Below are 576,716 nucleotides of genomic sequence, written 5' to 3'. Positions count from 1 at the left end.
GTAATCAAGAGCTGTTTGATTGCCATTTTTGTGAATGTGGCTGAGCGGGTTAGGTGAACGTTGAGTGCTGGCGATTAAGTGCCTCACTCTGTAGGTGTGGACCCGTGAACGTCCAAACAGTAAAAGGACACGTATTCTACGATTAAAAACATGGAAAGTTTGAATTTACTTTGAATGTTTGAGGACAATAGTTTTACAGTACTTCAACCCCCTTTGAGGATACAGCCACTAAGAAACACAGTTACGAATTTGAACTTCTGCTTGCCATAAAAGGCGACTATGCTTGTCGTAAGAGGTGACTAACGTGATCGGGCAGTCAGGCTCGCTGACTTGGTTGACACACCATCTGTTCCCTATTGCGCTGATCGATGCTCATACTGTTAATCCAGACTCGATTATTTACAGACCACCGTCATGTAACTGGAATACTGCTGCGGGCGGCGTAAAACTAAACTCACTCACTCACTCTGAGGGTGTGGGTTCGAATCACGTATGAGACTCAACCCAACAAAGTGTGTGAATGAGTTAATATTTAACGTCACATCGGCAGTATTGTAGCCACATCGTGATGAGACCATACTTGATACAGTAAAAGGAATATATGTATATCAACCCAACAAAAGTACTAGATTCATGTGTTAGTTTTATATTCTCTTGATACTCTTGATAGTTATTTTACCGTACTTTGACGACGGGTTTTATATATATATATAAAATTATTCTTTATAATCATGTTTGTTCTCGTCACGATATGGCTGAACTATTGCCAATGTGACGTTAAATTATAACTCACTCACTCACTCACTCAAAAGTACTAGAATCTGTTCTTTACTATGAAAGTGTAATGTCAAATATAACACATGTTACATACTGGGCGGTGTCAGTTCGAGTGAAAACGTAGCTTGACATTGTCTAGATGAACACCTTACAGACTGGACGTCACGTTTGAACAACCAAAAATCTTGTTGTTCGCGATATATCATCACTTGATGACAAGAAAAATGAAGACCCCACTTTAACTGATGGATTTAAGCACCAGACGATGAATGACGAGGCTTGTCTCGCTGTCATAGCTGTTGGACATGCAGCATCTACGTGATTGTAGAGAACACGGTTCAGTCGGTGATTATTAAGATGACTTAACGTTTACAGGAGCAGAAGGCGTCAGACTGACTTTGTCACCTAGTAACTGACTGGAAATGGAAATTATGTGATCATATTGCTTTCCGTGACAGGCGGTCGTTTTTTGATTAACAGGAACGTGACAACGCATGTTGCATTTCCTCCTGTTGCCAGGAAACATCAGTTTTCACATTGTTTGTCATCTTGAGGTAGTCTGCCTCAGTAATTTTGGCTAAGCTGTTTAAGTCTTTAAGTATTGTAAATCGTTATTAATTTAGTGCATGTACGCATCGTTTTAACTGAGTTGACTACACATGGTATTTTAAAATGTATACATAACGATAGATTACATATTTTCACTTACAGCAGACGCGTTTTCTTTTAACAAAGAGTAAATTTAAGTAAACCCCAAAAACATTATTGACGCTATGACATCACAGTATTGTAAACAGTTTGTATAACTTGTAAAACAGCATAATGTTTCTGTCCAAAAATAGATATACTAAAGCTTCTTGAGAACGTCCTCATATACGTAATCGCTTTCTTAATATTTTGTTAGATAATATAAAAATCAATTCATATGCAAACTGTTAAAGTGTATTTTGTATCCCTACTTGTAACGACCTACAAAATGCATCCATATATCCTCTTTAATATGACCCTAGAAAATAACAATCTAAACATACCATCAAGGATCTCTAACGTAGACATATACAATATGTGCATGTATGTCACAGTGAATGAGTGAGTAAATATGTACCGTCACGTATGTCACAGTACATAATTACACACGTTGCAACTCAACTCCCGTCAATCCACAAAAAAATGACAAACAAACAAAAAACAACAAAATACCCCCCCAAAAAAACCCCAAAAAAACCCAACAAAAACAACACACACACACACACACACACACACACAAAATCAAAACACTACAGACGAAACCCTAATAGGACCAGATACTTTAAAAAATCAAAGTAGTCTATCTCGTGTGTTTTATTATTTTTTTCTAATTGTTTTGTCATGTTAAGCTATAGTGAGATACACAAGGACGAAGAGTTTCATTCAGGCGACAGGTGACATCTAACAATCAGTCTGTCGAAAGCGAGCAAACACTTCTCAGTGCCTGTTCGAATTTGACACACGGTCCAGTAGTCTTCGTTTCTCATGAAAGATGACCTTGATGAAAGATGATAGTAGGGGGTGTTTCATAACACAAGTTTATGTCTCGTGTTATTATAAAAATACAACGCATTGTGAAAGAAAAGCAAAACTTTCTTTATTTTATGAGAGGATAATTTATCCTCATATACGAGTATAAATCTGGAGCTTTTCTAAGGTTTACAACAGTTCCTCCAGCAGGCGAGGATCATTTATCAGTTATACACTGTGACGAATGGGGTTTTAACGGGAGAGCACGTAATGAAGAAGAATGTTAAAGGCAGTCTTTAAACTTGGCACGTGGACGGAATATCGATCGTTAAGTGTGGCATTGGAAAACCAAACAGTGACCTACCATCACCCATTAATCAAAAAACGGGTCATTATTCATTCAGTGTTAAGATCTACGGCCATTTGTAGCTGACACGTAAAAGGCCTTTGTACGCTATACGAATGCTGGCTGTACACCACTGAAAGTATTGTATACAGTTCCAATATATTACGTGTGTAACAGGGCGTGGAGTCATGCCACAGATGACATCCTTACCATGTCAGCTTGTTGACCGGGTTAACCTCTTTGGTCATGTGACCCGTGAAGGTCCCTGGGTAGAATAGACCTTCAGCAACCCATGCTCACCATAAAAGACGTGTTGTATTTTGCTGGTTGCAAAGGGAACTTCTTACGCCTTTTGTCACGGCAAATATTTTAACCGTAACAATATTATGAATACGTATTCTGCATTTAGCATTTGTTTTACTCACTGAAATATTGTTGGGACTTTAAATCTTCACTTACTCACTCTTGAATGTTAGACCTCAACTTTTGCAACTCATCGCAGAAGGAGACCAATACCACCAGGTGGTCATGCTCGCTGACATTAAATCCCATTTGGGTAAGTCAATGTACATGATGTCAGTCACAGGACTGTCTTATTCAGACGCAATTATTTATAGGTGGAATGTTCCTGGATGCAGCGTTAAACAGCCAACAAACACAGGTAGCGTTTCAGGTAAGGGTAACAGAACGTTTATTCAGCACCGGCGCACAAATCTAGGCCTTGTGTGTCCACGCTTGTTGCTGCCGGTACTTGCCTTGATCACACATAGAATGCTGTAGTTTAATAGTTTATCCAACGAAGAAAGTAACTGTACTAACTCCGAGCCTTCCAGTCGCTGTTTACCCTTAGTATCGAGTACCAGGCAGGGTAATAACAAACATCTCGTGTAAGCGGCTATGATTGAACCACCGACCTTCCACTTTCAGATAATACCGCGGTGACCACCAGACTGTAGCAGCGGCGTCAGGGTCTATGAACCAGTAGAACCATTCTACACATCGTGTAATACCACAAGGTCCAGATCCCGAAAATGTAGAGAAACATATTACTGAATAACTGACACTTTTTTTGCTCCTTATCAGATCGTCCCTTTCCCAAAGTCAACTCAGCTATAACAACTGTCTGTCAGAGGCTTCTAGATACGTAACACTGTATGATCAACTGTGTCAAGAAAGGAAACATAATTTCCAGGGTACCTGTGAGATGCTCCGATCACTCGGATCAGTCGGAGCAACTGTCTGTGCCATAGAGATTGACGACATTCAAAGACAGTTTCCCTGTTGAGGTTGCCTCTCTAGAGCTCATTATAAAAAAAAGCATTAAGCCTATCACAAATCCGTAACAAACCTTGATGTTAAGAACATAAACATAAATATCTGGGATTACAGATTCTCAGTAAATAACAAATTCCGATTCATTGGCAGCTTGAATCCCCCTCACGGATTCGAAGCTACGCTTGCACCTAGTGCCAACACATGTGCATAAGGTTACTGATGTAGCCTAATCAGGAACAGATGCTTTCATTCTGACATCTGGTTGTCCAGAATGAATACATTGCGTACACTGTGTGTAAATAGACACGGCCTCCATGGGAGTAACATTTAACCACTCCCTTTTTATGTCCTTTATTACCACATGTGCTCATTATGACTAATTTCTAAATACTGTTGTGTATTCATGTGTCAAGAGGATTGTTAATGTTTCAACAACATCTGAACCCCCGATCATCAGTAACAATCATGTTTCTCTGCTGGACTCCGTATTGTCTGATAGCGCCTTCGTCATTTTCTGTCAATATTATAAGCGTTATTTTGACCTGAAAGAAAGATAACTTCAAGCCACGACTGGCAAATGAAAACGGTATAACAACTTGGTTGATTTGTTGATGGAACCGTCAAAGGAGACACGAGTTACACGATGGTATTATTGTAAAATCTTTTCCCACACAGTTCCAGTCTTCTTCCTTGTTTTGTTATGGTACTATTTCAACGGCTTGTTTAACCGATGAAAAGGACGCAATGACAACACACTTCTGAGCACATATTGCACGAGAAATAAAAAACATAATAAAACATACTTTTTACCCTTCTGAATGCATGTGAATATATCACGAGACAATTCTGACTGATGGGGGTGAAGTACAATATTTATGGTTCACTTTTTCATATTTGATTTAAAACTTGATCCTTGAGGTATCTAGCCAAACAAATAGTTGCTTGGTAAAACAGACAGTCGAAGGAAGTTTCTGTTTGTGTCTTGTGGTCCTATAAAGAAGCGCATAAATCAGGAGATAGCATGCAACGTAGGTAGGTTGTCAGGATGTAATAATTGATTGCCAGTGTTCAGCAGGATTACTTCGGAAAGTGTCCAGAATATCGGTCCAGTTCGTCACTCAAGAACACGTAGCACATTTCAGTCCTATCACGTCATGTCACCCTAGACATGAGAGTAACGAGAGAAGCAATGTAAGTATTAGACATCTTAATACTTGTGCAACACACAACCAAAATGGAACGGAACTGAAATCATATTCATCGGATTCTGGAATGAGTGGTTTTACTTTTAAGTTTCACTCTGCTGTGATCAACAGCATGAGCATCGATCTGCGCAAACGGGAACCGATGACGTGCGTCAACCAAATAAGCGAGCCTGACCACGCGATCATGTTTATCGCCTCTTACGACAAGCACAGTCGCCCTTCTGAGGCAAACATTGGTTGCTGAAGACCCATTCTACCCCGAGCGGATTGTGGAATGCAGCACAGTGCAGTGCTTTTGGGTATTGTGCCAGTCGTGTAACCTTTCATTTCTAAAACTTCATACCCACAAATCTTTTCTCTCACATCATATATAACACCGACTTTTTTTCTTAATTTGTAGAGTTTCAATGACTATCCGAAAAAATAATCTTTGGTTGGTATTTTGCCATTAGGTAATATCTTCAAGAATATGCTTTTCGGTAAACAATGTAATTTAAACACTGACTATATCCACATTAGATGGAAAATACACATTTTGTTTAGCTGAGATCGTGTTCCTTTGTATCACTATCACTATCATGTATTACTACAGGCATCCAGGTTGATTGTTTTCTAATTGCAGCTGCAATCATTATACAGCACAACTCACACATACATCACGTTAATGCAAATCATAATGCTTCCATTATGGCGTCAGTAATTTTCAAATCGAAATTTCCCGTTATTTCTTCTATTTTGGTCAACTGGAATAACGAGACATTTCTATTGCATTTATCACGCATTGCACCAGCTTGGCACCATTTTGCTATATTTCTTTTTTTAAAACACACATGGACGATTACCGATATAATCTACATGTTCGAAATATCACATTAATTGGAAATATATCAGAAACAAGACCACACAGAGGAATTATATTAAGATGTATTGTTATAAAATGACACGTATGGCAATTAACTGCTGTATACCATTTACATGAACCACATCATACGTAGGTAATGAAACATAATATATAGTTTATGGATAATACGTTCATGTTTATCATTTAATGAAGTTTGAGGATTTGAGGGGCACGTCTCAATTAAGTCCAATACTTCAGTATTAACTCACCAACCTCTTGAGTGCCGATCAAACAATCACCTGAAAGAAATATACTCATAAATGGCAGCGTGTAGAGGTACGTTGGCATGCCTTGTGAACGGTAAAAGTCACAAGAATGAATAGCGGTCTTTATCAATATATACTATCCCAAAAATGAAACGCATAGGTGATAGGCATTGTATTTTTAAAGATCTACGAATTACCTATTGTGATCAAACAATCGTCAAATCATGTAACACAACTGTTCATAGCATGATTTTACACACTTATCTGCAAACGTTGATTTTGATGAGATTTATTACAACCATTAGGAAGGCATAGCCACAACGCAACAGAAATCACCTTCCAGTCGAAATTGTGCAGGAAGGAGCTTCTGGACTTCTGAGAATATCTGGTCAAACAGTACGGACCACAGGTTGAAACAAAATGTTAAGTCTAAATATCGAATCATCTAACAGCATCAGCTCTTAGCGTAAGGGGTGGAAAAAACATATCGAGGCTAACACTGGAACGATCCGAGGATGCAGCCAAATGATGAAGTTCTCACTGGGAATCATCACATGTACATAAAGAACGAGGCTAAATCGATGTTCGCGAGGTAGGCGTAATGGTAGGAAAAGGAGAGGGCGTCAGACTCCACTCCCAGCTGACCCGGAATGGCAGTTTTGAGTGATGTGCATATGCATTGAAGCATAAACCCTCTTGACATGCACACGATGGTCCAGGACCTTTATTAAGCAGTTGCTGAAGTGTCTGTAGATTGAGTAATCCATTGAACCTTTTCCTGCTCTCTTCTCAAGGGAGTCTGGCTCTAAGATTTTCGTGTAGACTGGGAAACCCAAGAGTCGTTATGTATTGAAACCAATAGTATGAATCGCGTACATGAAGCCTTGCAGACGTATTTTAAACCATACCTGCCTTACATGGATGACCTAATGTGCACTCACGTTCGATGCTGGTAGGTTTAGGAAATTTTGCATTGTTTGTCATTGACGTACCCATAACTACCCGCCAATTCTGTCTTTCATTATGAATTTGGATGAGAGCGTTTATACTACTAGAGTTGAGGCTGTGAAAACCGACATCTGTCCATTCCGGCAAGCTGTCAACACCGCCATAAAATCTCAGCCCCATCCATTGCTTGTACATAACCATCAAATATGCAATCCACTTTGTCTAAACCGGATTATTTCATCTGTCCCACTGAGTTCATGGATGAATGTGTTAGATTTCATTTTAATGGCTTTTGTGTCACCCACAGGATATGAGTTTTATAATTTCTCATCTTGGTATGCAACATGTAACTTACCTAGGTGCATATATGCAAATGTGTTTTGAAATATGTATTGTATATTTTGTTGTTGTTATTGTGTGTTATGTCATAGCGACGCAAATCGATCCACTTTCTCACAACCCGCTGGCTTGGTTATATATAGATTAAATGCAATAGCTACCAGCTAAATCTCGTTGCATTTTGTATAAAGATTACTCGGAAATCTCTAGTAAACGTTATTTTTCAATAAGGCAACAACATGAAATTGAAATACTAATGGCGCACAATGCATTCCCATTATTGCTGTTGGTAGCCGCATTTGAAATCCCCATGGAGATTCGTGAATTAAACCAGGACCTATAGATGCTTTCAGGGCCCAGGGAAAAGAGATGTCTGAATTTATTTAAACTGAAAATACGAACCTGGGGGTTCTTTGAATTCGTATTTTCATGCCCTTGACACAACTGAACCTCGTTTTATTAACCTACATATGCAAAAGACACAACCTGAATATACATCAAGCAATATCAGCGATATGTAAAATGTTCGTCGTCGGCGACTATGACATGGGACTGCATGAGAGCCCATGTGTTCTTTGGTTTATCTGCAATGACATGCTCAGACCTCCACAGATCTTGAATACGTAAACATGCTCAGTTTACAAACTTCCTGTGACGTCTGAATGACGTTGACATAACGAGACACTGGTGCAAGCGCCAACAGATATGTATACTGACTAAATATATGAAGGTGTATTACGGACAGGTTCAGTGACCAAATCGTGATTATTACACAAGTTATATAATACTAGTCATTACCCAACTATACAGACGCAAACACATACAGTTTGTGATTAGAATGTAGTGTGTAAAATTGTCATATTTATGACACACCTGGGGTATGGTATCTCAGCGTGATTGCACGATGTAATAAGAAGCAAATATGCACATGCTCACGTCCGTGCACGCCTGTCACCATAGATAAGAAATAACTTTCAATGCCACCTCACCTCACCATCTCACCTCACCTCACAAAAAAGGTAAGATTTTCACAAAGATGCCGCTGTAATGATGTCATCACTGTATAATGGTTGTCAAAGCAAAACTGATAACTGGACAGGGACTTGCTAATTTAATTACCGTTTGCAATAGGTTCATTTCTCTAATGAACACACACACACACACACACACACACACACACTAGAAATAAAAATGTAAAACGAAACAAAACCCGAAAACACACACACACACACACACACACACACACACACACACACACACAAGAAACCCAACACACAGCATTCTAAGATGCCAATTGTGTGAGGAGTTAGAAATGAAACTGAAAGACCACGTTCCTTTTTCATGGTGTGTTTCCTGGTTACTATCTTAACCTTGACTCATTACACTTTCCTCAGCGTGAGATGCTGAGATCGTTTACTGTCATATACAGACATTAACGATGTATTGATGTGCTCCTTTATAATACATGTATGATATAATGTGGTACTAATCTAATCTGCCCAAAACACGAGGATTTTCAAAAACGTACTAATCTCAGGAATGTTCAATTATGTTCAAAACATTAGTTTGTTTTCAGCGGCATACACAACTCGTGAGGACACAAGACCACTGCCAATAGTTTTATGAGAGGGGCTTATGCGCACCCGATACTGCGCCAGCAATAGGCTGATTTTGTAATAAGTTATTATGACGTCTTTGTCAAGTCTGCGGGTGTAAGTTCAAACAGATTTAGTCACATCTCTCTTTTTAAAAATTGAATGCAAATGATATCTGACGTTTACTGACAAATTAGTACTTGAAATAAACCAGTTCATCGCCACAAAAACGTTTCAGAAAGATACAGGTATCAACATTGACACGAAATATGCCTGCTCCAATACTTCTTTTGATTAATGAATGGAACATTCTCCACGATATGGTAAAATCAACCATGGGAACATTTTAAGTTCTGTTTGCTTGGGTCTGTTATAAACTGAAGGAAACAAAAAGGGGAACACAAGAAGGACAAATGTTACTTTGTTTTGTGAGGAAACATGGAAAAAAATATGGGTACACTTTAGCTGACGTATAACAGTCAAGTGAACAATTCACTCAATCTGATTTATATGTTTCATAAACTATTCAGAGAGACAAATGTAACCACCATATTAAGGTTGCCTAGAGTTCAACCTTCAAGCAGTCAGCGTAATTTTGCTTTCATGTCGAAAGGCTCCAACCTGTGGTGTCTGCATATCACATTTGCAGGTAGGTCGATCATGTTCGTTCAATGACGAGATCAATTAGCCTCATGCAACGTTTGCTCCAAAGTTGTTTGATTCTAAACCTGTTTTTCTTTGAAAACTGATTTATGACGAACATGGTTGACATCATAAAACATCTCAAAACATCTCAAAACTGACACTGTTTTGATAAATATTCCACAACCATAAAAAGATCGTTTAGTTCTCATTTAATCATTGTTTTTTAAAGAAATTGATTTCATTGCTGAATTTTGAGAAATATGTTTCTGTAGATAGATCTATTTTAATGATTGGTAGTTTAGATTAGTAACTAGAATTGTAAGTGGCTGTACCCTCAAGGGGGTTGAAGTATTGTAAAATTATTGTCCTCCTGAGAGGGTACGTCCCAAAACATTTGATGTAAATTTAAGTCTACCAGGCTTTTAATCGTAGTATTCATGTTATTTTAATTTTGGCTAGCATTTCTTACACTCACCAGCAGCTGAAGGGATGATGTAAATCCAACTAGGGTCCATGTAAGTAGCAAAGGTACTGTAAGTCCTCATGGTACCTAGTATGGTGATATACCTTCAGTTGTTGGAGATCTGTAGCGGTTTTTATATTTTGTCCAGATAGTGGTATTAATTTTAATTTTCCACGTTGGTTGTAATTATAACTGTGATATTCTAGTTCTTTTACTGTCCATTGTTGACAGGTTTTATAATGTACGTATGGTCTTTTTCATTGTTGAATGTTCTCGTCACGATATGGCAGAAATATTGCCGATGTGACGTTAAATATTAACTCACTCACTCATTTTTACTTTGACATGTAACAAGTGTTTCCGTCTCATGTTGGATATGGCTGTCTTCCGTGTGTTTGTGATACCCTTGGAGATCAGGGTAAATTGATCTTCAGCAACCCATGCGTGTCGTAACAGGCAACTAACGGGACTTGGTTTACACATATCATTGTATCCAAATTGCGGAGATTGATGTTCATGCTGTTGATCTCTGGATTGCTTGTGTCTGTGTTAAGTAGCACGGAGTGCGGACGGACGGAGCGCCTGACATTTTGTGGTAATATCAGGTACCATTGTTACTTACTGAAATGAATCGTTGGGCATACGCAAGTTCTATAGTAGTAAAAGGATAAAATCCCAAAACGTCCACCATTTCGATACCTACTAAGCTCACACGTCATGATGTAAATGGTGCATGAAATATATCCAACTGAGCCTCCATAGCTTGAAGGTGTCTTTGACATGGTATTGTGGGAGGTGTGCGTTTCTAAGACGTCTTCGTGCAGTGATTCTAGACACCGAGTTTTGCTTGTCATTTTGGCCGGACCGCCTAGGAGTAAGAGAGTGAGTGAGCTAAGATTTAAAGTCACATCGGCAATATTTCAGCAATATCGTGACTATAACAAATGCTAAATGCAGGATACATATTCATAATATATGAAACCCTGTCAACGAAGGACAGTAAAAGTACTAGAGTATGGCAACAAGATTTAAAACTATCAAGCAAATATCTTTAAAAGCAGAAAAAAAACAATTGGTCTTTACAATAAAAATGGGCAATTTATCGCCGCCAACTGAAGGTAGATCACCATACTAGGGTCCATGGGGACATACATTATTTCTGCTACCTGCATATACTCTAGCTGGATTTACACCATCCCTTCCATCATTGGCTGTTACGCTGAGATTTAGCCATACAAATGGCATGAATACTACGATTAAATACCTGCTAAGTTTACATTTACTTTAAGGACCGCCTGAGAAAGTGGAAGTAGCTTATGCTAAAGAGGAGATAATCTGTGGTCCGATTCCTTGAATGTACTTCAGGCCTTATGGTCCATTTTATGGTGACCCATATCTATGCCTGTGGTATTCTAGTTGTTTCCACAGTATTAACTGACAGTTTTTAAAAGATAATCTATAAGTATTTTTGTATCAAGAAACTGTTTAGTCACGATATACCTGAACTACTGCCAATGTAACTTTAGATGTTAGATCCCTGAATGCCATCACATAACGTGGCTTTTCGTGTTGCCCCATCTGGCATTAAGTGCAAGGACTGGTCGTGGTAGCCATGTTCAACTGAGGGAGGGTATGTCAGTCGACAAAATCAGTAACAGTCGTTAGTGTACATACAAGCCGCCACACCTTGCTACCATCTCCCCTCATCGCACATAACCTGTGAATATGTCATCAAGGATTCTCCCATCTAATCAGAATCTCATATTCGTCGGCACTGTCAGACCTGCACGCAAATGGTAGGCGCGATGAACGGTGCTTTTTGCTGAAAATAAATCAGTCTATTCGATTAACAAAGCGCATGATGAAGGAATTTGAGCAGAGAATTGCTAATTCCAAGACAAGATGTTTCGTGTTTTTTGGGGATTTTTTTGGTGGCAGTCAAGGACTTGACGCCAGGCTGCGGTATCATTTCCTAAGCGGTGTCACATATTTCAGTGTGCCTCTGCCTTCAGCATTTATTAAATGGATGAATAAATACATTGAGGTCGAACTGAAAGAAAATCAGTTGTAACGTAAATAACACAATGCAAGTGAGTGAGTGAGTTAATATTTAACGTCACTTCGGCAATATCTCAACCATATCGTGACGCGAACATTCAACAAAGAAAAGAGAAAAAGATCATATGTACATTATAACAACCTGTCAACGAAGGACAGTAATACAACTAGAATATCACAAATGGGATTAAAAGTAGCGTGGCAAAGCAAATGGAAGCCTGTGTCCATGACTACCCCGCCTTGAACCGGCTATTACAGATCATCATTCAATGTTTGTTTCATAGCAAAGAGGACCCCCCTCCCCCAACCCCGCACACACACACACACACACACACACACACGCCCCCGCGCGAAATAAAAAAAACAAAACAAAAAAAACAAAAAACAAAACACTACCCATCCCACCTAAACTTTGGTGTAATCAGCACATTCAGTTTGAAACGGCCAAAACATAAATGAGCATCTCCAATCCACAGGGGATAGTTTGTGCAGATAAGCTTCTAACTGCTTATTTCAAGAAATGCTTCATTCGTTTTGAAAACAGATCTGATATTGAAAATAAAATGAAATTTGTATGTGTAACGTTTCAAGTCGACTGGAATCCAATACAAGGGCTACCATGTGAGTCAGATTATCACTTCGCTAATTTGTAACCAGCTCTCTTCAAGGCCTTTCATAATGGAGTTTCAAACAGAAATGAAAATATCAACGAACCATTAATAGAGCACCAATGGCTGTTTTCAGGGGACGATGGATTACTTTCACAAGGAACGGATCGATGTCTCTTGTATCTACATACGCATTTAAAAAGACATAGAAAATGGCATAGAGGCACACAGGGGAATAATTGCTGAAAAAGAAAGAGATTTCAAATACCGTCTGAACTGCAGGAAAAGTTAGATGAAACTCTCAGTGTCCCATTACGAATTGTCGTGTTCTGTATAGAATCAGAATTTAGAATACCATATTGTTTACTGTGCTAACAAGTCATTTAGGTCTTTGAGTGTCATTTCAGTAGTTGGAAAGAACAATATATACGGAAAACAGTACAATCATTTGTATCAAAACGTGGCATTCACGAAATAAAGTTGTTGTCCATAAAGTTTATTTAACATTTCATGTCAAAATTGGCAACAGTTGGCACATCAATTATGAATGTGATAGATGTGTAAATGAGGATTAGTTATTAAGATCATCAGTTGTGCATTGAAATTGGACGAATTAAAACCAATTGGCTAGTACGAGGTTTACATGGTGGCCGTGGATGTTGCTATGAATACTTCATAAGGGGCGACTAACGGGATCGGTTGGTCAGGCTCGCTGACTTTGTTGATAAATGTCATCGGTTTCCAATTGCGCAGATCGATGTTCATTTTGTTGGTCAATGGATTGTCTGGTCCATTACAAACCACCTCCATATAGCTGGAATATTGCTGAGTGCGGCGTAAACCTAAATTCACTCACTCACTATAAACACTTACAATGTTTTTATCATGGCTTTCCACAAAACGAGCTCACAGCTACCATGTAAAATATAATTATCCAGATGGCTTTGAAGAACAAATCTCGATTCGTGTACAGAGCAGGGTGCAAACGTTTGAAGCCGAAGAAGGTATTGTCACACGTATGGACTTCTTCCATGTAAAAAGTAAAGTAAAGTAAAGTAAAGTAAAGTCGAATCCCATGCAGTTTTGACGGGAACTTGAAAGCGACGACGTTTGACCTGAATCTTCTGAACCAAGATTTGGCCAAAGACACAACACTGTAAGGTCTACCATCACGTTTCCTGGATTATGTAGGTATTTATCACCAAAGGGGGATCAGTTAAGATCCCTGATGGCCCATAAAGAGACGAGACTGCGTGTCAAGCAGTCTGATGAATGGCGTCAACTGAGATACGCCAGCGTTCCTCACTTTCGACATCCTAGAGGAGTGATCAGCGTCTCGTCTTATGCAGAGTTCATTTTGACCTTCCTTTTGAAAAGCTCCAATCTTTTTTGGAAGAACCAAAACATCGGTGAAAAAGCAAGGCGCCAAGTCAAAATAAATGATGGTTATCTTTTATAACTTGCACAATTTGTATCAAGGATCCTTTTTATTTTCTAATAATGAACTTATTAATGAATTTTCCCGTAGAGTATGTACATTGTAATTCATATGAAACAGAGTCACTTTATAAATGTTCAGCACTTTTAATATTTCCGCAGGCTTTCCGGAAGTGCTTTAGAGTACTTACCCTTTACCTTTATGTTTGATTCTTGGTGTTCTCGACACGGAAATACAGATAACTGGAGTACATAGTGAGTGAGTGAGTGAGTGAGTTAATAGTTAACGTCACATCGGCAGTATTGCAGTCATATTGTGACGGGGGCATTCTTAAAAATGGAATCTATGTACATGATAAAAACCTGTCGATGAAGGACAGTAAAACAACTAGAATATCACAATGCGAAATAAAACTAGCGTGAAAAGTTAAAACTAATATCCATATTCAGACAACACAATATAAAAACAGGCTATATAGATCACCAACAACTGAAAGTAGATCGCCATACTAGGGGCCATGGGACTTACAGTACTTCTGCTACCTGCATGGTCCCTAGCTGGATTTACACCATCCTCTCAGCTGCTGGTGACTGTATGCAAGATTAAAATGCATTAAATGACAGAAATACTACGCCTAAAAAACAGGAAGATCAAATTTGACTTGAAATATTTTGGGACTTACGTACCCTCTCAGGAGGACAATAATTTTACAGTGCTTTAACCCCCCTCGAGGATACAGCCACTAACACTCTAAGTTCCTAATTCGAAATTCCAAGCATAAAATATTTATATATTTACAATTCATTTAGCAAATCTAATTCTTTTAAAAATGCAATAATTAAATGAGAACTAACATTATTAAAAAGATCCTTCAAAGTTTTTGAATTAAATATTTATCCCTTGTGATGGAATATTCAACAGTCAAGCAGGACATGCCTGACTGTGATTCTTTCATCACAAGGGACACAAAACGGAGGATCTTCACCTTTTAATAGATAGTCGTGAGTATACCTCGTATGGCCAATGCGACATCGTCGCATAATGACCTCTTCAAATCTGGACTGACAACCCAAGTAAGTATAACCGATATAAGGTTTTATTTCATGTAATTTATTTATACCTACTTGGGTGTTCCACTTCTTCTGCATCAGATCACGGATGTAGGTTCTAATCTGGAGTACATAACTTTGCATCACTGTCAACGCTTGATCTAGACAACCGCTGCCTGACCATTCGTTGTGTTATATTCTGCATAACTGGATTTCACTCTCAAATCTTCGGTGAGTTGACTTTATTATTGTGACCCATTACTGTAGATTCGACTCATTTGCATTGTATATGAAACCTCTCTTGTGAATCTTTTGTATCTTGCTCTCTGTTAATAGAAATTATTGAAAATATCAGACTTCTCAGTGTTGTATTTGCTGGTTCTGAGGGGACTTCTTACACCTTTTGTCACGGCAAATGTTTAACCGTAACACTACCAGTAATTTGGCCATCGGCAGCCATATTTGAATTCCAATGAAATTTCATGCAGGTCGAAACAGGTGAGCTACAGACACGTTTCCGTTTGTAAGGAGGTGTGGGATGACCAAAGTGTTGGAGAGTATTGTGCATTATATCAACATATGACGTATTATATTTGCTAAATTCCGAAACATTCATTTTTTTGTCATTATTTAACAACATATAAAGTATATCCATATAAAGTAACTCCTTCAGATGAAACGTTAATCAAATGTATCTCGCAACACTACTACACAATGACGCAAGACATTTGATTGATAACAGATTGTAACATGAGTGCATACACGTTTCAGTACTCTTAATTCACTCAAACACTGCAGGGTAATTGGTAAAAAATCAGCCAATACCTGATGCATTTTGCAAGGATCGATTTGGTTCACTATCAGCTTTCATGTAAGTTTTGATAGTTCGCTTCAAATTCAAAGGCACGTTCGTCGTTTGGTATATCGACCATAACATCCACTTAGTTTCACAAAATTTGCCATGGCTCTTAAAACTATCACAGACTATTATTGCTCATGAAATTAGAAGCCTATGGTATACGTTACGGGTTCCTTTTCCCGAACAGGTTTGCGTGATTTTCATAAATGTGCAAACGTTGATTGAACTGAAGTAATCAGGTTTGTTTACGTGAAGTATACACATCATTAAGTCTTGTTTTTCAAACATGGATTTTGTTCTAGTTGTTTTATTAAACTGAAATGTACGGAAAAGGCATGTCCTCAAATTGCCTCAAATAACAAATCTTTCAAACATGCCGAATTTAATGTTGGATAGTCTTAGAGCAAAACATAGTCTCCATTTACTTTTAAACCTTAAACTCCTTTTCAATTTACCTATATTTTCATTATTATGATCATGTCAAAACCTCAAAACTTAAGGCGAGAGAAAATAACTGGTTGTCAGTCCCAGTACCCATTTTTCCATTCAATAATTATTTTCTGTTTTCCTAAGCATGTATAAAAGCAAAACAACTTAATTGTCCTCGTTCCTATCATTGCAGTATTTTGAACAGTGCCTCATTGGCTTATCACGAAACCTGATCATCTTACCCTATAAGTGTTGTAAACTTCAGGTGGTTGAAAAACGTAAGTCACCTTAAGCCACAATTACCACACAGAAGAAAACTTCGTAATATCCTGTTCATTGACAGTTTATTTTTTAATGCTGTTTGTCAAGTATAATACATACAAAGAAAAATTCAGTTCAGATCAAAGAACTGTCCGAATGTCCATCATAAGAGCAATAAGTTTAATGCATGTTTTTCAAATGAAATGTCAGTCTTTCATGTATTCAACGATGGCTCAGGGGACTTCTTAATTCAAATACCACCACTAGCATGTTCCATATCAAAGTCCGCAGGCTTGTCATGTGGTTGCCCAATAAAAGTATGTGATTTCTGTCGAATAGGAACATGTTCATAAATCCAAACATTACAAAAAAAGAAAGTTTGTATTGAAGAATCTACATGTTAGTAAAAACATGTAAAAATGTATGATGTTCGGTATGTGATGCATGTACAATCTGCAGCGAATATGTTGATGGCAATCCAGGGTAACATAGCTAGAACCCATTGCAAATTTATTAACATCTTTTGGTATCTATAAGAACGTTCCTTGGTAAAGTGACAAATCGCTTGAAATGAAATGTTCCATCGACTGGCCACGTCAAGCCAAACCTCGTCCAAAGGTGATAATTGTTGTGCGTCTTTCTGTAGCTGGGTATTAAACTGGCAGACAAAAGAATGCTCAGCATGAGGTCAATATACAGTGCACAATTCTGAATTGTGTAATCACTATAAACTGCCTGAAAACATATTGATAGACAAGTACTTTGAAACAGGAAAACGTGTCAAATATGGCTTGCCCATTGGGCCAATTTGAACTCTTCCCGTATATCCTTAATCTTAAATATTCCGCGATTTACGCGACGCTTGAATAATTGCAAAGACAATTTAACGTCAGCGGAGAGAATTGGTGGAGACATCAATTAAGAAAGCATGCATTTACATGCCAAGACTTACATTTTCAGCCAACGTGTCTCCTGGTGCTTTCAAGTGTTATTTCTAACAACTATAATCGTTAAGATAATATGACGATTCTCTCTGTTCTTGTAATCATCTTTAGAAAAATGTCCAAGTGTACGATTACAAATCAAGGGTTTCCGCTGGAAGACCTGTCATGCTGCAGGCACAAAGCAGAAAATCAATCCTCATTCCTAGAACCAAAATACAAATCGTTCAGGGCCTTGAAGGGAATTGCGTTTGGTGCTGAATATCATTCGTGATTAGAAGATAAACGATATTTATGATTTTATGGAATGCGTCTTTACGTCCACCACCTGTGTTGACTGCAACTTTCTTAACAGTTGTCCATGGTCTCCAGTATGGTAATCAGTTTATGGCGATCTATAGTCCGTGTTTTACATCGTATTACCTGCTTTAATTACTAGAATGGTTTACTTTTCCATGCTAGTTTTATATCCATATATGTGATGCCCTAGTACTTTTACTGTCCATCGTGACAGGTTTTAATCTTCAAAATGTTTCCATTTTTCGGATATAAATTGTTTCGTCACGATATGACTGAGATGTTGTCAATGTCACGTTAAATATTAACTCACTCACTCTTAACAGTTGTTGCACTATCGTTTCCAGGTCATTATTGCACTTATGTCAACAGGTAAATCATTTCAGGCCTTATGTTTAGGTTCTGTGATGATATACAAGTATCAAGATTCACTTTCTACATCACTTACACCTTACCTATGGTGACTCGACATCGGTAGCTAAGACGTCCAAAAACAAACAATTCGACGTGCAAAGTTTCCATCATTTGTCATTACAGTAATGTATGGTTTCGAAATCCAGGCTGTCCCTTTATCAAAATTGTAAATGCCTTGGACTTGCATCTCTTCTACTCTCTAGCCATTTTTAGCAATTCGGGGTTCAATACCGGTCAATACCTGTTAACAAGTGTCACAATTAGCGTAAAATGCTGCTTTTGATTGTGATGATGAAGAGAAAGATGATGACAAATGTTTCGTTGGACTCATCTCAGCGAGGCACCCGTGGCGAGCCACCTCCTGGTGGTGGGTGCTTGGTAACGCTAAGTGCTCGCCAACCCCCCGTGAGGATCCGGGGGCATATTGGGTCCACCAACCCGTTTGCCGTGGGTTGCAGCCCTGTGTCGATGGAGGAGGGGATCCTGGTGGTTGAGGGTAACAGGGGCTTAGAACCGTGTTCCTGTTGCTATACACACCACTTTGGCCCTGACTTCACCTAGACGGGTGGTAGAACTGGCCCAGTTCTATCAATCGGCTGGTCACGCCAAGCCCTGTGCATGGTGACAATATTTGCACATTTCATTATATTTGGGTCTTGGACATTTTGATCACTTGTATCTAAATTATTGATAACTTGAAACTGCCTAGAGTCCTATGCCAGAAGGCGGTGGCTCATGGGTCAATCTGGCAATATTGACCTCCAAATACAAGATGTGTCCAATTACTTGTCATGGGCAGAACCACCCTTGCATTTTATTTGGTCTGCAAATATTGCTATTTGTGTCACTGTTGCTGGAGTATGGCATCCCTGTATCTCTGGTGTCGGCATCTTGGAGATCCGGTGCTATTTGACATCATCCTCGTTGACACTCCGTGGTGGGTCGGGAGCAGGGATGCTGAATTCTTTTCCTTTCATTATGGCAACCCCACAAGCTGGTTCATCTCGCTATGAAAAAAAAGAGACGCCTGGATGACCTAGATCATCCACATGAAACAAATCCGTCAAACGTTGATTCCTAGCCTAGATTCTTGGTGATTGAAGCTTCTGACTTTCTACCCATTAAACTAAACCCATTTGCTGTTTCCAAAGCTATCCATGGTATATGCGGTGAAGTTAAAAATGTCACTCGTCTCCGTAGTGGTTCACTTCTGGTGGAGTGTGCACGGAGACAGCAATCGCTTAATCTCTTATCTATTAAAACATTTGCTAATGTTGAGGTTGTTGTGTCCGTGCACAAAACTCTCACTTCCTGTCGTGGTACCATACGAGACAGGGCTCGTTGTCTCTCTGACATGTCCGAGGAGGACATAGCTGCAGAACTTGAAGACCAGGCTGTTACGTCAGTGAAACGTTTCACTATTCAAAAGGATGGCAAAACCACAAATACAAATACCTATCTCCTGACACTTTCTAGATCATCCCTACCACAGTCGATCAAAGCAGGTTATTTTAACATAGGGGTGGATGTGTATGTCCCTAATCCGCTCCGGTGTTACAAATGCCAACGCTTTGGACATGGTTCTCACTCTTGTCGTAATTCTGTGATATGTCATCTTTGTGGTGACCACCATGAAAATACAGATTGTGAAAATAACTACAAAAGTGCTAACTGTGATGGCTCACATTCTGCCTCATCCAGGTCCTGTCCTGTGTTTCAACGGGAATCCAAAATTATGAGAATTAAATGTGAAAAAAATCTTTCTTACCTCGAAGCCAAGAAACTGTTCACAAATCAGCAGTCACTTGCCTCAACTATCACTTATTCTGTCGTAGTCGCTCGCCCTGTTGCGGTGTCCTCCACTTCATGTCAGACTGACTTAAACTTCGGTCACGTCAAAACAACCGGTGCCTTTAAGCTCAAAACCTGCTTCCCCAGTTAGTCACTCTACGTCGGGGTCTCAGACTGAAATTCTTCCTGTGACATCACAAGATTCTGCATTCAAATCAGATATTTCCCAACCAGCAAAGGATCAATCCAAAAAGAAGAAAGGAAAAAAACTGAATAGAACCCCACCTACTCTCACTTCAGCTTCGGAGGTTCCTCTCCATGATGCATTTGGGCCTCTCGATATGGAGGTCACTGTGTCCTCCCAAGACAGACAGACAGAGGAGCATATCCTCCTCACATGCACGTGAACGTTCGCCAATTGAGCCACCATGACTCAGTTTGATAATATAATTCAGTGGAATTGCAGAGGGCTTAAAAATAACTTCAGTGAAATACAATTACTCATTCAAGACCTTCAACCGTCAGCATTATGTCTTCAAGAAACTTATCTTTAAAATACTGATAATCTTAAGGCGATACACTGATTATCATTCTTTCTCTCCCCCAGGAGATAAGGCTACTGGAAGCTCTTCTATTTTAGTCTATCAGAGCGTCACTCATAGCCCTCTTACTCTAAAACAGATTTTCAAGCTGTTGCTGTTCGTCTGACTCTGCACTTTGTGCTGACATTGTGCAGTTTGTATGTACCTCCCTCTTCCAGTATTCAACAATCAGATCTTCAAAAACTCTTTGATCAACTTCCGAAGCCATGTCTTATCATGTGTGACCTTAACGGGCACAACCCACTTTGGGGAGGTGTCCATACTATCACCAACGGTAAACTCCTGGAGGAATTCATTTCAAATAACAATGTATGTATTTTCAATGATGATTCAGCCACTTATTTACATCCAGCTACCGGAACATATTCTTCCCTGGATCTATCACTTGCTGACCCCATTTTATATAATGAATTTGAATGGACGGTCCATGATGACCTATGTGGGAGTGATCATTTCCCCACCATTCTGAAAACACTCAACCCTGGTGATGATCCACCGATATTTAGACGGAACTTTGCCAAGGCTGACTGGTCGTTATATAAAATATTGTGTAATGATAACTTAAAACCTGATGTTTTTGTGAACAGCGAAGATCCAATACAGTTGTTTTCCGATTTATTGAATGACATCGCTGACCAAACTATACCTAAGTCTTCTGCAGTTCCACATATCCATAAGCTATGGTTCAACAATGAATGTAAACAGGCCAGGAAGTGTAGGAAGAAGGCTGAAAAGTATTTTCACCGACACCCTACTGTACATAATCTTGACAAAGTTAAAATTTTAAATGCCAAGGCTAGACGTTCTTTTAAACAAAATAAGCGTCAGACTTGGCGAAATTATGTATCGAAAATCAATTCACGCACGCCTATGTCAAAAGTGTGGAACATGATTCAAAGAATAAAGGGCAAAGGTTCTAAATCTACTGTTCACCATCTGAGAGATGGTGATAATTTATTAACAAATAAATCTGACATTGCCAATAAACTTGGTGAAACTCTCGCCAAGCATTCATCTTCATCAAATTATGTCCCTCAGTTTCAAAAGTTTCAGAAACATCAGGAGAGGAAAAGATTAAATTTTACCTCAGAAAACGGTGAGGATTATAGTGAATTATTTTCAATACATGAACTACATACCGCCCTTGAGCAAGCTCATGATTCAGCAACAGGGGCTGGCAATATCCACTATCAGCTCCTGAAGCACTTGCCTGAATCGTGTCTGGAAACACTGCTAAATATTTTTGATTCAATATGGACTTCAGGGAAGTTCCCATCTTCCTGGCGTAATGCCATTGTAGTCCCCATTCCAAAACCTGACCGGGATCATACTAGAACTGATCCATCAAATTATAGACCAATCTCTTTAACGAGTTGTGTCTGTAAAACCATGGAACGAATGGTAAACAATAGATTAACCTGGTATCTGGAAACCAATAACCTTATAACAAATATTCAATGTGGTTTCAGGAAAAATCGTAGTACCATTGACCATTTGGTACGTCAAGAATCATTTGTCAAAAATGCAATAGTAAATAAACAACATGCAGTATCGATATTGTTTGATTTGGAGAAAGCATACGATACCACTTGGGCGCATGGCATTTTAAAGGATTTACATGACTTCGGTTTAAGGGGTCGTTTGCCTCTTTTTATATCACAATTTTTAAAAGACAGGCAGTTTCAAGTCCGAGTAGGTTCTACCCTGTCTGATCATTACAATCAGGATCAGGGTGTTCCGCAAGGCAGCATTTTGTCTGTGACCTTATTTAGTATCAAGATCAACAGTTTATCCAAGGTTTTAAACGATTCAATAGATGGATCACTTTTCGTGGATGATTTTAATATTTCCTGTCGCGGTAAGAATATGCATACTATTGAACGGCAACTGCAATTATGTTTAAACAAAATAAATAAATGGTGTCTTGAGAATGGTTTTAAATTTTCTAAGACAAAAACTAATTGCATCCATTTCTGCCGTAAGTATAAACCACATAAGGACCCAGAATTATTTTTAAATGTCACTCCTATCAAAGTCGTTAAGGAGGCCAAGTTCTTAGGTTTGATTTTCGACTCTCATTTAACTTTTCTTCCGCATATCAAATCCCTGAAAACTAAATGTCTGAAGGCACTTGATCCATTGAAAGTTGTGTCAAACTCAAAATGGGCAGGGGATCAAGCTACTCTCCTGCACCTATACCGTTCACTTGTCCGTTCGAAGCTTGATTATGGCTCCATCATTTATGGTGGAGCCTGTAAAAGCAATCTAAAACTCCTTGATTCTATCTACCACCAAGGTCTGAGACTTTGTCTTGGGTCGTTCCGAACTTCTCCTATTGACAGTCTCTATGTCGAAGCCGATGTACCATCTCTTACACAGCGCCGTATCAAATTAGCTTTTCAATATATTACAAAACTATACTCTAAAGAAAACAACCCTGCTTTGAACTGTGTTTTCGATCCTCTTTATGAGCATTTATACAACAAAAAACCTTCTCTTGTTCCGCCTCTTGGGCACAGAATTAAGCCATTCATTTCTGCTGCCGGCATTGAGCTGAACAGTATAGCGTCTTCTCGTCTTCTTTCTTCTCCTCCTTGGCAGTTAGTGAGGCCACAAGTTGACCTCACATTAACAAAGTTAAAAAAATCAGACACAAACGAATTACAATATAAACAAGAGTTTATGCAATTAAAAAATAATTATAGTACATACAAATCATTATTTACAGATTGGTCCAAGGATGGTGGCACGGTTGCTTGTGCCACTGTCATTGGATCCAGAACAATATCTTCTCGATTACCCGATAACAGCTCCATTTTCACTTCAGAAGCAAACGCAATATTAACGGCTCTTCAATATATTCAAAGACATATAATCATGTACAGTATATATTTTTTTCTGACTCTCTTTCTTGCCTTCAGGCTATTAAAAAATTGTCTTGTAAACATCCACTTTTAATTGACATAATTGAATTGTATAATGATCTTGCAACTGGCCAGTGCGACATCGTCTTTTGTTGGTTACCCAGCCATGTAGGTATTTCTGGGAATGCAATGGCCGATCTTGCTGCTAAGGCTGCACTCAACAAATCTGTGACACCACTTCTTATTCTATACAGTGACTATAAAGCTAGCATTAGAACTTACATTCGTGATCTGATGCAAAAGAGGTGGGACACCCAAGTGGGAATAAATAAATTACATGCCATAAAACCTTATATTGGTTACACTCACTTAGGCTGTCAGTCCAGATTTGAAGAGGTCATTATGCGACGATGTCGCATTGGCCATACGCGTTACACCCACAGTTATTTACTAAAAGGCGATGATCCTCCGTTTTGTATCCCTTGTGATGAGAGAACCACGGTCAAGCATATCCCGCTTGACTGTGTTGAATTCTCCATCATAAGGGATAACTATTTCAATGTCAAAACAATGAAGGATCTTTTTAGCACAGTTAGTACTCTTATAATTCTTGGATTTTTAAAAGAAATTGATTTTCTTAATGAATTGTAATTGATATGTTCTGTAGATAGTTGTATTTTAATGATTGGTAGTTTAAATTAGTAACTTAGATTGTTAGTGGCTGTACCCTGAAAGGGGGTTGAAGTATTGTAAAATTATTGTCCTCCTGAGAGGGTACGTAAGTCCAATACTCTCATAGTCAATTTAAATCTTTACTAGTTTTTAATCGTAGAATATTTGTTGTTTTATGTAATGGCTAAATTTCAGGATAATCGCCAATAGCTGAGGGGATGGTGTAAATCCAGCTAGGGTGCAGGTAGCAGAAGTAATGTAAGTCCCCATGGACCTTAGTATGGTGATCTACCTTCAGTTGTTGGCGATCTATAGCCCCGTTTTTATGTTGTATTGTCTTCTTTAATTCCAATGTTTTAACTTTCAATGCTAGTTTTATGTTCTGTGATACTCTAGTGTTTTTACTGTCCTTCGCTGACAGGTATTACTTTTTCTCTTTTCTCATCTTAACATTACTATAACTTATATTGTTCTCGTCACGATATGGCTGCAATATTGCCGATATGACGTTAAATATTAACTAACTCACTCACTCACTCACTAACACTCATCTCAGCGACCTGCAAATCAATTTAATTAGTTTCAATTAACATGTTCATGTTCAAATGTGTTGAAGATGGCTGTCATTTGGGAAATAAACGTGCATTTACGTATGCAGCTGAACTCATAAAGTAGCAGGAATGTGTATACCAAGTCATGAACACACATCGTGGATACATAGCTACACATACACACACGTTATCGATACTTTATGAAGTCTATTCTGTTTTAGGTCTCTGTTTTAGGTCTCAGATAGTTTTACCATTGTCCTACTCTAATGGGCTATGATAAGTCACTGTCGCATAGTCATGTAGTCACAGTTTCCCAAAAATTGCAAAGCAACTGGGACCGAATAGGTGGCATGTGGATGTGTACGCCATTCCCCAACAACAGTGACAAATTGGGCAAAGAGTCAGTGTTTGCCTCCAAAATTAGTATCGTCTGAGGTCTTGGTCTGTGGTAATTTGTTTTCAAGTCTCTCTTTTAGCGTACATGTTAGCGGATATGGCTTACCTTCGTTCACCGTCACAGTGATAGTCTCTTGTCTGAGCAGGACTTTATCTGGATACAATGACGTCGCACTTCCAATCAATGTCCGCTTCACAATGCCATTTGAAACCCCTCGATCTTTCACATTACACAAATTATTTGTCCATCCTTAATTAACTTTACTAGCCATACGACGTTGTTATATATTGTAAACAAATAACGTAAACCCCAGTCGGTTTTAATGCAGAAGGGATAAGCTTGGAGTGCAGTATTACGAATCCAACCAGGAAACAGGAATGGGCATGTGAACGAACATGTATTTCTCCTTCATTAATACGAAATATTGATATGAATAACGACCGTGGCATGTGAATCTTTCCTTTGAAATATACTGTGCTTTGTTTTCATGCACATTTCTAGCCGACATAATTTGTTCTCACATGCCTGTCACATTTGTGGTTCAGTAGTTTGAGCATCTGTCCTGAGAAACGGTGAGATGTGTTTCGATCCTCTCAACTTGTAATACAGAAGAAGAAACATTGTAAAAGGCAAGGGAAGTCGGTTCTGAGGTGGTGGTGGCTATCCACGTCCAAACGATAAGTACCTTGTGGTCCACTTGTGAGTTGATTAAGTTGCGTATCTTATGCATTCCAGAAAAGGGAATCATTTGTTCGAATCCAAGATTTTGCCTTGGTAGTAACCCTTGCTCACAGTTTTGCAGGTTCCACCTACGGGGTACACGTATAATGGTGAGGTTTGATTCCCAAACCAAACTGACACACACTGAAAGAGCTTAAGTACTTTTTAGAAAAATATAAAAATCACTCTCTCGTCTGTTACAGTGAGATTTGGAAGAAATCTCCCTTAAGACAACCCAGAGAATCAGTTCCCCTGAGAGAGTACGTAAGTCCCAAAGCATTCAAAGGTAATTTACATTTACCATCTCTAATTGTAGTAGCCTTGTCATTTTAAATTTGGCCAAAACTCACTTCAGCGCCTGCGGTTGAAAGGATGATATAAATCGAGCTACGGTCCATGCAAATGTTCTGTAAGTCCCCATGGTCCCTAGTATGGTCATCCACTTTCGGTTTTTGGCGATCTATAGCCTGGTTTTATACAATGTATCGTCCTCTCTAGTTAAAATATTTTAGACTTCATAACTAGTTTTAACATCAATATATCTGTGATAACCTAGTTAGTTTTACTGTCCTTTGTCGACGGATATTTTAGATTGATTACCTTGTTTTCATCGTTATATGGCTTTAATATTGCCGATGCGATGTAAACTTTTAACTCACTCACTCACTCACTCACTCACTAATCCCAACCATTACACGAGTGTCGTGGATACTGAATCACTGATGAGGATCGTGTAAATCAACATTACAGGTTCTTGTCAGATCATTTGAGGAAAGAGCTACAAAAATATAGATAATCTTTTCTGTTGAGCGAATGTGAAGAGATTAAGCAAGAATGATTCTGCGTTTGAAATCCATTTCCATTTTCATAAGGATTTACTTTAACATTGTAACATTTTAATTTCCGAGATGAATACATTCCAATATACGTTGTCAGAACTATAAAATGTCAGTGCAATAAACATCTGGTCTTGACCAACCAAAGAGCGTATTGGTGCAAACGCAGAATAGCTGTAAGCATTTTATCCTGTCTGTAAATCAGTAATGATATCACGTGTTCTTGAAACAAACATTTGCATGGCATTTCCGACTCAAGACAAAAACATACACATTGAGACCGTATCAAACGAGGCGGTATCAATCTCCATGAAATCGTCAGAAGTCTCCTTGGTTTTATGATAAATACCACAATCAGAAATATCGCTGCTATAAACGTACGGCCTATAAATAATCGTGTTGGTGCCATGAAGTCCGTGGTCAGTCAGAGGACTGAAAACGATTCGGTCAAAGCTGCAGATTGACATGGAAGCATCCAAGTGACCTATCCTGACCAGCAATTTCATTACATCACTGTGGACGGGATCAGGATGAGTGGGGATCAGTTCTAACCTCAAATCTGCAAGATCCCGAATAAAATAGCAAGTTTAAAATTAATTGTATCCCGCATGTTTTTTAGAGCATATTTATTTCCTTAATCACATATTTTCGATATATTAGAGAGTGAGTGAGTTAATATTAACGTCACATCGGCATATTTCAATCATATCGTGACGAGAACATCTTAGATGTTGAGATTTGTATATATTATAGAAACCTCTAGGTCTTGTCAGTAAAACAACTAGAATATGACAGCTACAATTAGAACTATTTTTGAATGTTAAAACTAGTAGCACTATTTGGATAAAACGATATAAAATACGGGCTGTAGATCACGAACAACTGAAGATAGATCACCATACTTGGGACCATCGGGACTTGCAGCACCATTGCTCCCTGCATATTCAAGTGATGTATTAATCCGGAAACCACGCTAAAGTGAACTTGCATTTGTGACTTCTTTAATTGGTCTCTCAACTTCCAAGCGTATTATCTTGGGACCGATTCTTTGAGCTGTTAGTCGAAATGTGTTTCAGATTATTAGACGTAGGTAAAGCACACACAGATATGAATAACTCGCTTGGACGCCTCCTGCCGCCAGCCGGCTACAGATTGTTTATGACCTTGCCTAAATAGAAACGACACGAGGTTCCCACACAAACGAGGCCTCGCTGCAAGTAATTGTGTAGCGCACACATATATACTAACTACGGCGAGCGGAATGCACGCATACATGTGAAGTATGGATAGCTATTGATATAGACAATAGAGATAAATTATCGCTACATGAATATCGATCAATTAATCATAAATATCGCCTAGCAACCTTGAATGAAAATGAAAAAATTACGAAAGCAGACTTGACTTTGTTTGTATTTTCTGAGTAAGTGAGTTATTTTGCCACAATAGTTCATTTACCATGTCATCGATCACAGTTTCTTCATATCGATAATCGTCCCGTGATTTTCATCGACAATATTTCCGATTATCGATCTCTCAAGCCAGCTGAAATGTAAACCCAGTCCTTAGTCACGTAAACCATATACTCCTCAAAGTAGGATCGCTAGCATGCTATCATATATCATACACATGAGATTGGTCTTACAATCTAACAATGATGATACCTTGAGTTAGCAAAACATGTGGCACAATCAACGAACTCGAAAAGTTTTCACGGTACAGTTTCTTTAATTCTTTACTTTACTAACAATTGGTCAAGGGACGAGGCAGTGACCATCAGTGAGAGAGACCGGGGCTGAGTCGGGGCGTTGACCAGGCTCGACCACCAGTCTCAGAGTGTTTGGCCCCCACAGTTTAAGCTGCTGGGCTTCTGGGTCTTGTCCCTCTTGATTTGCTTGGCTGGTCTTGCTCTGGTCGGTGTTCTGCGCCCTCCTGTGCCTCGCTGCTGACTTCGATATGGACACAGTTTATATAGGGATTTTTTGGCCAATTTGCACTACTTGGCGACCACTGCCAAGCACATATTTCGTGCCTATTATGTCCATTTGTGGGTCGGATGACATAGATGATGTATTAACTCAGTCCGTAATAGTGTCATTACCGACCCTCACAAGGTTAAATTTGACTCTTAACAGACTTTCCTATTTCCCCAGGTGTCAGGACTGTCCATGTGACCTTCTAGCATGTATATTCCTTTCAATGAGATGGCCAACCTCTGGTACACTGCCTATTGTGTTACAAAAAATAGGGTATCCTGTGGCACACGTGGCAGCAATCCCAGCCACATGCAGAGGCAAGTCAATCGATCCTTTGCCAGAACATGGGACCATATGGAACACGTACCAGTGAGTGAGTTAATATTTAACGTCACATCGGCAATATTGCAGCCATATCGTGCGGAGAACATTTAACACTGAAACGGAATATAGGTATATTATAAAAAAACTGTCAACAAAGGACATTAAAACAACTAGAATATCACAATTAGATTTAAAACTAGCGTGGAAAGTTAAAACTAATATCACTATTTGGACAATAAATTATGAAAACAGGCTACAGATCGCCAACAACTGAAGGTTGATCATCAGACAAGGGACCATGGGGACTAACAGTACCTTTGCTACCTGCATGGACCCTAGTTTGTTTCACACCATCCCTTCAGCTGCTGGCGATTGTAAGAAATGTTAGCCAAAATTAAAATATGAATACTACGTTTAGAATTCCTGGTAAGTTTACATTGACTTGAAAGTTTTGGTACTTTAAACCCCTTTGAGGGAAGAACCACTAACTAGTTACTAATCTAAACTACCAATCATTAAAATACATCTATCTACAGGACATATTACTCAAAATCCAACAATGGAATCAATTTCCTTTTAAAAAGTTCAGTAATTAAATGAGCAAATAAAAGGGCCCTTAACTATTTTTACAGTTAGTACAAATACCAGATTCGCCAAAGCCCATCCTATACTGGACAAAAACTGTGCCCATAGGAATGTCTACTTTATTCATAAAAGACTTTCCCCTAGATGTTACCCATATATTATCAGGAAGGTAGCCCAGCATGTAATTTTTGTAATCATTCAAAGAAGATCTTGTGCACCAATTTAGGTTCTTATCTACAGCAAACATGTCGTGTGTGAGGTAGTTGATATTTTTGAAAGCTTTTAAGTGGAACCACATGCCGTCTTTTTTTATCTCCAGATAGACATTATGCCCCTGGGCATCGACAAATCGGTAAGTGTACTCATTAATTTGTTATATTAGTATCTACAACCAAGGCCAAATGGACTCTCGAAGTTGATCTGATAAAACTGTATTCGGAATCATGTCTGGAATCTCACCGAGGATTTCTAATTATAACGGTCCTGGGACTGGATGAGGAAATGCGTGATGTAATTACGTTCCTATACTGCTGCATAACAGGCAAAAGCAAATATCATCATTAGTACAATCAATGTGAAGGTCCATTCGTGACCTGAAATACGTCGGTTTTGGCGACTGGAGGTCATTCTTGGCTTTCCTATCATCAGTACCATTGAAAGGCTGCAGCCGGTAGATTGTCCTAAAAAGTCGGCATGGAAACGTTGGTCTCTTCAAAATTCAACATTTTTAAAGACCACAGCAGAATGATGTATACGTTCCCATTTAAACCGAGACGCATTTATGTGCTACTGTTGTTCTGAGCAAAACGAGAAATAGAAAATAAATTGCAAATAACCATCAAAGTCACCCCTTTTCTGCCTAATACAATGGTTCCAATACCTTTAAGGCATTTAGCACGATAAACAGACATCATTATGTATTATTATGTGCAAGTATGTAAATTGAAGAATTATTTACTGGAATGGTATTAATTAATTTGAGCTGCTTATGAGTTGTAATATGGGAACAATTTTATGGGAATTAAAAGAGCGATTCCTAGCACCAAAGTCTTCTGAATGTATGCAACAGCTTTAATAGTTTCATCTTCTCAGACAGTTACATAAAGCATGTTGGTAAGTTGAAATTTGAAATATGAATGTGAATTTTGAATTTACACAGTGCATGCCTGCACTTTACCAGGTCTTTTGTACGGGTGGCTGTTCTTGCTGAACCAGTCAAAACATATACAACTTTGGCACGTACCGTGCAGTGACAGTTCATGCTCTACAGAAGTGAGAATCAATAATTGTACCATATTTATTCATGCTTTTCTCGTTTTGAATGTGTAAGCGCAGGAGCCAAGATTTCGTTATATTCTCAAGGGTGTGCCACATTACATGCACTGAGGTTGAATTATACGACTGGCTTTGTATTAAATTGCACGGTTCTCCAATAAAGACATGTATAGTGATACTGTGAATAGTGCGGCTTAGAAAAGGAGTTGGAAATTTGTTCTTGTTCCCTGGACTGTATCTGTGTCTCATTTGCCAAGGAATATTGATTGGTTGGTCTTCCCCTGTAAGGAGAATAACTTTTGGGAGCAGTATGTTTTCAAGGTGTCCACACATAAAAAACAACCTTGTAATAAAAAGATGCATTTTTTTCTTAACAGTCGCCATGTCTTGTAACCTAGGAGATGGGGTGGAGAACATTTTGCAATTTCGAAAGAATGTTCTATTCTATTCTAAGTCTGATATCTGATGAGAATCAAAAGTGTAATCGGTCTCTTTTCTTATCCCTTTACATTTTAGAGACAAATATTTGCAGAGATCATTAAAAAACAATTCTTTTTTTATTCATTAACACTTGAATGACAGGTTGAATCGACATCTTCATCTCTCCATTCTTTTCTGAAACGATGTCAGGTGCACGGGTGGCCCAGGTACCGAACGTTCCACGACTTGCCGTGCAGATCTGCGTCCCTTGTGCGTGTCTGCAATCACTGGTGCCTTTACAAATTCCTACTCTGGAGGTCAGAAAGTACACCAGAATTAGCAGTTTCACTGAAGTGGCGAAGAATTGCGTTACTCGGACTAAGATCAAGCTAACACTGGGGTGTAACTGGAATAGTGATAAAGGCAATCCTAACTCACTCACCTGAGTTATCTATCAGATATTTTAGTCTCAGTTACTTTAACAATATGTCGGGATGACAGTGCTGCATATGTCATCTTTGAATCCATCCTTAACCTGCAATAGGTCTTCCTAGTGATTAAAATACCATACTTTTAGTTAAATATCTGGCTTCTACATATAAGTGTAATGTATTTTCCTCTGGATCAATCATTTTGCCTTTGATCTAGAAAATACGCATGTGTTCTTTTGTTCATTTCGTTATATTTCGTTCAGGTTTTGCTTGACTTGGATGTTCCCATCAACCGTTCTTGAAGGTTTTTCGCTTCAATCTAATTTCCCTATCATGAAGTGAAGTTTTTTAATTACTGTTTCGTTATCCCCTCTGAACTTCTTTCTTGCTGATGAAAAAAAAATGGCCGTTGCTCAAATCTTCAAAGAGGAAAATTTCACATTCGAAGTAATGTCTGGAACATAACGTGCTGCCTCATACAAATATGGGCCCAAGTACTGTTGACGGTTGGCATGTTTTGTGCCAAAGTTACACAATCTATATGACAGAGACTCTCCAGACCAAATTTGGTCTTTCATAGTGCGATATTGCTGGAATATTGACCGAAGTAACCGCATCATGAGTAGCAGTAACCGTACCGTAAAGGAGTCTACAGCTGAACGATAAACAGTTATAACGGATGTGATATTGGGACACACGTGTGAGGTTTCTCGATTATATGTGAAGTGTGCTATTAGAATATTTGGCAAATTGTCCGTTTCATAACAATGGCATCACGCACGCTATGCGTTACAAATATAATTTATGGATTTTACTTTCTACCAGCAATATTTAAAAAAGTAATCAAACGTCCTCTTGAACATTTGAATAATATTTATGATATTGCAGAGGGGACAGCATAAACAGACGGAATTTTTAACTCGCTTGGTATCTGGGATTCCTTCGCATCCCAAAAATACCATCTGAATGTACAATGCAAATGTGGAGTATAAATGTGTACCAGGAATGGGGATGTAATTTTAAATTTCACTACAAGCTCCGAACAAAGGAACGTTCATGTTTGGCTGCATGTTAACTTAGCGTTTGAATTAACTATGGTTTTCAACGATTACGATCTAGCTTCGACAGAGCTTCTACTTTAGACACGAGATAAAACCGTAAAACCATCTACACAAGGAGTTACACAAGACATCTTGGATTTCTTGTGACAGATGAAAGACGTCATTCCACATATGAAACTAAAATCGTTGAATATCTTAAATGGTTTCAATAAAATCAGCTCTTCTCATAACCTGCCGTGAGTCTGTGAGGTCCATAGCCATAACATATGATGACATCTATCTCTATGTAATCGGAAGTAGGGGTACAACTGTCTCTCTGTGGGACCATAAGCTTATTGATTAAGTGACACTGGCACAGATCCTTGTCATGTCAACCGACTAGATGTATCTACCCTTGAACTGAACCGTGTAACATCTATCAGACCTCATTGTGTGCTTACTGACTACACTAATATACCTTGGATGTCGAGCAGTCAGAGCTTTAATACTTCACGGAGCGATGATCTGCCAACGAATCGAAATCCTTGCTTTGGAATTTAAACGAAAAACAGAGAATGACGTGAAATTCAGGACCGGTTTCATATGTTTTTTAACTTCAGGACTGAAGGCGGCCAGATGAATGTCTGATAATATTTTAAGGCATAGATGAAACTACATATGTGAAACAATGTTCTCTCAAGTTCATTACCGGTAGGTTGCGTAAAGTTACGCTGGTTGGCTTTTGACAAACGCAGAATACGGCAATTCTGTCAGCTGAAAGGATTTTCATTATTAATTTGCATGACGTCATTGATATTCACATTCATTCTACAATAATACGGAAGACTGGAAACAAAGGTGGAGCTCTTTGAATCTGGATATGTCAGCATGTCCATGACAAACGTGAGGGAACTCTCTTTTGTTACTTGGACAAATGTATAGCTCAAATAAAGATTAAAATAGACAAGAAAACAACAGAGGAATAGAGGAATAGAATAGAACAATAGAGGAAAACAACAACAAATGTAACAGGAAATGTTTCAGCTTAAAAATAAACTAAAGTGGCAGAGAATTTCATTGCATTTTGTGAAACCTGAATACCTGGCAATAATAAAGCAAGAATGTGAAATCGAATCGAAAGACGAACGATGCATGGAGGAGTAAAGGGAATTTTAAATTGACAACTTTATGAAAGCAAAAAAAAAATTGAACTGAACCTTGGTGTAGTAACCTAGATATGCAGAAGATATGAGTGGATATATAGAGCAATGTCATTTACACTGTTCTTCGTCACCGAGAGTGATTTGGAGTGACATGAGTTGTGCGTCAATCTGAGCACTCATATACTCCACCCTACACGTTTCTTCCATACGTGTCCATGTTCAGTTTAGAAAGTGCCTGTGATGCCTTAATAATACTGACATAAAGAGACACCAGTGCGAGCGCCATCAGCTAGCTTCAGTGAGTAAATACATGAAGGTTTATTACAGACAGGTTTAAGTACCAAATCCTAGTCAGTGCAGTTAACAATACACGATCCTAGCCAGAACACTCCACGAGTTTTCATTATCTAGTAGATTGAATATAGTGGGTTGAAGTGGGATAATGATGGTCTCGAGAGTATGTTTTCCATGTGTTTGTGGTAAGTAGCACTGGGGGGCGGAGGGCCTCACATCTTGTGGAAACACGAGGTACCACCATTGTTTGATGCTGATTCATACATAACCATATGAAATGAGGCGTAGGTCAGTTCCACCTGGCTTTGACCGATCTCCTTTCAATACCGGCTTTTACTAATGTCCTTTCAACACCATATCCACGCTTGTTAGTTACATTAACACGGTAAATTCCTAAAACGTCCATCCTTCTTAGTCCTGATGAAACTGGAGTGCCACTTATGTCCAAGCCAGTCTCCCGAGCTTGAAGGCATCATGAAATAACACAATGGAAATTGTGCGTATCTATCGCGTCTTCGTGCACTAATTCTTAACACAGATTTACGCTTTTCTTAAAAGTCGGATCGACTCGGAATTCTTGAGGATGAAGCTTGTGCCTAGGGGTCAGAAGATCCCGGGAATATTCTCCTTAGTCCGCATTGTCGCTAATATGGTTACATACCTTCAGGTATTGGCAATGTATGGTCTGATTTTGTGTTGTAAAATGTTCTTTACTTAAATATTTTCAGATCCTCATACTAACGTTATATATAGTCTGTGGTTTTCTAGTTGTTTTACTGTCCTTCGTTGTCATTTGTTTTGTAAGTTATAGGTAAAATCAATTCATTAATTTAGGGCATGCTTCTTCTCCACATACACGATCAATGGATGCCATTCCATGGCTAATCTGTAATACAAACAACCACACCATAGCGCCATGTTTTCGCCTTACGCGATCAGAGCAATGTTGAGTATGTGCTCGAGAATACTCCCAGATAATCAGAATATTATATTCCTCATCACTGACGGATTGATCCGTTCAAAACCTGATTATGGCTCCATCGTATATGGTGGAGTCTGCCAAAGTAACCTAAAACGTTTAGATTCTGTTTACCATCAAGGTCTAAGACTTTCCTTTGGCTTCTTTCGAAAATCTCGAGACAAGTCTCTATGTCGAGGCTGATGAGTCATCTTTTAATCAACATATATATATATATATATATATATATATATATATATATATATATATATATATATATATATATATATATATATATATATATATATTATACAGCACATTATACAGTAAATAACAAAACTATACTCCAACAAACCAACAAACCAAACCCTGCATACAACTGTGTCTTTAATCCATTGTATGAGGATCTGTATAACAAGTTGTCTTCTCTTGTCCCGCCTCTCGGAGTAAGAGCGAAACCTTCCCTTTCTGGAGTTAGAAAATGTAGCTCCTTACCGTTTACTTTCTTCTCCGCCTTGGCAGTTGTTGAGGCCACAATTTGAGCTTACACCCACAACAGTTAAAAGGTCAGAAACTAATGAATATAAACAAGAATCTAATCAATTAAAATGTAAATACAATACATATAGATTCTAAATCCTTATTCACAAATGGATTCTGTCAGTGAGTCTAAAACAATCTCTTCCAGATTACCGGATGGCAATTATATTTTTCCAGCTGAAGCAAACGCCATATAAACAGCTCTTAAATATATTGAAAGACACCCAAAACATAAACAATATATAATCTATTCAGACTTTCTTCCTTACGGAAGCGTATTAGGGCCACGGTGAAAATTGTTTTGGTGTCACTACCTCCTACGTAGGAGATATTAGGTCCTACGTAGGAAATAACGAGACTAAAATGATTTTTCACTAAGACCCTAATACGCTTCCGTACTTCCTTGCCTTCAGGCTATTAAAAATATTTCTTGCAAGCATCCACTTTCAATAGAAATTATTGAATTGTGTAATGATCTTGCTACTGGCCACTACGACACCGTCTTTTGTTGGTTACCCAGCCACGTAGATATTTCTGGGAACACAATGGCTGATATTGTTGCTAAGGCACCACACACAAAAATCTGTAACACCACTTCTCATTCCATACTCAGATTAAAAAGCTACCATTACATTTTATATCCGTGATCTGATGCAAAAGAAGTGGGCCGGGGCGCTCATGTAGGTATTAACAAATTGCATGCAATAAAACCTTATATTGGTTATACCCACTTGGGTTGTCAGTCCAGATTTGAAGAGGTCATCATGCGATATTGGCCATACTAGATATACCCATGAGTATTTGATAAAAGGTGACGATTGTATCGTAAAATTATTGTCCCCCTGAGAGGGTATGTAAAGACCCAAAACCTTTTTGAAACGTAGTATATTTGTTATCTTAAATTTCGGCTACATTTTCCTACACTCGCAAGTGGCTGAAGGGATGGTGTAAATCCAGCTAGGGTCCATGCAGGTAGCAAAAGTAATGTAAGTCCCCGTGGTCCCTAGTACGGTGATCTACCTTCATTTGTTGGCGATCTATAGCCTATGTTTTTATTGTGTTGTCCCTTATAGCTAAAACGTTTTAGATTTAATTACTAGATTTACATGTATATCTGTGATATTCTAGTTATTTTACAGTCCTTCGTTGACCGATTGCATAATCCGTCTTCTATTATTGTTAATCTCCATATTGTTTTGCAATGTACTTTAAATCACTCGCTTATCACTGACGGATATGCAAATGAATGATGGGCACGTGGAAAGAAGCATTTTGCTGAAAGGAAATCAGGATCGTGATCTGATTCGATTAACGAAGTGTTTGATGAAGGACATTGAGCAAGCAATTGATAATTCCAACGAAAACGAAAAGTGTTCCATATTGTTTATGTGAGTGGCCTGGGGCTTAACACCAGGCTGCTGTGTGTTTGTCCAAGCGTCAATCTCCCAGCAGTCCGGTGATGAAAGCAATGTCACATATTTGAAACAGGCCTAATAATAAAAGAGAACAAAAATCAGCACATGAAACGTTTCAAATCCACTGTCGTCTAACTCAGTGTGTGCGTGAATTAATATTTAACGTCACATAATATCTCAGCCATATCGTGACGAAAAAATATATGAGAAAAATGTAAACATTTTGAAGAACACACCCCGTCACGATGGACAGTAAAACTACTAGGGTATCACATATATGGATATAAAACTAGCATGGAAAACATTCTAGTAATTAAAGCAGAGAGTGCAATATAAAACACGGGCAACAGATCGCCAACAACTGAAGGTAGATCACCATACTAGGGATCATGGGGACTGACAGTACCTTTGCTACCTGCATAGACCCTAGTTGAGTTACATCAACCCTTCAGCCACTGGCGAGAGTAAGAAATGCAAGTCAAAATTAAAATAACAAGAACACTACGATTAAAATATTCGGTGGACTTAAATTTTCATCAGATATTTTGGGATTTACATACCCTGTCAGGAAGACAATAATTTAACAATGCTAGTCTGAGGGCCTACTAGATGTGTCAGACTGGAACTACGCTACATTGTACCTATTGCCCTTTAAGGCCTTTCTTATGCCAGTTTAAGACTGAAATGGAAATATCAAAGGACCATTAACAGTGCATCAGTGAATGTTTTCGGGGTCTGATAGATTACTTCCACAAGAACGAATCAATTTCTCTCAAGCATCTACATGAGTATTAAATAAATGACAAATGCACCCTGGGGGATAATTATTAAACACGATAAAAGAATTTCAAATACCGTCTACACTGTGGGTAAACCTCATTATCCCAATACAATTGCATTTTTTAAGTGCAGGATTTAGATTTTCATACTGTTGCAAGATATTGTTTCTTAGATACGTTCTTGAATGAATGTGAATGCGTGTATGTGATCCTACCGTCAAATTGTTAACCTCATCCACAACTATTGTGGTGAGAGTTTTCACTTTCCTATGTAACACGTTTCAACATTAGTCTGGAGTGAGTGATTTAGAGAGTTAATACTGCATGTACTTGGCATATGCGCAAGGATAACTATGTATCTCGAATGTCTACAAATGAAGGACGGTGCTAATAATCGTCAGTAACACCGAAGAGTAAAAACTACTTTTTTTAGATTTATACAATGACCGCATATGTTAATATTATACACTGACACTGGTTATAGAGCCCCTCTTGTGTGCCCAGCCGTGATATTGCAGGAATATTTTTAAAAGTGGCATGAAACTAAACTCACTCACTCACTTACTGTGGCTTGGAAAGAACCAAGTTTCTGCAAAAGAGATATCGTACAAGTTTGAGGTTTTTTTCAAAGTCCAATCATGTGAATGTATTGCTGTACGCTTTTGACAGGGAGGTATACGCGACAACGTTTGACTTGAATCCTCCTAACCCAGATTTATCTACAGACTGTTATTAACACATGTTATTTAAAAGCTCCTTCAAAGCGAAGTCCATGTGGTCTATCAGCACATTTCCTGGGTCATTTAGGTATTTATCATCCAAGGTTGTCTTGTTAAGATCCCAGTTGGCCAATAATGAGACAATGTGTCAGGCCGTCTAATGAATGGTGTCAACAGTGATACGCCAGCGTTCCTCCCATGGGGAAACTTACAAGCGTGAGGCCGACCTGAGCCCCGACTAATACAGAACTAATTTTGACCTTCCTGTCCTACTGAAGAACTGCAATCCATAAGAACTATGCAGTATAGTATATTTTGACCATCCAATTGTTTTCAAAAGCTCCAGTAAAACATTGGTGAAGAAGCAAGCCACCAAACCAACAATAAATAATGGTTATTTTTTAAACTTGCACAATTTGTGTCAAGGCAGCTTTCTATTTTCGAATAATGAATTTGCCCTTTGAGTATGTGCATTGTAGTTCATATTTAACTGAAAGACGGATTATGCATGCCAGAGGTATTTCAATCCATGTTGGACTACCAAAATTCACGAAATACATATTCTTTACATAGTGTAAAATTATGCCAAAAAATCGCTTTTCCAAATGAGGTTTGTCAAAGGCACTAAAGGTTAAACATAACCATGGCAATAAACGACCAGTCTAACACATCTGTTTACTTCGTCAGTATCAGTGTGTAAAGATTTTTCAGATTTAACCTGTAACACTACCACATAATGACGTATGATGGTAGTGTTACTATTTAAACGTCAACGTATAAACATATGGGCAAGAATTGTAATGAATAATTTTGAAATGACGAGTCTGCCTCTCATGTATTCATGGACCCTAAATATAAATAAGTCTTGTCACCGTCAGGTGGTTACAATAGGTTATACGTAAGCCATCTTCAATTACACGTATCACACAGAAGAAAATATCATATTGCAGTTCTTAATGACCGGGTACACTGATGTGTTTTTGTTGTTGTTGTTTTTGTTTTGTTTTTTTTAAAAAAAAGTTTGTCAAGTATATAATGGAATCATTTTAGATCAAAGAAATATTTGAATTTGAATATTTATCATAAAAATGTACAACCCTAAAGAGACAGTTTGGTATTGGTCACCATGAGTGTACACATTATAAGAATCTATACAGGCTTCATCTGGTCATTTTCAGTACAAATATGATTTCTGTTAAATAGGAGTAGATTTATTAATCAAAACATGTGGACACATTACAGAAAACAATTGTTTCGTTGGGGATTATTATGATGGTAAAGTATATAAAAAAAATTCGTTATTTGATGCATTAGAATCACTCGAAACATTTGCATTCCGCAGATTTGAATAATACCACAAAAACAAAGACATGCAACTTACATCAATATAACCTACTTGCAGTAATTGATAAATTAAAAGCAGAACATGTAGGAAATAACGATAAAACAGCAAAGGGATGTAAAGGAAAACATGAAACATTCATGTACTGAACAGGTGCTTGATGAGAAGCCCTTGATCATCTGACTATTACAACAATAAACCTCGGTAACAATTAACAGTCTTTTTCACAGTAACGAATCTGTATAGATTCTTATAATGTGTACACTCATGGTGACCAATACCAAACTGCCTCTTTAGGGCTGTACACAATTGCTGTTGTTGGTAGATTCTGCCTAAACTTTGTCAACTACACACTTATGGCGGCACCCGTGGCGAGCCACCTCCTCGTAGTGGGTGCTGGGTAACGCTAAGAGCTCGCTGACACCCCCGTAGTGGACCCAGGGGGATGTTTGGTCCACCACCTCCTGTGTCGGCGGAGGAAGGGATCCTGGTGGTTGAGGGCAATAGGAGCTTGCAACCGTGTTCCTGTTGCTCAATACACCACTTTGGCCCTGACTTTGCCTACACGGGTGGTCGAATGGGCCCGGTTCAATCAATCGGCTGGTCAGGCCAAGCCCTGTGCACTGGGTATTATTATATTTATCAATGCACACATATCATTTGGAATTGTTGTAACTTTGGACTTGGCTTTATTATCTAAAACATTTTTTATTTTGAAATATGTTGTTCTGAGATTTGCCTAGAGTCCTATGCCAGAAGGCGGTGGCTCATGGGCCAATCAGGATGAATTATTAATCTTTTAATTCTTCTGCTGGAGTATATCATCCAAGTATCCTTGGTGCTGCAAGCTGGAGGCCCGCTTGCTTTAGCATTGTCCTTGTGATACTACGTGGTGGGTGGGGAGCTCGGATGATGAACAATATTACCTTAACCATGGCTTACGAAGTACCACTTAAAAAACAAAACGTCCACTTGATATTGACCCTGTTGATACTGACCAGAGACCGTGTGCAACGATTAAATATTGGCCACGTTTCATTGTGATTGAGACTCCTGACAAGACACCGTGAAAACTGAACCCCTTTGCTGTGTCCAAGGGTATTCAAGGTATTGCTGGGGAGGTGAAAACATTAGCTGCTTGCGTTCGGGTGCCCTGCTAGTTGAATGCGGGAAAAAGCAACAAGCAACGAACCTGATGAACATGAAATCTTTCGTGGGCATTCCGGTCACGGTCTCTCCACACAAAACCTTGAACTCCAGCAAAGGTATCGATAGAGATCGTGATCGATTGTTTGATGATATGTCGGACCTTGATATGGATCTGAAATGAAGGATCAAGGTGTGCTCTGTGTCAAGCGCTTTTCAACTCGGAGAAACAATGAAACCATCAAAACAAATACGTACCTGTTTACTTTTTCATCACCAAATGCACCCAAATCAATGAAGGCAGGCTACTGTAACATTCAAGTTGATACATACATCCCCAACCCGCTCAATTGTTTTAAATGCCAGAAATATGGACACGGCGTAAATACCTGCACATTGTGTGTGGTCACTGTGGTGAGAAGACACACAAGATTGTGACAGTGATTGTAAAAAATGCACCAATTGCTCAGGCGACCATTCTTCATTTTCTAAGCAGTGTCCAAATTTGGAAAGAGCAAATGGAGATCAATAAAATAAAATTTACACACAATATCTCTTTTTCCGAGGTCAAAAAACTGGTAAAGAGATCTGATCTTCCAGAAAGTTATGCTACAGCAGCAAAAACATCATCGGGGTCTAGCTCTAAAACAACATCAACCACAGGCTGCCAAACTACCTTGACTTGGGTAAATTGCGATTTTCCATAGCTTTTGTACCCAGCTATATCATCACAGACTGAGGAATCACTCCTTAGTACCTCAAAGTCTTCCGATCACAAATCATCATCTCAGTCACACTCAAAGTCTCAATCGACAGCTGATAGTCAACAGACGGTGAAAAAGTAAACCGAAGCGAAAGCCTGGTGGTTCAAAACAACAAAGTGGCAGAGCTCCTAAAGGGTCACAGAACAAAATTCAATTGTTCAATAAATACGGGTCTCTTGAAGACATGGACGTTTCTGAAAACGTCCATTCCAGGGCACATAGCTTGTCGCCCTCCAAAAGAGCGCGGGGTAGATCCCCAATAAATTCCCCCAAAATATAGTTTATTCCACTAATATTGTACAGTGGAACTGCAGAGGACTGAGGACTAATTCACATGAATTACAGCTATTAGTCCAAGATTGTACACCTTCAGCGATATGTCACCAAGAGACATATTTAAAACAAACATATACATTTGACCTTCGTCAATTTAATGCATATCATTGTTTTTCACCTCCGGGTGATAGAGCCACTGGCGGATCATCCATTCTAGTCACACAAAACGTTATTCAAAGCCCTGTTTCACTTAATACTAATATGCAAGCTGTTGCAGTGAGAATTACTTTACATGTAGCGTTTACGCTATGCTCACTTTACATTTCGCCGTCTTCGACTTTTGCCAAAACCGATTTTCAAGCTCTATATGACCAACTCCCGAAGCCCTGTATTATAATGGGAGATTTAAATGGGCACAACCCACTCTGGGGTAGTGTAACTACAAACACTAAAGGTACGTTGTTGGAGGACTTATGTGCTGACAATGATTTATGTATTTACAATGATGGTTCCAACACATATTTACATCCTGGTACAGGGACGTATTCTGCTCTCGACTTGTCACTCACAAATTCCGAACTACTAAATAAATTTGAATGGTCAGTCCACGATGACCTGTGTGGAAGTGACCATTTTCCTACTATACTAAAATCTGTAATTCCATCTGATGTTCCTCCATCATCAAGGCGGAATTTTAAAAAGACTAACTGGGCTTTATATGAAACACTGTGTGCTGAAAATCTTAATCCTGAACGTTTTATTGACGTTCCTGATGGTTTAAATGTTTTTCTGATGAACTGAATTCCATGGCTGATGAGTGTATAAAAAGTCCTCTGCGGTTCCACATATTCGAAAACCATGGTTCAGCGATGAATGCAAACAAGCTAGAAAGGCAAGGAAAAAAGCAGAACATTATTTCCGTCGTCATCCTATGGTGGATAATTTAAATAAATATAAAATTTTAAATGCTAAAGCACGGCGTACTTTTAAACAGAACAAACGCCAATCTTGGCAAAATTATGTATCCAAAATACATTCTCGGACAGCCATGTCCAAGGTATGGAACATTGTCCAGAAAATTAAAGGTAAAGGTACTAAATCTACTGTCCATCATCTTAAACATGGAGATAAATTACTAACTGATACATCAGATGTTGCAAATAAACTAGGCGAAACTCTAAACGCTAAACATTCTTCCTCTTCTAATTATATACCTAAATTTCAGCAATATCAAAAACAACAAGAAAAGAAAGCTATTAATTTCAATTCTGATAATGGGGAAGATTATAATGAAACGTTTTCTATTCATGAACTCCATACTGCTCTTGATCAAGCTCATGACACTGCTACAGGAGCTGATAACAGACATTATCAACTCCTGAAGCACTTACCAGAATCCTGTTTAGAGACGCTCTTATGAATATTTGATGATACTTGGACTTCCGGGAAAGTTCCTTCTTCATGGCGTGATGCCATAGTAGTACCAATAGCTAATCCTGGACGTGATCATACGGATCCATCCAATTATCGTCCGATTTCATTAACTAGCTGTGTTTGCAAGACCATGGAACGCATGATAAATAATCGACTTATTTGGTTCTTGGAAACAAATAACCTCATAACAGATATACAATGTGGTTTCCGTAAAAACAGAAGTACTGTCGATCACTTAGTGCGACTGGAATCATTTGTTAAAAACGCACTAATTCATAAACAACACTCTGTCTTTTTTATCTTGAGAAGGCATATGACACAACCTGGAAATATGGCATTCTGAGATAGTTACATGACTTCGGTTTGCGAGATCGTTTGCCTGAATGTATAGCCAAATTTTTAAATAACAGACAATTCCAGGTCCGTGTGGGTTCTACCCTGTCTGATCATTACAATCAGGATCAGGGTGTTCCACAAGGCAGTATTTTGTCTGTCACTCTTTTTAGCATAACAATCAACAGTTTATCTAAAGTTTTAAACGATTCAATTGATGGATCGTTATTTGTGGATGGTTTTAATATTTCTTGTCGTGGTAAAAATATGCATACCATTGAATGGCAATTGCAGTTGTGTTTAAACAAGATAAATAAATGGTGTCTTGAAAATGGCTTTAAATTTTCTAAATAAAAAACTAACTGCATACATTTTTGTCGTAAATACAAACCACATAAAGACCCTGAACTATCTCTAGATGGCACGCCGCTTAAAATTGTGAAGGAAGCCAAATTCTTGTGTCTAATCTTTGATTCACATGTAACGTTTTTACCACATATTAAATCACTTAAAACTAAATGCCTGAAAGCTCTTGACTTGTTGAAAGTGGTTTCAAATTCTAAATGGGGAGGGGATCAATCTACCCTTCTCCATATCTATTGATCAACTTGATTATTTCTCCATCGTCTATGGTGGAGCCTGAAAAGCAACCTTAAACGTCTTGATTCTGTCCACCACTGAGGTTTAAGACTTTGTCCTGGGTCTTTCCGAACTTCACCTATTGACAGTCGTTACGTTGAGGCCGACGAAACATCTCTTGCACAACGCCTTATCAAATTATCTTTACAATTTATCACAAAACTATACTCTAACGAATCCAACCCTGCCTATAACTGTGTCCTCAATCCTCTTTATGAGGATTTGTATAGCAAAAAGACTTCTCTTGTTCCACCTTTTGTGCTCAGAATAAAGCCGTTTATTGCTGCTGCTGGTATGGAGCTGGACAATATAGCCCCTTTCCGTCTTCTTTCCTCTCGCCCTTGGCAGTTGATTAGACCACAGATTGACCTAACATTAACTATATTTAAAAAATCAGAAACCAATGAATTACAGTATAACCAAGAATATAATCAATTGAAACATACATATAACAATTACAAATCCTTATTTACAGATGGGTCCAAGGGCGGTGGCGCAGTTGCTTGTGCTACTGTCATTGGATCCAGACCAATATCTTCTAGATTACCAGACAAGAGTATTATTTTTACAGGAGAAGCTAACGCCATATTAACAGTTCTGAAATATATTCAAAGACACCCGAAACGTAAACAGTATATAATGTATTCCGACTCTCTTTCCTGCCTTCAGGCTATTAAAAATATTTCTTGTAAACATCCACTTTTAATTGAAATTATTGAACTGTATAATACTCTTGCTACTGGCCAATACGACATTGTCTTTTGTTGGTTACCCAGTCACGTAGGTATTTCTGGGAATGTGATGGCCGATCTTGCTGCAAAAGCAGCACTCAACAAATCTGTGACATCACTTCTTATTCCATATTCAGATTACTAAGCTTGCGTTTGAACCTACATCCGTGATCTGATGCAGAAGAAGTGGGACACTCAAGTAGGCATCAATAAATTACATGAGATAAAACCGTATATTGGTTATACCTACTTGGGTTGTCAGTCCAGATTTGAGGAGGTCATCATGCGACGATGTCGTATTGGCCACACAAGATATAGACATAAATATTTGCTTAAGGGTGAGGATCCTCCGTTTTGTATCCCCTGTGATGGAAAAATCACAGTCAAGCATATCCTGCTTGACTGTGTTGAGTATTCCATAACAAGGGATCAGTATTTTAATTCACGAACTCTGAAGGATGTTTTTAATAAGACAGGCTCTCATTTGATCATTGCATTTTAAAAAGAATTAGATTTTTTGACTGCATTGGTAAATAGATATATATATTTTGTTACTGGATGTTTAAATTGGTAACTGTGCTTTTTAGTGGCTGTACCCTTAAAAGGGGGTTGAAGTACTGTAAAACTATTGACCCCTGAGAGGGTACGTAAGTCCACAAACATTCAAAGTAAATTCAAGCTTTCCACGTTTTTAATCGTAGCATAAGTGTCTTTTTATTTGGATGGCTAGATTTCCCAAATTGCTGACGACTGAGGGGATGGTGTAAATCCAGCTAGGGTCCATGCAGGTAGCAAAGGTACAGTAAGTCCCCATGGTTCCTAGTATGGTGATCTACCTTCAGTTGTTAGCAATCTATAGCCCATTTTTATCGTCTATTGTCCTCTATAAAGAAATTGTTTTAGATATAGTTACCAGTGTTATATTCTCATCTATGATATTCTAGTTGCTTTACTGTCCTTCGTTGACAGGTTTTATAATAAACATATATTTCATTTCAGTATTAAACGTTCTCGTTACGATATGGCTGAGATATTGCCGATGTGACGTTAAATATTAACTCACTCACTCACTCACAGTTATGGCGATCATGTTACCTTATTAATGCTAATATTTAGCGTAATAGGATAGCAATGCGGATATTATTATTTACTTTCGGTGGAGCAATAAGGGGTGCTTTGATGACCTACTAAATGCAGTCATTCTGTGAGTCATGTTGAGGTCATGTTGTAAGTCCATCCATTTCCGTAGATAGATAATCGTGACGTCAACAGCGGCCGTCGGTTCCATACAATGTTAAATCACATTGCTGGAATGCTGTATGGTGTTAAAGGGACTGACCAGAGAGCAACATATTACTTCAACTTAGTTGCAAGATGGTTTCAATGCCGATTTCAAATGTCAATCTGATTCTGAGGAAACCCACAAACGTGAATATGGATGTGTCAAGCCATGTTTACAAAGGGATAAGTCATGTGGCATTAACCTAGCGTCTCACAGGCAGTTTGGGTTTCACTAATTGTTCTGACTCAAAAACTGATTGAAAACACACAATTTAACGTCAGGGCGGGGAATTAGTTTAGCCATCAATTAAGAAAGCTTTCATTTACATGCTATGTTGTAAATTTTCGGCCAACGTGTCTCCTGATGCATTCAAGTGGTATTTAAATCGTAATTGTTGAGGTAATATGACGGCTCTCGACGTATTTGTAATCTTCTTTTGGAAAAGGTTGAAGTGTGTGATTACAACAAATCAAGGGTATCTGCAGGAAGACTTCTCCTGCTGCAGACTCGTAGTAGAAAAACAACCTTCTTAATTCCTGGAAACAGAATACAAACCACTCAGGTTCGTGATACTAATTGCGTTTGGCGCTGGATATTTTCGTGATTAGAAGATACCAGATAATTATGATTTTACGGAACTCGTTTGTACGTCCATCGCCTGTACTGGTTCCAGTATTCTTAACAGGTTTGGCTCTCCTGTCTTATAGTCTCCAGGGCATAATTTCGTTACAGCATGTGATCTTATTACACCTGATTGTTTGATTTAGGTTCTGTGATAATAACATCAACATTCACCCACTACTTCATTTACGATGTGTTCATAGTAACTACGCATTCCTAGCCCCGACGTCTAAGAAGGCAACAATCTGATTGTTTCATTCTTTGGTCATTCTATAAATCTGTAGTTTCAAAATCCAGATTGTCCTACTTGTGTTAGCGTTTTAACAGTACTTTGGAGTTCACCAAAGTGAGAATCCTTAAGTTTTGCACCCTACTGGGCTCACAGGCCATTCGTGAGAATTTGAGTCAACGCAAAAGTCCTCCAATCATACTTCTGTAAGGAGGGGACGACGGCTTGTTATACAAACTATCAAACCGTCTACTGAGAATTGGTTACAGATTTTACCTACACCATTGCATAATAATTTACACACAGAGGCATGTATACAGTAAGCATTAACTCTGGGAAAAGACATATTGAAAAGTTATAGAAGCATATTTTCTAATGTTGAAGGTGAATAAACCTAAACCACTCTGTCACTTTTTACATGAGAACATAATAATTATACCGCTGGCTCATATATACCATACATACCTTTTGTATGACACATTTAATACATTAAATGCGTTTTGATAATATCAGAAGGCGAACAGGTGTCCATTTTTCAAAGCTTTGTGTGATTTTCAAAACTACTGGATCATTAACGGATTATCTTGTATTTCTTATGTCGTTGGGAGTAAAGAAACACGTCAATCCCCCCCTGGTAGATGCCAAAAGAAAGGTCTAAAGAAGTCGAAAGATAATTTCTGTGTGACTACTGAGGGTGTCTTAGAACGCCATGGAAACAAATGAGCAGACAGGTAACACACAGGTTGGGGATCTGTCATAAGAAAATCGCTTATGCTACATAGAACATTCCTATGTCCTTTAATGCCCTTTTCTTCTTGATGGCAAGGTTTGTCAGACCGAAGTGTTCATGCTTTGACCATGTTCTTCCCTTAATATGTTAAGAAATGGTACTGCTTCAGCTGCTGGTGATGTATATAGCCCAAGTTTTATCTTGTCTTGTCCAAATAGTTCTATCAGTTTTACCGTTCCACACTAGTTTTATCCGTAACTGGGATATTCTAGATGTTGTACTGTCCTTTGACGACAGTTTTTTATAATATGCCCATATCCCATTTCAATTTCAAATCGTCAAGATATGGCTGAAATATTGCCGATGTGACGTTAAATATTAACTCACTCACTCACTGAAATGGGTCTGCTGTTGTTGATCGACCAGTTCGATTTCTACCCAAACGCAACATCCTTTATATATTATCTATAGAACATCTACACCTGAACCATGTTGTTTCTGTTAATACCAGTAAAAGAATATTAATTAAGTTTCCCATATGGTGGCCGTAACATCCATACCTTAACTCTGTGTTAATGTAGTCTTTTTTTTCTTGTTTTGTGTGCAAAGGGCCCTTGGTTTGTAAACCTGGAAATTGTGCATGAACACGAGGGCAGAAATCCTCTTAGCAAGATCTTGTGACCACATGATGTCCTTAGGTGAACAGATATCTGCTACTGAATATAGAGAAAGTGATAATGGGTTGGTTTAAAAAGTCATCTTCAGCCACACATGAAGAAAAAAGACATTGCACTTTTTCAACTTTCGTCACGTCAATACGTTATTTGTAAAGCTGGGGGTTTTTTTTGTTGTCTTGCTTTTTTTTCAAAGAAATGTCTGTCTGTCAATGATGGTTCAGGGTACTTCTCAATTCAAACACCGCCATTTACATGTACATCAAAGCAACCAGTAACGTGCCATGATCATGTTCAACAGTATAGATGTTTTTTACCCTCTGATAAAGAAACGTTACGGCAATGCGTATGTTTGCAAGATGTGGAGATTAAACTGTATTTGTTAATATCGATCCTGAATGACATTGGTTATTTTTTTCACAAAGAACAAAGAAATCAACCCTGGACGTTATCTTACATGTACAAACTGTAGCCTTTAGCCACACAAGTAAAATGAGTCGTATATCAGTGAGCCCAGTTTGCATGTTTATATGAGAATGGAAACAAATCCTGTCATACGTCGTTGATGTTGAGTACAAGTTACAAATCCTAATGCAAAAGGATGCTTAGGAATACGTGGAGAAGTTGGGAACTGATAAGTTCTGTACACTTTCACTGTACACTTTCGCATTCAGTGTTTTCGATCATTACATTGGGCTGGTAAAAAAGGATACATTATTCGAAGTCCACTGTGGTTACTGTGACAGTTATTACATTGTTCACAAAAAAGACAACATATACATATACAAATATACATATGCACACACACACACACATATATATATATATATATGTGTGTGTGTGTGTGTGTGTATGTATATGTATATGTATGTATATGTATAATTGTACGTCACTCCTCTGGAACGCAACTCAATACAGTGAATTACAACGTCTTTAATAATATAAAAATAGGCTAAAGATCGCAGATCACCAACAACTGAAGGTAGATCACCACGTGCACACTATAAGGACCATGGTGACTTACAGTACATTTGCTTCCTGCGCGGACGCTAGCTGGATTTACATCATCCCCTCACTCGTTAGACACTGAGGCACATCTAGCTATAAATCCAAAATACACATATGCTACGATTAAAACACTGGACCGTTTAAATTTACTTGGAATGTCCTGGGACTTACGTACCCTCTCAGGACGACTGATAAATATACTGATTTATTATATTTCTAAGAGTGAAGTAGAGTAGAATATCACTTTTGCATACTTACTCGATGTCTCGATCATTTACAAACAATGATGAAAATATAATAAATAGAATATTTTGTTAATGTTGTCAAATAACATGTATATTTCATCTCGCGGTCTGACAAAGTTGTGCCACTCGTGAACATATCAGCTTTGTCAGACCACGAGATGAAATGTTACTTGACAACATTAACAAAACATCCTCTGTATATTGTTCTGCAGACAGCTAGTTATGGAATAGCCATTTCATCATAACATACTGGATGCGTGTATGTTTTGTTTAGCATGAACATTCCCTGTACAATAGTTACCCGATCAATTGGTCCAGACTTGTATAAAAGAGTGAGCGATTTAAGCTGAATGCAGCCATCTGTTATCTAAGTCTCTCAGGCGGTATGAAGTGTTCACTCATCCTACAGGTCCAGTCTATATTTCCATGATCTTTAAAGATTATTTCGGTTCACTGATACAACATAAACTTCGCCAAACACGGACTAATTATGACCAGGAGGCAACAGACAAACTCTACGTTATGTGTCATCAGAGGGCTCAAAAGAGAAAGCACATTAACAGCTGTGACCTTTTTCTATTATGCTGGTAAGTAATATAAGCGTCCTAATGACGATGTTTCTAATTTCCACCTGGGATGTAATGATGTTTCCAGTGTTGTTACTATTCAGAGATGTTTACGAGCATGAAGGCAGCAAATAAGATTATTAGATCTCTTGTGAACGTCTTTGAGGGACAAGGCGTGTGTTCGAAGAGATAGTGGATCTTATTAGGACATATGTAGTTCGGCACATTCGGCCCATAAGCACTATGACTATGTTTGAGGATGCAAACATCCACTGATGCTTCTTGACAAACACGAAGTAATTGTCATGACGTATTTACCATTGAATTTACCTCCGCATCTGCCGTTATTTAAGAGTCATTACGTCAAGAGTAACATCAACAACACCCATGACACCAAGATAGATTTTAAAAGATGATAGAATATGCCTGTAAAAGTCCCTGTAATACAGGTCAAAACTAGTCACTAGTCGTCACAAGTCCATTACAAAGGAACCGTCCGACAATGAATGAACATGCTTGAGATGTAAGATGCTTATAAATGGCTTAAACAGGATTGAAGTTTTCTCTGTTTCAAGAATTCCTTTCAGGTACCGGTCTGGCTATGTTATCTTTTGGACAATACCAGGAGTCCAAGTTTCCATACCCTGTCTGATTATTACAATCACGATCAGGGTGTTCCACAAGGCAGTATTTTGTCTGTCACAGGTTTTAGTATAAATACAAACAGTGTATCAAAAGTTTTAAACGTTTCAATTGATGGATCGTTATTTGTGGATGAGTTTAATATTTCCTGTCGGGTTAGAAATATGCATGATATTGAACGGCAATTGCAGTTGTGTTTAAACAAGATTAATAAATGGTGTCTTGAAAACGGCTTTAAATTTTCTAAATCGAAAACTAATTGCATACATTTTTGTCGTAAATACAAACAACATAAAGACCCTGAACTATCTTTAGATGGCACACCAATTAAAGTTGTGAAGGAAACCAAATTCTTGGGTCTAATCGTTGATTCTCACTTAACGTTTTTGCCACATATTAAATCCCTTAAAACTAAATGCCTGAAGGCGCTTGACTTGTTGAAAGTGGTTTCAAATTCTAAATCGGGAGGTGATCAAGCTACCCTTCTCCATCTATATCGATCACTCGTCCGTTCTAAGCTTGATTATGGTTCCATCGTCTATGGTGGAGCCTCCAACAGCAATCTAAAACTATTAGATTCTGTTCACTATCAAGGTCTAAGACTTTGTTTTGGGTCCTTTAGAACCTCACCTGTTGACAGTCTCTACGTCGAGGTAGATGAACCACCTCTTACACAACGCCGTATAAATTAAATATATCACAAAACTATTCTCTAACGAATCTAACCCTGCATATAACTGTGTCTTCAATCCTCTATATGAGGATTTGTATAACAAAAAATCTTCGCGTTTTCCTCCTCTCAGACTCAGAGTTAAGCCATCTATTGCTGCTTGCCGGCTTTGAGCAACAAAATATAGCTCCGACTTCTTTCTTCTCCTCCTTGGCAATTGGTTAGGTCACTAGTTGACCTCACATTAAGTACTTTTAAAAAATCAGAAACTAACGAATTACAATATAAACAGGAATATAATTAAAACATTTAAAAGTAAATATAGCAGTTACGAATCTTTATTTACAGATGGGTCCAAGGACGGTGGCGCTGTAGCTCGTGCCACTGGCATTGGATCCAGAAAAAATATCTTCTCGATTACCTGATAACAGCTCTATTTTTACAGCTGAAGCAAATGCTATATCAATGGCTCTTAAATATGCTCAAAGACACCCTAAACATAAACCATATATAATCTATTCAGACTCTGTTTCATGTCTTCAGGTTATTAAAAATTATCATAAAAACATCCACTTTTAATAGAAAATTTTAAATTATATTATGATCTTGGTACTGGCCACTGCGACATTGCCTTTTTTGGTTACCCAGCCACGTTGGTTTTTCTGGGAATATGATGGCCGATCTTGCTGCCAAGGCAGCACTCAACAAATCTGTGACACCACTTCTTATTTCATATTCAGATTACTAAGCTTGCGTTAGAACATATATCCATGATCTGATGCAGAAGAAGTGTGATACTCAAGTAGGGATCAACAAATTACATTAGATAAAAACGTATATTGGTTACACCTGTTTGGGTTGTCAGTCTAGATTTGAGGAGGTCATCATGCAACGATGTCGCATTGGCCACACAAGATATACACATGGATATTTGCTTAAAGGTGAGGATCCTCCTTTTTGTACAGGTTGTGATGAAAGAATCACGGTCATTGCTTGACTGTCATGAATATTCCATCACAAGGGATACATACTTCAAATCCCAAATTATGAAGGATCTGTTTAATAATGTCAGTTATCATTTAATTATTGTGTTTTTAAAAAGAATTAGATTTATTAATTGACTTCCAGCTAGGGTCCATAGAGGTAGCAAAGGCACTGTAAGTCCCTATGGCCCCTAATGTGGTGATCTACCTTCAGCCGTTGACGATATATAGCCTATTTTTATATTGTGTTGTCCCTTCTTGCTAAAATGTTTGTATATTTAATTACTAGTTTCACGTGTATTATCTGTGATATTCTAGTTATTTTGCTGTCCTTTAATTGTCGACATATGCATGCATTCCAGGTAAATGTTAAATGTTCTCGTTCTCGTGGCTGAGATATTGCCGATGTGACGTTCAATTTTAACTCACTCACTCCCAGTTTCCACGTACCAATGATGTAAGTAATTTTCCTCTTTGGTAGTTCCATTGGACCACCAGCAACAATCATTTTGGCATGGGGTGGACAGAAACATGTCCATCGGGTTCTGCAAATGAGCCATAGCACCAGAAGTATCATTTCCATGAGAATGTTGACAACATCCTGGGGCCGAAGGTATTGGTGAACCACACACAGCCTGTGCAATGAGCCGTGTGTTTGCCATAGTGAAGACGCGTACGCCAGAAAGGCTTGTCTGCCTTCATGTCCAGTTTTACTGATTGCAGTTTTAGTATTTGTCTATGTATCAATGCCTGGATATTGTCAGTCTGGTCTTCGTGATCATGATTCTATTGACAATGATGGTCGAGAAGAGAAGCCGTTTTTTGCGATGTACATAGCCAACAAGAAGCACGGGTCATTTGATATTTCTGAGTGTAGATGGTGCCAGTACGTACCAACAAACATAAACTGTAATCCAGATGTTTCTTCAGCATGCACAGACGGACATCTGTTTCTTTGAACAGATATCTTCTGGAGAAATGAATGTCCACGCTCACGGAATATCATTGGCATGTACTTTAAAACTGTTCTAAATAGTTATGTTTTTTCTCAGATGTGCAATTAAGCATAAGTAACTGATACAGTGATTATAGATCACTTTATCAAGTATATTGGCTATCAAAAGTATTCAGTTTAGATCAAAGAGTCATCTAAATCTCAATTACAAGAACAGTCCATGCATTTCAGTTCGTCTAAGCAATAAAAAGCTATGGATTTTTTCTTTTCTCTGCAGTTGAAATGCTTATCAGTATACGTATGTTTTCAAGATATGGGGAATCAACTGTATCAAACAATGTTGAATGAAATTGGTTATTTGTTACAGGGACATTCCTTTGAAAGTTGTACAATCTACAGCCTTTAACCTAATAAGACAAATACTGATATAAAAATCAATATGATTCGTTTACATATATACTTGAGGATAAAAGCAGAACCTGACTGTGGATGCGTAAATCAAATGAATTTCATTATGTCCATTGTACAGAGTTGATAATCTCATTGCAAATCGATGTTGAGGAAGGCAGTGAAAGTTCTGTATGTTGAAAGAGTATACTGAACCACATGGAATGACTTTCGTAAATCTCTTCTACATTTACAATCTCAATCTTTGACCCATACCAGAAACACCTATTTTAGTATGTTATGTTTCTATATGTGCATGGAAATAGAAGAAGAACCTATCAAAAAGTATCTGATCCACTAACGGGTGCTCGTTATAAAACAACCCTATTATGATGATCTACCTCCTGTTGTGGGCGATAAAACGGTTCGTCTTTACACGGCAGTGTCTAAAATACATTTCTACTATTAGATATAGACATTAGCTAGTTTCAACTCTTTATGTAATACTCTAGTTATGATACAGTAAGTCTATGGCTGATTCTTTAACTACTTATTGTGTATCTGCATTTCTCGTCACTATTTGGCTGCGAGAATAGGAGACGCTCACGATTCTTGTTATGATTCCTCCATGCCTTTGCGACCAAACTGCGTAGATCGACAGTCATGATATCAACAGCTGGATTGTCTGGTCCACACATACCGCTTTCATATACCTAGCTTCATGCCCATGGTGGCTTTAAACAACGAATAAACAAACAAGACTGACATTTTTAGCCTCAAGATGTTTTTGACGCCGATTTCATATGGAGTGGAGTGAAAGCTTGGCTAGGTGAGGCGAAATGGATTTAAAGTCGTACATGAAACATTGCGCTCACATGGCGACGTGCATGCGTGTGGATGTGTGGCTGCTACCATATTTTAACGTGTATATACATGTATCATGGTTGGGGATCGAAACGGAAATCTTCCACTCTCCGGACGCTCTTATCAATTCACCACGGAGGCGGTCCGGCGTTAGGGAAACGACTGATCAGATGATCAGATGAATACCAACGACTATGAAAATGATACTGGCAAACTGCTGGAACGTTACCTACTGCCCTATCAAACAATATCCACAAATCTGGGAAATCTGGACTGCCTCCAGTATAATGACAAGGCGCTAGGCTGGGAAGCAGAAAGAGACGGGTTCGATCCCTTGGCCCCGTCTTGCATGTGAAAAGGCCTTACTTGTTGTTTGCCTGCCTGATATTCGAATTTGAGCTGGAAAAAAGAACGGGATCACTATTCAGTTTATAGTCATGAGTTGGGTAATCATGTTAAGCATGATAAAATCATATCAGCTTTATATTGTTGTGTTTTTCAGAAATGTATATACTGAAGGACTTTGTAAACGCATAGCCAACTTTTATATGGAACAAAATAATGAAAAAGACCGGAGATGAAATCAGTTGGTATTATTTCTCAAAAGCTCATTGAAGGAACATTCAGTACACAGAAAAAAAACAATGCAGACGTTTCAACAGTACAAGAATGGCGTCATTCAAAGTAAGCTACCCTCACATAAACAGTCAGTGTCTTGTGTGGCCACCATCAGGCCGGGCACAAGCATGGATACGCTGAGGCATAGAGTCACAGAGGCGAGCGAATGTTTCTCCATTCTTGATGCAAGGCCAACATCAGTTCTGCAACGCTGGCTGGCGGTATCGGACGTCGGTAAACTTGTGTTCCCAGTTCATCCCAGAGGTGTTCGATAGGGTTCAAATCCGGTGAATATACGGGCCAGCCCATCACATTGATCCCAGCTTGTTGGATGAAAGCTTGTGTGACTCTTGCGTCGTGGGGAACGTGCGTTGTCATGCTGGAAAATCAACTGACGTCGGGGTCGTTGGTGACGGCGAAGTAAAGGAACGACTTCAGCCTTAAGAATTTCATCTACATAGCGGTGTGCTGTTTGATTCCCCTGGAAGACATGGAGATCACTTTGTCAGTCTGCAACGCTTCCGGTTTGCCGATGTCTACTGAGAAGACGGCTGATGGTGGACTGGTTAACGTGGAAACGCCTGGCGACATCTGTCTGGGAGGTTCCTGCTTCGAGGAGTCAAAGAGCCTGTTCTCGTTCTTGCAAACTCAGCCTTGGCATTGTTGTCAATGACTGCTCATCCATTGAACCCCTTGCCTTAAATGCATGAGACCTCATGCAAAGCATGTGCATTGCATTTTTCACAATCACATTGAATTGTCAGCGTACTGAGAAAGGGTTCTGTTTCTACAACTCTGTCTGTTTTCATGGACATGGAATGGATTCGAACTCGGACAATAAGTCAAAAAGACTCGTGTTCCATTAACTATACAAACATTGGACACCTCATTTTCATTGGATGTAATTTTTTAAACAATATTCGCAAAAATCCACTATGTGTTTTCAAAGTCTTTCAGTATAGATGCAGGATCAACGATTACTGTACCGACGCTTACTTCTTTTACAACACATGTTCGTCCTGGATTGGAAACATCGTCTCAGACCGCGCCATTTGGCAAAGAAGACCTTTAAGTGTCCTTCTCAACGTCATTAACCGTGTCTCGAAATTATTTTCAGCATGCAGAGACGTAGTTCGTCAATTCAAGAGTTCTTGAATTTTCAATAGACTTTTCCTCTCTAAATTTCAGTTTTAATTGAGTAACGTTATTGACGTCAAGACTGAATCCTGACACACGATTTAACGTCGGCGAGGGGAATTGGTCGCGACATCAGATATAAAAGCATACAGTCCACATACAAAGTTTTACACAAGTTCCGCCATCGAGTCTCCTGGAATAAGCAAGTGTTTTCTTTTATTAATATGACGGCACTGTTTGTAAAGTCCTCAGAAAGAGGTCACCATACAAGAGGTCATCAAGGATTTCTGCACAAACTCTTCCCATGTTATAAGTACAAAGTATTTATATGAGTGGAATACAAATTGTTGAAGCTCTTGAAGGAAATATGTTTGGCCCTCAGTACCTTTCACCATTAATGACATTTATGATTTTAAGGATGACTGTGATGTTATGAGTCAGTGAATGCGCTATCATTTAAAGTCACATCGGCAATATTTCAGCCATATCGTGACTAAACCAAGTTGTAAATTCACCATAATTACCCCCCCCCACACACACACACCTACCCCCCCCCACACACACACATACATACGTGCATACTTACGCACAACAAAAGACAGTAGAGCCAACAAGAATATCACAGTGTTTTAGAAAAAAACCCAACAAAACAGCTAGTATCTATCTCTAAAATATGATCTCAAATGCGGAGAAGACAGTACAAAAATGTGCATATATAGCAAACAGATTAACGTAACATTGGCAATATTTAAGTCATATCGTGACGAGAACGCCTGTGACACTGGCATGGAATGCATGTATATTATAAAACAGTGAAAATAGAATATAACAAATACAACTAAAGCTAGTATGGGAATTTAAGCCTAATAGCATTATTTTGTCAAAACAATATAAAGCTACAGATTGCCAATAACTGAAGGTAGATCACCATTCCAGGTACCATGGGGACTTACACTACACTTATTTCTTGCATGGGCCCTAGCTGGATTTACACAGTCCCTTCAGGTGATAGTATGATGCTAGACGAAAGCATTGGTATAACAAGAACTTTTTGTCGTGTATACTCGTGTAAAGTCAAACAAGAGTCTTCAGAAGATAACATATGCAACCGGGCCTCACATATGTGAAGTGACAAATCATTTGACAAATACTTGATGTTTCTTTAGACTCAGTTCAAATCGTTTCCATGGAAATCGTTTCTTGAAAGGTAGCCAGTTCCTCCATCCCTCCACTTCAAACTAAGTATGAATCGTTTCCGCGGAAACCAAGAAAAGTGAAAATGACAAATATCTGTAAGTAGCAAAAGGCACCACTTCAAGATCTGTCTCAAATATCTGCCAAGATCAAGCCCATGCCTCGCTTTTGAGACTAAGTTTGAATCATTCCATGGGAACCAGGAGAAATAGAAATGAAAAAAATCTATAAGTAGCAAAAGGCACCACTTTAAGGTCTCTCTCACAAAACTGTCAAGCTTTCCTGACAGATATGGAGGAGTTTTCGAGTTGTGCTCCGGAAACGAAGCACATCCCTCACCCTTGAGACTAAGGCCACAACGTTTCCATGGAAACAAACAAACAAAAAAGCCAAAAATCTGTAAATAGCAAAAGGCACATTCAGTTCAGTTTACCCTATCTACCAATACTGCTATAAAAAATATTGAATGGTTTTTGTGTTATGCTCCGGAAACAAAGTGATGACGGATAGACAGAGAGACGAGGCGTCGACTATATCCCCCATCACTGCATGCCGGGGGGATAAAATTCAAATATTATCTGCTTAGCAGATTATGTGCATGTGAGCTGCACATCCTGACAGATCGTTAGTCATCTGTAAAATCAGATGGTGTAGTCAAGCAAAAAAAATAAAAAAATATATATAAAAAGCCAACCAAACAAACGAAAAAGAGGCAGACACAGGGAAGAGTGAGTGAGTAAAGTTTTGTACCGCTTTTAGTATTAGGCCAGCAATATCACTGTGGGTTGATACCAGAAATGCAGAGGGAGATGACCAGCGGAGGGTAAGCTAGAATCATGGAGGGAGGAACATTGACCTGCCGAACCAGCCTTGCTGCCCAAGTGTCAATCTCACTTCGCAGTCTGTCAGTGCCTGTTTGATGCTATATAATATTTGATGCTGGATATCATGCATATCATATGTGTTTGGTGGACGGATGGATATAAGAAGATGAACCCTTGTTATAACAGATGGGTGCATGGACAAGATACTTCAGGTCTTGTCGGAATGGGTGAGTGGGTGAGTTAAAAGCATAGTCGCTTTTATGGCAAACATGGGTTGTTGAAGGCCTATTCTACTCCGGGACCTCCACGGGTCCTTGTCTGAATGGAAATAACATAGAATTCAATCATAATATATATATATATCCCCCATCACTGCATGCCGGTATATATATTTCATTGAAATTACCTACAAATATATATGTGTCATTGATAACATTTCTGACTGCCTTAAACGTCTGCCTCAGCAAAATACAACGTTAAATATTAACTCACTTACTCACACAGCTAGCTGTTCTCAAAACTTTCGCAGTCTTACGAATTTCTAAAGCCATTCTTAACACATTCAGGAAACAGGAAATGTGACATACGTTATGGCAATTCAAAACTTGTCATCTGATGTTTGCAATCTTTATTAACCAGTCAGGTGATGTGTTTAAGCGACCAGATATATAAACATGGGGTCCTTTGAGGGTAAGTAAATATAGCCTCTTGACATCAGACATGCTTTTCATTGAAGACAAAATCAAACGCTTCTAAAATACCCGTTTAGTGTCAAAAGTCACGCTGAAGCAGAATCAAAGGAATATGTGATTTGTTGCAACGTTTCGTGTTCCTGTCAAAGTATCAATTTCTATTCTGCCAGAGACCATCGATTCCTTATCAGAGAAGCAGCATCGTGCAATATTTGCATGAATGGTTTTCTTTGAGAACCGAAGCAGTCCATTGCGAGTCGTTATTTACTGAAAGGCAAGTTCCTTAAGGGGTCATTTTTTGTATTCTTGTTAATATTAAAGTTGATTTTTTAGAGTTGGGAAAAGAGATTGCAGTGAAGTTATTATGAGACCAAAGACCTCATTTTAAAGGTCACTGCTTCACCTACTGATTCCAACGCATTTCCCCTAAATCATGTGTCTAAAGGCCCAAGGTATTTCATTACTTTTGACGTACAATTAATCATGCTTTTTCCAAAGCGCATCTTGTTCAGAATTTTTTTTCAAGCGATGCTACAACAGTCAGCACCTGAGTACCACTTTCAAAACATGCGATGGAGTTTTCTATATTTTTTCACCCGTAACATTACGTACCCGATTGTTTGCAGGGGAACAGTGGGCGATGTTTATGATGTGAGACCCCTTCGGAGAGGAGAGGCTTTTGGAGAACACCTGCTGCCCTCACGATATATGTTCATTGGTAAATGTCAGATCTATTCCATCGATATTGTCTTTGCACAGATATCAAAAGTTTGTGGAAGATATTTGATATCACTTATGTAAAGACACCAAGTATGGGCTCTTGAAAACTTACATTTGTTTCTGAAGCAATAAAGTGGACATTTCTAGGGAACGGATTGATCCATTTATGTTTTCGTTTCCTGTGGAAAATGATTTGCTCCTCTCAAAGAATACTTGATGCTATGTTACGCTTTTACTAACCCTCTGCTGCCAGCTTCAGAAAGCGGATTATCCCTTGCTCTTTTTCTGTTCTTTAGTTGAGAAGTTTGTATGCAAATGATACACTACACTATTATCCGAGAAGAAAAGAAACCATAGATTGCACCTTCTATAACGAGAAACCTATGCCTCGCGGTTCACCCCGACTAAGCTTCTATGTTTGTCATCATCATACGTGCTCAAGCCTGATACCTGCTTAACCCCTTCATAACATTCTGTCATTTAACCTACTCACCTCCCCACTAATACACGGTCAATATATGGACTAAACGTATACTGCCGAGATAAAAATTGATAGGATTTCACTCTTGGAATTGTTCGTACACTGAGACAGCGTACAGTTGAAGGCCTACTTGTAGTGTAACGATTTTCCCAACCTTGCACGCAAAGGTTAAACAGGAACGGAGAGCAGAAAGAAGAGACCAGAATTACCGATTTATCGAACAGCTTGACAAATTATTGTTGAATAACTGGTAAAAATTCATATGATATATCGATGTTTCCACTGTGTGTTGGCTAAGTTACCTTTGATTAAGAATTGCCGCGGTTAGTTATGATACTGGTTTGGGCATCCATGAAGAATGAAGTAACTACCGTTAAGAAATAAATTTCTATTGGCTAATTTCAGCATATTATTAACGACAGCAAAATGATGATAACTGGGAATGCATATCAGTAGATAAAAACATAGCCTTTCATGTTCACCTTTGTGAGTGAGTGAGTTAATATTTAACGATCACGTCAATATCTCAGCCATATCGTGACGAAAACAATTTATATGAGAAAAATGAGAACATTTTGAAAAAATATCACGATGGACAGTAAAAATACTATAGTATCACTGATGTGGATAGAAAACTAAAATGGAAACGTAAAATATTCCAGTAATTAAAGCAGGCAAAAACAATATAAAACACGGGCTATAGATCGCCAACAACTGAAGGTAGATCACCATACTAGGGACCATGGGGACTTACAGTACCTTTGCTACCTGCATAGACCCTAATGGATTTACACCATCCTTCAGTCGCTGGTGGGTGTAAGGAATGCTGATCAGTGTAAAGGAATGATAGTCAAAATAGAATAACAAGAATACTACGATAAATTACCTTAGCTATACCAAACTGATTATAAGATCATGTTGTAATGAACCGCCTTTTGAGGTTATTGGTCACATTTTAATGATGAAAACGGATTGCATCAAATTCAGTTTTAATCTTGTACTTATATCAAATGATCATTCATAACACGGAGATTAGAGAACACTCGTGGAACAGTCGTTTTGAGATGGACGGAGCTGCGTCCCGGGCAAGATTCCGCCATTCTGTGTCCGAATCGTTTTTTGTGATTACATGACCATACTAAACTGCATCCTAGCAGTTAAAAACTTAAGTCTTCTCCTGTTTAATGTAGCGTTGAACGTTAGAAACCACTTCCAGTCCGAGAAACAATGAAGTTAATTAATACTTTTTCACCATACGACATTTGAACTTGTTAATGTAAGAGTGTGAACATGTATTTGCACATGTGATCATGAGTGAGTGAGTGAGTTAATATTTAGCGTCACATCGGCAATATTGCAGCCATATCGTGACGAGAACAATTTTAATTTATATCAAGATTAGAATAAATAAATTTAGAACATAAAAACCTGCCATCGAAGGACAGTAAAATACTAGACTATCACAGATATGAACATAAAACTAGCATGGAAAACTAAAAGACTGTAATCAGGGAAGACAATACAATATAAAACACGGGCTATAGGTCACCAACAACCAAGGGTAGATCACCATACTAGGGACCATGGGGACTTACATTACCTTTGCTACCTGCATGGATCCTAGCTGGATTTACATCATCTCCTCAGTTGCCAGCGACTGTGAGAAAATTTAGCCAAAATTTAAAATAACAAATATACTACGTTTAAAACCTTGGTACGTGAAAATTTTACTTTGAAAGTTCTGGGACTTACGTACCTTCTCAGGGGGACAATAATGACCTCTTCGAATCTGGACAGGCAACCCAAGTAAGTATAACCGATAGTTGGCTTGATTTGGTGTAATTTATTGATACCTACTTGAGTATCCCACTTCTTTTGCATAAGATGACGGATATAAGATCTAATAACAGCTTTATAGTCAGAGTATGGAATTAAAAGTGGCGTTACAGATTTTTTCAGCGCTGCCTTAGCAGCAAGATCAGCCATTGCGTTACCAGAGATTCCAACATGGCTGGGTAACCAACAGAGGACGATGTCACATTGGCCAGTAGCAAGAGCATTATACAATTCTATAATGTCTAATAAAAGTGGATGCTTGCAAGACAGATTCTTAATAGCCTGAAGGCACGAAAGAGAGTCAGAAAAGATTATGTATTGTTTACATTTGGGGTGTCTATCAATGTACTTAAGAGCCGTCAGTATTGCGTTTGCTTCTGCAGTAAAAATAGAGCTATTATCTGGTAAGCGAGAAGATATTGTTCTGGATTCAATGACAGTGGCACAAGCTACCATGCTTGGATCCATCTGTAAATAAGGATTTGTATGTATTATATATTTACTTTTTAGATGATTAAATTCTTGTTTATATTGTAATTCATTAGTTTCTGATTTTTTAATGCTGTCAGTGTCAGGTCAACTTGTGGCCTAACAAATTGCCAAGGAGGAGAAGAAAGCAGGCGGAAAGGGGCTCTATTATCTAGTCGAATGCCTGCAGCAGAAAGGAAAGGTTTGACTCTTATGCCAAGATGCGGAACAAGAGAAGGTTTCTTGGTGTACAAATCTGCATAGAGAGGAGTAAAAACACATTTATATGCAGGATTTGATTCGTTAGCGTAGAGTTTTGTAACATATTGTAAAGCTAATTTTACACGCCGATGGGAAAGAGATGGCTCATCGGCTTCAACATAGAGACTGTCAACAGGAGAAGTTCTGAAACACCCAAGACAAAATTTCAGACCTTGGTGGTGGACAGAATCCAATAGTTTTAGATTGCTTTTGCAGGCTCCACCATATACGATGGAGCCATAATCAAGTTTGGATCTGATGAGTGATTGATACAGATGTAGCAGGGTAGCTTGATCTCCTCCCCACTTTGAACCAGACACGACTTTCAACAAGTCAAGCGCCTTCAGGCATTTATGCTTCAGGTATTTAATATGTGGTAAGAAAGTCAGATGAGAGTCAAAAATAAGTCCCAAGAATTTGGCCTCCTTTACATCCTTGATGGGAGTGCCATTTAAAAATAGTTCTGGGTCTTTGTGTGGTTTATATTTCCTACAGAAATGTATACAATTTGTTTTGGAATTTATTGAGACATAATTGTAGTTGCCTCTCTATTGTATGCATATTTTTACCACGACCAGAAACATTAAAATCGTCCACGAAAAGTGATCCATCAACTGAATGACTTAAAACCCTTGAAAGGCTGTTTATTTTAATACTAAATAATGTCACAGATAAAATACTGCCTTGTGGGACACCCTGATCTTGGTTGTCATGATCAGACAGGGTAGAACTCACTCGGACTTGAAAGTGTCTGTCGTTTAAAAAGTTAGATATAAAATGAGGCAAACGTCCCCGTAAACCGAAATTATGTAAGTCTCTTAAGATACCATGTTTCCATGTGGTGTCGTACGCCTTTTCCAGATCAAAAAAGATAGACACTGCATGTTGTTTATTGATTAGAGCGTTCTTCACAAATGACTCGAAACGCACCAGGTGATCAACCGTACTTCTGTTTTTACGGAAACCACACTGGATATCGGTTATGAGGTTATTGGTTTCCAAGTACCATACAAGTCGATTATTTATCATGCGTTCCATGGTTTTGCAAACGCAGCTTGTGAGAGAAATTGGTCGGTAATTTGAAGGATCGGTATGATCACGTCCGGGTTTAGGTATTGGGACTACTATAGTTTCTCGCCATGATGATGGAAATTTTCCTGATGTCCAAATGTCATAAAAAATATTTAAAAGGGTTTCTATACAGGATTCTGGTAAGTGCTTCAGGAGTTGATAATGTATCTCATCAGCTCCTGTAGCAGTATCATGAGCCTGCTCAAGAGCAGCATGGAGCTCGTGAATAGAGACAGTTCATTATAATCTTCTCCATTATCAGAATTAAAATTTATAGCTTTCTTTTCATGTTGATTTTTATATTTTTGAAATTCAGGTATATAATTTGAAGAAGATGAGTGTTTGGCCAGGGTTTCTCCAAGTTTATTTGCAATATCTGATTTATTTGTCAGTAGTTGGTCCCCATCTTGGAGGTGGTGAATGCTAGATTTAATGCCCTTACCTTTGATTTTCTGAATCATGTTCCATACCTTTGATATCGGCGTACGTGCATTGATCTTTGATACATACATTCGCCAAGGATGGCGTTTACTTTGCTTGAAGGTACGTCGTGGGAAGCTGATCATAAAGTGCTTGAAGATCAGCTAGCTGAAGCGTCAATGTTGGAGGAATGTAAAGTGAGCACAAGGTAAAAACAACATGCATAGTTATCCGAACAGCGACAGCCTGAAGACTGGTATGAAGCAACACAGGACTGTGGATCACATCCTGCTTTACTAGAACAGAAGATCAACTAGTAGCCTTAGTCCCTGGTGGAGAGAATGAATGGTAAGTATTGCACTGACGTAAAACAATGTTGTCAGTTTCTTTTAAATATGTCTCTTGGAGACATATTGCTGACGGCTTATAATCTTGTATTAGTAAGTGTAAATCATTAAAATTGGTCCTGAGGCCTCTGCAATTCCACTAAATTAACGAACTGGAAACGCTCGTGTGACAGGAGGTTGCACGGGAGATCTATTTTTCCCTTTTCTAGGCGACTTACTTCTATTACGGCGAGGGGGGAGAGGAGAGACATCCATGTCCTCCAAAGAGTGAAACCTATAATGTATCCGTATAGGATCACGCTGACCCTTCGGTACACGATCTGATTTATCTTGCTTTGTGTTGGTCGTCAGGAGATGGTTGTGATACCGATGTAGGGGCCAATGGCGACGTTGGTATCATTGTAGATTGATCTTCAGTTTGTGAGGAAGAAGAACATGATGATTGTTGAAGACGTTTAGTCTGAACTGGAGTCGAGGACTCTAGCCACGTGTATTCGGTCTGGCAAGCTACCGAATGACATGAAACAGGTCTGGAAACATTTTGGACTGAGGTAGAAGCAGTAGCCGCATAAGATGGCCCTGGTTTTTCAAGAGCAAGAACATATGCCTTCGCTTCTGAAAAGGTGATATTGCGGTCATGTTTCAGTTTTGACATTTTGTATTGAAATGCCCACGCAGGACAGTCTCTGGAAGATGAGGGGTGATTCCCTGAGCAGTTATCACATGAAGGAGGTTTATCACAGAGTTTACTGTCTTCACATTTGCCACCACAGCGATGACAGGCAGCTGGGTTATGGCATGATTTTGAGCCATGACCATACTTTTGCCACCTGTAGCACCTAAGGGGATTTGGGATGTAAGAATCCACCCTTAAATGACAGTATCCAGCTTTTAGTGAATCTGGGCGTTTAGGAAGACCGAATGTAAATTAATACGTGTTGGTCTTAATAATTTCTTTGTTTCGTTTTGATGTAAAACGTTTAACAGCTGTAACTCCTTGTGAGCTTAATTCCGAAAGAATGTCATCTTCATCCATGTCTGAAAGACAACGACTTACATCTCGGACAATACCTTTACTGCTGTTGAGAGTCCTGTGAGGGGAAACCGTTACAGGAACATTCGCCAAAGACCTTGTTGATAGTAGGATTTGTGATTGAATCTGCTTTTTGCATTCAATCAGTAGACAGCCAGGTGAGCACCTATTGCTCACCTGCCAGACCTTCAATACCTTTTGCGATAGCGAACGGATTCAGTTTCAGTGGACCATCATTTGGTGAAGACATGACTAAGAAACGGGACCAATTTTCAGAATTACCAACGGCACCAACGGAGTCTCATCTTCAGAGGATAATGAATCATCAGATTCATACGATCTTTTTTTGAGTGGGGGCGCCATGGTTGTATTAAATATAGTTCGCCCTCCTAGCTCCCCACCCACCATGGAGTGTCAACAAGGACGATGCCTTATGTCCATGGACCTCCAACAGACGGCACCAGGGATACCAGGGCCCACTTGCACAAAACGATCTTAGAGCTATAATTATTGTAAATCCTTAAGATCCCGATCTTAGGCTTCGGCTACAATCGCCATCCACTTGCACAAAGCGATTGTAGGCTAAGATCATTGTAAGTTACAATCAAAACTTACAATTGGTTGGAACCAATTGTAAGGAGCTAAGATCATTGTAGTCAGTAGCAAAATGACGTCCAAGTTGGTATCGATTTCACGCAAATAATTAGCTTTACGTTTGGGGATTGCTTTCATATTACATAAAACTGTATGATTCGCCTTGACACTTCAGCGACACGGAGAATGCAACATCGATTTACGTCAGAAATATCGTTGTTAGCGGTAGTGAACAACATCACTATCGAGTCGATATCATAGAGTACAATTCTCACCCGATTCAGTGTTGGAAAAACTATGAGCACCATACCTTTTTGATAAACAAGGAAAGGATAGTAACGAAAGGTGTCTGCATGCGATTAGCAGTGGCCATGACCTTTTCAATAACTCAAGGGCAGCTAATTTTAGCTTTTACGCAAGATGGGAGTGGTTTCCCTTTGCAGATTATGCCGTTGCCGTAAAATCTGCCATGCCCAAATACAATGCATGTTCTGTAGTGACAGAACAGATATCCACATATTTCTTTTCGGTTAATGATTTTCTCTTAGTTTATCATTGAAATAATCTACAGTTGGATAAAGTACAAAATTATGTTTTTTTTCTACTTGTGAAAATTGAATCTGACAAGAGACAAGAGTTTTAATCTATGTATTTTAAATATAATACAGGTATTTTTCAAACGGAAAAATACACTAGCTGGGGTATGTGAATTTTTTTTTTAACAAAGCGAAAAAATAATTATCAAGAAACACTCCCACAGTCATGTCACACTTTCATATCTTTAATGCAGCTAATGCAAGCTAATGCTTGTGGGATATATATGGGATTTTACTCCAAATAACACCGATGCCAAACTATGTTCAACTGACAGTCAGTGACAAATCATGGTACATTTAGGTGTTATGTCATAAGGAAATTTTATTAATGTGTTATCTTTTAATTTCATGATTATTAGGTCAATAACTCAAGACCCAATCTGTTAATGTATTTGTTTGTATTTCAGTATTTGCATAAAACATGATATTTCTGTGGTTGCAGTATCACATGTTTAGTTCAAAAAAAAATTAGAATGTAGAAAAATTAGAGAATAACCCCTGAGGTACGAGTGATTATACATGTTACCTTCTACGTTATCGCTTCCTTCAACGTTATTATTTACTTCAAAGATTTGTGGGTTGGGGTTCTTTGGGTTTTTCTTTTGCTTGTTTGTTTTTTAGATTTGTTGTCATGAAAAATCTGCAAGGTGCGATTAAAGAAGGAATGTCATCTGTGTGCAGTAACCAGATCCACGTTGTATTTGCGCTGCATGCTATGCGCACTTGAAGACCACTGTAGACAGGAGTCGAGTTTAAGAAATTTCTACGTCCAACGTTGAAGAGTTCGACCTTAGTTAAGATTGCGATCTTAAATCCATGCTGTCTTAAGATCGTCTTTGTGCAAGATTAGGGCAATTGTATGGTGATTGTAAAGTTGATTGTAGGGGCCTAAGATTGATTGTAACTAAGATTGCTCTGTGCAAGCGGGCCCAGGAGGGTATACTAAAGCAGGAGAATATCTTGAAAAGATACGTGCTACCAGATTGGCCCATGAGCCATCGCCTTCAGGGCATAAGACTCTAGGCAAGTTCGGAACATCATAAATCGAAATCAAAAAGTTTGAAATGAACAATTAGGCCAAGACTCAAAATAACACAGTTCCAAAATAAATTTGTGCTATGACATATATAAATGTAATCCATGCACAGGGCTTGGCATGACCAGCCGATTGGTCGAACCGGGCCCATTCGACCACCCGTCTAGGCGAAGTCAGGGCCAAAGTGGTGTGTTGAGCAACAGTAACACGGTTGCAGGTCCCTATTGCTCTCAACCACAAGGATCCCTTCCTCCGCCGACACAGGGCCGCAACCCACGGCAAACGGGTTGGTGGACCAAATATCCCCCCGTGTCCACTACGGGGGTGTTGGCGAGCTCTTGGCGTAACCCAGCACCCACCACGAGGAGGTGGCTCGCCACGGGTGCCATTGCACATGTAGAGTTGGGGTTAGCACTGTGTAGTGTGTGACACCAGGGCCCATTGATAAAGTTCCAGTTTCACCCAATGAATTTAGTGATCATAGACACATTAATGTGTTCACGAAGTCTAATGCCTGTTTTCACTCGTAAATAATACAACATGCAATGTTTAAAGGCTTCATGGCAACTGCATACAGATAGTGCAAATTTCACACAATGGCACATAATTACAACAGTAAAGTCCAGTGACACTTATACAGTTATATAATCATGCAACATCAGTTGACTCGTTGTAAACAGTATTCATATCACTGTCTTTTTCAGTGGGACCGTGTACACATACCACTATCAAAGTAAAGTAACAACTTTCATGAGAAATAGTACTTAGAGCAAAACCATTTTTGGACAAACAGCAAACAGCAAATGCGCAATGGCTATCAATCAACAGTCGGTAAGCCTTCATTTCTTTCTAGATTGTATCCATTCACCGGCTATTTCTTACTGCTTCCAATTTGTTTTTACTACCCGGCAACAAAACGAACATCAAAGGTCTGTTTGAGCTGATGAAAATTACTGATAGTTGAAACCTAAACTAGAAAGTACGTATGGATGATTAGGAGCTGGACAACTTTATGGGTCTTAAGTGTAATGGATGATATCGTAAATCATAAGCACAGCGCTTGAACCAGCAGATCCTATAGCCCACAGGATGGAGGAGGTGGTTCCAGATCAAGTAGGAATGTTGCCTGCTTGACACGTAAATGAATGATTGTGCGTTATGTATTATAACTGAGTTGTGCAAGTAGTGCGGTATCTTCATTTCACCATAATGATTTGTGATCATCATCGCTAGTGTATTCACGGTGACCTTTAATCTTAACTCACTCACAAAATCCGCTGCTTGTCTTCACTCACTCATGATACATGCTACAATATACACTGCTTATAGTTAAATGCTTAATGGATACATTCTACAGAGCACGGATCAATGTCGCACAGCAACAAATATCCACAATAAAGTCCTCTGATAGATGTAAAGTTACGTGTTCATCGTGTATAACTCGCAGGCTTTTTTACGTTAAATGCAATACTATTACAATGCGACACCTTATACGTAGATTTGTCAATTTATACTAGCAACTCCTAATTCTGAAAAGGAGGAAACAGAAATTGTTCAACAGTAGTCATTGTCTTGTCATTAGTTCCGAGTTTGTATCCACTTAGCTGCAGTTTCCAGTTCCCAACGATAACACCATTAAGAAGGTTTACTATTCGGCAATTACCCATGAACCCCTCAGTTCTGTTTGCTCTTAGGGCTCTTTAAGGTTGCAAATATATGCATGAAACTTAAACGAGAAAACACATTTTGAGATTGCGTAGCAGGCGGATGTGAGTCTTAAGGGTAATGGAAGTAAGTAAGTAAATCAGAAGATGATACGACCTCCTCGTAGAATGAAGGAAAATAGTCGGGGTACTCGCGTATTGTCAGTACGTTAATTAAAGCATTATAAAATATATACAATATATAATGGAATTATCCATTTGCATCTGCTTCACAAAACACTGAAAGGGTATTGCGTTAACATTTGCATCTGCTTCACAAAACAGTTGAAAAGGGTATTGCGTTAACATTTGCATCTGCTTCACAAAACACTGAAAGGGTATTGCGTTAACATTTGCATCTGCTTGACAAAACAGTCGAAAAGGGTATTGCGTTAACATTTGCATCTGCTTGACAAAACAGTCGAAAAGGGTATTGCGTTAACATTTGCATCTGCTTCACAAACCACTGAAAGGGTCTTGCATTGACATTTGCTTCACAAACCAGTCGAAAAGGGTATTGCGTTAACATTTGCATCTGCTTCACAAACCACTGAAAGGGTATTGCGTTAACATTTGCATCTGCTTCACAAACCACTGAAAGGGTATTGCGTTAACATTTGCATCTGCTTCACAAAACACTGAAAGGGTATTGCGTTAACATTTGCATCTGCTTCACAAACCACTGAAAGGGTATTGCGTTAACATTTGCATCTGCTTCACAAACCACTGAAAGGGTATTGCGTTAACATTTGCATCTGCTTCACAAACCAGTCGAAAAGGGTATTGCGTTAACATTTGCATCTGCTTCACAAACCACTGAAAGGGTATTGCGTTAACATTTGCATCTGCTTCACAAACCACTGAAAGGGTATTGCGTTAACATTTGCATCTGCTTCACAAACCACTAAAAGGGTATTGCGTTAACATTTGCATCTGCTTCACAAAACACTGAAAGGGTATTGCGTTAACATTTGCATCTGCTTCACAAACCACTGAAAGGGTATTGCGTTAACATTTGCATCTGCTTCACAAAACAGTCGAAAAGGGTATTGCGTTAACATTTGCATCTGCTTCACAAAACACTGAAAGGGTATTGCGTTAACATTTGCATCTGCTTCACAAACCACTGAAAGGGTATTGTGTTAACATTTGCATCTGCTTCACAAACCACTGAAAGGGTATTGCGTTAACATTTGCATCTGCTTCACAAAACACTGAAAGGGTATTGCGTTAACATTTGCATCTGCTTCACAAACCACTAAAAGAGTATTGCGTTAACATTTGCATCTGCTTGACAAAACAGTTGAAAAGGGTATTGCGTTAACATTTGCATCTGCTTCACAAAACACTGAAAGGGTATTGCGTTAACATTTGCATCTGCTTCACAAAACAGTCGAAAAGGGTATTGCGTTAACATTTGCATCTGCTTCACAAACCACTGAAAGGGTATTGCGTTAACATTTGCATCTGCTTGACAAAACAGTCGAAAAGGGTATTGCGTTAACATTTGCATCTGCTTCACAAAACACTGAAAGGGTATTGCGTTAACATTTGCATCTGCTTGACAAAACAGTCGAAAAGGGTATTGCGTTAACATTTGCATCTGCTTCACAAACCACTGAAAGGGTCTTGCATTGACATTTGCTTCACAAACCAGTCGAAAAGGGTATTGCGTTAACATTTGCATCTGCTTCACAAACCACTGAAAGGGTCTTGCGTTAACTTTTGCATTTGCTTGACAAAACACTGAAAGGGTACTGCGTTTATGAGAACATTTGCATCTCAAGTATTTTTTCATGGACTTTTGGACGAATAAATTGCCTTCATGTCCCGATGAATGAAAGTAATGACAACTCAAAGGGAGTAATACACGTGAGACAGAATGTTTCTATTGATGCAACACACATCATCGTCTTTTTGCTTTAGAAAGTAGCACACAGTGATCAAACACTATATCTTATGCAGGACATATGAAGCTAACATTTACGTGAAAGTATTTCAAGACATCTGCCATGAACCTCCACAACTTACAAGAGTATGACTGTAAATTCAGTTTCTGAGTTTCTGTGTGTCTAGAAAGCATAGTTGGCATTTAGGTAAATTTGGGTTTCGACAAGGTGCATTGAACTAGACCATGCCTAACATCCGATTGCATATATCAGCAGCTTCTACTACAATTGAGGACATTGCTTACTGACAAACGTGAATGGATTGTCATGAGACATTTACTACAAACACTATATCTGCCTTTGATTTGTAACTCACACTGTTACGTGTCAAAGCCAGTATGATAATACGAGTCTCAAATATGTCTTTGTAAATCGAAATGAAAGGTACTAGTTATGTAACAGACTAGAATAAAGGAATTTGAAAGCTGTCAATTCAAGGCTGAAGCAAGTGGTTTGGCTCCGCCTGTATAGTTTATCTCGCGGTTTTGATTCACATCAAGATGGTCTTCGTAAATTTAACTTTTATTTACGTTCCTATATTATTAGTCTAACAATTAAACACAAGTTCAAAACAAGAATACAATGTTAAAATTTATCGTTTCCAGTGGACCAGCAATTGTTCTGTTGAATGCACCGAAATGCATCACTACTTATGAACAGTAGAAAGTCTTCCGTAGGAAGATTATTTTATTCGACTGTACAGGATGCAATTTAATTGGCGTCAGAAAACTAATACAAACAGACACTAGCCGATATGCCACATGGTTGTGATTAGAAAGACGCAGAATAGGATATGTCTACATACCCGCTAATCATTTGTCAATATATAGTGTGCCCGTGGAAGGGAGACAATGATTCGTTAAAACTATCAGCTGATCATTACTTACATTTGAGCCTCAGAATGGTTAAAGGTAACGTGCGTCAGATCATACCAGCATACGGTAATTTTAATTTACCTTTTAACTCCTCACCATGTATAAGAGCTCCAAAATGCTTTTGCAAAAAACAAATTCTTGTGAACATATGCTGTCCAATATTTTTGGCATTCAGTTACTGTTAACAGTACCTACCCACAGGATTATCACAAAACGTGATCACCAGAGGCTTAAGTTGGATAAGTCTTGCAACCTTCATGTGGTTACTATGCGTAAGTCATCTTAAGCCACACAGAAGAAAACATTAGATTGCAGTTCTTAATATCCGGCAGATTGATAGGTTATTTATAAAGTTGTTTGTCAAGTATATCATGGACAAAAAATTATCCAAGAATTGTCTAAATCTCCATCATAAAAACGATAACTGGAATGCATGTTTTTTGTAATGAAGTGTCAGTTTTCCATGTTTTCACAAATGGCTCAACAGACTTCTCAATTCAAATACCACCAGTACGACGTTCCGCATCAAAGCCACAGCAGGCTTGTCATGTTCATGGAATAAAAATAAATGATTTCTGTCAAATGGGAGAAAGTTTGTAAATCGGAAAGTGTGGACGTATAGACACAACGGAAAACAGACTGATTTCTTATTGAACATTACGAATTTCAGGAAAACTGTACAAAACATATAACATTCGTTATTTGATGCAGCAAAATGCCTTGAAATATTCCTTCATGTAGAATCTTCGGCACAGAACTATGGCAGAGAAATAATACTTTACATATCAATATAATCTGCTTGCATATATTCACATATATTCAAAGCAGAACCAGTCGAGTCGCCAGTATGGTGATCTACCGTCGGTTGTTGGAGATCTATAGCCTGTTTTTATATTGTTTTGTCGAGATAGTGATATTAATCTTAACTTTCCACGCTAGTTTTAATGATAATTGTAATATTCTAGTTCTTTTACTGTCCTTCCTTGACAAGTTTTATAATGTACATGTGGTCTTTTTTATTGTTGAATGTTCTCGTCACGATATGGCTGTAATATTGCCGAAATGACGTTGAATATTAACTCACTCACTCACCTGTCGAAACCTATGTCTAAGCATGTCAGATCCAGTTAATACGTCGGACAAGGTAGATGACGAGAGGTCCTTGTTCCGTGGATGGTCCTGTCATAATCACTACCTTGGTCATGACACTGAAAGAAGTAACCGATGTTTTACACTGCAACAATGCCGTTTTGACACGCATGATGATCAGTACCAAAAACGTTACTTTAACAGCTGTAAACAATTGTTATTGTTAGGGAAATATGACCACAAATCTGAAGACATGTTTCTGATATACTGTAATATGTCGCTGAGAAATGAATATTAAATGACTTTGACCAGTGAGTTTTGTCAAAGAGTTCTTTGAACGGTGCTTCAGTCGACGGCGTGGTGCGATGTTGGACAAAGATGATCATGTGACACCTGTGCAATACACTGAATTGCAACGATTTTAGCTATCTTTCAAGTGGTGCCCTTGCATGCCCTTGTATTCTGCCAAAGTCATCCATTCTGGCTGTGTGACGATTGCCACAATCCCAGAGATATCGCCTGAAGTCATATATTCTGTCACATCAGACACTTCTGCTACTTCCATTTGCCACAAGCTGTGATGTTTGTCATGCGAATAGCAACGTATTTCAGACCTGACAAGGAGGGCACACTGTTGATACTTGCATGCAAATGATATGACATGTCAGTATCACATAGTTGGTGTGGACAAGTCTCTTGATGACGACTTACGTCTCTAAGTATATAAGTATACGACAATATAAGAATTTTAGCAAAACATAGGAAATTAACCCTTTCACTTCACGCTCACTTCCTTTACTCATTCCTTTGTGTAGTGCAGGTAGATGGGCACTTACTTAAATGGCCCAGAGTGACAGATCACTGAACATGCTACATCTGATATTTCCCATTGCAGCTGTAAGGGTACACAAGTACCTATTAATGGTCATGATACATGTACAAACATAGCTACATTTCCCATGAGTATTCCACATTTCGATATGAAGTTCTTGAATATGCCCACTTATTGATTATTAATGTAATATGGTTTTATAAGTGTTTCACTTCTGTGGCTTCATTATTATTATTTTCCAGATTATGAAATGTTCACGATTATCTGCAATATGAGACAATATGAGAGTTATGTAACTCTGTTGTGGTCAAAATGATTCCGAGGAATCACAAACTAACTCCAACATCGGTTCATGATCTAACATTCATATCAAAGCAGAATGTAATGAAAACACCAGACCATTAAACATAAATAAATTACTACAAACTACAAAAGTTTCATAACGTTTGTCTCCAAACGACAAAAAGGATACTTAACAAACTTTCATCAATTGTTTTTTACTTTCCGTGGGAAGTTTTGCGAGAGTTAACTGGAACGAACCAGCAACACCTACCTCTTTCTGATGTCTTGGAATGTATAGAAATGTATCCATTGTTCTCTTCTAATGAGGACCAGAAAACCCACAGAAATATCATTTGAGTGTTCAGGTATCATTAAAGCACACACAGCCTAGGCAACGGGTGCCACAGTGAAGACGTATACGTCAGAAAAGCTAGTCAGTCTGGTGTCTGGACCTTCTTTCTGTCCAGTTTTAATTTTGACGATTTTCGTACTTGTTTGTGTTCCAATGGCTGGATGTTTTTTGTCTTGTCTTCGTGATTATGATGACGGAAGACATATATCAATAATACTGGTCGTGAAAAGCGTTGTGATGTACGTTGCCCACATCAATGCACAGGTCATTTGATATGTAAATACTGTCATTAGGTACCTATATGTATAAATTGTAGCATTTTCCTCATGCACGAATGAGCATAAAACGTCTTACACATACGTGTTTCGATCATGATGTACTTCTTTTAATGGATAGTTCATTGGAGTATTGCTGATTTTGATTGGCATTCCTTTAAGTTAGGTATGTTATACTTAATACCCCTTATACTGATACATTAAGTAATGTTTGTCAGGTTTATTGTGGACAATAATGTATATATTTTAGAACAAAGAAATTTCTAAATTTCCATATAAAGAAGAAGCCATGCATTTGTCTCAATGCCTTTTCTAAGACGCTTCACATCAAAGCAATAAAATGGCACATGCATATGGAAATATTCATCAGTTAGTTTTCAAGAGAAGATCCATTGGATCCAACAACATTGAATAACGTTGGTTATTTGTTCCAGGAACATCTCTTTGAAGATTGTACAGTATACAGTCTTTAACCATACAAGAAAAATACCGATACATATATAAATGCCTCGTTTGCATATCACCATATAAATAAAAGGAGACGTTGTCGGAATATATGGTTGTTTAAATCAGATCTACTGTATTGTTAATGATACTGAGGCAGACAACGAACATTATTTCTTTTCTCAAAACAACAAAAAACTGAATTGAGCGGTATGCAATGACGTTCGTTCTTTGTCGCAGACATCACTCTACATGTAGAGTCTGCAACCTTAAAAACCTCACAATGTTGACCTTGATGAAACATGTCAATGTGGCCTTCTTGCATATAGTGAGTTCATATTTAACGTCACAACGGCAGTGTTTCAAGCATATCGTGACGAGAACATATTTTACATTAAAACATTTGTGTATATTATAAATAATAATAATAACAAGTTAAAACTAAAATCGCTATTTGGACAATCAATACAAAAACATGCTATAGATCGCCAACAACTGAATATAGATCGCCACAATACTTACAGTACCTTTGCTACCTGCATGGACCCAAGCTGGATTTACACCATTTCTTCAGCTGCTGGCGATTGTGCTGCGTTTAAGCAAATATTAAAATACCAAATATACTATGATTAAAAGTATGGTAGAGCAAAACTGACTTTGAGTTGCAAGGACGTACATACCCTTTCAGGAGGACAATAATTATGCAATACTTCAACCCCCTTTGAGGGAACAGACACTAACAATCTTAGTTGCTAATTTTATCTTGGTAAAGGTGTCCTTCGAAATGTATAGCTAGATGTGTCTAAATTGCTAACGACTGAGGGGATGGTGTAAGTCCAGCTATGGCCCATGCAGGAAGCTAATGTACTGCAAGTCCGCAAGGTTAAACCGGTGAAGGTCCGCGGTAGAATAGGCTTTCAGCAACCCAGGCTTTCTATAAAAGGGGACTATGCTTGTCGTGAGAGGCGACTAACGGGACCGGGCGGTCAGGGTCGCTGACTTGGTTGACACATGTCATCGGTTCCGAATTGCGCAGGTCGATGTTCATTGGATTACCTGGTCCTGACTCGATTCTTTGCAGACCACCGCCATGTATATGTAATATTGCTGAGTGCGGCGTAAAACTAAACTCACTCATTCACCCACTCTAGTAATGGTGTTATACTTTCAGTCGTTGGTAATCTATAGCCTATTCTTATACTGTATTATAATGTATAGTTAAAATATATTAGATTCAGCTACTAGTTGTATATTTATAACAGTGATAATTTAGTTGTTTTACTGTCTTTCGTTGACAGATGTTTACAAACTGTTAATATATTTATAACCTGAATTAGTCACGACATGGCTGCAATATTCACATTTATATTACGAGTGAGCGTCTTTACGCGGCTGATTTCAGCATTCTTAACAGGTTTGGCTCTATCGTCTGATGGCTAGTGGTTTGTTTAATGATACCCCAATCTAACAATGGGTTTTTAACTGTTGTCATCTGTCAGACCGTTTCGGATTTTGTGTCAGAACGTTTCGGATTTTGTATATATTGTGATTTTGATTTTCCCACAGCCCACTAATATCGTTTGTGTTCAAGAGTGTCAGTGGTGCTAATCTGAAAATCAAATCCACACTCATAGGTTTATGTCACGTTTCAGGAACACAACTCAGCACAGCGAAATACAGTGTATTGGGCTACTTGGCAAATGATGCAATCGCAAACGGACAGGTCAAATGATGTACAAGCGCCCATTTAAACAAACAGTGCACTTGGAGAACTATTTTATCTCTAAAACAATGAAATGTTTTGAAAACCGTTCCCAAAATGATCAATTTCAGTCAAGAAATTCTGTGAATTACTGACGTATCAAACAAAAAGTTTTATCCGCCAATGATAGAATCCCATTTTGTTAAGTCTTGACTCTCAAAAGTGAAAGTAGAGACGTCGATGGTGTAGAATCAGCGGACTGTAGTGGAGTTGATTTTCTCCCGGAAAAGAGGCAAGTTCAGGATAGAATGAGTGGGTCGGTAGGTTAGTGGTTAAAGTGTTAGATCATCCCGATGCTGAAAACCTGTCTTCTATTCACAGGTGAATCACCGTTCATCTCTTCTGATAGATGGGAAGGTCTGGGTTCCGTTTTACAAACCTCTGGACAGCCTAAGATCTCTTTTCTATTCTCGTAGCTTTCGTACCTTACAGTTATGCTGAATGTAACATGGTAAGCGGTCAGGCATCGGTTATATAAGTCAATCGTTGACGGAGAGGCAGGCAGACTGATGTATTTTCAAATGCTGCAATATACTTAAGAAAACTGTTTGAGATGGCTTAAAGTAAAAATAACCTCATGACTTGTGATGTGCATTTCATTGAAATCAAGATCAAACACTTTTAAAATACCTGTTAAATGTCAAAAGTCAAGCAGAATCAAAGGAATATTTCATTTGTCAAAGTATCCATTACTAATGTGTCAGAGAACATCAATTCTGTAACCGATGAACAGCATCGTGCATTATTTGGCTTTCCTAGGGTATTGAACCAGATTATTTAAAGTCATTATTGACTGAAAGGCGAGTTCCTGGCGGTGTCGTTTCCATTTTATAAAATTCCTGTAAATATTAGCGATGTTGATTTTTGGGTGGTTGGCAAAAGTGATCCTAGCGAAGATGTAATGAGACCAAAGACCTCATTTTAAGGTCATCACTTAACCTATTGAATTCATCCTATTTCTCCTTAAAAATGTGTCTATATGCCCAGGGTATTACACTCTTTTCAGGAAAAATCGACAATGCCTTTTTAACCAAAGAGTGTCCTACTCCTGAAGGAAATTGCTTGATCACTCTGAGATATGACTTTTAAATGCAATTTCCAATTTCGACTAGTGCCATGCAGTGTTCAGGCGAAGAGCGAGCCGGCAATGTTCACGAAGTGTGTTACTGATTGGGAGGGCACGCACACTTTTTGAGACCATCTGCTATTATCACAATTTGGGAAGTGATTCATAAACACGTGCCTATGTTATGGTCGAAGTTTTTGTCTATCTACTCTGCCTTAAGCATAGATTTCGTATGGGTGAGGTAAGCGTTTTGTATATAATTAGTTAAAGGACAAGCACGAGCCTCTCCCTTTGATGATTAGTTTATTTATTTTCTATATCAGTATATTGCCATTTGTCATGGACTCATTTGACGAGTCCTTGCTTACAGTAGTTATTAATGATGGTGAGGGAAAACACTGTAGTTCCTGAGCGAAGTGTTACCTTGTTGAAACAGGTGACAACTGAATAACGGATTGCAACGTCTTCCTTTTTTATCGTTGTAGTATAGATCATGATAACAGTGACAAGCTCAAAAACATTTTCAAAATAAGGAAGAGCTAAAATATTACTGGGCATCAGAAAATGATCCCACTTACCGCGTCAAACCAAAAGGTTGTCAAAGGGGGATAGTTGTCATTCCCCCTGCTGCAGAGCATAAGAGGATAAAACAAGTAAAGAACAGCTATACCATAAGTGTGTGAATAACGGTGAACAGCACTAACGGAGTGAGTGAGTATTTAACGTCATATCGGCAATATTTCAACCATATCGTGACGAAAACCATTAATATTATACATACAAGTGAATGGAAACGAAGGGCAGTAAAACAACTAGATTATCACAGATACACTACTGAAGGTAGATCACCACTCTAGGGACGATGGGGACTTACAGTACCTTTGCCACCCGACTGGACCCTAGTTGGATTTACATCATCCCTTCAGCAGCTGGCGAGCGTAAGGAATGCAGGCCAAAATTAAACTATCAAGAATAATAATACTACGATTAAAAAGCTCGGTAGACTTAAATTTATATCGAATGTTTTGGGACTTATGTACGCAACAATTAACAGATACGATATTGGACCAGCTGGAGCACAACTGAAATTGTATGCCAATATCTACAAGACCATTCTGGTGTGTGAAAAGCTAGCAATAAAATAAACAATTCCTATTGACTTTTGACATGCGTCTAGGCTGTAGGTAAAATGAACATTGTGATAGTTACCAAATCAATTGCTTCTGATGCGGACAGTAAGTTCAGTGACTTGAATTAAATTCAGCCACCTTTTATCTCAGTCTTCCAGACAATGTGTCACGTCAGGTGTTCACTCATCGTGAATACCAAATAGATATTTCTATCTTAAATGATCCTTTCAAGTCCACAAAACAGCGCAAACATCAGCCATGTCTCAACAGAAGGCTGAACAGAGAAAGCAAATTAACAGATGCAAATAGTTCTGTTACTGTAGTAAGCAAGACCTATTTCAATGTACTTAATGTTTTGGGTTTTTTTGTGTGTTTCCGCGATGAAACACCGCTTCTCAGCAAGGACGAATGCATTGTCTTCAACCATATACCGTTGACTATACATCTCGATCGGGCGTCAGATCGTGTTATTTTCACCGCATCCCACTTACAAGCTTACATTTCATATGTATGGGGATGTCGAACTCATTAGGTACTTCACGATTGTAATTGTTTATCTCGAATAATATTGAATCACGTATGAAGTACGGGAATTACCCATGTTTGCAAATGCAAACTGATGGAAGGGAGATAACTCAAATCTAGTTTTCCTGTCGTCAGCACAATCTAGCGATGGCCACAAAAGGTTTTGTAAAAGTGCTTAAAACAGTTAAAAATTAACACTAAGCTAAAATAAATACGTTGTTCACTTGTCCCTCGAGGCCCATGGGTTGATGGACCCTCGATGTTTGTTTATGGCCCAGTCACCCTTTGGGCCCAGGGAACATGTACGCCTGTAAATGTCACTGTAGTAAAACCCAACACTTGTCAATGATAAATCCAATAGCAAACCCACATAAAAAGTTATCGTCTAGTAATGATGTATCTTCATCAACAAAAACTCGCGTCAAGGCTCATGTCAGGGGCTTGACTCCATAACTTGGTTCCGTCACGTGAATATGATTCAATATGTACCACCATTTGTGTTTCAGTATTTCTTCTCAAATTGTGGCTATAGTTTCGTTTTGGACAATACCAAGTGTCCACATTCCAGTTGACCAGCAACGGTGACATCTGAAAGCCCTGGAGTGTATTGATATATATCCGTTTTTCTCTGTTAATAAGCCATAGATCATATTAGAAGTATCATGTTCGCGAGATTGTTGACACCACGCTGGAGCGGCAAGGTATCCGAAAAAGACACAGTTGGCATGTGTCGTAATGAAGGTATTATCTGCACCTTCTGCCTTCATGTCCAGTGTTACTGGATGCCTTTTTCTCATTTTTGCTGTGTATCAATGTCTATTGTCTCCATGGTCTTCGTAATCTCTCCAACATCTTCAACTTTGAACCATACAAGAAAAAAGTGATTTTAATATCAATATGGCCTTGTGCACATACACATTAAAAAATATGCAGAAAAGTAGAATAAGTGTGCACCTGCAAAACGTATTTGTTCAACTTTACTGATCCTCTTTATATCGCATCAATAATTTTAATGCAAAATGCTGCCTTGCTGTCCTGAGTTGACCGATTCCGCACCCCCGCTAATATCGCAAAGACATTGTGATTTATTAATCAACATTGAGTATGTGCCCAGTATTTACTTGTTTATACAGCAGATAGATTATTATGGTCATCAGCCACTTGATTTGCCGTTCTGTTCCAAGATAAACAGGGATAGTGTGGCTGTTGCAACAACCTTGAATGTCAGTGGCGCAGATCATGATGTCAACAGTTGGATTGTCTAGTCTACACAGACCGTTGTCTTGATTATTGCACAGAGCGGCGTTGAACATTAAATCGATGTATAGTTTAATTTTGATTTCAACAGAAATCATTTTGAGTCACCTTGCGACGAAAACTAGATCTATTAAAGTCTTGATATGACGTCGACCTACTGTCGTTATACAACTGCAGTTTGAATCAGTTCTTTGTTAAACATCGACAGCTGTGGAAAATAATATTCCAGACCCTTTTTGTGGTAAGACTACAAAACGTTTGCCTGAGAAATAATAAGTACCTTAGCCATGTTATGGTAAAATACGTGATACAGGGTACGGTATTTGTCACCCAAGTGCTAAAGGTTAGACGAAACCCAAAACATTCCTAATCTTGAGTAATCATGAGTTGGGTAAGTAATGTTAAACTACGAGAAAGTAATTCCATAATCTGGTACTATTCCGGCAGCGTACAGGCAGTCACACACACTGCATGCAGCGATGTTCCTGTACAAAGATGCCCATATCACATGATTAGTGATTGAGCTTGGTGATCATAAACCACAAAGGTATTAGTCATATCACGCAAATGTCGTTTTATATCACAACAATTGGTCCATAATGACATTTAGAACTATTCTCTGCATCTTATATGCCCCTTGAAATTGTTTCCAGCTTGCAGACTCGTGGCTCGTCATTTCTGGAGTTTCTAAATTTAAAACTATTTTTTTACCCATTTAGATTTCAGTTTAATTTAAACCCTTTACAAACAGCATTACTTTTACCTCGCTTTAAGCTGTATTTGGCTAACAGTTCTGACGCCAAAATTGATTTCTAACACCGGATTTATCACTGGCGAGGGGATTGGTCGCGACTTCAATTTAGACGCATATGCTTCACATACTGAGTTTTACAGGTTCAGCCATCAAGTCTCCTGGTTTGCTCAAGAGTTATATCCCACAGTTATAAGTGTTTAGGTTATATGACGGTACTGTTTTTACCTCTACTCATACGAAATACTTCACTATGCAAATCAAAGATTGCTGTACAGCTCTTCCTATGTCGTAAAATATCTCTGTAACTGGAATACGATGTGGCTCTTGAAGCCAATTTCGCTTGGCGCTAGATATCTTCGTCATTAGCAAAATGGATGATTTTTCGGGTGAGCGTCTTCAGCATACCGTCTGGGTTGGCTCCATCATGAAATGGCTTCAAGCGATTCACTGCCTTTAACCTCAATCCAACAATGGGCATTTTTTGACTGTTGCCGTCAGTCACAACGGCATTAACCAAGAATATATACTCCTCACAAAAAATCAAGCAACACGTATTTTCAGTTTAATGTATTTACCGATCTCGAAAGCGATTCTTGCCGGAATGTTACTGAAAGGTAAATGTTCTATGAATACATAACCTTACGTGACTGTCAACGTGATTTATCTGATAACACTGATAACATCACTAGAAAACAACCAGTCACACCTGACACCTATATGTGATCATTCCTGTGGTACAACATCATGGCTCTGACATCATTATAATAGTCGACGCCTCGTCTGTCTGTCCGTCCGTTGGCCCGTAATCATTTTCTTTCCGGGGCGTAACTCAAAAACCGTTCAATATTTTTAGACCAAACTTAATAGATACAATAATCAAAAGCTATGGTTGCTCCTTTTGCTATTTACAGATTTTTTGGCACTTTTATTTTTATTTTATTTTTATTTTCATTTATCTATTATTTTACATGGAACGTTTTGGTCTTAGTCTAATGATGAGGTGGGCTTTGTTTCTGGAGCATAACTCAAAAACTTTCTGCAAAACTTCGTAGATATACCAGTCAGAACCTCAAGTGGCGCCTTTGATATTTACAGGTTTTTGTGGTTTATTTTTTCCTCGGTTTCCTTAGAAACGTTTTGGACTTAGTCTCAAAAGAGAGGTGTGTTTCCTTTCCAGCGCACAGCTCAAAAACTTCCTAATATCTGTCATCAAAATTTGGTAGATATGTGTGACAGACCTCACAGTTGTGCCTTTTGCTATTTACGTGTTTCTGTGATTTATCATTTTCCATGTTCCATGGAAACAATTCGGACTTACTCTCAAAATGGAGTGATGCGCTTCGTTTCCGGAGCATAACTCAAAAACTTCTTAATACCTTTCTGCAAAAGTTGGCAGATATGTGAGACAGACCCTAAAGTGGTGTCTTGTGCTATTTACAAGGTTTTGGCATTTTTCCTTTTTCCCGGTTTCCATGGAAACAATTCTGACTTAGTCTGAAAATGGAAGGATGGGTTTCGTTTCCGGAGCACAACCCGAAAATCATTTCATGTCTTTCAACAGATCTTAGCAGATACATCAGACAGTTCTTGAATTGGCGCTTTTTGCTGTTAACATATATATGGCATTTATATTTTTCATGATTTCCTTGGACACGATTCAAACTTAGTCCGAAAAAAAACATCAACGGTCAGATGATTTGTGCTTTCAAATATGTGAGAACCGGGGGGTATGTCACCATCTGATGACTCTTGTATATGGATGATAATGTCAGTCCATGGATGAAAATGCCCGAGAAGGAGTTGCTAATGATGTTAAGATCAACATCATCACATGTATGGACTGCAAGGTCATCTGATCTTAATCCCATTGGACATGCCTTGGGCATCACTGAAAGAGTTTTCGGTCTCTGTATTCACCCAATAACTCTGGATGAACTTGAACAGGCGTTACAGACAGATGGCAGGGCATTCCACAACAGCAGCTTTAAAGGTTCATTTGTTCAATGCACAAACGCGTAGAAGCTTATGTTTTGGATGACGGTGGTCATTCGCGTTACTGAACACGGCATTGCTGTCCAAAACCGACTTGTACTTTAATAGTACATGTGCCAGACCAAATTTCATTACCAATTTGCTGAACAGATTTGATTATGATTTTTGGTTAGCTTAATATCTGAGGTGTCCAGAAATGGTTTATGGACCTTCAGATCACTTTGCCAAATGCCATTTTGGTGGCCATCTTTAAATGTGGCCGCCAGTTTTCTCTTCAAATACAGGGGGTTAGGACATCCGCCATAACTCTACACAGGATTGATTGTAGTAACAGGCGACTGACGGGATCAGGTGGTCATTCTCGCTGACGTGGTTGACACATGTCATTGCTTCCCAATTGCGTAGATCGTTGCTCATGCTGTTGATCACCGGATTGTCTGGTCCAGACTCGATCATTTGCAGACCATCTCCATATAGCTGGGGTATTGCTGAACTCATTCACAGTGGTATTGCTCGTTACCATTTCATTTCATTTTGTTCATCGTGTGTATATATGTTTCTCCTTTCTATCGCATCAGTCCATGATTTGCAAATTTCAATGAAATGTTTAATGAAAATATAATGGAACTATAAACTTGCGTTGCTTAACATTTTATGAGGAATGTATAACGTTTGGTATATAATTGACAAAACGGGAATAACGTAGCGTACAAGGCTAAAAACATTGTGTCTACTCCCTTAGAATTATATCGGTTGTCAACATTTTAACAATGTTCATGGGTGTCACAAAATAAGTTGTTAACTTCTACCACTTCATTTATCTTAGGACAATGATTCATACCGGTATTGTAACTTAAATTATGTTCGCATTTTCGAATTGCACAACTCACTTACTCTCTTTTATATTTTGTGGTGACCTTTTCTGGTACGTTTTGTGTGCGGAGTTTGGAGCTTTTTCACACAGACCTGACAGAGAGTGGCGGACCTTAGCAAAATTAAAACCAGGCAGAATATAATGCGGGGCAGAGGAAAGAGACACAAAGCTTTTCGCTTTTTCCACATGGGCCATAGCAGCAGGCCCTTATGGCCGCCTGGCAAATTACTATTGCAAACACTGTCCGCTGGTTTGTCGGACCATGTGGAAACTGTTCGCTCAATCTCACATACTTGCAGAGCGAGAATAAAAACATTCATTCTTGTATGCGACTACGACCAAGATCAAGACACTGCCAGTGGTGTTACAATATGCTAATGTGAAATTCGAGTAGAAAATCACATGACCTGGTCACGCTTCATGGACACGAATTACACCGCCTTTGGCCACTTGGTAACTGATGTCATCACAAGCAGATGTATTATGCTGAGGCCGAAGTCATCATTTGTTCTGGTTGTTCAACAACTGTCATAATCCCAGACGTGTAGCCTGAAGACAGTCGTCAATATGACAAACATAATCCCAGACCTATAGCCTGAAGACAGTCGTCAATATGACAAACATAATACCACGTGAGCCAATTCTGACACATCAATTTACCACGAGATGTGTTGTTCGTCATGCAAATGACAACTAATCTCAAACCTAACAAGGAGACCAAACATACTTCATACTTGCATGCAAACGATATGACATGTTGTCAGTGTACGATTATTTGATGTAGACAGGTATTCGACTGCCCACAGTCATGGTGCGGGCGTATAAATGATCGTGCTCAAAGTCCTATACACAACCATAATACAGATATGATTTGCTCAGACAAACACCGAGCAAATGGCTGCAAAGTGAATCAGCCTGACAGACTTGGCAATTTGTTGTATTAATAATGTTATAATTAGGTTGCTCTGACTGAGAAGCAATGACGTTGGTAATTTTAAAAACGTTAAATTAGATTACCACGATCTGTTATGAATATTATTGTCGGAGGAAGTTCCTGGTATTTGGTAGACGAATGGATATAAGAAGACGAAGACGATATGTGAATAAAAAGGATATGTCATGGCGCATCTTAATGGAAATGAAAGTATATAATTAGTGTGTAGAATTACCTTCAAACATATATGAGTCATTGACAACATTTCTCTCTGCCTAGAGCGTATGCCTCATCAAGATACCTTACATTCAATCCACCAGTCCGTACCTTCTGGAGAAACATCATTAATCATTCAAAACCTGGTTACCTCTTCTACATATCTGGCATAACTGCAGAAAGGTCAAATGCATCTGGTCACAAAGTCTCCCTAACTAGAGCCATTAGTATCGAGTCCTAAATGTTTGCTTCACTGACGTCAAACGATTACCTCTTGCATATACATGTATATTTGATTCATTATCATATTATATCACAGATGTCAGTAGTTTCAGCCACGCTAAGTTAAGCTAAGACACTGAAGATCAGCTAAAGAAGCTAGGATCACATGCCTTTAAACCATCCAGGAGAATCCACCTATACCAGAAAATGATGGTAACCTCGGACTGAACATGATTATGTCATATTTGAAAATGTATATGTGAGATACATCATGACAATCTAAAGACTACCTGTGATCGTTTACTGTCATCAATTAACCAGCCCAAATTCTGTTTCAGGTGAAGTGAATGATACAGTTCAAGTGATGTGTTAAAGAACGCATAAACTCATTTTTTACTCTTTTAACTATTACATATGAAAGACTTGTGGTTAGTCTTAAGCGGAACACCATATTTAAAAAAAAAAAAAAACAAAAAAAAAAAACACGCATGGTTAATTAACACCGAACAATATAAAAGTTGTCAAAAAGTTGTGTCTTACCCTCTCGCTCGCCAACGAAACCAATGACGTCATATGAGGAAGGATTTAAGTTAGTTCTATGTAAAATATGTAACAAGCTCGCCAATTTGTTAATTTCTCGACGTCAACAAACACGTGACGGATCGTTAGGTTGCCGTCAAATGCTTAGGTGTCGGGTGATGTCACCGTGCACAGATTTCCACGAGACCTCTCAGTTCATGCTAAATATGTTGTTCGTGAACTTGTACGTACTAATCAGGTGTTTGGACACCTATCTCGCTTCCGAGATAAAAGATGCTATTTAGAATTGCTCCCACTGAGTTAAGGAATCAAAACTACTTACTGGTAAATGACTGACAACCAAAAGGAGTTTGCATGTACGTAGGGATTTCTTCCTCGGAAGCTATCGAGGTTTTGGTCAAAATGACAGTAATATTGTAAGTAGCTAGTATTATATTGACACCCACCTCGCTTCCAAGAGTGAAATTGTTATGTTATGAGCAATGACGTGCACGATCCTGTTGTCTCTCAATCAAATGCATATTTTACTACCAGTAGAAAGTAGTTTAGACTTTGTAATTGGGTGTAAACAATCTTAAATGGCATTTATTCTTATACTGTTCGCGACAGGGCGTCACGGTCTAAAGTCAGTCAATTAGATTATGGTTTGTTTTCAACACTTTAAAATATCAACACTACTTCCTACTCGTAGTTAAATATGTTTCTGAAATATTACGAAAAAGACTTTGCATGACACCGCTTATAACAGAACGATTTATATCCATTATATCTATCAGAGATTTTGATAGAATCGTCTATGAAAACAAGTCGTTTGTCGGAAAATAAGCAAAGCAGGTCACAAAAAGCAATGGCAGTGAAGTGTGCACTTTCATTTCATTTCATGTGCTTTCATTTTCCATAACAGTTGTCACGATTGCAAGACAAACCTATAAACAAGATAGTCCATCCCTGAAACATAGCTGAACATTACAGCCACCCACACAGGTATACTTCTTACACCTCGCTGATTGGTTGAAATCCTCGCAAATACGAAAGACAATCATAAAGGCAAACTCGTGAGTTACTTGGAAAAGAATTCCAAAGAATGTAGAAATGATTTTGCGTGTGCCAGTTTGATATCAGTACGTTAGTGAGAGCATGCGCAGACTTCTGTATTAAATGCTTAGATTCTGTATTCCCGGTGGCAGTATATGGCCATTTATCAGGAAAGTGATCCATACATTTACGCTTACTATTAAAATTTACTCCTGTGATATTTGAGATTTCATGCTTTGACTGACTCACTGTGCTTGTTTCCATGTGTTGATTAAACATCGCATGTTCATTGCTATGTACCGGTTAACTGACGTAAATCTGAAACTGATATCCTACAACAACATGAAAGAAAATAATTCAAATCTATATGACTCATTTACTCTACATGGTCAGTATTAGGACTTGTACGACGTACAATGCCGTGAATTACTTTTGATAGTGCAGCTGTCTCAACTTGCTAGGATAAGTAGAAAACGAATTTTAAATCCTCCTGCACAACTTGCACTGTTACGATTGTTCTTTAACCGGAACTCACAGGCTCAGGCAGAAAGGACAGCTCAGTTGTGAAATCAGTAAATGATAAACAAAATCAGTAAATGATAAACAAAATCGGTAAATGATAAACAAAATATATTCAAACACGTAATGCAGCGGTAAACATGAACAACATCAGTAACAAGTGCATGAGTGAGTGAGTGAGTGAGTTAAAATTAAAAGCCACATCGGCAATATGTCAGCCATATCGTGACTAAGACAAATTGTAAATCCACCAGAAATATACACATGTACATTATAAAAATCTGTCAACGAAGGACAGTAAAACCAACTAGCATATCAAAGTAATTTATGAGTAAAACTAGCGTCTGTCTCTGAAGCTTGAGTTTAAATGCAGACAAGACAGTATAAAAATGGGCTATATATCGCCAAAAACTGAAGGTAGATCACTATACTGGGGACAACAAGTGCGTGAAATAACAGACCCTAAAATATATAGTATAAATGATACTGAGTGCGCAGACGAGTGTCCCTAATTTGGTCACGGTGATGTTTCTCTGCCTGGGTTCTTAAACCATTTCACCATGAATATTAGCCACACTTGAATTTCATATTGATCTCAAAGATTAACAATCTCCAGATGAAAGACCAATATTAAAATTGGTTTTAATCGCCTTCAGTAAATGTAACAAGACAGATGGAAGTACGACACACCTGTATCAAAGATTTATCGGACCCATGATATCATGATAACTATTGCATTTGTAACATTTAGCAACGTCCGTTCGAAGGGGCACGTGTAACAGTTATGAAGTGAACGCTAAGCCTTGGCTAAATAAACTGTCAGTTGGGATTCCTATTGTTCCTCATGACACTGTTATGGCACTGAGATGGTGGAAACTTGCGTTATATATTTGTAAATTTTGTAGAAACGTGTGTTTTTCTGTCATTTGAATCACGGTGTTGCAGACTGCCTTCATTGTTTTAAGTTGATTCCAAATGCTGTAAAGTGCGGATTACATGGGCTACCTATTGAAGATAGAAACATGTACCCACAAGAAAGTTCAGTGAGAATCATATATAAGTTAGAGTAAAATATCCCTGGACCATCAGTCGCATTGTGGTACATGGTATACGAGCTCATGTTGTTGCAATGGAGAAGTATACACATAACTTTGGATTTGACAAACAAGAAACAATAATTGCTCAAAAATTATTAACGATAAACAATCAGTAAACGTTCATTTTCTCTAGCTTGTACCCATTTACCTGCAATTTCTGATTACCAAGACTCGTGAAGGTCTCGGGGTAGAATAGACCTTCAGCAACCCATGCTTGCCATAAAAGGCGACTCAGCTTGTCGTAAGAGGCGACTAACGGGACCGGGTGGTCAGGCTCGCTGACTTGGTTGACACATGTCATCGGTTCCCAATTACGCAGATCGATGCTCATGTTGTTGATCACTGGATTGTCTGGTCCAGACTCGATTATTTACAGACCGCCACCATATAGCTGGAATATTGCTGAGTGCGGCGTAAAACTAAACTCACTCACTCCCAATTGCACAGGCCGATGCTCATGATGCTCTATTAATGCGCTTGTTCTACATAACGTAAACACCTAAGTTTTGATGAAGTTTTTACGGATGCTTATTTATTTAGAACGTTTAAATAAGAACGTTTAGAAGTATATCCTTATTCCTACGTATGGTTCACCCGACGAAGGTGTATGGACATATTCCGAAATGTCCTCATAATAAAGAAGTTGACATCCACAAAAAATCTCTTCTTTATGTGTGTCACTTCCAAATGCCTGAGCTCTATTTGAACTCAAGGAAGTCACTGACAGTGGAAACCAACTAGAAAGCACACATTGAGGTTTAGAAAGAGGATCAGTCTAAAGCGTAATGATGATACCATAAATCATAAACACAACATGTAAATGAGCAGATGATACAACCTGCACGTCGGGCGTGGATTCTGTTAATGGAAATTGCTTATTATGAACAATATATTGTAATTAAGGTGTGTAACGTTTGGCAGAAATGTTGGAATATGACAAATATGTTATGTCACTATGTCAGTACAATAAAAATATATTAGGAAAGTAACTATTTTCACCTGCTTCACAAAACAGTAAACGTTATTGCTTTAACGAAAACATTTGCATCATTAACTCTCTGTCCCAGGCATGGGATGCCATCACTTCTCAGTAAGTAAAATACTCGACGCTTAAAGGATAGTAATAAACATTTATTTTCAACAGCATTTGAAACCACAGTGTAAAATCGCAGTAGCCAGTCATGCGATATCATTTACCTCGTGATAGCCGTCACTATTTCATTTTGTTGCAGAATATGAATTCACAAGCGCTTCCAAGTAATAACATGTACAGGACACGTCTAATGAACACTTTGCAACTTTATGCATTAGATCTAGTTATATGTATTATCTGTACGTAACACATTACACCTGTGAACTTTGCATCTTTAAACAATAGATCTTTGATTGGGATTTGACAAATGAGAATGGACATAATCAAATCCTCATTGAAAGCAGTATACATGCGCATAGAGTCGATGAAAATTTGGCTACACTTCTTACGTGCTCAGAACTAAACGATCTGCAATTCAGAAACTCAAAACGTTTTACATTTAAGCTTCCAAGGCAAATAATAACTCGTATAACTTATCATCTGTCCAGTTTTTCATGATAAAACATTGTAATTGCATAGCATATATGTTGGGAACCCTGTTAGGTTTACGCGTTAGGGCAGAAAGTTGCATTACGTGTTCCGGAGTGGACTGATTGATTATTTGGTATTTTGCGGAGACAGATTCGTTTGGGTTGCTTATAATGAAGTGATTATTAAAAAACGCTGACGAATTTAAAATAAAATATCATTCTTTTCATCTAGGAAAAAGAAAATGGGTCCGTTAAATTGATGTAGAATTATTATTGTTTTGAGAATGTTTATAGCTCTGTCAACAAGGAACAAAATACGAAGTCACATCTTTAAAAGACATTTACTATAAGCGACCAAATGATGTTATAGTCAAATGAATCACATATAACAATGTCAGGCGTTCAAAGACTAGAGGGAATAGTTTAGCGTAGAATGTTGAGATAATGTTAGATGTACACACTACTTGTAAGGGCATAGCATAAGGGTAGCCCAAAGGTTAATGCGTCCGCTCGTCATGCTCAAGACCTCTACATGGGCATAATATGAGAAGCTATTTGCTCAGGTCCTCCGCCGTGATCTTATTTACATATTGCTAAAAGCGGCGCAAAATCACATCCACTCACACACTTTCCTTATTCTTGTTGTGTGAAACAATGTACATGATTGTAGGTTAATGAACTACTCTTCACTGTTCTGCAGACACGCGCTGACTTAAACAGTGATCAAAGCGGCGTTAAAAGTTACTGTGACACTGTGACAAAGGATAAAGTGAGAGGCTGCATGTGTCCGCGGTGCGTGTATCCTAATGACAAACCTTATCTGGTGTTAGTTATAAACTACCTTAGAAGCTTTCCATTTGACGTGACACGGCTGTTTGACAAACTCTCCATGGTATTCATGGTGACCGAATCTGGACGCGAGGCATTTGCTCTCAGAGAGACAGAAACTAACTAAGGGTTACTTATATGGATTACACGAACATTTAGTACCAATATATTGATTGATTGTGTCTTAGTGTTGACAGAAAACCAGGCTAACAAGCTCGAAGTTCCCTTGTCAATCCCTCCTAACAAGGTACATGCTACCAGAAGAACAGATCAATGTCACAGTTACATGTGAAATGAATTTTGATGCTTGTTCGGTAATGCATCTGTCTCAGTGTAATTGATGATTTACATACAGTCAGATTCGTCTGTATTGACTTCTTTTAGCTTATTGTCATTTCTAGAGTTATAGTACTTATTGGAGCATCTCTTTCCCATATTTTAAATGCAACGTAAAGCTCCTTTTGATCTAACCTCCATAAGAGAAACAATAAGGTCATTTACCGATGCATCATGTATGTGTTTGGATGGGATTGTAATTATAGGTCATACTTCTGGATTTTCCTTCACATTAAGTTGACTTTCTTTCGTTCAACTGAATCATTTTAAATCTGATACGTGAAATATGCACAAACACTTATTCTGTTGTAGTTTGTCCATTACTTAACTGGTTATACTGTTTACCCAAATATTAAATCGTATTAGAATATGATTTATGTCGTAATATTTTCCCCTAAGGATAAACCGTATTAGAATACAATCTTATTAGAATACAGACTCAAGTGCGACAGAAAGACATTTGCTCATTTATCGAACGCTTGATTATCACAATGAATATCGGGATTATTTTGGATTTTTTGTAAATGTTTCAGTGAAGACATCGTATACTTTTCATGTAATTATGTCATTGCACCAATAAACCTAACGACTGCATTCATTGGATTATTATATACGTGACTGGTGAGTACATTTTAGAATGCTGCAAAAGGCTGCTTGGGATATATGCATTTGTATGTTGTTTAACGCCGACTCTGCAATATTCCAATTGTACGACGATGGTCTGCAAATAATCGATTCTGGACAAGACAATCCAGTGATGAACATCAATTTGGATACAATGACGTGTGTCAACCAAGTCAGTCGTATGTTTATGGCAAGGGTGCTGAATATCAAATTTAACTTGATCTTCAAGGGTGTTGGGATATCTGAAAGACGATTGATTAAGCATTCTCTTTGTCTTTAGCTTGCATAATCAGTTGGAACTGTGATAACTGTGCTTCCTGAAACTATTACTTAGTTTTCGCTTTGAGTAACGTATTGTCAGTAACGGGAAAAATTGTGTGGGGTGGGACGGTCATCTACGCTTGTGCGGAGAGGATTTCTGCTTTTCTTTCAAATTTGTTAAAAGAGTATGAATATTTTCTGTGGCATGTCTGTTACTTACACCAGTTTACTGTTTAACTCCGAAATAATATTGGATTGCACCTAAACATGCATTTGAACTTGTCTTATATCCAGACAAAATGGGGTACATAAGTCCCAAGTTTACGTAGTATTTTCGTCATTTTAAATTTAGGCTACTATTCCTACAATCTCCAGCTACTGAGAGAATACTGTAAATCCAGCTGGGGTCCTTGCAGGTAGCAAAAGTAATGTAAGTCCCTTTGGTCCCTAATACTGTGATCTACCTTCAGTTGTTGGTGATCTTCACCCTATTTTCATATTATGTTTTGTCCAAATTGTGCTGTTAGCTTTAACTTCAAGTGTAAATTCGACATGTGATACGCTAGTTGTTTTACCTTACTTTGATTAGGGTTACAAATATATACACTCTTCATAATCATGTTTGTTCACATGACGATATGGCTGAAATATTGCCGATGTGACGTTAAAATATAACTCACTCACTCACCCGAGAAAAAATGCTTAGTACTTGAATGTCTAATGTATGTTCAGATAAAACAACAGACGTCGGTAGATTTTCGCATCAGTACTCCTGTTCCTGTACAATGACTGTCAAACAAAACGGCAATGGACAAGTGAAACCACTTGCTAGGAAAGTTTTTGCACCCACCTTGGGATTGCACAACATCCCCCCTCTCCACTCCCACCCCCACCCCCCCAAAAAAAAAAAAAAAAAAAAAATCCCCCAAAAAACAAAAACAAAAAAACAAAAACAAAAAAACCCCCAAAACATTCAACTTTTTTGACGTGTCTTTAGATATCAAAGGCCTCCAGAAACTTTTGCATGATTCTACAAACTGAAAGTTGTACCGAGCTGCGGGCATAGGTCTTGCGTTGCATTGTTGTGAGGAATTCAGATAGAAACTACGAGTCTAACTACCCTCAGAAATGAAGTCAATTTTCCTATTTGTGCCACAAGATCATTATCATTAGAAACCACCACATCTCATTTGACAAGTATAACTTAATCAAATGTGTGCAATTACAAAAACGTGTCGCAGAACATTTACTTGACAGTTATTGATGTAAACTCCACATCACGTTAAGAACATAGTGTCAGATTCAATTCCCAATTTTGATTAACCATATGCAGCTATCCTTTCCTCAGTTGATTAACTCACTTATCTTGGCAAGTCTTAAATACCAGCTGCTCTTGTACGGCAGGACTTTCCCCTTCGCGACCATTTGGCAACAACAATACATCATGTTGGCTCATGACCACACATTCATACACGATTCATTCGTTGGACCGTTTTCTGTTTGTTTTGTTTTTGTCGCGAGTGTTCATCTGTTGTTTTGAGAAACACAACAAGACACAAAATGCAGTAGTATTTCTTTTATTTCTAAGGCCCCACTGGGAAATCAGAGATGTGACAAAGGGTGTATTATTCCAGCAACAAATATGTACAACAATGAGGAGTGACAGCTGAAGTATTAACAATTTTCCGTAGAGCACCACTCGCAAGTTTATGTACAATACATACAAGTAAATGCTACAACATTTCACACGTATAGTCGCCAAATAAGTCATTATAATAGTTTATGATGAAAGAAATAAAGGTTTCTACTAGGAAATATCAACAATAAATTTTCTATACTGAGGAAACGGTCAATAGCCGATAATGTTGCAGATTTATTTCAAACTGTCATTTATGCATTATGGCATATGACTTAATGACATAATATTATGTCGCTTGTGTTAATAACATTGATTAATACATGCACCTCTAGGTTACAATTTGCACACCTAAAGTTAAAGCAAGCACACCAGCAGGCTAAGGATCCGTGGATAAGTGACAGGCTGAAGTGACAGGCCTTATCATTTATATGTGACCTAAAATATCACATGATGCAAACATCATCATGAGTGCTGATGCTGATACAGTACTGAAATGGTCACTTTCTGTCCATCAAGAATGCTTTTCAGCTCTGGATCATATCTGCAGTGACTAACGTGTTGTTAAAATGGCGGATGTTTGTTAATTACGCAAACTTACCAAAGGTTACTCATTCAATGACAATACATTTGTATCTGTAGTTGCAACAAATCTTACTTCGAACAGATCGAAAATTATAATAATAATAATAATAATAATAATAAGTATTTATGATTTTGGGGTTTTGAGAAACATGTATAATAGTCCTTTTTTCTCACCTCGTTGTTTACAAAACCGTTATAGAAAGTAAAGAATTAAAGAATGCCGATACACATGGCAATTGTATACCGTAGTTATGCACTGGATCAGGGATTGCACATCATTGGAAAATTTTAATCTTATCAACCAGACACACTAACATTTTTAGTTTATGTTCTGTTCATAGGCTTGAACACAGGAACAAGAAAATCAACGTTCTTCTCAGTTGAAATCTGGAACCTGAATTGAATATTTACATGCTATACTTTAAGTGCTGATGATGAACGCTATGAAAATGCAGAAATCCACTTCCTTGTGAACATATTTCAAACGTTTTAGTTCACCAATGTTACGTGCTATACGATAGCTGCTCTTGGGCCATGGCTAATCTAAATCAGGAGGCGTTTTAGTTTGTAAAACACAAAAGGGACTTCACAGTAGCAATATCTGGTTCACCTGAGGAAAAACGTCTGTAAATGTGCAAATGAACTTTCATAGATATACAGTGTTGTGACAATACTAGTATGTCTCTTGAAATGTAACATGGTGTATTCGAAATGAGCATTTTAGCGGTTTCCTTTCACGACAATATATTTTACGATTCTGGTTTTGTTTTTGTTTTGTTTTTTTCATTAAATAAAGTAATAGTACATACTTTAGGCAAACTAAAACGCCTCTAAAATAGCATTGAAACTATACAACCATTTTAATAATGTACAAAATACATGATTGAAATCTTATAAAGATATTCAACACACGTGTCAGCAATGACACCTTATTATGTTTTAGAGAGGATAACCATAAAATGCAGCTCCACAACGTCTAGATACGTACATTCACATGTGATAATGATAAAGGGTCAGCTGCAGAAAAAATGTCCCTGTAACTAAAACGTATAATTCCCAGCTGTTCCATTCACACATATCATATGATACAACAATACATGCATTTGTACAGTAGCCCATAGACTTGTATTCATTTACTAAAGTGTACAGATTCGTAATTCAAAACTTGGTAAAGAGAATTTTCGCTCAATCTTCGATTCTTGAAATATCACCGTCACAGATCTGATTTGAAACATATCCAAGATATGACCCGTACCTTACAAAATGTCATTTCGAAAACATCCTTTTTGTTTTTAAAATGGTTACAGGCGAATCAGTTAAAATATATAGAAAACAAGTAGCATAAAACAATACCTTTAGAATCCAATTTCTGTTACTGTTCATCGACATAATATGTTAAAAGGAGTTTCGTCCCAAAGTTACAAATGACATACTCACATGAAGTATATTGGCTTGATATCCTTTCTAGATGCATGTGAAATTTGGACTACAACTCTTTGACATGTCTATTTTCTAAATTGGATAGTTTATATGTTTGTACGGTCATAGTTGTACCGGACTGGGACACATTTAAGTGCGTGCGTCGCCGTTTCCGACAGAATACCATGTCTAAGAAGTGACGTCGAAATTTCTTTCCCGTAGTGAAATACAAATAGAAGTTGATTGCGTGATTTGAGTCACACAAAAAGAATGTTAACTGATCAATTAGGTATTTCTGCGCATCGGCCATTGTCCCGAGCTGAACATTCCAATATAAATGTACGATTGCATATATACACCTTGGTACCGTTAATATAATAAACACGACGGCAACTGATACAAGCATCACAGTAATTTGTTTCTCCTGTCTCATTGATCGAGTAGAATTGCTCGATTTCGTCCCGTTTTTCATAGAAAGTTGGTTCCGCACAATGGTGGATTTTCTGACGGACTGGACGATAAAAAAATTCAGAGTTATTAGTAGAAAGCAAGGCGCTAGTGAATATACTGCGGCATTTAACCAATACCACACGTCTCGATAGAAATGCAGATACTGTAGATCTATCGTACAATATGGTCCATTACCAGTGAATGTCCAAAATATGTGACAATAGATTATGGTCACAACACATGTAAGGCCACCAACACTGAACATAGCTCGAGGGATCGTCCAGTACATTCCGACCTTCAGAGGTTTTCTCACAGCCACAAATCTCTCCGTGGCGATAAACACTAGAATCCAGTTTGCGAAAGTCGTGAAAAATAAAGACAAAAAGTTGAGAACTTTACACCCCATCGAATCAAGCCACACTTGATGAAGCGTTAGCTGGTGGTACAGAAGTTTGAAGACAATGGCACAGTTGTCGATAACAGCTAAAACAGCTACATAATATGTGGACGTTGTAATTCTCTGCATCCGAATAATCGTGATCACACTTGCAACATTTCCAGGAAACCCGAAAGCAAAGATTGCCCACAGGTAGTAGTTGTTGATGTAGATGCCAACGTTTAACACCGCCGTAACATCATCGTCGTATTCATAAACAGGGTAGTCTGTTGAGTTGTTCATTGCTGGATAGAACCCTAAAAGCACAGAATGTGAAACTGTGCTCCTCCCTATATCTCCGAATCTAGTGTAGTTTAAGTTTAGGCTGCCAGACAGGTGTGAATCACCCACTCCTCAACCCCCCACACTTTACCAGTCACAGGTCACACAATCACTCCTCAATGTCTTCCGAAAGAACTGCCTGTTGTTGTAGGATTCCAAAGGCTGGTACATTCCTGACAATGGCGATAGGTATATATGTGTAATAATTTCACTATAAAATTCCTTCTGTCTTTTATTAAACACGCTTTAATGTCTCAGTCTCTTCGAAACATGCCCGCTGGTAAAAATCAGTCTAACATCATTGACCATTGTCTCAGGAACTAGTGAAACAGAAATTGATAAATGTTTGGCTAGTTGTCATGCACAGAATATTTTAAATTGAATCCACATGCAGGACCTTAATCAGAAAAGAAGGACAATTCAAGGGCGGTTCTCAAAGAGATGGCATGAACTTGTAGGAATTGTTATTGTACATTCATATTGTACAGACTGAATCGTTGGTATAGATTTATTGAGAAACCGGCGTCGAATGAGCATCTGGAGAGCGTCAATGTTACATAATATACATGCCAACTTATATAGAGGAGCCAATGATCAAATTCCTTAAATGATGATATTCACAAGGCGCCCCACTGTCTGAGAACACCTAAAACATAGAAACCTGAAGTTAATCAAATGAATGATTGCAGGGTGACAACAATTTGGGCAAATCTTCTGATCGCTCTTCAAATCGCTTGCGTCAACATCCGTTAAACATTGTGGAGAAAAGAATCTAATAAGAGAATTGCATCTACGTTCAGTTTCATAAATCACATGAGCCATTGTGACCTCTACTGTACAACGAGTCAGATACAAGTTATCACTACATAACTTCAACAGCTACAAAGCCATATGATTATAAAGCAAGGGCCGAGAGGCCGCTGCTAATCTACCATTACTCCGAAACATATCAGATGCTCACATGCAGTCATCAAATTAATTGTTTGATCGGCATTCTGTCAAATTAATCTGTGACTCCAATCCATTAGCATTGGTAAAACGACATGAGTAGATATTAAAATGATCATAAAAAGATATATCAAGTACCTGCAAAGACACTTTCAGGATAATACACAGCCATAATGGTAATCTATTTGAAACCTTCACAGAACACACATATACAAGAACAAAATGATATTTATGGAAGAAAGCATGTATTATATTTCATCTTCCGTTTGACCTTCATCCAAGCTGTTTGATTTATACTTTGTTTGCATGGTTACAGTGGTTCCAGACTGCGACAAGTTCCTGGATAACATCCGGGGTTTTCTACAAAGAACCATGTCCAGGAAGTTGTTCCTGAATTTCTTTCCAGTGATAAAATATAAATAAAAGTTGATCGCATGAGTGGAATCACAAAGAATGAAAGTCAGTTGGTCCATCAAGTACTTTTGAGCGTCTTCTATTGTTCCAAGTTTTACTTCCCAGTACAAATTGATGATGACAAAAATGCATCTGGGAACTGTCAGTATCACAAACACAATGGAAACCGAGATGAGCATCATGGTAATTTGGGCATCCTGTTTGATTGTGCCACTACTGGTCTTCTTCTGTTTCCGTTTCATCGACAGCTGGTTCCTTAACGTCGTTGACTGCTTCACTGAATGTATAATGAAACAGTTTAACGTTGTCAGAATGACACACGGTCCTATGGAGTATACCACCGCATCCATCCAATACCAAACGTTTCGGAAGAAGTGGATATATTGGGCATGTATTGTGCAATATATCCCTGATCCTGTGTACGTCCACAAGATGTGACAATAGAACAGAGCCACCACACATCCAATGGTTGCAACACTAAACACTGCTCTAGGAACCGTCCAGTACATCCCGACCTTCAGAGGATTCCTTACGGCAACAAATCGCTCAGTTGTTATGCATACGAGAATCCAGTTTGCACACGTAGCGAAATTGAGCATGAAGAAATTTAACATTTTGCATCCTACTGAATCCAACGTCACTTCGTGTAGCGTGAGTTGGTGATACGTTAGTTTGAATACGATGGCACAGCAATCAGTGACAGCTAGTACCGCTACATAGAAGGTTGATGTTGTCACCCTCTGCATTCTGAATATCGTGATCACACTTGCAATGTTCCCAGGAAATCCCACAGCAAAAATGACCCACAGGTAGTAGTTGTTGATATAGACAGCCACCTTCAACATAGTATTGGCATCACTCCCATTATCGTAGTCCGGGAAGCCGGTGTTATTACTGTCATAATCCATTGCTGATGCTAAGGGTGATGTTGATGGTATTGCCAGAGATGAAATTCCACATTCACTATGACACTTTCCAAATAGAATTATGATAATATACTCCGTGATATTCACTTTTCTCGAGGCATTCCTCATTTAATTGTATGGAATATTCCCCTTGGCACTGCCCATTGTCTCTGTGTAGGAATGATTATAAATGGAAAGAAGCACGATGTTGTGACATGTCCATTCAGGTAACCAAATGACCAACTAATCCATTTCGATGAAAATTGGAAAGGAATTTGTTTTCTTTATTCATCCTCTCAGCAATGATCTGAAGTGTAATTACTTCGCTCACTTCCAACCAGTCAAATAATTTTCTTACGACAATGCTTTAGGCACCTGCTATTCACAGTAGTTTTCTAAACTAACTGCAAATACTGCAATGTAGCTTTACGTTCAGCTTGTCAGACACATATCAACTTACACTAATGCCCAAAGGTAAATCGTTATTAAGATAACATATTCATTCCTCTGGGCCACATTTTTAACCAGATAAACCTTACGTACATTTGCTATGCCACGTTTCAGTTCGCTCTGTGAAAATATATTCTTGAGAAATTGATTACATAAAATCGGTTTGTTTGTGTTAAATCAAAGCACATGTTGATCAATTTAAGTCCTTCCGACGTCATAGCATTCATCAGAATGAATGACCTTCCTTGGTCGATTTTAACACGTCCGTCAGCTGAGCTTTGAGGATTAATGCAGCATGTTAATTAATTAAATGAAAACATATAACCGATCTTATTCACCGACCTGTATCTCATGACTTACAGAAAACATAATCGCCTCCTTTGAAACCATTCTTTATGCAAAGTTGATGACTGCCGAAAGCAAAACGAAGATGGTGGATTATTTGTTCGAGCACACAGCCAAGCTTGTTAGTTCTACGACCTTGTGATGATTGTCATTCTTTGTCACAGCTGGTAGTCAGGAACGGCGTCACCGTATCTGTCAAGGGTACCTGAAACATAGAAACATGTATCGTTAATAATGGATACGGCTGTCAATGAAGTGTCGTCTTCAGCCACATGCGTAATCCCTCATGACGTGTTTTATATGTGGCGCTGAATAACACTTTGACTAGTCTCAGAAGCACTGCTGGTGTGCATTGGTTCAGTATGTGGTATTGTTCATGACTCTAGATTGCGCCTTGTTTAGGGAGGACGCTTTATAATTTATCAGGACGTGTCGGTTTAATGTCAGAAAGTAAGTAGACGTTGTGAATTTGCAGGTCTAACAAGACCGATTGTGAATTCGACACTGCAAAACTTATATGGGCTGTAAGGCACCATGGACCCTGGCGTGGTGATCTACCTTCGGTTGTTGTCGGTCTATAGCCCGTTTCCATATTGTATCGTTCTCTATAGGCACATTTTTTAGATTTAACTACTAGTTCTTAATATCTGTCTGTGATAATCTACTTGTTGTACTGTCCTTCGTTGACAGATTTTTCCATTTACCATTCACAATTAGGCATAAAATTACTGGTTTTCGTCACGAAATGGTTGAAATATTGCCGATGTGACGATGAATTTTAACTCACTCACTCACTTACATGGGGACGAAATGCAACACATATAGCAGCATGGCTTTTGTACAAGAAAAAATGTTCTTGGTGGATAAAAGAATAAAACATATACTCTTAAATATGTTTGCCATATGGATAGGAGAGGGCAGTGATTGGGGAGTTAACGAAAGCATGAATGGTTTTTTTTGTGTTTCAAGCTCAGTGTGGGAGGAAAGCCACATCCGATGCTGGTCTTGGAAGGTAACGTATTGTTGACGTTCTTGGGGACGGTTACGACGCAGACACCATCGGTACCAAGACGATTCTAAGATGCAAGAACTCATAGGAGAAGCAACTCTCCACAACGACTTCCATTCCGTTTATCGTGTCCCTGTGACTGCTCAGGCTCGTCTTGTTTGACGAAAATACGACCTTATACTTGTACCTGTTTCATACTCTGAGATAACTTAATACCAATTACACATGCGTTACAGTATAAAGTATAACGCAATGGTTATGGAATCCTGTGCAGATCGTATGTGCAAAATGATTGAACTACTCCGAAGATATGAACCACACGTTATTTCCAAGACGTGCGTGTAGAGCAAAAATATAAAAGCCAGACAATAACCGATCTCAACATTCCGCTGTAAAAGGCATAAAGGGGAATCATAGTGTGAACAATTACAAGGCAGTTACATTACAAGAAATGGTATGTTTTGCTGTACCAGTAGCACCAAAACACTCACGTGCCTAACAGCGATTAACATGGGCCTTAAGCAACATATGCTTGTGATGAAAGAAAATCAACGGGATCGAGTGGATAGTTTCGCCCGCCATGGTATCCCAAATTCGTAAATGGATGCTCATGATGTCAATCACTGAATTGCCTGGTCCAGTCTCTGTTATTCACATACCGCCGTCGAGACTGGGAAACGGCTGAGTACGGCGATATACAGCACTCAACAAAATAAAACCTCTCACAGTGTGAATCTTGAGTTGTCTTGTGATCCAATTTAGCAAGCACTGAGCGAAAAGCAATAAACGGAAGGCTTTAGTATACTACAATGATCATTTATGAGACGCTTCATTGTATTAAGGCTAGCGCTACCGTTTCATTTGGTGTGGAGAGTGTGTGTGAAATCATGCGCCTGTTCTTGTTACCTACAACTACAAATATGAGTTTCTTATGCGCTCTTACATTAACTTCCTCATGTTTTTATCCAACAGGTATCACAGATATATATGCAATGTGCATCTGCAGTAACCTATGTTGTATACTACTCCGTTGAATTTCAACTTGGTATCGATCAGCGGAAAACCTGTCTTCGCGTGAGGAACGCTTTTGTAGTCAATATGGTGAAAACGGACAACCGCTCCTCCGGAATAAACGTTTTCTTAATAGCCTTGTCGAAGTGTTTAAGTGAAACAGCACTTGTGAGTGAATAGGTAAGAAACTTCACAACTGCGTAACACTGGCCCGGACACAAACGGGTTTAGGTCAGGCACACCTGTGAACAACAGAAAAAACAACGCTCAACACAACCAGTACGATAATGCATAGAGGATGTATTTAAATCCTTATTATAAGAGTCGGATGATTTTACCAACTATGTCAAGGTATCAATTATGGTTGAGTAAAATTAAATGAATTGTTTGTGTTTGGGAGCAATACTGTATAAAAGCACGATACTCAGATGCATGCACTGAATTGAATTTGATTAATATGTTTCGTAAAGAAATAAATGATCATTTTATAATTGCTAGAGTGAATTAGTTAATTCTAGTTAATAGAATGGTTGTCTGTCGTAATGAGAGAGAGAGAGAGAGTGTGTGCGCGCGCGTATGTGTGTGTGTATGTGTGTGTGTGTATGTGTGTGTGTGTGTGTGTGTGTGTGTGTGTGTGTGTGTGTGTGTGTGTGTGTGTGTGTGTGTGTGTGCCTGTATGTGGGTGTCTGGTTGATTCAGATGTGGATATGATGGATTAGGGGAGATCGAAAGTCCTCCCAACATCTCAAGTACGTCTCGATCTTAAATTCTTCGTATTGTCTTCATGTGCTATTTGTTGGAAAGCTAAACATCAACACCACTAAAAGAATACTAAGTACTCCGGAAACCAGGGGTTAGTTTACCGCTAGAAATGACGCCCAGGCCCTTAAAAGGATACGCAAAAATCCGAAACAAACAAAACAACAAAAATAAAAAAGCCTCCTAAGAAAAACAAACCCCAAAACACCCCAAAAACCAAACAAAGAAAAAAATGAAGCAACATACAAACATCGTACGTGTGCTAGGAACTGGTCCTGTGCACAGGGCTCTTGCAGGTTACAACTCGTGTGAAGTTAAGCAACGATGAGCGCGGAGAGTCCTTTACTGGGGATCAGTTTTGTCAGCTAGACTCCTGAAGTTTCTTGGAGTTCAGTCCTGTCCCGCAAAGAAGCACATGTGGTCTCACCACATCACTTTATTCTTGCCTCTGTTCATCCAACAGTAAAAGAATATTTCGTGGTATACGTCATGTGACCATAACCTTCTAGCACCTAACATGCAGCTATTTTAGGTTATATCGTGTTGTGCTATCCGTTGCTGGCGAAACTGGGACCCCGGTGGGACACGTCATGTGACCATAACATTCTGCCGCCTAACCTGCAGCTATCTTGGGTTATAATGTGTTGTTCTATCCATAGTTGGCGAAAATGGGAACCCGGTGGGATACGTCATGTGAATGTAACTTTCTAGCGCCTAACATGTTGGCACTAGGAACATACCTAGCGTGGAGTTTGACGCTGTATGAATAGACACATAATTATTATTACTTGCGTTTCTACATGCCCTCGGTGATTATTCGTGACTGACCAACGGTCTTGACATTTTCAGGAACTCCCGGTGTTCACTAATCCATTGAATATGTTTCATTCAGTATTTGCCTCAGCAGACTTATGGAATCCATTTCGGCAGACGACAGACTGCACAGTGGATGATTACATTTCGGCGCTGACGTATTATATTTGCATGAATCCATTGCCCTTTGTCGTGTTTACATGGTGTACACACGCTATCTGTGAATATATACACAGAGGCACGCCATGATTCAGAGAAGCATATTTCCGGTGTCCGCTGCCATGATACTACTGAAATAAGGTTATAATGAATGAGTGAGTGAGTTTACTTTTAGGCCGCATTCGGCAATATTACAACTATATGGCAACGTTCTGTAAATAATCGAGACTGGACAACCCAGTGATCAACAGCATGAACATCGATCTAAATAACTGGGATACAATGACATGTGTTAACCAAGCATGGTGTACTGAGGATCAATTCTGACGCGGATCTTCACGGGTGAAATAGTGTTTTACACGACATACAACCATACTCGCAAATTCAGAGTTGGTAGTAACGCCGCGATGGAAACAGTATTTCAGAATCACATTCATCTATTTCCTTAAAGTAAGAATATGGTGCTGACCAAATAATTGTTCCAAGAACAACAGATCCAACCTTCTTGCACTACGCGATCTCAGCGATCTTTAGTGTATGTTGGAGCATGGGTGTTGCCTTCACTGTTGCCTTAAGATAGCTTTGCGCACGTGGGCGATTTATATGGATGTTGTGACGTCAAACATGCATGCTGAAAAGATGTTAAGGACCAGCCTTTGGCTCCGAGTTACTGTAGTTAATCTCCCATGATCATATTACCGTCTATTATTAAAATGTTCAAACTCAGTTACAATACACACCCCTAAACATAAACAAACAATATCTAACATGTAGTCTTATAAACAATTCATCCTTACCTATACAAAATGTGCGGCAAATCGTTTGTAAATATTTGCCTACCTGGTAAGTGGTGTATTTGCTTCCGCTTAGAATTATAAGAATGGGAAATTCGCAAGATAACTGTTAGGCGAAACACCAGGTTTTTTTCACTCCTCATGTTTTAGTAACAGCCAATCAAAAACGAACAAACATGTCATGGTAGAATATATATATATTATACAGTAGGACAGTAACGATGCATCAAACTATTGTAATTGTTACGTGTCGGAGAGCAATTAGTCGATGGTAGAAAGGAACAACTATCGATGCAGCGATAGTATGGGTGACAATCGATAGTTTAGTCATTGACTGTCGTTGATGTTGAAATGTGAAGTGCAAAATTTGTATTAAATATATACTGACCGGCAAAAAACTATACAAGTTTTTGAAGAGGTAGTTATCATTCACCCAGAGTACCTAGATACACAAACATAATCAAGTGGTGTTAACAACATCTGTACTCAACTTGAATATTGCCGACAGCGGAGTAAAACTAGACTCACTCACACACTCAACAGTCACTCCTAGAAAACAGTCATCCGTTGATCCTTAGCTTTTCCTGAGTAGCACAGAACCCTGTTCCTCGTCGTCAACTGGGGCTCTGGGGCAGATTTGTAATAAAGAAGGTCACTGAATACGTTGCTCAGAAGGAGCGTAAAGACCAAGTACGGCACAGATTCGATATATTTTAATTCCCCAAACTGGAGCAACGAATCACTTAGCATTCTCCTTATATCCTGTCTGGCATAAATATAACATTTGAAAGTGTAATTCAGACAGATTAGTCACCGGGATTCGCATATGTTGAATGGTTTAATCGTATTTATCTCCATTGAGATTCCGATTTAGAATGCGTTCCGTTAAACAAATGCTTGATGATCGGGCTGCGAATACATCGTGTGGAAAGACTTTGTGACGAGGTCATATCATTCGAGGTGTATCATTCTGCATGGACTGCGTTGCGTAATATAAGGAACTGGTTCATTTGGTTCAAACTCGTTTGCATAGAACAACAGTGAAAGTTCTATGGATATACCACTTGGTTAGCTGCAAACGCCGTCATCAAGCAAGCTACACCGCAATAGCGCTTACACCAGAGTAAAGAAATTGTATATTCACCGAACTTTCCCTGTTTGCTGTAAATAAACGAGTTTGAACCAAATCACACCAACATCTAAATGCCACTCAAAGCAGTTATAGTGAATGAATGAGATCGGCTTTACACTTTTTACTTTTAGCAAAGTTCAAGCACTATCGCGGCGCTGGACAACATATATGGGATTCACACATTATACCCAAGTAGGGAAAAGAACCCGGGTCTTCGGCGTCACGTGAGAACACTTCAACCACTAGGTTCCTCCACCCTAAAAGAAGTCAGATATTGACACGACCCATAAAATAACAACTGGCTGTAGCTGATTTGTATATATTCTTAGGCTACTCAAAAATGAAGTTATAAAATCAAAACTGTCAGTTTGTATGTTTTGTCACTGAAGGACACACTGAAAAATGATACAGTTCGTTGATATCACGGCTACAAAAACCTTCATCAGTTTCATATTTCCAGTTATTTCCAGACCTTGCAGGATAACTTTCTTGTCGTGGACTCATTCCAAACTTGACCTTGACCTATGGAAATGGTGAACCGACCCTGTCTGGTTATACGTCTGTTTCAGACGTGCTAATGGCGATATGACGGCCATTAAACAATCCACCAATACAAGCTATTAACTGGACGCCAATGCCGATCATAGTCCAGGCGATCGGTAACGGCATTGCTTTGGTCTAATCTGAGTATGGATCGCACATACTAGCGTGATCTACTACGGTGTGAGGACCGTTTTAGCCATCGTATAAGCCATGAAACGCGTTGAGGTGCATTCATCATGACTCTATCTGATGTTTGTGACATTTATATTAATTAGGTCCATACCGTCCTAGTTTCGTTGCACGTGTGTGTTGTTGTTTAGTTCTGCGCTCACGAAGATTCCCGCTGTAACGTGTTGTATTTTTGTTCCGGCTGAATGACGGCGGTCTGTATACACTCAAGTCTGCACCAGACAATCCAGGGACAGAAGAACTTCAATTTACGCAATTAGGACACGATGTCATGCATTGTGGCGACCCACTTTGTAATAACAACGCACTTTGTAATAAAATGTTCTGCCACAATGCATGATTTTGGAGTGAACACGTATTGTGTATTTTGGTCGAATATGTTGAACGAACTACACCTGCAACGAAAGAAAATTAGTGGCTTGTTTCTTGTAGGTTATAGACATTTAATAAAAATCGTTGTGTGCACTCATAATCAACTAGCCAACTAGCCATTTCAATGGACAAATGCTAAAAAAACCAACACATTTCAATTGCGGACATCTTTTGGTAAAAATGAAAGGTAAAATCGAAAAAGATTTGTTCGTTCTTGAAAACAGCCAGGATGGATTTGAAATGTTTTGATTATTGACATGCAGATTCGTACTAGTCAGTGGGTGTTAGTGCAGAGATTCGAAAACCCTTTTACCTTGAAATCTGAAAAGGTGTCCTCAGCACAAATTAAAATACTTCAGATGCGTTCACATAAAAGCAGGATAGTCAATTGTTTAATCTGTTAGTTTGGGCATCATTTTATTTTATGTTTTTGTTATTTCCATTGTTCCTATATTTCAACTAATAAACAAATTATGAGTCCGTTTAGTTTTACGGCCCGTTTAACAATATTCCATCAAAATCACGGCGGGGCACACCAACAATGGGCGTCACACATTGTACCCATGTGAGGAATCGAAAACTGGCCTTGGAACCGCTCCAATCTATAATAAGACGTGCATTACGTATAAGTAGATATATCACGAGGCCCATGACGAATAAGAAACAAAATCCATACAAGACCTACGCTGACCCCTCGAAAACTCCAGTGCCGACTTACAAGTGTCCTACGCCGTCCAGATGAGTGCGTTTAGTCTTGCGCAGCGTTTAGCAATATTCCAGGATTGTCACGGCGTGGGGACACCTGAAATGAGCTGTACACGTTTATACCCATGTGAGGAATAGAGCCCGGGTCTTTGATGAGCGAGCGCTTTAACTACTTAGCTACTCCCAAAACATCTTACGACGCTGTGGCATGGCACGCTTGACGTTGCTGAGTAAAACAATACAATAATCTGTGTGAACCGATTGCCGTCTTGTCGTGAATAGCTGATCACGTTTTCGAATATGGACAGCATCTGAACTGCTCGGCATAGACCCGTCAGCACCGTACTCGTGAAGGTTTCCGACATGCATCATTTCGACTTTCCCTGATTCGGGTGACACGCCATGACAACTTTGAAACATCCGTGAAAGCAGCGTTTAATTCACACTCATGAAACACACGTTACTTGTTGTTTCAATGGCTGTCTATATTTTGATCAAAGACTTTATTTTGAGACATGTTTTGGTGAAATAATGTGATCAAATACGCGTGATGTTGTTCTTTCTTGTTTCGTTTGAAGATCAAATTTGATGGCAAATTGCATTGTCAAACCTGATCGTTTCGGTTTTCACCAAATTGATACATGCTGTTACGAGTGTGCATTCGACAAAGGATTCTTTCACTTTCAATTTTTGATAGTTTTTATGAAACTATCAATCCAAACCAGTGCCTGACATCAAGCAAATAAAAATGTCATCACTTATAAAATACCCCGTCTCGATTATACGCCGTTGTGGATTCCAAGCAAAGTATCGGTGAAAATTCATGAATGGGTCACAAAAAAATTCAGATGTTCTCGTAAGCCAGTGTAGTGTTCATTTTATGCTTTTGGCCACACAACAATACCCTTGACGAAAGGATGCAGTCTGGAAACAAATAAGAAAATTCAACTATTAATGAGTAATATATTTCTTCTCTAGTCGACCCGTGAAGGTCCGTGGTAGAATAAGCCTTCAGCGACCCATGCTTGCCACAAAAGGCAATGGATTGTCTGGTCCAGACTCGACAATTTACAGACCGTAAAACTAAACTCACCCACACTCACTCTTCCTTTGCCCTATACGTTATTTGCGTCTAATGTGCATTTTAATAGACGTCGCCCTTGGTGTCGACGTGTGGCAAATTAGACTCTAATATCTCAGAGGCAGAAGGCTATATAAAGCCGGTACATGTCATGCGAACACAATCACATTGCAATTTTTTCAGGTATATATCCGATTACTATAGATATCATGTCTTCATATTAACAGACGGTAATGTGTGAGTGAAAATTAATAAAACCGCACTTATTGAAATGAAGACATACGTGTACTGGTGCTTCATGTTATTGATGTGTCTCCGTTCACATAGAAATTGGTGTTTCAAATGATTTATGCAACGATTATGACAAGAAAATTGCGCGCAAAAAGTATAGTATTGGATACAGGCAGTTTGTATCGAATGACGGTCTCCCGGGTTTAGATGACAGAGTGTTTCTTTCGTGAGCGGACAGTCGGAGTCGGTACCGTGTTATTTCATGATATGAGTGAGCCGTCGACTGTCTTTGGTTTAACGCCGGTTCAGTATTTCTGTTAGATAACACCGTGTTAGCTTGATGCAAAAAAAGCTTGAATGATGACGTTGGTGACACACACGAGCTGGGGTGCGGACATGGTGACTACATAATGGTGACGAGCCGATATTGGAACCCGAAATTCCACAGCAATGATCGCGTGCTCCTCTGGCGTGCTTTGCACTGACATTGCACGGCATCAAGTGAGTGAATTCAGTTTCACGCCACATGTAGCAATATTCCTGGTATATGGCGACGATCTTTAAATGATCGAATCTAGAGGCGTCCATCCAGTGATCAACATCATGATCACCGTTCAACTCGGATGGTAACGGGTTCGACATGAAGTACCTTTGGCCTAAGATGTGCCATAAGATGGAACTTGCTCTTCTCCTCCCAGGTGACGTTTAGAACTAAAGTAAGGACTCTTCGTCTCGCGGAGAATTTGTCGGAATAGGGTACCCATATCGACCGACCATACAAGCTTTCTTAACATGCCAAAATCCCTACCAATAGCGTCACAAGCGACTCCCGGATGTTGGGTCGAAACGATTCTTTCGGCGGTTACGTTGTGTTGACACCGTGGTGGTATTCCAACCCGTGAAGATCCAGGTCAGAATTTGTCTTCAGGAACCAATGCTTGTTGTGAACTGCAAATAACCCTCGGTAATATATGTCATGGTATCCAAATTGGGTTGATTCGTATGCTGTTGATCACTGGACTGTTTTGTCCAGATTCAGTTAGTTACTTACCGCCGCCATGCTGCCTGGAGTATTGGTGGTTTGCAGCTTTAAACAACAAACAAATAAACAGCAAACAAATTCCAACGCTTGCAGCCTTAACATTATCCAACCTGTCAAACTGTCTAAATGCATAGTCGGTCTTGAGGAGATGTAGAGATTACCACACAGAAACTGTCAGAGAACATGTATCTTAGAGCGAGTTGTTTTTAGAACGTACCTTATGAGCGAAAGCAAGTGATAATTCAAGCAATTACCTTTTTTGTGCGGTGCTTGAAGATGCCCCATTTCATGGTGTGGGGTTTTACATGAAGGGCCGCAATATATGGGTTCTGTTTTTAACTGTATTGTTTTTAAGATGGATTGTAGATTCTGGGGACCAAGCTGGTTTGATTAACGGAATATGTTAAGGCCATCCACATGTTACGAGAGTGTATTTTCTGTAATTTTTATTGTTATTGATTAAGTGATAATTATTATTGGGCCACAATGTTTAGAGTTATGAGTGATAGATATTATGCATCACATTTCATATGACAATAATAGTGCTTGCCTTTAAGATAACGCTTTAGGGCTTCCTCCCTTTTGTGTGTGTGTTTTGACTGTTGGTAAACACGATCGCGAAGGTTCCATACTTCGCTGGAATGCTCACGAATGTGTATGTAAAATTACCGTTAATATCTGTGTATATAAAGCTGGTTGTTGTGTTGACGGCACCCACACACAGAGAGACTTACTCTCGGAGTTGTACTGTAGTTATGTCACTAATTGGCATATCTACATCTGTCTGCCTCTTCTTCAACGTTCAACCTACTCCTAAAACTGACCGTTCGCCGTGTAACATTCAGTACAGCGGTCTCTCACTATCAAACCAAGACTTTGGTGAGTTGATATTGTGTGTGTGACCCATTACTTTAGATTTGAATCTACTGCATCGTATTAGAAACCTCTATTGTTAATCGTTGTATCTTGCTCTTGTCTGCTCAATACATAATATTAAATATTTTAGACTTACCAGTGTTATATTTGGCTGGTTCTGATGGTTGAGGTGTCGGAATCGAGCCCATCTGTGACCGGGTGTAACACCCTTGGAGTCAACTTTGTGTGCAGATTCTTTAAGTGTTGTCACAACCCCTAGTGTGCAGTACCCCTAGTGTGCACTTAAAAGAACCCACGAATCCGTTGATATATGACCAGATGGTGGCCACATGAATACGTGCATACACCTAGTTGCGGGTACAGCAACGTGCAGTAAACTGCACCCAGCTGTGAATTGAGTACCTCGTTAGGATGAGGTAGCCACAATAAGTCGGTGCGCCTTGTGGCAGAAAGAGTTGAATACTCCCCAGGGAATTGACATTGATAATACGATGTGACGCTGAGACGGACATCCAATGATGGAGAGAGAGTAATACCAGCGCCTTGAGCATGCAGTAGTTGCATGGATATGTGCGCTATATAAATATCAAATAATAATAATAAACAATAATAACAATCAGGAAAGCAGTTCATCATAATACGATCTTAGGTCATCGCCATGGAGTAGGCACTGACGATCTGGAATCTGATACCAGCTTTCTCCATGGGTTTCTTCCCCACAGGTGTGTAAGAACAATCAATCTCAATCATCCGACTTCATGAGGCATGTAACGGAGAATAATGCTACGTATTACATCACTGGATCACTGGAAATCAGTGAAAATACAGGTTTTCACCAAAAATGTAAACCGTGCCGGACAAGAATGTTTATAGGTAAGTAAAGCTGCATCAAGAAAATGGTAGTATCTGTAATTTATAGCTGCGTCTGACAAGCGTCATATTCTTAATCATTTTTACCATATGCTAGACAACTCTTTTGGTGATGAAATCTAAATTGAAAGGATTAGCTGCTTCAACATGTGTCCATGAATATAACGTCCACGGCCGAAATTAACCAGCCAGTGTAGACGCCATAAGCTGTGATGATTACATATTACAGGAATTGCTTACTGAAAATCGAAATCACCCCTCTTATAACACAGCTTTTCGCAGAGGCTGTCGTTAAATTAATTTCAATGCACAGTGTGAGATAGGATACTTAGAATGCTTTCTCAGCTGTTTCTTTGATGAGCAGTCTCACCATTACAAGCGAATGCTCTACGGAAGTGCTCTTAAATCGATGACGTATACAACACTTTCCTCTAGTGACGTATTTCAAAGCTATGTCCCACTGTCTGAGATTTGCCGCAGTCAACAATTATTCGGCTATGTGAGGGAGGTCTGTAAATAATAAAGTCTTTACCAGCCAATGAAGCGATTGATATTATGACCATCTACATATCTACAGAACTAGCCTACGGCAACAATGAATTTATTCTTAAAAGTGTTCATGAGATCAAATTTAGAAACCATTGGAATTAATTTTTTTCTAATTTGTTTTCCTGAATAATGGATGGTTAGTGCAATATGTCCTTTGTAAGATATACTGATTGGTAAATAGGTAACATTGTGGGAAGTATTGCCGCTTTTATAAAGGAGCATCATCTTGCCCTTGCCTGTATTTGTGATCCACATGACAGAATGAACTCAGCTGGTATCATGACTAATTGAAAGTGATTCATATACACTTGTGTATGATAAAGTCGAAATAAGACAATCTTTTTTACGCTGAGGCAAATGTGACAGATAGGCGAGGTTTCTTGATAAGAGTGTTCTGACTGATCAATGTTTTGAATTAACTGATTATGAAGAGTTCGGTGTTACATATTCCTGAAGTCCGGATTTTACTGGGAAACGAGATATTGTGAAACCGTTTCCCAAAGTTGCCTTTAGAGGATGGTAATTATCATACGCTTCGTGTGTTTTCTCTGAACGCACAGATCCCCTGGTTGCCGGGGCGTGTAATGCTGTGGAATTCATTTTGAAGACTTGTCGTCCGTTGGTGCGTCAGGATCCTATACTCGGAAGTTGGAACCCTGATGATGGACTCTGCTTTGAGAGTAATATACCAGCCATGGTCATGTGGTAATCACAGCACTTACAGCGCACCAGTCCGATACTACCCTGTTAAAAAATAGGGGATCTTCATTTTTTTTATTTAGATTAACATTATTTCGGAGATTTATCCGAGTCAAGTAATGTTGATATGATATATTGCACTTCCTTACAACCATAGTTAATTTGAATGTAGTCGATTTTGAAAGATGATTGGTGTATGGCATGTAATGTGCATGTGTACGATTTTCATTTTAAAACAAACGACTAGAAACAAACGATAAAAATGTGTGATTCAAGATGCGTGTCACAGTTAATGTTTCAAGTGATTTCTCGACCTTCTTGAAACGTCAAAATAAAGAAAATGGGACCCCATGCACGTGTATGGGGCCAATGCGTTGTGCACGACCATGTCATGCGTTGTGTTTAGGGGTGGTAATAGAGGGGAATGGTGGTGCGTCCATATGATGTCTGTCCTTGAAACGTTTGTTAACGTTTACACTTATTATCCAAATTGAAAGTTCATTATCCCATACTTTTCCAAGGGTATTCGGTCCACGTTAACCTGAAACCAGTGAACGTCCCTGGGTAGAATAGGCCTTCAGCAACCCATGCTTGTCATAAAAGGCGACTATGCTTGTCGTAAGAGACGACTAACGTGATCGGGTGATCAGGCTCGCTAACTTAGTTGACACATGTCATCGGTTCCCAATTGCGCAGATCGATGTTCATGATGTTGATCACTGGATTGTCTGTTCCAGAGTGACTCAGTCATTTACAGACCGCAGCCATATGGCTGGAATATTGCTGAGTGTGGCGTAAAACTAAACTCACTCCACATTAACCTGTGAGTGAAAGACCGTTCAAGTAGTGTTTAACATAATTAAACTGTATTGCAGTCCACCATTGAAACGCATCTAATACCGGCCACTTTACGCTGCATACATGTTGTGAGGAGGTACGTGGTGTCATATTGTTTCTTGTTTAATGCTGCAGTATGTCCCAGCTACATGGAAGCAGTCTGTAAATAATCGATCCTGGACCAGACAATGAGGTGATAAGAGTATGACCATCTATCTACGCAACTGGGATTTGAGTCAATCACGTTGGTGAGCCTGTCTTCCCCATCCCGCTTACGACAAGGATAGATTGCCGAAGACAACCCGGATCTTCACGGGACCATAAAGATATTCATTGTGTTTCATAAACTGAATATGTAATACATCCAGCCAACTAATATTTAGGTCCGCTTCGATAAATATATGACTCCATTTCCATAGCTACATTACAAAACCAAAATGAGACACTCAGCTGTACGATTTCTAATATGTCAAGAACGTGTTATTCCATAGTGATGATTGCTTAAAAGGTGATTAAAATTATTCAAAATCCCGTTTGCCTCCTGGCTCAGCCTTGTATGTCAGACAAACTGAAAATTAAAATGAACAACGCCATTTCAAAAAGATAATGGATCGTTTTCACAAGGAGGGTCACTTGGGGTTCACGTTCTTGGAGTTTCGATTAAAAGATAACACGGCAAATGCTGTCCTTAGTGTGGACAGGAAAACATGCTAATATAGAGTCTTTTGACCATCCTTTTCTGCGAAACAAAATGTTCCTCCTCGAGTAGTGTTTGTTTTGTTTTGCTTCGTTTTCTGTCTCAAACAAACATCAACGCTGGTCACTTAAGTCCCCACCTTGTCAGATACGAACAAATTACCGTTGACTAAATATGGGTTGAAGGTTCCAATAATAGCTATAAATCTGACATAAAAAGGTTTCTTCCGAGTACCGTTTGGAGAAAGCTGTCCGCCCATTTACCTAATTCGATTGATTCGACGAAATTCAGACGAAACGGGACCAATGCGAACAAATGAATGTTCATTACACTGGACTAAATTCATTTGAGGTGATATCCTTAGTCATTTCCAGTCTCACCGATCTCAAAGCGTCAATAACAGGTCGAAGTTGATCATTTGCAAATTTGAGATCCTTGCTATATGTGTCTCGACTTGGGATCAATCACAATCAATATGAACAGTACCCTTTGGGTTCAGCCGTTATCCTCAACGAATCAGAAGGAAGAGCTCCTTCTTCTGGTCCTCAGCAGCAATTAATGCTAAATTTCATCACTCGGGATGTCAGTGATAAATACAAAGTTGCTCTTCGTGCTGTGATTTACGTTGGTAGCGATTACTCTGACAAGCTCGTCTATTGGCAGTACCCTACACTATGGCACTTACATTGGTAATCAATGTGGATTGTATACAGCCAAATTGGTCATCAACTTGGTATCCACCTCCACAAGTACCTCAGCTAATTTGGTAGGACACAGACACGTTTCTATTGTATGCTCGTGTAGGCTCCATCAATCCATCCATGCTATTCAACCAAATCAAATTAAGTAGCATGTGCCGCGCTAAAATGAAATTAAGCACTGCACAGGCATTCGAGGCGTGAATCGTGTTGAAGAAGTCTATATCCTTTTCGCAATTTTGTTGGAGGCGTTACGCCTTTCATATGGTTTCTGGTCAAGAGTTGCCATAACATTTGTCGACCCGTGAAAATCCGGGCTAGAATTGACCTTTGGCAACCAATGTTTGTCGTAGTAGCCGACTAATAGGTGGTGAGGGTCGCTGACTGTGTTGACATTTGTAATCGTATCCAACCTGCTTTTATCAGAGTTCATGCTGTTGATCACGGGAGTGTCTGATCCAGACTCGATTATTTACAGACCGTGGAAGCTGTCTAATCCGGCAAGCCATGGGACTGAGGAAATAGTCCGTTTTAGACAATGTGCCGAATTGCAGAGCTGATGATAAATGTACAAGCCTCGGAAGGGACTTGGATTTTATGCCGGAGTTGACAACTTGTTGGATTAGACAGATGCCGGTTTTGACAGCGTCCACTGTAGTTGCGGGGTGTTAAGTCGTTGGGTCGATTTAATTTCAGTTCATAATAATTGGTGGTAATTGCTGATTTTAACAAGCGGTTAGCATACAATACGTGTATCAGGTTAGTTTAGGTACGGATTACATGACATTATGTTCATGGTGTGCATTTTGACCTTAACATTCTGTTTATTTTTGCTTTAAACTCGTTTCAGATACAACTCTCCGATTTCATATTCACATGACACATTTCAACGGGTACCCATATTCTGCCTGGTGAACAGAGGCAATTTTGAAAAGCCTAACTTGCCTTGTGTCACATCTGCTTGATTGTGAGGGTAATTACGTGTGTCCTAGACACTCCAGAAAACAATCTATCGACTCTCCGAGCTCAACTTCGGCTGATTTGTGACTTGATCTCTATGCACAGGAGCAGACGCGGTGACTGCACGTATACGAGATCGAAGTAGAAGGTGCATTGTCTAAACAAGAACACCGTGGTGCAGCAAGGGGGTGTTATCTTTGAAGAGGAGTGTACACACGAACGTGGACGCAAAGCATATCTGTATCCTTCTTATCGTTGAAATGCATTAGATGAGACAGAAGGGCGTGTGACTGAAACAGATCCAAGCCTGGACAACAATGCTAAAACACTGACCAAACACTCTCCAAATCTAATTGTACGAACAGTTTAATGATTCATCACTGTAGAAGAGTTCACGCTCCCATCTAATCATAAATGTTCTCACATTCGACTAAAGATATTTCTGGTAAACGTCTGAAATGAATGGGCGACGTCCACCGAAGAAACACGCTTTGTGGCATTCACATCAAACACATGTCTGCACGCTGAGGTTCCAAGCATGGAATGAGCTGCCTAAACTATCATCTCGACACGTCATGTAGGAGATCATTAATCGTCTTGAGAATTGTCGGACGAAGATTTATTGCTTCAGGATCGCACAATTAGTGTTCCTGTCACGGAACCACGTTACATTTTTACATGTCCAGATGATTTGTTGCTACAATGTAGACTTGTCTTGCCTTGCATTCATGAGCTGGGATTGTTCCTAATTGAGGATGGACCTTTTCCGGCTGCATTGGTGTTGTATTTTAAGGGTTTCAGCAGAGGTTCCCGGTGCAATAAGCAGAGTTGGTTGTCATGTTTCTTGTTTATTCATTTGATCGTTTATTTATTTATTTATTTATTTTATTTATTTATTTATTTATCTGCAACATTCCAGCTCGGCGACAGCCTGAAAACCAGTGGATGATATTAAGAGCGACTAAAGCGGTCACAAGTCTGAACGTCGAAACAGTGGCTTCTCCCTAACCTACAACAATATAGCCCATATTAATTAGTTAACAACTCTGCTAAAAAATACACTTATATAACTAGTACGATAGGGTACTCCGATTCCCTAGGATTCATGCAGTTAACAAAGGTACCGTAACGCCCTACTGCCCCTAGTCTGGTGATGTACTTTTAGTTGTTGGTAATCTTCAGCCTGTTTTTATTTTGTATCGTCCATTGCGTTTGTGAAAAATCCATGCCAGTCTTAATTCTCTTTTTGAGATAATCTAGTTCTTTTACTGCTAGTCGTTGGCAGTGTTGTACAATATAATTGTGTCTATTACGTATTTATAACTTTCAAGTCACGATATTGCTGAAATATTGCCACTGTGACTAAACATTTTAACTCACACACCGATTGTATAAATTAGTTCACTTACATGTTGAGAGCGAAGATACTGGTTGTCTTCCTCTTACTAATTACTGGGTAATTCTCTAGTACCAAACAATGCAAGGCTTGTTGAAATGGGTACTAGGTGTACATTTTCTCCTAACATAAAGCGGTGAAGGTATATTTCTTCTGATGACTAAATGAATAGCCTTAATTAGAGAAATTAAATCTCATACAAACGATTATGAGGAAATGTACTTAAAACCCAGGCATCAGCGTGAAAGAGACTGGAAAAGAGTGAGTGAGTGAGTGGGTGAGTTAAAATTTATCGTCACATCGACAATATTTCAGCCATTGCGTAACGAGAGCCATTAATATTATACATAATAGCGATTGGTAAATGGAAACAAATATGTCAAAGAAGGACAGTAAAACAACTAGATTACCACAGATAGATATTTAAAACTAGTAATTAAATCTACAACAGTTTGACTATACAGGACGATGCAATATACAAACGGGCGACAGACCGCCAACAACTGAAGGTAGATCAACAAACCAGGGTCCATGGAGACTGGAAAAGAAATTACATAATCCTAACCATTTACACGTATTTATATACTTGGAAAATGCAATAACAAGCATAAAATATACGCTCAGGATGTTGAACCAGATCCAAAATTTGTTGACACTTTGCTTCGGAGATAGCTCCCAGCGTAATTATAGTGTTATCTCTTTATACATTCTCCCACTTTGCGTTGTGTAAACATGTGCTATCTATGAATATTTACTTTGTGCACTCGGTATCCACCTGATAAAGAAGCATGAATTAGCCCTGGAACATCATATGAAACATAAACACGTTATTATTAATAAAACTTGCCATGTATTGATGCTCTTTTCTTAAACCGGATTAGACAGCTGGAAGACAGCTACATGAGTTAGAGATTAATTCGCATCACCTTCAGCTAATGGATTAGTGGTCACCGAATTGCACATGGCCATCTGCTGACCACTCCAGAGACTAACCTTCAGTTTGTTTACATGTTGGCTGGTTTGTTGTTCAACTCTGCACGCAGCAATATTCCAGCTATATGGCATCGGTCTGTAAATAACTGAATCTGGATCGACATCAGGAACATCGAACTACATGTGAGATACGATGACACAAGGCAACCACCGGATCTCGTTAATCCCTTCTTACGACAAGCATTGGTTACTGGAGACTATGGGGGCCTAAAACTAGCCCGGGGCCTTTAACGGTCTGAAACGGCAGGAAGATACTCCGGTGCGAAGCTACTGATTTCAGTTGATACTAAATGTTTAGCCAACACTGACCAAAGTCATTGACGACCTATGCAACAATTTTTAACCATATCGCATAAGTCTTTATATAATCTCACACATTCAAAAGGAATTCAAAAGAAAGGGTATTTACACGGGAAATATTAATTCAAAAGAATTAACATTTATAGTGGATGTCTTACTTCAAACGAATGTGTATTTAAGCTGGATATATCAATTTTAACCAGGTGACCAGTAATTGATTACAATCTGACATTCGTTCTTCAGAGACTTTCACTTCAACAGCTTATACTCAGCACCAATGCACTAGCGTCATCTGGATTAATTCAGAAATATTATGTTCTTCTCTAAAAAACACGTCTTGTTTGGCAGTCTCACAATGTTACCTTGAGTCATACTTTGCTCTCTTAGTGATTGAAGCACTGAAAAATCAGTTTGTCCAAACTTTGTCTTCTGACATCTCTAACTCTAAAAAAGACCTCTGAATGCAGCTAGGAGCCTTAAATCCGAGCTACTTTAGAACCGTATTTATAACGCCTTAAACAACGGTGATTTAGCTCCCTAGAATCTAGTGATAGCCACTGATTCAATTTCAGACATCATGTCACAGATTACTAGTTGAACTAGACAGATGGGATGACATTCCCTGAATGAAGCGAACCTTACCCTGCGTCAGAACAGATGCGTTGGTAATAGAAATCAGGGACGTTTGTCTTGCGACTATTTTAGGGAATAGAGATAAATATGTTTTTACCATACCTTTGTGTTCTTCGGAACATGTTTTAACTTGGAAATCTATTTAAAATCAAGGACAAATCTGTGCGTAGAAAATTAAGTAACTCTGCTCTCTGATAATGATAAATTTTAAGTCCTCCAGATGAACACTCTGATTTACCCGGAAGTCCCAATGGTCACTAGTACGGTGATCTACCTTCTGTTGTTGGCGATATATATATAGCATGTTTTAATATTGTATTGTCTTAATAGTGATATTCGTTTTAACTTTCCAAGCTAGTTTTAATTCAATTTATGACATTCTAGTTGTTTTACTGTCCTTCGTTGACAGAATTTTGAACTATGCATATATTCCATTTAAATGTTAAATGTTCTCGTCACGATATGGATGAGATATTTCCCACGTGACGTTAAATATTAACTCACTCTAATCTACCCTGTACATAATAATTTTGTGTTACTATGTCCTAGCACCATGCTTGTTGGTTTGTTTAAAATAAGGTTATTGTACATTGAACTTCATTTGATCTGAAAGTAATTAGTTCTGTTCATCAGTGACCCTTTCACCCCAACAGATTGTACTCGGACCACCCTGGGTTCTGGATTACTTCGCATTACCCAAGATGTCATGTGGGATCAACCACTTTTAATGCGGTGACTCCATGGTGAATTATAGTGAGTGAGTTTAGTTTTACGCCGCAGTCAGTTGTAGCTATATGGCGGCGGTCTGTAAATATATCGAATCTGGACCAGACAATCCAGTGATCAGCATGAGCATCGATGATGCATAACAGAAACACTGCATTTAGTAAATGTTGACAATAAACAGTGTACGTTTCGTATCTGCAGCTGACACCTCAAGCAACAAACAAAATCTGAAGATAACTATATATAACAGATACGAGATGATAAACACAATTAGAAATTGGATCACATATTGTACATTTATACATTCAAGAAAAAATTCTTTAAATGAACATTTTTATGCTTGGTCCCTACATTGAATTATAAAGTTTTAGTTAAAAACTCCACTAAGTAATTGTTGCCAAGAATAAACTAACGCTTCGTACCTGTAGCTAACAAGATATGGGTTGTGTAACCCCCCCAAAAAAAACACAAAAATCTGTGCGTAGTTAAATATAGGAGATACGAGATCACATGAGCAATTATATACAAAACAAATAAAATGCTATACTTTCAGGAAGGAAAATCATTTAGGTGAATTAATACAAGATGTACATAAAGATAAACCGAGACGAAAGACTAATATTCTAACTAGTTAATGTTATCAACAGAAGACCTAACCTAACCTACCCTAGCATTAATCGAGATCGCACGTCACGCCCAAGACCAGGGTTCGATTCCCCACACGGGTACAATACATGAAGCCAACGTCTAGTGCCCCTGTCCATAATATTGCTGGAACATTGTTAGAGGCGGTGTAAACGTAAACTCACTCACACCGATTTCACCACTTGCACTGACAACTTTAAGTTCGATCACATTATCTCGCACGCACCTGACCTGTACATCTAAAGTCATTCTTTTGAAACTGATCGACCTACTAAGAACCACCTGCGGCCAACAGTAAGATCTGACAATCAACCTTTTAAGCCTCTTGGGCGAGATATAAAATTATGTGTAATATTCATATGTATAAATCGATTGTTTCCTTATGAAAAAACATTTCCTGTTTTGTGTGAATAACACCACCAGCAACATCATTTAGTTCAAACGCAAAGCAAAGATATTCAAAGTGAAGAATCTTAAATAAGGGCTGGCAATACTCATTACGATGCTAGATGTACTTACAGGAGTTGTGGTCGATAATATCCCGTAGTGAAGACATTGTTCTTTGAGGCGACGATCTATGATACAAGCAGTTGGCATGAGAATGACCCCTGTGGCCAGTGTCCGAATAAACTGACTGTTATGTACGTGGCAGAAATCACCAGGGCGCTGAATAACCAATACTACTCACCTTTGTCTCGACGACAGAGACGTGTGTTGGAAATACAATCAGTTGATGGCTTATTTATGTATGTATTGTGTTATGTTTGAAGGATTCCTGTATTCGAAGTAGAGACGCTGTTGGGGGTCATGTTATGCAGGTCGCAGCAACCAATCCTGGTTGATGAGACGACTTCGTGGATGACGCGGACAGGATAGAGAGCGCGGTTGGCGTTATTCACTCGATTGCCTGGTAGAGACTGAACTGTTTATATATACTCTTAACAATGACGTCTGGTAGAAAGAAAACCCATTGAGGAACGTTACAACGACATTCATCTTGTGTATGCAACATCATTTCACGTAATCACCACACACAAACACAATGCATGGGAAGCACGTGCACAACGTGGGAGCCTCCTACACGTGCATGGGGTGTCATTATGAATCTTGACGTTTTTCAGGCAGGTCGATAAATCGCTGTAGACCATTTTTTCCGATAATTTTCTTGCATCTGTGCATGGTCAGGGTTTTCAGGGTCAAATCACACACTACTGACTGAAATTTTTTTTTGTAACCTGAAATTTTCATGTCACCTAACAAGGGGGATAACTGAACGAACAACTTTGCTTTGAATGAAATCCATGTGGTGATGCATTCTCAAAGCATCCATTATTATTGTCAACACTGATTCAGTCGAATATATCTCCCAATTTCGACAACCGTACATTGAAACATTTTTTGAAGAGTATATTATTCTTATTCTTTAAAGACTGCTGAGGAAGTAACTGGACAGATAAAAAATGATTCTGGTATTACAAACAGCTGTATAAGATGAAAGTGCTATTGTAAATATCGCCACTCGAATTCGAATTTGATTATGCACAAAATGCCTCTTTACCAATGCATGTAGTCGTCTCCTTGGCCAAGTATTCTTTATGCAGTACTGAAACAACTGCTATATTAGTTTGTGTATATAATCAGTTTTTAGATAATCAGTTTCACAGACACACTGTTTTCCCTACTGCCTTGCCCTCTCTGCAATGCTGAAGCCATTAATGAAACAAGTCTCCATGGGGCTCCTTTTCAATTTGAATAGGTTTGTTTGTTACTATTATAATCATTGTATATATTCAGAGACTGAGTGATGAATGACAGACCTTGAATGCTGTTACACAACAGCAATTTTGATGGTTTGTATGTCGTCGTTGAAATCTTGGAAGGAAGGCCATGCTCGGGTGCACGTCACACGTTGGTCTGCTGGAATATTGCACCACATCATAAAGAGAGAATTCACATTGTTACCAGGTGCACACTCAACAGGTTCATGTTTCAAGTATGGTCGGTGCAACATGTGAAAAAAGGATCAACAGCAATTAAAAATTATTAACTATTGGCAATACACTGTCCACATTTCTTGCATTAACACTTAAAGTAATTAGTAGATGACGTGCGTATCTGAGGCAAAGGAGGTAGTGTAAATGGTTTTAGTGTTTGCTCGTCACGCTTAAAGTCGCAGGTTCGATTATCAATATACTGACTATGTGCGAACCTCATTGCTTCGTCGCGTTCCCTGACACAGCTGGAATAATGCTTAAAATGTAAACCTCAATCACTCGATCACTGCTACGCGAAAGTTTTGTTCCCTTTCCACATGAAACGCTATAAACCCGAGTCCCAATGAGAGGGTACGTAAGACCATGTCATTCAAAGTCTATTTATTCGTACTTTGTTTTTAAATTTTGGAATATGTGTTCGTTTAATCCATGGCTAATACCTGAAGGAATGTTATGAATCCAGCTAGAGTCAATGCATGTAGCAATGGTACTGCAACCCTCAGTGGTCTCTCGTATGGGGTGATCTGCCTCAGATGTTGGCGATCTATAGCCCGTGTTTATATTGTGTTATAGTATGTATAATTATTGTTCATGCTACTTTTTGGTCTTAATCTGTGATAACTTAGGTAGTTTAATGTGCTTTGTCGACATATATTTATTTCGTCAAATCTTATTTCGATATCTGCAACTCTTATAGTCTCGCAGTGGGTGAAAATGTGACCATATGACTTGAAATTGTAATTCACTCACTCTCTCAATCACTCTCACACACACACTCATTGTCTGTTTTTTTATATCAAGGCTAGACGAATACCACTTTGGTACATTACATGAGCGCTGGCAGGACGTTGGGAAGGCGATGCAAAATATTATGGTAAAATCTTCTCATTGAATACCGGATCCTTTCATACCTAAGGGACGTAGCTCCGGACCGCGAAATGCATTTTTCATAACCCCAAACCATTTGGGCTCGTCAGCAAAGGAATCAAAATTCATCACAGAGCAACTTTGTGTTAAAATCAGGCATGTTTTTGTTCCTTAAAGACAGTGTCATTGCTACTCCGTATTCATTCAAGCACGCAGTGTATTTGCAAGACTTAGTGGGCTTGAAACAGCTCAAAATTAAAATTCAGGTGTTCGGTAAGATAAATACGTGGTTCACTGGTCCCTCGGGGGCCACGAGTTCATGTAACCTCGAAGTTTGTTTATGTTCCCATTGCCCTGCGGGTTCGGGGAACATAAACAAACCTCGAGGGTACGTGAACCCATGGCCCCCTCGCGACCAGTGAACAACTTCTATTGTCTGGTCACTGATGTTTATATGAGTTTCACTTGTAGCATATGCTGTTTTGGGGGGTTACAGTTTCTTAGTAAAGTACAGATTCTAGTGCTTTTACTTGAGTCCCATTCGCGATTCGAACCCACGTCCTCAAACTCAGATCCTTCGAACCCCAGATGGGACACAAACCAAAAAGTACTAGAATCTGTACTTTGCTAGGAAAGTGTAATCCCAAATATAACATATGTTACATCTGACCACTTTCTAAGTGGCATTGTGTAATCATAACTTACATTTGTTGCTTGGATGTTAAGAGCAAGATTAACCAACTGTTAAGTGTTTCCTGTTTCCGTTCTACGGAACAAGCCGGAATGTTCCTGGTAAAATGGTCAGTGGAAACCAGTGTGACGGGAAAATGAGTACAGACCAGGATAATTCGACGAGTTGTCATGAACGGAAGTGGTTCGTTTCGATGTATTCAGATTGCATTTTTTTTATATTTTTATCCCATACTATACATCGATAGTAATCAAGTAGCACATGTAAGGACGTGTTCCAAATCGTACACAACAGCGTGTTGACCCTATGTCTGAGACCACTGGCGTTATGTCATCGTGGACCAAGGACCTGAATCGCTTTACGAGAAATAAAATTGTCTGAAATGATAGAAATCAGAATGTTCTACAATCGTATACTAGTATTTCATTTGACGTTTGGGACCAGACAAAATACGTCACATTTTCATGTTCGTTTCCAAATGACCAGTCAAATTTGGAAATTGAATCCTAAATAATAGTAGGGATTAAAACAGATACGCCAAGACATAGAATCCGTCGGAATGTCTACGAAATAAAAGGCATTTGGGTTATATATGAAGACACTCTAATTTGACAGTGCAAGGCATTTGCGGCACGTCACAATGTTGTTACCACGATGCATAAACTGACGGCAATAAAAAAACTCCAACGAATACAGCACTGGAAGATATCTAAATCTTGGCATGACGAACCCAAATTTGAACTCAATCCGCATCAAATTCCACGATTGCTAGAATATTTTACTGAAAACCAGCAATTCTTCCTGGACAGCGTCTCACACAGAGTGAAGGTTAAGTATGTAGATGCATGTTTGGTGCAGACTTCATCAATGATTTGTGCAGTCGGTACATTACATGTAAATATTCCGAGGCTAGTCTGTCTGTCCTCACTTGTCTTGCTCAGGGTCATACATTCATCTCACATCCCTAGTATTGGGGAGGTTGAAGTAACCTGTTGGTCCAATTACGACGACTGACAAACATGCCGCAGATTGCGTCCGTGCAACGTGGGGATTCGACAGGAATAAATCTGTTGCTGGACATGGAGTGCATATGCTTCGCATAATCGGCTGATGTTGAAGGGTGTGTATTTCCGAGGATTATTTCGGCACCTGTAGACATGATGACACAGGTTATCAGCCTACCAGACGAGCGCTTCTCGAGGCCAAAAGACCACATACCCAAGGCCAGTCGTAAACAATTCAGCCAGTGTAGATGGAACACTCCAATGATGTTAAACAAGCACACTGGTAAAATACTGCGGGAACCAAGCGGTTCGGATATAGCAAGAGAAGGCGTGCATGGAAAGCTGTATGTCTATTATCTTATTTTACTGTTTACAATATCCTGGGAAACGGTCTGAATATGGTTTCCTTGTTTGCTGTTGTTGATTGAACGATCCAACCACCACCTTTAAGAGCCGACCAATTCTTCTTATTATTGAAGATTATGAAACAGAGACCTACACATAGTATAAGCAATAATAGGCATTGTTCCCATATTCCTAAAATACGCTGATTAGTTGTTTTACCCAGGAAAAAAGATTTTCAGTAAAAATCTGTTTTCGTACAACTGACTTGAAAGGGATACAACGTTCCAGAATTGTTGGACAGTTCCACATTCTAAATTAAAATGCATGGCAATCTTCCTGTCACTTTGCGGTTTCTTGAAGGTGCGTCAGCATGTATTTATATCTGATTTCTCACGCTACTGGGAGACCTCCAGCATTTTAAATGTAGAGTTTAAAAGCACAAGGAACAATGGAAATTAAAACATATATTGCATTAAGGGGAGGCCTGGGATATTTGTGAGACAGAATGTATTTTACATTTAATACTTGAAAACACGCAGGATTGTTTTGTAGCTAACAATTTAGTTTTTGTTTCCTCTAAAACAATTGCAAGTTTCCAGAGTGTATATCGGTGTTTTTATACTTGAAAAAGCGCTCAGTTTATTTGTTTAAATACAATCGGTTATTAGAATATATCTTATATATGTCTTAGTAGATACAGTATTGGACATAGGAACATGCAATCAGAGGAGGAAACTTGAACCATGTATTTTCACCATGGGTAACTAGATGCTGTTGTATAAGACAATACTAGGACTAAGAGTTACGGTCACCTTAGCATTAAGATCGCTTTCTACAACACTGAGTCAGTTTAGTTTAATTCTGGACTAAGCCATGTTGCAGCTAATGGCGCCGATCTGTAAATAATCGAATCTGGACCGCATGAGCATCGATGTACGCAACTGAGATATTGAGAAATGTGTGAACCATGTACGCTACCTTGACCTCCCGATCCCGTTTTTCGCCCCTGAGCATGGGTTACTCAAGACCAGTTCTTGACCGAATCTTTACGGGTCAAAGACACACGTGTAATTAATGAATACTCTGCCACTCCTGAATTTATTTCCCAAAATGGAATATCTAAACCAATTTATTCTTTTGATACTTATGGAATATTCACGAAAGGTTATTCAGTCTGTGGGTGGTTGATTCAGAATGTGTGAGTTGGTGTATAGAGTACACCAGCAGTATTATGCTGACATTACAGATTGTACCTAAAGGTAGGGAATCAAATCCGCATCTTTACGCCGACTGCCCTTGCAAATGTCCATTATGGAATACAAGGGATAAATATTTAAAATCCCGAACTATGAAAGAGCCTTTTAATAATGTAACTCCTCATTTTATTATTGCATTTTTGAAAGAATTAGATTTGTTAAATGATTCGTAAATAGATAAATATATTATTATTTGTAGTTAGGATTAGTAACTGAGATTGTTAGTGGCTGTGACCTCAAAGGGGGTTGAATTATTGTAAAATTATTGTCTTCCTGAGAGGGTACGTAAATTCAAGAACTTTTGAAGTAAATTTAAACCAGGTCTTTTGGATGTATTATTCTTGTTATTTCAATTTTGGCTGACATTTCTTACACTCGCCAGCGGCTGAAGGGATGGTCTAAATCCAACTAGGATCCATACAGATAGCAAAGGTACTGTAAGTCCCCATGGTATCTAGTATGGTGATCTATCTTCAGTTGTTGGTGATCTATAGCCTGTTTTCATATTGTATTGTCCAAATAGTGATATTAGTTTTGACTTTCCACGCTAATTCTAATGCTACTTGTGATATTCTACTTCTTTTAATGTCCTTTGTCTACAGGTTTTTATAATACACGTATATTCCATTTCAGTGTTAAATGTTCTTGTCACAATATCGCTGGAATATTGCCGATGTGACGTTAAATATTAACTCACTCACCCACTCACTCACACACTATATCATGGATTAATTCAAGCTTTAGCAAATGACCATTAGTCAAGGGTTTCAATCCCTCTAGTGGATGCTGTCTTCTGCTTCTTATGACTGAAACATTGTTGCGCAGTTACAACACTTATAAAATGCACTGCCGAATAACAGGAGGCATCGGGAATAGAACTATATTGATTCTTCGAAAAAGTCATCAAAGAAGAGGCAGGAACAAGTGACATATATTTCGGCGCCCGTACATGTTTCCTTTCAAAATTACATCCACGTCACATAGCTGTGTTAGTCGTGTCAACGCGCATATTTCTCCCAATATTTGGTTATATTAAAAGTATTCTTTTACAGGGATGCAAATATCTGCAGTGGGCCTCACTTATACACTCTTCAAAAAGTAGGGGATAATGAACTTTCAGTCTGGTTAGAAAGTGTAAACGTTAACAAACATTTCAAGGACAGACATCTTATTAACGCACCACCATTTCCTTCTATTACCACCCCCAAACAGAACGCATGATATGCACGTGCACAACGCAGTAGCCACATACACGTGCATGGGGTCCCATCCTTGATTTTGAAGTTTTTTCAAGAAGATCGAGAAATCACATAGAACATTCATATCGAATCTCATCTTGCATCACACATTTGTTAATGTTTGTTTTTAAATCAAAAAATGAAAATTGTACACATGCAAATTACATGCCATACACCAATCATCTTTCAGAAGCGACTACATTCCAAATAACTATGGTTGCAAGGAAGTGCAAATGGAGATGCACGCTCAAAACATTCAATAATTTTATATCAACATTGATTTACTCCGATAAATTTCCTAAATATTAGTAATTGTAAATAAAAAAATAAAGACCCCTACTTTTTTTAAGAGTCTATTTACGTGATACCGCAGTAGATAAAGGGGAGTGTAAGAGCCTGAGGCGTATATGTCGGTAGTACACGACAAACTATCATCATCCTCGTCTTCATCATCATCATCATCATCGTCATCATAATATGTATTGTTAATTACATATGCATTAATGCAGTAAAGGATTCTGGCTCAGTCAGACTGGCTCAGCTCATTCTCACCTAAGGTACCCTTGTCCCTTCAACAAGCAGTGCAGATAGCCAGTAGGGTTTCTCCCAACAAGCGCTGCCCTTTCTTAACCACGAGGACGTTTCAGATGATGCGATGACTACCCATTACCTTCTCCATGACAAAGAGTACTCGAAGGATTGTGTTCCTTGCTGCAAACCCGGGAACCTTTTCCGATGGCAGTCAAGAGACTAGAAGGTAACAAACCCAAAGGCAACAGGAACAATGGGGAGTCAGACAAATTGATTGCTGAAACTGAAGTTAAGTCATTCTTATTAACAGTGCTAACACTTCCGTTATTTATACTCCAACGAATCTTGAAACTGTTAGAGAGTGGGTAAGGGCGTTTATTTTCACACACACACACGCGTGGCCTATATTGATTGTGCTCGAACTCCGTGATAATAGAAGGTTATCTACCAGCCAAACACGTTAAAACGGTTATGAAAAGAGCATCAAACTTTTACTATAACCGCGAACAGCGTGTGCACATGCATCCTCCCTATGACTATATAAACAAACTTTAGATTGTTACACTGGAACAGCAAGAGGAAACACTTTCATGCTGGTATTTTCCTTATCGCAATGGCAGGGCGTTTTGCTAATTAATCAACCAAGCATAACCCCGTGGTGAAATATCTTACCACGCTGCACGGCTGTTTGCACGTAAGTGATGAAAGTTGACGGTAAATAGACTTTGGGATAGGTCATTAGGCGTAAGCGTAGATACGGTGATAAAACTCTCACGGGTTTCTGAAATGAGTTTTTAAAATGTCTGTCATCTATAACGTTTTTGGATAGTTTCGTACCATTTAGTATTTTATCGTAGTCATCAGTTGATAAACCACATATCCCACAGTTAAAGTTTCACGGGAGAGGGATACAAAAATGGGCTTCACAAATTGTACCCATGAGGAGAATCAAACCTGGGTCTTCGGCGTGACGAGCGAGCACTTTACCCACTTGCCTAATGACTGAAACGTTTACGTCTTTCGAGTGTTTGTTTGTTAACCTGCTAGTGCTTGTCGTTTAAAGTCGCACTCAACAATAATCTGCTTATATGACATCGGTCTGTAAATGAGTCTGAAACAGAGATCCAGTGATTGACATCATGAGCATCGATCTTCGCAATTGTAGTACAATGACATGGGATAGTCAGTCAACGAGTCTGACACCCGGTCACGTTAGTCGACCCTTATGAAAGGTATGGACGCTGGAGACCAATACTGACCCAGATGTTTATGTACTAAGTTCATGTACTAAATGTTCACAAACACAGAAGCTTGATCAGATAGAGCCGGGATGCGTGCCAATTGTTGCGCATTAAACCACTGTCTAGACGATACTTTACTGTGTCATACGATACTGTATGTAAGGTATGACATAAAGTATCATATATTTCTTATTATTCCTCAAATTCTAAAATGCCAATCAAACCAATCATCTATTTCCCTTCAAGGCTTCTTTGTGAGCAGGATGTCTGAATACACAACAGTGTACAGTCGGTAAAGTACCAGTTACATCACAGTTTGCACACGAAGGGAAGGGAAGAGAGAAGCTCAACATTGATAAACGCCAATAAAGTACAGTGAAACAGTGGCGTGGGTGTAGTTTTACGCCGCATTTAGCAATGGTACAGCAATATCAGGCGGGAGACACCAGAAATGGGCTTCAGATATTGTAGCAAGGTGGGTAATTTCACCCTGGGCTCTCGGCGTGTCGAGCTATAACCACTGTGCTAGCCCACGGCCCCTAATAAAACAATAGGTGTTGTACGTGTGTGATTGATTTGGAATTATGGCTGCATTGAATAGTATTACGATCATATCAGAGTTTGCACATGACATCTCAAAGACTGAACAGGCAGGAAGAAGCAGAGCATTGTACAACGACAATAAACCACAGTGGAACAGTAGGTGCTGTTCATTTGTGAGTGGGTTGGAATTAGCACCGCATTTAATCGTATGCCGTTTATGTAAAAGTGTGCAGATACATGCATCAACTCACAGAGGGGAGGTGGTGAGTAAAGAACAATACTGATAAGCACCATAGATTGCCCTTGGATGAAGCAAAATATTACTATGTTCACGAATCATGGCGCATTTTAGGTGATTCTGGGATTCGAACCCACATCAGTAAGATTCTGGCATGCCCAAGAAGCCCAACTCGACACCAAGAATTCGTCGACTGGGCTTTTTGCGGATACTGCTTCTGACTTCTGATTGAACTATGCCTGTTGCCTGTCTTCCCTGAATAAACATCATCAAGATTGAAACGTTCAACACTGCTGGGAGAAATTGCCCAATGCTGAAAGTTATGTCCTGCAAAAGTAATCATTGTAAAAAGTCATTAGAAGCTGCTCCGTGAAATTAATGAACCAGTTTATCGTAGATTTCATCAACTATTCCACTTATAAGATTTTACTTTCTCTTCAAATATACTGTTCCATGACAACCTCTGCTTCAAGGTCTCGTATGTTTATTGACGTGGTCATAGTGCAGCAACATTGATTCGATATGTTTATGAGCAAGTACATTTTTTTGCATGTTAGACATCCATGAATCTATAAGTTTGCGGTTAACTTGTCACAAACAAGCGGTCTGTGTACCAGAGGTTACGGCAAAGCAAGAATGTTTTTGACTCCGTGCCAGCATAAATACTATCTTTGACACGATATTGACGTAATTATGTTTCTCAAATGAGAACGAATGACAGCTTCTAAAGAGTTACAAACACTAAGGAGCGCCAGGAATTCATCTTCACGGGGTAACAAGCGTCTCCTTTTCATGTCATAAATAGTAGATGTTTCAGGTTAACGTAATTTAGTCTTTGAAACTTTCAAGCAATTCAGAAGATGATAAACATCTGATGCACAAAAATACGCTTTATGATTAAAAATTTAGTCTCCAACCAATTAGTTTCAAATGTATGTCCTTCAGAGGTCCATTACGAACAGCGTTAGGATAAAACTTAAAAATTAATTGAGGTAATATCAGTACCTTTTTTCCTCCAACCGCCGTTGATACCCTTCTGATATTGACGTATATATCAATCAGAGCTGACAGGGGCTGAAGACGCCACATTGACATCATCTACAGCGCTTCAACATTCTGAAAAATCTTGTTAAGCCACATTTCAGCTTCTTCACCCAATTTTCTTCTAAATATTCAATTACCGAGAACTCTCAAGAATGACGTCTGCACCGGCACTGAAAATGGACATGGGTCACGCGAATGACCTAATTTTGCACTGCGGTCAAATAGTTTCATTTGCTGCTGCGATGTGAAGATTATATTGAGTGTTTACAAATCATCTGACTGTGTTGTGTGACCCAAGGCAAAAGATGATATTTGCCTGCGTTGAAGTGCATGAAGGAAATATACGCACGGTTTCATTTGACTGTGTTGTGTTATCCAAGGCATGAGATCATTTTTGTCTGTGTTGTGTTCCTATGAAAGCCATACACTCAGGTTTTCATCTGTGTTCAAGGCAAGAGGTTATTTGTCCGCGTGTTCTGATCTATGAACGATATGTACGCAGGTTGTCATCTGACTGTTGTTTTACCCAAGGCAAGATGTTATTGACGTATGCACAGAAATTTGACACAACATTTGACTGTGCTGTGTTCCATGGTATATATGAAGGATTTCATCTGTGGTGTGCTATATGAATCAGATACCTGGTTTCATCTTATAAACTGTTCGGTGTTATATGAGCTTCACATGCGTTCCATCTGACTGTTGAGTTGTAAACCGGGTTTCACGGGAGTTTGTTGTCTTGTATAACCCAGATGCATGGTTTCATTTTGTGTTGTATTCTGTTTTATTGCCGTTTCCATGGTATCATCAGATTGTGTTGTGCTGCATGGCTCAAATAATTTGTTTTTTCAGATAATGTTGCTTAGGATTTCACCTGGTGGTGTTGCGAGTATTGATCCACGCAAAGGACTTTATCTAGCTCACCTTGTCTACATAGTTCTACGGGTTTCACAGGTTACTTTATTGAAATACGATGCCTATGTTCCATGCTTTAAGTAATATGTTACAAGTGCACAAGTGTACAGGTTATCATCTGACCTCTCCGGACTGACCATTAACACGAGTGAGTGAGCGTGTGTGGTTTTACACCACTTTGAGCAATATTCCAGGCATATCGCGGTGGGGGGACACCAGAAATGGACTTCACACATTCTACACGTATGTGGAATCGAACCAAGGTCTTTGGCGTCATGATCGAACGCTTTAACCACTAGGCTACGGCACCAGCCAGCCATGGTTGTAACGAAGCTGTCACCATACCCTTATGAGATTTCAGGGTAAAGAGATACTAAATATATGTACTGACAGAAAAGGAACAAACGCACAGAAAATACAGCCCTTATTGGATCGACAATAATAACACTGCATGAAAAGGGTCTTATCAAAGCAGGCCAAGCATTCCTCATTTATCAAGTTTTAATCAATTTAAAGACCAAATCATCTAACTTAAGGCCACTAGTATCGACACTGATATTTCAAAATTCACACTTTATGTCCCAACAACCCCTAATCTAAGAGCCATTTGGCTTGCATCATGAATGGACTAGTTTTCCTGATTTCTCTTTGATGTGAAGCACTCACTGAGTACGGTAATCTATGAGGAAGGCAAGAAACGTGGTCGTGATTGCTGTTGTTATCCAGTTTCTGTCAAATAAGCGTATTCTGTTGCTAGTCGCGCGTTAGTTTTTGTTAAGTCAGTTATTTTTTATCTGAGGTATTGTGCGATATACTATTGAAAATATTAGAAAATTATCTCAAGTTACTTTTGTTCTGCAGTTGTGATGAGGGGAAAGACTCTCTAATGGGAGATATGTAAGTTATATTCATGGGAACGCTGTTTGTTTTCTCTCTCTTCGTTTCTAGTGTTGTAAAAATAATTTCTGTTTCTAGAGTGACATGTACTTTTTTCCCTGTGTTGCTCAGTTGCATAATAAATACATACACGAGTACGTAAATATATCAACTGACGACTTTGATCAGTTAAGTAAGTAGATGAGTTTAGTTTTACGCCGCTTTCAGCAATATCCCACCACTGTCACTGCAGGGGACACACAGAGTTCCCATGTGGGGAATCGAACCGGATATTCGGCGAGACGAGCGAGAGCTTTACCACGGACCATTCCAACTTTGAAGTGCTTGAAGAGAATTACGTCATAACATCTCAAGAATACGTGTCGTCCTCTCCGATTTTCTAATGCATTCATGCCAATTCCGTCGCTGATTGACCTTTTACGCCGATGGAATCTAATTGCCAGAAATAGCGATATTGGTTATTCTTTTGCCGTTAACTTTTACACAGTAAACAATTACCTATTGTTAACAAACATCGATCTATTTATTTAGGAATGGTTTTCAATGGAAAGTTAACCATGTCCTCATATGAAGATCCAGGTTAACATTAATCTTCAGTAACCCATTATTATCGTAAGAGGCGACTAACGGAATAGAATGGTCAGGATTGCTGACTTGATCGACACATGTCATCGTATCCCAGGGCCCCGTTCCCCCAAACGATCGTAGCTCAAAGTTGAACTCCTTTACTTTTAACATAGGCTGACGTAACTTTACAGTCGCTTAGAGGAACCCGATCCAGGGGCCCGTTTCACAAGGCCTAAGGTCCCGTAACTTTTCTCGTAGCATTTGTACCGGGTATGCTGTAACATAGGAGGTGCAAATGCTACGAGAAAAGTTACGAGATCTTACGAGAGTTTTGTGAAACGGGGCCCAGGCGGGTAGAACGGTACTCATTATGCTTGCACAGTATTGTCTGGTGCAGATACGATTATATGGTTGACTGAAGTATTGCTAAGTGCGGTACGGTGTTAAGACAAAAAAGAGAAATAGATTTTTGTGTGTTGGTGTATCACATGTGTCACTAACCTCGACTGATGGTTAGTGGCTGATCCCTTCATCGCGCAACGACTCCCTCTGTTGGTGTTCATGCCACTGGGTTGTTTTCAAAACTTTGTGCTTGAGCTGGTAATGTCGACTACGGTGACAAATACCATGTTACACATACGATACACAGATGTTTAAACTCATCTCATTATTATGTGTCAAGAGATGGTCGTGAAGCTAGATGGTCGTCGAAAGCTCGATGTATCATGTCATTTTGATGTTTGACTCACCGACCCAAAATATACCGTCTCCATAACAGCGGTATATACATATTCCCTTCTGGACCAGACAAACACTTTATTGACATCAGGAGCATTGATCATCGGAGATGAGATAGAATACAATCGAAACACGGAGCCTGACCCGCCGGATTTTTCGTCAGTTCCTGAGGCAGTATACGTTTACGTTGCTGAGGACCTGTTCTGACCTTGAATTCCCAAGGATCAGGGCTCAGGCGTCACTCTAGCCTCAGGGGGACAATGGGTTAGCCTTGTGCTTTTAGGCCTTGCTAGCCACGTCGAAAAGCAGAGTTCGATTCCCTAAGTGAGTGTGTGTGAAATCTAATTCTGGCGTCCACCGCTGAAGTCGTAAATTGCTGAAGGCGTCGTCGATTGACTGACTAACAGACACACAAACACGCGCATCCACGTCGTCATATGAGCGTTGTATTCTTACGTACGACGTTAACGCTCGTTTTACCTCACCTCACCTCACCTCACCTCACCTCACCTCACCTCACCTCACCTCACCTCACCTCACCTCACCTCACCTCACCTCACCTCACCTCACCTCACCTCACCTCACCTTATTCACTCACGTTTGAATATCCTTTCGACCTGATAACGCTTATGTCAGACATCCTGATAAAACTGAGATACTCCTATCGGGGTCGTTAACCCGAACCCAATCGCACTCGCAGACACCATATACAAGATAAGATGTATTTCCTGTGTGCGATGAAGTCATCTCCTTTATTGTAAGGTTTAAGCAGATGCGTGGTATAGTTTGTCGATAAGAGCTGACACTAGTGCTTTAGTTTCACAGATCGTTGTAGATGATAACATCGTACATTTACAACAGAAGTTGCGAGGAATGTCGAAGGTATTCATATTTTACGTAGCATTGGTGTTGAAGCTACTCTATTTGGAATTGTCGGGGTCGAATGTAATCTGGAATCTTCAAAACGTATCGAGCATAACATTGTATATTTACAATATACATTGCGAGAAATATCGAAGGTATTCATATTTTATTTATTTATTTATTTATTTATTTATTTATTTATTTATTTATTTATTTATTTATTTATTTATTTATTTATTTATTTATTTATTTATTTATTTATTTATTTGGATCTGTCAGGGTGGAATATATTCTGGAATTTTCGATGGAGACTAATCCAGTACAACATAGAACCTTATGAGTGTTTTACGACTACATAAAAGACAAAGCTTATGCATGCCGTATTCAACATTACTTGAAGATCATCTGTTATGACCTGATCATAGTTTCACCCTGCAGATCAGCCTAATGTTAGTAAATAATTATCTTTCTTCTTTTCTTTATGGGCTCTGGAATAACCTTGTCGCTAAAACGTTCTCTTGTCACACCGAAGACCCAGGTTTGATTCCCCACAATGTGTAAAACCCACTTCGGGTGTCAACCGCCGTCACATTTCTGGGTTATTGCTAACACTGGCGTAAAACCCAACTAGCTCACTGTCGTTTCAGCTATTGTTATTGTTTTATATTTGGCCTAACATAGTACTACCATGCATTTTGACTTGTTTGGCTGGGTTGTACGTTGTTTGCTACAACAGTATTCCAGCTATATGACTGCGGTCTGTAAATACTCTGTAAAGTCATGATCAACCAATGAAGCTAAACAAAAACAGGGTGTATGGACCATATACATGCAGCCATTTTTGTCACGCTATAGTAAACTGGATTGATTTGTAAACATCAAATGGTTTGCAAAATATTTAAACGCAATTATTAATCGTACTTTACTTCATGTTCGTCACCAAATCTTTGTTGTACATATTTCTGGTTTTTGTCACAGTTTGGAAAGCGACGCTTAGAATAAGGTCATTACGAAATCAAGGAAAAGTGTGTGAAACTTTTCAAGAAACTGTCACTTCAAGACACAGAAATCTCGTCACTTCAACTTTAGAAAGGTTACACGCGGACACAAGTGGTTTCAAGTGACCATATCGTAACAATCTTTTTCTTCTTTAATCATTTCATTTTTTTCAGTCATTTCCACAATGGAATGTGTCATTCTGTCAATTAAGAAATTTAAAGAACATACATCATAACTCACTAAAGTGTTTTGTGCGTAGCTTCCTTCAGAAATTCGTGGAAGAAAATATTACACTGACGTGTTCCTTAATTTGCGTTAAGGTGATTTGTATTAATACTGTCAGCATTGACAGTATTTGAAATCCCACAACTGAAGTTTGTAAAATCAGATAAACATGAAGAAGATTTTCCCAAATGAATTTCTCATATTTACTTTGCGTTATCAAACAGGACAGTAGAGAGTAAATAGTTGAATTTCAATATGGGCCATTTCCTTCATTTACATAATACAATATTTCTCTAAACCTAGCAAATGTAAAGGTCAGGGTAGTACATATTCATTATATCTGTAACAAACATAGCTTGTGTTATCCGATACAACAACAGAGACAAAATCGTGATTTGTATGGGCCATTTCCTTCATTTACATAATACAGTATTTCTCTAAACCTAGCAAATGTAAAGGTCAGGGTAGTACATATTCATTATATCTGTAACAAACATAGCTTGTGTTATCCGATACAACAACAGAGACAAAATCGTGATTTGTATGGACCATTTCTTTCATTTACATAATACAGTATTTCTCTAAACCTAGCAAATGTAAAGGTCAGGGTAGTACATATTCATTATATCTGTAACAAACATAGCTTGTGTTATCCGATACAACAACAGAGACAAAATCGTGATTTGTATGGGCCATTTCCTTCATTTACATAATACAGTATTTCTCTAAACCTAGCAAATGTAAAGGTCAGGGTAGTACATATTCATTATATCTGTAACAAACATAGCTTGTGTTATCCGATACAACAACAGAGACAAAATCGTGATTTGTATGGACCATTTCTTTCATTTACATAATACAGTATTTCTCTAAACCTAGCAAATGTAAAGGTCAGGGTAGTACATATTCATTATATCTGTAACAAACATAGCTTGTGTTATCCGATACAACAACAGAGACAAAATCGTGATTTGTATGGGCCATTTCCTTCATTTACATAATACAGTATTTCTCTAAACCTAGCAAATGTAAAGGTCAGGGTAGTACATATTCATTATATCTGTAACAAACATAGCTTGTGTTATCCGATACAACAACAGAGACAAAATCATGATTTGTATGGACCATATATATATAATACAATATTTCTCTTAACCGAGAAAATTTAGAGGTCAGGGAATATATATCCATCACATTTGTGCAAATATCATACAAGCTACCGTTATCCAATACAACGGTAGACATCAAATCGTTGAATGTTTTATAGGGAAGATAAAAATATTGCTAAGCGCGGCGTAAAATTAAACTCGCTCAACATAAAACATCTGATGAAAACGTTCTTGCCTTGGCAATGTTGTGAGTGTTAATATATCACTGCAGCGCATGCAACAGCCTTCATAAAACCACGTGCCTTAGCGAAAGATACTCAGTACTTTTAGATACAGGTACCTGTTTGAAACTTCATCAAAGCATAATTGCCTTTAGCCCCCGAAGACATTAACACCAGTGTATGAGACCGTTGCAGGCATAAGATACAAGTAAAATAATTTCCGAGATTGAAAACGATATGTTATCAACGGCTAACCATGTGGTCTCTACAATCAAAGGAACGCATGAGGAAATACGGTCGGGAGTAATTAGAAGTCTTTACCTATATGAGAGGTTCTATGTCGCTCCAAATCTGATTCCTGAAAATAAGACTTCGCTATCGTATTCACACATGAGAAGAAATTAAACCTGGACAGCTGATGAACTACTTCCAAACGCTCCTACCTTTGGAGTTTACGTTCTACAACTTTTCAGATGCATGTATCTGGGCCTGCTCTTAAGAGCGTCTTGCCCAAAAGTGTTTGATCTTGGTTTCATACATTTGCAGCCAAGATAAAGTTTCTGAAAGGTTTTATCACGGAGTAGAAGATTGTATTAAAATGTTGACTAATTTCGGGTGCAATCATCTATTATAGGGCTCCTGAGGCACAGACACACTTTGTCACGTTTTACGGAAACGCTATGGCTATTTGTTTTCAACTTCTGAAATCTGATCTTATGGAACTCGTAGTCCCGAAAGACCGATATTATATGCCAAAAAATAGAGGACTCTTCCTTAGCTTTAATTTGTGTGTTGTTTAACGCTGCACTCAACCACATTCCATTTATCTACAAATAGTCAAATAGCGAGATAGGGCTGTCCAGAGGTTAAAATGATCACTCCTGCCGAGTTCAATTCCGGTCAGAAACAATGTTCGAATGCTATCTGTGACATTCCTTATGACTACCCTATACCTAAAGCCAGTTCACTCATCTGCACGAACATACACAACTCATGGTTCATTGTATTGTTTTAATACCGGAAAATGCCGCTAATAGAAGCAACAAAACCATTTTCCATAAGCACACGAAGATTTGTCTATCATACGCATGTGTTTGTGAACACAATTACTAATAGACACATGATGTTTACAAAAAAATCCGCCAGTGTCTGAACCCACCTGGCAGCTGTCATATACACATGCAGTGGCACGTCAAATGTTCACCTAAAGTCACCTGGAAACTCTTTTAACCGCTGAATACACTTCTAACTAAAAAAAATCAAACATCAAAGCATCACTAAACTTACTCGCGATGCGTTCATCCGATAAAAAAATCAAGATGGCCAATAAACCGCACTCTGCCATGCAGAACGAGAGATGGAAATCGAGAAGAGTTCGGACAAGCGCTGCAGGAGAAATGAACGCATCTTATTTCCTTTCCTGCCCATCAGACTGTTTTAATACTCCCGTTTCCATACGCCTCGATTAACATTGAATGGTTCAGGTCAGATAGTGCAGCAGTTTGTTTCATGACAATCCCACATAAAAGTAATATACGGCTTGGAACCCCAAACGTTGCTATAAACAGGCATAATAATAAGCATAATCATTAACCCAGCTGTTCGGGGTTTCACGCCCTTCATAACGACTATGTTATTAGGAGTGCCTTATATAAATTCTATCAATAACATTTGTTATTTTCATATTTGCTTGATTATGCATTAGTTGGGCATAATTTGTTGTAGTTAAAGTGCCACTTCACAAGTGTAAACAAACTGAAATTTACAATGCTGGTGAAAGTATTTTCAGTGCCTTATTTTTTTCTCTTTCTGAGCATGTGTTGCCAAAGAGTTGAAAGTATTTAACTCTCCACACCCTTTCACAGGTGTCGGAGCTGGCACCATTAGTACAGCTGCTTCGTTTGGGTTGGAATTGCTTCATTCTAGAATACCTGACAGAAACGGCGGGTGGTGATTTAAGACAAATAAACAGTCAAGTGTGTCAGAAGCTTTAAAGCTTCGCAAGCACGATTTTAAACTTTTCGTGCATTAAGCATGTGAGTGAGTGAGTGAGTGAGTGAGTCAGTCAGTCACTCAGTCACTCAGTCAGTTGGGTGGGTGAGTGAGTGAATGAGTGAATGAGTGGGTGGGTGGGTGGGTGGGTGAGTGAGTGAGTGAGTGAGTGAGTGAGTGAGTGAGTGAGTGCTTTTTACTAAACAATGAATCAAGCACGGCTAGCTCTACGCTCTCTCCAGGTGAGAAGCTCTCAGTAATGGTGGATTGGTTTTTTTATACTTCGTACTCAGAACGGGGGATACCAGAAATGGGTTTCACACATTGTACCTATGTGGGGAATAAACCCGGCGAACGCTTAAACCACTAGGCTAGCCCACCACCTCTAAAGAATGTGTGTGTTTATTATATTTTGTGTTGTACCTTTCTTAACCATTTTAATACATCCACATTCCAGTTACACGTACCACTGAAAATATATCCGCCGTGTTTTTCCCTGTTTACCTAAAGAATTATTTCCAGATGGTTTCAGAAGCTTTGAAGCCTGTATATTGATGCGAACAAAGATTGAAACAGGACTGCGTAATTATCTTGGGTGTCATCCATTTCAAGCACGACCACTTGCATGATAGTAAATGTCAGCAGAATTTGTGTCTACCTTCCCGCACGGGATCGACTGTAGGTGTAGTCTTGTGTTTGCGCGCGTGCCTTGCTATGGTGTGAGGTTTCCACTGACACAAACATTATGGCATTAACTTCACATTGCTGTAACAACACGTTAGTGGAATGCATTTCAAGCAAATTTATTGACAAAAAAAACCCCATAATTACGCGTAGATTAAAACTGCTTATGTATTTTAGCAGATGTAATATCATATAAAATCAGTGTTAACTAATTTATCGTATGTTTCGTGCCTATATCTTTCCCAGGTCGCCTCGAATAGCTTTGAAATTGTTGGTGCCTTGTTAAGCCATACTCACTCACCCTTTGCTAGGCGTATTTATTAGAATTTGGGGATAAACTTCATTCTTGTTTTGTCTGGTATTACATCAAAATGGTGTTTTGCAATACTCATTTGAAACCGAATGCTTAATTTTGCTGCAAGAGCAAATTAAGACCTTCATCAAATAGCACTAGTTGAACTCCAAGTGACCGACGGCGAGACTAAACACGAGATGGATCGAGAATATTGCCTCGTGATATTTCCGAAACACACTTTCTTGCACACACAATAAACGCCAACATTGCACGACTGTCATGATGTTGACAGAAAGTTAATATTGGAGACAATCACATCTGCACGCAGACAAAGGTGGTTCATTGAATGAATCGAACACAGCTTCCAGTCCTAGACTAAAGCTTATATCCTTTGAAAATATATGATGTTGATTGTAACAAACAGACCCATTGCAATTGAAAAGGAGTCCCAGGAAGACCATATACTGAACCTGATGAAATCTAGGGTTGCCCTAGTTAGGGCTTCACCATTAAAGGCTAGTCTGTAGCGAAAATAACGTGGTTTAGAGACTGTGAGACAGATTACTTTCGGTCCCTTCGACTCCTTCCATATCTATTATAATGTACAGTGCACTTCGTAAAAGAAATGTGTCTAATTTCCTCTTTTTGCAAAATCATATTCCTGTCGGTCCGACTCAAGAAAAGTCTTTGGCAAGTCCCCACGATCCCAAGTATGTTGGCCTACCTTCAATTGCTTGCGAACTATGGCTCGATTTTATATTGTGTTGTTTTACATTTTCAACTGAATTCAAACTAGTTTTAATTTGTGTGTGATATACTAGTCGATTTACTCCCCTTTACAAGTATAAACATATTATTTGCTCTTGTTACTTAATCATTTGTTGTCATGATATGGCCAAAATATTGCTGAGGTCACGTCACATTTTCACTCACTCACTCACTCACTCACTCGTGGTTGTCCCAAATGTATGACACAATTCCTTGTTGACACGTCAGAACACATGCTGGTGTAATTTGTCATGCACTATTTTCGGTTATTCCCGCAATGATATTGCTGTTTTATCGCTAAAAAACCAGGTTTTCAAATCAAGATACATTTTGTTAAAAAATGAAGTGAAATTTGCTCTGTTAAGAATATACTTTATTGAATAATCCCTTAAAATCCATGTCTAAAATTAAAGAGATTGTTTACTCTAATCCTATTAACACGAAAAAAATATGTATGAGATATTTACATTAGAGAGACTCAAAGAAAGTCGAGGAGCTGACGCTGAAGGTGCTCTGCCCTGATAACCAGGCACATGTGGTTGACCCAGATACTTAAAGCACTGGCTGGCGAAATCTAAAATGCTTGTTCTTCATTAACATCTTGCCAGCAAAGAGCATCCGTGTGAGATTGCATCTGATCAACCTTTCCTGTTTCACTGCTACCTGCAACGTATTATGCATAGTTGTGTGCAGTGCAATCAACATGGAGGGATTTTGAGTTTTGTGTTTCCTACCGAATAATATCTTAAGCTGATAACGATGCAGCAGAGATTCGGTACAAAATGTGAAATATTACCTTTTCAAAGATATGTGGTTGAGTGAGCATGGGTTTAAGTCGTTTTTAGCGATGTGCCAGCAATATCACGTCGATGGATACCGGAAAGAGGGTTAACACATTGTTCCCTTGTTTGGGAATCGAACTTGGGTCTTCATCGTGACAAGCAAATGCTTACCACTTGACTATCCACTCCCCCCTCTAAGATAAAGCCAGGAGTTGGCGATCTTTGTAGTTTTTTTATACTGTATTGCCTGCTTCAATTACCAGAATGTTTTACTTTTCCATGTTTTATACCCATATCTGTGATACCCTAGTATTTCTACTGTCTATGGTGACAGTCGATATTCTTCAAAATGTTTTCATTTTTCTCATGTATATTGTTTTCGTCACGGTATGGCCGAGATATTGTCGATATGACGTCAAGCATTAACTCTGTCACTGCTTTTGAGTAAGTTGGGAAAAGCCGTTGTGTGCCAGTAAAAACATAGCTTGTCAACTTAAGTGCTGGAAATGTACGTATGGTTCAGGCAAACCTCAATATTTTTTTAAATTTTTTAAGGCGAACCAAGAATCCTGGGACGTAAGGGAAGCAGCTTGGGACACAACAGCTTTAGGCGACTAAGCAACCAGGTTTTGAGGAGTGAGGGAGTGTTTTGAGGAATGAGAGAGTGTGCGAGTGAGCTTAGTTTTAGTGCGTTTAGTGCTCAAGATTCCAGCGATGTGGCAGCGGTATGTAAACAATTGAGTCTGGACAAGAAAAATCAGTGATCAGCAGCATGAGCATCGATCTACGCAATGACGTATGCCAGAACAGTGCACATATATATGGTTAGTACTTCAGTGAACAGCCGTCAAAATCTCTTCCGGGTCTTTAGCATAGATGCTTTTTCTCAGTGATGAGATAGGAGGTGAGTCGAATACAAAACGAACGCCTGATGTAACTCAATGAGAGGCAGCCAATATGGTCATTGTGTCTCAGTCTGTGATTTACAAACGCAACGTGAATGACTTCATCAAGCTGCAAAACATCACCAGCATACAGTGTCCAAACATGACTCCTGATCTTTCACCTGACCTTTCAGAGCATGTCTGGGACATGATGAAAAGATGTACGTCAAAGACCAACCAGGACGTTAGCCAAACTTGACTGGATTCTGCAAAAGTAGCGGATAAGTCTCCCTGAAATCAAAGACAGATTGACACGGACAATGTCTCGCCGTATAAACGAACGTTTGACCAATCGTGGCAAACGACCCGTTATTGATCAAGTCAGCTCAGACAGTCGTGTTTTTAACGACAAGCCAGTGACCTTTTCCGCGCGATGTCTTCTCCATTGCATCACACCGCCATCATGTTTATGTTGAACTTAGTCCTTCATTTTTCGGATCCACCCATTACAGTCATTCGACAACTTTTTGTAGTCCTGCTTTGATTGGTAGTTTTACATATCCCCTGTTCTTCTTGGCCTCAGAGACTATGTCTGGTTTATCACACAGTAGCAGAGCAGGGAGAACAGGACTGAACATGCCCCTTTGAGTGGCATTTTTAGAAGTTGGAGAGTCAGCTTATAGGACAAGATGAACAACTTCTTTATTCAGGTAATGCGACTTTTAGATACATATCCATGTGTCGTTGTCAAACACCATATAAGCAACATCCTCCAGAAGAGACAATTAAGACAAACTTTCTGGACGGACAACTTCTTTATTGAGGAGATGCGACCTTTCGATACAGATTCTTATCTCGTTGTCTTTAAAGTGCTTGAGAACGATACAAAAATCGTTTGTCCTTAACTGCACATGCTGTAGGATTTCATAGGCTGTGGTGGATAGCCGAAGTGCAGGGACATCACACGAAACAGTTCAGTTCATTTCTACAGGTAATTGAGGGATCATATGAATAATCACGTTTTAGCGAACACCTGTTATCACCCCTTTTTGATGGTTATTCAGATGGGCACATATATGATAAAGTTTGAATTGTAAACTTGAATGTGTCTAGCAGGGTTTTTTTTATGTTGTTTAATATATCTATTCTCAGATAACAATTTCGAAAATGTAAACGATATTCAACATTAAAACAGACATTATCCTTTGATTGTCTGATCCAGGTTCAATAATTTACAGACCGCTTCCTCAAAACTTTTGTTGAAGCAATTAAACTCTCCCCCCCCAAAACCACCCCCCCCCCCCAACCCCCACCACCAACAACAACACACACACATACACCACCCTCACTCCATCAGCATTAAAATATGAACATGAACCCAAAATCATTTTGAAACAGTTTCTTGAGACATACCTTCAGCTATGATATGAAAACAGGCAGCATTAAGGAATGGCTTGTTCCTGCAGCTGAAATATTGCTGACTGCTGCGTTCATCAAGGACAAAAAACCCTTCCCTTCGGAACAGTCACAAACATTTATCAACTTAGCAATTTCAGAGAGGACAAGAGCTGATGTAAGCAATATTTGGGTGTTTGAAAGCTATATTCGTGCATAATATTTTGGGATACCGTATCTTTGATCTAAGTTTGGTTTTAAGTTGGAATACCACTAAAATTTAGGATTTTCAAAAGCAGTCATTAGTAAAGGTGAAAAGATCATAAATGGAGAATAAAGCAATTTATTAAAGCGCAAAGGAAATGTCATGCAGCAATTCACACTTTGATAAGGAAGTCACCTTTGGTTCATTTTGATGGCATGAAGTTAGGTAAAATAACATTCTGCATGGCTGAAATTAATAAGTCAACATTCACCATTCTAATGTTGACTGTGAAATGCTGACGTCTCATTTCAATAATCGGATCTGTCATTTCATACGATTACAACTTAAGCTTTAGAAGCCTGCTGTGAAGGACCTTGATGACATAATCACTAGCTGAGATCACGCTGACCGTGCACAATCAATGACGTGATCTGCAACCACTTCAGACATCCCTCCAACGTGAAATGAGTGAGTGTAACGCCGGTTGTGCCAATATTCCATCAATATCACGGCGGTAGACACTGCAACTCCTGACAAATGTCGTATGACCTGAAGTTGATTTCAGAATGCATATGTTTGCAACCGTTAGTTCAGTTAACAAGCCACAAATCCCCACAAAATGAAAACAAACCCACAGGAAAAAAGAAACTATTCTGTTGTGATTATGGAATACCGATTGCCATTTTGAAAGTGATCAAATGTACCAAATGTTATACAGGTTGACTACTTTTGTTGGGTTGAATCCCATCCAAGAATCGAACCCACAGCCTTCTGAGTTGCACAGAATCCCATTATCAGAGACAGGTCTGTTATGATTTTATATTTTACACCAGCGTAAGGCCTGAATCTCCCCGGGACTTTCACCCACACAAATCAGACCTGCAGTGCTAAAATGAACTACTGTCCAACCTGGCGTTAAACTTTATTGCTCGCTGTCTACATGTACTTCTCCTGTGTAAAAAAAATTTGTTGAGCCTTGTCGATAGTTTGTGATTATGTAGACAAATTGATTACGTAATTGCTACACAGCTACACCAAACGTTCCATGCAATGGATCTGGCGATTACTGTTGGCACTTATTCAATACTCATAACCCTCCTGGCAATGGATAACATTACGCAATGCTTTTTCTTTGCGAATTTTCAATATCTGCTGCATCAAAGAATGCCAGGAATCGATAAAAAAGAGTCGGGATCGTCCATAAGTGCTTTGATAGTTTTCGGACACAGGCATGTGACCTGTGGGCAAGTGTTCCAATATAATTGGTCAGTGGTAAAAGATTCTTTGAACGCTGCCATGAATACACACCTGAACGTTAATGCATTTGGCTAAACCTGTATGTTTCGTTTGGCGTCACAGAGAAAACCATGTTATCCTTGGGACAACGTATCATTGATCTTAATGTGTTTAACATTCGGCGATGAGTTCCGCTGATTTGTGTTGTTTCGTTAACCTTTTCTTGGATGCCTATTTTAAAATACATTTCACAAATTGAACGTGAACGTGATAGAACACGAAGTGACGTCATAGAACGTCATTTCTTTTTTTATGTCATGTGACTTGACGTGACTTTAAGTCTATGATGCACTGCTTGAAACTATAAGCAATCTCGGAAACTCTCATTTGCAAAGAACAGTGTGTGAAAGCGCATTTTTGATCTTAAAGTGGTTTAATGTCATAGTCACTGTATATATCATGATATTTATGCAAGCAGTCCTTAATAAAGGTAAAACAATCATAAATAAAGATTAATGAAATTTTTTTGAAGTTCAGACCAAATGTCATTCTGTGATAAATAAAATCAGATACTGATGCGCACTTTTTGTGCAGTTTCCACACTGCAGTTCCTAAACTGGAAACTGGCACTATAGAAGTATATAGTCAATGTTTTTCAAGAGAGACGCAAGGATTCTTGACTTTGGATTTCAATTATACTGATTGCAACTTTCCTCGAACGACCACGGTAACACATCCACTGGGCAGGGGGTTGTGGGGTAGCCTTGTGGTTAAAGCGTTCGCTCGTCACGCCGGAGACCCGGGATCGATTCCCTATATGGGTACAATATATGAGGCCCATTTTCTGGTGTCCCCAGCCGTGATATTGCTGGAATATTGCTAAAAGCGGCGTAAAACTAAACTCACTCACTCACTCCACTGGGCAGGGTCATACTGACAGGTTTAGGTCAATGATGTGGCTTGCACCACTTTGTAATCTCTTCTGCATTACGTCAGGCTTGATGACTTGGTTGACACGTCTTTGTGTCCCAATCGCGTAGATTGATGCGTGTCATATTGGTCACTAGATTGTGTGGTAAAATTTAATATTCAATTATTTACATACCATGTCTGTGTATTGCCGAATGTGGCGTTAAACAACAAACCAGTATCAACAAAAAATATTTTAAGCGGACATCGTTTTGTTTTAAATAAAGAACCATTAATCGTGGCGTCGAACGTAACGCCTAATCTTAGACGTCGTGACGTTTAGTATCTGATTCACAGCGATAACGCTTCAGACGGGACTGGGCTTTGACCAGTCCCTATCCACCTCAGTTAACGTTGCGCTATAAACCTACTATCAAACCAGACATCCGAAAATCAAGAAGAAATTAGCTCCACAATCAAATAACCTTCTTGACAAACCGTTTTTATTACTTGTGTGAGACAAACGTCTAATTGGGTTAGATATCGGTATCTGCACGGGGGGGGGGGGGGGGGGGGGGGGGCTTATAACTTAATATTTGCCCTTATATTTCGACGCGTGCGTGTATATATGTGTGTCCTTGAACTAGTCTGGACTTGTGTAGGTTTTTAAAGTTCACGAATACTGAGATACCATTCACAGATACCCATTCCGACATAAAGAACGGTCATTTCTTGGAGTGTCCCCTTAATACCGAGCGCCAGGAAGGGTAACAACATGCACTGTGTTTCTAACATTTTAAGTTACGAGACATCCGACCACGATATTCCGCTCGCCCAGGGTATCCCTAGACATAAAACCACGGCAAAGAAAGTCTCTTAGAACAAATCAGATTTGCAAGGGAATATTTGTTAAAATCAACTTTGTGATAAACGTCATGGTTTTAGTAACGCTGAAGGGCCTGGTTTGAATACTGATCTTTAGTAACCCATGCTTGTCGTAACACTAACAGGATCGAGTGGTCAAGCTCGCTGACGTGGTTCCCACTTTTGCAGATCGATGCTCATGCTCTTCACCACTGAATTGTCTGGTCCAGGGTCGATTATTTACAGACCGAGGCCAATTAGCTGGAATATTGCTGAGTGCGGGGTAAAACTAAACTCAATCACTCGCACATGGTTTTAGACATCAGTTTTCAATAAAGGGTGAGGTGAGGTGAGGTGAGGTGAGGTGAGGTGAGGTGAGGTGAGGTGAGGTGAGGTGAGGTGAGGTGAGGTGAGATCAAATGAAATGGAGTTTATGCTCTTATGACGTACATACACGCGGTACGGTTTACTATTAACTGCAGTAAAGTGCAGTGTAGCTTCATGGCTGTTTTAATGTATCTGTCTTTTATTGTATTTTATCTCGACAACCCAGCAATATTACACAGTGACTCCGATAAAGTACCGCAGTGATTTGCAAACACCCCACTTTAAAATACTTCAACAAACTTCTGTGTAATTCCCCAAAACCTTGCCTTAGTCCCGTGCGTTGATTCCGCAAAGCTATAAATTGCGTGGGATGTGTCCGGAATTGTCCAGCGATAAGGAGTTTAAGTAGCTATGGGCAGTGAGAATATACAGTCACACTCCGAGTGTCAGACTTGGAGGGACCTATCCAAAAACGTTTGAGTTACGCGAAGTTGGACACAATCTCAAAATGATGACTCAGTATGGAAAGTGCAGGGACCAGTTTTTAATGTCAGACAGCCGTCAACGGTGTTTGACTGCATATTTATTAAATATGTTGGAATCCATGTCATAAACAAATCACACGACTGTATTAATGAGCCTTCAGTGCCCTTTAGAACAAGGGTTATTAGAATATAGATTTTACCATTTCAACACATTCTTGCTTCGTTTTATATATACGTTATGCCATGGTGTCCCCCGACGTGATATTGCTGGAAAATTGCTCCAAGTTGCCTAAAACTAAATTCACTTACAAAATAAAGGGCGGACTCTACTCTCATTAATTCATTACAGAATTGTATCAGTATGACCAAAAAGCACGATGCTGTCATTATTTCAGTATTGGAAAAGACGAAAGGTGACGATTCGTCATTTTTACATACATCCATAAAGCTATTTATGTGTCTTAATGACTGTAACACTTGATCAATCAATCATACCTACACATTAATATAAACATAAAAACATATTAACATACACATATTAACATACATATATTAACATACACACATATTAACATACACATATTAACATACACACATATTAACATACACATATTAACATACACACATATTAACATACATACACACATTAACATACACACATAATAACATACACACTTGTCAATCTACACACATATTAACATACATACATTAACATACACACACATGAACATACACATATTAATTATAACATACACACATATTAACAGACACATATTAACATACACACTTATTACTATACACACATATTCCTTTTATTCCACAGATGTACTGCTCGGCGAGTTGACTCGACAAACGGTTTGCAGAATTAGTGACGTAGTTTCTGGAACGGTACCTTGATATTGTAGAAGGTGTTTTTGAGACGTAGTGTACCGTGCATAATATTCAAACCGGCGTGGATCATGTGGTGTTATTACGTCGATCGCTGTTGTAATTGAAAATGTTATATGATGGACAATCTACTAACACTGTGTTCTAAGAAAACATTATGTTTAATTCGAAAATGTTACTTTCCTAATACTCTTTTCATGTGGTTGCTTCACTTGTTCAATAACGTCACAATATGCCAGTTTCAAGACGGGGGTCTGTAAATTATCAAATCCGGACTGGTGGATACAGTAATTGATTGTGAACAAAGATGCATCTGTCAGGGTAAGCTTACAGGTAATCAACCACGTCGCGCTATGAGTTACGGGGATGGATAGGGCGCTCGTGCTCAGTTACCGTGGTGATTGCATGTCATCATTTCCTCACAGCATTGATCGTTGCCCGTAACATCAATCACGAGACTGTAATATTCGATTGGCTAGAGTTCGTGGCCATATAGCTGGATTAAATACGCACTTGAAATTAAAAACGTTTTCAGTTTAATGAGTGAGTGAGTGAGTTAATACCTCGGCAATTTCGCAGGTTTAAATCGGAAATAGTGACGAAGGAATCAGCATTAATGTTTCATCATATTGTGGCTTATCCTGTTAGTTGGCATGGGGCGCTGAAGACAAGTTTTAAACAGAATCGTGGTTTGTACGAGTTGGTCATATTCAAATGCATTTGAAAGTGAAAGTGAGTGAGTGAGGGAGTGTTTGACGCTGGAGTAATCCCGTGTTTAGCAATATTCTGTACCAAAAAGGGGTTCACACATTGTACCCATGTGGGTAATCGAACCCGGGTCTTCGGCGTGACAAGTGAACTCTTTTACGACTGTGCTAACTTTTGCCGTTACTGTCGTTGTATTTGTTTCTTTGTTACCAGACGCAGCAGAAGTCAGCCTCCAGTGATCAATATTGTGAGCACCGATCCTCGTTCTCTGGATCAATGACGCACAACCAACGTCTTTGACACTGTAATAAAGTCCCTTTTAAAAAAAACCCAACATGGGCGGTGAGGTATCCAAGTAGTAAAAAGAGGTAACTCGTCACACGAAAGACCGGGGTTCGATTCCCCACTTGGTACAATGTATGTAGCACATTATGCTGTAACTGACCTTGCTAATCGTGGGATATTGCTAAACATCACGTAGAAGCATACTCACGTTAAAAAAACCCACAGGTTTGTAGATTGAATGAGGGAGTTAATATTTAACGTCACAGCGGCAATATTTCAGCAATGTGTTAATATTAGACATAATAGTGAATGGTACAAAATCTGTCAACGAAGGACAGTAAAACAACTAGATTATCACATATAGATATTTAAACTAGTAATTAAATCTAAAACAGTCTAACTATAGAGTACGATACAATATATAAATGGGCTATAGACCGCCAACAACTGAAGGTAAATCACCATACCAAGGTCCATAGCACAGGGACGTAGGTAGGTCCCAGCCGCGCACCTGATGGCATATACAATCATAACACTTATAGATTCTCCAGTACATGAGAACACGCGAACGTATATACAGTTAGCCACAAAGTTGCACGACATTAAAGCAACATAAATATTATGTACAATTAGCAAAAAAAAACAACAACATAAAAATAACCCAAAAAAACCCAAACAAACAATCATCCGCGTTGGTGGTCGGTATAGGTTACTTGTGGCGACCTTATCGACCAAAGAATGTGCAACGTGTAATTTGATATGTAAGATATTTACCATTCAGTAGCTGTTTCAGTTCACAGGCTTACATCACACATTTGCAATGAGATCTTTCAAGCAATACACATAAATGCACATGTAACGGAAACATAATTCAGAACTTTCTCACGCTTCGGGAAAGCCTAATGAGAGAATTGGTTTACCAAGGGAACGTATCCTTCACGCAACAGTGGCATGTAACATTCCACCATGAACTTTCTTTTTTCGTTCTGGTGCAGTTTAAAGTTGAATTTAAAAGTTGTCTAGATGACTTGCGAAATTGTGGTCCTGCGTGGAAATACGAGATGCGCTAAAATCTGAACAGAATGCTCAAACTGCGCTGTTCAAGGTCAGATGCTTAGCAGCATGCCATTCCAGAAGAAACGAGAAAGGAATTGGCCATATATTTAGTGATGATTGCTCGTATCAATTCTACATTATAAGAAACATATGGGATAAGCAGTTAAGGTGGGATAATTGAGGCGACGGGTTTGTTCTGTGGTTGAACAACATTTTTCAACATAATACCAGAGTTTGTTTTGACCAGACGCAGGTATATATTCAATGCTTAATAACAATTTTTCTGGTGTCCTGATCATAGTGCTGCTGAACTGTTGGTAAAAGTGGCGTAAGACAGTGTTTATTCACTCACTGTCAATTCTACTTAACCCGTGAAGTTCAGTTTATCAATATCTTCAGGAACCGATGCTTGCTGTAAGAGGAAACTAACGCGATCGGGTAATCAGGCACGCTGACGTCGTTGACACATGGCGTTGTATCCCAGTTGTGTAGATCGGTGATCATGCTGTTGATCACTGGATTGACTGGATTATTTACATCCCGCCGCCACATGGCTAGAATATATCTCTGACTAAACGTTTCCTGTAGATGGGTTTTTAGATTCATTAATTAACATGTAATTATATAAAAAATCATTTGCATAGTTACAGCATGCTCATCGCGCAGGCAGTTCAATATTACCTCGGATAACGCAAGCTGTCTAAGAGGCGTTTAACGGTTATGGTCACATGACATATTCTATAGGTTACCCATTTTTGCTGGGTGAATAAACTCACTTGCCTTAGGTGAAACCACATGTATCACATGTGCATAACCATGCAAGAACCAGGAGCGCCGACTCCGTTGATTTGTGTCCTGATCGTTATACCACACACCACCACCCTTTACATTTTTGCTGGGTGAATAAACTCACTTGCCTTAGGTGAAACCACATGTATCACATGTGCATAACCATGCAAGAGCCAGGAGCGCCAACTCCGTTGATTTGTGTCCTGATCGTTATACCACACACCACCACCCTTTACATTTTTGCTGGGTGAATAAACTCACTTGCTTTAGGTGAAACCACATGTATCACATGTGCATAACCATGCAAGAGCCAGGAGCGCCAACTCCGTTGATTTGTGTCCTGATCGTTATACCACACACCACCACCCTTTACATTTTTGCTGGGTGAATAAACTCACTTGCCTTAGGTGAAACCACATGTATCACATGTGCATAACCATGCAAGAGCCAGAAGCGCCGACTCCGTTGATTTGTGTCCTGATCGTTATACCACACACCACCACCCTTTACATTTTTGCTGGGTGAATAAACTCACTTGCTTTAGGTGAAACCACATGTATCACATGTGCATAACCATGGAAGAGCCAGAAGCGCCAACTCCGTTGATTTGTGTCCTGATCGTTATACCACACACCACCACCCTTTACATTTTTGCTGGGTGAATAAACTCACTTGCCTTAGGTGAAACCACATGTATCACATGTACATAACCATGCAAGAGCCAGGAGCGCCGACTCCGTTGATTTGTGTCCTGATCGTTATACCACACACCACCACCCTTTACATTTTTGCTGGGTGAATAAACTCACTTGCTTTAGGTGAAACCACATGTATCACATGTACATAACCATGCAAGAACCAGGAGCGCCGACTCCGTTGATTTGTGTCCTGATCGTTATACCACACACCACCACCCTTTACATTTTTGCTGGGTGAATAAACTCACTTACTTTAGGTGAAACCACATGTATCACATGTACATAACCATGCAAGAGCCAGGAGCGCCGACTCCGTTGATTTGTGTCCTCATCACTATGCACACCACTCTTTACATTTTTGTCTTCTATATTCATACACATTGCCAAGTGACATGGGTTTTTTTCTGTAATGACAATGGTCTTTTGGAGTAATCATAGAAATTGTAGTAATTATACATTGCTCAGCTACGAAATAACTAACGCATGGAAAGGTCACAATACTGCACGTTTCTAATGACACACATTATTTATTTCTGGTTGTTGATCTTCCTCCGAGAGGCAATAAATGCAACATGAAGCGTGAGAAAAACTCCAGCCAATAACCAATGCTCATTAAACATTGATTACAATCAGCAGGGTATGTCCACTGAGGATGGATGCTCTCTGTTGTGTGTATGTCAAATATACATGAATTATGTCTTCGTATTGTCCATGTCGGATGACGCGCAGCGTCCACTGAATGTCAGGATCAAGATATCTTCTCTAAGAACAAAGTGCTCGTATGGCGTGTCATGATCAAACCTGTGTACGTATCTCCTTAAAGAATTATATATCGACAAGAACGGTGCAAATATTCTTGACTTATAGATTAGAGGGACACAGGTGTTCGGGCTATCTAATGAATTATATGAGACTTAAAATTGCTATACAGAGGTGCGTCAACAGGGTGTGTCTGGAACATTTGACCTTGATCGGTGGGTTCAGATGAGAGTTCAGCACGATATCCGGCCAATGAAGATCCAGAATAGAATTGATAAACAGTAGCCGATGCTTTTCGTAATACGCGACTAACGAGATATCGCTGACTTACTTGACACATGTTATCTTGTAACAATTGATAAGATCGATGCCCATGCTGTTAGACACTGGTTTGTCTAGTTTCGATTATTTACAGACAGCTGCCGTGTAGCTGGAATATTGCTAGTGCGGCGCAGAACTAAACGCACCCACTCAACATGATGTCCTTTGTGGGTTTCAGTAGTAAACGACTGTATTGTGTAATCCTTCGGGTTTTTCTCCCACTTCAAACTGACAGGTGATGTCACTCCTAAACGACATTGACTCAGATGCAGGCATGTCCTATTCTAGGAGTGCGATGGTCAAATTAATGAAAGAAGGAATGTTCCTTGACATCTTTCAAGTAGGACTAGGAGATATAGTACAACCAGCAAGGGTCAACGTAATTCAGAATAAGAATTCATTGCTGAATATTTGTTAGTTACGTGAGTGTTTGTTAAATATAATTTAGCCCAGGTACATGTACTGCTCAGGGGTGACATATGTTATACCTCTCCTGCACTTTCTTGTTCGTTCTCTCTGTCTCCTCAATTCCCCCTTTCTGCCTTCCTCTCCCACTCTCTCTCACCATATCTCCCTCTCTTTTTTCTATCTCTCCGACTCCCTTTCTCTCACTCCAGTCTCTATCCCCCCCACCCCTCCCTCTCTCACGAACTCAACAATCTGTAGATTGCGATCTGTCACTTTCGTATCTTCAATTATCTAACTATTAATCCATCAAATGTGCGTCCGAGTACTTGACAGGACTCGCTAGAACACATTTACAGCACTGTCTTTGTCTTGTCTATAAATGTACCGTTCCGCTTCAGTCAATGCAATCTACCGCACAGACAACATCAAATGCTAGTGTCTCATGTGGAATCCATCCAACCACATATCTAGTTGTCTTAGCCTAGAAACTAAGCCAGAGGAACAAGCATAATACATCATTGCCTATTTTGTGCGCACCGGAGTCAACTTGCGCAGGAGAAATGTTTAAGAGGGCGATACTTATCAGGCCTCACATTTCGGCTAACAGACAAGTTTAGTACGAATGTTTACAAAGGACAAGGTTTCCTGTAATTGTTTACATAAAGCTGTTCAGAATTCCCATCTAAATAAGTTATTTGGCTAATATGCATGGATCGTGTTTGCTGAAAGGCGTTACAGACTTAATTCAAATGTTAGAATCTCTACACCTTGCAACGCTCACTGTTGAGACCTCGGCATTGGCAATTGCAGTTGGAGCTCACAGACACAGAAATTCCGATTAGTCTGCCAGACGGCAATGTTAAGGAGCAGGCAGCCCTGAGCCCAGTTCGTTACACTCGTACTTGGTCATGCATACGCATCGAGAGGTAGCGACGAGAAATCCCTTGGTTCCACTTTGCTCAAACAGAGTCAGTTGTACAACCGAGTGTGTGTATGGTTGAGGTTGCAGGTTTACGGCTGCATGGAAACAATCTGGACCAGACAATCCAGTGATTGGCATTATGAGATCGTAATGCCTGAACCTAAGTATGTCTGTGGCTCTCGGAGCAGGTGTACGACAGCTAAACATTCAGTGTATCTGTTACACAGCGGTTCTTCATTCAGTGGTTTACAGTTAGTTGTGATCCGTCAGAAGCATGTTCAGATGTACCCGTGAGATGCAAAATATTCATCTAAAGATGGTACCAGCCATATCGTGAAAATATACAGTATCATTTACAACAGTTCGTTAAAAATAAGACATCGGAAGCATGAAGTAAAATCAGTAGTACGACTGATTGGACAAAATCATATTTGAGTGAGTGAGTAGAGCTATATGGCGGTCGTCTGTAAATATCAAATAGTGATCAGTTCTCTGTCCCACGTTACGGGTAAAGGATCGGTAGGAGGTTCTGCTACGTCTCAAAGTTAAACTGTGAGGGAAAAGAACTTGTAGAATACCTAACATGGCTTTTCACGCTATTTTATATTTCATGATGAAAGCGAGCATGAAAAGGTATCAAGTATCCTGATGAAAGTGTGGATTAAACATGGATGACCTTTCTGGTGGGGTGACTAATGGGGTGAGATATCGGCGTACATATGAAGTTGTGATGAATTATTAGGTGATATATAACTCCTCAGAGTGTATATGAGTGAGTGAGTTTAGTTTTACGCCGCACTCAGCAATATTCCAGCTATATGGTGGCGGTCTGTAAATAATCGAGTCTGGATCAGACAATCCTGTGATCAACATGAACATCGATCTCCGCAATTTGGAACCGATGACATGTGCCAACCAAATCAGCGAGCCTGACCACCCGATCCCATTAGTCGCCTCTTACGACAAGCAGAGTCGCCTTTTATGGCAAGAATGGGCTGCTGAAGGCTTATTCTACTCCGGATATTCACGGGTCGGTTCATATTTGAATGAAAGATAAACTGAAATTGATAATGGTCATAATGAACAATAACTCTTGTATAATGATATAACATTGTTTCGTTCAACTAAAATATAGATATTTAGACTAGCGACATCCCATGGTACCAGACGGTGTGAAACGTGGGGATAATTGATAAATAATAATACCATTTCCATCCTTGAAATATTCGTGCTATTAATTTATCATTTTTGTTATATTATATATTATGTTAAATATTTTCATATTCGACAATGATGGGATCGAATGATGTTTTAAGGCGCAGTCGCATTTGCTGTTGCATTAAAGGAATTTCTAATTGAAAATATCACCATCGATCCATAAGACTTGTGCCAATGTTAAGTAGTCAGTTGTGATACAGAAACGGCCAAGGAAGCTTATTCCGCTCCGGAAATTTACCGGGAGCTATTTGCAAATACAGAACGTCGGAGAACAGTCAGTCTCAATTATCTGCCAAAACAGACTCCATTGGGCAAAAAGGGCAAAATAGCGGTGAAAATTATGTGATTGGGTCACAGCATTGTGAGCAGGTGTTCACGAAGAGAATAAGCATGTCCTGGCCTGCCGTCAATACTCGCCACTCACACAAGAAGTCTACAATATAATGGTTGCAGACACTACGCAGTACTTAGCCAGAAAGAATGTTAGTCCTTCCCTACATCTACAACAAAATTATTGAGAGAAAGACGAATGAGCGTGTTGATTTGTTACGTTTGCCCACATGCGAACATATGTTTTCAAGCTGAATTATCAACATAGATTGGTAATACAATGTGCCGTTGAGACTGGCATCCAGTGATGGAGGGGAAAAGATTACCAGCGCCTAAGCATGTAATAGTTGCGTGGATATGTCCGTTAAATAAATTAATTATCCAATAATATTGAAAACAATAACTACATCTTTGCGACTGATGCTAACCTGTGCGTGATATATTACCCTGGTAGAAGTGCTGTTATCTGAATGTTTATTGGACACCCTGCATAATGATAGGGGCAATGAAACTACATAAAAGCGATTTATTGATGAAATTGTTCACGAAAATGTTATTATGAAGTACCACATTCATCTCCACCTGCTTATCTGAAAGAACTGGATAAAAAAATCTTGGAAGGTGTTTCCAACCTTGTAGAGGAGCAATTGAATCCTTTCTGTTGTAGCAATAATGCACATTTAACGGTATATATCTCGTGTGACAGCCTGGATTTGACATTACACTCACACACAGACAACCACCAGCGTCACACAAGAAATGACACAACGTCTCTGTCATGGTATAAGGTGTTAAGTCCTATTAATCTCACAGATTACAGTGTAACGTGACTCGGTGTGGCGATGAGGTCCAACTGTTCGGCGCCTCGAGAAATAAAGATGTACCAATGCAGCATTTCCACAACCCATCCAGCTCTTTGAGAAACCATGTATATCATGTAACTATTTTCCCTTGTAAGATGGATAAAATGTTCTAATTGCACTTCTGAATTATGATATTAGTTCTAAACGGAACGGGGTATTTTAAAAAGTAAGTTACAGAAATCAAATGTGAAATTTGTGAATGAAAAACTTACCTTATACTAAAGCCTCAATCGCATTCATCTGTTCGGGTGGAAAATGTTCCTATATTACTCCGCTTTTTAGCCGCAAGTGTCCGTAGGATCTTGTTAGCGCGGGCTGTAGTAGAACTTAGGCTTCTATAATCATAGTGAGCAGGCTTTCCCCCTTCAACATGTTCTATACATCATATCGACCTACTGCAGAACCAAGGTTTCCTAGCACTGGAGCACGGTCATACCAGTTGCGCATCCACGTTAGAAAATAAAACCATTGGCGATGAGAACCTGTTAATTATGTGGTTTGACGCGCTGGCTGTTGTATCTTGACTGGATTCGGTGTCGTAGATATCAATACTTTGACCAGAAAGGGGATTAGGGGCATAATTTTACGTTTTATGTTTAATAACTTTGGTCCATTGTGCAACAACCATCCAATCATTTTGACCATTATTGAATGATGTGGGATTTGGGAAATGAAAACAGGGTTTATTTCACACTCTGTATCATATTAATAGAGGAATCGATATCAAGCAGCTGACGTTAATATTTCATGTTTTGATAACGTGACACATACAATTAAACTTAAATGAATAAAATTGCTAAAGGACGTTTAAAATTTTAGGGTGAATTGCATTTTCAAATTGCCACACAAGTCTCGTTAATCATACCAAACCAGTAATTAAACTTCATACGATGACAATTTGTTGATTCACTTATGAAGGAAGATCATTCTTATTTAAAAAATATACAGATGACATAATATTCCATTGATCTGAAACATCACCGCATCACACAAGTTAATACTGTTGTCGGAAAGAGTTGCCAGGATCAAGCTGAGGGTGAATGAGTGAGTGATCTCAAGAATCCTACACGTACGCAAGCCCAAGTTAACACTATTATCAGAAAAAGTTGTCTGGATGAAGTAGATAGTGCGTGATCCCTAGAATCCTATACAGATACCAGCTCACGTTAACACTATTGTAAGAAAAAGGTGTCTGGATCACGTAGAGAGTGAGTGAGTGATCCTCAGAAACCTACACGTTCGCTAGCCCAAGTTAATACTATTGTCAGAAAAAGGTGTCTGGATTAAGTAGAAAGTGAGTGAATGATCCCCAGAAACCTACACGTTTGCTAGTCCAAGTTAATACTACTGTCAGTAAAAAGTGTCTGGATCAAGTAGAGAATGACTGAGTGATCCCCAGAAACCTACACGTTTGCTAGCCCACGTTAATACTATTGTCAGAAAAAGGTGTCCGGATGAAGCAGAGAGTGAGTGAGTGATCCCCAGAAACCTACACGTTTAATTTGCTAGCGCAAGTTATTACTATTGTCAAAAAGGTGTCTGAATCAAGTAGAGAGTGAGTGAGTGATCCCCAGAAACCTACACGTTTGCTAGCCCACGTTAATACTATTGTCAACAAAAAGTGTCTGGGTCTAGTAGAGTGAGCGAGTGATCCCCAGAAACCTACACGTTTGCTAGAATCAGATGCTGACCAAAGAGACTGCCATCACTCAGCGGCTCTGTTCGGCGTGACGAGCGAACGCTTTAACCACAAGGAGGCGACTCTACCGCCTCAGTGCTACCGTAAGGCACAACTACATGACTGAATCAGCTAGATATGTCTTGTGAACATTTCCCCAAGTGAATAACATTTGTGTATAATCAGGCCCGTGATCACGTCGTGAGATCGTTCGTCTAATTTTATTTCGTCTAATTTTATATCATCAGCTGGTTATGTTTCCTTCAGCAGGTGGCGATGGAGATAGTTAACAATTAATTAAATGTTCATATGTTGAACACAGTGGAGATCGTAGTCATTGATCACGATGTCCTACGGCAGATCGGGCTAGTGAGTGAGTGAACTTAGTTTTACGCCTCGCTTAGAAATATTCCAGCTATATGGCGGCGGTGTGTAAATAATTGAGTCTGGACCAGATAATCCAGTGATCAGCAACATGAGCATCGATCTGCGCAATTGGGAACCGATGACATGTGTCAACCAAGTCAGCGATCCTGACCGCCCGATCCCGTTAGTCGCCTCTTACGACAAGCATAGTCGCCCTTTGTGGCAAACATGGGTTGCTGAAGGCCTGTTCTGCCCCGGGACATCGGGCTGGTGTGACTAATCAGGTCTTTAGTCATGCGAATACCTGGGTCGATTGTCCACATGGACACAACGTGTGAAGCCGATTTCTTGTCTCTCCATCAGTAATATCGCTGGAAAAATGCTAAAACGTTACTCACGTGCGCCCTACAATATATCATTGTGTAGATTATGGCACGTTGCCCTGTGTGGATACCATTGCCAGTTGACACATTGCCCTAATGCAGGACGCTACTGGGATCATGGCAATTTGTGACAATGTCCGACTGTAGAATGCTATGGAGATCTTTGCCTTTTGTGACAATTTACCACGGTAGGATACCACAGAGCTCATTACAGTTTGTGAAAATGAACCACGGTAGGATACCACAGAGCTCATTACAGTTTGTGACAATGTACCACGGTAGGATACCACAGAGCTCATTTCAGTTTGTGACAATATACCACGATAAGACTCAATGGTGATCGTTAACGTTTATGACAATGTACCATAAAAGAACACCAAAATGCTTATGGCCAGTTGATACAATGTCCCAGTGAGTGGGTTAATATTTAACGTCACATCATGACGAGAACATGTTTGATATTTATATGAAATATGTATGAAACCTGTCATCAAAGGACAGTAAAACAACTAGAATATCACAGTTGCACTTAAAACTAGTATGGAAAGTTAAAAATAATATCACTATTGGGACAATACAATATAAAATACGGGCTGTAGATCGCCAACAGCTGAAGGTAGATCACCGTACTAGGGACATGTCACAGAGGAAAAGAGCATGGATATCATTTGTGACAATGTCCTACACAAAATCACTGAGGGGATCCTACTCCATATCAATCCAATCGACACGTTAACCCATAATAGCTCTCCGTGGAAATCATGGGTCAGTTTCAACAATACCTTCCATCAGATCACTATGGATATAGGAAATCACTGTGGAAACAGTACACAAATATCACGTTGGATAACACGGCAACGGGACACCTTGTGCTTTAGTAGGGTACTATGGAGAACGTTGCCATTGATTGTATATTCAAGGGACTTGTCATGTTTAAATATGATTCTTTCATCGCCCGGGATATACAATGGAGGATCCTCAGCTTTTAATGTATATCCGTGAGTGCTTTTCTGCTGCATCGTCGAACAATGACCTCTTCAAATCTGGACTGACAGCCCAAGTAGATAGTTTGTGTTATTCCATGTAACGTATTTATAGCTACTTAGGAATTACCCTTCTTTTGTTTTACATTTAAACAAGGGTGTAGCCTCTAATAACACTGGATATTCGCTGTAAGGTATCGGAAGTGGTGTCACAGAGTAACTGATTGCTGCTTTGCCTGCGGTATTAGCCACTGGGTTACCAGTGGTTCCAAAATGGCTGGGTAACCAAGAGGAGATGATATCGTATTGTCCAGATGCACGTCATTATGTAACTGACATTTTCAGTTTAATGTTGATGTGCACGTGACATGCTGTGAAGTCTGAAGGTAGGACAGGCAGTAAGAAAATATTATAAACTGGCAATGTATACTGATACATTTCAAAGCTGCTAAAATGACATATGTCTCAACTTGGAACTGGTACATATATTTCTATCAGGTACTCTGAATGAGTGCTGGGTCGAATGACAATCACTCTTCGGATCCACCAGTAACTATAGTTGGGTGACTGTCATATTGATTTTGTAACAGATAATGTTCTTGCTAATCCTGCAGTTAATTGATTTCAGCTAGCTTTAATTTAAAAAAATGGAAACATCCACAAGTGACCTTACTAGCTCCTAAGGATCAGAAATAAATGCAAGCGGACATAACATACATTAAGGAGCTTATTTCTTATTTCAAGCGGCAGAACAGGAAGTGACTTAAAGATATTCCTAATAAAATGGATGGATTTATTAGAATATTTTTGGTATGATTATTATGATATGATAATTATATGCGACGTTGTTGAAATGATCGGCCTCTACATATACTCGAAAATGGGCAGTGTTCTGAAAGTTCCAAGACAAAGAGTGAGAGAGTGGCTGAAACGCCACCAAGCATTACACCAGCAACTTCTTCATGAACAACCAGACATATGCGGTCAAGAAACCCTCAACTAGGAGTAGGAAAGGGACTGCTCACTGAATAACACTTCTGTACTTTCTTTATGCCCAATTTCAGATTATACATTCAAGCGTCTGAGGTACGCCATGCATTTTACAAAATATGTTATTTACATGGATATTAGAATATAAGCTGTTGGCATTCCTCGTTCTTCACTTGCAATACACAGACACATTACCATCATGGATCAAAGTCGGTTCAAATGAGATAGCATGTGTTATTCAGCTAAGCTATTCTTATCAAAACATATAGGTTGAATTTAAGGATATTCATATGAAATACATCTGTCCACATGTGTTCGGGACAAGTGTGTTATATAGTTTTGTGTATTCCTGACACTGATGGAATGATGTGCATTTCAGGTAGTTTGTTATTCATATAATCATATAACTGGATTTATTTCCCTGCGTTGGTTTGCAGTAGTTTAGGTACACGTAAGACATATAATGTGAGAGTCTGAATCCCAAATTCCAGTGACAGATATCATGAACTTCTGTCTGCTCATTTGTGATTTTGTGACTTGCATCCATAGCATATTTTTTATGCTAGGACTTGCATCAAGGAAACCATCTGTCACACTAGTTTAGACTGCATTAGTCCATTTGGGACGTGTATCTTCACTGGGTTTGAGGGTATCTGAAAAGATGACATCCACCCATTCGTAATTGATAGAAAACTTGTATCAACTCTCTTGAACTTATGTTTTATGAGTGGAAACTGCAACTTAGGCTAAATACGGGTGTAATGGCAGAACGTTTGTGTTTAGCAGGTGCTCAAATGCACAACGACTGACTCCTGCGACCGATTGCTTTCCCAATCAACGATTCAAATCAGTGTCAACTGAATGTCCAACTTTAATTGTTTCTCAAATTCTCAAATTAACCTACACCCACTGTGATAAATGCATGAATTCAATAAACAATGAATTAGCTAGCAGCCAGCGCAATGTTTTGACAAGGGTAGACTTGACAGACTTCATGCTTTGATACCTCGCCGACGTCAAAGGTAAATGCAGTGAGCACTGTTGACATCTTTCCCACATCTTTGGTGTTGGGATAAATGATACAAATTGGTGCATAGTTTGCTGTTTCGTTTCCAAAACTGATCATTCGGATACAGAAACCGAGGATACGGATATATTGTTTTGGGGGTTTTGTTGGTGAAGAATGTTCGGAAAACGGATATCTGTTCATCTGATCATGTTATAGTGAGGTAAACAGGCGCTTTATAGCCATCATTATTCATTAACTTTAGATTACAGACTTGAGTAATACCATTGTAGTATTTACCCCAAAAAACGAGCCCATGACAACTGCGACGTTAGACAAAAACATGCGTTGCCCTGCGTGATATAACAGATGGAAATAGGTCTTACTGTAAAGGGAACTTAATTACTTGTATAATGAAAGTAACTGTTTTAAGTGGACTGTGTTGACTACCGATAAACGAGCGTCTGTATATGGATTATGTGCATAATGTCAAACAAACTTGTTACTTTTTTACGTATAAAGGCTCTGACCTATTTATCATAATGAGAGCATATTACGAAAGAACAGCAACGTTCAAAGCACACCAATACATCGTTGTGTGAATAACGACTTGACTCCAGCCATCTATGATTGTAGGAAGGCGTCGAATAAAAGGCTACCAATCTTGGTTGATGGTGGTTACATGATGTCTTTGATGTCAGTCACTGTATTGCCTGGTCCGAGACGTCTATTTACATATTCAACCTGGCATATTGCAAACACCGTCGTTAAGTAAGTAGACTGCAAGTGTGTGTGAAATTGTTCTTCCAATGCTACAGTATACTTTCCATTCGAATAAGGTTTCTGGTAAACGAAAATCACAAAATGCCATCGTGGTACCCTAACCATAAAGATTCCTCGTCTCAGAACGCATACTGTATTTACAACTGTTTACGGTATTCTAACAGTGTAAGACCTGCAGGGGTATAAACTCCATGTGGCGCCATCAGTTCTCACAGTCGCTAAAAACGCCTTCAAATAATGTTTGTTCTGAAACTGGTGCATGATATGAATGTTGCGATCTACGGCATTCACATTTAGATACACGCATGCAAGCCCTGATATCAACTTATGACCAAGAATCCTTCTGATAAAATATATTCAGCCAGAAAACTAATTGGTTTCATTCCAAAGTTCAATGTTTGTTTGAAATGCTTTCTGGTACGAACACCTCGTGTGTGCATCACAGAAAATATAAAACATGTAACGACATTTGGTCGTCCGGTTTTAGAATGTGCCTGATGTCCTTATTCACAGCAAATATCCAGTGCATACCAGCATCTGGTCTCCTGAACATTGCTTATGTTAGGAGTTCGTATACATAAAATATACGATATGTAACAGCATCATTGATTATGCTGGTAGTCCGTTTACAGTGTGCAACATCGTCTCGCTTCAGACCTGTTTGCAGTATGCATTCGTGAAAAATGAAGTTACTGTACTTACTTGTCTCGTGTCTCCTGACGAAGTGCTCTGGAAATAATACACTGCCAAATAGCCTGCATGGACTACGAAAACCTCGAGCGCATAGGACTAACATCATCCTCTCGCCTGCACCAACATCTTGAATCCATCCAGATTAAAGTATTCAAAATACTTAATCAAGGATAAAAACAGATGCACCCCCAAGCCAACAAGCGTATAATTTGAACTTTCAAAGTGTTATTTCTTTGAGTAATTGCGGATAAGAAGCCCAACTTCCGTACATCAACTTTGTGATCACACTTACGGTGCTATAGCGCAAGTAGGTGAACTTTTGATAATCTACCAGGAGCAGTTACTTCATTTCCAAAGCAGTGATGGGTCTGTTTGTTTCTGGTAAGGACCACGTGATGCTGAGATGTGTAATATTCTGAAAGACATGTTTCAAATAAGAAATGAAATGAATACTTTATACTTTGAAGGCATTGGGTATTCTTACGAGCGCGGGTGTTAATTGCAATACAGTGTTGAACAGTATTCGAGAAATATCACGGAGCTTAAAAGGGGAGAGATGAACTGATGTCGGTGTCCATGGGACATAATATATGTTAGAGTTGATGGCCCAGCGTCATATGTCACCACGCAATTCCAAGTTCTCCTTCTGGAAATGTGGTTGAAGCAAGACATCTCCCCAAAGGTAATAAAGGATTTTATGTTGGTCATCAGGGTATATGTTATGTTGTATATATAGTTCTCTCATGATTGAGCCATGCTGGTATCACTGTATGCACTGCATCGAGTAGGTGGATGTTAAGGATTGACTGATTAACATCCAGACGGAGTCTGGTAAATGTGTGGTCTAAGGCGGGGCTACCAGTGAAGGTTCGGGTTAAAATCTTGGTCCTCAGAAACTCATTCATGTCATAAGAGGGACTAACGGGATCGGGTAGTCAGGCTTGCTGACTTGGTTGACACATGTCATCGGTTCCCAATTGCGCAGATTTAGCATTTTTTCAGCCATAGTACAGAAGGGGAGACACGAAATCGGCTTCACACGTTGCGTCCATGTGGACGATTGAACCCATGACAATTTTCGCATGCCTAAAGACCTGATTAATCACAAGGCTATCTCACTAGCCCGAACCCGTGAAGTTCCCGGGGTAGAATGTGTCTTCAGAAACCCATGCTTGCCATAAAAGGCGACAATGCTTGTCGTAAGAGGCGACTAACGGGATCGGGTGGTCAGGCTGACTTGGTTGACACATGTCATCAGTTCCCAATTGTGCAGATCGATGCTCATTTTTGATCACTGGATTGTCTGGTCCACGCGCGTGGACTCAGTCACTCATGCTAAGGAGGAGCAAATGGATGGACAATACCCCATGACAACATACGAAACATTCCCAGGATGAGCAAGACGATGAAACTGAGCTTTGGTGGATGATGTGAGAAAACGGCAAGTCCGAAACTATGAAACATGGCAAGGTTAGATAGTGCCAGAGTGAGTGAGTGGGTGAGTGAGTGAGTGAGTGCGTTAGTGAGTGACTGAGAGAAGCTTTAACGTCACATCGGCAATATCTCAGCCATGTCGTGACGAAATCATCTTATATAAGAAAAACACAAACGTTTTGAAGAATTAAACCCGTGACGATGGACAGTAAAATACGAGGGTATCACCGATATGGATATAAAACTAGCATGGAAAAGTAAAACATTCCAGTAAATTGATTAAAGTAGACAATACAATATAGAACACGGGCTATAGATCGCCAACAACTGAAGGTAGATCACCATACTAGGGACCATGGAGATAGTGCTAGATGATGATATATGACGATATGAAACCATGAAACAAAACCATGACGATGACTATGACAATGACAGAAGACGATAGGAGACAAATGTTCGGGACACCAACAGACGATGTGAGTGAGTGAGTTAATTTTTAACGTCACATTGACAGTATTTCAGCCATATCGTGACGAGAACATGTTTGTTGTTAAAATGGAATACGTATATTGTAGAAAAACATGTCGTCAAAGAATAGTAAAACAACTAGAGCATCACAATCACATTAAAACTAGTGTGGATAAGTAAACACTGGTGTGGAAAAGTAATAGCACTGTGCAATATAAAACACGGGCTAGACATCGCCAACAACTGAAGGTAGATCATCATACAAGGGACCATGGAGTTACGGTGAGTGAGTGAGTTTAGTTTTACGCCTCACTCAGCAATATTCCAGTTATATGACGGCGGTCTGTAAATAATCGGGTCTGAACCACACAATCCAGTGATCAACAACATGAGCATCGATCTGCCGATGGGAACCGATTACATGTGTCAACCAAGTCAGCGAGTCTGACCACCCGATCCCGCTAGTCGCCTCTTACGACAAGCGTAGTCGCCTTTTATGGCAAGCATGGGTTGCTGAAGGCCTGTTCTGTCACGGGACCTTCACGGGCCCATGGAGTTACAGACGGAGATGCAGGGCAGTGAGGCAAGCTAGCATACTGTGCCGAAATGTGTGGCAAGCTAAAACACAGTTCTCTTCAGTAGGGCAAGCTACAGCACAAATACAAGGCTGTGGCAAGCTACACCACGAATGCTGGACAGTGTGGATAGCTGCAATATTATATGCGATACTTGACAGTTTATCAAACTGCAACATGGTGTTGGACACGGATACTGGGCTGGGTGTTAAACTAAAACACGATACTGGACATTGTAGTAAGCTACACCATGGCACTGGTCAGTTAGGCAAGCTACTACTGTGCTAGACAGAATGGCAACAACACACTGTTGGGCAGAATGAAAGGCTACAACACGAATGTTGGGCCGTGCTTCAAGCTAAAACACGGTGCTGGTAGGTGTGGCAAGCTACAATATGGTCAGTGGAACTCGGTTGTGGATGTTAAACTGGTATTACCGGCAATGTCCATAAGACATAATACATTCAATATAGCAAATTCTATTTTTAAGCCGATACTATACCAAGGAAAACCATCTGTCACACTAGTTTAGACTGCATTAGTCCATTTGGGACGTGTATCTTCACTGGGTTTGAGGGTATCTGAAAAGATGACATCCACCCATTCGTAATTGATAGAAAACTTGTATCAACTCTCTTGAACTTATGTTTTATGAGTGGAAACTGCAACTTAGGCTAAATACGGGTGTAATGGCAGAACGTTTGTGTTTAGCAGGTGCTCAAATGCACAACGACTGACTCCTGCGACCGATTGCTTTCCCAATCAACGATTCAAATCAGTGTCAACTGAATGTCCAACTTTAATTGTTTCTCAAATTCTCAAATTAACCTACACCCACTGTGATAAATGCATGAATTCAATAAACAATGAATTAGCTAGCAGCCAGCGCAATGTTTTGACAAGGGTAGACTTGACAGACTTCGTGCTTTGATACCTCGCCGACGTCAAAGGTAAATGCAGTGAGCACTGTTGACATCTTTCCAACATCTTTGGTGTTGGGATAAATGATACAAATTGGTGCATAGTTTGCTGTTTCGTTTCCAAAACTGATCATTCGGATACAGAAACCGAGGATACGGATATATTGTTTTGGGGGTTTTGTTGGTGAAGAATGTTCGGAAAACGGATATCTGTTCATCTGATCATGTTATAGTGAGGTAAACAGGCGCTTTATAGCCATCATTATTCATTAACTTTAGATTACAGACTTGAGTAATACCATTGTAGTATTTACCCCAAAAAACGAGCCCATGACAACTGCGACGTTAGACAAAAACATGCGTTGCCCTGCGTGATATATCAGATGGAAATAGGTCTTACTGTAAAGGGAACTTAATTACTTGTATAATGAAAGTAACTGTTTTAAGTGGACTGTGTTGACTACCGATAAACGAGCGTCTGTATATGGATTATGTGCATAATGTCAAACAAACTTGTTACTTTTTTACGTATAAAGGCTCTGACCTATTTATCATAATGAGAGCATATTACGAAAGAACAGCAACGTTCAAAGCATACCAATACATCGTTGTGTGAATAACGACTTGACTCCAGCCATCTATGATTGTAGGAAGGCGTCGAATAAAAGGCTACCAATCTTGGTTGATGGTGGTTACATGATGTCTTTGATGTCAGTCACTGTATTGCCTGGTCCGAGACGTCTATTTACATATTCAACCTGGCATATTGCAAACACCGTCGTTAAGTAAGTAGACTGCAAGTGTGTGTGAAATTGTTCTTCCAATGCTACAGTATACTTTCCATTCGAATAAGGTTTCTGGTAAACGAAAATCACAAAATGCCATCGTGGTACCCTAACCATAAAGATTCCTCGTCTCAGAACGCATACTGTATTTACAACTGTTTACGGTATTCTAACAGTGTAAGACCTGCAGGGGTATAAACTCCATGTGGCGCTATCAGTTCTCACAGTCGCTAAAAACGCCTTCAAATAATGTTTGTTCTGAAACTGGTGCATGATATGAATGTTGCGATCTACGGCATTCACATTTAGATACACGCATGCAAGCCCTGATATCAACTTATGACCAAGAATCCTTCTGATAAAATATATTCAGCCAGAAAACTAATTGGTTTCATTCCAAAGTTCAATGTTTGTTTGAAATGCTTTCTGGTACGAACACCTCGTGTGTGCATCACAGAAAATATAAAACATGTAACGACATTTGGTCGTCCGGTTTTAGAATGTGCCTGATGTCCTTATTCACAGCAAATATCCAGTGCATGCCAGCATCTGGTCTCCTGAACATTGCTTATGTTAGGAGTCCGTATACATAAAATATACAATATGTAACAACATCATTGATTATGCTGGTAGTCCGTTTACAGTGTGGAACATCGTCTCGCTTCAGACCTGTTTGCAGTATGCTATGAAGTTACTGTACTTACTTGTCTCGTGTCTCCTGACGAAGTGCTCTGGAAATAATACACTGCCAAATAGCCTGCATGGACTACGAAAACCTCGAGCGCATAGGACTAACATCATCCTCTCGCCTACACCAACATCTTGAATCCATCCAGATTAAAGTATTCAAAATACTTAATCAAGGATAAAAACAGATGCACCCCCAAGCCAACAAGCGTGTAATTTGAACTTTCAAAGTGTTATTTCTTTGAGTAATTGCGGATAAGAAGCCCAACTTCCGTACATCAACTTTGTGATCACACTTACGGTGCTATAGCGCAAGTAGGTGAACTTTTGATAATCTACCAGGAGCAGTTACTTCATTTCCAAAGCAGTGATGGGTCTGTTAGTTTCTGGTAAGGACCACGTGATGCTGAGATGTGTAATATATCTAAAAGACATGTTTCAAATACGAAATGCAATGAATACTTTATACTTTGAAGGCATTGGGTATTCTTACGAGCGCGGGTGTTAATTGCAATACATTGTTGAACAGTATTCGAGAAATATCACGGAGCTTAAAAGGGGAGAGATGGACTGATGTCGGTATCCATGGGACATAATATATGTTAGAGTTGATGGTCCAGTGTCATATGTCACCACGCAATTCCACGTTCTCCTTCTGGAAATGTGGTTGAACCAAGACATCTCCCCAAAGGTAATAAAGGATTTTATGTTGGTCATCAGGATATATGTTATGTTGTATATATAGTTCTCTCATGATTGAGCCATGCTGGTATCACTGTATGCACTGCATCGAGTGGGTGGATGTTAAGGATTGACTGATTAACATCCAGACGGAGTCTGGTAAATGTGTGGTCTAAGGCGGGGCTACCAGTGAAGGTTCGGGTTAAAATCTTGGTCCTCAGAAACTCATTCATGTCATAAGAGGGACTAACGGGATCGGGTAGTCAGGCTTGCTGACTTGGTTGACACATGTCATCGGTTCCCAATTGCGCAGATTTAGCATTTTTTCAGCCATAGTACAGAAGGGGAGACACGAAATCGGCTTCACACGTTGCGTCCATGTGGACGATTGAACCCATGACAATTTTCGCATGCCTAAAGACCTGATTAATCACAAGGCTATCTCACTAGCCCGAACCCGTGAAGTTCCCGGGGTAGAATGTGTCTTCAGAAACCCATGCTTGCCATAAAAGGCGACAATGCTTGTCGTAAGAGGCGACTAACGGGATCGGGTGGTCAGGCTGACTTGGTTGACACATGTCATCAGTTCCCAATTGCGCAGATCAATGCTCATTTTTGATCACTGGATTGTCTGGTCCACGCGCGTGGACTCAGTCACTCATGCTAAGGAGGAGCAAATGGATGGACAATACCCCATGACAACATACGAAACATTCCCAGGATGAGCAAGACGATGGAACTGAGCTTTGGTGGATGATGTGAGAAAACGGCAAGCCCGAAACTATGAAACATGGCAAGGTTAGATAGTGCCAGAGTGAGTGAGTGGGTGAGTGAGTGAGTGAGTGCGTTAGTGAGTGACTGAGAGAAGCTTTAACGTCACATCGGCAATATCTCAGCCATGTCGTGACGAAATCATCTTATATAAGAAAAACACAAACGTTTTGAAGAATTAAACCCGTGACGATGGACAGTAAAATACGAGGGTATCACCGATATGGATATAAAACTAGCATGGAAAAGTAAAACATTCCAGTAAATTGATTAAAGTAGACAATACAATATAGAACACGGGCTATAGATCGCCAACAACTGAAGGTAGATCACCATACTAGGGACCATGGAGATAGTGCTAGATGATGATATATGACGATATGAAACCATGAAACAAAACCATGACGATGACTATGACAATGACAGAAGACGATAGGAGACAAATGTTCGGGACACCAACAGACGATGTGAGTGAGTGAGTTAATTTTTAACGTCACATTGACAGTATTTCAGCCATATCGTGACGAGAACATGTTTGTTGTTAAAATGGAATACGTATATTGTAGAAAAACCTGTCGTCAAAGAATAGTAAAACAACTAGAGCATCACAATCACATTAAAACTAGTGTGGATAAGTAAACACTGGTGTGGAAAAGTAATAGCACTGTGCAATATAAAACACGGGCTAGACATCGCCAACAACTGAAGGTAGATCATCATACAAGGGACCATGGAGTTACGGTGAGTGAGTGAGTTTAGTTTTACGCCTCACTCAGCAATATTCCAGTTATATGACGGCGGTCTGTAAATAATCGGGTCTGAACCACACAATCCAGTGATCAACAACATGAGCATCGATCTGCCGATGGGAACCGATTACATGTGTCAACCAAGTCAGCGAGTCTGACCACCCGATCCCGCTAGTCGCCTCTTACGACAAGCATAGTCGCCTTTTATGGCAAGCATGGGTTGCTGAAGGCCTGTTCTGCCACGGGACCTTCACGGGCCCATGGAGTTACAGACGGAGATGCAGGGCAGTGAGGCAAGCTAGCATACTGTGCCGAAATGTGTGGCAAGCTAAAACACTGTTCTCTTCAGTAGGGCAAGCTACAGCACAAATACAAGGCTGTGGCAAGCTACACCACGAATGCTGGACAGTGTGGATAGCTGCAATATTATATGCGATACTTGACAGTTTATCAAACTGCAACATGGTGTTGGACACGAATACTGGGCTGGGTGTTAAACTAAAACACGATACTGGACATTGTAGTAAGCTACACCATGGCACTGGTCAGTTAGGCAAGCTACTACTGTGCTAGACAGAATGGCAACAACACACTGTTGGGCAGAATGAAAGGCTACAACACGAATGTTGGGCCGTGCTTCAAGCTAAAACACGGTGCTGGTAGGTGTGGCAAGCTACAATATGGTCAGTGGAACTCGGTTGTGGATCTTAAACTGGTATTACCGGCAATGTCCATAAGACATAATACATTCAACATAGCAAATTCTATTTTTAAGCCGATACTATACCTCTTCCTGACACTATTGACTAATTCTGAAAAAGGTCATTGTTATTCAAACAGACCTGTTTACCTAACGGAAATTGAAATCATGACTTATTGTTTTGCTGTATAACATAGTGTCTGTTTGCAGAGACCTTCTGCAAGAAACGTTTCTGATGAGCAAAAACCTGAGTCTATAACCGGAAGCGCAGATGCCGTTCAGCAGAAAGTGGGCTTAGGACCTCTGTAATAAGACAGAACAAGCACGCGATACCGGATTACAGCATATTGGATTGTGAAACCATCAGCATTGCGATAGTGCACTGTATCTTTTTCGTGCATTTTGGCCGATATTTAAAGTAGATTTTAAAGGCAGGAGCACCGGTGACGAATTCATCTTAGGATTTGCCTAGCGGAAACGTGTCCGGTGTGCACAATTAGACGAACGAGACACCTTTGATCTTGGATTCAAAGGCGTTATTCGACACCACATGAATGCACAGTATTATCTAAATTCAAACATTGTTATCCTCCAAGGCCCATATGACCAACGCTTTAAACGAATGTGCCATTTGGCTGCCAACTGCCCTGTGGTTCCGCGGGTCATGAATTAAGAGAGCATTTCAGAGACCATAAACCCATCTGACAAAGGTATATAAGTATGACGTGTAAAGGTGTGTCCATATATTTAACACGTATGGAATAATTGCAAATGCTGAATGGGTGACAGAGCTGGGGAAGAATGTCAAACGATGTTGCTTACAGATTACTTCATTATCACCAGCTATAGCTACAAGGTAATAATGCAACCTAAACACAATACAATAATGAACAATTGCAAACAATAGTCGTGCAGAATATTAACGTCCCGTGAACGTTTCAGAACAAAGTTACGTCTAATAGTGGATTTGAAACGTGTCAACACTACGGTCTAAGCCCTCCGTTAAAAGTCAAGATATTTCTCAAAGACATTCAAAATTAGATGATCAAAATGTGCCCCCTTTTTAAAGCAGCTAAAACGTCATCAATATTTCATCCTAACTATTTACAGATATGGAATAGTATTATATGTATATAAGCGCAACTTCACAGTGCATATATCTGTTCATCGAATTGAAGAGCTTTTTAACATGTCCTCACCACGCTCCTTTTAGGCTTAATCCGCGTCACTTTTATCTGTGCTCGAAACAATGTTTTATTGCCATTAAACAAAATAATACCGACTTTGCTGCGTCCCGATCATCCATTTGCCCACTATAACAATGAGTGTCTGTATGAACGAGTGTGACTGAACCTACAACTCACTGACGCGTGCTAAACTATCCAAGCAGTATTTCTGGGGGAAAAAAAAATAAAAACGTGTCCCTCCCTCCTTCAGGTTTTTTTCTAACAAAAGTTAAAAAGAAAGTCCTGCCACCCTCGTCACTTTTAGTAAAATATGGGCCCGGGAAAACTATTTTTCTTATGTAGCCTTATCAGTGTTCGGCCCGACTTGGCCTGGGCTGTCAAGAGTAATTATAAAGTACACGGTGAACATGGTTTTAACCACCGAACCGACCATAGCCAAATCCTATAAGAACGGCGATGAAAGGATACCAAAACGTTATTCACTTTTATTAACAATATGTCTGTTTTAATCACTTTGAGCTGTGAGACGATATGTGTGGATTGTCTTGGACTGTGGTTGCCCGAAAACACAGAATAATCCGCAGGATTCCGGTCACTTGTGGTAGATCTGCAACAGATGTAACAAAGAGATCTCATTGAGAGTGAGTGAGTGAGTGAGTTCAATCCCTTACAAACAACTTGGGAGCAGTGAGTGAGTGAGTGAGATCTACGACGCGTTTAGCAATATTTCGCAATATCCCGCGGAAGACACCTGAAATGGGTTTGACAAATTGTACCCATGGGCATAGCATCTAACCACTGGGCTACCCCATCGCTACTGATTCTAAACAGGCAATTTCGTTTAAAATACGATTAACAGTCGTATTCAAGTAAATGTAATGTTGACCTGTGTGGGTATACACATATGACGTCAAAGCTGGGTGCTTTTAACAACCCGGGCTAAGTCGAACCGCACAACACATGCCAAACAGTTCTCATACAGGCTGTTATGAGGATACAGGATAAGTGTGCATTTTCACTAACGTGTGTGTATAAATGCGATGGACTTATTATAATTTTGTATTTAGGTAGCTGTAACACTATCGCTAAAACCGGCGTTAAACTAAAACCCGTCGCATGTGAATAAGCAGTAGCGTCGTTTCAACTGCGTTTCACCGCTATGGATCTAAATAGTTTTACTGATGCCTAAGGTAATAGTGACACTCTTTGACAGAACATACAGAAAACTGGGACAATCTAACGCAAACGTGTACCAGTTTTGCGGTATTGTACTTTCAAAAGGTATTGTCAGAGGTATTCAGTGTGACATTTTACATTATGAATGTCACTGATGCACAAATTAAGTAAAACAAGTGTGTGTATGACTGTTTTATATGAAGGGGCCATGTGAACATGTTTCCGTCAACATACAAACAATCCAAGCCACGACTTACGCCACCCGTATAATATAGTCACTTCCTAAATACATCCCAGACTTTGATTTAAACTTTATAGTGTTTTTGTCCAACTTTGTGTTTACAGTGGACTTTCAAAGCTATCCACAACATGCTGGAATTAAATATGTTTGAAAGATACAATACGTTTTAAGCTTTTTCAAAGGTTGAGTGATAATTATGATATCAATAATGATAATAAAAGGTATTTGTTTAGCTCGTATCCACGCATGCTAAAGTACGAAGACAGCATTTACCCCGTGAAGCTAAACTGCCTGTTAAGCGCCTACCGGGTACCCATTGACAGCCAGGTGGATAGAGGCAATTTGAACAACTCACTTGCCTGAGGAGAAACCACACGTGTCACGTCTGTTTCGTTGTGTACAGGACCAGTGTCACAGAAACTGTCAGTAATGTTCTAAGACAATTTACACTTGTGCAAACGTCTCTTCTCAAATTCAGTGGAATATTTTTCTATTCTTCTAGCAGCTTTTTGAGATATAGAAACACGTATTAAACGATTAATGGGTGTTGTAACAGTACATATGAAGGTGAAGTGTTTGTCTGTTATCTAATTCTAAACTGGGAAATTACACGATTTACTACATTCCAGTACTAAAGCTAATGTTCAAACCATGCTGACACACAGGGGGTGTTGGGAATCTGACATTTCGACGATATACGACGTAACATGCTTAATAATCATACTGAGTCTCTCTCGGAGATATAAAAAATCCCAATCGACCAACTGTTCGCAAATGTGTGAGTGAGTGAGTTTAGGTTTACGCCGCACTGACCAATATTTCAGCTTTATGGCTGTCTGCAAATATTCGAGTCTGGACAATACATTACAACGGTCGGCTGCATAAGCATTGGCCTACACATTTTGGGTACGATAACGAATGTCCGGTAGATCCGATTAATCGCCTCTTACGACAAGCATTGGTTACTGAAGATCAATTCTAACCCAGATCTTCGCGTTTTTTTATGCAAACGATGATATTTATGATGAGGACGACGACGACGGTGATGGTGATGATGATGATGATGATCATCATCATCATCATCATCATCGCCATCATGATACGTCTGCTTAGGGAACCTGTTCCACCACCTGAAAGTATCCACTGGGATCCGTGTATTGTAAACAATAACCAGCAACGCTGTCATAGATACAAGGTAGCTTCAGAACATTTCAGCCACCCAACACCTTAATAGGCACAGTCCCACTTTAAGTTCATGGTTTAAGATTCATTCTCTTGGCGGACAACTTGTAACACATAGTGATCACAGGAACCCGCAGAGACCGGAAATCAGATTACAGTTGACAAGATTTTGGTCTGTTCGACTTATATTAAGCGTCCGTGGCTAATCCAATGCTCGTTCCCGTCATCTGTGAAGTTCATCGCTCTTTGGTGTCAGCCTGGGTCCTCTTGTGGCACTGAAAGTAACAGTCATACTTCATGAAGCATAATCCATTGATTAGTCAATTACCCTAATTGTCTCCCCTTGTCTTGTCCGGTTTATTCGCACGAAGGCGACTTTTTAGTTTTAGATTTTCGGTTCAAGGGGAAGCACGGTACTCTTTGATGTTTAGCTTTGTTATAGTAATGTTTATATAAGGGCTTACTGCGTGATTAACCGGGGATTGGCGTAATGGTGGCGGCTAAATTTGTGTACAGAATCAGTAAGAGGCAAGCTAATGAAAAAGATTATTGGAGATGCACAACGAAAGACTGCAGTGCTGCACTGACAAACATGATTGACATTCAGCTGAGAGGCGACACAACTTACAGCTGCCATCCAAGTCTCATTCCACCCCAAACCTTTTCGAATTCCTTCTATTCCTCCTAACTTGGTGCAATATGCCGCTGGTCAGCGCTTCCCACCCACAGGCCCTCGTGTCATTGCGTGGATTGAAGATTTAAAAAAATATAAACATTTTGAGATGACACAGATGTACATTTTTGTACAATATATATCCAGATATACTGTTTCAAGTGTGTGGGGGGCCATCTCAATTCTTTTATATATATTTTTTAAAACGCTTTAATTCTCGCAATGACACGAGGGCCTGTGCTCACACCAAGGAAAAAAGAAGTACAGAGATCTACAAGAGAAGCTTGTGGAACTCAAGTAGAGGATGGATTACAACCAGATGACTGTGTATGAGTATGCGGACAGTGTGTTATTCACTTAGCATATTACGAGAAGAATGTTTTTCTAACGTTTCACCAAATGTATTTGCAATTTGGGTTCTGTTAGTTAACAACTGGTTTCCGCTCTTGAAGAAGGTGAATGCTACATTTGGAGCCCTTCCCTTTGATTTCTTGGATCATATTTCAGACCTTAGACACTGGCAAATGCCAATGAATGCTCGATACATAATTTTATTGGTGTTTACTTTTTTCAGAAGTACACCGCGCTTTAGGACTTAAAATTTTAATTTCTTCAAAGTATGCGCCATGGGCTGTCAACGGAAATAGTGTTCTGTCCTTTTCCGTTCCTTTCTGGCTTGTTTGTATTTATCGTTGAACCATGGTTTTCGAATGTATGGAATTGCCGAGGACCTTGGTATACACTATTTAGCAATGAAAGTTAGTTCATTAGAAAAACCTTCTATGACATAGGGAACATTTTTTAAATTTTCCGGTTTAGGTTTGTCAACACACATCGTTTCGTATAAAGGCCAGAATCCCATCTCGGTGATGGTGAAACATCATTTGGGGTTACAGGTGTTAGTAGTGTTGGGCCATGGCCACTACCACAGGGGTCATCGAGGACTGACCATTCAAAATCATTTAGTAAGTGTGATTTTGTAATTGAAATGTCAAGGGCCGAACATGTTCCTGTGCCAGGGCGTAAATATGTATTTGAACCGTAATTAAAAATGCATCATTATTATTTGAAATAAAATCATCTAGTAATATACCTTTGATGTATGTAGTTGAACCACAGTGGGCTGTGGCCATTTAGATCACCCATAATAATACAAGGTTTAGGAACCTCTATAAAGAGCTGGTAGATCAGCTAGTTGAAGAGTTGAAGACGACGGGATACAGGGAGCAGTGAAAAATAGTGATATGCTTGAAAATAGTGTAAGTCAAAAGTATCTGTGTCTTCTAAATATGCCTCCTGTAAACAGACAGCTGATGGTGTACAATCTTCACTAATAGTTGTAAATCATCGAAACTGGCCCTTAGTCCCCTGCAACTCTAGTGTATTAAGGTTGTATTAGTCTTATAAGGGGCAGTAAGTGGTGACAGTACTCTCTCTTTCTTTTTGGGCGAGTGACCACTGGTATGGTCGATAATGTTCACATGAGTGGATACATCCGTATTCATGTCTCGAGCATCCCATACTTGTACTCTTGCAAGGGGTTTTGAGTGCCGTTGACACTCCACCAGTTTGATTTTGCTTTTTGTTTTGAAGTTTCGACACTATTATTGGCTGTAGCCTTGAGGATTTGTCTGATGTTGAATTAGTCGGAGTTGATTTGGAAATTGTAGCTGCTATTGGAATATCAGACAGTCGCTTTGGTGCGTCACCATTTGTCCATGACAGACCTGTCTGACAGTGTATTGACATTTTAAAATAGTTTAAACGGTTTCGGGTACAGAAGCATAAGACTGCCCGGTATTGTTGGTGGAAGCATGTGAATTTGCTTCGCATTTTGTCTCTTGTACAGGAGACTGGAACTTATGCTCACTTCAGTCAGTTGATGATGACATGTGATCATCTTGACAGTTCGAATAGTTAAATAGCTGAGTGCATGTGCTACCATCATGGCTAATCCCATCACATCTGAAGCAAGTGCATTTACCCTTGCATGAAGTTTGAACATGTCCGAATTTCTGACATTTGAAACAGGGATGAAGAGGTCTTAAGGCATGGAAAAACAACCAACCTTGATAGCACTATTAGATCAGCTAATTTAGCTGAATTCATCAACATGGTAGCTTGTGCTTTCCCAGTACATTCTATCAGAAAGGCTCCACATCGTAATTTTTTAACGTTCTTAAGTTCCAGTTTTACCTTTCAGTCATTTTCTAGCAAAAAAGGACAATACGAAGAAAGAGTGCATTCGGCCTTAGCTTTCATCACACGATACCACGGCCAAGTGTCCCTTTCCGAATGTAATAGTCTTGTTGCGATTTCATCATCAGACACATCCAGTTTAGAATCAGATTCTGAAAGATGCCGTTTTGGGTTTTGTTATTTTCTTTTCTTATGTTAAAATAAATTTGATTCAGCAAACCTGCTCACTTGGGATGTTGTCTGTTATCACTTCTTCATCAGCGGCTTTACACCACCGACCCAAAGGTGCCTCTGTCACATCCAACTAGATAGTTAAAATTGTTATTCATGAATAAAGGGCCAATTTGCTCCCAGATGTATTCTTTCCACCCAGTTAGGTTTGTGCCATTACGGATAAAGTATTTGTAGAGCATAATTTTCTTTCTCCTTGTATCTATCAGGTCTCAATCACAGTTTCTGCTACTGGGAGAGTGTTAACTCAGTTTAATAGAGCATTAAAACGTATCAGATTTAATGTGATGACAAATTAATGTCTTGTCCCTTTCGCTTTTGTCTGTGTGATGTTTAACACTCGGTTATGTTTTAGGTAGTTGGCGGAGGTCCGTAAACAATGGAGTTTGAACCTGTCTTCCAGTCATCGATTCACCGATTCAAGCAGTTGGGGCGTGATGGCATGTGCCAGCCAGGTCCGTGAGCCGGAAATGTGGTTATTATTCTTAATACCCTCTTCATTTCCCTCTGTGGCTTTCCCGTCCTCTTCCCTCTTGATGCCCTCTTCATCATTTTCTCCCGAAGCACTCTTCACGACTGAATGTGACGTCATTCACTCACTTCCGGCTTGATGACCTCTTCGTGTTTCCCGCCATCATCTCTCTGGATGCCCTCATTATCCCCCCACCCCTCCCCCAATTGATGCCCGAGTCATCTTTCCCTCTTGATGCTTCTTTCATCATCCCCCTTCCCCTTGAATGTTCTGGTATCACTTGCAGAAAGGGTCAAAGATTAACGAAACAGGAACTGAACTCTGGCATCTGAACCAGACAATCCAGTGACCAACAGCATGATCATCGATCGGCGCAATTCGGACACGATGACATGTGACAAACAAGTCGGCGAGTCTGACCACCCAAACCCGTTGGTCGCCTTTAATGAGAAGCATGGGTTACTGAATATCGGGTACCTTCACGGGTCGGCAAAATAAGGTTAAGATTTTATAGATTCTTATTCCACTGAAATGCAGCAACTCCTGGTATTTGTATTGTATGGATAGCCACAATATCTCAAACGTATGATTTGTGACAAAGCTTCGAACTCTATGCACAGAGGTTCGACCGCTTTTCTGTAGGAGTTAATGATTAATCGACAGAATGAGTGTAAATTTCGTTTGACCCCTCGGTGAACAGGGCTTCTGACTTTTTTGGAAGCTTAACGCAAAACTCAGCAAGGTGCCAGCCATTTGGTGGGGTTTGTAATAAATGTCGTGTTCACACATATTAATTACAGATCGTCTTCGTGGAAATGAGTGCGACATTAAACAACACAAACAGAGATATAAGTTTACGCTATGTATAATGATAATGTAACCGTACTTACAGCAACATGCTAAGGCAGACGTCCACGCCCTTTTGTACATGTCTCTGTGAATGTCCTTAAATAATGTCTGTACGTTTTGAGGACAATCAAAAGATTCACTTTACATCAGCCGCTGTTGTCTTGGATGGTCTCAGGAATACGTTACAACATGGATCATCAATGCAAATACATTCAGTGCGTGAGCAGACGATTATATGGTATCAGTCAAGGACGAACGGAAAGAACAAACGTCGTGTTGTTGTGTTAGGAAGACATCATTGTGTACACACAAATTACATGAGTCGACGCACATTGACATGAATAACGGTTTTGTCTCCTTGATGGGTCCAACAAAGGAAATTAAACTTTTTAAAGTCGACTTCCGTTGGAAAGCGTTAGATGATAAACAGGACCGGCACCTTGTTTTGTTCAATTTCATCGATATATTACCAAGAAAAGACTTTTTCTCTTCTTCTTCAGAAGGCAAATTTTCTTTCAGACAGCTGAAACAATGTCTTACTGGAACTTGAGCCAAAGTGGTCATGAAGTCTAGACGGATGGTCAGGTACTCCACAACATGTTTGTGACATACATGCACTGCTTTATGGCGCTTTATTACGCCGGAATCCGCAGCTTCAGCAATATTTCAGCTACATTGCGGCGGTCTATAAATAATTGAGTCTGACCCGGATAATTCGGAGATCAACAGGATAGCCATCGATCATCGATTTGTGTCAACCAAGCCAGACGTGTATTTCATGTGGCAGTATTTTTTATGTTCCATCTGAGGAATGATGTCCAATAACAACAACCAAATCCACAAGCCAGGTCTGATGAAGGAAACTGATCCACCAAAGTATATTTTGCAAATAAATAGTAATGCAACTCAATATTTGTTAAATATTGTAGTCATGAGTCATTTTCGACAATGAACACTGCGGGTTTTGAGTTTCCATGAACAACATTAAATCACTGATTGGATGTATATCAGCTGATACTGTAGAGAAGTGCAGATGGACGTAAGGACAAAGCAGGTGAGTAAATGAGTGACTTAGGAGTCAAAGTGACATAGGCAACAGCCGTGTCGTGACTAATATGGATTTTAATAATAGATAAAGTTATTTCGTAAAACCTCCCAAGAAAGGAAAGTGAATCGACCAGGTTATCACAGACAAAAGTTTAAAACTAGCATGTTATCATTGGAACATTTAAAGCATTACAGGACAATACAGTTTAAAAGAATGGGCTGTAGGCCACCAGAAACCGATGGTAAATCAGTTCCAACTGAAGTAAACCCCACGAGCAACCGTGATGACAATATGTGAAAGATATTCAGGGTGAAGTTCGTGTTTCATCATTAGCGTATGGTACTATCTAAAGCAGACCACTTGAAACCAAGGAGGACATTTGTTTCTATCATGTTTACAGAACTGACTGAGCCAATGTTAAGGGTTATTACTCAGTTTATAAAATACCTTCTGTGATATCATATAGTTCTGGAGAGTCTGGGCGACTCTTTCCAGCATATAAACACATGGTGGAGTGAGTATGGGCTTTCCCCACTGGTAGACAATAGTCAAACAATATCTGGACGGGGGGCCTCGCAGTGGGCTTAACACATTGCATTGTACTCGTGTAAGGAATCTAATCTCGAATCAGGGTCTGACCAATACTGACCGGTATTCGTAGTTTGGACATCAGTCGGTCTCGCTATGTTGGCTTATTTCTGAGTCCTGTAAGGGTCAAAATCATGAGCTTTGTAAAATCTGATTTTAATCTGTTATTCCACAAAACACTAAAGTAAGCATTACGCTGAACATTTCACAAGTCATGTTCGTGTTCCCAAAGGAAACATATAAAGTTAAGTTCAAATATGTGCAAATTATACATAATTGGTAATGGGAATACTGACGACTTTTTTTTGTGAGTTTTATTTCCGTTTCCGGATCACTGTGTTTGTGTACGCGTGTGGTGTATTGACTCGTGAAACTTGCTTGTCAGTGTGATATCCAATAACATTTCGACTAGCAAAAATATATTTTCTAGTATTGGAAATTGTCACAGGCATAACTTATTGAAAATATCTTGAGTATTGTGAATATTTAAAAATCTATATTCGTACCATCGGTACGTTTTGTACACAACTTATACCCATTTCGTACAACCGAGTGAGTGAGTGAGGCCAAACAAATCTAATAAAGGCGTCTATCAGGATACAGAATAATTGCTCCATTTTCCCAAACACGTGTTTAGTAATACGATGAACGTATTATACTTTGGTGTTTAGGTAGAACTGTAGATGTGTATGCATTGTACACTTAAGCTTCCTTTAGCAGCTAAATATCTTACACAGGTTTGATTATGCATTTGTGAGGATTAGGAAAAGGCAAATGACAAAAAATACGAAAATTGCGTGCCTCCTATGTACACTATAAAAGGACAGGGTGCCTGGGGTATGACACTATAAATTACATTCCAGCCTTCATAAAAATATGTTCAAAGCAAGCTGAAACTTCGGGTGCTTAGATACACCATACTCAGTCGCATTTTAGTTATATATATATATATATATATATATATATATATATATATATATATGTGTGTGTGTGTGTGTGTGTGTGTGTGTGTGTGTGTGTGTGTATTATGGACACAGTAATGATGACGACAACGACGATGATGATGATGATGATGATGATGGTCACGACGACGATGATGACAGCTTAATGGTTTGAAGTTCATTCCCCTGTTGGACACTTTGCAAGACAAAATCATCAAATGACTCTTCAGGGACCTAAATTGAAATTACAGTTGACAACATTTTGGTCTGTTTGGCTTACATTAAGTGACCGTTGCTGATCCAATATTCTTTCCCGTCATATATGAGCCTTATTGCTCTCTGCCGTGAGCAAAGGACCCCGTGTTGCGTTGCGTTGAGGGTAACAGTCATATTTCATGAAACAGCATCTATTGATTAGCCAATTACCCTAATCGCATCTCCCTTGTCTTGCCGGGGGACAAGTCTAGCGAGTCTTACCATCAGAAATGAGATAGTAACGTTTATGTGGAGGGTAACGAATGCGGTAAAATGGTCACTTAATGCATCAGTGTCTGGTAGAATAGTAGAATAATTGTATTTGTTTGTTTTGCCAGTGAGTGTGTGAGTGATTGAGTGATTTTCTCGCCTTTATGACCACATGCTTTGAAAGAAGTCAGCATATGGTGTCTATAGTGCCGATACAGTTGTCCGCAACGTCTTTCGTTGTTCGAACATTGTTCAGGTTTATTTTACTTGATGAAGTCCATGCTAAGCAGCACTGTCTCTATTTTTATCTCACAACGTATATGATACGGTGTCCATATCACGAAAGTATCAGTAATAATGTGCCATTATGACACAATTATTAGCCCCTATGTGCTTACGTATCAGCAATATTTCACGCGTTCTGATATCACATGAATATCAGCAATAGTGTGCCCTATCATATACGACATAATTATCGGTAAGGGTAAAAATGTTCAAATACCACACAATTATCAGCAATAATGTGTATATGCATATACCGCGCAATTACCAGCAAAAATATATGTGTTCAAGTACCACAAACTTGTCAAAAATAGCATACGTGTTCATACACTGCAGAATTATCAGCAAGCGATTTCACACATATACCTCACAATTATCAGCAATGGTATGCATATGCACATATCACAGTGTTATCAGAAATAGCAGACATGTTCATATGCCACACAAGTATCAGCAATAGTGTGTATATCCATATTACTCACATCATTAGCAATAGTATACTTAATATGCATATACCACAAGAATTTCAATAGTCTTGTACATGTGTTCAAATACCATACAATTGACAATGGCATACATGTTATACCACGCAATTATCCCCAATAGTATATGCATACAATTACCTCATAGTTATTAGTAATAGTGTATATGTGCATATACTACACAATTACCAGCACTAGTATACGTATTCCCAGACCACATGAGACAAAGATAAATGTATTCTCATAATACATGGGTCGGCAATATGATGTGACATGTCACAATATCCAGTCATGGTAGCAATGTTTCATGTGTCTACATAAATCATTGGTTTTCTGTACCTTGTAGATTGGACACTATATTAATACTTCACCCCATCGCTGCTGACAATAAGGGACCGAGTCGTTTGGAATCAATACACTTTGTTGATATAAAACCCAAATAGAACTGACTCTTGCTACAATTGTGTTTTCAAGGAATATGATTCACACCACACGTGGATAGATTCGTTGTCTCCCTAGATGGTCGCTTCAGATACAGCCTGGTACATTATGAAACACTGTACCCGTAGTGGGATCATAAACCACGTGTCCTACTGTTACATGGTATTATATTTGAATGACGTACCGAAATATGCGTTGGCCATATGCAAAGGTATCCTCAAGTGAGAGGGATCGTAAAACTACATGGGGTGACAAACTCATACAACATAAGATGCTTTTCGATAGTTGGTTGCTTAACACCACATTCAGCCATCTGTATGTATTCCAGTCTGGACCATGCAATATAGTGACCAATATCATGAGCAATGCTCTATGCAGTTGAGATACGATGACATGTATCCACCAAGTTCGCGAGCCTGATCACCTGACCCCGTTACTCGTCGCCTCTTATAAGCATGGGTTGCTGAAACTCCATTCTATCCTGATCTTCCCGGGTCCAAACATGACTCTATTATCATAATTCACCGAGCATAATCTCCAGTGCGGACTCGTAGATTTCTGAGAAGATGAGTAAGATATCAGTCCAAAAGAAAAACCCACATTTCATTGAAGCACATGGCCGAGCATACAATCTAATTCACAGAGAATTTCATTGCACAGAATCTTGACTCAGAATAATCACAGTAAACTGACTGAACATTTGTCATGAGGCGCCACCAATCTACAACCATGCAGCGGGGTTATTTTGACGTAGTAATCCCAGTGAAATTTATACGCCCAGCTGTTGGGCTGTTTTCTGTTATCGTGTCTTCATTAGACGCTTTTCACCACCGACACAATTTCCTCGCTGATGTATATTTCTGCCCAATAGGGCTTGTGCCATTATGAATCAAATATTTGTACAGCACAATTTTCTTTCTCCTTGTATCTATCAGTTCCTCATTTACGGTTTCCACATCAGGAAGAGTGTTAACTCGGTTTTGAATAGAATTTGAGCTGTGTAATAACGTATCTGATTTAATGGGATGACAAATTAAATTTCGCTTTTGTTTGTTGCTGCTTAACACTGTACTCAGCAGTATCTATGCTGCTTGGAGGCCTCTGTCAGTAATCGCGTCTGAACCAGATCATCCAGTTATTAATACCAAGAGTAGCGAGCCACACAGTTGGGATACAATGGCATGTGTCAACCAGGTCCGCGAGAGACTTACCACCCGATGCCTTTACTTAGCTCTTACTACAACCTTGGATTGTCGAAGACAAATCCAACGCCTAAAATGTTTTATTATACTTGATGCCCTCTTCATCTTTCCCCTTTCTTCCTTCGAAATCTTCCTTCTTCATGCCATTTTCACTGTTCCTGTCCTCTCCCCCTTGATGGCCTCTTCATTCGTCCCTTCCCCTTGCAACTGATGTCTCTTCATTTGTCCCTTTCCCCCTGCAACTGATGCCTCTTCATTCGTCCCTTTCCCCCTGCAACTGATGCCTCTTCATTCGTCCCTTTCCCCCTGCAACTGATGCCTCTTCATTCGTCCCTTTCCCCCTGCAACTGATGCCTCTTCATTCGTCCCTTTCCCATTGATGTCTCCTTCATTCGTCCCTTTCCCCTTGACACTCTCAATATCTTTTCCACCCTCACTTTCATACCGTCTTCTATTTTCGTACTCCCCATCGATGCCTTCTTCTGCATTCTTCCATTATGCCTCTTGATGCCCTCGTCCCCATTCTCCGGGTCCGATCATAACAAAATGGTCAGTGATGTTGTTGACTCCCCCGTGATATCTTGAAAGATGTTAATCAAATTAAATACTTTCGCTTTATTCTATGTAACATACAGATCTGTGTTTATGGTTTAGTGTCTCTCTAAGTGCCTTACGACAATGCTAATGACTTATGTTAACGGACCATGGGTGGCAATGTCTGATATACTGTATCTCTTTTGTGCCTCAACACATTCTCAGGAAGTCGTAAAGTCGAACGTTAAGGAGCCGTTCAGTCTCTTCCGGGTCTGTGTATGGAGTGGTTATCACAAAGCGTACACGCTCTGGCGCCACTTGCAGAAAAAGGTCAAAGATTAAGAAGAGACATACCCTGCGCTATATTACGAGTGTGTACACTGGCAAATAGGGTGAAGATTTAGTTGATTCTTACTCTGTGGCATCAGCCACTGGTATTTTTATTCCATGTATACTTTTTGTTCTAGGCATTATGCAAGAGACAGTGTGTACATTTCTTTTCATCTACGGTACCCAGTGCTAAAGAAAGGTGATTTTGTTTGCCAGGTTATCGAAACACTCGGGCATATATTCTTTTCCTATGTCAAGTATGTTCTCGTCACGTTGTGGCTGCAATATTGCCGATGTGATGTTAAATATTAACTCACTCGAAACACGCAGCAAGGTGCCAGCCGTATTACGGGGTCTGTAATGAGTTATGGACCAGATACTCCAGTGACTGAAGTCACGACTGAGTGAGTTATTTAACGTCACATCGGCAACATTTCAGCCACATCGTGACGAGAACAATTTAATTTATATCAGTGTTACAATTAATCAAATGAGAACCTAAAATCCGGCCGTCGAAGGACAGTACAATACTACAATATCACAGATATACCCATAAAACTAGCATGTGAAACTAAATCAGTGTAATTAAAGAAGACAATGCAATATAAACCTCGTGCAATAGATCACCAGTAGCTGAAGGTAGATCACCATACTACGGGCCATGGGGACATACAGTACATTAGCTTCCTGCGTGGCCCCCCTGATGTCACGAGGAACTGCTGGTAAGAATACCTGTCCGAAAACCCATGCTTATCATACGAGGTGACAATCGTATTGTCAGGCAACCTGAACTGATTGACACGTGATGTCATCCCAAAAGCGTACATTGATTATGATGGTGCTAGTGTTTTGTCTGCTCCAGACTACAGATCGTCTGCAACAGAGTGTGACATTAAAGAGTACAAAAATAATGATAATAATAAAATAAATAGATAAAAATGAAATAAAAATAATAACAAATAATAAACTAATGCGGCAATGTAGCCCTACTTATGGCCGATTATTTTGCATGCGTTCCCTGGTTTTGACGCATCCGCATGACCATGTCAAGATTTAGTTTTTGGTACTACTGTGGCGTCGCGCCATGACCAAGGTCGACGGGTTTTCCTTTCTGTAAATGTTATGTTTGTGTAAATGTCCTCAAAAGGTGCACGTGCTATGTAAGGAGAATCAAAAGGCTCATCATCTGCTGTTGTCTGGGATTACGTTTCACCATGCCCCCAGAAATATCATCAATGTAAATACTTTCAGTGCTTGAACAGACGCTTATGTGGTATCACTCAAAGACGAGCAGAAAGAACAAACGTCGTGTTGTTGTGTAAGGAAGACATCATTGTGTACACACTAATTACATGAGTCGACGCACACTGACGTGAATAACGGCGATGTCTCCATGAGAAACATCTAGATAGGAAGAACAAAGGAAATTAACATTTTTAACGTCGACTTTCTTCGGAAGGAATTAGATGATAAGCCATAATGTTTTGTTCAATTGCATCCATATATCTTCAGCAAAAGCCTTTTTCTCTTTCTTCAGACGGAAGGCCTTCTTTCAGTCAGCTTAAGAGCGGCGAACTTTATGAGGGGACTAACTTACCATCTCTGAATACATTTTGGTTTCATAGTAGCAAACAAACCTACCTGAATTTAAAGGAGATTATGAACTTGTGGGAATCTATACTTTCTTCATTTTAGGCTTAATTGAGAGGAATAGGCAGCAGGGACAAACCTTGGCTTCAGTTCATGGCCAGTGTGAGAGACCGCAACATGAGCTTCCTCTGTTTGTGTCAACCGAGGAATAATATTAATAATAGTAAGTAATAGATAATATACCAGCCAGGTCTTCTAATGGAAATCGTTTCACCAAAATATACTTTGGGATGAATAAAAACGTCACTCATACGTCATTTATGACAGAAATAATCTTAGTTTCGAGTTTACATTAATGAGTTTAAATTACTGATGGGACAAATCACTGATGGGATTATGTTAGCTAGCAGAGAACTGCCGATGGACAGACAGAGGCGTGGAAGCCTACAGAGCCTTACCACTTACGTAAACCCACGAAAACCCGTAATGAGAGATAGGACAGAAAAAAAAAATCAGGATGAAATCTATGTTTAGCTTTCGGTACTGCCTGAGGCAGGCAAGTTGAAACACATCTATTGTTTGTATTATGTTTACGGAAATGAGTTAATCATGAAGGTTATAACACAGTTTCAAAATATATTCTGTGGTATCACGGAGTTCATGACTGACCATGCGAATTTAGCTAGCTTAGGAAATCCAACCCAGTATTGGCAATATCCCAAATATATTACGGCAGGGGACACCAGAGTTAACTTAGGCCTTCGAAACTTGTCACCACAAGTTTACACTACCCCCCAGACACACAAGGACGAAAGACGTTATCTTTCCTTCGACTTGACCAATATGTACAATCTGGACACCGGATGGCCTTGTCGTGTCGTCTTACTTCTAAATCGACCGAAAGGACCGAAATCATGAACTCTGTTCTCTCATTAAATATTAAACTAACCGTTAAGCTGAACATATCGCAATTCTATAGTGTTGATGTACCCAGAGGGAACAAGTAAATTTGATTTTAGCCAGCAAACTGATGATGTAATATAGACGACTTCTTGGCCATTGCTAAATGACTTACTGTCCATTGTATTTCTGAGTACTCTATAGTTTGATCATTGCGTGTATGGACTTTGAAATGGTATTCACCGAAGCCAGGACATAGTGACTTTACAACGACCCATTCTCCGAGTCCTTTTACAAAGTTCCTAATGTAAAACACAAATGGACTATGGCAAGAAAATCGTAATCTGACAATATAATGAGCAGACAATGGCGTGCAACGGGCAGTTCCACAGATCCGGTGTAATATATACACCACTGAAAAGAATACTGGATTCAGCACTGGTCAGTAAATAATCGAGTCTGGACAAAAGAATCCAGTGATCAACAGCCTGAGGATCCATCAGTTGAGGTACGCTGTCATATGTCACCCAAGTCAGCGAGCCTGACCACCCGATCCCGTCAGTCGTGTTTTACTGCAAGCACGGTTTGCTGAATTTTAACGGGGATCTTCACAATTATTTTCATGTGAGTAGAGTTATTATGCCATGTGAGTAGAGTTATTATGTCACGACCTAAGTATTTCTAAAAAAATGTTTCATTTTTCCCATTAATCTATTTTCAACTGTATATATTGCAGAGGGGTGTAAATAAACTAAACCAGAAAATTGGGTGATAATTATGTAACGACGGTGCCTTTGGGTACGGTAACACAGATTAACCGACTATCACATGAATATAACTGCACGTGTAGGTTGCTGGGAGCACACACTTTTACAAATATGGTGCATGGGAATGGTAATGACGCGTTCCATACACAAATGATGAGCTTCACGTGAGTGAGTTAAGTTTTTACGCCCCTGTCAGCACTAGTCCAGCAATATCACGGCGGGGGACACCAGAAAATGGGCTTCACACATTGTACCCATGTGGGGAATCGAACCCGGGTCTTCGGCGTGACGAGCGAAAGCTTTAACCACTGGGCTACCCATCGCCCCGAGCTTCACATGAACATTTTGGAATTTCGGAGCACACCCTTGGGTAATAACGCTTCGCACAAAATTCCATAAGATAATTGTCTTTCGTAGCGACATCACCAACACTACCTTCAGGGGTGTAATAAGATTTTATGAAATTTTCAGAACGTCTCATAAAATTGGAAAATAGACAACACTGAATATTTCATGATTTAATTCAAGAGTGAGAAAAGTGCACTGATTTGACGAACGTGACGACTTTGGAAATTGGTGGGTAAAGAACCTTTATCAGAATCATATTTGACTGTTTACATATGTGGAGACATGGGTTACAAAAAGGTATTTTGACACCAAGTTTTTTCATGTCATCCAACAATTATTTATGACGCCAAAAACTGGAATATTAAATTTAAGCTTAGGTTTGAGGCAAATGTATTGCTGAAGATCAATTCGGGGATCTTCATGTTTTTTCCTGTCGAGAATGCCAACAAGGTAAACAGGAGCATTAAACATTTATTATAATAAATATATACGGGGATGAGGCATAAGGTGAATACATAAGCAGAATATCGTACCTAAAGAACATTGCCTGAAGTGAGTTTGTGTTGCGTTTAACGTTTACAACCTGACATCACTACACGAGAGTGATCATTTCTTTCCTTTGCGATAGGTTCATTATGAAACCATGAATACTATGTAGCTGCCATATGCTACTCTCACCTGCAATACTTGGTGCTCGACTACTCTGTGCGTATGAATGTCATTGATATACAGCATAGTACATTAAATTACATGCTTTTTCTGATTATAAGCAACATACGGATACTGAAGGTACCAGCAGTTGCTCTGACTTTGACATAAAAGTCAGTATCGAGATAATTCTTTGAAGATAAATGGACTCTTGAACTGCATAAAACAGACGTATCTTGAAACTGACTTAGATTTCAGCGGGGATTCGATTAATTCTTTTGGACATTCACACAGCGATGTTGATTCGTTTTTCAAATTACGTCACCTGTCATGCGAGTGTTCGCAGTTTCAAATTCCAGGTTCACAACTTTGTTGTGTAAACGTCATGTGTGTGTGTGTGTGTGTGTGTGTGTGTGTGTGTGTGTGTGTGTGTGTGTGTGTGTGTGTTCCTAAATTTCATCAAAATGGACAACATCTTCGAACAGCACTTCTCTTTTGGAATTCACTTCACGTTGCCCTCTCACCGTCATGAAACTAATAAACTAATCCTTGGCCCCATCTGTAATCAGGCACGAGTGATGCTTCTGGACCAAATGTTTCTCTTCATTAAGCAGTCATAATTGTTGACTTGAAACGCTGATGCAGTCATTAGCAACCTGTAGTTCATGCACGTATAGTCGGCACCTGCAAATTACACAGCTCACTTAACGATGTGAAAGTACATGGCTTATTAGTTTTAACGAATTCAGAATCTTAGAACTGATCGTTGACTTTCACATTGTGTGAGGTTATCTGAGTATGAACCTTCATACAATGAGGACCTGGCTGAGTGAACATTCGAGCTTTGAGGAACATGGTATTTTATGGCTATATTTATCATTTGTTGATGTGACGCTTTGCTGTAGACCCTATTTGATTGTGAAGCAAGGTCATCGCTCTTTCTTGACAACGGTATATAATCGATACCGTAACGCCATATCAAAATAGAATACAGACAGGAGTTATCATCCATAAAATGCAATGCCTTAACTGTTCGTAACCAACTATCAAAAATGACAGAGTAATATTTTTAAACTTTCTCTCACCTAATAAACGGTCTTTTCCAAACTCGTATCATATCTGTAATAGCGATGTAAAAGCCGGATTAGAATTTATGATCAGCCGCCCATCCTTGTCGTTAGAGGCGACAAAAGGGATCGGATGGTAAGGCTTAATTACTCTAATAGGCAGGATTTTCCCGAACTCGTATCATACCGGTAACAGAGACAGAAAATCCGTGTTAGAATTTGTAATCGGCGACTAACGCGACCGTTTGGTCAGACTGGCTAAAATTGCTGACACATGCCATCGTATCCGAATCGCGTAGATCAATGCTCATGCTGTTGATCAATGGACTGTCTGGTTCGCTCTCGATTATTCACTTATAACCGCCATATAACTGGATTCTGTCACGTTAAACAACAGCCCAGCAAAATTCTTGACCCAAGAATTCTTTTAAGAGACCATGATGAAGCGTCAAGAGCACAGCAGAACGAAATGTGGTACATTCGCATTTTCACCTTGTACTTGCTTGTCCTTGGAGATTTGGCCTAGGCTCCAATTTTCCGTACTACTAATCCTTGAAAACCACCTCCGGCGGATTTTGTGTGGCAGATTCGGTTAATTGCCGTGACAGAGTCAATCTTCCAGATTGCATATTTACCTGGGAAAGTGCGAGGATCTGTAAAGACTCGGGGTGATGCTGTAATTACGAGCATGTTCCTCAGTCCCCCTTGAATTGAATTTGATTTTGTTCTTCAGTTTAAATTTTGTGCATTGATTATAATGCTTTTAAAATGTTCAGATTATGATTAATGTAGATATTTGAAAAAGTTATGATAATTTTAAGGAAATGGAGACTAACCCTAAGTATTCATATTTAAACTGAGTATAGACACGACATATTCTGTAGAACTTGGAACAAATACTCCGTAAATGATCACGAACGATTTCGATAGTATTCAATATACTGAGTTATATTACATGATACAGATCTCATGCCATTAAAACACGTATGATGCTGACGAACCTAGAAACACAATCAAGGGATTCGAACTCAAGGCATAAAGTTTGGTCGTGCCTGGAAGAATAAATTAAGCAGGGTAACGACAGTTTCCGCCATGATCCACACCACAATGCAATCTTCAACCAAAATGTTTTTGTCTGTAACAAAGGCGAAATGGCAACAGGACATGCGCCCGCCATTTGAACCTTTTCCCGGTCTTTAATTCAGTGTTTCCGATCATCCCTTCCGAGTGAGCACATTATCTACACCTTCCTCTGTCGGTATGGGCTATTTTGGGTGATATTCATCTTTGGTAAAACACTGTGGTTTGATTGATTGACCAAATCGTCTTAAGGTACACAGCCAGCCGTTGTCAATGTCAGTATGATGTAGTGATTCAGTCTGAGTATGGAGTGTCTGTATTATTGCATAGTTGCTATATTATTGAATACAGCATAGTCAGCTAAAGGCATTTCTTTACGTTTTAAATCCACGCTGTCCCTATTTCTTTCATTATTTCTACTATCGCATCAACTGTGATACGTTCTCTTGCTCACCATTACAAACAACATTGATATAGAGATAGCATATTATGACACTTGTCAGCCATGAAGGTTTTACTTAGGGTAGCGCAATATAACCGTTTTAACGGTATTTACCGCTACACACATGGAAACGATACTATTGCGATAAGCTGATCGAAAACCGGTACTTTGTCATGAATTCAGAACACTTCGGATAAATCCGTTTTTCCGGAAGTTATTCGTTTGTATATGGCAAACGTAGTACTGGTGGTGGGAATGATCACTGGTGTGAATTTGTTTTCTTATTTCTTTTTCAAGTGTTTCGCAATGTTTGGGATCTGAAAGTTTTAAATATTTACTCAGTATTGACCAGTGACCTCTGATGTGGTCCTGACAAGGTCAAGTTGCTGTCTGAAACCTCAGGACTTTTTCTAAAGAGGAGCGACTAGTTCTAACTAGTAACCGCTGTAATATGTGGTGCCGAATACTGTGCCAAATATTATTTGTCATGATTACAAGTTTTCATCAAAGCTTAGTGAAGCATAGTGATTTGTTGTGTTTAGGCGTTGTATGTCAAGCATTAACTCGACTATAAGTACTGTTTTCTTTGTTTTAAGTGAGTGAGTTGGTGGCATTAAATATACGCGCTTGTCTCTACAATTCAGTGCCTATTGTAGACCGTGCCAGCATAGAATCTAGACACGCTATCAAGACGATTCCGAAGACGAATATGATTTAGTCCATGTACAAGTAATGTGAATAGTCGTCAGTTGTGTAATTCTGTTTGGAAGTCGAGTGAGTGAGTGAGTGAGTGAGTAAGTTTATATTTAATGTGACACCGGCAGTATCTCAGCGATATCGTTTGGAAGTCGAAGAAAGAAAAGTCCTGACGCATTTTTTTCACCAGGCGACGCCGCATCTACGTCTGGTTTTGAAGCAATCATGGTTTAGAAAGTATTTAATTGACCTTAATGAAAAACCTGCTGAAGGATGATGTGACCATAACACACAGGCAATTACGCTGTCGACATTTAGAACATAACAAAGGTCAATGGCCTGTCTAATTGAAAGATTCCCTTCCTGTAATCAGAGGCAATGTGCTTTAGAATCAAATTTCGATTTTACAGGATAGGCAAACAAACACTGTGGAACTACTGACAGTTTCAATTCCGTTCTTAGTGTAATAAAATCTGTGTTTGTCAAAGGGCGTCAGTAGTCCCGGAACACAGTTCAGCACTTATGTTTGTGTACACCGAGTAAAAGTTATACGTTCTTTTGTAACCCAGCGTCTGGTATCATTTCATCGTGAGATATAATTCAGTGACAATGGTAGACACGTAATGCCGTTTGGAGTAACCAGTATGTTTTCCGGATGAGCAATCAAAATGTCAAAACTTGGGCATGAATGCGCGAGACGAGGCCTTCAAACGTCACGTTCAGATAAGGTCGTAGCAATTAAAGGGCTACATTCGGAAAATACATAAGGGACTTGCTGTACATGTGAGTTATATTTACGGCAAAGTCACTAATGCACCCAACGCCATGATGAACACTGAACACATGCAATGAATATTATCATTTATTTATAAACAAATCTGAATGGCGATAATGAGTGAGTGAGTTAGATTAGTTTTACGCCGCTCTCAGCAATATTCCAGCTATATGGCGGTGGTCTGTAAATAATCGAGTCTGGACCAGACAATCCAGTGATCAACAGCATGAGCATCGATCTGCGCAGTTGGGAACCGATGGCATGTGTCAACCATGTGACCACCCGATCCCGTTAGTCGCCTCTTACAAGCATTGTAGCCTTTTATGGCAAGCATGGGTTGCTGAAGACCTATTCTACCGTGGGACCTTCAAGGGTCGGCGATATAATACAAGAACAGGCAGCAAACTTAAGTCCGTACAGTGTGGACCACCTTTTCGTGAAACTGTGAGTGAGTGAGTGAATTAATATTTAACGTCACATCTGAAATATTGCAGCCATATAGTGACGAGAATTATTGGAGGCAATTTTTTTGTGTAACGGAGAAGTGTAGTGGAAGGTCACAGCAACAAATACTTATAAAAGTGAACTAAGACGTTTGGTCAACTAATAACTTGAAAAGTATTGATCACAATATATTCAATTTTGGAAGCTTCCGTAACTAATAGAATGGTGAAATGTTGTTCTGATTATCTAACGTCAGATCTGCAATATTTCAGTCATTTCGTGACGAGAACATGTTTGATATTGGGATGAAATACGTACGCATTATAAACATCTGTCGTGATAGCACAGTAAAACAACTAGAATATCAGATTTGATCCTATTTGAATGGATTGTTTACTTGAGCTCCAGGAAAAAGCCCATCATCAAGTTTGCTCAACCCCAAAATTAACAACCGTTCCATTGGTAGATTTCAGATTTGAGTAAAGACTGTTTTATTTATAGGAAGGTGCAGTGCAAAGATTCTACAGATTTTGTACTTTTGTCAGGAATGAATAAAAAAAACTGCTGTTTTAGCTAAAGCTGGGAATCACGGTAGGAGTTTATTAATGAGACTTGCTCACATATTTTATCTGGTATTTGCTTAAACCTATTTCAGCTCTGTTATCGAATTGAATGCTGATGTTTCATGGAGTGAACGCACAAGGCATGTTATTATGTGACAGTTTAATCCTGTTCTGTCTAATACTGACGCTGGCACGCCAATGGCATTGCAAGAGGCCTCTATGGTGACACATCGCAATTCATTCTTGTTATTTATTCATGGGAAGTGTCCGCATCATTTTAACTATCACCGTATATTCAACCTTGTCATCATAACGTGGCGTACTTGTAGTACATCACTTTACTATTAGACAAGTGGCATTATTGAGTCAGATTGGGTTATGTGGATTTGGGTTACATGAGAAGTATAAGACGTTAATTCATCATGCTGATAGGATGGTATCTCATTATTGCCTGATGCAAGGAATGTGTTTAGAAAGTCAAAAGGGGGTTTGAGAAGCCAAGCGGGTTGACCGTCCACTCATCACAATGAATCCTCGGATTTGACTTGGTTACAGTGCACGATTCCTTGCTATGATATTATTGGAATATTGCCGAAGGTGGCTTAAACCGCATTTATCCCACAATATGAATATCGCACGAGGTTTAGATGTGGAAACCATACTCTCTGAATGCACTAAGAACGCCCCCTTTAATAGGAATTTTGCAATAAGGAAAGAACGATATCTTTATTGTGGCGTGTTATGAAATACACACTGAGTAACACTGTTGTTTCAAAGATAAAATCAGAGCATTTGACTTATAAACAGTAATCTCCGCTGCGTTCTTCAATATCGCCCCATGATGTCAGCTATTAGCCAGAATAGTTCAGTTGCACATACAAATGCCTCGTTGGCTCTTGGCATCTTGTCAAGTAAACACAAGGTACAAGTGACTTCCTTGTACAAAGTGCCTAGGATCTAATCACTACATACTGTCAAAACGGAAATGTGCATCAGTGTGGTTTCCTTGCCAATGTATGGCTTAGCGCATAACTGGTGGTAACGCCGAACTTCAATCTACGCTTATGTTTATTCGTGTCCCTCTCAAAACATCAAGCCATCACTATGCAAAGAAAGACGAAAGATTTGGTAATCTTTTTGAGCGTTGGCTTTATTCATTCTATGCACTATGTATGAAGAGTTGTTATGGTATAGAATGATTCAAAAGGAAACAGATGTATGGAATTAGTTTCTGCAACCTATGTTTGTTTTAGAGTTGGTCAGAGGATGACCGGGTTTGCTAACGTGGGTACTGGATGTCAAAGAATTTCAAATGCGTAGATCGATGTTCGATGATCGATGTTTATGATATCAGTCTTTAGAATGCTTGGCACAATTATTTACATCCACATGTCACACAGCTGAAATTAGCAACGGTGCAGATTCAGAAAAACGTGATGCCGTCTTCTTTATTGTGAGGAACGATAACAGAGCAATTTAACTTTTGAAGTGGGTTTATGCACTGGAACATCCAACACTCTAAAAGGTCAACAATTCATTTGAACTGTTTCAAGAAAATTGAACATTTTGGACTTTTGACGCCAAAATGCGGTTGAGGAACATGTAACCTTTTGTCCTGTTATTTGTTTGTGTCTTTTAACCCTGAAGTGTTGTCTTCATTGATGACATTGTTATTCTATGTCTCATAACATACTTATGTCATTTACTCATGAAGGCACGAACAAACACATGCAAGCTATGTTCGAAGTAACGACCCGTAAGGCGTCTCTTAACGGGAAGTTCGGAATCCCACGACAGAAATCGTGGTGAGTGACGGAATATATTCCAATGAACACTGTCTTTTAATAGATAATATTAAACGATTTGCTTCAATATAAGCCCAGTATGCCTGCTGATAGCAAAAACAATACAGCAGTTCCTGTTTTGTTGCGTAGCAAGACATGCGTACGCCCGTTCCGGATTTCCAGGACTGACAAGGCTGTTATCAGTAGCCCGAAAAGTGAGTGAGTTTAGTTTTTCGCCATACTCAGCAATATTCCAGCTATATGGCGGTGGTCTGTAAATAACCGATGACATGTGTCAACCAAGTCAGCGATCCTTACCACCCATCCCGTTAGTCGCCTCTTACGACAAGCATAATCGCCTTTTATGTCAAGCATGGGTTGCTGAAGGTCCATTCTACCTCAGGACCTTCACAGGTCTAGAGAGAAAAGAAAGTATTGCATTACTGATACGTGACGTGAACTCATGTTGTTAAATGTTCCGTTGGTTACATCTCGCTAGCTGAAAACAACACTAAGCCAATGGATCGAGTGCGTATGGTAATATGTAAAACAAACAATCAGTGTCGCCCTCCGGGGGAAAATGATGCACTTAGAATTGAGCATGTTTCTGTTCAGTTATTTGTTGGTCACCCAAACCCATCTACAAACCATTTATTTAACATTTACTCTTGGTGTAAATTGGAGGTCTGTTTTCTTTACAAACATCTAATAGCTATATAAATGAGCAATCGTGCTCCATTTTCTCATGATCACCCATTTATTTGTAACAAGCAACACCAAGATGTCATGAATACATGTAAAGGGAGTGTATGGTTATGCAGTATTACAAAATATAGCCTGTCCATTTGTGTACAAAGCACATCATGGGAGATATTGATTTATTGATGCCTTGCACAAAGTCGCTCTTACGGTCATTTTCAAAGGATATCGCAGATGTTTAAGATGAAATACAAAGTCTCCCTCTAACTGAGGGCTTTGAAACATTTTCCTCGTGAAAGTTAATTAAATATATAATACTAACTTTTAAAATACCAACTATGGGATTAAAGGTACACCTTCACATTCTACGCAAAGGGCGTTCACTCTTCTATTACTTAACATCTATCTAACATTTAATAATTTTCACATGGAGCAGGCAATTGCATCAGACATGTGCATTAACTAAAGCTTATGATTACTGATTTGGCGACTTTAAATGAAAGTTATAACGTCTCTGGACCATTAATATTGTGAGTTATATTGATTATAAAACAGTTATGGTTTTTGAGGGAATTAGCGATTTATTCCTCGAAACTTTCTGGGTGAACTTTTTGTATGCTGGAAACACGTACAAGTGGATTAGCTGTGACCAATACGTCCAATGCTTCACAGTCTGTAAATTACTTCACTGTAGTTTGAGCATCGCCAAGCCCAATACGTGGACAATCGATCCTGGTCTGGACCTATTAGGCCAAAGACAGAAATACATAACTGATCAATTCGAAACCAGACTCAAATGGTGAAATGACTACTCGAGTACGAGATAAGTGTCAGATAATTGTCTACATGCAGCTTATCTCCATGTCACATGTTGTTCCACCTCTTACAAATCGTCACGTTACCAATAATCGTAAATGTAGTACGCAACGTCGAGAGAGGGGACCTTTTGTCCATGGTCACGTGTCAGCTTGAGACCTTTTCCTGAGACAGATTTAACAACTGACCGATTATACTGTAGAGATGCCCTTTGCTGTCACATTTGCAGTGGCGGCTCCATATTTTGATTCCAGGATTAAAACTTACGCGAATCCAGCAGCAGTGGGATGCAATTAACCCAGACGTCGCTGTTGGGAGACAAAGGTGAATGCATGTCTGACAATCTATTGTGATACTACATTCTACTGTTCCAAGAACTCTGAGGTTGTGAAATTCCCCATGTAATGTCTATGATTCGTCAAGACAGTAGAGGTAGAGATACATTGCTGTGAATTAATACAATGCTCACCGTATGCGAAGCCATCTTTCTTGCCCAACAGTTTTGCTGAGGGGAGTTTATGTAATAAAATTTCATCGACATTTACGACTTTTAGTGGATGTTCTTGGCCTAATTGCCTTTCTTTGACTTTGCTGATTATAGCTGAAATTCAAGTTCAAATGCTTGTAGCAACACGTGGACTCGACAAATCCCATCTTCAAAACTTAAATCACGTCCATTTTCTTTAAGACTTTCAGCAGTTGTAGCAACACTGGTTTGTGAATAGTAAACATGAGTGAGTAAGTGAGTTTAGTTTTACGCCGTACTCAGCAATATTGCAGCTATATGGCGGTGGTCTGTAAATAATCGAGTCTGGACCAGACAATCCAGTGATCAACAACATGAGCATCGATCTGCGCAATCGGGAACCGATGACATGTGTCAACCAAGTCAGCGTTCCTGACCGCCCGATCTCGTTTGTCGCCTCTTACGACAAGCATAATCGCCTTTTGTGGCAACCATGGGTTGCTGAACGCGTATTCTACCCCGGGACCTTCACGGGTCGAATAATAGAAATGAAGAAAAAAAATGAAAAAGAAAACTTGCTACATTTAACACTTCAACACAACCCAGACAGCCTCACGTACGCATACAATATTAATGAGACTTCATATCACCACCTTCCTGGACTGGTTTCGAGTGTGGATATACTCAAAGTATATGCTCATTATATGTCTTATATCTCTTCATCGACTGTTCCTCATGTTATGGTTCCTTTCAGGTTTAGTGAAGGAGAAGGCATCAAGAACTGAAATACCAGTAGGTAGGAAGACAACTCCCTGAATCTCGCTCCTGGCCAAAATAAAATCTGACTCACATTTGTTGATATTCTATTGATAACTCAGGTTCTATGTTTGAATTTTTACACTGCAATAATTGAGCAGACCTGCCTCGCAATTATCATCCTAATATGACTGACAAAACCTTTTCAAAAAGATATGATGAAATTTCTATTAATAGAAATATGCAGATTATAATTGAACATGTACTTGAACCACCGTCGAATAGTTATGATAGGTGAAAAAAGGATCGCCAGATGCAATCGGCGACTCCGGTCACAAACACTTGCAAGTTAGAATCGTACTGAAACAGGACCAATGCGACACTTGCAAGTAACATTCGTCAGACAAAGTTTGGATGTTTCCAAAATTTAATGACTCCCACGTTGACTTGTTGAAACAATGCCGATGCAACATTAATTTACAATTCAGCCACTCACCCCATGCTATCCTAAATGTTAAGGACTGGTATTGATGTGAAATAACTGTCACATGGCACATCAAAGACATCTCAGGTGTTATTGATTCCCAGAGAACGTTCGACCATACATCTGTAACAAGCAGGGATGTGTTTCAGTGTGTGATGCAACCCTTTGTTCGTGAGAAAAAGCACTAATTCAGTACATGTCGTGATTTTATCTATTCTGTCTGCTGATGTAAAGCTTGTCATGTTTTGCCAGACTCGGGTTCTTAACAACGTGACTATGAATCAAAATGAGCAACATTTGGCACTCTTTATGAATGTCATAGGTCCATATTCTGAAGAAACAGTTAATAATGTCATCTTAATCGTCTGAGTCTTCCTACGTTATTATAGATCAAAGCGTTCAGGTTTCCGTCCTTCCCGGCACATTACAGATTTTCTTTATATTATTTGTTTTAAATGTGATGGATTACTCATGATGGCGTCGGTGTCCAAAATGCTGCGTTGTCTTTATCGAAATTTGTATTCTATGATTATCTGTACTTTTCATACACAAGACAGCAGAAAACTTCTGCCATTCTAAACACAATGAAGTTATAAAGTGATAATAGCCATACGCGTTTTACACGTAAATATTTGCTAGAAAGTGAGAAACGTGTGTGTACCTTATGGTGAAAGAATAATGCTCTGAAAACTTTAGAAACTGTTCCTCATTACATATGAGAACAGATACTCTCTTGAGGCGTATATTACGCAGACATGGAAATAAAGAGACAGCAAGTACTCCACAATAATGGATGACACGTTATCTGTTGGAAAATCCCCCTGCATGATGGGATCCAAAACGCATCAGATTCCTCGCAGCTGTGTGATGTGGGTGCATACATGTGTTTACTCGTAGGAATTGTTGTAGTCTGGTAATCCACTCTAAGTTTCCATAATTCCTGCGATACCGTCTGTGACTAACGGGTGTGATGCTTTTACGTAATGGTCAGATATACTGGATCAATACAATCTCCATGGATTTGTGGAATTATGTAGCACAAAATGCGACTTCCAAAAATGACTTTTGTTGTCCCCTCTATCGTGCCAGTGCTGCTGCTGTTTTGTGGAAGTGCATGTGTGTGAGTCTGCGTGTGTGATTGTTGACAATTGTTGAGGAGTGCTGTCAGGTGAGTAGTAGTAGAAGTAGCAGTAGCAGTAGCAGTAATAGCAGTAGTAGCAGCAGCAGCAGCAGCAGCAGTAGTAGTAGTAGTAACAATAGCAGTAGTAGTAGTGGTAGTAGCGGTAATAGTAATAGTAGCAGTAGCAGCAGTAGTAATAGCAGCAGCAGTGGTAGTAGTGACAATGTATTCCATGAAGAACATGCAGGCAATTTCGTTCCGACGACAGGGTAGGCAACTTATAATTGTTTTCTCACGAACTGTTTGGCACAGAAATACTTTGTTTTTCCTTTCCGTATCACAGATATTAATCAGTACACACAAAGCATGGACAACATACTACGTAACCCTTGGGGATTCGATCCGGTGGCATCCGCTGAACACTTAACTAATGGGGAATAGAACTGCGTAGAACTGTATGGACATGATTATTTAATAGCCTAATCAGTTTGAAATACTGGTTGTAATGAACAGAAACAAAATGTTTTTAAAAACTGTTTGACGATAAGTAGGGATTTCAGCAAATTGTTGTGCGACTAAGAAACCAGATAAATTGGAATTTAATTGTCTTTCGATGGAAATGTTTATGATGAATCTACATATCCGCTTTTCATTATTAGACCTGATCACCCCGTTTTACCACGCTGAACAAGCGTCCTTTCTGAATTACCATAATTGCATTACAACTGTCCCACTGGACGATCAAGCTTAGCTTCTGAGCATTAAAGATATATAATCTGGCGTCTCCTATGTATATGTTTCTTAACGACAACCACTCACTTCACATCAATGAAATCATTTAACAAATTAGATTGCACACACCTTGCCCTAGAGATCAGCAAATATACCAACAGTCCATTATGGACCCATATCAATTGACCTCAACATTTAATCATCACCCAAGAGAAAAATACCATTGTCCTGTTTCTTGAAAAGTAACAGTGTTAGTGGTGTCACTTAAAGCGATTCCACTTAAGCAAGAGCAAGCATGTTGATGCTTGAATGAATAAGACAACACTGACTGATTTTACAACCCACATGGGACTCGTTACTTGTATAAGAGATCTGTTACTCTTGACAAAAGACTGATACGCGAACTCTTCCCATACGGTCGGGAGTTGTTACGGACGACCTTTGTATTATCTTTGGCAAACGCTGAACTTACGTTCAAGCAAGTTAATACATTACTCTACGCTTCAAATAGGAATTAAACTGAATCTCAACTAACAATATTGCCATGCGTCTTGATTATGCAGGATAGCACTACCACAGTCCGTTAGTATACTCTACCGTTTCTTAGTGTCTTTCAGCCTTTGAGGTACGTATCGGGACAAAGGTGATCCAGTTGTATCATTTCCTCGAGCAGTTTGATGATCATTTGCTCAGAATTTGAGACGTGAATGTGATTCTTGGTTTTGTCATTCCCGTGAAGATCCGGTTTAGAACTGATCGTCGTAAGATGCGATCAGGTGACATGCACAAATTGCAACTCCGACGATTGATGCAGTACTGTTTCAGTGCCAGATTATGAGAATACACTGTTTTCGTATAGCTATTGAAAAAGAATATACTTATCTAAAAAAGCTGATAAAGGTCAGGTACAATATATATTTTTCAAAAACATGGAAAGTTAATGCCACATATGGGATGAAAGATACATGCTGACAACAAAATTCCTACAACATGGCTGTAAAAGCTTCTTCTAACTTCTAATCACGTCCTACTATTTGCAGCTGCCCTGTATTGCTGCAAGATGTCATAATTGCCAATTAAATGAAAGATAGATTAATCTCCATTATTTTGTGTCAGTATCCAATCTAATCCATTAGTTATCTTATATGTATATTACAGATTGCATGCTTGAAACATGAAGCATTTACTCTTAAATATTGTGGAAATGGTATTAATGTGCAAATGTTCTCTTGCTTATTTTCCTTGTGAAGCTGTATTTACTTCTTACAGTGATATGTCTTATACACATGTATTTTGTTTCATATTACCTCGGGGGAAATCACATACATGTTATCCAGGCTGGAGGCGGTTCTCAGTGTATTTCCTTTGCTGAGATTAATCTCAAAGTAACATCAACGTCATAACAAGGTATTGTGGCAAACGCCGTCGACATATGTTACTTTATACCATTCTCCCTCATGTAGCAGATCATTGAAGATCATCGTAGAACTGAAATTCTTTATAAAATTGCTGCAAAATAAATTTCCCCACTCTTTCACTCACGATATGGCTGAAATACGGTAGATGTGGTTAGACATCCTACACACTCTGGCTTCTGCTTTCATCAAATATCACATTTGTTCCTTTGGGACAATATTATTGTTGTCAGATTTAATGTTGTTGTCTCAAACGAGTGAGGTACTTTAAACATAATCCTGTTCCAAAATATAACCCTTCTGAATACAATTTCTTATCTTAGCCATCAGACATAGTTGTTAAAGTGAGTGAGTGAGTTAAAATCTAAAGTCACTCTAGATAGATTACATATAGACAGTTTTAGGGCTTACATATTTGTCAGATGATTCAATAACATAAACCCCTGTGAGTAAATCACTGTAAAATATCAACGATACAAGGTGTTCGCGAAAAGGTAAGCACACCTTACAGTACCAGTGACGACACCTGTCAAAGACTCGTGCTAAGGGATGTCAGGTGTTCACCCCAAACATGGGAACATACTAGTCAAAATAAGGAATTGAATCTTTTTCACCACTGATGGTTCAGAATTGGAAAATGTCCTCCGTATGCTTACTGTAAATTTGATATTGAATGTCGTAACTTTAACACAAACAACTTATGCATTTACAGTCATTCTTTAACATTCTTATGTAGAATAAATCTTCATGAATTCAAAGTTTCTTTCACTGACGGTGGCTGTGAAAAAAACATGTGTCCCCATCGTGGTTGAATAGTAAATCTGATTTTGGTTTGATTCAATAGGCGATTTCCACAGTACGTTATATTCAATATAAGTGGCTGGTCTGACTTTTCAGAAATATCACGTGAATATTGTTACCAAATAGCAGTCATACCAGAATCTACTGAAACATAAATACGGTCATCATGTGAAGGACTATTCAATCCAATATGGACGTCTTCTTTGTCTTACGTAAGATGAATCACTTTGTATGCTGAATCGGTCCCAATCTGTAAGACAATCTTCCATTAAGAGTATTTTACAAGGGACTAATTTGGATATGGCCACATTGCTTGAATTCATGAATGTGAAAATAGTATACACTTCTATTCTTCATCATTCGTCATCAATGCATTTGAAAGTTGCTTTTAGATTTAGGCATCATGTACTCAAGTCATGTTAAGGGCAACTCGACAGGACTGTTCTTTTTTCAAAAAATCTACTGCCGATCACCTAGTGCGACGCACTCTGGTCATAGTCGTGGTCATAATTTGACTCCAGTACCAGTGTGTATGGCAAGACTCTCCCACAACGCCCAACCTGAATGTGACACATATCTTTAATCACTTGAATTGCAACATAATATTCCACGTTACGTTTGACGCCACCTTTATTTTCCTCTTTTAACGTCAAAGATAATTCGATTTACATTATCATTATGATTCTAAGAACGGCAAAAGTTGTGAAGACATTTCTGTTAAAAGCAACAGTTCATTGCGCATTTCGGTGTTTATCTGCGCTAAAATCAGAATGATACAAAACGATGAAGAGCGCGGCCGTCGCGAGCAGTGGCACAGTCACGGACACTTGCAAGTAGAATACTCGAGTGAGCGAGTGAGTTGAAACCCTACAATCGAAAGATCGCGAGCAGTGGCACAGTCACGGACACTTACAAGCAGAATACTCGAGTGAGCGAGTGAGTTAAAACCCTACAATCGAAGGATCGCGAGCAGTGGCACAGTCACGGACACTTGCAAGTAGAATACTCGAGTGAGCGAGTGAGTTAAAACCCTACAATCGAAGGATCGCGAGCAGTGGTACAATCACGGACACATGCAAGTAGAATACTCGAGTGAGCGAGTGAGTTAAAACCCTACAATCGAAGGATCGCGAGCAGTGGTACAATCACGGACACATGCAAGTAGAATACTCGAGTGAGCGAGTGAGTTAAAACCCTACAATCGAAGGATCGCGAGCAGTGGCACAGTCACGGACACTTACAAGTAGAATACTCGAGTGAGCGAGTGAGTTAAAACCCTGTTGACGAAGACCAGTAAAACCACTAGGATATCAGAGATAGGAATACTTAAAGAAGAGTCGTTAGACAAAGATGGGTGGATGGTTTCTGAATGTTATAGACTCGTTCACTTGCATTTTATATGATTCAACTTCAGTTGTAAAACGTCGTCGGTCTGCCTTAAATGATTATGACTACTTTTAGAGTGACATAACTGTCACGTTGCAGATAAAAGACACCTTTGATATTGGGAAAACTCGTAGGTTCTACTGGTTTCTGGAGCTCGCTCGAGCATATGTGAGCATTATGAACAAGTCATTCTCTTTAGCGATCAGAGATCTGATTCAGGAACAGATGGCGGGTTTGTGTTCTTTTAAAAAGCTTTCTTTAAATTTTAATCCTGTAAACTCCATGATTCTATCTATTCTGTCTGCTGATATTTGTCAGTCCATCGCTGATTCGGATTCGTACAAATGCAGCCATGAATCAAATTATCAACATGTGGTAGTCTAAATGAATATCACAGGGCCATTTTCTGCAGAAACATTTAATAATCTCATCTTAATTTGCAGGTTCTGTCCAAATTAGGATAGATCAAAGCATCAAGTTACTTCGCTCCGCGGCACACCACAGACTTTGTACATATCGTGTGATAACCTCTGCTGGCTTAAGCACAAGATGCATGTTGAGTTGTTATTATCATATTATTTTACAGATTTTTTACATTTGCGACGCAACATTAACGCAACATATTATCATATACCTCAGGATACCGTTTCCAGCGTCCTTTCCCTAAAAGAGACTTAACCTGTTCCTGTACCATAGACTTAGGGAAGTTCGAGTGCAACGATCTTTTTGTGCCCTTGACTGCTAAGAAAAATCCTTTTCACTTTGAAAAGGAAACCGTATATTGATTGTGGCAATTCCTGATGAGCGATAACAATACAAAGTGCTCACAATTTTTTTTTACATTTTTTTGCAAACATTATATAACCCTACCTCCTATGTTACTTTTTGGAAACAGATATTCTCTTGAGAAATATTTCATGCACGCTTAGAAATACAGAAACAACGATACTGTATTTGCTCAAAACGTGCCCTACAATCGAAGGATTGCAAAGTTTTGCCATTCCTTGTGGCTTTGGGAATTTGTGTCTAGACATACTCCTGAGGATAGTTGGTGGTGTCAGAATCAACATTTCAATTTACTTTATTCGCATAGCACGCCTCGTGACTGGTGGGTGTGGCGTTCCTAACCTTCATGTATGCTGGATCAATACAATTTAGTTTGAGGTGTGGAATTATTGACTATTATTAACTGAAGGTATAAAAGTAAGTTATTGTACTTTATGTTGTTGTTTGTGGTTGTTGGGTGATCTTTCGTATGTGCTCTTTGGTAGTTGGTGGGGGAGGGGGGGATGCTGAGGGAAAGACATAATAGTGTTTTGTCCCAGTATATCTACAGTACAATACCACATACAATATATATCGGTACATGTCATGGAACACACTGTCATTCTATTGCAATGATATTATTACTGCGTTACTGATAAGTGTATCCAAACGAAAGGATAGCGAATTTAACTTATCACAGCTAATTATCAACATATACTGAATGAATTTTGTTATTGTCTGTAAACTGCTTTGATCCCTGCAAAATACAATAGCTAGAGGGATTAGGTGATAGCTTCATGATGGGCACTGTTGATGGTGATAGTCCATCAGTGATAATATGCGCAAATGATATCCAGATTAAGATTCAACTCAAGGCCATCTTCGTGACGAACGAATACTTGAACAGCCATACAGTCTCAGACATTTGTGGACATAGTCTCAGGATTGTCTGGTCCAGATTAAATTGTTAAATGGTCATCGTAAAAGTATGAAATAAATGTGGACATACCTTGTAATGAACAGTATAAAATGTCTATCGGTTACTTAGACTGGTTTTGTCTGCAAATCAGTGTTACATTTTCTTGGCAGCTATATCAACATGAATTGGAATTGATCTTACAATGGCAGACCTAATAATGAATAATGTATTCGGCGGGATTTTGTGAATGCAGATATCCCACGAGTGAAGCCCATGACTCGTTGCTGATGACCTTAAATTATATATATTGATATATAAGCTTGGGTCTAGTCTGTGTATATCTCGTAATAACATCAGCTTACGTATCATTAGTCAAAACCGTTTAATAAATTAGATGCCTCACTCATTACCCCTGAGATCAGCATATTACCGTGACAGACCAATGTCGAGTACCAGATCGATTCACCTGTAATTCACATGAATACCAATGAGGACTATTTTACCGTTAACTCAAGCGAAAGTGTGAATTTACTGTCTTTTAGATTTACCACTTATTGCGATTCTACTTTATCAAAAAGCAAAGGTTGCAGATGCATTACAAAATAGACATCACTAACTGGGTTTACAGCCCATGTGGGATTCGGTTCGTTTATGTGTTATCTGTTACTCTCGACAAGGCGTTAACACAAGGATGATGGTCATGCTTCAGGGAATTGATGAGGGCGACCGACAGGCCAACACTGCGATATGGGATAACAATGTAATGGCTTCTTTTCGAATATCTATGTTACTTTAATTCCGACAAACCCATAAGAGGAAGCAAACTGACCTTAAACTCAACATTTTGATATACATGTATGTCTCAATGATGCTTGATGCCGCTACTTCAACCTTTCTCTATTCAGTCTGTGCTTGGCGTCTTTGAACATGTCAAGTAGGTTCTTTGAGAGGGCAATACAATAGTTGCAAGTCTTTGTGCAATTCAGTTGTCATATAATCGAAATGTAATGATTTTTTTCTGAATTTGATACATGGTTTATCAGCATGATGTGGGTGCTCCTATGATTAATAAACGTGTAAAACCTTCACTTATTTCTTTACTCACACTGAGAGTTTTATATCACATTAGGATTACATATGTACACACCTCCGCGAAAATAGGAAAATTGTTGTCAGCTGTGCTGAATCAGTCTCCTGTCCTGGCTCATTACAGTTCTCAAATGGTTCATTTGATTTCACTGGAAACGTTCGTTAAAGTGCTCTAAGTCTTAGCATTGTAATGTGTTGTTTAGCACCACACATAGAACTACTTCAACACCAAAGCCTTTGCGTTAACCTAAGTTCAGGGAAACGATAGTGATATTACCAGTGAGCAACGTCAAGTCGCATTTACGTATGTACCAGCTGATCCAGTATGTCCGTCATTACGTTTTGGACCACTTCAAACCCATCGGTCCCCATGGGTTGAGTAAGGTGTATAAACATACATGTATACCGTGATTGAATGAGCGAATAAGAAATGTCTTCAAGGGTATTTGGTGTGATCTGTCAGTTTTGGACAGTATTTCAAATACTTCGAATTTATATTCTATTTACAAGCAACTCCGTTGGACTGGTTGACATCAGACTGCTGTTGACGCCGAGGTCGTTATAAAGTTGATGTCGACAAGAATGGCTGACATCTCACTGTAAGTACATATTCTTGAATTTCCATTGCCTTCTACATGCTCAAGATCCGAGAGTTTCTCAGGATGGAACAGGTGTTACTACGAGCACCCCACTCTTTCAGAACTTGGGTCGTACACCATGGGTTTTGCTGAGGACGAATCGGTATTGCACGACACGAGAAAGACTGAGATTCTGCTCAACTTTGTGACTAGCCTTAGTACATTGGTCAGTGTGTGCCCAGTCCTGACATATATTTTAACCATGTTGATACGCCTCTTATCAGCCTATTGTGAACTGATACGTTGCGGTATGTTATAAGCCAGTTTCTATAAAGTGTTTGTGTTCGTACAATATCGATTTACTGGAAATGACACTGAGTGAGTGAGCGATTTTAGATTTACGTCGCCCTCAGCAATATTCCAGTTGTTTGACTGCGGTCTGTCCATAATCGAGTATAGATCAGACAGTGATCAACAACAAGAGCACCGATTCACACAATTTGGGATACGATGACATGTGCCAAGAAAATGACCCTCCCTGACTACTCGATGGTAGTGACGTTGGCACACGGTGATACCAGCTGTTAATCGTATTTTGGCCAGACTTCAACATCCTTCAGCGTGAGTAATGGATGCATATTCTCCTCGATAAAACGAAAAGTGAGCTGGTGTATAATGACTGGTCCAACTGTCTACGCAATGCAGTACTCCATGCTGTGGGCAATGTATCGTTGACAAGTTTAATTATCGATAACTGACATGGACAACAAACATGACTATTGATCGTTAAAACAAATGTTATTCTTCTACGTGTTACTGGGAACACGAGGTATTCATTTTGAGACCGTTTTAGATAATCCGGGATATCAATGTGATATCGTTCCTAAACGATCCATTATGATCCAACCTTTCTGTTGTTTAAATGTGGGAACTTACTCCCTTCCATTTGAAGATGTATCTCGGTTGGAAACAGTACAAAAGGGTTAGCCCATAATTAGAGGTACTGCAATCCTCTGTACACGGGGCTTATAGATATTCCGTAGACTGTAGCAGGTCTGAAACGGCCACCCGCACATGCAAGCAGCATGGTTAGATCACCAATCTGGACAGAGTTAATTGGAATTCTACCTTATCCGTGTTTGGTCCTCTCGCAAATTTGAATCAAGCTCAAAATGAACCCAAACACTCTAGTTCGGCCACGGTCGACTATTTTGTCCTTAGTTAGAGGTAAATGCCTTTGTCATTACAGGGTGCTCTTCCTTTCCGGGTAGTCGATTCCTTGAAATAGAACTCGATTCCAGCTGAACCCGAACCGGATTCGAGTACCCGAGTATCCGTCCCAGCCCTAGAATTCTCCAGTCTATAAATACATCAACAAAATTTTATTCCATGTAAGTGTATATTACGTCTACCTGTAAAACATTATAGGTTCAATTATAATACTAGTAGTTTTCTACAAGTTGAATAAGTAACTTGTCTTTTTCATTCACACATTTACGTCTTTGGTATTGTCGGGTTAATGGAGGTTATTACTAACGATTAATTTATCGCAGTGATAAAAGCTTCCCAATGCTATATCTGTGTCCGGTGAATTGTTGAATATTACACGACACTATGTACAATGTATGTCTTAACGCAAGCAGTCGGTAGAATGCTACCTATCTGAGTATATGCTTTGATGAACGGGACAGGTGTTGGAATTTTACCCGGGCTTATATATGTCTTAACGATAGTTACAGATTGTTGAATGCTTTCTGGTGCAACGATGTGCGTCTAAACGATGTTTATTAATATTTATCATCAGCTCTTGAAACAGTTGTCCCACTCGTTGTTAAATGTTATTGCTACAGTGTTTACGTCTGTTTGAGAATAAGGATTTGGTTGGATGTTAATAATTTGATTTCGGAGTCTCAGGCTGGCTTCCGTCCGGATTACTCTATGGTAGACAGTATTTTTATCCTCTAGTCGTTGTGCAGCAAATATCTTTGTGAAAAAGAGGGTAGATTTTACATGGTATTCTTCGATTTTAGAAGAGCCTTTAATTACGTTAGTAGGAAAAGAACATTCTATATATGTTAGAAAAGGCTGTCATGGCAAAATGTTCAACATATTAAAGAGTACCACACAGTCATCAGTTACAGCATGTATAAAATCTGAAGAGGGCATCGCACAACGGTTGGAAACTTCCTGTGGTGTTCGCCAAGGTTGTATTTTCAGCTATGAGGTGTTTTCTTTTTCATTAATGAACTTGTAATTGAAATGCTTAACAAATGTGATCATGAAATATTTATAAGCCAAACCATTGAAGACATAGTGATGCTGCTGTTTGCAGATGAGGTTACAAATGTTTTCTACAATATCAGGTCTACAAAGACAACTGTTTTTGTAAAATGAAAATGGAGTCTCAAGAGAGAACAAGATAAATAGAAACGGTGGTATATTGCGTGAAAACGAGAAATGGTACTTGTGGACAAAATGGTACTTAGGGTTCATAATCTACTCAAGGCCCCTATGGTGGAACGCTTGTAAGACTCTTGCTGCACAGGCATCTAATGCAAGGGTTCCTATATTCCATTCGTTTAGTGAGAATAGATGTATCTCATATACTACAGTCTGCGATATATTTGACAACAAAATTGTTCCTGTTTTGTATACGCAAGTGAAGTTTTGGGCTTTAATTATGATCTTGCAATAGAGTAAGTCCAAACTACATATTTTAAACGAAGCTGTTGCAAATGAAAGTAAACCCTGATCCATATCAATGTTATTCATTGCCTAAAATTTAGATGAAAATGGAAAGCATGAGTGGGTGTCCAGCATTAGAACTATCTTGTTTAGAAGAGGTTTGAGTTTCAGAGATTTCAGTGGTCTGAACAACGCAATCTGGTGGTGATGCAAATGTGTTTATACTGAAATTTGGAGAACGATTAATTGTCATGTAAAGAAAAACCCGCATTACTTAACGCACTACTGTAAGCGGAAAGCAGTTTTTGAGCCTGAATTCTACATTTTACATTTGACTGACAAGTCTCCTATAAGAGTAGTTTGTAAATTTAGAATATCCCTACATAACTTTAGAATTGTTACAAACAGGGGAAATACAGACAGTGGTATAACTAGTTGTAGTTGTAGATATTGTAATTCTGGAGATACTGAAGATGAATTCGATGTCTTTATGCAATGTACAAAACATAATGAAATTCAGCAAAAGTATTTGCCACAGCTGAATGCCATGCCTCAATGTGAACAAAGCATTAAAGATGCATTACACCCTAAAGATCTCAAATGTTCTTAAACCAGTTGCTCTGTTTCTGAAACACCTGTTTAACACGTGGCGTTCTGTCAGCTGTATTATAGGCCGTTAGGCCCTAGTTACGGAATAAATATGTCTGTCTGTCTATCTGTCTGTCTCTAAGCACATCAAATATGGACTTTCTGAATTTTGTCCACCTTCGTGACACAATGCCATTGCAGTCCCTATGGTAAAGCTTGGCAGGAACCATGTAGATACTACTGAAAACAGACAAATATTGTTAACTAGCTGTATCTGTAACATGATGGAACGAATGGTCCAATTAGATAAAACTGGTGTCAGAAAACTAAAAAAATATATTCACTGTGGTTTCCGACAAAATGAAAATACTATAATGTTGTTTATGCAATACGAATGGAATGCCTTTATAAAATGCTAGTCAACGAGTTTCCATATGTGATGAAATTGTCACTCATGGTGTCACTTGTGGTGCACACCATTTCAGATTTTTCAGAAATGATTTTAATTACAAAAAATATGCGTCAAAATTTGAACAGAAAGTACAATCAATTTTTACACATAGCACGAGGTTTGTTGGAAATGGGAATTCTTACAACCTTTTAGAAACTTGCCATATTTATAAACAACGAAGTAGCCCAATTTCCATCCTGATCAGCCTCCTTTACCAAGTACATTGACACTTTGCCAAACATGTTGAAAACCAATTTTCCCCATCAAAACATAATCTATATTTACGCTGCTAGCAATTTTGATCGACTTCTAATGTTGCCATTCTCTCTTTATATTATGACAAAAATACACAAAATATTTTCCAAAATCGAAAGAAAAGTGATGTCAAGTGTGTTCCAATGCAAGACATGAATGACTGTAGAGCATTAAATCTTAAAATCTCGTTGAAGACGAGGATTGCAGCTTACAAACACCGAGGGCGTCAGACTGCAATTTTGGTGAATGACGTTTTAAGTTTGGAATATGAGAATATGCTAACGGTGCTATTGGAGAGATGAAATCTTATATTAGAGTGTCATTGAACAAATGGGAACAACATGCAGAGTGCTTAAATTGTTACTTGTTTGTCGAAAATCTCTTTTCTGGGGAATAAGAAATTCTTCATGACAATAACACATGCATAACAAGCAATTCTGTTTTCGAAGAACGTTAACCACGTGCAGCATTTTACCTTCAGTTGCATAAACTGCACAATGACATTTCTGTTGTATACAAGAAACTCACGGGATAAGCGCTAAATCTGTTTGAGCTCAGTTTGACATTGAGCATGTTATGTTTTCCATGTTCCTAAACTTCCACAACACTAGCTGAAAGTATAAAGTTTAAGAGCGGTCATTCCCTACTGTCCACAGCTGTGAAATAACCGACTTTGTGGTGCAATGCTCCAGTGGTATGGCCTGTGTTTATCGTGCATTGTCATCTATAGCTAAACTGTTGTCTAATTACAAGTCTTCAATTCGAATTTGTGATAAACGAACTACTTTACTGCCCTTCGTTCACAAGTTTTTTTACAGTTTACTATGAATTATTATGTATAAAACTAATTGTTCCCGTTAAAATACGGATGAAATACTGTCGATGTGACTCCCTCACTCACTCCAGTGGTTTGTTTTTCTAGTCGCTTGGTGATAATAAACAGTCAGTCACGATGTAATGTTGTATAATCATGTAACATGTCTAAGTTAACAGGTCCGATTTTGCTATCCTTCAAAACAATTCTGACAAATTTCTCCAAACAAATGTTTATTTCAGCTTGAAAATGAGAAGCAGTGTCATCTCGAATTATCTTAATAGATCATGTAATTTTTTCTCTTTGTTTTTCGGAAGGGACTCTTCAACCGATACATACGTATTGCTGTTCAGTGTCGACTCTTTGACTCTTTGACTCTTTTACTCTTAGCGATTCGTATGGCGATTAACTTTTTTGACGCCACTGCTTTAATATCAGGTCGCTTGACAATAGGTCCTCGATACTCAAGTGAGACATCAGTGTATTATCAGCTTCAAGCGGTTATTATGAGTCTCAAATGCAATTTGACAAAAATACATATTAACGTGATAATACAGAAGAAACAGAAAGAGGACACAGACACATTCTATATAGTGGCCATCGAACAATGCAAAAGCTCGATGTGGCCTTTTCATCTATATTCAGATACCGCCATTTACATTTACTCTACAATTTCGGGATGCTGTCCTCTGAATCCTTCACCCACTCCCACGGAGTATTTAGAAGCCTAAAGCGAGGCTGATTTGATGGGTTATACTGTTATACTGTGTTGACAGCACATTATCGTGGTGTTCAGATCATTCGCTGAGCTAAATATCTTCTTTAAAATGGAAAGGCAAATATACTTTATGTACATATTTCATTTTTTACAATGAATGATGCTTCGCAAGCTGAGTACTAAACCATTGCCAGCTACAAAGATCAGGAGTGTTCTCATACGCGGCACTGATATGTATTCGCCTCATCTAGTAAGAGTTTTGTTTCCGAGACTTCAAAGACATCTCAGATCAGTAAAGCAGCCTTCCCTTTCATGTCTGGAACAGTTTTCAGGCAACATGTATGTATTTTTTCGAGTCAATTACTCCTTTAAGTACTTACGTTCCACGACGCCTTCTCGAAGGCATTTGTTACAAACATCTTTTCCTTAACATGTTTTTGAGGTAGTAGCTCACATTGTTAGTGGGTGTATCCTCGAGGGTGGTTACAGTACTATACAATTATTGTCCTCCTGAGAAGGTACCGTACCGTAAGTCCGCAAACATTCAAAGTAAACTTTCCACGTTTCTAATCGTAGAATATGTGTCTAAATTGCTAACAGCTGAAAGGATGACTGGGGACCATACAGGATGCAAATGTACTGTAAGTCCTCATGGTCCCTAGTATGGTGATCTAACTTCAGTTGTTGGTTTGTCCAAATTGTGCTACTAGTTTAACTTTCCACTCTAGTTTTAATTGCAACTGTGATATTCTAGTTGTTTTACTGTACTTTGAGGACATGTTTCTATAATATATACAACTTTCATCTCAACATCACTCATGTTCTCGTCACGATATGGCTGAAATATTGCCGATGTGACCTTAACTATTAACTCTCTCCCTCCCTCACTCCTGGACATGGTTGAAAGAGTTCTGTTTTTAACAATAATAATAGTATATGTTCCATACTAATGTTCCATGCTCACTGGATCTTATGCAGCAAAAGCGACAATAAAGACGTCAATGGAAATAACACGTATGACTAAATTGACCGCCAGTGAATCTAGTTGACAAGGATATCAAAGTTACAAACCCAAATCAAAGTAAGACTAATTTCCGATTCAGACCAAACATCAACAGACACTGAAACTAAGAATTACAGACACAACTTTATAGGCAAATACCGGCGCTTTCAATGGGATCATTAACATCATCTTACTCTCGTATGTTTTGATATAATTTGTTGGAATGTTGTTTACGTCGCAATCAGCAATATCCAAGCTATTTAATGTTCGCGTGTAAATGGTACAGTCTGGGCAAGTCAGTTGTAAATGTGGTCAATGACCCACGAAATCAAAAACAGGCTAACAGCTATATGAAAGAGTCCAGCAATCTGTCTGAATCAGACACAGCAAACTGAGAAAAGCTGCAATACTTTCTTCCGGTCTTCAGCTACGAATATTCGTGAACAATTATTTGCAACGGTCTATCTGTCCTGGAAGATTTCCAACCAGCCCTTGTTCTATCCACAAGACAAGCGCCTGGCAGTGCAGCAACTTTCCGCTCACACGCACACTCATGATCAGCTAGGCCACCAACGTTACATAACTTTATAAAGACAGACAGGTAGACTTTTTATCCCGACAAAGCCCTATTGCCAGTGTTCTTTCCATGGTCTTGAGCACAGTCTAATACCTGCGGTGATGAATTCATGCATATCAGGATTAATGTTCATTCAAACCATTCACTTTCCGCTCAAAGCATCAACATCTAACAACTACGTCAATCCGATGGTACAATGTAAATCTGTTTTGTCTTGGTTTCTTTATGTTTACAGGTTCACTCAGCAATATTCCAGTTCTATGATATGGAATATGTCAATACTTGAGTCCGGACCAGACAATCCAGTGATGGATTTGGATACGGTGTCAACCAAGTCATCGATCCTGACCACAAAAAGAATGGAATTAAGACCTGCTAAAGACCAAAAAATTGTTGACATAAACATGTTTTGTTTGTTCTGTTTTATTTGTGTCTTGTTTACCTCTGCACTCAGTAATAGTCCAGCTTTGTGACGCAGGTCTATAAATAATCGTGAATGCGTCCAGTGATTGACATCAAAGGCATCAATCTACCTAAATGGAATATGATGACATGTATCTACGATTACGTTTCAGCTTGTACATAAACTCGTACCATTGGGTATGTTTCTTGGGTAGACAGGTCAGTGATGGAAATCATGAACATACATCTACGCATCAAACAAGCCTGACCACCCGTACCCAGAAGATGCCTGTCACAATTAACATAACACAGACCCGGGGTAGAACAGGCCTTCAGCAACCCATGCCTGCCATAAAAGGCGACTATGCTTGTCGTAAGAGGCGACTAACGGGATGGGTGGTAAGGATCGCTGACTTGGTTGACACATGTCATCGGTTCCCAGTCGCGCAGATCGATGCTCGTGTTGTTGATCACTGGATTGTCTGGTCCAGACAAGATTATTTACAGACCACCGCCATATAGCTGTGATATTGCTACATGCGACGTAAATCTAAACTCATTCATTCACTCACATGGTAATATGGTGAATAAATACTGCTGTTTCTGTTTGTCTGAATTGTTATGAATCCAAATAGATCATTTATTGAAGAAACCAAGGACGTTTTGCCGACATCGGAAGAGTGTTGCATCTATGGACTGAAGACAATACGTTTCAAGGATAATGGAGGCCATGCAGTTAAACATCAACGTGCGTCATGAATTAAATGTTTATTTCCCTCTATCGTTGTAAAGAATGGAAAAGCCGATTTCAGTAACTGTTGGATTCCATAGGAGGTTCCCACAAAACATCATTAGCTTGGTTGTTCTTACTTTTAAGACATATTATGGACGAATGAAACGAAATAACAGTCATTTGCACTTTGATTTACACAGAATCATCGTATGAGGATGGACTCTTCGTTCTCAGAATCAGCATCTACTGATAGTTCCCCTGCTCGCCTCTCTTCCTACGGAAAGAAAAGTATTTCAACATGTTGATCCGCAAAGCGATGGTTGTAAGTGCTCGAAAGTTCCAGAGAGAATGACTTTATATGTTGCCGTGTTGTCGGACACAGAAAATACAAACAGACAACTGGAGAATATATCTTTCTGCCTCCGTCAACGTTTGATCTTCATAATCGCTGCGTGACCGCTCGCTGTGTTACATTCTGCATAACTGTTTCTCACTCTCATATCAAGACAGAACATGACAGAAATATTGAAAATCGTAGACATGTTAGTGTTATATTTTGCTGGTTCTGTGGGGAGTTCTTACACATTTTATCACATTCTAAACCGTAACAATATTAAGACATTACTGTTAAAAGCAATAGTCAATGGCGTATTTTAGTACTAAGCGACACTATAATCAGTAACAAACAGTGATATTACAAAGTGAAGAAGATTGACCGGGTAATTAGAGTCGTTATCTTGTCTCGGCCATTTGCATCTTATAAACTTCAACGTCAGTTGAAAAATGTTGCCATACTGCCTTACCCGTCTAGAGTCCACTACAACAAATATGCATTGGAAAATTCTAAAACTCAGTTAAAATATTTCTGTCAGTCATTTTTGAACACATCTACAAAGGTTTTGAAAATTTCTGCACATCAGTGATTTACAAAATCTATCATAAGGGTATTATGTATCATATATGATACAATGTCATATAACAATAAATAAAATAACATCATATTTGTTTAAACAACTGGTTTGTTAACTGAATTTCACACAGCAAATTGAATCAACAAAATTGAGCTCAGCTGTCTTTTGTGAGCAGAGACATTTTAAGTGTTTGACTGTTGGTAAGACAGGTAAATTTGAATTTAAAGGACCATAATTAACGAAAGTGAGTTGAGATTTCCCATGTGTAGCACGTCAGCCATATCGTGACTAGAAAAGTTATACACATATGGCAAGTAAATGTATTTTTAAAATGGAAACCTGCCATTGAAGGGCAGTAAATACGTAAGCTATCATATATGTATACAATAACTCAGCGTCGTGAGCTACATGTATACCGTGTGGACAGACTTCCAAAACAAAACTTATGAACTGACCATGACATCGAATGTCAACATTAAAGGAATATCTCTACCTGTTTTAGCACATTCCTGGAGGTGTCACAGATTTCGACAGTTAGGTCTCAATTTTCACACAAGGAACAAGGTTAAATGATGGCTTAAAATGTCATCAGATATCAAATGAGTGAGTAAGTGAGTTGACATTTAACGACACATCTACAATATTTCAGCCATATTGTGACGAGAATCATTAATATTATACATAATAGTGAATGATGAATAATGTGTCAACGAAGGACAGTAAAAAAATAGATTATCACAGATATATAAAACTGGTAATTAAAGCTATAATATATTATCTACAGAAGACGCTACACTATAAAAAAACGGGCTGAGGGTAGACCGCCATATCAGGGTCCATGGGGACTTACAGTACCTTTGCTACCTGCATGGACCCTAGTTGGATTTACACTATCCCCTCAGCCGCTGGCTATTGTAGGGAAGTTTAACCAAAATTTTAAAAGAACAGATATACTACTGAATATTATGTATTATTATTATTTAGTTAATGTTAATCACGTTATATAGCCTGTTAACCTTATGCCGTAACAAGCTATAAAGTAATGTCACCCTCTAGAAGATACGTAATGGTGCTTTTAAACCAGAACTATATTAAGCAAAAATCATGTGTAATAGTAATAAACGCCTCAAAAGCACACACACATTGTTCTTATTAAAGAACTGAATCTTCTGGTAAGATAAACAGGGATATTTTGTTAAAAACATGTTATATGCAATCATTCTTTGCTGCTTGTTACCTTTCCAATTGTATATTTCTAAACATGGTTTAAAAGATTATAATAACGAAATTATGTCTGATAAGTGCAAATTAACTCAAATGTCCCTAATATTTCAGAACTGCAAATGGATCCTTGAATAGCTACTTACACAAATATTTTTAATGATATCATTTTTATGACCACATGTAAAGACAATATAATTTTGGTATTCTGCTATTATTTACCTATTAACGTTGTTTCACGCTCTTTTTAACTGATGTTTGACCAGAATACAGTTATTGTCTCAAATTTCAGTATTCAATACCAAATCTATTATTTATAACATTAACAATTAAGATTACCCTGATATCATACGAAAACAATATTAGAGTGACATCTTTCCCGTTGTATCATATATGATATTGATCACTTGTTACATATGTTAATATAAAACTAGGGTGATTTATGTTTACATAAAATAATATACAGATGCATGGTAATCCATTAACATCCATAACTAAAAATACAACTGAATTTCACCCGTACAAGCGTGCAACATCCAGTCAGTGTCTAAGTGCACTTTTAATTTCTTTTTCTTTTGCATTTCTTTTAAAGTTTGCCGCCATCTTGGATGACCTTTCTGCACTAAACAAGCTGAGCTGATGTTTGTACGAAACTACTGAATGACTAGCAAATATGCATGGATCAAGGCCTAATAAGGGAGATAACTCCAATTCCTCCATGAGCAACACTAAATACTTGGAAATAAAATGTATCATATATGATACGTGGGGCACTAGAGGGTTAAATGTTAAGGACTAGTTTTGGAGTGACATGACGGCCAGATCAAAAACACCTTTGATATTGGGAAATCATGTATTTTTTATTGGTTTCCAGATCCCGTTCGAACATGTATGAGTTTTATGAACTGATCACTGTCTTCAGTGAGCAGAGACTTTATGCAGGAAGAGATGGGAGTATTTTTTCGTCTTGAAAAAACTAATCGAGTCATTTCCATGATTCCGTCTATTCTGTGTACTCATATTTTGTCATTCTATCGCAGACTCAGAGTCTTAGAAATGCAGCCAGGGATCAAATTTTCAAAATCTCATATTCTTTATGAACACCATCCGGCCATTTTCTGAACAAACATTTAGTAATCTCATTGAATCATGTTCTGATTCTGCTCAAATTATGAAAGATCAAACCATCTGGTTTGTTTTCTCCCCATGCACCACAGACTGTGTATATATCACAAAATACATGTTGAGTTGTCTTTATTATATTATTTTACTCCAAAGAGTTTTATTTTTACGTTACACGACTCGCTATCATGTAACCCAGAATACTGCTCCGAAGTCCATTTCGTTAAAGAGTTAAACTAAATCTGTTCCATTACCATAGACATAGGACAGTTCGGGCGCAACAATCGTGTCGATGCCCAGGACTGTTAAACAAATCACTGTTCCCAAAGAAAAGAAGAAAAACAGCCATGTATTGACTGCACTGACGATCGCCGAAAATATAACGTGCTCACAATGTTGTACTTTGCAAAGATCTATCCAATATTCTTTTGAAACATATTTCATGCTGCGTAATAAAAACGGTTACAGAGAGGAATCCCGCGTTAAGGGGTGAGATTGTATGTATTCAAAATTCCCCCTACAGTTTCGTAAAAGGTGTTACTATAACCAGCTGCTTGTAGCTTTTGGAATTTGTGTCTAGACATATGCATACTCATGGGATAGTTGGTTGTGTCATAATCCACATTTCAATATATTTCATTCGCATTTTACAGCACGTGACTGATGGGTGTGGTATTCCTAACCTTCACGTATGCTTCGAGGTGTGGAATTATTGACTATTTTTAATTGAAGTTATTAAGGCAGGATAATGTATTTTCTGTGAGCATGTTATTTTGATCGGTGTGGTTTATTGTACGTATGTTGTATCCGTTTTATGTAGTAGATGGGCGTGTGTATTCTTAGGAGTGATGGTGGTAAAATGTTGTGTCTCATTATTTCTACAGTACGATAATACACACAAAACATCAATACATGCCATGAAGAATATGCAACACGCTATCAATTCTATTAAATGTCAAGCTATTTACCCTTTAACATCTGTTTTTAACTGAAAGTTACCAGCGACAGTTATTGTAAATTCTGATAGCATGCATTTTGGTTACCTGATCGTACACACGTTATTCTGGTTTTGTTGTTGATGTACTTGTCGGTTAGTGTGTGTGGTGTTGGGTAGTTGGCGTGGAGTTGGAATGCTAGGGGCAAAACGTAGAAGATTGTGTCTCAGTATATCTAGGGTATGATAATGCATAGAATTAAAATTGTAATACAGTGACAGTATAACGTTACGGACAACAGTATCCAAATAAAAGCATGAGTTATCTTTTACTATCACAGCTATTTACCATGGATTTTGCCATTACCAACAAACTGCACTGATCACCATAAACACTAGAAGGAGAATATACTGGGCACGGTTGGCCCTGTTGGTGGTGATCGTCCAGAAGCAGCATGATAGTAGACAGAACAAATGACCCAGTTTGAGTTTCGACCCGATCTGCATGGTCTACGAACACCTGAACAACCACACCATCCCAGACGTGTTTGGGCATAGTCATATGATTGTCTGGTCAGGACTCCATTGCACATAGATCACTTAATGTAAAATGTCAAAAAATGGATGATGGTGGTGGCGGAGGTTATGATATGTGCATAGATGCAGGTATCCCACGAGTGAAGCACACGATGACTCTTTCCGGAAGACCATTAATTATATATATGCTTTGGTCTCGTATGTGTATATCTCGTAATGACATCTGCTCAGTTAACATTAGTCAAATTCATTTAATAGATCAGATTCCTCATACTTTACCCCTGAGATTAAGATATACACCGACAATCCAATGCAGAGTATCAGATTAAATCCCCTGAAATTCGCATAGATGCCCATGAGGACAATTATACTTTTCAGTCAAACGGAAGTGGGCATATATTGTCTCTTACTTATACCACTTATAGCGTTTCTACTTTAGTAAAAAGCGAAGGTTGCTGATGCATGACAAAATAGAAATTTTACAGCCAACGTGGGATTCGGTTCATTCATGTGCTATGTGTTACTCTTGACAAGGCGCTAACGCGGTTATAATGGTCATGCTTTCGGGAATTGCTGAGGATGATTTTCAAACCATAGTTGCAGAATGGGATAATACTGAAATGACTTCTTTTCGAATATCAACATGTTATTTTATTTTGGCAATCTGAAAAGAGGAAGTAAAATGACTCTCAACATTTTGATACATATTTTCATGATGCTGGGTGCCGCTACTGCAACCGGTTTCTATTCCATCGGTCAATTGAACATGTGCAGTAGGCATTGGGAGGAGGGAAATCCAGTAATTACTATTCTTTGGGCAGTTCAGTTGTCATGCAATCAACTTTCGAGGAGTGACTGAATTTGATCCATGGTTTATCTACTCGTATATATAGTTTAAGACCAATTCAAACCGATAGGCCACTTTGTAGAATGCATAACATTATCATGTTGTAGAAAGTTTCGTACTTGTCTGTCCATATTTTAAGGAAAGTAGAAATAATCTCCTACCAAATATTTTTATCAATATCCAACAAGAGATAAATTTATTCAATTGATGTCATGTACAAATAAAAACATCATGAAAGGTCTAGCCATTTACCTTAAAAGGAATATGTATAATTGTACTTAATCTCCCACACCTTAATATACATTTATAGTTAACATAATTGTATGAATATATGTTCAGTGAATACTTTGTATTTGCACTCTGGGCCACGCGGCCTCCAATGCTCAAATAAAGTCTCTCTCTCTTGTAGAAAGTATGACGTTTTGTTAATTTCTTCGAATTTACAACCTATGTATACGCATATTGGTGCAGGGTCGAATTCTCACTCAGCTGTGTTCATGACAACGATTGAGTTCTACTGCTGTTGAAGTTGAGGCCGTTGTAAACTTAGCGTCGACAACAATATCTTTTATGTATTTCATTCAGAATGAATATTCATGATTGCCCATTGGCTAACAAATGCTCCAGGTAAGAGGATTTCTCAGAATGAAATATGTGCCACTATGAACTGTCCACTAGTTTATATAGATCTTTGGCTGCATACCACTGATTTACCAGAAGACGAGGCGGCAATGTGCGAAACGAGGCAGACTGAGATACAAGTTTGTGGCCTGACACAGTAGTGATTGTGTGTTCTGCTTGTTTACAGACGTAGATTCACTTCCGGTACTGACGTGAATGTTTCAGTGGGTTCGCGAGAGAGCAGAATACCTCTTCCTGTACGAGCTCACGATGTAGACGATGGAAACTTTGTACCACGTCAACGTGCGATCACGTATACAGTCGTATCAGGCACTGAGTCAAGTACGTGGACGTGGAGCAGGCCCTACCCACGTCTCGGAACTAACAGTCCAAAATATGTCTCAGATGAATGTCCACTTTAAATACACGAGCTCCGTTCTGACCCATCAGGATGTGATGGAAACAATTTTTCATGGTAATAATTTTCCCAGTAGGACCCGTGCACCATGGCGATGCACGAGCCAAGTTCTCGCATGCGTTCCAACTGCCAAACACGCAGCAAACGTACTGTAAGTCCCTATGGCCCCTATAGTGATGTACCTTCAGTTGTTGATCAGCAGCCCATTTTTACATACTATCATCTAAATTTTCTGTTTTCAAAAATACACACTAGCTAGTTTTAACTCTTTCTCTCCGTCGACGACTGGTTCGTTAACTACTTGTATTTACTGTGTATCTACAACATTTCTCGTCACTATATGGCTGCAATATTGCCGATTGCCGATGTGACACTAAATTTTAACTCACTTCAATTGCCAAATCAACCAGAACGGAAGAGACAGTCGGTGTACAGAGTTGAAATTGGCCACCTTTGCTACTTACATTGCTGTCTAAGCCAATGATAAATTGATGTTTTCACAGATGTATATTTTTTACTAAAACAGAAAAAGCACACGGTGATACCTGATGTTAATCTTATTTTGGCCAGACTCCAGACTCAACATCCTTCAGAGTCAGCAATGAATGTATATTCTCCTTGATAACACTGCAAGTGAGCTGGTGTATAATGATTTCTCTAACAGTCTGCGCAATGTAGCACTCCATGCAGTGAGCAATGTATCGATGACAAGTTTAATTATCGATAATTGACATGGACAACAAACATGGTTATTGACCATTTAAAAATGTAGTTACCTTTTGTCGAGTTTGTAACCATCGATTATGAACGAACCTTCACAGCGGAAACATCAGGGACTTGTTCCGTTCTATTTGAAGTGGTTTGTGTGAGCTAATAATTGGACCTGTAGGTTAGCCCGAAATTAGAGGTATTCTAATCGACTGACCATAGGACTTACTGGACTTAGATATGTGTTAGGCAGACTTTAGCAGGTCTGAAATGGTCGCCTATGCATATAAGCAACATGCTTGATCAACAGTCTCAAGAGCGTTACTCGAAATCGGTCATAGTCAACAAGGAATTCGCCAACAGGAAGGAAGCCAAACGCTCGGTCCTTTGATGTCGACTTAGATACAATAGCTAGTGATGCTCGCTTGATATTGTGGGAGCTTTGTCCTCACCTCAACTGTGGCAAGGAACGTGTGACTCTATGAATCTAACAGTTTCATGCTTGTTGATAAAGTAACATACCCTTGGCAAACGACATTGTTAGTCTTCAGAGCATACTTCGCGTAAAACAAGAAAATTATTTGTGTTCAGTACATTATTCAAATATGAATTTAAGTATCAAATGATTAATCTTTTGTGGTGATTCGTAGATTTTGAAAAAGGAGTAGGAGACTTACCAATCTGCATATATGGCTAGAGGAAAGCGGCAGGTGGTAGAATATTTTACGGCGCTATATACAATGTCTGTTTGAACAGTAGCAACGATATGTTAGAATCTTAACTAACTGTATATATGATGTGGCGAAAGCGACAGGTAGTAGATGTTACCTATTTGTAAACATGTCTCTATGAATAAATGTTACCCAACGTTATACATTTCTTGATAAAGATGACAGGAATTAGGATGTTTGCAATCGTTGAATGTGTCTTCGCGAAGGCGACAGGTCTTTGACTGCTAAACGATGCTATATGCAGCGTACGTCTTTGCCTAAGCAACAAACAAGTACAAATTTGCCTCTCCGTGTCCATGGTGTGACAAAAGCAGATGTCCCAAAGAAGTGTTGAGTGTTTCCTCAATACTTTTATTGAGACGACATCTAAAGTGAGTAGTGGTTGAATGTTCCCAGTGATATCTCCACGGACGAAGTATTTGGAAGTTCCCTTCACAAACGACAGTGTCGTTAAATATTTCCCCCTAATATTTCCACTGAAACAATCGTGCATAAAAAATGTCTTACTTACTTACTTACTATACTTACTGCCATTGGCAATTACTATAATGTGACAAGCCTACAATGCGGAGTTGCACATTACATAGTTACGTAGTGCTCTTGAGCAAGCTCATGATACACCAACAGGAATTAGTAATAGTTCGTCATTTTACCTCACAAATAAATATCGTTTTCTGACTGGATGAACGCTCTTCTATCATTTTCAGTGTTCCCCATTTACAAGTGAGGTGCATGGCAATGTACCCCGCCGCCAATGGCAACTCATTCGGTTCTTCGTGGTAGTACTTCATTATATCGAATCATTGAGTCGCGCATGATGCACGGAAATTACCGATACTTTGCGAATGCAAATCGATTGAAGGGAAATGACTCTAAATTTGTTTTCTTGTGTCGTCTGCAAAATCTAGTGATTACTACAAAAAGATTTGTCTCGCATCCTAATAAATACATTTTGATAAAATGCAGCCCTTGTGAATACAATGGAAGCTGTCTAAACCGGCACTCATCGGGAATGAAGAAACAATCCGGCCTAGACAACATACCGGATTGTAGAGCTGAAGCTAAGTGTACATGCCACGGGCGAGACTGTGATTTTATACTGGTGTTGACAACTTGCCGGATTGGACAATGCCGGTTTTCACAGCTTCCACTGTATTCTGAATGGGAATTACACTGTAAAAGCAGGAAGATGCAAGATTCGAGTCGTTTGATTCACACAGGTGGGCCCATGGTTGGTTGATACCCATGCTTCAAAGAGTTCAAAATTGACATTGATGTGTTTACGCAAATTATCCTTGTCTTAACTCACTCTCTTAACTGTATGTAACACACCTTCATTCCAGTGAGTCCAACCATGCATACAAATATATGCTCCATTTCCACTATCAGGACCAGTAGAATATAACATCTTCACTAATTACACATTTTGGAATACGAATTAAACCTTTCATCTTCTGTTCACCATCACTCAGTTATGTTGGAATGTTTGGTAAAACAATAACAGATTTTCTTAAGGTTGGACCTACTTGGGTTGTCAGTCTTGATAGGAAGAGGCAATCATGCGACGACTCTGCATTGCCATACAAGATATACACATGAATATATATCTTGGTCCAGAATTCTTTATGTCCTTTGGCTGTATTGGTTCTTCTATCACATGGGATAACTATTGCAACTATTTAGCCATGAAAGACTGTATTGATAAAAACTACAGTTGATTGACAAATACTTGTTTTTTTGTCTCTTTCTGTCACACTTTTAACCTTAGAATATGTGTACGGTTTATTCCATTTGGCTAAATTTGACTTCAATCGCCATCGGCTGAAGGATGATATAAATCCAGCTAGGGCCTATGCAGGAAGCAAAAGTACTGTAAATCCCCATGGTCCCAAGTATGGTGATCTAACATCACTTGTTGGTGATTTATAGCCTGTTTTTATATTGTATCGCCTTCTCTAGTTAAAAGGTCACATGCAACGTAAAACACAACTTTGCAGATTCTGGTACCTTTCGGTATGCACTTACCGAAACAAATCATAAAAAATGCCAATTCAACCTATAAAGTTGAAAAAAAACGCGATGAAAAAAAAGCCCGCGAAATCTGTAATTTGAGTGAGTGAGCTAAACTTTTACATTTCATTGGAATAATACAATTCTGACACTTTTGTGGAACAAATCCTGTTTCTTGCAACTGGAAAATGATATCTTTATTTATTCTAGAATATTGTGTTTTTTAGCTTTTTCCAAAGGAACTCCAGTCGATATATAGCTATTTCTGCCCAGTGTCGACACTTTGGCTCTGTATTTCTGCTTAATGATGGATATGGTGATTACAATGTACTTTTGTCAACAGGAAGGCACTGAGCTAATATGAAGAAAATAGTTCCTCATCGTTTTAACATCCATGTGTAATACTATTGTTATACACAACGTTATGTTCTCATTTTGGAAGATAACACATGGATTTTGGGCGTGCAAGTTAACATCTGTGTAGCCGAATCGTCTCATTCTAATACCTGCCTGATTACCAATCGTCTGTCCACACATCCTAACAGAAGCTCATCTCTAACTTGATAGTCACTGAAACAATGGGTGAGTGAGTGATTTTAGTTTTATGCCGCACTTAGGAATATTCCAGCTATATGGCGGAGATCTGTAAATAATCGCGTCTGGACCAGACAATCCAGTGACCAATAACATGAGCATCGATCTGCTCAATTGAGAACGGTGACATGTCAAGCATTATGTCCCGTTAGTCGCCTCTTACGACAAGCCATTTATGGCAAGCATGAGTTACTGAAGGCTTATTCTACTCCGGACCTTTACGGGTACACGTTAACAAAGTAACACATTCTTTCTGATGACACGTTCTTGTGTACCAGTTGAAACCCTTGGTCAACTAGATGTAGTGAATGGAAGAGTCATAATTGTCAATGCAAGTTAATTCATACAACTTGGTTCTCCAAATATTTCAGTCCCAGGTATCAGGTAAAATTGATACAACATAACATAATATTGAATATTAAATGACATATTTACCTAAAAGGTAGGATAATTCATATACCACGCGACTGACATATTCAAAATATGCCATAAAGCCTCGCAGGAAGGTTTGTTCGGTACCAGATTCGCAGCTGCGACTGAAAATGTTCTGAAATTCGTTCTTAAAAGCGAAATTGTAATCCAAAATAACAACTGATGTTGAAATACGAAAACAGCATAAGGGCACACATGCCTCCTTTACGCTGCTCTTACAGATAACAATGCATAAGCCCGACGTGGTCTTTTCTTATCTTCATTCAGATATGACCGTCTATGCTGACTTTCCGAATGTCATGCATTGCCTTTTAAATGGTTCTTTCGCTCGTATCGAGTATTTGGAAACATACTGTGCTCGCAGCGCTTAACCTTCCTTTGCTTTCATGTTCTACCAACTCAGGAACTGTCAGATCGTTCGATGAGCTAAACATGTCCTCTGCAAAGTAAATGCAAACATCAATGATATACATGATTTCTTTTTACAGTGAAGAATGCTTCGCCAAACTGTTTATTTAAATTTGGCCAATTACAATGATCTAAAAGTTTCTTGTATGCGACATTGATATGTATTCGGCCCATCGAGTAAGGCCTTTGTTTTCCAGACTCCAAAGACATCTCAGATCAGTAAAGCAGCCCCTCCTTTCATGTCTAGAACAATTTTCACCCAACATATTTTTATCTTCTAGAGTCAATTACTCCTTCAAAAACTTAAGTCCCACAGCGCCCTTTAAATTTTGAGAATTAATTTGTTTCATACACTTTTCCTGAACGTTGTTGAAAGAGGTGTGCAAAATAAAACGATGTAGGTAAAACCAAAGGAAGCTGTTGTGTGGTATTAGATGCTGTATGCTAATGTTCCATGTTCACAGCAGACAGATTCTAATGGCTTATCCAGTGAATGAGTGACTATTTCGCTATATCGGCAATATTCCAGCCGTATCGTGGCACATTCTGAAAACCTAACAAAGCAGGACAGTAAAACTAACTGGAATATCACAGAGAAGAATGAAAAACTAGTAATTAGATCTAAGACAGTTTAACCAGAGAGAACAATACAATATGAAAATGGGTTGTATAGATTGCCAACAACGGAAGAAAGATACCACAGTTGAGACCATAGGAACTTACAGGACATTTGCGTCCTGCATGGACCCGAGTTGGATTTACAACATCCCTTCAGCTGTCAGCAAGTTAGATATATCTAGCAGTACATTTAAAACACACTTGTCTTACGTGCCCAGCTCAGGAGGACAATAATTTTACAGAGCTTTAACAGCCCCCCCCCCCCCTCTCGATAATACAATCACTAACACTCACAATTCCAATCATAAAATATTTATCTATTTATAATTGATTTAACAAATCGTTTTAAAATGCAATAATTAAATAAGTGTTATTGTCAGAACGACAGTTCGTGATTTAAAATAATTATCTTTGTGATGGAATACTGGAATACTCAACACAGTCAAGCAAGACATGTCTGACTGTGATTCTTTCATGACAAGGGGTTCAAAACGGAGTATCTACACCTTTCAAAAGGTATTCATGAGTGTATCCTGTGTGGCCAATACGAGATCGTAGCATGATGACCTCTTCAAATCTGGACTGCCAACCCAGGTAGGTATAGCCAATGTGAGGTTTTATAGCATGTAATATATTCAGACCCACCTGGGTGTCCCACTTCTTTTGCATCACGTGACGGATATAAGATCTAACTGTAGCTTTGTAATCTGAGTATGGATTAAGAAGTGGTGTAACAGATTGAGAGCTGCCTGAACAGCAAAATCGGCCATTGTGTTCCCAGAAATGCCAGCATGGATAGGTAACAAACAAATGACGATGCCGACACCGCATGCTATTTATTGATTAAATCGTTTCTTACAAATTATTCCAAACCTCCTAAGTGATCGATGGTACTTCTGGGATTTTTTTTTTTTTGCGGAAACCACTTTGAATATCTCTAAGAAGATTGTTTGTTTTCAAATACCAAACGAGACGTTCCATGGTCTTGCAAAGGCAGCTTGTCAATGCAATAGGTCGATAATTCGAAGCATCGGTATCATCACGTCAAGGTTTTGGTATAGGGACAATAATAGCCTCACGCCATGAAGAGGGAAACTTTCCAGACGTCCAAATGTCATCGAGAATATTCAAAAGGGTCTCTAAGCATGATTCTGGCAAGTGCTTCAGGAGTTGATAATGGATGTCATCAGCTCCTGTAGCAGCATCGTAAGCCTGGTCAAAAGCAGTATGGAGTTCGTGAATTGAAAATATTTCGTTGTAATCTTCCCCATTATCTGAAATGACATTGACAGATTTCCGTTCTTGTTGTTTTACATACTTTTGAAATTGAGATACATAATTAGAGGAGAAGAATGGTTAGCCAGTGTCTCACCAAGTTTATTTGCAATATCTGATTTGTCAGTCAATAACTGAGTCTAGTCTTTCAGATGCTGAATGCTAGGTCTGGAGCACTTACCTTTAATTTTCAGGATTATATTTCATTCTTTAGAAATCAGCGTACGTGCACTGATTTTAGATACATAGTTTCTCCACGACTGACGTATATTTTGTTTAAAAGTGCGCCTTTGGCATTAAAAAAAATTAAACTTGTTCAAATTATGGACCTTAGGATGGCGACGGAAATAATGCTCAGCCTTTTTTCCGTGCCTTACGAGCCTGTTTGCTGTCATCGTTAAAAACACAGCACTCAAAAATATTCAGCTGGTTACAGCAGCAATTCGGTCTTCTTATCTTTACTTTGGAATGTAACTAAATAATGTTTGAAAACAGTTCATCAATTGAGGCAGTTTTCCGGACAACCCTTGCTTTATCCACATACCGGACACTCAACATACAAAAACGTCTGTATATCGACATACTGTGTAATCCTGCATTCAACATTCTCTCTCTCTATCTTTCTCTCTCTCTCTCTCTCTCTCTCTCTCTCACAGTAGCCTTTTAGAACAAACACGGGTTGCTATAGAGCAATTCTAATGCGAATATACGTGTTCATAATAAACATCCATTGCACCAACGTTGTGCTAAAATTCCTTCAAACTACATTTATAGGACGATATTGTCGTCTCATGACGGTTCAGTGCTCGTAAGATTGAGTTGCAAGGTGCATAACTATTGGCATCTATATTTCTCTTGTTTCCAAGGATAGAACGTTGAAGAAATGACGAATTGTTTGGTAACATCTGAAGATGTTGTGCTTCTATGTATATAAAGTGTCAAGTCACGACGGAAACGGCTCACCTCGTGTATGCATGTCATGTATTGGAAATTGAGTTCTCGTCTGTAGTATCATCGTATCAATCACTGGAAATGTTTACATTCTTCCCACAACTGTCATACTGTCTGTGAAAATAGCTATACACATGCAACGTTTCAGTAAGCGGGACTGATGCGCCACTACAGCAACGAACTAGATGGGTTCGTCTGCAAAAGCAAACACGCATATGTCAAGTAAAGCGAGAAATGAAGGAAAACAATGCTATGGTTTTATTACCCACGTTCTTAACAAGCAGATGATGAGATACAAACCTCATACGACTCATGTGTCATGTAAAGGTTGACCTGTATCGCATGGGCTTTCTCCGCGAGGACAGTGCTTAACTTGGGCAAAAATCATACTCGATCAGCCATCGAAAGTGCATTAGTATCGTAAGCACAGTTGTACGTTACATGTGATTCGCGATACAGGTTTAAAGTTTGTTTTTAGCAAACTATGCTAATCGCAAGAGGCGATTAGCAGGACAAGGAGATCAGACTCAATGCCTTGATTGACAGATGCCATCTTATCCAAGTTGCGTTGATCGCTTTTCCAGTTGAATGTCTGGTCCAGACTCAATTATGAACAGAGCACCGGCACATAGCTGGAGTATTGTTGAGTGCGGAGTTAATCGACAAACAAAGAAAGTATTCTATATGTAGACATCAGCTTATATAGCGAGGGGGAAATATCAGATGGTGACCACGTGTGCAGTATACCCAACAGCAGACAGCAGAGCTATAGCATGGTAGAGCAACGCCTTGCTGTGAGATAAATCGTAAATTCGATGTAAGGACCACGAGATCTAGACAAGACAATAAGCGTAAAGTTTCGGATCGAATTTTCTCGTCATAGTCCACCTGAGCACACACATAGTAGTTGCACTGAGCCCAACTCACGCAAAACCCATGTAAATTTGCAGTGAAGTGATTTTAGCTGTTTTCTCACATATCGAGGGAATGAGTTTGGTTTAACGCCGCTTTAGCAGTACTTTCCGGTCATGTCAAGCTGCTTACAAAGCTAAAAAGTTGATCGTGGGTGACTGGACTTTCAAAAACATTACATCAGGATAATATGATCATTCTTTGGAAACCATAGTTCTTACAAATAATACCCTTGCTTTACTGCAAAGAGGTTAAAACCGTGTTCTTTAGTGCCTAAATCCACATTCTGAATACAAAGTTTTCATTAGAAATTACATCCGTGATCTGACACAGAAGTGGGACATGCATGTAGGTATCAATAAATTACATGAAAAAAAACGTGTGAAGGTTACACTGACTTGGGTTGTCAGTCCAGATTTGAACAGGTCATACGATGTCGTATTGAGCATACACGATTAATGTGATAATCTAGTTGTTTAACTGTCCTTTGTTGGCGGATTTTTCCCATTTTCTGTCATGTATAATATCTACGGTTTTCGTCACCATGTGGCTCAAATATTGCCGATGTGACGATACATTATAACTCCCTCCCTCACTTTTACTAATACAACAAATAGTTGAAACGTTTGCTTGATGTTAAGAAATCGTAAATAATCTTTTTATTATTTAAATTGAGGCAGGGTGCAAATTCCCAGTTATGCACTTGCACTCCGAGCCGACAATACTAACATTTTAATGTCTGCCACTGCTGGACATCCTGTGTAATTACTAGAAACAGTTAACGTAAGAAAACAAGACTTGTGCCATGAACCAAGAAATGAGTGATGGGTCATGATGTGTAGATGCAAACTTCGTCCAACATCCATTTGAGCACAGATGATCACGACGGTGTTTAGGAATTGAGACATATTCATTGTCCTTTTCATTTGAATGAGGGCTGTGTTCGTGTGATAAAAACATCCTATTTCGATATTCCAAGCAAAGCTGCGGCATTCATTTGGTTGACATGGGAGAGTAAAGTTTTATGTAAGTTACACATCGCATCGGTGCCTTGAAACCGACAAAGGCATTCGTGTTTACAAGAGGATAAACGGTGACAAAATAATGAATGAACATGTCCACAAAACGAGATCGTCGAAAGGTCAAACATTATATAAGTGTCAGATAATATGTCTAGGTGACTTTCGACAAACATTATATAAGTGTCAGATAATATGTCTAGGTGACTTTCGACAAACATTATATGTGTCAGATAATATGTCTAGGTGACTTTTGACAAACATTATATAAGTGTCAGATAATATGTCTAGGTGACTTTCGACAAACATTATATAAGTGTCAGATAGTATGTTTAGGTGACTTTCGACAAACATTATATAAGTGTCAGATAATATGTCTAGGTGACTTTCGACAAACATTATATAAGTGTCAGATAATATGTCTAGGTGACTTTCGACAAATATTATATAAGTGTCAGATAATGTGTCTAGGTGAACACACACACTGAAGGTATAGAGACTGCGTTCGCCCCAGTGGCTGTAATATTTTGTTGGCGTTGTAGTTAAGTATACTCTTAAAAAAAAGAAACTATACATACATATATATGGTGAAAATACAATACCAAAGTATTTCTATGGCATACGTAACTGTCAGTTTTGAAAGTTGCCATGTTGTTTTACCACATCATCGCCCAAACACCAAATGATGCCGAAGCGTAACGTCCTCACGTCACGCTTTACGATTAGCCAAAACACAGCCATAGCAAATTGCACGTGCATCATGTATCTTCATGAACAATCATGAAGATGTCGCTGCCAATAAGGTTTAAAAGGGCAGAACAACGACTGCTGTCACACACGTCAGAAATCCATAGTGCAACCATCAACATGCCACGTCTTACAGAACTACAACGGAACAACGCCATTGGACGTCTACAAGCAGGCCATACTCAGCAGCAAGTGGCAAGGGCTATGGGTGTGACAAGGTTAATCATCACTAACCTGTGGAGACGGTACAACAACACCGGTAATGTCCGTGACAGACCCAGGTCAGGACGACCTAGAGTAACGACACCTGCTCAGGATCGGTACATCCGGGTACGACACCTACGGGATCGCTTCACAACGTCAACACCCTCACAGATTCCGGGTATGCGCAGAATCTCTGATCAGACTGTCCGTAATCGTCTGCGGGCAGCCGGTATTTTAGCCAGGAGGCCTGTTCGACGTAACGTCGTCGAAGATTCAGGTGGCCTCTAGCAAGATGGAGACGTGTCTTATTCACCAACGACTTGAGGTTCCTGCTGAGACAAGCTGATGGACGTGCCCGAGTGTATCGACGTCGGAACGAACGTTACGAACGAAACTGTATTCAACATGTTGATCCTTTCGGTGGAGGAAGTGTCATGGTGTGTGTGTGTGTGGGGGGGGGGGGGGGGGGGGGGGGATTCAACATGGTGGTAGGACAGCACTCGTTCACGTGGTGGCAGGAGCTTTAACTGGTGTACGTTACCTGGACGAGATCTTGCAGCCACACGTTGCCCCATTCATCAAGGTCAGTGGTTGTGAGTTCCAGCATCACAACGCTCGGCCACATGTCCCACGTGTGTGCATGGGCTTTTTGCAGCAAAACAATGTGCCTATTCTACCCTGGCAGGAGAGTGGCAGAACATTCCCCAGGTTGTGATTCGGACCCTCATTGCATCTATGGGCAGGCGATGCCATGCTGTCATCACCGCTCATGGTGGTCATATCCGCTATTGACTTTTCACTGACTCCAGGCATCAATGTGATTGCATAACGTATGTTTCTTTGACGTTAACGTTGGTTTTGTTTGCTGTGTCTTATGCTGACATGACCGTGCTGTCATATTTTCTTCATTTTGTTGACGTAACATTTGCTCACTTTCATTAAATCCATCTGAACTTCCAATGTATAGTTTCTTTTTTTTTGAAGAGTGTATTTATTTTAAAAAAATTGAACTGAAGGATTACGTGATTTCCTATTTCTTTTTGGTTACTGTTGCAGCAAACGCGCATACACTATTGTCAAAGACTAATGTATAATCAGGTCCATATTATATGCTGAACACCATCTGTTCAGTCATGACCATGGTTTTAGGAAGACATTGATGTGATATCAGTTGCAAACATAACCATTGTTTAAGGTCACGTTGTATCAAGGGGCCTTGGTTTAAGGAAGAGTTAGGTTTGGTACCAGTTCCAAGCCTTGGTTTAAGGAAGAGCTTTATCTGGTGTCCTTGGTTCAAGGAAGAGCGTTATCTGGTGTCAGTTCCAAGCATGATCTTGGTTTAAGGTCAGATCAACAACATTGAAGGATCTTTTTAACACTACTAGTTCTCATCTAATTATAGGATTTTTAAAAGAATTGGGTCTGTTAACTGATTTGTAAATAGACAAATATTTTGTAATTGGAAGTTTAAATTAGTAAGTCAATTTGTTAGTGGCTGTACCCTCAAATGGAGTTAAAGTACTGTAAAATTATTGCCCTCCTGAGAGGGTACGTAAGTCCCGAAACATTTGATGTAAATTTAAGTTTTCCAGGTTTTTAATCGTACTATTTTTTTGTCATTTTAATGTATGGCTAATTCTCCGCATAAAAGCCAATGGCTGAAGGGATGGTGTAAATCCAGCTATGGTCCATGTAGGTAGCAAAAGTATTGTAAGTCCCCGTGGTCCCTAGTGTGGTGATCTACCTTCAGTTGTTGGCAATCTATAGCCCATATCTATATTGTACTGTCCTCTATAGTTGAACTGTTTTAGATCTAATTACTAGTTTTACATTCTCTGTGATATTCTAGTTAGTTATGCTATCCTTCGTTGACACATTTTTATAACGTGCCATTAACTAATATGTAGTTTTGTAATTAATCGCTGTCGTTAGGATTTGGCTGGAATATTGCCGATGTGATGATAAATCTTAACTCTCTCACTCCCTCTCGGTTTAGGGAGGAGCTTGGCCTTGGTTTAAGAAAGAGCTTGTTCTGGTGTCAGTTCCAAACCTGGCCTTGGTTTAAGGAAGAGCTTGATCAGGTGTCAGTTCCAAGTATGTCCTTGATTTAAGGAAGAGCGTGGCCTTGGTTTAAGGAAGAGCGTGGCCTTGGTTTCAGAAAGAGCTTGATCTGGTGTCAGTTCCAAGCATGGCCTTGCCTTTACCTTGATTTTGTTATCTTAAAACAACTGCCAAATACATTCATTTTTACGTCGCCATTATATTCAACGAAAGCATGGTTAAATTCTACTTACTGTTCACTGAAATTCAAACTGTTTCTCCAGTACCCCGTGTCTTACAGTGTATTTGAATGTTTAAAGAGTTCTTTTGTGTGTGTGTGTATGTGTGTGTCAGTGTGTGTGTGTGTGTTTTTTTTTTTTTGAATGATTGCATTTGTGTCTAACGCGGGTGTGTCCCTCTGTGTGGTGAGGTGAGAGCAGGTAAGGATGTGGGTAATTTGATAGATCGGGATAGACTATACTTACCTACTCACCCTGCGTGCAGACACTTATTTGTCAAGTCAGTATTGTATTATTTACAGGTCGTCGTGACATTCTTCGAAAAATAATCGCTTTGGCGCTATTTAACAATCGATCACACGCCCTCATAGATAAAATACTAAAGAAATGTATATGACCTTTCCGCCTCTTCTCAAACCGTCATGTTAGTCATCATCTGAAAAATGGCCAATACTACAGTTTGGCCACCTTCTTGGGTTAGCGCATACGTTTAGACCGACAAGATCGGAAGATTATTCAAGAACGCAATTAACCTTATGCACTTTCCTGCTGTTACGACCTCACAAAAGAGATGTCTAGACGGGCGTTAGCATGAGGTCTGAGGTCAATCTGTTCTGTAAACCTCAAAACCGAAATAATCTACACAGGTTGCTCATCTTTCTAACAAAGTTACAGTCATATGTTATACAAGCGGGTGTATAAACGAGAATGCAAAAGGTATTGATGCTCAGTGACAAATGACTATGAGAAACATATGATATAACAGCAGGATATTTGTGCGATATTGCTGGATGATGCCGTGCATAAGAAAGACTGACTGTGTATCAATTGTTGACATATTCATATTATGGTTACATTTCGACTTCAGGTATCCATTTACATGCCTGTAAAACGTTGTTCGATGACAAAATAAGCGTGTATATCCTGATGGTATATGATGAATGTGGCCAGTTTCCACTTTATCTACACTCAAATATTAGCGTCGTCAAATACCGGTTAAGACTTCTTGATATACCTTCATGCAGACTCTCCATCAAAATGTTTTAATATATTGTTTCTTTATGATACATGTGGAACGAGAAGCTGGGTTACCGGAGCTAGAAAGTTACTTTTAAGTAGTGGTCAAGGACAAGTTTGGCAAAATCAGAATGTGTATTCAAAACCAATTTTTGTATTGTAGTTAACGCAAAGGCTAAAACATATTTCTATACAGACATGGACTGCTTGATGACTATATCAAATAAGTGTTTTATTACAAGCTACGTAAATCACAATATATAAACATTAAACAAGACCAGGTAATTTGCAATGTTTATAACTTAAATCCAGTTGAACATTTATCATAAATACAAAGTGAAAATCTGCAATCTAGCTGGGTGAGCTACTCTTTCCCATGCTATTTATACTTCGTCTATATTTTACACTCTGATTGCATGTTTTGTAATGTAATGTATTATAGGACTACCATTAGGACCACATCGACAATATTTCAGCCATATTGTGTCGAGAACAATTAAAATATTAAATAGGAATTAATTTAGAAAATAAAACCGGGTCTTCAAATGCCATCAAATGCCATTAAGGAGGACAACTGCAGCATAAAAACGGACTGTAGATCAACAGCAACTGACGTCAAATCAACACATGTACATTGGGGACTTTTTTTACTTTGGCTGCCTGCATTGACCGTAGATGGATTTACACCATGCTTTCTTAACAGAACATTAGAAGCCAACCGAGCCATACATTAAAAGAACAATAATGTACGAGTAACAATCAGAGAATGAAAACTACGTTGAATGAAATAGGACTTGCATATCCTCTCAGGGGGCAGTTAGTTACAAACTGTCCATAAGAAGCTTTTTAAATGCGTTGGCCTCATGAATGTATGTAAGTATTACTTAAATAAAACCAAATATGTCACATAAATATGATGTTCCTTCAGTATAACCCCAACTTGTGTGTAAAATGCGGACACGTCATATTTACGTCACACAACGTTCAGATGTGACCAATAATGGAAGGGTGATTCTTTTTTTCTTTTTGATACCGGAATGAGATATTGTGCTCTGACCGCATCTCGCGCTGGTGTCGCATCGACACTGGTTGGATTGAAAGAAAGCTTATTAGGGTAAAGGTTTTGTGACTTTCTTTGTCTTCTTTAACGTATTCTTATGTTCATGTTTTCTATTTTTGTTTCCCTGCAACATGCTTCATCTCGCTCTTTATTTAACCACGAGTGGTTATAATGAATCTGGACAAAAGGCTTCACTTCATTTTAAAAGTCATTCATCTTTACACACTTCATCCGGTAAGGGTTTTGTTTCAAAGACACCTCCTGCTTGTAAAACAGCATTTCTTTCTTAACTTCTTTACGTCTTGCACAATCAGTTACGCTTCTGAGATGTTAAGATGTTCCACAACATTATAATGTCCTGTACCGCTACGGCTTGAAAGCTTCAGCTGAAACAAAACATATGATTCCATATTAGTTTTCCATTGATATTTATATTCATATAAGCAAAGATCGTTTTAAAAATATCTGACAACGGTAACAACACATTTTGAGACGGCAACTAGCAGACACTGATGCAAGTTTGTAACGGGTATGTATAAACACTCAGCTACGACTACTTGACGCACACGCGCCTAGCTAATACACTTAATTGTCTAAGCGTGCTTTGATAAGAACTCTTTGGGACCAACACAGTCCCAACCACACGCATGTGTGGAAAACCATTGCACTGCTTTCATACATTAACTGTTTCTGTTTCTGCTGATATAACAATTATATTGAAAGGTGAGTAGGATGTTTTATGCAATACCAGTTGTCTCCATCTTTCCTAGCCTGAATCAGACCACAGGAGCTTCACTTTAGGGAACGCCACACAGCAGAAAATGTCCATTCCATCTGGGTCCAGTGTGTTCCTTTCTATAAGTGGAGTTTCTGATTTGACTGACTTAATGTCCATTATTCAAACACAGGTTTGGCATTCAATATATATATATATATCTATATATGCCGTCTTACTGCATTTATATGTTTGTCGCTATATACTTCCATGTGTGGAATAAAAATGCAACACCGAAAATGTTTTGAAAATAGTGAGTAAATATTTAATGTCACATCGGCAATATTGCAGCCATATCGTGACGAGAACGATTAATTATAAAAATACAAATGAATTAATAGCACATACATTGTAAAACCCTGTCAACGAAGGACAGTGAAACTAACTAGAATATCACAGAGTAGAAGGTAAAACTAAAATAGACCCAAAACAATGTATCTATAGAGGACAGTACAATATAAAAATGAGCAATAGGTTGCCAACAACTGAAGGTAGATCACCATACTAAGGACCATGCAAATGGGGACTTACAGTACATTTGCTTCCTGCATGGCCCTAGTTGGATTTTTATCATCCCTTCAGCTGTTAGCAATTTAGACAAATCTAGCCATAAAGTAAAAACACACTTATTCTACGATTAAAAAGCTGGAAAACTGAAATTTACTTCAAATGTTTTGGGCCTTCCTCTCAGGAGGACAATTATTGAACAGTACTTCAACCCCCTCTGAGGGTACAGCCACTAACGATACTAATTCAATCTTCCAATTTTAAAATATTTATCTATTTACAATTCAGTTAACAAATTGTTTTGAGAATAATACTTTTGAATGTAAAGTGTCACTCAAGATTTACAAGACGCATCTTGCATTTGTGTGTTGTGAAATGCACTATATCTATCGATTGTTTGTATAGTGAAATCAATGCTTACCTACGGTTTTACTGAGTCCGAGCCATGTATCGTCACATTGTACCTTATTGGTGGTCATGACTTGGAGCTGAAGATGTCACTATCACATGTATGTCACTTTATGACAACTTGCACTCTTAACTGTAAGCCTTACAGGAAACTCACAGACTGATCACATTTCTTCAGATAGAAGCTAGCAGATCTCGGAAAGGGCTGGAACGCAAACCGCAATTCGCCTTCGTTTTTCCCAACTGCGTTGAATCCAATGTAGGACACGCTTTCGAAAACCTATCAGAGCCAATTACCAGTTCATCTATTTCTAATCCATGATTGGCAGGGACTACAGTTGATTAATAACCATCATCCCTCTGCCTCTGACTTAGAACAAAGCCAAAATTCAACCAGATTTATAATCATAGTCCATACTGAACCCTCAACGTACTTGATTGATTTATTGCCTATGAATCACAAATGAGAATCACTTTCAAAGGGGAAAATCGGCCTTAGAAAATCAAAGGATACAGCTCTTAGTATCGTGGTAATTTCACACAAAGTACAGGTACGATTGCTGCAACAGTACATTTACCTGATCGAGATTCAATTAATCCTATTCGTTCAGACACAACATACAATCACTTACATCTATCGGTACACTACGCCATACGTGCATGTTGGTCCTGGCATGTATACTTTCCAGCAAAGGAAGTGAGTCCTCTAGCATCATTCAGACTAATGTCAGCTGATAATGATCCATCAATGCATTAAACAGTCCGGATTCCCCTGCTGTTACAATTCTTTTTCCAGACGCCCTCCCGTGGGACAATGATCAGTGTACTCTAACTTTCAATATCGAAATATTCACAGTGAGTGAGCTAATATGTAACGTCACATCGGCAATATCTCAGCTATAGCGTGAAGAAAACAATTTATATGAAAAAATGAAAACATTTTGAAGAATGCAACCTGTCATGACGGACAGTAAAAATACCAGGGCATCACAGATATGGGTATAAAACTCCCATGGAAAAGTAAAACGTTCTAGTAATTAAAGCAGACAATACAATATAACGTCGGGCTATAGATCGCCGACTGAAATGCATTTATCAGCGAGAGAGTGTAGTGACATAGGAAGGTTATTGATGTTGCACGAGAAGCAACCTTGTGGTAACGGCTGATTTAATATACAATAAACGCCCAAAGAACACAAAGAAACGTTGCTCTCTTCTAACTTCATGAATTATTGAAAACTATTTAAGACATTTTACAACTGAACAACACCGCACAATGGAAATCCAGAAATCAAATTGTCAAGTGCATTCATAATAAGGTGATATTTCTTTTTAGAAGAATTAAATTATAATAAGAGTGATTTAGATGCCCAAAAGAAAGGGTGAAATAAAATTCTGCTTGAGACCAGATAAACCATTTATTGTCACATTTTTTAGCAATTAGCACATCAAACACCTGTTGCAGAGTGTATCAAATAGTAAACGAATCATTCCAATGAGTTCTGTCTTATAAGACATTGTCTGCTGATTGACATTAATGAAAACAAGTAAAACGTGTCTTTGATCTTGAGAAAACGTGTTTAGGAACATGTAAAATTTCTTTGTTAACATTTTTGCTTGCACAGTAACTTTTCATTGACTATAGGGGGCATTACAAGGTAAAAGCAAGCCAAAGATTGCCAGCAACTGAAGGTAGATCACCATACAAGGGACCATGGGAACCTACAGTACTTTCCATTTTCTGTTTGCACAGTAATTGCTCTTTGGATGGTGCTGGTGGGGTCGACATACTGTGATGTTGACAACGTCCTCGGATGGCACCGTAGTACAGTTGTAAGGCATATTCGTCGCTACAGAGAAACTATCATCACAGAAAACTGACCAAGAAGTCGATGTCCACACATCACAATGATTGCTGAAGACGGGAACATTCGTCATTCAGGAAGGAGGGTCACGTTTCTTTTGGCGTTTAATGTATACTTGAGACGTTTATTTGTGATTCTTCCATGAAAGACTGATTATCCATCTTCTCGATTACACCTGCTTCATAATGGACACACATGCCTGAATCATAAGTTGACGACGACGTCAGGTCGTATCTCTAATTTACGTTTTCAGATACATTTCATATGGAATCTTAAACTTTTTAAATAGTTTGTTAATGCTAAAACACATAAAACATAACAACCTCCTTCAGGTGAAATGCAGGTCACCACACACAGCTAAACTGTTTCTTTATTGTTCAGTGATATATTCATTCGGATAACATTACCATTGATCATGTAAAGAAACAGGTTCTGTAGTTCACCACATAAATAATTCAAATAATTAATTTACCTCGCACTATGGTGAATAACTAACTTATCCTTGTACAAACCTACGTGTGTACACAGTTTTGTTGTTAGTTGTGTCGTGGCCGAAAGAATATGAAAACATTTCAAATTAGAAAATCATTTCCATAAAATGCAGAATTTCCAGCATAATAATGTATAACTTTCCTAAATGATCTAAATGTCTGCAGCAGCGATTCCTTTTATCAAAACAGTGCCCGAGGAGAAATATTTTAGATGCTAAAATTCCTCATGAAAGATATAATCTGCATGCATATCGCTAGTAATGACGATCATGGTTCGCAAGCGGGCAATCTCCCTATATATTATGACCAAATCCATGAGGTATTACCAAACTGTTCAGAAAAAGGATCTCTAGTTTGTACCAACACCAGACGTAGATGACTATGCAGGAGATGCAATCGAAGTTAATGTCCCGTTGGGGATAATTTGCAACTAAAAATATACACATGGAGACAACTTTATGCCATTCATGTACCGTTGGTCAAGAGAATGTTCAACCATACATGAAATACCATTTACGTTTGTCCTAATTGGGCTATTGGAGTGATAAAACATACTATCAGAGCATCATTGAATGGAATAGAAAACGCCATATTGAACACTCAAATGGTTCTTTGCGTGTCTACCACTGAAGCTAACGGTAAAATATCAAATAAACGCTTTTATGAAACTAACTGAGCCATAATTTTCTGCGGGCTTTTTCCATGTCGTGTATTTCTGATTTTAATTTAGGAGACATTCAATCATATCATCTACTAAATATGTTTCTAGTGTATGTTAGAAGACGAAGCAAGAAATATTTTGTCACAGCTGGAGCTTGAAAAGTAATGCTTTCCACTCACCAGGTTCCCATTCTAACTGGATAATTCTGCTAACAAAAACAAAATCAGTTGGACATTGGCATATTTCTATTCCCTATCGATTTCACTGAACTGTGAATTGTCACTTACGTGTAATGTATCAGTGAAATGAGTCTCCATTTCTGTTGCTGGCTACGCAGCGCAGTATAAACATATCCTATGTTTAAGTAAAATAACGTAATATTGGGTGTCATCCTTTTCAAAGTTAAGCCATGATTGATGTGGAATGTGCCGAATAGTTTTCCAATAATAGAATCTGTTTTGAAAGATTTTTGTGGGATACATGAAACCTATTTATATCATCTTCAGAAGGCTGAAGCTGCACCGTTTCGAAACATTAAATGTTAAAATGTGTTCGTCAAGAACATGGACTTCTGAGTATTCCATAATGTAACCTTGTGCCAAGGGAGCCTATATATCGATATGTTACAATAGCTACTCTTTATTTTCCGTCATGTCATTTTGTGAAGCTAATAAGTAATATCTATAGTTCATTATTCTGTTCAGCACGCGCACGCTCCATTGTTGTTAATGGATCGAGATGGTGTCAAATCCATTACTTTTTGTGGGGTACAATAACCATACTACCTGGTACAGGTTTTATAACTTACGGGTTGTAGGGGGAATAAGGTGTTGATCAAACAGACAAACGTCCAGACATTTGTTGTCGAAAATCCAGAGCCATGTATGTACATAGCGTCCTCCTGCGAGGACACGTAAGTCCCGAAACATTTAAAGTAAATTAAAACTTTCCACGTTTTTAATCGTTGAATACATGTCCTTTTAATGTGTGGCTAGATTTCCTCATTTGCTAACGACTGAAGGGATGGCGTAAATGCAACTTGGGTCCATACAGGAAACACATGTACTGTAAGTTCCCATGGTCCCTTGTTTGGTGATCTACCTTCAGCTGTTGGCAATCTTTGGCTTGCTTTTACCTTGTAATGCCCAAGTCAGATTGTTTTATTTCCAATTACTATATAGTTTTAAATTCGAATCTGTGATAATCTAGCTAGTTTACTGTCCTTCGTTGACAAGTTTTTATGATGTGTCATTGTTGTGTACAAAATTAGTCTCGTCACGATACGGCTGAAATATTGCCAATGTGACGATATTTTTTTAACTCACTCACTGCATAGGAATTCATCCAGTTAACCTATGTTTACCTGGGACAGAACGGAAATCTTCACAAAATGCGTATGTGGTAGGCATTATTTTTGCTAACGTGTTACAGACGAATGTCGATCCAAATAGATAAAGACGTCATAAAAAAAGTAGCTTGTAACGTGGTCTTCATTTGCCATGTCATTTTTTGTTTGTATTATGCCATAAAAAACTAAATGGTTGAAAGGGAGCTCTGTTGCTCTGACGTTCTAATAGCATCGACCCTGGTTGATTTATGAGATGTGATTCACATATACGCTGCCTTTTGTCAGAGTGATATTTCACTCAAGACAGTGCGACTTTTGGCATGTCATGCAATCTATTTAACATGTTATTTCAAAGAAATGCAACAACTAGTTATAATGACAAAGAGGAAAAGTTTCTTGAAAACAAAACTGATTTTTATTCGCCTCGCCTGGCAAGGGTCTCAAATCACAGACACCGGTAAAACTGGCTTTCCTTTTTAATGTGTGGAACACATTTCGATCAAACTATCTTGCAGCTTGTGTCAATTACACCTTTAAGAACTTGTGTGATATCCCAACTCTTTGAATGAGTTGTCAGAAGCAATGTTTTTCATAAATATTATTCTTAGCACCCCAAGAAGCTTCAAACAAATAACATGGGTAACATTGGCAGTACATACGTTTGTAATTGAAGCAACTATTATTATCACGTAGTGTTTATTAAGCACATATCATAACAAGTGTGAATCTTGGATTTGAACCACAACGTTTCTGCAGATTAAGCCCCTTACAAAATGAATTGTACTGCCTGATAACAGCTTTAGTTTAGCAACTACATTTTCACACTCATGTCAAGATACGACATGGTCTTGGTTTTCATCATGAATATGGCGTTTATTACCCAGAAGTCAGTGTAATTTGATTGGAAGCTTCATTAAGTATTTCTAAAATCTTCGTCATCATGCAACGATATCATATTACATATGTGTCAGATGTCGTCAACATTAATCTCTTAACTGGTTTCCTGCATTTTCATGACGCCCGATGTTTATGCAAAGACTAAGCATGTCTTGGGTTTGTGGTAGGGGCAACCATTCAAAAACTGAATGTGCACCGTTTTCGTTCATCACCTGTTGTTGTATATTTACATATTTGAAACATCAGTGACCAAAGTCACATTAATTATTGCGATCTGTGCCATCCTGTTTCTTCAGGTGGCTTCCCTTTGAATGTGCTTGTGATAGGTGCAAACGATGGATAAGTGTACCGATTCGTGATTCGTGCAGACGACAATGTTTAGAAACGTGCACATATTCCTTGTTGTTTACATGAAGGTCTGGGACCTAAACGACTTCATTATTTCGCCATTGCAACATTCAGTTGAATCACCATCCTAAAATCACAAGCAATTCAAAGAGATCTCACTCAAATATTTTATCACAGTGTTCTGTTTGGTACCAAAAGATGTTGTATGTCAGCTAAAGAAATCCTAATGCAACACTGCTGACAGCTTCCATCAGGGTAAAGCAATTCGAAATTGCTTAATATTAGCTGGGAGCTATTTCCGGATTATTCAGTTCCGATCAAAGCCGACTAAACAAACATGTTACCGTCCAAGTCAATGTTCAGCGCCCGGGGTAATTGCTTTATTACCCGGAAAGCACACTTGAGAATCGCTTTCATAGGAGAAAAGGTGACTTAAGAAAATTGTAGTATGCTGCTCTCACACTACCAATGTATGGCCTGTGGTTTTAGGCATACAACGACACAATACAGGTACGATGGGCCAGAATTTACGTAAACAAAGGATGTTCGTCGCTTTGTCAGATGTGACTTTTGCGCAAATCATCACCAACAACTTATGAAACATCGTCAGTATTCAAATGCCATGAAATACGCGATAACTAAAAACGTCTGTATGTGAAGGTAATTTAAGTTTTCTGAAATGTACTTTATCCAGCTTATCCTAGAAAATTGTGTCATAGGTAATCCTGGACAAATAAAAGACATGCTTCTTCATAATGCCAGTTTGACAGGGTTATTAAGAAATTTAGATTTTTGCCTTTGATTATTGTTTTTCTGATTAAAGAAACGTTTATCAGTCCACCATGAAGAGAGCTCATGGCAACTTACACGATAGAGTTTCTCTTGGGGAGATTTCAGTGTGGGACGGTGTTATCAGAAAGGGTTTATTTTTAAAAACCATCAAGAACACCTTGTGACGTTCAATGTCAGTTGCAAGAATAACTATTATGTTTGTATAGTAAGGCAGGGACTATAACCCGACTGACTGCGTCCATTGTACTCGTTACTTATCTTTTAGTCATTTGATCACTTGGTTATTACGGTATTAACCCACTGCCCTTATATATTCTGAATTCTGATATATGCAGCGCTATAAAACATTCATTCAATTTGTTTTTAAATAAGAGACTGTTATACCCAGCATAAGATGTCCTGTACTTTACGCATCCTCTCGGGATAATGGATACTTTTAGCCCACGAAAATCGGTAGCTTATTCCGTAATATAATTAACCTTCGGCGCTCCCCTGCTGTCACAATGTTACATCAGGTTGTCCTTCGTTTATAGGTCTAGACGGCTGTTAGATCCAGGTTACAGGTCATTGCACTGTGTAACCTTCAATACTGAAATAACCTCACCATACCAACTGGTCACTAGTCCAAGTGTTGTACTGGCCTCCTGGTACAGAAATGGGTTTCGCAGCGAGCGTATATAATATGAGATTATGATGAAAACTCTCACGATGTTACGTGACGAACCATTCTGATGGGAATAATTGATATGATTGATGGCACGAAGCCTAACTATCAATTTACCGTGGATCACGCTTCTTTCATGATTGAAACAATTTGCCAAATTTGTGTATATTGAAGGCGCCGGAACGTGCCTCATACATAGTTCAAGACTTGCAGACTTTATACACATCTTTTATCAGGATTTGTGTTTTTTGTCCGACCTATGCCATGGATCATCGTAAAAAACAATCCTGGCATATTGTATCATAGACAGGAGCGTCCTTCTGGAAATACTTTTCATTTATCAAGGTACTGCTCTGAAGTCATGTACAAAGACAAGCTACGCACATTTCTTTCTACGTTACATTATTTGGATCATTGTTTAATGGCCCAGAGATACATGATGTTCATCATGTGTATTCCATCGAACTTACTATATTAACTAATGCAAATACTTTCTTCTCAGTCGACATGTTTGTGCTAGTTAGTTTCATAATAAAGTGATTAGGTTAAACTGTGGGTTTTAATGAGACACTGAACACTGTAGTTCCTTTCAGTCTCTTTTTCATTACCGCGCCGTGTGTTCCTCCAGAGTAAATGAAACGTTATGTTGGGTATGACGTCATTTTTTATTCTCTTCAGTGCTATTACGGTATTGTTGTTTGTTATGTTTGTGAAGATATTCAACACTTTGAAAACCTTCACGGGTATAATCCTGAAAAACATACGACTTCATGTTAAGAAATCCTGACATAACAAAATGTTAGTGAATGCGTCACTATTTTGTCCTGTGGAATCTGTTCGTGAAGATAATAGCGAGTATTCTGTATGCAGTTATACATTAGTAGCAAAACCCTGTTGAATGCAATATTTCGCTCAATAAGTCACCACTTATGTGTTGAAAAGTCAGGAAATGACATTTAGTTTTCAAAGAGTCTGTGTTGACACTCTGTAAAGTTACATTCCACATTTTGTGCCATCAGCCCAAATGCAATCTAAAAAAATCGCATAGTCAGTGTCCTTTGTAATATCTTGAGAGCCATTACACGATACTTACCTAGACTGGTCGAACAAAACAAACTTTGAGAGTGTTCTGACAATGAGCTGTGATTTTTTCAAAATTGGTCATTTGGGAACTTAGCGCATAGAATGGAGGAACCTTAATGGAAGGTAAAGGTCGTCTCTACGTAATAGCAATTTATATCAATGCGCATCTACTCATGCAAGGAAGCAGTGCGTCTGGGATGCAGCTATTACGACAGGTGGCTAGACTCACTTGTGACTACATGTTAGTTGTAGGTATACTGATGCCATAAGACTCCCATTGATAATCAAATACGCCTTCAGCAGTAATAGTGATCAACGTCATTATCATCATCATAAAACTTCATCAATGTAATAATGTGCATTTAGTATTTGTAAATAATAATGATAAACATTACTACAGAGTGGAAAGTGTGATTAATGTACATTGAGTTGGGTGGGAGGGGGTCTGTATCACGAGATAAATCTAATAATGGAACCGTATCTGAGTCGTTTCATGAATTGTTTAAAATATTATACATCAACAGCCTTTCTTTATGTTTCACAAGGCAACCCAAGGATATGTTTGTAGAAAATAATATACTCATAATACGCATTGCTTCCATGTGTTATACGTGCTCAAAGCGCAGACACTAACGAAGGAAAGAAAGCTAAAGGGAAATGGCAGTTTCGAAGAGAAGGGTTTTTAGTTAGGACTTAAAACTGGAAAGTTCATTACAATCCCGCAGATGTTGAGGCAGTTGATTCCAGGTGTTGATGCTACGTATGCAAAGGATCTTTTACCGTAGGAGGCTGTACTGACTGAGGGGAGCACGAGAAGATTCTTGTCCAGGGATTGGAGTGTTCGAGAAGGCTGATGAACGGACAGTGAAGCAGCAAGGTATGAAGGAGCACATCCAGAGAGGCATTGAAACGTTAGGCATAGAAGTTTATACTGTATCCTGTATTGGATCTCTCTCTCTCTCTCTCTCGATCTCTCTCTCTCTCTCTCTCTCTCTGTGTGTGTGTGTGTGTGTGTGTGTGTGTGTGTGTGTGTGTGTGTGCAGTACCTTAATAGTTAAGGCGTCCGCTCGTCACGCCGATAACCCGGGTTCGATTTTCAACAGGTCACACTGTCTGAATCCCATTTCTGGTGTTCCCCACCGCGGTATTGCTGGACTGTGCTAATAACAATGTATAACCATAGGGTCTCTTTCACAGCCGTCTCAAGGATCCCGATAGACAGCTTCGAATACTGAGGTGTAAAGCACCAATCACACTCTGCCTTGATTCACGTCAGTAGGTTTTAAATAGAAATGGAGACCCATCGGGATAATTTGAGTTCAATAATTCAAGATACTTGAAGTTTTGATTACTCCTTCAGGTTCATTCATCTTGTAAAGCAACTGGGACATCGGATGCTGAGAATGATTACGGGAAGGTTATTCTTTTCGTTTTTTTCGTTTATGCAAACTTTGCAAACTGAAAAACATATTATTAATCCATTCATCTCCTGTTCAACTACAGCACATAGAACCACATTGCTTGGATTAATACAGAGACACTGTACAATGTGGTTTGTTGAACTGAAATGCGATTAAACTGTTAATTTTCAGTCACTTTGGCTTTGTTATTTGGCTTTTTGTCAGTTAAGTAAGTACTGCTACTTGATGAGAAAACCCGCAAAGTTCATTTAACAATTAATCCTCATATAGTGTGCTCAAGCAGCGCACTATGTTCACACAATTCCATGTTTTATTTTATTTTACGCAGGATTATGACTTGACTCAAGTTTAGCTAGATCTTTGGAATTCAGTTCAAGTCTTGACACTGTACTTTACTAGGAAATCAGGAATTTATTTACCCCAAAACACAGGATTTCTTCTTACTTTAGTTAAAGTATTCATTTACTAAGGTAATAAAATTCTTTTCTGTGGACTCATTTCTGTACTGTGAAATCCCGATAGTCTCAACGTATGATGAGTGATGGAATATTGGTTGAATCCCACTTTCAGTACTATTCTGGCATTAGGACGCGGTCAAGCAAATTAATGATTGCCGTATATATTTCTAAAACTTTGATCTGGTAATATTTCTGTACATTCCGCAACCCAGCCTAGCCCCATATACTGACAGGGAATAAACTGTATTATGCACAAGTTCGCAAAGAAATGCTGTGTCCTTACACAACAAAACACTCACATACTAGTAGTTTACTGAAAAAACTTATACCACAAGAGCAGAGGTGGCCTCGTAGTAGGAACGTTGTTTCCATAAGCAAACGATGGCGTTGATGAATATTCAGACATGATATGCATGTCAAACGCAAAGAATACCTCAATAAGTACGAACTGTATTGCTTTCATTTACAAAAGTACAATGCTAATACCATGCATACTTATTCCGTTTCACCCCCAAGGTGGCTTTGATATAACAAGCAATGTTGAAATGACCTAGTCTTCGTACCCGTCTGTTAACTTCATCAGTGATTCCATGCAACGTTTCGATAGAGTAGGCAGTCATGGCTTCTGCTAAGTAAGATGCCGAAGATAAAGAACATAGAAAACTTTGGTGGATGTCCACTGTATCAATACAGGTCACCCCGAATATTAAACCACAAGTCGTGTACATAGACAGGCCACAGCGTTAGAGAGTGAGTGAGTTAATACTTAACGTCACATCGGCAATATTGCAGCTATCTCGTGACGAGAGTGACAGCCTTAGTGGTTACTGCAGTGGAAATGTATGATAAGTGAGCCACTTATTCATCACGAACTCGGTACTCTACCATAAAGTGTAAGGCCAATTATGATATATGTTGTATCATAATCTTAGTAATAAAATTGTTTGCCCGTCAAATTATCTAACAAACCTCAACATTTTAACGTTTTGAGTATTTGAGTATGCTTAAGTCACACTGCTAACAAAGACAATTGTGTTGCTGACAAAATTAATAGAACATAGGACAGTTTAAAATAGCTCCTGTAGACGTAAATACACAGTTAATGGTGCTTAACATTTTTGACTGCGGTTCTTCATTGTAATGGGGCAATAATTTTGCAATGTTTCTTTGAAGCCGGTGGTAACAAAAGTGGATAGAATCTCACAAAATGGAATAACAGGTTTTTCGTCTTTTATGCCTGAGGCGAGCTTTGTCCCACAGATCTAATGATATATTAATTGTGTAATTAAATTCTTCTTGGTGCAGAACAATTTGAAGATGATTTTCATTGTGCAGCATCATCAATTTGCATCTGAGTGTGAAGCGACGGACATAAAACAACACGGAAATGGATCTATACCGAAGTGTATTATCAAGATCAAAAGCCCAGAAATAGTCTGCCAGTCAGAGGAGGTCACGCTCTAACTTTGAGGTGATTCAACGTTTCAAGCTCCCACTCGAAGACCAATTTAACGGAATTATCGTTTACAGGCAAAGAGAGTCATGCGTCTATGCTGATTGGAAGCAGGGGTGTGATCTAGTGTGGAACGAGTTGTGTTCTGTCTGTGTACATTGTATTTCCTTTTCAAGGAACGATAATTTGATCTTTAAATGAGGACTACCTCGATGAGGGCGATCCGTTCAGTTAAGACGTCTGTCGACTGTTTGTGACTCAGGCCATATCAAACATCCATATTACGTTAAAGACACATCGTGTGGATATTAAGATGGCAAGTCACGACATAGTAGAATCTATGTGTAATTTGGGATACCAGGCGGAAGACATCCGTGTGGAGCTAGTGGTCAGTGACTTGGCTTGTACAAGGGGTCATCATTCTTGACGTCGTGTATTTTTGCACAATCAGTTACCGGATTGTCTGCTCTCATAGTTCAAAGTACAAAGATCATAGTACGTACAGCTAAACCAGTCATAATAGAACAATGAAACATGGGTGTACATCATCATGAAATCTGTCAAGATACACAGATGTAGCATGACCGTCAACCTACTCCTCTGACTTTAGAGGTAGTCGGTCGGAAATGACGTTACGTACTGTCGATAACTGCTGTAGGCAGTCACCTCTATTAACATAATAACTATATGGCTTGAAGGTTAAGCGCCAGACTATTTCAGGTATATATGATGGTGCGTATGGGACCTTATTTGTCAATCACTTTCAGTTACACGTCACAGTCACTTTGAGTAACTAACTGTGAGTAAATATGTGTGGCATCCTTCTAAGTTATATGGAATGCCTTTACTCGTTTAAAAACGTTGCGGACATTATCGATGGTAGGTTGATTACTCAGTCGGGCAGAGTTTCTTAAATCACAAATATCAAATAAATTTACTATGTCTGCAGCTGCCTGTGGTTGTAGTAATATATATTTCTTATCCCAGATATCCAGATATCGGATGGTTATTACATACAAAGATTTCTGTATTGACAAGATTATAGCATTACCCACCTGAAGCAATAATCAATAAGAGTAAAAGACACCTTTCACATTCATCAACAATTTCTTCTTCTAATCTCTGAGTAATATCCTTTTGGGTGGGATTGGGGAGGGGGGGGGGGTTGTGGGGGAGGGAGCAATCGTACGTGTGTGAATCGAATTTAAGGTCAAGATTCTTTCCTTTGAGGCTCGTTGGTGGAAGGGATCACTGTCATGTCTGAAACAGTCAAATAGACTCTCCAGAAGTATACTGAATAAACTAACACGTTTTATAGCATAGCGACACTGTAAATCAGGTCTATGTTTAACAGGTTTCGGGAATGTCTGTGAATGTCAACTTCACAGTATCGCTTCTTGCACAGTGGATATGGTAGAAAGTGACAATGCTGCCTCGTCAGTGGCAAAATATATATCATCATTTCGTGCCTCGATTACACGTCCAGTCTTGAAATGATGCATCGAATAGTAGAGAAAAGTCTGATTTTATATGATAGGACCGCTTCTCCGGATTCAAATTTCGAACTAATTATATTCTTGGTTTGTTAGAACTCTACTTATCCCCCTAGCTAGATTTCAAGTGGAATGGACGATATGACAAGAGTAACCGCTGTGGGAAGAGAATACATATACATATTTATTTGAATATGTTTGAAATACCTTCTCGCTCATTCGCATGCGATTCTTATAGTGAATATCTGCTAATGTCACTCGTTCGTGACTAATGCAGTCATATGTGGATATTGGTGTGTGTGTGTGCATACGTGCGTGCGTGTGTGTGTGTGTGTGTGTGTGTGTTAGTACTTGTACTAGTCCGAACGCATGTCATCATGTTTTCTGTGTTTAGCTATTTCCGAGTTGCGGATGTGTAACCGCTAAATTGCTGTGTACAGTCGCCTCTATTTGTCTATTTGGCTTGCAAGAATCCTGTGAAAATAACTTGTTCCCACAATCGACAAGCTATGAGGTATCACCTGCATGCGTAGTTATTATCAGCAAACGGTAAACCCCCAACAACCAGTCTTTTACTGGCATTCAATAACGTAAGCAGAGTGAATGTTCGAATAAAACCCACGACAATCGTAAAAAGATAAACTCAACATTTTAGGTGAATGGACATTCAGTCTCCCTATCTAGAGGAAATGATTTGACTGTGTATTTGGAAGCTGTGGGACCCTAGTATGGTAATCTAGCTTCAGTTGTTGAAGGTCTATAGCCCGTGTTTTATATTGTATTGTCCTCTTTAATTACAGTGTTTTAGCTTTCAATGCTAGTTTTATGTTCATATCTGTGATAGCCTAGAGTTTTTACTGTCTTTCGATGACAGGTTTTCACGTTTTCAATTTATTGATTTTGATTTCGATATGGCTGCAATATTCCCTATGTGACGATAAATTCTAACGCATTCACTCACCCAAGATCGTTGACCATACTCATTATGACAAAAACATTTAAATTTATGATGCACGAATACTTCACTATGCATGTTTCATTATATGAAAGGCTTAACACCTCCGTACGTTCCAGCTTCCTTACGTCCGTGTTTTGATTGACACTATGTTGAGAGGATAAAACACTCAGATGAGTTTCACATTCCTAGCAAGGCCGGAACACTTCAGCAGTTGTGACATAAAATTGTAACACAATGCTAAGACGTTTAGTGTAAGCACAAAGGATGTGTACTGCTATCATGTTCCCGAATAATATCTGTGATTGCCGAATCGAAAAATGTGTTTTACGGTTGGCCAGGTGGTAAAATCTGGACGTTTTCTAAAATCCACTAAATTTCATTTTTTTTCAAACGTGTTGCCGACATTCGCATTCGGCATATTTCTTTATAAACTGCATTGAACCATTCAGCGTGAAACATCTGTCAAGGATCTGGCACGTTGAAGACGATGCGTATTAACAACATGTCTACAATCTGGAGATTGCGTGACACTAACCATGTACAGGTTCTGCTAGGGGTGTCGTGTCTGGGAAAATGGCTTGCTACATTACACAAGCTTTGTCTGCTGACTAAAACGCGTGATATATCAAGTGCGGTCATCACAATGATTTTTTGCGCCTTATACGTTTCGGTATTCCGCCTGAAGACTTTCATCTTTTGAAACATTAAAGAAAATTTCATATTGTCCAGTGGATGTCCAGACACATATTTACTTCCCTGTGCAAACAATACAAGAAACAGCAGTTTGGGCCTCATGATCAAGTAAAGGGATATTTCATTCAACTGTAAGGGTATGTTTCAAAGACATGTACACCCACAATCAATAAAGCAATATTTCCTTTCCAAGCTATTTCATGTCAAATCTTACAGATGCAATTAAGCTTTTACGATATTAAGCAAATGCCAGGCTGTTTTCAAACTTCCTTTAAGAAACAGACCTGTTCCTTACATTTTGAAAGCATTGCGTGGAACAGGAAGGATGATTTTATTACTTGATTCAGTTGCCTTTTCATAAAAGATGAATGATTTCGTATGGTAACACGACACTATGAGACAACGAGAACGACAGCCACAACGACCGACATTGATGCATGGATGTAGGGAGGTATGTACCAACGATCCGTTCGACAAATTAGCGCACCTTTGCTTACCAAATAAGCATTGTTTTATTGCAAAAACAATACCAACGAGACGTACGCCGAAACCTAGCCATATAGCTTAATCCTAGCTTAATTCTTTAACTATTTTCGGATTTTGTTGATATATTAACTTATATTGTCTTCAAAGATCTATTACATATTTCATCCAGTGCCACATATCTCAATTTGTCCCAGCTTGAAAAAACACACAAGAGCAATAGTAATCCTGAGTGCATATTAACTGGATCAACTGGATTGCCCGTGTTAGGTTAATGGAGGCGTCTTTTGTCTTGACTAAACTACTCTCTATTATTCACGTGCAGGTCAGGCATTCAGTATTCAAGGATATATATGTATGATATCATTTTGAGAGTAAATGTTTATCTTTATATGAAGAGTGGAGGATAGGAAGTGTGTTCTTGCGCAAGTGCATGTCTCATTGTGATCGGAATAATGGCGCATAGAATTCTTATAAGACCTAAGTTCTGCCATACCGGTTACCTTCAACAGAACACAATTTAAATAGAAATAGCTTCAAAACACATTTTCAGCAGAAAATATATAATGTATATTTATACAGCTAGTAGTGAAGATTGTGGCTAGCATTATGCCATTCTCCCCATGCCTTATAATGAAGTACACGATATATAAGCAAAATGAAAAATGATCTCCACTTGGTACGAATACCACAGACATAAATGATTATTTAAGATTATGCCAATGGAGAAACAGTTATACCGTACATGTACGGTTGGTCATGAGCGTGGAAATTACTAATTTCCATTCACAAGGTTCCCAGGAAAATTAGACAATATTGCTAACCAGAAGCAAATCAGTTGACGTATTTCTATTCCCTATTTATTTCGCTGAGCAGTCTCATAATTGTGAGTTAGGTGTAATGAATCAGTGAAAAGAGTCTCCAATTCTGTTGGGAGACGATAGTTGCTATCCAGAGCTGTATAAGAAACATAACCTACTTTTGGGTGTCACCCTTTTCAAAATGGATTGACTGAAGTGTAATGTGCCAAGAAGTGTTCACATAAAAGATTCTTTTTTTTAAAGATTTGGGGGATAAATGGAAAATGTTTATGTCATGTAGGTTTATGGTTGAAGGTAAGCTAAGGTAATCATTATTAAGTAGATATGCCATGCCTGAAAAACATGTGCTTTTAAGTGTTCTATAATGTGCCTTCGGTGCGAAGGAAACTGATTTTCGTTTCGTCAGAGTGTGAAGCAACTAGGTAAACCTATAGAAGCTACTAAGTAAAACCATTCTGTTAAAGAAATGCAGTGTTGTATATCTTTATTGCATATTACAGACTGGTACAGTGTATTGCAATGAGAGAGAACAAAACACTAATTTGTACACGCTACCCAAAACGTACTTACACCTATACATATATTTTGAGGCATTATTTACGTACGAAATACTGAAGAATGTGAAGGGAAATATACAAACGCCACATGGAGTTGTTTACCAATACTATAGTGGACGAAAAATGGTAAGGGTATTGGCTTTTTTATGGTTGATATTTTATCAGTGTGTCAATGAGTAGATAGATCATTATTCATAAATTCAAATTTACAATTATCCCTAACTATTATTGTCCAATATACTTTCGAACAAATCCATTGTCAACATATCGAAACGAGCTAGGTTCGTCGAACCACAGGATTAGGATACCGAAAGTATAATTTGATAATGATTCACAGACGTTGGCTGGTGAGAATTGTGAAACTGCTCCTTTTGTTTCCATTAAATATAGAACGCCTGTTCCCTACATCATTTCATTATTTTGTCATTTCGATAATCATCATCACCATCGTAAAATGGTGTTCAAAGAGCTGCTAAACTGAGCCCACTCAAGACTGTTATGGCAGTGTTCTGTTTGCTGATAATACATGCTGTATGTCCGCATATTCGTTACCAGAATCACCTAAAGAAATATTAATGTAAAACTCTGGTGACAACAGATTTCAGGTTAACGCAATTCAAAATCGATGAATTTTAGCCGAGAGTTATTTCCTGGTTATTCAGGTGCCTTGACCAAACAAACATGCCACCGTCCAAGTCAATGTTGAACGCCCGGCGTAATTGCTTTATTACCCTGAAAGCACACTTGAAAATCGATTTCACAGGGGGAAAGAGACTCGAAGCATGCTGACGCGTAGATCATGACAAAAGCTCATCCTTTTTCAAAAGGAATATCGCTAATATTCAAATACTTTCATGTGCACGGTATACTATTGTATTAACCCGCCTCTTTCACTAGGAAGACCTGTGAAATGTGTAAAGCACAGTCCGGGTTTTCCTTCAGGTTTGAATTATCACGAAGGAATGTTTCTTTAATTTGTGTAGGCTTGACAATGAAAGAACAGACATGCCTTAAACATTACATTATTCGTCCCATTGAAACATTCATGTTTTCATAAAGTTCGAACATCGGATCCGTTCCTTGTACGTAAACGACAGAGGACGCTTAAAAGTGCGAATCGATAGCTTACTTGCTGAGAGTGGAAGGTCGCTGATGCTGTGCCCAAAACAATTCTTTGTTGCAAATGCTAACTCCTGGAGAATATTTTTTTAAGGTTCCAGCTGTTGTAATCATTAAGATAGATAGTCACCCAACACTGCCTCCTCTATCCAATTCAACAATATTCTCGCAGCTTAAATGCATCCATGAAAATTAAAAAACATAGGGTGTTTGCATTTTGATTTTTGTATAATATTCATTTACCAGTCCACTGCAAGAGCACATAATACAAGGTGCAATTCCCTTGAAACAGATTTCAAGAGAACCTCTCGGTTTGTGACATTTGATCAGGTTCAGTCTTGGCAATCCCGCAACATTAGACCTGTAGCATTAGAATCATATGCGAATACATGCGCTGTTATTACTTGTGTTATTTAAGGACTTTCGAACACACTTCACACCTACATCATATCCAGCTATTGTCGGACATGTTAAGACCTATGAAAGAAATAGTTTCATTTGCGAAAGTAATTATTCTTGTTTCACCTGAGGTATCCCAAGGACTGACTAGGCCGAGGTATTCCGAGGACTGACCAAGTATGAGTTTGTGGAGTGATGTCCACTATAAGCTGCAAGAATGATCATGATCTAAGGTCTAGCTTCAGCTGTAAGAGTGACTATGTAAGCACTCTGACTCGGCTGACTGCGTCCATTGTACGCCGAGTCGTTCTTCTTGTTTTCAGTCACTGGACTTCCGCTGCACACTTGATTGTTTATAAGGTAAACATGAGATATGCAACATTCAATCAGACCATGACTGATGCGACATGTAGCATGGTTTTGAAAAAAGGTCGTTATGCTCAAGACACGATATCGTGCACGTCAGTCATCCTCTCATGACAATGGACACTTTTAGCCCAACAAAACTGACATATATACATATGGGAATTTAATGAAAACTCTCTTTATGTTACGAGACAAACCATTCTGTTGGGAATATTTGAAATGACTGATGGTTACGAAACGTATACTGAACATCATTGAAAACGCACCACCCCTAAAATTGTGGATTTCTAAGAGCAGAAGTGAGCAATCTATGTAAATTTTACATATTTGTGTAGACCAATGTTTGATAAAGAAAAGAAGCAAAAAACAATCAAGCAAAACAGTGAAGATTTAATGCAGCTGACAATGAAATAAAGATGGGGTCAAAATGGAAAGTCAGTAGCGTGTATGACCCCCGTTAGCAGCAACACAAGCTGTGCAACGTCTCCTCATTGAACGGATAAGTCTCTGAATAAAGTCCTGAGGCACTGCATTCCACTCTTGCTGCAAGGCATTGTTGAGTTCCCCAAGGTTGTTGATCTGCGGACGACGTGCGAGGCGTTGGCCGATGTAATCCCACAAGTGTTCGATGGGTGACAAATCTGGTGACAATGCAGGCCAATGAAGTAGAGGAATGTTGTTGTTAGCCAGATACTGTATCGAAACACGTGCAGTGTGGGCTCGTGCATTGTCATGTTGAAATGTGTGCAGATCTTGATGCTGGTGAAAGAAGGGAACGACGTTGTTCTGAAGAATGTTGTCACGGTAGTAAACGGCATTCACTCTGCCACGACAAACAATCAGAGCGGTTCTGTGGTGATAACTTATCCCTCCCCACACCATAATGCTGCCTCCACCCCACCGATCGGTTTGCACAACACAATCCTGATGATAACGTTCACCCCGTCGACGCCATACCCGTAGACGCCCGTCAGCATTTCGCAAGTGAAAACGCGACTCGTCGGAGTACACCACACCATGCCAACGTCATAGCAACCACACACGATGCTGTTCAGCCCATTGTCGGCGTTCACGGCGATGCCTGTCAGTCAGGATGGGTCCAACGTAAGGGCGTCGACAACGTAACCCTGCCGCACGGAGACGGCGTCGGACGGTGGAAGCGCTGATCAAACCACGTCGACCCTGGACAGCGTTGGCGGTTCTGGCAGCGGGCAAGGTTCGATCTCGAATATGGCGCCGTACAATGTCTCGATCTTGACGAGGGGTGGTAACACGTGCCTGACCTGGGCGTTGCCGGTCCCTGCTGGTTCCTGTTTGTTGGTATCTGTTAGCAAGCCTCAGAATGGTCGAATGATGACACCCAAATCGTCGTGCAATGTTTCTGCTTGAAGCGCCGACCTGCAACATACCCAAGGCCTGTTCTCGTTCCTCTGGTGACAATCTTGGCATGGCGAAAAAACTTTACTTACGAAAGTACTGCGAAAATGATAACGGTTTTGTGCCGAAGGTCATTTATACCCCTGAACAGCATGCTTTCTGCATGCAATTTGTGTCCTTCGTGTGTGATGTGCATGAATTTTGTTGTTTTCATGTGATGTGTTCGATGATGTGTTCGAACGATCCGTTTTTTACTGTAGAGCGTTATTTACGATCTAGTGTGTTATCAAAATTCCCACCATTAATTTTCCATTTCCAAAAGATTCTATTGCCTTATTTCAAAATTTACAGGTGGTGCGTTTTCAATGATGTTCAGTATATTTGCTGTTCAAATCGAGGGCTAATTATCAATTATCGTGGTTCACGCTTCTTTCATTGTTGACCCACTTAGATAAATTGTTCGTTATTGAAAACGTGAGAATGTGCCTCAAATAAAGTTTGGGAGTTTACCTATGTTTTATCAGGATTTTGTTTTTTATCCTACAAGCACCAAGGATGATATTGAAAAACAAACATCTTCTTCCACGATATTCCCGATGCACAGCGTATCCATCTTGCTTGGTCATTTGTCACAGTACTGCTCTGAAGTTAGTCATAGACAAGTTGTCATCGTTTCCTTCTGTGCTAAAACATTTGATTAGATCATGATGTGTGTTTGAAGGACCCATGAATGCATGAACTTCTTTCATTCATATTTCACTGTGCACAGGGCTGCAATGTGAACCTAATATTGCGTTAGGTTTAGGATCATTTTTAATTCCGTTAAATGAGTGAGTGAGTTAATATTTAAAGTCACATACCGTGACGAGAACATACTTGACACAGAAAAGGAATATATGTATATTATGAGAAAACCTGTCAACGAAGGAAGTAAAACAACTAGACTATCACAGTTAGAACTTAAAACTAGCTTCGGAAGTTAAAACTAATACCACCTTTTGGACAGTACAATATAAAACCTGGCTAGAGATCGCCAACAACTGAAGGTAGATCAAAATACTAGGGGACATGGGGACAGTACTTTTGCTACCTGTATGGACCTTAGTTGGATATACATCATCCCTTCAGCTGCTAGCGATTGCAAGAAACGGTAGCCCCCAAAAATAAAACAGCAAGGATATTACGCTTAAAAAGCCTGTAAAGTTTATATTGACTTGAACGTTTTGGGGACTTACGTACCCTGTCAGGAGGACAATAATTTTACAACACTTCAACCCTCTTTGAGGGTACAGCCACTAACAATTCTAGGTACTAAACTACCGATCATTAAAATGCATCTATTTACAGAACATATTACTCATAATTCAATAATGAAATCAATTTCCTTTTTAAAAAACCCAATAATTTAATGAGAACTAACTTTGTTAGAGGGATCTTTACCTCTTTTTACAGTAAAATGTTTTCTCCCTTACGATGAGAATTCTGTCAAGTTTTATCACGGTATGACTGTCTATTTTGGATGTGGAACCAAAGATACTTGTAGACTTTCACCACATTGATAGCACTCACAACTTTTTTGTAAGTCTTGAAATCAATTAGTCTAAGAAATTCTGGCATCACAACGAGCATTAATGCACAGTGAATTGTAGAGTCGCTAAATTTGTACGTACCTGTTTCTTTGGCTCTCATTTCAGACGAAAACCTCACTTTCGTGAATATATTGGTTTTTACTCCCTTTGGAATATTTTTTTTCAACTGATAATCTTGTGAGTTACATTTTCTTCACGTTTAGCTCATTGCGTAAAATAATTACCACCGTAATAGTATGTGCTAGTCATAGTTTGTTGTCAACTTCAGTTTGAAGCAGAAATTTCAGCATGTTCTCTGAATGTCATAGAATTATGAAACCTAAAGGTAGTTAAGCTGTACATAGCCTAAAACAGAAAAATATGGGGATAAAAAAATTTCTCTTTCTTATCCAATCCAGCTCTCCAATATGGCTGATTACATTATAACTGGCATGTTTTCGTCAACGGGAATACAATTTACGTAATTACTATGCTCAAAATCCATTTTCGGTTCAGATTCAAGTAAACAGTGCAACGCTCTCCAACATTAGAGCGATATGGCGACGGTCCGTAATGGGTGAGCTTTTTGTTGCACGGGGCGATAACTCTCCTTTTGAAGTGGTATAAGCGACGGTCCATCTTCTCGCTTCCGGTCTGGTTCCCAACTCATTGTGCGCTGCGACAACTTGCTACATATAAAGACAAAACCCAGCAAACGCGTTGCCGTGGTCACGTTCATTGAAAAAAGCCGATTGTTTAGGACGAAAAGCCATTAACTGACACGTTTTGCTTTGATTTTAGTTTAGAAAGGCACCGTTTCTTTAATTTCCAAATGCAGTACGAATTGACATGATAAAAGATACCAGGGAAAACGCCATGAAAAGTCGGTATATTGTCACGGCATTTCGTACGACAGAACACGAGACAGAGCAATTCTCGGGTATCGTAGCATCTGTGAAATAATTAAAATTATTTTACATATGTTATCAGCCCTATGTGATTCCCAACGGCAATTATTTACCTGTTTCACATTAAAATCTTACAATTAGTTCCTTTACTACCACCGATCTCAATGTGAAAAAAAATCGGAGATACACCTCCGGCGAACGAGTATTGCCAGGAAATTCTTTATCGAGAATTTGTGATTTAGTACACATCCCTGACAATTGAAGAAATTCCGTCCGTATAGAATGTAAGAGTTAGTTAGAAACATATATATTGTGTTTTGAGCAGCAGTTCCTCACTCAACTGAATCCATTTGGGTTTTAAATTCAGACACTAATGTATATAACAATTTTTTTTATGTATACTTACACAAGTGCCATACACCTATTATTCAAGCAGTTAGTCAGAAACACCAGTCATCATAGCTTGAAATAAAATATTTATCCCTTGTAAAATATGTCCACTAGTAAGTATTGCGAGTCATGATATATATGTGAACTTGGTGATTCATTTCTGATAAAGTTTAACACCACTTCAAGCTTCAATACAAATAGTCATTTACAGAGATTTCTCTCAACGAACAACATATAATCCTGACGTGGATGTGTATGATAGAAATACATTTCATATGTTTCATGTTTTGGTAACTTTAAGTTGACAAAATATTTCCCATGACAGACCATGTGCTCCCTAACTTTAACTATCTAACTTTCTGATTTTCATTCAACAGTTCTTGAAGAAAGCTTTAGGTTATGTCTGTTTGTTAAGGATTAAATGTGTTTGTTTTCAAATATATGTTTTAGATGATATAAATTCGAATTTAACCCCACAATTATCGTATGAAGATGTTTATGGATTTATTTATATTATTACAAATTTAACAGTACAATGTACAATAACTGAATAAAGTCATGCATGTGTAAAGGAATCTTAACGTACACACGCACCATCATACAAAGAATCAGATAGAATTACAAAACTGTACAGTGCAGATACAATGTAAAGAGGGAAATGATATTGACTCTATTGATATAGTTGTGTTACAGCTATATCTGTGTTGTGGAGAAATCAATGTAAAGCAACAAAACCTAAAGAGCGAGGTCTAGAAATATAATATGAGCTTTTTCATGACTATTATAATGATATGATCATTGTGAAGACAAGATGTATGTAGACACCGCAGGGAAATGTAAACCATTTGATGCTGACAACACTTAACAGTACCATTGATTATATCAGAGATTGAAATTCATTAACAATATGAATATATGTATTGTTTAGTTGTCGAAGGATAAATAGAATTTGGAACGTTTACTTAACCTAATGGTAGTTTTAATCCTTTTGTGTCTGAAATAGTATATTTAATAAATTAATATTTTAATATTATTTCCTTTATCAAAACTTCGGAAAAACAAGACATTTTATCCTGCCGAAATGTTATTTCGCGCACCTATCATTTCCGGGTTCACGCGGTCGGTACACATAAAATCATGACGTCAGATTTCATGTTGACAAACAAGAAGTCGTAGGGTAAATTTTCTTGCGATACCGACCTTACTCACCAACAGCAATGACATATGCCTATGTTTCAGTTATTGAAGGTGGCGCTTCTGTCCGTGGAGCAGCAGGAAAATATGGTATTCCTGAGGCGGTGCGTGACAGAGTCAGAGCTTATGTGAACCCTGAAGTTGTCAAGTCTGGTATACCACCGCTCCTCAACCAAGAAGAGGAATTGTATCTTGTTGAACATCTGAAGGTTATGGCTGCTTCAGGTTATGGCTATAGCAGAGCAGAAGTGATGGACATGGCAAGTACTTACGCTGTTGTACTTGGTAAGCGCAATGAAGAACATCCTCTCATTTTGATGTGGTTCTACAACTTCATGAAAGAGATGGCCTGAACTGAAGGTGTTCAAGCCAAGGAGTTTGTAGCTACAGCGGGCAAAGGCCACATCACAAGAATGTGTCACAGCATACTTCAAAGAGCTCCAGAAAATTCTCAGTAACTATGACCTCCTTCATTCACCAGAGAGAATCTACAATGTTGATGAAAAGGCACTGAAACAAAACCATTCGCCTCCATTCATTGTAACGTCTTTAGAAAGTGCTGCAACAACACCAGCCGTAGTATCTGGCAAGAGTTCTACTGTTATTGTTATTGGATGTGGCAACGCTCTTGGCAACCAAATTCCACCATACTTTGTATTTCCCGGCAAGAGGATGAGCCAGAACTAGTCAAAGATTGCACTTCAGGAGCTGATGGAACTGTAACAGAGTCTGGCTGGTCCAATACCTAGGTTTTCCGGTACTACCTTGAACATCATTTTGGAGAGGTTGTACAAGGCCGAGATTCAAACAAGAAGATACTGATCCTGTATGATGGTCAAAAGTCCCATATTTCTCTTCCTCCTATTGACTGGGCCAAAGACCACAATATTCTTTTGTTCATCCTCCCTGCACACACAAGTCGTGTTCTGCAGCCACTTGATGTAGGATGTGTTGGCCCATTTGAAAAGATCAGCAACGAGTATCACAAATTTATGCGATCTAATGCTTGCACTGGTATTGATCGATATTCTGTTAGCGATCTCGCATGTAAAGCATTTGGCAAGGCACTTTCTTCTGACAACTTGAGCAGTTCTTTCAGGAAATCTGGAATCTATCCATTTGACCCACTAGCTGTTGGCCAGTCAGCGTTCATTCCGGCAAAGGTTTTGAAGAGAGCGGCAGTTCGAACTCAGCTCACCTCTGATGTACCAGATCTTCAAGAAGTTACTACATCTCCATCTCCATCAACATTGTTCAACTCCAGGGAGGAAGCTGTTGGCCAAGTTAACAAGGTTACCAAGAGAAGGAGGACAATTAGCACAGTTGTGTCAGGAAAGGACATCACTGAAGACTCCACAAAAGAGACAGTTGTACAACATAACATTCTGGTCACTGGTACAGCTTCATCTAAGCCCAAGAGAAAAGCAACAGCTTCATCATCCGGCCTCCAACAGCCTAGACCTTCCAGCATCAAAAAGACCAAAGCTGCTCATCCGGTGAAACGTACCACAGTTTCTGAAAGTTCATCTGACGAGATCACAGCGGACAAATACTGTGTTTGTCACAGATTTGTGCCTTTGGAAAAAGTACATTCTGATTCCATCTATTTCACTTCATGGGGAGAACGCATGTACAGAGGATGTGACCACTGGACTCACCTCAAGTACTGTTGTGCAGTTACAAGACTTTCAAGAAAGGATAGTTTTTACTGTCCATGCCATGATTTGCCATCCTTGCAGACTGAGAAATGAAACTATCAATGTTCACTAGTGAATACTGGCAACATTAAACTTTCACATCAGTTTCTCATGTTGTGAACTTTTCATGTTGTGAACTTTTCATTCACGATTAATGGAACGTTTACTACTTTCATTGCATTTTTCTGTGATTACTGGAACGTTTTACAGCATTTTTCTATGAAAATATACTAAAGCAGATAGATTCTGAACATTACCTTGCTAAAACCTTGTTATCATTACTGCGAGACATGAACTTCAGTATTACATCGTTATCAGCTGTTGGCATAAACTGTGCGCCGTACAGACTGTGCTGTCATCAGCTATCACGAATATTGATGATGTAGCTCACAACTGACATACATACTGTGTCCGGATAATGGCTTCTTCCCGCTACGAAAGCCAAGTGGCAAAGACGGGAACTTATGTTTTTATAAACATTTTACAATGATTAAGGTTTGTATAATTGTTTATTTTCATGTGCCGTGCTAATCCTGCATACCGAACCGAAATGTGCGCGAATATTGATTACGCGAGGTTAGTTTATACCTTTAATTGATGATAATTACCATGCAGTAATTGTAGAAATTTGCAATATTTTTATGCATTATTTGCCTATGGAGTGAATTTATATTTCATGCATCACTGTTAAAGACATTAAAAAGTAGTACGATGACATGTGTCCATATCAGCGAGCCTGGCCACCTGATCCCGCTATTCGCCATTTCCGACAAGTGTGGGTTACTGAAGACCACTCTAATCTGGATCGTCACTGGTCTAGTAAATTGTGCAGTAATATTCTATGAGTCGCGTTTTTCAGAAACTGAGTGAGTGAGTGAGCTAATGCTTAACGTCACATCAGTAATGCTGCAGCCATATCGTGACGAGAACGATTTTAAATTACATTGCATACCAAGAATATCAGAAACTAAAACCTTGTTGTCGAAGAACCGTAAACCCACTTACTCTAGTAAATCACAGACATCCATTTAAAACTAGTAATTACATCTAAAACAGGGCAATACAATATCAAACGGGCAATGGATATGGCATACGAATTGTCCACGTTCCACCATTGTCATCATTACTTATTATCATACAAAGGTAAATATGTGTAATGAGTATTAAAGATATATGAAAGATAATCATAATATATTACTACGCACGGGAGTGAGTGAGTGACTTAAGCTATACCGTGGCTAAACCAAATTATAGATGCACAAAAAGCTAACGATGGACAGTAAAACACCTAGATAGCAACATATTTTGATTTCAAACTATTAACTTCATCTGAAATAATTTAATTGTACATCACGATACAATATAAAATTGAGGCTACAGATCGCAAACAACTGCAGGTACATCACCATACTAAGGACCGTGGGGACTTACAGTACATTTGCTTCCTGCCTGGACCCTAGCTGGATTCACAACGACCCCTTCAGCTGCCAGCAATTTAGAAACATCTCACCACAGATTAAGATACACATATGCTACGATTAAAACACTGGAGAGTTAGAAACGTAGATTTCCAAACAATGTCCATCCATTTGTTCACGTTCTGTGCCACCTTAAATTTTTTATATGTTATGTACTAAACGTTTTAAACCATTTCAATGAATGAATGAATCAATCAATCTTTATTTACAATACTGAAGAGGCCATAGGCCTATAGTACATTTTACGTCACTTAGACATCATTTGTTTCATGAAAAAAAACTTGAAATGTCATTCAATTCGTTTTCGTTTTCAAATACACTATGCCTCTGTTCCGTAAAATTACATTCCTCACGTTGAGCCATTAGTTACAACACATTAGAAATAATCGCACAATCAGCGTGTGTTGTAATACCTTGAGAGTAATGCTGCGATATTTACCTAGACTGATCGAATCAAACTTTGAGAGTGTTCTGACATTCAGACGTTATTTTCAAGATTGGTCATTTGGGAGCACAGCACGTTAAAAGGTGTTATCATCTGACGTGTTTTACGATTGCGTAGTCACAGAAGTCCGGAAGACCCTAATGGAGGGTAAACGTTGTTGCTACTTAATAGCAATATATATCAATATGCAGTTACTGAAGCAAGACAACAGTGTGTCTTGGATGCAGCTATTGGGCCCAGTAGTGAGGACTCCATGTGGTTAAAGCAGTAGAGTACACCATGTTTGTAGTAATTGCATTGATGCCATACGTCTGGTACACGTTCCCATATTAATAAAATGATTGCATGGGGGGAAAATATCATCATTATCATCGTCGTCGTTTATTGTTACAATAACAATGTAAATATACTGAAAGTCAAAAGACGCGTCGTGAGACTGGAAACATAGATCAACTACAACAAGCCAAAGCATGTCTGGACGCTTGCCAACGTGATCGAGTCACTGCTAATGACTTCAGCTGCAGCGTACGAACAGTAGAACGTCTTAGACAGCGATACAACATCACCAACAGATCTGATGACTGTCCAAATTGTGGTTAACTCCCGGTAATAACACGTCGCCAGGACTGTCATATCGTCCATCAGCTCTCAAATACCTAGCTGCTGTGTTAAGAAAACAAGTGACCGATTGCCACTCAAGCCGTTAATTTATGCCTGGATGCAAGCATGACGCGAGTGCATCTTGATTTCAATGTTGCGGTTGTGCGGTTATTTCTTTCCACAAACACAAGCATTTCTAAACTCAGTCTCAAACTGTTCTTTATTCGGCAAAACAGGCTATGCGACTAAGATTCGTGAATAAAAAAGTATGTTCAAATACTCCACTGATACTTAAATGTCATTTCCAATATTACGACGTTTCTTTCACCTTTTAGTATATGTGCAGTGCAAAATATGTAAATAGCAATGACAATGTATTAAGAAAGCCGGGGAATTGTGAATACAATAGACAAGGAAGGTTTCAACGGGCAGGAGGAGGAAGGAGCATGCAGCACGGGATCAGGCACCACTGGATTGAGTGAGTTTAGTTTTAGCGTAGAAACCACGAAAAGTCAAATATTAGAGAATTCTAAATCCAAAATTACTGTTTTTGATATACCTTACTGAACAAAGATGCACTGATTTTACCTTAAGGCAACCATCACATCGAGTGGGTGATTTTAGTTTTACTCCGCACTCAGCAATGTTCCTGTTATATGGCCACGGTCTGTAAATAATTGAGTCTGGACCACTTAATCCAGTGATCAACATGGTGAGCAATGCAACTGGGACATGAAGACATGTGTCAACCATGTCAGTGAGCCTGTCCACCTATCCCGATAGTCACCTCTGACGTCAAGCATGGGTTACTGAAGATCAATTGTAACTTGGATCGTCATGGGTTCAAGTATAATATGGAGTAGTAAAACATTTTAGAGTCACTTCATACCATTGGATTCTGTCCTTAGCAAAAAATTAAGACGACTGTTGCATAACTACTTTGACAAAAGGACGTGCACAAGTATTTTATCTGACCTCAGGTTTTCATGGCTTGTATATGTATTTTCGCACTGGCCGCCCTGCAGAAAATGCTCGTTTCATTTCGGAAAATACAGTTGCTCTATGGACACGTGTACGAGTGTGAACAGTTTGATGGAAACTGAAACAATGAGATGGAAAGTGAAAGAAATGTTTATGGAGGATGTTGCTTTTTAACTGGTATGTTCTTTTGCACATGGCTAAGAAATGACAACGACATTTGAAAGTTTCCATAAAGAAGTAGAATAATTCACGAAGTAGTTTGCGAATTTCATATATTTCCTTTGAAATATGGTAATGCATAGATAGCAGTGAATGTTTGTTGACAGATACGTTATATCTAATACAGCAGGTGTTGGCTGTTAACGATAGCAAGTCATCAACGAGCATGCCTTATCTGTCAGTAGCAGTATGAGTAATATAGAGTCCCTGTAACCCAACTCCCATCCTTTATCAGTAATTACTTTGAAATATATATCTGTTAGATACCTGTAGACCGACAGACATATATTGTTTTTGTATATGCTTGCGTAAAATGTTTCCTCTTTTCTTCAAGCCACTTCAGGTTCACTGGACCTTTCCAACGACATAATGCTGTGCAAAGAAGCAATCGTGAACATTAGCTCCGTTTATGGCCCTGTTGCAAAATGAATATTTCAGGAAAGTTCCTGGCATGTATCCCGTTGGGAAAACCTGTAGCATGATGGGTGTTAACTGGCTTGCTAACCAACCACACAGTTATTACCCGACATGTAATGAAACCGCCAAGATGCAATCGTATGATTCATACCAAAGATCTGACCCAGAGATAACAATTTGGGAGTCTCATTCTCAACCAATACCATCAGTGGGTTCCTGTGGGAATCTGCTCTGATAAGACATCACCTGATCAGACGACCCTTCCACATAAATAGGTACAGGTAGGAGCGACAGACATATGCAGGACCCTAAAAACCTTTGGCAGATGGCGCAGTGTTCATTGGTCTTTGACACATTACCAACAACCGCGGTGGCGTAATCCCCTGGTATATCGGATGATCAATTTTGCTAAACAGTTTGGTGTAGGGTCGATGATGGTGTAGGTGTGCACTTTTTCAAGTAGGATCTTATTGCACTATCGGGGACACTCAGTGACCAAAACGGTATTAAGAGGAAGTACATTTGTACTGAATATTGTCATGCGTCAAATTTTGATAACCGTTCCTTGACATTCGGCTGATGGTCATCGATGACGACACGAGACCTCACCATCATCGAACTGCCATGTCACATTTGGAGAGACACGTCATAGAAACTTTGCCATGGCTTGCATTGAGACAAGATATGAAGATCGACCGACATCTTGAGACTAACTTTGACGCCTAGTTTCAGCCATGAGGTGTGGCAGAGGATTCAGACAAGCTGTCATGAAACACTAGGGACCATGAAGTCCTATTAGTCTAGCCGATCACTCCAATGCGATTTGTGTGTGTGTGTTAGGTTGGCGCCTTGATTGACACTTTGCCGGTTTTGCCTACCCCGATGCTCGCTGACCAGTGTTGTGGCTTGGGGACATCCTGACCGGGTCAGCTGCGGTCATTTGAACTTGACTTAATCTGTTCCGCCATCTGCCAATCACAGGCTATGACACTTTAAGTGAATTGGCTGCGATATCCGTGGCATCTCTAGCGCATTAAATATAAGACGTTCGTCTTGCTGCAGACTTATTACTCGCCACCAATCGATGATCAGATGTAGGGATAGAAAATAAAGCTTAACGTTGAGTTCAAGAATATCACAGAGATATCGCTATGCGTATCAACAGGGTGCGTGTCTACTTTGTACAAGATCAATGCAACTGTGAATGATTCTTGCCAACCGGCTTTTGTTGGTCATATCGTAGTTTGACATGAAGACTCCAGTGTGACGCATACGGCGTATGTAACGACCAGTTCTTGTCACCTGTGACAATCCGGGTTAGAATTGGTTTTCATCAACCCATACTTGTTGCAAGAGGAGGCGAACGGGATAAGGTAATGCGGATCGCTGACGTGGTTGATACATGTAGACGAATGCTCATGATCTCCAGCTCTAGATTAATTATCTTCGATTAATTATAGACCGTCATCATTTTGCTCGGAAATAAATAATAAACAAATATGACAAAACAAGGATGGTTATATCCTGTCTCTTTTAATTCCACACTAGCAATATTTCAGCTGCGGTTCCTAAAAGTTGACCTGAGGTACAACGTTCAGCATATTTTGAAATGATTTGGTTTGGTTGTTGTTTATATGGTGGCTATATGGTGGCGGCCTGTAAATAGTCTAGTCTGGACAATATAATTCAGTTACCAACAGCATGAAGATCTATCTGCGCAACTGGGACGACATGTGTCAGCCAAGTCAGCAAACCTGACAACCGCGCGTGAAGACAAATTCTTTCTCGATTTTCAGGTGTCATTTTGGTATGATGCAATCAAACAGTGCTCTTCAATATCGACTTCTGAAAAAAGGTTGGATTTACGACAATTGCAGATTTATTTTAACAAACCGTTAACATCCGCATTGTATCCCACATACAATGTCTTAGAACGTTTGCTTTCATCATAGAATTCGAATTTGACGTTGCAACCTCTGTTATTTTAATAAAATGATGCGTGTCTTTCAACAATATATTTCTTTCAAGTGTTCTGGTTTTCGGAAAATCAGATTTTTGGTGCAAGCCGTGAAAACATTGCCTGACTCCTGGCTAGAACATACATAAGGGATTTGTGTATGCATTCTCCGATGATTGGCTGACATAATAGTGCATGTTATGCTCAGAATTTGCCATTGTTGATTGTTAGGTGTATCCTATTTGTATTTTGGACTCCATTCATAATTGTGTCTTTTGTTTGATATTGTCTTTTAAGGCATTTCTTATAGTACGTCTACATTTGAATGAAGTATCCTTTCAGTTGATCACGAACTCTTGATTCTCTCTATTTTTTATTCGTAATATTGGGGAAAGCTAACGTTCCTGGACATGTGTTTCGTTCTTACACTAAATACTTACTCCTGAGGAACAGACATGTTTCGTGGGTATGTTCCCCGAAGTAATCCGGTATACCAAACATGCGGTTTGTTGAAACAGAAGTTTTTCAAGCAAAGATTCTGAATTGCCAGAAGCCATATGATGTCAAAGTGTACCGCAAAACATATATAGAGAATCCATACGATGGTCTCATTTATTTCTGTGTATATTTTGGTTTCCATTTTCGATGTTTTACATGTCTAAGAGCTTCATTATAGTTTTGAGACACGTAAAGGAATGTGGATTTTTTTAACACATTGCCAAATATAATCTTGCCACAATTAAAGGACGTTCAACATGTAAGTAGGCAACCCAAAAGCATCACAAAGTTGGGAGAGCGAGTATTCTGCAGTTTATGTTTCCAAAATATCACAGTATGACCAGAATGAAATCTTATTCATCAAGCAGGCATTCCTTAATTTTTAAATTTCTGATATAACATAATGATGTCACATTAGCTGGCTGCTGTGTATGACAGATAGCCCAGTGATTAAAGCGTCACCCTTTCCTCAGTATGTGCATGTAGGCGATCCGTTGTGTGACGCTTTTCCCTCTCTTAGACTGGTCTCCTATGTATAGTGATATGTAGATTTCATGTAGTGTACCTATGTAATTGTCTCTCGCTGAAAATGTTACCTACATCCCTCTTACAAATCCTGGACCCGTTGCCTTTAAATTATAGAATGTGGAACATCCACACAGTCTGCCATTGCACGATCAACAAAACCAGGGGCTAATGTAGTTGCTAAAGACTGGATACAATTGTACTTATTCAGTGAGCAGAGTTGCCGGGCTGTGTCCCGTAAGGTATTGCAGAAACCATGCAGGAACTTGGCCAAATAGATGATTACTCAATACTAAGGGTATGCGTGGGCTGGCGTGACTGTTTTTATTTATTTTGATGTTTATGTTTTTTGGGTTTTTTATTTGTTCTTTGTCTTTGATTAAAGCCTGTCTTTCTGTTTTCCGAGGTAGACTGTGACCTCGAAAGGATTACTAAAGGAACTCGCGACAGGAACTTGGACAAAAACCTCAACACTTATTCCACAGATTATTCGATGTGTATATAGCAAAGGTTTACGTTAGTGAGTGGGCAGGCATGTCTGTTTTCGTGAAGGGGTACGTGCCTTGTCTTTTCTTCCGGCATATGCAAATTCTCTGCTGATCTTAGACCACGTCAGTTGTTGTAGTGACACTTGTTCAGGAAATAAGAGTGTTGCTGTTTTCTGAAGACGTGAGGCGTTTCCTCGTTGTCTCCTCTTTGTCCAGCTGTGTTTAACCCCTACAAACGAGCGAGTGGGCGAGTGAGTATAGTTGTACACACTCAGCACTATTCCAGCTATAGGGCGGCGGTATGTGCATGGACAAGACAATCCAGTGATCAACATCATGGGCATCGACTGGCACTATTTGGAAACGCTCACATGTGTTAGCAAGCCTGACCGCCCGATCCCGTTAGTCTCCTCTAACGACAAGCATACACTACTAAAGATACACCTTACCCGGATCTCTCAGAAATTAATTCCTTGGGATTAAAGGTGAATAGTCTCTTAGATGCATGCTCGGTTATCATGGCGACATATATACTGTTTGGTTATAGTAGAATGCACGTCTGAACTTCATCATAGTGATGGTGCAATTGCCCTATCCCACACTGTATATTGTTTTAAGTTGAAACCCGTGAAGATGTTATGCTATCTGCTAAATTGTTTCAGCAATCTAAATCCTAATTTCACAGTTTTGAATATTTCAATATTACCAGTAAACATTGTCTTGCTTATCTAGGCAACATTTACTTTGATCATTGGAGCAAAAGCGGTTAAGCATTTTTTGTACATTCTCTCACAAATATACAATCAGATTTGATTTTAAAAAGTTAAAAATACTGCATGAAATATTTTCATATCTTTCTCTGTGTGTCTTCCGATTGTTCCACGTGCTATAACTACACGCTCATCAGTCCGAGCATCGTTTACTGAAGTGCCTTGTGACATCATCTTGAATTCATGTAGCTCGAGGTGTTATTCTTTAACTGACGTATATATAAAGCAACTTTAGTTAATATCATATGACTACTTTCATGTGAAAAGTGTCGATGGTCTCTCATTTCGGTGGCATTTTTATCGGAAACCAAGTAGGTGTGTGAAGTCGCCTCATTTAAATCACGACCAGATCAGGTAGCGGAAAATACTCTCAACTTAAATTATAAGTAATAATAGTGAATACTCTCAGTATGTATTAAAAGTAATAATTATCAATGGTTGATCCAGTGGATGGCATTTTATCGAGAACCAAGCGATAATCGCAGCCACATCATTCAAATCACGACAAGATCAGGCACGGCTGTAATTCCATCCCATATAAATTGTAACATGAGAAAAGGTGAGCTACAAAACCTGCCACATTAATTAATTAAATACTATTTAGATAGCAGGTGAATGAGAGCGTTTCAATGTTTCAGATGATAAACACCATCTTCTTGCGGAATACCAAAAAATAATCAGGTAAAGAATTAATGTAATGGCAGTCTGTTGTTGACATATCCCACATTTCTCCAGATAATGCGTTATGTAGCCTGCCATATCTCACACAGCACACTCATATCAGCACCAGTAGATGGTTAATGCCCTTTGTTAATCTTCAGATTTCAGACATGCTGCAATTAAGCAATATCCTGAACTCTGAGTGCCGAATTCCTGTCAGGTGGTTTAATGTCGAATGGTTCAGTGCAGATCATAAACAACGCGCTTCTGGAAATGCCGATAAGACATTACATGGAGGGAGTTAAGATTTTAAGTCACATCGGCAATGTGGCAGCCATATCATGACTAAATCAAGTTATAAACATATTGATAGTAGATAAGTTATAAAACATCTGTCACTGAAGGGCAGCAAAACAACTAGACTATTTCAGATATGAATATGAAACTAGTAACTGAATCTAAACTGTTTGAACTATACATGAAAATGCAACATGAAAATGGACGGGAGATTACCAACGACTGAAGGTAGATCACCATACTAAGGACCATGGAGACATTACCTGAAGCACTTGCTAGAAGTGTACTTCTTAACCATGTGACAGCATTAGTTAGCATGGTTTCATACTGCTTTTTAAAATTAACTCCGCTGTATCAAGGGACGCGAACCCAGAACGTGACGACTATCACGGCTATGCGTTTTTTCTACCTGATCATTATGCATTTCCTTATCTCATAATCGTAGTCTATACTTTGTACCATGGCAATACACATCCTCTGAGCTAATGCTACTTGTTTTGCATTGTGTTAATCAAATAGAGAACATACGTGTGCATCATTGTTGAAGAGTTCTGACGTTATGATCTGAAACTGGTCTGGCCGTTTTACCCTCTGTACAAGTTTTACGTCATATCAAGATGAGATGAAACTGGAATAATGTTAGACATTAGAAACACAGAAACAGACATGAGTACATATATCGTACAAACGAATCCACGAATTTGTTTGTAAATGATCAAATAGTGGCCTCATGAACACGTCTAAGAAATATTTGCGGGCACAACAACTTGAACAAAGAACTGACTATGTGTCGCCGTTCACAAGCTGTGAATGGGTACCTCGTAGGGATGGGAAACTACATGAGCTCGGTGTCCTAGTGGCACCAAGAGTTGTATGATCCTGAGGAAATTGAGATTGAATTCCAGTGTTGGAGGGGAAAACACAGCGGCTATGAAAGGCAGAGCTGTTTATCGGCACTTTACAAATGTTTGTATAATATGATATCATTTTCGTGATATGCTTTTCACCATACCAGTTTGGTACATCTATAAGCAGATCGCATACATGTATAGTTAGCATTGCATGGAAATCCATAAACACAAAAAATCGCAGCCTTCGCTAATTAGAATTCCTAGAAAAGAGATTTTTATTTGCTATGGTAATAGAAGTATTCTTTGCGAGGGACTCTCGCTTTCATCACTTCGTTATGGACATGTGTAGACTGTACAGTTTCGCAGAACAAAGCATTTTCTAAACTTAAATTTAATACAAATTAGTGTCATGACATGTGGTACTTAACAATCGGTTTGAAGTGTTGCTCATGTCACATCATGTGCAATGTGGCATAAGCTACCAGATACGATCTGTAATTATAGAGCATGTTCTAGCAATAAAATTGAATTTATATTTCTTTGATCACAAGCTTTGATTTAAGTAACGCACTTACTCTGACGTCTGACGCATGTATATGCGCAGTCATTCAAGTTTAATTGACGGGTATCATTTTATAGATGATATGGCTTACGGATGAGAACGTCTTCGTATTATTTGTACGACGTTTCAGAGTTAAAGTCTTGCTCCTTCGTCAGATGACTGAGTCATATATATTCAGTCTAAGGAGCAAAACTTTTACTCTGAAACGTTATGTAAAGAATACAAAGATATGTACACACACACATTATGTCAGTGCAGTTAGGATTGAGGGTAGTTCTTAAGGTCATAAACACTACACATGCAATTGTTCGATGAGGTGCCTGCTGACTTTAACAAAATCACAAGGGTTTAATTAAACAGGCATAGTGCAATGAGATTCATGTGATTCTTGTACATCAAGCGGAGGCAGCTAAGGTAATATAGCTGCCGTTCACCCCCTTACAGAAAGGTGATGAACAATGATATGAGACAAAAAATAATTGCAGCTGCTGTCGCAGTCCAAAGTGTTTGTGGTTTGACCCCTGTCTGCGGAAAATGACGTTAAAAGAGTAGGTGTTGGGCTACTAGAGTTGCTAGAAGTTGGGCATTACGGTCTAAAACAGGTTGGCGCGACGTCTAATAACTATGGCCTGGGGTTCCTTTCACAAAGATCCCATTACTAAGGTGAACCTTAACTCCCATTCTCTAATAGGGCTACCTTAGTGACTTACGATCACCTTAGTGCTTTGTGAAAGGAGGGCCTGGTATGTGAGTAGAACAGCACGACCGAACCGCCATTAGTTTGGCCGCACATGCACATGCATCTCCATAACATTTTACTTCATTTGCATTACCGATGCAAAATATGTCATAGCTCACCTGAACAGTTGTAATTGGCGAAGGTTGCTATTCAACCATATCTTCACTTTTTAATCCAGACTGTCTTTGGGTAAAAGGAAATCCAGAGACGTTGTTTTACACATCGATGTATCTTTACAAAAGAGTTTTTAAATGAGCCTGTAATTAAGTCAACGCGTAAATAACGTACAACGATGTTTTATGTTTTACCCCTGACAAAGCAGCAGTGCCACTCTAATCAAGTTTTACTCTGCCACTACATAATGTGTGGTGCTCTCTCTTTGGAATGTACAATGACAGACGCTCCAGATACCTGTTAAAAACAACATAGGCTAGCTTTACAGTGTCGCTAAAAACGATTTGGTTTATTACGCATCCTTTGGGGTATCTTAAGTGACTGCCTCAGACACGGTAGCAATCCCTTTCAAGAAATCACTTCAAAGGAAAAGATTCTGAATTTGATAAAGGCACACGTACGTTTGGAATCTCCCCGAGGGGTCGTCTCTGCTAGAATCCTCGTCTGCACGGAGAGCAAAATTTCGGGGTTCGATCCCCCAAACTCGTAATATCAAGAGAGTTTATACCATGATACTTGGCGTCACCATGACAGGCTCGTGGCAATAAGGCGATACAAACACGGAGTGATTGGATCAGCGGATAGAAGAAGAGATCTGTGATGAAACGTGTCTTGTATTTACATTGCCTCAAGTGACACGACTATCTTTAGTTATACGAACCGGACTAAATCGAAAGCATGGATATATAATGAGAACCAAGATTTTGACAGTGATGCCAGATCCTCCCCCAACCCCAACCCACAACGATTAAACACTTTTGAAAGCTTTGTATACACCTCCAAAGTTGCAGCCTTCCTCAAACAGCGTTTGAGCAAATGACGGGTTAATGCCAAAATTAATAATAATGCCAGTGCTTGGAAGATGAGTGAGGTTGGTTTTATGCCGCTTTTAACAATATTCCTGCAACATCACGGCGGGAGACACCAGAAAATGGACTTCACACATTTTCCCATGTGGGGAAATCAAACCCTGGTCTTTGGCGAGACGTGCGAACACTTGAACTACCAGGCTTCCCCGTCGGCCCTGCTTGGAAGGTAAACATACATGTCTTAGTATGTAATTCGACAAGCCATTGGAACAGAACTATCAAACATCAGGTATTAGATAGTAACATTAATCCAACCATGGACAATTCTACACATAGTAAATCTACCTGACATTTACTATATGAAATTTCCAATAGTCAATGTCATTATGAGGGTTTGTTTCCAGTACCTTTCCAAATGACAAATACATCCTACAGAACGTAGACTGATGCCACACGTATTTACTCACAGATAGTCATGAGAGGTTACTTAGAGGTACTGTGACATGGAACTCGATTTGTTTGACATATAAGGTCCATACCTAAGCACCATCATGTCCACTCGACATAGTCTGAGTCTTAACCGCCGAGCCATCAAGTTATTACATTTAAAGAGGTGACTACCTTCATCAGTTATCGACAACACTTTACGTCAGTTCTGATTGACTACTTCTACAACAGAACGTCCTCCAGTCAGAGCAGTAGGTTGATGGTGATGACAGATTTCATGACGATCAACACTGAGGCTTTCATGATTTTAGTATGACTGAGTTCGTTTCATTGTTTCATGTATGTTTTCTTTCTTTGCTTTTCTTTTCCGTATGGCAACATTTCACATATGAAAGATGAGCTGTTGATAAGCTCCTCGGGAGCGGACGGTCACGTCGTGGACACTGATGCTTGGCGTCAGGTACGATGACCCATGTCATCAGCCAAGTCACTGATGTACACCATATCCACTTGATAGATGTCCACAAGGTATCCCAACGGGACACAATTTTCAGCATGACTTCTGTTATTTCTCGTTCTGCAATATAAATATCAGATGAAAGGACATACTACAGGTCGACCGTGAACACATCCGGCGAAATCCCCAATCATTTGGAGGTTTCAGACCATAGTTTATAATTGGATGAATTATTTGCATAACTGCCAGTTTTCGAGCATTTATCCGATCCGAAGTTTCAACTGTAGGCAGTCTGCCGCGAATCCTCTGAACCCTATTTTCCTCCGTCCCGATGGCACATATATTGCAAAATCAAAAGACGAAATCCTTTCAAATCCGTAAATGTCTGCGAAATACAATTCGCACATAATACAGTACAAAATTAAATAAGTCCGGATTGGCGTCGGGTTCTGAATGTCCCTGCGCTTCTTCTCACTTTGAAAGGAGGTATTTGTTGCTAGAAATATTATATGTTTGAAAGAACGGTATATGGCTGAAAAGGGTAGTGAAAAGTGTATGTCTTTACTGCATGAGCACGACGCACATACACGCATATAGACACCGTGCATAATTATTTTATGGCATACCTTTGACAGGAACTTAATCACCTACAGTTGACAGACGTCTTGACTGAACGGATCACCCTTATCACGGTAGTTTTTTTGACGATCCAATTATCATTCCTCTTGAAGGAAATACAAAGGGCACGGACAGAACCCAGCTAGCTCCACTAGTTCCACACTAGATCACACGCCAGCTTCCAATCAGGATACGCGTATGACTCTCTTTGGCAATAAACGGTAATTCCGTTATAACAGTCTTCGAGTAGGTGCTGGGACCGTTGAATCAATTCAGAGTTAGAGCGTGACGTCCACTGCCTGCCTGGCAGACTATTTCTGGGCTTTTGATCTTGATAATACTCTTCGGCATACAATCATTTTCTTGTTATTTTATACCCGTCGCTTCACACTCAGATGCAAGCTGATGGCGCTGCACAATGGAAATCATGTTCAAATTGTTCTGTGCAAAGACGAATTTAATTACACAGTTAATATATCATTAGTTCTGCGGAACAACATTCGCCTGAGGCATAAAAGACGAACAGTCTGCTCTTCCATTTTGTGAGATTCTATCCACTTTTGTTGATTTTTTGCCATCAGCATCAAGGAAACATCGGTCAATTACAAGCTCATTACAATAAAAAAAAACTGCAATCACTGTACACCTGTAAAAAAGATAAGCACAGTTGACTGTGTATTTCATTCCAAAAGAGCAATTTAAACTGATGTATCCTTCATTCAGATTCTGAGTGAGTTGAATTCTCCGTCATAAGGGATAAATATTTTACTGTAAAAAGTTAAGGATATTTTTAACAGTGTTAGTTCTCATTTAATTATTGTTTTTTAAAGGAATTATTTGGTTTGGATTTTGAGCAATATGCTGTGCAGATAGATGTATTCTAATTATTGGTAGGATAGATTAGTAACTATAATTGTTAGTGGCTGTACCCTCAAAGGGAGTTGAAGTACTGTAAAATTATTGTCTTCCTCAGAGGGAACGTAAGTCCCGAAACATTTGATATAAAATTTAAATCTAAGAATTCTACATTGTAGTATTCCGGAGAGATGGTGTAAATCCGAATGGGTAGCAGGTAGCAAAGGTACTGTAAGTCCCCATGGACCCTAGTATGGTGATCTACCTTCAGCTGTTGACGATCTATACACCGTGTTTCATATTGTATTGTCTGCTTTAATTGCTAGAATATTTTACTTTTCCATGCTAGTTTTATATCCATATCTGCGATACACTAGTATTTTTACTGTCCAGCGTGACAGGTTACATTCTTCAAAATGTTTCACTCACACGCGTCATTAGGATTCTCAAGCAACGGGCACCCGTGGCGAGCCACCTCCTCGTGGTGGGTGCTGGGTAACGCCAAGAGCTCGCCAACACCCCCGTAATGGACCCGGGGGGATATTTGGTCCACCAACCTGTTTGCCGTGGGTTGCGGCCCTGTGTCGGCGGAGGAGGGGATGCTGGTGGTTGAGGGCAATAGGGGCCTGCAATCATGTTCCTGTTGCTCAATACACCACTTTGGCCCTGACTTCGCCCAGACGGGTGGTTGAATGGGCCCGGTTCGACCAATCGGCTGGTCATGCCAAGCCCTGTGTATGGAGTATTGTTATATTTTTCAATGCACACATATCAATTAGAATTGTTATAACTTTGGACTTGGCTATATTATCTAAAACATTTTTGATTTTGACATATGTTGTTCTGAAATTTACCTAGAGTCCTATGCCCAGAAGTCAGTGGCTCATGGGCCAATCTGGTGGAACTATTAATCTTTTAATTTTTCTGCTGGAGTATATCATCCGGGTATCCTTGGTGCTGCAAGCTTGAGATCCGCTTGTTGTTAGCATTGTCCTTGTGATACTCCGTGGTGGATGGGGAGCTCGGATGATGAAATCCCAACCCTAAATATGGCTTATGAAATAACCACAAAAAAACCAAACGTCCTCTTGAAAATGATGTTGATGATGATGACCAGATCAATTGAGTTTTGGCCACGCTTTCTTGTGACTGAATCTGCTGATAAAACGCCTCTAAAACTGAACCCGTTCGCAGTTGCCAAAGGTATTCCAGGTATTGCCGGGGAAGTTAAGAACATTAAACGGTTACGTTCAGGTGCACTGCAGGTTGAGTGTGGGAAACGGCAGCAGCCAGTCAATTTGATGAGCATAGAATCGTTTGTTGGAATTCCGGTTACTGTATCTGCTCATAAGACGTTAAACACGAGCAAAGGGATCATCAGAGACCGTGATCGGTTCGTTTCTGACATGACAGAACTTGACATCATGACTGAAATGAAAGATCAAGGTGTGCTCGACGTCAGACGCTTTTCAGTCCGTAAAAACAATGAAAGTGTTCCAACCAATACTTATCTGTTCTCCTTTTCATCTCCGACAGCTCCAAACTCATTGAAGGCTGGTTACTGCAACATCAAGGTTGACGTGTATATTCCGAACCCGCTCAGATGTTTTAAATGTCAGAAGTACGGCCATGGTGTAAATACTTGTATATTGTCCATTGTGTGTGCCCACTGTGGTAAGAAGACACACAAGAGAAGATTGTACCAGTGATTTTAAAAAATGCACCAACTGCTCAGGCGACCATTCCTCATTTTCTAAACAATGTATTGTTTGGAAAGAACAAATGGAAATAAATAAAATCAAATTCACTCAAAATATCTCTTTTTCTGAGGCCATAAATATACTAAAAAGATCTGATCTTCCAGAAAGTTATGCTGCAGTAGCAAAAACAACATTGGAGTCACGCTCTAAAATAACAAAATCATTCACAGGCTGCCAAACTACCTTGACTTGGGTAAATTGCGATTCTCCACAGCTTTTGTACCCTGCTACCCTGCTATATCATCACAAACTGAGGAACCACTCCCTAGTACCTCACAGTTGTCTTCTGATCACAAATCATCATCATCTCAGTCACATTCAAAGTCTCAATCAGCATCTGATAGTCAACAAACGGTGAAAAGTAAACCGAAACCAAAGCCTGATGCTTTAAAACAACACAGTAGCAGAGCTCCTAAAGGGTCGCAAAATAAAATTCAAATGTACAATAAATATGGGTCTCTTGAAGATATGGACGTTTCTGAAAACGTCCATTCTAGGGCACATAGCTTGTCGCACTCCAAAAGAGTACGGGGTAGATCTCCAATAAATTCCCCCAAAAGATAATTTATTCCAATAATATTGTACAGTAGAGGATTGAACTGCAGAGGATTGAGGACAAATTTACATGAATTACAGCTATTAGTCCAAGATTTCACACCTTCAGCGTTATGGCTCCAAGAGACATATTGAAAGCAAACAGATACATTTTACCTTCGTCATTTTAATGCATATCATTGTTTTTCACCTGCGGGTGATAGGGCCACTGGCGGATCATCCATTCTAGTCAGACAAAACGTTATTCAAAGCCCTGTTTCACTTAATACTAATATGCAGGCTGTTGCAGTGAGAATAACTTTACAAGTAGCGTTTACGCTATGCTCTCTTTATATTTCACCATCTTCAAGCTCTATATGATCAGCTCCCGAAGCCCTGTATTATAATGGGAGATTTAAATGGGCACAACCCACTCTGGGGTAGTGTAACTACAAACACTAGAGGTAAATTGTTGGAAGACTTTTGTTCTGACAATGACTTATGTATTTATAATGATGGCTCCAACACATATTTACACCCTGGTGCAAGGACTTATTCTGCTCTTGACTTGTCACTGACAAATTCAAAACTATTAAATGAATTCGAATGGTCAGTCCAAGATGACCTCTGTGGAAGTGACCATTTCCTACTGTATTAAAAGCTGTAACTCCATCTGATGTTCCTCCATCATCAAGACGGAATTTTAAAAAGGCTAACTGGGCTTTGTATGAAACACTGTGTGCTGAAAAACTTAAACCCAAACATTTTATTGACGTTCCTGATGCTATTAAATGTTTTTCTGAGGAACTGAATTCCATAGCTGATGAGTGTATACCAAAGTCCTCTGTAGTTCCACATATTCGAAAACCATGGTTCAACGATGAGTGCAAACAAGCTAGGAAGGAAAGGAAAAAGGCAGAACATTATTTCCGTCGCCATCCTATGGTGCATAATATAAATGAATTTAAACTTTTAAATGCTAAAGCACTGCGTACTTTTAAACAAAACAAACGCCAATCTTGGCAACATTATGTATCCAAAATAAATTCTGGGACACCCATGTCCAAGGTATGGAACATGGTCCAGAAAATCAAAGGTAAAGGTACTAAATCTACTGTCCATCATCTTAAACATGGAGATCAATTACTTACTGATAAAGCAGATATTGCTAATAAACTAGGTGAAACCCTTGCTAAACACTCTTCCTCTTCACATTATGTACCAAAATTCCAGCAATATCAAAAACAAGAAGAAGAGAAAACTATAAAACTATTAATTTCAATTCCGATAATGGGGAAGATTATAATGAAACGTTTTCTATTCATGAACTCCATACTGCTCTTGATCAAGCTCATGACACTGCTACTGGAGCTGATAACATACATTATCAACTCCTGAAGCACTTACCAGAATCCTGCCTAGAAACTCTTCTCAATATTTTTGATGATATTTGGACATCGGGTAACTTTCCTCCGTCATGGCGTGACGCCATAGTAGTACCAATACCTAAACCTGGACGTGATCATACGGATCCGTCCAATTATCGACCTATTTCACTAACTAGCTGTGTTTGCAAGACCATGGAACGCATGATAAATAATCGAATTGTTTGGTATTTGGAAACAAATAATCTTATCACAGATATACAGTGTGGTTTCCGTAAAAACAGAAGTACTGTCGATCACTTAGTGCGACTGGAATCATTTGTTAAAAACGCACTAATTAATAAGCAACATGCTGTGTCTATCTTTTTTATCGTGAAAAAGCATATGAATGAATTACTGTATAAACAAGAATATAATCAATTGAAACATACATATAACAATTACAAATCCTTATTTACAGATGGGTCCAAGGACGGTGGTGCAGTTGCTTGCGCTACTCTCATTGGATCCAGAACAATATCTTCTAGATTACCAGATAATAGTTCTATTTTTTACAGCAGAAGCTAACGCCATATTAACAGCTCTCAAATATATTCAAAGACACCCGAAACGTAAACAGTATATAATATATTCCGACTCTCTTTCTTGCCTTCAGGCTATTAAAATATTTCTTGTAAACATCCACTTTTAATTGAAATTATTGAACTGTATAATACTCTTGCTACTGGTCAATACGACATCGTCTTTTGTTGGTTACCCAGTCACGTAGGTACGAGGGTTGGCTGAAAAGTTCTAAGCCTCACTGTGAAAAAAAGTTACAAAGTCCACGTTTGTAATTTATTTTTCTACATAGTCCCCTTCCAAGTTCACACACTTTTGCCAGGGATGCTGCAAGGCCCGAATCCCGGTCAGGAAGAAATCTTCTTCAGCTACCCTAAAAAAATCAGTCCGGCGAGTTCCTTTTTCATTTTGGGGAACAGGTGGAAGTCAGAAGGAGCCAAATCAGGTGAATAAGGAGGATGGTCAATGAGTTCAAAGCCACAATCGCGGATTGTTGACATCGATATCGATTGACATCGCCACCACAGGCGCATTGTCTTGGTGGAAGGGGACACCTGTAGCGATCATCCCTCGTCGTTTGGCTTTGATTGCTTCTCGCAACTGGTTCAGTAGATCAGCATAGTATCTGCCGTTGATAGTTTGACCTTTTTCAAGATAATCAATGAGCAGAATACCCCTGGAATCCCAAAAGACTGATGCCATCACCTTTCCAGCTGAAGGAACAGACTTGGCTTTCTTCGGAGCTGGTGAATCAGGATGCTTCCACTGTTTTGACTGTAGTTATGTTTCTGGTTGAAAGTGATGTATCCAGGTCTCATCCATGGTTACAAATCGTGCCACAAAATCATCGGGATCTGCTTCAAAACGACGCAAATTGTCAAGGGACGTCTGTAACCTGACACGTTTCTGTTCTGCTGTCAAGAGCTTTGGCACCCATCTTGCAGAAACTTTAGTCATTCCTAATTCGTTGGTGATAATATGCTCAACCCTCTCATGAGAGATGCCCACTACACTAGCAATATGTCGAGTAGTCAATCGTCGATCATCCATCAACATATCGAGCACTCGCGTGATGTTTTCTGGAGTGGTTGCTGTTGAAGGCCTTCCTGAGCGTGGGTCATCATCAAGGCTTTGTCTGCCACGCTTCAATTCTGCAGCCCACTTCTTTACTGTGGAAAATGAACTAGCATCATCCCCTAGAGTGGAGACCATGTCAGCATGTGTCTGTGTTGGGGACATTCCTTTCTTTTGCAAGTACTTGATGACTGCTCTGTATTCAGTTTTGTCCATTTCTGATGATTTCAGAGGGTAGGTTTACCAAAAGAGCTGTAGTTGAGATAAAACTATTAGTACGTTTGTAGTTCTTGTGTCTATGATTCACTAAATGATTGTGCTCATTGGTGGCAAACACCTGTCTCTACCTGGTGGGGAAAAACCACTCAGGCTGAGAACTTTTCAGCCAACCCTCGTATTTCTGGGAATGTGATTGCTGATCTTGCTGCCAAGGCAGCACTTAAAAACAAATCTGTGACACCACTTCTTCTTCCATATTCAGATTACAAAGCTTGCATTAGAACGTATATCCGTGATCTGATGCAGAAGAAGTGGGACACTCATGTAGGTATCAATAAATGACATGAAATAAAACCTTATATCGATTATACTTACTTGGGTTGTCAGTCCAGATTTGAGGAGGTCATCATGCGACGATGTTGTATTGGCCACAGAAGATATACACATAAATATTTGCTTAAAGGTGAGGATCCTCCGTTTTGTATCCCTTGTGATGGAAGAATCACAGTCAAGCATATCCTGCTGGACTGTGTTGGGTATTCCATCACAAGGGATCAGTATTGTAATTCACGAAGTCTGAAGGATCGTTTTAATAACACAAGCTCTCATTTAATCATTGCATTTTTAAAAGAATTAGATTTATTGACAGAAATGTAAATAGGTAAATGTTTCATTATTGGAAGTTTACATTGGTAACTGTGCTTGTTAGTGGCTGTATCCTCAAAGGGGGTTGAAGTACTGTAAAACTATTGTCCCCCTGAGAGGGTACGTAAGTCCACAAACATTCAAAGTAAATTCAAACTTTCACGTTTTTAATCGTAGCATAAGTGTCGTTTTATTTGCATGGCTAGATTTCCCAAATTGCTGATGGCTGAGGGGATGATGTAAATCCAGCTAGGGTCCATGCAGGTAGGAAAGGTACTGTAAGTCCCCATGGTCCCTAGTATGGTGATCTACTTTCAGTTGTTAGCAATCTATAGCCCATTTTTATCTTGTATTGTCCTCTATAGATAAATTGTTTTAGGTATAGTTACTAGTTTTATATTCTGATCTGTGATATTCTAGTTGTTTTACTGTCCTTCGTTGACAGGTTTTATAATAGATATATATATATTTCATTTCAGTATTAAATGTTTTCGTCACGATATGGCTGAGATATTGCCGATATGACGTTAAATATTAACTCACTCACTCACTCACTCTCACGCAACGCAATTGTATTTGTATGCTAAGTTATAAAGACATTCTGAAAGCTTTCAGATGTTTCGATTTATATAGCCGTTTTCGTGCAAGCGGTTTACTTAGTGTAATTATGACAGAACATACATTATATTTGGCACTACAATTTCTAGTATAGAACCGATTCTAGTATATATAAGTCACATCCGGGATTCGAACCCACAGTATAGCAGTCAGACATACATTCGCTAGCACACGAATTATCTGACCTTACCCACTCAGCCACCACGGCTTCCACTGGAAAGTGTAATTTAAAAGATGTTACATGTTGTATTTGATCGTTTTCTAAATGGCGATCTGTATTTGTAATTATGATACTTTCCCGGCACATCCACTATTTATCGTGAACTATCTGTTCTGTCCATCTGGAATGACGTGTATTTTTGGAACATTGTGCGAATGGTGGCTGTTGCTGCTAGGACAAGACATACTTACCTTTTCCGACAACACCTCGTTTCATGACCGATTCTCAGTGGTTCATTCATATGTTTTCGCAGCTTGCCCATGAAGATCCGGATCAGGATTCATCTTCGCCAGCCCGTGCTTGTCATAAAACCTGATCGGGTGGTCATGCTCCCTGGCTTAGTTGACACGTGTCATCGTATCCCAGTTGTGTAGACCCGCAGCTCGTTCTGGTGTTCATTGGATTGTCAAATCCAGGCCTGATCATTCACAAGAGTTATGAAGCTGGAATATTGCTGAATGCTGCTTAAAACTAAACTCAATCACCGATATTATGTCTCTAGTAGCTCATAGGAAGTTGAAAAACTAAACACACAGTTATTTTGCCCACTCGTCCAAAGGGGCGTTATTCAGAGGACAGATAAAACTGGACATTACTTGACATGAAATTAGAATAGAATGGCTTTTAACCATTTTCACTTGAACTGAGTTCCAAAGATCAAGTCAAGTCAACGTCCTGTCAGAAATTCAATAAAACATCTAATCGTGTAAACGTTATGCGATAGCTTTCCACACTATTCGAGAACTAAATGTTAAATGAATTTTGCGTGTTTTTTCTTCTAACCTATTAGTTTTCAAGTGCCTAAAATGACACGTTGTCAACTGACACATTGCTAGTTCGGATGATTCTATAACTGACAAAGAACCGAAAACTCAAAGTAATTAAACATTGACAATTTAAGTGCGTTCCGAGTCACCAATTCCCACAAACAGTGTATCTGTATTTAACCAAGCAATGTGCGCATAGCTTAAGTTTGTGATTTTTTAATTTGCTTCTCCAATAGTTTTGCACAAACGCTGTCAACATGCCAAACCCACGAATCATTAATTAGCGGAGTTAACTGTAATTGCATGTTTGGCACTTTACAGAGACGAATAACCTTCAATTAATCATTCTCAGCATCTGATGTCCCAGCTGGTTAGCATGATGAATGAACCTGAAACGGTAATCAAAACTTGAATTATTGAACTGAAATTATCACGATGAGTCTTCATTTCTACTAAAAACCCATTGACATGGGTTGTGATTGTTGTTTAACGCCGACCCTCTCAACTGATCTTCTTGAGACTGCCGTGAGTAAGTGAGTATGGTTTTAGCCGCATGTCGTAATATTCCAGCAATATCACAGTAGGCTACACAATGAGCTTCACGCATTGTGGGGAATCGCACTTGAGTCTTCGACCTGACGAGCGGACGGTTTACCATTTGGGCGTCCCTACCACCCATTTGAGACGCCTGTCATCCGATGCATGGGACCTTGGCCATTCAGTGCGCATCGTCACACTCTGTAGGAAGTGACTAAATATGTTTTGTAACGGTATATTCGTTCATAACTTGACGTACATCAAATAAACTTTTTCACTAGACATGTGAACTCCTTTACATCCCCGAAGACAAATAAAACATTAAAATCAATTTAAATTTTTTAGCGAAAGGACTGTACCTTTAAAATTTACATGAAAGATGTGCCAAATACATGTGTCGCTGTTAAAAATGCATCGGTTTAGCATTTTTAGTCACTCTACGAATATTAGTCAGTTAATAGTACCATAAGAGAGATAACTTACTACCATCTTTATAGTGATAATATCAGATATTAACCTGCCCTACAGATACAGACGGCACCCATGAAGAGCCACCTCCTCGTGGTGCGTGCTGGTTAACGCTAAGTGCTCTTCTTCCGTGTGGACCCGGGACAGAATGTGTCCACAGCACCCCATTGCTTGTCGTAAGAGGCGACTAAATTGGGCAACCTGTTTGCCGTGGGTTGCGTCCCGTGTCGGCGGAGGACGGGATCCTGGTGGTTGAGGGCAGTTGGGCCTTTGACCATGTTCTGTTTGCCTAACACACCACTTCGGCCCTTACTTCACCTAGACGGGTGGTTGAATTGGCCCGACTATATATATATGCCATTGCACAAATTTGATTTGGACATTTTAATTTCGGTCTTGGCTTTATTGTTCATCGATATGTTCTGATTTTGAAATACAGTTTTGACGCTCTGACCTTTGCCTAGAGTCTTATGCCCAGAAGGCGGTGGCTCATGGGCCAATCTGGTGACTAATTATTTATAATTCTTCTGCTGGAGCAGGCACCCGTGGCGAGCCACCTCCTCGTGGTGGGTGCTGGGTAATGCTAAGAGCTCGCCGACACCCCCGTAGTGAACCCGGGGGGATATTTGGTCCACCAACCTGTTTGCCGTGGGTTGCGGCCCTGTGTCGGCGGAGGAGGGGATCCTGGTGGTTGAGGGCAATAGGGACCTGTAACCGTGTTCCTCTTGCTCAATACACCACTTTGGCCCTGACTTCGCCTAGACGGGTGGTCGAATGGGCCCGGTTCGACCAATCGGCTGGTCATGCCAAGCCCTGTGCATGGAGTATTGTTATATTTTTCAATGCACACTTTAGAATTGTTATAACTTTGGACTTGGCTATATTATCTAAAACATTTTTGATTTTGACATATGTTGTTCTGAAATTTGCCTAGAGTCCTATGCCAGAAGGCGGTGGCTCATGGGCCAATCTGGTGGAACTATTAATCTTTTAATTTTTCTGCTGGAGTATATCATCCGGGTATCCTTGGTGCTGCAAGCTGGAGATCCGCTTGTTTTTAGCATTGTCCTTGTGATACTCCGTGGTGGGTGGGGAGCTCGGATGATGAACCAAAATAAACTAACCATGGCTTATGAAAATCCAACAAAAAAACCCAAAACGTCCACTTGATATTGACCCTGTTGATAGTGACCATAGACCGTCTGCATCGATTGAGTATTGGCCGCGTTTCATCGTGATTGAGACTCCAGACAAGACACCGTTGAAGTTGAACCCCTTTGCTGTATCCAAGGGTATTCAGGGTATTGCAGGGAACGTGAAGAACATAAGACGCTTACGTTCAGGTGGCCTACTAGTAGAGTGCGGGAAAAAGCAACAAGCAACTAATTTGCTTAACATCAAATCTTTCGTGGGCATTCCGGTCACGGTCTCTGCACACAAAACCTTGAACTCCAGCAAAGGTATCGTTGGGGATCGATTGTTTGATGATATGTCGGAACTTGATATAGGATCTGAAATGGAGGATCAAGGTGTACTCTACGTCAAGCGCTTTTCAACTCGCAGAAACAACGAAACTATCAAAACTAACACGTATCTGTTTACCTTTTCATGTCCTAATGCTCCCAAATCAGTGAAGGCAGGTTACTGTAATATTCCAGTTGATACCTACATCCCCCAACCCGCTAAGATGTTTTAAATGTCAGAATTATGGACACGGTGTGAATACTTGCACATTGTCTGTTGTGTGTGCTCACTGTGGTGAGAAGACACACACAACAGAATTGTGACAGTGATTATAAAAAATGCACCAATTGCTCAGACGATCATTCTTCATTTTCTAAAGAGTGTCCAATTTGGAAAGAACAAAAGGAGATCAATAAAATAAAATTCACACACAATATCTATTTTTCTGAGGCCAAAAAACTGGTAAAGAGGTCTGATCTTCCAGAAAGTTATGCTACAATAGCAAAAACATCATCGAGTTCTAGCTCTAAAACAACATCAACCACAGGCTGCCAAACTACCTCGACTTCGGTAAATTGTGATTCTCCACAGCCTTTGTACGCTGCTATATCATCACAGACTGAGGAATCACTTCCTAGTACCTCAAAGTCGTCTTCTGATCACAAATCATCATCATCTCAGTCACATTCAAAGTCTCAATCAACTTCTGATACTCAACAAACGGTGAAAAGTAAACCGAAGCCAAAGCCTGATGCTTCAAAACAGCAAAGTGGCAGACCTCCTAAAGGGTCACAAAATAAAGTTCAATTGTTTAATAAGTATGGGTCTCTTGAAGACATGGACGTTTCTGAAAACGTCCATTCTAGGGCACATAGCTTGTCGCCCTCCAAAAGAGTGCGGGGTAGATCCCCAATAAATCCCCCCAAAAGATAGTTTATTCCAATAATATTGTACAGTGGAACTGCAGAGGATTAAGGACTAATGTACATGAATTACAGCTATTAGTCCAAGATTTTACACCTTCAGCGATATGTCTCCAAGAGACATATTTAAAACAAACAGATACTTTGGACCTTCGTCATTTTAATGCATATCATTGTTTTTCACCTCCAGGTGATAGGGCCACTGGCGGATCATCCATTCTAGTCAGACAAAACGTTATTCAAAGCCCTGTTCCACTTGTTACTAATATGCAGGCTGTTGCTGTGAGAATTACTTTACAAGTAGCGTTTACGCTATGCTCTCTTTATATCTGGCCGTCTTCGAAGTTTGCCAAAACTGATCTTCAAGCTTTATATGACCAACTCCCGTAGCCCTGTATTATAATGGGAGATTTAAATGGTCACAACTCACTCCGGTGTAGTGTAACTACAAACACCAAAGGTAAATTGTTGGAGGACTTTTGTTCTGACAATGATTTATGTATCTATAATGATGGCTCCAGCACATATTTACACCCTGGTACAGGGACCTATTCTGCTCTCGACTTGTCATTCAAAAAGTCAGAACTACTATATGAATTCGAATGGTCAGTCCACGATGACCTGTGTGGAAGTGACCATTTTCCTACTGTTTTAAAAGCTGTAACTCCATCTGATGTTCCTCCATCATCAAGGCGGAATATTAAACTGGGCTTTATATGAAGCACTGTGTGCTGAAAAACTTAAACCTGAACGTTTTATTGACGTTCCTGATGCTATTAAATGTTTTTCTGAGGAACTGAATTCCATAGCTGATGAGTGTATACCAAAGTCCTCTGCAGTTCCACATATTCGAAAACCATGGTTCAGCGATGAATGCAAACAAGCTAGGAAAGTAAGGAAAAAGGCAGAACATTATTTCCGTCGCCATCCTATGGTGCATAATTTCAATAAATTTAAAATTTTAAATGCTAAAGCACGGCGTACTTTTAAACACAAGAAACGTCAATCTTGGCAAAATTATGTATCCAAAATAAATTCTCGGACACCCATGTCCAAGGTGTGGAACATGGTCCAGAAAATTAAAGGTAAAGGTACTAAATCTACAGTCCATCATCTTAAACATGGAGATCAATTACTAACTGATAAATCAGATATTGCGAATAAACTGGGCGAAATTCTCGCTAAACATTCTTCCTCTTCTAATTATGTACCTAAATTTCAGCAATATCAAAAACAAGAAGAAAAGAAAACTATTAATTTCAATTCTGATAATGGGGAAGATTATAATGAAACTTTTTCTATTCATGAGCTCCATACTGCTCTTGATCAAGCTCATGACACTGCTCCAGGAGCTGATAACATACATTATCAACTCTTGAAGCACTTACCAGAATCCTGTTTAGAGACGCTCTTATCAATTTTTGATGATATTTGGACTTCCGGGAAATTTCCTCTTCATGGCGTGACGCTATAGTATTTATCAATACCTAAACCTGGACGTGATTATACCAATCCGTCCAATTATCGTCCGATTTCATTAACAAGCCGTGTTTGCAAGACCATGGAACGCATGATAAATAATCGACTTGTTTGGTATTTGGAAACAAATAACCTCATGACAGATATACAATGCGGTTTCCGTAAAAAACAGAAGTACTGTCGATCACTTAGTGCGACTGGAATCATTTGTGAAAAACGCACTAATTCATAAACAACATGCTGTGTCTATCTTTTTTGATCTAGAAAAAGCATATGACACAACCTGGATATATGCCATTATGAGAGATTTACATGATTTCGGTTTGCGAGGTCGTTTGCCTGAATTCATAGCAAACTTTTTAAATAACAGACAGTTTCAAGTCCGCGTGGGTTCTACCCTGTCTGATCATTACAATCAGGATCAGGGTGTTCCACAAGAGAGTATTTTGTCTGTAACACTTTTTAGTATCAAGATAAATGGTTTGTCAAAAGTTGTAAGCGATTCAATTGATGGATCGTTATTTGTGGATGGTTTTAATATTTCTTGTCGTGGTAACGGCAACTGTAGCTGTGTTTAAAAAAAAAAAATGGTGTCTGGAAAACGGTTTTAAATTTTCTAAATCCAAAACTAATTGTATACACCTTTGTAGAAAATATAAACCTCTTAAAGATCCTGAACTCTTTCTAAATGGATCTCCCATAAAAGTTGTAAAGGAGGCAAAGGTCTTGGGAATAATTTTTGACTCACAATTAAGGCATTGTTGAAAGTCGTTTCAAATTCTAAGTGGGGAGGGGATCAAGCTACCCTCCTGCAGCTTTATCGATCACTGATCCGGTGAAAACTTGATTATGGCCCCATTGTATATGGTGGAGCCTGTAAAAGCAACCTAAAACTTTTAGATTCTGTTTACCATCAAGGTCTAAGCATTTGTCTTGGCTCCTTTCGAACTTCACCTGTTGATAGCCTGTACGTTGAGGCTGATGAACCATTTCTTGAGCAGCGACGTATAAAATTAGCTTTACAGTATGTAACAAAATTGTATTCCAGTGAGTCAAACCCTGCATATAACTGTGTTTTTAGTTCTCTGTATGAGGATTTATACAAAAAGAATCCTTGTCTTGTTGCGCCTCTTGGTTTAAGAATTAAACCATTTCTTTCTTCAGCCGGCATTAAGCTTGAAAATATAGCTTCTTTCTTCTCCTCCTTGGCAGTTGGTTAGGCCCCAAGTGGACCTAACATGAACTACATTAAAAAATCAGAAACGAATGAATTACAATATAAACAAGAATATAATCAATTAAAACAAGAATATAGCAATTCTAAATCCTTATTTACAGATGGGTAAAAGGACGGTGGCGCAGTGGCTTGTGCCACTGTCATTGGATCCAGCACAATATCTTCTAGATTGCCAGATAATAGTTCTATTTTACTGCTGAAGCTAACGCCATATTAACAGCTCTTAAATATATTCAAAGACACCCTGTTGCTTCTCATTTAGTTATTGTTTTTTTTAAAGAAACTGATTTTTTTGTTGAATTTTTAGTAATATGTTTTGTAAATAGATGTATTTTAAATATTGGTAGCTTAGATTAGTAACTTGTATTGTTAGTGGCTGTACCCACAACGGGGAGTTGAAGTATTGTAAAATTATTGTCCTCCTGAGAGGGTACGTTAGTCCCAAAACATTCGATGTAAATTTAAGTCTACCAGGTTTTTAATCGCAGTATTCTTGTCATTTTAAATTTGGCTAGGATTTCGTACACTCGCCAGCAGCTGAAGGGATGGTGTAAATCCAGCTAGGGTCCATGCAGGTAGCAAAGGTACTGTAAGTCCCCCATGGTCCCTAGAATGGTGATCCACCTTCGGTTGTTGGCGATCTTTTGCCCGTGTTTTATAATGTATTGTCTTCTTTAATTACGATGCTTTAGTTTTTCATGCTGCTTTTATATTCATATCTGTGATATTCAAGTGTTTTACTGTCCTTTGTCGACAGGTTTATATATTACACATATATTCCATTTCAGTGTTAAGCTCCCGTCACGTTATGGCTGAAATATTGCCGATGTGACGTTAAATATTAACTCACTCACTCACTCCCAATTTCACCTTTCTTGGTACCAGACTCAAGCTGCATGTTGTGCTAACAGATCGCTTGGTACATATTGTCTGAGATTCCCGTCTGAAGTAAGAAAACTCCCATGGTGAGTCCCATGGTCCCTTGTATGGTGCCCTACTTTCGGTTGTTTGCGATCTGTAGCCTGAATTTTATATTGTATCGTGATGCACAATTCAGTTATTTTATATGAAGTTAGTAGTTTCAACTTAATATATGTGGTTGTCTAGCTGTTTTACTGTCCTTCGTTGGCATTTGTTTCATAATTTACTTTTAATTATTGTACATCTTTAATTTGATTTAGCCACGGTGCGGCTTATATATTGCTGATGTGACTATAAAGTTTAACTCACTCGCCCACTCCCTTGGGTATATATTATAATTATCTTTTACATTATCTTTTTGTCACTATATTTAATGCTTATTACACATGAGTGTACAATTTCTACAATCGTACACGTCATCTCACGTGGTAGTCTAGCCACCTTCCGTAATAGCAGGCATCTCAGACACACTGTTAAATTGAATCATTTATATACGTGGCTATTAAGTTGAAACGACCATTGTCTTCCATTAAATTTTCCAGGGGTTCCTGTGACTGCGTGATGCTCCACGTGTATGTTAGATAATGACACCTTCCTTTGTGCTTTGTTCCCAAATGCCCAATCTTGAAAAATAACAGCTCATTGTCAGAACACTCTCAAACTTTGTTTTGCTCGACCAGTCTGGATAAATATCGTATAATGACTCTCATGATATTACAAAACACGCTGACTGTGCAATTAATTCTATTGTGTTGAAACTAATAGCCTATATGAGGAATGTAATTTTATGGAACAGGGACAAATGGTTCTTGAACACTGAAAGGAATGGAATGACATTAACAGATATTTTCACGAACTGTATGGGGTTTTCTGCCAAATCAATGATCTGTGAGTAAGTGGTTTAAACGTTTAGTTACTAGTATACAAAAACATTATGTACAGTCATGGTAAATTTCAAATCCACGACTCGTACATTGTAGCACAAGTGAATCAAGGTGAATCTGAATCGAAGATGTATTTTGATTAAAAACATAACCTATGTAGTTAAGTCCTTTGCTTTGAACTCGACAAGAGCACACCAGTCAGTATCAGCAACCAAAGCCTTACTGGGGTGGACAAGAAAGCGAACAATGTTTATCCCTGTTTATTCTACAACTTCTGGCTTGATACACCTTCCCATTTTCTACTCTCATTGGTTCATATCTCTATGACACTCAGAAGACCTGTTGAAATGTGAGTCTCTACTTCAAAATGAAGATGACAACAGACTAGGACTATGAAATAGTAAATCGGTGATATTTTATATAAACCATTAGTTAAACGAAAACATAACTGGTACTAGTATATGTTCCAACGTAAGTATGTCACATTCAGTACCTGCTGTCCATGGGCGCGAAAGACAAAAAAAGTCAGGCATCCATCAGTCTTCTTGTGCATTCAATAAAGTTACTATAAAAGAGGGACGTTAGATTAATACAGACGTGTACAATAAAACGGTTATATTCCGAAACCAAATTAAACAGATTTGCATAATAAAAAACACTTACAACTGCTTTTTTCATCACCAATTTACTCAACTTTTTTGTTAGGATAACAGAAATACAAGTTAAAGACACTGATATAGCATGCTATGTTAAAACGCGACAATTCAAATTCGCATTAATCCCAGCAGAACATTTGGTTCACTCATGAGGATGGCACAGTCTTGAATCGAAATATGACTAAAAGAAGCACATACACCCATGGATCATTCAAACCCAGATGTTGGTCTCATGGTTTTATGTTGGGTTTTAATCAGCACAAGCCATCGATTATGGAGAGGCAAATTATGTCTACAAAAAGCAAAGGTTGAATGTGTTTAAGTGGGATGTCTAAGTGATTGATCGATTGAACTTTCTGGGCATGACATTCAGACGCTAATCATGAAGACAACTGATGAAGATGATGAAATGTCTTGGAAATTAAAACCGTCTAGTTCTAAATGGTGTAACGTAAAAGAAACGATTTTAGTTTGTCCTTGACAACGTCATGCCATGCCTTCAGAACAATACCTGAATAAATAGATAAGATTTCGTGAAGTATACTCTATCTATCAGGAATATGATGAAAGATTTTTCAAATCATCCTTGGCACTCCTCGGATAATAGACAAAATCCCGATAGAAGTTATATAAAGTCTGCAAGTCCTGAACTACTTTTGAGGCACGTTCTCACGCCTTCAGTAGTCAACATGTGGGTCAAGCTGGAAAGAAGCGTGATTCACGATGAATAGATAATTAACCCTCGATCTGAACCACAAATAGGCTTTGTAACCATGAGTCAAATCAAATAATCCCCACAGAATGGTTGGTCACGTAACACTAAGAGCGGTTCCATAATATTTCCATGTTAATACGGTCGCTGCTAATAACAAAAGTCTTTACCACCAGGGTACGTGCAAGAGTGGCCAGTAGGTATGGTCTTACTACGTCTGCAATGAAGGTAAACACTGGGACGAACCCTGCCTCAAAGCTAACAGCCGTCAAGAGTGAGTGAGATTAATTTTACGCCGGACTCAGCAATATTACAACTACATGTCGGCGGTTTGTAAATAATGGAGTCTGGATCACACAATCCAGTGATCAACTGCATGAGCATCGATCCTGCCCAATCGGGAACCGATGACATGTGTGAACCAAGTCAGCGAGCCTGACAACCCGATCCCGTTAGTCGCCTGTTACGACAAACGTAGTCGCCTTTTATGGCAAGCATGGGTTGCTGAAGGCCTATTCTACCCTGAACCTTTACGGATCACAGCCGTGAAGACCGATAGACAGGTGAGGAGTATCTGTTGTAATTCTGTAACAACAAGACAGCGTCAAAGGTCAATTGCATTACGGAGTACTCTGCCAATTCCTTTGGGTTAAAAGTATCCATCGTGTACGTTGACGTACGTAACATGGATTATGCTATATAACGGCATGTGATAAACAATCAAAAGGACAAAAAACTTCGATTTGCTTTAAGTTCCTAGTGGTGATTAGACAATATTTATGAAAAATATTGTTTCTGACAAAATACCCCAAGACGTGGGATATCACTTAATTTCTGAAAAGTTTAATTGTGCACTTTAGACACAGGGTAGTTTGATCAAAATGCGTTTTGAACATGAGAAAGGAAAGCCATTTTTTTAGATCTGTGTTTACTTTGAAGTCAAGGAAACAAAAGCCTTTGCAGATGAAACGAATAAAAATTATTTCCGTTTACGAGAAACGTTCGTTCCTTATTATTACAAGTAGCTGTGGCCTTTCTTCTCAAATAACATGTTGAATGACCTGCCAATAAACTTTTGTCACGATCTAAATAGCACGACAACGAAATGCACCGCATCTGTTACTGAAAACTATCTTATAACACAATCGCGGTCCATGTTGTGATAATATCCGTGCAAAATAGCACAGTGACAATATCAGTTATTGCTTTCTTATTTCATGATACAAGAGACATTTTCATCTGGAATACCGACTAGAGACCACGCTGTCATACTGATGTCAGCATGTTGATATGCCATATGTAGCCAAAATGAACGACTATGAAAAATATAGTTTCTGTTTCTGTGTTCTGGTTCAGATTATCATACTCCAAATAGAGATGGTACAGAACAGCATCCGAAATAATTTGAAAAGCTGATACCTGACTGGCTAAAGAATTACAGAGCGTCCGTACAGATTGGGTGCACAGGCACCACCTTTCCGCATTTCAGTAGGGGGTTTGTGTGGAAAAGGTACAACACTGGATAGAAACAGTTCGTTGCAATGTTATTGACTAAGCAGCATATTGTCAACTGAAAATAGTACTGTTAAGTCAATTTAAATATCGTTTTAAGTCACTGCTATACTAGCTTCTTGTATGAAGTCACATTACCAGACCTGGCGTATTTTGGCGTATTCTGTAGGATTGTGTATAATTAAATACGATTATGCGCCCGGATAGCAGATTGTACGCGAATTATTATTACGCCGTCATATTCGTCAAACAACAGTTTCATTCCACACTGTAGTTAAACTTTTAGTATTTACCATCATTGAGAACGTCCTCGTCTCTTCTTCCAGTATTGTTTATCGATGCCATCAACATGCATACCCAAGTCCCACCGATATAATCCGATTGCTTACGAATGGCAACAGCATGGCTGATCAGGTCAATGGCAAAGCCCCGCATTAAAAAAATCCAAATATTACCCTTCGATCAAAAGGCTATTGAGAAATACACCTCCAGCCCCGGAATAGGTATTAATATTGCGCATTCGGGGGACATGCTGGGAGAAACCAGATTATATTCTTTATGAGACTGTACACTTTTACACCTATAATTGCACGGTTTAGCCACCATGAATTCACTTTGAAGGCAACAGAGGTGGGTTGTGTTCAGCAGTTTGATCGTGAGTTCATACGATTTCGTGTTTTGCTCTATAGTTAAAACAGGGTACGTGATCAAAATTATGCCTTCTCATAAAAGTTACATTGTTCGAAAATTGACTTTGTCCATTGAACAGCAAGTATCTAGAAGTGTGACATCATCTGTTCGTTTGTGTATTGGTCACACCACACACAGCAATAATCTACTTGATCATTAAGCTTGGATCAGACAATGCCATGATTGACGCCATGGGAATCCGGATACTATTTGTACAAAAGAGTGACCACTCGATGATCTAACTCGCTTCTTATGAAATGCGTGGCTAAGCGGAGACCAGGGCCCCGTTCCACAAGCAATCGTAACACTACGTTAGTTGTAAGTCTATGTCTGTGTGTGAGAGCTACGATCACTTTAGCGCTACGACTGTTGCAAGTCTATGTTAATGTAGGAGAGCTACGATTACCTTAGGGGTGCGACTGTCGTAAGTCTGTGTTCATGTGCGAGCTATGATCACCTTAGCGCTACGACTGTCGCAAGTCTATGTTAATGTAGGAGAGCTACGATTACCTTAGGGCTACTACTGTCGTAAGTCTGCGTTAAAGTGTGGGAGCTACGACCACCTTGGCGCTACGGTGGCTTTGTGGAACAGGGTCCTAGTTCTATCAAGGGTAGAATGGTAACTGCACGTCATTACCTAGCTTGATTAAAGTAACCCACAGGAAGTATGGGAGTTGATTTCAGATCAATTTTAAAAGATCTAAGTACTAACACTCCAGGATCATTTACATCCATGTTTTATAGTTTTCAGGAGCTTGCAAAAACGGACGATGCGGAAAGACAGCACAATTCATATCGACATATAATTTAGAGTATATGATACATATACTTCACATATTCTTGAAGAATGTCAAACTCACCTATTTATAATTGAGTGTTGTTCAGTTTTTTTCCCGGATGACATAGATATGTTGTATTTACTTTTCAGAAGTCATCTCTCAAATCTAAAATCTAAATCTGTTGTTTGAACGCCATTCGGTACCGTGCTCTTCCATCATGGCTGAAACGTTTGAAAGGCTAAAGCATGATACTAGATTATGTTACAAAAACTGGGGATATGTTTATACAGATCTGTATAGAGACTAACGGTTTATCGTCCCCCAACAGACGTTGAGACTCGTGTCACTGATTCATGAAACCTAAGAGACAATTATGAAACTGCTCAGTGAAATCGATAGGGAATAGAAATACACTTACGTTCAACTAATCTGCTTCTGGTTAGCAAAATATCTAGTTTTGATGGGAGCCGTGTGAATGGTAAACATGAAATTTCTAACTCCAGCTCTGACAACCCTGATATGGTGATCTACCTTCAGTTGTTGGCGATCAATAGCCCGTATTTTATATTGTATTGTCCAAAAAGTGATATTAGTTTTAAATTTCCACACTAGGTTTAATTGCCACTGCGATATTCTAGTTGTTTTACTGTTCTTTGACGAAAGGTTTTTCAACAACACACGTATTGATTTTAATGCCAAACATGTTCTCGTCACGATATGGATGAACTATTGTCGATGTGACGTTAAGCATTAACTCACTCATTCACTCCAGCTCTGACACAATACAACAAATATTGCTCAGCTCCTTCTCTGACATAGAACAGAAACATGATTTGCAGTTGATGTGACTGACAGTCTCCAGAACTGAAAATATGAATACACCTCACGGAACTGTTACTAGAAATGATTGGTCAGTCCATATCATAAAAGGGCTTATTTTTACCGTTAGGTTTATTGGTCGACATTCAAAGAACCATTTTAGTATTTTGTATATGACATTTTCCAGTCTGTTAAATGGTGTTCTGATAGAATGCTTTATCACTCCAATTGAACAAACGTAAATGCTATTCCATGTATGATCGAACATTCTGTTGACCAACGGTACATGTATGGCATAAAATTGTCTCCATGTGTATATTTTAGTAGCACATTGTCTTCAACGGGATATTAACTTCGAAAGCAGCCCTGCATCTATGTCTGGTATTGGAACAAATTTAAAGTCATTTATCTGAAGGGTTTGGTAATAGGTCGTTTGGACATAATCTGTAGGCAGATTGCCAACACGTGAATTACGGTCATCATTATTGGCGGTCGGTATACCTGTAGAAATTCCATGTTTAAAATCTGTTTCCAAAATAGTTCTCTTCAACAGGATTACTATGCTGATCAGAATGAGGCTGTACATTTTGCTATTAAGAGAAATGGATTTCATATTTTGCTTTTTCATGATGGGTTCTTTTCTTCAAGTCTAATTTGATGCTTTTTCTTCATTAAGTTTTGAAATGAGGAAACAGTTCATCCCATGAACTCAGTCGACTGGATAAGATAGTTATTCACCTTTTTAAGTAAATTAACTAATTGGAATGTTTGTCGTGTTCATTGGCAAAGTGATCCGAGTACACATATCATCATCGAAGGATAAAGCGATGACTTAGTGGTGATGATGTTGTCATGTGCAGCGATGGATGGTGACATACGTGTCACCTGTATGTTCTGCTGAGGTAAAAAAACAGGTTGTTGTGTTTTATGAGTTTCATTTTTACAAACTCTTAAAAAACCCTTGAGCTTCCTTTCCTTTTATGGAAGGCGGCAATCACAAGTGAACCATTATATTATTTTCGCAACTATCCCTTAAACCCCAAAGATTCATTTCACATGTAACGTCAATATTGCCCTCTCGCTAGTAAATGCATCAACAGAGAGGAAAATGGCGTATGGTCAGATAATTTTGGTATTAATAGTTACAGAGAGCTTTGACTAGTGTCCTGAAGCTACCAGCCGTCTAGACCTATACGCAGGGACGCATCTGACTAAAATATTGCAGAAGCTAGAGAGTTTGATCGATGTTTCACAGGCGAGAGTGGAAACAAAACCCTTGCTATGTGTGGCGAATAAAAGTGAATTACGTTTAAATGAAGAGAAGGATTTTGCCAAGAGTCAGTATAAACACTCACGGTTAAATGGCACTAAAACAAAAATAGAAAACATGAACATAAAACTGTATTCAAGAAGACAAAGGAAGTCAAAGGAAGGTCACTCAGTTTAATTCAATCCGTATCGATGCTTCTAAAATATGTAGCCTTCAAAAGGTTACAATTCAAACAAGTGTTTCAGTGTTAAGAAATTATCAGTAACAAATGCACAATCAATCTTTCTCATGGAAGGCACCATCCAGCCGTTTCCCACAAATACCCTTCTATTATATCCGATATTTCTCGAGGAACCGTTTGTCACGGAACATCACAATTGTTTTCTCATTTACACACGCGCTTGTAAATATACAACGTAACGTGACTGTAACGTTTCCCACGAAAGCGTTTGTCGAGGATCATCAGTGCCCTGCACAGCCGTGTTTACACACTCGCGTGTAGCATACATGACTAACGTCAACTTTGTGCGAAAGATGGCCTGCTTGTGTAGATTATTTGGGTATCCAAGGTTACAGAAGAGACTGACCTCTGCCCTGGCGCTAACATTCGTCCAGACCTATAAGCAGGGGGGCATCTGATGTAACGTTGTAACATCATGGGAGTGCCGAAGGTTAGTTGCATTATTGAATCATCTTCCGAGTTTATGGAGCTAAAAAGTATCCATTTTCTCGAGAGGATAGTACAGGAATTTTCCCTTTGATGGTAAATATGGCGAATTGGGAAGAGGCTGGAGGAACATGCACATAGTTAATATTCAGTATATAAAAGCGTGTGATTGAATGTTACATACAGACCAAGTCGTTATTTTTCAAAGTATGTCACGACGACCTGTAAACACTGTCTTGACAAATAAGTGTCTGCACGCAAACTGTGTTGGTCAGTAAACTTGATATCCGACCCTCAGCCGCCCAAAGCAATTCCCTACCTCTCTAATCCACCCACCTACAATTCCCCCACGCGACGCATACTTTTTCTCTTGCTCACACCCACCCACACTAATCTCCTCATTTATCTCACTACTGTTATAGTGGTAAAAATATTCTTAGCTCACCTTACTAATTTTAAATTGCGAAGGAGTTTGTGGATTCCCATGTAATGTTCACGTACACTGCGATGGTTAGTCCAAGCTCGGGTTAGCAAAAATATACTTCTAGTAACTTTTTCGTAATGTGTTATCGACATTCGCAGATCTGCTAGCTTTCTTGTAATCTCAACCATCCAGCGTTAAAACGTATGTCAAGAACCCTACACTTAGCGTTCAAGACGATGCGTAATAACAACATGTCTGGAATGTTGAGTCTGCACCGCGACATTAACCATTTACTGGTGTTGGAGTGAGTGCCGCATCTGGGATATGGTTTGCAACATAACACAGGCTTTGTCTGCAGACTGAAATATGCCATACGTCAACCTCAGAACTGCGATTACATTACTCCTTTCCCTATCATCAATGGTATTCCATCTGAAGTCGACTTTCATAATTTGAAGAGGTAAAATCTCGTATTCACCACCCAGAATCAAAGCTGAATCCAAACATGACTTTACAAAATAAAGTGAGCGAGTGAGTTATTTTTTAAATTCACATTGGCAATATTTCAGCCCTATCGTGACTAAAACTATTGACATATATAAACTCCTGTCGACGAAGGACAGTAAAACACTAGATTATCACAAACTGAGTAAAAACTAGCTATCAGATATCTTAAGAAGTAGAAAAATCATGCTGCACAACAATGTATAAAAGGGCTACCGTTCGCCAACAACTGACGATAGATCACCATATTTGGGAACAATGGGGACTTACAGCACCTTGGCTACCTGCATGGACCCTAGTTGGATTTACATCATCTCCTCAACCACTGGCGACTGAAGGAAAATCTAATCGTAAATTAAAATAACAGTAATGCTACAGTTTAAAATTTAGCATGTTTAAAGTTTTCTTTTTGAAAGTTTTGGTTCTTACGCACTTTGCAAAATATAGATTGTATTTGAGCAAAAAAGCGTTGCGGGTTCTGTGGCTCATCTTTCTTTGGCTACGATTTACGTGGCGTTTGGTTTACCTATTGCGATTCACCGCCTTTTCATAGTTTTATGAGTTAAGAGTATCCGTGTAAGATAAAACATAACTGTGTGTGTAGTTGAGGATTTACGCTGGCCATAACCAAACATTTCAAACCACACCACGTGATTACCCAAGTTCATGACGCCACTTCAGGAATCGATGACCTAACGACGTGAAGTTCTGCTTTTGTGTGTTATTTGCGTATCACCCAGTGGTACAAGAGCCAATAAGGAGACAAACACACGGGATAACTCCCGATGTATGGAGTGATCTTGTTTTCGTAATGTCTTGACAATATGGAATAATCTGACCTGTGAAGGTCCCGGGGTGGAATAGGCCTTCAGCAACCCATAAAATGCGACTATGCTTGTCGTAAGAGGCGACTAACGGGATCGGGTCGTCAGGCTCGCTGACTTGGTTGACACATGTCATCGGTTCTCAATTGCGCAGATCGATGCTCGTGTTGTTGATCACTAGATTGTCTGGTCCAGACTCGATTATTTACTGACCGCCGCCATATAGCTGGAATATTGCTGAGTGCGACGTAAAACTAAATTCCTCCACTCACTCACTCGATGTGATAGTTGCCTTCAGGTAAAATCAGTGCATGTTTGTTCAGTAAAAACAGTTAAATCTGGATTTAAACATCTGTACTATTTGACCAGGTTTCGTGGTTTCTATTAGGGGATACATGCTGCCTTAACAAATATACAGATACACAAGCTACTGGCCATTTATGAGACATCTCTACTTAACTGGACAATACTAATTGTATCCAGATTGTATTTAACAACTGGAATAGCTCATGATGTCGTTGAACGAGCAAATAATTAACTAAATGTGCTCGTGTTCGCCGAAAATTGTGGTTGTTTCACAATCTATAAGTTATCGACGACGCATCCAGGATTTGTAAAAGTAATGTAGGTAACATTTTCAGTGCGATTTTTACATAGTCATCTAAATGAAGTCCAGATTATTCCATGCATTAGGAGACAGAGAGGAAAGCTGACTGGTTCCCCACTTACATCTTTAACACCCTATCACTGTGACACATTGCTGCCTTTTGAAAACAAGGACAAGTTCTAGGATTGGTGGTCTAGATGTGGATAAACGCTCTGGCTATTGGATTCTTTTTGGATCGTCTAGTACATGTTAAGTAGCGTCTCACTGTCGCATAACTGTGATATTGTGGAAGACACAATAATGCCTACATACATGGGAAATGCATCAGTTGTCACAAATTTGAACATATATTTATATGTATATATATATACATGTTAACAATCCGATATGAAAACGTAGTTACCCCAGTATTACATGAGAGACACTCCTATGTCCGAACCGACTCTGATCATCGATTTTTGTCGAATTAACAGTAAGAAGTCTGCAACTATATATATATATGTATGTGTGTGTGTGTGTGTGTGTGTGTTCGTGTGTGTATATGTATGTATATATATACATGTTAATAATCCGATATGAAAACGTAGTTACCCCAGTATTACATGAGAGACACTCCTATGTCCGAACCGACTCTGATCATCGGTTTTTGTCAAATTAACAGTTAAAAGTCTGTAACAAGACGAACGTCATACACTTACAGCGCTAGAGATGAATCGGATATCGCTGCCCTTTCAGTTAACGTGTCATATACTGTGATTACCAGATGGCGGAACTGATTAAGCCAAGTTCAAATGATCACGATTGACCCCGACCAGGGCGTCCCCAGGCCGCAACACCGGTCAGTGATCATCAGGGTAGACAAAACTCAGCAAAGAGTCAATCTGCACACACATGAAGCACACACATGAAGCACACACATGAAGCACGTACGAGTAATCAGGCAGGGTAATCGGTTATCTGCATGCGTTTTGTCCATGTAAGATCCCAAGTGGCTCATGACGGTTCATTAAGGTCGGGGTTTAATCCCCGGCCGCCTGATACCTATAGACGTTGAAGGATAGGACCTGGAGTTACTGCGACTGGTATTGGCCATTTAATTAGTGGATAAAATGTGGACTACTCGTCTCTCGTCATCACATATTTCTAAAATAATGATTGTTGTGCTTGTACAATCCTCTTTCCGTTTCTCCTTTCGGGCATTCAAGCGTCGAAAACAAATTACATAGGAATACACTGTTATCGTTCGCTGAGTGACAGCGTCAGGTCCTGCAAATTGTGAATAGGAGGATTCCAGCTGAACAGGTGAGGTCTAGTGTCTAGTGTCTAGACCAGTCACGCTCTGACAGTACTGATATAGAATCGGACTCCATCATGTCTATTGCAGACGCGTCTTTGGTATGAGATTGCTGGATCAGCAAGAAGAAGTGGTGAAAAGCTCGCCATGAATGTGTCAGCCAGTTATGGCGATGCCAAAGGTACGCTTTGATGTCTTAGTAATGTTGATACTGGAAATTGAGTGTTAATATTGATTTAGGTAATTAGATTCTTGGACACACATAAAGAGGCAAGAGAGTATTGAAGTATTTGCATCTCCGCCAATTTCAGTAAACGCAAAATATATTTCATTTACAAAGGTAAAAATACCAAAAAATATCAGTTCACCACCAGACCTATCTGTGTGCCAAATTTGGTGAAGAAACATAGGACGATTTTCAAGTTATGCTCCGGAAAAGAGCACCTCCACCAATTTCAGTCAAAGTCAAACTTGTTGCCATGGAAACACAAACAAAAACAATTCATTCAATTAATTCAAAAACTACCAGAAGACACCATGTCACCACCAGACCATGCTATGTGCCACGTTTGCCCAAGAAACGTTGAACGGTTGTTATGTTTCGGTCCGGAAAAGACGAATTTGCATGGAGGGACTGACGCACGGACACTTTAATACCCCCTGCAAAACGCTTCACTGGTATTCCCTAATCTTCCAGATCTTTCACAATACTTAAATGTTTCTCACAAGACGACTACTAACTGAGTGGTTGGTCAACAGGCGAGTCAGCACCGATCTTGCCAGGTCTTCCCATTATGCATCCCATTGTAACTAATGGCTTGTCTTTGTTTGTTTTCTAAAACCCTAATTATGAACTGTTTGTCTTGTGAAAACTAAGTCTTTCGTACTCCCGTTTTTAAATCGGTTAAGGAATCTATAGTGCATATACGACAGTTATGAAATGTACAACACAATGTGCATCGCTGTACATGCAACCCGTATCTTATGAGACTGTGTAATATCCGTTCCATCTTGCCAATGTGGGATCGCTTGTCCTTTTTGTAGAGGCTTCTTTGGAATCTGGTGGTGCTCAATCAATGTTCATGTGCATATTATGTGACACATCGTCCCTTTAACGTACACACGGAGTATAAACTCCTGTCACACGGAAACGCTAATTTTCCCAAAATACTGCCAGTGGCATAATTGTTGTCCTCATACCAAGTTAAACCACATTAGATAAGATGCTATCGTGTTGTATTACAAAATTACTGCCAATATTTAGGGGTTTTTTTCGTAACAGAATAAAAAACGCTCCAACTGTTCAACCAGATTTGCTCCCTTGCACAGCATCATGTCGTTGGCAGGGTCAAATCAACTTGAAGTATGCTGAAGACAGCAGGCTACACTTTACGTAAGAATACAGAAAAAATATACGTCTTTCGGTGTAGAGATATCTGACAGTGATATATTTCCATGTAATTACTGATAAAACAGCAGGGCGGTATCTCTAGGCCAGTGTATCGCGCACACTGTCCCAGACCGATACGGTAGGTTCGTTGATGTCCTCTCATCTTTAACAACCACCAACAGCTGTTTTAAGTGCAACATTGCTGTCTAACGTATCTGAAAACAAGACTGCTCTCTATGTATTGCCATATTTCAAAGAAAAGATATGAGAAGCTATTTAGTCAATTAAAATATTATATTTGTTGTTAGAATACCCTCATTTTCATTTCGTAGTCTTTTGCAAACGAATGTGCGCATGTACATGGATATTATAATACAATATCATTCTTCAACATTTCTACACTAACATCGACGATTATTTTTCATTTCATAGTTGTTCATATTTGAACACGTGTTCATAGAGCACATATATTTTGAAAAGACAAAACAGACATTTTCTGCAGCACGGCTTGTGCGCAAATTGCATATACACGCTATAGGATCTCGATGTCAGGCAGAATAACTGTACACGTGTTTTCGACAAGATCGTCATGGGGCAGATGTGGCACAATCGTCTACGTTTCCACAATATGCTAATGCCAGTGACTAGCGGTACCAGATGCATCTAATATGTATTTACCACCCCCGTGTCATATCTGAAATTCAGACCACCACACCTCACACTACCTGCTACCTCTAATGTACGCACTTTCAGTCAAAAAAGTCTGTTCACCCTGATGCATAGATTTGGTTTGTATTTGGGTCAAGAACAGCAAGGAAATTATGTTATTTTACGTAGCACATGAAACTAGCAAGGATGTAGTAACATTCTAGTAACATGTAAACATTCGGGTTATAAATGGTCTTCAATACGCTATACTTTTTGCAAGGGCCGACTAATGGGATCAAGTGGTCAGGCTCGTTGAAATGGTTGACACTTCATGTCCCACTTGCTTAGATCGATGTTCATACTGTTAATCACTGGATTGTCTGGTCCTGACTCGATGTTCACAGGCCGTCGCCATGTACATGTAGCTGGATTATTGCTATGTGCAGTCTTAAACTACATGCAAAACTGCCTGGTAGTTCGAAACAGTTCACTTAATCTCCCCACATTCTTTTTAAAGTACGGTAGATCGTGTGCAAATGTCTAACTCATATTTAAATAGCACAACTTTCCAAACTCAGGCTATATTGAAATAAGTGGTTTCAGAAATAAGATTATGTGTACAAGAGCTCCGCCATTAAGTCCAACTTGGTCAGGGGAACCTGAAGGGCCAGACAATGGAACAATAATATAATATAATGATCATATTTTTGGTCTGACATCCCTGAAGATATCTGTAAAGGTCTAACTTATATTCAAGTACAACAACCGATTTTCGAAATCAGCCTTTATTGAAATGAGAGGCTTTAAAATATGTTTACAACTGCAAGTTATATCTTTCTGTATGAGAACCGTCATTGGTATTGATATTGTTACAACGGATTCTGAACTGTCTAATATTCATACCTTGTGATCCCCATACGTCGACTTATGACATTTGAATCTAAACAGCAACTGTTTTTTCATCAGACAACATCTGATATTTGAAACATGTCTATTGTTCCGCTTCATACGGTGTTGTTTCACTGAGTGAATCAACTAATTAAAAGTGCTTCAGTAGACTGTCACCCATGTCAATAACTGGAAGAAAACAAGACAGCTTACCTCACACTGGACAGAACTAACATCTTTCCTAACTTGTCTTACTATCGTACCTATTTTTTCTTAGAATTCTGTTAATGGAGAATGTTACTTTTCCTAAGCTGTACAATTCGTTGACTTTAACGTTAATGTTTGAGTAAATACGGAAAGGTCACCATAGAGGCGTACGTATGAATGTTATGGCTGATTTTAAAATAAACCGTCCGACTTGGGGACTCAACCAACCAAAGTACTAGAATCTTTACTTAAGTGTAATCTCAAGTGTAGCATGTGTTACAAATGTACAACATACATAGAACGTATTTAATGTGATAAATGAGAACCAAGTAGTCACATTGTGCTACATGATCATGTCTATGTATGCAGGCGTTTTTGTGTATTATTAGATGTGTGTTGCCGAATACAGTTGGAAGCAATCTTGAGAGAGAAACGCGAGGAGTGCAGGTACAATGTGCTTACCCTATGGAGAACACGTGGACAGTGTCATGTTTCTGACAAGCATTTAATGGCTTAGAACCAAACTCAGGAGACCATGATTCGAACTGAAGATCGTATTGCACTCGCAAGGTGACTTTCAATCGTTTACGTTTTACTAAAACTTCATTTAAGGTATCTTACAACAATTGTCTCTGTATTAAAGATATCTTTTTCTCTGTATCAAAGCTCCAAATCATCATTGATAAGTGAGAAAACTGTCTAAATTGTGATATGAAAAGTGTGTATGACATCCACACTCGTTTGTGGCTCAAGTTCAAAACAAATACGAAGCAGCCACAGGTTCATCTCAACATAAAACCGGTAGGTGGCATTATCCGTGAAAACTATTGCCCTTACTCAGCAATAATATGATGTCCAGTACTCAAGTTCATACAAACATAAAAGTTTGTCGTATCAATAATTACAAATGCGATAAGATAAATATTTCTACAGAGTGTACCTTTTTCATCTTCGTGCAAGCAAATTAGAAATTCATTTAATCCATCTGTAACAATAATACGTGTAAGACGAACAGATGCCACACATTCAATTTGATCTAATGACTGATTTCAGTCCAATCGCCCAGTTAGTTTCTGCTGATAGGTTCATGTAAAGTTCTTTCAGATCAAAGACCTTATAGACAGTTTTTCAGACAAAACCCGTTTCGTCCCTGAATAGTGTGTACATTAATGAAAAGCCTGGATTCGTATGAGACACGGTTCCTTGAATGAACCGTTGAGCGCCGTTCCCGGAAAGCATACAGAGTTAAGTCAATTTATGTACAGACGATCTCGGCTTACATTGATTGAACATAACCACTTTTATCTGGGAACTCAAATATGGTTTTTCCATTACAGAGTTGTCATCAAGTCCATCTTGGTCCTGGGTCCTTGATAGACTTCATAATAATTTGGTATAGGTCATCACAAGTGGTAAATGATTCCTCTCTAGATGTCTTTGATGCCAATTTTACGACGTCCCTGCATCAACTCAATAACCCAAAGAGGAAGACCATTCTCTTCCCACAGAGGTTACTCCTCTCATATCTTCCTACGTAACCTCTGTTCTAATACGACCCTTTCATGGTGCGAGTGTTCAAGACTCGTGATTGGAGGCATTCAGATTTAGTTGTGCAATCAGAGACGTTGTTTCAAGAGTGATCATTCGCACGACCTCGATAATTTCTGAATGCATCGGGAAAACTTGCCACTACCAGCTTTTGTTTCTACAAACACGTCCTGGCGATTGATCCCTGTACTCTCTATTGCCAGTTTCTGATTTTCAGCTAAACATGAAATACCGAATCCTTCCTTCGCACGTTGATGAACCAACTCCATGGGGGCCGCCATATTGAACTAAGTCTAATTAACGCGTGTTCTGACTGGATAGTAACAAGGGACATAATTCCTGTTGCGATTTTTTGCCGCAAGGGGATTTCTCGATGACCAGGAAATATGGCCGTATAAGAACAGAGGTTACGTAGGAAGATATGACAGGAGTAACCTCTGTGGAAAGAGAATGGAGACAGACGTAAAAGTCTGCTTCTTTTAGAGGCATTTATCATTGACAATACATTTGTTTTGCATATAGTTCTAGGACTGACAGCGCTCAATCAGTAACATCGTATTGTTTATATATGCCGCATCATCATCATAAAAACCGTTTGAATGACTTTAAGTGTATTTGTTTACGTTTAAATTACTTAAAATAAATTTTGCAATTGAAACGTATGATAAACATGTGCATCAATCGGTGTGAGAACACCGGTATAGGAATCCGAAATTTGGAATCTCTTGTTTCATTTCATCGTCCATATCCCTCCAGGGTAGACATTAAGAAAACCCTTCCTTATGTGTCCCAATTCATTTATTATTAGATGGAAGTTGAACGACAACGTCCTGAAATTGCTTCCATGATGCGTATTAATTTGTGGACTATAAGAAAGACCATTTGCAAACGGTAAATAATGAAAATCCTTTCTCCATTTTCCTCAAGGCGTCCACACAGTTACTCATATTTGATTTGCATATACATTGGGTGCCTGCAGCGATCGTAAAGGAGTACTAAGTGTCATTTTACGCGATATTGAGGACGCATCACAACAATGAGCGCTTCATATTACACAGTATATAAATAGTCCTACCGTCTAAGATACCGATCCACAGCACTCCTGTTTAGTTCTACTCGTCCTACATAATTCAGAAGAATCTTCAATCCTCGCTCTTTGAGTGAGTGAGTTAAATTTTATCGTCACGTCGGCAATATTGCAGCCATATCGTAACCGGAATAATTTAATTGATATCAGGTTTAAAACCAATAAACTGAAAACGTAAAAACCTGTCATCGAAAGACAGTAAAAACACTAGGCTATCACAGATATGGACATAAAACTAGCATTAAAAGCTAAAATACGATATAAAACACGGGCAATAGACAGCCGAGAACTGAAAGTAGGTCACATAACAGGTTCCATGGAGACTTACAGAGTCTTTGCTACTTACATGGACTCCATCTGGATTTACATAATCGCTTCAGCCATTGGCGATTATACTGAAATTATTGAAAACACGAAAAGATACTAGGATTAAAAGTTTGGCCGTACTACATTTACATAGAATGTTTTGGGACTAACGTACCCTCCCAGCAGAACAATAATTCAACCCTTTTTGAGGGTACAGTCACTAACAATCTACGTTACTAATCTAGACTACCAATAATAAAATATTTATTTATTTTGTGCTCGACATAGTTTCGAGCGTTTATATAAAGTATAAATATACTTATTGCGTTTTGTGCACGCCTATGTGTATTCAAAATAGAGTATGTACATTTATAGATCAAAGGCCACAGAAAAACTGAAACGTTCATATCGTTATTCCTTTCCACTGAGCAGGATTAATGATACAATGGATTAACTTTAATGATCTTTTGGATATCGTTCAACACATGCAATCTACGTTCAGTCAACCCTTTCACAACATATTCATTCATTCCTGTTATTTGAGTGTTATTGTATCAGCACATGCAACATCACAGAGAAATGAGTGAATCATTTACCTTAGTACAAGTAAACCCAATACTCACTCGCCAATAATAGTAAATAGGTGGCCACTTATTGTCCGTAAAAGATTACAACTTGAGCATGTCCGTTTGGATCTGAACGAAAGAGTCAGCCTAATTATTCTCACTATAGATTCCTGCCTTGTTATTCCAAGAGTATGTTTCTGCTTTTGTTCAGTGATCAAAGGGTTTCGTAATCAAACTAGCTTACATAACACTGTTTTGAAGTGTAAATGCGGAAGAACTCTAAATGAGCCAGTGAAAGACTAGTGTGAAAAGAAGTCATAGATCTTGTTACTCGACTTGCACACACAGATAAATGCAAGGCACTTTCACTTTTCCTTGGTTTTGTTATCACACTTCCTCATTAGCAAATCCCAATGCCTTTATAGCCTCTGGTGTTAGTGTTGTAAACGTTCTTAACATCAAAGTTTATTTTTAAGGAAAATGCTAAGATAATCGGTTTGTAACCTAATTGTGGTACCATCACTTTCCCTGAACTAAGAATATTAAGGACACTAAGAGACGATTAAACTGCAGGGAGGCATTGTATTTGTGATTGAAGTCTATGCATGGCACTTGACACGTAATTTCTTTCGTCCTGCAGATTATATCTTCTCAGCACCACATTAAGCAAGGTAGCAAGGTACATTGAGGTTTCCAGGAAATAAGCTACCCTGTGCACATTCGAACTGGAGCTTGCTCGTCACGCCAGTGGCCCGTGTTCGATTCATCAAATGGGTGTACTGTGTGGAACCCATTTCTGGTGCGTCATATAGCTGGAACATTTCTAGAGGTGGCGTAACATTCAACTCACTCACTCAAACTGGTTGAGCCCTATGGTTAAATGTGTCGTGACTGGAACTATGTTTTAGCATGCTGCTGCCACTAAATGTAAGTGTGTTTTTTAGATAAAAGACTTGAAATATGTTGACAATATGAGGAGAGAGGCGATCAATTTAATTTCAGTACTGATGGAAATTTCTCTTTTGGAATACGAGGCACCCGTGGCGAGCCACCTCCTCGTGGTGGGTGCTGGATAACGCCAAGAGCTCGCCAACACCCCCGTAGTGGACCCGGGGGGATATTTGGTCCACCAACCCGTTTGCCGTGGGTTGCGGCCCTGTGTCGGCGGAGGAGGGGATCCTGGTGGTTGAGGGCAATAGGGGCCTGCAATCGTGCTCCTGTTGCTCAATACACCACTTTGGCCCTGACTTCGCCTAGACGGGTGGTCGAATGGGCCCGGTTCGACCAATCGGCTGGTCATGCCAAGCCCTGTGCATGGAGTATTGTTATATTTTTCAATGCACACTTTAGAATTGTTATAACTTTGGACTTGGCTATATTATCTAAAACATTTTTGATTTTGACATATGTTGTTCTGAAATTTGCCTAGAATCCTATGCCAGAAGGCGGTGGCTCATGGGCCAATCTGGTGGAACTATTAATCTTTTAATTTTTCTGCTGGAGTATGTCATCCGGGTATCCTTGGTGCTGCAAGCTGGAGATCCGCTTGTTTTTAGCATTGTCCTTGTGATACTCCGTGGTGGGTGGGGAGCTCGGATGATGAAATCTCAACACTAAATATGGCTTATGAAATCCCCACAAAAAACCCAAACGTCCTCTTGAAAATGATGTTGATGATAATGACCTTCGACCGTCCAGATCAATTGAGTTTTGGCCACGCTTTCTTGTTATTGAATCTGCTGATAAAACGCCTCTAAAATTGAACCCGTTCGCAGTTGCCAAAGGTATTCAAGGTATTGCCGGGGAAGTTAAGAGCATTAAACGGTTACGTTCAGGTGCACTGCAGGTTGAGTGTGGGAAACGGCAGCAGTCAGTCAATTTGATGAGCATAGAATCGTTTGTTGGAATTCCGGTTACTGTATCTGCTCATAAGACGTTAAACACGAGCAAAGGGATCATCAGAGACCGTGATCGGTTGTTTTCTGACATGACAGAACTTGACATCATGACTGAAATGAAAGATCAAGGTGTGCTCGACGTCAAACGCTTTTCAGTCCGTAAGAACAATGAAAGTGTTCCAACCAATACGTATCTGTTCTCCTTTTCATCTCCGACAGCTCCAAAATCATTGAAAGCTGGTTACTGCAACATCAAGGTTGACGTGTACATTCCGAACCCACTGAGATGTTTTAAATGTCAGAAGTACGGCCATGGTGTAAATACTTGTACATTGTCCGTTGTGTGTGCCCACTGTGGTGAGAAGACACACACAACAGAAGATTGTACCAGTGACTTCAAAAAATGCACCAACTGCTCAGGCGACCATTCCTCATTTTCTAAACAATGTCCTGTTTGGAAAGAACAAATGGAAATAAATAAAATCAAATTCACTCAAAATATCTCTTTTTCTGAGGCCAAAAATATAGTAAAAAGAACTGATCTTCCAGAAAGTTATGCTGCGGTGGCAAAAACAACATTGGAGTCACGCTCCAAAATAACAAAATCATCCACAGGCTGCCAAACTACTTTGACTTGGGTCAACTGCGATTCTCCACAGCTTTTGTACCCTGCTATATCATCACAGACTGAGGAACCACTCCCTAGTACCTCAAAGCCGTCTTCTGATCACAAATCATCATCATCTCAGTCACATTCAAGGTCTCAATCAACATCTGATAGTCAGCAAACGGTGAAAAGTAAACCAAAGCCAAAGCCTGATGCTTTAAAACAACACAGTAGCAGAGCTCCTAAGGGGTCACAAAATAAAATTCAATTGTACAATAAATATGGGTCTCTTGAAGATATGGACGTTTCTGAAAACGTCCATTCTAGGGCACATAGCTTGTCGCCCTCCAAAAGAGTGCGGGGTAGATCCCCAATAAATCCCCCCAAAAGATAGTTTATACCAATAATATTGTACAGTGGAACTGCAGAGGATTGAGGACTAATTTACATGAACTACAGCTATTAGTCCAAGATTTTATACCTTCAGCGATATGTCTCCAAGAGACATATTTAAAACAAACAGATACATTTAATTTTCGTCAGTTTAATGCATATCATTGTTCTGCACCTCCGGGTGATAGAGCCACTGGCGGATCATCCATTCTTGTCAGACAAAATGTTATTCAAAGCCCTGTTTCTCTTGTTACTAATATGCAGGCTGTTGCAGTAAGAATTACTTTACATGTAGCGTTTACACTTTGCTCTCTTTATATTTCGCCGTCTTCGGCGTTTGCCAAAACCGATCTTCAAGCTCTATATGATCAACTCCCGAAGCCCTGTATTATAATGGGAGATTTAAATGGGCACAACCCACTCTGGGGTAGTGTAAATACAAACACTAAAGGTAAATTGTTGGAGGACTTTTGTTCTGACAATGATTTATGTATTTATAATGATGGTTCCAACACATATTTACACCCTGGTACAGGGACTTATTCTGCTCTCGACTTGTCACTCACAAATTCAGAACTACTTAAAGAATTCGAATGGTCAGTCCACGATGATCTCTGTGGAAGTGACCATTTTCCTACTATATTAAAAGCTGTTACTCCATCTGATGTTCCTCCATCATCAAGACGGAATTTTAAAAAGGCTAACTGGGCTTTATATGAAACACTGTGTTCTGAAAAACTTAAACCCGAACGTTTTATTGACGTTCCCGATGCTATTAAATGTTTTTCTGATGAATTGAACTCCATAGCTGATGAGTGTATACCAAAGTCCTCTGCAGTTCCACATATTCGAAAACCATGGTTCAACGATGACTGCAAACAAGCTAGGAAGGCAAGGAAAAAAGCAGAACATTATTTCCGTCGCCATCCAATGGTGCATAATTTAAATAACTTTAAAATTTTAAATGCTAAAGCGCGGCGTACGTTTAAACAGAACAAACGCCAATCTTGGCAAAATTATGTATCTAAAATAAATTCTCGGACACCCATGTCCAAGGTATGGAACATGGTCCAAAAAATTAAAGGTAAAGGTACTAAATCTACTGTCCATCATCTTAAACATGGAGATCAGTTACTTACGGATAAATCAGATATTGCAAATAGACTGGGCGAAACCCTCGCTAAACACTCTTCCTCCTCTAATTATTTACCTAAATTCCAGCAGTATCAAAAACAACAAGAAAAGAAAACTATTAATTTCAATTCTGATAACGGGGAAGATTATAATGAAACTTTTTCTATTCATGAACTCCATAGCGCTCTTGATCAGGCTCATGACACTGCTACAGGAGCTGATAACATACATTATCAACTCCTGAAGCACTTACCAGAATCCTGTTTAGAGACGCTGTTATCAATATTTGATGATATTTGGACTTCCGGGGAATTTCCTTCTTCATGGCGTGATGCCATAGTAGTACCAATACCTAAACCTGGACGTGATCATACCGATCCATCTAATTATCGTCCGATTTCATTAACTAGCTGTGTTTGCAAGACCATGGAACGCATGATAAATAATCGACTTGTTTGGTACTTGGAAACAAATAACCTTATAACAGATATACAATGTGGTTTCCGTAAAAACAGAAGTACTGTCGATCACTTAGTGCGTTTAGAATCATTTGTGAAAAATGCACTAGTCAATAAACAACATGCTGTGTCTATCTTTTTTGATCTTGAGAAGGCATATGACACAACCTGGAAGTATGGCATTCTGAGAGATTTACATGATTTCGGTTTGCGAGATCGTTTGCCTGAATTCATAGGCAAATTTTTAAATAATAGACAATTTCAAGTCCGAGTGGGTTCTACCCTGTCTGATCATTACAATCAGGATCAGGGAGTTCCACAAGGCAGTATTTTGTCAGTCACACTTTTTAGTATAAAGATAAACAGTTTATCAAAAGTTTTAAACGGTTCAATTGATGGATCGTTATTTGTGGATGATTTTAATATTTCTTGTCGTGGTAAAAGTATGCATACCATTGAACGACAACTACAGTTGTGTTTAAACAAAATTAATAAATGGTGTCTTGAAAACGGCTTCAAATTTTCTAAATCGAAAACTAACTATATACACTTTTGTCGTAAATATAAACCACATAAAGACCCTGAACTATCTCTAGATGGCACACCAATTAAAGTTGTGAAGGAAGCTAAGTTCTTGGGTCTCATTTTTGACTCACACTTAACGTTTTTACCGCATATTAAATCACTTAAGACTAAATGCCTGAAAGCACTTGACTTGTTGAAAGTGGTTTCTAATTCAAAATGGGGAGGGGATCAAGCTACCCTTCTACATCTATATCGATCTCTCGTGCGTTCGAAACTCGATTATGGCTCTATCGTCTATGGTGGAGCCTGCAAAAGCAACTTAAAACTATTAGATTCAGTCCATCATCAAGGTCTAAGACTTTGTCTTGGCTCCTTTCGAACTTCACCTGTTGACAGCCTGTATGTCGAGGCTGACGAACCATTTCTTGAGCAGCGACGTATAAAATTAGCTTTACAGTATGTAACAAAATTATATTCCAGTGAGTCAAACCCTGCATATAACTGTGTTTTCAGTCCTCTGTGTGAGGATTTATACAATATGAAATCTTCACTTGTACCGCCTCTTGGTTTAAGAATTAAACCATTCCTTGCTGCTGCGGGCATTGAGCTGGAAAATATAGCTCCTTCCCGTATTCTTTCTTCTCCTCCTTGGCAGTTGGTTAGGCCCCAAGTGGACCTAACATTGACCACATTTAAAAAATCAGAAACTAATGAATTACAGTATAAACAAGAATATAATGAATTGAAACATAAATATAGCAGTTATAAATCCTTATTTACAGATGGGTCCAAGGACGGTGGCGCAGTAGCTTGTGCCACTGTCATTGGATCCAGAACAATATCTTCTAGATTACCAGATAACAGTTCTATTTTTACAGCAGAAGCTAACGCCATATTAACATCTCTTAAATATATTCAAAGACGCCATAAACATAAACAATATATTACTCTCTTTCTTGCCTTCAGGCGATTAAAAATCTTTCTTGTAAACATCCACTTTTAATTGAAATATTTGAATTATATAATGATCTTGCTACTGGCCAGTACGACATCGTCTTCTGTTGGTTACCCAGCCACGTAGGCATTTCCGGTAACGCAATGGCCGATCTTGCTGCTAAGGCAGCACTCAACAAATCTGTGACACCACTTCTTATTCCTTATTCTGACTACAAAGCTAGCATTAGAGCTTACACTCGTAATCTGATGCAGAAGAAGTGGGACACCCAAGTAGGTATAAATAAACTACATGAAGTAAAACCCTACATTGGTTATACATACTTGGGTTGTCAGTCCAGATTTGAGGAAGTCATTTTGCGACGATGTCGTATTGGCCATACACGATACACTCATGCATACCTTTTAAAAGGTGAGGATCCTCCATTTTGTATCCCTTGTGATGAGAGAGTCACGGTCAAACATATTCTGCTTAACTGTGTTGAATTCTCCATCACAAGGGATAAGTATTTTACAGTAAAAACAATGAAGGATCTTTTTACAAACATTAATTCTCATTTAATTATAGGTTTTTTAAAAGAACTTGATTTTTTGGTTGAATTTTGAATAACATGTTCTGTAAATAGATGTATTTTAATTATTGGTTGTTTAGATTTGTAACTAGAATTGTTAGTGGCTGTACCCTCAAAGGGGGTTGAAGTATTGTAAAATTATTGTCCTCCTGAGAGGGTACGTAAGTCCACAAACAGTGAAAGTAAATTCTAAATTTCCAGGTTTTTAATCGTAGAATAAATGTCTTTTTATTGTATGGCTAGATTTCACAAATTGCTGATGGCTGAGGGAATGATGTAAATCCAGCTAGGGTCCATGCAGGTAGCAAAAGTACTGTAAGTCCCCATGGTCCCTAGTATGGTGATCTACCTTCAGCTGTTAGCAATATATAGCCCATTTTTACATTGTATTGTCCTGTATAGATAAATTGTTTTAGGTATAGTTACTAGTTTTATATTCTAATCTGTGATATCCTAGTTGTTTTACTGTCCTTCGCTGACAGATTTTATAATAGATATATATTTCATTTTAGTATTAAATGTTCTCGTCACGATATGGCTGAGATATTGCCGATGTGACGTTAAATATTAACTCACTCACTCACTCACTCACTTGGAATACGACTTTTTAAGAAGGGTCATTCCGTTCGAAAAATATGCTCGTATTCTTGTAACTGCTTTCAGTTAAGAACAAGCACGCAAAATACCTGTCATATTTGACAGATATCGTTGAATGCGGATCGTGTTCTTGTTTCTATGGGTTTAAACACAGTTCAAGTGAGTACCGTCCAAAGCGGTCAATTACACTTGTCAATGGTTAATTGACAAGTCTGTAAATGGCGAGCTACGTCTTTCAGGTCAATAGCCTGTACCAATATTGATGCAAGGTGGCTTAATCAAATTAATCCCAAGACCGATCTTAATCAGAAACATCGGCCAACTCCAAAGAGACTCTAAAACATTAAACAATGCCAGTAATGTATCTGATTCCTTTTACTGAAAGCATTCTAAGTCACTCTTAAATGTTGAAACGTATCATACACTTCCTATCCCTCATCACCTGAAACTATGGTTTCCTGAAACCTTGTTTCAGATGTAGGTGGTTTGAACTTAAAAATGGATAAATGTCCCATTGAACGAATGTGTAAATACTCTGTAGAAAGGGGAAGATCTTTTCTTACAGATAAATTTCATATATGACATGTATGTGAGCGCCTTTACTCAGATCTATGGATTTCGAAATTCTTTCATGGTGTACATAACTCATGTCTATATTTGTATAACGTCCAACGGCTAAGGGAAACGTAATCAAATGCCATGCCTGTTTCATCCACTCAAACACTGTCTGTATTATGGAACAATAAACTGTTTGTCTGTCTGAACAATGGAGTTAATAATTTAAAATGACTTCAGGATAACGTAAACGCACATTGATGGAATATAATCATACAGTATCAATAGAGGCCTTACACTGGTCAAGCCAAGACCAGTAACGAGCAAAATCAGGAGATGGATAACAACGGGTGTTATATAAATATCAACGAAATGAGAAAGTCTGAGAGGCTAGTTCGCAAAGCACTGGTTGCTGATCGAGGACCAATACACACAAATGCAATCCGTAAAAGGTAGCATTATCCAATTCAAACACAAAACCAATACATTCAGTATAGGAAAACGACATTTTCTTGTGTTGTTTCAATATTGTAAGAGCAATTTGCTGCTTACATTAAATCCTGAAACGCCACGAATTATCACTCAGAATGGTGCATGGTTCTTTTGCATAGCCTCATGCCCTTGGCAGAATCAGTTCACTCTGTATTTGGTTGCAGGAAAAAAACGCGCATTATGGTAGCGTGCAGGAAACAATACCTGCCTGTAGCCTCGTAAGAAGTGAGGGAGGTATTTCGGCTTTAATACTGACGTGACAGCCGGATTTAGATTATAGTGTCTGTATCACATACACTGGTGCAGACTGATAAAGTGTTCAATTGCTATCAAGCAGCATTTTACATCCGTCGCGGAAAAACAGATTTTCTTTGCTAGGCAGCTAGTGTAAATTAATGTGATGGTAAGTTGGAACAAAACAATTGAAGAAGTTCTCAACACTGAATCTGTCTTCCACATGTCCTAAGTGTATTTCATTGTCGTCATTGGACACATGACCGAATCACCTATGGCCGCTCAATTTGTCAGATTACAGGGCTAAACACTGGGTGTTGGAACCCAGCAATTGTTTTTACATGTTATTCTTCATATTAAAGAACACCTGCTCACATTAACATAGGAATGTTGAGGTCGTGTATTTCAAACAAATGCCTCACACCTTCGACTTTTCAAGCATGCAGAATTTATCTCTATATGTATATACTCAAGGACGCCATTCCTTGTTGATATCAACAAATTAACAATATTTGAGTCGAGTGACAACCTTGTCAACACTAAATAGATGTACAGAAGAATATGCGAACTGTAGTCAATTTCATACTGTCTCACCCCTTAACCTTTTCTAGAAACCTAGTTCGTCAAAGATTTCTATATTTGTTTTTGTTTTTCTTTTCTTTTCTTTTTTGTTTCAGCGGCTCAATGTTCAAATCACATTCTAGATGTCATATAGCCAACCGTTATAAGTATCACGTATCTGTGGATACAACTGTGTCCAATCCAATAGATCAGTGTATGGTTCAGTCTGTAGTCATCATGGTACACACAGCACGTTCAAATCAAAACTTCAAAATGTTATAAACGTTCACTCTATCCCAACATACACTTCATCTATGATCACGAGAGCAACAATATACTATAAATGTGGTTATGCACTGATCAGATGCAATGTTACTGCTTTTGTCGCACTCACCACTGCTTTGTGACACTTCATCCTCCCCACATTGTTCATTTATTACTTCAGCGCTTAGAGCTTCAACTATTACACATGGGTAGAAATTAAAACACTTACAATATTTTTCCAGCAATGTACAACTTACACGGAAAATACATTATGTGATGAATTAGTCTCTTGGGAAGTATGTGGTCAAAATGTGTTCCCGATGGACAAATTTGAGCAAACCATATAAATCATATTCTCAGTTACATTTTAATGTGTCTGACATATAAGCATTCAAGGTAATGGAAATATTGATTTTACACAAGCAGCAACTGGAGGTTTTGTGCACACCATTCTCGAAGTGATGTTAAATCTTTGGAAACAGAATGCAGGTAGAGACTATAAGCCTGGGAGCGATCCGCGAGGTCAATATTCCACATAAAACATATTAGACTAATGTAGCGGATGCGAAAACAACTTTTTAAACATCTGTCACTCTAGTGTCACTTTGGCCTTACGTATTCTGCTACCATTTCCTTCAATTCAAAAAACATCCTTAAAAAGCAATACGTAGGATAAAAGTCATTATTGTCCATGTAATCGGTGACATTGTATTTTCAAAATGTTATACACGTGGAACATATTCAGGTGACTAGTGATATTGCATGGAGTTGATTGATTTGTCATATACAATGTATCTATACATCTAACACCAAATAAGATTGTGTGATTAAATGTGGGTAATGCATATCACGTAATGAAGATGATATGTGTGTAGGCTGTTTCATGTATTTTGAGGAAGGATGGGGTGGGTGGATGGGTCTGTTATATCTCTGTCTTAGTGTCGCTGTTGATGTTGGCTGAAAGAAAGAAGGGGTGAAGCCAAGAACCGCTTACTGGTGTGCTAAATCTAATACCCCATATGGTTCTGATAAACACACACACACATATACACAATTTTCCAGTCTGATTCCAGCTTACTGTCACAGGGTACTCTCAAAGCGACTGGCACTTTGTGCAGACTATTTGCATTTGAAACTGTATGGTAACCTTGAAATGCGGCCTGTATTCAACGTATTAATGACGCATTTTGTATCAAGCCTCTTTCAATTCTCTCGAAAGTAAGACTATCCGACTTGCAAAGCAGTGCCCTTACTAAGTCCTAAAATAACACTCATAACAAAAGCAAAACGTATGTTTACAGAGTTCATGTTTGTCTTATAAACCCTTTCGAAATTATATTTAATTCATCTGACGCTATGATTAAAATCTTGAGCAGACAAACAACAGCCAGACATCCCATTCGTTCCAGAGATGTCAGTCCACTCACCCTGTTTGTGACAACTGATACGGTTATGTAAAGTTCGCTGAGATCAAAGACGTCACATATGGTTTTTCAGACATCACCCTTACGTTCCTGAATAGAGGCGTAAATAATGAAAAGCCGGAATTCTAATGAGACACAGGTCTATGAAAACCCATTCCTTTAAGCATACATAATTAACCCTACACAAACAGAGGCATTTCAGCTTCGGCTTACATGGATTCACTATACGCATGTCTAACTTGGCATTCAAATAATGTCTGTTATTGCCATGTAATAGCTCCGTCATTATGTCCACCTGGGTCAGGGAAACTTGATGGGCCAGCTGATGAAACAATAACTATAACTGGACTGATTAATGATTACTTTTGATATTTTTATTGAAACATCACTTAACATTTTCTGCAAAGGCTTCACTCATGTTCAAATATAACCATCGATTTTCAAACTTGGCCTTTATTGAAATAAGTGGTTTTAAAATATGCTTATGTTTACAAGGACAATGTGTAACGATCTGTCTGAGAACTGTCATTGCTATCGATTGTTAACTTCTAAACCAATTACGTCGACATATGACATTTGGATCTAAACGTAGCTTTTTTTACATCACAGAACATCTGATCATTGACCTTTGGAACATGTCAATCACGACGAATTATTCTGCTTCATGTGAGGTTTGTCACCGTAGGTTTAAACTAATTAAACACTACTCCTGTAGAGTGTCATTCTTGTCATCTCTAATTGAAAGAATACAATACAGCTACGTTCAAATTGGACACAACTAATATCTTTCCTAACTTGTTTCTCTTACTACCGTAGCTGTTTTCTATTTGGATGTTTTTAATGAATAACATGATTATTCCTCACCAGTTCAGATCGCTAACTAGTATTAAATGTTCTCGTCACGATATGGCTGAGATATTGCCGATGTGACGTTAAATATTAACTCACTCACTCACTCACTCACTCAGATCGCTAACTGAGCGTTGATATTAGAGTAACTATCAGAATGTCACCATAGAAGTGTACATTTAAACGTACTGACGGATCTTATAATATATGGTATACATGTTTCAAATCCTGAGCTATGAGGGATCTGTTTAATGATAGTGCTCATTTAATTATTGCATTTCAAAAAGAACCAGATTTGTTAAATCACGCTTAAGCATCGGCGAAATAGTTTGTGGCTATATAACTACTGGTCTATTGTTCTATATTATCTTATTACAATTAAATATATTACTAAATGGTAATTATAGTGACAAACTTTTCCACAAACGTTTCCGCAGGTCCTTCTCAAACCGTTAGGTGGAATTATCCTTGCAAACTACTGCGCTTACTCGGCAGTAGTACAATATGAAATAGTCAAGCTAATACCAACATAAACCTTTGTTGGATCATCTACAAATGCGACAAGATACATATTTCTGCACAGTATACCTATTTCATCATCATTTAAAGAAATTAGAAATTCTAGTTAATCCACCTGAGACAAATAGAATAGGGGGCAGAGAAACAGAAGCCACATATCCCATTTGTTCTAGTGCATGATTTCCATCCAACTGTCCTCATCTGCTGATTCGTTCACGTAAAGTTCTCCCGGGTCAAAGACCTCATAGACAGTTTTTCAGACAAAATCCGTTTCGTCCCTGAATAGTGTGTACATAAATGAAAAGCCTGGATTCTAGTGAGACATGGTTCCTTGAATGAACCGTTGAGCACCATTCCCTGAAGGCATACACGTATAGACATTCCAATCTCGGCCTTCATTGATTGAACATAACCACTCTTATCCCGAAGTTCAAATACGGTTTGCCATTACAGATTTGTCATCAAGTCTATCATGGTCGTTGGTCCTTGATGGATTTCATAATAACTTGGTATACAGTAAATGATTCCTCAAGATGTCTTTGATTAATGATTACTTTGGATACGTTTTTTATTACGTCGATTCAGCAACGCAGTCATCAGAATAAAAATGATCATTGATGGCGTAGTTACTAATGGCTTGAGAGACAGGCTTCCTCTAAAAGCCAGAAGGGTGTTGTCAGATGATGTATCTTTAATGCTAAGTCAGTTGTGTTTCCCTCTAAAACAGTGACGTCAAAACCATATTCGGTATGACGTCGGTCTGTTACCAAGGGATGGCCAACAGTATCAAATGCATATGGTCAACAGTATCAAATCTAGCAGCAAAAGCACAACATTTCCGCCATCGGCACTGGTCCTCAATTCGTTTACTACATTATTGAGAGCTGTCTCTGTACTGAATCCTCTACTGCAAGCCGACAAATACTATCCAGCAGGCTCTGAGAGTGAAGGTGATCCAGGAATCATGTTTTAACTGCGTTCTCTACGATCTTGGATACAAAGGTCAGATTTGATACCGGCTGGTACCCTTTCAGTATCCTGTAGCAAAGTTTATCCTTCTTAATCAGAATCACGGGTTTAATAACAACAGTTAACATGCATTTTTTAACACGTCCTGAAGTCAAACTAGGGTTTACACCATCTGTAATAACAGGGAAGAGACTGTCCAGAACTTCCAATAACAACTTGGTAGGTTTAGGATTACGCTGACTGGATGTTGGTTTCAAACTCAGCTTAAGTATTTCGCTGGAGGGAAAGGGAGTGACTACTGGAGTACTGCCGATGTCCATGCTTACTGGAGTATTACCGATGTGAGGCAAATGGTTTTGATCACTAGCACCAAGAGACCTCTTGCAGATCTTCTGTCTGAACTACTGGTTGGACAGTTGTGGCGTTTCATCAAAATTTGCAGAATATGTAAGAACAACCTCTTCAGTTTTGCACATTAGAGAATCACATTTCAGTCTTTTCAAAAGTGTGTTCATTTCAAGTTTAACTGAAGTGAAAATCTGTCTGTCAGTCTCCAGTCTTGTCTTTATACTCGTCCTTTCAGCCCTGTGCATCTCGATTTTACGCTGATGAAATTCACCCGAATACCATGGTTTTTGATGTTTTCACTACATTTCTAGATTTGACCCAAGTCATGTCAGTCTGGCATGCAACAGAGGATGCGTGTAACTGCAGCAGAAAAAGTTATATTCATCGGAGGTGTGATCTGGTTTGTGAAAAGCTTTTTAGCTTCAAATTATGAAACATTCTTTTCACACTTGAGTTTCATGATTTGAAGTTCTCTTTGCCATACAGAGCAAGATCTGGAAGAAGCGGGATGCGAGCCATCACTATTTGCACATATATAACCCTCCTCAGTCAGTATCCTCATGGTTGCCTCCACAACGGTGGCACACAACTGACTTACGACAGGATTGTTAACGATGGCCAAACTTTTGACATTTATAACACCGTGGTGACTGGGCACATACACCTCCACCCCGAAGTTCAAATATCCAACTTGGATTGATGACGAAATAGTAGAACGATGCAAATGTCAAGAGATACGTATTGGTTTTAACGGTGACACCTTCTCTCTTAACGGTAAAGCGTTTCACGGCTGTGACAGCTTGCTTTTTAACTCCGTAGCGATATCTTGTTCACTCATATCAGAAAGACATCGAGCTGTGTAGCGAACAGTGACACAGCATGAATTTTAAAGTTCTACAGCAAACTCTATATTTGCAAACATTTTGACTGACAAGAGATTCAGCGATTGCTGTCTCCGTGTACACACGATCAGAAGCGAGCAAGTCCAAAGACTTCGCCACAAATTCCAGAAATGACTTTTGAAATTGCAAAAGGATTCAGCTTGGTAGCAAGATTATCCTTGCCTCCAATAACTAGAAATCTAGCCCATGAGTCAGTAGTAGTAGAGATATTTCCTGTAGTTTGGTCAAGTTCACCCAAACGCCCTTTCTTTTTATTTCTATTTGAACCAGATTGTTGTAGTGCCATTATCAAAGAAAAATGATTCAGCACCCTCGCTCCTTATCCACCACGGAATGTCAACAAGGACAGTGTCATAGCACCGGATCTCCGAGATGCTTACACCAAGGATAGAGGGGTGTTATACTCCAGAGAATATGACATGAACAGATGCGTTTATCTACCAGTTTAATGTCAGACCGGTTCGGTCCAAGACACGAAATAGGAGATATACATTATTCAGGGGTCAGATTGACCAGATTCGCCCATGAGCCCCCGCCTTATGGCATAGGACTCTAGGTAAACATGTATAATATTATTTGAAACACAAATATTCTTTTTCAAAAATGCACAAAATCACATAAAAATGTTGTCCATGCACAGGGCAAGCCTGTTGATAGAACCGGGCCAGTTCTACTACCCGTCTAGGTGAAGTAACGGTTGAAAGGGTGTTGAGCAAAGGGAACGCGGTTACAGACCCCCTGATTCCCATCCTCCACCAACATAGGGCCGCAATCCATAGCAAACGGGGTGGTGGATCAAATATGCCCCCAGGTCCTCACGGGGATTTGGCGACCTCTTAGAGTTACCCAGCACCCACCACGAGGAGGTGGCTCGCCACGGGTGCCTTTGATTGAGGATAGATCACACTCATCCACATTCTTCAAATTTGCTTTTTCACAAAATAAAAGAAAGTCAGTGAAAAACAAATGGACTCTGCAAGTCCCTTTTTCTCAGAGGGTGGGGGTCTATACAATCCAATATAAACGGCTTGATCCCCAAAAGAAACACTTACTTTCGTATGCTCAAATGAAGCATATGTTTCTAAAACAGTAAAGATGTCCACAGACAATAGCACCGGTAGATCACAGCCACACTATAAGGTTCAGTACAGTCATTGGGGTCAATATTCCTCGTAAACAACGCTTGAGTGATGTAGTTTATGTAAAAACAACATTTTAATCCATTGAACCATTGTCACTTTGGCCAGTAGTGTACCGACATCATTGCCTCTCACATACAAAGCAATCTACAAGAAAAGCATAGCTCGCGACAACCATTGTGCATATACTGTGCCATGCTCTTCACAAAATGTGTTGAACTTCTGTTGAACCTGACACATGTTCAGATGAAGAGTGTAGTTGTATAGACTTTGTACATATATGTATACACATAAAGGCTAATACGATAGTGTAAGTATTGTAAGAGATTGTGTACCATGTGCTCAAGAAGACGTGTGTGGGTTGTTTCTTGTACTTAAGCCAATGGTGAATCTGGTTTACAGTTGGTTTGAGGGGAAAACGTGTTATATCACTGTCTCAATGGCAAAAAAAGAAGTAGTGCATTCATTAAACACTTAGTAGATGATGAATCTCACGATTTCCATGTTGACAAACACGCACGCACATAATCTTTAACATAATCAGACAAAGATTTGCACCATCTAACATGTGTTATTCTCAAGTTGCATTTGAAGCTGTGATTCTGTGTGGAATACTGTCTGTATTCAATGTATTACTATTGCTTTATGTATCAAACTTATTCAAATTCATTTGAATGAAAGACTACCAGACGCCACTGAGCCACCTTTTGCCATAAACCGGTACAAAACGAGACCGACCATGTCAAACCTTCAGTCGTCAGCATATGTCTTGGAAACAAGTGCACCTATCCAACCTAAGACGTAACGCTCATAACACGACACTTTAATTAAATAAGCATTTTTACGGAGTTCGCGATCATATTATGAACCAATTGGAAATTCTATTTAATTTATCTAATACTTTAAAAAAATTGAGCCGGCAAACAGCAGCCAGCTATCCTATTTGTTCCACTCATCTCCGTCCACTCACTCAGTTAGTCCTAGCTGATACGGTTATGTAAAGTTCGTTGAGATCAAAGACGTCAGATGGTTTTTCAGATATCACCCCTACGTTCTTGAAAGAGGCTAAACTAATGAAAAGCCGGAATTCCACAAAGATGAGGTTCCATGAATACATCGCCTGAAAATTCATTCTCTGAAGATATACAAAGTTAACTTCACGCACATATAGGCATTTCAACCTTGGCTTACATGGATTCAGCATACCCGTGTTTAACTTGGTATTCCAATAATTCTTATTTCGATCCAATAGCTCGGTCATCATGTCCAACAAGGCAATGCCTCCTTGATGGACCAGATAATGAGTCCATACAGTTAGAAATAAGTGGCCTCCTTTGAGTAATGATTAGAGATCATGATAAGAAAAGCCAAATATTTGCTAATGCTGTCAACGTAAAAACATGCAAAGTTTTAAGCAAAACCTTATACACACTGATATATTCAAACTTGTAATTTGCTTCATGAATATGATAGTCATTTTCTGATACACTGTCCTCTGGTGTGTTCTATTTCCAATTCCTGTTGATATCGCTTCATCTTGATCATGCCGCCTTTATTCCAGACTGATTCGGGATGTGAAGAAACGATAATGTTTCCATGGGTGATTCGGTGCTCACGAACGATGGTATCAATAGGGTAAGATCTATTATGCTCCTATTGGTGTTATATTTTCTGTGTCTGAACTGGGCAAGATGTTTCTACATCACGATTGGTTATTTTGGTAAACGCCATATGTAGATGGTATAGGCTGAAGTGTGTTGTTTACAGTTTACACTGAAATGCCATTGAGACTGTAACTTTAACGTATGATAAAACGTCGAACCTATATATAAGCAATCTGTGAGGACAAAGGTAGAGATAGAACTGATCTTAGCAACCCATTCTTGTAAGAGGCGGCTAACGTAATAGGGTGGTCAGGCTTCGTCATTTGGTTGATATATGACGTCGTATCCCAGTTATGTCGATTGATGCTGCTCATGATGTTGATGACTGGATTATCTGATTCAGAAAAGATTATTTCCGTACAGTTGGAATGTTGTTAGTGCAGCGTTGAACAACAAACCGACCAAACTATGCCCGCAGTAAAGTTGATAGAGACTGTTGAAAACATGGTTAGTGTCATCAGAGAGTAGGTTATGCAGTGTCAGCTTTGGAGAAAGATTGTAATCATATTTTGGGATAGGACGTTTAGAAATCATCACTAGTATCGAAAGTGATGTTCATGTTCCTGAATCTCTTTTGTATTATCCACAGACACACAGAATGCCTGTCATAGAATCACATATATCATAGAATCTTGGCCATTTTCGGGCGGGTCTAAACCCTGTACAAGTGGGAACCATCAAAATCGGTCAATTACATGTGTCAGTGGAATAATGACAAGTCTGTAAATGGCGTGGTACTTGTATCAGATCAATAACCCGTAATACTGTTAAAGGAATTCGACTAAATGAAATTAATCCCAGACAGCTCCTTGTCCGACACACCGGACAGTATCAATGAGTTCCTTACCTACGTATCTGTAGAATCAATGTTTCAAACTGCGTTCAGGATAACGTAAACACATATTGATGGAACGTGAAGATGCCATAAAAATAGAGGTCTTAACTGGTCAAAATTGTATGCTATATGTGAAGATCGCACATTACAACAACATTGTGAACTTTCTTGCTTACAACGGACATTACACATGAGCTATCGGAATCCTAGTGGTGAAAGCGTTCGCTCGTCAAACCGAAGACCGGGGTTCAATTCCCTCACTTGTCTACAACGAATATTGCTGAAATGGGCATAACATTCAATTCACTCAGTCATTACGCGTGAAGTGTTTTGATAGAATTGCTCTTCAGTCATAAAGGCCGACATACGGGATTGGGTAGGCATACGTCATTGTATCCCTACTACATACATTGAGGTTCATGCCATTGATCACTGGAAAGAAAAAGAAAAATGGTGACGATAACAATTAAAATACATATTATACATCAATAAAGTTAGAAAATAAAAGCCTGTTGGCAAAGAACAGGAAAAGCACGAGTGTATCATAGAGATCCATTTATAGCAAGTAATTAAATGTAAATCATAACATTTTAACTAGAAATTTGTAAAATGTAAGTATAACGCGAAAGTTTAATATATGCACGGGGTTACTGAGGCTACACAGTGGCAAATGGCAACAGTAATTATCCAATACAGATTCAAACGTGTAGCCAATGCATTCAGGACAGGAAAAACAATGTAACATAGCTCTTCTGCATAGCCTTGTGTCTTGGGCAGCATCGGGCCACAATGAAGTTGATTAAGAAAACAGATTGCATGTTAAGGAAGCGTTTAGAAAACAATGTCTGCCTCAGCAGACAAGGAGGTATTTCCGCTTCATTACAGACAAACTACAGGGTTTAGATTATAGTGTCTGGATCGCATGCAGTGGTCCAGTCTGATAAAGTGTTCTCCAAGATGACTCCTTTTCTTCTACAACATCAATTAGAAGTTGTACCACACAAACCATTGACATCTGGCATGTTTCGACATAAGCATGAACAGCTCTCTATGCATATACCATATGAAAAAACACTTGATTTCCGAGATATCTTGTTACTTACATGTTAATGATCACTAAAGTTATGAAAATTCAGTTGCACGCTTCAGTGTAAATGTACATGCTACAAATGGTTTGTCAAGTCAATCGTTTTCATGTACTATTATCATTGATACACCTCCAACTGCAATCAATAATAGCGCAAAGTTTCTTCATGTTTATCAAAGGAGATTTCACATGTAAATACTTTCTATCGCTGAAAAAAGTGTATAATACATTCTGAAGGGTACGTTATTATTTATGTATATCAAACAAAGACAAAGACAAACGTCCTTTTCATTTTGTGATGTGACATAGGAATCGAAAAGGTGTCTTTTTCCATTTCAAACTTCAGTCCACTGACCTTTGAAACATGACAATCTTGGAGAATTGTCTCTCTTTGTGTGATATTTGCTCAAGAATGTCATTCCCCGTGGATATCAACACACAAAAAAACATTTGAGTGGAGTGGCATCTTTGTCATCACTAATTCGACCTATGGAAGCATATGTCAGCTGTAATGAATTTTCAAAGTCATACGAAAATAAAAGAAGGCCTATGGTCTCTAAGCAATTAAATTCAGTAAACTTTAAATAAAGGAAATACTTTTTTAAAGTTCAAGTACATCTTACAAACGAATAAGCAGTTATATTGAATTCTTCTGGCATTCTAAAATAAATCTGGATCATACACAAATGTTCAGTACACCCAGTTTCACCTTAGCTTTCAAATACGGTTTGATATTGCGAAGTAAAAAGCTTTGGTAGTACGTCCAACCTTGACATGGATACTTAATGAAGTGGATAGCTGCTCTATGGAAGATATGTCCGAGTGATAAGTCATTCCTCCGGGTAATTTAGTTGTTTGCTTGGTTTGTTGTTTAGCAGCCGCACTCAACAATATTACCGCTATATTGCAGTGTTCTGTAAATAATCGACTTTGGACCAGAAAATCCAGTGACCAACAGCATGAGCATTCTCTACACAATTTAGATCCGTCATCGAGTCTTGTTTGCCGATCCCGATTGTCGTAATGAATGCTGTACACCTCTCCGATTGCAAAGTGTAGGTCTGTACATTCATTTGTCCGAATGCACTGTTGCCTTTCAGTGTCATACTGATCCACATTTGCACACAACAAATGTAATGTTCGCCATGCACTTTGACAGGTTCTCGTGCGTAAACCTACTAGTAAACCTAAAAGTTCTTTACAATCAAAACGTACCGATGAATTTCACTTTAAACAAAGTAGTAAATCAGATAATGTGAACTTAAGACTTCGAATCCTCACGACGGGCGAATCGCCACAGACGGGGCATTCCACACGACCGCGTATACTCGTATTTTCCTCTCTCCAGAAGTTGAAACATAGTACAAGTGAGAATCACTGTCAATCGGACTTGCGATGAGTATCTTGACCAGTCTCATGGTGAAGTAGTACTTGTTTTCAGTCAATAACAACTTCCAGGATTGATACAAGTTGACCAAATTAATAACCAGAGAATTCAGAGTGTTCATAACAATGCAGCTTAGACTCTGAGATGATATTGGGAATAGATTGTGATCATGGTGTATAAGTAGATGCCTAATGAGAGACAGGTCAAGATCGATAAAGAACGAAATGAGGAAGTGATAGCAGTATGTATGACAGCTTTTGCGTCAGGTAATGACAGACTAGATCTTTCGGATATTGTGATAGCATTTAAGGTTTCCCAGGATATGTTAGCTTAATGTGAGACTACAATCCGAAGAAATGTCTGTATTATGGACGTGGAATCAGTATCAGGAACGATTTCTCAATCTGGACGTGATCCTCAAGACCTAAAGGGTGTTTTCATGTCACCCTAATCACAATTTTCAACCAAAGATATTCTTGTTTCCACATAACTTTAAAATGGATAGTTTTTTATGAAAATCAACTTCATTTGAATTGCTGTAAGAAAATAGGTATGGATTTAAAGAAATCGCTGCTTGCCTTTGCAGCACACTCGCTTTCATTATCCACTGATATCATGTAAAATCGCAAACAAAAAATCAAACCACAGACGATGATTTAATCCATATTATTTTTTGTAACCACGCGTAGTTTTGTAACAAGCTAGTTCATACAAGTGAACATCCATTTATTTTATTTCAACTGCTCATGTACTGTTTAGAGTATAGTATCATTACTATTTCACATTACAACTGCAAATGTTTCACGCTTATTGTGCTCTTAGATCGTTACTCATATCTATGCATTACGGTGTATAGGTAATGGAACACATTCTTCACAAACGATCACCTTTGAAGTTACATTTTCGCGTATCCACATTGATATATGAATTCAAATATCTTGGAGGAAAAATGGGAACATATATGTATGTGCATATTATGCAAGTCAAATTCAAGCAAAATAAATCAGCATTTGAAATAGACTCCTCAAAGCCAAAGTGGACTGTCTGATTTCATGAATGAAATTCACCACATTGGACGATGTTTTATTCTAATGAATTAACCTTAAAGAAAGAGACTATTCACTTTGAATGATGACTTGCATCATGTATACACTTAAAGTCTGGTTTACAATCTGATAAATACGATTTCCTTTTGAGATGATATGTAAGTCATACGAGATTAAAGGCAGAAGGGACGCTTAAAATACTGGAAATTGCAACCGCATCTTAATCGGTGCTCTTGGGGTTGTTGGGTAGACGAGGACGATGGTTTTCGTATCATCAACCGCCCATTGCGATTTCTATTTAGAACAAATAGCCAGGGATGAGGGGCACACAAGATCAGTAACAACAAACTACTGTATTTGTCATTAACGATAAGCAGATGTGGTCCTACAGTAGATATTTCGTGGTACCGTTGAGTCTCTTCGACATGTTTCCTCATTTCTTGGAACGGTTGTGTCGAGAACTATTCGCTCGTCATATCGAGGAGCCAGGTTAGCATTTAGTGTTTGGTACTTTGATGCTCATGTTTGTGCCCTTCACCTGGAAATATCGTTGTACTACGTGAGGATACTGTTATAAAGTCCATTTTAGATGCATAGATAAACTGATGTAAGTAAATATATTTCTGAAGTAAATTGGACTACTGAAGTAAATATATATATTTACTTTGCATTCACATGGAAATTAAACTACAGGAGTATTTGTGCATTAACCAATAGGAGCAGTTCTGTTTTGCATACAATCGAGACAACACCTTTATGAGATCGAGTGAGTTTACTTATACGCAGCACTCAGCAATATTCCAGGTATATGGCGGCGGACACCTTTGAAAGAGACTTATGGACAGAAGATGCTCATTTCCTTTGGGGAAATCAAAATGAGTAGTCTCCTTATTCTAAAAAGTCTGCTGGATTATTAATATTGGACGTCTACTGGAATCTTTAAGTCAGTCTGGATTAACAAATGTTCATGCACCTGATGGGATGACATTTGAATAGCAAATCTTACGGAAGAAAGATTCAATTTCCTGTGTCTGAACTTCGTCCGTACCTTCCTGTCATTATAGCACCTGTGAGACGGTCTTAGGATCATCACCACAGAGTTGCTATTGCCATAAAATTATACTGGCTAGCGTTCATTGTCGACTCCCGTGCCGTTGGCAATTTGTTTGGTGTTGGAACAACTATTGTGTGGAAATGTATACATGCGGTTTGTACAGCTATTTTGGATCCTACCAAGATACATGACTTTTACAAAAGTTGATGAACTAAGGGATTTGAACAAGTTCCGAGCTTCCCAAGTTGTGGAGGAGCAATAGATGGTACCCGCACTCCTGTCGTTGCACCAACCTTTCGTCATGGTGATTACCTCAACCTAAAAAGGTGGGTACTCCGCTGTTCTCTAGGTGACATGTGACTACAAATGCACAGATATGAACATGGTTAAGCCAGGTCGTATGCACGATGCACGTGTGTTTGGGAACTGAGAAATATTCTTTAGAAATATCTCGTTCCCTGTAGACCAAACACCACTATACTGCCAGTGTAAAGTGATAACTATGCCCATCAGTCTCCTGAAACGTCCCGCATACCCGTTGCAGACCCGACTAATGAAACCTTACAGTGATACCCACACAGCAGCTCTGAAATTATTTAACATCAGGCATAGCAGGGTGAGGATTACCATTTAGAATACCTTTTGTCGTCTAAAGGGACGATCCGGAAAAGAAACAGTGGTAAATACATGCGTGTTACTCCAAATCTTTGTGTAATGAGACATGAGGGATATGTAGACATGGTGACTGAGGCAGATGCTGTCTAGGATTATAATGTTGGTGATGATGATGTTGTACCAACTGCAAACAACCTTAGAAATGATCCGGCAACGTTTTCTCTTAATGCGTAAGAAGTACGTGCTCTTCTCTTACACGTTTCGGGATTCGTTTTCTTCGTGTCTCGAATCCAAGGTACTAATTGAGTAATTATTATCCATACCTATGCACGCGTATTTTGTCGAGGTGTTTTATATGTGTTCTCAATGCTTATACATTAACGTGACGTACATAGTCACAATCTGCGTTGGAAAGGTCTCATCATTTTCTCATCACCCACGAATTATGTGGATTTCCAGGTATTGCGAATCGTGCATGTATGAAACCATGAATCTTTTCCGAATGAATATGACAAATGCATACCTCGTACTGTATACAGTGAAATCAGAAGCTAATCAATCTAATTTGATCTAAGAAGATATGTCATTAGGAAAAGATGACAAGGTTGACCAAATATTCATTTCCGATGCAATTCATTTTTTAAACAGTACAATTTTATTATCCTTTTTCAGGTGAATAACTGACCTGCCTTTTCCCGTTTTCATCGCTGGTGGTGCTGTCACCAACAGATTCGGAGTGTTAAAATTGACTTTGCGTTCCACTGGGGTAGTATAGTCAAGAAATTTTATTTTTCTCGATTATGTGTTTTTGAGACAGACACTATTTTATTTCACCGTCATACCGTTAATGTGGTGGGGTTTATATACATATTAGAATCAGCTAGAGTACCGTGTTTGCTCCCACTACATTATTTCTGTGGCAGTAAGTGGTTAAGGATGGAAATCCTCTGAGAGGAGTTCAAACAAGGCGCTTCCGTCAAACTGTCAAAGACATGTTCCACAGACTGCACTATGATCTGACGAATCGAACATATCCATCATGGTTGAATCTGACGTATGATCCCACAACCATCAGATTCAGACAGCACTATAGGCATGCAATTCACCAAATGGGAGCAACGTCATTTTGATGCTACCATGGCATATACAAGATGAAGGATGAACATTTTAATGTTACTAAGTCACATCAAAGTGGTGGAACAACATCCTAATGTTGCCACATGGAGCAGCATCATTTCCTATCTAACCTCGTCTCGTCAAATAGGAGGAACATCGGTCCTATGTCACCGCGCCTCGTCTAAGTGGAGGAACAGAATTCTAATGCTACCACGCCTCATCAAAGTGTTGAACAAAATTCTAATGTGACCACGCCCTACCGACTTACAAATAAGAACATAATCCTAACGATACTATGCTTCGTCAAATTTGAGGATCATCACCTTACTTTTGCCTCGTCTCATCAACCTGGAGGAACAGCATTGTAATGTTAGAACATTAAGGAATTATATGGACGAGAAACATCTTAGCATGTTGCAAACTCTCAACTAATATGAAGGAAAACTATCCTCAACAACTCTTCAGTACATATAACAGAACGTTTCACCATCCGATAATGGCGTCTGTTCCAAATACGATGATTGCTTTAGGGTCCAGCATGACATGGCTAGACAAAATCTTGTAATACTCTGCTGGTGGAATTGGTTGCAGCGACTATATTTAACACAAAGAATCCTGACACAAAGGGACCACAGCTTGTCGCCTCAGGTTCCGGATGAGCATCCTCCTAAATCCATTACCGGTGCCCTTCAGTGATAATGCTACAATGTTGACAATTCCTTACTCAGATTTAGCAAAGTCATGAACGCCAAGGACCTGCATCACTTTCGGCTCTTCTCCCACGCCAAGCTTAGAAGTATTGATGTAGCTGAACTCTGTTTCAAAGAGACTGTAAACTTCGAAACCAAATTAGTACACCTTCGGAATGATAAATCATTTTCAAGTATTATGTCAACATTATTTATGGACATGTTTATTCTTTTTCCAATACTTTGATTGAATTTATGTTGTGCTTGTTATATTATGTCAATGAAACTTGAAATAAAGAGATAATACACAATGTAATTAATTTCCATTAAATCCTTATATGGTGAGAAAACACATGCAATCACGAGAAAATGGTCGAAGCAACGGGAAAAAGCTGGCAATGTTATACAATTCAAATAACGATAAAAAAATCGAAGAAACAAGAGAATTTCGACTTTTGAGAATCAACAAAAAATGAAGATAATGTAGAAATAATCAAATTAACGACAAGAAAATCAATTCCGCACAAATATCTAAAATAAGAACAACTTCAGGTTTACAACCACGTTTCCAACGTGACACCATTTAGCTATTTTTCATATTAACCAAATTGAGGATAGTTCTTCATTATTATATTGCTTCTCTGTGCCATTAGCACCTCAACCAATGACACATTTTTTACTTCAACGCTATAAATACAAAGATAACTTTCACATAAATATGGCAGCCACTTTACTCGCCTTACAACTACGCTCAGGTAACAACACGCATATTAACTGATCTTCTGAAGAAGTAAGACGACAAAAGACCTTCCATTTCCATAATCTGTATGCCAAACACAACAGTTGGCAATCTATCCTGAACAATTTTAGGAAATTGCTAATGCCAGTTTACGTATCTCTGTGGCTGAACCATTTTGTGTGTATATTCTGAGTGGCAGGCTTTAATGCGTTAGCAATATTTGCTTTTGACATGTCACTGTGATCCTTACATATCTATAGACCCAAGTGAGTGAGTTTAGTTTTACGACACTCTCAGCAATATTCCGCTATATGACGACGGTCTATAAATAATCGAGTTTGCACCAGACAATCCAGGGATCGACAGCATCGATCTGTGTCAATAAAAAAAGCGAACCTGACCACCCGATCCCGTTTGTCGGCTCTTACGACAAGCATAGTCGCCTTTTATGGCAAGCCTGGGTTGCTGAATGGCTATTCTACCCCGGACATTCACGGGTCATACAGACCCAAGTCGTGACAATCTGTACTACAATGTGACAGCTGAACTGATAAAACTAACCGAAACATTTTCTGCCTTTCCCTTGTTTGATCTACATAACTAATACAACAATAACGTTAAAAATTAACTCTGATAGCTGGGTAATACTGGGGGATGGTGGTTCTTCGATGTTGGTTTTGCTGTTGTTATTGTCGTTGTTGTTAACTAAAAGCGGCAATATTTACACACTCTCTCTAAATAATATTTCAAAATATATGTGCCCGTTCACAAGACATCTTCTTCGGGTCGTTCTTACTTCAAAAATCATTCCCAGGAACAATAGTAAGTCGAATGACACCAGATGGCAAACATCCGCTCGGTGACAATCAATACCCAATATCTTGGTATTAAATGTCAGCGGTAATGCAGGAACAATATTAGGACCGACACAACGTGGCCTGGGATTTATGCTTATGAGATATTTTCCTTTCATCCTTGGTCACAATTATAATGTTAATTTTGGTATAATAGTACATCATTGACAGATCAATGTCCTAAATAGTGGAGAAAATCGGGAATGCGACAGTTCATTTAATTTCAAAATCAAACAAATTGTGGCATTTACACCAAACTAATTTCAAGATCAAACAACAAATTCTGGCATTTACACCAAACTAATTTCAAAATCAAACAACAAATTCTGGCATTTACACCAAACTAATTTCAATATCACTCAACAAATTCTGGCATATACACCAAACATAGCACATGTAACTTAGGAACAAGTGAGGATCCTTGATGGCATCTTCAGCAACACATGTATACGCTTGTTGCGAGAGGTGATTTTGGTTTTAGTCTGAACAGGTTGATCTATCATCACATCCCACATGCGTACATCGACGTCCATGAAGTTGATCACTGGATTGTCTGGTTCAGACTCGATTATTTACAAACTACTGCCATGTAGCTGGAATATCGCCCAGTGCAAAAAATACATCTTCTTAAAGACTCAAGCTAGAGAACAGAATGTTCTAGGATCAGATCTATTTTGTTTAAACACCGTTTTACATCCATGACATGACTTTGCATGTGGACATTGAAAGAAAGTCAAAGATGCATGTCAACGTTCATGAAACTCAAGGACACACCTGAAATGCTAGAGAAGACCTGTCGAATTCCAGCTATCGCTATCGCACCTTGAGAATCCCTCCTCACCTTAGCCCATTGCGGCCCCACGGACGAGTGGGAGTTGGAATGATCGGAAAGTCCCGTATGGATAAATCTAATCGCTGAGGTACTGCTGACAAGAAGCCAATCATTACGGTGATGATTTTTCCCATTCCTTGTACACACCACACACCATGTCACGCAAAACCCAGGCAATATATCCATTGCTAAGCCGGCGTTGCATATTTCCTCTTAAAGTCTTAGTTTACTCATCTAAGAAACATTGGCACTCACAACAAAACCACTTGGAAAGTATGTCTGTATAAAGTCTGATGACTAGATCTTTGAAGATCATCGTTCAAAGGGAATTGTCTTTCAAATAGACACATCTCAGGATAAGAGGAGTCAAAGGGACGTCGGTTCAAAAGGATATTAATATGTTGATCCCTTGCTGACCGAGTTATTTTGCAATAGCTCGGGATTTAAATCAATCACAAACAGTGACTGTAAATCTGTTTTATTAAAGGCTAGTAGTGTCTTGACACTTTGCTCTTTAGAACCAGACATTTAACATTGCTGTTTAACATATACAACAGCATACGTGAAAGCCCATTCCAATAATTGTTGTGTTGTCTACAATCCCATTAGACATGATTGATGTGCATGACCAGGAGGTAGGTTACTTTTTGATTATCTGATACGCAAAGGGCGATGTCGTTGACACATGTCGTTGCTAAAGCTTTCGATTCATCGCATGGATGAAATGTTGCAGTCCCTTTCTTCTGGTCTTCGTCTGGTTATAGCTGGAATACAGCTTATGTTGGCGTAAAACAACACACACTCTCCTTGGTTACCACGGTTCTACATATCTATGCGAATGGGCTGTATATCGATTGCACGAAATAAGAAAATCAAAGGACTTCAAGCACGAATCTTGCCCAGCAGCGTTTTGGATAACGAGACATGAAGAAACATTAATATCGGATTTCGGAACTGCAGTGGATAACGTAATTGGTTATTAAATCAACTTCACAGAAATATAACCATGTCAACTGATGAATCAGTACGCCTGTGCATGTCTTACAGCACTCTTAAAGTTCCAACACAATCTAGCTATAATGAATATCTATTATGGGCTGTACCTTATCCATATCAAAGACTTTTCCAGTAATGAGTGCCGAACATTAGTTGATCGATGTCAAAATTTTACATGCTGAGGACAGTGAAATTCCAGCTCTCAATCATGTTCTTGTTAAAGATGAAATACGTTTATGGCCTCAACGGAATCTTCATCTTGTATCCGCATTTCCTACCTAATTACATGACTTTGAAGAATTTTGATGGTCTCCCGGTAACCTGAAATTAAATCATGTCAACATGACATTTTGTGCCAAAACGTAAATCTGAGTTGGTGACTGAGTGAGTTTTGTCTTACTCCGCACTCAGCAATATTCCAGCTATATGGCGGCAGTCTGTAAATAATCGAGTCCGGACCAGACAATCCAGTGATCAACATCATGAGCATCGATCTGCGCTAGCCTGACCACCCGATCCCCTTAGTCGCCTCTTACGACAAGCATAGTCATCTCTTATGGCAAGCATGGGTTTCCGAAGGCCTATTCTACCCCTGTCATCACGGGTTCAATAAAATAGACCCTAACACACTCTTATACTATCGTTTGTCTTTATTTATCCTTTCACTCCACAGTTACATGATCTTATTTTTTGTAAAGAAACTCAACAACATAGAGATTTACTCTTTCCAATGGCGTCGTTGTGGTTTCCTTATGCTATTATCCACATTTGAAATGTATCCGAAAGACGCTTCAGGAGACGTGATTAAGTGAGTTTTTATCCATATGACAGTGTTTTCATCCAAATCTGAGTGTGGGTGTTCATTACCACCAAGTTGAACACTACGCTCTTTTCAACTTGACACTTTTTTTCTTTTGGTAATAAGACACAAGCATTAGAGGCCATGTTAAAAAATGAATGTTTTAAATAAAAACACCAACATTCTCATTAAAATGTTGAATAGGCTGACATGCCAAGGGAAGTTCTGCCGGCACATGTGCACAAAAATTGCACAAACCTTCTAATTTTGTAATGAAATGGGGTTTAATTCTGTAATGAAATGAGATTGACGCCATCGTTAGACCTCTGTCCACTTTTTCAGGGTACAACTATTGATGATGACTCACTCGCCCATCTGTACAGTTTTTTTTCAGGACATTGAAGTTTAAAAGGATTAATTGATGTGTGTGTGATGATTCTACAAAGTGAGTGACTTAGTAAGGTGAAGTTAGAGTTACTGCAGATTTAGTGAAGCCATAGGGACGAGTTTGAAAGTTTGTTTGCAGTAGTTGTCGCAAATGATTGAAGTGTTGGTAGAATGTCGAGTGGTACCGTGGCCAGATAAAAGGGACTGACATCTGAAGATTGTGAAGAAGTGTCAAAGGTTGCGGCTGATAATACGGACTGCTTCAAGACATGTGATCTGACAAATTGTAGTTTCTGTTTAAAGAGATAAAGAAATATCATGTTTGTTTCAACGAAATGAATGGATAAAGTCCTTCGGTGTCTTTGCCCAGTGTCTTGTGTCGTTAATCAAAATTACCACAGAAACAGCATGGCTAAAACTATCCCAGATTCCACTTGGTGTACTAGACAATATAGTAATGAAAATGATGTGAATTGATCAATGAAAATCAGCAGCTGGCACCATGTGCTCTCAACATAATGTAACAGAGAAACTGATGCAACTGTGTGCGTTACTTAAACCACATATTGCAGTGCTCCTTCATGCAACAGCGGCAGTTCATGGATAAAAATACGTTTTAGTTCCTGTTCATTGCAAAACAGAAAGTCCATGAAAGAACTATTTTCAAACAAAACTTTTTTCCCGTGATTATTTGATTCCCGTGATTATCTTGCCATATATATTTCATAAAAACTCGGCGTGGAGTAGTTTTCCTTCCAGTTACTTATTTCATAAAAAAAATCAACGCGATCCTCACTAAACCGATAAAGAAGGTGTGGAGCAGTTTTCCTTTCACTTCATGATAAAATTGAAAGCTTTGATTAACTGGATATACATACAACTTGCCGATTTCCAGTGCCACTTTCCATAATATTTGCTTAACACTAGCCAACTGCAGTTACCCAGACTTTTTGAAGCATTGATTCAATAAGACTGCTCTCGTTTCAAACGTGGAAAGAATAGAATGAAACTAAAATAGCAACTCAAATAATAACCTCTGATGATGAAGGCGGTACCATATGAATCTTTCGCTGTACATTTAGGCTGTACGCAAGGTGAAGGATACCAATATATCTCAGATCAATTGACCAGAAGAGACCTTTTGAAGGGTACGCTGACTTGGCAGAACTGATTGAGTCTCTTCACGCACTGCAATCAATTCGAAATATGTCCGTCTTGGGTTGGGTACGATGTAGCGTATGTGTTGTTGGTTTAACCATAGTAAGACTTATGCCGGCTGTGCAGCAAAACGGATTCGTGTTAAATGCGTTGAAATATGTCAATTGGGAGGACACAGAATAGCACAGGCTACCGTAGCTGTGCATTCATTGGAACAGTCTGACTTACAGTCATCTGCGCTTTGTGAATCACGATAGGAAGCAATAAATCAGACACACCTAACAACTGTTGATCTACGCTTTTGTCAGTTCGTAGATGAAACTGAGTAAATGCTTGATTAAATGCTGAGACCATATGGATAAACTGTGCACCTTATACAAATACAGATATATGTGTGTCGTGTCCTAATATGCTTATCGTAATTGGGAAAACATCTCCGAAGAACGCATTACTCTTAAGTCAGACTCTTAAATCAGGACCAGAACATAAGCTGATTTCGGAGTATGTCTGCTGCGTCTACGCAGAGAGACTATCTAAAGCAATTCGTCAGTATAAAATATATTCTATTGGAAAGCGCCTGTTCCAGTCAAGGATAAAAGCAGTAAATATGGCAGTTATGAACTGTGTAATTAATATGCATAAAAGCATGTGTGGTCCAAAACAAACACATCGTAATTCCAATCATTGAATCAACTTTCGAATGTTGTCAATGGGTTTAAAATGGGTTTGGCTATGTTTTGAAACTTGCTTCTAAACCACCTTGACTTAAGTCTTATTAAGTGTTATTGTGCAGTGGAAATCGTAAGCATTTGTTGATTATCGTAGTTTTCAATATTTCATACATGGCACCTCTTCACTAACATACAGTGGAGTTGCGTTTTTCAGTACGCGGGGAACTTGGAATAGTATTCACTCAGTGGAGCTGCGTGATTCTCTCTACTTCCCATGCATCTTGCTGTGAGAGTGTGTTCTTTGTGCTTGTATGTTGTTGTTTTTCAAATTGGACTGGAAATGACACGGGCAACACCGAACAGGAAACATATAATAATAACAGTCTAAGCTCACCAGCCGCTATTCATAGTCTTGTCTTAATGGTGAATGTGTAGGTGAGTTTTTGGATATCGTTAAAACTTCTTAGAACAAGTATTATACATGTTTCAAAAATGTATACAACTTATGTGATCCTGGAACAGCCTGAAATACTGAAAACATATGTTCGTATAGACAGCCGAAAATGATATTATATAAGCGTCAGAACAGCGTGCTAGAATATCTGGTTTGTATCAAGCAAAACGTACGGAGCAATCAGAAATTAAGTGTTTGACTTCCAGATCATTATTTGCATGTAGACACAAGGTAAAACATAAACTAGACTCGGTCCACGGTTCTACGCCCTTTACAAGTTCCACGGTTGTACGTTCCACGGTTCTACGTCCTTTACAAGTTCCACGGTTAGTCCTTTACATGAAAAATCGCTCGCATAAAATTCATAATTGACAAACACTGTAATGGAACCGCAAGACGGTCAGACTTACATGAAACTCTTATACTTACTCGCCTTAAATATATACACGACACAGAGACATCGTATGACCTTTGCAACAAACTAAAGGAGGAGGATTTATATGCGAGATTGGACAAAGACAAAACCTATTGTTTCTTCAAGCTCCATTACACCTGCTGTGCCCGTCTGTATTATGTTTGTCGGGCGTTTGTAAAACTAAAAGAAAAAAGAACAGATACAGATCCGGTAAGAAAATATAATCTCTGGTGAAACCTCCCGGACATTCCCTCCCTTTCTTCCGTAACGACTACGGATGTACCTAGAGAGTTGTGTATCGTAGAAGAACGGGGCTGCAGGAACATTGTTAAAATGCATCCATCTGCATATGAAACACGTGAACCAGTTTCTCTTGTTATGGAATTGGAGTAAGCTAATTGTATATATCATGTGTCAGGTCATTGATTTGGCTGAATGCAAGGCGTGGTCAGATTTGAGTATTTTGCTTCAAACAAAATGAGAAGAAGTTTCCATTCATCAACAGGAGGAAGGTGCTCAAGAAGGACACTGCAATTACAAACTGAGATTATCCTCACATCTCAAGAAGACTGAACAAAACGCTGTTGTGTTGTTAGTAAACACTATGATGCCTTTGGCAACACATCAATAACGCTGTCTACTATCAGCACTTTCAGTAAGAAATGACTTAGTAACGTTTCTGGATGAATGAAGATTTCAAACATATTTCGTCTTGACAATACACATGGTTTTAATAATTCCAGAGTACTTTTTGAGAATATATTACCTCTCGTCCTTGATTAACCATGACACTTCGTTCAGGTTATGGTTAATGAAGAACTTGATGACAGAGCACACAAACTATTTGCATTTGTTCGGTTCTAGCAAGGACACACACGAAGACTGCAATGCAAGCAGTTAAGAAATTCGAGCCTTCGTCTAACTGGCAATACCTTTTCATCACTTGATAGTGGAAGTTGCAAACTTGATATTTGCAAGTTTGAATGGATTCATTCGTTAGTCAGTTTACAACAAAAACTGTGTGAGACATAAATGTTCGCGAAGCAATGTCTGGAAAAGTACGTAATCATCCATGCATTTAGAGGCCACCAGTACAGTTTATGGCGATTATAAGCTAAATATGCTTCAGACGACGTGGCAGTTTGTGTAATAGAATAAAAACATGAACCAGCCTGACATTGAACATGCATTACCTGAAGTAAGCCTTCGTCCAATCTCGGGCGACAGGAACTTCCTGTTTGCGTTCATATTCTATTGATACATAAGAATGAGTGAGTTAATATTTAACGTCACATCGGATATATTTCATATCGTGACGTGAACATGTTTGATACTGAAATGAAATATGTACACATTATGAAAACCTGTAGTCAAAGGACAGTAAAACAATAGAATATCACAGTTACCAACGGGCTATAGGTCGCCAACAACTGAATGTATATTACCATCATAGGGACCATGGGCACTTACATTACCTTTGCTACCTGCATGAACCCGAGTGGATTTACACCATCCCTTCAGTCAGTGGCGATTATACTGATTTTTAGCCATTATTAATAAACAAGAAATATACTGCCATTGAAAGTTTGGCCGTACTAAATTCACAAAGAATGCTTTGGACTTACGTACCCTCTCAGGGGGGCAATGATTTTCCCCCGTCAACACCCTTTGAGGGTACAGCCACTTACAGTCTGTTATTAATCTAAACTACTAATAATAGAAATACCTGAAAGACATGCTTGACTGTGATTCCTTCATCAGAAGGGATGCAGAACGGCGGATACTCACCTTTCAATGGGTATTCGTGTGTGTATCTTGTGTGGCCAATATGACATCGTCGCATGATGTCCTCCGCAAGTCTGGACTGACAGCCCAAGTAGGTGTAACCAATATAGGGTTTTATTGTATGCAATTTATTCACACCTTCTTGAGAGTCCCATTTCTTCTCCATCAGATCACGAATGCAAGATCTAATGACTGCTTTGTAATCTGAGCATGGAATAAGAAGTGGTGTCACAGATTTGTTGAGGAAGGTTGATCGGCCATTGTGTAACCAGAAATGCCTACGTGGCTGTGTAACCGACAAAAGACGATGTCGTGTTGGCCAGTAGCAAGATCATTATATAATTATTCAATAATTTCAACTACGAGATAGGTTTTAATTGCCTGAAGACAAGAAAGAGAATTAGAAAAGGTTACATATTGTATATGTTTAGGATGATTTTGAATATATTTAAGAGCTGGCGTTTGCTTCAGCGGTAAAAATGGATCTGCTATTTGGTAATCTAAATGATACTGTTTTTGTATCCAATGACAATGGCACAATCTACCGCACCACCGTCCTTGGACCCATCTGCAAATAAGGATTTGTAATTGCTATATTTACCTTTTAATTGATGATATTCTTGTTTATATTGTACTTCATTTGTTTCAGACTTTGTAAATGTAGTTAACGTTAGGTCGACTTGTGGTCACTAATTGCCAAGGAGGAGAAGACGGGAAGAAGATATAATGTGCAGCTTAATGCCGACAGCAGAAAGGAAAGGTATAATTCTGGTCCCAGGAGGCGGAATAAGAGAAAGTTTCTTATTGTATAAATCCTCACAAAGGGGATCAAAGACATAATTTAATACTGGGTTAGATTTGTTAGAGCATATTGTAAAGATACTTTAATACGTCGCTGAGTGAGAGATGACTCATCTGCCTCGACGTAGAGACTATCAACAGGAGGAGTTCGAAAAGATCCAAGACATAACCTTAAACCTTGGTGATGAATAGAATCTAACAGTTTCAGGATGTTTGTACAGCCTTTGCTATATACAATGGAACCGTAGTCAAGTTTGGAGCGGATGAGCGATCTGTATAAGTGAAGTAGGGTTGTTTACTCCCCTCCCCATTTTGAGTTGGAAACATCTTTTAACAACTCGAGTGCCTTCCGACATTTCACCTAAAGGGACTTCATACGCGGCAAACATGTCAAGTGGGAGTCAAATATAATTTCTAAACACTATTTATCTTGTTTAGACACAACTGCATTTGCCGTTCAATAGTATGCACATTTTTACCGCGACATGAAATATTAAAATCATACACAAAAAGTGATCCATCAATTTAATCGTTTAAAAACTTTGATAAACTGTTTATGTTGTTGCTAAACAGTGTGACAGACAAAATACCCTGGTCCTGCCTGTAATGATCAGAACAGGGTAGAACCCACACAAACTTGAAACTGTTTCTCATTTAAAAGTTGGTTCTAAATTGAGGCAAACGGTCTCACAATCCGAAGTCATGTGGGGAATTCGTTTCCAAGCACCAAACAAGTCGATCGTTTACCATGCGTTCAATGGACTTACAAACACAGCCAGTAATTGAAACTGGTCTATAATTGGAAGGATCAGTAGGATCACGTCCAAGGTTTAGGAAGGGGAACAACGATAGCATCACGCCACGATGAAGGAAATTGTCCAGATATCAAAATATCAACTAATACATAAGAACATATGGGTTGATAATCGTTGATCATCGTGCATTCAGCAAACAAATCAATGTTTCTACAAACAAAGATCATAGGTTTGGAGTGTTAACAGTGCTGCTAGGTGTGTTAGCATATCCCTTTGTCAGCTACCATTTGAGATATGAGATTTCAACCGTCCGACCTTTCAATATCCACCTCCTTGTTCCCTGTCAGTGGAACAAGGTACAGGTTCATATGTGATCTAAACGATTCCACATCAAGTCTCCATTTGGAATTATGCGATAATTTAAACTGGTGTTAATTATGTTAAAATCAGCACCCGTCTAATGTACGTCCACAAGGATATCGGTTAAAACTTCTCCAACAGGTCTTTTAGATTACAGTAAACCTGGAAAACCTTTTTATCACAAGGAAATATCAAATCTAATCTTCTCATAGAATTAACACCCCTGTTCAGTATAATATACAGGGTAACCTGACTTTGTCTCTAGTTACTTCGCATACAAAGACCTCAAACGAATAAAAGAAGAACTTCCAACTTTTAAACCAAACAAAAACATTGGCACAAAACCTTCGAAGACAGGCAAATTCAGTGTCCTTTTAAACAGAGTGTAATGCATAAGAAAAGCTAACAAACTTCATCGTGCAGCAGTTGTTGTTGATAACAACAGCTGATTACCCCCTTGAGAACCTTTAACATTTGTGAATCGTCTTCGTCAGTAGAAAGTGAACAAAACAGGCAAAGAAATTTGCAGACACTGCTCAGTAACATACAAACGGGCCAGACAAGTGTCAATTAACAAGTGTCGAATTTCTTTTACTTGGTGACGTAGACGCTTATTTGGTGTGCCAAGGGGACATTTGCAGCTTGATCATGACTGTAAGTCGCGGCAAGTCGCTCCTGACCACTCTCAGAATGTGGAGGGAACAATAAAACTTCATTGTGCAAATATATGGAACATATTGCTTCCAGCAATTAGGGAGTCAGTCACAACCTGTTGTGGTAAAACGGATATTTCTAACGCATTTGCATTAGCGTCACGAGTCACAATACTGATCTAAAATTTAATATCACTATGTGCAAGTGAGGAAGTGGCAATTTAACGTCACATTTGCAATATTTCATTTATGTCATGACGAGAAATAATTATTCAGTGATAACAAACAGAGTGAATGAGTATAAAATCCTCTCGTCGAAGGACAGTAGAACAATGAAACCGTTACACACTATGCTAACTTTTTGCCCTCTTTTTAAAACTTTATTGATATTCTCTGTCAATAAAAGAGAGAATATGGGAGTATAATTATTTGATAGGGGGAACGGTTGCTCACAGGATCAATCACAAGAAGTCAAGTGAAGATCTGATGTAATTGTTGTATTTTTGCTCCATTAAACACCAGATGCGTACATGTTAAATATCAATAGTGTTCCATGTAATAAAGTTGACTGTACACTTTTACGGCCTGTATGTTCTTTTTCATGGTTTCTATAATTCTGTCAGCGTATTCCGCCGCATATAGCAACGAGGTTCAGACAGAGTGGTACTACTCTGCCTTTCCTGTAGGATGTTTGTAGCTATATTTGCAATTTAACTGAAAAACACCCCCGGATCTACTGGGGTGGGGTGTGTCTTAACAGAGGTGTCTTCCATATCCGAGAGTGGGTGGCAATTACAGTATTTTATTTCCACACTATTTCTAAATTGTAACTGTGATATTCTAGTCGATTTACTGTCCTTTCATGACGGGTTTTTATGATGCACATATCTTTCATTTCAGTATTAATATTCTCGTCACGATATGGCTGAATATTGCCGATGTGACGTTAAATATTAATCACTGACTCGCTGACAAGAAATACTCACATACGTTCTCATTCAGACCTAGAAGTGGGAGTTCTGACTTTACCTCCATAAAACACGACCCAGCAATTCTGAAATTCCGTAATAATATTGGAAATTGTATGGGACACCAACATGCATCTGAAAACAACTATGGGTTCTCGCAAGCAACCCAAACTGTTTCGACTCATAATAGAGAATGTTTAGTGCGTCGACCTATATTTTTCGGTTTGTTATCTTCTACGTTTCTACTTTGTTGTATTGTTACGTGATGTTAGTCAAAGTGAGTGAGTTTAGTTTTACGCCGCACTCAGCAATATTCCAGCTATATGGCGGCGCTCTGTAATTGTTCGTAATTTTCAAGGAAGATGAAGTTGAAAACTAGCCTAAGACACTTTTTAGTAACGTGTTCATACGCGAAACTGTTCCCTAAATCAATAGCGCTTGATCTTTACCCTTATATTCACCATTTCCTTTGTACCTAAAGCGGGCCACTGTATACCGTCCTTTTGTTGAGCAATAAGTTTAGAGTTTTAGAGTTTACCATTAGTCAAAGACAACCAGGATAAGGAACGCAGTATTGACGTACAGGTAGGTTAGGATTAACAAACAAGGTGAAACCTGTCAGAATATGTTCCATAGGAATACTGTAGAAAACACTGCGTTTGGTGTTACTGTTTGCTACAGTTACAAACGCATGTACAACAACAACGTTAACTAATATACAAGAAATAGACACTGGACCGGGAACACCCATGGTTCTATGAAAGAAAACATGTATCAGATATGCACAGGTGTATTTAATTGTTACTTAAGTCCTCAGTGGTATCCCAGCAATATGACATGACTTTAAAAGTCGAAACTATACTTTCCAAACCAGACTGATACTATCAACAACAACTCCGTCAGTGAACGACGACGTACTACCAGCTAATTCACCAACTTGGACAGAATGGTTCAACGTGTCGCACATATGTGGGTGTTTTGAAATCATATCTGACTCGGAACTCCCACGTTTCAAACAGATCCAGCATAGTATCCTGTTCGCGTGTTTTTAAATATCGACAACCTGAGAACAACCACTACCTACAGAGACATATTTCTTCTTTCTTCAATCTTTAGGCTACAACTCCACTAATTAATAGAAGTTGTACAAGCAACACGTATTTTTCGCACGACCATTTTATATGCTTTTACTTTTCATGTCCTCACTCCACACCCATTTCTCCACACACTAACGTCCTGAACGTTATGCCATTGTTCATATTTCATCATGTGTAACATACAGTCGTCATCTGACATTTCAAACAAGCTCAGATACTCGGACGAATGAAACCCGATCGTTTCCCAAAGCAGGACTTAAACGCTAGATTGGAGTGCGTGCGAGCTTGCGGTTTTTAGATAATTACGTTCGCTTGCGATAGGTTTGTTTAGTGCCAATTCGGAACACTAAGAGAAAAGAAAAAATGCTGCATAGGTAGAAAATGTAAACAGTTGTGGAGTTTGTTTCATTCCTGACATTCTCTCCTTATTTCCGTAATGAATACATGCAAGTATGTTTTGCGACAGTGGACTGATTCTGGCAGATCTGAGGAACAAAACTGGTCCTAAATTAACGAGACTCATCGTCTAGGATCAGTGTGCAATGAAAGTCTTGTGTCAATATTTGCACATGCCCAGTCTGACGCCAAGCTACCACACCCTGTCATGATGCTGTTCACGGAAAACAAGCTATCAAGGAGTGGTGGAGACCTTCAACAATATGTTTGGCATTGATCAAGGAGTGGTGGAGAACTTCAACGATATGTTTGGCATTGATTTAAGGAAAGAAGATTCGTTACACTTGATGCCACCTCGAGTAACTATGAAAATGTGCATCATTATTCTATTTTCGTTGTTGAACATGCTCCAGTTAATTATTTTGAGTTTTCAGACAGAATCCGGCATTGAATTCCATGTACAAAAATGCAGATCGACCTTCATTGGGATGAATATTGATATACCATGTTTTTGCAATAAGAACTCACACACTGTTTACTTACTGTTAAGGCAAAACGTAAGATGGAGACAAAGACTCATTAAGGCTTTAACAAAACAGGTATGAAGAGTTGTGTCTTTACATGGGTGAAATAGTCCATATTTGTGAAGTAGGCTCTCCTTAGTATTCATGATTAAGGTAAATAGGACACGAAAATGCACCCATTTTAATAAACACATTTCCAGAATTACAAGCAATCCCCATGAGTCCGTTATACGATTCCAATTGTATTGTAAGCTTTTGTTTACGAATTACGATAATGACCGAAACATGGATTCAAAACACGTGAATGGCAATGGTATGTCAACTGTTCACCTGAAAAACACATCGGGTACAAATCAATACTCGGAACATAAATTTTGTCGCTGACGCGTCGAAAACAGCTGCAACCTGTCTACCATAAAGGTTTTCGCAACTTTTACTATTTCCTTGAATTAAGTTTCATTTGGTAACTTTGAAACAAATTCGCATGCCGCACTTGAACATCTTTACAGGAAGAGCATGCCCGGTTGTACCTCAAAAGTGGTTGAATGACACCAAAGACTTCAGCTACTTAAATGTTGACAAATTCATCTAGACATGAATCAGAGGAAGAGGTTTCAACTTATTTCATTTTTTTTCCCTGGCAGAAAAAAGTTACTCAGTAGAAGGGATCTGGCGTTTGAATATTTCCCACTGCCATCAAGATTATCACACGCGGCGGCTCTTCTCAGGCTCGTTCAGAGACAAAGCCACTGGTATCGCCACTTTGCACTTAAACAACGCCATAAGGCGTAATAAACGAAGACTATAAACTTAGCACTTGATATTTGGTGTTTTGCCAGGAGAAGGTGGAAGTCGTGTTATTCTGTGATAATGTTACAGCTGGGTTGCTGTATTGGTATGTGAACACATAAGCCTCAATATATGTTACAGCTGGGTTGCTGTACTCGTATGTGAACACATAAGCCTCAATATATGTTACAGCTGTGTTGCTGTACTCGTATGTGAACACATAAGCCTCAATATATGTTACAGCTGGGTTGCTGTACTCGTATGTGAACACATAAGCCTCAATATATGTTACAGCTGGGTTGCTGTACTCGTATGTGAACACATAAGCCTCAATATATGTTACAGCTGGGTTGCTGTACTCGTATGTGAACACATAAGCCTCAATATATGTTACAGCTGGGTTGCTGTACTCGTATGTGAACACATAAGCCTCAATATATGTTACAGCTGGGTTGCTGTACTCGTATGTGAACACATAAGCCTCAATATATGTTACAGCTGGGTTGCTGTACTCGTATGTGAACACATAAGCCTCAACCCTTATTGGGAAGTGAAACATTCTTCTTTATTCCACGTGTATGTATATCTGACACCAAAAAACACTGCCACTACTCTCTTTTTCTGGAGTTTTCTCCCTTTTTGTACATCATAAAAAACGGAAAAGTAACATACTTAACCGAGCAAAACCCATGTACTGGTAAGAAAACTCTTGACGGGTTCACTTACCCGTCACAATAAGTAAACTAGTTAGCTGAGCCGTGTAGTTTAGAAAAGAGCTGTTAATACCATAACAAATTTTTCAGTCGAAACTAAATCAGTCCTACCTTTAACACACCTGCATCAAGTCTTCGCCGCTGTCACCGAACATTACAGCGTGTGTGTTTCTGTCTGTCTGTCTGTCTGTCTATGTGTGTGTGTGTGTGTGTGTGTGTGTGTGTGTGTAGTATATGTAGATTTGGTTGTTAAAGCTTTAGTAAATGTTGGTTCACATACAAAGGGCACATTCTACTGTTCATTTGATTGTATAAATCATAAACGGAGAGAAAGATTGTTATTATAGAAAGGGCAACTCTAACATCGTTTTTATCTACCCTTTTAGGTACAGTTTATAGCGTCTACTTGAGACGCTATCATTTATCATACTTAACCTGGAACAAACAGGGAGAACAAAGTAACCGAGCCACGCTTTCAAGAGAATTGATCACTTCTTTTAAGACGGCTCCAAAATTACGGTTTGATAAATTTTGTTTTGCTGATGCCCGTTCCTATCTATATCCATCAACACACGTTGTTTGGACGGAAGACTACCGTTTTCTCTATAATCGTACTTCTGTATATATAGTATAAAGTGTTGCCAAGTAAAGTTCACACACAAGTTAGAAAGAAAATTATCATAAAAATAGTTCAGACTGGAAATTCATGTGTGTACACTGACGTAGCGTCAGCAATTACACTGAACGCACTCAAGAAAATAACACTCTGTGGTATGACAACTAGGAAGGATGTTCTAATCATTAGTAGTGGAAATGTAAATTCTAACATGCCACTGGACAAAAAGTCTGATAACAATAAATATTCAGCTTATCTCACATTTTCTCATAGGTTCCAAACTGAAAAACGTTCAGAACCAAACAGCTTACTTGAGGTTTTACACATGGTATAGTTATAAACGTATGACGGTAGCCGCTAATTGGTACAGTCATACTGACGCCGCAGATATTTAGACCTGCATGTGTGGAGAGTAATGACCAATCCAACATTTTGAAGTGAACGGAAGTGGCAGCTGTCAACATCCAAATATTCCCTTGATAAACAAAAGAAGCAACTGAGATGGTTTGGAGCATATAACTAGGCAGTTGTTCAAAGAGAACTGATCGATAAATTTTGATTCTTATGTTTTGTAAATCGACATATACTTTATCATTCTTAGCTTATATTAAATGAGATTGTCAGTCTCTGTACCTTCAAAGTGATTTGAAGTATTGTAAAATTATTTTCCTCCTGAGAGGGTACGGAGGTCATTAGCTTTAACAAACTGTTAATGGTAGTATATTTGGTATTTTAATAACGATTAAATCTCAGTTCTATCACCAGCGGCTGAAGGGATGGTGTAAATCCAGGCAGGGTCCATGCAGGCGGCAAAAGTACTATATATATATTTCAGACATCGTATCTTTTTTTGGCAATATTGTTTTCTTTTCAGAAGACCATGACGAGAAAAAAAAACTGTTGGTTAGTCTTCTGTCAGGTTCTCTCAAGATTTCGATCGACTCATTTACAGATTGTCGTGCTCACAACAAAACCCCTGAGACAGAATGGCTGTATTAAATGTAAGGCCATGGCCTTTGAAAATCGCAGTTCAAAGGAAACTGTGTCTCCTCCAAATCCATCATCCTTGAGAACCTGAACAGACCCTGTAAACAGTCATCTGAGGATAAGAAGACACCGGGGACTTCAGTTTAAAAGATATTCTATGTGTTGATTCATGCTGTCTATCACAATATGTGATTCTGATTTTGCCTATCGTGACGGTGAACATGTCGGTTCTTACACAAGCTGTGTCTGAACTCCATTCCTCGGAGGCTTTTTGAATGAGTGAGTGAGTTTATTTTTACGTCGCACTCAGCAATAGTCCGACGGTCTGTAAATAATCGAGTTTGGACCAGACAATCCAGTGGTCAAAATGAGTATCGATCTGCGCAGCTGGGAACCGATGATATGTGTCAACCAAGTCAGCTAGCCTGACAACCCGATCCCGTTAGTCGCCTCTTACGACAAGCATGGGTTGCGGAAGGCCTAGTCTAGCCCGGGATCTTCAAGGGTCGGCTTTTGAATGAATGTGATTGTTTATCATCAAATAATTGACTATATTGCGAATGCCCGTTGTGTTGTCTACATCGTAATCATACGGTGTCGAATTGAACTGTGCCTGTATCATGTTCAAAAGTACAATGACCCGATCTATCGTGAGTCTCTTAGATTTAATACAACAAGAATGTTTCCATAAGATTGTTATAGATGAATAAACCAAACGTAGAAGGCCACAATTCTGTGCCCACATTTTGAAACCTCTACAATCACCCGGAGATGTTATTATCGAAGTAATGTGAAATAAATGGGTATTTAGCTGATGGTATCTTTGTGGTCGAATCTGAATTTGGTTTGTTGTTGGTAACTTGATGTTTATGGATATCGATGATACTGCCTTCGGTAGTTCTTTCAATTCTCAGCACGTTTCCTGTTGATTACGGAACAGTGTCGCCATGTCTTCATGAAGGATTTCTCAGCAACGCTTTACAGATCCGAAAGCGTCTTAACGCTCCACAATTAACAACAACACTGTTTGTATTCTGTGCCTGCGATCAGGCCAATTATCATTTAGACCAACGCACTGTTTAGAGTGAATGATGCTCTTTCTTCGGTATAAATCGTTTTCAGACATGAGCTGATTGGAAAGAATTTCAATTATAATGGACAAAACAAGTTGGAGATATTGGTATTTTGATGGGTGATATCTTATCAGTGTTTCAATATATAAGTATATGAGTATTAATGATTTCAAAACTTACATTTATCCCTAACTACTCTACTCTTACTCTAAATTACTACCTGTCATCATCACACATGGATATTATACAATTGCCTGGATCGGTTCCATTCACATTCAACTCATCCTCGATATCTCCAGGGTATACGTTTCGATAAGCCTCCACTATACCCTGGATACAAGCGAGCTTGCCAGACACAACAAAGATAGCGATCCATAGGTTTCAGATTTGGGGCAAATGATGTCCAAACGAACTGATGTCCGAAAAAATATGCAAGAACTCTTCTACCTCCTTCAGAGAACTTCGGCATGTTTTGTATTGCCAAGCTTAATCAGTTAGATAATTTAAAAAGCGAAAGTGACTTGTGATTGGTTCGCTTAAATTCCCGGCTGATTGGCTGAAAAGACAGCCAACGGAAGTAATAAATTGATCGGAGTCTTAGATGCATCTGGGTGTAGTAGAGATTTATCAGAACGTATACCACATTACAGTTTCAAAGCATTATTGTTATGAAAAACTACACAATGGCACTGAACCCCTGATGGCGACAATACAACTTAAAGTACATTATGTATTTGGAGAATAAAATGTTGAGGCAAAAGGTACACTTAAATGAATATGAATGATTCCTATAATATTGCTACATATTCCAAAACAGAATCCCGTTTCCTATTCATAGTAATATGCCGAGGCACACGTAAGGTTCTTTCCAGGGGTGGGGAATATATGAAAGAGATTCCATAAATCATCACTGTTCATCAAAAACTGATAACTGACTGATGTCTCTTAAAATATTACCCAAAACATTTAAAGTACATGAAAACGTTCCACTGTTTCTAATAGTAGAATACCTGTCTTTTTAATTTATGGCTAGATTTCCTGAATTGCTAACGGCTGAAGGGATGATGTAAATCCAGCTAGTGTCCATGCAGGAAGGAAATGTACTGTAAGTCCCCATGGTCCCTAGTATGGTGATCTACCTTCTGTCGTTGATGATATATAGCCCGTGTTTTATATTGTGTTGTCCAAATATTGATATTAGTTTTAACTTTCCACACTAGTTTTAAATTGTAACTGTGATATTGTAGTTGTTTTACTGTCCTTTGATGACAGGTTTATTTACGAAATACATATCATCCATTTCAGTGTTAAATGTTGCTGAAATATTACCTATGTGACGTTAAATATTAACTCACTCACTCACTCTTAAAATATTAAGGCATATACAGTAACACTATTGTTTCACAATTAGATAAAGCATAATTACTGTATTACGATGGATAATGTTAATCTAACCTGTCATATCGACAGTATTTCATCACCTTCTGGATTTGAACAGCATAGGTTGCATTTACATATGCAGATCCAAAACACAACATGCTCGCTCAGTGTTTACAACTATCGTTATTTAAACACGAATATTTTCCCGGTGGTGATCCCACATCGTAAATATGACCAGACGGTCTGGAATGTAATAATTTCAGCGTGTCATACATTGTCTGCATGCGATACACGATAATCCAGTTCACAGTGTTCCTTCTGTAGTGACATCCTGCCACAGATTTAGCAATTTCTAATTATGCCGTCAGTGTCTGCCCTGCATCCATAAGTGAACGTACGAGAGAGAGATTTGAGTTAATATTTAACGTCACATCGGCAATATTTCATCCATATTGTGACGAGTACATTTAACACTGAAATGCAATTTATGTATATTATGAACCTGTCGACAAAGGACAGTAAAACAATTAGAATATCACAATTAGACTTAAACGTTAAAGCCAGCATCACTGTTGGACAGTGCAATATAAAAACAGACTATAGATCGCCAACAACAGAAGGTAGATCACCAGACTAGGGACCATGGGGACTTACGGTACGTTTGCTACCTACATATGCCTTAGTTTGATTTATACTATCCATTCAGCTGCTGACGGTTGTAGGAAATATTGAAGGTACGAGAAGTTTATGCAGAAAGTTACTTTAAGTGACAACTGTTCATTCACTTGCGAGATTTTCTATGCCTAGTCACAAATGCTGTTAACGATTTAGAATTAGACTTACCTAGTAAGTTCAACCGATATTAACTCAAAAAGGTGGGAAGAACATAGTCAACAAAGTACACGAGTTCATAATCAAGGAATGGCATTAGAATTGTGAATTGATAACAATCACATTTTATCACATTACTGTGATTTAATGTGCATTGAAACTGAATGATTACTTTTGGAACATCTTTTTCACAGAAATCTGAAATTGCGTGCCCAGAGGAGGAGAAAAGTGATTGATAGACCTGTTCGATGCAAATAACAAGAAAACAATCAAATACATCCTTCACGTTCACAACATTCTTCTGTAGCCAAGGAGCAGTTGCGGTATGTATGCATTTCTTCAGTTGGGAGATGTTTTGAATTACATGACCACGCACTAATTTATTTAGAAGCAACCAGTTGGTCATGGAAATTCAAGCCGAAAATAAAGTTTCCATCACTGGACACATATATTTCGTTTACAATCTGTCCAACTGATTCAAACGAGTGAGTGAGTGAGTGAGTAGTGAGTGAGTGAGTGTTTATCATCACATCAGCAATATTGCAGCCACATCGTGACGGGAACAAGTAATAATGACATTGCAGATAAAAAATATTAGAAACTAAAATCCTGTTGACGAAGAACAGTAAAACCACTAGACTATATAACAGATATCCATTTAAGACTTGTAAGACTTGGCTATAGATTGGCAACAATTGAAGGTAGATCACCATACCATAGGGACCATGAGGAGATGTTAATATTGCATATCAAAGTGTAAAACCATAAATAATACTTAATACTATAAAACTAAAAGAACAGTATCAATGCTGGCCCATACGTTGTCGTTACATTATCAGTTCAGATCCCTAGTATGGTGATCTTCCTTACGTTGTTGGTGATCAACAGCCTATTTTTTACATGATATTGTCTAAACTAGTTTTCTGGTTTTAAAAGTAAATGCTAGCTAGTTTAACTCTTTTGAGTGGTGCTCTAGTTATTTTGCAGTCCATCGATGACTGGTTCTTCAACTACTTATATCTATTGTGTTTGCAATATATATGGCTGCAATATTGCCGATGTGACGTTAAATGTAACCCACTCACTCACTATTAATTCGGCCGTCTTCGTATGTGAGTGAGTGATTTTCGTCCTACGCCGTTATATTAGCAATATTCCAGCAATATCACAGCTTGCCATGGTAATGTGCAGACTCATTGTTACGTCACAACACAGTTCACAGACACGGGTTTCACGAAAACGTCCTCTAAGTACACAATAATATATAACAACCCAATAAGAGCCCGACAAGATTCCATCTACTGCAATTACGTGTAAATGAAAGATTTCGAAAACTTTTAAAAACATTAGGAATTCTTGTTCACGTCACACGTGGTATGTGGGTTAGAGAGATAGCATTTCAGATCACCTCAGCGCATTTCAGACATATCGTGACTACATGTTATGCGCTGGTAATAGATAAAGGTTTGTTGTGCCTTTTGTCAGTAAGTTGCATTAGATCACCTACAGTATAACAGAATCAGAAACTAACATTTCATTTTAAAAGTTATAGTTCTGTGCACAACAATACATACGAAGGCGGGCGGTAGATCCCTACCAACGGAAGGTACATCGCCACACTGGTCATCTTGTGCTAATTCTGCAGACCCTCGCTGGATTTGTATCATCGCTTTGGATGTTGACAATTATCACTAAATTACCCATAAACAAAACCACAAACACAAATTCAACGATTGAAAACCAGGTAGCAATGCATAAACTTTCAAAGCCATGGTATCATACAGCCTCCCTGGAGGGGAATAATTTTCAAATACCTTAATGTCCTCTGAGGATACAATTTCAATTACAAATATAATCTATCAATTATGAAATACCATTTATCCAGTTACAAACCATATCAATCAAAATGTCATAAACTATTTATCTATTTTAAGAAATCAATAATTAAATGAGAATTATCATTTTTAAAAAGATCTTTGTTTTGCTACTGAAATATTTATCCCTTGTGATGGGAAATCAATACAGTCAAGAAGGACATGCATAAACGTAGTTCCTTCATATTAAGAGATACAAAACGGAGGATTTTCACCGTTCAGTAAATATTCAGTTGTATATACCACATGTCCAATATGTCTATTTATTAAAATTACCTGGACTGAAAATCGAATAGGTGTAACCAATAGTTGTCTTAATTATATATAAGTCATGTTTCATTCCAATTTGGAAACCCCACTTACGCTGCACTATATCCTTGATGTAATATCCAATAACAGGCCTGTAATCTGTATGTGGTATCGAGTGGTGTCACAGGTTAGTGAGTGAGTGAGTGAGTAAATATTTAACGTCACATCGGCAATATTGCAGCCATATCGTGACGAGAACAATTTAATTTATATCAAGATTAAAACTAACACATTAAGAACATAAAAACCTGCCATCGAAGGACAGTTACAATACTAGATTATCACAGGTCTGAACATAAAACTAGCATGTGAAACTAAAACAGTGTAATTAGAGAAGACAATACAATATAAAACACGGGTTACAGATCACCAACAACTGAAGATCACAGGTTAGTGAGTGCTTGCAAGTGCAGAAGGTTCAGTTGTCAGTCACTGACTGATATTACTGATTTTCGTCACGCGAAGATCCGTGTTAGAATTTAGACAATTGCCTTAACACTCATCTTGTTGAATATATAAAGACTTGTGATGATCTGGGTTAGAACTGAACTTCAAGAACCCACGCTTGTCACAAGAGGCGACCAACGGAATCGAGTGTTCGGCCTCGCGGGCTATGCTGGCACATTTTATCATATCGCAGTTGCTGAGGCTGTTGATCTCTCGATAGGATTGTCCAGACTATTTTACAGAGCGTAGGCATATTGCTGAAACATCACTGAGTGCAGTGTTAAACAACAAACAAACAAAGGTACCTGTAATCCGGGTGTAATTGTACTTGTAGTGTATCAGGTTACAGTGGAATATTATGAACTGAAGACTACCATGACTAATTAAATATTAGATTGTGATTGGTTAATCAAGGTCAGTTAGAGGTATGATCATGTTATATATCTCTTATTTTTCAACGCGTCACGTTTGGTTTTAAATCAAATTTAGAGCTGTTACAAGGCTGATTTTCCAAGGCGATATGTTCATCTTCTAATTTCAGCGCAATGGTGATGGTAGCAAAATCTTCCAAATCATATTATGAGGTCACAACATTAACTGTTAATGTTATGTAAAGTTTGTCATATGATAATATGATAAGGTGATCATTTGTGTTACCGATGTCACCAATGTTTTGGTATATTCAATAATCCATATCCCCCTCCCCCCCTCCCCCCTCCAACCCCTTCTATCTTCAACAAATAGTTAGATTTACTGGTTTCATTACATTTATATCTCGCTAGAAATTGATTGTGGTCTTGTTTGCTCTTTGAAATGTGAAGCCTCCAAAAAGATGAGGAGAGGATGACGATCAATCACCTCTCCGAAAAGTAAGCACGCATCAGTATCAATACCTTTGTCGGTGCATTCCAAAGACGATTTTGCAGTGATAGGGCAGGTTTTATCCAGATTGGTTTTCAGCGTCATGATGTGTATTCCAGGTCTCGTTCTTGACAATAATATCTTTTGTACAGAAAGGGATGCCAACATAAAATAGAATATGACTTTGAAAACGGATGAAATGGAAACATATTTATAAGAGGTCCCATTTGATTACATCTGTTTTATCACAGCTCAACGTGTCATATAAGTTGAACACTGCAATTTTTTTTTTATTGTTCGGGGATGTTTAATAATATTCATGTTCAATTTCTTCCATAGCGTTCAAGAAATGACTTCTGTCTTCGTTCGTTTGAATTCATGAGATTACGTAATTCCAAAGCAGATATTGACTAAGAAATAAATAATATTTCATAAATGAAATATTAGAAAACGGCAATCGGCAACACGTTTTTTCCTGAAACTATGGAACAGGTCTTTTATTGATGTCAATAAACGATCATGAGAATAGTTTAAACGATTTTGGTGATGCAACAGATACTATCAATCAATCATTAATAAACCTTTTCGACCAGTCGTCAAAACTTGCTTTTGAGTGTAGCTTTATTTTATTATGGGAGTGTGACATGTACAGTTGCTTTACCTTTAACTCATTCACTCACAGGTTGTCTTTACAAGCAACAATTACGCAGCACTTGCATGGAACAACCAACACCAGTTTATCATCTTGCTGCATATCAAAAGACCCATGAAGAGCTGTTAGAATTGTCTTCAGTATCCGAATCAGCTGCGAGCCAAACCCTGACAATGTTTACATGGCAATTTCACGTAACGCTAGGAAACGGAAACATCTGTCTTTCAATGTCTAACATTGAAAATCTCCTATTACATGGAACACCAACGATGATGTACCGCAAATATTGTCGGCTCGCAGTTCATGCTCTGGACATCAAAGGCTAAACCCGGTTATTACAAACGCAAAAACAAGAATTAATGTATTTTTGCATTAATACTTTGATATAGCTGTCATGGTTATCGTTTCAAGTTACGGTCGATTATCGACAAAGAGACAACATTATATACTGAACATCATTGAAAACGCACCACCCCTAAAATTGTGGATTTCTAAGAGCAGAAGTGAGCAATCTATGTAAATTTTACATATTTGTGTAGACCAATGTTTGATAAAGAAAAGAAGCAAAAAACAATCAAGCAAAACAGTGAAGATTTAATGCAGCTGACAATGAAATAAAGATGGGGTCAAAATGGAAAGTCAGTAGCGTGTATGACCCCCGTTAGCAGCAACACAAGCTGTGCAACGTCTCCTCATTGAACGGATAAGTCTCTGAATAAAGTCCTGAGGCACTGCATTCCACTCTTGCTGCAAGGCATTGTCGAGTTCCCCAAGGTTGTTGATCTGCGGACGACGTGCGAGGCGTTGGCCGATGTAATCCCACAAGTGTTCGATGGGTGACAAATCTGGTGACAATGCAGGCCAATGAAGTAGAGGAATGTTGTTGTTAGCCAGATACTGTATCGAAACACGTGCAGTGTGGGCTCGTGCATTGTCATGTTGAAATGTGTGCAGATCTTGATGCTGGTGAAAGAAGGGAACGACGTTGTTCTGAAGAATGTTGTCACGGTAGTAAACGGCATTCACTCTGCCACGACAAACAATCAGAGCGGTTCTGTGGTGATAACTTATCCCTCCCCACACCATAATGCTGCCTCCACCCCACCGATCGGTTTGCACAACACAATCCTGATGATAACCTTCACCCCGTCGACGCCATACCCGTAGACGCCCGTCAGCATTTCGCAAGTGAAAACGCGACTCGTCGGAGAACACCACACCATGCCAACGTCGTAACAACCACACACGATGCTGTTCAGCCCATTGTCGGCGTTCACGGCGATGCCTGTCAGTCAGGATGGGTCCAACGTAAGGGCGTCGACAACGTAACCCTGCCGCACGGAGACGGCGTCGGACGGTGGAAGCGCTGATCAAACCACGTCGACCCTGGACAGCGTTGGCGGTTCTGGCAGCGGGCAAGGTTCGATCCCGAATATGGCGCCGTACAATGTCTCGATCTTGACGAGGGGTGGTAACACGTGCCTGACCTGGGCGTTGCCGGTCCCTGCTGGTTCCTGTTTGTTGGTATCTGTTAGCAAGCCTCAGAATGGTCGAATGATGACACCCAAATCGTCGTGCAATGTTTCTGCTTGAAGCGCCGACCTGCAACATACCCAAGGCCTGTTCTCGTTCCTCTGGTGACAATCTTGGCATGGCGAAAAAACTTTACTTACGAAAGTACTGCGAAAATGAGAACGGTTTTGTGCCGAAGGTCATTTATACCCCTGAACAGCATGCTTTCTGCATGCAATTTGTGCCCTTCGTGTGTGATGTGCATGAATTTTGTTGTTTTCATGTGATGTGTTCGATGATGTGTTCGAACGATCCGTTTTTTACTGTAGAGCGTTATTTACGATCTAGTGTGTTATTATCAAAATTCCCACCATTAATTTTCCATTTCCAAAAGATTCTATTGCCTTATTTCAAAATTTACAGGTGGTGCGTTTTCAATGATGTTCAGTATATAAAAGATTACAAAGTTAAAGAAAAACAGAAGCATGGTTTAATTTCCACGTTACAACAGAACCAATAACCACACACCATTAGAGAATTGAATCAGATATAGAGAAGCCACCCCTCACCTTCACACACGCACGCCCTGAAAAAGCTAATATTATTTTTATACCGTTTCCATTTTCCCTCCTATCTTATTTGATGCAATGGTATATCCTCCAGAAGCCCAAGGTGTACAGTCTCCTACCTTTCACTCAAGGAAGACGGAGTAAACTAATGGTTAAGGCTTTCGGGCCTTTTTCAATTCCACAACATAGGCAACATTCGATTTTGGTGTCTCTTGCCAAAAGAAGGAATCACTGGCTGTGTTGAGTATTCCATCACAAGGGATCAGTATTTTAATTCAGAAACTATGAAAGATCTTAGCCCTCATTATTAGCCCTCATTCAATCTTTGCATTTTTAAAGGAATTAGATTTGTTAACTGAACTGTAAATAGATAAATATTTTAAACTTGGAAGATTAAATTAGCAACTCAAATCGTTAGTGGCTGTACCCTCAAAGGGGGTTGAAGTACTGTAAAATAATTGTCCACCGGAGAGGGTACGTAAGTCCCAAAACATTTGAAGTTTTGAAATTTCAGTTTTCCAGCTTTTTAATCGTAGAATAAGTGTGTTTCTACTTTATGGCTAGATTTGTCTAAATTGCTAACAACTGAAGGGATGATGTAAATCCAGCTAGGGTCCATGCAGGAAGCAAATGTACTCTGTAAGTCCCCATGGTCCTTAGTATGATGAGCTACCTTCCGTTGTTGGCAACCTATAGCTCATTTTTATATTGTACTGTCCTCTACAGATACATTGTTTTAGGTCTATTCACTAGTTTTACATTCAACTCTGTGATATTCTGGCTAGTTTTACTTTTACTGTCCTTTGTCGACAGGATTTTACTCATATATTCCATTTCAAGGTTATGTTCCCGTCACGATATGGTTGAAATACTGCCGATGTGACGTTAAATATGAACTCACTCACTCACTCATAGACAGATGTTCAGTCTTTGTTATAAATGTCCATTTTTTTTAAATCTGAAGTTTCCGTGAGTGGCTGAAGGAAACCATGTTCCGTGAATCAACGTCTTTATTGCGATGAGTGTTGTTTTTGCTGTGCAACGTTTCTACGTTTCAAGCAAGACAACGGTGTTAATACCGACGTCGAAATTGCACTCATAGCAGTTAAGAGGTTGACTATTCATAAAACCTGGTTTTCCTAAATCAGTAGCTGTTATTTTGCAGACAGGAAAACTGTGAATCTACTTCCATGAAGAATCTTTGTTCACACTCTCGCGTCTCGTCATCAAAGAAAAGAGTTTACCAAACACACAGATCTAGTGTGAGGGAAACATTGTACGGGTAAAAGTGAGACTTTTGTTGTAGAGCCGCTATCTTACACAGCGGACGCCTTTGAAGTTGATTGATGTTTGCAGTTATACTGTTTATTTAATGCGTCCCTACGGTCTACTTACGTTGACATAAATGTGAAACTGTAGTGCCAACTTGTGTTCACATATATCACAGTTCAGTCACCAAGCTGCAGTAATAATATAAAAAAAAAACAATAAAAAAACATTTGCTTAAGACCTCTGATTATAATCCACATAGAAGACAAAAACTGTTTCATTCGGTTCAAGAACGATCTGGGGAAGAGAAGATTTATATATACATGAGGATGAAAACGCCCCCCTCCCCGGAAAAAACTTAAAAGGAGCGATAGAGCCTTCATAAACGCGGTATACCGTGCAGACATAACCAAAATACAATGAAATAAGTATTACATACTTTTGAACGTCTTAAACCACCTCAGGCAGTTGGGGTGCAGTGAACTACGGGTGCAACGGAATGATGGTTATAAGGAACTGACTGATATAACGAACTGGTTGATGTAACGCATAGACGCATACAACGAACTGGCAAATGTAACGAATTGACGGATATAAAGCGTTGACGGATATAACGATATAACGAGCTGACGCATGTAACGAATTGGCGGATGTAACGAATTGACGGATATAACGAGCTGACGCATATAACGAACTGGCGGATGTAACGAATTGACGGATATAACGAGATGACGCATGTAACGAACTGGCTGTTCCCAGCCACGAGTTATATGAAACGTTTCCATTCTCTGATATATCTATTTTATTAAACTAAACTGGCATGGTGATATCGCATGTTCAGTCCTGAATCTTTCTCCCCACGGTTCAGCAGCATGTACGATCCAGGATACAAACATGTCCCGACTGAAACGTTCAGAAATCACACTGCTCGAAAAAAATCTTTCTTGGCATAACCGATTAAGCCTTTTTGTGGCGCCATAATCACATGGAATGTTTAGAACGAAACTAAATTAGCACCACATTGACTCGAGGATATTCAAGCTCAAGCGATGAAGGAACAACTACATGAATCTCTTTTGTACATTTAGGCTGTACGCAAGGTGAAGTATACCAGTATCCCAGATCAGCTGACCAGAAGAGACATTATGAAGAGAATGCTGACTTGGCATTGACGAGAATGCTGACTTGGCAGAACTGATTCAATCAATTTTAAATATGTCAATCTAGGTTTCCATAAGAGGAGGCATGATGGGTTTTTTTTGGCTGGCTCTGAGTTAGAACTATATATGCCTGGCGCATATCACAAAAAATACGTATTGAATACATTGTACCAAATCAAGACTCCGTCGAAATAAAAAGGTCAAGCAACTGGCCTCAGACCACCATCTGAATATTGCAAATCAGGACAGAGAGCTATGCATTAGAGTGGGTTTTTCTCACAATGCACCCTAGTAAATTGTTTTGAGGGGCGTGTGGTACTTGTTACGAGGTTTGCCCGTCACGCCAAAGACCCGGGATCGATTCTCCATATGGTTTCAGTGTGTGATCCCATGATATTGTTGGAATTTAGCTAAAAACGCGCACTCACTAAGTAGTTTTGGTTGTATTCTATAGATATCCCCCGATGGAAATAACCGAAGACCAAGACAGGAATGTTAGAAAATTGCTTGTTATAGATCAAACATGGACCTTATGAAAACAATAACAGGTCATATCCTTACGGGATTCTCGCAAACATAAAAAACATCCATTATCTGAGTGAGTGAGTGAGTTAATATTTAACGTCCAGCGGGAATATCTACAGCCAGATCGTGACGAGAATATTTAACATTCAAATGGAATATTTTGCATATTTTAAACATCTGTCAACAAATGACATTAAAACAACTAGAGTATCAGAATTATATTTAAAATTAGTTTTGAAAGTTAAAGGTAACATCACTGTTTAGACAATAAAACATAAAAACATGCAATAGATCGCCAACAACTGAAGGTTGATCACCATACTAGGGACCATGGGGACTTACAGTACATGGACCCTACATTTGGATTTACACCATTCCTTCAGCTGCTGGCGATTGTAACAAAGCAACAAGAATACTGCGTTAAAAAGGACTGGTAAGATAAAGTTGACTTGAAAGTAAGGAGGATTTCTTAACCAAAGACTGAATCAGTTTCGTATGTCTCCTAATCTAACAAAACTTACCAATGTAACGAAATTCAACTTTATAACGGTTTTGACAAACGAATATAGGAACCGGATCACACATAGACGAGTATCTACACATGGTCGCATGTATCCATATTCTCGTGTGTTTGTTACTTCTGCTAATCAATGTCTTTACAGAGGCAATGCATCTTCTCTCTTGTTTTGTCTGCAGCCATTTTCATCACCGGATTACGGTATGCCATTCTGCTCCCATGTAGTAATCAAGTACCGTTTGCCCTGAACCATTACACATAAATAGTAATAGTTTAGGGTGGTTTATTACAATGCACATGGTGGCAGAGCGAACTGTCTTTCCTGTTCTGAGATGCCAAATGTAATACTTACAAATGATAAATCTGAGACAGCAAACAAACGGACAATCGCTGACCTAAATTAACAATCTTCGTTCAGGGCTAACTGTTTGACGCGTCTGTCGCCCTACGTTAAAACGCACGAAACCAGAAAATCAAAGGAACACTTTTTTCGATTTGTTCAAGGTTTACGTTTGGGTGACGATCTTCTCGAAATTACTTTGCGATTACATCTGTGATTATCGTAAACTATATGGCAAAATGAACGTCGCATTTCCACTACCAACGTGAGCTTAGAAGATCATTAATGAAGCTGACAAGTAACGCAACAATCCACATATTTGCATTTGGGACTGGGCTTTGCCTGCGTTGCCGTGTCGCTTTTTCATTGTGTGTTTATCTGAAACATGTTTCAGCGTAGTGTTTCCACTATTGACATTAGTCCCGTGAAGCAACAGCAAACTAAGAAAAGGGGTGCTACGGAGTTAGTTGTTCTGCAGGAGACAGCAATACGCGGTGACAACTGAATTTACCAAGGGTACGGTTGATTAGGACGGGCAAGCAGGAATGACGCGGTAACGTCATTGCTGTGTGACGTAATGCGGGAAGTGCACTTCATCGCCTGACATTGTCAGTGCCTTTCATATTTTAGCAAACAATCTTAGAAATGGATTTAAGTGCTGGAAGATTCATACAGGTGACTGCCATTTTCGATATACATCTATACTCTATGCAGAGTGACAGGAATACCTTTCTTCATCTTTCAAATTAGACTCAATCGGAAACCTGTAAGCTTATTATTGAATGTTTTCAGTTTTTATCGCTGATTCGCGACCGATTAAGTTGGATTTCTGATGAATGATGCACGGATATAGAATCACAGAATAGAATATTACGTGTGGTATTGAATAATCATGATGGAACCAGAATATTGGCAAGCTAATTTCAAGGACTTTAAGCTTATAGTTGTGATGCCTTTCCCAAAATGTCACGGTCCAAGTAAATAGATAACGTGGCATTCCTTTAGCACTGACACATAACCAAGTGGACCGCAAGTATATCCATACTTCTAGTAACTATCCCAAGCAATAATACACACATAAAACTCAGGAAATAGCTCACAAGTGCTACAGCTCATTTCTTCATAGAATTGTTTCTTGAACAGTTCCCATGTCACCAATAACATAATGTTCAAATAATGTTTTCTGTGAGCGTCCTTCAACGTACAATGACTAGAAGCTATAGCACCAATGCATGAACATATTCATGGAATATTGATGATACAAAAGAGATTCGCATTCATGAAATACAACTAAATTCAAAGCCTGAAACCCGATTTCAATAGCGACCTCGGCGGTTGTCAGCTAGGCATCTTTGTGACAATCTATCAAACTATCCAGGAGCAAGCAAAGAGGCACCACTGGGTGGAGAAACCGTGGAAGACAGGAAGTTTTATTCGGCATTTCAGTTCATTACCATCTACATGCTTTGATGATTTTTGACAAGTATGGTTCAATGACAGTTCGATCCACAGCCTGCTCCAACGGAATAAATAAGGGACGTATTGAGGCCTCTGACATACACATAAATTCTTAACAATGCGAGATTAGGTTACATTCAATACATACTCAAGTCCCAAAACGTTCAAAGTCAATGTAAACTTACCAGAATTTTTAAACACCACACACACACACATACACATACATACAGACATATATATGTGTAAAGGAATTGCACGTTATCTATTTACTTCGGCCGTGGCATTTTGGGAAAGGCACCACAACTATAGGCGTAAAGTCCTTAAAATTAGCTTGTCATGTGTGTGTGTGTGTGTGTGTGTGTGTGTGTGTGTGTGTGTGTGTGTGTGTGTATGTGTGTGAGTGTGTTTGTGTGTGTGTGTATTCGTTGTGATGTCACTTGGTAAATATTAGTAAATATGTACGTTGTAGGTCATCGTATCTAGGTCAAATGGAACTACAATGGTGTTCGTATTCTAGCCGTCTGTAACAGATAGGGCATGTTCTCAGATTTGTCTGAAATTTACGGCATCGTGAGGACAGGAAGCGGTCAGATTCAAAGTATCTCACTTGCACCCTATTCAAAGACATCCTATATATTACAATGAAAGCGGAAGTAACAAGCTGAAATACATAAAATACATATACATGTATTACAAATCAGCCAACGTAATTAATCAATATATTCTGATTATTTTAAGATATGATATCATTCCAGACAAAAACATTACGAATTTGGCTTTTCCTTATCAGAGTTATCTGTCAGTGCCATGCACACGTTCACTTCTATCAATCTCCGGATTTGATTCTGTTGAATCTTGTTCTATTCCTCATGTAAAACAGCAGTCGATTCATTTAGCGTCTAGACAGATGGGTCTCACTGTCGGCATGAGATAGAAAATACGATCTTAACTGCTGCACTAACTCGCGTTTTAAGAGTTTGTTTCAAGTGCCACAAATGACACTGCCGAATGTCTTCCCTCGACCTCGTGTTTTGATGACGAGGGTGTACCTCAAACCTGAATTTCACCACTGAAGGTCGCTGAAAGTGCGTGATTCAACTGAATTACCCATGGACCGATAATCCAACCTTTCGGAAACATCTAGTTCACCTAAATAGCATGCTTCAATTCCACTAAATTTGAAAAGGCACTCAAACTGTAAATTTCCAGAAGGCGAAATGAAGGTCGATCTCAAAATCCGTTCTACAGGAGACAAACTACTTTGGAATGGCCCATATAAACCTTCCTGAACCAAATCCTACTCAAGTAGCATCGATAGGTAGAGGATACAATTCCCAACCGAAAACAAAATCTATTTGCAGTTTCCTTTCGTTTTTATGCAGCTTTTTCAAGCCAACATTTAGATTTTTCCTCCGTAAATGTCTGTTGAATTATTTTAAAACACCATACAAATCAATACTAGTGAGGGAGCGTACATTTAATGGTAGAAGAAGCATTTTCTTGACGAGGTTTTTCTAGCCAGCTGTATTCGACTACGTATGTCTTTACAGATAACCATCGGATAAGTTATGTATTGGTTATCCCTGTTGGAAACTTCAGTTTCGCTTAAAACAAGTTATTCACTTGCTTATCCAAAACACATTGTACATTTTTACTGATCACGTTTACACTAAACGACATGTTTCAGACATGAGTCAGAACAATTTATCTGATGATCAATGAATAATCACGAATGAAATGGATTTCTGGAAAGTCAATAAGGAAGAGTCGTACAAGAGATATGGTTTCGTCATCGTTATTGTCACACATGTATGAAATGCACAGATTGTCACAGTTGGTTAACATACACATTCACGTGTCTCTCATGGGATACTGATCATGGAGTGTTATATTCTGTGGTGATTTAGGTCGTTTGCGCACGCTTTTGTGCGCGATCGGGGCTTTTGGGTGTCGGGGTGGGGTTTTGGGGTGGGGTAGCGCTGGGTGCATCCCAGATGTGCGTCAGAACGTTCTCGTTGGTCAGGCTGTATCAGAGAGTGCGCTGCCATGTTAGAAGACCGCAGGATTAGCCTGCTGTCTTAAAAAGGGAAGGGCGATTGGACGCAGAAACATGCCCCCCATACCTCTCTGCATTCAAGGCCCCATCAATAATCCCAAACAATTGTTTCTTTTCTACCGATAGCTTCCAATTCCCACACAATGTTACCCCAATATCGCAAGGTTTACTTTGTTGGACAAAACACGCAGCCAAATGTTCACCTCTACGACGGTATACATGTGCACGCCCATCAGACGTGTATAGCGAAAACAGTCGCTGAAAAGTACACCAACCCAGTCTTGACACTGCGAGTGACGAACAGCTCAGTGAGTTCAAGGGTCAAACCTGTCCTGCGTAGGCATGTTAGCTCTGATACCTGCTGCCCGAAGGCGTCTAGTCACCGTGTATCGGCTGTAGCGGTGATCAAGGCAATTCGCCACTGATGACGTTATCGTCAGAAAACAGTTTCTCAGGTGTAACGCCCTCAAATGCCGGTCTTCAGCTGGTGTTGTATCTCGCTGTCTCCCAATTCTTGGTCTGTCCCGTGTCTAGTCCGTAAGGCCTGTAACGTTGCAGCAGTCTATTGACGGCTACACGTGTACAAACAAAGGTTCTGGCGACGTTGGAACATACATCTGCTCATGGTCGTGGTGTTGTTTTTCAAACTGCATGTGTAAACTGTCCGCACACTAACTTTTATACCCTTTGTGCATGTTTAACTCTGACAAAGGCCCCAAATCATGGTTTATACAATTTACTACTTTCACGTTTTATTCAGTTGCCATTTGCTAAACCTTGACACCTGCCATTACAATTACGACTGCAAACACTATTATGGCTATCAATGTCATGAAAGTGGAAACTGAAAATGTTGAAAAGAGGTACATAATTACACTATAACCATTTGAAAGGAAATGATTACCTATGTCGTTGCACTTGCTATCTCCATAGAATTCAGAATATCTTAAGATATTTGAGCCAGTTTAAGGTATTGTCGTATTATTTCGTCTGTTGATGGAAAAGACAGCATGGCATTGGCAGTTAATCAATAGTTGTGTTGTTTGATATTCTTATAGTATTTGGAAACATTTTCTTTGATACCCCATGCAGACAGTGCTGACTATTTCTGATACTCTGTCTGGTGCAACCGTCTCTTGTGGTAATCCTTCATCTTGATGGGATTTTGAAACAAAGGATAGACTTGACTTTAGTCAAACTCCAGTAGATGCAACTGGCCTGCCTGTACACGATAACGTCATTACGATAAGACCCAACGAACATCCACCGCGACAAGAATACCTATTCAGATCCAGTTTGTCCTGTCTGCAGAAGTGGCGATCACCTCATCGATGGAATAATTTCGCATTTACTCAAATGTTATTCTTAGTACTCAGTAATGTCCGTTTCGTACTGGATGTATTTGTGTACCGAATACGTGAATATGTAGTACTTGTACATCTCTGTAACATTGTCGCCATGAATAGAAACTCCATTAATCTCGACTAATGGAACACGGGAAGATGCAGGTTAGAAATTAGATCCAGCTTGTCAGAAGAGGCCGCTAACGGGATCGGGCGGTCAGGCTCGCTGACGTGACTGACACTGACCATCGAATTCAAACTGAGTACACCGGTGGTCATGATGTTGATCACTGGATTGCCTGCTGACAAATTGATGAATGTAACTGAGTGCTGCGGTAATTAGTTAACAAACAAATCAGACTACAACGTAGACTCCTACTCTGGGACACCAGTTTACACATACACAAGACAAAATGACCGATATTAATGAATAATATAACGAGTATAAGATGATAATGATAATAATGATAATAATTCACTTATATAGCGCCTAGTATCGATCTGACCAGTTGCTCACTGTAATCAGAATATCATTACCACGGATAACCCAAGCTGCCCTCTTAGGCGCTAGAAGGTTATAGTCACAGGACTCTATCTCACTGGGTACCCATTTTCTGCTGGGTGAACAGAGGCAAATTCGAACAAACTCACTTGCCTAAGGTGAGACCACATGTTTCCCATGTGCTTCGTTGTGGGGCAGAACCAAAGTCCTAGAAACTCTCAGGAGTTAAATTACCAAACACGGCCACCCATCTAAGGACTCTCCGAGCTCGACGGTGCTTAACTTCAACTGATGGTGACCTGAGCACTACGCACAGGACCACTCGTCACCACAAGATCACCAGTATGTGTAATCCAGTAATGTATGTGAACACGTATATGTCATTACTTCCCAGATGGCACAGCGAAAGGTACCAAACGTGTTCAAATAATGTTAACAGGATGATTGCTCAGTGAATTGTAACTACATTGCCCACATTAGATTTTCAAGTACACAGATGGCATTACAAAGCATTTTAACCAAACATACTAGTGTAAGTGGTGTTGAATGTTTCAACACGACCTGATGACGAGACATTGTAAAAACATTGTAGTGTTTTGTTTCTATTATGAATAACATTGTTTAACAGATTTAGTCACCCTGAGAGGGTACGTAAAACCCAAAACCTTCAAGTCAATTTACCAGGCTTTTTAGACGCAGTATTCTCGTTGTTTTAATTTTGTCATTTCGTACAATTGCTAGCAGCTGAAGGGATGATTACTGTAAGTCCCCATGGTCCTTAGTATGGTGTTCTACCTTCTGTTGTTGGCGATCCATAGCCAGGTTTTATATTGTACTGCCCAAATAGTGCTATTAGTTTTGACTACCCATGCTAGTTTTAGACTCTAACTGTGATATTCTAGGTGTTTTGCTGTCCTTCGTGGATAGTTTCTTTCATAATATGAATATATTTCTTTTCTGTGTCAAGTATGTTCTCGTCACGATAAGGCTGCAATATATCCGATGTGACGTTAAATATTAATGCACTCTGTTTAACAGACTTACATCCTGTAGAGTGTAGTCCTAGGAAAGATGGAATAAGAGATGTCACAACGACTAGAAGTTTGGGTTTTACTTTCACAGAGTGTTGTAGTCTTCCAGAATCTCTCTCCTGTAGTAGTGGTTTCATTTGCCATGTCTCATTTATCGGATACATGAGACATCGGCATCATCTTTAAATGCATCCTGGACTGGAACGATGATCTGACGGAAAATTGATACAAAGCCATGATTTGAAAATCAGGAAATTTGTAGTGTGTGTCAGATTGGTGACAAATGACGGTGAACTGTGAGAGCATACAACAGCCTGTAGAGCATACTGATGTCTCCACAAAACGCCCAATCGATGGGATATCGATATATTTGTTACGTTTACGTCAGGTCAATATTGCGAGACTGGTTCGAGCGGAACGACGGCGATAAGCAATTAAGAAATGAGACATATTTGGACCATTTCTAATAAACCTGTCACCTGAGAGAAGTCTGTACGAGATAAGCTGCCGACTATTACCTAGTTTCCAAATGAATATTGGTCAGTGTCACAAAGCATGATAGAGGCGTGCTATAAAGAGGTTCATATTTTCAAACTGCCTAAAACGACGTTATGAATGACATTTGTGTGAATGGGCATCCTTTTGACAAACACTAATAATCTTAAGAATGAATCTGCAATTCGGAACAGAGACAACCTTCGTCCTAAATTTACAAACATTTCGACCTCCGTAATACACAAACAGAAATTATGTTACATTAGAATTCCGCAATATTTAAATATTTTTCATTTACACCAACGGATTCTCACAGCACAGATCACTGAAACGTTAGCCTAATCCAAACTGAATCAAACACATACATGCAGTGTTGATTCACATGACTATAAAAAAATTACATATAATAACTTGCAACAGACACAACATACGAAAACCTTTTGAAATTGTTACTAAATAAATATATTTCATGTTAGTCTATCATACTATCACCACATTCTCTCTTTCTCGCACTCATGGAAGAATATGAACGTATTCCTTATAATGGCCATTATCTTAAGTACAATATGAATGCATGATACATACACGCAAGGTACCTGCGTTTGGCTACTGCAGCTTGTGTATGAAATACATTCACAGCATCTACGCTGAAAATATGTACATTTCCAATGATGAGCAACTTAACATGAGATATTCCTTTATAAAGCTAAAATTTAGGGTTGTCGTTTTGAAGGAGATATATTAGACAATCGTTACTGACATATGCATGATACTCAATCATACCAACACCCCATCCTCTCTTGAATAATGATTGCATACCACTGTCACATGAAAGCCGAGAAAAATGAAATGTGTTTACATACTGTTATCAATGGCACCCCGTTAAGGTACATTAATGAAAGGGATTTGTGGTTACTCATGACAGGCTTACGTCAAACATGAAAGTGCTTTTATTTTGGAAATATTTACAAAGACAGTGTCGGATATTTTTGCATTAATATTCCTTTTCCTTCGTAGGATATACCAATAAACCAGAAATGAAAAACTCTAACGAATAATCAGCCGTTACTATCAACTACGACAGGCCGCGTAGAGTGTAAAAGCAATATACATGAACGTGTTAGTGTCCACCATTTACCTTATCTGGGTCTTTGATGGTGACAGCTGGACTGAAACAAAAGTCGCTGTATGACAGGTCTCTTTCTATAAATTAGTCTACTGTGTACATTTATATGCTCTTAAAGACGTCGGCAAATGGGAAAGGTAGATGTCATAAGTTGGATCTGATGGCACATTCCACGACATGAAAGGCAAATTCACCACGGTGAAATGAAAGACATCTCGCCTGTCATTCGCCTTGGTTCAAAGCTTTCTATTATTTTGTCATGTTATGCATAGTCCAGATAGGACAGTGAATATGGTTACTTAGTTGTTTCTTCAAAACAGAGATGAAGAAAACTGAAAACTCATATATTTAGGTATCTGAATGCTTCAGAGATGCGTGCATCATACTTCTAATGATAATACTTCTAAAAATAATGATAGTAACAACAATCCATGAGTTAAGAAGTACAGTTTGCATTGCCACCATGAATAGGCACCAGAATACATCACCCTGCTTGCACTTCTTGAAATATAGTAATGAGCAAATACAAATACCAAAGACAAAGAACCTAGTTTCAAAGCCTAGTTTAATTAATTGTATGGGATGCCATCTAAAATAAATATGAATACTTCTTTTTTACATGCTGTAATGATTTGAAGTATATTAGATAGGATAAAGCACAATTGCTAGTCCTGGAAATTCAAAGCTCCATGAGCTTGTAAACAGTATTTCAGTTATTTCGCAGTGTCTTTGTTTTAAGTTCAATGAAAGCCCAATGTATAGCAAGGATTCCAAAACAGGAGGACGAACTGGATACTATCAATCTAAATTTCTTTGTGAATGCCATCAGACTAGACAGGTATAAAAATAACTTATTGCAGAAAGTGAAGTTCTGTCCTGTCAGCGTTTTCCTCATCAACGCCTCTTTCAATCAACTGATCCTGGAAATGTTGGTATCCTGGGCTTTGTCTGCTGTGACAATGTACAAAGACAGCGTCTGTCAGTACTTCCTCCATCTCCAGGGTCTCAATGCTTCGTAACGAGATGTTATTTCGGTTTCACTGCCTCCTTTCCACTTGTGGGAGGACTGCTACGAATCGCTTCATGGATTTGTATCTTGCAGAGTCTCACTTGATCTGAGTTTTCACGATTGTAGATATTGGCAACTGAGATCCTCTGGCTACGTGTATAGTTGACGGTATCATCAAATGTGGGTTAAAATGAGATTCCAGATGCTGTAAACATTCCAGTCGATATATACTCTTAAAGAAAGTCGCGGAACCTGAACTTTTAATTTGGACAGGAAGTGACAAACCTTTCAAGGATAGACATCTTATGAGCGCACCAACATTTCCCTCTATTGCCATCTACGTATGATATGCAGATGCACAACGCAGTAGCCCCATACACATGCATGGGGTCTAATCTTGATTTTGACGGTTTCAAGGTCGAGAAATCACTTAGAATGATAATGTTCACACTCATCCTGTATCACACAGATGTTGGTGTTTGGTATTAGTTGTTTGCTTTAAAATATAAATTGTGCACATGCAAATTACATGTCATACACCATTCACCTTTCAAAAGCGACTACATTCCAAATAGCTATGCTTGTATGGAAGTGCAAATGCTGATGCACTCTCAAAACATTCAATATTAACATATCAAAACATTCAATATTAACATATCAACATTGATTGACTTCGATAAATCTAAATAAATAGTTTTAAACGTAAATAAAAAAATAAGTTTACCAACTTTTTTAAGAGTATAGTTTAAAACAGAAAATACGATTTTTTTCAAAGTATATGCTTCCAAATTATTTCTGTGGGGAGGTACAAGGAAAATAACAGTAAAGAAGCTCTGTCTTTCTGTACTCTTATTAAAGCGCAATGTCGATGTTACTATGTCTTTTTCTAATTGGGTCCCATATTCTGGTGACCTACCTTCAGTTGTTGGCAATCAATAGCCCATGTTTATATTGTATCGTCCTCTATAGTTAAACTGTTTTAGATTTAATTACTATTTTAAATATCTGTCTGTGATAATCTAATTGTTTTTTCTGTCCTTCCTTTATAGTTTTTTTATAATATTCATGTCCTCCATTTCTATGCCAAATATGTTATCGTCAAGATATGAAATATTGCCGATGTGACGATAAATATTAGCACACTCACTCACTCATTTTCCTAACTGGACTCTATTCAGTTGTACATGCACTTATTTCCATTAGCACACATACAAATCTAAACACGAAAAGCGCGGTGACAGTGAAACGCTCCTGAGAGTCTTCAATATCTTTATATGAATATTAACTGAGAAGAACAGGTCATGTACCGCAGATATCCGGGAGACTCCTTGGTATAGATCTAAGTAAAATGTCTTTTTCGGTTGTCTGGCAACATTTTTTGCAGAAGAGGCCTACTGATACCATCAGCACTACCTCTCTCTATTATAAATCTCATCTCATCGAAAATATACTCAGGTCATGTAAACGACATTTGTTTTAGCTCAACGGAATGAATCAATTTTGAATTTGGAAGTGTTTGATAATCACATAGAGCAGACGTTTCACCAAAGTGACACAAGGGAATCGTTTTCGTCTAAATTGTTGTTCAGTGGCAAGGCTGGTAACTTGTCACATAACTTTATGTAATTTGATATCTCAGTTTCATATCTCAGTCGACATACGTAGACAAGAGGGAGTCGTTCATCTTACTATTATCGTCAGCCAGCGATGGAGACTTCGCTTCGAAGGAGGCCAACGGCAGTTACTGTAGATCGATCTCTCCTCTACGCCACGGTACAGAAACATTTCAAGATCTAAAGTCATACCTGTGTAAGTGTTTTCTGACAAGTCTTCAAGGGAACAGAGTATTAAGTTCCATGGTGGCCATTTTCATAGGTGATATATACGAATACTTCAACGAAGTATTGTTGACATTTTCATATTTGCAAATAAGAACAGCAGCTATAAATCCTTGTTTTGAGGTCTTGTATTAGATCTGCATATATACATACTGGACGACAAGCCACTGTTCAAAAGGCCTGTGTAGAAAGCGTATGCCTGTTCCAGTTGGAAAAAACACCCTAGCAATGGATAGCTGGGATAGGGATAAGATTAATATTACAACTCCATGCAAGTGTATTTCATAAAACTATTTAAACCGTAGAAAATGAATGGCACTGGCGTTTTAGAACATGCTTACTATTTACTTCAATGATATTATTTTAATTTTTTATTACTTTTCTTTCAACGTCATTCGAAAACCCATTGAAAGTAAGTTAAATCTTTTTTATCTCACATATGTATCTCAGTTAGATCTTTTTTCTGTTTCATGAACTGAGTGCAGAGTAGAATACCGCCTGTCCGACTTCCATTTGTGGAACTCACGGTGGCTGCGCGGGTTATCAGGCTGACTTTGTGTGCTGGCGATCAGTTGCCTGACTCTGAGGGCAGATGACACTCAACCCAACAAAGTACTAGAATTTGTGCTTCACTGAGAAGGTGTATTCCCAATATAACCTATGTTTTTCGGGGAGGTTTTGACAGTCAGATGCGAAAGGTTAAGTATGAAGTACTCAATCCAGTTACGAATTGCACAGCTAGGACTTGTTTTAAGCCTGGGAACTAAAACTAAAACACAGAACAATTTTTTCACTCGATATGTCCAACTTATTATGACTATCGTCTGTCGGATTCGACAATATTGGCTACAAATATATATACATAATCTATCGGCGCCATAAGAATATAAATAATGGTCAATGGTCCCAAGTGATTTCCATCAAATCGTGAAATACAAGGTAAGGTACACGCATTCATGCTATTTCATTGTTAGTATTTGATCGTCATGATATCAACAGAATCCTGATGTTCATGAAGTATGAAACAGCTATATGGGTGCAGAAGGACACCCTGGGGTACTGAAGAAAGAACAATTTGTCGGGAGGTGAAACACACCTGTTGCAGACAGGAATCCGGGGATCTTGACTTTGACAATCACGTTATTCACAAAGAAATTTTGAAGATTGGTGTTTGGCAGTTTGGTTAAACGTTTTATTCTTGTCAGAATGTTGGTCGCCACAGATACAACATAAAATTGTGTTTCTTATAGTTTTTGAGCTGCATCTCTTGCAGGAACGCAACCCTGAGGTACTCAGGAATTAAAACATCGTTCTTTGTTGTCATGTAGCGTTACGTGGTGTCGGCGATACATGCTCAGAATCGTCTCGTGTGTTCTTATTGATACTGGTCTAAATAGTTACAACCTCACTAAGCAGGGGTGTTGATGAAACTATCGTTTTTTTCTAGTTAACCAAAAAGGAATATAATAGGTAGAGACGTCTTATATGAAAAACAAAAGTACATCCTATGATCACTACGTGAACGAGAAATATTGTCCAAAGACACTCTATCTACTTAAAGCTAGCACCATGTCAGATGGCTCATCTCATTTGAAAACTACATTAACTTTGAAGTATAAACTGTTACATCTGCAAGAATACAAAGTGCATAGGCAGGTGTTTAAGTCGCCATTACTCTAACCGACATCCTCTTTAATTATTGAATTAGTATACTATTCTTTCCACAACATTAAGAAATCGTTACGCATGAAAGGTCGTCAATGATCACATGAACTGTGTATAGAATGGAGCATCGCACGCGCGCGCGCGCGCACACACACACACACACACACACACACACACACACCACCACCACCACACGCACACTTAAGTCGCTTTCTTTTCATTAAAGGTCTCTTGGTGTGCGACCTTTCAAGTATAGAAACTGCTCTGTAATCAACTGGCTCCATTGCCACACCTTCCTTCAATTTAACATTTGTCAGAGAAAGATTACCTCATGACCCGTAAAGACTCACATGAAGTGACACGTGAAAAACACGGAAGTTAATGAACGCCATATTTCAGTATATTACAGTTTTAGAAGTCCGAGTGTGGTTCTGTATTTGTTGACGCTAACACAAGTCCATATTTCTACAGGACGGACTAAGTTGTAAACTGATGTATAACGGTTCGAACCAAATATTATGAAAGTTCTTCTCTATTTAAAACAAAGTGTATAAATAGTTTATCCAAATAGACAGCGGGGCTGTACACGGGATACTGAGCACAACTGAAACGCCTGAAGTCACTACAGCGTGTTCACCAACAGATATTGCATAACGATGTCAGTTTTCATACTTACTTAGGTGACATCCAACATAGCGAACTATGTTTTTTACTAATCCAATGTAAAGCATATTGTTGAAACACCCCAATGCTCTTCACTAGTTTGTTTAATTTCAGTAACTTTGGACAGCACAGAGACATTTGGTGGCATGGCGTCAGATTAAAGGTTTACAAATATTTACACAAGACTTAATTAAACATGCATGGGTGACGATGCGTCTCATTAGTGCGTTTTAGACGCATGCTCTGTTTGTAAAACAAATATTTAACCGTTTAGGAAGAAAGGGACAGAAAGTTGTTTTGTGCGTTTCTTTATCTGTGTTTTACTGAGAACTGTTTTAATTGTTTGTTTTCAACGGTCAACACATGAGGGAGGCGCCAAGAGGAAGAATACCATACACAGCTCGACACATGATTGTTAAATTTCGAAGTGAGTACATTCACGTGTACACATGTGTTTATGCAAAAAGTAACCGTCAGAGGCACGTATATACTTCTGACTGAGAGATATATGAAGTTTGTATGTAATGCTTCTAACTTTATTTGTTTTCCATGAAACACCCCGAGCATACTTTTGATGACAATGAAACTATGATCAGTTGATATATGGGACAGGTCATTTTATCTTCTTGTGGTAGGATGGGATACCTTGTTGAAGGGAAAAGACTGTCCCGGGGAATTTGCATACAGTGCAACCGTTGATGAAAACAGATTGTCTGCACAGAAGCGGACATAAAACGAATACAATACAGCCAATAAAATACCAGATATCTCGGTGTCACGTCTACAGTTCCACAAAAGGTTAACAGCCAGTAAAGTGGTCTAATGACAGGTGATATCTATGGTGGTTGATTAGGGTCATTGCTTTCTCGCCTAAAAATTTGGAGGCGAGAATGCGATATCACGAGACTTCAAAGCGACAGTACGAGACGAGAATGCGATAACGATAACGATCTACGTGATTGGGTTACGATGACATGTGTCAGCGAGCCAGACTACCTGATGCCGTTTATCACCTCTTACAAAAAGCATAAGCTGCTGACGACTAATGTGCCCCCGATCTTGTTCCTCGGTAACTTGGGGAGTAGGGAAGGTACTGGTTTTTAAGGCTTTGCGGGATGTTATATCATTTCCTGATACTCTTCCTTATGGCGTCACGACAAAGGTGACAGTGGGCTTTTAGCCCAGGGAATATGAAGTCCTAGTAAACAAAACCTCAAGAGAAATACTTGTGTTTCTTCCAATATTCATCAGATGTGTGAAGAAACTAGGAAACGGAAAGCTATATACGAACAATTGAATCAACCGTGACGTAAGAAGATAACAAGGGAATTCGGTAGTTACTTAGCGTTAAACTAGTAAGGTGGATGGGCAAATAGAAGCCAGAGATTATTCATCCAGGCATGAGATAACAATAGTGGCATTTAACAAGGGAAATGACAATAGAGTACTGTAAGCCAGGAATTAATCCAGGCCTAATTTGATTTAACAATAATGATTGTTGTCCTTTTTCACAGGCTTTCAAAACACTCATTTATTTCAAGCAAAACACTCTCGGTTTCTGGAGGTATTGTTGGATTATTGGCTAGACAGGTTAAAAGATTAATTACAAAAATGCCACAGAATTTGAAAGGATGTGCATTTTATTTTATCTATGCGACTAACACAAATGGTGATTCAGCTTCCTGATGGATTAAGTTATACGCAGGCAAGACGGCATGTGCAGACACGGCAGAATTAAGATAAATATCTCTTTCTCGCTTTATCGCTCCATCGCGTTATCGCTTTCTCGTCTCATGTAATCGCTTTCTCGCCTCGCGTTATCGCTTTCTCGTCTAGTGCTATCGCTTTCTCGTCTTGTGTTATCGGGTTCTCGTCTTGTGATATCGCTTTTTCGCTTTCTTGCCTTCAAACTTCAAGGCGAGAAAGCGATGGCCCTAATCAGTCACTATAGATATCAACTTGTCTAACGTCTTGGTTTCAGATCTAAGAATCAGTGCATTATCATTATCAGCCCCAGGAGCATGCGACTGGAGCTAGATTTTCGTAAATACGAAAGAAATCATTTGAAAGTCATATGAATATTAACCCGGTGTTTTATTTCCAAACGTTATTTGTTTTTATAATGGGATGCACATGATGACTAAACACCCATGCATGGTGTAAATGCTTGTAACCTTTTCTGTTATTGTTAATCACTGATAACATGAAACTTGATTTGTCACTTATTAGTCTCTTTGGATGAGGAGAATGATCGAGTTGTGGAGCAAAGACGCCTCGATAATATATCTGTGCATTCATGTGAACAGTCTTCCTACATAAACAAAGGCCCGTGTTAAAAAATTAGCATACGAAATTATGAATAAAGCATTCTTCTACGTCATTGTGATGCGTCAGTAATTCTTGCTGCCAGTTCAATTGACCTGGACTATCAACGTATGGTTACGTATGACTTATAGATGAAATTCCTAACCTAACATACTATTTAATAGATATATTTCCAAAGAGAAAACAAGTTTTGTTTCAATATATATTAATATATTTGATACTGTGTTATTGTAGCTGACGTGAAACCTGCGTTACTACGGTAGTATCGAGTCAGTAGAATTGATATCAGGAACTCCAAGACAGACAAATAGATACACAACCCTCATATTCCCACTTTGCATGATGTTTATCAAGAAGAATTTGTTAAGTCCAGTCCAATGAGTCGAATTGTGGAAATATCTGGGTGGAATACTTGTATTCACAAATCAATTAATGGAGACAGTCTGGTCAGGACCACACTTGCCAATTTGTTTGGTGATGGATGAGTGACAAAATGTCAAATCGTATAATGAATTATATCTAATGTTACAGACATGTGATATTCATAGGGATATGCGTATGTTGCGTGTGTGCACAGTTGCAGATTATTCATAAATACACCTGTCAGTTTACGACTATGCTCTGAGCGTTTGTATCTGCATAACGCAAGGCTATATGTGTGGCCTACTGGTGCCATTACACTCAGAAGCATATAGCCATTATAAGGGATACAGAACGATCGTAACATGCATATGCTTTCGATCTATTATATTATATTTATATAATATGTAAATATGAATATATAATGTATAACAATAAATGTGAACATATCTCTCTGAAACCACAAGCATTGGTATTATGTAACATCCAATCAATACTTATAATTTATGATAATCTAGGATAGGAACTGAACCCTTGTCCAAGACACAACACTGAAATGACCGTTGTGTAAATTCTCTGAACATTTTTTGCAGTTCGTTTACATTTATGTATATCGTATCAATAAGGATAAACATGAATCGATCCTGATCGTAAGTCAAACGAGGTAATTTATTGCTCAATGTTATGCACTTAAGGCAGGATCGATGATCTGAAAGAAATTGAGAATTATCATCGGCTTCGTTAGTTTAGAATGCAAAACACATATCAAATTGGTTTTCCTACGGAGATAACATGTCATATATCGAATACAAAAACAAAAGAGAACAACCAACTCAGAACAACCTAAGATTTTACGCCTTTCTGAACGAGTTGGAGTTTATATTTCATTATTAGTTATTACTTGCAGACATTGCACTCGGGAAACCACTTGCAGTTATTTGTGAGCGATCACTAATAAAGAAGCGAACGACATTCTTCGAATGGCGCCAGTCCAATTTCATTATGAAATTAAAGAATTGTACGTTAGCGGAGGTTTTTGTGCAAGTGCCTGTAAACCTGCCCTTGGCAGCTCAGTCCTGTGTAAGTTTAAATGAGATTGTTCCTGTTTTTATGAAATAGATACAGCTTTACGTGGAGCATCCGACACTATCGTGTTCTCGAAGAAATATAATGCTATTCCATTTTCTTGGAACTTAAATGGTCAAATTCTCTTGGTAATGTTAAACAATGTGGTGTAATGAACACCCTCACTAAGGTAGAGGTGTACAGACTGTCACTCCACAATAAATTTCCGGGGTGTCGTTCAGATAGTCCGCAAAATGCACAAAGTATCATACTTGTGAGATGATGCGAGGACATTGCACATATCCGACTCCAGTTTTCAACACTGTTTATGCATATTTGTTTTTATTTTTACATCTCTTGGCTCTGTAACTGTAATAATGGATGCAATCTGATGCAATAAAAAAAAATTTTTATACAAACATTTTGAGATGGCATTTGTTTTGTTGTTCAAAATACTCTTATAAAAATTTACTCATTTTTTACATATTCCCCTTTTGATATTGTGATTTTATCGTCAAAAAGATGAATACAAGGATATAATGATATATGAAGTTTACATTGACCTTTCTAGATCAGTGTTAATAACTATTGATTGATTTGATTTTATGTTACAGTGAGACCCCCAAGATATATTGGTTATCCCATATGTGATCAGTATTCTGGGGAACTGTCGATAATATGCAATATAAGTGTCCCCCTGGAGCATATTCAGATGGGCACCTTGGCCTTCCTTTTACTTTTTCGCCCCGCATTTTTTGTTCGAGCCCTACCTTTTTCATCTCACTGATCGTTATTTACGACTGTGCTAGATCATATACTTAACCGCTTTCTTTTCAGGATTTTATCCTATTAAAGGGTCGATAAGGATTTTTTTACATCATCTTAAACGATACACATAATTCGGTTAATGTTTGTATTGAAATCCGCTGACACAGCATTATTGATCCTAGCTCCTTAACAAGGAAGAACCATCTGGAGATTTTGGATAAAGATGAAGCGTAATTGTTTAATTTAATCGGGACATACAGATGAGTATTGATTCATGAGATGATATGATTATCCACTTGTCATTATCCGCCTTTGCCCCAGTCTTTAATATCTTTATGTTATCTTCATGTTGCGCTTTACTAATGCTAAAGGTCGATATTCGTATTTAAAACTCCTTGATTTTTTTTGTCAAATATTTGATCGTCTCATTTTGTGAAAAGCCTTAAATAGGAGGGTGGACAGAAAATGTTCTCCTCCAAGAACATTTGGTCAAAAATGGTGGGGGTTTTTTCTACATGACATGGAAGCTTGAAGTTGTTTTTCAATTCTGGACATCTTTCATTCAAAGTATTGTTCAATCTCTGTGATTTTTATTTCTGGAAAATATTTTCTTTGGACGAATGACAGATTTGCACAAATATCACCAATCGAAGTAATGATGCACTGTGCAAAAGTACTGTAAGTCACCAAATGCCCTAGTATGGTGATCTGTCTGATGTTGATGGCGTGTGATGTGACCCGTTTCTATATTATATTGTCCAAAATAATGATATGATTTTAAGGGTACATGTTAGTTTTAAATTTTGATCTGTCATATTCCATGTTTACTGTCTCTTGTCGAAAGTATTACTTATGTTGTACTCACTATAGCAGTGTCTGTTAGTAAGTTTGAACAGTCATCAAATGTATGGAATATTTCCGACGTGACTATCTAACTCATTTCTCAATGTTATATCATAACCAGATTAATACCGATTTTATGCATTCACTGATCACAAGCATCACAAAGGTCTCAAGTGAAGCAAACGTCAGTTACACTAGAGTAACCAGTTCAAACGCTTCTATAGACATTGAATTTTACCTTTGTCATCATTCTTTGTGAATGACTGATTGGACCCTGACGCCAAACCACACATCTGTACGACGAGCAACTGATCCTACGATGTCAAACTATGTGCTCAGAGCCGATGGATTTGTATTTCTTCTCTCCGCTTTTACAGAGCTTGAACATTATTTCAGCTATAGTACTGTGTCTCAAGTTTTGAACTTAGGAACGGAAATTGTGATTTGTTTCATCGACCTTTTCGCCAAACGCTGAATGTCGTACCGTCCATGCCCTCGGTGTTATTAGCAAATGCAACTCTCCAAAGTTAAAACTTCTGAATTCTTCATCTGGGTTTTGTATGTTATAACGACTGTACATTAACCTTTGACTTGTCCCTTATTAGTCTTTTTCAATGATATTTCAAACTCTCATTCAGTGATGACTCGTTGACGTGCTATGTAATCAAGTAAGTGGACTTCCATATAACTCCAAAGTTATTCTATAAGAGTTATTAGAATTAATCCCTAAGGTTGTCAATTTCATTGAAGGTTTGTACCAAATCATAACGGTATTTGGTTTGTATGAGAGTGTAAAGTTAACTGACAGTCGTCCCCGTCCCTGTTCAACAGACAAGGCATGAGCATGTGTCTCAGAAGTATGTTTTTAAAGCCAATGACTGAGGGGATGGTGTAAATCCAGCTAGGGTCCATGTAGGTAGCAAAAGTAATGTAGTGAGTGAGTGCGTTAATATTTAACGTCACATCGGCAATATCCCAGCCATATCCAAAACTTATGTAAGTCCCCATGGTCCATAGTGTGGTGATCTACCTTCAGTTGTTGGCAATTTATGGCATATTTTTATATTGTATTGTCCTGTCTAGTTAAATTGTTTTAGATTTAATTACTAGTCTTAATGGATGTCTGTGATATACTAGTAGTTTTACTGTTCTTCGTCAACAGGGTTTAATTATTAATTTTCTTGATCCAAATGTAATTATTACTTGTTCTCGTCATGATATGGCGGCAATATTGCCGATGTGATGATAAATATTTACGCACTCAGTAACTTACTCACTATGTTTAAATTTGTTGCACGGAACAGTTGATTAATTGTTTATTGAAAAGGCAAATATCTTTCACCTACGCATTCATGTTCCTGTTGACTTGAAAGCGTCAGTCTTGTATTTAATAACGTTTTGTTGTTTTTCATTTTTTGTATTTATTTACATAATGTGTTTTGTTTCTTTTGGGGTTTGTGTGTGTGTTTTTTGGGGGGTGGGGTTTTGCTTTATTTTAGTTATGGTTTTGTTTTTCTGTGGGAAAGGGGGAGGTGTGTGTGTGTGTGTGTGTGAGAGAGAGAGAGAGAGAGAGAGAGAGAGAGAGAGAGAGAGAGTGTGTGTGTGTGTGTGAATGTACGCAGCCTACACTTCTCCTTTGCCGATTGTATGTCTTTTTCCTGAATCAGCAATTGTAATGGGATGCCGAATGGGAACATAGCAGTAACAGTAGATTACGTTATGTCTAGCCTTTTCTCGCAACCATTATACAATGTCTGGATGAAACTATTGTAGATGGCATCAGGAAGAAGAGTAGCGTCATCGTCAGTTGCATTATGCCTGCTAGACACAAAGGATCAAAACAACAGTCCTACGTTTCAGCTATTAATAGGCTTGTGAACATGTGTTGCTTATTGTTTTTTAAAACTATCTTGAACCTTTGAAGTAAGAGCGGTACGTAAGCGGCGAATGGGTTCCATGTCGTCGGTAATGGAACAGAACGGTCCGAAATCGATAAATCCGAAAACGATAAATCTTGAAAATGTCCACACTTGTAATCATCATCAGACAATAGTTATCAACACAATAAACTCGGTTTTTTTCTTCGTCGAATAAACTGCATGTTTTCATTCTTTTGATTTGTCTTATATTATTACTTGAGGGCGAATGTCCAGATAATATGTTAAATTAACATCTTAGACTACTGGTAAAATATGATGTGTTGCGTCAATTGTATGTATATAAATTATATTCACATGATTTCAACATACTGCTGTTACGAGTGTGTATTTTCCGTATATTTTGTTATTAATTAAGTAATAATTATTATTCGGTCACAACGTTTAGTGTTTTGAATAATATTTATGATGGGTCACATTTCGTTTAATAGATGAACACTTTTAGGATTCTGGTTTTCCGAAATTTATCTGCTCCTAGTTTTCTATGTGTTTACTTCCGGGAGACTTATTCGAGGGCATCCTACAGTTGTTGAAGATGTTCATAAGTGCCCGACCTTTCGGGAAATGACTGAGTATACATGTAAAGGCTGGTTGCCGTGTTGAGAGGACACACATTCACATAACTGGAGGATATACGTCACTTTCTACGCTTGTTCATCAAAACCCGTCAACGCCTAAATCTACATTATCTGCTGTCAGACCGATCGCTGTGTTCATTATCTCTCCTACTGAGACTTTGGTGAGTTTGCTATAGTATATCTTGTGACCCATTAGCTTAGATTGTGTCTCATTTATATTGAATTTGTAATCAGCATTGTGACTATTGACTTTTGACCTTGCCTTGTATACCTTGCTGTCGTTGCATAATAATGCATAATTTGAACCTTTATGACTTGTCTTTGTTCTGTTTTGCTGGTTCACAAGGGGATTTCTTACATCGTTTGTCACGATAAATTTTTAACCGTAACACTACAGTGGTGTGCAGGTTACTATATAGACATGAATCTACACCGCGATTTGCAAATTTGGTGATGCTCGTACCATTAGCTTACAGTCATGACTCCGAAAGTGGATTTAATAGCGACATAAAAAGTAAATAAAACATGTTTCACATCCCTTTTTTATTATGTTTGTACACGCTCATGTTATTAAATCCATGCCTTTCTTACAACAAACTTTATCAGGAATAAACACCCAGTGTCAGTTCAAAGCTTAACGTTGTCAATGATCCATTAGCGGTGTATGGTTGATTGAGAGCCTGTCACCAGTAAAGCTGACCACAATGTAGAACCTAACAAAATCAATAACGGTTAAAGGAGTTCAAAGTCTCATTTGTCACGAATCACTTGCACTTCCTTATTCGAGGTAACGTTACACACCAAATAAAGGTACGAAACGTCACCTGGAAATGACACGGAGAAGTCAATAAAACCCGCTGAAAGATACATGGACATGTTATTTGCTAATGATGGGTGTATGTTTCTGTTTGGTACCCTTTCCTCCTTCATGTGAAGAAATACGCTAGTGAAGAGTTCAAAGGATTATATCTCGTCTAATGAGCGTGCAAATACAAATTAATTACTTTTTCAGTCATCATCATCATCATCACTTATAAACACAACTTGCATGCCGTGATTCCATTTGAACAGACTGAGGACAGCTGCTGGGACCAACTGTCTATTTAATCTTTCCTAACTGAAATGACTTCGTTCCTCGAACCACCTAACATGACAAATGATGAAACTCACCCTTTTCGTTATACGTTTTAGTCCCGGAACTCATTAAATCTGACTACACATCAATCCTCTTCAGATGGATGGAAAACGATCGTTAGGTCCAGGAGATAAATATTTTGGCTTGCATTTTGTCGAGGGTGGTTTTCATACTATAGTGCATTAAGAATACTTGAGACTGGAAATAAATGTAGGATGTTGAATTAGGATAAGCTGTTGTATGTTGTCTACCTTGACGAAGATAGTACCAAATGCGGTGACAAGAAAGGAAGATATTTTTATCACGACAGGAAACACCAACTCTTACAATGCCAGGAACAGCCCATTTAACAGCAATGAGTGTGTATTTTGATTCACTTGCTGACAAAACGTATCAAGTGGCACTGAAATGTGTTTATAAAAATAGCAGCACATTAATTTGGCTTTCGTCTGATCAGTTCAATATTTCTTAGAAATTAATAGACAAAACGCATACATGGCAACACGAGAGCAAGACATCTTAAGACAGTAGGTTGTGTAACAAGTCAGTTAAAGTATAGGTCAGTATCGTGTATGACCTTTTAAGTTGGTACAGACGGCTTAGTGAGTGAGTATGGTTTAAGATCGCCGTTAGCAATATTGCAGCAATATCACGGCGTGGAACACCAGAAATGGACTTTACACATTTTGCGGAATCGAATCCGGATCATCGGCGTGACGAACAAGGCTTTAACCACTGGGGTACCCGCCCCTGGAACAGACGATGAAACGACCATGCAGTATAGGCGCACTAAATATTGCTTTAGAAGATATAGTGTATGTTGTTTTCAATACTCTAGTGTGTTCCAATCCAAAAGCACATTACCGACCAGTGGTGTGCCTCTCGTAGGTGTCACTATATCTCACCCTAAACATATTCTGTGGAAAAGCAGCCGCGCAAGGCAGTAGACTGCTTGAAATCATCACCTTGCTTCGTGGATCTGCGCATACGATTCAATATGACCACGAATAATGTTACGCCGCAATCCCCTATCCACACATGCGCCCGTACCACCAGATTTCCACTAAACTAGCTAGCTTGAAAAAACGGAAGCGAGACTAATTCCTTCTTTTGGACCTTCAGACACCTATCAGAGCTTTCCGGATGAAACATGACCTCACCTGATGACACATCACTGTACAGGCGCTCAAAATATTTTTATTAGATACGAGGGCGAACATATCGGGGTTCCTATTTTTCAAACTATGCCCTAGGGCAAAATATCACTTTGTCATGGTAACGTGAAGTCATGAAAAATGCCATGACGTCACGGTTCTTCTGTGACGATGCGTTCTACGTGCGACGACGGCGGTTTGAAAGTAGATTTGTGTCTATATTCTTCAATATAATGACTTCGGTAATAAACAGAATATTATATTCGTTCCCATTCCATACTATACTGTACTAATCTGACATATGGTGTCACATCCCAAAGACGTGCTTGAACAGATGCAGTTGAGGATTATTCCCCCCCTGACAGGGATTTTATGACCAATGATTCTGTCACAAAAAAAGTGACGACTAACCGAATACTGGACTAGGATGTTTGGAATCTTTTCTCTTGCGTAACCTATCGCAGACATGTATTGATATCAACTCAAAAGCAAAACAACACATTTTGTTTTGAATTTTGGGCAAAGTTAATCTGGTTAGTAAAATCCTCGCGCCCAACCGTAATATGGTATCTTTGTACATGCAAATACATGGAAATGTGATCGCTCAGGGATGACATTCTTCAACCCGTGGCAATAGCATTTCATCGCCAATAATAACAGGGAACATTTCTGCAGCACTTCCCCCTCCAGAATTTCCTGAAAACCCAGAATACGCAAGTTCTTCCCAAGCCAGCTCGCTCTCCGCACTTAAACCACATACAGCAATGGTGGGATAACCTGAATCGCCAGATGATAAGACGACCACGCCCCAAGCGAACCGACAAGAACTTGCAGACGTTCTCAGGAACGAGTGGAATAAGATTCCGAATGACGTCATTCATCGTCTGACATAAATGAGACGGCACGTCTGGACGTGTATTTCGGCTAGAGATGGTCACACTCGTTACTAAGGCCTTGAAACGCCCGAGACATTCCATGATTTACCCATGTTGTATCTGTGAACTGTGCAATTCCTAACCATCTCTCCAAATACATGAACCGTGTTTTTTTTATCTCTGATAAATTTCTCATAGCCACAGCTGGTGCATTGTTCCAAATGCTGGCTTCATTAAATGTTCTACAACTTAAAATTCTTGCCCGTTTTGCGTTGATTTAACCGATCATTACTACTTGTTCACTTTCTTTTGCACACTAGTTTACTCATGGGTTTGTTGTTATCAGTCGATGAATGACATCGGTAGTAATATATTCACTGTGCTTGACCGTTACTTGGTAAGACTGTCATGTTCAGAAGTGTGTGTGAGAGATTTGCAATTTGTAGTCAAAAAGTTTCGGTAATACCGGAGTGAAGCCGTCAATCATAAATGAAAAGTCAGGACATTTTAGTTTTCGAATGAAGAATAATCAACAGTGCAAGGGTGCAGTCAGAATTTTAAATGCTCTGGCATTATCTCACAAATATAATGCATTTGTGCACTTTCTCAGTCTTTCTGAACGACATCTCATAAACGTAATTAATTATGCTCATGCTGTCACTATGTCAAGTTCACTGCAACACATAGTTTGACATCAGACTGCTGGACAATTTACTTCAGCATTGTATTTCTTCAACAACGCGGCAGTGTTGCATGTTTCAAGTAAACCTGTATCTATTTCGTAAAAACAGGGACAATCTCATTTAAACTTACAAGAGACTGAGCTGCCATGGGCAGGTTTGCCAGCGTGGCACAAAAACCTCAGCTAACTTTCATTTCTGTAACTCTGTAATGAAATTGGTCTGGCGCCATTCACATAACTCTCTTCGCTTCTTCATTAATGATCACTCATGCAAAACTGCAAGTAGCTTCCGACAAGTGAAAATTTTGCAAGAAAAAAATAATGCTTGTAGAAAAAGTAAAATTTGCCCAGAACAGAGCAAAGGACATTAGCTCTCAGTCGGGGGACACAGTGAGTTTGTAAGCGAGGGGAATGAAGTCTACAATATATTTGACAGACGAATTGTTAGTGCTTGAGAAGAAAATCCCAATCAGACCTGGTGATCGTTGCCATACAGATGAAACTAATGACCATTTTCCAGCCCATTCTAGTTTCGAGGCTCATGATCATCTGATCCTGGAATGCCAAACAAATAGCTTTGACCAATGAATTGCGTAAATGGTATAGCCCACCACAGCCAAACCATCAAGGTCCATTCATCTCAATGTTAAACTTTATCTTTGAGGTGTTAAATCTTGTGCATGGTGTTTACATAAATCAGTGCTTCAAGATACCCAGTGTTGTATCTTGGGGAATAGCTTAATTCTCACATAAGCACGCAGAATATACACGTATTGATATTTCGAAGCATCTTTGCAAAGCATGTCACTTTTGCAAGATATAGAATAGTAAGATCTCAATCACTCCATCTGATATGATGGTGATTGTAAGAAACAACCATAACGTCTGGGAGTACTGGTCCATGCATTCATTATATAAGGTCAGTGTGAAACAATGCATCTAACGTTTATTCTTGCAGGAGATATTGACTTGACAAGATACACGGGAAACATTCCCATAACCATTGTGCAGATGATCAGCAACATTAAGTTATATCAAAGGGTTAATAGCTCATTGATTTTGATGATTATTTCATTTTGTGATGGTAAAAAATGTTATGGCCCAGTGGAGGTTTCTTCTCCATAGGTCTAGTGCTTTTAAGCTCGTTGATGCCACACTTTTGAAAGAAAACTATATTCACCAGAGACGCGTGGTATATGGCAACAAGTAAGCTATCTTTACATAATAAAAGATAATGCTTACACAGGAGGCGTTGATCTATCGTTAAGTCGCATGATGTCGTGCACCAGTTGACATTCACTGTTCTGACGTCTTTGCATATATTACCAGCCTGAATGTGCCAGGATCGCCCGAACCCTCTCTGCTGTATATCCATCGTAACCTGTGAACCACAATACTAAAAAGTGGGAAAATAAGAGCAAAACAAACTAAACTCTTAGAAATAATGGAAAACACTTCTACAGGCAACTCAAACGAAAGGTCGTGGTGAACATGACAATGGATGCAAACGAAAGGTTCTGGAAACAGTTGTGGTCTGTACCCGACGACTTTAACTTTGAGGCGCCATGGGCCACTGATTATGACCATGCAATGCATGAGAAAATAATTAGGTCGTGTGTCTGTTACATCTCACCGGATTGCCTGAAAAGCATCATCAAAAAATCTAATCGAAATCGAAATCTAGTACAGCTCCAGGCCCTAATAGCATTCGAAACCTGTATTGAAAACTGTTCCCCTGTGTCCAAATATCATTACTTCACTGCTTCCATACTCTTGTGGACATAGGTGATGTTCCTCCGTGGTTCCTCCGTGGTTCTGCAAAGGTCGTACAATACTCCTTCACTAGAAGACTTGGCTGATCCCCCAAACTGTCGCCCTTTCACGTTTGAATACACAATACAAAATATTCATTGGGCGTTTGACAAACCTCCTGTCATCCCAGTGCTCTTCAAATGACACAATTTAAAGAGAGCAGAAAAAAAAGAATGATGGGTTGCTAGAATCAACTTGATTCTGAGGTCTATTCATGATACGACCTTAAACATGTCCGGGGCGTCATGGAAAAATGATGCTTTCAAACTTCTTTGGAATAGGCTCATATTCAGCCTCGGAAGAATTACTGCTAACATACCTGATCTTGTCCGTTTTGATAAAGTCCTTGAAGTTTCTGCCAGGAAAAGCATGCTAAGTATGCGAACCTCACCTCTGAAATGTATCACTTGCATCCCAAGTACGCTGTCTTGACACTCACAAACGTTCTCGGCGCCCTTGGTTTGGTACCTCCTGATCCCTTGGCGCAGCTCAGAAAAGTGTCCGGATTCTCCACTTGGAACACAACGCTTCTGCTCCTCTGGGTAATGTAGAGAGCTGTTGGGTTGTCTATATATTCTTTGGAACGTTCTTGTTGGGTTCGACTAGACAGCGCTTTTCTAGGACAGGTCCCATTCGGTGTCTGGACGGCTTGCGTAGGGGGCAATGATCCTGAACTCATGATGAACCTTGATGATGATTGTGCCAGGATCACCCGAACCCTCTCTGCTGCATACTAATTTTAGTCTGAAAAACATAATAATAACAATACCTTCTTTGCTACATATTTATTTTAACCTGTAAAACATAATAATTTTAATATAGAATATTCTAATATATAAGGTTCAGTTGAAACCTAGATGTATATGGCTGTGATTGTATAACTCTTTTGTAAACAACAACGTCTTTCATTTCTATTTATGACAGGGAACAAGTATATTATAATTGGAGATATAATGTCACGTCTGTATTTATTTATATATCATAAAATGACACATCTAAAGCATAACAATCAATATATGCAAAATATGAATGCTCAGTTTTGGTTGTGTATATTGTAGTTCCGTGCGAAGTCTTGTCCTATATCCCCAAAACGACTATATTGTCGTAAGTGCAATAACGTCAGTACGTTACACATGTAGTATTACAATATGCAGATACAGATGCCTCCCACAGTAATTGTGTATAATTAGCAAAGGTGTCAAACACGCAACATACGAATACCCCTATAAATATCACTTTACCACATGGCATAATTCATTATACGATCTGACGTCCTATCACTCATTCCTACACGCATCGCTGAGTGTTGTGCTGACCAAGCTGTCTCCAGTAATTGATTTGTGTGATGCGTATACAAGTATGCCATCCAAGAATTGACCAAATTTTGGAGTTTTAAAATGTTATTTGATACACCTAATGTAACGGGGATGTTGGTTGTTTGTGTCTTTTGTCTTTGTTGTTCACCACTGCACTCACCAATTCCCAACCACACGTGACTGCGGACTGTAAAACATCGAGACTAGGGCGCACATCTGGACCAGTGAATGACATCATGAGCATCGAAGTAAGCAGTTGGGATGCAATGACATGTGCCATTCAAATCAGTGTACCACTTCACCCATTCCGTCAGGCGCCCCTTATCTGATCGGAAGCCAGGATTGATTTACAACATACATCGCTACACATAAAATCGTCTATATACAACTGCAGGTACAAGTGTATGGTGTATATTTCCATATTAAATGAGCAGATCTACTGTTCGTGTGTGGTGTCATTTCTGATCTGTATCACATCTCTGATTCATACCTGACAAGTTGTGATTATATAACAGTCATGCCAGAATATATGAACCTGACTAAAACAAATGCTAAATGCAGAATACATATTAATAATATATGAAACCCTGGCAACGACAGTCAAAGTACTAGAGTATAACGAAATGACTTAAAACTAGCAACTATTGATATATACATATGATACGCAGTCTATGAATGTACATTGGTAATATAATATATTCTCAAACTTCATATTGTGACGAATGCGTTTGAAAAAGGAAGTTGTAAAGGTTAACCAAAAGTATCTGAAGAAGCATTCACGCAGTTCCAGGTCATTCCGCTGTCTTCAAGTGGCCTAAGGACGTTTACTGATGAGAAACTAAAAACTGGTGAAAAAACCCGGTCTTGCGGGTCAGTTAAAAGTGATACACTCAAAGAAGAGAGTATGGATCTGGACTTCTTAAATAAATACATTTAAAGAAATACTAAAGATATACTCCGAATAGTTGTATGCCCCTTTTACTATCTCATTGGGTGTAAATGTGTTCAAGCAATGTTCTTGTTCTTCGACGCCCGCACGTTCCTTGTAACAATATTTAAATTTATGGTTCGTTGTCTTTTGCATCACTTGTGTGGAATGACTTCGTTGCATTGAATCAAAGACGTTTCTCAAAACATACTCTTGAAATAGATCTTGCATAAATGAAACTGACGAGTCATAACACGGAACTGCTCATCTGAGAGAAAATCAACATGTAACACATCTCTTATCAGTGTTACAAAACCTATGCAATGAATTATGGATCATCTTTTCCATTTGTCACTGATCGCCTTCCAAAGTAACACTCACGTTTTAGTTGCAAAGAGCTGTCAACACAAACATACTTAGCGTTACCAACAGGATTAGGAGACTGTTTACTGCATATCTGAGTAACAGAGGATAGCACCCAATCAACGACCCATTTTATTGGACGGTTTGAAAATGGTATTTGTGTACAGTAAGAACGAAGACCGTGTTTATGTGAGTGAGTGAGTGAGTGAGTTAATATATATCGTCACATCGGCAATATCACAGCCATATCGTGACGAGGACACTTAAATGAACACTTAAATGAAATATATGCACATTCTAAAATCTGCCAACGAAGGACAGTGAAAAAACTAGAATATCACAAGTTTAATTAAAACCAGCATGAAAAGTTAAAACCAGTATCACTATTTAGACAATACAATATAAGAACAGGCTATAGATCGCCAACAACAGAAGGTAGATCACCACACTAGGGACCATGGGGACTTACTGTACAGTACCTTTGCTACCTGCATGGACCCTAGCTGGATTTACATCATCCCTTCAGCTGCTGGCGAGTGTACAAAATGCTAGCCAAAATTAAAACAACAAGAATACTACGATTAAACACCTGGTAGATTTATATTTACATCGAATGTTTTTGGACTTTAAAAACCCAATGATTAAATTAGAATTAACAGTGTTAAAACGATCCTTAACAGTTTTGACATTGAAATATTTATCCCTTGTGATGGAGAATTCAACACAGTCAAGCAGGACATGCTTGACCATGACTCTCTCATCACAAGGGATACAAAACGGAGGATCCTCACCTTTCAATAGGTATGCATGAGTATATCTAGTATGGCCAATACGACATCGTCTTAAAATAACCTCTTCAAATCTGGATTGACAACCCAAGTAGGTGTAACCAATATACGGACCCGTCTGTAAATAAGGATTTATAATTGCTATATTTATGTTTCAGTTGATTATATTCTTGTTTATACTGTAATTCATTCGTTTCTGACTTTTTAAATGTCGTTAATGTTAGGTCAACTTGTGGCCTAACCAACTGCCAAGGAGGAGAAGAAAGAAGACGGGAAGGAGCTAAGTTTTTCAACTCAATGCCGGAAGTAGAAATAAGTGGTTTTATTCTTAAACCGAGAGGCGGAACAAGAGAAGATTTCTTATTGTATAAATCCTCATACAGAGAATTGAAAACACAGTTATATGCAGGATTTGACTCATTGGAATATAGTTTTGTTACATACTGTAAAGCTAATTTTATACGTCGCTGCTCAAGAGATGGTTCATCAGGCTGTCAACAGGTGAAGTTCTAAAGGAGCCAAGACAAAGTCTTAGACCTTGATGATGGACTGAATCTAATAGTTTTAAGTTGCTATTGCAGGCTCCAAGATAGACGATGGCGCCATAATCAAGTTTAGAACGTACGAGAGATCGATAGAGATGGAGAAGTGTAGCTCGATCCCCTCCCCATTTAGAATTTGAAACCACTTTCAACAAGTCAAGTGCTTTCAGGCATTTAGTTTTAAGTGATTTAATATGTGTTAAAATCGTTAAATGTGAATCAAAGATTAGACCCAAGAACTTGGCTTCCTTCACAACTTTAATGGGCGTGCCATCTAGAGACAGTCTAGCGTCTTTATGTGGTTTGTATTTACGAGAAAAATGTATACAGTTAGTTTTCGATTTAGAAAAATTAAAACTGTTTTTAAGACACCATTTGTTTAAACAACTGAAATTGTCGTTCAATGGTATGCATATTTTTACCACGACAAGAAATATTAAAATCATCAACAAATAAGGATCCATCAATTGAATCGTTTAAAACTTTTGATAAACTGTTGATCTTGATGCTAAAAAGAGTGACAGACAAAATACTGCCTTGTGGAACACCCTGATCCTGATTGTAATGATCAGACAGGGTAGAACCTACGCGGACCTGGAATTGTCTCTGATTTGAAAAGTTGGCAATAAACTGAGGCAAACGACCTCGCAAGCCAAAGTCATGTAAATCTCTCAGAATGCCATATTTCCAGGTTGTGTCATATGCTTTTTCAAGATCAAAAAAGATAGACACAGAATGTTGTTTATTAATTAGTGTGTTTTTAACAAATGATTCCAGTCGCACTAAGTGGTCGACACTGTATATCTGTTATGAGATTAATTGTTTCCAAGTACCAAACAAGTCGATTAATTATCATGCGTTCCATGGTCTTGCAAACACAGCTTGTTAATGAAATCGGAAGATAATTGGATGTATCCGTATGATCACGTCCAGGTTTAGGTATTGATACTACTATGGCGTCACGCAATGAAGGAGGAAAGTTACCCGATGTCCAAATATCATCAAAAATATTTAGGAGAGATTCCAGACAGGATTCTGGTAAATGTTTCAGGAGTTGATAATGTATGTTATGAGCTCCTGTAGCAGTATCATGCGCTTGATCAAGAGCAGTACGGAGCTCATGAATAGAAAATGTTTCATTATAATCCTCCCCATTATCTGAGTTGAAATTAAGAGTTCTCTTTTCTTGTTCTTGATATTGCTGAAATTTAGGTATATAATTTGAAGAGGAAGAATGCTTAGCGAGAGTTTCGCCCAGTTTATTTGCAATATCTGATTTATCAGTAAGTATTTGATCTCCATGTTTAAGATGATGGACACTAAATTTAGCACCTTTACCTTTAATTTTCAGGACCATGTTCCATACCTTGGACACAGGCGTCCGAGAATATATTTTAGATACATAATTTTGCCAAGATTGGCGTTTGTTCTGTTTAAAAGTACGCCGTGCTTTTGCATTTAAAAATTTAAATATATTTAAATTATGCACCATAGGATGTCGACGGAAATTATGTTCTGCTTTTTTCCTTGCCTTCCTAGTTTGTTTGCAGTCATCGTTGAAGCATGGTTTCCGAATATGTGGAACTGCAGAGGAATTAGGTATTCACTCATCGGCTATGGGGTTCAGTTCCTCAGAAACTAATAGCATCAGTAATGTCAACAAAGCGTTCGGTTTTTAGTTTTTCAGCACACAGTGATTCATATAAAGCCCAGTTAGCCTTTTTAAAATTCCGCCTTGATGATGGAGGAACATCAGATGGAGTTACAGCTTTCAATATAGTAGGAAAATGGTCACTTCCACACAGGTCATCGTGGACTGACCATTCAAATTCATTTAGCAGTTCTAAATTTGTGAGTGACAAGTCGAGAGCAGAATAAGTTCCTGTACCAGGGTGTAAATATGTGTTGGAACCATCATTATAAATACATAAATCATTGTCAGAACAAAAGTCCTCCAACAACTTACCTTTAGTGTTTGTAGTTACACTACCCCAGATTGGGTTGTGTCCATTTAAATCTCCCATTATAATACAGGACTTCGGGAGTTGGTCATATAGAGCTTGAAGATCAGTTTTGGCATACGTCGAAGACGGTGAAATGTAAAGAGAGCATAGAGTAAACGCTACATGTAAAATAACTCTCGCTGCAACAGCCTGCATATTAGTATTAAGTAAAACAGGGCTTTGAATAAAGTTTTGTCTGACTAGAATGGATGATCCGCCAGTGGCCCTATCACCTGGAGGTGAAAAACAATGATATGCATTAAAATGACGAATCTCAAATATATCTGTTTGTTTTAAATATGTCTATTGGAGACATATCGCTGAAGGTGTAAAATCTTGGACTAACAGCTGTAATTCATGTAAATTGGTCCTCAATCATCTGCAGTTCCACTGTACAATATTATCGGAATAAACTATCTTTTGGTCGGATTTATCTACCCCGCATTCTTTTGGAGGGTAACAAGCTATGTGCCCTTGAATGGACGTTTTCAACGTCCATGTCTTCAGGAGACCCGTATTTATTTACAATTGAATTTTGTTTTTTGACCGTTTAGGAGCTCTGCCACTTTGTTGTTTTGAAGCATCAGGCTTTGGCGTCGGTTTACTTTTCACCGTTTGTTGACAATCAGCTGACAACTGAGACTTTGAGTGTGACTGAGATGATGATTTGTGATCAGACGAAGACTTGGATGTACTAGGAAGTGATTCCTCAGTCTGTGATGATATAGCAGGGTACAAAAGCTGTGGAGAATCGCAATTTACCCAATTCAATGTAGTTTGGCAGCCTGTGGTTGATATTGGTTTAGAGCTAGACCCCGATGATGTTTTTGCTACTGTAGCATAACTTTCTGGAAGATCAGATCTCTTTACCAGTTTTTTGGCCTCAGAAAAAGAGATATTTTGTGTAAATTTTATTTTATTGATCTCCATTTGCTCTTTCCAAATTGGACACTGTTTAGAAAATGAAAAATGGTCGCCTGAGCAGTTGATGCATTTTTTATAATCACTGTCACAATCTTCTGTTGTGTGTGTCTTCTCACCACAGTGAGCACACACAACAGACAATGTGCAAGTATTTACACCGTGTCCATATTTCTGGCATTTAAGACACCTTAGCGGGTTGGGGATGTAGGTATCAACTGGAATGTTACAGTAGCCTGCCTTCACTGATTTTGGAGCATTAGGGCATGAAAAGGTAAACAGATACGTCTTCGTTTAGATGGTTTCACTGTTTTTCCGAGTTGAAAAGCGCTTCACGTAGAGTACACCTTGATCCTTCATTTCAGGTCCTATATCAAGTTCTGACATATCATCAAACAATCGGTTTCGATCTTTAACGATACATTTGCTTGAGTTCAAGGTTTTGTGTGCAGAGACCGTGACCCGAATGCCCACGAAAGATTTCATGTTCAGCAAATTAGTTGCTTGCTGCTTTTTCCCGCACTCTACTAGCAGGGCACCTGAACGTAAGCGTCTTATGTTCTTCACATCCCCTGCAATACCTTGAATACCCTTGGATACAGCAAAGGGGTTTAGTTTTAACGGTGTCTTGTCAGGAGTCACAATGAAATGCGGCCAATATTCAATCGATGCAGGCGGTCCATGGTCAGTATCAACAGGGTCAATATGAAGTGGACGTTTTGTATTTTTAGTGGTATTTCATAAGCCATGGTTAAGGTAATATGGTTCATCATGTCAGCTCCCCACCCACCACGGAGTATCACAAGGACAATGCTAAAGCAAGCGCGTCTCCAACTTGCAGCACCAAGGATACCCGGATGATATACTCCAGCGGAAGAATTAAAAGATTAATAATTCCACCAGATTGGCCCATGAGCCAGCGCTTTCTGGCATAGGACTCTAGGCAAATTTCAGAACAACATATTTCAATATCAAAAATGTTTTAGATAATAAAGCCAAGTCCAAATTTACAACAATTCCAAATGGTATATGTGCATTGATAAATATAAAAATACTCCATGCACAGAGCTTGGCATGACCAGCCGATTGGTCGAACCGGGCCCATTCGACCACCCGTCTAGGCGAAGTCAGGGCCAAAGTGGTGTATTGAGCAACAGGAACACGGTTGCAAGCTCCTATTGCCCTCAACCACCAGGATCCCTTCCTCCGCCGACACGGGTCGCAACCCAAGGCAAACGGGTTGGTGGACCAAATATCCCCCCGGGTCCACTACGGGGGTGTCAGCGAGCTCTTAGCGTTACCCAGCACCCACCACGAGGAGGTGGCTTTCGTGTTTATGTGAGTTATTACCGAGTCTTCTGTACTCGGCACACATTTCAGCGTATGTTTTCCATCAGTAAAAAAAATTACTTCTCAAAGTGTATTATGGTTTTCAAACCTCGATACAGCTGCAATAGGTAAGGTGTCACGTAACTAACGATTACTGACAATAACACTGTATCAAATAAATGGAATCATATAGGTGAAAATTCTGAAAGTGTTCATAGTTTATACAATATGTTCTTCATATGGAAGAGATGCTGCTTCCAACATGATTTTAGTTCCTTTTTAGATTGGTTGGTGGGTTTGTGAGTGAGTGTGCAGCCATGTAGTGACGAGAAGTGTTGTAGATACACAGTAAATATAAGTAGAAAGAACTAGTCATCGACGGACTGTAAAATAACTAAAATCGCTAACAACTGAATGTAGATCATCATACTAGGGGCCGTGGTGGTGGGTGTGTTCTTTAAGCCCTCACTCAACAATAATCCATATTACGACGGTCAGTAAATACTCGAGTCTTGACAAACAAGTGAAGTACATAGAATTCCGCAGTTGGGATACGATGAATCGGGATTGTAAGTCCATCAGCGAGTCGATCGCTACTCGCTTCTTACGACAAGTTTAAGATCAGTTCTATCAACTATCTTCACGTTTCATATCCTGACAGATGACATCTGTAATACTTTATTCTCTTCACAAGTGCTTTACAGTCATCCAAATTTCGCTTTTGAATCTCTGTTGAAATATATGAAATCTGAATCTGTTTCTGTTTTGGAAAGATGACAAATGTCAAACTGACTTTGCTGTAGTGATCGTGTTAAAAACCCTTGAGTGCCGTCACAGAAATTAATACCCTGTAACTACACAGAATCGAGGTAAGGAAACAAGTATGATTTGAGATAGTTGCGGATTTTGTGTTGCGTGAACGTATAGTAGTGATCTAGAGTAATTCCGGTTCTCTTACAGAGCGAGGTCTCCACCACTGGTTGATGACTACAGCCAGATCAATGTCTCCCTATTGTCTACTTCTGTCGAATGAGATGTGAAAGTGTAAAGTCAAATTGTGTACACGTCTGATAGGTTACACGTCGTGTCAGCGAACAGCAGTTCAGAGGTAATTGCTGTCTTGTGAAAGCATCATTCATTTCATTAAACATTGTGATCTCTGTCAACTTTCAAAACTTCTTCATTCTGGTGAACACCTAAACTTTTAACTTTAGGAACGTTTTCGTAAGGAAATCTTCTTCACTCTATTGCCACTTACGCCTAGCTTGTTGAGTTTGATTGTCATGTGGAGATTACATGTTATATATCTGTACAGTAAGTCCCCATGGACCCTGGCATAGTGATCTACCTTCAGTTGTTGGCTGTCTATAGCCCGTTTCTATATCGTACCGTCGTCTGTAGTTAAACTCTTTTAGATTTAATTACTAGTCTTAAATATCTATCTGAGATAATCTAGATGTTTTACTGTACTTCGTTGACAGATTTGTTTACAATTCGCTATTTTATATAATATTAATGGTTCTCGTCACGATATGGCTGAAATACTGCCGACGTGACCCTAAATAGTAACTCAATCACTCACATTTTATATATCTTGAATCAACATACGTCGTGGAGTCAACAAAATATTCAATGAAATTTCAGTGAAATAATTTCGTTTCACCAACTCATTAAAGATTTTCAAACGATTTTATTGTCACCATACTTTTGAGACAGTTGTAGAAACTGTTCAGTGGGAATATGTTCATGTTCCTTTACATCAGGAAATAGGAATACTAACCTTGACCTTGTCCTTTTTTCGGAAATACTGAAAGATCTTTTCACCACAACATTTCCACAGAAATAACTTTGGCATTAACGCATTAGAACATATTTTCCTTTTGAAGTCATATATGTTAGACAGTATGCTGCATTTAGAATCTCATTTGTGCCCATCTATCGACTACATATAGGTGCAACCAGAGAATCACAACTGGTTCGCTAAAGAGGGCCACCCAAGAACTCAACCGGAACCTTCCAAGAAATAATTCCATGACATTGCATCTCACACGTGGTAAGGATGGCATCAAGCCGAACTCACATCTTGTTACCATGTATTCAAACCCAGACCGAATCTGTGCATTAGACCTTGTAGCCGCAGAAAAAGCCCATGATGCCAACACTGTCAGGTTCAGTTCACGGAAAGAGACCTTGATGAAGAGAATGCTGACAGTCAGAACTTAGTCAACTAAGGCTCCTCTCGCGTGCAATCAATTATGATATATCCTTCTGGGATGCTGTGAGTCTTTCCTTAGGGATTATTGGTTTAACCAAAGTAAGAAATATGTCGGTTGTGTTTCATACAAAAATCGTGTTGAATAATGCGAATTAATTCAAGACTCAATCGGTTCAATTGGGACTATCGGAGGCGCAAGCGACATGATGTGTGAATAACGCTCAGACTGGTGGAACCTATCCCACATAGTTTGCGTATCGCGCCAGAAAGATATCAAACAGGTTTAATTACGGCATTCATCAAAGAGTTACTGTCACAAGCTATACGTGGGTACAATGTGTGAGGCCCATTTTCCGGTGTCCCCCGCCGTGATATGGCTGGAATATTGCTAAAAGCGGCGTAAAACCAAACTCACTCACAAGCTATACTCCATGCAGGTAGCCAAGGTACCGTAAGTCCCCATGGTCCTTAGTATGGTGATCTACCTTCAGTTGTTGGCGATCTATATTTCGTGTTTTACATTGTAGCGTCCTCTACTATTCAACTGTTTTAGAATTAATTACTGGTTTTAAATGTCTATCTGTGATATCCTAGTTGTTTTAGTGTCCTTCGTTGACATTTTTACCATTCACGATTATGTATAATATGTATGGTTCCCGTCATGATATGGCTGAGATATTGCCGATGTGACGTTAAATATTAACTCACTCACTCACTCACTAAGCTATACGTACAGGAGCAGGTTACAGTAGTATATGGTTTATTGGTTTATGTATCTGATTGGTTAACTAAACAAAAACTGCTCATCTATTTCCGTCCATAATTTGAGTCAGCACACTGTGCACATATATGGTCTACCTGCTGAAGAAATAGAGTGTTGCACTTCTACACTGAATGTTGTCACGGTTTGTGAGCTACTATCGTTGTCAAAAGTTATTGACTGGACAGGTAATTTTATTTTTGTCGTTTTAGTGTTCGTGGCGTTCTAAGGTGGCATTCTAAGGGCATTTTCGTTTCTAAATTCACACGTACCCCCATCATAGCAAACAAACGTTTGTGTTCCAAACTTTCTGTTCTGCTATACAATGAATTGCAATCCTATGAGAATGCCATCGTGATGTATCTACTCAGTCTAGTAGTGTACTGTGTGAAGCGGTACCACAAGAACAATGAGTCATTAATATTCTGTTGCAGTAGGCAGGTCACAGAAATATTTCCGGTAAGTGACCTCTGCAAATGCCCCTAACCTATGACCATAACACAAAAAAGACATAAGTAGATGTCATGAAACATATACGTTCTCTTCACTCGTATATGTTTTGACTTGCATATATTCTTAGCTCACAGACATATTTTCGGTAAGCGTCCACTAAAGGACCCCAGATATACTGATAAAACACTCAGTAGGTCACAGTCCAAGCAACATCTCCAATGCATGAAACATTGGGTGTTCTCACTCTTATATGAGTGTCCATTTAATCATGACATATTGTTGCAAATTACTTTTAAACTTAGTCTCAACACACACTTCTTTTGTGACTGAAGCGTTATTCCAGGGAAGCATCCACAGACACGTAATCATTGCCTCGCTTCATACTGATCAATCAAGGACAAATGAAGTGGCGCCAAGAATTACACGAACAGAAACATCACCAATGACGCAAAAGAAAGCCTTATTCATCATTTCGTATGTTGTTTGTTGAACACGCGTCTTTGTTTATGTTGGAACATCGTCCATTTAATTACACAGATATGTTAGCAAGGTGTCATTGTGCGACAACTCGATCCATTTCGTCCTCCAAAGAAACTAATATGTGACAAATCAGGTGTTATGCTTATAAATGATTAATAATGGGAGATTTGGTTACAAACGTCCACACCATGTATGGTATGTGAGTCATGTGTTTGTATCTCGTCCTGAAAGCAACTGATGTTTCGAAATCAAATATCTGATTAATATTCTTGCCTGTATGAGTCCCAAATGATCTCTTTCATAAATGACGAAAACCTACGTACAGAGGCGCTCAGCTAACAGATCTAGCTCCAGTCGCATTGATGTGGTCCTAAGGTAATATATTAAATAATACTGAATTTGAGATTTGGACCTGTGTCACCTCTCATTAGACGATTTGAATAACTATCACCTTTTTTCAAAGACGTGTGGATGTGCCAACAAGATATTTGGTATTTTACACTGAGAACTACATGCAATAGCTTTATGCGTCACATTATTTACAGTGTTTGTGTTGACAATCTTCTTGTTTTCTTCAATAGCTACATTGTGGACACTAGTTTCCTCTGGGACTGTTAATATTTTATCGCCCGACAAATTGCATACTACATTAATGTTACGGTTTCAAGAAAACCGAATACACTTAGAAGCATTATATACAAACTGGATACATAAGTCAAGGTGAATTCTCAACGTGGCTCTAACTCAAGTCACATGTATTACTTCATTGATCCCCCTGTTGCTTCTTGCGAATGCTCTCACCTCGCAATTCAACAGTGATATGTTCACTGAGATGTTCATGCTCTTCACTCATGTAGTGACCATTCAAACGAATACAACACAAAAGAAGAAATGTGGAACAATACCAAGCATGTTTCGTTTCTGACATTCTGTCCCAATCTTCCGAAACGCCTAAGCCAACGGAGGGCAGGTTCTGGCAGGTATACATGGGCAAAAATGCACTAACGAGACACATCGTCTGCTATGCATGTTTAATCTAGCCTTATGTCAATATTTACAATCCTCTGATCTAGCGCAAAGCCACCACACCCTGTCTTTATGCTGTCGACGGTTACCAAGAATAAACAAGCTAATGAAGAGTATTGGAGTGTTTCAACAATATGCTTTACATTGATTTTGTGAAAACATAATTCGTTATATTGGATGCCACCTAAAGTAAACATGAAAATTGGCATCGTTCTTGTATGTTTGTTGGTGAACATGCTGTTCTGACTTGAAGTATTTTAGCTAGGATCAATATTCCATGTAAATGTTATGCCACCACATAGTCTATTTGGACAAAGTATTAATGTTCTTTTTTTTGTGAATGGAGAACAAGTCTCATACTAACTAGTTCTCCGTACGATCATTTTAACTCCAACACTATTTTGATCACTTTGTGTTCATGCTTTGTGCTTTATGGCCGCCATTTATGTTTGTGCAAAACAGAAATATTTGTGCAAGTCCTAGTGATTAAATTTTGCTATCATTATTATATAATCATATATATACTTGAGGTACACGTGGATTGATATGTATTTCACAGTTCTTCTGACACATATTCGTACGTACAATCGGTTCACACCTTTCACTATTGTTACGAGGGAGGACCACTTGCTGGTAGAACAGTCATTTGTGTGAACTGCATATGCCGGCAAGCCATACATGCGTGAATACACACACACACACACACACGCGCGCGCGCGTGAATACACACTCATACACACACGTGCGTGAATACACACTCATACACACACATGCGTGAATACACACTCATACACACACATGCGTGAATACACACACACATGCGTGAATACACTCATACACACACGCACATGCGTGAATACACACACACACACTCGTAAAAGTAGCGAAAAGTGACATCATTATGATCTTTTGTTAAACAGCTTTTGTATACGGTTTTCAAATACAATGGTACAAATCATCAAAATTGGTCTATCAATTTCATGTGACTGAGCAAAACTTTGGTTTTATTGCAGTTATTAGATTGTTTGGTGAGCAATTTATTGGTCTCAAATGAAATGAAACGTGCCGTAACTGGAAAGTGCCCAAGCTGAGATTTTTCTGTATGTCAGCATCAGTCGCGTGCTACATACTCCAACATTTCATCACATGCACCATTGACTTAAAACAAAGGTTCAGGAAATGCTAAACGAAGAAATGTACGCCGGATATACCTACAGTTTGCTAATCCTAAATGCTATCAAACCAGTGTTTCATAGGCTACGAACCATGTTGTTTTCATAGTGCATGTTCTAATTCCACTGTCTCTGAAATAAACCATTCAAATGGCATTTGCGTATTAAATAGATGAACTGTGGAATGTTTAGAATATTTTCTGAATATTTCACGAAAAAAGGTTGAAATCCCTGACCTTAAGGACAATCCACACATGACTGATATACTTACGCTTACGATGATTATGAAAGGGTTTCGAAAGTATATTATTTCGATAATAGGCTCTTTTAAAATGGAGTAACAGCAACTTTACTACCAAACTGTGTACAATGTATGTATGCAGATGGGTCGGATTGTGCTTCTACACTACATAATTGCTCAAACTGGGAGCAGAGAACTGACGTAATGCAACTTTAAGTAGACTGAGTAGTTGTTTGAACAATGCGTCTTGTTAACTTATTGATCATACGACGAAACCTTCGTGTTGCATATAAGAAGTCTGTAGCTATATTCCTCTTCAGTTTCATACAAACGATTATTCCCTCAGTATTTTCCTCTTGTGAGGCTGTCATTACTTAAGCTGGTATCAGTAAGAACATATGAGAGTGGGATATTGAAGCAGCAATAAGTATGAGCATGTAACACCGATAGCATGTAATGCTACAAGACAACAAAGAGCAATGTTTTAATCTGCGAACACCATAGAGCTTTGTTCTTGTGGGAGATAGAACTCAGAATCTGTAAGTAACATCCTTTGATGTTGTGTGAGTGGAGAGCGACATTCTCACAAGAGTTTCTCCAAACTGTCATAATAGTTAAAACGTCAATCTGCAAGATAGCTTTTGTGAATAGTACACGTGAAGACATTGAAGCTTACTGTCCGCCACAGGATTGTTTCGATTCCCTTTAAGTTGCTGTTATCTTTACTGTATTCTTTACTAAGTACCCCAGGGTGCCTATTTCATCCCATATAGTCTGTCTCGTATTTCATGAACATCTGTATTATGCTGATCATATGACGCATGTTTGGAGTGGCATGATGACATGTACTTGACTATATATCACGTCGTTTAACGAAATTCACGTTCAAGACTTTAGCAAATATTTATATTCGTCATGGGCCGATACGTTGTACACATTTTAAATTATCTAGCCTCATGTATAATGTCGAGTTTTGATTGGTCCACGTGACTCTGACAAAATACCATGTACATCCATCACGATCCGCCAGCGGGAGCATAAAAGTCGTATACTCCCGCTGCGAAAGTCATATCACCCCGCTACGCCTCGGTGACGACGCGAAGTGCGATAAGCGTGCATCGACAAGCCTTTAGTAACGTGCGGTGTATTGAGGTCAAACGATCAGCTGGTGTCAACATGGCGACAAGTCGATTCGATGCGTGTTGTTTTGTTTCGACTTAGTGAAAACATTCAACTAGATAAATGCGTTATCACATCGTGTCTCGGGAAATACGGGGTTTTAGCAGTCCCTGTTTTTTTTAAATGGAGTAACAGCAACTTTAAGTCCCTCGTAAGGTTGTATTCCCAACCTTACTCGGGACTGATAAAACTCCGGCTCGGGGAATACAACCTTACTCGGGACTGATAAAACTCCGGCTCGGGGAATACAACCTTACTCGGGCCTGATAAAACTCCGGCTCGGGGAATACAACCTTACTCGGGACTGATAAAACTCCGGCTCGGGGAATACAACCTTACTCGGGACTGATAAAACTCCGGCTCGTGGAATACAACCTCACGCGGGACTGATAAAACTCCGGCTCGGGGAATACAACCTTACTCGGGACTGATAAAACCCCGTATTTCCCGAGACACGATGTGATAACTTATAATGTAGCCTTTCAGCATTGCTGACTCTTACCGAAGGTAGTCTGATCAAGTTGGATATTTCCAGTGAAATTGTGTTCTGAGCACTTCTTGGTATATACTAAGCGTAACCTGGCTTCAAACTATTTTTGGTGTTTGAAATCCACACTTTTTTCTGATGGTTTATTTTCTCTCATACGTTCACACAGAAAATGCTTAAAAAGTATGAGTTTTGAACTCACAGAAATGCAATTGTGAAAACCGAGACTTCACTTATTCAAAATATATTTTCTAATATTATCAATCAAACGTGTAAAATCTTTGCAACCCTCTTTTACAGTCGAAAGAAATGTAACGGAAAATTGGAATAGTATCATTATAACATGTTGGAAATTTATTGTGAAAGGTATGAGTCACTCATTCTTTCTATACACTTAACATTTTATGAAAATCCCACATTTGAAACTGATAAAAAATATTATTTTCCGACTTCCCTATCTATTGTTAAACCAACAGTATGTAAATGCAGCTCCGCAATACCAAACATGCTTGCATGGCTGTTAGCTTCACAAATTACGGGTAGCTTGTCTTCAATATATGTTATAAGATGTACTTTGAATGGAAAAAAAACATTGTGGTGATAAGGATATGTTGTGTAAATTAAGACATAACTGATTTGGTAATACAGTATTAGTAATTTATTACCCTAATGCAAACATGTTGCCTTTGTGCTTGTGATTGTTGCGTTGGTTTGCAGTCGGAGGTAGAGGAACAGTGCTGCCTTGAATAAACTTGATGCATGGGCCTCTGTGAGCAGATGATGCATCATCACCCAAACGTGTAGCGTGTATGCCTTATATAAAAGAACACATTATAAAACAGAGCTCAAAACAAGGTTCCCTTAAGTTCTTGCGATGTGCGACTGCCATTCTTCTTTGCAAATATGTAAACATGAGTTTGAAGTATTCATAAGTAACACCTTTGTGTGTAGTCAAGATGGAAATTAATGCCCTGTTTCTGCGACTAATTGTCGTCATATGGCGAAAAGATTGCAGATTGTCGGGCAGGTGAGATATCGAGTTTGTTGGCCAGCTGGCAAATTGCAAACACTGTAGTAGCGTAGCCCGACTGACCAGTAACATTTGGAAACTATTTCGCACACTGTACATGTGGTATGTGGTATGGCGTGTGCAAGGATACCCATGAATGTGTTACTGTTGTGTCGTTAGAGCTTACGAACTTGGATAAAACGGATTGAGCAGGTTGTAGAGTCTCGTTCTCTAGGATTAACTTATCATACACGGTAATTGCACAACGCAGGGCAACCCGAGAACTCAAATCAGCTGAAACTTTGCAACATGCCATTCCTTGAGAGAGTTCGCACCAATAATCCCACACGTGGACAGGATGCAATGAAAGCGAAGTAACATCTTGTTACCACACTGGCTGGAGATGAAAGGCTGACTGAAGTTGTCTTTGTGCATCGTAAACGCAGACAAAATCCCGGATACCAACATTTCCAGGATCAGTTTATTGAAAGACACCTTTGATTCATAAAGAAATCAGGACTGATAATGTCCTGTCTATTCTTCTATGTTGAAAACCTCTGATACCTAAAACACAGAAATAAATGAAATACTGCTTTCCACTTGAACACTGCACCTTTTGGAATAATTAAATAATTAACTCGTGGACATTTTACAGTAGGTCTCTACTAAGCACTACCTCTGACGTACAAGTATGTGGAACTACACTGTCCTGTGTTACCATGTCCACGGTTTACTAATATAGAGGCAATGTGTGTTTGAAAATAATGTTTTAAATTAATTTTGTTAATTAAAGTATTACAAATTCGATGGCTAAAGCATATTTTAATTACGACAATAGCAACTGAAACGGCTGTCTGTTAGACGAGTCCATAATGAACATCCACTTTAGTTAGTGTGTTTTTATATTGCTACATACCTGTCCGCATTGAAAAAAAACAAACTGACATGGCGTAAGCTTTAAGCAGATTGTGTACGCATTTGTACAATGCTTTACATTAACGTATCACACAAAGAACCGTTTGTTGCATGCCCGTATCTAAATATGTTGTGCCAATTTGGTTCATAGAAAACCATTTACAAATCTATTATTTCTGCCTAGTGAGGTTGTCAGCTCTAAGAGCAGTGTTATTAAGAATACATGAGACAGGGAGGTTTTGTAGTAGCAACTTTGAAGACAGTGTAAGGGCACATGACAATAGCACATAATGTCACGTGTCAACAAGGAACGCTGTTGTCATCATCCTTTACCTTAAGGGCTTGTTACTGCCTGACAGGTGGCGCAGTGCTTTCAAGAAGCTGTCTTTGATGGTGCACGAGTGGACACCAACATTCTGACAAGAACAAGAAGTTTCTCCAAGCATGAATCAACATAGACAAGAGCTATTTTTTGTGAATAGCAAAATTTCATAGCCAAACTAAGATTCTTAAGCTACCGAAACGCTACTGGCCTGTTTCACGTTCCCCAACGCCGCCATATAGCTGGAATATTGCTGAGTGCGGCGTAAAACTAAACTCACTCACTCACTCACGTTCCCAAAAGTTACTGTCATCTTTAGTTTTTTTAAATCAGTGGACCCTCCGGAACTGGGGCATATTCAGGAATTGTTAATCTCGGTATTGTGTATATCACATGGTGCTTAAATTGCGTGATTTTTGCATGTATTTGATCCCGTATTCGGTCATCATTTCTCACTGCTTCTCACAGATAGTAATCGTGGCAAGAATTAGTACAAGTTAATATGTTTAGTATGTTCCTCTCACAGGAACATGCATTCCCATAACATCAACGTAACTGTCGAAATATTGTGCCGAGTTTACAGATCGGATTTCACCCACTTCTCTTTCATTATTCAACTGAGTGAATCATTCAGTTTGTCATAGTTTCTTGTAGAAAGGGGACGTTTTGGGGACCATCAAGAAATCTTGAAACTGCACTTCATGATAGGCTCTCATTATTTAAACGATGACCAGAATGAACAAACTACCAGAAATGTTTTTCCAGCTGATCCCACCATCGTGGTAAGAATAACACTTAAACATTGATGTATGTCCATTGCCCTATTTAAAAAATCAGGATATTAATGTTTTCGACAGGATTGTCGTAATTATGACGTAACGCGCATTACCTCAATATTTAGCCTTTACATCTTGTCGTGTTCAAACAATTCCGTCAGTATCAGCAATGCAGCCATAGCTGAGATTGTATTACCAAATTCTAGTCTAGCAACACATCAAGACTATAAGATGGTTCCATTTCTGTCGACAAAGATAACCGACTATCTCCCATCCCTCTACCACAGTTTCAAAGAAACAACTAAGTAATCGTATTCAGCATCCTATCTGGACTATGCATAAAATGTCAAGATAATAGAAACTTTATAACCAAGCTGAATGACAGGCGAGATGTCTTCCATTTTCCCATTGTGCGTTTTACCATCATGTTGGAGAATATACGATCAGATCCAGCTTATGACATCTACATTTCCAATTTGCCGACGTCTTTAAGAGCATATAAATGTACACAGCAGACCTAATTTATAGAAAGAGACCTGTCGTACAGCGACTTTTTTTTACAATCCAGCTTTCACTATCAAAGGCCCAGATAAGGTGAATGGTGGACATTGCCAAAGGGTATGTATATTGCTTCTAGTCTCTATGGGGCCTGTTTTGGCAGATAGTCAACATTGATTCTTCTTTGGCGTTTCTCATTACTGGTTCATTGATATACAGCATAAAAGAAGGAAATATTCATCCTTACAACATTGCCTTCTCAGATTGCAAGCTCTTTCATGTTTACCGTAAGCTAGTCATGAGTAACCAAAGATGCAACTATCCGGGCATCGTACCTGAAACGTGTGCCATTACTAATACAGTATACACACCTTCTTGCTCTGGGCTTTCACGTTACACTAGTATGTGATCATTATATAAGCGAGAAAGAGAGGATGTAGTGAATTTGAAATATGTTAGTAACTGTCCATAGAATAAGGTTTTCGTATGAAATATTATTATTGGATTTTTATACAGCGAACATATCTACGCAACTAGTATACGCTCAAGGCCTTGGTATTTTTCCCTCGATCGCTGAATGTCGGTGCCTGTACAAATTAAATTTGGTTTTCACGGCACATCGTATTATCAATCGTAACTCCCCGGGGAACATACAACTCTTGCAGCCATTAGGGGCACTGAGTTATTGCGACTTTCACGTCCTTGCGAAGTACCCATTCACAGTTGGGTGGACTTGGACACATGGTGACAGTACTTTGTCAAAGCGTACTGCACTTTGCTGTACCCGGAACTGGGTCTTTGCACGTATTCATGTGGCCACCGGATTCATGTGGTCACATGGTAACAAATTCGTGGGTTCTTTCAACTGCACAGGGTTGTGTATTGTGCACTAAGAGTTCTCAGAACACTGAAAGAGTCTGCACACAAAGGTGACTTCGCGGTGTTTTTTCATGGGTGTGCCCGATCCGACATGTCAAGCTCGCTGAATCACTGCCTGGTGATTTAGCCAGCTCGCCCACCATGCAGCTTATTACACTGTTGATGAAAATCACGTTGCGTTGTGTTTGATTTAGCTTGTTTTAGGTTCGAAAGAAAGTCATCTTATTGACTTAATTGTAAAAACCAGTTGGTGTGAATGTGTAAAACATTAAGATACTGCTGAATTCGACGACGAAATAATTTCTATTTGCATATATTGTATATATTTGTAAATTTCGTATACTGAGACACGGGTGATACAGTTGTCTCCGTTAATTGCAGCAATGGAGATTCATGTCTCGCGATTAAGAGTTTGCCTTTATATATACAGTCAACATTTCCTGAAAGTTCGAGCACATACGACCATCGCCATCAACGTAGAATTCTTTCGGCCATGCTCGTGTTTACTTCAAAACATCATTGAAGGGAGGTAACTCTAGAATATAATACTAATACCACTGGACATTTATGATACGGAATGTGACCCATAATAATTATCATTGAAAACAATAAACGTTGTGACCCAATGCTAATTATTACTTAATTAATAATACAATTTACAGAAAATACACTCTCGTAATACATGTCAATGATCACTCAAGTGTTGTTAGAGAAATGCTACCTATTCACGTAAATGTCATTAAAAAGGAATTTTCAACAGTTGAAGATAACCTCATAATAACACCCCTGGCTCTTGCTTTATGGCATGAATCAATACTATTTTCGGAATTAGGTAGCAGCTTATCTCGTGAATTATTTTTCAATTGCTGTTCGCCATCGCCCCGCCAGAACCAGTCTTGCAATGTTGGTCTGACATAAATATAACAGATACATCACTGTCTGATTGATTTGGGCTTTTTTGTGAATATTTCGGTCTGGCCATCAGGGTGTTATACGCTCTTATCCAAAACAGTTAATCGTCACATAAAACCAATTTGACATACTCCGGTTAACAAATCTTCTGATGCACATGTCATGCCTTTGTAGCGTCTTTGCCTCAGATAACCCAACTGTGGTACATTTGACATTGTGATCGAAGAGAGGTTTTTTTTCTATTTAATTTAATGTTTAATTTGATCTAATTTAATTTAGGAGACCAAGGGTACAGGAAAGAGAGGTTTTGAGAATACGAACTAAAAACCCAACCATAACTCATTCTTGGATCTCTGCCTGTATCTACGATCACACTGCACTGCTGTGTTCGTTGTCTTTTCCATATGCTCAATGTAGAATCTGGTACATATCGTAAGTCTTTATTGCATTTCCCGTTACAAACAGTGAGTTTTGTTTTACACCGCACTCAGCAATATTCCAGCTATAGGGTTTTCTGCAAATAATCGAGTCTGGACCAGACAATCCAGTGATCAACAGCATGAGCATCGATCTGCGCAAATGGGAATCGATGGCATGTGCCAACCAAGTCAGCGAGCCTGACCACCCGATCCCGTGAATAATTTACGAAAAGTATGATCGCTTTTTTATAATAAACATGGGTTGCTTAAGGCCTATTCTACCCCGGACTTTCACGGATGTTTACAGAAGGAGTCGTCATCTGACTTATTCTGTCCCAGGAATTCACAGCCAGTTTCTATAAGCAAAGAAACTACAGTGTCCATCTCACATTGTATAACTTTAACATATAGTTGTCATAATGCCAAATTAATACCATGAAAACCCGTGAAGGCCCGGGGTAGAATAGGCCTTCAGCAACCCATGCTTGCCATAAAAGGCGACTATGCTTGTCGTAAGAGGTGACTAAAGGAATCGGGTGGTCAGGCTCGCTGACTTGGTTGACACATGTCATCGGTTCCCAATTGCGCAGATCGATGCTCATGTTGTTGATCACTGGATTGTCTGGTCCAGACTCGATTATTTACAGACCGCCGCCATATAGCTGGAATATTGCTGAGTGCGGCGTAAAACTAAACTCACTCACTCATTAATACCATGAAAAACAAATGTCACTATTACATTCCATGCCTGGGAACCTAGAAGCTCGGGAATGTTATCCGTGGGCCTGAATGTCTTTGTTTACAATAGAACGATGACCTACAGTGAATATCAAACATATAACATCGGTGATATAAACTACACTACCACTGATGGCTGTACGCTCCCAGGTATATCTTACTATCGATTACGATGCCTTCTGTATACATTACCGTAGAAAACCTTCCGAGTTATGTGATATTTATATTGGTCATCCTCTCCTGTTCAGCATGGTCCTTCGTATGGTGATCTACCTTCAGTTGTTGGTGATGTATAGCCTGTATAGCCTGTATTTTGTATTGTTTGTCCAAATAGTGCTACTAGTTTTAATTTTCCACACCAGTTTTAATTGTAACTGTGATATTCTATTTGTTTTACTGTCTTTTGACGACAGGTTTTCATAATGTATACATATTTCATTTCAATGTCATACATGTTCTCATCACGATATGGGTGAAACATTGCCGATGTGACGTTAAACATTAGCTCACTTACTCACTCTCCTGTCCAGTGTAAACTAGTGTCACAGAGAGGTAGTCACCTACATTGTAAAGTTTCCAGACTAATGAAGTTCCAGTTGATTCAACACTGCAACAGAAGTGCTAATTTTCATTAAGTCCAACCAGGACATTAATCAGTCAATACTTGGTCAGACGACGTCAAATAGCATTTAAATAAACGCGACTTAACTCAGCCATGTGATGACAGCTAGACAGGGCAATGGGGTTCTACAAAGACGCTCCTGTCGTGCCGGGTGTTTGGTGGATGTTATCGTAACGATGTTATTTTCTACAGACAGACCATTTACATCTGCTGGCATTCGACTAAGTTTGACGATAATACTATACCGTTTGTTTCATAATCCCATCAAGAGGAAGGATTACCATACGAGACAGCTGAACCAGCCTGGGTTTCAGGCACCGTCTGTTTGGGGATGGAAGTTTGGATAGCATTTATTTATTGACTGTCAAGGTTATACTCATATTTCATGCCAACAGCCTAAATATAATTATATCATATAATATTGACCTAAATATTTTCTGATTCTGCTTCTTTAATGGAGTCAACACTGCAAGTCCGGCGGTTGACGATGATGGTCTCCTTTGAACTAGATACAGAAAATAGTTAAATTGTTAGGTGTATATTTCCGAACATTTGTATTTTTCCCTTCCATTAAATCAATAACCATTATCGTGTTTGCAATCCATATTTTCACGATAATGATAGGCGTCATGATTTTGCATCATGGATTGCAAGACAAATTTGCATCAATGTCGCCGGTGGTATCGTTGTGATTGCTCATTGGATTAACTGTACACCACACCATGTATGTTTAGAAGTTCGTGAATGTTTATGGAACAAACTGTGATAATGTGTGCATGTAACAGATCTGTGACAATAACGATTACGAAACCATACTTCGTCTACAAATGTATAGGATTATTCATTGGTCATTTCCCATTGCAGATCAATTGTTCTGATCCTCTTGTGGGTGTTTAATTTCTCCTTTTCAGTGTCTACAGAATCCGTAAACACGCTCCTGTGCCTGTTCAATATGTTAATGAATATTTTGTTGATAAGTGTAACTGATGTCCAGGAAAGTGAAGACGATTGAACAAAATATTTGTGGGTTTGTAATCAATATATTTTGGTTGGATACAGCTGACTAAAATAAACAGGCTGTCAATAAAAAAATACTTACACTATTAAATGTACATTGCCTCAAAAGAATTGAGTTGTATTGTGTTTTAGAGTAAAAACTGAACGTAAATTTACGGCAAACAAATTTATCTGTTAAGAGAGTTAAAAATGGTGCCTGTAAAATTGAATTTGGTTTTCAATTTGTGAGGTGAATCTTCTACCGTTCTGTTTTCCTAAAGTGGAATGTGGTGTAAGTGTATGTACCATTCCCGGGTAATTTGTCTGCTGTAGAATGAGCTCTGATACCGACCTTCATTTCGCTGCCAGGAAATGTACGATTTGAGAGCCCTTTCAAATTAAGTCTTGAGTCGAACGTATTTCCGAGAACTGGATGTGTCAAAAGGCTGGATGTAGCGGACGACTGGTATTTCAGCTGCTTAAAGTGGTGAGTTTCTGGTTTGAAGTACACCCAGCTCGGTAAGGCAGGGTTGGGGGAAGATATTCGGCATTGTTATTAGTGATAATTAAAGCAAAGTGTAAACACAGGAGTAAGTATGACTAACATGGAGTTGAAGGGCATGTCTAGTTAAAAACCATGTTTTTGAAACAAATTCCTGTGCAAAGTATGAATCATGACTTCAGAATTGCAAATCATAATTTTGTTTTGAAATCATGTTGATTGTGACCTTAAAAACAGGTGTTGCCATTGCGTCACTAACGATTGTAAAGAGATGTCCAGGTTAACACCTCAGGTAAAAGAATGTGCACAAGGCATGATTCAGGATGTCACCAGCAGCGGAGATATTGCTCGACAACACGGATGTAGCCAAACAGACAGACAGAAATCGTGACCTTCCACGACCTGGGCAACAACATGTAACGACACCCCGTCGGGATTGACAAATTGTCCGTGACCATATCCGCGATGGAACGCTGCCGACTGCCAGCTGCCAGCAGTGCTGCACTGTTCAAGGTCGACTAGGGGGCATCAGCGCTGACACCGTGCGACGCCGTTTGCACGCTACCAGGCTCCATGCTCGACGTTGAACCAATTCTGACAGACAGACACCGTAATGAGCGTATACCATGGGGTAACAGGCACGCTCAATAGAGGTTACAACAAGGGCACGGTGTGGTAGTCACTGACGAGTCGTAGACGTAGACGTGGTGAACGTTATGATGATGAGTGTGAGCTTCAGACAGACCGTAGAGGTGGTGAGAGTGTTTATGGTCTGGGCTGGAATAAGAGTGGAACAATTCATTTATCAGCACCACGATGTCCATACTTTTCAACAAGAGAATGCACAACTAGCCTTTCCATACATCATCTGGCCCAATAACACATCCCAGTAATTCACTGACCAGCACTGTTATCAGATTTATCCCTTGTTGAGCACCTTAACCTGATTACCTCACAAAGGGCAATTACTTCGATTGATGAATAAAATTCTAATTATTTATCTTTATCATGCCTAATAGATTACGCGTGTATTGAATAAGTATGCCCTCTTGGTGTAAGCGGTTTAATCACCCTCACTGCGGTAGTTATTTAAATAAAACTACCTTATGGGGGTGATTAACGTACACCTAATTGTTCTTGGGAAATGCATAGGTGTTTCATAAACGTGAAAGACAGATGACCCAACCTAACTCGTATGTTATCATTTAAATTCGGTCAGGTAAAAATGAAATATGTCTACATAGCACATAGTTAACGTTTTACGTGAACCGATCTCTAAAAATGCACCTGAGCTTGAAAACTCCGACAATGATCTTTGAATGGGCATGAAATGGTCAGGTACGCAAACGAATCACGAGTTTTGGGTTTTGTTTTGTTTTGGGGTTTTTTTTGGCAGAAGCTCTTATTTTCTACTTTGTTTGCAAGTGACGCAAGGGTAAAATATATCCGTGCTTTCAATAATCGGACAAAATATATCGCCAGTGCCTTTTGAAATATATTCATTTGTCAAATTTACCATTTTCTTGACCGTCTCGTTATGCAGACCTACGAGTGTCAGTTTTCATGATCTGTTCATATAACGTAACAAGACAATTTCGACAGTCACTGCATGCCTGGAAGAGGACATACCCAGCACAGTGTTACACTTCTTGATGCTTGTTGTACTTTAGCTCTTCAATACCTTTCACATAACACATTTGGAAGTAAGACACGAAAATCCTGAATACAATACAAAGGATAAATTTCAAGGTGAGAGTATCTGTTGGAGATTAATTGGAGAAAACAAGCATGGCATGCGTGATAGAACACTGGACTTCTGCTATTATTCCTCGTTTCTTGCTCCAAACAAGTTTGCATTTCGTGTGAGGTTAGTAATTGAGTTCTGACATGCACCATTGTATTCCAAACTGCGTGATGGTACTGTATGTAATCTTCTTCAGGAAACGCTGTGTTTGAGAGATGTTACTCTCATTAAAATGATTTAAGGAGCAGTCCCCCTCGTTTGCCAGAATCCAAAGAGTTAAAGCTCATATTCTATAGGACTGGTATCTTTGATGTGTTAATGCCTCAAGCATATTAACTACAAAAAACCTCTCACGCCCTTGTAACCTTATTTGTAGTTGTTAGAAACTCTGGTTCTCTTCACTCACTGGGTATTAGGAAAGATAAAATTCGTGTGAAGATCAACCTAGAAATTGTTTTCAGATTGGGAAAGTTTAAAAACTCATGCCCCTCTTATGACGCCATTTGAATGAACCTAATCTGACATTGTTAATAATTGATTTGTATGTAAAAGGAATTGATACGTTCCATTTTTTTTCTTTCGAGGAGGATGTAGCTCGAGCTGTCGTGCAGTGACACCTCACTGACAATCACATGTGATCTTTTGAACGATCCTCAAGGCGTGTGTTGGAAAATAGTGTTCAGAAACGATGAATAAAACCTCCCGTGTTCTAAAAGTGGTAGCGCCATTATCTGACTGGTTTGTAGCCAAAGCTGGAAAGATTGTTACACAGATGCCCAGATGGCAATGCCCGAGATCAAGTATGAGATGTGTGTGTTACGATCAGGTTTCAAACTATGAATGTGGATAAAATGTGATGAATGCAAATATTTTGTGTCATATGAATATAAAACACATTTCATGGATTATCTCGTAAACTTTGGATTGTACTGTAACGAAAGCTTATGGAAAACATTATTTCAAACAGAAAAGGTGGTAATATATTTTTAACAGGTCCAACGCTTGATGTCTTCAATCCACACCTCCTGATGGAACACCGAATGTGCTCTATCCACCATGATTTCAAGAAGCTACATACGGCTAAAAGCTGTGTGATCAGCATGGAAAGCTTTCAAAAGGCTTTGTGGAAGTCGTTTCAAAAGTTTCAGTATCAAAGACAAATGTTGTATCCTGTGCGATTTCTATTTTGTGCTGATAAGTATCATACGTAGCCGCATTAATCAGCTGAACAATTCACGAGCCTTTGAACTCCTGGAATACACTTGGATACACAGTGAAAAACACATTTCCATATGTCATATATAATATCACAAAATCTAAACTGGAAGTGTGAGGAAACACGGCATCAAAGTCAACAGGAAAAAAACTTAATTACATTTGCTTGGTTAAATCAACTGCATTATCCGGTTTAACCTGCCAATTATTAACTGAGAGGACATGGTAGATGCGATTGGTGAACATAATCTAATTAAAGACAGAGAATATTTTAGTTCAGAGACTGATGAATCACGCATCTGTACAAGGAACAACCAGATGAAAAGGTCGGTGCATGGTCTCTCGGGAGCTCTTTCCTGTCTTCTGCTTATGTATTATAGCTTGTGATAGGTTATTGGAGATGATGGTGTTCTTTGTTCCTAATCTGGGAAAGTAGTCATACTTAGAGATTGGCAATTGCAAAAAGTACAACATTACAGATGTAACCTCCTTTGCATAGTGTGTCAATATTGTGCAAAGTCATTGTCATATGCCATCAGACGTAATTATGATTCTATGTATCACTTATAAGAAATCACACTTGGCCATTCATACATAAGTGATGCATACTGACAACATTCAGTCACAAACTAACAAGCGTACATTTAAAATGAACGTAATGTGCTAGAAGAGGCATCCTTAACACTCTGCATGGAGTATATATCGAAAATGCCACCCTGAAGATCACTGATCGTCAGTTATCTGTACAGATCTCTCCCCCAGCATTTGAACCATTGTGTTATGGAGGACATTTAGTATGCACAATGGCAATGCGTAATCGGGTGATGAAATTGGCTGCACAGAAAGCAAGACAGAAGATGTAGTGCTTCTGTAAAGGCATTGACTAGCAACAGCACTAAACGTACGAAAAATGAGGATGCATGTGAAAATATATAGATCCTCGTCTGTGTGGGATACGATTACTATATCCATCTATCAGAAGGACTATGGAGGTGATGTTCATTACATGGGTAAGCGTTGAGACATATTAAATTGATTTAGTGGTTGGTGGGACAAATCCTTCGTCTTTTGACTGAATTTGTATCATGTATGTCAGCATGGCAGTTAATAGTTATCAAATTTCCATACAATGACTACAATATGCTCCACTATCTTGATGTATTACCATATTTATCTCTTGTGATACACCACATACATTTCAAAGCGACATCATACGTTCAATCATACTCTGGTTCTAATTTGATAGTCGGTGATAACAGAGATTGTTCAGGGGTTTCCGACAATCCAGTCTGGATATGACACACATGAATCTTCCAAAAGGATTAATCTGTGCTAGCTTTACAGCAATGCCAAGGAACGCCTGAAAATTCATTTGCTGGATCGGCAGTCGTTTTCCTCGCGGAATATCTAAGGAACACATTCAAGACTATTTGAAAGAGTGAATGAATTAGCGTTACGGTAGGACAACAAAATGGACTTCAGACATTGTGTCCATGTGTGTAATCAGATCTGGGTCTTCGGCGGGAAAAGCGAGCGCTTTAACCCATTGCCCTTTAATATTTTATGAATTTTCTACGGGCGTATTGCATTAAACATGACACGTAGCTTCCTGTAGTGATTCACAAAGCTCACACGCATGTCACTTTGCATATTATTGACACGTGTTGTTTTCGCTTTCGTTTGGCCGTCGTAATTTCGTACATCGTAGTCAATACGAATCTTTTATGCTACGCGTTCTTACTCAGGTCCAGCCAATAATCACATGATACTCCTTCCTTACTGGAACCCTAGACTGGCATATTTAAAATTGATTGCAGTGTGTGAAGAGATTCAATCAGTTCTGGAAAGTCAGTATTCTCTTCAAAGGATGTCTTCTGGTCAATTGATTGGGGATATGCTGGAATCCCTCACTTCACGTGCAGCTTAACTTTACAAAGAAAGATTTATTTGGTTGTTTCTTCATCTTCTGGGTTTCAATAGGCCTCCACGAGATGTCAATTTAGTTTCATACTACTCTTTCCCATGTGATTGTACCGCGTCAAAAAGACTCAATCAGCTACTATAATCGAGCGTATTTATGAGCGATGTGTCTTCTTGTCAGTTCAGTCAGGATATTTATTTTGGATTCCTGGATGTTAGGTATTGCTAAACCGAAGGAAGAAAGCATGAGGGCTGAACATGATGCAGTATCATCATGTTAGCTTTGTTCTAATATTCTTGAAATGAAAGATACAGAGGATCACACCGAATTGTTTGCAGATCTGTGGTAAATTCGTCTTCAGTTAATTGAAAATTGACATGATTAAACATAGAAAACGATGTTATAATCTGGGTTGGAAGTGAGACATCTAAATTAGTATGTACTGTTCATTGATATTGTGACCTCGAAATGAAGTGTCTGAAACAGTATATATTTTATATTTTTACTATAAAATATAACAAGCTTTCATCATACACAAAGTCTTTTACATATTACGTCTATAACGAACACAAAGGGCCAATTAATTTCATAACATGAATCTCGACTTAAATATACAGTGTTACGAGAGTGTGTTTTCTGTAAATTCTATTATTGATTAAGTAAAAATAATTATTGGGTCAAAACATGTAGACTTTTGCGTGATAGTTATTATGGGTCACATGTTCGTATCATAAATGTTCAGTGTTATTAGTATTTTAGCGGAAGGCCTTTAAGGTAGCTCTTTTGAGTTACCTCGCTTTGAGAATGTTTGACTGAGATAAACACGAGGCTGGCCGAGAAAATTCTGCGTTAACTGCAGTGGTGGCACATGTGCTCGAAATATTCAAGAATCAGTGACTGTGTATGTAAAGGCCGGTTGTGTTGACACACACACGGCACACAAACGGATAATTGGAGTGCATCATTCGGCCAACATCAACCTTCCTGCCTCTCCGTCAACGCTTGACCTACATGACCGCTGCTTGATCGCTCTCAGTGTTACATTCAGTATTATTGGTCATCACTCTCAAACCAAGACGTTGGTGAGTTGATATTATATTTGTGACCCATTACATTCGATTTGACTCTGTTGCATTTTACATGGAACCCCTATTGGGAATCTTGCCTCTGTGTTTTGCTCAATACAAAATATTGAAACTTTTAGACTTCCCAGTGTTATATTTTGTTGGTTTTCTCATAAATGTTGTCACGGTAAATATTTAACCGTAACAATAGATCGTGGAAGGGGAAAGCCTTTCGTTATATCTCTCAGTTCAATTATATACGTCAGTTCGTTGTACACGTATCCCACCGTTTCCCATGTCTGTGGCGTATGTAAGATGTTTATAAAGATTCGATGCTACATTTCCCACTCTTGTCGTCATGCCATCATTATATGACATGTACGGGAATACTTTGTCGTTTATTTTAACTGGGTTTGGGCCTGTTATCCAGGGATGTCATCTTCATTTATTAGAGAAGCTATCTTCCTCACATCGTTTTAACAGAATAAAACGGATGTAGGTCTGTTAAGTGGTTGGTTATCAGATGATTTGGCAAAGCTGACGCTAGCGAATGGTTTCCTTTCTAATTGCAGCTCAGTAATTGACCTGTCGCATGTGTGTACACAAGTTGGCAACACAGTTTTACATTTGCGTCAACCTAAGAACACCATGGGGAGTGATCTAATGACCTGCAACCATGAATCAACTACCGAGGCGTTTGCTGTGTAGGACAGCGAATACACAACAAAATTAGTGGTCTCACTTTCACCTGGACCATATTTCTCTCACAATAAAGCTGTGTGTATGGTAATTTCTTTTCAAATATGACTGGGCTCATTTCATACAACTCCTTCGAAGAAGTAGGTTCAGAGTTTCATATCTGTAAAACATCAGCTTCATTTTTCTTCACAATTTCTTCTCAACGTCACATACCACGTTTGTAAATGTTGTCGCTTTTACGTTTAAGACTGATATGGAACAGTCTCCTGTTCATCTTTGGTCTGATATTACTAGAATCATCGTCATTTATAAATTTTCTTCATCAGATCGCTTTAACGTATGTGTTTTCTAACCGAATGAAGCATTTTTTGGCTTAAAAGTGGTTGGCAATCAGATGTTTTAGCAATTGAGATAAGCTGATCCAGGGGAACGATTTCCTTCTTTATTACTGCTCAGTGACTGACTTATCACATAACAGTACACAATCTGGCATGTAAGTAGACTGCAATTATACTCAACTACCTCGGCGTTCGTTAAGTTGACTAACAGGTTATCTCATGAACGCTACAGTGCTTCCTACCTTACACTTTATCCTTTACACCGAACTTGTAAACTTTATAAATGAGAGTCAGCATCCGATCTCATAAATAGGCTCTTGTAACAGACTTAACATCTGTATCAGAATATCAGTAAAATTATAGGCTGTACAAATTGCAAACGTAGAGTAAACTCAGTACGGCAACATGACATGGGAACGACTCAACCTTCACGCTACTCTGCCTAAAATAGATCAAAACTATTACTTAAAAGGAATGTATGTAATGTGTTTTAAAACATGGGGGAAGCAGCTGACATTATTTCTCCATAACCAAAACTGCTCTTGATTTGTGGTCATCGGTAATCGTTCCTTCACAACGTGAAACGTTAACTGTATTTTGTCATGAGTGTGTGTTTTGGGGTTGTTGTTTTTTGTAATTTTTAATATCACATTGATTAACGAATAGTTATTATAGGTTTCGAATAATTATTATGTGGGGTTTGGCGTCATTTATATTCCAAGGCAAGAGTATGTTCAGTGGCACTCCTTTTGAGATAGTTACCTGCGCTTGGCTGGCATCTTTTCTTTGTTTTGAGGCACCCATGAAGAGCCACCTCCTCGTGGTGGGTGCTGGGTAACGCTAAGTGCTCTTCTCCTGTGTGGACCATGGACAGAATGTGTTCACAGCACCCCATTGCTTGTCGTAAGAGGCGACTAAATTGGGCAACCTGTTTGCCGTGGGTTGCGTCCCGTGTCGGTGGAGGACGGGATCCTGGTGGTGAGGGCAGTTGGGCTTTTAACTGCGTTGCATTTGCCCAACACACCACTTCGGCCTTTACTTCACCTAGACGGGAGGTTGAATTGGCCCGATTCAACCAATCGGCTGGTTATGCCAAGCCCTGTTCATGGACTATGTATGTGTCATGACACAAATTTGATTTGGAATTTTGTTAATTTCGGTCTTGCCACTGCTGTTGCTCTGTAGCTTTTTCGATTGTGAATTATCCAAATTATGATCATATGAACTTTGCCTAGAGTCTTGTGCCAGAAGGCGATGGCTCATGGGCCAATCTGATAAATTAATTAGATATAATTCTTCTGTTATACTGAAGTTATACTTAAGTATATCACCCGGGTATCCTTGGTGCTGCAAGCTGGAGGCCCGCTTGCTTTAGCATTGTCCTTGTAATACTCCGTATTGGGTGGGGAGCTCGGATGATGAAACCTAAATGACTCACCATGGCTTATGAAACTCCCACTAAAAGAGCAAACTTCCTATTGAAAATTAACTTGTTGATGACGTCAGACGTCTAAACACATTGACTAATGGCCACGTTTTATCGTCATCGAGACCAAAGATAATGCACCTTTTAAGTTAAACCCATTTGCGGTGTCAAAGGGTATCCAAGGCATTGCCGGTGACGTAAAGAACATTAGGAAATTACGCTCTGGTTCACTGTTGATCGAGTGCGCCAAAAGGCAACCGTCAACGAACCTTTTGAACACTGACACTTTCGTTGGCACTCCGGCTACCGTCACGGCCCACAAAACACTGAACACGAGTAAGGGAATCGTACGTGATCGAGATCGCTTGCTGGCAGACCTGTCTCGCTTCCGAAATGAAAGATCAGGGTGTGTTATATGTCAAACGTTTCACAACCCGTAAAAACAACACTGCTATTTAAACTAGTACCTATCTGTTTTCTTTCACATCACCTACTGCTCCAACATCACTTAAAGCTGGATACTGTAATATGAGTGTGGAAAAGTACATTCCGAATCCCCTTCGGTGTTTCAAATGCCAAAAGTTTGGCCACGCTGTCAATACTTGCACATTGTCTGTTGTGTCTGCTCACTCCAGTGCAAAGACACAACAGAAGATTGTGACAGTAATGTCAAAAAATGCACCAACTGCTGAGGCCACCATTCCTCGTTTTCTAAACAGTGTCCTATTTGCAAATGGAGATAAACAGAATAAAGTTTACTCAAAATATCTCCTTTTCCGGGGCAAAAAAACTGGTAAAGAGGTCTGATCTTCCAGAAAGTTATGCTGCAGCTGCAAACACATCATCGGAGTCTACCTCTAAAATAACAAAATCATCCACAGGCTGCCAAACTACTTTGACTTAGGTAAATTGCGATTCTCCACAGCTTTTGTACCCTGCTATATCATTACAGACTGAGGAATCACTTCCTAGTTCCTTAAATTCTTCTTATGATCACAAATCATCATCTCAGTCACACTCAAAGTCTCAGTCGACAGCTGATAGTCAACAAACGGTGAAAAGTAAACCGAAGCCAAAGCCTGATGGTTCAAAACAACAAAGTGGCAGGGCTCCGAAAGGGTCACAAAACAAAATTCAATTGTACAATAAATACGGGTCTCTTGAAGACATGGACGTTTCTGAAAACGTCCATTCTAGGGCACATAGTTTGTCGTCCTCCAAAAGAGTGCGGGGTAGAACCTCAGTAAATCCCCCCAAAAGATAGTTTATTCCAGTGATATTGTACAGTGGAACTGCATGTGATTGAGAACTAACGTTACCCACCCAACACGAGGAGGTTGCTCGCCACGGGTGCCACTCTGATTATAAAGCTAGCATTAGAACTTACATCCGTGATCTGATGTAGAAGAAGTGGTACACCCAAGTAGGTATAAATAAATTACATGAAATAAAACCGTATATTGGTTACACCTATCAGTCCAGATTTGAAGAAGTTATTTTACGACGATGTGCACCTGTTAAAAGGTGAGGATCCTCCGTTTTGAATCGCTTGTGATGAGAGAGTCAGGGTCAAGTATATTCTGCTTGACTGTGTTGAATTCTCCATCACAAGGGATAAGTATTTTACAGTTAAAACAATGAAGGATCTTTTTACCAGCGTTACTTCTCATTTAGTTATTGGGTTTTTTTTAAAGAAATTGATTTTTGGTGGAATTGTGAATATCATGTTGTGTAAATAGATGCATTTTAATGATTGGTAGTTTGGATTAGTAACTTGAATTGTTGGTGGTTGTACCCTCAAACGGAGTTGAAGTATTGTAAAATTATTGTCCTCCTGAGAGGGTACATAAGTCCACAAACATTCACAGTAAATTTAAATCTACCAGGATTCATGTTATTTTAATTTCGGCTAACTTTTCGTACAATCGCCAGCAGCTGAATTGATGGTGTAAATCCAACTAGGGTCCATGTAGGTAGCAAAGGTACTGTAAGTCCCCATGGTTCCTAATGTGGTGATCTACCTTCTGTTGTTGGAGATCTATAGTCTGTTTTTATATTGTATTGTCTAAATAGTGCTATTAGTTTTAACTTTCCATGCCCGTTTTAATTGAAATTGTGATATTCTAGCTCCAAAACCGTTTAAACTGAGCTTATGATCGTTCATTGTCAGCGATAAATGTTATTCCATGTTTCCACACGCTCTTTTCTAATATATCCCTTGTGAATTATCACTTAGTTGTACAGCCAATATCTGCTTTGAAATTAAGTAAACCCGTGGAATCAAACGGGCGAAGACAGTAGTCATTTCGTAAATGTGACTTCAAAGAATTTCTGATGGGGAACATTTCGTAAATGTGACTTCAAAGAAGTTCTGATGGGGAAATGAATGTAACTAAACAGTCCCGAATAATAAAAACAATGATTACAGTGTTTAAACTAGAGGACGCATTGAGCCGCATGCAATGAAACATACATAATCAAACTGTAATCATATTTAGATGCGTGAAATAGGTGTTTAAAATTCATCTATCAGTTTTAAAGATGCATTTTGTTTGATGTTGGTACGTTTCAATACAGATGGTGATTTTTTATGAATGTTGTCATTAATATGTAGATATCTGGATTACGACTTTGTATCTTGACGATAAAAACCAATCTGGACAAAACGTGCACAGCTACCCAAAAAACCTTTTCCCGAATACACCGAGAAAGGTATTGATACTCATGCTTGCTTTCTCGTGGAGGAGTGATTGATTGTCATCCTTACGTGATAAATTGATCTTTTTGAAGCCTTCATATTTCAAAGAGCAAACACGACAAAAACGACATATTAATGCAGTGAAACCAGTAAATCTAACTATTTGCTGAAGATGGGGTTGATTATTGAATACATCAAAACTTCGGTGACACAAATGACCCGCTAAGTATGACAGATTTTACACGACATAAACAATAAAATCATGACCTCATAATATGATTAAATACTGATTTATGAGCTTTTACCACCATCGTCATTTTGCGCAACTTCAGACCATAGGATTCCAATGCACTCTGATAAACAGCAAAATACCGATCTAGGAACGTCCGGAATAAAAGGGGCCTTATAAGGTCATTAATGATATTACTTGTTTAATGATTCTTTGTTTGTTTGTTTGTTTTGTCTAACGTGACATTCAGCAACACTCAAGCTACATGGCAGCTGTCTGTACATAATCGAGTCTGGGCCAGGCAATCCATCATCTATCCACGCAAATGGGATACAATAACATGCGTCGTTCAGCAAGCGAGTCTGACAACCCGATCGAATTCCACAAGTATGAGCTGCTGAGACCAATATTAGCTCGGATCTTAACAAGTCGAAATATTGAATATGATAGTTAATGGGACAACTAAAATTTTTGAATTTTGTATATGGATGTGGCAAAATAAACTGCATTCTCTTCATTCCATCTGTGACAAAACAGATTTTAATAGAAAACATTCGAAGATGTTCGGTAAAATAGAATATAACTCTTTTGAAAAACACCATGTCTTTCTGTGTAACAATGAGATGCCTGTCGAAAAACATGAGTCAGTTAAAACCTTTCCCACACTTTCACCCACTTGTTAGGATTATTATAAGGTCTGAAAAGAAGCTGAAATGCTACTTCACAACGAAGAATGAGATTCCTTTGTCGGCTCAAATAATATCTTGAACAATTCTTCAAATGTGTGGGGCGGTGGGGTAGCCTAGTGGTTAAAGCGGGGGCTCGTCACGCTGAAGACCCGACTGTTTCCGCATGGGTACAATTTATGGAGCCCATTTCCGATATCCCCGTGATATTGCTAGAATACTGCTAAAAGAGGCGTACAACCTAAGTCTCTCACTCACTCTTCGAATATGTTGCAGTTGTCCTTCATCACGTTGGCACGTTGTATGGCCACCATTGGCAGCTATTACACCGTCTTGTCGAAGCCGCTCTTGCTGAATTCTTCCTAAGTCTTCTTTCAGTGCCACGGTCAGATGTGGAAGTGTCTGTTTTGACGTTGATGTAGATCGAGGTCATCCCAGAGGTGTTCTATAGGTGTTAGATCTAGTGATCGGGAAGCTCATGGCAAGACATTAACATTAGAAGTGGCAGGGTAGAAGGCCATGACGAGTGCTGTATGTGAAGTTGTCAGGATGTTCTTTCTCCTTACCCATGTCAGCAGCTGAAGGGATGGTGTAAATCCAACTAGGGTCCATGCAGGTAGCAAAGGTACTGTAAGTCCCCCATGGTCCTAGTATGGTGATCTACCTTCAGTTGTTGGCGATCTACAGCCTGGTTTTATATTGTATTGCCCATATAATGATATTAGTTTTAACTTCCCATGCTGTTGTGATATTCTAGTTGTTTTACTGTGTTGTCGATAGGTTTTTAAAATACACATATATTCGTTTTCAGTGTTAATGCTCTCGTGAAATGTTGCTGAAATATTGTCCATGTGGCGTCTGATATTAACTCACTCACTCACTTCCTCTCTCGGTCGATAATCGCAAGCACGTGACGTGCAAGGAATTTGTGTATGCCCCGATCTGCTATCAGATTCCCCTGAACTACTACTACATCAAATCTTTTGTCTATTGGAAATCTCATGCCACACCCTAACACTGTCATCACCGAATCTGTCGACCTGTCGAATGCAATTAGGGGCAAAATGTTCATTTCTCCGACGGTAAACCATATGTCTTCCATATCGCTGGTGAAGGAAAATCGTGATTCATCAATGAACCACGTTGATTCGCGAGAATTATTGATATAGAAGTCATATGGTGCAACTGAAGTGAAACTGTGCCCCGTTATAATTGGTTTATAAATACACCTTGTGCAGACCAATTTAAGTGTAATTAAATGCAACCAGATTTTCAAATGTACCAATTACAAGGGGGCACCGTTTCTGTTCTTTCGGTTCTTCGTAGATTTACCAGATTCCCCACCAGTGAATCTGGTCACTGCTAAGCTAGGGAATTTGAAGAATTGAGTGGGTCACCGATTAGCCTTTAGAATTACACTAAATGGAAATAGTGTGTCAGTTGATCAGTTCCCTGTATTTTGTCAACACAGGCATGACATGTAATAGGCACTGATACAACGTGTAACACTGACGATTAAAATCCTTGGTAAACTATTAAGCCTGTGCAGATAATGATGAATGTCGCTAGCAAAGAACTGAAATAGCTTTCATACAGTCACAGATTAATGTTGAACCGTACCCTTTGGGTTAATTGCAGAATTCAACGTATGTCGAAATGATAACATGTGGTGTGAGGACAGCGGTAGAGATTTTAGAAATGTTTTCCTGGATGAAAAATGTAATTCTAACAAAACGTCACACTATCTAATCAAATGGCGGTAACGAATCTCATCCCTGTTGGGCAAATACGACGATCAATCGAGCTTATGTGAAGGAACGGATGTCTTAGAGATTTCACTTGCCGCCTCAATGGAACTGAGCATAAAGCTTTTGGTATCAAAACGCAGAACCAATTACTTTTGACGTCAAATGTCTCACCGATAAAGCGTTTGAATTCCACATTGGTTACACAGAATGGGATGATGTGGAATTATGATCTAAAACACAAAGGAGAAATTCATTTACACAAATGTCAGTTACATATACCAAGGTCACATACGACTTTTCCTTTGAAAACTTCCTCTCTCACGTATATATGTGGTTAAGGTATGAAAGTTTCATGTTGGTTCATATTTAGTTCCAAGTGGTACTCTTGATACCCCTGAACGTATTTTCGAGATTATTCATATGTATTTGACCGTCAAGCACTTAAAGATGAATGGTTTAACTGGATTAGCAAAGATTTCACAACTGCGCGATGAAAGTTTAATTAGATGAATTAGCACGTGCGTTATATAGGTGTCTGAGAAATTGGTCCATGAAAGAAGCATTGGAACTAAATCAATAGTAACTACCTAGATTAATTAAAAGGTTCATAACCGATATAGATTTAACTGAACTAATGTGAGTGAAGGTCCAAGTAACACATCCCTAACATCATGCATAGTTATTCACATGAAATGGTTTAACTAGCTTTTGGTCATGTCATATACCGATGACGGAAAGATGTGTGAAAAGGGATTAAACAAGGGAGAATATTTGAAATGTCAAGTGTTTAACTTGATACTTCTTTTCATCAGGCAATATTTTAGTTGAGGTATTTCAAGTTATGTATTTGTAAAGTCGAGGACCATAGGTGAAGTTTTTCATGGTAAAGGGCCATGAGTGAGTGAGTTAAACTGTATACGCACCTCGGAAGTATTTCAGCCATTGTGACTAAACATACACCGAGGGTTAGTAAAACAAGTAGAATATCACAGTTAGGGTTTTACAAATAGCATGCAACTTAAACTACATACCATGTTGTGACTCTTTATTAGTGATTCTTTTTTATAATAAGTAAACAGCATTCACTTAGGGACAGCTCCTTCTTTGCCTATTTTCTTGTGTTCTTGCGTAAACGTACTATCCAATTATGTATTGTGTTTTTTGTTGTTTATGCTATCAAAACCCAAGAGATCAATGGAAGCCGCCAGAATTATCCAAAATACCCGTTTGCAATCAATACACCCTCTTGACTGCAGGGGATAAAAGGATGGCCGTCCGTCACCTTAGATGTTAAAATTCAATGAAGTGTTTTATTCCTGATCCTTGGTTTGTTAGGTACGTATCGGTCTTTACTAAATAGGTAAATACCGGATGCCGATTCGTCAGCTCTGAACACACGTGTTAATATTGCGGACATGTTCTTCTCGAGAATCCCCAAATTGCGACATTTAACTTTTAACAATGCCTTGCCGAATGTCAGTTATTGGTTCCGATTGGGAAATTCCCATCGATGATAAAACACTGAATGTTGTCATGGGTTCCCTGGCATGTAGCCAATATTTCCATTTAACTTTGAGAGCTTTGTGACCTGTCAGTACATGTTACAGGTGTTAGGCCTTTCATCCGGCAGTGGAATCCTTTAAGATGTGAAATCAAGATTGAGACAGTTGTAATTGGTTTTACATTCTCCGCATGGTTTCGACACGTTCTGGTAGAGGTCCAAGAATTATATGAGATGGGTAAACAATATATTACCACAAACTTCTAATCTCGCTCTTCAATCTACATGTGCCGGATATAACTACAATTTCACATCGCCCGTTTTCAGTTTTAAAAAACCGCAGACGCATTAAAATGTCTCAAAGAGCCGTGTAAAGGTAAGTATATCTCAGAGTGCTCTTTAAAGGACAAACCCTCTATTAGCCAAAGTTGTAATGTGTATGGAAATTGTTTTAAATTAAAGTCAGAATCTCAGACACGGCTGCAAACAAATACATCTGCACTACACAAAAATAGACAAATCCGATACACTTTCATTTGGATCGCAGACCATTTCGAATTGTGTGGGCTGTATCTCAAGTTGAGAAAACGGTATGCACCGAAGCCATCGTGTTAAGAACCCACGCAAATATGTAAGCGAATCTTGAGATTAAGATATAACCTGTAACTACAACATCCAGGCAGATACATCTGAACGTCAGCGCGTTCTATCATAAAGCCGATATAGCACAACCCAGACTGTCTGGAGATCTAGATTATGCGACTGAGGATCTGAGACATGAAACACTGTCCCGTCCCCATACACCTGTCAGTCATAAAATAGTATTCTTACAACCATTACCAGATTCCCAAAGAAATATTGGTTATCAATTAGAGGCGTTGTCATCAGATTAACCTAAAGACAAAAATGTTGTTTCCATTCCTATTATCTGCAACTGAATGGGTGAGATTAATGGTTAATGTATCGCCGCTTCTAACAGTATCCCTGTGACGGGTTAGTAAATTGTGAACAGAAAGGAGACAATTACTCAGATGTCAACGAGACGACCAGGTGCAAGTCAACGAAATGATCACTGAAGTTAGACTATGGCTTTGCTAACTCTTGGAGTCAATTCATGGTCTGTTTTGTCTACTACGACAGCGGTCCTCGTGCCGTTTTTGCACATATTTATACAAATGAAATAATATACTAATTTGGCAAAGTAATTCTGAGTGGGATTTATTTGATAAACGTGTTGTCATGACAATAATTTATAAGGAATCAGGATGGTCATTCAGAACAAATATATGGCCACATTGTGTTTGGTGTTTTTGGGAGTTTTTTTTATCTAACGATGCTTAAAGCTAAGGTCCAGCTATATATGTGGTAAAGGCTAGTAAGAAATCAAGCCAGGATCTGAAAACTCAGTGATTAACAGCATTAGCATCGATCTATACAGCAGGGAAAAGATGACATATCTTAACCAAGTCCGGCACCTTGACCACCCGATGCTGTGAGTCCTTTCTTACAATAGGTACGGGTTGCTTAAGACCAATTCTATTTCTTCAACGGTTGCCACGTGGTATGTGTCGGTATGACACGCCGTCAAACAATCAAATCCAGTCACAAGATCATAGCAGGCAATAGCATGAATCACATTCCATATATCAAGCCACATATAAAAAGCGTATGAATGAGACGTTAAACATGAAGATTGCCTAGGGGTTACAACAACGATGATGTTGTGTAGATCGGCTTGCACTCAATAAACACTGACGTTTGATTCAGTGCCCAATACGTTCAGTGTATCTCATCTCAATACTGAGCCTACAATGACATGATTCTAAGGTTATCAAGACGGCGTTCTGGATGTTGATATATTTTGGCGACAAAGCTGAGTTAGTGCAAATTAGTCTGTCGCGATCGATGCAGTCTTCCTAACAAAGCCGTTGACAACTATACGAATGGATTGCTCTTAATGTTTATTCAGCGTGATTGTGGACATTATAGTATCAACATTATACCAGCCCTCCGAGACATTACCAGTCTCGACTAAACTGATTGGCCCATGCATGTACCTGTCGGATAATAGCACTCGATGTCTTTTTAGCAATCAGTTATCTGGGTATATAGAAACACACGGTCAAGGATCCGTGCATATTCAGACGGTGACTTATAATTATAGCCCGTTTATAAATAAATAAATGATACTGTAATGTTAAAATCTGTGTGTATATGAAACCATTGATCTTAAGGTTAAGTAGACGTATGAATGCATACAAACATATATATAACAATGAGAAAAGGTATATAGACGTTTTCGCGCCTCAGTCGATTACAATCAATCTTGCCTCATTACCAGTTCTGAAATAAGAGATTTAAATTTCATTTTGTGGTGTTTCTGAATTCGTCAATAGTATATCACGGATTTGTTCGCAGTGGTGTATTCCTCAGTTGTTGGCGATCTATAGCCCGTCTTTTATATTCAATTTGTATTTTCTGCTTTCACTACTAGAATATTTTACGTTTCCATGGTAGTTTTATATCCATATCTGTGATACCCTAGTATTTTTACTGTCCATCGTGACAGGTTATATTCTTCAAAATGTTTTCATTTTGTCCCATGTAACCTGCTTTTGTCAAGATATGGCTGAGATATTGCCGATGTGACGTTAAATATTAACTCACTCACTCACTCACTTATTTAACAGTATCCCTCTGATTTTTTCCATAGTGTATGTCTGAATTTCCCAATGGTACACCTTTGATTTCCTCATTAGAATTCCATCTAATTCCTCAATAGGATATACCTCTGGTTTCTTCAATAGTATGCATCTTAATTCCTCAATAGGTCGGCAGTATAGGAACAAATTATGACATGTTTGCACCGTGTATAATCCAGTCTGTGCCAGTATTTGAAAACTGGCCCGGTGTTCCTGTCAGTTGAATATCATCACAACTGACTATATTGTATTTTTCCTGAAAATGAACTTTAGAACCCTACTTTATAGTGAACTTCTATTGTAATTGCACTGTCGATGCTTTATTGCTTTTTACGTCCATAGTACAAATTGTATAACACTACTTCGATACCTCTGGTTTCACAATGTATTCTTTTGTGTCCAGATTGCTTGGTTAACTGATTGTTTCTGTACACCAGTACGTTTATGCCATCCTACATGCATGAGTCGTTTTTGTAAGAACGTAATATTTATCCCGTTTAACATTTGACAGTCTAAATTACTATGATGACCAGAGAGGTCAAGGAAACCCATTGGCCATGAGCACTTACGATCTTTGCGAACGATGATACAGTCTGACATGCACTAAATTTCTGTATCTCCAGCTGTCAACTTTTAAAACACGTACAGCTACAGGAGACCTGGTTCCCTGTTGGTTTAATAGATTAAACTGCTTTTCCAAACAGCGAGTTTCGTGTACTGAAATACTTATTGTGGAAACTTTGAATCCCCTCAGCTACAAACTTTTAGACTATTTAGATTGAGAAATATATCTAAGGGTAATGTCTTGGGCATGAAGCCAACATTTCCATCAGACACTGAAAATGCCGCTGATGTAGAGTCTTGACAATACTGAGATCATGATTCGGGCAATGGTCCTGGTCACATGGTGAGTCATCGTATCATACTTTGACGATGCTAAAGGTTTGTGAATTATACGAGATGAGGGAGAAAGCAGATCGTTGCAAATCATCTCAAGTTGTTATGTACGAAGGGAAACTTAGGATAAAAAAATTAAGATTGCGAATGCGAACCATTATCCAAAATTTAGGAGAGTATATGTTTGGTTCAAGTGTTTGCTTTATAACATTTTTCTCAGACTCCATGACACATTAGTGAGTGAGTGAGTTAATACTTAACGTCACATCGGCAATATCTCAGCCATATCGTGACGAGAACATTCAACAATGAAAAAGAGCATATATAAATCATAAAAACCCGTCAACGAAGGACAGTAAAACAACTAGAATATCACAATTTCAATTAAAACTAGCATGGAAAGTTAAAACTAATAGCACTATTTAGACAATACAATATAAAAACAGACTATAGATCGCCAACAACAGAAGGTAGATCACCACACTAGGAACCATGGGGACTTACAGTACCTTTGCTACCTGCATGGTCCCTAGTTGGATTTACACCATCCCTTCAGCTGCTGGTGATTGTATGAAAAGTTAGCCGAAATTAAAAGAACATGAATGCTACGATTAAAATCCTGGTAGACTTAAATTTACTGTGAATGTTTGTGGACTTACGTACCCTCTCAGGAGGACAATAATTTTACAATACTTCAACCCCCTTTGAGGGTACAGCCACCAACAATTCAAGTTACTAATCCAAACTACCAATCATTAAAATGCATCTATTTACACAACATAATTTCCAAAATTCCACCAAAAAATCAATTTCTTTTTAAAAACCAATGATTAAATGACAACTAACAGTGCTAAAAAGGTCCTTGATAGTTTTGACATTGAAAAATTTATCCCTTGTGATGGAGAATTCAACACAGTCAAGCAGAATATGCTTGACCGTGACTCTCTCATCACAAGGGATACAAAACGGAGGATCCTCACCTTTTAAAAGGTATGCATGAGTGTATCTTGTATGGCCAATACGACATCGTCGCAAAATGACTTCTTCAAATCTGGACTGACAACCCAAGTATGTATAACCAATGTAGGGTTTTATTTCATGTAGTTTATTTATACATACTTGGGTGTCCCACTTCTTCTGCATCAGATCGCGAGTGTAAGCTCTAATGCTAGCTTTGTAGTCAGAATAAGGAATACGAAGTGGTGTCACAGATTTGTTGAGTGCTGCCTTAGCAGCAAGATCGGCCATTGCGTTACCGGAAATGCCAATGTGGCTGGGTAACCAACAGAAGACGATGTCGTACTGGCCAGTAGCAAGATCATTATATAATTCAATAATTTCAATTAAAAGTGGATGTTTACAAGAAAGATTTTTAATCGCCTGAAGGCAAGAAAGAGAGTCGGAATAGATTATATATTGTTTATGTTTATGGCGTCTTTGAATATATTTAAGAGCTGTTAATATGGCGTTAGCCTCAGCGGTAAAAATAGAACTGTTGTCTGGTAATCTAGAAGATATTGTTCTGGATCCAATGACAGTGGCACAAGCTACTGCGCCACCGCCCTTGGACCCATCTGTAAATAAGGATTTATAACTGCTATATTTATGTTTCAATTCATTATATTCTTGTTTATACTGTAATTCATTAGTTTCTGATTTTTTAAATGTGGTCAGTGTTAGGTCCACTTGGGGCCTAACCAACTGCCAAGGAGGAGGAGAGAGAAGGCGGGAAGGAGCTATATTTTCCAGCTCAATGCCGGCAGCAGCAAGAAATGGTTTAATTCTTAAACCAAGAGGCGGTACAAGCGAAGATTTCATATTGTATAAGTCCTCACACAGAGGACTGAAAACACAGTTATATGCAGGGTTTGACTCACTGGAATATAATTTTGTTACATACTGTAAAGCTAATTTGATACGTCGCTGCTCAAGAGATGGCTCATCGGCCTCAACGTACAGGCTGTCAACAGGTGAAGTTCGAAAGGAGCCAAGACAAAGTCTTAGACCTTGATGGTGAACAGAATCTAAAAGTTTCAGGTTGCTTTTACAGGCTCCACCATATACAATGGAGCCATAATCAAGTTTTGACCGGATCAGTGATCGATAAAGTTGCAGGAGGGTAGCTTGGTCCCCTCCCCATTTAGAATTTGTAACGACTTTCAACAAGTCAAGTGCCTTCAGGCATTTAGTTTTGAGGGATTTGATATGTGGTAGAAACATTAAATGTGAGTCAAAAATTAATCCCAAGAACTTGGCCTCCTTTACAACTTTGATGGGAGTGCCATCTAGAGATAGTTCTGGGTCCTTATGTGGCTTATTTGTTCTGCAAAAATGTATACAATTAGTTTTGGACTTCGAAAATTTGAAGCCGTTTTCAAGACACCATTTATTTATTTTGTTTAAACACAACTGCAGTTGCTGTTCAATAGTATGCATATTTTTACCTCGGCAAGAAATATTAAAATCATCCACGAAAAGCGATCCATCAATTGAATCGTTTAAAACTTTTGATAAACTGTTGATCTTGATGCTAAAAAGAGTGACAGATAAAATACTGCCTTGTGGAACACCCTGATCCTGATTGTAATGATCAGACAGGGTAGAACCGACACGGACCTGGAATTGTCTGTCATTTAAAAAGTTGGCAATAAATTGAGGCAAACGACCTCGCAAACCAAAGTCATGTAAATCCCTCAAAATACCATGTTTCCAGGTTGTGTCATATGCTTTTTCAAGATCAAAAAAGATAGACACAGCATGTTGTTTATTAATTAGTGCGTTTTTAACAAATGATTCCAGTCGCACTAAGTGATCGACAGTACTTCTGTTTTTACGGAAACCACACTGTATATCTGTGATAAGATTATTTGTTTCCAAGTACCAAACAAGTCGATTATTTATCATGCGTTCCATGGTCTTGCAAACACAGCTAGTTAGTGAAATAGGTCGATAATTTGACGGATCCGTATGATCACGTCCAGGTTTAGGTATTGGTACTACTATGGCGTCACGCCATGACGGAGGAAAGTTACCCGATGTCCAAATATCATCAAAAATATTGAGAAGAGTTTCTAGGCAGGATTCCGGTAAGTGCTTCAGGAGTTGATAATGTATGTTATCAGCTCCTGTAGCAGTGTCGTGAGCTTGATCAAGCGCAGTATGGAGTTCATGAATAGAAAATGTTTCATTATAATCTTCACCATTATCAGAATTGAAATTAATAGTTTTCTTTTCTTCTTGTTTTTGATATTGCTGGAATTTTGGTACATAATTTGAAGAGGAAGAGTGTTTAGCAAGGGTTTCACCTAGTTTATTAGCAATATCTGATTTATCAGTAAGCAATTGATCTCCATGTTTAAGATGATGGACAGTAGATTTAGTACCTTTACCTTTGATTTTCTGGACCATGTTCCATACCTTGGACATGGGTGTCCGAGAATTTATTTTGGATACATAATTTTGCCAAGATTGGCGTTTGTTTTGTTTGAAAGTACGCCGTGCTTTAGCATTTAAAATTTTAAATTTGTTTAAATTATGCACCATAGGATGGCGACGGAAATAATGTTCAGCTTTCTTCCTTGCCTTCGTAGCTTGTTTGCACTCATCGTTGAACCATGGTTTTCTTATGTGTGGAACTACAGTGGAATTTGGTATACACTCATCAGCTATGGAATTCAATTCATCAGAAAAAGATTTAATAGCATCAGGAACGTCAATAAAACGTTCGGGTTTAAGTTTTTCAGCACACAGTGTTTCATATAAAGCCCAGGTAGCCTTTTTAAAATTTCGTCTTGATGATGGAGGAACATCGGATGGAGTTACACCTTTCAAGATAGTAGGAAAATGGTCACTTCCACAGAGGTCATCGTGGACTGACCATTCGAATTCATTAAGTAGTTCTGAATTTGTGAGTGACAAGTCAAGAGCAGAATAGGTCCCTGTACCAGGGTGTAAATATGTGTTGGAACCATCATTATAAATACATAAATCATTGTCAGAACAAAAATCCTCCAATAACTTACCTTTAGTGTTTGTATTTACACTACCCCAGAGTGGGTTGTGCCCATTTAAATCTCCAATTATAATACAGGGTTTCGGGAGTTGGTCATAGAGAGCTTGCAGATCAGTTTTGGCAAACGTCGAAGACGGCGAAATATAGAGCGAGCATAGCGTAAACGCTACACGTAAAGTAAGTCTCACAGCAACAGCCTGCATATTAGTATTTAGTGAAACAGGACTTTGAATAACGTTTTGTCTGACTAGAACGGATGACCCACCAGTGGCTCTATCACCCGGAGGTGAAAAACAATGATATGCATTAAAATGACGAAGGTCAAATGTATCTGTTTGTTTTAAATATGTCTCTTGGAGACATATCGCTGAAGGTGTAAAATCCTGGACTAATAGATGTAATTCATGTAAATTAGTCCTCAGTCCTCTGCAGTTCCACTGTACAATATTATTGGAATAAACTATCTTTTGGGGGGATTTATTGGGGATCTACCCCGCACTCCTTTGGAGGGCGACAAGCTATGTGCCCTAGAATGGACGTTTTCAGAAACGTCCATGTCTTCAAGAGACCCATATCTATTAAACAACTGAATTTTATTTTGTGACCCTTTAGGAGCTCTGCCACTTTGTTGTTTTGAAGCATCAGGCTTAGACTTCGGTTTACCTTTCACAGTTTGCTGATTATCAGCTGTCGATTGAGATTTCGAGTGTGACTGAGATGATGATGATTTGTGATCAGAAGACGACTTTGATGTACTAGGAAGTGATTCCTCAGTCTGAGATGACATAGCAGGGGATAAAAGCTGTGGAGAATCGCAATTTATCCAAGTCAAGGTAGTTTGGCATCCTGTGGATGATTTTGTTATTTTTGAGGTAGACTCCGATGATGTTTTTGCTACTGTAGCGTAACTTTCTGGAAGATCAGACCTTTTAACCAGTTTTTTTGCCTCAGAAAAGGAGATATTTTGAGTAAACTTTATTCTGTTTATCTCCATTTGTTCTTTCCAAATAGGACACTGTTTCGAAGAAGATGAATGGTTGCCTGAACAGTTTGTGCATTTTTTGAAATCATTGTCACAATCTTCTGTTGTGTGTGTTTTCTCACCACAGTGAGCACACACAACAGACAATGTGCAAGTATTCACGCCATGTCCATATTTCTGGCATTTGAAACACCTGAGCGGGTTGGGGATGTAGATATCAACTTCTATGTTACAATAGCCTGCCTTCACTGACCTAGGAGCATTTGGACATGAAAAAGTAAACAGATAGGTATTAGTTTGAAATGTTTCATTGTTTTTTCGGGTTGAAAAGCGCTTCACATATAGCACACCTTGATCTTTCATTTCACATGCTATATCAAGTTCGGTCATGTCAGCAAACAATCGATCACGATCTCTGATGATACCTTTACTAGTGTTCAAGGTCTTGTGAGCAGAGACCGTGACCGGAATGCCCACAAAAGATTCAATACTCATCAGATTGGATGCTTGCTGTTTCTTGCTGCACTCAACTAGTAGCGCACCCGAACGTAAGCGCCGAATGTTCTTAACATCCCCAGCAATACCTTGAATGCCTTTAGATACTGCAAAAGGGTTCAGCTTTAATGGGGTCTTGTCCGGAGTCTCAATAACAAGGAAACGTGGCCAATACTCAATCGATAGAGACGGTCTGTGGTCAGTATCAACAGGATCAATTTCAAGTGGACGCTTTGTTTTTTTGTGGGGTACTTCATAAGCCATGGTTGGTGTCATATTGTTCATCATCCGAGCTCCCCACCCACCACGGAGTATCACAAGGACAATGCTAAAGCAAGCGGGCCTCCAGCTTGCAGCACCAAGGACACCCGGATGATATACTCCAGTAGAAGAATTATAAATAATTAAACTACCAGATTGGCCCATGAGCCATCGCCTTCTGGCATAAGACTCTAGGCAAAGTTCATTTTAGAATTCACAATCAAAACTTACAGATCACCAGTAGTGCCAAAGCCGAAATTCAAAACAATTTCAAATCAAATCTGTGCCAAAGACACATACACAGTTCATGCACAGGGCTTGGCATGACCAGCCGATTGGTTGAATCGGGCCCATTCAACCACCCGTCTAGGTGAAGTAAGGGCCGAAGTGGTGTGTTGGGCAAATGAAACGCAGTTAAAAGCCCATCTGCCCTCAACCACCAGGATCCCGTCCTCCACCGACACGGGACGCAACCCACGGCAAACAGGTTGCCCAATTTAGTCGCCTCTTACGACAAGCAGTGGGGTGCTGTGAACACATTCTGTCCCGGGTCCACACGGGAGAAGAGCACTTAGCGTTACCCAGCACCCACCACGAGGAGGTGGCTCTTCATGGGTGCCCCATGACACATTAAAGCCATCGATAATGACAATTTGACTATCAGTGAGTGAGTGAGTTAATTAACGTCACATCGGCGATATCCCAGCTATATCGTGCCGAAAGCAATTTACACAATAAATATGAAAACACTGAAGAAAAATACTGTGGACGATGAACAGCAAAAATACTGGGGCATCACAGATATGGACATAAAACTAGCATGGAAAACTGAAACATTCTTTTAAAGCAAACAGTACAAATTAAACACGGACCAGTGCTTATAGATCGCCAACAACTGATGGTAGGGCACCATACAAGAGACCAGGGGGTATTTGACTATTAGAATGGCACACCATTCATACTTACGAGTTACAATACTTCTTTGAGTAGCATAGTAACCGTTACGTATTGGTTTTGGAATCTATCCACTAATTATATATCTAATAGTATCTAATGGTTACCCTTCTGTACTGAGTGAATGAGTGAGTAGGCTTTTAGATCGTTTATTAGGAAAATATCCAGACACCACAATGGTCTTCATACATTGTTCGAAGAGAAATGTAAACGGCGTAAACTAAACACACTTACTAATTCACTCACTACCGAAGGAGAACCATTATATAATTTGTTGGGATAGATATTTGCTACCTCATTCAATCCATCAACGCTAACAAGTAGCGCCGAAACCTGACTGAGGCTATAGTAATCTAATCATTTGTGCCTGAAGCGTGGTTCCACACCTTAAAGGATTTTACAACTGGAAGAAAGATCTGAAACGTGTTCAATGTTCGACTGAAATCTTGACTTTAAGCCAGGGAACCAAGTCCAAGTCCCACTCCAATTTAAACATGCTAATGGTTCATCACTGATGGGATCTAAAATGTCCCCAATGGGCATTTAACTTGCTTCAATGCCTAACACCTGCCCATGCATTGTTGCATTTGTAATCTGTTCAGTCACCAATGGCATTACGAGAGGAATAGGTTCACAAGCCATGATTGTGGTGAGAACGTTAACTGACTCGTATGGATTACAATATTTGATGTGCATGACCTGTGTGTAAACGTGCCTCAGGTTAACTGCTGAACCTGTGGGTCAGTGGCTTCACGTGCCTAGTCAAGACTTCACGATGCGTTTTGATTGTATAATATTGGGTAATGCCAAAATTCATGACACTGTGTTTGCAATATACAACATGATATGTTGACTGTGATGTATTATACAGAATGATATGTCAGACGTGGTGCTATAAACAATATGATATGTCGTTCTAGATGTTATGTACAGTATGATATATATACGATGTTAATGATGTATACATTATGATATATCGGGTATGACACTGTATATAGAGTGATATTTCGGATGTAATATGTACAGCATATGTCGGATGTAACCTCATCTACAATATGAGAAGTATGATATGGTACAATATACTAGATTGCATGTTGGGTGTTGTGCTATATACAGCATAGCGTTTAGTCTCTAATCGCCTACATCTCTATTCGCCTACGTCTCCATTAGCCAACAAAAACAAAAATGACGAATTAGGATGAAAAAATGCACCCGTACTCCTATAATGAAACAGCCTTACCAGGGCTGTAGTGATCTTGATTGACTGTTGTTATAAGAATATTTAGTGGAGTAGGACGGAAAGTATAAAGTATATGTAATATGAATTCCATTATTTATTTAGATGAAAAGCATGGGCGAATAAACCTTCTTCTTTTAGCAGTGATTATTTTTTTTATATAAACGGACTAACATATGAATATGTAAGTAACTTGTTTCAAGTTTTTGTTTCCAAGAGATACATGTTAGCTTGATCGCAGTGTGCAAAGGCAGTAAATTTACATGATGTGTAGTATTTTTTATCTAACTTTTGATCTGTGAATGTTTTTGCAACTTCTCTGCTCATAATGTACATAATCCCCTTTACTATAACCAGATAATGTTTACAGTTTACAGGGTTGTAATTTTCCCCTTAAACCCAAATATTATATTTTCTAATGTTAATGCAATTTGTCCTTCGCCCACCATACCGAGCCATGAGGACAATTCGGTCCACACTCCTTTTGTAAAACTACACTCAAACGGTAGATGCCAAACATACTTTTCTTCTTCAAATAGAAGAGTCTAGTTTCAGATCATAGCGGCGACGCTCGTTTTTCATTGCGTAATCTGTGGTCAACACACCGTGAAGTGTTGTTTTAAGAATGTAGAGAACAACCCCAGCATGATACGTCGGATGTGGCGCAGTTTACAACATGGTGTGTGGGATGCGATGCGATGCGATGCGATGCGATGCGATGCGATGCGATGCGATGCAATATACAGAAGGAATGGCAAGATGTGCGCCGGTATATGTCAGATATAATGCTATATACAACACTACAGGTTGGATGATATGCTATATACAATACGATATGTCAGATATGACACTATATACATTTTTGGATGTTGCGCTATATATAACCTATGTCGGTCGTGAACCCATATACAACATGCCCTTTCTGATAGGATGCTGTGTACGACATTATATGTTGGACATGAACCTATGTGAATTGATCTGCGGTGGTTGCAACAGTACGTATGAACAGCATGAATGAGCTCTTTACATGATACATTCATATTGACAGAGGCTGATGAAAATGATATATCGCACCTACTGCACTGACATTTCATATCAAACGTCTACATAAAAAACATTAATTAATCCAAATTCGTCTGAACCTCTTTTTGTCGGAGGCATCATGACTGTGGATGATAATGCGAACTGCACATCCATAATTACTTGTTAAGTATTATTAAATAAGTAAACAAATATTTTTTCTAACTCTACGTGTTTAGTTTCACTGGTTTCTGGACGCACCATAGGATGTCTCTTTCCCTAGTTCTACCACATTTTAAAATGTGATTGAATTTAGTTATCCATCCACCAGCGAATCCAAACGTAGGCAATTTTGAAAATGCACTCTTGACATCTTTCGGCCACCCATTAGCCAGAAAAACTGCACGTGCATCGTTAAGATCTAAATATCACCACCATTTCAGGCGATCGTAACTCAGTTAGTTCATAACACAGGCATTCTATGCCACAGGCATACAACGTTTTCAGTGAAGATTGAACTCCTCAGAAACCTATTGAGCTTGTTCACAGCAAGATGAATGTGGCAGACAAAGAGCTGAAATACTTTCATACAAAGACAAAGATTAATGTTTGAGTCGTGTCCTTTGGGTTAATAACTAAATTCAACGTATGTGGAACTGACAACATGCCGTAATGTTAATAAAGCATTAGGTTTTCAAGATAGATATCATTATTTCCAAGACAATTTATTATATTTCTTGCAGAAAGTCGCAATATCTAATCAACGGTCAGTAAAGACTCTCCACAGGCCCTTTGAAACAATCAATTCCGCTGGTCTGGTTGATTGAAGACCAAGATTTTAGCATCAAAACGCATAACCAATTTCTAATACTTTTCATTGCAATTTCACACCATCCATGGGGCATGAGATGACACTGGATTATGATTCAGATTTTATAGGGCCATTCAGTGATCCGGCACTGATTGAAGAATTCATCCATTTACACAAAATGACTTTCATGTACTAAATTCGTATAAGTTCGTATATATTTTCAAAACTTGCACGTCCAAAGAAAACTGCCACTTGACTCTCTTCTTTAAGTTCCTCAAGCAGATTCACGTTAGTCCATATTTACTTCCAAGTCGTTATCTTGTGGTCTGTGTACACATTTTCCAGATATTTATCTCAATATGATATACGCATTCGAAGCGCTTAAAGATGAAAGGTTTGACGAAATTAGCAACTGTTTCACAACTGCACGATCAAAGTTTCAAAAGATAAAAAGCACTTGAATTCAGTTAAATATACTCGTATGAGAAACCTATTTTGAAAGTAGCGTTTAAAATAAATTAAATGTACTCGATAATTACTACTCTGATGAAAGTTTTTGGTAATAGATACAGACTTAAATGAGCGCAAGTTCACTGAGGTTGAGGTAAGACATCCTTAACATTGAGCACAATCCCTTTCGTGCTGTGGTAAAACGCGAAGACAGTTGAAACTAATCGTCAGTAGTGTCATTTACTGATGGCAGAGAAAAGGAAAGAAAAACTTCCTTCATCAAGCAAGTTGATCGACTAAGGTAGTGAATGTGTTAGGTCTTAGTCATTTGATGAAGTCATGTTAATTCTTCATAATACAGCAGTATGATTGAGTGAGTTGAATATGAATCTACTGTCATACCAGCATCATGTCTGCCATAATGTGACTAAAACAGATCATGCGTTAATAATAGATGTTATTTATAATATGTAAAGGAGAGTTAAACAACTATATCAAAGTTTGTCTGTAACGTACCGTGCTTGATACAAATACAAGGATTGATCTTCTCAAACTAGTTTCTTCAAATACATTCTTCTTACACTCCAACAAAGAGCTGCAAATGTCAATGCAAGGCGATACCACTAATTCGCCCACTCAAGAAAACCTGTTTTGTCCGTAACTCCACATATCAACATGTCATTGTATCGGGTCACCCTTTGTTGTGTCTAGATTAAAATGAGGGAGATTAGGAAGAATGTCACCTCATCAGAGGGATCGTACAACGTAAATATCGGATAATTATTTGTCAACTCTTAACACAACTGTTTGAACTGGGGGATTATTCTTTCCGGGAATCTACGGTGTTATACCTAGAACAAGCTGCAGCTGGATTTCACTTAATTCTCGTGATAAAACACTGAGTGATGACAGAAGAAAATCACAACATCTGCGTGCGTGGGTTCCCTGGCATGTAGCCAACAATTCCATTAAACTTTGAGAGCCTAGTGACATGTCTTTGTAAATGTTAAAGGTACTTGGCCGTTCATCCAGTAGTGAAATCCTAATATGTGGAATCCGAATTCAGACAGTTGTGACTGGTTTCACATTCTCAGCGTGGCTTCGGCACTGTCTGGCGGAGGTCCAGGGATTATATGGGATGAATAAACAATATAGCAAAACAATCTGTCTAATCTTCCTCTTCCATCTACATCTGTCAGATATAAACACACCGGAGAATTCAGTTTTACATAGTCTGTCTTCAGTTTTAGAAAGGTGCAGACTGAAAACCGGAAAAGGTCTCAGATAGCTATTTTAGTGTAAGGATATTTAAGATTGCTCTGAAAGAGGTCCTGCCATATAAACAGTTAAAGTATGTACAGACACATTAAATGTCTCAGAAAGCCATGTCGAAGTTATGGAATTTGAGATTAATGTTCAATGCACAAATGTTGCACCTGTATGTTGATTCTGAGTTACTGTACCATTAAGTAAAATGTTGAAAGGCACTATTACGCGAACGATTGAACCTGAAACTGTGATTTAAATGAACATGTTAGCGTCGCTGTTCAGAACGGACATGCGCAAATGTTCATATAATGACTTCACTTTTCCCTGAACACATGTGACTTCAATCTCTTGAAATATACCCAGATCGCCTGTTTGACACCATGATGTGAACCATCACGAACCATAAAGACTTATCGGAAGATCTGAGCGGTGGCAAGAAACCCTACCAACATCTTCGTATATGTAAGCATCTATATCATGCAAGCAAATACAGCTTAAGTGTATTAGCGGTCTATTCTAATTCTAACAGAACACAACCTGCTTAGAGATCTAGATTTTACGATTGACGCTGAAGGATGGAAGGCAACTGAGAAAAGAAAGTCTAATTGTGCATACGTCCCAATACAACTGTCATTCAGTGAGTTCAAGTGAGTTTAGTTTTATACCGTCTTCAGCAATACTCCAGCAATAAAACATAACATCAGAAATGGGCCTCACACATTGTACACTGAAACGTTGTACTCAAAGAAGATGTTTAGGAGTAAGGATGTGACAAGTTACTAAATCGTGGAAGGAAAGCAGACAATAACTCAGATCGAAGGCATAGGTCAAAGTCATGATCGAGTGCAAGACAACGTAATGATTGATCATTGGAGTTAATGTGAGCTCTCGTTTCTAAGGGAATAAACGTACATTTTATTTTGTCGACATAGACAACTTGCCCACATGACCTTAGTAATATATTTAAATAAATGAAGACATCTCTTCATTTGACAGAGCGACTCCGAATATATTTATACTTGTTATCCCGGCGTGTTATACTCTAGCAAGAATCTATTTAGAATCAATCAAAAGAAGCATATCGCCACATCGAGTTTGTGCATCCCTTTTGTACTGACCGCTGAGATATACGATCAAGGGCTTACGTGATAATGATGTATATGTGGCCAGAAACATACCCATACAACCACAGTTACTCAGATGTCAACGACAGGATCAAGTGCAAGCTAGGAAAGTGATCACTGGAGTGACTCTGGATTCTTGTGTCTGTTGGAGTAAACTAATAGTGTATTTTGTCGAATTAGTTTGCCCATATCACCTTAGTGATACATGTTTAAATAAATGGAATCATTTTGATGAATCAATTTTAAATGAAATTTACATTCCATCTTCACCATCTACACTACTTGCGCGCCATCAATACTGACTTGTACTCGTACCTTATTACTTTATCAAATTTCCTTTAAATGCAACTCAATATTAAAACTCATTGATCCAGTCTAGGCTGCTATGTGCTCGGTGGAGGAGTGTCTGGTGTGTGTGTGCTTCGGCTCCTGGCAAGTGTGTCCGTGTGTGGTGTGTGTGTGTGTGTGTGTGTGTGTGTGTGTGTGTGTGTGTGTGTGTGTGTGTGTGTGTGTGTGTCTGTGTGTCTGTGTCTGTGTGTGTCTGTGTGTGTGTGTCTGTGTGTTTATGTTGGGGTCTTGTGGGGGATGTAGGGTGGAGAGGTGGAAGAAGTCCGTATGGTTGTACTTCGAGGAGCAGCATAGACGCATGTGAAACTGGCATTAATGAAGCCATTTAATGCATTAATGTGATTCTGTGGAAATGACTGAGTGCTTCAGTCGAGTTACCAGGTGCGGATACGTGTGTGTGATTTGTTGACACCGTGTGAGCGTTGATTGCGTGGATGAGTCCTATTTCATTACGACATGGGTTTAAGGTTGCACCTGTAGTGTGCCTCATATCATTGGTCTAAACACTCTGGACCCTCCCTGGGTGTAGAACCTTGTGATAAATACATTTTCTTCTTCCTATCAGTCATCTGGGTATATAGTAATTGTTATTATCTTGAATTGTGGGAGAAAGCACGGGCCTAACATCATTTTGATGTCAGTTCTTAATCTATAAATACAAATCGTTCACAAGACGTGGGCATTTTATAATGGCATGGTGTAATGTAACGTTATAGCACGTTGTAACTCGATTGGAGCACTCAGACATTTCCACAGATTCAAAATAATGCATAAATAGCTTCATTAATGCCATTTTCACACGGATTGTTCTTTACATGACACTAGCTACTGCGAGTATGCTGAACCTCGAACACAGACTGAAAATCCTAGAGTTTCAAAAAAAACCTAATTAATGAAATCACCCAGTGAAAACGCTATCTGACAGATGGAACTTTGCTGACAATTTCGTTCCCAAATGGCAAAAAAAAAAATCGATTTAGAAAAAAAATGAAAAACCAAATCAGTTAAATTGTGATTGCTTTTAGACTAGGTTAAATATTTGGACAGAAAGAAGAAAGTGGGACAATGGCAATACCAAATACACTTGTCAAAACTGATGGAAAACAATTTTGCATGGAACTCAACGCAACCGATGGCCGCGTTATTTTCAATGTACATGTATAGACCACACTAGCGATTATAGTTCTGTACTTCAAGAATGGGTTTTATTGTCATTTGAACGTAGCGACCTCTTACCAATCAAGCCATAGGAAACGCATGATAAATATGCGGACCTCGCCTTTGAAATGTCTCGAATGCATCCCAAGTACAATGTCGTCAGGCTCCGCACTGTTCTCGGTGCCCTTGATTTGGCACCTCCACCAGGAGCCCTTCTGGCACCAAAGTGAAGTGTTGGGGAGCCTTCATAGTCTCCAAAACGTTCTTGGTGGGTTCGACTAGGCAGTGTTTCCTGGAAGAAGTCCCATTCGATGTCTGGGCTGCGTTTAGAGGGGGCGAAGGCCCTGAGCTGATGATGAGCTTTACCAGCCTGACTGTGCCAGGATCTCACCCAAACCCTCTCTGCTGCATTCTATCCTAACCTGTAAAACATAATAATGAATTTACTACAAGTGTTTGCGTAAGAGAGTAAGAAAAACCTGAGAAAAAAATGAGAGGCATAATGCGAACAGGGCTTTTTCGAAAGTTGTCATTACAGTTGATTTCTCTGGTAGTGACAGGAAGGCTGTTCCAGAGTAATGGGGCTGCAGGTGAGAAGGCTTTTGGTTGATGGCTGAGAAAGAAGAAGGGAGGGAGTTGCTGGAGCGGTTTGTTCTGCTGGGAGCATGGAGAGTTACAAAATAACGAAATTCTGGTCAAAGTATTTTGATACTTCTGGTTTCACATTTGAATTCTTTTGTGTCAAGGTTTCTTCGTCAAAATGATTGTTTCAGTCTGGACGTCAAGACGCAAGAACACTAATCTTTAACGCCATCATTCGTACATGAGTCATCCTTGTAAGACCTGTATACAACATATGCTGGATCAGACAAGAAAACTCTTCAGGAAGGGTTTAACACTTCTTGAATTATTTGTTCACGATAATGAACTCGTAGTATACTTCAAGCTCAGACTGACATATGAGAGTTGAAACCTCTTCATTGCACGTTGCTTGTGGTCGTCGTGGCCATTCATCGACAATGTGACTTCAAAATGCTATTATGGTCACATTTATTCGACTTGGAGACAAAAGACCTTTCCTTACCTTATCGATCGCTACTTACACGAAAAATCAGAGAGGGTTTTTCGACGTCACAATCAAATCAAACCAGCGCACACTCTCCTAATGTATATACATTTGTTGCAAATTCTTGGTCTTTTGAAGTAGAACACCTTCAGTCCCTCAAGGGCTTTATCTCAGATTCCTGCAACCGTCTTCACTTACGGCCGTTAATCCGGCATTATCTACAATGAATGCACGCGTTCTCGTACTTAAGGTACAGAAAATGTACGCCACTGGGACAAGCCAGTGTCAGTTGGAAACATAAACCCCAAACAATAAGCCGCAGAGATGTGAAACAGACGTATTCCCTGACTCGATGTCTCCATTAATGTCTTTTGGTGACTTGCCTTTCTCTAACTGCATGCTATGTCACACATGTGAAAAACTAATCATCTCGGCATTATTCATATAGTCAACATTGCTTGCAGACAGGACGTGGATGCAGTCATTGTGCATTCATATCGTAAATATCTTGTGGCAACTTTGTTACAATAAATTCCTCTTGAGCTTATACAATTTTGAATGTATATCAGTAATGGTGCTGTTTTTCTTTCGAAGAAGTCCAACACTAACATAGCTCTGGACTTTTCTCCCACAATAATAATTATTCTCCATGGTATCATGAAACAGCTGGGTCGTCTATGTCCTGCATGTTTGTCTTTTCTTGATTCATTTACATAATCAGGGATTCGTTTGGCACGACACTTAATTTGTCACCTTTTCAGTTCCTATCAAAGTGAGAACAAATCTAGCGTGTCTGAGGGTTGTCTGTTGCATTGTCAGGTTTGTATCAACTTACTAACTCTTCAGTTTTTGGCCTATTTCCATCGTGGCAGGCTATATTATCGAAATGTTTTCATTGTCTTCATATAAATATTTCTCGTCACGATATGGCTGTAATATTGCTGATGTGATGTTAAACTCACTCACTCACTTCATTAACTGATCAGTCCCCGCATGATGAGTTGCTTCGTCAGCTTCAGAAAACTGGTGTGCTAGACGTGCATGTTATTTGACATTTGATTTGACTCCAGTTAGCGTCATCATATCTCACAAATTAAATGCTTGTCATGTGCAATTGCATATAAAATGTATTTCAATCACTCACCCTGCTGACCATGAATTACAAATTTCCATTTTAATTTCTTCATGCAAATCCATTTCTTCAACGTGTATGGAGTGGAAACAGCGTGATTAGGGTAACTGGCTTGATGATGTTAAAACATCAGGTGTAATCTCACAGACACTACTGAAACCTATAAAGCGAATAGTTACCAGCTAAGAGGTGCCTTGTACGGGCCATAGATGGCCCCCCTCACTTCCGATACCTGATTTGTACAACGCGATCATATGCATGTATCCCGGGCGATTTTGCCACAGGGAACATAAACAAACATCGAGGGTACCTCAACCCATGTCCCCCTCGTGACCAGTGAACAACTTATAATATTTTCAGATCTATTAAACGACCAATGAAACATTTCCTCAAAAGTATTTATCTGTGGAGAAATATATACAATAACCTTTCACAAATAATCTTTTCAAATATTTCGAATTCCTTTCACAAAACCCATAGCTGATGACATTTTAACATGATTGTATGTAAAATCAATGTAGGGAATTGATATAGACAAGTCTCAAATCAAGCGCAATGTGTGAAACACATTTAGAGACACTGTTGGAATGAGCCAGGTAAAAACAATCTATCGTGATATCATACACGTGTCATTTCTAGCTGAACAAGCAGGTTCCTTTAATTAGCAGTCATCCATACTCTATCACTGGATGCGACTCCTTCCGGGAGGATTCTCATATCTATTCTAATTTGAACTGATCATGCAGAAAATAGTTATAGATTCTGCTAGCATAAAAACGAGTTTGGAGAAAGAAGTAGAGGATCTGTCTAAATGTAGCTACTGTACCCTGGACCAATGAATCAATTGTTTCAGTTTACTCCAACAAAGAATACCAGTTCGTAATTCCCCAGGGCACAAAAACGATCATTCTACGGTATCGCGGTTATATCTAAAAAGTCCTTTCACACTTCGATATTATGATAGCATGTGGCTAAAGTGAAGGTCTGACTGACGTAAATATATGCTCAGTTCATCTTTTAACACAGCAATAAAACGGTAACATCCAATACGTCTTCAATCACGTAACAATGATCCCTCTTCGAATCTCATAGGGCATTTCTTACAGAAAAAATGTAATCTTTCAGGAACGATCTGCTCGAATGTGTTGATTTGACAATTTTCGCATCATTTTCCCATTTGCTTCCGAGGATTTTACACATTAACTTCGCAAAAGAATAATGAAAGAGAACAAAGAATAAACACAAAATACGAGAAGGACACCAGAGTCAATACATTATTTTAAATTTAAATTCTCATTTCCCGACCCATTTTCACAAAACTTGTGTCTTCTATGGTGAGGAATAACATGTTTCAACAAGGCAATGGTAATTAAACCAAAATATTTTCTTTTATTAAGGAAATGTAATGTGATGACTTGGTTAATATTTAATATAGTTTTTATTTCACTTTAAGCTGCATAAAATTCTTCCCAACATGCGTGTCATGTCTCTTTTATTTCAAACATGAAGTTGATCCAGGATGTGAACTGATCTGCAGTGGTTGCAACACTGGGTATTACATCCAAGAACAGCTGCATGATTTGTTTGTCAACAGTTTTACACATCATTGTTGAAACGGATTCATTGACATCCCATGTTAAGGAATACATTTCTGACATGAAAGTTCGTGTTCAATTCAAGTTGACCTGAGCTTCGTTTCGTCGGAAATATTGCCGACGATTATACAGACTTTACATTCCTAAAGACTTACATACACGGAATTCATGTCCAATAACATGACAGGTTCCCTTCAACCTAGTAAAAGCATACAAATAGCCAAGGTCAGTATTCTCCACGGTGACCCTTTCTTCAACGGCTCCATACTAAGCTACGCTGAGCTACACTAAATCAATGACACACTGTCATATTGTAACATATGAGTTCCGGTCAGTTTAAAATACCTTCAACTGCATGTATATATAGGTTAGTGTTAAATGGGCATGGTGTAACAATACACTGTATACGCACATGTATACGCACGGAAATTACTACTTTCAAGGCCAACAAAGTAATTATTATTTAATTATTGCGTTTTAAAAGAATTATTGGCGATCTATAGCCAATTTTCATAGTGTATTGTCCTCTTTAATTACACTGTTTTAGTTCCACATGCTAGTTTCAAGTTCATATCTGTGATAATCTAGTATGTTTACTGTCCTTCGATGGCAGGATTCTACGTTCTCAATTTATTAATTTAAATTGTAATATACATTATATTGTTCTCGCCACGATATGGCTGCAATATTACCGGTGTGACGCTAAATCTTAACTCACTCAGATTGTAAAATGACTTGTAAATAAATAAATATCTTATTATTGATAGTTTTGGTTTGTAACTGAGATTTTGTAGTGGCTGTACCCTCAAAGGGGATTTAAGTTTTGTATAATTATTGTCCTCCTGAGGGTACGTATGTCCCAAAACATTTGAAGTAAATGTAAACTTACCAGGAGATTTAGACGTAGTGTTCTTGTGTTTTAATTGTTACTAACATTTCCTACACTCGCCAGCAGCTATGGTGCAGCAGGGATGGTTTAAATCCAAGTTAGGTCCATGCAGGTAGCAAAGTGCTGTAAGTCCCCATGGTTCCTAGTCTGATGATCTACCTTCACTTGTTGGCGACCTATAGCCTGTTTTTATGTTGTATTGTCCAAATATTAATGTTAGTTTTATCTTTCCATGCTGGTATTATATCTACTTGTAATGTTCTATGTGTTTTACTGTCCTTCGTCTGCAGGTTTTTATAATACACATACATTTCATTTCAGTGTTAAGTGTTCCCGTCACGAAATTGCTAAAATATTTCTGATGTGACGTTAAATATCAACTCACTCACTCACTTTAGATCTGACATATGTAAATATTGCGTCTAGTGGACAAACGAGGAGATGTCGAAATATTGCAGTTGAAACATTAGTCTTAAGTTTTAATACACATGTCACTGGAATACAAGAAGGACATTACGAGAATTATGAAGCATGCTTTAATGTGTCTCGACACATGGATACGGAACAATATCTTACTTTGGAATACGAGCAATATTCAGAGGTAATCATTCATACCTTAATGCACCAAATGTGTAGTTTTAAAAACAGCATGTTTTGTTTGTTTCTTTGTTTGTTTTGTTGGTTTTTTTTTGTTTGTAATACATATGTGCTAGACGTTGTACTTTAGCTAACAATAGTAGTGTGTGAGTATGTATGGTTTTGCGCCTCTTATCAGCAATATCACTGGAAACACCAGAAAAGGAATTCACACTTTTGTCAACAATACTCCATGTATGTCTCTTAACCACTTAAAATTAGAATGTGGTATGTCGTAATTTTGTAAGTGACAGTCGTATTGAATGGGAGGGGTAGAAAATCGATTCCGAACTTATAAATATCCATGTGAGGCAATGGACGCTATTAATTTAGAGTGACCTTTATAAGTGTTTAAGTCTATACTGTGCATCCCACAGTCGTTAACCTCCAGGTACAAAGTCAATCTCTATTAATGTCATAGAGAACCTTTGTATCGCCTGTTTTCAACATCTTTTCTGGCTGGAAAAAATAAGCACAACGACTTTCAAGACAGTCGCATGCGACAAATGTTTGGGATGTGCCATGAAACATATGAATTTTTTTTCACTATTGTCACACATGAAATCTATTGTATTACTGGAAATACAAATCAATGAGATATTAGCCCTCTAAACAGTTACCACTTTCATAGAAACGTCCCCTGAATGAGTGTGTGAGTTAATATTTAACGTCACATCGGCAATATTTCAGCCATATTGTGACGGGAACATTTAACACTGAAATGGAATATATGTGTATTATAAAAAAAACTGTCGGCAGAGGACAGTAAAACAACTAGAATGTCACAATTACCATTAAAACTAGCGTAGAAAGTTACAACTAATCTGCAGATTGCCAGCAACCGAAGGTAGATCACCACACTAGGGACCATGGGGACTTACAGTACCTTTGCTACCTGCATGGATCCTAGCTGGATTTAACATCATCCCCTCAGCCGCCGGCGAGTGTACGGAATGCTAGCCAAATTTAAAATAACAAAAATACTACATTTAAAAAGCCTGGTAAGTTTACACTGACTTGAAAGTTTTGAGACTTACATACCGTCCCCTGAGTGATTACTGGCAAGTCATTAATTAAAAAATGAAAAAATAGTAAAATTCGTGGCTTCATCTTGACATCATCTAAATTAACCCATTTGATTCTGCGTGCAAAAGGTAATATTCCTGCAATAGCCAATAGTGTAGTTCTTTATTTGCTCCTTTTGTTTAAAGGGAATACTTTATGTAATCTGAGTACCCTAATCTATTTTAGAGGGTGGTTTGTGGTAAACAATGTAATAAATGCCCTTCCCTTTTTTCAGCTCATTTGGGAAACTATTTATCGAGGAGCTGCATGTTTTGTAAAGATAGTTCAGACTTTACCATAAAGATAATGGCTAAATAAATGCTTTGAAAGATAATCGGCCACATCGCAGACAAAGAACACACGTCTTGATGTAGTGTTATTGTAATTTGTGAAGCATAAGCACCGTTGCAGGGCTGTTAAATGTCGCGTTAGGTGTAAGAATTACTTTACGAGTGCTTGGTGACCGTATATGGAATGAAAACATGTGCTGTCAAATGAAAAAGTTACGGCATTTGTTTTCAAGTTATCAAACAACATATCAAATTCAACATTTCAATCATCTGCTAAATAGAGGTAGGGGGATCGGACGAATCCGACTTTGAATATTATGACTACACTTGTCACAATAACCGGACATTAAACAGTTCTATCATCCTATTTACTTTTTGTATGTTTCTTCATCCAGAAAATGATGGTCTAGCAAATTCCCAAACGGTCTGGTAACTTTTCAAAGTTTTCAGACCACTTGTCTGGAGTTTACAACACTGCTACTAACTGCACTTGCACTCTTATGTATTGTTCTCGTGTATCAAATGTATTGGTCAGTAGAGTGATGTGGAATTACACATACTTCTCTGAAGGCTAAAACAGCTTAAATATTTCTAAACGTGATAAAATCACTCAAACTCAACGTATGATTGCAATGTATACAACACAACGTACATTGTCATATTATTCACGTTTGATGATAAACGCTCACATTAAATCTAGGGTACGTCTCACAGGAGTAGAGTTCAAACAGGGCTTGACATTAGCACCGTCATAATGGCTGTGAAACACTAATCGGACAACCGAATCGTTGCACAATCAAAATCGCTTGCGCTCATAGACAGCAGGGATCAATACATGGAATGTCCGTTTAACTGATGCCCCTGTTTATCCTTTTATCCTCAGATGATTGTTTACAAGGACTGTTCAGTTGCATAGGAACTGAAGATTTGGAAGAGACACAAATTACCTTTGAACTGCGATCTTCAAAGGCAGAGCATTACATTTAATACAGTCATTCTGTCGCAGGGGTTTTGGCGTGAGCACAAAGGTCTCTGAAGGAGTCGATCGAAAACGTGAGAGAAGCAGAGAGACGACTAACCAATGTTGTTCTCGTTAAGATGTTCTTAAAAGATAAAAAAAAAGTCATGCGCAGGAACGAGGAACAAAGGGAGTTATGGTAAAGCAGACATTGGTCAACTATGATAATTTTGAACAGTGCGAAAAGCAGAGTTGATTAACGACTGTAACAGCTAAACATATTACATCCTGGGAAGGATATATATACTACTATTTTCCACTCTATCTGAAACATAAAAACGCGTGATCAGGTATTTGTTATTTAACTGGCTAAGCTATCAGTGAAATTTTCACTAGTCATGAGGGAGGCATGAGGTAGTGTATCTTCTATGTTTCATAATGTTCTCTGAGACCGAAGGTTAATTATGAACTTAACTGTCTGAAGCATGGTATTGGAGTGCATGCCACCCTGTGTGAATCAAACGATTCGCATCTTGCATCTTGCTGTTTTTCCTGCAGGCATTGTCTTAGTAACATCGCCTCGATGTAATTCCTCCTCTTAATATTTACAGGGACTACATTTGTACCATTTGTCAAAATATATTTATTGGAATGCGAGGTAAATCTTTTTGTAGCCATCGATAAATTTTACAGACGACGAAAAATAAATTTTATACGTAGAGTTATCTCCCTTCCATCGATTTGCATTCGCAAAACATCAGTTATTTCGTGCATCTTGCGTGATTCAATGATATTCGAGATAAAGATATACTACTACGAAGTGCGGAATGAGTTGCCACTGGCAGCGGGATACATTGCAGTTTTCCTCGCCTGTAAGTAGGGTACATTGAAAACAATGGAGGAGCGCTTAGCCAATCAGAAACGACATTTATGTGCGAGGTAAGATATCTCATTGTCTGCCGAATGAGGATACGTTGATATCGCAACATCATTCACGGAACCATCACTGCTATATATCACTGTTACAAAGTCTCCTACAAAAAACGCTGAAACGACACAGCCACATCAATAACAGAAACTCGACACTTAAAGGTTGACATTTTGCTGACCTGTTATCTCATCCTTTGCAGTCGTGTCAGTTCCTTCAGACGTTTTGTTTTTTCCCCGTTTTTCAATAGCTGTGATTTTGGACTATGACTATGACTATATCTTGACAATCCCTTGTATTTGTCAATTTCCACATCTTTCCAATGTTGAAGGAGAATATGCCACCCAGATTGTATCACCTATTGCAGCACGGCTCCCTTGGGAGCTGCATTCGCCGCCTTGCACGCGCATCCTGCACGTCATTGGATAGCGGGACCCTTGCGCTTGATGCAACTGGGGATGATGCCCTCTTTGCTTCTAAGGTATTTGTTCACAAGGTGTAAGTCATCTACACCTGTGTGATCAAGGCACTCAAGCATAATGTCAGAATATTTCATCCAACCTTCGTAATCAAAATTACAAGTGAACACGTTTTCTATCTGTATTTGGAAGATTAAATTAGTAACCCAAATCGTTAGTGGCTGTACCCTCAAAGGGGGTTGAAGTACCGTAAAATAATTGTCCTCCTGAGAGGATACTTAAGTCCCAAAACATTTGAAGTAAATTTCCATTTTCCAGCTTTTTAATCGTAGAATAAGTGTGTTTTTACTTTATGGCTAGATTTGTCTAAATTGCTAACAGCTGAAGGGATTATGTAAATCCAGCTAGGGTCCATGTAGGTAGGAAAAGTAATGTAAGTGTTCATGGTCCCTAGTATGGTGATCTACCTTCTGTTGCTGGCAACCTATAGCTCATTTTTGTATTGTACAGTCCTCTATTGATACATTGTTTTAGGTCTATTCACTAGTTTTAAATTCTACTCTGTGATATTCTAGTTAGTTTTACTGTCCTTCGTCGACAGGGTTTTACAATGTATGTGCTATTTATTCATATCATTTGCATTTTTATAATTAATCGTTCTCGTCACGATATGGCTGCAATATTGCCGATGTGACGTTAAATATTAACTCACTCACTCACTCACTCCTGATTCAAGAAAACCTACACACAAAGACATCGCTGTGTATGGTAAGTATTAATAGCCGAGCATCAGCATCATTTCATATACAGCTAGCAAAAGGAATACAACGCTTTAGCGATATGCAAAACTATCAGTCATTGTCAAGTACACACGAACAACAATGCATTGGCGAAATATTTTTGACACCACACGGACTCTTTTTTGTGAAACAATACTTCATTTACTGTTCAGTACAAATCAACATAACACTCAAATACAATAGAAATGCCAAGCCTTGTTCAAACCCTGTAATGCAATAGAGAACCTTAGTAATTATTTCCATCACTTTTCCTAAAATTTCTTTTCTCGGGGAGATCAGTAACCTCATTACACAAAACTGTCAGCGATTCATCACTACGTGACTGTTCGAAATAAACCTAACTTGACAGAAACTAATGAGAGACAAATCAAAGGTTAAAACGATTGTAACAAAGGTTACATTCATTATATACGTACAATTACAGATAAAGAAATCACGAAAGGTCTGTTCTGCGAATTGTGTTTCTGTTTTGAAATGACACGGGGTCGTAGACTTTATATTAAGCACTACATGCGCTATTCAGCGCTTGAGGAAAACAGCTACTCTGATACCAAAATAATGTTCACAATTTAAGCGGGAAGAAAGCCGTGAGGGTATCTCTGTTTAACGTGCATGGGTTGTGGCAAAGATTTTATTTCTGGACACATACTGCCAGGATGAAGGTGTTGTTGAACACATCGAGTGACATCGGGTTTTACACTTCTGTTGATCAGGTCGTGTACTCCAAGGCCTTGCCGTTTCACTACATGTCTACACTGATGGAAATTGTGTAGTATCTGTGTAATATCGCTTCATTCATTCCAAGAGCCAAGTCATGTTGGGTGAACGATCATAATGCAAGCCCCATCGTAATACGTCCTCGGTGTGACGTTAAATATTAACTCACTCACTTACGTAATACGTCCTCGAGGTACACGATGTTATACCACGACAGACAAATCATTTGTGAGAAATACATTTGCATGGGCTGAGGGTGTGTCGTCCGATTTTGAAGTCAAAAGACACCACCTAGTTGTTTGATGTAAGCAGTGACCAATGTAGGCAATTGTGTAAGTGGGTATGGTTTTACGTCGCATTTTGCAATATCCCAGCATTGTCACGAGGCAGAACACCAGAAATGCACTTCACACAATGTACCAATTGATGTAGGCAGTGACCAATGTAGGCAAATGTGTAAGTGGGTATGGTTTTACGTCGCGTTTTGCAATATTCCAGCATTGTCACGAGGCAGAACACCAGAAATGCACTTCACACAATGTACCAATTGATGTAGGCAGTGACCAATGTAGGCAAATGTGTAAGTGGGTATGGTTTTACGTCGCGTTTTGCAATATTCCAGCATTGTCACGAGGCAGAACACCAGAAATGCACTTCACACAATGTACCCATTGATGTAGGCAGTGACCAATGTAGGCAAATGTGTAAGTGGGTATGGTTTTACGTCGCGTTTTGCAATATTCCAGCATTGTCACGAGGCAGAACACCAGAAATGGACTTCACACAATGTACCCATTGATGTAGGCAGTGACCAATGTAGGCAAATGTGTAAGTGGGTATGGTTTTACGTCGCGTTTTGCAATATCCCAGCATTGTCACGAGGCAGAACACCAGAAATGGACTTCACGCAATGTACCCATTGATGTAGTCAGTGACCAATGTTGGCAAATGTGTAAGTGGGTATGGTTTTACGTCGCGTTTTGCAATATTCCAGCATTGTCACGAGGCAGAACACCAGAAATGCACTTCACACAATGTACCCATTGATGTATGCAGTGACCAATGTAGGCAAATGTGTAAGTGGGTATGGTTTTACGTCGCGTTTTGCAATATTCCAGCATTGTCACGAGGCAGAACACCAGAAATGCACTTCACACAATGTACCCATTGATGTAGGCAGTGACCAATGTAGGCAAATGTGTAAGTGGGTATGGTTTTACGTCGCGTTTTGCAATATTCCAGCATTGTCACGAGGCAGAACACCAGAAATGGACTTCACACAATGTACCCATTGATGTAGGCAGTGACCAATGTAGGCAAATGTGTAAGTGGGTATGGTTTTACGTCGCGTTTTGCAATATTCCAGCATTGTCACGAGGCAGAACACCAGAAATGCACTTCACACAATGTACCCATTGATGTAGGCAGTGACCAATGTAGGCAAATGTGTAAGTGGGTATGGTTTTACGTCGCGTTTTGCAATATTCCAGCATTGTCACGAGGCAGAACACCAGAAATGGACTTCACACAATGTACCCATTGATGTAGGCAGTGACCAATGTAGGCAAATGTGTAAGTGGGTATGGTTTTACGTCGCGTTTTGCAATATCCCAGCATTGTCACGAGGCAGAACACCAGAAATGGACTTCACGCAATGTACCCATTGATGTAGTCAGTGACCAATGTTGGCAAATGTGTAAGTGGGTATGGTTTTACGTCGCGTTTTGCAATATTCCAGCATTGTCACGAGGCAGAACACCAGAAATGCACTTCACACAATGTACCCATTGATGTATGCAGTGACCAATGTAGGCAAATGTGTAAGTGGGTATGGTTTTACGTCGCGTTTTGCAATATTCCAGCATTGTCACGAGGCAGAACACCAGAAATGCACTTCACACAATGTACCCATTGATGTAGGCAGTGACCAATGTAGGCAAATGTGTAAGTGGGTATGGTTTTACGTCGCGTTTTGCAATATTCCAGCATTGTCACGAGGCAGAACACCAGAAATGGACTTCACACAATGTACCCATTGATGTAGGCAGTGACCAATGTAGGCAAATGTGTAAGTGGGTATGGTTTTACGTCGCGTTTTGCAATATTCCAGCATTGTCACGAGGCAGGACACCAGAAATGCACTTCACACAATGTACCCATTGATGTAGTCAGTGACCAATGTTGGCAAATGTGTAAGTGGGTATGGTTTTACGTCGCGTTTTGCAATATTCCAGCATTGTCACGAGGCAGAACACCAGAAATGCACTTCACACAATGTACCCATGTAGGGTCCGTTTCCCTATACACTGAAAAGACTGTCTTTCTGAGGGTAGTAAAGACAGGGTATTGTTACATACCGGGGTTATACTATATCAGAGTTAACGTCACCTCACCGTTCACCTCACCGTTCACCTCATCGTAACGGTAGTGTCATGTCAGAAAGACCACAAAGAAAGTGCCATAAAAGGTTTGGATTCTTATATTTTAGACTTTGCCTCAACCTCAGACCGAGAGCCTGGAATTCAAATAACGAGATGGAATCGTACCCTTACAATGAGTATAATTATGAAGTGTCTGTTTTCGCCCATATGTAAATTGCTTTTGGTAAATCACTGGTGTTTACATTAGGGTATCTTAGGGTGGACTCTATGGTTTAACAACTTTTACACATCAACGAGCTCCAGAGAGGTGAAGATTTGTGTTATCAATGAAACACAATCTTGCCAAACACAACTTAATGAAGCCCAAGATATAGTCCTGCCATGCATGTCAATCTCAACGTCATGTACCACTTATGACGCTTACGTTTTACGTAGGCCTTACCATTTGTTCTGTCACTGTTTGAAAGAGAGTAACAGTTGCAGGTCACCTACAGAACAACCATAGCATGCATGACTATAGGTATCTCAACAACCATAGCATGCATGACTATAGGTATCTCAACAACTATAGCATGCATGACTATAGGTATCTCAACAACCATAGCATGCATGACTATAGGTATCTCAACAACCATAAGTAAGTAAATCCAACGTAACATATGTTTTATTTGGGATTACACTTTCTTAGTAAAGTCAAAATTCTAGTCTTTTTTTGTTGAATCTCTCACTCTCAGAGGCAGCACACCAAGTCAGTCGCCAGCCAGCTAAAGTACAAATTCTAGTACTTTTCTGAGTTGAGTCCCATGTACATATCAGAGTCTATATGCATTTATAACTTTTTCCATAATCAATCTGCTACCAGGTATGTGATGCACGCGGGTCGTAAATTGAAAGTTCTAAAGGCTTTGACAGTCATTCTTTCCGTTGGGTCTCAGCAACCACAAATCCTTCTAAATAAAGAAAATGAGATATGATTAAAGTTTAGAGCTCATTTAACCTTTGAATCTGTAGCTCGCCCTCACATAAAATACGGTCGGATCATTCCACCTTAAATGTCACTTATGAAAGCACACATCAACTCAGATCTTGAAGTTTTATATTAATAAATCAGAGGCAAAATCTTAAATCCTTTCATACGACATGATTAGTGGGGTATTAACATGGCAACCCATTTTCGTTGAGGATTTTTGCATTCAAAGTAATTGGTTCAAGCTTTTAAAACCAGTTCTCCTGAATACGGTCATTGAACTCTGCAAGGTCATCAGAGTTTATTTAGAGCGGCATAATATGGTACTGACGTTATAAATAAATATTCGGACTTTTTGTTCGTGAGATGAGCTTATCCACCGAAAAGGCCAAAAAGCACTGAAATTTTGTGACATCGGTGGTTTGAGAAAAAAATATTGTTCATGTTGTCCTTCCCTACTGGTAGCATACCTTAAAATATCCTGAAAGCTCACGCTCTATAATATATAATATGGCTGCCTTTTTTTCATTTCTGCCAATTATGATTCAGCAATTCAGTCAAAAACATATTCCGGAGATTGTTTAAAAAGTGGTAAATACAAGTGTTACCTCCAACCTTTCCCTGAACATTAAATGTTAATAATAGTTCACGTCACATCGGCAATATCTCCACAATATCATGACGAGACCACTTAGCACTGACATGGAATATATATGAGTATAAAAACCAGCCGACGAAGCACAGTAAAACAACCAGAACATCACAATTAGCATTAAAACTAGCGTGGAAAGTTAAAACTAATATCACAGTTTGGACAATACAATCTATAACTCAGGTTATAGATCAACAAAAACTGAAGGTAGATCAGTGAGTGAGTGAGTGAGTGAATATTTAACGTCACATCGGTAATGTTTCAGCCATATTGTGACGGGAACATTGAACACTGAAATGGAATACATGTGTATTATAAAAAGCCTGTCGACAAAGGACAGTAAAACAACTAGAATGTCACAATGAGATTTAAAACTAGCGCAGAAAGTTAAAACTAATATCATTATATGGACAATACAGTATAAAAACAGGCTATAGATCGCCAACAACTGAAGGTAGATCACCATACCAGGGACAATGGGGACTTCGCTACCTGCATGGACCCGAGTTGGATTTACACCATCCCTTCATCAGCCGGCGAGTGTACGGAAAGCTAGCCAAAATAAAAAAAACGAAAATACTACGTCAAAAAAGCCTGGCAAGTTTACATTGACTTGCAAGTTTTGGGACTTACGTACCCTCTCAGGAGGACAATAATTTTACAATACTTCAAACCCCTTTGAGGGTATAGCCACTAACAATTCTAGTTACTAATCTAAACTACCAATTTTTAAAATGCATCTGTGTACAGAACATATTACTCACAATCCAACAATGAAATCAGTTTCCTTTAAAAAAAACCAATAATTAAATGAGCACTGTGTTAATAAGATCCTTAACTGTTTTCATAGTTATCCGTTATGATGGAGAATTCAACACGATTCAAGAAGGATATGCTTGACCGTGACTCTCTCATCACGAGGGATGCAAAATGGAGGATCCTCACCTCACCCCACAACAGGTATGCATGAGTATATCTAGTATAGCCAATACGACATCGTCGTAAAATAACCTCTTCAAATCTGGATTGACAAGCCAAGTAGATGTATCCAATATGCGGTTTTATTTCATGTAATCTGTTTATACCTACTTGGGTGTCCCACTTCGTCTGCATCAGATCACGGATGTAGGTTCTCGCTTTGTATTCAGAGCATGGAATAAGAAATGGTGTCACAGATTTGTTTAGTGCTGCTTTAGCAGCAAGATCAGCTAGTGTGTTACCAGAAATGCCTACGTGGCTGGGTAACCAACAGAAGGCGATGTCGTATTGGCCAGTAGCAAGATCATTATACATTTCAATAATTTCTATTAAAATTGGATGTTTACATGATACGTTTTTAATAGCTTTAAGGCAAGAATGAGATTCTGATAAGGAACATTCCATTACTTATCAATCAGTCCTCATTCAGCAGCAATGTATTTCATTATCAACACCATAATCTGTCTGTCAGTAATGAGGACGAAACATTTTTAAGTGTGCACTGACATGCGTCATGTCTTGCTGTATGCAAAGACCTGGAATTCAACTTGGTTATCACGCCATAGATTTTATTTTCCTGACAACACAGATTGTGATGATGGTTGCCGTAGATGTGGCTAGGCTAGACAATGAATTAGAAAAGAAAATGGCAGCATACAGTTGCGATACTTAACACATACTTACATCTACTTAAATGGTGTGTCTTCACCAGTAAGAATGTATTCATCAACAATGTTTTAAATTCCATATATTTAACAAGAGCAGTCTCTGACATTCTGTGGGGTGCTGGACATACTTTACTACAGTTCCGGATGATAATCACATGTAACATTGCTCAAGCAATAGCGGCATAGTCTACTTTTACTTGGAATGATACGCATAACATTTGACACAGCATGCTGACTCGTTCAGGAGCATTTAAGAACGTTATTACCACTATGTGAGATTTAATATGAAATTATTAGGGTCTGTGAAAGTATACCTTTCAACTGGTAGTATTTGATTTGTATGTTTTATCGCTGTTCTCCTTGTTTTGTGGTCCATGAAAATGAACCTTGCACCGATACACGGCGAATTATTTGCTTTCTTCGTTGTAACAGTCTTGGCAAGTATCCACCATTCTTTATCGTCAGCAAGCCAGTTATCCTCTTGAACCTTTAGGGGAAAGGTTTATGATTGAAAACGTAACCTTTTCTCATGAACATGCCAATAAGGAGATTTCTCAAAGAAGTTATTACCTTTTTGAATCTTTTCTGCCATATTTACGATTCGTGTGTTCTTGATCGTGCTGTTACACCGGGACTTGCACGTACTAACAGGAAACAATCAACTTGTGATATTAACATGCCCCGTACCTTTCAAAAACGGTGCATGCACATTTAGGTGACTATGCATTTTGTAGTGGACACTGGTTTAATACGAGTCCAAATTTAGAGATAGATGAAGCATGACATATGAGTTTATTGACCCATTCGGGTATTTTATTGATCAGGGGCCTTATTCTCGAAACGTTCGTAGCCCTAAGAATTCTTAACTTTGGTCGTAGCCGATGTGTTAAGAATGACGTTAAGAAGTTCGTAGGGCTAAGAACGTTTCGAGAATAGATAGCCTGTTCAGTTTCCAGTTTCTGCTGGCTTTAAAAGCAACAGGCTCGAAATCAGTAACAACTTAGAACACTGAAAACATAAGGCTTTAACCTCACAAAGTGTTTGTACAAAGGAACACTTCGATTCATGAGATGTTACATCGCCTGAAATCAGCAGTGTGAACTTTCTTTTATCCGTCAAAGGGGATAGAACATCAAAATATGGTAATTGCTCACAGACGAAACATTGTTAAAACTGTGTTCACATCAACAATATTCTTAGTAATTCCTGACCCGTGAGGACCCGGGTAGAATAGGTCTTCAGCAAAGCATGCTTGCTGTAAAAGGCGGCACAGCTTGTTGTAAGAGGCGACTAACGGGATCGGGTGGTCGAGCTCACTGACTTGATTGGCACATGACATCGATTTAAGATCGATGCTTATGCTGTTGATGACAGGATTGTCTGGTCCGCACTCTATTATTTACAGACCGCCTCCATATAACTGGAATATTGCTGAGTGGGGCGTAAAGCTAAACCCACTCCCTCACTCACTCACTTAGTAATTCATACAATTATACAAGAACAGGTTTTACACAAAGAAATCAATGGAGGTTTGTAATCCATGCCCTGTAGAATCAGTCAGTGATTAAACTGCATGTTAAAAGCTTAAGCTTTTACACATGAATAGCAATTTATATTCGAAATATGCAGACGCTAATTCAAGTCGTATTCATTTATTCACAGGACATATAATTTGAAATTCAAATACGTACTTCTTCTAAAGCAGATGGATCAGCACGTCGTTCGGAGATTGTGAAGAAGTATGATAAGTTGATAAACCCCTGACAATTCAACATATAACCTTCTTTTTCAGCAGTGAATGTCTTTTAGAGGTAATATTATTTACGTGATCGCGCATTAAATGAGTTCATTTAGTATAGATGCATATTATAAAAACCTATCGACGAAGGACTGTACCACAACTAGACTATCACAATTAGGATTAAAACTAACGTGGAAAGTTAAAGCTAATATAAAAAAACAGGCTACACATTAAATGTCAGTGATACATCATTGTGTGTCGGTTCAATCATTTCCTCGTTTGGAGGGAACACATAAGCGACGAATCCATGTTATTCCATACAAATCCCCGAATAAGTAAAGGAATCAATAAGCGAGACAAGTGATTTCGTTTGGTAGGCATAGACTACACAGCCGAATATGGAATGCTGTAAAGGAAAGGTCCAGATCTGTGTCAGTGTGGGACTCCAATAAGACTTGTTGGAGCATGGGTAACGGATACCGTGCGGAAACCCTTAAAAAGTGGGTAATTGTAAGTTTCCGTCATTGCGGAAACTCAGTGTAAAAGAACGGAAACTCACTGGATTCTTGGTGGAAACTTAAGTTTCAGTCCACTTTCCACCAGGTCTCCGTACGACGGAAACCAAGTTATTTTTGCTGTGACATAATATTACTGAAATACGTCTACAACTGTATAATTTGAATTCGACTTTAAAGCAGAAACGTTCCATGTTTGCACTATAACACTGACACATAACAGTAACGCCCGGAATAAACATCTGGACTGCCTACAGTTACCTGTTCCTAGATATTGTTAACGTGATCCATCCTGGGGCGAACATTGCTTCAAATGCGTGTGGCTTGGCAGGTATGTTTTTAAGAAATTAAATTAAATATCAGCGAGACATCATTGCATGTCAGTCTGTTCCCTGTTTGAAAGGAAATAATGAGTGGCATAGCAAGAGTTATTTCATACAAATCCCTGATTAAGTTTAGGAATAAAAATGTGACACTTAATGCAATAACCATTGATATTGCAGCCGGTGGAGCATTTTCAACACACCATGCAAAACTGCAGGACGGAAAGGTCATATGTCACCTGGGCAACTCATACGCCATCAAATAGCCTAAAACTATATTAGCTGGAGTTGTATTTTACATTGAGATGTGTGTGACTTACACTGGAACGATCACTCTTTCACCGGCGGGTGACATAGCAGGCAGCTAGGGAAAGGCAAGTCACCAAAAGACTTTAATGCAGACATCGAGTCAAGGGATATGCCTCTTTCACATCTCTGCGGCTTACTGGTTGGAGTTTATTTTTACCACTCGACACTGGCATGTCCAAAATGGTCTACAGATTCGGTTCCTTAAGTATGAGATCGCGTGCAATCATTCTAGATAATGTCAGATTAACGCCCGTAAAACTAGTTGGTTTCAGGAATCTGAGATAAAGCCCTTGAGGGACTGAAGTTGTTATGCTATAAAAAACAGGCATTTGCAACAAATGTATATAGATTAGGCGAGTGTTGACTGCTTTGATTTGATTGCAACTTCAAGAGCCCTCTCTGATTGTTTGGAGTAAGCAGCAATCGATAAGGTAAGGAAAGGTCTTATGTCTCCAAGTCTGGATAAATGTGACCATAATAGCATTTGGAACTTACATTGTCGATGCAAGTCACATCAACCACAAACAACATACCATGAAAGGCTGTAAATCCCCATGTTTCAGTGAGTGAGTGAGTTAATATTTAACGTCACATTGGCAATATTTCAGCCATACCGTGACGTGAACTTTTAACGAGAACATGTTTGATATTGAAATGAAATATGTATGTATTATAGAAACGTGTCGACCAAGGACAGTGAAACTACTACTAGCGTAGAAAGCTAAAACTAACGTTACTGTTTGGACAGTACAATATAAACAGGCTATAGATCGCCAACAACAGAAGATTGATCACCAGACTAGGGACCTTGGGGACTTTTGCTACCTGCATGGACCTTAGTTGGATTTACACCATCCCTTCAGCTACTGGCGAGTGTACGAAATGCTAACCATAATTAATTCACAATAAACTACGTCTAGAAATCCTGGTAAGTTTAAATCTAATTCAAAAGCTTTGGGACTTACGTACCCCCTAAATATGTAATTATTTACAAGTCATTTAACAAATCTAATTCTTTTCAAATTGCAATAATTAAATGATAACTGACATTATTAAAAAGATCCTTCATAGTTCGTGATTTAAAATACTTATCCTTTGTGATGGAATACTCAACACTCAAGACATGCTTGACCGTGATTTTTTCATCACAAGGGATAAGTATTTTAACCCAAGTGGATGAAACTAATATAGGGTTTTATTGCATATAATCTGTTGATGCCTACTTGGTGTCTCACTTTTCCTGCATGAGATCACGGATATAAGAGTGAGTGAGTGAGTTCATATTTACGTCACATCGGCAATATCTCAGCCATATTGTGACCATTTGGGAGAGTAACATCTGTCAACGATGGGCAGTAGAAACACTAGATTATCACATACATAGATATAAAACTAGCAGGGGGAATTAAAACATTAAATTTAAAGCAGAAAATACAATATGAAATAGTCACTGATATAAAATCTAATTGTAGCTCTAAAATCTGAGTGTGGAATAGGAAGTGGTGTCACCCATATTTCAATATAAGCCTAACATATGCAAGGCGAAAGCGTTGGAATTCAGTATCGTGGACGAATTACAAGCATGAGGCAAGAAGAGGCAAAGATGTCCTTAACAGTTATTGTGTTTGATGCGGGATGTGTCGGACACAGCTCGTACAAGCGTTACATGTTATGTCTTATAACCCAAGTAGGTATAAATAATATAAAAATAAATTCTTTGTCTTCGGTTTACTTTGACTTTACATACCCACTACACGTTTTACAATCAGCAGAATCGATGTTCAAAGAATGCGATTATTCGTCTGTAGTATTGGAGCATTTCCTCTGTTTCACACATGAGAGTACCTGAGAGGCTCTTCAATTTCTGGCTGCCCTCTTGATGGGAACGAAAGAAACAAATCATATTGGAGAACTGCCAATTCGTTCTCAAAGACAAAAATTCACCTCATATCATAATGGACTATATATGTTGTCTATATATGGACTATATATGTTTACATCTTTGTCAGTTTGAAGATTTCAGTCATGATGGCTTTAGCCAAACCATATAATGTTTTTACAAACTAAGCCATTAACTGTCAATAGGGCATAAAGTGAAGCTCCTGCAGTTGCTGCAGAAGCAGAAAGTTTGAACTGTGTTGACAAATTCATCTGGGTATTAGGATAAACGACAGACAGAATATCGGGAAAAGTCGGTACTGGTACCGGCTGCTTGAGTTCACAATTTTACTACCTAAGCATGTCCTTCAACTTTAATCAATAACATCAGTAAATACTCTAAAAACTTTAAATGTTAAACATACATGTACAGAGTATCATCAGATGACACAGCCATATGACCTATGGAATATACATTCACACAGTTCTCATACTTAAACGAAACCTGGTTCCTTTGACTGAGTTGTGTTGATACTTTCCAAGATTCAACGTCATGCCAACCAATACTCAATGTCATTGGTCTAATATAACATATGACATTTTTGGGATTTCACTCTCAAAGTAAGGTACAGATTCTAGTGTTGCTTTGAGTGCCATCCGGCATTTGAATCCACATCCTCAGAGACAGAAATGAAATAGGCAGCACACAAAGTCACACGCCTAACCCGTTCAGCAACCGCGTCTGTCGTTACTAAACATAGACAACTTTTCTGTACGTTTCTGTAGATTAGTTCAGGTGTTTGTTATAATGTTTCAAAGACTTACGTTCAGGTGTATAGAACGTCTGATAGTGTTCAAATGTTGACAAATAACCAGCTCGCTATCACTGACATACATACATATGTTTGTCAACAGATTGGCAGGATCCAAACCTAAGGAAGAACAAGAGAGAGTCGGACAACTTGGGATGCAAACGTGACATTTCTCTTGCAGGGTTTTGTTCTTCCTAAGTTAAGTTTACTCAGAATTCATGATGTTTTGAGTCTAACAAGTAATCAATAAATCCAAGTCACTTTAAATCCATTCCCGCAGTCCAAATGTTCAACCGTCCCTGTGGGTTATCCACTAAAAGTTTATGATGCCACTGGTTACGTTAATCAGCCTGTAAAACTGATTTCCGTCAGTTTTGAAAAAATGAATGTAGTTTAATTACATTATTTTACATATCCCACCTTCTTTTTCGTTCCGTCTACATTTTAACTTCCAATGAATCAATATTATAATTAATTTCCTTTTTTGTTTATTTTTTCCAAAATGGATTTTTGATGTTTTATCATCGATTGCCCTGAGGAATGAAAATTCTTTTCTATCTTGCAGATACCTTTCTTTTTCAGTTATTGCAGTTTGAAACCGGTTTTACTTTGGATAACTGTCTTAATTACCAGTTTTCAGAGTTTTGAAGCACCAGGATGTTCGTACAGCTTTCCGGAAGCAGCATACATACAGCAGCTCATGTCATGTACAGAAACAATCCACAAGAGAGTGACTTTAAGTATGCTGTTTAAAGATTATTTTGATTCTGTTGAAATAAGTCAGTCACGACTTGCCACTTGCTATAACACTACCAAACACAATACCACAATGCAATGAGCATTTCTCGTGAAATGTTTGTATTTGGAATCTAAGTATTGATCAAAAAAGGAATATACGTCCGAGCTTTGAGTTTCAAATCTTGACAGTTACATTTTTTTAGAATTAATCATTCTTTTGTCCTACCCTGCATATGGATGACATGCAGCCGATTTCTAAATTATTCACAGGTATAAGCAAGATACGGTTTTAGAAAAAAATCATTTAATCATGTAATGACCCCGGGAAGGCGTGTAAAGAGTTTGTCAACGGAACTCGTCAAAGCCATTTAACTGTATGTAACCACATAGCACTGATCAATAAATTCAAGTGATAAATGAGCATTAGACCAGACAGTTTGAACATTTCGTAAATTATAGTGCGTGATTAAAATTAAACGTCGCGTTGAATTGACTGAGACCAGAAATGTATATTTGCTTAAAAAAACGAAACTTAACATGCTCTTTTGCAGTTTACTTACTGAATGTATATAACTGTGTGAAACATGACAACGTTGCTTACTTACAGTAAAAACATCACAAATTTCCAAAACATGATTATCCAGAAAGTGCTTGGTAAACCCATCGAGGGCAGTTATACTGTCAGTATTTGGTGTGGCCACCATGATGATGGTTTGGCAGCGGCGACCCAAAGAGGATAAGGAGATGCCCGACGATGTCTTGAGGAATGTTGTGATACTAGTACCCTTGCTGAAGTACCGTGTGCAGTTTTTGTAGTGTCTGACGTGGTGGATTAAGCTGGTGCAAGTTTCAGATCATGAGTATCTGTTAGATGTTAAATGGGCGACAAATCGGGTGATCGATAAGGTCAAGGCAACACCCTAACAATGGGAGGAAGTTCTGTCAAACAAATGCAACGTGAGGTCGAGCATTGTCATGCTCCAAAGATCAACCGCTGACGTTGATGGAGGGAACAAAGTGACGTTGAACTGGTCTCTCATAGCCTGGCTGTGCACTGTCTGGTGGGGGGAGGGGGAGGGGAGGTCCTTAGGTTGTGAAAGATGAGGTCGTGGTGTTTGTACGACGATGTCTCAACCGGATGGGCGGTCATACGACCTGACCTGGGTCTGTCATAAACAGTCCTTATATTGTTGTATCGAATCCAGGTTTGAGATGGTCTGACTGGACACGCTTGAGTGCCTTGCCACTTCTTTGCAATGTCCGTCCTTGTAAACGGCCGATGGCGTTGTCTTGTTGAAGTTCTTCTAGTCTATTCATTCTCTTGTTGTCTATAGTAGTTTAAAGCAATGCATGTCGAGTTATCAGTTTTAAAGTCTAGGGTCATAGGTTTAGCTCAGGGTGATACACAATTTCATGTAGGTTGTTTTTCAGCAATTCACTACAGACGTGAGTGTAATGTTAGGTTTTCGCTAAACGTTTCTTTTTAAAACGCCTTTTCGTCGGCAACCATTCACCCACATGTCTGGATTCACCATGGATTGCTTCATGTCAAATATTTTGCTAAAATTCCTTTTTTAATTTTTTTTTTTGTATCAAGATTCCCTTTTTATCTCTTTGAGTAGTATATATTTCTTCTATATGAAGGTTGTGACAAGCCACCACCTTTATTTGAATATGTACCAAGTAACTTTGCTTGTGTGTTTCTTTACACCCAGATGACGGATAGGTATATGACCTCGAATGCTATTATCTGACAGGTACATGTAGGAGTGAATCAATTTTACGAAACTGCTGGTGTCTTTGAGTATTGGTAAAGGAGAGGCTATTGATACTCTTATATCCACAATACTGCTTAATATCTGCAGACATTAAAAAGAAATCCATTTGTCCAATTGTAAATAAGCTTGTCAGGAATTACACATCGATCGCGACAGACGAATTTGCTATTAATCATCGTTGTCGTCAAAATATACCCAAATCCTTAACTCCGTCTTGAATCATCAATATAGGTTAAATATTGAGATATATTTTATATAAGGGACATTTGAAAGACCCATAAGATATAAATCAAAGTCAGGGTTTATATAGATCAAGTCGCTCTATATTAGAGGCAAGCGCTGTAGCAGAATTGTTGTAACTTCAAAGCAATGTTCCTATTTAATGTCTCTCAGTGCTTTAAAAATATTCATTTAAGGCGTTGTCGTTTTGACGTTAAGGTGGAATGTGATTCGTGCTGCAACTACCTGCAATGCTTTCTTGATTGGGTCTCCATTTTTGTTGAGTGGGTGGTGTTGGATGGACGGTTTTGTTGGACTGTATCGTATTACTCAATAGTCTCTACAACAACAAAACTAGTGAGTGAGTGAGTTGTGTTTTACGCCGCTTTCAGCAATATTCCAGCCAAATGGCGGTGGTCCGTACATAATCGAGTCTGGACCAGGCAATCCGGTGATCAGCAGCATCGATCTGCGCAATTTGAACCGATGCCATGTGTCAACCAAGTTAGCGAGCCTGACCACCCGATCCTCTTACAAGCATAGTCGCCTCTTACAAGCATAGTCGCCTTTCATGGCAAGCATGGGTTGCTGAAGGCCTATTCTACCCCGTACCTTCACAGGTCACAAAAAGCAATTGATCCATATATATCCATATACAAGTACAAACACGATGTGACAATGTATTACTTTTGATTGCTTGGATTTTTATGAAATATATCAACTATATTTTATAGATCCATTTGGACGATATCTTCATGTATTTAGATACATATTACTAAGGTCATACGGGTAAACTTTCGAAGGGTAGCATATCTTTTAATAGATCTCATGTGGTGTCAGTGTGTTAAATGAAGTTGTATCAACATTTATTTAGCTATATATTACTAAGGCCATGTGCTTCTAAGTCGATAAAATAGGCTGCAAGTTTACTCAAGCAGATACCAGATTAACTCTGATAATTATTGCGTTGGCTTCCACCTGATCCTGCCGTTGACATCTAAGTAGCTGTCTAATTTCCTTCCACAATTTACTAACCCGTGACATGGATACTGTTAGATACTGTTAACATTACTCTCAAACACTCAGTTGTAGATAACAGAAATCAAAACAGCATTTATTATGTCTTTGGGTTAATGTGATAACAACGTCTCTACCGTTATTGATAACCAATATTTATTTATGAATCCCATAATGGTTCTGAGAATATCCCCTGATGACTAACAGGTGTGTGGGTGAGGAGCCAAACTAAGTCTTTTATTACTCAGTTGCCTTCCAGCCGACACTTCCACAATCTACAACTCTATATGAACATTTACATCTCAAAATTGTATCCACCTTTGGATAAAAGTTGTAACCAAATTGTCATAGGTTCAAATTGCTATTACTGGTTTGTATTACAAGGGGGTTAAACGCGGTTGTTGAAACAAACACAAACACGTGCGGTACTTGATGAGCGTTAACTCGACTTGTTCTCGGTGTTTTATGCAGTGTGCACATCCTCTTGTAATACAAATCGATATTAGGGAATTGAAAGTATAATCGTTTGTTAAACAACAAGTTGAATAAAATTCTGATATTTAAATGTTCAACTGGCAAGATAAAATTAGAAGGATTCGAAATCATAATTTCATTTTATATTTTCGTTTAAAGTGAAATTCATCGGTACGTTTTCAGGGCAAACAGATTATAGATAGTCTGAGTTGTGTCCTATCGGAATTGGAATAGAAAGGTCAAGATGTATTTGCTTGCATGTCGTTTCTTGCCTACATATCCTGCTGGCAAGTTTTCTCGCCTTTGGCTCGAGTATTTACAGACCACCGCAATACAGTGGAAACCTGATAAGTAAACTTTCAAGGAACTCGTCAAATATGTTTACTTATCAGGTTTTTTACTTATCCAAACTTACCAATATCTGCAAATGGCAGAGTAACGGACAAGCTTTGTAAGTAATATAACATGTTTTATTGCACCGGTCTACTCACTGATACTCCCAAGCTACATATAACAATGAATAACTCATCAGGGCTGGCCTCCAGTTGTCAGTGTATTGTAAACTGCTTACGCCAGAGAAGCTGTAAGTGGGATGTTTATTTACCTGGTGACCCTCATGTCGGATTATGTGGTAATTGCTAATTTAGTTATCAGGTCTCGTGTATGGAATATTGCTGAGTGTGGCGTAATACTACATTCACTCACTCACCCACAAATGGAAATACAACTGATACAACCTGAAATAGTCTGAGATTCAAACATCGAACTGGTTTGTTATGTACTTGGACATGAAAGATTAATTATGGTCTTTTAGCTCTCAATAAATCGGCGGTGGGCCAGGGGTTCAGTGACGACTGGGATAAGAACTGATTTGGCAACGACATGAACGCTACTGTGTTGGACTACGTTTGTGAAAAGTGCAAAGTCGTACATTATTGTAAACATTCAACTTTAAAGGATTCAGATCTTTTAAATCAAACAATTTAAATCAAGCTAAAGAATTCATTTACTGATATGTAATATTTATATTTTCATTTTAAAACTCTTTCCATACCCATTGAAACTTTGTGCCTTGTTCTGTCTCGATTTCGATATTTGTGTCAACATAACGACAAAACGTTTAGGTTTGTGCCTTCAAGAGTATATGTAATTCTCCTGACTTTGACACGGCTCTAGGTTTCATTTATTGTGTCTGCAGTTTTCAAAACGTGACGACAGACGATGTAAAATTGAATGCAGTGGTGTATTAGGCAGAGGTAGATTGAAGAGGAGGATTAGACAGGTTTTTTTTTATGATATATTGTTTATTCATCTCATATAATCCTTGACCCTCCACCAGACAGTACCGAAGCCATGCTGAGAATGTGAAACCAATTACAACTGTATGAATCCCGACTCTACATCTGAAAGGATTTCACTACCGGAAGAAAGGCCATGCACTTGTGACATTTACAAAGAATTGTCAGTTAGCTCTCGAAGTTTAATGGAATTCTTGGCTCCATGCCAGGGAACTCATGCCTGTAGATATTGGGGTTTTCTTTTGACAACATTCATTGTTTTATCATGGATAAGTATTAAGTCTTGTCCACATCTGAATAAATAACTGACGTCCGACAATGCAGTGTTCTAGGTTTGATGTAACCTAGAGTGTGGGATATGGGGATACGTATTTACGTTGGACGACCTGTCTGATTATGTGGCATTCTTCCCAGTCACGATACAATGATATACATATAACAACATATTTCCTTTCTTAATTTGGCGTATTAATGGTCTCTGTGTGTAAGCTGTATGGGTGAAGACATCGATGCAAGTCATTCATCGAGCTGGGTTAATATATTACAAGTGTTTCCCTAATGTCAGTTTCTCAGACTCCTGTACAGTTCACTGAATTCAAGTGGTTTGTATCTTATTAAGCTTTGATCGTGCAGCTGCGAAATATTTACTAATTTCGTCAGTGATTTCATCTTTAAGTGTTTTGAACATGTATATGATGTAATATAGAAACTATGTAATCTGAAAAATATCTCCATAACAACTTCGAAACTAACATGCGCTTACGTGAACTTTCATGCCACAAAAATATACGTAAGTGACGTAGGTTGTTACAAATTTACGTTTTCAAAGTAAAAACGTCTAGTGAACTTGGTATGTGTAACTCACAATTGTGTGAATTGATGTCTCTTTCGTTCTTGCTTGAGGGAACACATCATGTTGGGTGGACCGGATGGGCATTATCAACAAGTCAATATAATTATACGTCCCCTTTATTATCCGTAATCGTAGTTGTTCTCAATCTATAGCCCAATTTTGTATTGTAATGTCCTCTATATTTAAACTGTTTTAGATTTAATTACTAGTCTTAAATGGATATCTCTGATATATACTAGTGGTTTTAGTTTCTTATATTCTTGGTCTACAATGTAATTATTACTTGTTCTCGTCATGATATGGTTGCAATATTGACGATGTGCCGATAAATCATCGTCCGTAATCATGACGTCTCCGACAAAACGAGGGTCAGATCAACTTGAAGTAACTTCAATACAGAACTTTATTCTCGTGGACGATTAGCACGGAACATTAATGAAATGGGTCCGAGATATTTAGTGCAACGTCTCTGTCAATTTAATTGTAATGTGTACCAAGAATTACAAAGAGTTCACCAGTTGTTCTTTAATGTCTTTATTACCTAACGCTGCAACCACTGCAGATCATTTTTATTTTCATTCAGATAGAATGCATGCGGGGAAGAATGGCAGCACCGTATGTAGTTTAATAAGCAATAAAACTATCTTAGACATTAGCCACGCAATCACACTACATTTCCGTATTAACACAAAATATTTTGGTTTAACAATCATTGTTTTGTTGAAATGTCCATCACCAAAGAAAACACACATCATGTGAAAATTGTTTGAGAAATGTGTATTTAATCTTAAATTAATATATTAACTCTTGTGTCCTGCTTGTATTTTGCAATTATTCTTTCTTCTTGGGTGGTCATAACATTGATATTACTCTTTTCCTAGTTAATTTTAAAATCCTCAGAAGCAAATATGAAAATTGTGAAATCGATGTATTCTCGCTTAACGTTCCTAAAAGATTACATTCTTTGGGGAAAGAAGTGGCTTATGAGATTCCAAAAGGTGAGCAGACATATTCGACATTGCCGTTTTATTGATTTTCCGGGTGATGGATTGAACATACACATACGTCAATCAGAACTTACTTTATCCACACGCTAACATAATTTCATAGTGTAAAAAGGGACTTTAGATATATATATATTTAGGTGGACGAGTCGTGTGTTTGCTCCGAGGAATGATGAACTGCTATTCTGCTAAACTATGCTATACTTAACTCAGACAATTGAGTAACTACCATGGAATCAAAAAAGGCTACAGCCGGTACATTTTAAGCAGACCTTTTTGTCCAAAGTTATTTTTCATGCCAGCAAGGTCTTTCATTTCCCCTGAATTACAATAGACGTTAGAATCGTCCCTGAATTGTTTCTTTCAATGAAAGAAGAAGAATGCGAAGGGAATTGCTAGGTCAGCTACAAATGACAGTTGTATGGTATTATAGCGTCATGAGTGATGCAAGGTTTTACCTTGCTTATTCCAACAATATTTATCAGAATGAGTTTAACGTAGCTACACCAAAGACCTTACGAAATCATGAAAAAAAGTCGTTTCATTTTTAAAATTGACATCTTCAATAACTTTCCTTCGAGAGATTAAAAATATTTGAAAATGTTATTAATGAAAGTTTTTTTCACATTTTAAGATGTACACGACTTTGCCACCAGCTGATTCCGTTCAGATAAATACTATGATAGGTACTTTGGTTGAAACTAAAAACATTAGAATGTGTTCATGCCTTTTCAGTAACTTTCAAAGTTGGACCAGTCGTCTCTCGGATATTCAGAAACCTTTCCTCATTCTTATGAATCTGAAAAGAGCACTCATGATAATTGTTAGTCTCCAGTGAACCTGTGGATTTCATCAAACTGATAAATGACACTTTGATAGCATGATCCTTATAGTAAATCTTTCGACCAAGTTCATGTTGACTGTCAATGAATGTGACATTATCATCTTCATATGAAAATGGCATACCTGCAAACTTCTCAAGTACGTTCCCCTCACAAATATTGGTAATGCCTATATTTAGTTATCCATATGTGGAGACTGACAGTATGAATAGCTATCCTATGTTGGACAAACACACAATGAACATGAAATACTGGGATCCTTTGTCGTCAGTTAACGTACTCACCACAATTACGGAGTGCGGACCTATTTGCAATACTGCTTCAAGCAACAATATGTTGAGAAATGAGTCAACTAAATTACGCACTTGGAAAATCTAAGATTTTAAGCTGACGTGACTCGTGCTTTCATAGTATTTCCAGGTGTCAATCACTGGATTGTCTGTTCCTAGCAGCGTCGTGAAGCTTTAATACTGCTAATCGGATCCCTGAAAATCAGTGATGACAACGGTGTTTGCAAAAAGGTTGATCGTGGACTTCCCTTAAAGTATCATGCACTAACATGTCAGGTTGTTGCCATTTCTGCGAATTATGATTCTGCAGTGAACCCGAAAGGACATCTAAGCCGTTATTACAGAGTTACATACATGTTCTTTTTCATCACACATTCAGGACGATCATTCCATTTCATTACTTATCGATCAGTACTAACGAATGTGAAATGAATTTTGATGTTAATACCACGATCTGTCAGTCACAAATCATAAGGGATCACTTGGTGTCAAAGGTGTAATGATAGGTGTCATGGTTTCGTTGATTGTAACGCATTGGATATGAACCATATACATTGTGCTCCAGCTGATTTTACTTTACCGACATCATTACCGACGAGAGTAATATTCTTGTTTTAGTAGACAGGAACACAACGGTATACCGTTGCGCTATTTTACACCTGCGTGTCATTATCTGTAAATATACAAGCAATTGCAGCATATTCAAATGCTTTTGGAAATGATACATGTAAAATATGCTGACACACTGAGATGCACTTAAGTGGTAGTGATGAAATGAAAGAGTATCAACATGTTGCCTAAAGGACACATAGGTTGTTTTAAGCGCTTTTGTTGCCATGAGATAAATGGTTGCGTTGTAAAGGGAATGTGAAAACGGAAGGGACCGTATATGTTGCGTGAAAAGGCACCTTTCATTTGACAGTCATTATCTTCATTCGTTGCACTTCTGTTTGTGAGTTTTCACCAGAAGGTTTAATATCAGTAGGCCTGTTGCCTTATGAAACATTTTCTTATTTATTTTCCATTCTATAAACGTGCAAGAAATGGATGTGCATGAAGACACCATTAGTCTTTTTACCAATTCTTGGTCTGTAGTTGCTGACTGAAATATATTTTATATGCGCTTACACACAAAAAACATTTCATTTGCGAAAAATGTTGACGGTAACTGGAGTCGTATTCATCCAGTGAAAAGTCAAATAATGTTCAGTTCTTCTGTTGAGACTGATGAATCAACACGACATTCGGAGACTTGTCATTTGACACAGGTCTGTCAGTGCAACAGAAGACAAATTTCTTCTCCAGCAGTGTATGTATACAAATACGATATCCGTGATTACACATTAAATGCCAACAAGGTAGGTTTGCGTGTCTGTTGAATGTTTTCTGCATTTGAAAGGAACCATTAAGGGATAAATTAAGCATTATGCCATACGAATACTTGATTAAGTGAAGGAATCAAGAAAACCGACACATATTTTTATTTGTATGATATAGACGGCACAGTCCCCTCAGCTGTTTCAGGATACCAGGGAAAATATTGTAGGGAAGAGATCCTTCTCCTGTTAGAGCATTAACACATTTCATTAATGATATGGATAAATAAGGACTGTTAACTGTGAGAATCACTCACGGACGATCAATGTTTCACAGGCGTGTGGAATAGCAGGTTGTTGGAGAACGCGAGTCATGAAGACACCGAATCAAGGAATGGGACTGTTTCACATCTCTGTGGCTTGGGGTTCGGGGTTATTTTTACCAAACACCACTGGTCTTCAGACTCTATAAGTATCTGATCGCGTGCATTCAATCTTGATAATGTCGGATTAACGGACGTAACTCAAGTCGGTTTCAGGAATCCGAGATAAAGCCTTTGACGGACTGAAGGTGCTAAACTACAAGAGCCGAAGCATTTGCAACAGATGTATATATATTAGGGAAGTGTGCGCTGCTTTGATTTGATTGTAACGTCGAGGAAGCCTCGCTGATTGTTTTGTGTAAGTAGCAAATCGATAAGGTAAGGCAAGGTCTTCATTCCACATCAGAATGAATGTCACCATCATAGCACTTAGATGTACGTCACAGCGACCACAAACAACGAAAAGTTTTAAACTCTCATATTTCAGTCTGAGCCTGAAATATGGAACGAGTACATGGAATTCATTATCGCGAACGAATCACAACCATAATCCAGGTGGCAACGTTTTTCTCAACAGTTTTCATTCATGATCCAGAATGTGTAGAATACAATTCTTACAAAGAAGACTAATGTAAAAGTAATGGCCAAACTTTTAGTGTCCTTAGCCGATGACTTCCAGACTGAAACAATCAGTTAACCAGGAAATCTAGACACAAAAGAATTAACATTAAAAAGTGTTACTGAGATATGTCATTGAAAAATACATCTTGTTTAAAAAATAAGATTGAGATAAGACTTGAGATTCAAGTGCTTGCCAACATATACGGCCTAAATACCTTTTTGAAAATTCCATGTAATAAGTCACCAGTGTATCTGTATTAGTCAGTAGTGTTTTTCGAAGATCACAGATTACACTTGACTCAAAAACAGCAAAATATATTAGTAATAGATTCATGACAACAAATTAGTGTGAAGAACTTCTACAAATTGGTAATAGAAACGGTGTAAATTACATCATTGTACAACAATAAATGATAATATTATTATGTCTTCTATTATTTTTATGTACATTATTTTATATATATTTGGGACAGGATCTAATCTTTTTCGCTCGTTTTTTTTAACTACAAAGGGATGCAACATTTCATGAATGGATATTTCGATATTCTTTTTACGTAAAAGTCCCAATTTCTGGTCAGATTTGAAAAAGAAAACGCAACCCATTTGTCTGAGACATGTAACTTATGTTTCAGGTGTATCGAGTCGTTAATATCGCCCACATATTGATAAAAAGGCAACTTCTCGACACTAATATTCATATGTCAGTCAACAACAGACCTTATGAAAAGAAAACGGAGACAGACAACTTGGTACTTGGGACGCAAGCGTGACATCGTGTGAGTACAAGTGATCGCTATATTACAGTGACTTTAAAATCCATTCCTGCAGGACAGAATCATACGTGTTACTGCAGCCTAGTTGCTGTGAGTTTACGATGCCATCCGTACCGTTGGTTGCGTTCAGCTGCCCTCAGGATTGTTTTCCATCAGTATTGAAAAGTATATTTGGTTTAATTGTATTATTTTCCTCGTTCCACGTCTTCTTTGCCTTCACGGAATCAAGAATTTAATTAATTTCTTTTCTCATTTTTATCCAAATCGATTTTTGATGTATTGCCATAGATAGCCCTGCGTAAACAAAATTCGTAGCAAATTTCTATTAAGCTGATATCTTTCCTTCTTTCGGCTAGCTGAACTGTTTTTGCTTGGGATGATTTTATTAATAACGACTTTTAGGGGTTTTTTTAAATTCAAGGGTGTTCCTTCCGTGTTCAAAAAGTAGAATACACGCCTAATGTCATGCCAAGAACAAATCTTATGCGAGTGGAAGTAATGATGCCGTTTAATGTATGAATCTGATTCTGTTACAAAAATATATGCCGCAATGCAATACACAAGTCTTGTGAAATGTATGAATTTGGAAATCAGGTACTGACCAGAAAATAATCTTACGTCTGTAGTTCAACTTTTTATCTCGACATTTACAGTTCCTTTTTCAGATCTGGCAAAGCTTATTTTCAAGCTTGTACATGTCACATTGACTTCTAAACTACCTAGGTATCCGCAAGTTGAGTTCTTGGGAATAACTTAAGATGCAATGAACCAGAAAAGGTAAGGGAACAAATAGGTATTAAGCCGGACAACAAGAAGCTTGTTTTTTGTTTTACTGAGGTTTTAAAGTATTGACTGAGTGCAAATTCGACCTGGCATCACTGGCGTGGATCGAGTGGTCGGTCTCCCCGACGTTGTTGACACATGTCATCGTATTCGGTAGATCAATACTCATACTGTTGATCACTGGGTTGTCTGATATCGCTAGGGTCACGTAGGCAAGTCGACAAAATAGACTGTAAGTTTATTCCATAAGATAACCGAGCTCACACTAACTCCAGAGATCATTTCATTGACTTCCACCTCACAATGCCACTGGCATCTATGTAACTGCCCGTTTTCCCTCCCAAATTTAATTTCGGAATTACACTTTATCAAAGTATAATGAAGACATTTTTTCAGTTATTGTAACATCTGTCACTAAGGCCACGTCCGCAAGTGTCTTTATCGAGAAAACAGACTGTAAGTAAACTAATGCTCAAAAGAAAGTATACACCTCTTTGATTAGACAATAAATAAAAACGGAAACAAATATCACTGAAATTATTTTTAATTCAAGAAGAGTATTCAACTGCACATCAAACGTTCATACATAGAGTGCATGAAATGGTGAAGGTTTGGTTTGATGGTCAGTGAAAGAGAACTGTTGTGAAAAGAATATTTACACATTACCAAAAGTCAATAAAAACATGTGTCTCTCTGGAGATGTCATTGAAATCAAGCTCAGTAGCGTGTATGGCATCCACTGGCGTTGATGCAGGCCACAACACGTCGATGCATTGATGACGTCAGGCGACGAATGACGTCAGGTGTGATTCGTTGCCATTCCTGTTGGAGACATTGTTCCAGGTGTTGTACGGTGGCGCTGGCAGTCTTCTGACTTGTCTATCCAGGTAATCCCACAAGAGATCAATTGGATTGAGGTCTGGAGAACATACTGGTCATGGTAAGAGATCAATGCTGGCTTTCTGCAGAAAGTTGTTTTTTTCAGTCGCCGCCGTCAATTTTGAGGTGTCAGATGAGCTCCAAGGTAAGGTCGACGTTCCCTAATACCGTGTTGACGTAGTCGACTGTAGATGGTGTGTCGACTTATCTGGTGCCCTAGTGCCGGTTCCCGCCGTTGACGTTGCCGTAACGAACCGATTGCAGAGGTGAATGGTCCGGATGTGCCGATCTTCAACGGGGCTGGTCACGCGTGGTCGACTGCTCGTAGGTCTGTCAGATGTGCTGCCTCTCTGCCTGAGTCGGTAAATCAGTCTGACGACGGTTGCTCTTGTGCATCCATAGGTTCTGGCGATGGCAGTGTTGGTTGCACTTGGCTCAAACGTGGCATACCTCTTGTGTTTTTCTGATCACAGTGTCCCTAACGTGTCCCACCGACTGATTTATACCGCCAAAATGCACGTGCATTTCGTGTTGCACACGAAAATGCCGTTTTTCGATTTTATGCTGCGTTTATGCGAATCGTATTTTTTGGTTCAGTTTGTTCTCTGATAGGATAGGTCTTTACATCGGTAACATGGCTCAGTGTGGATAATTTCTTAAGTTTTCACTTTGCGAAGTTTTTATGTACTTGTTTAGGTGTATACTTTATTTTGAGCATTAGTTTATATTTCGAGAAATACACAGTTGTTGGCGATCTACAGCCTGTTTTTATATTGTATTGTCCATATAATGATATAAGAATTAACTTTCCACTCTAGTTGTAATGTTGATGCTGATATTGTAGTTGTTTTACTGTCCTTTGACGACGTATATTCGATTTCAGTGTTCACTCACTCACTCAAGAAATACAGGAGCCCACATTAACTCCAGTGATCATTGACTTCCACCTCATAATGCCACTGACATCTAAGTAACTGCCTACTTTCCTTCTAAAATTTACTTTCGAAAAAATGTAATGAAGACATAACATTATTAAGACATTTTAACATCTATCACGTTAGCCATGTGAGCAAGTGTCTGTGTCGAGAAAACACACTGTACGTTTATTCAAGAGATACCAGAGCCCGCAATAATTTCAGCGATCATTTCGCTGGCCTGCGTCTGATCCCGCTCTTGACATCTGAGTAATTGTAACTTTCCTTCTACATATTACTAACCCGTTGCAGTGATATCAGAAGCTGCGATATTATACACCATAAACCTGACACACTCAGCTGCAGATATGAGGAACACAAACAGCTTCTATGTTTTGCAGTTTATCTGATTGCCACGCATGTAACGCTGCTAACCAATATTAACTTGGGGATCTAATAATGGTTCTAAGAATATCACTTGATGGCTCACAGGTGTCTAATTTAGTCTTTCATTTCTCATTACCTTCCAGCCTTCAGACGCACAATCTAGATCTCAAGGCATTATAGGTTGTGTTTTGTCAGAACTAAAATAGAACGCTCTGGCGCTTAAACTTGTATGTTATGGCTACATGCAGATATGTAGATATTGTCAATTTTCTCTCAATCTTGTGATTTGCGTGTATGCTTGCATAGGCGACAAACATACTGGTTTCAATGTATGTAATTTTCCCAACTTAAAATAAGCTGTTACCATTCTAAATAGTCTGAGATTCAAATGAAAGTACACCAGTTTTGTTTTTGCATGTACATGTAATTGGAAATGTAACTATAATTATGGTCTTTTTGCCATCATGCAATCGGCAAGGGAAAAGTAATCCTTGTTTGGATCGTGTTGTGCAAAACTACAGCGCTTCATTAAAAACGGGGATAACAACTCAATTGAAACCACATGACCACTACTGTGATGGAATGATAGGAGTGTAAGTTTGTGCTCAAGAAAGCAAATTTTCACATCTTTGAAAACTTTAGCAAAGTCACGTGTGCCAAGGTTCGACATTTCTGTCAGTATACCGGTAACACGTTAACCTTTGTGCTTTGAAGACTACTCCTAAGTCTTTCTACTTTGACACAGCTATTTTAGAAATTGATTGTGTCTGCAGATTTCTAAAACTCACGACAGACAGTGCCAGATTGAAATTCTGCAGTGTATTTATGCATTCGGGAGATGTAGATAGACGAGTAGGATTAGACAGTTTGTTTAATATATTGTTTATTCATCTCATGTAATCCTTGAGTTTCCAAATCTTCCAAGGATTTCACTACTGGATGAAAAGCTATGCACCTGTAACATTTACAAAGAGACGTCAGTATGCTCTCAAAGTTTGATGGAAGAGATGGCTACATGCCAGGGAACCCACGCCTGTAGATGTTTTTTAGATGACATTCGGTGTTTTATCAGCCATGAGAACTAAGTCTTTTCCCAATCTGTATCAATAACTGGTATTCAGCAATGCATTGTTCCAGGATGAGTGTCGTCAGACATGTCCTGGAGTCTCAGGAAGAAGAGGTACCAAGTACTAGCGCTTGTGTTAATGGGAGACAGTTGAGGATCTGGTACGACCTCTCTCATCGGGTACCGTTCTTTACAATCTCATTTTTTTATAAACTAGACACCATACAGAGTGTCAAGATATAATGGTATAGAGATAACCGAAATTTAACAACAACACATTTTTTTATGTTTGGGCGAACTTGTGAACTGCATTGATTCTTTCAGCTTCTTGGAATGTGAACTGTATTTGAAAAGACACTGGTGAAAGTCTGAGAAGATTCATCTTTAGCAAAGACTTGTATGCAGCTGATAAACCCAGGACTACTTTCTTGGTAAACTTGTGTCCCCTGGAATATAACATGTCATTGAATTAAAACATCGTAGGGGAATGGCGGCCATTCTTATACTCCCTGCAGTCAACAGGATGTACACAAATGAAAGGTGTATTCTCATTTTGCCTGCAATATAGTTTGCTGTAAGCGGGTTAGGATTAACAGTCCAGTGCCTGCACAATTACAGTCTGTTCAAGTAAGTGAAGTACAGTAACCACTCACCACCAAGTTCACTAACCGACCACACTGGACACAGTTCATAACGATTAGTCAACTAAGTAAATATAATGAAATATAATATGAGGCACGGGGGTATATGACAGCAAATTAGTTTACGATAAGTCGCTCGACAGACAGACAGAAAGACAATCTTATTTCTCAACCAGCCAACGGTGGTACATGAGAATACATAGATACATCGCTAACCAAATGCATATACATGACAAGGGACTAGACAGGATCAAATAATATTATTTCTATTGGAATAGAATGAGCTTTCAACTGGTATATTATTGTTACTGGTTCTTGGGTTTAATATGGGAAACTATATATCTCTGGGTAATTTTCAAAACATAGTTTTCCTTTAAAACATTTATAGAATTGACATTTAAATCTAGTTTCTTTGGAGCTGCTACAATGTTGTAAAAACTGATCTATTTACGTCAGTATAGTTCATTGATTTCATGTTCTATTCGCTTAAGTAAACTTTGATCGTGCGTCTGTGAAATCTTCAGTCAAAACCGTTCACCTCAAAGTGTTTGAAGGTCATATACCGATGAGGGATCTGGGAAATACGTACAGAGGCAAGAACAGTACACCTCATGCACCAAGATATAAGTTTTCATGCCTTAACCACATATATACGTAATAGAGGAAGTTACAAATTGCTTTGGCCGTGCAAGTTTCCAAAATATAAACCTCATGTGACCTTGATAACTGGCGTTTGGTCTCTTTGGTTCTACAGTAGGTGCTAGATCACTAAATGAGCCCAAGAAATCATGTTTTGGATGATTATGAGTCGTGATCCAACATCATGTCACGTCGCATGAATGGTGTGGAATTGAATGGAAACGCATTTAACGGGTGGAAATTTGGCGTTCAGAGTAATTGCTTCTGCATTCTGCTACCACAAACTCGGTGTTCAGTTCCATTAGGATGGCCAGTCAATTGTGCGGGACCTCGTTCTTTCACATAGGCTGGATTGATCGTGTTACTGGTGGGAAAGGAGTCGCCACTGACCTTTGATTAGGCATTGTGACATTTTGTTAGACATACATTTTTCATAGAGGAGATCATTTCTTGAATGTCCTACCATTACAACATGCTGCCATTTCCGCATATGTTGAATTATGCAATTAACCCAAAGGGTACGACACAACATTAATCTTTTTCTTTGTATGAAAGCTATTTCAGTTCTTTGCCTGCGTCATTTACCATGCCATTCACAATCTCAACAGATTTCAGAGGAGTTGTATGCTTCATACAAGGGAAACGTGTTTTTGTCAACTCACAATTATAATATCAAGTGATGTACTATTTATCTTTCAAGTAAAATAAAAAGCTAATGGGTGACCCAGTGATCTCGTAAAAGAATATATTATCTTGTACCTTATCTTTGAGCTTAGTTCAGCTTAGCATGGGGTCGCTGAATCTCGGTTCACTGTACAAAAACGAAAAACGTGCTTCACACATGGTACCCATGTGGGGAATGGAACCCGGGTCTTCGGCGTGACGAGCGAACGCTTTAACAACTAGGCTACCCCACCGCCCCGATGCAGGTCTTGAATGGCATTGTTCAAGCTGACTTGGTTGACACGTTTTAGTGTCTCAGTTGATGAGATTGATGCTCATGGTGTTTATCACTGGATTATATGGTCCATACGTCATTCTTTACACACCGTCGTTGTATAGCTGGAATATTGCTTAGTGTGGAGTTAAACAAGCCAACATTCATTCTAAGTGATGTGCAAAACCGTACATATTCCACATAATAATACATCATCATGTATGTCGCGTGTTGTGTCTGTATTTGTATGTATAAGATTGTAGTTTCATTCACGGTGAAACATCGGGAAATGTAGAATTGTCTTATAGCTTATCTCCTTGTATATCTTAGTTTAGCTTACTAAGCATGGAACCGCTGAAGAGAATATACACAGAAGGTGTGCATACCTTTCTGCACTTGAGGAGACAAATCGTGTTGTTTGGTCCGGAATTCCGTAACTCCGTAATTATAAGTCGTTATGAATTTAATGTCTGCGTAATCATCCGCAATCATGATGTTTCCGATTCAGACCAATTTGAATTAACGTAATGATTGAAATTTATTCTTGATGCCGTTTATCATGGAATGTCAATGAAACGGTCTAGAACTATCAATTTCAATGTTACTGAAATTGTACTGTGTAACACTGGTGCCAAGGTATTCATGCAGGTGTTCATTGATGTCGTTAACACCGAACGCATAACCACTGCCGATCAATTCACATCTTCAAGAAGATTGAAAATACAATAGGCAAGGCATGCATGTAGGGGAGAAAGCTAGCACCATATTCAACTTAGCGTGCAATACAAACTATTTCAAACATTAGCTACGCCACTACATTACATTTACATTTCCGCAATAATATTAAATATATTAGTTTAATTATCATTGCTTTGTTGAAAAGTGTTATCCGTCATCATAGACGACACAATTGGTTGAGAAATCCAATTAATCTTTCTTCTTGAGCGGTTAAAACATTGATATTATCCCTTTGCTACGTTGATGTTTAACATCCACGGAAGCTAATGGGAAAATAAAGCAGAAATTGTTAAATCGACGTATTCGAGCTTAACATTCCTATAAAAAGTACATTTTTTACGTAAGAAATGTCTCCTCCTTCCAAAAACGATCATTATTACGTGCTATTATTGTCGTGTTATTGCTTTTTCAGATGATGTATTACACACATATTTACGTCAATCATAACATCTAAGTGTGAAAGGAGATTTCAGACCTAATTGGGATTCTATAGAATAGTCGTTTTTTATGGTCTGGGGAATGATGAACTGCTATTCTTTGTTGAATAAACTATGAAGGTAAATCGCGAAGTTGAACAAACATCATGCAGTTTCAACCAAACCCTATGCATCTTTCTCCAAACTCATTTTAATTCAGGCAAAGTCTTTAATTTCCCCATGAGCAGTGACCTTGGTGCGTTGATCTACCTTCAGTTGTTGTCGGTCTGTAGCCCGTTTTATATTGTATCGTCCTCTATAGCTAAACTATTTTAGGTGTAATTACTAGTTTTAAATATCTCTCTGTGATAATCTAGTTGTTTTACTGTCCTTCGTGGACAGATTTTTCACCATTCACTATTACGCATAATATTGATGGTTCTCGCCACAATATGGCTGAAATGTTGCCGATGTGACGTTAAATTTTAACTCACTCACTCACTGAAACCAGTGGTCCACAGCATGAGCAACTCTCCTGTTTTACACTCATGCATATAGAATGGTGTCACCCTTTTTTTTGGTCTTTTAACGTTCTTCCCACATTCATGGATTGTGCGTTCTATGTCAGTCGTAATGTGAACGGTGACTGAAGAGATTACAGATGCAACAATGCACGGAAAGGTGTTTGACACTGAATCAATGTTAATACACATTGGGGAAATCTCAGATTTCTTCAGTGATAAACCATTACCGTGTTTAAATTGACGTGGGAAACCGAACCTGTGTTTGTTGGCTTAAGGCCAAAATTTCAATCAAACATTAAACATGTTACAAATCTTTCTTCCGCTTGTAAAATCCTTTAAGATGAGGAATCACGCTCCAGACACTCGTGGTCGGTGTACTGTCAGGTTTCGGCGCCGCCTGGTGGGAATTTGCGGATTAAATGAGATAATCAAAAATAGATTGTGTAATATTTTTCCTCCGATAGCACCCAGCACATGTATGATCAGGTATGTGTCAACATTTAACAATGTATTATTCGTTTTTCAAAACGGTTTTGAAAGTGAGTGAGTGAGTTAAAATTTATCGTTACATCGACAGTATTTCCGGCATATCGTGAGGAGATAAATGTGTATGTCAGTTTCAACAGTATACATTCCACTGTACATTTTTAATCAATTACAGGCAACTTTAGGAAGCGTGTTACGATTCTTCTCCGGAGCAGTCATCGTTAACATGTCAAGCTCAAGAGACACAAGAAGCAAAAACATATGTCTTTTTCTACTGGGAGATTATGAGAAATAGGTGAGTACAGCCATCTCTTTTCGACGAGTGAATGTATGTATGTATGTATGTATGTATGTATGTATGTATGTATGTATGTATGTATGTACGTACGTACGTACGTACGGACGGACGGACAGACAGACAGACGGGCTGGCGGACGGGCGGGCAGACAGACAGACAGACAGAGATAGATAGATAGATAGATAGATAGATAGATAGATAGATAGATAGATAGATAGATGATGCATGCATGCATGTCTGTGTGTGTGTGTCTCTGTGTATGTCTCTTGGTGTGGTTGTGTTTCTCTCTCTTCCTCTCACTCTCCTCAAACTGTCCCTCGGTAGTGACGAGCAAGAAAGTTGAAACACTTACATAACTTTTAGTTGGTTTGGATTATTCATTCCTCGGTCATATAGTTCGAATATTACTGAGTCCGGCATTAGACAACAAACCAACCAATCAACCAACCAACCAACCAACATTAAGTTGGCCTCACTTCACATTTTCCAAGAGACCTAGCCTTACCCTGTCGCAGTGGCATGACACTTATATCAAGACATTTGATAACATTGTCAACTGTCAAATTATGCAATTAAAACAACAAAGCATAAGTATTTTACACTGTAGTTATGGGTATTCCTTTGACGTCCAGTCTTACTTTCGAAATATATCGCTCGTAATACACCTAATCTGGGGGTTAACACAGGTATCTGGCGTCTAGACAAGTGCATTTAGAAACATGCGTTTATACGTTTTCGTCTAAAGGTTTCTGGAAGGAAAACCGTTTAAAACATGACATTACTTTTTAGCATGGGTTGAAGCGTGGGTGGAGTTTGACGCCATAATGAACAATGTTTCATTTACATCACAATGTGTCAGCTTCATATGGAGAAACGTTCGAAGTGGCGAAGGTCTTACGACTTTGGTGGATCCCACAAGTTTGCTTGTGTATCAGTGAATTAGAGACGATGGGTTAGCCTAGTGGATAACGCGTCCTCTCGTCACACAGAAGTCCCGGGTTCGATTCTCCTCAGTGTGGGATGCCCATTTCTGCACAGTAACACTGCTGGAATATTGCTATTGGCGGCGTAAAACCACACTCACTCACCCGCCTTCAATTCCCGACACCTGCTTGCACGCAGTGAAAACACTGCTGAAAATTGAAAATTGGAAGTTTCTCGGGACGAATTTTTGTAGGTTACTTGTCACTATCATACATATAATACACACATCATCACCATCAGACAACGCAAAACTGTAAGAGGGAACCATACCGCAATATGATTACACAATGCCAGTCAGAAAGTGGTCAAATGTAACATATGTTATATTTGAGAATACACCTTCTTTACAAAGTACAGATTCTAGTACGTTTCCGAGTTGAGTCCCATCCAGGACTCGAACCCACAACCTCAGAGTCCGAGACCTAATCGCCAACACACAAAGTCAGCCGCCTAACCCGCTCAGGCACCGCAACTTCCACAAAAATGAAAGTCGGACAACTGGTAGTCTAGACTGCGGGCTTTGTGTACCCCTCTCATCAGTGTTAATTGGCACGTTACTTTTGACCACTTTCTTAGTTACCTTGTGTATACATAGCTTTCGGACGTTGGAGCCGAAAAGTGTTTGAAGTTGTACATGGCTTTCCTCCACATTCAGTTGATTTGACAAGCACGAGTCGGATTTCTGCCAGCAAAAAAGAAGACATTGATTTGCCGCGCTGTAAACTGGATCATGTGACCTTTTACGTTGCTTTACATCATTTGACAAATGATGTTTCGACACATCTGTTGTTCAGGTGTGTTCTTTACAGGTTAAGTCATGCTAGTAAGTGTGTTAGTAACGAATACATGTGTATTTAGACATACATTTTTCATAGAGGATATCATTTCTTGAATGTCCTGCCATTAGAACTGTGTTGTTTCCGCATATGTTGAATTATGCAATTAACCCAAAAGGTACGACACAACATTAATCTTTTTCTTTGTATGAAAGCTATTTCAGTTCTTTGCCTGCGTCATTTACCATGCCATTCACAATCTCAACAGATTTCAGAGGAGTTGTATATGAGTTGTATGGTTCTTACAAGGGAAAAGTGTTTTTGTCTACTCACAATTATAATATCAAGTCATGTACTATTTATCTTTCAAGAAAGTAAAAAGCTAATGGGTGACCCAGTGATCTCGTAAAAGATTATATTATCTTGTACCTTATCTTTGAGCTTAGTTCAGCTTAGCATGGGGTCGCTGAATCTCGGTTCACTGTACAAAAACGAAAAACGTGCTTCACACATTGTACCCATGTGGGGAATGGAATCCGGGTCTTCGGCGTGACGAGCGAACGCTTTAACAACTAGGCTACCCCACCGCCCCGATGCAGGTCTTGAATGGCATTGGGCAAGGAAATCAGCATGCATAGATGTAACTGACTTGGTTGACACGTTTTAGTGTCTCAGTTGATGAGATTGACGCTCATGGTGTTTATCACTGGATTATATGGTCCATACGCCATTCTTTACACACCGTCGTTGTATAGCTGGAATATTGCTTAGTGTGGAGTTACACAACAAGCCAACATTCATTCTAAGTGATGTGCAAAACCGTACATATTTCACATAATAATACATCATCATGTATGTCGCGTGTTGTGTCTGTATTTGTATGTATAAAATTATAGTTTCATTCACGATGAAACATCGGGAAATATAGAATTGTCTTACAGCTTATCTCCTTGTATATCTTAGTGAGTGAGTGAGTTTAGTTTTACGTCGCACTTAGCAATATTCCAGCTATATGGCGACGGTCTGTAAATAATCGAGTCTGGACCAGACAATCCAGTGATCAACAACATGAGCATCGATCTGCGCAATTGGGAACCGATGACATGTGTCAACCAAGTCAGCTAGTCTGACCACCCGATCCCGTTAGTCGCCTTTTACGACAAGCATAGTCACCTTTTATGGCAAGCATGGGTTGCTGAAGGCCTATTCTACCCCGGGACCTTCACGGGTCCCTTGTATATCTTAGTTTACCTTACTAAGCATGGAACCGCTGAAGAGAATATACACAGAAGGTGTGCATACCTTTCTGCACTTGAGGAGACAAATCGTGTTGTTTGGTCCGGAATTCCGGAAATTCCGTAATTCCGTAATTATAAGTCGTTATGAATTTAATGTCTGCATAATCATCCGCAATCATGATGTTTCCGATTCAGACGAATTTGGATTAACGTAATGATTGAAATTTATTCTTGATGCCGTTTATCATGGAATGTCAATGAAACGGTCTAGAACTATCAATTTCAATGTTACTGAAATTGTACTGTGTAACACTGGTGCCAAGGAATTAATGCAGGTGTTCTTTGATGTCGTTAACACCGAATGCATAACCACTGCCGATCAATTCACATCTTCAAGAAGATTGAAAATACAATAGGCAAGGCATGCATGTAGGGGAGAAAGCTAGCACCATATTCAACTTAGCGTGCAATACAAACTATTTCAAACATTAGCTACGCCACTACATTACATTTACATTTCCGCAATAATATTAAATATATTAGTTTAATTATCATTGCTTTGTTGAAAAGTGTTATCCGTCATCATAGACGACACAATTGGTTGAGAAATCCGTATTTAATCTTAAAATAATATATTAACTCTGGTGCCGTGCTGATGTTTGGCAATTAATCTTTCTTCTTGGGCGGTTAAAACATTGATATTATCCCTTTGCTACGTTGATGTTTAAAATCCACGGAAGCTAATGAGAAAATAAAGCAGAAATTGTTAAATCGACGTATTCGAGCTTAACATTCCTATAAAAAGTACATTTTTAATGTAAGAAATGTCTCCTCCTTCCAAAAAAGATCATTATTACGTGCTATTATTGTCGTGTTATTGCTTTTTCAGATGATGTATTACACACATATTTACGTCAATCATAACATCTAAGTGTGAAAGGAGATTTCAGACCTAATTGGGATTTTATAGAATAGTCGTTTTTTATGGTCTGGGGAATGATGAACTGCTATTCTTTGCTGAATAAACTATGAAGGTAAATCGCGAAGTTGAACAAACATCATGCAGTTTCAACCAGACCCTATGCATCTTTCTCCAAACTCATTTTAATTCAAGCAAAGTCTTTAATTTCCCCATGAGCAGTGACCCTGGTGTGTTGATCTACCTTCAGTTGTTGTCGGTCTATAGCCTGTTTCACATTTTATCGTCCTCTATAGCTAAACTATTTTAGGTGTAATTACTAGTTTTAAATATCCATCTATGATAATCTAGTTGTTTTACTGTCCTTCGTGGACAGATTTTTCACCATTCACTATTACGTATAATATTGATGGTTCTCGCCACAATATGGCTGAAATATTGCCGATGTGACGTTAAAGTTTAACTCACTCACTCACTGAAAACAGTGGTCCACAGCATGAGCAACTCTCTTGCTTTACACTCATGCACATAGAATGGTGTCACCTTTTTTGTCTTTTAACGTTCTTGCCACATTCATGGATTGTGCGTCCTATGTCAGTCGATGACTGAAGAGATTACAGATGCAACAATGCACGGAAAGGTGTTTGGCACTGAATCAATGTTAATACACATTGGGGAAATCTCAGATTTCTTCAGTGATAGTGAGTGAGTGAGTTAATATTTAACGTCACATCGGCAATATCTCAGCCATATTTTGAATATCACAAATGGGATTAAAACTAGCGTGGAAAGTTAAAACTTATATCACTATTCGGACAATACAATATAAAATCAGGCTACAGATTGCCAACAACTGAAGGTAGGTCACCATACTAGGGGCCATGGGGACTTACAGTGCCTTTGCTACCTGCATGGACCCTAGTTCGATTTACATCGTCCCCTCAGCTGTCAGCAATTTAGACACATCTAGCCACAAATTAAAAATACACATATGCTACGACTAAAAGCAGTGGGAAGTCTAAATTTACTGTAATGTTTATGGACTTATGTACCCTCTCAGGAGGACAATAATTTTACGGTACTTCAACCCCCTTCGAGGGTACAGCCACTAGCAAGCAGTTACGAAATTAAACTTCCAATAATTAAAATACATCTATCTATAGAACACATCATCAAAACTCAACAAAAACATCAATTTCTTTTAAAAAACCAATAATTAAATGAGAACTGACGTTTGTAAAAAGATCCTTCACGGTTTTGACATTGAAATATTGATCCCTTGTGATGGAGAGTTCAACACAGTCAAGCAGGATATGCTTGACTGTGACTCTCTCATCACAAGGGATACAAAATGGAGGATCCTCACCTTTTAACAGGTATGAATGAGTGTATCTAGTGTGACCAATACGACATCGTCGTAAAATAACCTCTTCAAATCTGGACTGACAACCTAAGTGGGTATAACCAATGTAAGGTTTTATCTCGTGTAATTTATTTATACCCATTTGGGTGTCCCACTTCTTCTGCATCAAATCACGGATATAAGATCTAATGGTGGCTTTGTAATCATTGTAAGGAATAAGCAATGCTGTCACAGATTTGTTGAGTGCTGCCTTGGCAGCAAGGTCAGCCAATGTGTTACCAGAGATCCCTACATGGCTGGGTAACCAACAGAAGACGATGTCGTATTGGCCAGTTGCAAGATCATTATACAATTCAATAATTTTTATTAAAAGTGGATGTTTGCAAGAAATATTTTTAATAGCCCGAAGGCAAGAAAGAGAATCGGAATAGATCATATATTGTTTACGTTTAGGGTGTCTTTGTATATATTTAAGAGCTGTTAATATGGCGTTAGCTTCTGCTGTAAAAATAGAACTATTACCTGGTAATCTAGAAGATATTGTTCTGGATCCAATGACAGTGGCACAAGCCACAGCGCCACCGTCCTTGGATCCATCTGTAAATAAGGGTTTGTAATTGCTATATTTATGCTTTAATTGATGATATTCTTGTTTATATTGTAAGTCATTTGTTTCTGATTTCTTAAATGCAGTTAATGTTAGGTCAACCTGTGGCCTAACCAATTGCCAAGGAGGAGAAGAAAGAAGACGGGAAGGCGATATACTTTCCAGCTCAATACCGGCAGCAGATATAAATGGTTTAATTCTGTGCCCAAGAGGTGGAACAAGAAATACAAATCCTCATAAAGGGGATTCAACACGCAGTTATAGGCAGGGTTTGATTCATTAGAATATATTTTAGTAATGTATTGTAAAGACAATTTTATACGACGTTGAGTAAGAGATGGTTCATCGGCCTCAACGTAGAAACTATCAATAGGTGAAGTTCTGAAAGACCCAAGACAAAGTCTTAAGCCTTGATGGTGGACAGAATCAAGAAGTTTAAGGTTGCTTTTGCAGGCTCCACCATATACGATGGAGCCATAATCAAGTTTTGAACGGACCAGTGATCGATATAGGTGTAAGAGGGTTGCTTGATCCCCTCCCCACTTTGAGTTGGAAACATCTTTCAACAAGTCAAGAGCCTTCAGGCATTTATTTTTAAGGGATTTGATATGAGGCAGAAATGTTAAATGGGAGTCAAAGATTAGGCCCAAGAACTTGGCCTCCTTTACAACTTTGATGGGAGTGCCATCTAGAGATAGTTCAGGGTCTTTATGTGGCTTATATTGTCTGCAAAAATGTATACAATTAGTTTTAAATTTAGAAAATTTGAAGCCGTTTTCAAGACACCATTTATTTATTTTGTTTAAACACAACCACAGTTGCCGTTCAATAGTATGTATGTTTTTCCCACGACAAGAAATATTAAAATCATCCACAAATAAGGATCCATCCATTGAATCGTTTAAAACTTTTGATAAACTATTTATCTTTATGCTAAAAAGTGTAACAGACAAAATACTGCTTTGTGGAACACCCTGATCCTGATTGTAATGATCAGACAGGGTAGAACCCACTCGAACTTGAAACTGTCTATTACTGAGGTAAACGACCTCGCAAGCCAAAGTCTTGTAAATCTCTTAAAATACCATATTTCCAGGTTGTGTCATATGCTTTTTCGAGATCAAAAAAGATAGACACAGCATGTTGTTTATTAATTAGTGCATTTCTAACAAATGATTCTAAACGCACTAAGTGATCGACAGTACTTCTGTTTTTGCGAAAACCACACTGTATATCAGTTATAAGGTTATTTGTTTCCAAGTACCAAACTAGTCGATTATTTATCATGCGTTCCATGGTCTTGCAAACACAGCTTGTTAATGAAATCGGACGATAATTGGATGGATCGGTATGATCACGTCCAGCTTTTGGTATTGGTGCTACTATGGCGTCACGCCATGAAGGGGGAAAGTTACCCGATGTCCAAATACCATCAAAAATATTTAGGAGAGTTTCCAGACAGGATTCTGGTAAGTGCTTCAGGAGTTGATAATGTATGTTATCAGCTCCTGTAGTAGTATCATGAGCTTGATTAAGTGCAGTATAGAGTTCATGAATAAAAAACGTTTCATTATAATCTTCCCCATTATCGGAATTGAACTTAATAGTTTTCTTTTCTTGTTGTTTTTGATATTGTTGGAATTTTGGTACATAATTTGAAGAGGAAGAATGTTTAGCAAGGGTTTCACCCAGTTTATTAGCAATATCTGATTTGACAGTAAGCAATTGATCTCCATGTTTAAGATGATGGACAGTAGATTTAGTACCTTTACCTTTAATTTTCTGGACCATGTTCCATACGTTGGACATAGGTGTCCGAGAATTTATTTTGGATACATAATTTTGCCAAGATTGGCGTTTGTTCTCTTTAAAAGTACGCCGTGCTTTAGCATTTAAAATCTTAAATTTATTTAAATTGTGCACCATAGGATGGCGACGGAAATAATGTTCTGCTTTTTTCCTTGCCTTCCTAGCTTGTTTGCACTCATCGTTGAACCATGGTTTTCTTATGTGTGGAACTGCAGAGGACTTTGGTATACACTCATCAGTTATGGAATTCAGTTCATCAGAAAAGCATTTAATAGCATCGGGAACGTCAATAAAACGTTCAGGTTTAAGTTTTTCAGCACACAATGTTTCGTATAAAGCCGAGTTAGCCTTTTTAAAATTTCGTCTTGATCATGGAGGAACATCGGATGGTGTTACAGCTGTTAATACAGTAGGAAAATGGTCACTTCCACAGAGGTCATCGTGGACTGACCATTCGAATTCATTTAGTAGTTCTGAATTTGTCAATGACAAGTCAAGAGCAGAATAGGTCCCTGTTCCAGGGTGTAAATATGTGTTGGAACCATCATTATAAATACATAAATCATTGTTAGAACAAACGTCCTCCGACAACTTACCTTTAGTGTTTATATTTACACAATCACAGAGTGGGTTGTGCCCATTTAAATCTCCCATTATAATACAGGGCTTCGGGAGCTGATCATAGAGAGCTTGAAGATCAGTTTTGGCAAACGTCGAAGACGACGAAGTATAGAGCGAGCATAGCGTAAACGCTACATGTAAAGTAATTCTCACAGCAACAGCCTGCATATTAGTATTAAGTGATACAGGGCTTTGAATAACGTTTTGTCTGACTAGAACGGATGACCCGCCAGTGGCCCTATCGCCCGGAGGTGAAAAACAATGATATGCATTAAACTGACGAAGGTCAAATGTATCTGTTTGTTTTAAATATGTCTCTTGGAGACATAACGCTGAAGGTGTAAAATCCTGGACTAATAGATGTAATTCATGTAAATTAGTCATCAATCCTCTGCAGTTCCACTGTACAATATTATTGGAATAAACTATCTTTTCGGGGGATTTATTGGGGATCTACCCCACACTCTTTTGGAGGGCGACAAGCTATGTTTTAAGAAACGTCCATGTCTTCAAGAGACCCGTATTTATTGAACAGTTGAATTTTGTTCTGTGATTCTTTAGGAGCTCTGCCACTTTGTTGTTTTGAAGCATCAGGATTTGGCTTCGGTTTACTTTTCACCATTTGTTGATTATCAGCTGTCGATTGAGACTTTGAGTGTGACTGAGATGATGATTTGTGATCAGAAGAAGACTTTGAGGCACTAGGAAGAGATTCCTCAGTCTGTGATGATATTGCAGGGTACAAAAGCTGTGGAGAATCACAATTTACCCAAGTCAAGGTAGTTTGGCAGCGTTGATGTTGTTTTAAAGCTAGAACCCGATGATGTTTTTGCTATTGTAGCATAACTTTCTGGAAGATCAGATCTCTTTACCAGTTTTTTTGCCTCAGAGAAAGAGCTATTTTGGGTACATTTTATTTTATTGATCTTCATTTGTTCTTTCCAAATTGGACACTGTTTAGAAAATGAAGAATGGTCGCCTGAACAGTTGGTGCATTCTTTTAATTCACTGCAACAATCTTCTGTTGTGTGTGTCTTCTCACCACAATGAGCACACACAACAGACAATGTGCAAGTACCAACACCATGACCAAACTTCTGGCATTTAAAACACCTTAAAGGATTGGGTATATAGGTGTCTACACTGATGTGACAATAGCCTGCCTTTACTGATCTGGGAGCTGTTGGAGAGGAAAATGAAAAGAGGTAGGTATTAGTCTGAATGGTCTCCTGATTTTTCCGTGTTGTAAAACGCTTAACATATGTGACCCCTTGATCTTTCATTTCTGAAACAATATCAAATTCAGACATGTCGGCGAATAATCCATCTCTATCCCTGATGATTCCTTTGCTTGTGTTAAGTGTCCTATGCGGAGATACCGATACTGGAATGCCGACGAATGTGGTGGTAGATATCAGGTTAGTTGTCTGTTGTTTTCTGTTGCATTCGACGAGCAGTGCACCTGAACGCTAACGTCTGATATTTTTAACGTCACCAGTAATTCCTTGTATCCCTTTCTGTATCGCAAAAGGGTTCAACTTAAGTCTGCTGTTATCTTGAGTCTCAATCACGACAACACGTGGCCAGTAATCAATAGAAGTGGACAGTCCTTGGTCGTTATCATCTGGATCATTGTCAAGTGGACGTTTTTTCTTGGTAATGGGGATTTGAGAAGCCATGGTTATGGTTGAATAGTTCATCATCCGAGCCCCCCACCCACCACGGAGTATCACAAGGACAATGCTAAAAACAAGCGGGTGTCCAACTTGCAGCACCAAGGATACTCGGATGATATGCTCCAGCAGAAAAATTAAAAAATTAATGATTCTACCAGATTGGCCCATGAGCCACCGCCTTCTGGCATACGACTCTAGGCATTAATAGACAGTAACTTTTTCAAATTCTGTTTCAAAATTCGTCAAGGCTAAAAAATATAAACATACAATTTTCAAATTTTTGTGCAACACTACAGAGTTGTAGCACAGGGCTTGGCGTGACCAGCCGATTGATAGAATCGGGCCGATTCTACCACCCGTCTAGGTGAAGTAAGGGCCGAAGTGGTGTGTTGAGCAAAAGGAACACGAGTCAGGCTCCCAGTGCCCTCAACCACCAGACTACCGTCCTCCACCGACACGGGACGCAACCCACGGCGAACAGGTTGCCCAATTTGGTCGCCTCTTACGACCAGCAATGGGGTGCTGTGGACACATTCTGTCCCGGGTCCACACGGGAGAAGAGCACTTAGCGTTACCCAGCACCCACCACGAGGAGGTGGCTCTTCATGGGTGCCTCTTCAGTGATAAACCATTACCGTGTTTAAATTGACGTGGGAAACCGAACCTGTGTTTGTTGGCGTAAGGCCAAAATTTCAATCAAACATTAAACATGTTACAAATCTTTCTTCCGCTTGTAAAATCCTTTAAGATGAGGAATCACGCTCCAGACACTCGTGGTCGGTGTACAGTCAGGTTTCGGCGCCGCCTGGTGGGAGTTTACGGATTAAATGAGATAATCAAAAATAGGTTGTGTAATGTTTTTTCCTCCGATAGCACCCAGCACATGTATGATCAGGTATGTGTCAACATTTAACAATGTATTATTCGTTTTTCAAAACGGTTTTGAAAGTGAGTGAGTGAGTTAAAATTTATCGTTACATCGACAGTATTTCCGGCATATCGTGAGGAGATAAATGTGTATATCAGTTGCAACAGTATACATTCCACTGTACATTTTTAATCAATTACAGGCAACTTTAGGAAGCGTGTTACGATTCTTCTCCGGAGCAGTCATCGTTAACATGTCAAGCTCAAGAGACACAAGAAGCTAAAACATATGTCTTTTTCTACTGGGAGATCATGAGAAATAGGTGAGTACAGCATCTCTTTTCGACGAGTGAATAAATGTATGTATGTATGTATGTATGTGTGTGTGTGTGTGTGTGTGTGTGTGTGTATGTATGCATGCATGTGTGTGTGTGTGTGTGTGTGTGTATGTATGTATGTCTGGATGCATGCATGCGTGTATGTATGTCCGTCTGTCTGTCTGCATGCATGCATGCATGCACGGACAGACAGACAGATAGATGGATGATGCATGCATGCATGTCTGTGTGTGTGTCTCTGTGTGTGGTTGCGTTTCTCTCTCTTCCTCTCACTCTCCTCAGACTGTCCCTCGGTAGTGACGAGCAAGAAAGTTAAAACACTGACATAACTTTTAGTTGGTTTGGATTATTCAGTTCGCGGTCACATAGTTCGAATATAGTCCGGCGTTAGACAAAAAAGCAACCAACCAACATTAAGTTGGCCTCACTTCACATTTTCCATGAGACCTGTTTTTACCGTTTCGCAGTGGCATGACACTTATATCAAGACATTTGATAACATTGTCAACTGTCAAATTATGCAATTAAAACAACAAAGCATAAGTATTTTACACTGTAGTTATGCGTATTCCTTTGACGTCCAGTCTTACTTTCGAAACATATTGCTCGTAATACCACCTATTCTTGGGGTTAACACAGGTATCTGGCGTCTAGACAAGTGCATTTAGAAACATGCGTTTATACGTTTTCGTCTAAAGGTTTCTGGAAGGAAAACCGTTTAAAACATGACATTACTTTTTAGCATGGGTTGAAGCGTGGGTGGAGTTTGACGCCATAATGAACAATGTTTCATTTACATCACGATGTGTCAGCTTCACAGGGAGAAACGTTCGAAGTGGCGCAGGTCTTACGACTTTGGTGGATCCCACGAGCTGACACCTGCTTGCACGCAGTGAAAACACTGCGAGTATTACGAGCAATATGTTTCGAAAGTAAGACTGGACGTCAAAGGAATTTTTGTAGGTATCTTGTCACTATCATATATATAATACACACATCATCACCATCGAACAATGCAAAAATGTAAGAGGGAACCATACCGCAATATCATTACACAATGCCATTCAGAAAGTAGTCAAATGTAATATATGTTATATTTGGGATTACACTTTCTGCACAAAGTACAGATTCACATCCGGGACTGGAACCCACAACCTCAGAGTCCGAGACCCAATCGCAAAAAATTAAAATTAAGCGGCCTAACCCGCTTAGGCACCGCAACGTCCAAAACAATGAAAGTCGGACAACTGGTAGTCTAGACTGCGGGCCTTGTGTACCCCTCTGATCAGCGTTAATTGGCACGTTACATTTGACCACTTTCTAAATGACATTGTGTTAATATAGCTTTCCGACGTTGGAGCCGAAAAGTGTTTCACGTTGCACATGGCTTTCCTCCACAGCAAGTTGATTTGAGAAGCACGCGTCGGATTTCTGTAAACTGGATTCCATGTGACCTTTTACGCTGCTTTACATCATTTGCTAAATGATGTTTCGACACATCTGTTGTTCAGGTGTGTTCTTTACAGGTTAAGTCATGCTAGTAAGTGTGTTAGTAACGAATACATGTGTATTTACCACGTCTGATTTGTTCAGACTTGATTTGTGTTTTGAGTTATATGTCTGTGTGTCTGGATATAAGAGGCAACGTGTGGGTTCCTTCGTTGCTTTGGACAGACCTTTACATATTTGTCAGCTATGCGTCACAAACACGCCTCATACGATAGCTGATATGATTCCGACGTTTCCTAACCCACGTGATTTGCAATCAATAAAGAGGAATACACATTCGAACTCATGGTCACAAATACCATTTAAGGGCACAAATCGTGTTGTCTGGTCCGGAATTCAGTAATTCCAAGTCGTTATGAATTTAATGACCGCATAATCATCCGCAATCATGATGTTTCCGAAAACTGGAGATTCAGATGAATTTGGATTAACATAATGATTGAAGTTTATTCTTGATGGTCACAAATACATACGGAGCGAATATCGGGGAAACACACAACTGTTGCGAGTGAGCGAGTGGGTTTAGTTTTACCCCTCTTGTAGGATTATTCTAGCAATAGAACGGTGGGGGACACCTGAAATGGGCTTCACACATGTGGGAAATCGAGCCTAGGCCGTTGGCGCGACAAGCGTTCGTTGGAGCGTCTTTAAGAAACATGATACGTTGCTGTCAGAATCACAACATATCACATGTATGTGACGACGGACAGTAAACAGAAAGAAATGGACCAGACATTGTAATTGTCGATGTTAAGAACAATGATCCGAAGGAAAACGATGACAAGCTATCAACCAAGTCAGTCAGCCAGGCAACGACAGGCATGAGTAACTGAGTTTTCTACACATAATTCTCACTCCCATCAGAGCTCATTCCAAACAGAAACACAACACATTACAACGGCCACATAGCGACACATGGCAGATTTATTCGTCTTACAAAATATTCACATTTCAGCAATAGTGTGCGCCTATAAAACATTAAAAAATGCATTACACAACATGCAATACATCATCATGTTGAGTAGAATAGCCCGTTACATAAACCAGAGAGAGCAACTCATGCCCACCCAACGAATGTTAATGTTCTTACTAGGAAGTTTATAGTATTTAGATAATGCAAGATGAAAAATATGTTATTTCACCACTGGACAACAAAGTCCTAACAGTATACTCAAGGCTCTGTGAAACATTGCTGCTCATTCTATATTAACAATTATAATACATTCAGTGTCTAACTGGATATCATAAGGCAGCCTGGCATGTGAATAACACGAAATCACATCAAATCAGTGTTATAAAGGCACAGTAGTTTATAGTATATAGATAATGCAAGATGAAAAAAATGTTATTTCACCACTGGACAACAAAGTCCTAACAGTATACTCAAGGCTCTATGAAACATTGCTGCTCATTCTATATTAACAATTATAATACATTCAGTGTCTAACTGGATATCATAAGGCAGCCTGGCATGTGAATAACACGAAATCACATCAAATCAGTGTTATAAAGGCACAGCAACCTGACCATATCTAGCAGAACATGTGAGCTATTCAGATCTACATACCAAACTTGATAACTAACATAAAGATAACACAGGAATAAAACCTGTGTACAAAATTCATCGAGAGCACTTGACTCCAAACAGCAAGCTCACAAGCACGACGCTGTTCTCAAATCACAACCATCACGGTCATAACAAATCACCACCTGTAACAATAAAATACAATATGAGATATTATCCATACGAATTTTAGAGATATATACATATATACATATAATTAAAGGAAATAAGAGTTAAATGAGAGAGACGATATGTGGAATTCCCGCTTCATTTAGACCATGAACAGCGACAAAATTACCTCCCTTGGTAAATACGCATACCAACAAAGGAAAGAAACAATATCTCCACAAATGGCTTACATTTATTCCACTAACATGCGCAAGGATTTTATTTTCAAACTGATGGGTATGATTTAAATAGATAGATATATTTGACAACTCGTCATGACAGAATTAGAATACAACTAATGTGTTTTCAATGAAGAAGTTTCTAACTTTCTCGCCGCGACTACAAAGTTTCAGTTTCGAAACATCGCGAACTCTAAATGTATGTAATCCACGTTCCACGGCTCCTCTACAACAAGAAGTTTCGATATTAATTATTCAATAAAAACGTGTATTGCCATTTTGGTTGTAAAGTTTAAAAACATCACTGTGGTGATACAAGAATTTGATCATTAGCCCAAACTCTCCACATGAATAAATATCGCTTACTACTTTATTGTCAGGTTTCCTGTCTTAATAGTGCATGGGACATCATTTTTGGTCTGGAAACACAATGTGGAAATCGATTCGATTTTGACATGAACCCAGTCCACATGTAGCATCAAGGACATGCTATATCTATCTTGAGGTAGTCACTTACATCAAAAATGAACTCCCAAGAAATGTGGCAACATTCAGCTTGTCAAAAGAGATGGACTGAATTCAATATTTCTAAAATCGAAAATTCTGTGCTTAAAGGAACAGATCATCGGGGAACACAAATGGTTCCCAATGTTATGCCTGCTTCTTGTCGAAATGCCATATGTCAACATTAAACATTGATGTTTTCCATAAGAATGCCGAGCATGTCAAACACAGGATGTCAAGTACTGAGTAAAGTTCAGATGACATGCTTTTTTCGAGTTTTTATTAATACATATTTCTTTAATGAACTTGGCATAGCCATTTGAGATTGACATTTAACCATATCTGTAGACACCGTATCCTTTGACATGAATCAATAAATACGTTAGATGATGTTAGATGATCGAAATATACTTTTTCCATTTATGGTATCATGCTCTTCGGTATGTATTGTAAAATAAAACTTGTATGCTGTATCATTCAACTAAGTTTATTACCGTGATTACGTTCAGTGAGTATATTATCAACCGAATTAACTAAAACACCACTTTGAGTAAACCGCCAATATTATTTGCAGAAGCAAATACACTTCTGGAAATATCAATCTGATCTATTTAAGTAATTTTGGTATAGTTCTTCTGTCAATTAGGATCCACGCCCATTTCAACAATTTCATGAAGAACGGGTTCGAAAATAATGACTCCGCCAAGACAACAGGCCTAGCCGTCTTTCTTGCAGTTCTGGTAAATGACGCCCAGGTTTGGATGAACAGTACTGGGTTCAAGGTATACTCTACAGCGTTAGATGCTTTCAACGTTGTTTCCCCAGGACTATGCTCAGAGACCAAGAAATAAAGACATCTCAAAGGATTGCACATCCAATGAACAATCATAACCCGGAGAATCATTCCAACATTCCAAATGATCGCCAACATCTACTTAAATGGTGTAATACGTAAGGATATTGTCCATATTGCATCGATTTATTGAGGCTAGTAGAGATTTTACATGGTGTAACGTAAGTATTAAGGAATCAGGTTATCCCCATTGATATGACTGCCTGTTGTATGAAAAATAGTTTATCCTCTTTCAGTTTCTGATCCCCCTAACCTTTATAGTTTCAAATGGAATTATTTTTCTATTACATGACTACTAATGTGATAATTTTCAAGAAGTATTTATATGTTTTACGAACATCATTCAGTAGTTCATCGAATAAATGTGTGAGCAGTAATTATGAAAATGTAATGTTACGTTTTATATAAATATAACTGGACACAATCTGGAACTGTCCATACTCCATACTATGCTTTGTAATATGCTACAGGTATAACAACTGGTCAGCAGAAACCCATGCCCAAGCTAGATGCAACAACTGTGATTGAGTTGTCAGTGTCTGTGTTTGTTTATCCATGTTGTCATATCCCAACTCTGTAGATCGATGCCCATGATCCCAATAGCATTGTATAATTCAGATCTGGTTTATACAGAAACCACCGCCATATGGTATGTGAATGAGTTTGGTTAAATTTAGGTTTCATCAGTAATCCAGCAATATCTTGGGGTGACACCAGAAATGGGCTGCTCACATTGCACCGATGAGGGGAGTTAAATCATGTTTCATTCTGTACCTGTGTTGATTGTATCAGATGAAAAAATATTTCTGCTTTTATTTTTTTTCATACGGGCATTACACGCCTCGTATGATTGCATTGCATTATTTCTATCTTGGATTTTCCATGATGGATAGTTGGCATTCAATGGCACAGATTCGTTTTGCAACTGCAACGGAGACTAAAATACAGAAACATGGGACTTCTACTAACTTAGGTTATATTTACTCTAACTAAGCTGGAATTTTCAGTCACGACACCAAAAATGCAGAGTCATGTTCTCCAGCTTAGGGAAGAGTCCCCGCTGTTCATCTCCGAATCAAGAGGCACTACCGTCCAAGGATTACTTATCTTGCCTCTCAAATCTGTGTGACCAGGATGCCACCGGAAATTCCTTCCAGGAGTGAGGTGACTAACACGACTCAGTCGCCACGCCACCCTGTGTCTGGACAATTTAAATGGACGTGCACAGATAACACTGATATCGGCGTATTCAATAATTGAATTGTAACGATAAAGAATGTGAGCAATATTTGTCTCATGTAGTGATTGAAACTGATATTTATTGTCAAGGTGTCGGTGATGGTTTAATGACTTACTTCATGAGCAATTTACAGCACTCAATTATTGGAATCCTCTTTTAGATATAGACTAACGGGAAGATGAAGGGGTTGTTCTTAGGAAATAAAGATTTATTCATATCATGTATTCACATTAGTTAGTGCTCCAATGATGAAATATCAGTGACCAAACCAGATGCCTGGAGTCCATTGTCATTAAATGTATTTTATGTGGATTACAAGGTGGCTAAAGTCTCAAAGAAATGTCTTTGATCAGGCGCTGGAGGAATATAATTGAAACTGATCTGTTTTAAGCTTTGGATATATTATGCACTAATAATATTCATTAGGAGTGTTTACCTGGACATAAAAGTTGAGAATTCGTCTCATGATATCAAACTTTTGATTATCTCCCGTCATGCAAATAATTATGCAGTCATCCCTGTCTAACAGTAGGAAGTGTTTGTCTCTGTAGAGAACCAGGACAAAGGGTGGACCATGCCTTCCGGAAATTAAATCTGGCATAATGGAGTGAAAGCTATTTTTAGGATTTTTTTCACGTGAAGGAAGGTATTTCCAAATGCCCCAAAGACAACCTACTTGATTTTTACCTTGCAGTCGGAGTATTGTTGTCTGCAATTGGACAACACCAGTCAATATTCCGTTCTGTCGTTTCATTCTGGTGAGCATTCCGATACAGGCGTAAAGCAGTCCGCAGGAATTTGGAAGTTTCTTATAAACATTGGAAAATACTAGGTTGAATCTGACTCCCAGTCCTCCTCTGAGAAGACGTACATAAGGTTAAACACACATGTTAAAAACTAATAACTATTCCATCACTTTAGTATTGAAATTATTTGTTTCAGCAACAATCCAGAAACATCTATCCATCGTTGGTAACTGGTTATGGCAGAGACATTGTACATGCAGTTGATGAATTTGATTTCTGGCCATTTCTTGTTTCATTTGTTGTAATCATCTAACAAACATGGGTATATGTGGCTATCATGATATGATTCGTTTAGATATAGACTAACGGGAAGATCACGCGGTTGTTCTTCAGAAATAAACAAGAGAATTTTTCATAAAATGTATTCACGTTATTTAGTGCTCTAGTGATAAAATATCAGTGAGCAAAAGAGATGCCTGGAGTCCATTGTCATTGAATGTATTCTGAATGTGAATGTGAATGAATGTGGACTGCAACGTGGCTAAAGTCTCAAAGAAATGTCTTTGATAAGGTATTGGAGGAATAATGATCTGTTAAGCTTTGCATATATTTTGTACTAACAGAATTCATTAGACGTGTTTACCTGGACATAAAAGAATTCGCCTCATGGTATTACACTTCTGATCATCTCCCGTCATGCAAATAATTATGCATGTTTGCCTCTGTAGAGAGCCAGGACATTGTGCATGCAGTTGATAATTTCTGAGTAAATGGCCAGGGAACTATTTTCAATGCTTCTAGTCTTCACCTTCAGACTGAGAGACACACTGTCTAGACCCGTAATGACAGTGTAAATGAACTGTCAAGTTTGATACATCAAATCACGATATCTTCCTGGACGTTTCATCTACTGTCTGTACAGCTATTGCAGTACACGCTATTTAATGTATCATATGTATGATACATATCTGCTAATGATATTTAGCTTTAAACAGTCGTTTTTGTGTGATATTCCCTTACAAAGTACATTTCATATGAGTATGAAATGACTGCACCTGCATAAAATGCATTGCTGGCCGCATCTTGTTTCATTTGTTGCAATCATCTAACAAACATGGTTATATGTGTCTATCATGGTATTCTTCTTTTAGATATAGACTAACAGGAAGATCACGGGGTTGTTCTTCAGACAAACACACATAGGCGTATGTGGCTAACATGGTACGGTCCTCTTAGATATAGACTAACGGGAAGATCAAGGGGTCGTTCTTCAGAAGAATAGAGACATATTCTTTCCTTTGCTCGGCAGTTTATTTATACCTTAACTTGAAAATTTACATCTACGTTGGACATAAGATTATGTAAACTATTCCGGGAATGTTGTTTTATGTACACTTAAATTTATACCGGTATGCCAGTTACCAAGGTCGTACTACGTATTTTGTCAATATCTGCACCTCCCGACGTTACTGAAATAACGCTGAAGGTGAAGTTGAAGTTGTAATATTTATTTCTTCTAATGTCATGACGTCTACATTTCTTGGATGACTTCCAGCTTTATTACTATTATTGAGCTAAGATTTCTTTCTGCTTCATTTCCAGAATTGGAGACCAAATTTTATGGATGAACAACTTCTTTATATAGCTGATGGGACGTTTCGATACGGATCCTTGTATCTTACTCAAGTACCCGATGAGCTAAATACCCTAAATCTTCTATCGTTGTTGTTCAGCCATTGAGTTTGTCCTTATCAAAGTCATGATTGCTTAGGAGTTTTCTAGAGACAAAGGCTACTGAACTTTTTACATAGAAAATGTGCCCTCCTTTGCTGAGTAGCTGTATATTCTTCCCCTGATTCTTATTAATGCGAGTGCAGAGACTGGCCGGTCTCTTGTATTCGTTTTGCACATCAGAAACATATGATCGTGGTTTCGGTTCGTCTCGAATTTCTAGAATTTTTCAGAATCATATAAATGCTCGCGAGTTGAAAGTGGCATAATACAAGTATCGGGAGTGTTATTTTACTGAGAGAGGCCAAGAGGTTTCAACATGTATTCGGATGTAAAACTGACACAAGAATCCACACATGTCAGTCTGTTACCAATCCAAAGATATAGCTTCAACCCACTAGGGTGCGTTGAATAAAATGACTCGGCATATTTTTAGACAAACTGCTGTATCATTTCCAATGTCATTTGTCAGGCCTTCATCACCAGTATGTCAGATTGGTCTTTTACAATCCATCCTTGTCGAAAGAGGCGACTAACGGGATCGGATGGTTTGGTTCGGGACTTCTTGACACGTGTTATCGTATTCTATATATTTGCGTTGATCGTTTCGCGTGGTGTGTGATTGTCTACTCCCGAATATTGCTGCGTATGGCATTGAGCAACAAACTACTACACATCACCCAGGACTCTCTTGCCACTTTGAACACACACTGCGCTCATATAACATACACTGATAAAAGCCGGGCAAAATCCCAACCTATTCATTCACATTAATATCGTTTCACGAACGGCTTAAATCAAGCATTTGCCTTATTGGGCATATGGCATGACAATTAAATTGTTTTTCATAAGTAGGAGAAGTAATATCTCTTTGATGGACCATCTGGACAAACCCAAGTCCTGCCTGCATCGTTTCCGTTTAAACTGTTGCCATGTCTCATCAGAGCTCCTGAAGATCATCAACTTTCATAGAGGGTAATAAGGCGTAAGTACCTCCTCATCAAGTCATGTCGGAGCAGAAATTCGCATTGATTTATGAGTGAAAGTTGTATTTTCCTATCGATCGCACGAGGAGACCGGTTCATTCACTTTGTGACAACTTACAATAAATATTATAAATATTAAAAGGTCTGAGAATGTTTTTTTTTAAATCCATGACCCCAAAATATATTGCGACCGGAGAATATCCTGGTTACTTTTGGCTTCCAGCGAAAGATGCTTGTCATAACAGACAACAGATGGGATATGGCGGTCGTTAACATGGTTGATGTATGCCCTTGCATCCCATTTGCACTTATCGATGCTCATGACATCAATCACTAGATAGCATGGTGTAGATACGACTTTTTGCAGACCGCTATAATAGACCTAGAACATTGATAAGTACGGCGTTAAAGAAGAAACCGAACGTTAAACGTTACATAACGTCATTCGCTTTGGCCTTATCATCTTCTTTGATTAGCATATTTTAGTTGCGCTTTAGACGTTGGGAAGAACGCTATTGAATAAGTGTTTGTTCTATATTCTTAGATAAGGTTTCAAATTTTACAAGACCTTACAAATGCATTCTCATTGCACATGGCTTTGAGACTATGTATGTTAATCCCCTCTTTGACAGAAATATATATTCCATGCTGATGATCATCAGCTGCAAAACAAGCCGCTTATATTTTCGTAAGGATTCAATATCAATTATTCAAAATATACATTGGTACATCTTCTTCATCATATGATGCATTTAGCTTCGGTATCTTTCTGGCTGACAAACTAAATAATTCAGGGGAACCTGTACTGAAGACTGTAAACAGTCATGAAGAGAACACTTCCAACATCTTAATCCAACAAGAGATAAGAGAAATTGGATATCGAAATAGGATTTAAGTGCCCAATGCCACTTTATTTCTGGAGATAAATCTCCACTTGGAACAGGGGATTTTGCCCTGGCATGAAGTGGCATATAAATATCTGCCTATAAAAAGAAAGCGGTTAAGTGAACTGAACATTATGTGGGTGATGAGTTTATCCAGGGCGTCGGATCCCTGTGATCTGCCATTATTGGCAGACAAAGGTGATTACTAAGTGGGATTTTGGAAACTATGGCAGCGTTATACCTTGTACCCAGATTCAGGTGAATTGATAACGAGATCTTACACATCACTCCAGCTGTTGGATTTCCCTGAAAGGATTACGTAAAGATATGTTTGTGTTAGTTATGCTTTAGATATTGTTTAGATAGTGTTTTTGCTTTGCTGTTTGTTGTTGTTGTTGTTGGAAGGAACCCTGATATACTGGATTCCCATGGTTTAAGTCATACAGTGAGTTAAATTTTACGCCGCTTTTAAAAGTGTTGCAGCAATATCACGTCGGGGGACATAAAAAACTGGCTTCACTTTCTACATATGCAGGGAATCGAGCTTACTATGCTACACACTTCCCCTTTCAGTGTCACAGTACGTATTTTATGTTCAAGCAGACACACGTGATCACAACAGAGTATCACAATTCATTCGAACTATACATAATATAAAAGAGGCTACAGATCACCAAGAACTGAAGGTAGATCACCATACTAGGGACCAAGGGGACTTAGAGTACTTTTGCTACCTCCATATTTGATCAAATATTTTGATCTCAGTTAAGAGATATATGATCAAAATCAAATTAATTCTGAAGAAAGAAGCATCGATGACATTAACGAAGAAAAGACACAAGAAACTAAGAAATGCTATTGATTTATGTACTCAACCCTCCCACATAGGGGGGAAATTTGGTTCGCTCTTTCATAACAATATAAAAACATAGTGCTGGCTTATCTGCAGCACTGCTTCCTCTAACAGACATAAGACTTTGTCTCCTTTCTGAATAAAACCAAGAGGGATTTGCACTCTCGACGACATAGTTGGAGTCGTTAAGCATGATATGTATATCGTCAGCTATGTCAGATATGATCTGGACCTCCCTTTACAAAGAACTTAGGAAGAAGAAGGTTGATTGGAATGTGTCACATGTGCTGTTATTTCCATATCCCTTCAGCATTTTTTTATCCATGTAACGGTTGGGAATTATGTATGTTTTTCGAGACACAATGACACAATACTAATAACATATAACATTGTGTCTGGCTTAAGAAGTCGGTATAAACTGCACTTTGGGTGTAGAAATACGACCACTTTGTGGGTAGCCATTAAGAAGCGCAACCTGAACAACGCATGGGTAATGGGATTTGTTGAAATATTCTGTTTTAATCAGCAATCAAAGGAAAATCTATTTGTGGATCAGTGTCATGTTCCTGCCAAGTGTAATTTGAAACCAGTCAAATATTGTTACTGGATTATGATAAATATTGGCGTCCTAAGCTAGTTTGAGCAGAATAAGTCAAAAAGACTCTTAAAAAAACATTACAAAAAGTCTTTGATCTTTGATTAAATCAGTCTTCACCTAATTCATTAGTTAAGATCATATGTTTTGAACAGTCAGTCTTAGGTGAAAGAGTTTTGCACCCATTTGGTTGCCGGTACGTAATTATCCATAAAATTGTAAGTAGTGTAGGTACTTAATGGCAGTCATTACAATCATTAAATGCAAACAAAACCCTTTCCACAGCCACGAGAAATCTTCGCTAAAAGCAGAGGCAATTATTAAATTCTGACTATATCATGAAATGCCTATTGTTATATCACCCCTAACAAAAGACACCACAGTCATCAACGATCTTGATATATATTAAAGTCACGTTACAATCTGGTTGGAGAATACAAGGGCAGCCCTGGCGAAATAATCAGAAAAATGTACATACATTGCACTTGCAAGGTAAGGGTAATGACGTGGAACTACTGCCATTTTGATATTACTTTTTTTATTTGATATTCTTGTCACTGTAGAAGTGACTGACCTAATCCCGAAATGTATTTCATGTCATGAAGATAATGGCTTGAAAGAAAAATATGACGCAGGACCAGAGTATAACTCAGCATCCTTGAGAAGGCCCACCGAAACTTCTAATGAATTAGTATTCGAATTCACGTTTGTCTCATCAATGACGGATAAAAAAGATTTGGACCAAATGCCAAAGGACAATCAGTTGCAAAAGAGAGAAGAGCTCTAAGACTTATGCATATGACCTTATAGTCATAATGAAGTGTATGATCTTCAAAGACAAAATATGTATTCCTTACAGAGACGTCCTACAGGAGATAACAGGCTTGAACGTGACGTCTTTGCCAGAAAATTACGTGTTCACGTAAACCCCCAAGACAAAATGTATGTGACACATTTGCACTTACATTACTTCAGGAATTCAACTGATACTTCATCCTGGGCTTTTAGATTATGGAAAGTGCAGCTATTCAGTTCCAAATCCACGAACTCTCTGATAAAACAAAAAACAAAGTTTTTTCATTACTTTTTACAACATTAAGAACACCAATCACTTGTCCGTGCATTTACCTTTAGTCAACAACGTGTCTTCCAGAATCCATCCGTGAAGATCCGGTAAGAACTGATCGTCAGTAACCCCAGTAACGGGACTGGGTTATCAGGCTCGTTATTAACTGGATTGACACGTCATCGATTCCCAGTTCTGCAGACTGAGGTTCATGCTGTTGATCCCTGAAAATTCTGATCCAAATCCGATTATTTACAGACTGTCGACATATAACTGGAATAGTGATGAGTGCGGCGTAAAACTGAACTCACTCTCACAGTTTCTAACGGAATCGAAGGCTGTCATATCACATTTCCTTTGCAACCAATCAAATCTTTAATCCCACTACTTTTATACTAAACGTTTTTTCAAAATATCGTTAACAAACCTGTTATTGAACCTTCCTGTCTATCCATGATCTAGAATTTAAAAGAGCCAAAATATGGATTTTGTTCTTAAATCTAATTAGACACAGCATATTTATTAGAAGAGTACACCTCCTCGTCCTGATGTAGATGAAAAACAACATGCAATGCTCGGTATTGATTACAGCTATTCCGTGAAAGTAATGTCACCTTTATGCAAAAGTAAAGTCGGTTTGGAAAAGAACATGAAATGAATATTTTGACATTTTACTAGGATAAATCGCACAGCAATCTCTGCGCTATATTGAAGGCACACATCAGAAGCACCTAATGCTAATAATCAATCTTAAAATGAAAACTATGCAAACACATTTCTATGATCAAATGTGAAAGGTTGAGTTGCCGCCATGAGAAGAACGTCTCCCTGGGCTTATTGAACACGGAACGGAAGTCAAAAGAATTATATAATCAACTAAAAGGTCAACTGAAAAAAATGTTAAGACAAGTTTTGCATGTTATTTAAAAGTTAGCACCATCTTTGAATAATAGTCCAAACTTTCCGAAATGCATTTCCAAGTGAGCTCGAGCTTGCAAATTCCCTATGTTTGTATTTGTAGTTCAAGTCAACATATTTCCTGGCAATAATTAACGTGAGTGAATAATCAGTCTCGTTTATCGTTTATCAATTTCCACGGGGCATATGAGGCGACGATGCAAGCACATATATCAGTGTGACGGTAGTATACAGTTATGACACCAAGTGTTCGCCAAGAAGGTAAGCAAGTCCTGCCTTACCAATATCACATTCAGTTCACACAATTTGCACCCAAAGACATACACAGACACCCTTTAATATGTAAGTGTTTGATGTGCATTTAATCGTTAAGAAGGGTGGTAAAAGCCCAGTTAATTTAGAATGGTCTGGCTAAGAAGAGATAAAAGATGTGAGCAAATGGAGTAAACAGACTCTTTGCAAATCGCCCCTGGAGATGTCTCTTTGATTTAAGCTTCTTTCCAATAAACGATTCGCATTCAAATTCCACCAACCCGATGTTACATGTTATTTTAACGTTAGCACCATCTTTGATTAATATTCCAAACTTTCCTAAATGCATTTCCAAGTGAGCTTGAGTTCATGGATGGTATGCCCCCTTTGTTAATCCCCCTTTGACTGAAATTTCAGAAAATGCGATTTATCAAACAAAAATATGACTGTTTTCCAATGTGTCGGTAGCATTTGAAGACGCGGTGGCGGGAGATCAAAAGTCCTATCGCAACACCTGGTATCAAAACTGTTCCTATTACCCATGCATATCATCAGTCACGAACATATTGACCTGTTTTCAGTTTTTAGACACCTTTCTCATTGTAAAAGGTGGAACAACCATTTCATTTTAAACATTTTTGCCCAAATGTCAACAAAACACCCACAAACAACTAATAAGAAAGGACACAGAGACCTGCATTCAGTTACAGAAAACAAATTCAATTTGGTCCGAAGGACTTTCCTATACTCGTACAATTTCTCTAATCTCGTTCATAAGGGACAAATGATGTGAACTGCAAAGAGGAACTGACTGACTAGGAAGAAGGGTAAACTTGTGGCTACATGTGATTTAGTTACCATGTCTAGATTGCATCTATTTTAGTGGTCAGATTCCCGAGTGTGAGAAGCTATTTCTGGTATTCACAGCGTTGATATTGCTTGATACGCAAAACCCATGTCTTACAGTTAAACATTTGCCGTGACAAAAGGTGTAAGCAGTCCCCACAGAATCAGCAAAATACAACACTGACAAGTCTAAGATTTTCAATATGTTTGTATTCAGCAAAAACAAAGGCAAGATACAAATCAAGATACAGAAATTCAAAACAGAGGTTTCATGCACAATGCAAATGAGTCAAATCTACAGTAATGGGTCACAAATATAATGTCAACTTATGGAAGTCTTAATGGGAGAGTGAGAAACAGTTATGCAGAATGTAACACAGCGAGCGGTCAGGCAGCGGTTATGTAGATCAACCGTTGACGGAGATGCAGAGTTATGTACTCCAGTTAATATGCGTATCCGTGCCGACAACACGGCAACTAGCCGTTATATATAAAATCAACATTTCCGGAAAGTTCGAGCACACACGGCCATCGACATCAACGTGGAATCTTCTATCAGTCTCCCGGGAGTACGCACAAATAATCAAAACATAAACTCAAAATGAGATAACTCTAAAGCACTTCCCGAAAGCCTCCTGCCAAAATGCTAAAATTAGTGAACATTTATGATGCGAAATGTGACCTATAATAAATATCATTCAAAACAATAAATTTTGTGACCCAATAATAATTATTACTTAATTAATAATACAATTTACACAAAATACACTCTCGTAACGCATGTAAAACCAACCATACATTATCAATGATTAACCAAAGGGTAGAATAACGTGAAGGTAATGCACCGGTCCTTGATCTGAGAACGAAGTCAAATATTGGCCCAACGTTACAGTGAAAAGCTTTTATGAAATGTCTGACGTTGCACCATTTCCAGAGCCCTTTTTTGAGAACCGTTGCATAACATGTTTACCAGACATAATTATTACCTAGTGTGGCATATTACTAACATTTCGCCAACTACAGGATGGTGACTGGATAGAACAAATGACCAGCAACTAATAGAACAAATGACCAGCAACTAAGGATCGTCAACTCACAGTATGTTTGTTGTTTAATGCCTCGCTATTCCGGCTTGGTTCCGGAGGTAGGAAAATAATCGAGTTGGACCAGACAATCCACTGATCATCAGCATGCTCAACTGGTATACAACTATATGTGTCAGTCGAGTTAGAAATCCTGATCACCCCACCCCAGTTAGCTGTCTGTTACGACAAGCATGGGTTACTGATGATCAATTCTGACCCGGATCCAAAAGTCGTCTGTGAATACATCAACCAGTATTGTTCAATGTTTTAAAATATGAATGTATATTTCTGCAAGGCATAACGCAAACACACATTACTTCAATCATTTGTATAAAATGATATAATAACGACGGATCGCGATATTTTACTGGATATGTCTCTCGTGCCGCTTACAAGCTTCAACAAATCGTAAAAGAAGTTCCCTATATCAGTAACGTTAAAGTGTTATAGGGGCAGCTATCATCCAAATATTTCCCAAAACTGAATATATGCTCGCATCTGTATTTTCAAAGGTCTGGTATTCTAACTGTCTGTGCAGGGACGACCGCGATCAGGATAATGCCACTCTTAGAAAATGCCATGAGGTTGAGATGGAACTCCACTCACTTCATTCATGCATACTTGTTTGTCATGTCTTGTGGAACCAACTAAAGACGTTGAACTAACCATGCCTTCGTCTTCGTCAACGCACATTGACAAAGTAATGAGCTAATTCCGCTGTCGGCGCGACCTACACCACCAAGTTGCTTTACACCATACTATATTCATGCAGACACTAGCCCTTGCATTCACGAGCCCTTGTGTTTGTAGTTCAAGTCAAAATAATCACTGGCAATAATTAACGTGAGTGAATAACCAGTCTCGTTTATCGTTTATCAATTTCCAATGGGCATATGAGGCGACGAAGCAAAGACATCAATCAATGTAACGGTAGAATACGGTAATGACACCAAGTGTTCGCCAAGAAGGTAAGCAAGTCCTGCCTTATCAGTATCACATTCAGTTCACACAATTTGCACCCAAAGACATACACAAACACCCTTTAATATGTAAGTGTTTGATGTGCATTTAATCGTTAAGAAGGGCGGTAAAAGCCCAATTAATTTAGAATGGTCTGGCTAAGAAGAGATAAAAGATGTGAGCAAATGGAGTAAACAGACTCTTTGCAAATCGCCCCTGGAGATGTCTCTTTGATTTAAGCTTCTTTCCAATAAACGATTCGCATTCAAATCCCACCAACACGATCAAATGTTGACCAGCAAACGCAAGTACAGAAATAGCCCCGTGAAATACGGCTTCTGATTTAGTCCCGCCGGAATGCTCCCTCCGTTAGTAGGGAATTATCCCTTTCTCATCACTGAAAGTGTGGACTGAACTCGCAGGAGAATTAGAATATAGCCAAAGGAAACGCGTGTAATACGGTCAAAATCTTTAGGTGTCGAGGTGTCAGATCGGACAAGTGCCGACAGTAATAAAGAAGGATTACTTGTCAGGTGAGGTATTAACAAGTGCTTCGAAGTGTTAAGAGATGATTGAAGAGAACAGAATATTTGATTAGTGACCGAGGACAGACCAAACATTTTCAAATATACCAGCATTTAGCTCACTCATTTGTAATGGATATTGGTTTAAAACATATTTTATTCACAAATGTGATTGGGACTGGGGAAAACTTATCTAACTTAAAATACCACTCCCTAATATTTACATACGTACATTTTTAAATTTATACATCTTAGAAAAGAATAGAGAGAAGAGGCAGGAAAATGAAAAAGAGGAAGGAAGGCAATTTATGTAACCACACAAAACGTTTTGATTGTTGAATGTAAGTTTGCACACATTTAAAAACGTATTCATTCTGTTCAGTGGTCATATCAGGACTTCCATATAACATCAATGACAGTGTGATTGGAGAATCTTGTTTTACAGTACTTTTTAGATTTAACATTGATATCTCTCTTTGAATGTTATACAATTTACACTCCAATAGGAAGTGATAAACATTTTCACAAGCATTGCCACAGTAACAAGAGGCAGAATCTTTCATTTTGAAACGATACCGATCATAATTTAGCTGACTAGACATATATCTCAACTTTGTATGTATAATATTAAGTTTTCTAATTCCAAACCAGTAATATGATGGCGGTTGCCCGCACTTTAGGTATGACTTGAATCTTCGCAATAAAGGTCGATTTCTTTCGGTCTCAGGAATATTATTCCACATTCTTACAGTTGATGGAAAAAAAGAATCAAACGAAAGTCTTAGTCTTGCAGAAGGGACGATTATACTGTTAGCATCCCTAAGGTTATAATTAGATCTTGATCCCACACTATAGTGTAATGGATATTAAAGGAGTGAGTGAGTTAATGTTTAACGTCACATCGGCAATGTCTCAGCCATATCGTGACGAGAGCATTTAATTCTGAAATGAAATATATGTATAGTATAAAAACCTGTCAACGAAGGACAGTAAAACAACTAGAATATCACAATATCAATTAAAACTAGCATGGAAAGTTAAAAATAATATCACTATTCGGACAATACAATATAAAATCAGGCTATAGATTGCCAACAGCTGAAGGTAGATCACCATACTAGGGACCATGGGGACTTACAGTGACTTTGCTACCTGCATGGACCCTAGTCGAATTTACATCATCCCCTCAGCTGTCAGCAATTTAGACACATCTAGCCAAAAATTGAAAATACACATATGCTACGATTAAAACCAGTGGAAGTCTAAACGTACAGGAAATGTTTTGGGACTTACGTACCCTCTCAGGAGGACAATAATTTTACGGTACTTCAACCCCCTTTGAGGGTACAGCCATCAACAATTCAAGTTACTAATCCAAACGTCCAATAATTAAAATACATCTATTTACACAACAAGTTTTCAAAATTCAACCAAAAAATCAATGTCTTTTAAAAAACCAATAATTAAATGAGATCTAACGCTGGTAAAAAGATCCTTAATTGTTTTAACTGTATAATACTTACCAATTGTGATGGAGAATTCAACACAGTCAAGCAGGATATGCCGGACCGTGAATCTCTCAACACAAGGGATACAAAACGCAGGATCCTCACCTTTCAATAGGTACGCATGTGTATATCTTGTGTGGCCAATACGACATCGTCTTAAAATAACCTCTTCAAATCTGGACTGACAGCCCAAGTAGGTGTAACCAATATACGGTTTTATTTCATGTAATTTATTTATACCTACTTGGGTGTCCCACTTCTTCTGCATCAGATCACGGATGTAGGTTCTAATGCTTGCTTTGTAATCAGAGTATGGAATAAGAAGTGGTGTCACAGATTTGTTGAGTGCTGCCTTAGCAGCAAAATCGGCCATTGTGTTACCAGAAATGCCTACGTGGCTGGGTAACCAACAAAAGACGATGTCGTATTGGCCATTAGCAAGATTATTACACAATTCAATAATATCAATTAAAAGTGGATGTTTACATGATAAATTTTTAATCGCCTGAAGACAAGAAAGAGAGTCTGAAGAGATTATATATTGTTTACGTTTAGGGTGTCTTTGAATATATTTAAGTGCTGTTAATATGGCGTTAGCTTCTGCTGTAAAAATAGAACTATTACCTGGTAATCTAGAAGATATTGTTCTGGATCCAATGACAGTGGCACAAGCTACTGCGCCACCGTCCTTGGACCCATCTGTAAATAAGGATTTATAATTGCTATATTTATGTTTTAATTGATTATATTCTTGCTTATATTGTGATTCATTAGTTTCTGATTTTTTAAAATGTGGTCAATGTTAGGTCTACTTGAGGCTTGACCAACTGCCAAGGAGGAGAAGAAAGAAGGAGGGAGGGAGCTTTGTTTTCCAACTGAATGCCAGCAGCAGAAAGAAAGGGTTTAATTCTATGTCCGAGAGGCGGGACAAGAGAAGACTTTTTGTTCTATAAATCCTCATAAAGGGGATTGAAAACACAGTTATATGCAGGGTTAGAATGATTAGAGTATAATTTAGTAATGTACTGTAAAGCTAACTTTATACGGCGCTGCTCAAGAGAAGGTTCATCAGCCTCAGCATAGAGACTGTCAATAGGTGAAGTTCTAAAAGACCTTGCAAGACAAAGTCTCAGACCTTGATGATGGACAGGATCAAGAAGTTTAAGATTGCTTTTGAAGGCTCCACCATAGACAATGGAGCCATAATCAAGTTTAGAACGAACTAGTGATCGATAGAGATGGAGAAGGGTAGCTTGATCCCCTCCCCATTTAGAATTTGAAACCACTTTCAACAAGTCAAATGCTTTCAGGCATTTAGTTTTAAGTGATTTAATATGTGGTAAAGAGGTTAAATGCGAATCAAAGATAAGACCCAAGAACTTGGCTTCCTTCACAACTTTAATGGCCGTCCCATCTAGAGATAGTTCAGGGTCTTTATGTGGTTTGTATCTTCGACAAAAATGTATGCAGTTAGTTTTCGATTTAGAAAATTTAAAGCCGTTTTCAAGACACCATTTATTAATCTTGTTTAAACACAACTGCAATTGCCGTTCAATGGTATGCATAGTTTTACCACGACAAGAAATATTAAAATCATCCACAAATAACGATCCATCAATTGAATCGTTTATAACTTTTGATAAACTGTTGATCTTGATGCTAAAAAGAGTGACAGACAGAATACTGCCTTGTGGAACACCCTGATCCTGATTGTAATGATCAGACAGGGTAGAACCCACACGGACCTGGAATTGTCTGTTATTTAAAAAGTTGGCAATAAATTCAGGCAAACGACCTCGCAAGCCAAAGTCATATAAATCTCTCATAATGCCATATTTCCAGGTTGTGTCATATGCTTTTTCAAGATCAAAAAAGGTAGACACAGCATGTTGTTTATTAATTAGTGCGTTTTTCACAAATGATTCCAGTCGCACTAAGAGGTCGACAGTACTTCTGTTTTTACGGAAACCACACTATATATCAGTTATGAGATTATTTCTTTCCAAGTACCAAACAAGTCGATTATTTATCATGCGTTCCATGGTCTTGCAAACACAGCTTGTTAATGAAATCGGACGATAATTGGAAGCATCTGTATGATCACGTCCAGGTTTAGGTATTGGTACTACTATGGCATCACGCCATGAAGGAGGAAAGTTACCCGATGTCCAAATATCATCACAAATTCTTAGGAGAGTTTCCAGACAGGATTCTGGTAAATGTTTCAGGAGTTGATAATGGATGTTATCAGCTCCTGTAGCAGTGTCATGAGCTTGATCAAGAGCAGTATGGAGTTCATGAATAGAAAACGTTTCATTATAACCTTCCCCATTATCAGAATTAAAATTAATAGCTTTCTTTTCTTGCTGTTTTTGATATTGCTGGAATTTTGGTAAATAATTTAAAGAGGAAGAGTGTTTAGCAAGGGTGTCACCCAGTTTAATAGCAATATCTGATTTATCAGTGAGCAATTGATCTCCATGTTTAAGATGATGGACAGTAGATTTAGTACCTTTACCTTTGATTTTCTGGACCATGTTCCCTACCTTGGACATTGGTGTCCAAGAATTTATTTTGGATGTATAATTTTGCCAAGATTGGCGTTTGTTCTGTTTAAAAGTACGCCGCGCTTTAGCATTTAAAATTTTAAATTTATTTAAATTATGCACTATGGGATGGCGACGGAAATAATGTTCTGCCTTTTTCCTTGACTTCCTAGCTTGTTTGCACTCATCGTTGAACCATGGTTATCTTATGTGTGGCACTGCAGAGGAATTTGGTATACACTCATCAGCTATGGAGTTAAGGTGATCAGAAAAGCATTTAATAGCATCCGGAACGTCAATAAAACGTTCAGGTTTAAGTTTTTCAGCACACAGTGTTTCATATAAAGCCCAGTTAGTCTTTTTAAAATTTCGCCTTGATGATGGAGGAACATCAGATGGAGTTGCAAACGTTGAAGACTGCGAAATATAAAGAAAGCATAGTGTAAACGCTAAATGTAAAGTAATTCTCACTGCCAGAGCCTGCATATTAGTATTAAGTGGAACAGGGCTTTGAATAACGTTTTGTCTGACTAGAATGGATGATCCGCCAGTGGACCTATCACTCGGAGGTGAAAAACAATTATATGCATTAAAATGACGAAGGTCAAATGTATCTGTTTGTTTGAAATATGTCTCTTGGAGACATATCGCTGAAGGTGTAAAATCTTGGACTAATAGTTGAAATTCATGTAAATTAGTCCTCAGTCCTCTGCAATACCACTGTACAATATTATTGGAATAAACTATCTTTTGGGTGGATTTATTGGGGATCTACCCCGCACTCTTTTGGAGGGCGACAAGCTATGTGCCCTAGAATGGACGTTTTCAGAAACGTCCATGTCTTCAAGAGACCCATATTTGTTGAACAATTGAATTCTATTTTGTGACCCTTTAGGAGCTCTGCCACTTTGTTGTTTTGAAGCATCAGACTTTGGCTTAGATTTACTTTTAACAGTTTGCTGACTGTCAGCTGTCGATATAGACTTCGAGAGTGACTGAGATGATGATGGTTTGTGATCAGAAGACGACTTTGAGGTACTAGGAAGTGATTCTTCAGTCTGAGATGATATAGCAGGGTACAAAAGCTGTGGAGAATGGCAATTTACCCAAGTCAAGGTAGTTTGGCTGCCTGTGGATGATTTTGTTCTTTTTGAGCTTGACTCAGAAAAGGAGATATTTTGAGTAAACTTTATTCTGTTTATCTCCATTTGCTCTTTCCAAATTGGACACTGTTTAGAAAATGACGAATGATCGCCTGAGCAGTTGGTGCATTTTTTATAATCACTGTCACAATCTTCTGCTGTGTGTGTTTTCACACCACAATGCACGTGAGCACACACAACAGACAATGTGCAAGTATTTACACCGTGTCCATATTTCTGACACTTAAAACACCTAAGCGGGTTGGGGATGTAAGTGTCAACACTGATATTACAATATCCTGCTCTTACTGATTTTGGAATACTTGGAGAAGAGAAAAGGAAGAGATATGTGTTAGTAGGTTTTGTTTCTGAGTTTATCCGAGCTGTAAAACTTTTAACGAAAGTCACCCCTTGATCTTTCATTTCTGATACGATGTCAAACTCAGTCATATCTGCAAACAATTGATCTCGGTCTCTAACAATGCCTTTGCTCGTGTTCAGAGTCTTGTGTGGAGTAACTGAAACCTGGACTCCAACAAAGAGCTCAGTTGACAACAGGTTGGTTGATTGCTGTTTAGTGCTACATTCTACAAGTAGGGAACCTGAACGCAGTCGTCTGATATTTCGTACCTCACCTGCGATGCCATGTATACCTTTAGATACCGCAAATGGGTTTAATTTGAAAGGTGATTTGTCAAGAGTCGCGATCACTAGAAATAGTGGCCAGTATTCAACGGACGGAATAGACGGTCGTAGTTCATCATCATCGTCAAGTTGACGCTTGTTTCTTTTAATGGGGGTTGTGTAAGCCATAATTACTTTAATATGGTTCATCATCTGAGCTCCCCACCCACCACGGAGTATCACAAGGACAATGCTAAAAACAAGTGGGCCTCCGACTTGCAGCACCAAGGATACTCAGATGATATACTCCAGCAGAAGAATTATAAATAATTGATCTACCAGATTGGCCCATGAGCCACCGCCTTCGGGCATAAGACTCTAGGCAAAATTCATATTATCATATTTCACAATCCAAAACGTTAGAAATCAATAGTAGTGCCAAGAAAATTCGAACAATTCAAAATAATATTTGTGCAATGACACATACACAGTCCATGCACAGGGCTTGGCGTGACCAGCCGATTGGTCGAACCGGGCCCATTCGACCACTCGTCTAGGCGAAGTCAGGGCCAAAGTGGTATATTGAGCAACAGGAACACGGTTACAGGTCCCTATTGCCCTCAACCACCAGGATCCCCTCCTCCGCCGACACAGGGCCGCAACCCACGGCTAACGGGTTGGTGGACCAAATATCCCCCCGGGTCCACAACGGGGGTGTCGGCGAGCTTTTGGCGTTACCCAGCACCCACCACGAGGAGGTGGCTCGCCACGGGTGCCTATATTAAAGGATGTTAGTGAAAATATGTGGTGTATTTAAAGACCAACTCACAGGCATTTTGTTTGAAAACATATTCTGGAATGAATACGTTTCAGAGAGACTGTAATGTCAAAGCAGACATCCCCATTAAAATACTGATCACCATCTGATGATGTAAAAAATGGCCAATACATTAATTTCAAAGTAAACTTTGTATTCCCCCGAAGCGAGCTGATTCAGTCAATTAGCTAAAAACGTAAATAAGATAAACTCTTTATAGAGTCCCCTGTATTTGTTCATCGTAAACCACGAACTAGTAAGCAACAACGACTTATGATCTGACAGCTGTATACGACACCAGCGTTCAAAAAGTCGGTGTTCCACAAGTGAGTGTGTGGGTGGAGCTGCCTTGCATATTTACATCGAGTGAGTGAGTGAGTGAATTCACCTTAAGATCCCTTTTAGCAATATGCAAGCAGTGACACCAATAATGGCCTCCAGACATTGTATCTATGTGAGGAATCAAAGACGGGTCTTCGATGTGACGAGTGAACGTTTTGACCAACAGGATACATCACTTCGTATATAGAAGTGGTGTAAATATTATGTTATATGAAACAGAAACGTATGATTCAGTGACAGTATCATTAATGACCACTACAGAAAAGGGCAAGGTCTATAACGCTAAACCAAAAATGTTTTTCTTGGATTAGATATAATCTGTCATACAGCATTAATGAAGCAGTGATCCATCTGTTGATACTGTTGCATATGTAGTATGGACTAGGTTCACTTTTCCCCCATTAATCCAAGACCCTCATCTATCAGCAATTTCTCTGCTACAATTTCCCAATTTTACATGTAAAAAGAATGACAGTGTCCATGTAGTGTCTTTGTGATCTATCGAATTAATGAATTCGAATTTACGACAACATTAAACAGAACTTTCCATATTTTTCAAAGTAAGATTAGAAGGACAAAATTATACATGAATCTCCAAATCTGAATTTCTTTGATCGGGTTCCATACTTGTAAAGACAATTTCAACCTCACCTTCCCATGCATATCATACAATGCTGGGTGTTTCTACATTCAATAACTCTCATACGTGGTGCCCTTCAAAGACTTTTCATGTATATTCACTTCTTTCGAAGTCACATACACAATACAATACGTTTCCCTCAGTCGTTGTCTGCTGATGCTTGTGACAAGTTATTGTTAAAAGATTGTATGACGCTTCAGTATTTTCCTTCTCACTCAACAGACCCCATGTTCATCGTTTTCACCCTGTATTTAGTTTTACGTAATATTCTACTTTGATGTTTAGTGCATTAATTATATCTGTTGATGTTTGGTCATCCAAACGTGATATTATGCATGTTAGCTAAATTTATATATACTGTACATCTGGTTTTCCCTTCCAATTCACTATGAGGGATGAACGATCTGCGTTTTGGGACTATGAAGGCAGATCGACACATAGTTATAATTTGCTCTGTTCAAATAAATATTTGTTGGAGATATGCCCGTATTGCACAGTGCAACGAAGTCAGACCATTTTCTTTCTCACTGTCATAGTTCTAGATTTGAAATGAAATACCATACACAATTATGAAAGGAAATGCTTATCCGTTGAAGATGAGGGTGGCACATGACATGCATCCGCCGACTTGTTTAATCCGTGCAGCGGTTTTTCGTAGACTGTGACTGGCCTATGGGAAGTCATGCAAGTCTTTCTGTTATTTGTAGACAGCACATTGAAATCTAAGGTGTTATAAAGGACCTGAGAAGATCCGGGTTAGAACTGGTCTTCAGTAACCCATGCTTGTCGAAAGAGGCATATGACATCATCGGGTGGTTGACTTGGTTGACATATGTCATCGTATCCAAGATGCGTAGACTGTTGCATATGTGGTATCACAGACTCAAGTATTCAGAAACCGCCATCATATAGCTGGAATATCCCAGACAACAAACAGACCAAACTTCTGAAAGAGCATTTCCATTCGTAGTCTTTCAAATTTCGGATTATTTAAATACCCCACCCCATCAGGAGCACGAGACCGAAGGCAGGACATGCAAGCCTGGTTATCATTTCAGAGAACACAAAATAATCTGTGAATTTCTAAATGCGAAGGAATCGTAAACGTGACGTTTGCAGTGATGGTATTTTACATATACAAGATAGATAGATAGATAGATAGATAGATAGATAGATAGATAGATAGATAGATAGATAGATAGATAGATAGATAGATAGATAGATAGATAGATAGATAGATAGATAGATAGATAGATATAGCTTAATCTATATAAGCATTGCCTGTGACTTTTATACCGGTGTCAAAAAGGTTAGACATCAACCATGTCATACCGGAGCTATTCAGACGGTTCATAACTGTGGTGTGTTGTGGATTGTTAGTTGGAATCACGTATTGGCAGCTTTGATAACAAAGCTTGTTTATTGGCAGTCGCATTCATGTGATCTCTATTCGTGAGTACATTTACAGTAAGCAGATATCTAGCCTCTAATATTATTGATCTTTGCTGATAATTAATTGTTTTTCATCACGATATGGCTGAAATTATCAATCTGTGACTATACATATTAACTCACTCGCTCATCCACTCACGTCCATATAGGGCTAGTGGGATCTCATTAGTGAAACTCGAAAGGTACTAAGTAACTGCTTTTGCGTTACTAGTAATCAAACATGAGATCACCAGTAACTCGAGATCACTGTTAAACAATTCTTACATTTCCCAACCTTACCACTCTGGCCATCAGCGACATATACATCACATTAAAAAGGCAAATATTATTGATGACAGCTTCTTCTTTATTATATGTCATTCATAATATTTGCCTTTCACTTCCAAATGCCTCTGACCATTATATATCACTGGTTTACCGGAACTCTGTATTAAAGTACATGTAGCCTCCAATACGTTTATCTTCATAAACACTGCAAATCATTCAATAAGTAATTTTATTAAGGCGATCGCCGTGTCTATCGAATGTTCTGTGTTGTTTCCCTTGCTTTGGTGATTTTATCATGGTGCCCAAATCAAAATGAATCGGTATTTAGATTTCAGAAAACTGTCACTACCCTGAAATAAATTGTAGGAACATGGTCACAGAACACTTAATCATTTAGTAAAAAGAAAATCGTTTCATTCATGTAGAGACCATGCATGTTTGCATAAAATCCAGATCAGGCGTCTACACCTAGGAACATACTAGTATACTCTATTTGTTCTATTTGTTACACTTATTTTGTTATTGTTCTGTTTTAGAATTGTATAATACTTGTTGCTCAGGGAGTTACTTTATCAAAATAATTGTTTGAGTTGCGGGCGCCCTACAAAATATGATTACACAGTGCACGTGCATTTGACAAACTGGTATCAGTTGTTCATCATGTAGGTTTCCGTTATTTATACATGTATGACAAAAATGTTCCGATTATGGTACACATAACCACTTTCCAAGTCACATGTAAGAATGTTTTCAATACGAAATTGATGTCCTGGTATGAACACCGTAAATAACCTTTTTTCACATGTCACCCAGATTTAACCCCTACTGCCATTATTTCGCTAATCCGTTTGAAATAAAGGTCAAATGTTGCGCCAGGCCAACGTGCTAGAAGGGCTAAAATGAGCAGATTATCTCGTTTTCGGTCTGGCGGCACCACCCTACAAGAAACTATATCATCATCTTAATAAAGAAGTTGTTCTTCTATGAAGTTTGTCCTTCCCACAATGCTACTCAATGAAATTTAATTACACGTTCTGGATCAGACAATTTTATGTTTATACTTTTCAGTTTATGCTTATACTTTTGGACTTACTGTCCCGATGAAGCAATATGTGTCTCATGTCAATCGTTCATACCAGATAACAGACTGCCTTCCTTGAAAAGTCTTGCACGTTATGTCTGAGCAAAGCATTTACACAGACGAAGATTTCAACGCTTCATCAGCTTTATTCTCACACACAGCAGTAAATAGATAAAGATATTTCAACTTATTTTCATAGTGGGGAGATGGTTTACACGGTCAATTGAAACCTCTCTCTGTGACCCTTGAATCCGAGTGTTGTGAACTTCATCTAAGTGCTATAGGGTGAGAGGGAACTGTGCTCGTTCATTTTTGGCTTTTCCCTGAAAACCGAATACACACTAAAACGTGGAACGAGGCGAGGACATTTGTGAGTGAGTACTTAATGACCTAGGTGAAATTTATTGGTATTAGGTTTTAGGCTTCTTCATATCAACTAAGTGACATTTTCTATAACCAACTTCAGCAAAAGGATCCAAAGCCTTAAATGCAACTTGAAACAAGTAAATATAACTTGTTTTAAAATCAGCTAAGTATTTGTATCTCGGGTCTGAATATAACGTTTTCTTCTAGTTGGCGTTACCGATATTTAGAACAAATTCAAATATTTGACAAAGAAATTTCCTACATGCCTCTTCCCTTTAATTAATTAAAAAGGGCATTGCCAGCAGCTGACTTGTTCCACAGTGAATATTGGCACATCTGGGAAGTAACATGTGCATAGAGTTTAATCAGCCAGTTCGCCAAACCTGTTATAATAGTGTATCTTTTCAAAGCATACACTTTACTAACTACCCCATCAGATTTCCTGGCAAGTAAATGGAACCCAGCAACACGTCTTTAAGCTACACTTTACAATGGTAGTTCCAATGTTATTACAGACAGAAGCAAGACCAATGTGATGCTCAGATTAGATCCGATATTGTCACTACAGATCAACCATGACATAGACTCACGGATTTCACCTTGTGAAACTGGGGTGAGTACATATTGCACCGATATAGCGACGTGAATGCACTTGCACGAGTGACTATGTGTGTACGTGGTTGTTGGCATTGTGTGTTTGTGAATAATCGTACTAGTCCTGTTTATAGTCCTGACCTTTTGAGATGCCATGCTTCAGTTTAACATGTATTCCATACTTACATCAGAGCACTAACCTTGATTCAACCAGTCTTTGTTCTATCACTGTTATACTGCAAATAACATGAGTGCTATCTTTCATTGTCTGTATTTTGGTATGGCACGACTAACAACTTCGGGCAAACGATTAATTTAGAGAGGAGTGGGGTGATTGCTAAAAGAGGGTGTCTTCGACGAAGTAAAATATCGAGGTTTCTTGTCGTTTTACTTCAAATGATCTATCGCTTTCATGAAACGTGGGTGATGGATCGGCTTTTTATTTTTTACTTCATAATTGCAAGTCTGAGGAGATCAAAGTATGTTGTTTTTTTATAATGGTATGTAAAGAAATTGTTGTAGCAGGGCATCAACTACAAACATTTCTATCTTTCCTTTGAACAACAGACAATAAAATCTACATAAAGTTATGTTGCGATATCGCAACACTTTGAAACAAGTTTTCTTCAGTACATAGACCTGTGCCAACATCAGACAGAATAATTTCTTTGCTCTCAGAGGCAGTCTCTTACATTCAGCGTGATTAGCGAACACACCATTTTACAGATAGTTAAACCACTGAAAAACTGTGACAAATGTGTTTCTGTTGAGATTGGTTTGGTTTTCTGGCATTACGTTTCGAAAATAGCCTTGTAAACAAGAATATCAAGAATCAAACACGTGGTATTAAACGTTTTTTATTTACAAAGTGAAACTGATCCCCGACAGGTTCTTTCTGGTATTTGTATCACGGTTACTACGTTACGACCATTACGTTATAACATAATTATAGCATTTTAGTTTATAACATAATAATCCGACTGTTGATTACAAGTATATGGCTCAACACAACCCAATACTTATTTATATTGTCTGCATGTACGCTCTGCTACCAGACAAAGAGATCACATTCTTTCACTGTGGTTCACTACAAGATTCGTACAGAAAGTATCCAGCATGTGTCTATATATAATCAGATGAAACCTACCACTAAACAAAGAGTTAGTGTTAAGTCAAAGGTTTATGCAAACTTAGGCTCATCTTCTCTTCTGATGATTGCGTCATTTGTGTGTAATCACACTGGCAGATTCTATTTCATTATCTTCGGTGGCTACATCTTGAGAATAGTTTTTAACACTTTGTCTCATTTCACATACTGGTCATTAACAGGAGGACCAATCGATCGCATTGATGTTATTGACATGGGAACAGATAATACAGCGTCAATGATAGACAATCTCTTTTATGCGACATGGTCCCTAGTGTGGTGATCAACTTTCAGTTGTTGGCTATCTGTAGCCAGTTTCTATATATTGTACTGCCCATATAGTGCTATTAGTTTTAACGTTCCATACTAGTTTTATTTATATTTGTGATATCCCAGTTGTTTTACTGTCCTTTGACGACATCTTTGTACATTCTACATATAGTCCATTTCAATGTCAAGTATGCTCTTGTCACGATACGGCTGAAATATTGTGGCGCTAAATATGAACTCACTCACTCTTTTATGCAATGAAACAGATTCCTTTGGTTGTAAAAGAGAAAGCAGCCATAATTATCTAAAAGGATCACGAAAGGGAATTATCTGAATGAAGTTAATATAAACATTAGTGGAGAAAGGTGGCTGTTATTTCAACTGAGATATACACCAAAAATGAAAATAGAAAACAATCTTCCTGTGATGTGTATCTATTTCACCTGCTTTTGTAATTAACATAGCATTCTGAAAATATTCTGCCCATAAACCGCTTTGCACACTAGGGGCAAAATATGTTTTGAAAGCAAACCAGGGAAACATTTTAAAAATATTTGCCATAAATGCAGGTGCAGATCTCATTCTGATTTCTGTACGAGAGGTTATAAGTAACAATATCTCAGGGTTGCACTGGCATCCAACCTGGGGCAGTCACATCTGTGGGTTCCACAAGTATTAACTAATCATGCATATGAAGGATCATATTTTCTCTGATCTGAATTAGCAGCCAGGAAAGGTTTTACCTAAAGACCCTACAATTTACGTTGACAAATCGTTCGAGCATAATCGGTCGAAATGTTGAGATTGTGTGTTGCTGTAGGATCAATACTTGAAACCTAATAGGCATTAACCATTAGTGCACTTGTATTAAGTGGTATGCGTTATCAGTTTAGTTATCATTTAGTCACCAAATCCCTTCAGCAAATATGGTTAGAGCCTTGAAGGCCTTAAAAAAAACAAGTAAATTCGCTTCAGAACAACCTACGATTTGTTTATCGGGTGTGGCCGTATATTTGCTGCTCACGGTCGTCTATCAAAAAGTATCCCCACCTGCTTCTTCTGTTTAATTAAAAACTGCATTATCAGCAGCTGACTTGTTCCACAGTAAATCCTGGCACATCTGGTAAGGCCTAAGAGCATTCAGTTTAATGTACCGATTTGCAACACTATGAAGTTGTGAAAGCAAACACATTCACAAACTGTATTGGATAAAGCTTTCCTGGCAAGTAAACAAAACTATACACGTCTGTGTGCTACACAAAACACAATGGTTGTTCCAGGCTTTTTATCAGCGTCAACGGCAAGACGAATTCCATGTTAAGATCAGATTCAACAATGCAAGGATGTCACTACCCGACTGTAGATAAACCATTATATGACCACAAGGATTTCAATACATTAGTCAGGTGAAATTACATGTGTGGGTATGTGGCAGTTGGCGTGTGTGGCTACTCGTCCCAGTCTTGAAACCGACCTGTTTTATACCTATTACACGGAGCACCATATAAGTCTTTAGCATGTTACCACGCGATCTTGTAAATTCTCTATTGAGTGTCGTCGCCTGTCAATTACTGTTGAATATAGGAAAAGTGCAACAATAACCAGTAACATAAGGTGTTTTCGTATCACTAAATCTAAACACAGCCGCGTGAAATGCACGTGCAACATAAGCTAATGGACTTTGAAAATGATGTGTGTTCCTGTTTCTGTCATCCTAATTGCACATCAAGTGAAAAGTTACAACATGCAATGACACAACATTCATGCGATACTCTTCATGAACGTCTAAGAACTAAGATTGTGTAGCTCAACACTGAAACAGTTTGACTAACTCATCTTGTACTGGGCATGATCCTTGGAAATCGTATTTGCAGTACAAGATAAAGTATGTGTCTATCCTTGGAAATCGTATTTGCAGTACAAGATAAAGTATGTGTCTATCCTTGGAAATCGTATTTGCAGTACAAGATAAAGTATGTGTCTATCCTTGGAAATCGTATTTGCAGTACAAGATAAAGTATGTGTCTATCCTTGGAAATCGTATTTGCAGTACAAGATAAAGTATGTGTCTATCCTTGGAAATCGTATTTGCAGTACAAGATAAAGTATGTGTCTATCCTTGGAAATCGTATTTGCAGTACAAGATAAAGTATGTGTCTATCCTTGGAAATCGTATTTGCAGTACAAGATAAAGTATGTGTCTATCCTTGGAAATCGTATTTGCAGTACAAGATAAAGTATGTGTCTATCCTTGGAAATCGTATTTGCAGTACAAGATAAAGTATGTGTCTATCCTTGGAAATCGTATTTGCAGTACAAGATAAAGTATGTGTCTATCCTTGGAAATCGTATTTGCAGTACAAGATAAAGTATGTGTCTATCCTTGGAAATCGTATTTGCAGTACAAGATAAAGTATGTCTATCCTTGGAAATCGTATTTGCAGTACAAGATAAAGTATGTGTCTATCCTTGGAAATCGTATTTGCAGTACAAGATAAAGTATGTGTCTATCCTTGGAAATCGTATTTGCAGTACAAGATAAAGTATGTGTCTATCCTTGGAAATCGTATTTGCAGTACAAGATAAAGTATGTGTCTATCCTTGGAAATCGTATTTGCAGTACAAGATAAAGTATGTGTCTATCCTTGGAAATCGTATTTGCAGTACAAGATAAAGTATGTGTCTATCCTTGGAAATCGTATTTGCAGTACAAGATAAAGTATGTGTCTATCCTTGGAAATCGTATTTGCAGTACAAGATAAAGTATGTGTCTATCCTTGGAAATCGTATTTGCAGTACAAGATAAAGTATGTGTCTATCCTTGGAAATCGTATTTGCAGTACAAGATAAAGTATGTGTCTATCCTTGGAAATCGTATTTGCAGTACAAGATAAAGTATGTGTCTATCCTTGGAAATCGTATTTGCAGTACAAGATAAAGTATGTGTCAATCCTTGGAAATCGTATTTGCAGTACAAGATAAAGTATGTGTCTATCCTTGGAAATCGTATTTGCAGTACAAGATAAAGTATGTGTCTATCCTTGGAAATCGTATTTGCAGTACAAGATAAAGTATGTGTCTATCCTTGGAAATCGTATTTGCAGTACAAGATAAAGTATGTGTCTATCCTTGGAAATCGTATTTGCAGTACAAGATAAAGTATGTGTCTATCCTTGGAAATCGTATTTGCAGTACAAGATAAAGTATATGTCTATCCTTGGAAATCGTATTTGCAGTACAAGATAAAGTATGTGTCTATCCTTGGAAATCGTATTTGCAGTACAAGATAAAGTATGTGTCTATCCTTGGAAATCATATTTGCAGTACAAGATAAAGTATATGTCTATCCTTGGAAATCATATTTGCAGTACAAGATAAAGTATATGTCTATATATACGTAGAAAGAACCAGCACAGGTGCTTCTTAATTTTCGTTACTTCAGAGCTCTAACCACCTTTATGCATATCGTCTGAAACTTGTGAGGAAAATTGTTTCCTTGGAATGTTACACAAATTGTCCTTAGTCATTTCCATGTCTTCAATGATTTCTCCCAAATAATGTTTTTACCCCATGTCAACACACAATACAGCGTTGACATCAGAGAAAAGTTAATCTCGCTTTTCGGATTAAACAGACTGTAAAACATAAAAGTTGGCCAATTTGTGTGATTCTGTCACGAAAGTGATTTACCGGAATAATGCCAATATTAACAACATTTGAAAAAGGTGGTTGTCAACTTAACCCTTCATGCATAAGTCGAGTTCATGTGTAAATTTTCCAGTCACAAATGCCCTTGCAAACACTGTCCTGTCAGTGTTAAGATGACATTTTTACAAACTAGCTTTGACCAAACTGCACCACCACATTTCTCATGGTCAATTCTGTCAATGAAAATGAACTTGCTTTTGTTTAAAACATTAAATGCACCGTATTTGCAAATCAGGGATAAAATGTATTTTGGATCCTTTTAAATATAAGTTCTGATTCATGTGATAGAGTTTTCAATAATATTACAAATTAAGTAAGTGATTTGACAGCCCGTTGATCTGAAGCACACTAATCTGCATGATCCATAATCCACAAATAAATCTGATCATACATATGAAGGATCATATTAACTTTGATCTGAATAAGCGGCCAGGATACGCTTTATCACAACATTGTTTAATCTGCGTCAAAAATTCGCTCGAGTATAAGCCATCGAGTTCTTTAGACTGTTAACAATACTTGATCCAAATTGGTATTCACAATTTACTGCAGTGTTTCGTATGTACAAAACTGTTTGATAATTCGCATGAAGTCAAACACTTGTTCAAACACCGTGAATAATTTTGAATGTCGAATCTACCCGTACCCTAATTGTGATTAATAGTTACCAGCGGCTCCGTGATGATGTCCTTGAGTAAATGTAATTTCACTGAGAATCTCCAGAATGTCAATGAATTTCGACATGAATGAATCGTATTTTAGAACACACGAATAAATCGTGTTTTAGGACATCGTTACTACACACATGTTTTCATCGAGTTAACTCTTAAATCACGATTTATGATTTGTCGGTTATATTACGAATACTATTGTATATTGCCTGCGCATGTGATACCACATGTGTGTGTGTTCTGTTCTTCAAATGGAGCAATACTTAAATATTGGTCTCAGTTTCTATTTTGGTCTTACTTGTTTCTTTTGAATGTTGCCTATTGGAAGTTCTAAGTAACAATATTTGTCTCCATTTATGAAAATTAAAACCTTAATTTCTGAAATGAGTAAAAAACATCAATGTAATCAATAGCACAATGGTGAACGACAGACAGCCAACCTACAGACCTTCAGCGCCAAAGGAATACAGTACAATGTGCCAGATATATGTGTATTTATCATCCACAGGAGATATCGCTTGTGTGAGATCATATGATATCTCCTAGAAGACAGCAGATGCTATGAGGACATGACCTTGATGAGGTCACAATGATAGTTCTAAGTCTCATGGTAATACAGTGTTGAGAAATGTACATTTTTCTTGAAAGCTAGTGAACAATGAATTTTGATGATAAATATTGTTTCATGCTCGGATATTGTAACTTTATCAACTCGTGTTGATGCAACTGATATCAGCCGACACTTGAGTGAGATTCCCTATGTGTTTAGTGAAGAGGATTACACACTATTTGGACAAGTGAGTTAATACTTAACATAACGTCAATATTTCAATCATATCGTGACGAGAACGTTTAACATTTGAAATGGAATATATGTGTATTATAAAAACATGTCGACGAAGGACAGTAAAACAAGTAGAATATCACAATTAGCATTTAAGCTAGCGTGGAAAGTTAAAACTGATATCACTATTTGGACAAAACAATATACAAACAGGCTACAGATCGCCAACAACTATTTGGACAAGAAAATATAATCAAGGGGAAAGCTTTATAGGCATAATAGATATCGGCTGTTCCACTGAGTCTCAAAGTAAAAGACATTAGTATCGTGTGTGTATCTTTACCGAGTTTTAATGGTCGCCAGTATTCATGGTGAATTGAAGCAGTTGAGCTCTCTGCTTCTGGGGTGATAAAGGACTGTCTTTTTGTGTCTGTCCTGTGGGGTGCAGGAATCTCGGGAATGTTTCTGCAGCTGCTTTGATACTAATTACATTTTTCCTTGGCATTCACATAAATCTGAGACAACATTTCAAAATTGAATTGATACCTTTAAAGCAAATAGCTCAGGCTCATGCTGGGATAATCAAATCACTTTTTGTTATGTAGGGGAAATTATATCCCTTTGATAATTAATCTAGACAAACACGAATCCCACCTGCAGAGTCTCCCTCTCTGCTTGGTGGCCACATCCGGATTGTCTGGAGAAGATCGCTGCATTTCCATAAACGGTGGTAACGTGGAGCTAACTCCCCATCAGAGTAATGAGTAAGCAGCATTTAGATCAATGTGATTATAGACTATGGCTAACAACCGTGATACAGAACAAAACACACAGAATCGTTACGTTGCTTTTTCAGTTCTAGTCAGAATGCTGCAGCTATGTATGATGTCATTGCATGCTGAATAATACAATCCTTGACGTACTATACACGAAGAAGTCAAGTCCAGTGGATTTATAAAGGTGTTCCTAATTCTGAAAGGATACAAATGTACAATTTCTTTAGCTAGTTTGTTTGTTTATTGTTTAACGCCGCATTCAGCAATATTCCAGCTGTATGACGGATGTCTGTGAATAATCGCATCTGCACCAGACAATCCGGTGATGGACATCATACGCATCGATCAAGACAATATTGGACAGGATGACATGCATCAACCACACCTGACTATGTGATCCCGTTAGTTGCTAGTCAGGAAGGACCTGTTGCTGAGGGCCAATTATAACCCTTTACAGTCACCTAAATTATTCCATATGTCACTGGATTATTTATCAAATTATGTCAATGCGTTAACGACAATATGTAGATAATCACTGGGTTGTCAGAACCATACCTGTGCATGTCTAACAGGGCTACGGTAAGGTGAGACTTGTTCATGTCAACTATCTCTCTCAGACCACTGAGAGTGTGAAATGTTAATTTACGCATGATAAATGAAACTATATGTCACCTCTTTCTGTGTGGAGCGCAGTTTCCATAATAGCTGTTGGTAAATGGAGAAAAGGAAAGAGTAGCTACAGTTGCTCAGACCAAATTATATATCCCTTTGTGTTGTCTACAAGCAAATAATTATACACGTAAAGCAACGTTTTAAAAGGGTTAGGATATGAGGCAAAACTGTGTGTTAGTTCTTCAAAAACATGATATTACAGTTGTTAACAGACTCAGGGACAAGAAATCGGTCAGCTCGTTACGTTTCGAAGTACATGGAATTTTGAATCCATGTATATGTTAACTTAATCATTCTCGTCCATAAGTTAAATCTGAAGGTAGTTGGAGATAAAGGCAACTCCCACATGCCCCTTGTGTTCCAGTGTGTACTTCTTTGTTGTTTCCCACAAGGTAGGAACCATTTAGATGTGGCTTAATCCACCAGTTTGCCAAAGCAAATATTGCTGAGCACCTTGAACCGAAGAAAGTTGATGGAAAATATCCGCGGATAGTGCGAATTACCGTACAGTTTTCAATGGTACTTCCAGCATCTTCAAAAGATCCAGAACCAAATCACATATACACATACAGATTGGATTTTACCGTCCAAGGTCGTCACATTCTTTCTACAGACACAGCGTTACACAGACTTATTTCCTTCAGACAGGACGTGGGTGGTATATAAATAGCGAAATCTGTCTAATTGAATATTCGATCTACGCGCTTCCTAGATCGTTAGGTCCCTTTGTGTTTTCCGCATAGGCAGAACATGGCGATTACTAAACTCAGCTTCAACAGGCAGAACATTACTAAAGTCAGCTTCAACACGCCTGGTAACATAACGGACCGTCACCAGACTTCAAATATACTGGCAACAAGAACATGCCAATCATTCCGGCTGCCACGTATTCTCAAAGAATTTTGTTCATGGACAGGTTAATACAATACATACATCCACTGATTCTTAAATCTCATTAGAATCAGTTTTTAGCTCTAGTGACCTCTAAACAAAGATCACAGGATATCCCATTACGGCTCACATCAGAACGTCCCGCAGACTGATTCTTCTGCGCGGATTCCTTAAATACATACCACTACCGCCAGAGAATAACCAGTCGAATTTATCCAACGATAGCAATGATTCGAGTGATATCAAGAAGGCAAATAATCTATAAAAACTGTATAAATGGATTACTGGAAATGATAATTGGGAGGACACCAAGCGTACGCGAAGATGTTTCCTTGTTCTATTACGACGGAACAGCAGTCCATGATCTCCTCCAAGAAAAACAGAAAATTTGAATCGATTCCAATATGTTGTTTATTTCAGTTTTGCGTCTATAAAACCATTAAAAATAGATTTCAGAAAAGGGGAAGCATGTCCTGTCCGGCTGGTAGCGACACATTTTAAATGAATCACTAAGTGTTTCCTTGTTCCCCTACGATTGAACAGCAATGCATAATCTCCCGCAAGAAAAACAGAATATATTAATCAACGCATTTTGTTTATTTCAATTTTGCAGCTATTACCTGATATCTTCATTTGATTGGTTAATTAGCTTGAATGGTTTCTGCTTCGGGACTGTTGACGCGCGGAATATAACAGATGATTGATGATAAACCTGACATTGATCAACTCATTTACATACATCATTATTAACTGCACTATTCGACGCATAACAATTGACCGTGTTGACAGAAATAGCATAGATTTTTGCATAAATTCCAAGTCTTTTGAAAATCTTTTCCTTTACCTCAATACATTGATATTTGCAGATAAGGCAAAATATTACCATGCTTTCGTCTCCACTATCTTAGACTCTTTATCAATTTATCAACAGCTGTTATGGGAAAAGCTCTCCAAATGTGATTACGCTGCACACGGAAAAAATACGTGTCCTTTGGAACCAAAGACAGATACTTTCATTTATCTTGAGTACTTCAAATTTCATTCTAAAGTGCATTTACTAGTACAGTTTGTTTTTGTAAGATATACCTTAACTGTTGTCTGTTAGGAATAATGGGTTCAGCAGATAATACTGAGTGAAAGGCTCTGAAGGCTTTTATTGTTGTTTTTTGTTAGTTTTCTTTTTGTGTGACAAAAATGGAACATAATATATTTTGGAATCATTTCTGGATTACTTTCCCCATTAGGCTAACAAAGCAGCGTTGAATATCGCTCACGAGAACTCTGACCCGTAAGTCATCTTCTTTTTTAAACTTTTGACCAATTTGTACACTCATGTTCTCTGTCTGTTGGGTTTTTTACGAAGGACTTTTAGCAGAGCATGTCATGATTACGGGAGGGTTATGTAGCATTTTTTGCTAAATTTTGTAAATGTTACAAAAAATGTGTTATCTATGTGTTCAACCATAAATGCTGATTTTCATAATATATCTGACGCCGATCAGTTGGCTTTTATTATGTGAAACCCATATAGTTTTAGAATTTCTGCCAAAGCCGGCATAGAGGTTTCAGATGTTAGAAAGTCACTTTTATATACATAATTCCCTACAATGCTTTTATAACACATGTTTAGACTGTATTCCTTTTATTAATGTATGCATCTTTGTGTTGTATATTTTATGCTCGTGTGTATAGTTTTATCGTCTCTCATAATCCCATAATGGATGGTTTATCACATGTTTTTATCATCTGATTTGTATACATATTTTAACTGAGGTGAGAATAAAATAAAATATCTGTCTGTCTGTTAGTTGCCACATCAACATCTTCTTTATGGTTGCATCTTGTAAATATGTATACTTTGTTGCAACAAATGGAATAAATGCAATTGTTACAGAATAGTGTTTAACAAAATAGAGACAAGACAAGGCAAGACAACACAATCGATTATTGTAATTTAGGCCACCGGCCCTTACACAAGAGAGCTGCATACAGCGTTGTGGAGATATACATTAGGACATGACTTACTGTAAGTGCTCATTACAACGGATAAATGCGCACTTAACATAGAGAGCTAGGTTACGAAGGGTGGATTCATTGTTAGTTGTTAATACAGTAGTAAAAGGTATCAATGATGGTTTCGATAGATAATAACAAAAAATAGTGGGGTGTGTGGATTACAGTTTGTAGAGATACAGCCAGCTTCACAATGAAAAATGTTTTAAGCGACGTAGTTCATTTTTTAGACTGTGTTTACAATCACTGAAACATCAGCCTACAAAATTTGTTGGGCTACCAAATCATCGAACTCACAGACACAACGTATGACATGCCATACAACACTTGTGCAGACCTGACCTTCTGGCAATAGCTTTTGTCATTTTCATAAAGTTAAATTGCAGCCATGGTACTCCGTTTATCTCCCAGTAATTTAAAATATATTATATTTCATAACATTTAATCCACCTTGAATGAAGATCCAGCGCAGATAGGGACATTGACAATAAATAGTTCCTCTGGAGCCTAAGGAGAATCATGACAGCAAAGTCTTCAATACGATCGAACCAAATCAGATGTTACGGAAATACCTAGTAATGTAGCTAGTTACTGTGACAGGAGTGTATGATGTTGGTAGGCAATTGAGACCATGCTTCATGTAATAGGCATCCATTCTCAATCTATCTGACACCTCAGAATATTCATCTGACAAATATACCATTACAAAAGCATTCAAACGTTAGATGGAACTACAACGGCATTCCACCTCAGTCTACCAGCACATCAACACATTTAAATCTAAGCTTGGCTTCATCTTAATGACCAACTTTAGCTGAGGTTTTACTGTATGTCATGGATCATAAACTTTGCCACAAAAATAGCAAGTGTAATTATATCATCAATTCAGCAAATACAATAATATTATTCAACGAAGGCCAATACAATTGCTCTCATTACAAGAACATTTTTCTATTTCTGTTCTGAACAGACACTTTTATTCAAAATGGAACAATTGGCATCAACATTGTTTGTCAACAATCAGTACAAATCATCGGGTGTTTCCCAGTCTGTTCAATTCATGTGATCTTCCAAAAAGGCGTGATGGATAAACTGTGCTTAAAGCAGCAGGTTAATGGTCCATGCTGAAACTCTAACAGACTGCAACCGAACTGATCATGATTTAACCATTCATTCAAGTTGTTGAATATTTTTAAAAGAATTACACTCACTGACTTGAAAGATACCTCACACCCCATCGATTTCTTTATTGCTTTTTTCATGTTTAAGTTAATACGGTTTTATGTCTTTTAATCTCGTACGGTCTGAAGTACGTACAAAACGCGTTAAACAGTTTGTCTGTGCCTAATTTAACACCACGTGTTGCTGTGCTGGAGACGCAAGCGACGTAAGTTATAATGTTGTTAATTTTGATAAATCTGGTTCTATAAATATGTTTAAATCTGATCAAGACATAAAATATGTTTCATTTATGTCAAACTTTGTGTTTATTACACAATCTTAAAAACTATCTTGAACTTGATTTTGACAATAACATGCTGATGGACATTTATGTAATAATTAGACTTTCAGTTGAGAAGTCTTACAATTTGTCCATTACAAACATCAAATAAGACCTAATTGTACCAGTTACTATTTATATTGTAGACTGATACATTATTTTCCCATACCTATCCTAGAAAAGAGTTGTTATGAAATTGTCTAGTAATAAATGTAATATATTTGTAAATCGCCTAATATCCAGCTCAGAGATACACAGTGACACCCCGCACAAATTATACGCAAAGCGCAGGCAATATGTACCCGATTAACCCAAGTGGACACTAGACGGTTAACAGTTCTATAAGCATCTTATACCACCGGGTACCTACTCATAGCTGGTTGAACAGAGTGAATTGCCTGAAGTGATACAACGTGTCACATGTGCTTCGCTGTGGAGCGGGACTGTAGTCGTAGAAACTTTCAGGAGTCAAGCTGATAAATACGGTCACTCATCAAAGGTCTCATAACGTCAACGTTGACCAACGTTGCTTAACGTCAACCGATTTGTCACCTGAGCTCAATCCACAAGAACACTTATGATGCATGTTGCAAGAAGTAGTGGCATAAACACCTGTGCCTGGGAAGGGTATCCATTAAAGAACGTAATGAAGTAGATGCAGTAGATTAGATGCAGTCATCCTAGATGCAAACTCCATTTCACCTCACTCTAAACAACGAATGCAGCGTTGCAAGACACATATCCCTCTGAAGAATCACAAGTTGGTCTCAAATTGGATTTCCGATATATCTGTACAACGTTTAAGTTTGACGTTATGTTACGTGCGTGCTGAAGAATCTGATGCTGAAATATGACACTTTTCATTAAAACTAGAACCAGTCATGTCTGTTATTCTTCAAATGTTGAAAATAGGCGTATTTGTCAATAAATGTAAAAGTGATAAATATCGTATTTTATATTGTAACCACGACTAATGCATGGGTTGCTGAAGACCAGTTCTAACCTCAAATCTTCACTGTTTTAATGTGGTTTAAGATTAGATTTAAGATATATCTGTACTATGTAATCACTGCAAAATAGACTACATTTTCAAGTTTGTAAATGCATTGGAAACATGATTTTTGGAAAGATGATGTGATGTAATGGTTTGACGCTATGTCACATACTTCCTGAAGAAAGTGACGTTAAATTATGAAACATTACACATCGACTCGAACCAGTCGTGTGTTATTCTTCAAATATTCAAAACAGCAATATTTTCTAATATTCATTAAAAATAGTAAGTATATTTCCCGGCACCCGTGGCGAGCCACCTCCTCGTGGTGGGTGCTGGGTAGCGCTGAGAGCTCGCCGACACCCCCGTTGTGGACGCGTGGTAATATTTGGTCCACAACCCGTTTGCCGTGGGTTGCGGCCCTGTGTCGGTGGAGGAAGGGATCCTGGTGGTTGAGGGCAATAGGAGCAGGACCAGTGTTCCTGTTGCTCAACACACCACTTTGGCCCTGATTTCACCTAGACGGGTGGTTGAATGGGCCCGGTTCAACCACTCGACTGGTCATGCCAAGCCATGTGCATGGATTTTATGTAAATTTGCACAAAATAAGATTTGGAATTGTTTTAATTTTTGTCTTGGCGCCCTTGGATTATAGACTATTATTTACCTTGAATTTTGTTAACATGAACATTTTGTCTAGAGTCTTATGCCCAGAAGGCGATGTCTCATGAGCCAATCTAGTGGTACGTTAACTGTAATGCTACTGCTTGAGTATATCCTCTTGGTATCCTTGGTGCCGTCTGTTGGAGGCCCACAGACATTAGGCATCGTCCCTGTTGACACTCCATGGTGGATGGGGAGCCAGGAGGATGACACACAAATCTATTACCATGGCAAATCAAAACCCCCCAAAGCAAAAACGTTATCACATTGATGATACTGATGATGAGGATGATGTCATTACCAGACTTTGTTACTCTGAACGTACCACATGGCCTCGATCCATTGTCGCTCAATCAAGTGAGAAAAAGTTAACTTCTTGTTCTCCCTTTCTACTAGAGAAAGCAATTCAAGGAATTGCTGGGACTGTCAAGAATGTTACCCAAACTAGATCAGGTTCGAATTCAATCCTCATGGAATGTCTTAAGAGAGAGCAAGCGGCCAATCTTCTGGAAGTGACATCATTCGGAAACATCCCTGTAAAATGCTATGCTCACAAGTCTTTACATTTTAGTAAAGGAATCATCCGAGACCGAGATAAGAGTCTTGCAGATCTGTCAACCGATGACGTTGTTAGTCAGTTATGTATGCAAGGAGTGGTTGAGGCTAAGCGATTCAGCTTTAAGAAGGATGGAATATATTCACCTTTATATACTTACTTGCTTACATTTGATGTACCCAGTTTACCTCAATCAGTTAAAGTAGGATGCTTTTCTATGAAAATTGACATGTATGTTTCAAATCCACTGAGATGTTTTCACTGTCAGAAGTTTGGCCATGGGCAGAACACTTGTAAAAATCATGCTTCTTGTTCACGCTGTGCTGGCAAAGATCACGACAGCAGCACATGTTCATCTGAAATCAAATGTGTAAATTGTTCTGGCCCTCACATGTCGTCTTCTAAAGAGTGTCCGGTATGGCAGTTTGAAATGAGTGTCCAGCGTATTAAAATTGACAAGAACATAAGCTTTTCAGAAGCAAAGAAGTTGGCAACTTCAGCAACACCCTCTGGGAACACTGTTTTGAGAGGTAAGTCAACATATGCAGAGGTGACGAGACCTTCCACTAAATCTATTGACTGCCAAACAGACTTGACTGACAGCTCAGACACCTATGCGTATTCAGGATCTTCCTTCTGTTTCTTCCTCACGAAAAACATCACAATCATCTGAAACTCAGACAGCACCTACACCGGTTATGAAAAGAAGAATGTAAATGTAGAATACTCTAAAAAGCAAAATACAAGTGATCGTCTTCCTAAAGGACATAGAGGCCCCTCTGTGTCCCTTCTCAACAGATTTGACCTTTTAGATGACATGGAAGTGTCACCTCCTCTGACAACCCGCTCTCGGAGCCATTCTCCTAAGAAAAAGGGCCGTGAACTTTCACCGATAATACATCCTAAATGACGGATACACTAATACAATTGAATTGCAGAGGACTTAAGAAGAATTCTAATGAGATTCTTCTATTGTTACAGGACTTTAAACCATCAGCATTTTGTCTCCAGGAGACATATCTTAAACATACTGATGTTTTTAACTTACGACAATACAGTTGTTACCATTCATTTTCTCCTCAAGGAGACAAAGCTGCAGGAGGATCTAGTATCCTGGTCAGACAGGACGTGATTCACAGTGCCGTTCCGCTGAATACTAATCTTCAAACTGTTGCTATCCGACTGACCTTGCACATTGCTCTTACTTTGTGCTCATTGTATGTACCACCTTCATCAGTTCTTCGTCGAACTGACCTTCAAAGTTTGTATGATCAACTCCCAAAACCCTGCATCATCATGGGCGACTTAAATGGGCACAACCCTTTATGGGGTAGTACAAATACCAACAATAAAGGGAAACTTATTGAAGACTTTATTTCTGATAATAATGTATGTGTTTTTAATGATGATTCCAACAGTTATTTGCATCCACCCATTGGAACGTATTTTGCACTTGATCTAGCCCTCACAGAGTCAAATATTCTCAGTGAGTTTGAATGGTCCGTACATGATGACCTTTGTGGAAGCGGTCACTTCCCTACTCCCCTGAAATCTATAACACCAGGTGACAATCCACCTTCATCACAGTGGAATTTCACTAAGGCAAACCGGCCTGTATATGAACATTTATGCATTAAAAAATCAACACCTGATCACTTCAGTAATGTACCAGATCCCATCCAGGTGTTCTCAACACAACTGAATGAAATTGCTGATCAAACCATTCCTACGTCCTCTGCAACTCCTCATATTTGTAAACCATGGTTTACTGACGAATGCAAAGAGGCACGAAGAAAGAAGAAAAATATTTTCGCAGGAATCCTACCGTTCATAACTTCAACAATGTTAAAAGTACTAGTGCTGAGGCACGACGTACGTATAAGCAAAGCAAGTGCCAATCTTGGAGGAACTATGTTTCAAAACTTAATTCACGTACACCCATGTCTGAGGTGTGGAACATGGTTCAGCGAATAAAAGGCAAACGTTCAAAATCTGCTGTTCACCATCTTAAAGATGGTGACAAATGAGTAACTAACAAAACTGACATTGCTAATAAAATTGGCGAAACTCTTGTAAAACATTCTTCCTCATCCAATTATGTCCCTGAATTTCAGAGATACCAAAAACAACAGGAAAAGGCAAAATTCGATTCCTATAATGGTGAAGACTATAATGAAGTGTCTTCATTACATGAGCTCCATACTGCCCTTGATCAAGCCCATGAAACTGCAGCGGGTGATGACAATATTCATTACCAACTATTGAAACCCTTACCTGAACCATATCTGGTCACACTTTTAGATATATGTGACAAAATATGGACGTCTGGAATTTTTCCTCCTTCGTGGCGTAATGCAATTGTTGTGCCAATACCAAAACATGGCCGGGATCACACATTACAGACCGATATCTTTAACCAGCTGCATCTGTAAAACCATGGATCGAATGGTAAATAACAGATTACTTTGGCATCTGGAAACGAATAACCTCATTACAAATATTCAATGTGGTTTTCGGAAGAATCGAAGTACTATTGATCATTTAGTGCGTTTAGAATTCTTCGTCAAAAATGCTATTATTACCTAACAACACGAAGTATCTATATTTTTTATCTTGAGAAAGCATACGATACTACGTGGAAGCATGGCATTTTAAAGGATTTACATGATTTTGGTTTGCGAGGTCGTTTGCCTCTCTTTGTAATCCGCGTGGGTTCAACCCTGTCTGCTCATTATACTCAGGATCAGGGTGTCCCACAAGGCAGTATTTTGTCTGTCACTCTATTCAGTATTAAAATAAATAGTCTTTCAAAGGTTTTTAATGATTCAATTGATGGATCATTATTTGTGGATGATTTTAATATTTCTTGCCGTGTTAAAAATATGCGAACTATTGAGAGACAGTTACAATTGTGTCTGAACAAAATTCATAAATGGTGTCTCGAAAACGGGTTTAAAGTTTTCTAAAACCAAAACTAATTGTATACATTTTTTGTAGGAAATACAAACCCCATAAAGACCCAGAATTATCATTGAATGGCACGCCCATCAAAGTTGTGAAGGAGGCTAAATTTCTTGATCTCATCTTTGAGTCACATCTAACCTTTCTGCCTCATATTAAGTACCTCAAAGCCAAATGCCTGAAGGCGCTCGATTTGTTAAAAGTTGTTTCTAATTCAAAATGGGGAGGGGACCAAACTACCCTCCTTCACTTATATAGATCTCTGGTTCGATCAAAACTTGATTACGGTTCCATTGTGGAAGGTGGAGCCTGCAAAAGCAACCTAAAGGTATTAGATTCTGTACATCACCAAGGTCTGGGTCTATGTCTTGGATCTTTCAGAACATCTCCCACTGACAGTCTCTACGTTGAGACCGATGAGCCATCTTTGAAACTTCGCCGTATTAAATTGTCCTTACAATATAACAAAGTTATATTCAAATGAATCCAATCCTGCTTTTTAACCCTCTGTATGAGGATTTGTATAATAACAAAACTTCACTTGTTCCTCCTCTTGGAATAAGAATCCAACAATACATCTCTGCAGCTCGGATTGAGTTGGAGAATATACCTCCTTCTCGTCTTCTTTCTTCTCCTCCCTGACAATTAGTGCAGCCACACGTTGACCTAACACTGAAAAAAATCTGAGACAAATGAATTACAGTATAAACAAGAATATAATCAATTAAAAAGTAACTATATTACATACAAATCTTTATTTACAGATGGGTCCAAGGACGGTGGCGCAGTGTCTTATGCCACTGTCATTGGATCCAGAACAATATCTTTCAGATTACAATATAACAGTTCTATTTTCACAGCGGAAGCAAACGCTATATTAACGGCTCTTAAATACATCAAAAAACATCCTAGAATTCAACAGTATATTATCTATTCCGATTCTCTTTCTTGCCTTCAGGCAATTAAAAACCTGTCATGTAAACATCCACTCTTAATAGAAATAATTGAATTGTATAATATTCTTGCTACTGGCCAATACGACATCGTCTTCTGTTGGTTACCAAGCCATGTAGGGATCTCTGGTAACACATTGGCTGACCTTGCTGCTAAGGCAGCACTCACCAAATCTGTGACTCCACTTCTTATTCCGTACTCTGACTATAAAGCTACAATTAGATCGAATATTCGTGATCTGACGCAAAAGAAGTGGGACACCCAAGTGGGTGTAAATAAATTACATGCAATAAATTCTTATATTGGTTATACCCACTTGGGTTGTCAGTCCAGATTTGAGGAGGTCATTTTGCGGCGATGTCGTATTGGCCATACAAGATATACTCATGAATACCTTTTGAAAGGTGAGGATCCTCCGTTCTGCATCCCTTGTGATGAAAGAATCACAGTCAAGCATATCTTAATATATTCCATCACAAGGGATCATTTTAACTCACAAACTAAGAAGGATCTATTTAAAAATATTAGCCCTCGTTTAATTTTTGCATTTTTAAAGGGGGTTGAAGTACTGTAAAATACTTGTCCTCCTGGGAGGGTACGTAAGTCCTAAAACATTTGATGTAAATTTCAGTTTTCCAGCTTTTTAATCGCAGAATAAGTTTTTACGTTATGGCTAGATTTATCTAGGGATGATAAAAATCCAACTAGGGGCCATGCAGGAAGCAAATGTACTGTAAGTCGCCATGGTCCGTAGTATGGTGATCTACCTTCGGTTGTTGGCAACCTATAGCTCATTTTTATATTGTACTGTCCTCTATAGATACATTGTTTATGGTCTATTCACTAATTTTATCTTTTTACTCTGTGATATTCTGGTTAGTTTTACTGTCCTTCATTGACAGGGTTTTACAATGTATGCGCTATTAATTCATTTGTATTTTTATAATTAATCGTTCTCGTCACGATATGGCTGCAATATTGCCGATGTGACGTTAAATATTAACTCACTCGCTCTTAAATTGTACGCCCGACTACGTTTTCATGAAAATATGTACAGGTTTGTTAAACATGCATAATTGTTTGGACATAATTGCCCTCTATAAGTCACAAGTTGTCAGTTGAGAGATCAATTAACATTCAACAGAATTATATTTTCATAGACTCAATGTGCATAAGAAATGTTTTCACTGCATAAGAAATGTGTTCTTTGCATATTTGCTACATCCGGTATAACACAACGAACCACAGATCTTTAGATCCATAACATACACACAAGCCTACACAATTCCCTTTAGCGTTGTGTTGGAAAGAAAAAATAATCAGCTCATCCCAAGAGAGAAACTATAATACGACACGTACATATCCACTACGTAGATGCAACAAAACCAATTAGTGTTCAGATTATTCACTACAGCCAACTTTATTTATATCTGCATGCACGCGTTTCCCTAAGTTACTAAATCGTTTCGTTTCCGGTTCCCCAAACTTTGCAGTCAATTTGGAGATACTTGCACAAGCACAGGATAAAGTCTTGAAGAGGTTTGTGATATGTTTTTCTTTGCTGGGCCCATTAGTACTGGACGATGCAATGACTACAGCTGCAAGGTTTTAACAAGAAGAGATCACCCTGACATTGTTTGGAAGAAACACATTGCCTTCTTTCACACATGCAATGTTATCATTTTGTTACTGTGTTACGAGTGTGTATTTTCTGTATATTTTGTTATGAATTAAGTAATAATTGTTATTGGGTCACAACGTTTAGTAATTTGAATAATAATCATGATGGATGACATTTCGTATATTAGATGGCCAGCATGTTTAGGAGTTGGGCAGCAGGTTTTCCCTAAATTATCTGCCCTTGATTTTCTATTTGTTACTTCCGGGAGACTGCTAGAGCATTTCGGGAAATGACTGAATATATATATAAAGGACAGTTGCCATGTTGAGAGGCGGACATTCACTGCAGTTTTACATCGCCAACAAACATATATATATATATATATATGTGTGTGTGTGTGTGTGTGTGTGTGTGTGTGTGTGTGTGTGTGTATAAAATACCACATATATAACATGAATTGAATCAGCCATATATATATATATGTGTGTGTGTGTGTGTGTGTGTGTGTGTATAAAATACCACATATATAACATGAATTGAATCAGCCATATATATATATATATATATATATATATATATATATATATATATATATATATATATATATATATATATATATATATATATATATATATATATATATATATATATTATATATTATATATATTATATATATATAAGAAAGTGAAAGTACAATATATAACAAGTAGTTTCTGAAATAGTAACACGTCCCGGATCTTCTCCTACATGTTTCAACGATGGACACAATTCTTTAATGAAAGGTTTTATTTAGCTTTACACTGCATTGCATCAGTAGTATTCATCTTATAAAAAGGGAATATTTTTAATATTTATTTCCTTTCCTGCTGCGCATTTGTCGATGTGAGCGCTTAAGGGGATGTACCTGATTTTGGGGTGCTTAATCTGCTGTTTATGGACGCCCATTCTGTCCCTCAAGCAGTTCATTTGTCCAATGTATTCTTCATGACACCCATGACATGTAATAACATAAATAATATGTTTTGCGGAGCTGTCAATGATAGAGCGTACATGAAATATTTGTTTCCTGTTTTTGAACTTTATACATGAGCTTTCAAGTATGTACTCACAAGTTCCACAATTTCCCCGTTTACATTTTGAGACACTGAATTCTGTAGGTTTAATGCAAGAGTCGAATTTGGCACGTGTCAGTATGTGTTTTAAGTTACGGCTTTGGCATTTACATTTTGTCATGGTTACATTTGCCATAAGTCAATTTATTTTAATATCAGCAGTTACGACTGGAACATTTTGTGTTATGATATGAAAAAGAAACGGATTCTTGGGGTTGTGTGTTGATACATAAGCCAGATTGACAGTGTTATTTATTTGTTTATCACGAACCTTCAACAGTGTCTTTCTATGTTCCTTGCTTTCTTTATTCCATCTACCACAAATAAAACTGAGTACATATATAGATGAGAGAGAGGGAGAGAGAGAGAGAGAGAGATATCCTCAGATGTTCAGTATTACATCTTATTTGTTTGAATAAACTTTAAGATATGAATATATATAAGTGAGTGAAAGGTTTTGACACTGCTGAGGTCCCAATGAGTGGGAGAAAACACGTGCAAATGTTTCAGCAAATGGAATGTGGATTTCAGCACACAGTCCTCTACTGTGGAGATTTCACCTTATGGGGTCTTTACAGTCAGCTGACATAAGGTGATGAGACGGGACAAGTTGATGTCTGTGACACTAACATAGTTTTTATTGTTCGAAACAAACAATTTCACAACACGGTAATTTACAAAATTAGTTTTACTTTGATTATGTTATATGTAGTTGGCATCGTGCCTGCGAAGCCCAATCGGAAACGTATATCTCAAGTATAGAGTACTTGAGAGTATTCTATGCTGTAAACTGCAGCCACAATTTAATGAAACTTCCAGTGTATAATGAAACTATAGACGTAAAAACGACTCAAGATATTCTTCGATGAACTCAAAGACGAGAAATTCGTCTCTGGAGGGAAGTACCACCTTGACCTGCTTGGAACGACTCCGTCCATTCAATTACGTCGATCAGTGGATGCGAGTGACGCAGTTTGAAGCAATGCTCACAGCTAAATATCACTATGCAGTAAACTTAATACATTCTTTTCATACTGTGAAGATGTTTTGTGAATTGGCTAGGAATGTTACAGCACCTGCATGATGACTCAGTTGTCGCAGTTGCTTGTGTAAGAAGTAGTTATCGTTTTAGCGCCTTCTCCGAGCTCAAATACAAAGAGGAAAACGGCGTTAACTTCATGTATCATTTTGCATGATTGAAGCGGTTGCTTAAGAGGCTACTTACGTGCAGAGCAAATAATTGGAGGTGGACGGGACCCTCTGATGTGATCGATACACTCTGGGCCTCATTTAGAAAGATTTGCACTGATTTATTTTCAACTGAATCTCCTTTTATAGTGTGAATAGTGGGATTCACTTTCCAGTCGATGGCGCATTCCTTACTTTCCTTGTCAGCAGTGATGTAAAATACTTCCACTCTTTTCAGTATTGAATTGATTTAGACTGGAGGTGCTTTATATTGGTTCCATCCCTTTCAAATTCTGTGAGATGAATTATTCTTTTTTTCTGGGACAATATTGGGAACCTTAGCCATAGGATAATAACGAAATCTCTGGTACAAGTTCTTATACAATAACAGGTTATAGCAACAAATATAAATTTACCTACTAATGCTTTAATTAGGCTAGGCAGGTGAACAGCATAACAAATGGATTAGATATATTTGTATATCCTTGTTGAAAAAAAAAATTTAGTATTTCCGTTCATAAAAAACGTCTTTAGAATGATCAACGATAAACATTAAACGACTAAATGTATCAAATTCTTTGGAATACATACGTGAATACATATTTCCTAGTATAAGTGTTTCTGTAGTTCGTGCTAAGAAGGGTCGAGGCTGCTGTGGTGCGTTACCTCTGTCATGTGGGCCACACATCAATAAACTATGGTTTGAACCCTCGCTCTCTCCCATAGTTCTTCGTTGGCATCACGTCCATCCTCATGGACTGCTCCACTGGTAAACGTCTAAGATGTGTATCATTCTGGAGTCACTGACACGCTGTCTTATAACGACAATAAACCCACCGTGTGACTCAGTCAGGTTGAAAACTGGTATCTCAAGCTTGATTAGTATTTCATCTGTAATTGAATAAGAAGTTCTTGCATACCTTCTGTTAAAATTCTAAACAGTCAATAAAGTGAAGAGAGAGAGTATTGATTTAATTTCAAGTTTAGCACCATGCACAAGCAACAGCGGATTCCATTAACAACTGATTGATCACCATGCCTGATATGATAATGCAGTCGATCTAAATCATATCTCAAATTCGAAAAACGAGCTTCAAAGAACAGTATTTTTCATAAGTTTAAATGATCATAGCACGAGCGATCTGCGATCAAATGTGTCATTTATCATTTTAAACATCTCTATTGCAAGTAAAGCTTCCATGTTAGTACGTGTCTTTCAAAGGTTTCATTAACACTTGCTTTGTACCTCTGATTCCACTTAGCTTTCTTTCGGTGTTTCTCAGTAATATGACCATGTTCGTAGAGTCTGTGATAAGCAACATATCTACAAAGGTTCTTTAACAGTTGTACTACATCTTATGCCTTTGAAAATCGACTTATCCCCATTCATGCAGCGATACCTCGGCTTCATAGGTTTTATGCGTTTGAATTGTTGCAATTCAGCATAAATTGATTTTTAACATACCGGTAATTCTAACTGATCTAGTTTATATGAGTGATTCTCTGAATATTGTCTCTCTGTGATCTTTCTATATTAGTAAACTAAGTAGGTTACCAAAGTGTGCTTGAACAAGCGTAGCCCTTTCATGTTGTGCACCCTTACAGATAAACTGATAAGTAGGATATGGCCAATCCATTCCACCTGATCAGTTTCATTCACTGGGTGTTTATCTCTAACTTCAGCTATCAGTTGTGCTCTTTAAATGGTCCTTGATCTACAGAAGCTATTGAATTAACGCATTGTGTGGGTTGTGAAAAATTACTTCGATTCTGAAAAAAATGGAATCGAAACGGATAACGTAATCAGATCAACCAGTCAGATCATTCAACCTTGGCGTATAATACATAAATTCGATTTAAAATATATTTCAAAGACATGTCTTTCAAGTCTATCAAGTCTGATTTGTACGCACTGGACAAAATGTCAAGGTGTTATTCTCCAAACGCCGGTGTTTTCAATCAAATAAATGTCTTTTCATATCTTCGAATTTACACAAGTAAGATTATTTTTATCAGATTATTTGACGCAATTAATCGATATATTTGTTTGATAGTAACGTTAGTTTTATATATGAAAGCTAGTTTGGTAACGTTTTTGTCAAAATGTAATGGCCAAGACAACATAATCATATAAATACGCCCTCAAATGTGGACGCATATAGGTGCAATCTACATGTGCAGCTGGTTTGATGTAGTGTAAATTCGTTACTTATGTTACTAACTGTATTATTTAGCACTCCCCCATATTTGTGCATGCAAAGCTTTACTTAACATTAGATTATCAGAACATCATCATATACTGCATGTGAACCGTGACTGTGGATCATTTTATATCCCGAAGACGTTTACAGGTTGACAATTTCACATTTACATAGAAATGACAAAAACGAAATGGGAAACCATTACGACCAGGAGTAAAGTAAGGGTTAAGATGGAAAATTCAAACGTTAACGTATTTAAATGTTTCCGAAGTCCAGGGTTTGTCAACATTTCATTCACTCGTGGGGGCGTACTTAAAATGGCGAATTGAAGGATGTGACCAATGGTGCACCTTGTGAATGTTTTCCCATTTTCCTTCCACTAACAGCGTATTTTGTGCAACACCATTTAATTCTATCTAGAATTGTTACAATCGTAATTTGGACGTGGTAGATCTAATTTAACAATTAATCAATCTAATCAATATGGTGAACAAGAAAAACATTGATCCTCCAGACCATCAGGACTATCTCTTTGTGCACGGTCGGTAAGTTCTAGTTAGATACTCATGTACATCATTACTAATCAGGGGTATGTTGAGTGCTTGCTTGAAGTTCATTGATTTCGCCCTGGACATTCACATAAACGATAGTCGATAAAATAATATTTCGAATTGGCTCGGTAGATTCCGTTATTGCAGATGCCCAACGCATATGTTGAGATAGTCACAGTTTATTACCTAGGGTAAGAAATGTCCCTTTGATGACCCCACCTGCAAAGTCTTCCTTCCTGCTTGCTGCCAACTTCTGGTTTGTCTGGAGAAGATCATTTCATTTCCATAGAGGTTTGTAACGTGGAGCTACCTCCTTATCAGAATAAGTAAAGTAGCAGTAGCTAATCTGTCATGATTAAATTATGTCTAGGCTATGGTCATCAAATGCGAACAAAAATCACCCTTTACCTTGCATTTGAATGCTAGTAAGAAAGCACTTTATAAATGACTGAATTGATGCCTTTAACGCATATTGCTTAGGCTCATGATGGGATAACGAAATCATTTTATGTTACGTAGGGAAAGTAATATCCCTTTGATGATCCATGTGGACAAACACCAATCCCACCTACAGAGTCCTATCCTTTCTGCTTGGTGGCCACATCTGGTTTGTCTGGAGAAGATCACTGCATATCCATAAAAGGTTGTAACCTGGAACTAATTCCCCATCAGAGTAATGAGTAAGCAGCGTTAAGATCAATGTAATTATGGCCTATGATTGAAAACCCCAAAACATACAGAACCGTTGCGTTGCTTACGTCGTTATATGCTTTTTCAGTTCTAGTCAGAATGCTGCAGCTATGCATGTTGTCATTTACGCATGATAAATGAAGCTATGTGTCACGTCTTTCTGTGTGGAGCGCAGTTTCCATGATTGCTGTTGGTAAATGGAGAAAACGAAAGAGTAGCTACAGTTTCTCATACCAGAGGATATATCCCTTTGTGTCGTATACAAACAAACAAAAGGTAAAAACATTTTAAAAACTATGTGTTTGTTTTTCAAAAACATGACATTACAGTTGTATTTTAACAGACTCAAGAAATCGGTCAACTCGTTACGTTGCAAAATGAATTACATGGAATTTGGAAACCATGTATATGTTAACTTATTCTCGTCCATTACGTGAGTCTAAAAGTAGTTGAGATAACGATAACACCGACGTGCCTCTTGCGTTCAAGCATGTACTCCTTTGTCGTTTTCGACCTATTAGGAACCATTTAGATGTGGCTTAATCCACCACTTTGCCAAAGCAAATATTGCTGAGCACCTTGTACTGAAGTAAGTAAATGGAAAAAATCCGCGGAAAGTGCGAATTAGCATACAATTTTCAATGGCACTTCCAACATCTTTAAAAGACCCAGATCCAAACCACATTTAAACATACAGATTGGATTTTACCGTCCAAGGTCGTCACATTCTTTCTACAGACACAGCGTTACACAGACTCGTGGATTTCCTTCAGGCAGGACGAGGGTGGTATATAAGTCTAATAGAGTCAAATCTGTCTAATTGAATATTCGATCTACGCACTTCCTAGATCGTTAGGTCTCTTTGTGTTTTCCTCATAGGCAGAACATTGCTAAAGTCAGCTTCAACAAGCCTGGTAACATAACGGTCTGTTCCCAGGCTTCAAATATACTGACAACAAGAACATGCCAATCATTCCGGCTGCTAGATAATCCCAAAGAATATTTCGTTCATGGACATGCTAATACAATGCATACATCGACTAATTCTTCAATCTCATTAGAGTGAAGTTTTAGATCTAGTAACCTCTAAACAAAGATTATGGGATGTCTCATTACTGGTCACATCAGAACGTCCAACAGAGCGACTGACTGATTCTTCTTCAGTGTCACGGATTCTTTAAATGTAAAACACTACCGCCATAGAATAACCAGTCGAATTTATTCAATAATAACAATGATTCGAGTGATGTAGCAAGAAGGCATATAATCTATAAAAACTATATAAATGGATTACTGAAAATTGGGAGGACATCAATCGTACGCGAAGATGTTTCCTTGTTCTCTTACGACTGAACAGCAGTCCATGATCTCCTCCAAGAAAAACAGAAAATTGGAATCGACTCCAATATGTTAATATTTAAGTTTTGCATCTTCCATTGAGTAGTAAAATCACTTGGGTTGATTCTGCTTCGGCGACTATTTTGACACGTGGAATATGACAGTTGATTCATGATAAGCGGTGGGCGAGCTGCCTGGCTAAGGTGCCAGCCTAATGGTCCCGCAATGCTGAAGTGTCGGGATCAAGCCCACCAGATGTTGGCCACATGAATACGGCAAGCACCCATTTGAGGGTACAGCAACGTGCAGTAAACCTGGACAAAGTTTACAAAGTATGTGTCCCAGTCCACCCAGCTGTGAATTGGGTACCTCGTTAGGATGAGAAAACCGTAATAGCTCGGTGTGCCTAGGGGCTGCAAGGGTTGTATACTCCCCAGCGAGTTGAAATTGATAAGACGATGTGCTGTTGAGACTGACATCCAATGATCAAGTGAAAAAAATACCAGCACCCTGAGCATGCACTAGAGCATGGATATGTGCGCCATTTAAATATCCTATATCCTGTCCTATCGTGTCCATTTATCAACAGCTGTAATGGAAAAAGCTCTCAAAATGTGATTACGCTGAATATGGAAAATACGTGTCCGTTTAAACCAAAGACAGATACTTTCATTTATCTTGAGTGAATTCAAATTTCATTCTAAAGTGCATTTACTAGTACAGTTTGTTTTTGTAAGATATATCGTAACTGTTGTCTGTTAGGAATAATGGGTTCAGCAGATGATACTGAGTTGGTGAAACGTTCTGAGGGCTTTTATTGTTTATGATGGTTTTGTCTGGTTCTTGCTGTTTGTTTTCTATTTGTGTGAAAGTCCCCATGGTCGCTAGTATGGTGATCTACCTTCAGTCTTGTCTGCTTCAATTACTAGATTGTTTTACTTTCCATGCTATTTTATACCCATATCTGTGATACCCTATTGCTTTTACTGTCCATCCTGACAGGTTTCATTATTCAAAGTGTTTTAATTTTTCTCATATAAATTGTTTTCGTCAAGATATGGCTGAGATGTTGCCGATCTGACGTTAATTTGTAACTCACTCACTCACTCACTTTTGTGTGTAAAAAATGGAACATAATGTATATTTGGAATCACTTCTGGATCTCTTCCCCCATTAGGCTAGCAAAGCAGCGTTAAATATAGAACACGCTCAGTCACTAAGTCACTCACGAGAACATATGACTTGCATTTGAATGTGGTTTAATTCTGGCATCGTCTGATTCATATATCATCTTCTTTTTTAAACTCCTGACCAATTTGTAAACTCAAGTGCTCCGTTTGTTGGGGTTTTCACGAAGGACTTTTATCAGAAACATGTCATGAAGGATTATGTACCATTTTTTCTAACTTTGGAAATGTTACAAAAAATGTGTTATCTACGTGTTCAACTTTAAATGATGGTTTACATAATATGTCTGATGCAGATCAGTTGGCTATTATTATGTGAAACCCATATATATTTACTTTGTTGCAACAAATAGATACGTGAGTTACTTTTTTACGTCACATCGGCAATATTTCAGCCATATCGTGACGAGTACATTCAACAATGAAAGAGACCGTATGTGCATTACAAAACCTGTCAACAAAGGACAGTAAAACAACTAGAATATCATTAAACCTAGCGTGAAAAGGTACGATTAATATCACTATCTGGACAAAACAACATAGAAACAAGTTATAGATCTCCAACAACCGAAGGTACATCACCATACTAGGGACCATGGGACCTTACAGTACCTTTGCTACCTGCACGGATCCTAGTTGGATTTACATTTACATCATCCCTTCAGCTGCTCGAGAGTGTATGAAATGGTAGCCAAAATTAAAATAACATGAATACTACGATTAAACAACCTGGTAGACCTAAATTTACCTAAAGGTTTTGGGACTTACGTACCCTCTCAGGAGGACAAGAATTTTACAATACTTCAACCCCCTTTGAGGGTATAGCCACTAACAAGTCTAGTTACTATTTATTTGTAGTTACTATTGGTGTCTAAACTACCCATAATTAAAATAGACCTACCCACAGTATTTCTAAAATTTTAACAATGCAATCAATTTCTTTTTTAAAAAAAACAATGATTAAATGAGAACTAACGTTGGTAAAAAGATCCTTGATAGTTGTGATTTTGAAATATGTATTTTTGATGGAGAATTCAACACAGTCAAGAAGAATATCCTTGACCGTGACTCTCTCATCAGAAGGGATACAAAATGGAGGATCCTCAACTTTTAAAAGGTATGCATTTGTATATCTCGTATGGCCAACAGGACATCGTCGTAAAATAACCTCTTCAAATCTGGACTGACAGCCCAAGTAGGTGTAACCAATATACGGTTTTATTTCATATAATTTATTTATACCTACTTGGGTGTCCCACTTCTTCTGCATCAGATCACGCGTGTAAGTTCTAATGCTAGCTTTGTAGTCAGAATAAGGAATAAGAAGTGGTGTCACAGATTTGTTGAGTGCTGCCTTAGCAGCAAGATCGGCCATTGTGTTACCGGAAATGCCCACGTGGCTTGGTAACCAACAGAAGGCGATGTCGTATTGGCCAGTAGCAAAATTATTATACAATTAAATAATTTCAATTAAAAGTGGATGTTTACAAGAATTGTTTTTAATAGCCTGAAGGCAGGAAAGAGAGTCTAAAAGATTTTATACTGTTTATGTTTAGGGTGTCTTTGAATATATTTAAGAGCCGTTAATATGGCGGTAGCTTCAGCTGTGAAAATAGAGCTGTTATCCGATAATCTAGAAGATATTGTTCTCGATCCAATGACCGTGGCACAAGCCACTGCGCCACCGTCCTTGGGCCCATCTGTAAATAAGGATTTATATTTGCTATATTTATGTTTTGATTGATTATATTCTTGTTTATATTGTAATTCATTACTTTCTGATTTTTTAAATGTGGTCAATGTTAGGTCCACTTGGGGCCTAACCAACTGCCAAGGAGGAGAAGACAGAAGACGGGAAGGAGCTATATTATCTTTCTCAATGCCGGCAGCAGAAATAAGTGGTTTTATTCTTAAACCAAGAGGCGGAACAAGAGAAGATTTCTTATTGTATAAATCCTTATACAGAGGATTGAAAATATATTTATATGCAGGGATGGACTCATTGGTTTTGTTACATACTGTAAAGCTAATTTTAGACGTCGCAGCTCAGGAGATGGTTCATCAGCCTCGACATACAGGCTATCAAGAGGTGAAGTTCGAAAGGAGCCAAGACAAAGTCTTAGACCTTGATGATGGACAGAATCTAATACTTTTAAGTTGCTCTTGCAGGCTGCACCATAGATGATGGAGCCATAAGCAAGTTTAGAACGCACGAGTGATCGATATAGTTGGAGACGTGTAGCTGGATCCCTTCCCAATTTAGAATTTGAAACCACTTTCAACAAGTCAAGTGCTTTCAGGCATTTAGTTTTGAGGGACTTAATATGCGATAAAAACGTTAAGTGTGAATCAAAGATTAGACCCAAGAACTTAGCTTCCTTTACAGCTTTAATTGGCGTGCCATCTAGAGATAGTTCAGGGTCTTTATGTGGTTTGTATTTACGAATTAGAAAATTTAAAGCCGGTTTCAAGACACCATTTATTAATCTTGAAAAAACACAACTGCAGTTGCCGTTCAGTGGTATGCATATTTTTCCACAAGAAATATTAAAATCATCCACAAATAATGATCCATCAATTGAATCGTTTAAAACTTTGGATAAACTGTTTAACTTTATACTGAAAGTGTGACAGACAAAATACTGCCCTGTGGAACACCCTGATCCTGATTGTAATGATCAAACAGGGTAGAACCCACGCGGAAAACGACCTCGCAAGCCGATGTCATGTAAATCTCTTAAAATGCCATATTTCCAGGTTGTGTCATATGCTTTTTCTAGATCAAAACAGATAAACACAACATGTTGTATATTAATTAGTGCGTTTTCAACAAATCATTCTAAACGCACTACGTGGTTGACTGTAGTTCTGTTTTTAGGGAAACCACACTGTATAGCTGTTATGAGATTATTTGTTTCCAAGTACCAAACAAGTCGATTATTTCTCATGCGTTCCACGGTCTTGCAAACACAGCTAGTTAATGAAATTGGTCGATAATTGGATGGATCCGTATGATCACGTCCAGGTTTGGGCATTGGTGCTAGTGTAGCGTCACGCCATGAAGAAGGAAATTTCCCGGAAGTTCAAATATTATCAAAAATACATAACAGCGTCTGTAACATGATTCTGGCAAATGCTTCAGAAGTTGATAATGTATGTTATCAGCTCCTGTAACAGTATCGTGAGCTTGATCAAGAGCAGTATGGAGTTCATGAATAGAAAATGTTTCATTATAATCTTCCCTATTATCTGAGTTGAAATTAATAGTTTTCGTTTCTTGTTGTTTTTGAAATTGTTGGAATTTAGGCACCCACTTCTTTAGGAATAATGTTTAGCCAGAGTTTCACCCAGTTTATTTGCAATATCTGATTTATCCGTATGTAATTGATCTCCATGTTTAAGATGAAGACTAGATTTAGTACCTTTACCTTTAATTTTCTAGACCATGTTCCTAACTTTGGACATGGGTGTCCGAGAATGTAATTTGGATACATAATTTTTCCAAATTAGCTTTTTTTCTGTTTAAAGGTACGCCGCGTTTTAGCATTTAAAAGTTAATTTATAATTTATTTAAATTATGCACCATGGGATGACGACGGAAATATTGTTCTGCTTTTTTCCTTGCCCTCCTAGCTTGTTTGCACTCATCGTTGAACAGCGGTTTTCGAATATGTGGAACTGCAGAGGACTTTGGTATACATTCATCAGCTATAGATTTTAGTTCATCAGAAAAGCTTTAGATAGCATCATGAACATCAATAAAATATTCAAGTTGAAGCTTGGCAGCACATAGCGTTTCATATAAAGGCCAGTCAGCCTTTTTAAAATTCCATCTTGATGATGGAGGCTCATCAGATGGTGTTACAGATTTTAGTATAGTAGGAAAATGGTCACTTTCACAGAGGTCATCGTGGACTGATCATTCAAATTCATTTAGTAAGTTGGAGTCAGTTAGTGACAAATCAAGAGCTGTATATGTTCCTGTGCCAGGATGTAAATATGTATTTGTACCATCATTAAATATACATAAATTATTATTCGAAATAAAATCCTCCAGAACTTTTTTTGTTTGTGGTTACCCCATCCCACAGTGGGTTGTGCCCATTTAAATCACCCATGGGTATAGATGGTTTGGGTCATTGATCGTAGAGAATTTGAAGATCAGCCTGCGTAAGAGTTGATGAAGGTGAAATGTACAATGAACACAAAATAAGCGTAACGTTCAAAGTAATTCGCACTGCAACCGCTTGAAGATTAGTTTTGAGTGTCACAGGACTGTGAATAAGATCATTTCTCACAAGGATTGGTGATCCCCCAGTGGCTCTATCACCAGGTGGGGAAAAGTAATGATATGCATTATATTGACGTAAGTTAACAGTATTTGTCTGCTTTAGATACGTTTCTTGCATTCATAATGCGGATGGTGTAAAGTCTTGGACTAATAGGTGTAGCTCATTAAGATTAGTCGTTAGGCCCCTGCAATTCCACTGAATAATATATGAAGAAACTATTTCTTCGGAGGATTTATTGGGGATCTACTCCTTGATTTCCTTGAGGGCAACAAGCTATGTGCCCTACTTTGGATGTTTTCGGACGCATCCCTGTCCTCTAAGGATCCGAACTTTGATGAAAAGTTTGATGGTGTCATTTGAACCTTTGGTCGTTCTGCAACGTTGACATTTTTGTATGTCATTTCTGGTTTTGATTATATTTTTGGGTAATATCTTTCCCATTATTTTGTGAGTGACGTTTAGATATGGGCTGTGATGATGCGGATGATGATTGGTCTTGCCAAGATGACCGTGATTGAAATGGAGCAAGTGTTTTTGGAAGTGATTTAGCCGTCTGGGTCGACTGGTTGGTGTGTATATTTCAGGTTTCTCTGTATCCACCCATGTCAGATGAGTTTGGCACACCATTGATGAAGTGGATACAGTTGCTTTGTGACTGACGGCAGAGGGTATTCTCGTAACCGAAGCATAAGAAGTAGTCTGTTCTGTTGGGGAAAGAACAAGTTTCTTGGCATCAGCAAAACTAATATTTTGCGTGAATTTACTTTTATTGATCTCCATTTGTTGAGTCCAGGTGGGCCATTGTTTATAGAAAGATGAATGTGTCCCAGAGCAGTATGCACATTTATTAATGTTGTTATTGCAATCCTCAGTAACATGAGTTACATTTTCTCACTGCAATGAGCGCATGTTACCGAGTTACTACAGGTAGTGACACCTTTCCCATATGTTTGACATTTGAAACATGTCAGTGGACTGGGAACATAGGTATCAACACTGAGATTGCAATATCCTGCTCTAACTGCTCTAAGATAAGTATTAATATATTTCGTTTCAAAGTTGTAAATCTTTTGACCAATGTCACTCCTTGCTCTTTCATTTCTGAAACGATATCCAGTTCCGACATATCAGAAAATAGTCGATCTCTATCTCTGACGATCCCTTTGCTCGTGTTCAGAGGTCTGTGAGGGGAAATTGAGACCGGAACTCCAACGCACAACTAAGTAGACATCAGGTTGGTGGATTGTTGTTTTCGACTACACTCCATAAGGACAAAGCCTGAACGTAATCGCCTGACATTTCTAACCTCATTCGCAATACCTTGTATACCTTTTGATACTGCAAAAGGGTTTAATTTAATAGGTGATTTGTCAAGAGTTTCCATAAAGAGAAAACGTGGCCAGTATTTGGCCAGCTGGACGGTCGAGGTTCATCATTATCATCATAGTCAAGCTAACGTTTGTTTCTTTTAACGGGGGTTGTGTAAGCCATGGGTAATGTAGTATGGTTCATCATCTCAGCTCCCAACCCACCACGGAGTATCACAAGGACAATGCTAAAAACAAGTGGGCCTCCGACTTGCAGCACCAAGGATACTCGGATGATATACTCCAACGGACGAATTGTATAACTAATCTACCAGATTGGCCCAAGAGCCACCGCCTTCTGGGCATAAGACTCTAGGTAAAGTTCACGTACATATTATCATATTTCAAAATCCAAATCATTACACTGTAATAAAAATCAAACAATTCCAAATCAGATATTTTGTGCATTGACATATATACAGTCCATGCACATGACGTGTTATGACCAGCCGATTGGTTGAAGCGGGCCCATTCAACCACCATACTAGGTGAAGTAAGGGTCGAAGGTGTGTTTTGAGCAAGGGGAACGCGGTTATAGGCTCCCAGTGCCCTCCACCCCAAGACTCCCGTCCTCCACCGACACAGGGCCGCAACCCACGGCAAACGGGTTGGTGGACCAAATATCGGGGGTGTTAGCGAGCACTTAGCGTTACCCAGCACCCACCACGAGGAGCTGGCTCGCCACGGGCGCCTACAACAAATGGAATAAATGCAATTGTTACAGAATAGTGTTTAACAAAATAGTGACAAGACAAGGCAAGAGAGCACAATCGTTTATTGTATTTTTGGCCACCGGCCCTTACACAAGAGAGCTGCATACAGCGTTGTGGAGATATACATTAGGACATGACTTACTGTAAGTGATCGTTACGACGGATAAATGCGTACTTAACACAGAGAGCTAGGTTACGAAGGGTGGATTCATTATTAGTTGTTAATACAGTAGTAAAAGGTATCAATGATGGTTTCGATAGATAATAACAAAAATAGTGGGGTGTGTGGATTACAGTTTGTAGAGATACAGCCAGCTTCACAGTGAAAAATGTTTTAAGTATTCATTGAGAGGTACAGATTTTACAGACTGTGTTTACAATCACTCAAAACAACATCAGCCTACGTAATTTCCTGGGCTAACAAAATCATCGTCCTCACAGACAAAACATGCCTCATGAGATGCCATACAACGCTCGTGCAGACCTGACCTTTTGGCAACAGCTTTCGTCATTTTCATTAAGTTGCAGCCATGGTCCTCCGTTTATCTTCCAGTAATTTATAATATATTTTATGTCAAAACATTCAATCCACATTGAATGAAGGTCCAGCGCAGTTAGGGACATTGACGATAAATAGCTCCTCTGGAGCCTCAGAAGAATTGAGACAGCAAAATCTTCATTATAATTGGACCAAATCAGATGGTACGGAAATACTTTCAGGTAATGTAGCGAGTTATGGTGACAGGGGTGTATGACGTTGGTAGGGAATTGAGACCATGCTTCATGTAATAGGCATCCACTCTCAATCTATTTGACACCTCAGAATATTCATCTGAAAAATATACCGTTACAAAAGCATTCAAACGTTAGATGGAACTACAACGGCATTCCACCTTAGTCTACCAGCACATCAAAACATTTAAATCTAAGCTTGGCTTCATCTTAATGACCAACTTTAGCTGAGGTTTTACTGTATGTCATGAATCATAAACCTTGCCACAAAAATAGCAAGTGTAATTATATCATCAATTCAGCAAATACAATAATATTATTCAACGAAGGCCAATACAACTGCTCTCATTACAAGAACATTTTTCTGTTTCTCTTCTAAGCAGACACTTTTATTCAAAATGAATCAATTGTCATCAACATTGTTTGTCAACAATCAGTACAAATCATCGGGCGTTTCCCAGTCTGTTGAATTCATGTGATCTTCCAGAAAGGCGTGATGGATAAACAATGCTTAAAGCAGCAGGTTAATTGTCCATCATGAAATCTTAAAGACTGCAACCGAACTGATCATGATTTAACCATTCATTCAAGTTGTTGAATATTTTTAAAAGAATTACACTGACTGACTTGAAAGATACCTCACACCCCATCGATTTCTTTATTGATTTTTTCACGTTTAATTTAATAACGGTTTTATGGCTTTTAATCTCGTATGGTCTGAAGCCCGTACAAACGCGTTAAACACCACGTGTTGCTGGAGACACAAGCGACGTATAATGTTGTTAATTTTGATAATTCTGGTGCTATGAATATATTTAAATCTGATCAAGACTTACAATATCAATTTATATTTTATTTATGTCAAACTTTGTGTTTATTACACAATCTTAAAAACTATCTTGAACTTGATTTTGACAATAACATGCTGATGGACATTTATGTAATAATTAGACTTTCAGTACAGAAGTCTTACAATTTGTCCATTTTAAACATTAAATAAGAAATAACTACCAGTTACTATTTATATTGTAGACTGATACATTCTTTTCCCATACCTATCCTTGAAAAGAGTTGTTATGAAATTGTCTAGTAATAAATGTAATATATTTGTAAATCGCCTAATATCCAGCTCCGAGATACTCAGTGACGCTCCGTACAAATTAGTCGCAAAGCGCAGG

The 576,716-nt window shown here is 38.8% G+C and overlaps 4 protein-coding genes across 4 annotated transcripts; 1 reads left to right on the top strand and 3 right to left on the bottom strand.

The window, feature by feature from the left end:
- Positions 1 to 97,749: 97,749 nt before the first annotated feature.
- LOC137256219 (type-1 angiotensin II receptor B-like) lies at positions 97,750 to 98,947 on the bottom strand. The gene has a single exon (XM_067793941.1). It carries the CDS (start codon positions 98,855 to 98,857, stop codon positions 97,796 to 97,798), a length of 1,062 nt encoding a protein of 353 aa, XP_067650042.1. The 5' UTR covers positions 98,858 to 98,947; the 3' UTR covers positions 97,750 to 97,795.
- Positions 98,948 to 100,026: 1,079 nt separating this feature from the next.
- On the bottom strand, positions 100,027 to 101,370 carry LOC137256218 (probable G-protein coupled receptor B0563.6). Its single transcript, XM_067793940.1, has one exon. It carries the CDS (start codon positions 101,290 to 101,292, stop codon positions 100,093 to 100,095), a length of 1,200 nt encoding a protein of 399 aa, XP_067650041.1. The 5' UTR covers positions 101,293 to 101,370; the 3' UTR covers positions 100,027 to 100,092.
- A 164,590-nt stretch (positions 101,371 to 265,960) lies between these two features.
- Positions 265,961 to 269,630, top strand: LOC137255340 (uncharacterized). The gene is made up of 5 exons (XM_067792789.1): positions 265,961 to 265,964; positions 267,925 to 268,164; positions 268,361 to 268,533; positions 268,629 to 269,465; positions 269,619 to 269,630. The coding sequence occupies exons 1-5, from the start codon at positions 265,961 to 265,963 to the stop codon at positions 269,628 to 269,630; spliced, it is 1,266 nt and encodes a 421-aa protein (XP_067648890.1).
- Positions 269,631 to 357,850: 88,220 nt separating this feature from the next.
- Positions 357,851 to 358,396, bottom strand: LOC137255339 (uncharacterized). The gene has a single exon (XM_067792788.1). The coding sequence runs from the start codon at positions 358,394 to 358,396 to the stop codon at positions 357,851 to 357,853; it is 546 nt and encodes a 181-aa protein (XP_067648889.1).
- Positions 358,397 to 576,716: the final 218,320 nt, after the last annotated feature.

The sequence above is a fragment of the Haliotis asinina genome, chromosome 11 (assembly GCF_037392515.1).
Source record: "Haliotis asinina isolate JCU_RB_2024 chromosome 11, JCU_Hal_asi_v2, whole genome shotgun sequence".
Taxonomy (NCBI): domain Eukaryota; kingdom Metazoa; phylum Mollusca; class Gastropoda; order Lepetellida; family Haliotidae; genus Haliotis; species Haliotis asinina.
This window is presented reverse-complemented; position numbering and strand designations above follow the sequence as displayed.

What these genes read in the sequence shown, in the direction of transcription:
- LOC137256219 (XM_067793941.1), bottom strand. Translation starts at nt 98,857, where the DNA reads ATGAACAACTCAACAGACTACCCTGTTTATGAATACGACGATGATGTT.
- LOC137256218 (XM_067793940.1), bottom strand. Translation starts at nt 101,292, where the DNA reads ATGAGGAATGCCTCGAGAAAAGTGAATATCACGGAGTATATTATCATA.
- LOC137255340 (XM_067792789.1), top strand. An exon ending in TACTTACGCTGTTGTACTTG is followed by an intron (nt 268,165 to 268,360) that starts GTAAGCGCAATG and finishes TTCATTCACCAG; the next exon opens with AGAGAATCTACAATGTTGAT. An exon ending in ACCAAATTCCACCATACTTT is followed by an intron (nt 268,534 to 268,628) that starts GTATTTCCCGGC and finishes TCCAATACCTAG; the next exon opens with GTTTTCCGGTACTACCTTGA.
- LOC137255339 (XM_067792788.1), bottom strand. Translation starts at nt 358,396, where the DNA reads ATGTTTCACTTCCCAATAAGGGTTGAGGCTTATGTGTTCACATACGAG.